At 39.4% G+C, this 576716-nt stretch overlaps 2 protein-coding genes and 1 long non-coding RNA gene across 4 annotated transcripts; 2 read left to right on the top strand and 1 right to left on the bottom strand.

Annotated features, from left to right (window-relative positions):
* Positions 1-109015: 109015 nt before the first annotated feature.
* On the bottom strand, positions 109016-499396 carry NBAS (NBAS subunit of NRZ tethering complex). Of its 2 annotated transcripts, none has more exons than XM_015111744.3 (52): positions 499258-499396; positions 496720-496774; positions 494936-494972; positions 492203-492280; positions 491765-491812; positions 489837-489880; positions 477679-477812; positions 474869-475002; positions 472711-472809; positions 445916-446054; positions 438872-438940; positions 423468-423596; positions 411912-411975; positions 409301-409494; positions 407684-407941; positions 406852-406977; positions 402945-403096; positions 402230-402370; positions 401897-401975; positions 396268-396372; positions 395782-395918; positions 369348-369431; positions 365926-366079; positions 359335-359520; positions 357337-357510; positions 343979-344112; positions 338195-338257; positions 336048-336170; positions 325068-325170; positions 321735-321964; positions 316754-316866; positions 308771-308884; positions 295600-295713; positions 292851-293008; positions 291300-291389; positions 268528-268695; positions 266139-266252; positions 265690-265813; positions 244149-244225; positions 243633-243770; positions 227796-228025; positions 222613-222723; positions 212130-212380; positions 210754-211088; positions 177858-178076; positions 174178-174380; positions 172060-172149; positions 160567-160762; positions 132342-132481; positions 128836-128974; positions 121177-121305; positions 109016-109423 (listed from the first exon to the last, which is right to left on the bottom strand). In XM_015111744.3, exons 1-52 carry the CDS (start codon positions 499372-499374, stop codon positions 109148-109150), a joined length of 7119 nt encoding a protein of 2372 aa, XP_014967230.3. In that variant the 5' UTR covers positions 499375-499396; the 3' UTR covers positions 109016-109147. The 2 variants fall into 2 exon arrangements, with proteins under 2 accessions (XP_014967230.3, XP_077816236.1); XM_077960110.1 differs by having other exon boundaries at positions 499326-499396.
* A 3798-nt stretch (positions 499397-503194) lies between these two features.
* Positions 503195-511733, top strand: LOC106992844 (uncharacterized). The gene is made up of 2 exons (XR_013403050.1): positions 503195-503331; positions 511353-511733. It is a non-coding gene; the product is annotated as an uncharacterized LOC106992844 (long non-coding RNA).
* Positions 511734-529848: 18115 nt separating this feature from the next.
* Positions 529849-567308, top strand: DDX1 (DEAD-box helicase 1). Its single transcript, NM_001266562.1, is given in 26 exon segments — positions 529849-529940; positions 533134-533185; positions 533483-533546; positions 534726-534755; positions 535370-535466; positions 537965-538012; positions 540815-540898; positions 541452-541535; positions 542072-542148; positions 542682-542754; positions 544232-544308; positions 544431-544545; positions 545480-545618; positions 549262-549322; positions 553596-553694; positions 554561-554650; positions 556565-556753; positions 557422-557473; positions 559827-559973; positions 563438-563529; positions 564819-564891; positions 565012-565084; positions 565170-565212; positions 566020-566115; positions 566218-566338; positions 567001-567308. Coding segments are annotated over 26 exon segments (2223 nt in total). The 5' UTR covers positions 529849-529924; the 3' UTR covers positions 567132-567308.
* Positions 567309-576716: the final 9408 nt, after the last annotated feature.

Here is a 576716-nt window from a genome sequence, read left to right as displayed (position 1 = left end):
GTTGTAACCTGGACTCAGATTCCATAAAGTTATGGTTTATGTGCACTGTACCCAATTGAAGGGGACAGATGTTGAGAATGTTCACCATCAGCATCTCTGTATCCTTCAGACCAACATAGAAACACACTTGCACTCCTCCTTCTAAAGAACCTCCAAATTGGGTCAACTGATTGGATGTGTCACATGCTCTCCTCTTTGGAAGGCGGCCCATGATGAGGGCCTCCTGGATATGTTTCCAGGGCATCTTTTAAGCATCATTTCCAAGCATCACTTTCCACTCTGTGCTCCACCAAACACCAGTTTTGTTGCAAGATGTTAATAGAGAGTCCAAAAAACAGAAACATTGTTTTCTGGCCAAATAAATTTGGGACTGAGATTATCACCCTCCTGAAGATTCAGAATGTCCATTAATATGTTAAAAGGCATTTTGAAGTCTTGCGGCAAAGAAAGTTGTGTAACTGTTTAACTGAGATACAGCGTCTGACTTTGGGATATGTCATCTACTATGTCTAGCACTAGAAGAAAGACGTTCATCCACAGCTCCCCCTGTGATGTTGAACTGGATACATTAACTCAAAGCAATGGTGTAGAATGAAAAGAGAAGGAAAGCAAAGGGAAATCACAAGCAAGCATCAATATTTTAGGGATGGGTAAAGGAAAATAACAGTAAAAAGCCAAGGGAATAGAAGGTTTCAAGAAAAAAAGACATGATCAACTGTGTTTGCTGCTGAAGGATCTGGAAGAGGAAGACTGAGATAAGAACACCAGTGACCTCCCAGAGAGAGTACTTCGCAATACAGTGGGTGAGGTGCAACCTGATTGCAAACAAAAGTAATCGTGAGCCCTTCTTCTACCTTCTCCTGCTCATACTCCCCTCCTCTTCCCTTCCTGAATAATCCAGTCCTAAAGCCATTGGGTGAGGCTGACCAAGCTGGACATCTTCTCCAGCTGGGTGAGGGGAGGGCTGGAAGAGTTGCAGTGTCCATAAGAGGGGTATAGGAGTCAGAGAATGGTGAGGAAAGCATCCACACAGACAGGATAGGTGAGGATATCAAGGAACGGCCAATAACAGGAAGTAAGAGCCTGAGCCTGGAGTAGCAGAGCAGCCCAGCGTGGAGTGAGGAGGTGTGTGTATGGTCTATGGTAAGGATGGGAGGTTATTTACACATAGGAAAAGGAACAAGTTAGAAAATACAGCATGGCAATGGGAGTCAGGTTTCTCCCTTTTAGAGAGTCGCAAATATGGAAAGGGAGAGAGCTAGACTGGACTTCTTTGTGTTGGATTGGAGCTATATATATTATGAAAATTTATGGTTTTCAATATACAGCAGATCCCAAAATGCAATTGTAGTTTTAAGCTTTGATACCTCCATAATATAAATGCTGCAAACTTGTACACTATTTGAAAAATGATTTACATTCCTTTTACTTGTATTTAATTTTGTAAGTTTTGAACTACACAATTTTAAGTTTTCAGTCCCTCTGAAGATAATAAACATTGACTAAGAAAATAAAAATGGATTCAATTATATTATGTCTTTCAGAGTGTCCTGGAAATCAAAAAAAAAAAACAAAACAAAACCTGAGAAACTGTTCCATGTGGGAAACGATTTAAGAAACATGACTGGTAGATGTACCATGTGACTCTGAACTGCATCTATTTGCTCTAAAGGCTGCTACTGGACATTTGGCAAAACTTAAATGGGATAGAGGATTAGATGATAGGAAAGAATCAATGTTAATTGGATGTTTTTGCGTGTATACTGTGATTATGTGGAAGATTGGCCTTGTCCATAGGAAATACGCTCTGAAGTATTTGGGTATGATGGGGTATCAGGACAACAGTCTACTGTCAAATGCTTCAAGAAAAGTTTTTATACTGCATTTGTAACTTTTCTAAAATTTGAGACTGATTTACAATAGTTTTTAGTTAAAGAGGAAATGTGGACTCATACGAAACTCCATTTTTTCATCTGTCAAATGGGAGTGTTTGTGTCTGTGTAGGTCTATTAAGAAAATAATCATGTGCATTTTAGCTGAGAAAATGCTTTGCACACATGAGACACTCATTACAGAACTTCTGGAGAAACACTGAACTAGAGCTAAGCTATTGGCAAAGGCTGGCTGCGTCAAAGGCAGGAAGAAACTCGTTGGCTCTAAGGAAGCGTGCGCAGGGTTGAGTGAGGGGTAAGTTTTATGTCAGGTTGCTTTCTTGTGTTCTTCAAAGCAGGTTAGACATTACATTATTCAAAGGCGGGGACCAAAGGCCCAGTCCTAATTTCCCTTTCTTTCTTTCTTTCTTTCTTTTTTTTTTTTTGACGGAGTCTCACTCTGTCTCCCGGGCTAGAGTGCAGTGGCATGATCTCAGCTCACTGCAACTTCCACCTCCCAGGTTCCAGTGATTCTCCCACCTCAGCCTCCAGAGTAGCTGGGATTACAGGCACTTGCCACGCTGCCCAGCTAATTTTTTATGTTTTTAGTAGAAACGCGGTTTCACCATGTTGGCCAGGCTGGACTTGAACTCCTGACCTCAGGTGATCTGCCAGCCTCAGCCTCCCACAGTGCTGGGATTACAGGCGTAAACCACCGTGCCCAACCCTAATTTCTAATGTTTGCCGACATTTGCAAAGCCAGCCTGGAGCAGTGGCCTCAGTGGCTGTCAGGCCCCTCAGGCAGCCTCACAGAAATGGCTCACCTTTCCATATGCAAGGCCTCAGTGTTCCCAGCAATGACAAGTGTGGCTTCATTGCAAAAATACAAAACACCAAATACAGCAATTTGGGGAAAAAAAAAAAAAAACTGTGGCAGGATAGCTGAGTGGTTTGGCAGAAGAGAGAAAGACTGCTCTTGGACCTTTGGTATCTTTTCTTTTTAAGTTCCAAGTTTACTCTAGGCAATTTTTAAAGATTTATTTTTCCATAAGTTATTAGGGAACAGGTGGTGTTTGGTTACACGAGTAAGTTCTTTAGCGGAGATCTGTGAGATCCTGGTGCACCCATCACCTGAGCAGTATGCACTGCACCATATTTGTAGTCTTTTATCCCTGGCCCCCCTCCCACTCTTCCCTTAAGTCCCCAAAGTCCATTGATCATTCTTATGCCTTTGCGTCCTCATAGCTTAGCTCCCACATATCAGTGAGAACATACAATGTTTGGTTTTCCATTCCTGAGTAACTTCACTTAGAATAATAGTATCCAATCTCATTCAGGTCATTGCAAATGCTATTAATTATCCCTTTTTATGGCTGAGTAGTATTCTATCTCATAGATACTAGAGTTTCTTTATCCACTCATTGATTGATGGGCATTTGAATTGGTTCCACGATTTTGCTATTGTGAAATGTGCTGCTATAAACATGCGTGTGAAATATCTTGTTACTCCTGTAAGAATGGCCATAATCAAATTATCAAAAATCAGTAGATGTTGGCATGGATGCGGCGATCAGGGAACACTTGCACACTGCTGGTGGGAATGTAAACTAATATCGCCGCTATGGAAAACAGTATGGCAATTCCTTAAATAACTAAAAGTAGAGCTACTATTTGATCCAGCAGTCCCACTACTGGGTATCTTCCCGGAGGAAAAGAAGTCATTATTCGAAAAAGATACTTGCACACCTTTGGTATCTTTTGAGTTTAAATTTGCATGAACAGATCAGTGGTTCTCAATGCAGAGCACGGGAAGAAATTGTGCCCCCTAGAGGACATTTGGCAATATCTGGAGACATTTTTGGTAGTTACAACTGGGGAGAGGAGTGTTACCAGCACCTAGTGGGTAGAGACCAAGGATGCTGCTCAATATCCTACAATGCCCAGGACAGTTCCCACAACAAAGAATTGTCCAGTCCAAAGTGTCAACAGTGCAAAGGTTAAGAAACCCTATAATTTATTATCTAACAAGAAATATCCACAAATAAATCTTTGGCTGCTGCTTTGAATCAAAAAGTATATTTCTACCACAAGATTGAGCAGGCAGCTGCTGACATTTTAATGGACTGAAACATGTGTACAACATAGGGTTGAAGTTCCCAGTTCTCTAGCCCAGCGTGACAATACAGAGCACTTAACACTCACCCAGCTTATTCTAACCTGGGTTATTGTAGTTACTGGGGAAAAGATAGCGTCCTTGAGGCAGAAATGGCAGGGGGTAATAGAAAGCAGCTGGGATTAGGGGGTCAGGAGGCTAGAATTTAATTTTGGTTCTATTGCTTACAACTTTCACAACTGGCCGGGAATCTCCACTTTTCCTCCTCTGTAATGTGGTGAATGTCCTCGAATTGTTATCTGTTCCACTCTTTAGCTGATTATTTGTTGACCTGCACACCACATGCCAGGAGATAGATTAAAGCCGACCTCCAAGGCCAAATCCCTTAGATTTCCTTCTGACCTTCTTGCTCTTTAAAATCTCTTTTCCCAGAGGCCTTGCTGCAAACACCAGCTTCAGTATCCGATTCTAGCCCATCTGTTTGAGCAATGTTCTGTCTTCCCCACTGGCCTTTGAACCTCCATGTCTCAAACACTCTCTGTTCAGCCCCTGTTTGGAGATTCCCTCTATTTTTCTGATCCCTGGTCCTTGCAGAATCTGTCTCCAGACTGAGGTCAATGCAGATTTCACTTCTATATCCTGCAGAGGGACGAAGATTCTTGTGAGACGATCGGTATAGAGACAATCTGTAAACTCCAATGGTCTCCACAAATGTAGAGAAATTGTTTTTATGAGAACAGCACCTTACTGTTCATAGCCTTAGGGCCTGGCACCAAACCTTGTACATAACTGATGTGCAGTAAATGTTCCTTGTTGATGAAGCAGCTCATTATTTGTGGAATTGGTTTTTTTTTTTTTTAGATAATGAATTATAAGGTTTCTTAACCTTTGCACGGTTGACACTTTGGACTGGACCATGCCCATTCTCATAGAACCAGCCCATACTGGGGAAGATAAGCAGATGCCTCCAGAAGGCACAGTGAGGCCTATCAGGAAATAAGCTCATGCCTGAGTGATGGACAGGGCCCCTTCAGAGACCACTTCGTCTAGAGCCTTGGGAGCCCAACACAGCCGGCAGAGACCGCTCTCTGCACTGACCTGATTAGATCCCATGTGGGGAGTTGAACTTTCATTTTTCATGGCATGTGCATCCAGAGAAAGGCAATCAGGATGGAGAGAGGCCTAGATTCTGTCTCTCATGAGAACAGGCTGAAGAAATCAGAGATATTGGGACAAGAGAAGACTTGAGCTGAATACTTCTTCTGTGAAGCTCTGGAGGCCTGAATTACAATGAAAGAGGCGATTTCAGCTCAGCATAAAGAAAACCTTTCCAGCAATCAGAGTCAGGCGACAGCAAAAAGGCCAAACCACAGAGAAGCATGTATTTGTGGTCATGAACTAATGATGGTCGGGAAGGATAGCAGTGCCACTAAAAAGAAACACTCCACGTAGAAGTGTCGTCATTTAACACAGCAAGCAAATGCCTTGTCAAGAGTAAGCTCACCTGGATCCTAGCTCTGCACCAGCATGCTGAGTGACGCTGAGTCACCTCATGTTGCTAGGCCTCTGCTCAGTCATCTATAAAAGGGGGATCATTGAACCCATACGCATCAAAATGGAATAAGATTTGTAAGTTACTTTGGAAAAGCATAAAATGAGACGTGGATGTGGATTTGTGTCTCAAATCTCCGTCCCCCCTGCCATGTCTGGGGAGCACATTCCCAGCTCGGCAGCAGCTCCTCCCCACTGGCGTCCCTATGCAGCTCGAGTCTCGGGACCACCACCTGTGCATAAGTGAAAGTGTCTTTTAGTGAGAGCAGCATGGAGAAAGCTCTTGATTTAACGAACTCCGTGGACTGCATTGGGCTGTCTGCAGGAAGATCATATTTTATTGAAACAAGGCAGAACACAAACACAGGGCCTGCTGAGCCCCCGTTTATTCCTCCCTTGATCCTGGCAGGCATTGGTGACAAGCTGGGTGCACACAGGGCAAGCCTCCTGCTCAGGACCCAGGGGGTGGGGGAGTCCCAGGAGGCAGATGAGGGAGCACACACAGCCCTGCTGGGTCAGTGCAGGGAGGATGGGACTTCAAGTCAGGGAGGAGGACGAAGGGGAAACTGAGGATCCCAGATCTGCTACTTTCTCATGGGTGATTTAAAACTAATATTGTAAGCTCTTTGAGCCTCAATGTTTTCAGCCGTAAAATTGGAGTGATTATCATAATCCTCTCCTCAGAGGTTGCTGGGAGGATTAAATGAGATAATGATGGACAGACAGGGCCTTAATCACAAGAGAAATAAGGGAAGCACAGGCCTCATTCCCCCGACTTCCCAGTAAACAAAATTGGTATCGCTGTCAGACACAACACAGGTGGCTCGAAAGTATGAGAAATCAGCCACATAATTTATGACATGAAAATGGGCTCAATTATTCTGTAACACATGTAAAAAAAATTACCATGTTTTCACTTACACAGAAAAGAAAAACAAAGAGAAGCCGTAAGTACTTGCTTCTGAGAGAGGCTGGAAAGGATCATTCCGGGCTCGGGATGAGATGATAAAACCTGTGTCCCAGGGAATCTGGAACCAAAGACACAAGACTCACGCTCTCGGTGTAAACGTTAAGTCTTTTCCATACATGCACGTGCTCACCTATGTGTGTGCACACACATATATTTGGACTCAACTGCATCTAAGGTATTGACTGAGATGCAGCCTGGTATGGGGAAAAGAACAAGGCTCTGGAGTTCAACCTGCACCCCAGGTTTGGGGTTTTCTTATTAGCTTCATGACTCTGGGCAAGCTGCATAATAACTAATTTTCAAAGCTATCATGAAGATTAAATTAAATCATATATGTAAATTTCCTAATCTAATGCTTGGCACATAGTGACTATCTGATAAACGGTAGTTTTAAATGGTAGCTGTTATCTGCATAAATGTATGTGATTGCATTAAAATGTTCCTGTGTGTTGGTAGAAATGAAGCCCATTTGAGCTGACGTCATCAAGGTCACTGGGCACATACATGGTGGTTGGGGTACTAATCCACAATTTCTGCATTCCAGTCCTGATCCAGAGAGAAATTCATCAAGCGGGAGTAACATTGCAGACAACTGGCTTCACCCAGGACCCCAATCAGCATACTCAGGAAGGCTGTTCTCTGGCTCCCTTCCAGCTCTGTGGATGGTGACAATCCAGAAAGAAACAATGTCAGTGTGTGTTCATGGGAACCATTTGATTGCCAAATCCCTTCTTGAATACACGGCTAAAACCCTTAGTTTACAATTCTTCACCTGTGGTTTCACAGGCGAGGATAAGCAAACCTTAAAGAAAAGCATTATATCATTGAAGCAGCAAGAGTATGTACAGGTAAGGAGGGCTGGGAAGAGGAAGAAAGCCAGAGGTCCAGCACGAAGCAAGACAGTGATCCTCAGCCCCTCCAAGATGTGCAGCCGAGACCCCAAGAAGCACCTTCCAGATTGTTAAAAGGAGAGCAGCCACAGCAAGGTGCCATCTGCTGGAATTCAGTTGGGCCATCCCCAGTACCAAGAAACACTGCGGTCATCCCACATTAGTAAGATAGGTCCTTCTGGGATTCTCTTTCGAAAAAGGAAGCTGTGTTACTGCCGCCTGGTTTCCGGTACCCTGTAGCATTTCTCCAAGACTCGGGCTTTACAATCTCACCTGCTGCAACTTTGGATCAGAAAGCATGTCTCAGTCATTGAGCTTGAAGGTTACCTCTCTGAGCACCATCTATTATCCTGTGTTATCGCTAAACAGAAAATGTAGTCGGTCAAGCTGCACAGAGCGATGAGATGCATGCCTGAGCTGCCAATTGGGCTATTTATACTAGAGGAAGGATATTTTAAAACCCCATGTCAGTATCTAACCCAGCATGATCCTTTTTTGTGTAATTATCCCCCAGTTTGGCATGAAATCCAAATAAATGTTTAGAAATTCTCGAACCTCCAGATGAAAGCTGTAATTAATGTATCAATGATTTTCTTCTAAAGGGCATGCAATCAAAAAGAGGAACCAGCATATTAGAGCAATTAATGGAAATTATAGAGAGTGGTGAGGACAATGGTTTTGCATTCTGGTTTCAAACGTTTTTAGGATTTAGACATTGTCAGCTCAAAATTTGTTGTGGCTGACACCTAAACTCTGATTAACATTCATGGTTTACAAAGGACATCACACATGTAGGCTGAACATTGCAAATAGTAAAATACAAAAGACAAGAACCTGCCACATGGAACTTGAAATGTGAACAATATGTGAGCTAAATGGCAGAGGGGAACTAAGCAGTCAATCAAAACAATGTGATAGGGAGAGGGATGCTAGTCTTAGGCAAGGAGGAGAGATTCAGGAATCCTGGGAATAAGCCCAAGGTTATAAGCCTACGCAATGCCCTCTGTAGCCAACTCTGTGCCTGAGAGATGTATCTAGGTATGGCTTGTTGGGGATTCAGCTGTTCCCCACAAGCAACTTTAAATGGCTTGTCTATGCTGCAAACTTCCCTGTCTAATCCGTTGTCAATCCTTGACTCTAAGATCATCCTTCTTGTGGAGTGTGGGAAACTCCAGTACAAATCCTTGTCTTTGTATTCTCATCCTTCAGTTCAGTGCCTGGCAGAGAATAGATGCCCAGGAAAGGCTTATGCTTATACAATTATGTACAGTTAAGAATGGACTTCTCATATCTATTTAATTTTTAGGCAGGACCTCCCTTTTGAATTTCTAGAGATGTGTGTGCATCTTTCAAGGTTCCCTGTTCATTGGCTCACCCCAGAAGCCTTCCTTAAGCAGTGTAGCTCATGGTGGTCTGACCCTCCTCTGAGCTCCAAAATCACTTATGGCCCCATCTTTCTTTAGGTATTTCTATCTAGACAGTAAGCTCCTGGAGGATGGATAGAATGTCTTTTTGATCATCACATTTTTCACAACTTATTTTTCAATATATAATGTTTTATGGACCGAATTGTTTCCCCTTTCCCAAAATCAAATGTTGAAGCCCTAACCCCAGTATACCTCAAAATGGGAGTGTATTTATAGATAGGGACTTTAAGGAGGTAAAGTTAAATGAAGTCTTAAAAGTGGGGCTGTAATCCAATAGGACTAGTGTCATTATAAGGAAAGAAAGAGGCATCAAGAAGGTGCACACACAGAGAAAAGGCCATGTGAGGACTTCTTACAACATATGCAAGAAGGTGGCCATCTGCAAGCCAAGGAGAGAGGCCTCAGGAGGAACCACATGAGCGGTACCTTGATCTCCAACTTTTACCCTCCAGAACTGTGAGAAAATAAACTTCTATTGCTTAAGCCACTCAGTCTGTGATGTTTTGTTATGACAGCCCTAGGAAACTCCCATATAAGATATAGAGTGTGGAACCATCTTTTATTTGTTCTATCTCCCATAAGTAGTAGAAGAGGAAGCTGGGACATAGAAGAAAGAGGGTAGTAGAATGTTCTGTGTATGTCTTGCTAGGCCCATTTATTTGGTCTATAATGTTGTGAAAGTTTGATGTTTCCTTACTGATTATCTGTCTTCATTGTCGAAAATGGGGTATTGAAGTCTCCTACAAACTAAGCTCAAAGTTAGCAGAAGGAAGAAAATAATAAAGATTAGAACAGAAATAAATAGAAAATAGAAAAACAATAGAAAAAATCAACAAACTGTGTTGATTTTCGAAAAGATAAACAAAATTGAATAATCGTTAGCTAGACTAAGAAAAAAAGAGAAAAGACTCAAAAAAAAATCAGAAATGAAGAGGAGATACTACAACTGATACAACTAAAATAAAGAGATCACAGGACTACTATGAACAACTAAACATCAACAAATTAGATAACCTAGGTGAAATGCATAAATTCTTAGAAACATATAATCTACCAAGACTGAATTATAAAGAAATAAACTGACCAAAGTAGTTTGGCATGCAAAAATAAATAAATAAAATAAAGAAACAGAAAAATCTGGACAGACCAATAAAAGTAAGAAGATTGAATCAGTAATCAAAAACTGACCAACAAAGAAAAGTCCAAGACCATATGGTTTCATTTATGAATTCTACCAAATATTTAAAGAATAATTAACATCAATTCTTCTTAAATTCTTCCAAAATATCAAAGAAGAGGGAACACCTCCTACACTCATTTTATAAGGTCAGCATTACCCCGATATCAAAGTCAGACAAAGATACTACCAAAAAATAAAACAGAACAAAACAAAACAAAAACTCTACAGGTAAATGTCTCTGATGAACACAGATGCAAAAACCCTTGATAAAATACTACCAAATCAAATTCAACAGCACATTAAAAGGATTGTATACCAAGATTAAGTGGGAGTTGTCCCTGGGATGCAAGGATGGCTCAACATATGCAAATCAATTAATGTAATAGAACCCATTTAGAGGATACAGCATAAATATTACATGTTCATCTCAAGAGATGCAAAAAAAAGCATTTGACAAAATTCCACACCCTTCATAATAAAAACTCTCAACAAATAGGTATAGAAAAAATTTACCTCAGCAAAAGAAAAGTTATGTAAGATATGTTAATTAGTTCAAATATGTTGATTATTTCACAATATATACATATATTAAAACATCAAGTTGTACACCTTAAATATACAAAATTTTATGTTAATGATATCTCAATAAAGTGAGATATACCAATTATATCAAACCAAAAATAAACAAAAGTCACATATGAAAATCCCAGAGTTAACATTATACTCACTGATGAAAAACAAAAACCTTTTTCTCTAAGATCAGAAACAAAACAAAGATGTCCTCTCTCAGCACTTCTACTCAACATAGTTCTAGAAGTCCTAGACAGAACGATTAGGCAAGAAAAGGAAATAAAAGGCAGCCTATTGAAGAAGTAAGATTATCTGTTTGGAGATGACATGACCTTATATGTAGAAAACCATAAAAACTCCACACACAAAATATTGTTAGAACTAATAAATTCACTAAAGCTGCAGAATACAATATCATCATAGAAAATCAGTTGTGTTTCTAACAACAAACTATCCAAAAAGGAAATTAGGAAAACAATCTTATTTATAGTAACAACAAATAGAATAAAACACTTAGAAATAAACTTAACCAAGGAGGCAAAAGCCTCCTTGTATAAGGAAAACTACAACACATTGATTAAAAAAAAATTAAAATATACAAATAAATGAAAAGATGTTGCATGTTTATGGATTGGAAGACTTATTACTGCTAAACTGCCTGTACTAAATAAAGCAATCTACAAATTCAACACTATCTCTATCAAAATCCCAATGACATTTTTTACAGACATAGAAAATCCTAAAATTCATATGGAACCACAAAGTCCCTGAATAGCCAAAGCAATCAAAGAAGAACAAAGTTGAAGGCCTCATACTTCCTGATTTCAAAATATATTACAAAGTTATAGTAAACAAAATTGTATGCTACTGACATGCAGACAGAAATAAAGACCAATGGTACAGAATAAATAGCCCAGAAATAAACACACACATGTACAGTCAATTGATCTTTGACAAGGGTGCCAAGACTACACAATGAGGAAAGGATAGTCTCTTCAACAAATAGTACTGGGAAAACTAGATAACTACATGCAAAAAAAAAAAAAATGAAATTGTTCCTTATCTTATACTATACATAAAAGTAAAGTCAAAATGGATTAATGACTTAGACTTAAGACCTGAAATTATTTTACTAGGAAAAACCTTCATGACATTGATCTCGGCAACTATTTCTTGGATTTGACACCAAATGTATAGTCAACAAAAACAAAACCAAGCAAGTGGGACTATATCAAACCAAAAAGGATCTACACAGCCAAGGAAAACCATCACACAGTGAAAAGGCAACCTATGAAATGGGAGAAAATATTCGCAAACCATACGTTTGTTAAGGGGTTAATATCCAAAACACGCAGGGAAATCATATGACGCAAGAGCAAGAAAACAAATAATCCAATTTAAAAATAAATAAATGATTGAACAGACATTTCTCCACAGAAGACATACATATGAACCACAAGTACATTTTTTTAAAATCGACATCACTAATCATCAGGGAAATGCAAATCAAAACCACAATAAGAACCTCACATCTATTACGATGGCTATTATTAAAAAACAAAAGGTAAGTGTTGCAAATATGTGGAGAAAAGAGAACACTTGTACACTGTTCATTTTTGGTGGGAATGTAAAATGGTGCAACCACTAGGGAAAACAATACAGAGCTTTTTCAAAAAATTAATAATAGAATTACCATATGATCCAGCAATCCCACTTATGGGTATATCATCAAAGGAAATAAAATCAGTATGTGGAAGAAGCACTCCCAAGTTCATTGCAGCAATGTTCACAATAGCCAAGATAAACCTAAGTCTCCATCAATAGACAAATCAATAAAGAAAATGTAATAATGCATACAACAGAATATTATTCAGCCTTAAAAAAAAAGAAATCCTGGTCAGACATGCAGGTTTATGTCTGTAATCCCAACACTTTGGGAGGCCAACGCGGGTGGATTACTTGAGTCCAGGAGTTCGAGACCAGCCTGAGCAAAATAGTGAGACCTCATCTCTACAAAAAATATATATATATATATCAAAAAATTAGCCAGGTATAGTGGTGCACACGTTTAGTCTCAACTACTCAGGAGGCTGAGAGGGGAGGATCACTTGAGCCTGGGAGGTCGATGCTGCAGCAAGCTGTGATCATGCCACTGCACTCCAGCCTGGGTGACAGAGTGAAACCCTGTCTCAAGAAAAGAGAAGGAAAAAAAGAAAAAAGAGGAGAGGAGAGGAGAAGAGAGGAGAAGAGAAGAGAGGAGAAGAGAAAAGAAAGAAAGAGACAAAGAAAGGAATCCTACCATGTGAAACAACATGGATGAGCCTGAAGGACATTATATTAAGTGATATGTTAGTCGCAGAAGAACAAACACTGCATGATCCCACTTATATAAGGTATCTAAAATGGTCAGACTCAGAAACAGAGAATAGAATGGTGACTTTTAGGGGCTGTGGGGGAGGGGGAAACGTGAAGTTGTTGTTCATTAGGTATAAAGTTAAACAACATGAGTAGTTTTAGAGATCTGCTGTTCAACACTGTGCCTATAGTTAACATACTGTGTTATGCAATCACAATTTGTTAAGGGAGTTTACCTCATGTCAAGTGTTCTTACCACAATAAAAATATAAATATGTAAGTAGAAGTAAAATGGAGAAAAATAAAACATTCTTGAGACCCAAATTAATTAATTGAAATTAATTGAGAACAATACATAACTAAAAGAGTTTGAAGGTCAAAGGAAAAAGAAAAAAGAAAAAGGAAAGTGGACTTAGCCTCTAAGTTTTAGAGTTTAACAAACACTTTGATAATTTCTACAATTACTCCTGGAATTGTTCTAATTATGAATATAGATTTAGAACAAAGAATGATCTAAAGTTGAGGAACTTTGGGATTAAGTGAAACCTGGATTTGATTTATAGCTCTGCCACTTGCTGGCTATATAGCCTCAGGCAGGCCCCCTAAATTCCCTGACTTTAGTTCTCTAATGTATTTTCTCAAACTTGAAACATCTACTTACCTAGTCCTACCCTAGTCTGTTGTGAGCGTTAATGAGTTTATGTGGGGGAAACATCTGTCATGATCCATACATTCATAGATGCCGAATTCAATGGCAGCCACAATTAAGAAGGCATCCAAAGTAGGAAGGAGGATATAAATTCTGGAGACACTGAGGAAGTCAAGTGCTCAAGACATGTTTTCTTGGAAGGTTCTAGGTATGAATCTCTGCTGAGAACTTTCTCTAGACTAGGATGAGAGGCAAAAGCAATGAACCCCAAACCCCACTCTGCCGCCCTCTCACTATGCAGGCTTGAAGCTAGTCTCTTCACCTGGGCAGAGACAATGTCCTAATCATCTTTTGAACTCTGATGACTATTACATTGGCAGTTTTAATAAAGTATATCCATGTAGCAGCAGCAGTTAATAGGGGTGGTAGCAATGGTAGTCATAGCGACACTGATTTGCTTTTCTAAGCAACACGCTGACTTGCCCTGGCAGCCTCATCCAAAATCTATACCTGAGAAACAGTGCATTGTCCTGGCTTTTAAAATTCTAAACACAATCTCTTTATCTACCTGTACTAATCTGTTTTCTGTTGCTTATGACATAATACCTGAAATTTGGTAATTTATAAGAAAAGGAATGTATTCTTTACAGTTATGGAGGCTGAGACATCCAAAGTCAAGAGCTGCATCCAGTGAGAGCCTCCTGGTTGGTGGGAACTCTGCAGAGTCCAGAGGCAGCGCAGGGCCTCACATGGCTGGGGGCGCTTAACGTGTCCCTCTGGTCTCTCTTCCTCTTCTTATAAAGCCGCCAGTCCCACTCCCATGACAACCCACTAATCCACAAAAGGATTAATGCATTCAGGAGGCCAGGGCTCTCATGACCTAATCATCTCAAATGTCCCACCTTTCCATGCTACCACATTACAGATTAAATTTCTTTTTTTTTTTTTTTTTTTTTGAGAGGGAGTCTCGCTCTGTCACCCAGGCTGGAGTACAGTGGCCGGATCTCAGCTCACTGCAAGCTCCGTCTCCCAGGTTTATGCCATTCTCCTGCCTCAGCCTCCCGAGAAGCTGGGACTACAGGCGCCCGCCACCTCGCCCGGATAGTTTTTTTGTATTTTTAGTAGAGACGGGGTTTCACCGTGTTAGCCAGGATGGTCTCGATCTCCTGACCTCGTGATCCGCCCGTCTCGGCCTCCCAAAGTGCTGGGATTACAGGCTTGAGCCACCACGCCCGGCCTTACGGGTTAAATTTCAACGTGACTTTTGGAGGGGACAGATATTCAAAGCATACCACTGCCCAGTGGGAAAAGAACGTGAGAACACACACACCTCGCCTCTTTAAGTCTGACTTGTCAAAACCCCTACAGCCAGATGTTCAGGGCTACCTAGAATAGCTCCTGATGACGAGCCCAGCAGTGAAGCAGCTTTGGAAATTGTCATGTTGCCCAGCAAAGAGATTCCTTCAGTCATGGCAAAAGCCCAGTGTTGTTCTCAACCCTTCATCTTGAAATGATCACCTTCCAAGACTCCTGAGTCATGCTAATGAGTGCTTTTTCCGAACGATCTCCGTCCTTCAGATCGCTGAGCTCTGAAGTCAGGCTCACCCTGGGAACTGCGGATCTTGTCATCGTTTCAGTCACGCTCAGGAAAAAAAAAAAAGAACCTGAAAAACAGATAGCAAAAATGGTAAATGACACCATTAAAACTACTTTTCACATTTCAAAGGATGAAAAGCCAGGAGATTTTTCTCACCTCCACATCTCTGTAAAATCTTTCCTCATGTTAAGAGAAAAAAAAAAAAAAAACTAATAACTTTTTCAGGATGTTTTTTCTCTGGGACAGCATCTACATAAAATATTAATAACAGCATCTACTTAAAACAACGAGCAGAGACAGACCGATGTTTGGCTTTGTCTGTGAACATGTGTTTAAAAATGTGAGTAGATCAGCATTATGATAGAGAGGCAGGAAGGCAGACACGGATTGGGAATTGGAGTTACCTGGGTCTTGACCCAGACACACCTGAGCCCATTTTATCGAGTCAGTGAAGCAAAGTACTCCTCACTCAGGTGTGCTACCTTTGGTCAGAACCCCCCACCATGAGAAGGCCAGAACTGCAGAGTCCCCCGGCAGTATACTTTATTTTAAAAATTGATTCATTTCTGAAAGTGGAGCTTGACTGTCTCCTGACCTGCTGTCTGTCATGGTCCTACTTACAGAGTGGTTGGTACTAGTTGTTTCTAAAATGCTCCCATTCTAGGGAAACAAAATGACGAGGTGGAGTGGCTCTACAGTAAGGCTCTCTGGCCCCTTAAGTCCAGCCTCCAACAGGCACAGCTGTTTCTTCAGATGTCTAATGCTGATGCGCCTAATGTGGCCTTAAGGACAGACCACAGCTCTTTTTGTATACACAGGGTCCACCCTGGTCCCTCTTGTAACAAGAATAAAACTCAAATACACCCACATTGAGGCTGCAGGACTCCACAGCTCCTGCCCCTGCTGTTGGCTGCTTGCTGCTATTCCCGGTGAAAATAAAAGTAACTGGGCTGTTGTTAGCCCCGTATCTGCCTCCATTTCTCAGGAGTGACTCACCAACAAGAGCAGAACAGTCCATGGCTCCTCTGTGCCCCTGAGACCTACCCATTGGTCTCTGCCAGGCCAAAGGCAAGTGTCCTGCCCTACAGCTAACACTCTCCCCTAGCAACACTCATTCCCTCCCATGAAAAACTCCATGCCCCTCACACTAGGGGGCCTATTCCCTCTCATGGAAAATTCCATCTCTTCTCACACCAGGGTGTGCACTTGTCCTCAGGACCCCGCACAACCATCACAGAATTAGCATCATTAGAATATATTGCCAGGCATATACATGATCACGTTGTTACAAGACTTACTTGAAAGACCAAACTGGAAAACATAAAAGTACAGTTTCTTTGGAAGAAGAAAGAGGGGTGTCCTCCTCCCTGAGCCCTTTATCTCACAGCAGCCCCTACATAAGCCGTGACATGCTTCTTAAAAACCACTGATTTTTCTCACCTCCACATCTCTGCAATCTGAAGAGCTCAGATTCTTCATTTTGCTGATGGAGAAACTGAGACCCAGAGAGGAAAAGGACACCCCAAGAATGCACACTGGGTTAGTGACAAAGCTGGTGTGGCAGATAGCATTTTCCAAAGCTAGCCACTTCGATACAATCCCATCCCACACGCTCTTCCTATAATGCAACATCAACACTCCTCCCCTAGAAGAAGGGCCTGTGGTCCCAACCCAGGGAAACAAGAGACCTCCGCTCGGTAAGACTAACGCTTGAAACCAGTGATTCTCAACAGGGAACAAAGTTCCCCCTCCCTTAGGATACTTTAGGGAATGTCCAGAGACATTTTGTCATCTACTGTCATTTAATGGGTAGAGGTCAGGGATGCTGCTACATGGCCTGCAGTGCCTAAGAAAGCCCCACCACAAAGGGGCCGGGCGCAGTGGCTCACGCCTGTAATCCCAGCACTTTGGGAGGCCAAGGCGGGCAGATCACGAGGTCAGGAGTTCAAGACCAGCCTGGCCAATATGGTGAAACTCCGTCTCTACTAAAACTTCAAAAACTAGCCGGGCGTGGTGGCGGGCGCCTCTAGTCCCAGCTACTTGGGGGGCTAAGGCCGAAGAATCTCTCGAACCCGGGAGGCAGAGGTCGCAGTGAGCCGAGATCATGCCACTGCACTCCAGCCTGGGTGACAGAGTGAGACTCCATCTCCAAAAAAAAAAAAAAAAAAAGGAATTGCCCAGCTCCAATATGAATCGTGCCGAGGCTGAGAAGCCCTGCTTTATATGGCAGCAAAGGATGGGAGAAAACTTCAGGCAGAAGCACTAGGATGCAGGAGGGACATGGATTTCTCCTGGGTGGTTAAGGGACTCATGTTTTTTTTTTTCCCCAAGCAACAGATAAGCATGTCTCATCCTCTTGCTTCTGAAGGTGAGAACGATGTATCTACATAGCGGTTTTTCCACTAGAGGTGGGGATTTAGAGCAACAAAGATGTCATGAAAACATAATCAAGATAAAAGTCAAGTGTATTGATTATATCTTTGTCCCTGAAGACCTCCTGGAGTAAATAAACATGCAAATTTGGATGAATATTCACACAAATTAATATTTGACTGAATTTTTCTGTCTACTTGCTCAGGATGGCTCTCTAAAACAAATTATCGCTTTGAAGAATTATCTGTTTTAAGGGTCTGGAGATATTTCCTCATCACTTTCCAAAACTTTTAGCAGAGGAAACCCCCTCTAGCATTCTGTGCGAGTACCTGCCTCATGGCTTTTGCCAGTATTTTTATATTATCTTTAATCTTTGCTTATTTACCAAGAAAAATACTCGTCTTGCTGTTTTAATTGACTTTAATAAGGTTAAGCTTGCTTTGTTTGTTTATTGGCCATTTGTATTTATTCTTCAGTGAAGTTCCTGTTCAGGTCTTTTGCTCATTACTCATTGGAGTTTTCGTGTTTTCTTATTGATTGGTGTGAACATTTTGACATATTAAGTACATGACTCCTTTACCATATTACTATAAATATTTTCTAATTTCACATTTGTCTTTGGAATTTTTTATGATGTTTCTGTAGAACTGAAGATTTTTTAAAAATTTTATCTAGTCAAATCCATTTAATTCTTTGAAATTTCTTCAATAGAGAGGGAGCTGCTCCTTAAATTGTCAGGCGTTTTCCTATTTTAACCTCGGTTTTGTGTTTATAGTTTTATAAAAAGATCATCACAGAAATATTTAAAAAGTCTTAATACAATGTGTTAAGGGAAATATTAAATATACTAGGAGTCATGGAGAATGGAAAATATTATGATAGTGACATTCTTCATCTGAGAATAAGTATATTTTCCCATTTTATGTTGATTTATCTTATGTACTCAGTAGAACTTTTAAATTAAAAACAATTATCAACATCAAAGGCATACAAAAGAGCTTAAAGAATAACATAGGCCAGGTGCAGAGGCTCATGCCTATAACCCCAGCGCTTTGAGAGGCTGAGGCAAGTGGATCACATTGAGCTCAGGAGTTCGAGACCAGCCTGGGCACATGCAGAAACCCCGTCTCTACAAAAATACAAAAATCAGCCAGGCGTTGGTGGCTCACACCTGTAGTTCAAACTACTTGGGAGGCTGGAGAATTGCTTAAGCCCGGGAAAGTGGAGGCCACAGTGAGCTGAGGTCGCACTGCTGCACTCCAGCCTGGCCAACAGCATGAAACCCTGACTCAAAACAAACAAACAACAACAAAAAAGAATAACACAGAAAATTCTTCTGTATCTTAGCCTTAAGAAGGGAAACAAGGATGGGCGTGATGGCTCACACCTGTAATCCCAACACTTTGGGAGGCCAGGGTGGGCGGGTCACCTGAGATCAGGAGTTTGAGACCAGCCTGGCCAACATGGTGAAACACTGTCTCTACTAAAAATACAAAAATTAGCTGAGCATGGTGTCGGGTGCCTGTAATCCCAGCTACTGGGTAAGCTGAGGCAGGAGAATCACTTGAACCTGGGAAGCAGAAGTTGCAGTGAGCCAAGATCACACTATTGCACTCCAGCCTGGGCAACAAGAGTGAAACTCCTTCTAAAAAAAAAAAGAAGTAAAACAATACCAATACAGGGGAAGGCACCTGTAACCTGTATCTATTTCTTGACTGTATCCCCCGCATCCTATCATGAGTAATTACAGTCTTGAATTTGTGCTTATCATTTCCATGCATTTTTTTCTTTTACTACTTATATTACTAAGCAAAATATACTTTCTCATGTTATACATAGATATATACATACACATGCACATATATAGAGACATACACATATAACATTGTCTTCCTTTGTGACTTACTCTTTTTTACCTAATATTATGCTTTTAAGAGTCATCTATTTTGATGCAGGTAACACCAATACATTCTTTCTCACTGATTCATTTTGTGTGTTTTGATATATCATCATGCTAATCGGCATTTAGGCTTTACACACAATGCTGCTGTTAATATTCTTGGACCTATCTCTCTAAAATATTTTGCAAGTGTTAGTCAAAATGTCAAGAAGTTATGTTTAGAACTAGACCTCAATGACTTTATAGTTTATTGTGGATAAAACACTGGGAAAATTGGGGAAAAAATCGTATGAATAATGGGGAAGACTAATACCAGATATTAAAATATGTTATAGAGTTACAATTATCAGAACAACTTGGTGTTGCTTCAGGAATAGACAGAGCAACAGAACACCTCCAAAAACTCAAACATAAGTTCAAGTCCATATGAAAATTTAAGCAGTGTTAAAGGAAATATTTTAAACCAATGACAAAAAAGATAAGGTAATCAACAGTGTTGTGACAATAGGCCAGACATTTGATAAAACTAAACTGCATTACTACCTTATTCTTGTATACAAATTAATTAAAACTAGAATGAAGATAAAAACATGGAAAGAAGAAGGGAAGGAAAGAAAAAAGAAAGAACAAGGAAGGAAGGAAGGAAGGAAGGAAATATCAAGAAATAAATGTATTTATACTCACACAATGTGGAAAAAATTTTAAGCAACCTATATAAACAAGAAGTCAAAAAGAAAAATAGCAACAAATTACATTTGATAAAAATGAATAACTATAATATAGGGGAACTATAGCATATATTATATAATAGAGGAAAGTATACATAGTTCTATATAATAGAACTATAATAAGGGAAAAACATAAACAAAACCAAAGACAAATAAAGATCTGTGTGGGAAAAGGTTTACAAGTCATATCACAGACACAAGGATAATTTCCTTAATAGACGAATAGCTCTTACAAATATGGAAAACCTTAAATCCACATGAGAAAGCCAAGTTAATAGGTCTCAAGCACCACATACAGATATAATTAAATGTTCAATGACCATGTAAAGATGCTTAACTAAACTCAGAGTGAAAAAATCCCAATAAATCCTTTTTCATTTGTCAGAATGGCAAGGATTTCGTGATGAACAATACCCAGTGTTGGTTGAGGGGATATCAGAAAGCTACTGGTAGAATGTAATTTGATAGAAACTATCTACATTAAAATGCACACACTCTTCAAACCAGCAATTCTACTTTAAGCAATTTATTTTATTGGTGAACTGGACAACCACACAAAATCATTTCTACAAAAATGCTCATAGTGCCTTTTTGGTAATAGCAAAAACCCTGAAATAACCTAAATGATTTCTGGTAAGTGATGAGATAAACAGTACAACTGAATACTATGGCGTATTCTTTTAAATGGCAATACAACCATGATGTATTGTTAAATGTAAAAAGCAAGCTGAGACCAACACATGTACTGCAGATCCATTCTCCACTCTGGTACCCTGCCCCTTGCCCTGCATCTTAGAGACAGGTCTGTGCCAACCCGCCCTCTGGCCGCCTGTTGGAATCAGCCGCTGGGACTTCCGGAAGCACATCAGAGAAAGTGAAGGAAAGAGATCCCAGTGTTTATTTCACTGACTCCTTCTCTGCAAGGCTGTCTCACACTGGCTGTGTGCCCCCAACCAAAAAGCAACATTCTTCTCTGCAGAACATTCTCCTTCTCATTCCAGTAACTATTCCTTCCTCTCATTCCTTCAGACTTAGGGCTATGCACAGCTCTGCTGCCACAGGCCCCAATTTCCTGCTCAATCTTTTGTGAGTCCCAAATAGATCACCCATATCTTTGTAAATAATCCCTTGTAACTAACTAAATTCTCTTTAAATTATCCTAATTCCAACGTGCCATTTGTTTCCTATTGGGACCCTGATAAATTATGTATAGTATGATGCCATTTATGTGACCCCCCCAAAATTTATACACACACACACACACACACACACACACACACACACACACACGCATACACACAGAAAAAGTCCAGAAGGATACACAGAAAATGGTATCCTTACCTAGTCCTTACCTCTAGGAATGAAGTTGGTTGGTAAAAATTGGGAACAATGAATGTTTTATATTTTACTTTGCATGAATTTGTGCTAATTGAAGTTTTTCAAACAAAATGAACATGTACTACTTTTAAAATATAGGGATATTTAAAGATAGAGAATTACAAACCTCCACCTTTAGTCTCCAAGCAATTATTTGAGGCAGAGTGACTTTGAATAGCCTTTTCATAATAGGCACCACTATTTGAACAACCCCTACTCTAGTAACTACCTCTATTAGGCGCACGAGCCCTTGAGCCTTGTAGCCTGTTGCAGCTGCTCCCCTCCACTCCACACAGACAGCAGAAGTTGAAAAGATGGGAGTGTTGCTTTGTCTTATCTGATAAAAAAGTTTTGAGGTTTGGCATTGAACACCCAGAAGTCTGGTCATGGAATATCTAACATATCCACAACAAGAAAAAAGTCCGTTGAGCAGAATAGGACCTAGTATTTCTAAGAATCAAGGGCAAACCATGCAAACCAGTGTGTCCTTTCTGCTGATTACGTGCCGTTTTAGTCATGCTAATTTGAAGGAGGTTGAAATCTAAAGGATATAAGGGAAAATTCACCTATATAAAATTTTTATGAAGGTATCTCTCCCAGAGTTTGACTTGGACTGGGACTTGGTGATGGAAACACAAGTTGTGTTCCAATAACATCAGAGGCTGATTTTTTGCTGTCTAGTAAGCCTAAGTGCCATCTGAAGTCTGAGGCGATTTCCATGTCACTGCGGCATTGAGCTATCAGCTACCTTCATCATTGCTGAGCCCACAGTCAAGTGCCTGGAGACCTTCCTTCAAAATGCCCCTCACCATAAAGTGGGCTGGCAGAACATCTCTGACTGCCTGTCCAATACTGATGTTAAAGGCCAACGACTGTGCATGCAGCTGTCTGTCTGAATGTCTCTCTTGCAACTTCATTTCTTCTCAGTCTGTTTCATGGAGGAATGGAGCAATATTTCATAAGAGCTCAGAGCTTTCAACTGGAGCGGCTAGGATTGTTGCATCATAATTCAGACAAGCAAGAATGACACTAAACAATAATATTTATGGCTATGACCAAATTATAAATTACACAGAGACACTTCTATGTTTGTCCATCAAGATGCTTCTCTCTTCTATATGTTGTTTCAAGGCTTACACCACTGGGATCCTGTATTAGTCCATTTTCACACTGCTTTAAAGAACTAGCTGAGACTGGGTCATTTTTAAAGAAAAGAGGTTAAATTGACTCACAGTTCCATATGGCTGGGGAGGCCTCAGGAAACTTATAATCATGGTGGAAGGTGAAGAGGAAGCAAGGCATGTCTTACATGGCAGCAGGAAAGAGAGGGAGCTAGTGGGGAACTGCTGCACACTTTTAAACCATCAGAGTTTGTGAGAACTCACTCACTATCACAAGAACAGCATGGGGGAGACTGCCCCCATAATCCAATTACCTCCCACCGGGTCCCTCCCTCAACAAGTGGGGGATTACAATTCAAGATGAGGTGGGGGCACAGAGCCAAACCATATCAGATCCTGATATTCTTCTCATATACAGTTCAACAGTTCAGTTCAACAAATTTCCCTGATATGAATCCTCTGTGTCAGTCATTTTCTGGGCACTGAGAATAGAGTGACAAATGAGACATCATGCTTTCCATTGAAGAGATTATGGTTCAGTTGGGAACACAGAAAAGCAAGCAAGTAAATGCAGCCCATTGTGTTTGGTGTAAAAGAGGGAGATGTGAAGTACTGATGTAATAATGAAGCGTGGGATTCATTCAGGATGGGAAGGGAGACCCAAAAAGGCTTCTTTTTTTTTCTTTTTTTTGAGATGGAGTCTTGCTCTGTTGCCCAGGCTGGAGTATGCAGTGGCATGATCTCAGCTCACTGCAACCTCTGCCTCAAGGGTTCAAGCGATTCTCCTGTCTCAGCCTCCTGAGTAGCTGGGATTACAGGCACGCACCACTATGCCTGGCTAATTTTTGTATTTTTAGTAGAGACAGTGTTGCACCATATTGATCAGGCAGGTCTCAAACTCCTGACCTCATGATCCGCCCGCCTCAGCCTCCCAAAATGCTGGGATTACAGGCATGAGCCACCGCACCCGGCCCAAGAAGGCGTCTTCTAAGAAGGAGGTCTCTGAATCATGGTTTTGAAGGTTGCACGGGCGTTTTCAAGGTATACTAGAGGAGAAAAGGCATTTTGGATGTAGGGCCAAGCATATGCAAAGGCCCCAAGGTGTGGCAAGACTTGCTGAGGTTTAATGCTCAGAGCAGAGGGTGTCAGTAGATAATTTTTGTTCCATTACCCGGAACTGAATTTTTATCCTGCAGGCAATGGGAAGTCCTGGAAAGGTTTCAAGCAAAGAAGGAACAAGGTCAGATGTCAGTTTCCCTATGGTGGTTGGTATGGGAATTGACTTAATGGGGTATCAGTATTACTATTATAAACATAATGGGCATATCAATAAAGCTGGCACAACAGACGTCTCCCCTGTAGCTCCCTCTTTCACTGCTAGAAATAAAAAACATTTTGTCCTGCATCCATCCTTTCTTCTAGAAAGTTCAAAGAAACTTGTTGACTTTGTCACTTTAATCTTTTCCAACATCTCTGAGAGAGAAGGTGAGAAAGGTAGCACTTGCATTTGGCACTCACAAAGATTTTTCAGACTGGTGTGTGTGGATTAAGCACAAAGATGACTTTGATCTCCATCAGTTTCACCCACTCTCTTCTGGGGAAAAGGACCCTACCTCTGAACCTCCTGGATTGAGACAGGATTTGAAGATCTAGATCTGAGATCTGCCAGTTTGTAGTGAAACACTTCCACATAATGTGCTTGGCACTGTAAAAAATTTCAACTGTACAGAAGAAAATATAAAAACAGACATAAAAATCAGCAGTTGGTCCATAACACAGAGATGATGACTTTTATTATTTGGATGTATTTCTTTCTGGTCTTCTTGATCACATAACAAAATCAGAATCAAAGAGAATATACAATTTTATATACCAGTAAATTTCAATTCTCCTGGAGGTGAAGTGAGACATGAGAAAATGTGCATCATGTAAGGGGCGAAAAAAGCAGAATGAACTGCAATTTGATATGATGATCAAGCTCTGCAAAACAGAAAACCGAAGTGAAGGTCATCTCCACCATCCCTTTTCTAATCTTCTCTCAAGTAGGAAAAGTGCAATGGAGTTTTAAGTTATTGGACTGACTAGGTGACCTCAGAATCATCTCCAAATCCTGGAAAATCTGACTATCAAACTCTGTAAAATGATAAAGTGCCAGATTAATCTCAGAGGCTTTAACTCTGACCAAGCTTGGTGCTTCTGAAAAGTAGGAATATGAAATTTCATCCCAGATCAGGATGAAAGAAGAAAACTATCTGAGCCACTAACTAGTTGTGTGGATGTCATCCAAACATTTAACTGTTCTCAGCCTCAGTTTCCCCACCTACAAAGCAGGATATGATATTTCCTTTCTCATAAATGTCAGAGAATTTAAAAGAGATCATAAGTAAGAATGTCACCATCATCACTATCACTTTCAGGTCCCTAAGAGCCGAGCAGAAGCCACCACTCCTTTCTGAGGTGTCTGCTGGGATCTGCCAGGGCCACCTTTCCTCCTCCTTTCCAAGGACACAGAACCTCGAGGTGCTCACTACTAACCCAAACCTCTTGCCGTCACCCCTGCTATTACTTCTGAAGTAGCAGAACCTGAACTATGACACACTCAATTCCTGAAGCTCTTTTCTTTATGAAAGAGCTCTAGGTTCCATTTTATCTGATCTGTCCAACCCATTCCCAAGATATTCTTGGAGGATGTCCCCTTTCCTCCCCTGGGTTTCTGCAGCCCCTGGATTGGTCTTCCTTGTGCCACTCACCACCCTGTGTTGCAATTCTCTTACACATCTTAACCTTCTAGCAGGCGGTAAGCACTTCAAGGGCAGGACTGCGTCTTAGTTGTCTCTGTAGAGCTAGTTTCTAGCTCCAAAGGCCAGGCACAGAGTACATAACTAATAAATACTTACAAATAAAATGATGTTTACAGTAATTCAAACTTATTTGGCATGTCTTTTTACAACTATTATATTGACAAATAAGCCATGCTTTTCTTACTGTTGTTTGACTTTGATATAGAATGAAGAGCAGACTTCAATCTGACCTTATAAGTTCAAAAATATGAGGAGGCAAAGGAGAACAAGCCCTACCCTCATCCCATGAGCCAAACCCTCTTCCCCAGAAGCAAGTCCCATCATACCATGAACACCACAGCCATGTTCCATCCAAGAAACAGAACAGGGATTCCTCCTTCAACATTAGTAGAAGATTCATGGCTAAAAGAAGACAGTCCTTTCTCCTCCAGAACTTCAGAATCATGATGGTCAATTGTCCCTTTAAGCCCAAGAGCTCACATGCACCTAGAGATAAGCTATTAAATCTGAACTGATGAAGACAAGGTCTCAGTCTCCAGAGATTCAACCTCAGAGCCACAGTCATCCTTAACTACTATCATGTGCCAGTTACACTCCTGCATCTCTCCAGAAACATTGTCTTTGACCAACACTTGAAGCTCTCCCCATTTTGGGCAAGAAAGAGGGCTGAAGGATGATCATTCTGGTTATCTATTACTGAATAACAAATCACTCTAAAACTCACTGGCTTTTTTTTTTTTTTTTTTTTTTGAGACGGAGTCTCACTCTGTTGCCCAGGCTGGAGTACGGTGGCGCGATCTCAGCTCACTGCAAGCTCTGCCTCCTGGGTTCACGCCACTCTCCTGCCTCAGCCTCCTGAGTAGCTGGGACTACAGGCGCCTGCCACCACGCCAGGCTAATTTCTTGTATTTTTAGTAGAGACGGGTTTCACCGTGTTAGCCAGGATGGTCTCGATCTCCTGACCTTGTGATCCGCCCACCTCGGCCTCCCAAAGTGCTGGGATTACAGGTGTGAGCCACCGCTCCTGGCTAACTCAGTGGCTTTTTAAAAAACAACCACTTGATTATATCTCACAATTTATGAGTCAAGAACTTGGGCAAGGCTCAGCTGGGTAAGTCTTCTGCTCCACAAGCCATCAACTGAAATCACTCAGCAAAATTCAGCTGGTGGATAGGTTGGTTTGGAAGACCTGACAGCTTCACTTCCATGTCTGGCACCCTAGTGGGGGTGGCTGGAAGCTTCGGCCCAGCTGAGCTGTTGGACTGACTAACCCACCTGTGACCTTTCGGCTTGACAGTTTCAGGATAGTCACGCTTCCATATGGGGGGTTGGAGCTCTCAGAAAGAAAATTCAAATATTCATGAAGTACAAGTTTTCGATTTCTTAGGAGCTGTAATAGCATCCCTTCCAAACATTCTTCTGTTGGTCACAAAGCCCACCCTGATCCAAATGGTTGAAAAACAAACCCACCCCTTGATGGGCAGCTGCCAAGGAATTTATAGCCACTTTTCATCCTCTAGATAAAAACGGGCCACCATGCAGAGGTGGCTGACTCTTTTTCCTGAATTATTTCTGTCTCTTGGTGGTCTTCTCACACATGTGCCCAAGACCCCTCAATCAACCAGTTAACTCTGGCTCAAGCAAAGCAAAATCCTTTTTCCTTGTGACCCAAACAATCCCTGGTCTCACTGGCCTGAAGGTTGCAATGGGGTCCTATTAACTTTAATTTAGAATTTTGACTTTGTGCTATCCCTACCCATATCATTGTTAATTCCTCACTCTTCACTATAAGTCTCCCTAAGCTACTTCTGGGGGTTTCAGGAGGTGACACCAAGGAGGTATGCCCAAGACGGTGTGCTCAGGAGAAACTAAGCTCAGGTCATATTGAATCTATTCACTCTTCATGAGATCCTCCACCTAGATATAAATATAGATATGTCTCATATGCCATACTTATACATTTACTTACTATGATTTTATAAGAACAGTTCAGTGTATCCGGCCAAAGCTTCCTTCTCCAGACATTTTTCACTAGAGAGAGAGCCCCAGGGTCCCAGGAATCTCTCCCTCTTCCCTATCCTGTGTAATTATGGTCAGGGGTCTCTCCCTCTTAAACCCAGAGCCTGTTAGATGACTGCCCTTAGTTCACTGGTCAACCCAGGTGTGACTCAGATTAGATAGATCACGCAGTCCCAGTTGTTTGACGCTTTGGCTGCTGCCTGGAAGGCTGGCCTTTTGGTCCACACAGAGAGGCTACGTATTTGGCAGACATTATAACATTGGCTGGAGTCAGGCACATCCGGGTTAGAATCACAACTTTTCTATTCACTATGTCACCCTCAGAAAGGTGTTTAATCTTTTGGGCTCAGTTTCCACATCTGTGAAATGAGAATAATGATATCTATCTACCAGGGAAATCGCAATAATTAAATAAAGCAAGACAATGTAATATAGACCCTCCCGATAAAAACATGTGCAAAAATGGTAGTTATTAATAAGATAAGGATGGTGGTATTGGGTGGTGTTATTATCAGACCAATTTACCTGGTTTTGTCCATGAGTACCCTGTCATGCCCGGGGCCTTGTAACACCCACTACTCCATGTTACACAGCTCCTTTCTTATGCCCCAGTTTACTCTCACAGTGCCCATGTCATTCATCCATGAAGTCATGCATTCAACAGATGTTTATGGAGTCACTCTAATGATCTGAGCATTGTGCCAGGAGCGAGGGATGCAGCAGTGAAGAGGAAAGATGTGGTCTCTACCCTAACTGCTCTAACATCACTTGCTCATTTCATGTTCTAAGTCACGTGACAACGGACCATTTAGACTCAGAAACATCAGAGCTGGAAGGTCACTTTCACTCTCTCTGGGCCTTTACTTCAGCTCCATGCTGCACTCCAGCTCCTGACCCAGTTCGGCTCCCGGCACTTCTCCTTGGTTATGCTCTTACATTCTCTCTCTTGCTCCCTCCTTTACCAGATTTCCTGAGCAAACAGCCCCACAGAATCATGCCCAGAGCCCCAAGGAGCCAAGGTTTGCATCAGCCTTCCCAGCCAGCACCCTGGAACCAACAGCTCACTTCTCCAAACTTAGAGAGCTATAAAAATCATAAGAACCATCTTTTCTTAGGAACTGCCAAAGCTTAGGGCATGCATTCTCCCATTGACTCCTCCTGGTGAGTATCTGTGTTGGGAGCCATGGTCTCCAGCTTACAGAAGAGGGAGCTGAGACTTTGAGGAGTCACAAGACATGCCCACGGTCAGCTGACATGTAGTAGAGGCAGGGTTCAAACCCAGGTTTGTGTAAGAGTTGAAGATGGGAGACTGGATATAACTAAAGCTACACAGAAAGTTAATGGGCAATTCCCCACCCCCAACATGTTTTGAGGGGTTATTCATCCTTTGGAATATTTCCATTTACATGAGTCTCCCTGTAGTGGGCCTGGAAATTAATTAGGAGGAAAGCAGCTATGTGTAGAATGGAGCAAAAGTGTGGGACACCATGGAGCTCATCTTAAGTGGAGGGACAGCAACTTGCCCAGTACCCTTCTCCTACCCCCGGGTACCTGGCTGGACCGTGCTTTCCTTCAATACCCCATTATCCTGGAGCTGAGCTGAGTGTACAACAGTGCTCCTGAACTAAGTCATCTGCCCACAACCCTCTCCATCTCCACAGTGTGTAGCCGTGTGGGTGCCCAAAGCCGTAACTGAGTACACAGCAGCAGCCTTTTAAAGCTTTTAAAATAAAAGTTGGATTTTCTTTCTTTTTCTTCCCAGGTTTGTTCAGAAGGAACAAAATGTCCCAGTCTATTCCACATGGAATAGGTACGTCCTTCAGCACCATTTGCAAAAGCGTTCTAAAACTGAAAACTGTTGTGGGATGAAATTGTCTGCCCCCTTCTGCATTTTTATTCTGTCTCAGAAAATGCTGTCATCCAGAAAGAACAGATGTTTGTTATAGGTAAAGCCTGCTTGTACCAACGTAATATACAGAATCATCAAATCCTTTTCAACTATCACAACAAAATCACAGTTGTTCCAAATTGGTATGGATACATCCAGAGGAGGAGAGGCATTCCATTAAAAGGTATTTGGGAATGACTGACCAGCCTGTATAACAAGAGGCTTGTTCTTGCCGTGTAGACAATCGTGGAGGTAGCAGACCATGGGCTTTGGGGTCAAAAGACGAGCATGTCATTCTCTGCACTTACCCGATTCTGCAACCTGGAACAAGTAGCTTAACATGTCTGAGTTTCTGTTTTGACATCTGTGAAATGGAGACAAAAATGCAGACTAGGTTTGTTTGCTGCTTAGATTGAATAAAAAAACCTATATAAAACGTTTAGCATCGTAAACAGTACTGGACTTGGGAAGCACTGAACAATTGTTTTATTTCTTTTTCAATTTATTTTATTTTTTGAGACAGGGTCTCACTCTGTTGCCCAGGCTGCAGTGCAGTGGCATGATCAAGGTTAACTGCAGTCTTGACCTCCTGGGCTCAAGTATCCTCCCACCTCAGCCTCCAGAGTAGCTGAAACTACAGGTGTACACCACCATGCCTGCCTAATTTTTTGTATTTTTTTTCTAGAGACAGGGTTTTGCCATGTTGCCCAGGCTGGTCTCGAACTCCTGGACCAAAGTGATCCACCTGACATTACAGGCGTGAGCCATAGCACCTGGCCCAGTTGCTTTTATTTATATGATCACAGAAGCAATGAAAAAAAAAAAAAAAGAAAGAAAGAAAAAACCCATAGCTATCATTAGTTAATCAATTAATCTGTCATTCAGGTGGTTTATTCCCAGCAAAATCAGTGTTAGAAATACCTCGGAGTGCCTGGGATGGACTCTATCTCCCACCTCTGAATTATCCACTGGGAGTCCCTCGGTACTTCAGTTGTGGCTCCCTAAGGTGGAACACTGATTCCAAAAGCTCTGCTTAAACGAGTAGAGTCAGCCTTCCATCTTCCAGGTCTGGAGGCAGGAAAAGCTGTGCTCCCACTCTCACACAGCATATCAGGGGGGTTCCTTATGGAGGAATTCACACTTGCCACTCCTCATCTCTCTTCTCTCCCCCCTTTCAAAGGTCTGAGAAGTTGGTTCACTCACGGTGTAGATAAAACTGCAGAACATTTAGGCAATGTGAAGCGAAACAAATTATCCTTCAAGACTCTAACCACTTGAAAGGTGTTCATTATGTTAAAATCTCTTGTTTTGGTTACTGTGATAGTTAATTTTACATGTCAACTTGATGAGGTCAAGGTAATGGCAGCAGCGGCGCTCTGGAGTGGCCCGCTGTCATCATGCTAGCCGCTGCTGGGAGGGTGCGGGGAGGAGGCAGGCAGCGCCCCACCTCCCCTCCGCAGCTTTCCGCCCGGGGGGACCGCCGTGACTGGACCGGGCCAGGTAGCCAGTCGGTGGGGAAGCAGTACGGCGGGGTGAGCAATGCAGTTGGGCAGAGGGACCCGAGGCAGAGCTGGGCCCTGGGTGGTGCCACACTTGCACACGGAGTCCGGGGGCCGGTCCGGGACACAGAGCTGGGGCTGCACTTTGGAGACCCGGGGTGCAAGTGGCAGCGGCACCCACTTCGGGGACCCGACCAGTGGCGCAGCCACTGTGCCCACCCTACCAAGGGTGCTGTGCCTCAGGAGGAGGCTCTGCACAGGGCCACCTGGGGCTGTGTCCTGGGGCCTGCCCTGCGTGGAAGTGACCGCCGAGCCTGACACTCCCTACAGTCAGGCCTGGGGCCCGATCCCCTCAGCCCAGGGCCACCCCTCAGCGCTGGGGCAATGTGGGGAGCTCATGGCGGTGTCACCCCTGCCCTGGATGCAGGCCCAGGCCCAGCAAGGACCTGGAGCCCCTCCTCCAGGCTGTGAGGGGGCGTGGCCAGGGCTGCTTGCTCCACGGAGCCAGTGGGCAATGGGAGCAGGCAGCAGCCCTGCCCTTCTGAGCACAGGTGCAGCCACCCAAGTCAGGGTAGTGGATCCGGGCCTCTGTGTGCTCCTGGGGGCCTAGGAAGGCCCCTCATGCTTTTGTAGGCTCAGAAGTGCCTGCTCCCACTACCTGGCTTCTCCCCACTGTGGGCACCAGCTCTGGTCTCAGAGAAATGTGGAGCAGGGGTGCACACGCTGGGGGCAGTGCTGACATGCCAGCCCCCTGCCACCTCAGCCCCTGGACTTTGGGTGCCCAGAAGTGCGGGGAAGTGTAAGGGGGTAATCTGAGGGGCTGCTTAGGGCAGCTCAGTGCTGGCCTGCAGGTGCCCATGGCATGAGCAGCCTAGGCACCACGGATGGAGGCAGGAGGCAGACAGGCTCCTGCGGGGAAGGGGTGGGGTCCCCAGTGAGGCCTCGCCTTCAGGCTAGGGAGAGCCTGAAGCCTGGGGGCCAGGTTTCCAGTCCCACAGACCAGAATGGGGACTTGTGGTGCTTTTTCTGGGCCCCCACATGGCTGCCCATGGACCAATCTCCACGTACTTCCTCCCCTCCAAGACCCATAAAAGCCCCAGGCTCAGCTAGAGCAGGGCAGACATCAGGAAGACCAGCTGCAGAGAGAAGCAGCCTATCCCAGGGTCTCCCCTCTGAGAGGAACGTCCCACTCCAGGGTCTCCTCTCTGCTAGAAGCTGAACACTCTGGACACCCTGGCTGTGGGAAGGAGCTACCCCCTATTGGTCCCCTCTGTCACTCAGTAAAGTTCCTTTTCCTCTTGCTTACCCTCCACTTGTCTGCATACCTCATTCTTCCTGGTCGCAGGATGAGAACTCAGGACCCGCCAAAGAGCGAGGCTAAAAGAGCTGTAACACAAACAGGGCTGAGACATGCCCATTGCTCGCCACATTGCAGGCAGAGAGAAGAGCTGTGGCCCCTTGGAGGGCTTCCCAGTCCTGTGAGCTTCCCAAGCCAGGGATGTCACTCCCTCCTCGGGGCCCTGTGGTTCCTGGCATCTCCAAGCTTCCGGTGCCACCATGTTCCCCAGTGCCAGCTGAGGAAGCTGCTTGCAGTGTTCCTGGCCCAGCTGTTCCTGGCGCCTGGCTCACAGAAAGCTGGCGCCCATGCTGGCACCTGGAGCTGCCCACCCCACTGCAACAGCTGCACAGAGGTTTCCAGCCAGAAAAGTGACACCCCAAAGATCCTGTAACAAAGGGGTGCCTAGATATTTGGTCAAATATTATTCTGGATGTTTCTGTAAGAGTGTTTTGAGATGAGATTAACATAAATCAGTAGACAGGGTGAAGTACATTGCCCTTCCTAATGTGGGTGGGCCTCATCCAATCAGCTGGAGACTGGAACAGAACAAAAGGCTGATACTCCCCAACACACACACACCCCACAGCCCTGGAGAAGACAGAATTCTTCCTGCCTGACAGCCTTCAAACTGGAACATCATTTTTTCCCCCTGATTTCAGACTTGAACTGAAACACCAACTCTTCCTGGTCTCAAGCCTGCCAGCCTTTGGACTAGAACCACACCATCAGCTCTTCTAGGTCTCACCCTGCAGCTCTTAGGACTAGCCAACCTCCATATCATGTGAGCCAATTCCTTATAATAAATCTTTTTATACAAACACACACACATACACACACACACCCCATATTGTTTCTGTTTCTCTGAAGAATTCTAATACAGTTATTACATATTATTCTCATCCATTTATTAAAATAGTTACCTGAGTAACTGCTAGGCAATATCAGTCACATAGTAAGAAGTAGTTAGAGAAGATAAACTGTGGGTTCCTTGAGCACGATGTGTATGGTCAGGCTTTCTCCTTCCTCAGTCTGCCCTTCATCCCTAACTGGTCAGACTAATGACATTTGGCTGCAGTATCACAGATAAGGAAGATAAAGTGACCAGCCTAGCCCTTTTCTCCAGGGCAGAGGAAGAAAAATAGTAAATGTTCTCAGAGAACTCGTCAGCTGGTCAACCTCTGAAGCACCAAGAAAAGACAACCTTGAAAATGAGATCCTTTTTAGCCTGGGAAGGACACTGGCCAGGCCTGCATGCCTGTGTGCACTGATGGCAAGTTACAGCAAATGTCAGTTGGTGAGAAATTGATGGAAGCAAGGAGAGACGCTGTGCCATTTGAGAGGTGGTGTCCCATGCACATGGATAGCATTTATTCCTTTTAGCTTTTCTTTCATTCACTCACGCAGTCAGTTGTTTAGTTAACAAACATTGACTGAGCCTTTACTGTGTCTAAATTCCCCGTGGCAGGAACTCAAAGCACAAACTCTGGGGTGAAGTAGGTTGCATTACAGTCGCAGAGACAAAACACATGGAGAGTGAAAATCCTTAAGAACAGGCAGCATGGGCCAGAACAATGGGTGAGCTAGTGCAAGGGAATTGAGAAGAGACGGGAATGTGCTCAGAGGAGATACCCGTAGGGTGGGCTGCACCACATAAGTGGGCCCTGGAAGTTCTCCTGGATTTGTAGAGAAGGAGAGGCTGGGTGGGCAGGTTGAGCAGGAATAAGGGATGCTTCTTTGGGGAGGACATGAACCCAGGGTCATGGTTTCTCTCACTGGTGAGTAGCAAAAGGCAGTCATGCTGGTTGTTTGGAGCCAAAAGAGAAAGAATCTATCAAGGAATTTGAACTTGATACGAGACTTTACAAGAACAAAGCATTCTTAGAGTATGTCATAGGAACTGTGTTTTAGAAAAATCAATCTGACAAGAGACAATTTTTCATCTAATTTTCATATTTTTCTGCTCTTCTTTTTAAATTATTTCTTTCTGTCTCTCTGCAAAGGCTCAGATGTTGAACATGAATGACCCTTAAAAGTGGAGAAAAAGGAGAAATATGGCACTTATTTCCTCTTCTATGTAGAGTCTTAAGTATATTTTCTCTCTTTCCCACTAGATGTAAAGTTTCCTGGGGCCAGAGGGCATGGCTTATGGATTCACTCCTGCTGGGTCTGTACACTGTCCTCAACACACTGCAAGTGGTTTGCAGGAAGAGGACCCAGCAATTTCTTCTGTAGACTTTCCCTCAGTGCTTCCTAGAGCACTGTCAGATGAACCTTAGGAGCACAGGATGTTAGAGCTTGAAGACATTTCTTTCATTCTTACGGAGGTGGAAAGTGATAAGGGACATGAGCAGAACCATGTAGTAAAACCATGATAGATCCAAGGCAAGAATCTAGAGCGGCCAGCTCCTGGCCCAGTGTTCTTCTCATGCCCGGAAACCGATTCGGATGGGAGGGAAGATGTGAGGATTCAGGCCAATAGACGGGCCTGTAATTCAGACAGGGCTATCTAGAGCTACGCTGGATTTACACAGTAAGCACCAAGCACGAAGCAAAGGTGTCTCACTGTTGATATCCCTGTCCCTGCAGCCTCCTGGCCTGCTTGAAAGGTGGAGACAAACCCCACAGCTAAACCATGCCTTCAATTCTCCCACAAATCCTCCAAACTAGTAGTAGAAGCCTAGGTCTCCCAATGACAAAATACAAATGGTTTTGTAATGCTTCATGAATTTTATTTTTCAATTTTTTGTAGAGATAGGGTCTCACTATGCTGCCCAGGCTGCATAGTGACCTCCTCCCACTTCATACAGTTGACCCTCGAACAACACGGTTTGAACTGCATGGGTCCACTGATATCTAGATTTTCTTCTGCCTCTGCCACCCCAAGACAGTAAGACCAACCCCTCCTCTTCTTCCTCCTTCTCAGTCTACTCAATGTGAAAATGATGAGGATAAAGACATTTATGATGATCCACTTCCATCTAATGAATAGGAAATATATTTTCTCTTCCTTGTGGTTTTTTCTGGCTTGCTTTGCTTTGTTGTTTTTTCTTTTCTTTTCTTTCTTTCTTTTTTTTTTTTTTTTTTTGAGATGGAGTCTTGCTCTGCTGCCCAGGCTAGAGTGCAGTGGCACTATCTGGGCTCACTGCAACCTCCACTTCCTGGGTTCAAGCAATTCTTGTGCCTCAGCCTACAGAGTAGCTGGGATTACAGGCACCTGCCACCACACCTGGCTAATTTTTTTATTTTTAGGAGAGACGGGGCTTCACCATATTGGCCAGGCTGGTCTCAAACTCCTGACCTCAAATGATCTGCCTGCCTCAGCTTCCCAAAGGGCTGGAATTATAGGTGTGAGCTACCGTACCCAGCCTCCTTGTGGCTTTTTAAAATAATATTATGTTTTCTCCAGCTTACTTGTTGTAAGGATACAGTATATAATACATGTAACATATAACATACGTGTTAATAGACTGCTTATGTTATCAATAAAGCTTCTGGTTAACAATAGGCTATTAGCTAAGTGTGGGGAAACCAAAAGTTATACATGATTTTTTGACTGCCAGAAGGTCGGTGCGCCAACTCCTGTGTTGTTTAAGGGTCAACTGTAAATGAGGAGACTGAGGCCCTGGTCACAGTAGCACACACAGTACGAACTGGAGATGAGAAATTTGAAATACACCACACTACTTCTCCACTTCGCTTGTCTATTAGTAAAATGCCCTCCCACCCCTTGGTTTTAAAGATCCTAAGTAAGGAAAAGAAGGTACATTTTCAAGGGTTCCCATAGGAACACCCAGGTTCCATTGTTGAACTGCAGAGCTGGTGATGAGTCAATTTGCATACATTTCAAAAAACCTACCTAAGACGGTTTCAAGAGCCCAGCATGATAAATTATGCACCCTTGGCAAAGTAAGGCAATGCATGTGCTAATTAATTAGGTATGTGAAACACAAGGAGTATTGGACCTGAAACAAAGGAAGGGACTTGGAGAGTTCAGAGTAAAGATTCATAAATTAGCTCCGAAAGAAATGAATTAATTGCTTCCAAATTTTGCACTCCTCCCCCCATCCCCGACTCCACATTTTGTTCTGCAAATATATTACAAGTCTTTATTTTCCTTCTGGCTTTTCAGTTGTGTCTTTGAAGTTCCCTAGCTCTGCAGTAACAGGCTTCCCTCACCTGGCTCCATGTTCCCATCTGTGGACCCAGCCAGAGTTTCCTCCAGTATGTCCAATTCATGGATAATTAGTCTGAACTAAAAACATAATCTGCTCAGGATAATTGACTCTATATGAAGTCAGCTTAAAAAAATGTCTACTTTGGGTTTCAGGGATTTGCATATGACACGATTATTGCTTAAGTCAAATTGAAATCATAGGAGGTCTAATCCCTTTTCATAGCTGATGGGTCACCACTGATCCTTCTGATGGTGGAAGAAGCAAGACAAATTCCATAAGCATAGCACTGTGTTTTTATCTAAAGCACAAAATGCAAATGGAATTTTTCTAAAATGTTCCTAGGAGTTAAAGTTACTTAAACCCTGAAAGATGTCCATCCCTGGCACTAGCAGCTGTTCAAGGGCCTCCATGAGCCTGCCCTGGCACCTCTGCAATCTCAGTGACTGCTTAGTAATCAAAGACGTGAAACTAAAATAAAAAGGCATTATTGGGCCAGGTGTGGTGGCTCACGTCTGTAATTCCAGCACTTTGGGAGGCGACAGCAGGCAGATCACTTGAGCTCAGGAGTTTGAGACAAGTCTGGCCAACATGGTAGAACCCCATCTCTACTAAAAATACAAAAATTAGCAGGTGTGGTGCCATGTGCCTGCAATCTAGACTGAGGCAGGAGAATCACTTGAACCTCGGAGGCAGTGGTTGCAGTGAGCCGAGATCGTGCCACTATACTCCTTGCTCTGAGCAACAGAGCAAGACCCCATTTCAAAACAAAAAATAAAAAAGGCACTATTGTATTTCTGCCTCACAAATATTGATAACCATGTTCAACATATATTTTATGTGATCAGATGTGAAGTATTAATTGTACAGACTCTGCAAAGCTAATTGGCAATGTGTTTACACACTTTGACCCAGTAATTCTATTTCCAGAGTTGATTCTAGGAAATTTGCCAGCAATGTGGACAAAGATTTTCTATAAGAAACTTTATTAGTGTTATTTACACAAATGAAAAACTTGAAAAAAATAAATTATGTCCAACACCGGTTAAATAATGTTATAACCAAAAGTAAAATAATACAAAGTCATTTAAAATTGTGTTTGAAACAATAACTAAAGACATAGAGAAAATGCTCATGATACGAAAAATCAAGCTTGGCTATTTTTTTTTTTTTTTTTTTTTTTTTGAGATGGAGTTTCACTCTTGTTGCCCAGGCTGGAGTGCAATGGCGTGACCTCGGCTCACTGCAACCTCTATCCCCTGGGTTGAAGTGATTCTCCTGCCTTAGCCTCCTGAGTAGCTGAGATTACAGGCGCCCGCCACCACACCCAGCTAATTTTGTATTTTTGGTAGAGACGGGGTTTATCCGTGTTAGTCAGGCTGAGTCTCGAACTCCTGACATCAGGTGATCCACCCACCTTGACCTCCCAAAGTGCTGGAATTATAGGCGTGAGCCACTGTGCCCGGCCTATTTTTTAAGTATAGAAAAACAATCTGTTGTTCCAGTTTACTACAATGAAAATATGCTGCTCCTATAATACAAAATATTTTTAATGGATGATTCTCATAATACTTCACAGACGTAACGTGTTATCTCATTACAATGGATTTTTAAAAGTAAGCCTAGTTCCTTGTTACTAAGAGACTCAGAAAGTGAATTGTAGTAATTGTTAATAGTAGTTTCAGAAAGACATACAACCTGTGGAACCTTCATTTCTAGCCAAACTGAAGAATTGGCTTGGCATTTGATGGATCTCATTTGACACATGCAAAAGGAAGCTGCTATAAAGTCAGGCCTATAAAAATGCCGTTTGCCTAGACCTCCCATTCCAGTCCAGTCCAGCCCTCACTGGCTATTAAGGTAACTGTTTGGAAAGAAGGTATTTCCCTCTCTAGTAACCAAATGCGTCTTCTCCTCCATCTGCCTCATAATGAGAAGTCATAATCTTCTTTTTATGACATCTCCATAAAAGACATCAATAGAACAAAAAAAAAAATACATTGCTCCTGGTAATAATAGTGTTTGTTATGGAAATTGTAAAATGTTCCCGTATAGGTGCAATCCACTTTAATTAAGCCTTGTCAAGGAATACATTTTCAAATCATCTAAATCAGATATTGCAGAGCCATAAGCTTGCTACCGTGGGGGAAAAAAATGTACCTCCGGGATTAAGCCTGGGGCTGAATCCATTTTCTTATTAAGAGCCTGCATGGTTCAGGACATTTGTAATGGAAGCTAAGTCAAGCCTCTGGCTTTAAGTTCCGGCCTGGCAGTCAAAGACGGAAAGCTTTTTGTGCTGAGAATATGGGGACTGATGTGCTATAAGGCTGTGCCCAGCTTCCCTCAGCCGGCTGAACCCTGCAGTGCTCCAGGTTCTAAAATGCTCCTGCCGGCCCCTTGCAGTCTGTTCTCCAGCACTGACCTGAACCAGAAACAGAAAGATGCAGCAGGAAGCCGATGGGGTCTCAGCAGAGATACCAGGTTCCGGAAGCTCCCAGGCATAGGGAGATGAGGCAAGGGTGGAGCTGGCCAAATTTGAAAGAGCAAACCACAACTGTCTTTTTATATTATGTAACCCTTTTGTTAAATTCCTTTTTAAAAATTATAAAAGTAACATGTATGCCCCATATTTGTTTAAAAAATTAAGAACATATAGAGTAAAATATCATCTTCTCTACAACCTTTGCCATGTCTCTGCCTCTGAGGTCCAATGGAGACAGCTTGGTGTGTGTCTTTCCACCATAAAACATGCAGAGGAGGCGGCCCTGCTCGTTTTTATTAAAGAACGGCCATTGCATACACAATACTCTGCAACTTGTTTTTCTCACATAACAGCGCTGAAGGCCCACAGCTATAGATGTAGTGTTTTAGTTCGTTTTCATGCTGCTGATAAAGACATACCCAAGACTGGGTAATTTACAAAAGAAAAAGGTTTAATGGACTCACAGTTCCGTGTGCCTGGGGAGGCCTCACCATCATGGTGGAAGGAGAAAGGCGGCCTTACACCGCAGCAGGGAAGAAAGAGAATGAGAATCAAGCCAAACAAGTTTCCCCTTATTAAACCATCAGATCTTGTGAGATTTATTCACTACCACGAGAACAGGATGGGAGAAATCACTCCCATGATTCAATTATCCCCCACCAGGTCATTCCCACAACACGTGGGAATTATGGGAGTACAATTCAAGATGAGATTTGGGTGGGGACACAGCCAAACCATATCATATAGGAAAACAGCATTTTCAACTGTTCAACTGTGATTTTCTGGGTGCTTTTTCTGCCTTCCCCCACAACGTGCAGGCATGGACCTAGCCTCCATGAACCTTCCCTCATAAACACCAATGTCCTTCTTACTCCCACATTAAACTTGTCCCATTGTCAAGTTGGTGGCCATATGGTCATCTTTCCCCAGGCCCTGACATGGGAGCTCAAGCTTCTCCTGCAAGTTTGGCCTTAGTCAGTGGTTGGTTCCTCCAGTCCAACTGGTGTTCTCCATCCCACTGTCGTCAGAGTTCAGAAATGGCACAGTATCTGACAGTGTCTTGGAGACACTCATGGGGCTTCTCATGGCCTGGAGGAAGGGCAGTGAGTGACTGCCCAGCTTCCCTGGTGCCCGAGCCACCCCAGCCCAGACGCAAGCTCTCTTGGGGGACTTCTCATGTCTGGGCTTGAAGCACAAGGCCAGGATGTTAAGAGGCCTATCAAGACCATGTCTTGGGTCCTATTCTTTAGATGTATCGGTTCCATCAACCCAGGCTTTCCTGGAAGCCTTTGTTTAAAACAACACCACCACCTCAGGCCAGACACAAGCCTGAACAGTTGCCCTTCACCTAAGGGTTTTCAAAGCCCCACATTCATAACTTTGATTTTTCAAGACCAGCTGGCTGGCCCTTTAAAACAAGATGCAATATTGCTCCCCCATTTACCAACTGGTCAAACAGAGACAGAGACAAATTAGGTAATTAACTGCTCTTCCTGCTGTGAGTCAGGGCCACAAATGACATCAAGACCCAGCCTCTCTGGGGCTCACAACGCCATCATTAGTGACCGACATTGAAGCCATCCTGTGAGCTGCAGAAAAGCTCTCTATGCAAAATAAATAAAAAATGAAAAGACACAGCAAGACCTTTGGTGTTTCTGGATGCTCAAAAATGTCCTTCATTAGATGAGCCCTTCCTCCTAAGGCCCTCAGAGCACTTCCCAAATGCAACAACTCTCCTTATGCAGTCCCACACAAATGGGTTCAAAGGCTGTTCTCCTGCCACCCCCAGACAGGGAGGTGCCATGCCACCAAGCACCAATGACACCCAGGAGCAGGCAACTGAGCCGGAAGGTGCAGAGAAGGGGCTGCATCTGCCTCAGTGGGTCTGTGGCTTAACCTGAGGGTTTGTTCCCTGAGTCTCTGTTCTAGTTCTTGAAAGAGATCAGTCACTTCACCCACAATAAAAATATATTGATTATGACCTGCTAATGTCCCAGCAGAGTGGAAAACAATAGAGTTACAGACAGAGCAAGACAGGGAGAAATGTTATGCAAGGGAGGAAACAGGAGCTTACAGATGCAGGGACTGAAGCAAGGACGTGGGTGTGAGGAAGTTGCTTGGGAGGGGAGCCCGGGAGAAACCAAAAGGGAAATGCAGGAATGTAGAGGCAAGACAGAGAGAAGGACGCAAGCTGCCAAGCTGAGCAAAGTTGAATCTCCTGGTTGGCTCTAGGAACCAGGGTAGAGTTAGCCTGCCCGAGGCAGGGGAGGGAGCTGAGGTATTTATGTAGCACCTTCTGTCAGTCACTGATTGAGGGCTGCTGAGGGGAGGGGTGACTTGTTAATTGTCTGGGACTTCCTGCCAGCCCTGAAAATGCCCTCAGTCAGAAGGACAGTTGCTGGGGTGGGGCACAAGGTGTCAAAGAAAGTTCTGTGTGCGAGACACTGGTCAGACCCCTGAGGGGTAAGTCAGGGCACAGAACCCCAGGTCACAGTGGAGGCTGAGCGGAGGCTCTGCTCAGAAGTATAAAGTCATGAGGAGTAAAGAATGATGGTTCTACACCACAAGCGAACTTCTTCTGTAAAGGGCCAACATCTTCGTTCTTTTGTGCTGGATGGCTTATACCATAGGCTGAGAGGCTGATAAACCACGGAAATTTGTTCCTCACAGTTTTTGATGCTGGAAGTCTGAGATTGGGGAGCCAGCATGATGGGGTTCTGATAAGGACCCTTTTCTGGGTTGCATATGGAAAGCTGTCTTCTCACTGTGTCCTCATGTGGTACAAAAGAGAGCAGGTGAGCTTTCTGGGGCCCCTTTTATGAGGACACTAATCTCATTCAGAAGGGCTCCAGGCTCACGGCCCAATCACCCCCAAAGGCCCCACCTCCTAACACCATCATCCTGGGGGCTAGAAGTTTGACAAATGAATTTGAGGGGGACACCAACATTCAGTCCACTGTAGCCAAGTAATGAATATTTTAGGCTTTGTGGATCCCAGGGTCTGTGTCATCACTATTTAACTCTGTTTTTTTAATACGAGAGCAGCCACAGACAATATGTAAATGAATGAGTGATGCTATATTTCAATAAAACTTTGTTTACAAAAGCAAGCAGCAAGCTAGATTTGCCCTGTAGGTCATAGTTTGTTGACTCCTAATATATAATATAATAACCATTTAATGGACACCTACCATGTGTTAGGTGCTTTACACATACTATCTGACTTAATCTCTAAATAGTCTTACTCTTATTTCCCAAAAGAGTAATCTGGGGTTCAGTGAGCCCGGGTAACTTGTCCAGTGACATGCCACAGGTTAGTGGGAGAACCAGGATTCACACCCAGGACAGGCCGAACCCAAAGTCCATGCTTGTTTCCTGTGCTAGTAAAATACCTACAAAGTATTATCAAACTATTTACAGAGAGTTACTAAAAGTACAGGAACTTTTTGTTAAGTGAAAACCTGAGATATAATATTATATAAACAGTATGATCTTAACTATATGTTTTTTAAATACCCAAAAAAAGTTTGGAGGGATATGTCTGTGTGTGTGTATTTTATATATATATACACATATATATATCAAGATTTTAGGTCAGGGGCCAGGGCTCACGCCTGTAATCCCAGAACTTTGGGAGGCTGAGGCAGGCCTCCCAAAGTCAGGAGTTCAAGACCAGCCTGGCCAACATGGTGAAACACCATCTCTACAAAAAATACAAAAATTAGCCAGGCATGATGGTGCACGCCTGTTGTCCCAGCTACTCAGAAGGCTGTGAGGTGGGAGAATGGCTTGAACACAAAGGTTGCAGTGAGCCTAGATTGCTCCACTGCACTCCAGCCTGGGCGACAGAGCAAGACTCTGTCTCCCTCCCCACCATCCCAAAAAAAGGGTTTCAGGTGACCATTTCTGAGGGGATATGAGTACAGATTATTTTTATATCTATATACTTCTCTCTCCCTTCCAAATATCCTACAATGGACTTATATATTTTTATGAAAAGAAAATTCTAATTTTTTTAAGTATAGGGACCAGTGGGAGCACAAAGGAAGAAGTTACTTAATTTCAGGGATTTCTGAGATGGGATATAGTCAATCCCATGATGCCAAGAGAGGAAAATACAAAACTTCTATCCATATGTATTTACCTTAAAAAATAAGACAGAATTTACATTGTGCTAACTCAATATTCACAATGACCCTGGCATGCTCTCTCAATCCACATGTCATGGCCACGTGTCTAGGGCATGTGAGATCCTGTTGGGAAAGCAATAGTCCTCACCAAGATGACTTGACCGCTGTGTCCAGGTGTTGTTGTTAACTTCATTGTGCTGTAGATTAATATTGCCACCTACCACCTCTTGTGTCTACACAGGTAAATTACAGAATATATTATCGAGTGTTTATTTTTAAAGAGCGAAGGGTTTTAAGAGATGCCTGAAAAGAAACATGCAGGTGAAGATAGTGCTAATGCAGGCACAAGCAAACAAGAAATGGAGAAGCTGATACTTCTGAGTATTTCTTTTCATCCACCTTACCATGTGCTATGAAGGTCATCTACCATGATGGCTTTCTAATTTCATCCCATAAAAAGTCAGCCAAAAGAAAACCATTTAGATTATAACAATGATATTTGAAATTTGAATTTATAGCCACTATTATAAAGATAGTCCATAGACCCTAAGTAGACATTCATTGGACTTTACGAGTGCAAAGCATCCAGCATAAGGGATTTTTTAATAATCTCACATTTTTCCTGCCACAGTAATATGGCTGAATTACACATAGCTACAATATGGCAAAATTGTAATAAATCAAAATGCATTCTTTGTCAGAAATACATTTGAAAGACATACAAAAATTTCCGTGGAGAAATCTAGGGGGAAAATGACTATCAGAACATATGTAGTATCAGTGTTTTGCCAGGCAGTTGGATTAAAGTGCAGATGTTTCCAGTACATCCCATTTTATGGATTTGAAGTATTTCATTCCAATGCCTCAGAGAGTTTGCAGTTTGAACATTACATTCTCCAAAAGCATCATTCACATTGTATTCTATGTAACATGTGTCCATGACGTTCCGCAGTGTACATTCTGGGGGCCCTGATGTAGTGACCCCAAATGATACTTGTAAAGAACTACTTTCATGTGAGCCATGAAAGGAAAGCCGGGTGTGGTGGCTCACGCCTGTAATCCCAGCACTTTGGGAGGCCGAGGCAGGCGGATCACGAGGTCAGGAGATCGAGACCATCCTGGCTAACTCGGTGAAACCCCGTCTGTACTAAAAATACAAAAAAATTATCCGGGCGTGGTGGTGGGTGCCTGTAGTCCCAGCTACTCAGGAGGCTGAGGCAAGAGAATGGTGTGGACCCGGGAGGCGGAGCTTGCAGTGAGCCGAGATCACGCCACTGCACTCCAGCCTGGGCGACAGAGCCAGACTCTGTCTCAAAAAAACAAAAACAAAAAACAAACAAACAAACAAAAAAACAAAAAGAGAGAGAGAAGAAAGGAAAGTTTTATTGAAGAAGATACAGTGTTAACATTCTGCAATAGTAATTGTTCTACAGGAACACTGTAGAAACATAACCACTGAAACTTTAAAAAGATCCAAGAGTGTGGTTATAAAGGTAGCTCACACATGAAATTCACTCACAGGGTCAGTTGTAGGCAGGCTGTCAGGCAAAGAAACGTAGGCTGGGGGTGCACATAGTCCCACAGAATTCCATTAATGTGATTATGTATAACAGGAAAAGGGAAATTGAAAGTAGTAGAATTTAACAAGACTTCATAATGATAAGTGATTTGATCATGAACTTCTTTGGGAACACACAATGTACGTGAATTGTTGAACTTGAAGATGGGTTGCATATTTTTCTTCTACAAAGAGACAGGGTGTCAAATTTAGTGACCTTTTCTAAAGTGACAAGTAGTCCTCAGCATTGTGCCACAAGTAGATATTTTTTAAAAAATAAACACATTAAATCTGACCCTTCAGGGTAAAGAGCGAGAAAGTAACTGCTTTGCTAAAGAAATTCATGTATTGAAGAGCATTTTTAAAAAGCATTTCCATCACTCTGTGATATTTTGCCTGTATAGTTGGTGTGTCAACTATAATGATGCTCACACATGCACACTTAAAAAGAATTCACTAGCAAGCTTAAAAATCATCCAAATAGTTTCAATAGATTTTGGGTGCATTTGCTTAAAAATGGAAAAATGAAATCTCTTCCAATTAGTTTGTAAGAATAACAGCCTGACATCAGGACGATGGAAATTTACTAGCCCTATTTCAATAACAGCCTGTGCATAATTGGTGAATGGCATTGAAAAATGAGAATCATAATTTAGGAAGCACAGCCACCAATGCCCTGTTCCATTTGGATCGACACCTCTTTGTGAGAAATCCTTTTCAACTCTGACAGCCATTCAAACCAAACATATTTTTAAAAGCTGAACTTAGAACTATGATATCTTGCTGTATCATCAAGTATTAAATTTTTAAAACTAATGAAGCCTACCCAGTCTTAATGCTTACTTCAAAATATTTTTAATAATTCCAGGAGCAGTAAAAAAAAGTGGCAGCAAAGAAAAATGTTATAATACAAACAATTTAGAATATTATCTATGTCATTATTATCCCAAACCTTTAAATTTTCTATTTTTGTGCATACTATACAAGGTAATACATATATAAATTACATATACATTTATATTTGCATAAAATACAAATATAGATTATAAAATAGTAATATATAAATGCATGTAAATTAATAACCATATATAGTAATAGATATAAAGTATAAATAAACATAGTTTTAAAAAAAGAATTTTCATCTCATCTGACTTTGAGTTGGGGCAGGGGCAGGTGTGAGCTTATTGAAGGGGTAACATTTGCACTGAGACCTAGGCAAGAGTGACACCAACATAATGATTAACTGATGGATAGAGAAACGGATTTCTTTATCCATCTCAATGTTCATTCAGTATCAGATGGGAGTGAGTTTAGAAGAAAGGGGAAGATATTGTCCTCATGACAACAGGCAGAATTCTATTAGAAACTAATTTTCCTGCATTCTACAGGGTGGAAGGAGAATTAGGCTCAAGAAGCACAAACCTGTCTTCAGTGATTAATCTGAGGGATGCTGAGCATTTCCCCACTTTCTGAGAATGGAGATCATAAGGGCAGATCCTCTGTGCTCTCAGGGGATGACTCTCCATGGCCATGTGGGCCATTTCTCATGCTCTTGAAATGAGCTCGCGCCTTCAAGACCCAGCTCAAATGTCCCTTCCCCGATGCTTTCTCTATGTTGGAGGTTAGTTCCACTTTCCCTCAGCCTTGTGGTTAGTAGCACACATTTGTCCCAACTGCTAAGTTAGGGCATTTCTGACAGAGGAGTGTCCTCTGTGTCCAGCCACAAGGGTCATCATCCAAGGTGACCTGAGGTGAGCTCAAAATCATGAGAGAAGACTCAAGGTCAAAACTAGAAAGGCAATAACAAGCACCAAGTGCAGGAGAAGTTTGAAGGACAAGTAGTGAGTTGAATGGCTGGGACTATTATAAGAAGGCGGCAAGGGGGGAAGAGCATCCTGCTGTCAGGGAACATCCAGGAAATACAGACACCCTCCACCCAGGCCAGCCCTGCCTCATCCCAATTAGGCAATGTTTAAGGAATAGGGCACAAGTTATATTCATATATACATTTAGCAAATACTTAATAAATGCCAGGTACTAGGCTATGCTGGGAACTTTCTACCTGACAATGTAGTTACTTCTGCTTTTATCTAAATTCCCCTACCCAATAATGAGCTCCTATAAGGCAGGCCTTTTATTCAGCTTTGCAACTCCATGGTGTCTAAAATATAGGCACTCACAGGTTTGATTAAGACAAAGAGAATCTGTGAGTCCTTTATGAAGCCAAGGGACTTGAAATGTTCTTCTACTACTCTTACCTCAAGCTCTTTCCAACACCTGATAATAAGTTGGCTTGCCTATGGGTTATAACTACCCAAGGTTAGTTCTCCCTACACTCTCACCTAGAAAACTAATTAGTGTCTTCATATCAGACTCAGACTAACTTGGAATACTTGAGAGAGCAAAAGAATAATTCAGTGAAACCCTCCAATGTGCAGTCCTTTTATCTACCTTGACATCTGCTCCAGCCAGGTAACTGTGAGACTTATACCAAAATTTGTCAGGGTATACAGAGTTTGGAGGGCTACATGGCAGGGAATTAAGGCAGAAGGAAGGAAGGAAGGAAGGAAGGAAGGAAGGAAGGAAGGAAGGAAGGAAGGAAGGAAGGAAGGAAGGAAGGAAGGAAGGAAAGAAGGAAGGAAGGGAGGGAGGGAGGGAGAAAGGAGGGAGGGAGGGAGGGAGGGAGGGAGGGAGGGAGGGAAGGTTTGCCTAGCCAGCCAGTTAAGAAAATCACCATGTTTTTGAGGAAACAAACCAATCTCACGTGTGACTGTTCCAATACAACCATGTTTTTAAGTCTCCCTCTGCACCTTCAGTCTTGCTGTCCCTGGGTCTAGAATGTCCTTCCTATACTTCCCCACAGGTCAAGCTCCTTTTTTCCCTTTGAGAAAAGCTCTGAAAATCTTTACTGATACCTCACCTAAAAGTGAATGTCACATTCAACATCATGTTTATTACCTAGTGAACATATCAAAATCTAGATTTCCAGGCTCGCATCCCAGACCTAATTCTCTAGGAGGTGATTCTGACATACATTAAAGTTACAGAAGTTTAAATTCTGTTCATTCAAAAAGTATGCATTGACTCACTTTTTGTCCTACACTGTCCTAGGTTTTTGCTAAATGCCCTAAATTTTGGTAATGGTTCTTTTGTCTTGCCCCACTACTATATTGTAAGTTTTTTGGGAAGATGGACTATGTCTTATGTTCCTCTGTATCACTGAGATGCTTGGCACAGGGAAGCTTCTCAATAAATGTTTTTAGGTAACATGAGAAATCAAACAATATTTCTATATCCCCATAGAAGGTGCAGTTTTGCGCCTAAGAGTTTTCATTCAAAAATTTAATACAGACAGCCTGGCACATGTTCAAGGACTGAAGGCAGAGGAGCAGATAAGGTCTGATCAGAATGGAACTGTCACTTCCACGGTCTGTGTAGCTTACTTCTATCACATGGCTAAAGGAAATATTCGCTTTTCTGAAGACTGCGTAAGTCTATTATTAATGAATTGACCAACCACTGAAGATCTTAAATATTTTTCTTGCATGCTAAATTGTGTCTTTTCTATCTCTGCTATTGGCTATTTGTGAAAATCAGATTTTGGACAGAATAGAGGTGATATGGTTTGGCTGTGTCCCCACCCAAATCTCACCTTGAATTGTAATAATCCCCATGTGTCAAGGGTGGGACCAGGTAGAGATAATTGAATCATGGGGGCGATTTCCCCCATAAAGTTTTTGTGGTAGTGAATAAGTCTCATAAGATCTGATGGTTTTATAAATGGGAGTTCCTCTGCACACGATATCTTGCCTGCTCCCATGTAAGATATGTCTTTACTTCTCATTCGCCTTCTGTCATGATTGTGAGGTCTCCCCAGCCATGTGGAACTGTGAGTCAATTAAACCTCTTTCCTTTATAAATTACCTAGTCTTGGGTATGTCTTTATTAGCAGCATGAAAGACGACTAATACAATAGGCTTTGTAACTATGCCTTCATTCAAGAACTATCTATTGTCCATATAACTTGTACTCAGCACTCTTCTGGGCTCTGGAGACACAGAAAGAAATGACAGTCTTTGCCTTCCAGGAGCAAATAGTGTTACAGGATTATTTATCTACTACTATTTTTTTACTAAATTGTGGATGCCACAGCATAGAAAAATATTTTTGAGTATATACCCAGTAATGGGATTCCTGGGCCAAATGGTATTTCTGGTTCTAGATCCTTGAGGAATCGCCACAATTGTTGAACTAATTTACACTCCCACCAACAGTGTAAAAGCATTCCTATTTCTCCACATCCTCTCCAGCATCTGTTGTTTCCTGACTTTTTAATAATCACCATTCTAACTGGTGAGAGATGGTATCTTACTGTGGTTTACATTTGCATTTCTCTAATGGCCAGTGATGATGAGCTTTTTTTATGTTTGTTGGTCACATAAACGTCTTCTTTTGAGAAGTGTCTGTTCATAGCCTTCACCTATATTTTGATGGGGTTGCTTTTTTCTTGTAAATTTGTTTAAGTTCCTTGTAGATTCTAGATATTAGCCCCACACATATATTTATTGCAGCACTATCCATGATAGCAAAGACTTGGAATGAGCCCAAATACCCATCAATGATAGACTGGATAAAAAAAGTGACACATATACATCATGGAATACTATGCAGCCATAAAAAAAAAGATGAGGTCATGTCCTTTGCAGGGACATAGATGAAGCCAGAAACCATCATTCTCAGCAAACTAACACAGGAACAGAAAACCAAACACTGCATGTTCTCACTCATAAGTGGGAGTTGAACAATGAGAACGCATGAACACAGGGAGGGGACTATCGAACACCGGGGCCTGTCAGGGGGAGCGGGACTATGGTAGGGATAACATTAGGAGAAATACCTAACGTAGATGATGGGTTGATGGGTGCAGCAAACCACCATGGCACGTGTATACCTAGGTAACAAATCTGCACGTTCTGCACTTGTATCCTAGAACTTAAAGTATAATTTTTTTAAAAGTTGATAATTATTACGAATAAAACCAGAACGACTACTTCCAAAAAGAAAAAAGAAAGAAAAATATTTTTGATGTTGATTATGTCATCCAGTGTTTTTATGGTCCCTCCTAGCTCAGTACCCTTAGAAGTTCAGAGAACATTTTCTAAGGCTCCATCAAAGTCATTGTTTAACATTGTGAAGCAGTTCAGGACCAAGGACAGAGCTTCCCGTGTGCCTGAGAACAAAAATGCATTTCCAGTTCAAGTGAAAACATTTCCTAAGTCTCTACCTTGTGTACTAGAGGTTCAGGGATTAATTAGGCACAACCACAATTCTCTAAGAATGTCCCAAATATGGCTGTGACAAGGACACAGCGCATAGGTACAGTGCAACATGGCAACGATTATGAAACATGTCCAGATAGTATTTCTCCCCTGGTCCTTCAAGATCTTTAAAGATCATGTCCAAGTCATGCACGCAGAGGAACTAAGACTTGTTTGGAATACAGGATGGCAAACTATTTCAGAGATTACGGTTCCCTTTCGCCTTGAGCTACATCTGTCCAAATTGAATTTACTTGAACAACGGGATAGCTATTACAGCGGCACTCTTTCAGCACTGTAATCTAATGAGATGGCTTTGGATACTATTAAAAGTTAAATCAGTCGATAAATGAAATATTAAAATCACTGGAGAATTGGCCCAATGTACAAAATATTAACACTGCAAGCTCTAAATCAAGTGCTGAACATGAATTTAGCCAAAGCTATTAACACAAGAGTTTGGACTCTGTCCTGAATTTTGGAGCTGTGCCTGAGGAGAGCTTTTCAAAAGCTCAGTTTTTTTCTCCTATTAGCACCTTGGGGTAAGGAAGCTTCACAATGAAGGGCTCTCTTAGGACACTAGACACTAGAAATCCTGCTCTGGGTACCCACAACATTTAGAGGATGAGACGTTAAATCACAGAGTAATGTGACAAGTGTTTTATCTATTAATCATCTAACTTCCCACTAAATCTTTAAGTCTTGGGTATCTCTCTCTGCCTCTCTCTCTCTCTCTCTCTCTGTCTCTCTCTGGTCCCTTTTTCTTTGGGTCCCATAAGAGTTACCTGTCAAAGTTGTATATATGCTTCAAGGATGAAGTTCAAACTCCATCACTTTCAAAAACCTTCTGTGATGCCTTAGTCAGAATCACTGTCTCCTTCACAATTAATCTCTTCTCCCATGGCTTGATGTATGTACATTTGTTGGACTTTCTTTTTTTTCAGCCGGCCTTGAACTACAGTTACCTGTGCCAAATGTGTCACTGTCTTAGTTTAGGTTCGTCCAGAATCACACCTTGACACGAGGATTCAAGGGAAAATGGTGTATCTGGCAGGTAGAGGGAGCATTAGGAGGGGTGGGCTAGTGATAGAGGGAGGTAATGCAGTTGATCAAAAGTGTGATATTAATTCAGTTACCCATAGGTGATGGATGCTTTATTTCAATGGAGAACTTTGAGAATTGGTATAAAACACATCCCTCATGATTATCCTCCTGAGGGGCAAGGAAGCTGAGCTATTTGCACATAAATTTCCAAAAGTAGTTATTTGAGTGCTGATTCCAGGGTCTGTTCCACAATAAAACCAAACTGCCACCTGCAGGCAGGGCAGCCTTCTCTGGTTCCAAAAGAAAAATATTCAGGCATAGGATATCCTTTGGACTGAACTGTGTCCCCCAATGTGACTGTATTTGAAGACAGGGCTCTTAGGAGATAATTAAGTTTAAATGAAGTTATAAGGGTAGGGTCTTACTCCAACAGGACCAGTGGCCTTATAAAAATAGGGAGAGAATTCTCTCTCTCTCCGCAGGCATGGACCAGGGAAAGGCCATGTGAGGACACAGTGAGAAAGTGGCTGTCTGAAAGCCAAGAAGAAAGTCCTCCTGAGAACCCAACCATGCTGGTTCCTTGATCATGGGCTTCTAGCTTCCAGACTGTGAGGAAATAAATGGCTGTTGTGTAAGCTGCCCAGTCTGTGGTATTTTTGCTAGGCAGCCCAAGCTGACTAAGACAGGGTAGCAGATATTGAAAGTTGGAAGTTGGCTGGAGTATACTAAAAGGTAAAATGAATATGAGAGAGTCGTTGAGAAAATATGTTACTGTCCCACTCCCAAGACTGTGGGTTCAAGGGCAGGAACCAAGCAAACTGTCCTCCTTGGGCACAAACCAACAGAAGGAAGCAATATTCATTGACCATCTACTGTGTGTCAGGCACCAAGACAGACTTCTTTTAAAAATTAACTTTATTAAGCTATCATTCATATACAATAAAATGCACACATTTTAAGTACATGATTTTGTGAATGTTGACCAACATGTATTCTCATATAACTATCACTGCAATTCAAGATAGAGAAAAAATATTTCTATTAGGCAGAGATCCCTTTGTGCCCCTTCACAATCAACCCCATCCCCACTCCTGGCCCCAGGTTATTACTGATCTACTTCTGTCACTGTTGAGTAGATTGGTCATTCCTAGCATTTCGCATGGAATCATATAGTATCTGGTCTTTTGTGTCTGGCTTCTTTCTCTCAGTGTAATGTTTCTGAGGGTCATCCATGTTGATGCGTGTATCAATAGTTCATTCCTTTTTATTGCTAATTAGAGTTCCATTGTATACATACCAAATCAGTGTGTTCATTCAGCTGTTGATGCACTTTGGGATTCCTTCCAGTTGGTGCTATCAGCAATTAAGGCTGGTATCAACATTTGCATATAAGCTTTTATGTGAACATATGTTTTCATTTCTCTAAGGAGTGGAACTGCGAGATCATATGGTAAGTTCATGTTTAATTTTATATGAAACTGTGTGCTGGGCACTTTTAATTTACCTAATTTAATCATGTTGACCACTCAATAATGGAGAATATTATTATTCTTGCTTTTTTAGTCCATTGCAGCTCATAGAGGGTAAATGACTTATCTAAGATCAATAGTCTATAAGGATGGATATGGGATACAAACCCAAGTCTATCTCACCCCAAAACTTTTGCTCTTTCCAGCATACCATCTTGCTTTCCTTTATTGAGTCAAGCAGGAGAACTTGATGTTAAACCCAAGAGGTAAAAAGTTACTTATATTCTTTAAATCTTTAAATGTATCTGGTCCAGGAAAGATTGTGACCAAGTTGGAGTGAAGCAGCCCCAGAGAGGAAAGAAAGGTGGTTTCAGAGGCAAGGCACCTGGCTGGGCTTACCTAGGCCAGATGACAAAAATATCACTACTTACCACAAAAGTTATGGAAAAGAGGAGCTTATATCTGCCCGTGTGAAGTTCACAGTTTTGAAATCCATAATTGATTGTCTATAGTCTCTCATCCTGAAAAGGTAACCAATTAATAATGAGCATTAGGGAGATAGTCTTTTTTCTCAATGTCTGAGAAAGGGTTTTTACGTCTTATCATCCAGGCAGCCAAGTAGTGCTAGGGTAGCAGATAAGATCAACCCAGTTGCTGACCGAGGCAATCCAATCAATTAAAACCTGCTAAATATCACTTCACACAGGCTTCAGAAATCACATACGAGAGAATCAATCCACCAGAACAATGAAATAAAGGAACCAGTCAAGGTTAAGGTCAGATCTTTAGTGGAATTCTTCAGGGAGGAATTGGCCTGTATGGCAAATCAGTTACTGCTAAAGATGCAAACTTTGGCTAATGTCCACAAATAGAGGTTGTTAAAAATGCATTAGAAGGGTCATGTTTATATTTCTATATTTGACTAAAAGTCTTTACTCATAAAAACTAGGGTCCCCACTGTATATTATAGTCTTTGGTGCCTGTCAATAAGAGACAATATGTTTGAATTTCAGAATTACAGTTCTTGGAAAAGTAAAAACTATTTGTTGAGTCCATGGTTAGTGTACCGCATTAAAGCAGCACCAACCCACAGTCATGAATGTTTGTTTCTAACTCAGTTCCACTGCTGTCTCATGCAACTACTCTCAGTCTTGGCTTTACCACAAGTAACCGAGGATAACAATCTCCCTGCTCCTTACCCCATGGGACACTCAAATGAAGAATTATATCTGAAAGTGCTCTGGAACTAGGGGGTGCTATGTGAACATGAGATTTAAAACAATACTTAAATTGTTTAAATGGTGCCTTAGTCAGTTCTGACTGCTATAACAGAATGCCATAGACTGGGAAGTTTAAACAACACAATTTATTTCTCACAGTTCTGGAGGCTGGAAGGCTCAGATCAGGTGCCAGCACAGTCAGGGGGTGGTGAGCACCCTCTTCCAGGTTGCAGACTGCTGATTCTCCTTGTCTTCTCACAGGGTAGAAAGAAGACAAGAGAGAGCTCTCTGAGGTCTCTTTATAAGGTGACTAATCCCATTCATGAGAGCTGCACACTCATGATCTAGTCATCTCTCAAAGACTCCAGTCCTGAATGCCATCACTTTGGAGGTTAGAATTTCAACACATGAATTGTGGGTGGGGGCACAAGCATTAGGTCCCAACGAAATTTCAATGTTTTTCTGTTAATGTTAATTATTCAATGTTTATTGTCTATTGTCAAAATATATTTCTGGAAAATGGAACATATGTATTAATCTCTTTACTCCCTCAAAAGGTCATTAAAATGACAGTAAAATAATTTTTAAGTGTGAATACATGGAGACAAGAGACTAGTAAAAGCTGCCAATGAAAATAATAGAGGTCAATTAATTTCTGAAGCTGGAGGAGTGGCCAAGGGAAGCTGCATTCCAAGCGCTACAAAGATGAATACCTAAAGGAAGTCACCTGAGAGCTCAGGACATGCAGGCACCAGGTCCACTGAAGACAGGTACAAGACAAAGGCTGATGGCAAGGAAGGAAGGTGAATATCTACACAGTAGGTAATTGTGAGATGCCCAGGCAACTGTCTTACTCTAAGTAGCCTTCCCTTTCACAGACATATATTCTGTGGACCAGATGCACAAATCCCAGGAAAGTGATGTGCAAGATAATTTATTGGGGCATGGGAAGAAAATATTTCAACTTCTATTTATAATTGTTCTAGTAACTTTTAATACACTGATTGAGAGTAGCATATGTAGTGTTCATACATAATGTACAAAGATGAACAGCAAGAACAAAGAACATGTTAGTTCTAAAGAAATTAAACCAGAGAGGTTACAGCCTGTTTGCCAGAATGATGGAGAGAAGCTGAAAAGGGGCATTATGTGAGGATCTGTATACCTAGTAGTGGAATCCTCAGCCCCTTTCTCTGTCAGAGGATATTCCTCTCATGCAGGTGATTGGAGGGTATTTCTCTGGGGAATGTGATCAACATGAGAAAAAAATACCTAATTATACTAACATTCAAGGTACCCCAAAGGAAAGGCCAGTCAGTGACAAATTCTCTTGTTGACAAGTCCTCTCCCCAACACAAATACACAGAGAAAGCCCCATTCCACTTTTAAGTCTACTCTTAAATATAAGCATAAATTCAGAGATAAACAGAAATTGTGAAAACCTCTACCATGAAAAACAGGAACTAAAATAAAGGGCTTGAAGAAACATAATGCTTGGAGCCAGAGAAAAATATAAGAAACAATAACAATAATGCCAGAATTACTTTGGGGGAGATATATCTATAAGAAAAGAAACAAACATATTTGATTCAGTGGTACCCAATATAGTTAGAATAATAAATACTGACTTTGTGAAATAATTAAATTGGAAGAATAAAGGGAGAGAAAGCAGGTCAGTGGGCGTCAGTCTGTAATAAAGCTAAAATCTTTTCCACCGTAATGAGAGAAGTTACTAGGTAATGTCTTAAAATGACAAACCAGGGAATGTAGTATAAGATTTTGGGAAGATGGTTGTGAGAAAGGTGTGTCTTTTTATCTCTCCAAATCATCTCCCCAAAGCACAAAGAACTAAGAGAGCAAAAATTAGAACCCATGTAAAAACCTCTACAACAAAACTAGGTGACAAGATACCCCATGAATCCCACATTGTGAGTGGGTGAGAACAAAGCAGGGACAGTTCAAGACCTGCATACTATTAGCATCTGTGCCGAGGAAGCAGGTGAAATCAGTGGGCAATTGGTGGATCTAACAACTGTCCAATAATCAACAAGTATTCACTCAAAAGTTCAGGTACCCATTTCTTGCAAATTTGTTGTGACTGAGGGGTTTAAACACTCTAATAGCAAGTGAGTACATATTGCTCTCTATGTGCCCTCTATATAAAGCAGTCTGCAACCTGTGAATTCTCAGAATTAATGAGCCAAAGTTGCTTTCCAAGAAAAAGCCTCCCTCTAAGGAAAAACTGCTGGGAATAGAACCCAGATTGAAAACAATAAGGATAATAAAGAAAAAGAAAAAACTAAGGCCAATAAAATTTGGGGAAGGAGCAAGGAATGCTTAAAAGGTAGTAAGTCTACCTCTCATAAAAATAATAGAAGAGGGACTTTCTAGCCATGAAATTAGAAAAATTCCCCTAAACCAGGCCTCCTTTATTATTATATTTAATAATATTAATTAATATAATATGCTTATTATATTAATAAAATATTAATATATTGATTATATTAATATAATATATAATTATATTAATAGGTTTAATATTGTCATTATTATAGTTTAATAAAACTAATTTCACATTAAAAAATAATCATTAGAATAGATGAAGACCAAATGCTCTGCAAAGTTATTGAAAAAATAAAGAGCATCCCTAAAGATAATGAAAGCACACCAGAAAGCCAAATCTGCAAAATGGATAAAAATTATAACTTACTATCACAAAATGGGCTAATGTTAAAAATGATATAAGAGATGAAAGAATATAATTCAGAATTAGAAAAAACAGGAAATGAGAAAATAGAACTCAGAAAAAAGAGACATTTAAAAATTGCTTTTAGAAATGAAGGCAAAACAAGAGGCAACATAAGAATGAATAAACACAACAGATAATGCTTTGAGAGAAAAATAAGATTAAACATAAGGGATTGTGAAAAAAAATTAACGAAAGGAATTATAGATAAAGAAACAAATTTAGAAAACAGCCAGTGAAGATCCAACATAGGTATAATGGGAGACATCAAAGACCAAAAGTTCAAATAAATGAGGAAACAGAACAAATACTAAAAATTACAATTCAAGATGTGCTTGAAATTAAATATACACACACGCAAAACTGCACATTGAAAGAGCACAGCATTTGCTTGAGAAAATCAGCCCAGAATGGCCATAACCAGGCATGCTTTGGTAATCCAAGAAAAACAAACACACATCAAGTTAATTATAAGGGTAAGAAAATAATGTTTATCATCAAAAATTTTGACATAAATACTGAGTTCCAAAAGTAAGTGGAGTAACATATTTGAAATTCTCCAGGGAAAAAGAAAACAATATAAAGCAAAGATTTTATATTCAGCAAAATTAAATTTCAAGTGTATAGACTGAAGACAAACTTACTTTCACATACAATAAATATCATTCTCTTGAGCTCTTCCCTAAATATTTAAAATTTAATCAAATGAGATCTGAGTTACTAAAATGACTGGCTAGATACTGACATAAAGACTCATCATGAGCATTAAATGTGTTTGCATGGATAACGAGACTAAATGAGGAAATAAAGAAGAGAACATAGCAAATGTGGTGTTTGCTCTGACAACATAGACATAGTACAATGAAAAAAGGAGAGAATGAGAAGAGCATATGAAATTTTAAAAACCCTGCTTTTAATAATTATGTTGATGGTGATGTTGGCATTGCTACTTTAAGAATGTTTTGTGTGAATGTAGGATAGAAAAATAAGTAATGATGTGATATTCCAATTCTATTCATCCCTGGGTGGGGTAGGGGAGGCTTGAGAACCAGAATTTTCTATGTGGAAAAAAGGAGATGCATATATAATATAAATATGGTTACATAAGCACCCTGTAGTTCTAAATTTGAGTTAGGGGAGGAGGTATTGGTATGAACTCGTGTGTGTGTGTGTGTGTGTGTGTGTGTGTGTGTGTGTGTCCTAGTTCTATACAGTAAAAAGGCCTAGAAACAATGCCAATCTATTGTTTCTCACTAAAAACAAAAACAAACCAGGACATCTTTGGGAAATGGATGATTCCAGATCTGCATAAGAAAATGTTCACAATGAGTCTGAAAAATTTTGGTACCAGAGAGAATTTTTCTCTACCAAGTGATATCAAAGACACAGGAGCTAAGTAGAAGAGATTCTCCCTGGCCAAAGATTGGATAATCTGAGCATCAGTAAGAAAAATAAATGTGGTAAAATGAAACATTCTTAAATCCATGACTTTACCCTGATATCCTCATCTCCCTAAAATTATCTTTAGAGGATTCTTTAGAACCAACTCTTTAATTTGAAAATTACTAAATAAACGGAATGGAGTATTTGCTTCACTCTTTTTTTTTTTTAAACAAACTGCACCCCAGGAAACTAACTATATGAGACAAAAATTCTCTATATATGAGCATTTCAACAAATAAAAAGAAAGATGAAATCAAAATATCACCATCTTATAATCTCTAATAAATAGGCATTGAGAATTAATGGCTGCTAACAGGACAAAAAGAGAGACAAGAGAACATTATGTGCCTTTTGGTGAAAGAACACACCATTATCTGTGAAATAGTTTTGCCTCCTCCCTCCCAAAATAAACCTACTTAAATATGATTAAGTTCTAGATGCAAATATTAATTTACAGGAATCAGTCAGCAAAAACCAGACTGCGAGAAATTCAATGTGACAACCTAGACTCTTCCAAAATAAATTACAATAAAATAAAAAAGATGGAAAATGGTGGTACAAGTTTGCTCAGGCTGCCAAGTACCACAGGCTGGGTGGCTTAAACAATGGAAATGTATTTCCTCACAGCTGTGAATGCTAGAAATTCAAGATCAAAATGTTGGCAGGATTGGTTTCCCCAAAGTCCTCTCTCCCTGGCTCATAGATGGACCTCCTCTCCCTGTGTCCTCATGTGGTCTTCCCTCTGTACATGTCTGTGGCCTAACCTCCTCTTCTTATAATCCCAGTCATACTGGATTTTAGCCAACTCTAATAAACTCATTTTAACTTAATTAACTTTTTTAGGTCCCTGTTCATATGCAGTCATATTCTGAGGTATTCAAGGTTAGGGCTTCAACATATGAATTTAAGGTGACACAGCTCAGCACATACAGGAGCCTATGGATTATAAGAGACTTTAAAATATACCACCTTCACAAATAAACAGTTGGGTGATAAACTATAAAGAAAAATAAAGGAGGGAGGACCATAACAGGCTCCTGGATAGTTTGGGGGGAAGTATGTGGCTGTGATTGAGAGGTGCACATGGAAAGCATCTGGGGTGACTTCAGTTTCTACCTCCCGACCAGCGAGGTATGTACAAGGGCAATCCTCTTCTAGTTCATTATGCTGCACATTTTTTTTTTTGTAGTTTTCTGCATTTGTGTGATACTTAACAATAACATAAATACAAACAAATATGAAGATAAACATATTATGATAAATAAGAAGATAAACATATTATGATAAATACCAGAAGATAGAGCTAAAGGGGTTAGAAATGGTTGCCTTTGGGAGGAATGAGCCTGAAACTACTTACATATGTTTGTAATGCCTGTCATGTAAGCATGGCAGTACCAGTACCCTTTTCCTTTATCCTGTCTACTACTATGAAAAGTAGAAATTTTACGTTAAAAAATTTATATTCCTATTGAGGCCTGTCTTCATGAACTCTCTATAGTCCCAGTGTCTAGCTCAGTGGCAGAAACATAGCACATGGCTTCTGATGAGTGAATGAGTAGACACTTGAATTCACTCCAGAATCAGAGAGACCCTGTGTCTAAATCCAGTTTTGCCACTGCATGCCATCACAAAATTGTTTCAATTCCTGAGGAAAAAGAGTGCCTATAACATGGGAACATTTAACTAGGAATTCAGATGCTGACATACACAGTTATTGAGTGCAAAACTTAGATTTGATTATTTAGGTAAATCTACTTCATAAATGGTAATGCCAGAAAATGTCTAATTACCTTTAATTAAATGAAATAGAATATTTAAAAGTGTCTAGCACTTTATCAGGCATACAGTAGATGTGCAAAAAATAACTATTTATAGTAACTTTTTTTGGAGACTGAGTCTCCCTCTGTGGCCTCAGCTGAGCACAGTGATGCAATCATAGCTCATTGTAACCACAAACTCCCAGGCTCAGGCAACCTTCCCGCTTCAGCCTCTTAAGTAGCTAGGACTACAGGTCCTACAGCTTTCCACCATGCTCGGCTAATTTTATTTTTTTAACTTTTTTGTATAGATGAAGTTTTGTTACATTGCCCAGCCTGTTCTTGAACTCCTGGACTCACATGATCCTTCTTCCTCAGCCTCCCAAAGTGCTAGGATTACAGGTGTGAGCAACCAGGTCCAATCATAGTAATTGTTAATAGAACTATCATCCTAGGGCCTCAGCAGATGACCTTAACAATAGCCATTGAGAGGACCTTGGTAAAAACTGTTCTTTAGCTGAGTCACTATTCACATGAAGCTACCTTGGGCCTTACATCTACCCCTTCCTCATTTGTGGGGATGAAAAGCAGGTTACATAATGCCTTAGTTCTCATGCAACATCACGTATCTGTGGAAAACAAGTCAAGTGCCTGCAACCAGAGGCTAGGAGGATAATAGCCACAAGACAGTTGAAAGAAGGGGCTGGTGTGTAAGCAACTCAATTCTCCTTGGTATTTAAAACAGCAATCAGCTTCCTCTGGGTTTTTCAGAGTCTGCTGGAATGAAGGTTTTCTCTTCGTTGATGTGGATATTGACCCCAGCAAGGGTTCAAAAGGAAATTTTATCTTGAAAAGGTATCTTAGCTTAGACTACCATGAAAAATACAAAAGACTGGGCAGTTTAAAAACCACAGAAATTTATTTCTCACAGTTCCCAAGGCTGGGAAGTCCAAGATCAGGGTGGCAGCTGATTCAGTTCCTAGTGAGGGCTCTCTTCCTGGCCTGCAGACAGCCACCTTCTCACTGTATCCCCACATGGCGGAGACAGAGAGTAATAGAGCTCTGGTGTATCTTCCTCTTCTTATAAGGACATCAACCCTATTGGATTAGGGACCCACCTTATGACCTTATTTGACCTTAATTACCTTTTCGAAGGTCCTATCTCCAAATATAGTCACACTGGGAGGCAGGGCCTCAACATGTGAAGTGGTGGAGAGGTAGGGACACAAATATTCAGTCCATAACAAGGGCATTAGTAGCAAACATAGGATAATGATATCCTACATGTGTGTAGTACTGTGCAGTTTTCAAAGCACTTTCACACTCAAATTTTTATTTGAATGTCTCAGCAAAAGGTAAGCAGTAAAAGCATTATTACATCACATTTGCAGATGGAAACGTCTCAGGATTTTTAAAAGATGCAATTAAAACAGTGAGCTTTCTTCTTCGTTTCAGGAACCTCTTAATTTAATACATATATGGTTAGATTTTTTTAATAAGAAAGGAAAAAAATCACATTAAATATATATGCTAAACTCATTCTAGCAAGAGATTTGGAAAAGTAGAGTAATCATTTTCTCTTTCTCTCTCTCATTAATCCTCTCCTACTTCCTTTTTTCTCTTCCCTATCTGATGCCAACAATACCCAATTTTCAATGCAATGCTTCATAAATTTGACACAGTATAGGCAGTTGTGCCGTTTGCAATATGTATCAGATCTTACATGGCAAACTGTGGGTCTGTCTGACATACCTGGCAGAGGAAAGAAGGGGGTTATGCACGGCTACTTGAAGCTTGGAAGTCAGGGTAAATAAACCCGCCATCCCCAGACCCTTACACATTGGGGACGACATAGCCTGCTCAAAATACCTCTGCACTCAAAGCCAGGCTGAACACCCTGGCAGATAGGAAGGTAAGCCATAGGAGTTCCTGGTCAGTTTCTGTAATATATCCTGGTTCTTGTCTCCCACTTTCACCACCTATCCATTCAGGCCTTGCTGCCCACCCATGGCTTAGCTCCTGTTCAGGTCCTGTTCAGAGCCCTGCTCTTCACTTCCGGGTCAGATGACCACACTTGGTGTCCCTGGCTTTTCCTAAGGCAGCCCTTGCAAAGTGTGCTCCTCAGAACACTTGGCTTTAATCTTGTCCTAGAGAAAAAAAGTAGGGCCTATCCTTAAGTTTAGAAATACTTGCTTGAACAGAGTTAGACATGTTCCCTAGCTGCAGGCCTTCTCAGACCCTTTGGTGGCATGCAGATGAGCTGATACACTCTAAGAAAAGCCTGAGGAAATGTGCTTTTCCTAAGTTTATTGTTCATGGACTCCTTTCTCCGGAGGAGCACATCTTCCCATCCTTTGGAGTTGGTGATTCCAGAACACAGTCTGGGAACGCTGCACTGGGGACACAGGCTGTGCCCAACCTCCTCCCACTCCTGCTTACAGGTCACACCCTCAGCCTGTCCCACATTTTCCCAAGGCCCCTCCTCCTGCCACTCCTCTCAAAAGGACAGATTACACAGGCGACACAGGCCTTTCATTTGCTGAATCTCAACATTCTGCCATGCATGCAGAAATCCTAAGCAGCTGGCCCTGGGCCGCAATGAGGAAAAGCAGGACAGCAGAGTTCTGTTATCAGAGCATCCCCTGTGTTTATCAGGAACGGGCTTTATTAACAGGAAAAAAGAAACAATTTGTTATTGACTTGTCCTGGTAATTCACTGCCCTCCTGCTCTCCAGCCATCCGGAAGGCCTATCTCGACTCTGTCAGGCGGGCAGAGGAGGCTCTAACAGGGCTTGATGGAATCAGAGACTATTGATCATCATGTCTTCCACTGCTGCTGGCTCTCAGCCTGTGACAGTCATTAATCAGGGATTTCAGGGGCAGCTGGGGCTAGCACAAGTTTATCAATGAAGTGCACCGAGGAAACTCTTGAGAAAGTTTTTGTGTAGGTTAGCTATAGGCACAGCAGCTTTGTTCTCAGCTATTGTCATCACTGAAGAACACAGGAAGGTGGTGGCTGGTATCCAACAGTGGCCTCTATGAGCCACCATGCCCATATTCGCGCCCTTGTTTAGACCTTTCCCTTTCTACCTTGTGTCTGAGCTGCCCTGTGACTTGACCTCACCAACAGAATGCAACTGAACAGATGCTCCACCAGTTCCAGGCCTCAGTCTCAAGGAGACCTAAGAGCTTCTGCTCTTGTGATTTGGGAGTCCTGAGCCTCTATGCATAAAGTCTGGCCACCTTGCTATAGAGGCTATAAGGAGAGCCCATGTGGAGTGGCCACGGGAGATTACACAAAGAGACACCGTGTCCTGGCTAAGCTCAGCCTGCCAGCCCTCTCAGCCAAGGTGCAGAAAAGTGAAGAAGCTGTCTGACTTGTCCCAGTCCCAGGAGATGTCACATGGGACAGAGATGAGCCAGCTCCATCCACTCTGCCCTGATTCCTGACCCACAGAACCTTGAGAAATAATAAACACAGTTGTCTTCAGTCACTATGTTCTGGGGTGGTTTGTTAAGCAGCAATAAACAACTAAATAACCAAACATAATACAGTGTGAGTTAAACAACAAAAACAGAGAGGTAGTGGGGTACCCACGGTTTGGAGTCAGGGGTCTAGAAAAACAAACAGACAAGCGACGAGGTGTCGAACCGATAAGGGGAGGAAGGGTGAGAACCATCCCAGAAAGTAGATCTCCTCATGAGGGTGTTCGGTTTCAGCAAGGAGAATTCCTCTGTGTCTGTGGCCAAGCCCACGGCACTGAACAGGGAGAGAGGGAAGGGAAGGGTCTCATATTTGTTGGGGATCTGCTGTATGCCAGAGTGTGGCCACGGTTGGGCTAAGAGTGAGACCTGGTCACTTAAAAATAAATAAAAACTAACAATTTTTAGAAATCTCTTTTTATTTTTATTTTTTGAGACAGTCTTGCTCTGTTGCCCAGGCTGGAGTGCAGTGGCAACATCTCAGCTCACTGCAACCTCCACCTCCTGAGTCCCAGAGATTCTCCTGCCTCAGCCTCCTGAGTAGCTGGGACTACAGGCACCTGCCATCATGCCCGGCTAACTTTTGTATTTGTAGTAGAGATGGGGTTTCACCATGTTTGCCAGGACGGTCTCGATCTCCTGACCTCAAGTGATCCACCCGCCCCAGCCTCCCAAAATACTGGGATTACAGGTGTGAGCCACCGCACCCAGCCAGGAATCCATTTCTAATAGTTGGGCAGAGCTGTGGGTCTCTCTGAATATAAGTACAATTGGCTGCGGGAAAGGCAGGACGGAAGGAGAGCTTGGTCTCATGTACACAGGGTCCTACAGAGACCCTCTGAGAATTGCTGACAGCTGCAGGATTGAGTGCCTGCTGGGTCCCTGCTGCTTCACCACCTTATGCTATTCATTTGCCAAGTTTATCACCTCACGGCACACCTCTGCAAAGTAGGAATTGCTGCCCCTTTTACAGATGAGGAAACTCTCACAAGGTCACCAGGAGGAAGTGGCCCAGCTGCGACAGGAATGCAGGGAGTCCGTGTCTCCCAAGCCCACTGCAGTCTCTGCCTCTACCAGTGACCCCGGCAGGTAGACGGGCGCACCTGTTTCTAGTTCTGATGGCCCAAAATGTTCCAAACCAAATGTGAGGCGCCTGGCAGCACAAGCTGAGCCTTAAAATAGGAAGTGTGGGACCGTGGGCTGTCAGCAGGTGGATCTCCAATCTGTACCTCTTAAAACCTGTCTGAACCTAGTTATAGCAAAGCACAGTAGCTTAGCAGGTGCCTAAACAATAAACATATTTATTCTTTCATTTTAATTCCTGAGTGCCTGTTCCGCGTCAGGGTATTGGTTGGTAAATTCTTTACTGCATTTAAACCCCACAATAAACCTACAATGTGGATATCATTATCCCCATTCTGCAGCCAAAGAAACTGATGTTCAGAGAGATTAGGTGACAAGCCCACGCCTGCCACACTTCAAAACCTGTGTCCTTTCCACTTCAGGTATGTCAGAGGGATAAGAATGGAAAGGTTAATCCTCATATGACACTCTGAAGTAAATGGTTGCTTTATTCTCATCTTTTCAGGTAAAAAAAAAAAAAAAAGTGAGATTCAGCAGGGTTTATGGCTCATTTAAAGTCCCCAGATAAGAAGTGAAGGATTTAGGATTTGAACCCCAATCGTTTCCTTTCCATTACCCTCTTCAAGGGCAAGGTGCCAGCTTATTCTCTTTTGGCATTCTGCCCATCAATGTGCCATAAGTGAAAAAGGATGGAATGTATAAGTCCCAGGAAGCTCTAAGCCCCAGGAAGGGAAGAAAGGAGAATTGGGCAGGAATATACATAAAAAATGAAAAGATGTGTGGGTGAGAACACAGCCAGACCAACTGCTTCGTTTCTCTTTACCACACACATGGGGTTGCTATAGGCATCCTTGGAGATTTATTCTGTTTCCATAAATGGTATCTCTGGGACTGCAGGGTTTTCTTTCTGCACATGACCTTTTCCCCTAATAAAATGCCTTTGTCACTCTCTGATGACCTATTCACAGCTTTTGTCCACCTTTTATAATCTTTTTTGGCTTCAAGAACATCTATTTTTCACTCAGCCAATAGTTTCTCTCAATATCGAATTCATCTCCTGTCTTGAAATAAAGCCAAATGGGGATGGGATACAATTATTTGTCGATTTCAAGTCAGCCCATATGTCTACCAGTATGAGAGTTGAGTTTTCCTCATGGGCAATCTTCGTCTTTAGTAGAATTACATTCTAAGACGGTGGCCTGCTTTGACATCCTAAAGAACAAGCATACTACATCTTTTATCTCTCACTACATTGTAGTCAAATGCTTAACTCCCTTTTGTAGCTACAGGCTGAGGCCAGGCACTATTGCCGGGACCAAGAACACTACTGGTGGGACCTCAGGAACAACCCTGCAACCTGCTCAGATAAGCCATGGTTCTGTGGTGCAGCACGAAGGCAGACCGATGATGGCTCTCATGATGGGTAGCAAAGATGGAAAAAGCAGAGGAATGTTCGAGCTACGCGTCAAACACTAGGACAGACATTTTTACCAATGGCCCAAGGACAGAATTCAGGCCTTCCATGAACATGAATGGGAAAAAAAATTACATCTTTGTTTTCACTCATCACTAACTGAAATTTAACTTTTCCTTCAATTATCAAAGGAAGCAAAAAACCAGAGTAGTATTCATAGTACTGGGTCTTTGTCACCATAGACATGTGGATATTTTTATATCACGTTATAGTTGTTGCGGATAAACAATTTTTTTTTTTTTTGCCCATTACTACTTCAAACTTTATGGGAGTAACCCTACCCACACTAAATGTTGTTATTAAATTAATTAATAGGAAGTAGATGCAGTACTAGTTCACAAATTGGGGTTTTGAAGTTTTTTACATATCAGTATAATAAAACATTACTGAATTATGTTTTACTTCTGTAATCCCATGTATTTTATTTTCTGCATTAAGAAACATTACTCTGAGAAAGGGTCCATAGGCTTCATCAGACCACCAGTGGGCTCCATGGCATTACAGTGGTTAAGATCTTTTGCTCTAAGGGAAGTCTGAGGCTCCTAACCACCCCCGCCCCCACCTGCATATAGGAGGTGGAGAAAGAAAAGGAGGAAAGAGGAGGTGGAAGAGGATGGGGTATGATGGATGGAGGAGTGCATTAGCCTGTTTTGTTTTGTTTTGTCTTGTTTTGTTTTGTTTTGTTTTAAAGAAATAACCTGAGGCTGGATAATTTCTAAAGAAAAGAGGTTTAATTGGCTCATGATTCTTCAGGCTTCACAGAAAGGTGCAGGCTTTACAGATTGGCTCATGATTCTGCAGGCTTTACAGATAGCATAGTGTGAGCATCTGCTCCTAGTGAGGCCTCAGGAAACTTCCACTCATGGTAGAATGGGGAGCCCATGCACTGCATGTGAACTAATTGAGCAAAAAATCACTCATCAGCAAGGGGATGGTGCTTCACTCATGAGGGATTCGTCCCCATGATCCAGTCACCTCCCACCAGGCCCCATCTCCAACATTGGGGGTCACATTTCAACATGAGATTTAGAGGGGACACACATCCAAACCTTATCAAAGAGGAGGAGTATGAGGACTAGAAATGTTACCAAAGGAACCCAGAGGACAAAGAAAGAAAGACAGAAAAAGCAGAGTTTTCCAAACTCAACCCAAGAACACACCCAATAATACTGGGGAAGTGAAGCAGAAGTTTAAAATAAGGACTCTGAAAACAAATCTTGAAACTCTCTACACTCAAATATCTATTGCAAGGTAAACCCTGAAATGCCTAAAGAACAGCCTCCCACCAGAGCAGCCCTGCTTCTGACCCAGAGGCTGATGAGAAAAGCTTCCGCCGGAGCCTGCTGAAGCTGAGGCTGAAGCAGGACTACTGTGGGGTTTGCACTACATCCTAATGTGGAGTGGTAGGACCCAAATGCCCTCTTGCTGGGCGAATACAGCAGAGGATGTATTTTGGATGGTTAGAGCCTTGACATGGTACTCCAGCTCAGAACATGGCAGAACTGATGACCACCAGTGACTGCCCCCAGGAACAGCTCAGAGCTGGTGCCCCCTCCGAGGCAGCCTGGGAGCAGCAGGCTTTTGTCCTGGTTGCCAGGACACTGAGTAATCATGGCTGTTGAAACAGTCCATGCACTCTCAGTTCCTCCTTTGGCTTCTTATGTCAGACTAGATCCAATCGGAACTTTCTCATGCCCCTTCCAACTCTGATTTTTCTGAGGTCGCTAGTGAGACCAATACCCCCATTTCCTGCTTGCTAGCATCTTGTCCATCCCTTTCACTAAGGAAAGGAGAAGGGATTGGACCTTGTCATAGGTTGGGTTCTCCTAGAAGCAGATCCTGAGACCAGGTGAAGGGAGTTGATATAGTTTGGATGTTTGTTCACTCCAAATCTCATGTGGAGTAACCCCAACAAGAGTATGAGAATGGGAAATGTTACCAAAGGAACATTTGTGGTTCTCAGTGTTGGAGGTGGGGCCTACTGGGAGGTATTTGGATCATGGGGGCAGATCCCTCATGAAGATCCCTCTTTTCAACCTCAGCGTCGAAAAGCTGCAGGCACTGAACTCCAACCTGTTAGAGCAGCTACATGAGCTATATGCTGCAAAGCCACAGGGTGGAGCTGCCCAAGGCCTTGGGAGCCCACCTGTATTTGTCTGTTCTTACACTGCTATAAAGAAATACCTAATACTGGGTAATTTATAAAGAAAAGAAGTTTAATTGGCTCACAGTTCTGCAGGCTATACCAGAAGCACAGTTCTGGTATCAGCTTCTAGGGAGGCCTCAAGAAGCTTACAATCATGGCAGAAGGTGAAGCAAAAGCAGGCACATCACATGGCAAAAGCAAGAGCAAGGAAGAGAGGGGAGAGGTGTTGTACACTTTTAAATGACTAGATCTCACAAGAACTCACTCATTATCACGAGGACAGTACCAAGATGGTACTAAAGCATTCATGAGGGATCCACTCCCATGATCTAGTCATCTTCCACCAGGCCTCATCTAAGACTAGGGATTACAACTGAACATGAGATTTGACCAGGGATAGAGAACCAAACCATATCACTAACCCTTGCTCTGGTGTGCCCTGGATGTGAGACATGGAGTCAAAGGAGATCATTTTGGAGCTTTAAGATTTAATGACTGCCCTGATACGTTTCAGACTTGCGTTGGGCCTGTTACCTTTTTCTTTGGGCCAATTTCTCCCTTTTGGAATGGGAATGTTTACCCAATGCCTGTACCACCATTGTATCTTGGAAGTAAGTAATTTGGTTTTGATTTCACAGGCTCATAGGTGGAAGGAACTTATCTCCAGATGAGACTTTGGTCTTTGGACTTGGAACTTGGAGCTGCTCTTGAGTCAAGTTGATGCTGGAACAAGATAAGATTTTGGGAGACTATTGAGAAGGGATGATCATATTTTGCCATGTGAGAAGGACATAAGATTTTGGGGACTGGGGCAGAATAATAGGGTTTGGATATCTGTCTTCTTCAAATCTCATGTTGAAATGTAATTTCCAGTGTTGGAGGTAGAGCCTGGTGGGAGGTGTTTTGGATTCTCAGGGCAGATTGCTCATGAATGACTTAGCACCATCCTCTTGGTGATGAGTGAGTTCTCACTCTAAGTTCACGTGAGATCTTGTATAAAAGAGCGTGGCACCTCCCCTTTCTCTGTTTCTCGCTCCTGCTCTCTCCATGTGACATGCTGGCTCCCTGTGGCCTTCCTCCATGATTGTAAGCTTCCTGAGGCCCTCACCCAAAGCAGTTGCCAGTGCCATGCTTGTTGTACAGCTTGCAGAACGTGAGCCAATGAAAGTTCTTTTCTTTAGAGATTACCCAACCTCAGGTATTCCTTTATAGCAGTATGAAAACACACTGATACAGGAGCCCTGGTAGAGGAATACGAAAGACACAGGGAAGAGAAAGTGGCCATTAAGGAATGTGTTGTCATGCCAGTTACCTCTCAGGGGGGACATGAGGCTTAATACCACTGGAAAAACTCTGAGATCCCTGGTAAGACACACAGATCAGAGGTACCTCACCCAAGGGGCAAGGGAGCTGGGGTACTGACACTCCACACCCTCTCAGCCAGTGGTTGAGGGATGACAAAGGAGAGTGGTGGTGATTATTTCTCTGTCAGCAGCAAGATAAAAGCCATCAGCCTAGCAATGCAGGTGCCAACATTTGGAAGTCAGCTAGTAGGTACCAAGGAGGGACAGGTGGCCATGGCAGGGCACCAGCAACACTGCTATGAAACACTAAGACTTATTGGGCTTTTACTAGATACCATATACTCTGCTAAGCATGCTACAAACTTGATTTCATTTCATCTTTACAATACTACCATAGGACTGGTATTGTTAGCTCCATTTCACAAAGGAGGAAATAGAGGTACCTTCCTCACCTGCCCAAGGTCAAACAACCAGTAACATGCAAAACTGAGAATTGACTGAGGTTTGTCTAGCTCAGCATACGGCTCCCTTGATTTTCCCACTACACCTTGGTCCCTCTAAAGCCTCAGGCCAGCCTCACAGCTATGTGGCCCAGGAAGTCACAGAGGGCCCCATGCTCAGAGGATCCTGCACTTGGTTTAATATTCTGCAATTTCACCACCTTGAAACTGAACTAATTTTTGAAAGGGGCCCGTCGTTTTCATTTTGCACTGGACTGCAAATTACGTAGCAGGTCCTGCCTCAGGGCCTTGCTTACCCAAGTTCTAATCTCCCTAGGAAGCACATCTCAAACTCTTAGGTGCTTAAAATCTCACTGACTTAGATTTAATTGAAAAATCTTTTCCATCTGTATAACAATTTTCCACCCCAAAGTTACACCCAGAATTAACAGGTGATAATGATTTAACAGCATACTCCAAGCAACAAAGACCAGCCAGATTCTTTCTCAACAGCCTTGGCTGTTACTTTAATCTTCTCCCTTCTTCCCTGTGTCGCAGCACAGCAGTTAATGACCTGCAATAAATCCAAGAAGCTGTGATTTGAAAGCTACTGAGGCCTGGCAAGGAAACAGATCTATATTTTCATTGAGAGGTGGTATCTAGGTTACCTGGGCCCAGCAAGGATTCCTCGATATTAAGGCTGTTCTTCTTTTCAGACCTAAACCGACATCTCTACTGTCTCACCCAGGGACTTGTATTTTTTCTTTTAATCGCTTACGCCTACCCTTTTATCTAACCTTTCTAGACTGCTTGCTCTTTAAAGTGTAATGGCTGTATTATCAGACAAAGCTGATCATAAATGTGGTGTTGAAGGGGAACGGCCTAAATAGCTTGAAGATGTGGCCCCCAAGACTGGGTTCAAGTCACATGCTAGAGCTGCAGCACTGCCCTGGGCACCTGAGCCCCTGACCCCACCCCTGATGGGCACATGAGCAATGTAGGGTGACTCTATGAGGGATTCTTGGGGTCACTAAGACGTTATATACACCTTTACCATTCCAATTGGCCGTCCAGCTAAACTCTCTCTACTTATAGTTAGATCTATTTGATGTAAGCTAAGTTTGAAGTACTCTGCAGTCTGCAGGGAAAGTGTATAAACAAGCTCTTTGTTCTCTCCAGCAGCATCCCTGGAGGAAACCGAAGAATTCCTAAGGGAACACAGGTCCACAATCCCTTATCCTCAATTTCAAAATTTAAAAAAGCACAACAAATTGAGTTTTTCTCAACTTACTTGGTCAAAACCTGGCCTGAACTAAGTACTGTCTTTAATTATCCCTTTTAATGCTAATATCCTTTTTTCTACTTTTGCAGCAGAATTATTAATGTGATTGACAGCGGGGGACTACCCCAGACCTACTGGGGCTGTTACATGATATGGAACAGATGCATCATAATACCTTTCCAAGATCTGACAAATTCTGAATTCCAAAGCACATCTGTTCTCCAGGGTTTAGGCTAAGGGATCGGGCCTCTTTCTGAAACACAGCCATCACAAGACATTCACAGTTCAGGGTGTGAAGCAAGGTACAATCTCGCCAAAGCAACTGGAAATCTGAGAAGAGATGAGACACACACATATACGAATATCCTACAAAGTCGGACACAATCATGTCTAGTCAGGGGAGATCAGGGTGTGCCTTACGGAAAGGGGAATATTATCCAGGGTGTGCAATAGCACGGAGGCAGGAGGCTGCAGGGGAAATGTGGGATCAGGGAGCTCATTTGTGCAGGAGCAAAAGGCCTAGGGCGAATGGGAAGTAAAATTGGAAAAGTCACTGGGGACACATTGGAGAGGACTTTGAAGGCCAGACTGAGGCAAAGCTTGGCGGGGCAAATGGGGCTGTGTTCCAGGAAGTTAAATTCTTGCAAGACTGAGGGAGTCAAGTGGGTAACTGGCCGGGAGACAGTCACAGGAATCCCACAGAAAGACGACGAAGTCGCGCACCAGGGCGTGGCCTTTGGAGTCAGGAGGACAGATTCAAAAGTGACTGTGGAGACAGAGGGAACGGGCTCTGGACACAGGAGCCGCTGGTTTGAGCAGGGGGCTGGGCGGGCCCTGAGCGCTCATGGGCCGGCCCTGACTCCTCTGCCTCCCTTCCCAGCTGGTGCCCGCGCAGCAGCTCTCGGGCTGCCACGGGTCAGGCCTCAGTACCATCAGCGACACTCTTCTTCATTTGTATTTCTCCTCTAGCCTACCCAGCGAGGCTTAATTATTTAAATCTCAATTAATCCCCGTAAGGGTGCTTGCATGAGAAGTTTGTTTAATTACCTCCTTTAAACTCCCCTGTTGCACATGGCCTTGTTCGGTTTATTGATCACTCAACCACCAAGCTTCTCTCTCCGAGCTGGCAGCTGAAGTAGCTCAGAGGAAATTCTTCAGGAGCAAATTCCAAGGCTCACTGTGCTCCTCCTTTTACTATTCAGGCTGTGCTACAGTGGAGAATGGGGGCTCAGGACAGTCACCGGAAAGAATGGAGGCATCAGAGTCTTCTCCTCGATGCCCCAGCCTCCCTTATCTGCCAGCATCCCTGCCCTGTCCCAAAGCTACAGGCCAGGCATTTCATATCCTCTCCCCTCAGCCAGACATAGGGCTCCCGTGCCTGCATGCAGGCAGTTTGACCCACTCTGTGCCCGTTCAAATCCCTCCCTTCTTTCAGGGCCTAATTCAAGCCCTTCCTTTTCTAAAATGCCTTTCCTGCCCAAACTCTTTTTAACCACCTGGACATTCTCAGAGCCTGGCTCAGTTCCTGGCCAGTTGGCTGGGTACATTTCACCAGCCAAACTGACCTCTGCCTCTTTTGAGCTCTCATGAGTTCTCCTCTCATCTCGGCAGCTCTTTGAAGGCAGTTACTTTCAGCATGTATTGCTTCACGCATCGAGACCACACATTTCCTAGGACTGAAGGCAAGCCGTGTCCTCACAGCACCTCATACAGTAAGTGCTCAGACATTGCTCGTTATTTGTGTGGTAAAATACACATAACGTAAAATTTGCTGTTAGCAGCATTTTATACATTCATGTTGTGCAGCCCTCACTACCATCTGGTTTCAGATCATTTCCATCATCCCAAAAGGAAACCCTCTACCCATTAACTAATCACCCTTCAACCCCTGCCAACTACCTAGCGGTCTTTGTCAGTACAGATTTGCCTATTCTGGACATTTCCTACTAATTCAATTATAGAAGATGTGGCCTTTTGTGGCTGGCTTCTTACACATAGCATAATGTCTTCAGGGTTTATCCATGTTGAACTATGCATCATACTTCATTCATTTTACGGCTGGATAATATTTCATTGTAAGGATATCACAATTTGCTTATTATTCATTCATATTTTGTTGATTCATGGACATTTGGGTCAAACCTTGCTTTTTTATTATTAATATTTTTCTCTAGAGTATTCACCATTGTCAATGAACATTTACCCTCTACACAGCATATGGTACAGATGGCAGGTACCCAGGTACCAAGGGGCAGGTACCAAATATCTGAAAATAAGAAGACAGCCCTGCAGAGCCCTACACAGTCAATGGGGCACTTTGGCCAAGCCTGTCTCAGGTTATCTTTGCAACAACTCTTGGAGGCAGGTCTTACTACCTCCACTGAACACTGGAGAATATAAGCCTTAGAAAGGACAGTGACAGCGGGGTGCAGTGGCTCAAGCCTGTAATCCCAGCACTTTGGGAGGCCGAGATGGGCGGATCACAAGGTCAGGAGATCAAGACCATCCTGGCTAACACGGTGAAACCCCGTCTCTACTAAAAAATACAAAAAACTAGCCGGGCGAGGTGGCGGGCGCCTGTAGTCCCAGCTACTCGGGAGGCTGAGGCAGGAGAATGGCGTGAGCCCAGGAGGCGGAGCTTGCGGTGAGCTGAGATCCGGCCACTGCACTCCAGCCTGGGTGACAGAGCGAGACTCCATCTCAAAAAAAAAAAAAAAAAAGAAAGAAAGAAAGAAAGAAAGAAAGAAAGAAAGAAAGAAAGAAAGGACAGTGACTTGGGCAGGGCCACAGGGCCCCCAAACTGGAGAGCTGACCCTTATCCTCTGCTTCTCAACTCTTTCCACTATGCCATGCTACCTTTCTGACCCTGGAACATAGATGAGAGTCTTGTTATTCTTCACTGTGGGAATCATCTCTTCTTGAAGTCTCCGCTAAGTCATTCCCTTGACCCCTCCCATCCTCAGGGGGCCACCCTCTCTCTTCCCATACTGTGTCCTGTGCTCACTTCTGTGTCTTCTTAATGTCTAGATCAGTGGGCTCCACAGTGGTACCTGTCTACATGAGACATCAGAGAGCACGAAGAAAATACTAGAACTTTCATGTATATTTATTGCCTGTCTCATCTTTCTAAACTTGATAGTTTTTATTATGTTTGATAGTGAACACAATATATAATACAGTATTCCATGCATAGGAATAAATACATATTATACACAAACCCTTTTTATACTAAAGGGCTTTCAAGTAAGGACTCCACTGCATTCCAGTATGAAGTTCTTGAATCCTGACTCTAATTAATCTCTGAATTCACAACTCTGTGGCAGTGCCTGACACGTAATCTCCGAGCAGATGTTCAGTATATGTAAATTTTTAAAAAATTTTAAATGAGTGACTTTCAAAGACCTTTCCAACCTCCTCAGATGCAATTTCCTGATATCAAGCTGAAATCTAACTTCTTCCCTTTGAGTTTCTCCAGGAGGAGAACCAGACTATATCGCTTTTTTTCCTTCTGTGGCCTCTATTACTATGAAGCAGCTCTGATGAAATGGTTTTTGGTGCACTTAGAACTGAATTTGAGTTGCGTCTCTGCTTCATCCTAGCTCTGTGACTCTGAGTTCTTTACTTTACTCTCTGAGCCTTAATTTCTCCATATAGTACACTTCTCAATCTACAATGAAGTTCAAAAAGGAGGTATATGAATGTTTTTATAAAATCACAAAACATTATAGATAGTAAGCATGAATATTTTCTTCTTTAACTCTTTAACTATGAGGGAAATAAGGCTAATAGCAGAAAGTCAGCAACTCCTTTGTATTAAGCAATTCTTGCATTGCCATAAAGAAATACCTGAGACTGGTGATTTATAAAGAAAAGCGGTTTAATTGGCTCACAGTTCTGCAGGATGTACAAGCATAGCCCTGACACATGCTCAGCTTCTGGGAAGGCCTACAGGGAGCTTTTACTTATTAAGAAAAGTGAAGCAGAAGCAGGCACATCACACAGGGAGAGCTGGAGCAAGGGAGGGGGAGGTGCCACACACTTTTAAATTACCAGATCATGCAAGAACTCACTCACTATCAGGAGGACAGCACCAACGAGGGATCCACCCAGTGACCCAAACATCTCCCACTAGGCCCACCTTCAACATCGGGGATCGTATTTCAACATATTTGGCTGAGACATATATTCAAACTATATCATCTTCCTTGGTATTTACCCAAATGATTTGAAAACAGGTTCACACAAAAACCTGCACATGAATGTTTATAGCGGCTTTATTCATAACAGCCAAAACTTGGAGGCAACCGAGGTGTCCTTCAGTAGGTGAGTGGATAAATAAAATGCAGTACATCCAGACAATGCAATGTTATTCAGTGCTAAATAGAAATGAACTATCATGCCATGAAGACATGGAGGACATTTATGGACATATTACTAAGTGAAAGAGGCCAATCTGAAAAGCTACATATCGTACAATTCCAACTATATGACATTCTAGAAAAAACCTATTGAGAAAGTAAAAAGATCAGTGGTTGCCAGGGGGGAAGGGGAAGGAAGAAATGAATAGGTGGAGGATTTTTAAGGGCAGTGGATTTTGTGGGGGCAGTAAAACTACTCTGTGTGATATTATAACAGTGGATACATGCCATACATTTGCACAAATCCATACAATATACATCAACAAGAATGGCCCGCTAATAAAAACTATGGACTTTGGGATATAAGAATGTGTCGATGTAGGTTCTCAATTGTAACAAATGTACCAAATTGTAGCAAATGTTGTGCAGTGTGTTGCTAGTGGAGGAGTCCGATGGGGTGGGGTGGGGGTAAACGGGTACTGTCTGTTCTTTCTTCTCAATTTTTCTGTGAACCTAAAACTGCTCTAAAAAAAAAGTCTATTTTTAAAAGTCAGCAACTCAACAGAACTTTTAATGATTAGAGCTTCTTTTTGATAATTTTTTTTAAACAGGAAGATAGGAAACTATATACACATATAAACACACTTAAAAATAAATACTAGGAGAAAATTGTTAGCCATGGTTGCGTCTAGAGAGTGAGGTCACAAATTATTTTTAAATAACACTTTACAGTTTGTGCTATTTTCTAAATCATGTACAATAAGAAAACACATATTCACAATAGGAAATAAGTTATCAAAAATATTCGACCATCTTTTCTCAAGAAATATAGTGCATCTCGTGTTTTAAAATTGAGATCTATTTAAATTCAAGTGTGTCTGCTCCATCAGTTCAGTGGTTAAGGCCTACCGTATGCACCAGTTCTTGTGCTGGTGCTTATGTGTTTAAAGATACAAACAAGAAACATATCCTGCCCTGGGGAAGTTCACAGCCTCATGGAGGAGCCAGAAGAGGGAGAAACTTGTTGGTCTGTTGACTCCTGGACGTACACATGAGGTTTTCAAGAAGAGGGAAGAAGATCCATTTGGAAGGACATAGCAGGGTGGGGGCAGGAAAGCAAAATGAAGAAAGGCTTCCTGCAGCAAGTGGCAGGTGAGATGGTCTTAGAGAGGAACTATATCTGGATATTTGGAGTTGGGAGGAGGCTGTTTAGGTACATACAACAGCATTAGCAAAGGTGACAATCTGGGAAACTGTCTTGTGTCTAAGAAATTTAGCAATCTAGTCACTTGGCTGGACCACAGCATATAGGTACAGTAGCTTTGGAAGATAAAATGGGAAATTGAGTCTCACCTACCAATGAAGGTGGTTGATGCTACAATGGGCAGTTGTGTTTGACTTCTTAGGCAATGGAGAACTACTGGAGGATTCGAAGGAATAGGAAACTCCAGTTGCATTTAGCAGGTTACAAAACAATGTGGCTAGCAGGTCCCCATTTTTTGGTAGATATAATGTGTGTGTGTGTGTGTATTTTTAATTACATATGGACTAAATTTTAAAAAAAAGTATGTATTACTTTCTCAACTGAGCCATGGTTATTTCTGTTTCAGGAAGGAAAAGATCTTCCTGTTTGATCACTCTTTATGAATGTAGAGGATGAATTGGAAGGGATCAGCCTTCAGACTTTTCAGACAACATCTGTCTGTGATTTCAACAATCCGTTGGGGACTGTGAGACATTCTCACCTCCATGCCCCACCGCCTGCTACTCTCTCCTTACTATGCACATACATGAACATTTCTCTCTCTCTCTTTTTCTCTCTGCAATGAAATGGAAGTTTATGTCCCTCCCCAAATTCACATGTTGAAATGTAACCTCCAGTGTGACAGAATAAGGAGGTGGGGATTTGCGGGGGGCGGGGGGTGGGGTGGTGATAAGATGATGAGGCTGAAGCACTCACTATGGGATTAGGCTCTTACAAAAGACACCCCAAAGAGCTCCCTCACCTCCTTTCTGCCCTGTGAGGAAACAGTAAGAACTCAGCAGTATGCAACCTGGAGGAAGGCTCTCACAGCACACAAACATGCTGGCAGCCTGAGACTTCAGACTTCCAGCTTCCAGAACCACCAGAAACAAACTTCTGTCGTTTTTAAGCCACCTGGTCTATGGTATTTTTGTTATAGCAGCCTAAACAAACTAAGATTCTCTCTCTCTCTCTCTCTGTCACACACACACATCACACACACACACACACACACACACACACACATGCACCCCTCTGAAGTTCAAGAAGAGAACCTCCTAGGAGGCAAGATGATCCAGATGATCTCAGAAATAAAAGTGCCCAGAAAGGAAAGATGTTCACTATTGATGAAAGCTGACTTCTTCGTATAGCAGACAGTCCGAAATGCAACTTGTCACCTGTTGGATTCTATTTTAACATAGTGCTCAGAATTGAGGGGTATTCACTCTTTCATTCAAGGTCTCCCTTGATTTAAGCTACTTAAATCATTTGCTTCCTTATGGCTTGTATATCTACCCTTTTCTTAATAGTCTATTTAAAGCTAGAAGATGAACCTCATTTTTTCCAAACGTAATTTGAGAGAATTTGCATGATACACGCAGTAACAAGTGGCTCCTGAATTATGTATGATACCGTCTAATGGGTCGGAGCTTGTTTGGAAAGTATGGTCTTATAAACTACCAGGTTTGCTTTTTATGGCAAATTGAATGCTATTCCCCCCTCTTGCTTTACATATTCTCCTAATTAGGGGAGATAAAATAGATTTTAGACCTGAAAAAAGATATTTCTTTCCAAGAGCCCACATTTGTATGGAGAATTAAGCTCATTCCAGTCAGCTGCACCCTCTAATTTAGAGCTGTTGTCAGCATAAAGTATAATCATAAAAGATTTCTCCATCAGGGGCTCTTACGCAATAGATTTCCTAAGGTGACTTTTTCAAGCTAAGGAGGGGACGGTGACATTTGCTTCTTCAAGGTGGCCTGGGTGAGGCTGCGATGAGACTTGGGTTTCACCAAGGATGACTTAAAGTTGTTCTGCATTTTGCTTATCTATTCCTGGGAAGCAGAGTGAGTTTGAAATGAATCATTGCTACCACTTGCTGAACTCTGACAGTACCCCAGGCAGATGAGCTAGCTGCTTCTGTGATGCAGTCTTGTCACGAGGTGGCTCACTGGTGGCACTCAGTTACCAGGCAGTGAGTGGGCACCCGTGCTCAGGGCGCAGTGGAAGCTCAAGGTGCAGTAGCCAACAAAGAGGCCTTTCCCGCCCTGCTGCACAGTACACAGAGGAGTGAGCAGTGGGGTGGGGTTGGGGTGGGGGCTGTGAAGAGGAGTGAGCTGAGCATGGAGGGAAGGTTGGCAGGTTTCTCACAGTTATCCAGGAACCACTGAAGCTTTGTGATTCTGGGTAGTGGAGTTGCTGCTTTCTGTTCTCACTCTAAGTGGGAAGAGACTCTTCTTTCAAAGGGACTGTAACTGCCCCCTCCCACCACTGCAGGCCATAGAAATACACCATCTCCGTAGAGCAGGGGTGTCCAATCTTTTGGCTTCCCTGGGAAACACCGAAAAAAGAAGAATTGTCTTGGGCCACACATAAAATATACTAACACGAATGATAGCTGATGAGCTAAAAAAAAAAAAAAAAAAATCACACACACAAAAATCTCATAATAGTTTAAGACAGTTGACGAATTTGTTTTGGGTCACCTTCAAAGCTGTCCTAGGCCGCATGCAGCCTGTGGGCTGCAGGTTGGAGAGAAGCCTGCTGTGCAGCAAGGGCACACACAGATGCAAGAGGGAAAGCGTCAACACCAAACACCATTCTCAGGTCAAGAGGCAACCCCTCTATCCTTTGTGGGCTCCACACACCTGAAGGAAGAGCCAGACAGTCCAAAAGCCGTGTATTTTAGGACCAGAGAGAGCAGGAGGATTCCCATCTCTCCCTAGAGCCTATCTTTCCACCCTCATTTCCAGCTCAGGCAAATCCTCTTATTGGCTCAGCTGTTCATGAGAGTGTATTCTTTTATTAGGGTGACGCCCTTGCCACCCACAGACTGTAACTCCCAATGGGACAGTCATATCAAAGCCTATATGGGCCTTACGAAATGGCAAATTTCCCCTGGAAAGGGCCATATAGTAAATACGCTGTGGGCCACACAGTCTGTGTTGCAACTTTTCAAGTGTTCTGTTGTAGCCTGAAAATGGCGATAGACAATAGTCAATGGATGAATGTGGCTGGGCTCTAATAAAACTTTATTTATAAGAAGTTTGGCAGAGGGCTGGATTTGGTCCAAGCCATAACTTGTCAACCACTGGTGTTTAGGTGTGAATGTTTGTGTCCCCTGCCAAATTAATATGTTGAAGTCCTCACCCCCATGGTGATGGTATTAGGAGGTGGCCCTTTGGCAGCTGATCAGGTCAGGGAGACATGGGTTTAGTGCCTGATATGGTTTGGCTCTGTGTCCCCACCCAAATCTCATCCTGAATTGTAATCCCCACATGTCAAAGGAGGGAGGTGGTGGGAGGTGACTGGATCATGGGGTTGGTTCCCCCATGCTGTTCTCTTGATAATGAATGAATTCTCATGAAATCTAATGGTTTAAAAGTGTGCGGCAGTTCCTCCTTCACTCCCTCTCTCCTGCTGCCATGTAAGATGTGCCTTGCTTCCCCTTCACCTTCTGCCATGATTGTAAGCTTCCTGACTCCTCCCCAGCCATGTGAAACTGTGAGTCAATTAAACCTCTTTTCTTCATAAATTACCTAGTCTCAGGTAGTTCTTGATATGAGTATGAGAACTGATTCATACAGTGCCCTTGCCGAGGAGGCCTGAGAGACATTCCTTGTCCCGTCCACCATGGGAGGACAAAGCAAGAAGGCACGGTCCCTGAGTCAGAAAACAGATCCTCATACGGGTATCAAACCTGCCTTCACCTTGGACTTTCCAAGTCTCAGAATTTGACAAAGAAATTTGTTTTTTTTAATAAACTAACCAGTTTCAGCAGCCTGGGTCTAGATATCCTACATATGTCAGTGTTAAAATCATATTTAGTATATTAATAATATAGTCAAATTGTTTCCAGCCTCTTCTCTAGCAATAGATGGAGATAATTCCTGCCTGTCTTAGTCTTCGTTGTCTGCTGAAAACTGCTGTGAATAAGAACATTCACCTTTCCCAGGTCAAGCAACTGTTGCACTTCAGTCCATTCTATAATCAAACAGAGCCACAAAACATCATGCCAGCGGAGAAAAATGTGTCTTATTAGAACATAGCTCTGACTCAACGGAACCCTGCAATTTACAAGTCCAGGCAGAAAAGCTTTTCCAAGAAAACATCTGCATTCAAGTTAATGGTACCATCAGTTTTTCCCCCCCCAAAAAATGATGAGAGGAGGATCTTAACTTTACATTTTTATAACAAAAGAGCCTCTCAAGAGAGGTCTCTTCAAAATAAAAGCATTATCTTTGCCCAGGGAAATTTTACTTCTCTACCCCTAGAGGTAGAAGTATGCTCACAGCTTTGAAAAGGGGGTTGGAGGTTTTTGTTTTTGTTTTAAGAAACAGGCTTTCACTGTCACCTAAGCTAAAGTGCTGTGGAGCGACCATAGCTCACTGCAGCCTCAAACTCTTGGACTCAAGCAACTCTCTTGTCTCAGCACACTGAGTAGCTGGGACTCCAGGCACAGGTCACCACGTCCAGCTAAAATGGCAGGATTTTTTGCTTCTCCTCATCAAGAGCCCGAAATCAGTCTCAGGGCCCAGTTTCTGCCACCACCACCAACAGCACTCTCCATTTTCCAACACACAATACACGAGACTCACAGAATGGTCCAGCAAGTCCCTGTGGCAGCTCCTGTGTAGACAGACCTAACCTAGATCTGAAATTGGATAAGGTTTTCATGGCAGAGGTCACCAGAGCTGAGAGCAGAGGATGGGAAACACTCAGGTGGAAAGCTAGCAAAAGTAAGAAAAATCCAGGGGAAACAGCATGGGCTGCTTCTCTCCTAGGGGGAAAAAAAAAGCCCAGAAACTGCTAGAATCAGAGAGAGGTTTAGTGAGGCTGCAGCAGGGAGCACAAGGATGTCCCAGAAAGGTAAGCAGAGGCCAAGTGGTGCAGAGTCCAGGTGGTGCAGGATGGCTTATGATGTTTGGAAGGGAGCCCATGAAGCATTTTAAGCAGAGAGGTGATGTCCTCAGATCAACCTCATGGAAAAAAATCACAATGGTTATGACTCACAGAGCATTTTATTCTGCACTAGGACCTGAGCTCTGTGCTGTCCACATACAACCCTTTTATCTGGGGAGCAGCCTGGCACGGCGACAAAGAGCCCAGGACCTGGAGGCCGACTCCTGGGTCACACACCTGCGAATGAACAACGCTCTCCTTGTTCTCCTCTAAATTCAGACCTTAGAATGGAGTCCACAGACCTTTGGGTCTTCAAACAAATGATTAAGTAACTGGGCAAAAAAAAAAAAAAAAAAAAAAAAAAAAAAGCAATAACCAATATTCAAGAGACGCTCATTTCATGGCTAATTTCTTCAGACTCTGAGTGTATCACTTTTGTGCAGTGGCTGAACTGGACCCATTCAAATAATAAAGAGAATTTAGACACTGTAAAGAATGAAGAGTGGGATAATTAAGACACATGCGTGAACTCAGTGTGAAACAAAGAAGTCAGCTCCAAGAAGTCACCTTTTTCTTGGAAGAAAAAAAGAAAGAGAGGGTCATCTTTTGTTTTCTCTCATTTGCCTTTGGGAGGTCAAACACATTTTTTTTTACATCTTAAGTTTTCTGCTGATTTTTTGTTTGTTCTTGGAAGGTAGGAGGTGGGAAGGGTTCTGCTCCAGTGCCCTAGCATGGATTTTGTAAAAGAGTCCAGTGGAGCTGCAAGATAATGAAGAATATTTTGCCTCTCACAGGGAGGCTCCAACCCTAGACTGACAGTGACCCCAAGTATGCATCTTCAATTTACTTTTTTCCTTTGAAATGTCACTAACACAGCCCATTATCATCTTTTTTTTATAAAAAGTAAGAAGCCTTTAAAAACTACAAGGAAGAAAGGAATGGTCTGCTGCCTTCAGTGCTTAGAGAAATCACGGGGAATAGAAAAGTGCTTAAGACCCCCTGATTTCACAAATAGTCTTGGCCCTTTTTGCCTTGTCTTCCAGGAAACTCAGTTTAACCTGGTATTCAATTGCTGTTTAAGTATGATTTTAGGACAGTAAATGTGATTTTAATATGAGTTACTGCTTTTTACTTTCTGCCTCTCTCTATCTTCTGTGGTTTTAGTGTATGATGTGTGTATGTCTGTGTATGTGTGTGTGTGCGTGTATGTACACACTATATAAAAACCACCTCAAATCCTTTATGAAATTAACAAGAATAATATATTTTAGAAGCCAGAAAATCCTGCTTCCTGCTGTAATCACCATTTACTGGTCTCAGTTATGACGTTAGAACATAAGAGAAACCATGCCCTAGCAAACTGAACAAGGGTCCCTCACCTCCCCTAGTAGTCCTTCCTCTGAGAACAGAAGATACGAGAGAGGCACCAAGGACATTGGTTGCATTTTTCCTCCCAGAAAACCACTCCTAAAGCAGTCCTCTGAAATCAATAAGGCAGGCCTGTTTCCTTCAGTAGAGTGTACAGTAGTTGGTAACAGGTTGTATTTTCAAATACGGCCACAGTAACATCTTTCATCCCACCTGCTCTTCTAATGTGACTTTGACATTCTTCCCACAGAAAGGTGAAATCTATTTCCCTCCCCATAAATGTGGGTAGGTTGGTGACTATGGTGGAAGTAATGCTATATGACTTCCAAGGCTAGGTTGTAAAGGTGACACAACTTCTGCCTACCTCAATTTAGGACACTTGCTCTTGGCACCCAACCACCATGTTGTGAGGAAGCCCAAGTAGCCACATAGAGAGGCCACGGGTAAGTGCCCTGACCAATAGTCCTCACTGAAGTTCCAGTGAATAGCCCGCCTCAACCATGAGACAAGTGAGTGACAAGCTTTCGGCTAGTTCTAGCTTCCAGTTGCCAAGTCACCCCATCCTTTCAGTCTTCCCAGAAGAGGCTCCAGATGACATGGAGCAGAAACAGATGGCACCATGACCTTTCCAAATTCCTGACCCACAGGGTCTGTGAGCATAATATATGGGTTGTTGGTTGACAACCCTAAGTTTGGGGTGGCTTGTAGGAAAAGTGGACACCAAATCAGATAACTGTGGTTCAAATCCTAGTGTTACCACTTGGTGACCTTAAATAAGTCATTTAACTCCCATGGTTCTCATGCTTCTCATTTGCAAATGAGATTAATATCGGCTTCACAGGGTTTTGTTCAGGGTTATGTAAAATTTTGTACAGGAAAGCATTTGATAAATATAAAGGAACACTATTCAAACAGGAAGGACTATTATTTTTTATTTATTTATTTATTTTTTTGAGACGGAGTCTTGCTCTGTCGTCCGGGTTGGAGTGCAGTGGCCGGATCTCAGCTCACTGCAAGCTCCGCCTCCCGGGTTTAAGCCATTCTCCTGCCTTAGCCTCCCGAGTAGCTGGGACTACAGACGCCCGCTACCTCGCCCAGCTAGTTTTTTGTATTTTTTAGTAGAGACGGGGTTTCACCGAGTTAGCCAAGATGGTCTCGATCTCCTGACCTCGTGATCCACCCGTTTCGGCCTCCCAAAGTGCTGGGATTACAGGCTTGAGCCACCGTGCCGGCCGACTATTATTTTCTAATTGCAGAAGTGTCTGCAGTAATCCAAAGGTGAATTCAGCAGGAATCTTACATGACCCTGGTGGATATGCTAGAGGGGGTCCTTGCAGCAGATGCTTCTACCTTAACCTGGATCGTGACCTAAAAAGTCGTTATGAGTAATCCAGAAAGGAAGTGAAAAAGTATGTGAAATACATTTAATATTATACTTGTACTAAATAGGATTGTTTTGAGCATTAAATGGTATAATATATTCATAATAAGGTTGAACATACATTTCTCAGAAATTCTTTGAGTCTTACTTGCAAGTTAGGCTTATCACCATGCCATGTAGAGAACTAGGAGATTCTTCTTTAGAGAAAATGTATAGGATACAGTATTTAGTAAGTGTTCAGTAAATGTACACTATTATTCTTGTGTGATCTGAAATGGTCTTATTTCTGTGTAAAGTATTTCTTTCGGAGGAAATATCTTTCTTGGGATTTTTAAGGAAAAATCCAGTGTCTCTCTCCCTGTCTCCGTCTCTCTCCTATCCCCTTTTCCCTTCTCTTTTTCCCCCTCTCTCTCCCTGCCTCCTTCACTCTTTTCCTTCCTCTCCCGCTCCCTCTGCAGGGCCCTACAATTTTGAATTGGCCTAGACCGCAATGGTGAGATTTCCTCTGTTTAAACCCAACATGTGTTTATGGAGCAAATCCTGTGAGCTCAGTGATTTCACACACACACTAGCTCATTTGGTCCCGGGGACTGCCCAGTGAGCTGGCAATCACAGCACCCATTTTATAGACGACAACAGTGAGGCTCAGGCAGATTCACGGTTTTATCCAGGATGTAGCATCAGCAAATGGCAGAGCTTGGACTGGGGACAGACCTTTTCTCTTCATTTGTTTCTAACTCCATATTCTAGCGGCCTGAGATGATGTCATTCTGTTTTTAAAAATTACAATTAACCCCTAAACTGAAGCTGAGGAAAGAGTTAGCATGCTGGTTTATAAAGGCTAGACTCATTTTGATACTAAACTAAGATATTTGATGCACAATATTAACATATTGCTCATTTTCAGCAAAATCAATTTTTTTTTTAACCATAGGGGCCACTCATGTGCTCAGGCAAAGTGGGGAGACTAGAACTCACAACTTGTGCTTTCTTTAGCAGATCATACCCCTCCCTCCTTTTTTATTGGGGGAATAAATGCTAGAGAAGAGTTCAAATCCAACATCACTGATGTCAGGCACCAAATAAACCCAGCAGATGTTATTATGTCTGTATGGGTTTTGTTTTTCCCTTCCTGGAAAGAGAAATAACGAGCTCTTGAAATTCAAATTCCCATTGACTCTGAAGTCATAAACATATTTAAAAACAGTGTGAGTCTGTGACAGTTACAATCACAAAATTCATGTCAGAGAATAAATCCAGCATTACCTCCAATCACTGAATATGGAATACCCATTCATCTCCACCCATGTGTTGGGGCACACACTTCAGAATGGTGATATTCAGAAAACGCCAGGAGTGCATGTCAGAGGTAAGCGCCCTCAGCAACTCAGCCTGTCAACATTTGCAAATGCACAAAAAATGAGGGGAACCCGAAGACACAGCAGCAGGAAGGAGATAACAGAGCAACTGAGAGCAGCCAGCCTTGCCGTTTGTCAGCCTCTGCCTGAGACCGCGCATGTGGCTTTGCTGAGAGGCACAGGTGTGTGGGCTGAGCTCAGCAGATGAATGTCACATCCGGGAGGAGGCATGTGCATTTCTCAGCTTGAAATGCTTCCCCATCAAAACCAAATAAGGTTCCTGCGGATGACGTCAGAAGGCTTAGCTGCTACTGCCACAAAGGGACAATTTATTGAAGAGCTAAAAATGGTCGCCTTTGCAAGGCTGACAGGCAAATATTTGAGGGAACGCTCCCCTTGTTTTGAAGAGACATCTGCCAGCTCCCTGACTGGCACCTTCCTGCGTTAGTCATCCTGCCGGGCCTTGCTAAAAACTCCAAACACAGGTTTATCCGTGCTGCCGCATCGCGTTCCCCGGAGGGGCTATTTCCACGGTGCCGGCTGTAAAGGCTTCCTGTCGTGTGCCTCTCAAGCGCTCTCTGTCTATCTCTGCAGAGGATGATGAAGGGGGAGGTGAGGAACGTTCCATGGATGGAAACACACATCCCCTCAAGAGATATCTTAACAGCACCTTTGCTTTACTTTTGAACCTACATCTAACATACAGATGAGGGCAAGGAAGATGTTGAAACGTTAAAAGAAACACTTCTCCATTTTGCTAACAGTTTTTATAATGAAAGGTTGAGCAAAGGGTGCCCAAATAGTCATCCCGACCTCCTGCAACAAGTCATTCTGGACACTGGCTCTGCAAAAGAAACAAACTGATCCAGCAGTATTCTCCAGACTACTTATTAATCAGCCTGTTGAAATATGTACATGGTTATTTTCTGCTTTCAGTGTGTCTTGAAATAGATCAGAAGCTCTGGAAGCCTACTGTTATCATTTACCCCTTTTTGCCACCTACGGGGCTTGACCACGTACTCAGCCCCTTTCTACAATTCTTTATCTCACTTAAGGCTCACAAACAACCCTGTGAAATCGATTATGTTCCTTTTTTACAAACAAGAATTAGAGGCACACGGAGCCTGTGGTCCTGCAGCAAGTCCGCGTCTGCAGAGCTGAGATCCACTTGGAGTTTGTCTGACTCTGAAGCCCATAGCCTCAGCACTTTCATGTTGCAGGGGCCGATCCAAATCCAACACTGGTTGACGGAGCAGTTTTGATCCTGAGGCCCTTGTGGTTTCACTGAAGAGTCAGTCGAACATGAAACTCAGAACAAACACAAACAACTTAGAAACAAGGGCAGGTCTGTGAGATGGGTCTCTGAATGGACTGGATGAATTCTCTAGCCACGGGCTAGGTCCTGCTGGGGCCAAACAGAGCATGTGTGTCCCTCTGCAGTCCTTTGGAGGTTTGCAAGTGGTGGTTACACAACCTCCACACACCCCTTGTGTGATGGTTAATACTGAGTGTCAACTTGATTGGATTGAAAGATACAAAGTATTCATCCTGGGTGTGTCTGTGAGGGTGTTGCCAAAGGGGATTAACATATGAGTCAGTGGGCTGGGAAAAGTAGACCTACCCTTAATCTGAGTGGACACCACCTAATCAGCTGCCAGCATGGCTAGAATATATGCAGGAAGAAAAATGTGAAGAGGGACACTGGTCTAGCTTCCCAGCCTACATCTTTCTCCTGTGCTGGATGCTTTCTGCCCTCAAACATCAGACTCCAAGTTCTTCAGTTTTGGAACTCGGACTGGCTCTCCTTGCTCCTCAGACCACAGATGGCGATATATATATATATATATGGGATATATATATATATCCCATTAGTTCTGTCCCTCTAGAGAACCCTGACTAATACACCTTGTCACATTGTTGTGACTTCCACAGCCTGGCCCCCAGGGCCCGCCCACAGTCCCTTCCCAACACATATGCACAGGCAGTGTCAAAAGAGAATATGCATTCCACAAATTGTGTAGCATGGCTGTGTCCCAGCTCCTATAGCCCGAGTGTGGCTGACTTGGCACACCTTCCTGAACTATACGCACCAAGGTAATTTCCAGGCTCAACCCAGGAAAGCCTGACACAGACTAAAGTGTCAAATATGGTCTCCATCCCCATCAACCTCCCAACCTATTAAATAAAACATAACGTTTGTTTCCTAAAAGAATGACTTTTATGTGTGGCTTGTGTTTATTACTGTTGATTCAAATACAATTCCATTCACAAAATGTGTATTGAGCAACTTCTCTGCGTGAGGCATTTTTTAGGTCCTTTGGGGAAGACAGGAGTCGCTACACGATCCTGGCCCTCAAGCAGCTCCCATCCAAGGCAGAGGCACTTCTGAGTGGCCACACTGCTGGCCACATTTTATCGAACACACCACTACAGCACACGTCCACTGGCTTTGTTTTTGCATATCTATCCTCTTAAAAAAAAGGCAGCAGAATAGAGGAGAAAGTGGATGGGCTTTGAAATCAGCTCTGGGTTCAAATCTGAGCTTTGCCAACTCAGAAACAGTGCCATCTGTTATGATACAGGAGGTTGCGTTGGTTCATGAGATTTGGTTTTAGCACATGAATGTTTTGAAGGAATGGCGGGGAGGGCAACTTTCTCACAATTACAGAGATGGCCACAGCAATATATAAAGGCTTTAAGATGAAAGCTGACAATTTGCAGAAGTGCCTTTCTTTACTGCAAAGTGGCTGGCTTAGAGGCTACTAGAACTACTAAGCTTTCTGTGAGGTTAAGCTATTTGGTATAGCTGTGAGTAGAGATAATCCTGCTGTAGTAAAACAGTGGGCTAACGAAGACAGCTACACCCTCAATCCAATTTTTAATTTAGATAAAAAGCAGTCTCCACAACCTAATCTCAAAAGAGGATGTACATATTCCATGGCTTAAGGTGGCAAAGAATAGACTGCTTGTGTTGCTGGTACACATACCAGTGACATTCTACGTACTCTGCTGGTGTTTTCATTACTCATTTTTTGTTGGTTTTGTCAGCTTTGTGGTTACTAGATTTTGAGTGGCTTGCTTTCACTATTTTCCTCTAAGTCCTGTGTGTTTTTACATGCAATCTTAAAGAACCCAAGGATGTTTAGGGTCACACATATGCCATTACAGCAAAAATGCATTGAGATGTGTGTGTGTGTGTCTTCATGCCTAGTGTATGGTTGGTGATTTATAAAGGAAAGTTTTTATTAGGGTTTAATCTTCACTCTGTACCTGGAGTTCCAGTTGAGACCTGGTCACTGTGAGACTCAGACCAGCACTGGCTGCTGGTCCTGGAGGCTGCAGGAAGAGGAGCATCTGAGCCCCAGGCTTGTCTCTGCCTGGACTGGGCAGACCACTGGTCAGTGAGTCACTGGCTCCAGCCCTCTCACTGCAGCTCCCACTCCTGCTGCAAAAATATGGTGGAATTTTACCCCAAACAGGAGCTTCTCAAAATGAGGTACGCCAACCAGTAGCCTCAGCAGCACCTGGCAACTTTTAGAAACGAGAATTCTCAGACTTGACCTACTGGATCGGAAATTCTGGGGTTGGGGGTCCAGAATATGAGTTATAACAAGCTGTATGAGGGATTCTCATGCATGCTTGCAGTTGAGAACCACTTATCTAAACATTAGGTGAATGCTTTCTTTGAGACTCCCCGAGTTGGAGAAGACACTCGTTCATTCACTCATTTTTCCATTGCTCATGGGAAAAATATCTACTGAGTATCTAGGATGAACCTGATACTGTTCTAAGTGTTGAGAATGAGTGAAACAGAGAATCATCTCTGCCACCTTAGAACAACAGAAAGTAATGGTTAAGATCTCAAATTCAGGGGCTGGCTGGCCTGGTCTGAATCTCAACTGTGCCACTCACTAGCTATGTGACTCAAGGCAAGTTATTTAAATGCTTGTGCTTCATTGTCCCCATCTGTGCAATGGGATGACAGTGGTCCCTATTTCATAGAGTTGTGGTAAGGCTTCAATGGGCTATGGTGTTTAAAGCTCTGTTCAGTACATAGTAAGCACTTAAAATGTCAGTTAAACATGATACATATTTAAGGATGGCAATGGTGGTCATTTTGAGTTAAATCTGATTTCAGAATAAAATGTGATGCATATCTTCTATGAGACCAGAAGAAACCTTTGTGATGACTGATGGCAGAAGGCTGATAAAGGCAATTTTAAAAGAAAACTCAATAACCCCCAGTCAGAAGCGGATGGGTAGAAGCAGCCTGGGAGCTGCTCACCACGAGGGGCTGAGAGGGACTGTGGCACAAATGAAGGGGAAGGATGAGCAGGACTGCCGTGTCCAGTGAGAATGACCCGCCAGAAGAACAACCCAGGCATTCACTAAGTGAACCAGAACCCAGGATGCAGTGAGTCTGGGACAGGGAGCAACAGGGAGTACCTCTCAGAGCGCAGAACACATGGCAGAGCAGATAGCTGGTATAGGTCTGGCCCCTATCCCCGTGGGCCAGGCTCAGCAGGGAGCCCCACACGGCAGGCATCACCGGGGCTGTCAATGGACAACAGGGCAAGCACTACCCACACATAATGGGTACAAGTGCAGAGTAGGTTGTGTGCCACCTGCCACGGGCAGGGGACATGACTCTTGGACCTGCATTAAATAAAAAGCCTACATCCTGCTAACCAGTAGTTGAGCCAGTTACCTGCTGTGTCTCTTCCAGGACAGGGTTGGTCTGTGCGTCCCTTCGGAAGGACCCTGCCAGAGGTTCTCAGTAACATCCCTTGTTATTGTGCGCATTTAGGAAATGTGAGCTGTCTTCAAGCATCTAAAAACCAGTTGCATGCTTAAGGAAACCAACTGTTCTGGGTAGCCCTAGAGGGCAGACCTGAGAGGGGTGGGAAAATGTCCCTGGGAGGCAGGATTGTATTCAAGAAAAGAAGAACACTTCTAGGAATGGAGGCTGTGCAGCCAGCACCCTGCATAGCTGCCCCAGGGGTCTGACCAGGCTGTTATCTACGAAACTTCTATTCAGAGAGGACTGATGAGAAGAGATGTTCCAGTCTGGGCGTGGTGGCTCATACCTGTAATCCCAGAACTTTGGGAGGTTGAAGCGGGCGGATCACCTGAGGTAAGGAGTTCCAGACCAGCCTGACCAACATGCAGAAACCCATCTCTACTAAAAATACAAAATTAGCAGGGCATGGTGGCACATGCCTGTAATCCCAGCTACTCAGGAGGCTGAGGGAGGAGAATCGCTTGAATCCAGGAGGCAGAGGTTGCGGTGAGCCGAGATTGCACCATTGCATTGCACTCCAGTCTGGGCAACAAGAGCGAAACTCCATCTCAAAGAAAAAAAAAAAAGAGAGAGACATTCCAGGCCCCTTCAACCCTAATTTGTAGCTAATTGATTCCTTGGACTAAACATATTAAGGGAATTGCCCCCTTTCTGCTCAGCAAATGTGGCTCTAAGGACCGCCTTTACTCATCACCTCTCATTTATGTAGCCTGCAAAATGCGTTGCTGGGAATGCTGAGAGGCATAATTATCACATCAGTTCATGACTGAATTAGGAGTAAACAATTCATTTCCTGGGTCTTCTGTCGAGTTTAAGACAGCAGGCTCAGATCAAGAAAACTCGGCAGACTTCACCCCAGGGCCTGAAGATACGCTAAATGTGTTTTCAGACTGTAAACATTCAACTGGAGAACTGAGAACCTTCTGGTGCCTTGCTCTGTGCTGGGGACAAAAATAATACAGAGATCCCCAAACATGCTTCTTGCACCCCTGGGAACCAGGTTGGAAAGAGGGATACAGAAAATCCCCAAACATGCTCCCTGAGCCCCTGGCAACCAGATTGGGGAGAGTAGATTAACATATGAGATAGTCAGAAAGCAATTAAATATTCACTTGCACACCCCAATCATAGGTCCAACCCAAAATGACTTTGATTTGCTAGTAAACCCTTACTGCACAGTGTCATTCCCTGTACAGTGCCACGTGCTGAAGACCCAAAGAGTAGTCAGACCTAGGCCCTGCCACCAAAGAGCCCAGATCTAGTAGAGGAGAAAGACAGTTAATCAATGATCACTGTGGTCCTCTGCAACAAAAACTTAAATTGAGGGTAGGCAATGAGCAGAGCCTGAAACTCAGTCTGGGATGTCTAGAAAAGCTTCCAGGAGGAGGCAAGGAATGACCCAAATTTTGGAGAATGAGATAGAGAAACAAAGAGGTAAAGGGGGGGCATTCCAGGTGCAGAGTGGTACCTGTGTGAAGTCTAGGAATGGGAATATGCTCAGGTGAAGGTTGGCCGTCCTAACAAAACAAAAACTGAATGGACAGGAATGTGATAGGAGGTTTATGGAAGATTAAACTTGTGAAGGAAATTTTATGTGTAAATAAGCTGGCTAAGAATAGAAGGAAATTAGTTATAAATTTTTTTAAAAATTGAGCATTAATTAATATTACAAGTACACTGATACAAAACTAGAATTTGGAGCCCTGTGTTAAAACAATAAGGCTTTCTTGGAGTATTGTTCTGCTCTTAACAGGAAATGATGAAAGGTTTGTCTTTACTTTCTAGGTAATTGGCCTAGGAAACAAAGATTTTGTGTTTGCCAAAATACTTTCCTATGCTTCATGTTGTCTTTATTAGGCTTTTGACATTTAAGAAAACTGAGTCCTCTCAGTTTAAGAGTTAAGGTTTTTAATAGAGTGTACTTTAAAAAACCGTTTGGTATTTGCCTTTGAAGCCTTTTAATTATCACTCCAGTTAAATGCTTAAATGAATGGCTATTGCTGTGGTTTGAATGTGTCCCCCAAAGTCCATATGTTAGAAACTTGCATCCTCAATGCAACGGTGTTGAGAGGTGGAACGCTTAAAAGGTGACTAGTTCATGAAGGCTTTGCCTTCATGCATGATTAATGCTGTTATCACAGGAGTGGGCTTCTGATAAAAGGATGAGGTTGTCCCGGTTCCCCCCACTCCATATTGTTAAGATAATGCAACTTGAGAACTCCATAAGATTAATCCAAGTCAGATTACCTATGATAGCCTATTTAATAAACAATGTTGTGCACCTGAGTTGGAGAAAAAAAATTGGTACTTAGGAGCATGTAAATCCAATGTTAAATTTGGACTCACGGAGAGTCTGGACAGATACCTGGCCCTTCCTGAGTCCTTAAAGCTTCCAGTATTATTATCAAGACTTCTCTGTTGTCATGAAAACTTTGTCCCTTTTGTTGTATTTTCTGTGTTTCTTTTCTATTTATACATTATATGATAATGAGATAATTAAGATTTCATAATCAATAGCTTCCACAGGGAGCTTAAGTGAATATTGGATATGTCATATTAAACCTTACATGATTTTAGAGATTCTCTAAGGTCACTGTAAAGTTCACTCTGTGACAAATTTCACTGATATTCCAACTGTGACTATTGCTCAAGGTGCACAACTGCTCCTTTAGGTTTTTAAGTCTTACATTCAGATTTCTTGTTTAAATCTAAGAGTAGGCAAAACCTATAGTGAGGAAGTTTTGCAGTGAAATTAGACTAGAAATTGAATAAGAAAACAAAAAAAAATTCAACAGTGTGTAGACAAATTTATAACTCTAATTCCTCCAATCATGCAATAATTCAATAATGGGACCTTAGACAAATATTACTAGTGCTTCCCTACTGATAACGCCTAACAAATAAGACATTCCACAGGGAATTGTCTGCTGTGCCCTTCCAGGATATATTTTATCTGTGGAGGATTTAATGACCAATCATAAGTGTGAGCAACTCCACATCTCAATAAGTGAAAAATAAGGGGCCAATTTGGATTAAGAGTTCTAATCATGGCACCGTCACTCCATAACCAACTGGAAGCCAAACCTTGGTCTACACCTCTTAGTTTTTATTACGGAGTAAAGAGGAATTCGCAAGCAGGTACAAACCCTTCTAAATGGGAATCTTTTGGTAGAATGCTCCTTCTGTGGCTTGGCAAAATTCAATAAATGAATTTATGATTAGAAATCTGCCCAAATATTAGCTACAATAGCTAACTCAACTGCAAAGGCTATCAGTTCCCAGCAAACTTCTTCTAATTCTCTTACTAGAGTTGTTTTAGATCACATAATGGCTTTGGACTACCTGTTGGCTGAACCAAGGGGAATGTGTACGATAGTTAACACCTGTGTGTGATAGCTAACTTATAACAGATAAATAGGTCTGGTATTGTAGAAACACAGTTGTAAGAAATTAACAGATAAGGTACTTGGCTAAAATAAGTAGACTCTTCTTCTGGTTCATTTTGGATATATTTGACTTTGATCAGTTTGATTCATGGGGGCTCCTAATGTTAAAGAGGTTTCTTCAGTCTCCTAGTATTATCCTCCTGACGGCCATCACAATAGTCTCCTTGGTGCGCCGTATCCACTCAAGAGTCTTTTCTATTTTTTGTTTTTTTGAGACAGAGTCTCCCTCTGTCACCCAAGCTGGAGTGCAGTGGTGCGATCTCGGCTCACTGCAACCTCCGCCTCCTGGGCTCAAGTGATTCTTGGGCCTTGGCCTCCTGAGTAGCTGGGACTACAGGCAAGTGCGACCATGCCCACCTAATTTTTGCATTTTTTTAGTAGAGGGGGGTTTCACCATGGTGGCCAGGCTGGTTTTGAACTCCTGACCTCAAGTGATCTGCCTGCCTTGGCCTCCCAAAGTGCTGGGATTATAGGCATAAGCCAACCACACCTGGCCACTGAAGAGTCTTAAATGCTCTCAGGTAGCTTCGCTATGATTAGAATAACAAAAACATAAAGAGAACATAAAGAAAAGTCAGCTGACTGATGTTGAGAATTGTAAATTCCACACTGAGACTAACCAAGTCCATTACGATGGTGACAGAGAGTGGCATCTGTGCCCAAGATTTTGGTCAATCTCTCAAAATTGAGATGCTGACCAAAAGGGGGGAATTGTTAAATTAAATTAAATTTGGCCTAAAGCTACTGCCTCTACACTTTGAATTCCTAAGTGGTAAACTGCAACCTCACTTAGGATGTAGACAAACTGCAATCTAGCTGAGAGTATATTCTTGTAACAAGTAGCTGAGTCTCAGCCAATTGCAGCAGCCGAGTTTCATTCAGCCAATCACAGGGTGCTAAGTGATCAGACCATGTCCATATAAGGGAAATGCCAAGCTGTCACCAATCAGCCTGTGTCGGCATCCCACTTCCTTTTTCTGTGGAGCACTGAACCTCTCCTGGTTTGGAGTGCTACGCTGTTCATGAATCGTTTGTTGCTCAAATAAATTCTGGTAAATTTGTTTATAGTTTTTCTTTTGACATAACCATACACTGCCTGTTTTAGACAATAACAAAGGGGCCTGTTGGTTATATTTGCAGCAAGAGGTGGAGTTCCTTCCAAGCAGGGAGCCAATATGTATACAGTTGATATATAGTCAGTAGACAACTGAGGGTGTCACAAAGAATGGAGCACCGCTCCCTTCACTTTCAACTTCTCCTTCAATAAGAATAGTTTTTACAGAAGTAAAGGCAGATAAGAGAACAGAGATTCAGGATTGAGATCTACAATAAGGCAGGAGAGAAATTAGAGATATAATTGGTGAAAGAACATTTTTCTAGGCTCATAGAGGTTGTCCACCAAGATGCTGAAGGAAATTGCCAAGGTTTTCCAAATCCCTCCAAGTCAGAAAAATCGAGAATAATTTCCAAAAGTGGAGGCAGACAAAAATTCAGACACTTCATCCCAGTTAGCTTGATGTCAAAGCTTGATGTCAAAAATGTACCTGTGATGATTAGCCACATGGTCCATCAGTATGGTCAGTGATGCGGATGTTACCCAACTCATCTTAGAAATGCACTATAGGCAGATACAATACTTCTTTTAGCAAGATGGGGGAGAATGAACTGCACAACGTGCTTTGAGGTGGACATTTTGAATGTGGTGCTATCCCCTGAGAAAGCTATTTGTGGAAGAGTAGATATACTCTGTGGACTCCTGCAGAGAGAACTATGCCTCATGAGAGGGCATTGCATGGAGGTGGATTTTGTCTCAATTTTCAAACAATCAGAGCTGTTTAACAATGCAATGACATTCTCTGAGAGTGAGCTCCCCATCACTAGAAGTATTCAACTAACATTAGCATTAGCGTCTACCAACATTGCTCTAGGAGTGAGCACAATGTTGAGAAGTTGGACCAGTTTCTTCCAGCTTAAAATTTTTAAATCATGTTATTCCCATAAAGGGGTGTAGGCTCTAAAATCAGGCTTCTTACTCTTGGTCATGGGACACATCGTAGAAAGGTCTGGAGTCAGAATCTACTTGACCACTTATCACCTACATGACCTTGAAAAATTCACTTATCTCTCTAAATTTTGGCCTCCTTCTATGTAAAATGAAGGTAATTCTTTATAGGGAGGTTGTGAGTTACAGGAACCTTGTAAGTAATAAATTAAATGAGATAATTTCCATAAAAGCGTTTTATAAACTAAAAAGTGCTGTACTAATGTGTGTTATCATTAAGATTTTAGGAGCTTGGAAATAAAGGGCTCTTGAGGCTAGTAGCATTTTGTACAGATTGCATTATTTGATGCTGGCACTGTGAAACCTGGATAGAAATAAAGTGCTGTGAAGCATATCATGCCAGCTCTGGCATGCAGGACACAGATTATTACTCAAACTCCTCGTTCAGTCATAATGATTATTTTAATGTATGGAGGCTGGGCTAATGTATCCACTTGGAAGTTGGCATATTTTTAGTTTGGTTTATTCCACGTTTGAAAAATTATATATTGGGTACTCTCTAGGTCCAGAGACAGTCAACGAAATTCCCCCACCTAATTAAAGAAGTTGACAGATGGAAATGAGTTTCATTAGATTCTATCCCCAACTCACTGCTGGACTTGGAGCAAGGTTGCTGGGGCTCTTCATCCGGGGCCTCTGTGGGGAGAATGACGCTGTAGCGGGACAGGGTTGTTTCCCTCTTGGTTTCTCTGGGTGGTTACATAGACATCGGTGGTTTGTGGTCTGCTTCTTAGCTGTGACTTCTAGCTCCATTGCCTCATTGTTCTGTAGAGAGCCCTGGCTGGAAAATGTTGTTTCTGGGTATCTGGGGGCACGAATTCATTTCATTCGCATTTACTGTGTACCTTCTACTTTCTTGTATGATTCAACTCAGCAAGAATTTGTTGAACAACTACGCTAGGCAGCAAGCCTTTCGTCTCCATTGAAAATAAGAGGTGGGCCCAGCCCTGCTCTGATATAGGAGCAGTAGATCCTTCCACCCCAAAAGCCACCAGAACCCTGGTCATCAAGCTCACCCTCCACTGATTACCATCAGCCCCTCAGGGTCCAGCACCACACCCCTGGACAATGTGAGAGTTGGGGGTTCAAGAGCAGCATCAGACGCAAGGCTATAGGTGAGTGTTCCAGCATCCCAACCTCTCCAGCCATGGAGCAGCACCATCACCAAAGCAGAGGCAGCTCCCTCTAGCCTCAGGGCTCCTTACAGGAAGAGGCTGGTGGAAGCCGGTGATGCTTAAGGACTTTTCCAGTGCTCTAAGAGTTTACAAATTTGTTGCTGATGAGTAATTAAACTTATAAAATACTAGAGAACTACCTAGCCAAAAAGCACCAGATTTTGGGCTCTGTCACCTAACTAGCTGAATGAATGTTAAGCTAGTTAGGAATGTTAAGCTGAAAGACAGCATCATTTGGCAATCCTTAGTATCTCTAAAGGATAGAGAAAGTCCTTAGCATCTCTGGGCAAGTCTTCGGTATCTCTGATCCACCTTCTATCTGTACATAAAGATGAAAATCCTTACCTCCTATAATTAAGTTCTAGAGAAAAATATGTATGTCAAGCTCCTAACAGCTTGAGCGGCACATAGCAGGGATTTGATAAATCTTTGCTAGCTCGGTTGCCCTACATCTCTGACAAGAGCTTCTTCTTATTTTTTTCAAGAGAGTGGAGACTCATTTATTGGAAGACCCAACAGGCAATGTGTTGGGGAAGAGGAGAGTGCAAAGCACATAAGCAAAGTGAGAATGATTCTGTTTCCCATCTAAGGCAACTTGGTAGAAGTTTCCAAGACCACCACCCTTGCAGCTGAAGACACCTCTCTTCCCCAGCTCTGCCCTATTTCCCTCCCGGGCGCTTGGGTCATCTCCCCAAGGCTTCCAGGGAATCAGGTCACCCTTCTTTTGAATTCAGGAACAGATGGTGTCCTGCTGGGGCTCCAGAAAGCAGCACCACCCAGTTCCAAGCTGGATTGTGTTCCGGATACTGCATTTTACAGCACAGTATTCACAGGGCGCTGCACTTCTAGACATAGTAAATATTCCTTCGTTTTCCTGCAGAAGTAATTGCCACACATGCATAAAACTGACTGTTGAAAAGTTTCAGCCCGTTTCCTTGTTCCCTTTCCACTGTGTAAGCATTCCTACAGAGCCCGGCTCCGTCGCCCAGATGGTCCATGGGAAGAAATCAACAACTACTCATCACCGGGTGTAATTCGGTGCCAAGACTCACAGAAGGTCTATGTTTCACAATGGAAAGGTAAGTATTTCGAACAAGGCAGAACCCAGAGTCATAAAAGCTCCTTTTATTTCATACTCTCTTTCACAATGGTGGGTTTTATTCGGAATCTCACTAGAGACTTGACAGACATAAAAAGCCACCATTTCCTGCCCAAAAAATCTTGCCTTCTGAATTTTTTTTCATTGCTCCTTTGAACTCAGCTAGCCTAGGTAAGAGAATGCTGTTCTCCACGGGACGGCAATGATGCTGAGAAAGGTGGCATTGTTTGTGCTGTGACCAGGAATAGTAGCTCTGTACAAGCCATAGGCCCTGGTCTTCCTCAACCAAGGCCTCTTCCTAGAAGCAGGTGAGGAGATGGGAGCGTTCCTACAGGGCAGGGGGATAGGTTGTCAGGCACAGGAGTGTGGGGTTGGCTTCACAAAGTTTGTTTCTCTTCTCCTCTGTCTGCGTGGAAAGCTGTCTTTGTCTGTTCAGGCTGCCATAACAAAATACATGTGGCCAGGTATTTATTGATGATAGTTTCTAGAAGCTGGGAAGTCCCAGATTAAGGTGCCAGCAGATTTGGCATCTGGTGAGGGCCTGTTCCTCATAGATGGTGGCTTCTTGCTGCATCTTCACATGGTGGGAGGGGTGAACACCCTCTTTCAAGCCTCTTCTATATGGGCACTGATCCCATTTGTGAAGGCTCCATTCACGTGACCTAACCACCTCCCAAAGGCCCCGCCTCTGCATACCATCATCTTTGGAGTCCGATTTCAACATATGAGTTTTTAGGGGAAGGGGGACAAAATCCTCCAGACCACAGCAAACGCTAACCTGGACTGTGAAACTGAGTTCAAGTCCATAAACGCTATGGCTGTCTTTCCATGCACAGACTCTGTGCCAGGCACAAACTCTACCGGACATAATTTCCGCTGCCTCTATGTATTAAATAGCCACTTATAACACCCTCAAAAAGGTTCTTACTCAGTGTTTCTTAACCTTTTTGGATTTTTGGGAATCCAGAGAAAGCCATGGCATTCTCCCTCCCTCTGACCCACCCTCCTCTCACACACACGCACTCCATATACACTGAATAATTGTGCATGCAATTTCACACATTTCTGGGACTCCATGAAACCTATCTATGCAACCCAAGAGGTCAACAGATCCCATAGTTAAGAACTTTGCTCTAATTTGCAGCCCACTTAGGAAATCGCTCTGAAGGTGTCTTTCCTGCCTGAGTGTCAACTGTCTGATGGCGAGGTTCCATCATGCTCACCTCCCGTTCCCCACACCCATCAACCCAGGACTGAGTGATCATGAGAGACGGATTCCAAGTCCAAGTCAGTGTGTTCCCTAGGACCCACAAGGTGACTTGTGTATTTTATTAACTGTAGAAGATTCTACCCATTGAATGAAGAATGTAGAATTATCGTGCACCTTAAGAGGAAGGCTCCTTCTCACCCTCCAGACCAGAAGAATTCTCACAAATACAGATTGAGTCCTGGCACCGCTTATCTGGGAAACTTCCGCAGCTCCCAGTGTGTGTTCAGGGCCGTCTTCGCAGCATGACCCCCTCACCTGGGCTCTGCTTATTGGACTGCTCCCCACCACCCAGAATTCCCCTCCTCTGGGTCTTAAGATACTAACCAGGCACCAAGTTTAACTGGTTCCTTTTTTTCCTATCAGATGCAAAATATTTCCACATTTCATCACAAGCTACATCAAGCCTATTTTTGCCCCAGAGAGAAGAGATGGTCTTGAAATGTCACTTGGATAAGCCGAAGCCCTGTCATGGCAACTGGGAGCAGGGAGAACTGAGGAACATCATGGAAAGAGGAAGGGGTCTGCACCGGAAATGTCCGGTTTGCATTCCCAGCATTGCTGCTTATGACAAGGTGACCCTGCACGTGTCACTTAGCCTCCCTTACCTCTGTGTCCTCCTCTGTAAAATGAACATAACAGTATCACATTATTGTTTTGAGAATCCAGGGCCAAGCATGCACCTTGTAAACTGTGTTTGCAGGAAGAATATGAATAGTCCTGCTCCTAGTCCCGGGCTCTGGCCACTCTGCACACTAGGGGAGAGTGGGGACACTACACAAGGGAACCGGGGGGACTCTCTGGACCTGGCGGCTCCCCTGCCCTGGAAAGCCATCCTGTGCACTGATTCCAATGACCTTATTCCCTTAGGATGGACCCGCTCAAGGCCTCCTCCAGGACCAGGAGTCCTGAATGAAACAGCAATTGCCCTTTTCTGATAAACTCTCTGGCCTCTACAACTCATAGCTCCATGGTGAACAGACAGCAGGAGAGCTGGCTGTGGGATCCTGTTGCCATGGCAACTCCTGCAGGTGTTCCTGAAAGGAATGACAAGGCCACGGGGTTGGAGTTGCTTTCCTCTCCCTTTTGGCAAGCCTGGAAGTGAGAAAGGTCACAGGGTGAGAGAGGCCTCCTAATGCCAGCAGACACAAAGGCCCCTGCCTGGGGTTACACAGCCAGTAAATGACAGAGCTGAGGCTGCCATGGAATCTGCTCTTCCTCCAGACAGCAGAACTGGGGAAGATGGTGGCTTTGTTGCATAAGCCTTCCGTTCCTCCTTCGCTGGGTTTCCAGTTACCTGTTCTCTAAAGGGGAGTCAATCAGGGCAGCTGCGAAGCCCTAGATCCCCAGCTCCTCTCCCGCTCCTTCTGGTAGCAGAGCCTTCCTCCCTCAGGGCTGCAGCCCCAGCCAGAGTCGGGGCCCAGGATTGAGCAGTGAAGGTGGGGCTTGCCTTTCCTCACCTTTCCTCTTTCCTCTTTGGTGGCTGAGTCAGGAGGATGTGGCCCCAGGGCTCCAGGTGGTCATGTGCCCTGCCACGTGGAAAAGGCCCTTCTGGAGGGGGAGACTGAAACCAGCGGGCACAGAAATCGGGGCGGTTGGTCAGAGAGAATCTTAGGTAGATGTCTCAGTCCCCTAATCCAGTGTTCCCTGAGGCCCCCTGCACCCTGCTGTCTGCGGCTGGTCATGAGAGTAAACAGTTGCCCCTTCCAGAGTCTTCCCATTGTTGTCCTCTGTCAACAGGACCCACATTTCTCCACCTCCCACGCCACCTAAGGCTTGGTGTAGGTGGCCGCCACTACCCTTCTCTTGGGGAATCTTCCACCCTTTGCTCTGGGGGCTTGAAAGCCTCTGCCCTTCGGAAGAGAAGAGGCATCAGAAACAAGTAGGGAGGAATCTGGGCATGGCGGTGGGGACAGGGGGCCTTAGGTTTGCACTCCCAGGACCTCCATTGAAGGTGGGAACTCTGGCTACTAAGGCACTGCGCGTTCACCAGCTCAGATATCTTTCCTAGATTTCATCACAGCTCAGGCCTCTGCTGTCCAGAGCCCAGAATGTTACCCCTGGGAGAGCTTGTCATAGAACAATCCTATGTTTGGGATAGGTGAAGATTATGAATGAGGAGTTATGATGCTGACTACTGCTCAAAAACTGCACGCCTAGTATATACATACAATGGAATAGCATTCAACCTTCAAAGGGAGGGACCATCACCTGTTACAACATGGATGAACCTTGAGAACACCGCCAAGTGAAATAAGCCACACACAACAGGAGAAATACTGTATGATTCCAGTGGTTCTACTTAGGTGAAATATCTAGAGTAGTCCAATTCATAGACATGGTAGCATGGTGGTTGCTAGGGGCTGGGGGGAGCAAAGAATGGGGGAGATGTTTAATGAGTGTAGAATTTCAGTTTTGCAAGATAAAGTTCTGGAGATTGATTGCACAGCAATGTGAATATTAATAGTACTGACTGTACACTAAGGAAGGGTTAAGCTGGCAAATTTTACCTTATGCATTTTTTACCAGTCTCACACACACACACACACACACACACACACACACACACACACACACACACACACTGCTTGGAACAATGGTAACAGTAGGGATTTTAGTCAGAGAAACCGTGGCTTCAAGTCTCAGTTCTGCCACCTACTGGCTATGTGATTTGGGGATATTGTTTCATCTCTGTGAGCCTCACGATGCTCTGTAAGATGCATTTTCAAAAATCTACAATAAGATTATTGTGAAGATTACCTATGTTGCATGTAATGTACAAAGCAGCCACCAATCGAGACAGGATGTAAAAGGCTTTGATTATCATGCTAAGGAGCTTATTCTGTGGATCATGGAGAGCTGCTCAAGGGCTTTAAGTTGGGGATGACAAGGTTAGAGATCTGCTTTAAAAAGATGGCTCTGGTGGTTGCAGGGAGGAGATCCTGGAGTGGAGACACTAGAGGTAAGGAGGCCAGGTAGAAAATGCCAGGTTCTTCACAGCATGACCCCCTCGCCTGGGCTCTGCTTATTGGACTGCTCCCCACCACCCAGAATTCCCGTCCCCTGGATCTTAAGATACTAACCAGGCACCAAGTTTAACTGGTTCCTTTTTTTCCTATCAGATGCAAAACACTGGGGTCTCAGGGACTCTTTCCACAGTAGTAGACAGGGCAGCTTAAGAAGGCGTTCACACAGAGAGGACTTGGCCGACATACTGTGCTGGCAGGCGATGAGAGAGAGAGGCTCAAAGGTGCTTGAGCAAGATCCCTACGCATGGACACAACTGTGGACGCAGCAGGAGGCTTAAGGGACACCCCAGGGCTGGGAGGAGCCACATCTTGGCTCACAGAAGGCAATTTCAGACAACTAAAGCTGCTGCCCCAGGAACAAGCTGCTTTGTGAGACAACCTTCAGGCAGAGAATGCAAGACCTGCCAGGAAACTGAGCAAGGAATCCCATTGTGGGGTGTGCAGGAGGCTGGACCAGCTGATCCCCCAGAGCCCCTTCAATCCACAATCTCTGACTGCCTGCACTCCCACAAGGGAATCCCCCATTGACCAGTCTCTTCCCATTTTCTACCCAGGGAGAGTTTGCAAGGATTAAACTGTGGCACACAGATTGAGCTCAGACAGATGTTTAAGTATGGGGGAAACTGGAATTTCTACCAACTGTGTGAGGTCAACTGGGATAAGGAAGTCTTTTTCTAAATAGGAACATCCATTCTCGGAGTGAGGATGATAAAAGTTCTATTTTAGTAAGAAGGTAACATGAAAGGGTTCAGAGAACTCTTTTGCCTAACAGATCCTGGATACATGGGGTGGATTATCCATTCTATACAGGGAGATAATGGGATGCTGCCTCTCTGGCTGTGGCCAATCCTTTATCCAAGTGCGTGGTCATGGGGACTATTAGCATAGTCAAAGAAAGCTTGAATTCTCAAGGAGTGTGGAGTTGAGCAAAAGTTGGGCTTTGCAATCAGAATGATGTGAGTTCAAATCCTGACTCTCAGGAAGACCTTAAGCAAGTTTATTAACCCCTCTCAATTGGTTTTCTCATATATAAGTGGGGGATACTGTCTGATTCCCTTGCTGGAGTGGTTCGTGGCTAACCGCTAAAGTCTATGTGAGACTTTGAACACACATAGGCGCTCAGTATTGTGTGCCTTATCTTATTGGTAGTGCTAGCAAAGAGTAAAATGTTTTCTGGTTAAAGCAAAGGAGCTGTGAAAAATGAGCTACAAATTGACCAAATGTCAGGAGGATGCCTTTTCCTGTCTCCTGGGAGAAAGTAAGTTGTAAGTAACAGGACTAACTTGGGCAAAGAGAGATGAAGGAAGCAAGCATGGCATGGAGAGCGCTAAGTAACCAGTACTGCCGAGGAGGACTTCAAGTGTCCAGAAGAGAAAGTTCATCCCTTTTCGAAGGGAGAAGCAGGCAGAGTTTGTAAGGCACTTCCGTCCTGGCTACAGGTGGCTTCCACGCCTGAGCCTGGGCTGTTTCACCCCGGGCCTGCACTCTGCGTCCAGATGGGGGAACTTGCAGTGGCTTGAGCTCCACTCAGCCAGAGCAGCTCTTCTCAGGCACTGGAAGATTCACCTAAGTCTCCTGATTTGCAAACCAAGTGGCTGCTGTCCTCCCAGAAGGTCAGAACTCTAAGCGTCCTGATCTCTTAAGCAGCTCAGGCGTAGTAGGGAGTCCTTGAAAATTCAAGTGTCAAGAGAGATAAACGGAGCAAAGAGGGAGATTAGGGACGTCGCCCTAGGATTTTAGAGTCTAAAATCCTGACCACACCACGTGCACATGGCCAACGCCGGTAGTCTGCCTTCCCCCAGTTCCTCTCCTCCAGCCATTCCCCTTATCTTCAAGTTCCCTTTCTCTCCTCCTGACACTGGAGGAAGCGACCCCTACTGTTGTTTGAGCCGAACAACAGTAGAGAGGTGTGGACAGAAAACAGATACAGAGAAAGCCAAATAAAGTTGCTTAAAGTCATACATCAGCCAGGCCAGCTCTCAAACCCAGATCCCTGACTCCTGTCCCGTGTTTTCTTCCAAACGGCCTCCGCAACAGGCCCGTTGTTTGTCAAGACAACACGAATCCCATCTGCCTGCCTAAGATTTACCCATGGCAGAGGAGAAATTCCAGTCTGGCTCCCTCCCCTTTCACTAGTGAAGCATCAGGATACCCCCAGCTTCAGAACTCCCCCGGGTCATCTGAACCACACATCCTAGCTCCCTCATCACCTGACCATTGCTGAAGGCTGGTTTTGGAAATCTTCGTCTTGCGCCTGGAGGCAGCTTTCCAGAACTCTGACAGCCACCGGGGAGGAGAAACTCACACTCCAATAGTCTAACACCGGCATCGAAGTCAGAGTTATTTTTCATTTTCCCAGCAATAGTTTGATGTGCCTGATTCCTGTCTCACAGCTGTGAGCAGGTTGCCACACCAAAGCTGTCCAGTTTGCAGTGGTAGTCTCAAGTCTAAGAACTCTGGATTCATTAGAACAAAAGGAACCCAAGGCTTCCTTCTCATATCTACCGCCGCTGGTGGAGAGAAAACCCACGATATGGGTACTCAAACAAGGAGGCTCTTTTTCTCCCTTTCAAGCTCTGAAACACCCATTGGTTCGTTTTCCTATTTTCTCATCGTCTGTGCCATCTTCAGTTTATAATGAGTTTGAAGTTATTAAGAAGAAACACTGAATTCCCAGCTGTTGGAGCTAAATTAGACTACTGAGCTGCTGCATTTGCAGCTAACTGGAGAAAAATGCATGCTCTCTCCAAAGAATAGGGCAAACTTGCATTTGAATGCTCTTCTGCTACATTTAGCATAATGAGTTTTCTTTCCAAAAAGATAAGACCCAGTTTTCAAGGTGAGGGAAAACAACAGATCTCGTGCTACGGGCCTGCTGCTATTCAGACCCAGGGAGCTGTGCTGACTGGGAAAGCGACCTCCACTCCGGATCTAAATTTAGCTGCAGGTTAAAGAAGCAACGGGATTTCTCATTTCTTGTAAAAATTGGGTCCCTTCTTTGGAAAGCCAGCTCCTGCACACCCTCGCATGTGAGAACAGGGCAAAGAGACGTGGAGTTGAGAGATCCATCACTTTCCAAGCCAAGTCCAGCATCCCGCCTTCCCAGCAGGCCTTTCCAGAGTGGGACTGGCAGGGAGAAGGGGGTCAGATTTGGATCCTTTCATTTTCCCTGTGTGTTTGTGAGGGAAAGGCAAGTGGGCGGAGACATGGCCAACGAGAGATAAGAAGCCAGTGACGTAAACCCTGCTCTCCTGACTGGCTCTGGTCCGGCAGTTCTTGGGGACCACCCCTCGACATTCTGACTTAATTGATCAGACTGGGAGGAACTCAGGGACTCGGGCTTCAATCTGGGTTTCCTTTTCCTTGGGTGATTCTGATATGCAGTCATGACTGGTAACCACTGGGCCAGATGGACTTCAAAGTGAATCCTAACACTTTGGAAGTGTTAGGAAGTCTCTGATGCAATCTTATTTTAGTAACCTAAGTGATGCCATAATCATCATTGTCTACAGAGAATGTTAATGGTGATCAAATCTGCATACACCTTCTGGAAAATCTGGCGTATGAGGGGAGGTTTGGATGAAGGGCCCTATGTCTTATTCTGTGAGAAACAGGGGAGTTCAGACACTTCGGTATTACAACTTTTTTGTTTATTTGTTTTTTTGAGACAGAGTCTTACTCTATTGCCCAGGCTGGAGTGCAGTGGTGCAATCAGCTCACTGCAACCTCTGCCTCCCTGGTTCAAGTGATTCTTGTACCTCGGCCTCCCGAGTAGCTGGGATTATAGGTGTGCGCCACCATGCCTGGCTAATTTTTGTGTTTTTAGGAGAGATGGGGTTTCGCCATGTTGGCCAGGCTGGTCTTGAACTCCTGACCTCAAGTGATCTGCCCTCCTTGGCCTCCCAAAGTGTTGGGATTAGAGGTGTGAGCCTCTATGCCCAGCCCAGTATTAAAACTCTTGAACAGAACAAAGATAGAGTGTGCCCCAGCTTTGGGAAGGCAGGGACATCAGCTGACAATTAGAAAAAGTCACAGACATTTCATGGCCTCCCTCTGCCATGATATTATCGGTCCCTGAACAGAAGAGAGAAATGGGAAATAGAGCCGAGTGTGTCATTCAAATGACCTCCAGGATGTTCACCAGGTTCCTCAGCAGAGGGACCTAGAAGTGCTCTGGTGACTTAAGTTAACACAGCATTGTGCCAAGGGTTACATACCTGGGTTTGCATTGTGGTTCCATTACTTACTAGCTTTGTGACCTTGAGAAAAGTACTTACTAATTAGCAACTTAGAGAAAAGTACTTACTAATTAGCCCTAGTTATGGGTGAGAAAACTGAGGCTCAGAGAAAGAGGCCTCCCAGTGCTCACAGCTTGGCGGTCTGACTCCAGAGGCTCTCACCCTGCACAGCTCACCCTGCGGGCCACGTCCCAGGAAGCAAAGCTATCGAATCTGAGTGTGAGTGAGGGCCAGGGCAGCCCTTGCTTATTCTGATTTAAAGGTTTGGGATAACTGACAGGAACTTTTAACTGTAAGCAAGACAACATACCACCTTACTCCTTCATCTAACATTTATGGTTAACATTCTAAATACCAGCACAAAGAGGAACTCAGCGTTCTAGAGTATTTTTCCAACTGGTGTGATTCTTGAGTGAATTCTTTATTTGTTGTTCCTTCTTTTTCTCTTTTTTTTCTCCCCGCAGAAACTGCTCAAACCTTTTACATTTGGTTTCTAGTAAACGAGGACGTGAGTCAAAGCCATGCAGTTTCCAGGAGGGAATGCCTTCCTTATAAGCATTGTGGGGCTGGGGGACTGGAACGTGGAGCCCCACAATCCTCTGCTGTCCTTTGTACAAGTCACTTCAGCCCTTGGGCCTCAGTCTACTAATCCATAAAGTCAGGGTATCATACTAAATGACTTCTGAGATCTGTAATATTGCAATTGGAACAAAAAGGTCTCGGGAGGGATTCGGTTGAAACAGACTGTTTTCTCAGAATATTGCTCACTCAATGTTTTCATTCACCTGAAATGACGCAGGCTTGCTGCAAGGTTGGAGAACACCCATTACTGGTAGGCATGCTGCCTGGGAGTGGCTTGACCCACACCATGGGACACAGGTGGTGCCATCAGAGTTCTAGGAGGCTTTTTTGGCTGCGTGGGTCTGTCTGGACAGGCGTTACCTAATTTGGGAGAAATATGGCGTCCTCTTCCCTGCAAAGTATGCTAGAGGCTTGTGCAAGCCATTCCCAAATTCTAGGTGCTACTGAATTGGGAGAGGAATTCAATCTTGGGGTAGACAGTTGGTGGGAGGTCAGGGGAGTGAGCAATTACACAATAAGTCTCCTCCAAAGATGACCAAAACTTTCATCAGAGGACTCTGCAGCTCTGCAGCTACATCTAGAGGAGCGGAAATGAGGTGAAGCCAATGATGATGGTGATGATAAGCTGTAAGGGGAGGCGATGTTATTCTTAAATAGATGGGGAACCCAATCAGGTGTGTGTAGGGCACCGGTGGGAGTGGGGTGGACAGGGGTAGGTGTGGAGATCAGGCTGTCCAGTACACCATATGTTAAAGACCACCAGGGAGCCCCGTTACATTCAGCCTGCTGGCTTTGACAGAGCAATGCAGAAATTGATCAGAGGTAGCCTTTTCACATGACTTAAACTTGTGCAAATTATTCCCTATAACAATGATGTAATATCATCTAATCTACCTAAACTTTCTTAATACACAGTCACTCTCCCTCCCTCCAAATTATTTTTTTGGGGGCAGAGGTAAAAGACCCTCATGGCTTAGTGTAGATGGATGCCTCCAATGGCCCCCTGGTCACTGTGTAGGTGTGGATGCTCTCCCCCAGGCCATGCCTCAGCTGCTGCTATGTCTTGGATCGAGTGTGAGTCTCAGGGGCGTGAAGTCTAGAGCCTCCACTATCAAGCACATACCTCTGTGGTGGGGGCAGGTGCCAGCAAGCTATGCCCTGGGACCCTTATCCTCCATCACAGGGAACACCCCTTGTGTGGGAGGTTTTTCTAAGGGTGTTGCCTTTCACACCCTTGCTATGATTGGCTGTATGCAAATCATTATGCCAATCCCACTTGTGATAAGTGTGCATGCTAGCTCTGTTCCCCCACCCACCTGCCTATGTAGGTTTATGGACATGAAATGTGTCAACCTGAACATGTTGATGCCGATAAATTGTGAAGGCCTCTCATCAGACAGCAATCGTGTATTAGTCCTGATCATCTGGCTATGCCCCGAAGGTCATAATTCATATACTGTGACACTAGTGAGCGGGACAGAGAGTTACTATTTCTTCAGCTCCAGCTGTGTATCTGATAGAGCCTCACACACACAACCTCACATAATACTCATCAACTTTATGAGGCAGATAATACTACCCTTATTTTTATACATCATAGACTGAGGTTCAAAGAGGTGGAAGAATTAGCCTGAGGTCATTCAACTAATCTGAGACTTGAGTCCAGATCCACTCTCCCTCCACCCATGGCACCTGCCCCAACCACCAGGCATTCTGCACACGCACTCCCTTCCTGACGCCACCCTATCCACCACCACATCCAACTTGCTGAACCACAGTTGTGGGCACATTATTAACTGAATTCTATCCAGAAAAGGCAGGTTGAAAAGAAAAAAAAAGGAGGCCGGGAAGGGAAGAGTCTCTTAGTCAATAAGAAAGTATGTTCATCAGTCGGTACAAGACAGAAAAAAAAGTTTAAAAAAGCGGCAGCTTGCTCATCGTTTCCATACAGTTTTATTTGCAATTTGTTGGAACCACGGAGAACAATCGGCAGGTACACGTGTTGTTTTTGGGAACAGCATTCAACTCCAGATGCTTTTTCCGCTAAGGAGCAGAGCCACAGGCGGCCCTCACACCCAATGCTGTGCTGCGCGGAGGGCTGTGCTGAAGGTTCTCAAGGTCCGGTGAGTCCCCCTCACGGCCAGAAGGAGAGACCCAGCTTCGGCTTTGTGACCGGCTTCTTGCAGGTGTCTGCCCAGCTCCTCTGCATCCCAGCGCCCTTGCTGGAGGCCGGCCAAGAGGTGGTCAACGATACGCGGATAGAAGGGAGTGGAGACACACTTCACCAGCAGCTTAGCATCCAGGAGCAGGGAAAGGAGTTCCTGGTCACAATTGGAATCATTCACCTTCAAGAAATAAGACAGGCACAGCGTGAGGGGGTGTCTGCGTTGTCCGCCCCCCCGTTGGATCCCTCGCTCTCCACTGGGCTGCCTTCATCATCATTCATGCCCTGGCCTGGGTTTAAAAGCATGTGTGGGTCATGAGCACCTCTGAGGTAGGTCACAGATTGGGATGACAGACGGGGCTCCTCTTAATATGAGAAGACACAAGAACCCCACTGCAATCATCGCCACAGCTTCCAGATACTGGGCACCAGAAACTGTATTCAACACTGTACCAGCATTTCTCCACCGAGGCCTTCTGACTCAACCCCGTGACTGGCACTTTTACCTCCCAACTGACAGATAAGGAAACTGAGGGGTAGGAATTTTGCTTGACATCGTAGCCAGTGTTGTAGAGCCAGATTGTAAATTTGGGTCAGTCTTGGCATCAAAGTGTGCTCTTAACAACCACAGTTACTGTTTTATTTGTACTTTCACCGTGATCCACATTCTTTAACGCTGTATCTTTCTTGAATATAAATACACATGAAATAGCTTTTTTTAGAACAAGAAAACATTTTTTGTACTCCATTGAGAAAAGAATATGTCCCTCAAGCCCACTGATCCAAGTAAGATAACCAACAGTCGGGTTTTAAGCTGTTCTTGCTTGAGCCTCTAGGAAGCTCAGTACTAACATTACTTTTTAAAAAATGGTTTCCTTGGTTCTTTCAGTTTGCATATTCTCTTTCTCCCTGGTCTTATCTTCTAAATATATGTATTATTTTCAATATTTTTGTAAAGAATCAAGTCCACACTGATCACATCAAAATTTGGAGCTTCTCACTTACATTGGGGTATCATAAAACAGATTCTTGACAGGCTTTTCTTAATGTTACCGTGCATTTTTAGTAATTTGGGTTGCAGGACTCTCAGAAATTATGTCAAAGCCAATTAACTAACGTTTAGACCAACTATATTATGCAATTATATACAACATACTCTTCCTGTATGTTCTGTGACAAGGAAGAAAGGCTACTGAAGATGCGAAGGTCAACTGTGTCTACTGACTGCAAGAATTAACGCGAGAGAAGCACTGAGAATAAAATCCTGCCCGCTATCGGATACCGTGAATCTTTCCTACTACCCATAGGGGTCACTCCAAATCCAATGTAAATGTCACCTCCAATGCCATCTTCTTGCTGACATTTTCTTTAACTTTCTTGGCCAACACTTGGGAGTATGGTCAAGGATTCCTCCTTCTTCCATACTCCCAAGATACCTGAGATTTGCCTCTTCTTGCTGTATGGTAAGTAATTTTATTTTATTTTATTCATTTTTTGAGATGGAGTTTTACTCGTTGCCCAGGGTAGAGTGCAGTGGTGCAATCTCGACTCACTGCAACCTCTGCCTCCCGGGTTCAAGCGGTTCTCCTGCCTCATGCTCCCAAGTAACTGGGATTACGGGTGCATGGCACTACGCCTAATTTTTTGTATTTATTAGAGACGGGGTTTCACCATGTTGGTCAGGCTGGTCTTGAACACATGACCTTAGGTGTCCACTCGCTTCAGCCTCCCATAGTGCTGGGATTACAGGCGTGAGCCACCATGCCCGGTCTGTATGACAGTAATTTGTATGTCTGTCTCCCTTACCGACCAGGACATTCTTGAAGGCACAGAAGTTTTATCACTTTTCTATTTCGGCACCCCATTCCATTAACATTTGTTAAATGGTTGAGTGAACCTACATTATTAAACTGTCACATTTTTGTAAACTGCACAAGTACACGACAAAGACCCCATCTTTCAGGGACTGATCAGGACTAGCCTCCAGAACAGAAGACCCTCTCGGCAAGCCCTCAGTGTCTTTTCTCCGGCCTCCCATTTCATGAACACTTGTACAGCCCACCTTTGACCCAAAACACTTAGGCTGAGCTCCATTTACCTTTGTTTTTGTTTTTAGGAGCTAGATGACAGAAAAAGCCACTGGTTCAAAGGACTCGCTTTTGTGCTGGAAGGGGCACGGAGCTTGTATTTCTCCTTGCTGGGGCTGCCTGTGATTCCGAATGCCTTCTTTCCATCCCACTTCTCTCCCTGTCTCTTCATGCCTAGCAAACAGGAGTCTCCAGCCCACAGAGCTCCTGCCCTCGGCAGCGCAATGTCTATGTGCCAGAACCCTGAGAGGCCCCTGAAGCCTTCAGACATCCCTTCAAGACAGTTCTCACCTCCTCTGACAGAGGCAGGCTCAGTGAGGCCAAGTGTCACACAGTTGCTCCGTGGTGGAGTGGCCTAGAAGCCCGGGTCTCGGATTAGTTTACTTGTTGATTGTTTCCCTCCAGAACATGAGTTCCTATGGAGCACAGATCTTGTCTCTTCTGTTCACCCCTGAACCCCAACGTCCAGAATGAGGTGGCCACATGCTAGGAGCTGAGCAAGATTTGTGGAATGAATAACCAAGTGAATGAATCACTCCACAGCGCACATTCTTTTAGTCTATGCGGCTGCCTCCACCCACGTGCATGCACATACTAATGCGTGCACACACACAGGCCATCTGAGTTACTGTATGTGTTATCTTGGTTCATCCTTCAAAACAAAGAATTCCCCCGCCTAACCCTGCAGGAGAGAACAGAGTGTGTGCCAGGATACTACAGGCACATGTTTGATAAGATGCACAGATAAAAGGCTCAGAATCCGAACACTGCAGGGCAATACTTTCTTTGTTGCCCGGAATACGTTTTCCAGGCTGGGACACCTTGATTATTCTTTCAGTTTACTCACTAACCCTCCCTCTGGAAGCCTGACAGTCTCCTAGAGAGGGAGTGATGGATTCTTCCAGCCTGAGGGAGAGACAGGGGTTCTGTTAGCGCCTGCGGCCACTGCTGCTCTCATTCTCTTCGCAGTCTGTTTCTATCCAGTGCAACCAAATCTTTCTCGTGTTTCTGGCTGGATATACCCAGCTTTTTAGAAGCTGCTCAATCCTGGCATGGAGGGTAAGGGGTGGGGAAGGGCAGGGTAGGCTGTCTTCTCTCCAAAAGCCTGCTGCTTGCTGTCTTGGCTGAGAATGCCTAAGGTTAAAGACACGGCAATGAAACGCAGGCTTCCTCTTGGCCCCGGCCCACTCAGAGGTTCCCTTAAGAAAGATAAGGGTCTGGGTTTGCTGACCTGCATTGAGCTTGGGCAGTGAGCAGGGAAAGGTTGGGAGGAGTTTTGGGTTTGGCTTCTTATAAAACGGAGTGCTGGAAACACAGGGTGGGTGACTTTGTCTTATTTACTTTCTCTGACATTCTACCTGGGCCTGGCTCTTTGCAAGAAATATAGAATGGCCCAAGTATACTTCAAAATTGTCAGCTGCAAGGAAAATACTGCATAGGTAATTTTTCTGTGCGTATTTGGGAACAAAATAGAGAATGAAAGAAGGAAGAGAGAGATGGCCTTTGTAATGACCCATTCCAACAAGTACATTTTAAAGAAGAGTCTGAGGTTCAGAGAAGGAACAGGTCATAGACAGCCAAGATGTGCCTTTCCATATCCCAGGCCCCGCAGCAGGGTGCCAAGGCCAGCACAGCTGAGGGCCGGGTGTCCAGTCCCAAAGCACCCTCCAGCACCGTGACATTAGCGCCACACGGCTGAGTTGCTAGGTTAATTTGTTAAGCCTCAAGTTGTCTTTGTTTTTTCTTGTTTTTGACTAAAATTCGTCCTAACATACTAAAACTTCAGTACTATCTGCCACAGAAGCTGGTACTCTCTGACCACGCATTATTTATTCTAACCTACTTTTTATTTTTAAGATAAAAATAAAAAAGTGGAAATAGTTGGAAAAAATCATGCCACCTTCTTGCTGACATTTTGTTTAACTCTCTTGGCCAAGCTGATTTCACCTTCCTCCATACTCCCAAGACACCTGAGGTCTGGCTCTTCAGGCTGTATGACAGTAATTTGTATGTCATCCATATTTCGGCCACCACAAGAGAATTATTTCACCCTCCTTTCATCTCCAGTAACTGTCCACGTGCATAGATTTTTTTTTCCCACAATTAATCGCATGATATTTGTATTCTACTTTTCTCATTATATGCTAAGAATTTTTAAATTGTTTTTCACATAGTTTTCAGTCTTAAAAATTTTAATGGCTGCAAAATAGTTGTTTAAGTTATTTAACTTTTCTAAGTATTTCAGCCATTTTTAATTGTTTGATATTACTGAAACACTACCATGAATGTTTTTATGCACATACTTTCTTCTTCATTGAAATCATCTGCATAGGACAAGTTACCAGGTGAGGTATTACTGGCATGTTACAGGCCGAACTATGTCCCCGCACAAATTCATATGTCGAAGGCCTTACCCCCAGTACCTCACAATGTGACTTTATTTACAGGTAGGGACTTTAATGAGGCGATGAAGGTAAAATGAGATCATTAGGATGGACTCTGATATAACTGGTGTCCTTACAAGAAGAGAAAACAGGACACACACATGAAGCGAGGGTCAGTCATGTGAGGACAGTGAGAAGGCAGCCGTCGACACACCAAGGAGAGAGGCCTGGGAAGAAACCAACCTTCCACTTTGACATCAGACTTCTGGTCTCCAAAACTGTAGGAAAATAAATTTCTCTTGTTTAAGTCACTTAGTCTGTGGTACTTTGTTAGGTAAATTAATTCATCAGGCAAATTAATACATCAGGCAAAGTATCTGAAACATTTTTTTGGTTCTAAATATGAATGTAAGCACAACCACATAGTGATGTCAATTGTGCCAGCTTACAGCGGTGACATCAGTGTGGGAATGCATCCGTGTCACATCATGAACTTCTCAGCTTTAGGTGTTAACATTTAGAAAAGAAAAAGTCATTTGCTAATATAGGAGATATGTAATGGTACCTCAAAGTTGCTTTCATTTGAATTTGTTTATTTGTAAGAATGGCTTTTTCCATAAATTTCCTATCATTTTTATTTTTTTGTTGTGGGAAGAATCAATCATTCACTCATTTAGGAGAGTTATAACAGCTTTCCACTCTTTCACATGTGAAGGATTCTCTGTATAACTGAAATCTTAACCCTGATTTTCGTTATCATGAACATTCTAACCTATTCTTTACAATTCTGTTTCAGTTGTTTTTTGTCATATAGAAGTTTTACACTTTTATATTGTCAGGATCTACTCCTTTATTCTATTGCTTTAAAACTCAGAAGTTACAATTCCTCAAAGGAACTGATATGTTCTTTTTATATTTTCTGACTTTTAACAATATTTGACTTTTAAATTGATCAGAAATTGACTTTGGCATATGGTCTGTGGAAAAATCACACAGCCCGGCCAGCGGGTTGACTGGTGCTTACGGGGCATGAGGAAGAAAATATATTCTGTCATTTTTGGATGCGGTTTGGATGTGAGAAATAAATATGAGACAAGTCCAGAGGATTAGCTGACTTAATTCCCCTGATCAAATAACTCTGAATTACAGTGAGAGAGAGTCTGGTGCTATGAAAAGAAGACAGGCTTTTGGGTTAGAGACAAATTTCCAGTCCTGGTTCTGTCACTAAACAACTGTGTGAACTTGCTAAGGACGATCTCTCTGAGCTCCAGTTTCCACATCAGAAATACAGACTGTCTGTAAGGGCTGGGAATAATACAAGCTTTTAAGTGCCCAGCACAATGCCAAGTGCAGAGTCCAGGTTCAGTAAACAGCTGACGTTAATATAGCCAAACAAATCATGAAAAAATGATTTTCTAGAAAGGGAAGGGCTTATATATATCAGAAGATGAGTAAAATGCTTGCTATCTCAGTCAGAGATTATTTTTGTGTGTCAGCAATTAATTTTTGAGAATAAATGATACTTTACAGATCTTGGGAAAGAAATCTATTAAAGCACAAAGCACTGCTGTCTTCCAAGCCATTAAAATGCTATCTGCTTAATTCCTCTTTCAACAATAGGTAATGAACCTTCTCTGATTTAAAATCTTTGATTTTATGGATCTATATCAAGCTAAGAGTAATTACAATAATGAGGAAAGCTGAAATTTCAGAAGCAAAATGTATGCAGGCCCTCGTTTCATTTATTTTAAAGAAGATTATTTAATATTATTTCACTGTTTACTTTAGGGAACCATGTTTGTCTTGTTCTAATATATACTATTACTAATAAAAGTTATTGAAAATATCAACCACAAGGGTAGAAAAATAAAAGGACAATATAAGTATATACTTGGGAAAAATGCCTACAGATAATGTTTGTGTTCTGTATTTACTTGAATATGATGTGCAGTTTCCATTTTCTCAGCATACTGTCAGTTTCCTTCCTGGCATGGCACTTAATGGAATACTGCTTCTGAAACCAAAACTACGACAAATCACCTGCTCACGATCTAACAACGAGATGGAGAAAATCTTTGAAAATCCAAGCTTGATCACCTCTGTGACCAAACTGAAACGCTGGATTTGAGGGCCCTGATCTGGCTAGTTCCATACGTTGTACCTACCTCCTTGCTACCTTGGTTAATTCCTTGTGTTATTATTTCACATGTCAATCTCTCCATGAGATAATTCATTTAAGCACAGGGATAACAATATTTTACCTCATCTTTACAAACATCTTACCTATTCCTCACTTTATACGCAGTGCCAGGCTGTGCACAATGGGTGCTTGATATGTCTGTTTATACCAAGTAAATTAACCAACCACTAGTGCTGTTTAGGAATCTCAGGCTGATCTAGAGGGTGAGCTGCCTATCGCTGGACGCATCCAGCTGAGACCTCTGGGAGATGCTGCTGCAGAGCTTCCTTTATCAAGGAGACCCAGCACAGGCTAAGGATGACTGACAGGAGGTGTAGGTCAGATCTCTGTATGTTCAGGTTAAAATGATGGTTAGAAATAAGTAGACATACCCACAATTTTGAGAAAAGAGCCTGGCACTCAAACAGCCCAAAGAAGAGTGATTGTCAAAGAGGCCAGTTTACCACCAACTGGTGTCTGGAAGAGCAAAGGCTAGTTCTTGCTCGATTCCTTGAATCGTTTGGCTCACTTCAGCTTAACTTGGTTTGGATACACTTAGAAGAAAACCAACTGACATTAGTGTTAATTTCAGTTAATCTTCAGTTAATACCGAAGACGGACTCTGCAGACATCAAACGAGGTTGTTAGGACCCCAACCCAATGTGCCTGCTATCATGTCATGCTGAGGCAAGAGGGCGAGTGTGTAAACCTGGGCTGGGCAAGGAGAAGGCAATACTGAGGGGGCACTCCAGGGTGGAAGAGACTCTCGCCAGGGAGGTCCTGGCTGGAAACCTGGATAGAGTTAAATGGGAACAAAGACAGAAAGGTTTCCTGGTTTTGTATAAATATGTCGATTCACATATGCTTTTCTGAAAATCTTTATGGTTCTCCCCCCAGCCTGAACGCTGGCCACTGTAAAATAATGCTAGAAGCTTCTGGTGCCTTCATGGCTAGGTTATAGGGGATAGGAATCAGATTTATCAAATATGTGAAGGGCTGTCACTGGAAGAAGGACCTTAGTAATCTGAGAAAATCCCCAGGAAAGGACTAAGGTCAATGTGATCAAGATAAAGGGGTACAGGTTTCATTTAGGAGGTGCTCTCATGTCATAATCTCACCCAAAATGGCACATAGCCCCCTGCAGTGTTCAGCTGGAGCCTGGGAGAGTGAGTGCGCTTAAAAAGGAAGCATAGCTAGGCGAGTTGTTGGGCTAGGTCTGCTCTAGTCTTTTGCAGAGCTAATATTATATGCCTCAAGGTGCTTTCAACAACTTCATTCCTCTGTAGAAATAACCCTTTTCCAATGTAATAAAGCCTTCCTACTTACGTTAAAAGCAGAAGCATGGTAGAGTATAGACTTGGAATGTTAGGTCTGGGGTTTACATTTCAGCTTTGGCTGCTTACTAGCTCTGTGACCCCTGAGCCTCAGTGTTTTCATCTGTGAAACCAAAATAATAATATCTTCTCATACGATCATTAGGATAATGAGACAATGTGCCTATTATAGCACTTGGCAAAGAGGTGGGATTTGAAAGATGGTAATTATTGGCATCAAGGAGAAGCCCTTAATTAGGTGCTAGAGGTCCTAAATGCTTCTTTTATAACCCCATGCATTACTATTTTAACAGACAGCAGAGTCCAGGACAATCCCTGGGATGAGGGGTCGCATAGAGGCATTGAGCAGTACCAAAGAGGAGGAAGCAATGAAGAGCAGGAGCTGTTGTAAATAGGGAATTACAAAATGGGAATTTTCAGTATACAAAAAAACCCTTATAAATACATATCTGCATATTTTAATGAAATAAGTCAAGATGCTTCCATCCAAACAGAAAATATTCCAGAGATGCAAGTCAAACACATCAGCAGCGCTGCCCTTCTTGGAGAGAATAAGGTTTGAAAGTGAGCTCTCAGTCTCACTGGGAGTGATGGAGAAGGTGATCCAGAAGTCTACGCCGTGCAGGGTGTTCATTGTTCATCATCAATACAATGCCAAGGAAGGACTTCCCATTTCTGGCCCAGGAAAGAGGCTGTTGGCCATTTATAAAAGGTTACATGCACCAGAGGTCTGCAATTTCGGAAAAGCTTAGAGAAAGAAATGAGTACTACTAGTAGAGGAAAAGTCAGTACAGTCTCTGGCATCAGCGCTTAAGCGTCATCCTTTTAACTGTAAACACCTATAAAGCTGTCAGTATCTTGTAATGAATAGCAAAATAATACATGCTATCAGCAAACAAATGGGGGTGTTTTTCCACTCGGATCTGCACACCGTGCAGGAGAGACTGCTATCAGCGGAGTGCCTCTGCCAGATGTTTCCCCTTTAATGTCAATAGGAACTACTGTCAACAACCAATAAGGGGAAAACTAAAGTTATTGATGAACTCAAGCACCCTGCTAATGGATACGGTAAATAGCAAAATAAAAGCAACCAAAAGAAAGCCAAAGTTTTCTATTTTTCATTGCAATACCAAGGATGACTTAAAAACAGCTGGACATGAGTCCTGCCAAAATGCCCATTGAAACTCTTCCCTTAGAAAAGTGTAACATAACCCTTCAATGGTGTTGGAAAAGCAATGATAAATGGTAGTGATTTCACATTTTATCTATGTAGCATTTTACAATGATACAATTATAGAGAACAGATTAGCAGTTGCCAGGGGTTGTTCAGGAGGTGGGGAGGAGGAAGGTAGACAGTATGAGAGATCCTTGTGTCTCGTACCTTGACTGCAGTTAGTGGTCATACCAAGTTACAGGTGACAATGTCACATGGACACACACACACACACACACACACACTCGGGAGTGTCTGCAAAACTCATAAAATCTATATAGTGTCGACAGATTGAATTAATGTCAGCAACTGGGTCATAATATTACAGGTGAGTATCCCTTCCAAAAAGCTTGAGATCAGAAGTGTCAGTTTTTTTTCAGATTTTGAAATATTTGCATTATACTTACGTGTTGAGTATTCCTAATCTGAAAATCTGAAGTCTGGAATCTGAAACATTTTAATGCGTATTTCCTTTGAACGTCATGTTGGTGTTCAAAAGTGTTGAATTTGGGGCCATTTTGGATTTCTGGATTAGAGGTGTTCAACCTCTATACTCTAGTTATGAAAGATGTCACCATTGGGGGAAACTGGGTGAAGAATGCCAGAGGCCTTGCTATATTATTTCTCACAACTGAGCGTGAATTTCAAATTATCTCAAAAAGTTAAAAAATGTTTTTTAAATGGAAACTCTGTAAAACCTTAGCTCTCTGGGGACTGCAAAAGGTCCAAACACACTTAGCATTTTGTGGGACACATTTTTAGGGCACAGATGGGCTAGCCTAATGTGAGCATTCAACTTAGCGCAGAGAAGTTATGGTTCAGTCTCATTACTGAATTTCTAAAAGGAAGGATCTGAATGGTAGGCAAGTGACTCATCTTAGCAATTTATACCTGTGGCTTTGATTCCTGGATCTGAAAGGCACAGACGTTTCGTGTGCTATCATCACAACCACAGGCAAACTACTCACAGTCTGCAGAGCAGCTTCAAAACCACAGGCTTAGCACCATGCAGCACATCTAATGTGCAGATCAAAGTGTTACGGAAGTAAATCAGTGCCATATTAAAGGGACTGGGGCACTGCAGTGTTACCATTTAGTTTCTTATTTTGATAGTTACTGTGTAGGTATGTGGGAGGAAGTGCTGTTGTGTGGGTAGTAAGATTAGTTAGCAGTTAGGGGCCGCCTGTGCTAGTTGCAGTTCTGACAGAAGCATTTGAGATAAAGAATCTTTAAAATGAAAACCAATACACTCTGCCCATGGGATCCAGGACTACATCAAGAGAGCTCCACGTACGATGAATATGGAAAGGCAATGTATAATACATCACTGTTTTATTCTCAAAGAGGCCCATGGCAAATTTTTGTGAGAATGCCTAACACAGTGTACGAGGGTGGGGAGGGAAAAAAATGCACTGAGAATATGCAGAAGTTTTTTCTCTTCTTCCCAATTTCTTGAATTTATAAGAAAAAACTGGCTAAGAGAAAAAACTCATTATAATTCTGTTTCATATAAATTCTCAAAGTTATGCAACTTTCATTTTAGCATAGATAGGTGGGAGGGCTACTGAAAGACAAGTCCTCTTGATTCCCTACTTCAGTCAAGGTCCCAAAGAGGCCTCTGTTCTGATTAATTATTGGTGATAAGGTAGGGTATTCACAAAACTCTTGCGGGAGCTTTTACATTATTTTAAAAACATATCTAAATGAATAAAGGCATTTGATTTTCTCATTTTATTCATAATGATTATTTCCAAATACAATTATATTCTGCTTTCTGTAACTATTTACATAATTTTCTGTATCCTTTGTCATTAAGAAAACTTTGTATCAGTGATGTCTTTTCATCAACCTCTTCACTGTCTTGAGTAGCAAGCATATATCTCTGCTCTAGATTCGCCTTCCTTCTCTGGTCCCTAGAAGATATCCTGACACATTTTTGTTTGTCACATTTTGTTACATACATATATATGTATATATACAATGTAAAATTACATATGTGTGTACATATGTATATGTGTATAGTGTAGATACTCAGACACACACACACTTCAAATGAAAGAATGATCTCCACACAAAAGGGCTTCAGTAAGGATCATACAACATGAGTTCATTAAAACACAACCCTAAGCTATCTAATCCTAAAGTGAAAAATTTTAAATGAGAAGAGAAAGTTTCCTCCTAATCATAATAACAAGGCAACAGGACTTGAGGGAGAAATCTCAACCTGATGCCAGTACATTACGCTTCAAGACAAGAAGGTTGCCAGAGGAAATCAGAGTTTGAGATTTCAGATGGTGCCAGTATACACTACTTATAACCACTGTCTTACCTTTAATTAGTGGATAACCTAACACACACATCCACAGATGGAAAACCTGTGCAATGATGGGAGTTCCGTAGACCCAAATTTTAAGTAGCTAGAGGACTGCTAGTTCATGGCTGCTTTGATCTTCTTAAGGAGACTATCATCCTGCTTCTCTAGAAAACTGTCTTCTTATTTGGATTTGTATTCTGGGCACCAAAACACTGTATCTGGTTCATGGGAAGAGCTTAGTAAATGTTTGTAAAATAACCATACACTGCTGGGACAAAACTGGAACAGCTATTGTGGTCAGAGAAGACTGTAGATACAGTAGTCTTCAATTAACCATGGTGTTATTTATGAGAATGAAAGTGCTAATTCATTCCTTTGAAACATTAACAAAAAGAAAAAAGAAAGTAAATTCAACGGGCATACCGTAGTGACTGCCGTGATTTGCTCCAGTGCCATCTCGCGCAGATGCTCATCTCGGCTCTCGAGGAGAAGTTTCAGAGATGGAAGCAGGAGGGACTGGTTGAGCAGCAGCAGACAAAGCTCCTTCACAGCCTGAAACCACAGAGCAGGGGTGAGCAAGAACTCCAGGACGCACTTCTCATCAGCGCGGTTCTGGCTAGATCATTCCACCCCTTTTTCTATAGTAGCCTCTGTGTGTGTGTGTGTGTGTGTGTGTGTGTGTGTGTGTGTGTGTGTTTAAAGCCTCACATGGGACCACACTGAATATACTGAATATGGGAGTTGGCGTCCACTTCACTTGGTTCACAGTAAACTGTGTACAGATTTCCAAGCTATCAGATATTCATCTATGATACTGCTTTTTAATGGCTTTGTAATACTCATTGTACAGATACAGTGGTATAATTTATTTTCCTAAACTCTCACAGCCCTAGTTTCCTCATAAGTAAAATGTATGTATTTATAGCTCCTTTGCAGGTTTTGTGGGGTGTGTGTGTGTGTTTGTGTGAGAGAGAGAGAGAGAGTTTGTGTTGATGAATACAGCATACAATGCTCAGCATATAGTGGAGGCTTAATAATAATAAAAAGAATTATCAATTGTTAATCTTGTTAACAACCTCTAGTTTTCATTCACTGAAACGAAGGAAATCAGCAAATAAAATATTTTAAAATGTGTCTATCATTTTAATGTCAAAATGAATTGACTCCTTAATATATTTAAGACAGTCTATCTTCATGAAAACTGTGTTGCAGAAAAATGAAAATGTGTTTGGATCTCCACAGGCAGATCTGAATTTTATTCTCAGCCCTTTATTTTACTAACTGAACCTGTGGTCACACAGCAGGCTTTCATATAAGATAGCAAATGATAATCCTTTACAACAAAAGCATAAAACAATAAGAACAAGATTTGCAAACTGTTTTGCCCTGCTGAGCTGTGTTGCCATTTGGGTCCTGACTTTAGCTGTAACACAAAGAAGAGAACACTTTGGACCAAAAACCAGACAATGAGTGACTCCACTACACTAAAGCAACGGTTGCTCTAAAGAACTGACAATTATTGGCATTCACGGGATTGATTTTTCTCTTGTGCCATTCAGACAGCAGATCAGAGAAGAAAAACTCAAATTTACTGTATTTTCAAAGTTGCTTTACATTATTATAGAGCATCGATAAAATAAGAATGGCACAAGTAAGCTCCCATTTAAAACTCAGGATCAAGTTCTCTTTGGAATTCTGCTCATTTTAGTTTTAGCTTTCACACAGCACGTCTCTTCTTGAAATCGGCAAGGCCCTCACATTTCAGAGTAGAAGGCTGTGCTACACAAACCTGTGTGGCAATGATCAATACCAGCAGGGGAGCGGTTTGTAAAACACATTCTTCACACATTGGGAATTCTCATTCAAAAAAGTATGGTGTGTGCCTTCAAGAACCCGTGACACAGAGCAGTCTCACTAAGCATCTGGGGCAAAGAAACAGACAGACTTTTCATCCGGGATGCCGGACCCTGCAGAAGATTATTTGGGAGCATGAAACGAGCCCCTGAGCATGGCACTCCGGCCTGGCTGGCCGCATCCTGGGGCCTCCTCCTCCTCCTCTCGGTCATGGCAGCACTCCCCACCCGTGCATTCCACACCAAGCGCTGTGCGGGGCCCCTTCTGACACAACCCACACATTCTGTATCTGCTCTGTTCAATACCGTAGCCACAAGGCAAAAGCTACATTTGAGTGCAACCGAGGAACTGCATTCTAAATTTTACTTAAAGGTTTTGATAAGCCACATAGGGCCAGTGGCTACCATGTTAAGCAGGGTGGCTGCTGGGCGCTGGACTCTCTCACACCTCCAGGTGTTTACACATAGGGTAACCTTTGCTCTTTCTCTGTCTGATTAACCATCTACTTGCTCTTTAAGTCTCAGTTTTAAAATGCACAGAAAAACTGTACTTCCTCTGCAAAAGCACCCTTGAATGTCCCAGGTTAGCAGTCAATGTGCTAAATGTACTGTATAAATATTTCCCACCTTATCTTTTATCTTGTATTATGACAGTCATTCATTGGTCGACCTGCCTTGCTTGCAGGCAAGAATATTGCTCCTTCTCTGTATTCTAAACTTGCTTGGTACATGCCATACCTAAAACTTCTTGTCTATAATTCCCTCTCTGAACAAACATTTGCTCACTCAGTAAGTTATCAGCGATGAGTAAACAAGTATTTCTCAATGACTTATGATATTTAGACATCGCATAACATTTGGCTGACCTTGGCTTTCATGACAAATTTTATGGAGTAACCTGTGCGCCCCTCTGAGCAAGCATAATGGATAGATGGCACATAGCGAGGCAAGGACACCCAAGAATGGAGGAACCCACTTAGGTGAGCCACTGACTACTTTTCATCTCTTAGCTACCAGTTATTGGCCAAATACTTACTCTGTCTCTAAGTGCTAAATCCTCTACTATGTTTGTTCGCTATTTGCCCCGTGTTGCAAGAGAACGTTTATTAAGAGATTTACAAAGGGATTTGGGGAACTGCAAGAAAGGTCGAAGCAGCAGAGAAAAACCACAAAATACCTCATTTGATAGGCCTTTGCAGTTCAAACCTGTCAGACCATGAGGACAGAGAACAAGAGAGTCCTTGGATGGAGAGGATTAGGTGGGCCCAGGCTTAGAGCCAGGCCACAAACCCGGGTGTTTGTTCTCCCTGTGGACTATGGTTTATGAAGATGCACTGGGGCACTGTTCCCATGGCCTGACAGTCATGAGAGAAGCAGGACCAGTTCGCCAATATGCCTTCTGTCCTTACACAACTCTCCTACTGTCCCTGGAGTATCTAGCATCAAAAGGTCTGCAGGGCCTGCAGCAGGAACTAGGGGCACAAGGTGTGCAGGGATTGGTGATGCAGAGACCGAGGGGCTTATCGCAAGTCCCGGGCATTGCATGGGGGCTGCAAGGCAGCTTGCAGTCCTTGCGCTCCAGCAGGCCTAGAATGGGCTGAGCTCCCACTGCTGTTGCCTGGATGTCCAGAAGCCCCTGGCACTGCTGGTTCTGCAGCCCCAGGTTGATCACGATCTTGGCCAGCTGGGCCTCCTCACTGGCCACCAGGCACTGTACCTGGGCTTTGGTTTTGTGTTCTCCAGAGCCTCTCAGGTTGTGCTGGGCCTGCTGCTCAATCTCCAGGGCACTAACCGTGCCTCTTGAACTGTAATCTCTACCGGCAAGGCAGCTGCTCTGAGCTGAACATCAAGTGTTTGTTACATACTTTGTTTTAATATGCATCATCTCATTTAATTTCTCCTCAAATCCTTTGACAAAGGTGTGATCTCAGCCCTACTAATCAGATGGGGAAAGCAGAGGTAAAATGGTTAAATAACTTGAATGTTATGGCATAACTTGTCTGATTCTAAAAATCAAGCTCTTGACATTAGCAAAAGTGGCTCAACCCTGACAGAGAACAATCACATTGAGATTGAGAAGCTGGGAATTATTAAGGCTCTCTCACCAGCTGGGTGACTTAATCCTGTGCAACAGACCCAGAGCATCGGTGACTAACTCATGTTGTGTCTCAGCAAAATCATGGACCTTCAGGGTCAGTCACAAATAGCTGGACCTTGGAATTTTAAATCTATAAATGCCAACAAACTGCTTTATGCCAATTTCTTATTCTACCTATCCCTGACTCTTGAGAGTGCTTTATATACTGCCACGGATACAAGCTGATTAGAAGGACACAGAACTTTTGAGACTGTGGGACACAGGACCTGTGAGAAAGTCACTCATCCTGCTGGTAATATTTTCATCAGGAAAACCATCATGGCCCTAAGTAAGCAAGTCCCAGGAGCAACAGCAAGAGTCACGAGGGCATTCTAAGGAGTCATGAATTTTTTTAAAACTCTGTAAGTATGGTACCTCAGTGGAAAAAGGGAAACGGAGATGAAGAAAAGGTGAGTACTCTTAAGTACTCTGACATAAACAGTTGGGCACACGCGTTTCCTAAATCATGGAGTAGGACAACCAAAGATATTGAATTTAGGAAAAAAAGTCCTAAGTAACAGAAAATTGTACCACCACAGTGATATAAAACATTGCGGAACTCTGAAATTAAACTCTTCAGCTTCCAAATGTAGTAAAATAAACTTAACAAGATACTGCCACTTTTTAATAGAAATGTTCCTTCCTCTGTAACACTTTTAATTTACATTTGAGCATATTTAGCCATCAGTAAAAACAGTACATACCATTTGCAAATAGCCTCTAATCACAGCAGCCTCAGGAAAAAAAATCTATAAATGTGTCCAATTGAGAGACAGAAACTGAGTCAGCTTAAGGAAAATGAAGGAAAGTCACTGTGACAAGAGAACTCCTTGAATAATTATCTTTTGTTTCATCAAATTAAAGAGACATGATAATGACCTACTTTGCAATGGGGTTTAACCCAGTACCTCCTCTCTCATCCTGAGAGAATTACAAATTTATGAAAGGTAGTGAATTCTGTGCTATGGATGAAGCAGTACACATACAGCCTCAGCTCATTCTCCTTAGAGAATAGACAGAACTAGCATTTTCTCATCCAGCTTAACCTCTTCTTTCACAGACCAGAAAACAAAGATCCAGAGAGTTTGGTGCTTTTCTCACGTTCACATAGATGTGGCCCAGTCTGGAAGAGAAACAGTACAGCTTCAAGCATTACTAGAGCTCCTTCTGTTCTACTATGTATGATGTTCCCTGCCCTTAAGGTGCTCCCAGTCCTAATAAAGAACAGAGGCAGTAAATCCCTTCCCATGGTGTGTGTGAGGAGTACTCTAATAGATGTGTGCTTTAGGTGCTGTGCTATCTTTTCTGACCTCTTAAAAACACTTAGCAAACACCGACCACATGACTCTGAGATCAAATGAGACCCCTGCAAATAAACTTAATGTATTACTCTATTTGTCAAAGTACCTCCCTCTGGCTGTAGACACTTATTAGGGAGTTGAATCATCACAGCTAAATCAGAACTTTTCATTTAACCAACAAGTCATTTGCCGATAGGAAACAGAAAGCACAGCTTCTTACACATTCATCAATAAAAATAACACGCTTTTCTTCTATGTATGTAAAATGTAAATGGAGTGCTGACGAGAATATTACTGCTATGGACACAGATATGTCTAGGACCTATTCCCAGGCGGCTAAAAGATAATACACATCAAGTGGTCCCTATAGGCCCTTTGGCCCCAGGGACTGGTTTCGTGGGGGAAAATCATTCCATGGACTTGGGGAGGGGTTGGTTTGGGGATGATTCAAGCACATTATATTTATTGTGCACTTTATTTCCATTAGTATTACACTGTAATATCTAATGAAATAATTATACAACTCACCATAATGTAGAATCAGTGGGAACCCTGAGCTTGTTTTCCTGCAACTAGATGGTCCCATCGAGGGCTGATGGGAGACAGTGACGGATCATCATAAGGAATAAGGAGTGCACGACCCAGATCCCTCGCATGTGCGGTTCACAATACGGCTTGTGTTCCTATGAGAATCTTGTGCCACCACTGATATGACCAGAGGTGGAACTGAGATGGTAGTAAGTGATGGGAGCGGCTGTAAATACAGATGAAGCTTCACTCATCGCCAGCCACTCACTTCCTGCAGTGCGGTCTGGTACCTAAGAGGCCATGGACTGATACTGGTCCTCGGCCTGGGGTTTGGGGAAGGCTGACATACAAAACTGTTACTGAGCCTTGATTAGCTAGCTGGTGAGATGATGTCAGGGTCAAGCATGCAGTGGCCATGTCATGGCCAACTTACATTCCTTGCCTTGCAAAAGTTATAGTAAAACCAAACCAATAAGGGTATTTTAAAGAACAAATAAACATCTTTAGACAATGACAGAGATCCTAACAACCTTATGTCTTAAACACTGATCATCTAGATGCTAAATTCTATAGGCCATTCTTGAAGGAAGTATTGAAAAGGGAAAACTGACAGTAACACTTATATGATTGCATAAGAGACATTCAAAATTCATATGTCTCCCAAATGTAGTAGGAATGGCTCCTCTGGAAGAATTCCTTTTTCAAGCTTTCAAGCACAGAGACTTGATTTAAAGATCAGACCTACCATTCACTGCCTGAAGAAGCAGGAGCAAGACCCCTGACCTCAAACCCTCCAATCCATCAGCTGTCAAGTGGAGATAAATGAATCTCCTTAGAGAAGGTGCTGAAGGTTAAAGGAGGCAATATAGATGAAAGCCCAAGAGTGTTAGCAAATGTTAGTTATCACCATTACTACCTGCCTGTTAGGCAGTAACAGGAGACCTTAAACAATGCTTTCCTAACCTAGATTCGACAGAACTGACAGTAGAACACTGCTGGTCTTTGGTCCCGATCTAATAATGCTTGATCTTAGCTTATATTCAAGCGAAGGTGAATCTCATGTTATTTACATGTTGCTTACTTTGGTGGGGATAATGAAGTGCACCGAGTCCCCACACTATGCAGTGGGCTGAATCCGGCCCTGGGTGACACAGACATGATATAGCCACGGTTCCCCTCTCCAGGTGCCCACAGTATAGCAGAGCAGATCACGGGTTCATAAGTGGCTGATACAAGCAGACCTCGGTCCACAGCGCAAATCACACTTCACCAGAGTAAGGCGAGGTAATTTTCGGTGTTGGTACTTTATTTTGTAGAATAATTGTGTCATTCTGGTAGTTGGAAGACTTCTTTAAATGGATAAAACATTTTAAAATTCAATAAAAAAAATCCAAGCCCTCATTCAGAAAACAATTCATTAAATGTGCATTCACGAGAATATTTTCCTTGAGCGATTACAATAAGGATTCAAAGGATCATATTTACAAATTTATTTTCAAGTTTATCTCCTACAGAGTAGGAATGCAAAATCAATTTAATGCCATTATCCAAATGCTTAAATTTAAGACAGTAAATTATTCAAATAACATACTGCTGAGGTGGGATCCATAGCAGTGAGCTGAAATTAACATGTGCTTACTTTAGAACGTTCTCCCTCTTTCTCTCCATACATATATATACACATATGTGTTTCTGTGTGTGTGTATATATATGTGTATGTATATATATAAAATGTCTCTGTGACAGTCAAACCATGGGATCAAACAAGAGAACAAAGGTCAAAAAGGAGGTGCCTGAGTTTTGACCATACTTTGCAGAGAAAAAATTTTGTGGTTATGCAATCTTGTTACAATGATGTTAAAAAGCATGTAAAATTCAAAGTGGTTGGTTACCTACTGAGAAGAGTGCTAAAGTTTACTACTACTATGCCAGCTGGCCTAGTTCAGACAGATAATGCATGAGCTACCATGGCCACTTGGAACAGAAACTTCAGTTTGACAAAAAAGGGCGTCTAGAAGAAACTGAAAACTGGGTTATACTCTGGGACTTGTACAGGAAACGTTGGCTCCCACGAAAAGACAGCAGCCTCAGAGGATCCTTTCAGCATCGCTTTTCTTCATCTGATCCATCAGAAATTATGGCCATTACCAGTAATTACTTAAGCGAAATGTTCCTCAAGTCCAGTCACTGGGATTGCTTATAATAAAGAGTTCTGATAAGCAAAGGGCTACTCCTTAGGAAAGCACTCAAAATATCCACTCACCTCTACAGGCAGCATCTGCTTGGTGTTATACAAAGAGCGACACATTTTCAAAACTTCGTTCCCCAATTCTTCCTTGTTCTCTATCGTACATCTGGTTAGCATCACTGTAGCTAGTCTCACCCATGGATTATTTGTTATGCTGGTATTTATGGAGAAAAATACAAGGCATTGGAAATGACTAAAGCTATAATAATTGTGATACATTTTAAAACAAGTGAAATGCTTATGGTAAATTACAATCAGAATCTAGATGACGTGCTGCTTCAAGTCAACCCTGTAGAAAAGACAACACCTTAAGGAGAAAAAGCAGCTTCCTGTGGTATCACCAAGCAGCCCAGCAACACCGGGGTAGTAAGTGGCATTGAAACAGCACAGGCTTTGTGAAGCCAGACAGACTCGGGCTCAGATTCTGGCTACTTGGATCCTCAGAGAAGTTATTTAGTACTTTTGCCTAGTTGTATGGTTCTGGGGAAGCCACACCCTTCTGGGTCTCAGTTTTTTCATTGTGTAAAGCTATTTAATGTCTTTTTTTCCTTGAAGAGTTGCTTTAATGAATGATCTATGTAGTTGTGAAGAATCAGTGTTAATAGCAAGCACACATTACTATTTACTACATAAATACTGCCTCTTGCTGATATTATTATTATTACCATTGTTATTGTAATGGGGTCAGGGCAGGACTAAGTTACAATCAGGGTACTGCATAGCAGAGGTCAGCTGGGGAGCATAGGTTGAGGAAGCCACAGACAAGTAGTATGAAGATCACACTTTGGGCTTCATATTGTTTCCCTGTATTGGAAACATAAAAGCACACAAAAGTTTGCCTTTTCTTTCCCTTGTCTTTACTGACACTACCCTGTGTTTCATAGAAACATCACAATTTACATTTCCATTGACAAGTTAATGGTAAATTCATTTCATGGCCCCAGGAGCAGCGTACTGATTTTACTTACATTAAGAAAAAATTACTATTTATGAAGAGTCTGTTGGTTCATTAGCACAACACTACATTCTAGACATTGAACAACCAGGGATGGTCTTGCCCTTGAAAGAATTTTATTCCTCAGGCCCTGAAAAGAATTTCAAGTGCAACAGTAACAAGGGGACGAGCCCTTGGCAAAGCCTTTGTGTCTCAGCTCAAACTGACAACCTGTGAGAACAAAGAACGCTGCTTACTTCAAGGTACACACAGTTCTGTGAGAGTGTCTGGTGTGCTGAGGAGTCTTCCTACACTCAAGGACTTCCCCTCTTTTCTCCTCTTGCAAAGTCTGAACTCAGCTCTCCTGGGTTCTTCTCTACAGTTTTTCTCATTGTAGGAGAAATGCTGCTTGCCCAGCATGGTGAACCAATGGGCAACAAGGCTTTGGTAACAAATTATCAAGATATGTTTTTCACCAGCCAGCAGTGATACACTGGATGAAAACAATGAATCCTCCTTAAGTACAAACCTAGTATTTTTTCATGCATTTTCCTACAAGGAACTAAAGCTAAAAAACCAAAGTTGGCACTAGTAAATTACAGTCATGTGGATCCAACGAATTTCTTAAGTGTTGTGTTGATGGGCAACATGCCATCATTGTCACACTATCCTCCCTTTCTTTCACCCCCACTCCTTTTTTGGTGATTTATTTATTCAATTGGATTGTCTAAAAGAAAAAAAATATTCAAAAGTACTTCTGAGAACCTGTTTGTAAAGCATCCCATCACACATTCTCCAGAATATTTGACTTATGCCCTTGTTATCTCTTAGGCAGAGGAGACATGAATGATAGGAGGGGAAGGGGTGAGCAGACTGGGAAATGCTTTGTTCTGATTCTAATGATTTAATAAAGCAGTTTTATAAAACTCAGGTTAGCAATTTACAAATTCCATTTCATATGTGGCTACAAAAGAATATAACTTTAAAAGTTAAGACTTTTGGTTTACAAACGCACTAAATGTTTTAAATGCAATAAATGTTTTAAGTCAAGCTGATTTTGATTCTTGTGAATAAATGAATGATTTTAAATGGTCAGTGTTCTAAAAGTAAAAGAAACTGTAAACTAAAGTTAATCTCCTAGAGGCGTCATATTTTGAATTGGGAAATGAGGGTATGACGAAATCTACAATTCGATTCTAATAATTCATTTCCTTACAAAAGTATGGCATTAGTGGCAATCTCATCAGTGGGCTCCACACCTGTGTCACATAAGTCTCACCCAGGAGTTTGTTCAGAACAGATTCCCAGGTCCCAGTACGGAGAGCTGGACTCCGCAAGTTGAGCACAGGACCCAGGACCCTGCTCTGAACAAGCACCCCGAGCTCTGAAGGCACACACACGAAGACCACTGGTGGCTAACACAAGTGCACTGTGAACTAACGGTGTTACGATGTGAGAGCCTGCACTGTGGATTTCAAACAGTGAAGGTAAGAACCTGTTCTTAAAAACAAGTCAGCATGTCATCGCTGCCACAAAGGTAAGAGATCTAAGAAACATTTCTTTTTTTGCTGAAAACACTTGGTTAAAAAAATACCACAAAATGAAAGCACCATTGTCCTTGGTTTGCTTTGGAAATTCCAAACAGTCTCGTGGAACCTTTTCCAGATATTTGCTGGCAGTCCTAACTGCTCACAGGTTATAGGACTTCATTTTCAGAAAAGCATCCTTCTTTAACCTCAGACATGTGGAGATGTTCACTGGCCTGGGGGAGAGTATGTCAGCTGAGCGTGGGGAGAACAAGATCAGTCCTGGGCCAAACAGGCGCTTGTGGCAAGGGCATTGGTGCTCATACCATTTTGCCAATGAGAAGCCACAGCTCATGAGAGCCAGCCCATGCACTCAGAGGAAATCTGGCCACTTCTTCCAAAGGAAAGGGGTACGTTCCGTGGCTAATACCACAAGGACTGAATAAGTACTCCATGCAGGTATGGGTGGCAGCTGCAACTCAGCGTGACAGAGGAAACAACACGGGCTGTGAAGGTAGCCAGCAGTTGGTTAGAATTCTGTCTCCTCCACTTATTAGCCATGTGAAGCCTGAAGTTGTTTAACTTCTGAGCCTCAATTTCCTTCATGTATAAAATCAGATAACATCACCTTCCCTTGTAGGTGTGTTGTGTGAGTGACTGATAATATATGTAAATTGCACATAACACTGTGTTCTCAATAAGTAGGAATTATTCATTTATTCCTTTTGGATTCTCAAGTTGGCACTGTAAGCTGTGTTAAGACAGTCAAGAAATTTCCTGGCGAAAATACTGAAACTACATTGTTTTTGTTGACCTCATAAATCAGATATTATCAAGCACTGTCTGCTACTTTTGAATAAAATATTAGGGTTTAGGGGCAAGGAGAAACGGAAAGACACTGTGATATTTCAAAAACAATTTTAAATTCCTCTAAAGGCAAATACTGACTACGCACACACATATAATTATTATTTCATTGATTCTTTTGAAGGTGCAACATTTTTAGGGCTAAAGTCCAAACAAAAGAACTCTAATTAGGCTAATTTTATGTTAATACTTACACATATTCACTTTTCATAGGTGGCCAAGCTTGCAAAAGTAAAACCAAGTGCTGAAATTCAGCCTCATGGTGACTAGATTCCAGGAGTTCCATGAATACACGGTAGCGGTTCTCTTCATTCTCAATGTCAGCTATGTCCACCTGGAAGAAGAAGTACGCACTGAAAGCTGGTGGCAAAGGCTACTGAATTGGTTTACAGAAGAATTCTACTTTATTTTAATTCAACTTTTTTTGGAAAATTTTTTACAATGTGTTAAGATTCAACAACATCAGAAAAACCACCATCTCAAAAGCTCTAAGCCTTACTCAATTTCAGATAATTATGTTAAAAATTGTTTAGTACTACAATCAGAGGAAGGTTCTAATTAACTTTAACAAAATAAATTCAAATAAGCAGACTTCCACAGAACTGGCTTGTTGGCATTTAACATACGTTAAGAGACTGAATTGCTTTATTTGAAATTGTAATATTTCACCATCCTCAACATTAGGTGAATTTTTTAAAGTTTAAGTTATCCCAAATGAAATCCTAATTTTCATTAGAAATAAAATCCTAATTTTCATGTTGTCTAGAAAATGTCTCTAATTTGAAATGAAAGATTTTACTAAAGTATATCTGTCATAGAACTTTTTTGCTATAAATCAAAATAGAATAAAATATCCTTTATTGATACCTCCATTTCTAATGCAAAAGTAGTCTCTGCCAAATACAAAACACCCATTTTTCCTTTCATTGAATAACTAAATGGTTTTTCTTTTACATTGAGGCAGTCCTAAAACAAATCACATCTCCAATGTCTCTGTGGTTGAAAATGTATGCTATTTTAGGTTAAAAAACAGTTTTAGGCATAAAAATAAGCCAAAATCTGGTTCTCTCATTTTCTAGCCTCAGCATAGATTCTTTATATTTAGGTACACAGACATTCATGATGATGAGTTCATAATGATTTGGGTACACAGACATTCAGATGATGATACATTGAAAGGATAATGAGAAGGAATGGTTACCTGTATATATGCTAAATTGTCTGCACTAATGCATATTTCCAAAACATTTACTTTAATGGTCATTCTGGCTCTGATCCCAAGAAGCCATCGGAAAAAGTCACGCCATGAATTCTGCATTTTACAAAAGTTGCTATGTACTATGAAATTATCTCTAATTGCTATGGGAAGCCTTGTTCACACAGTGACCCATCAGATCCTTCAAAACCTGCCTTAAAAGCCCATGTCATTTTTCTATGGAAGAATAGCCCACGGCCATTTTGTAGTTTTTTTGAAACAATTTCATAATACGGTCAGTCAGTTTACCCTTACAGCAGTTTTGTGTGGAGGACAGCACAGGTATTAGCAATCTCACTTTACAGATGAGGAACCAGGCCAACTATGGTGGCATGACTAGCAGGTGACAGAGCCCAAATATAACTATAATCAGATCAGGATGTTCTGAAGCGAGAGGATTCAATAAGCTAGATCAGCTTTTGATAATAGGGTTGGACCTCGAGTTGGGAGTTTGGCAATGCTGCCTTGCCTATTTATAAAGAAACTTAAAAAACCAAAAACAAAAACCCAAGACATCCATCCATCTGCAACTCTCCAACCTCACCACCTTCAACCTGTCTCCAGCCTCAGGGTCTCTTTGAGGTTCCTTGCATACATAAAATCATGCACACTCCCATCTCAGGCACTCTGATCTGTTTCCTCTTCCAGATACCCTCTTCCGCCAGATATCTGAGTGACTCACTCCCTCCTTTCAAGTTTCTCAAATGTCACCTGTCAGTCAAGGCCTTGTTTAACTGCCTTACCTACAGGAGCATTGCTGCATACCTGTCCATCTCCTTCACCCTGTTTCATTTTCCTTCTTAGCACTCACAACTATGTGACATGCTATATATTTACTTATTGCCTTTCTTCTTCCATAAGAAATGTCAGCTCCTTGAAAGAAGTTGTTTTTTTGGTTGTTGTTCACTGGTCTATCCCAACTCCTTAAATAATACTTGCTATAGAGTATATGCACAGTAAGTACTTATTGAGTGAATTAACTAGTGAATGGACATACATATGAATGGAGTGAATGAAGACAATTTATCACTTATAAAATAATTTAGTATAAATTATATTAAATACAAATGGAGTTGCCATAAATTTGTGGCTGGTTTCATTATTAGGGTTAATGTAAGATTTAAAAAGAAAATGATATTGCCAAAAGAAAAATTACTATTACATTTAAAAACAGGACAAAAGATGGCAGGTTTGTTAACATTACATCTATATAAATGATACTTTGTGACTGTTAAGTGATTTCACTAAAGTCCCTCTGTTTGGGCATCCTATCTGAAGAACAGGTTCTAAAAATGTTGAAATCTCAGAAGGTTTGATAGCCTTTTCTTCCTGCAGGATAATCTCAGTGTCTACATGAGAGTTTATTTGCAGGAAAGGTTTGTGCTTAAGAAGTATTTAAAATCCATTGTATGAAATGTTTCCAATGTTCCTAGCAGTGTCAGTATTCCAACTACTATAATTAAATGCAGTATAATTAATAACAAGTAGTTTCTCCTTTTTATGAAATACACACTTTATATGGTTTATTTTCTGTATGTGATGCACTATATGAAAAGGAAGAGATTAACAATAAAAGAATCATGTTTTCAATATCGTCTAAATTTATTCCTTTTCAGAAACTGTAATCTACATTTTGAGGAAACAAACTGTATCATAAGGGAAGAAAAGAGAACAGAAACTAAGTTAAGCCTTAATATTTGTTTTTATAATAGTGTGCAAATAATAGTTTCCATTTTTAAAATGCATTTGATAAATTTTTTTTGTATAGCACCTTTCTCACATGTACATGGTCTTTTTAAGAGTATGTCTTTGTCAGAAAATGTTTTCTTCTAATGTCCACTAATCATTTCAATTTTTAGTAACTTATTTTTCAGAGCCTTAACCCCCATATTTTAACTAAAAATGTGAAAAATACAGTAACTTACATAATTATCCATTTTGTGCGTGCATGCTTGCATACTCCATCATATCAAAAAGCGTTTCAAGTCAAGCTACTCAGCTCTTAAGAAAGCAATTTTAAATTTGCTACCACTGTAGCTGCAAGTTTTACCTTCTATGAGAGAAGAAAATTGGCCTAAAAATGGACTTCAGCACGTATTTTAAAAACACTGATAAAGAATATACTTGGTTTGATAATTGGTATATACCTTAAAATATAACAAGTGCTAATCTAAGATTGTGCCCACATATTAAAATACTTAAAAAACGAATGTTATTATTATCTTCTCTATTACGTCCTTTAAGACTTTTGGAAATAAATTCTGATGAATTTTGAATTTTTGAGAAGAGAATGGGCCTAAAAATAGGCTTGGGTATATATTTTAAAAAACATAATAAAGAATATACTTGGTTGGATAATCACGATATACTTTGATATATAACAAGTGCGAATCTAAGATTGGTGTCCACAAATTCAAAAATTCAAAATGAATTTTTGTGTAAAGAAAAATAAAAGGTAAACATATGTAAAGGGCTCCCAGTTTGAACAACATGGCTTTTCCATTTCTCTCTGCTCCTCTGCAAAGCACAACTATAAACTGTAGAAGTCATAAAAGAGACAGTGAAGGGAAAATTCTGAGGAGTGGTAAAAAGAAAGTACACTAGCCTGGAGTTGCAAGCCTTAAGAACATGGTATTCGGATGTCTTCTGTCTCCCCAGCCAAAACAAAGGAATGAATAAATAAATAGAAAATAAGAAGCCCACCCAGACCTAGTATTTTACAATTCTGGAGCTAGAAACAGAACAGAGCTCAAGTAGGCTCACTTGCACTGAGAATCCCAGAAGAAAAGGAGAAAGAGGGTGAAGCTAAAAGATATTATAAGACATATCTAAAAACTTCCAAAATTCGGTAGAAGACACAAACCTACAGATTCAAGAAGCTAAATTATTCCCAAACAGGACAAACACAAAGAAATTCATGTCAAGTTACACCATAATTTGAAACTTGAAAAGTAGGTAGAAAAGGAAAAATTTTGAAAGCAGATAGAACAACATTACTTGTAGGAGAATATTCATGTGAATAATAATGGATTTATTATCTGAAACCATGGAGGCCAGAAGGAAGTGTCCCATTTTTTTCAAATGTTGAAAGAAAAGAACTGTTAACTACAAATTCTTTATCTGGCAAAGCTATTCTTCAGGAAAAAAAGAAAATGAAAACATTCTCAGACAAAGACAAATTAAAAGGACCTGCCACACTAATAGCCCTCATCTTAAATACTGGCTAAAGAAAGTTCTTCAAACAGAAAACCATAAAAAAAGGAACTATGAAGTATCAGAGGGAAGAACAAAAAGGGCAAAAATATGGGTAAATACAATAGACTATTCTTTTCCATATACATGTTCTAAATCATACTTGATGATCAGAACAAAAATTGTACACCATGTGATATTCAAGACGATAATATTTAAAAGTGGGGAAGGTAAAGGGACTGACCCAAATATGGAGGTGAGATTTCCATATTACATGCCCAGGATAGGATATCCACTCCTACCACTCTTGTTCAGCACCATACTGAATGATCTAGCCACTACAATAATGCAAGAAAAAGAAATAACAGACACATAAATTAGAAGAAAAAATAAAACTCTATCTGCAGATTAATTGTCTATATAGAAAATTCCAAGAAATCACACACAATAAAACAAACCCTAACACTAAGAAACGAGTCAGGAATGTCACAGGATACAAGATCAACATACAAAAATCAATCACATTGTTATATACTAACAATAAATATGTGAAAACCAAAAATAAACATGTATTATTCATAATAGCTCCAAAGAAAATAAATGATTTACATATATTCAATCTGCTATGGTTTGAATGTCCCTTCCAAAATTCATGTTGAAATTTAATTGCCACTGTGATAGGATTAAGAGGTGAGATATTTAAGAGGTGATTAGGTCATGAGAGTGACGCTCTGAATGAATTAAGGCTCAGCTAGGACCTGTGTTAGTTTTACTGGGAATGGGTTCCTGATAAAAAGGAAGAGTTCCACCCTGCCCTTTCTTGCTGGGTAAACAAAGTCATTCACAAAAGGTTACATACATACTGTCTGATTCCATTTACGTAATATTTTTGATATGACATTTTAGAAATGAAGGAAAGATTAATGGTTGTCAGGGGTTAGGAATGGGGTGGATGTGATTATAAAAGAGATCCTTGGGCTGTTGGAACTACTCAGTATCTTTGTTAGAGTGGGTAGCTAGGCAGACATGAGCAGAGTAGGAGAGGAAACAGACCCTGCTCCCTTGACACCAGGAACGTTAGGTGACCATCGGGTGATGGTCAAGTGGTTGTTAAACTGTCTCTCTAAAATAATAATTGGTTGCAGCAGAGATCAGGGAAAGGCAGTCTCCCAAAAGAAAACTCCTGAAGCTGGTGATCCCTAGCTTCCTGATTGGATCTCAGGAGTGGAGTGAGTGGGCTCAATCAAGCATGCACACTAAGAGGCAAAATGGTGGAGTTTAACTGGTATATGAACATCCTCTAGGAACACTACACTGGTAAGAAAAGAATGGCTCAAGTGAGGATGCGTACAACTCTAGTAAACACACTGTGCACACAGTCCCTTCTAAGGGCTGGCATGCCATGGAGCATGTGGACAGCTCGTGCCAAAGAAAAATCAAAGGAGGGGAGACACAAAACCCCAGAAGCATGCCAACGTGTAAATCCCCAAGTCAAAGGTCAAACAGGGCACTTGAATCTCTCGAGTTGCCTGCTTGGCCTTCTTCCAAGTGTACTTTACTTCCTTTCATTCTTGCTCTAAAACTTGTTAATAAGCTCTCATGCTCAAAAATCTGCCTCAGGCTCTCTCTGCCGTATGCCCTTTGGATGAGTTCTTTACTTCAAGAAGGCAAGAACTGAGTTGCTGCAAAGCCATATGGATTTGCTAACATCTTGACTGTGGTGCTGGATATATGAACCTATACAGGTATAAAACTGTATAGCACTAAATACACACAAGCACACACAAATGAGTACAAGTAAAACTCGAAAATTCTGAATAGAACCAGCAAATTGTATCGATGTCAATATCCTGGTTGGATATTATACTGTAGTTTTGCAAAATGTTACCATTAGGGGAAACTAGGCAAAGTGCACAAGAAATCTCTCTGTATTATTTCTGACAACTGGATATGAGTCTATAATTATCTCAATAAAAACCTAAAATTTGAAAAGGAAGATGAAAATGAATGCAATCAGAACAAACTTCACAGAGGAAAATGCTTATACAAACAAAATGCAGAAAACAAACTAAATCATGATGTAAAAATAAAGATGAATAAGGAGGATACAATTTGAGGGGGAAAAAAACCCATACATGATGTGACATAATTTGTATAAAGCATGCAGCAGAAAAATGGCTACATATATATTTAATAAAATGTTTACATTTGGATGACAGATCTGTTGGTGATGATCACTTCTGTCTGCCTTTTGGTACTTTTCTTGGTTTAACATGCATTGTTTTCATAATTGGAGGTTTCTGTTTGTTTGTTTAAAGAAAGAAACATACACAAGAACCACAGCAAACTGGCATGTCTGTTCAACAGATGAGTCTGTATTTGGTGACTTATCCTTCCTTTATTAAACCATAAAATTGCTTTATAAATGATCAATTATGGCAAAAAGAAAACAAAGATACAACACCAAACAAAATGAAATAAAAAATAGGGCTTTTCCAAATCTACTAACCGCTAAGGATACATTCCCTGGCCTCAATTTAAAAGATAAAAATGAGAAAGCTTGCTGATATCTTAGGAGTGAGTGGAAAGCAAATTAAGTTTGAATTGTTGTCAACAGTGTTATAAACGGGTCCCAATGCTGTATATAAGAGCTCTCACAATTTAATGGCTATTAGGTAGGACCGTACAGAGGCTTCCTCAGTAACAAAGTAAAGTATAAACATGTATTTTGCATAGCAAAAGTCATACAATCCTAGTTTTTCATTCCAACCCTCATCTGCTCACTACCCCTTGCCACTTATATAATACCTATGTAACCTGGTGCAAACAGCCTAGCCTAGGTCTGAGTTTCTTTATCTGTAAGATGTGCCGATAACATCTACTTCACAGGGTTATATTCATTCAATTCCACAAATACTAACTGAGAATCTACTTTTTGTACCAGAGATACAGTGATCGGAAAGATGACCATTCAATTTGTGAGAATTCAGCAAGACAAAGCCTGAGAAATTAGATAGAGAGATGATCCTCAACTGATGATAAGGTTATGTCTTCCAGTCCTACGAGGAGTTCTCTGTCTCATGCCACACACCACGGAAAGGGAAATTCTAGCCCTCTCTTGTTACTCTCAGCTTCAGTTCTAAACATCTTGCCCTACTCTATTCCTTGTAGTGGTACTTCCTCCCATTACTATGTTCCTAACCTGTAACTTGTCCATTTGCCTATGTTGGCCTACTCTGATATTAAGGACTTAATGTGTTCCTCTGACTACAACCATTTGAATTACCCCTATCTCAAACATCCTTCTCAATTCAACTCAGCTTCTGGAATCAAAAAGTCAAATGCTCTCCATGTCCCCTTTTAGTTTTGCTGAACTGCAAACTGTTTTGCATATGATTATGCAAATGCAGATATGATTCAAAGGGAGGGTCCTTTTCCATGAGAAGTAGATTATGGACATTGGCAGTCTGCGCAAATCAGTTGTCTTCACATATTGTGAGACATATAAAATTGAACATACACAAAGCAGACATTTTTATTCTCTTCAATTAGATGGTCATATAAAACCCATAGGAAGAAAGTGTTACTTAGTTGCTCTGCAAGCATAGTTAACTTGGATATTTAAGAAAAGGCCTTAGCTTTACAGTAAATATTTGGCAAATGAATGCTCATTTATATATTTAGTTTCACACAAATATTTAAGGTATGCATATATATTTTATGATCTCCACTTGAATATATGAGTACCTGACTCAGGTGGTAGTTAGAAGGCTTTTATTGTAACACATTCAATTTGATAAAGGTCTTAAGAGACATATAGTTTATAGTGCTATAAGAAGAGAGAAGTTAACCTGAGATCAGGAAGGTGACAAGGTGGCACACGAGAAAGGATCTGAGGGAAGAGTAACATTTGGACATGTAGAGGTAAGGGAAAAAAGAGAAGATTGGGTAGAGACGAGGGGAGTCAACAGAGGGATGCTGAGTAGTAGTTTGTGGCTCATGAAGGTGAACTGTGGTTGAAGTGGTAAATGAAGTGTGTTGGGGCCAGAACATGAGGACAACTACACACTTGGGAACACTGTGTATAATCTAAACGTTGAAAATATTGACGCCAGTTCCTCTGAGTTTTAGCTACAATTAAATCCTAGTGGTCAGCAGGGAATATGGAGCAAAACAAATGATCAATATACATTTCTTGCAAAATAGTACAATACAAATGATAATGTTATCTACTTATTTTCTCAAAGATATCTTTGGCTGAATGTATGTGCATACTATAGCTAATATTGTTCATTAAGAGTTAGAAAAGTTAACCTTAAGTAGAAGAAACAACTATGTCATAAATCTAACAAATTATCTGAAAAAAATTAGAGAAGGAAGTATTGCCCTAACATCACAGATCACAAAAGATGAAACAAATGGGTCTCAGAGGCTTACTGAAGTTGTGAGAACATGTGATTAGTATGAATATTACGGAAATTTGAATTCTCCAAAATACTTGAAAATAAGGTACCTGGCTTACCATGAATGTGGACCTAGAAAAGAATCAAATTCTTTTTGCTAGAAAGTAGGATAGTACCTATAAACTATATATGTTCCCAGCATCTAAATACATTTCATAAAAGTATGAAGAGTACAGAGAACTCATGTAAGTCTCCAGATAGTTACAATGGGAAATTACTATAGAATACATTTTAATGTGAAAATTACAGGTAGTTATCAAATGCTTCAACATATCTCACTACAGGAATTATAAACGATAACAGGTAAATTTGATTAATACATGGCTTTCAAAAAGTGATGATAAAGTCAAAATAATACAGAAAAACGTTTATTTTGGAGACATTACTGACCTTTTTGAGGGTTGATTTTTTCCTCTTCCATAGGAGAGAGATAACAAATACTTATATGATGATTGTGAATATTAAATAAAATAATGAGAATAAAGTAGCTGGAAAATATTGGTGCATAGTAGGCACACAAGAAAGGATAGGTATTACTTATATTATCATCCACATAATGTATCAAATAGTAAAAACAGAAAGCTGGATTTTTTTTTTTGTTTTTCGAGACAGGGTCTCACTCACTCTGTTACTCAAGCTGGAGTGCTGTAGCATGAATCAGGGCTCACTGTAGCCTAAACCTCCTGGGCTCAAGTGACCCTCCCGCCTCAGCCTCCTAAGTAGTTGAGACCACAGTCACATGCTACCGTGCCCAGCTTATTTATTTATTTATTTATTTTTGAGACGGAATCTTGCTCTGTCGCCCAGGCTGGAGGGCACGTGGGGAGATCTCAGTTCACTGCAAGCTCTGCCTCACAGGTTCAAGCAATTCTCTGACACAGCCTCCCGAGTAGCTGGGATTACAAGCGCCCACCACCACGCCCGGCTAGTTTTTGTATTTTTAGTAGTGGTGGGATTTCACCATCTTGGCCAGGCTGGTCTTGAACTCCTGACCTCATGATCTATCTGCCTTGGCCCCCCAAAGTGCTGGGATTACAGGCATGAGCCACCGCGCCTGGCCTTTATGTTTTTATTGTAGAGATGGGGTCTCCTTATATAGATCAGGCTGGTCTTGAACTCCTGGGCTCAAGTAATCCTCCTGCCTTGGCCTCCCAGAGTTCTGGGATTATAAGCATGAGCCACTGTGCGTGGCCAAAAGCTGGTTATTTGCTGATTCCTTCTACTAAGAATTATGTCTATAGACTAGACAGGACAGGACAGGAAAACAGGGAAATATGTCTGTTTTAGGAAAATAAAACTGTAGGTTGATTTTCATCTCTTTTTAAAATCTCATTTACTTGTGCAATAAATATGGTATTTCAAATGACTCTTAAGCATGCCTTCCACAGATTAGTGAAAATAAACAAAATAAATTGCTATTTTTAAAATTATGTTTTCTTTTTCTTTGTCCTTTTCCCTAGTGAAGAAAAAAGTAACATATACCTCTTTTAACATCCCCACCCCTTCCACAGTGAGTGCCAAACAAAATCCTGGAGGTGAAAATGTCCAATAGTTTACACCTATAATAATTAGTGATTATTTTACACCTATAATAGTTTACGCCTATAATAGTGATTATTTCATATCGACACCACTGACAAAACATCCTAGGATTTTAAAGAACAAAATTCAAATGTGACTCAAACATAAGAATATTATTTTCCCTTTTGTCTCTGAAAGCACTGTTTCTTTCCTCATTGAATTAGGTGACTTTAGCCCTTGTTGTGTAGGTCAATTTGTCAAGCAGCTGCAGCCTTCTTATCAGACAGAGTCACTGTCCTTGAAAAAGTGAACTAAGTCACCTATTATCAGTAGAAGACAGTCTTAACCTCAAATTTCTCTATGGCTCCTGGAAGTGAACATAAATATCTTAAATTAAGGTACTTTTGAAATATGCATCTTCCTATAGGTATTGATAGTTGCTTATTTTATCTTTAGAAATTTACAAATATGATGTAGTTATTATTATTATTTTTTTTTTTGAGACGGAGTCTCACGCTGTTGCCCAGGCTGGAGTGCAGTGGCGCGATCTCGGCTCACTGCAAGCTCCGCCTCCTGGGTTCACGCCATTCTCCTGCCTCAGCCTCCTGAGTAGCTAGGACTACAGGCGCCCGCCACCGCGCCCGGCTAATTTTTTGTATTTTTAGTAGAGACGGGGTTTCACTGTGGTCTCGATCTCCTGACCTTGTGATCCGCCCGCCTCGGCCTCCCAAAGTGCTGGGATTACAGGCTTGAGCCACCGCGCCCGGCTGATGTAGTTATTAATACACTTAAAAGTACTTTATAAATAGAAAAGATTTACAAACATGAGGATTATTCCTGGCAGTAGTGACAGTAACCACCATATTCTTTTTAAAAATGTTTTTTACTACTATTTTATTACTCTGGGTAACTCACAGAACAGTAACCACCGTACTCTTATCTTCCGTAAGAATTCGTAGGCTCTTAGCCTGCTCCTAAGAGACTCATATAATGACACTTGACTTGAAGTTGCAAAATAACTGTGCAGTACCTTTCATGAACACAATAAAGTCACACTGAGATGTTGTTGTATGCAGGGCTTCAAAAACAGAACAAACAAAAATCCTCAGCTTCAACAGATATACAGAAATATCAAAAGGTGACAGAGTTAACCAGACCTCTGCCTATTAAAGCCACTCCTTTGATAAGGTTTCAGGTGGCCAATACTGCCTGTTGTGTCTACTGGATTGAACTAATATCCCCGGAAGGGAATTTTGAGAAGACCAAAACCAGTCATAAGCTGTTGACTACCAACATTCCCCACCAATCCAAGCAATTCCTAGACCAGTGCCTGGCACACAGCAAGTACTTAATAAACAATATTATGACTGTTAGTTATTTTTATTAAATATAGTCTGAATTATTGCTATTAGATAGGAAAATATAAATATAATATATTCTATTTTTGTCAATTTCTGGATATTTATGGATTTTATTAAAGAGAAAATATCAAAGTACGGAAAATAACTAAAGTTTAAACATTAAAAGTAAGGGTGCTATTTTCTGCTTATTCTCCCTTTTCTATAGAACTAAAAAACAGATGCAGATCTGGCAATAATGTTCTAAATACTTGACCTTGCACAGCTCATATAAGGCAAAATGTGATCATGGTATCTCCCCTGCCAGGTAAGGAGTAGGAAAATGAGTGCCTGTTTATAAACTGCTTAAGAATAAATGGTTTTCAATTGCCACAGAAAGTCTCTCCTAGGGCACTGCAAACACACCCTTGGGATGGGGAGAAATCCAATTAAAGAACAGGAATGCAGGCTCCCAAGGAGTTTCTGCACATCTGTGGGTATGGAAACATATCTAAACACATAGAGGCCAACAACTGCAATTCTGAACCACGCTTTACAGCACCCTCCTTATTTTATTATACCTGTAAACATGGAAATTACACAATGAAACATGCCGTAATCACTCTCCATAAGTGCTGCTGTCACTTCAATATGTAATACATATTTTTACATAAATATATTTTATGAAACACTTAAAAACATATGATAAGGGGAAATATTTTGTGTTAAAATACGAAGAGGAAAGATTTTGCCTTATAAATTTTTTCTCTAGGACAAATGATCAATCATATAGTACCATGTGACCCCCTATAAATACCTGTGTGTCTGTTTATTTATTTATTTATTTATTTTGAAATGGAGTTTCGCTCTTGTTGCCCAGGCTGGAGTGCAGTGGCACGATCTCAGCTCACTGCAAGCTCTGCCTCCCAGGTTCAAGCGATCCTCCTGCCTCAGCCTCCCGAGTAGCTGGGATTACAGCCACCTGTTACCACGCTGGGCTAATTTTGCATTTTTAGTAGAGATGTGTTTCTCCATGTTGGTCAGGCTGCTCTCACACTCCCGACCTCAGGTGATCCGCTTGCCTCAGCCTCCCAAAGTACTGGGATTATAGGCATGAGCTACTGCACCCAGCCATGTGTTTTCATTTTAAACAGCTGCTATTGAAGCTAAGGCCATCCTTTGGTTTGAGTTAAATTTGATGAAGTTTTAATCAAATAATTTACACAGCTGAAAATTTTTTCACTGTAGTATATTATTCTGACTCAGAATATTGGCCCTGTCACTTAATAGCTGTATAATCACATAAAAATACCTCTCTTATCCTCAGTGCTTTCACATGTAAAAATAAGGTAATAATACCTAACTAGCAATATCAGATTACTTTGAGAATAATATAGTATAGCATAACATATGACATAATATACAGACATACACATACAGCTTTATATGTATCTAAAACTGAGTTAACACTGAGCCTTTATGGTAGCTACTAGTATGGATAGTTCACAGTTATATATAATTCTGCCATATTTTAGCATTGAGGTATTATACAAATTTCTTAACCACTTTGAGCCTATTTCCTTATGTGATGGAGTGATGAGATTGCCTCTGTTACAGGGTTATTACAATGTTTAGATGAAATGATACACATAGGAAGGCTAATGTGAAGTCCATGGAGGGCCCTCAAAACATGCAGCACGTAGCATCTTCACAGCTTAAAGGAAAAGAGATTTCTGTTGTTACTTCTAGAGTTTTAATTTTGACTCTAAGTTAGAAATTATTCAGAGAGACTTTAGGGTAACAGAAGAAACTGGCAACCAATGAATTATGTCTACCTATATATTCTCCAAATATAAAATAGAATGACAAGAACAAATAAAACTACACAAAACCCACACATTCAGCACAATTATAGACCAAGCATGTCCAAACTTCAAAATACCGTAAGGAATATGGAAAAAAGCACTAAATCCCAGAGAATGATCTCACATTCCATGTTAATATTTCACATATTCAAAAAAAGAATACCTGAAACCTAACTGTACTAATAAGTGGATGAGATAATCATACTAAAGGTGGCATGTCTGTGTGTGTGTGTTTGTGTGTGTGTGTGTGAGCGGGGAAGAGGAAGGAATTAAGTGACTTTGAAAAATATAAACCAGATAAGCCAGGTGCAGTGGCTCATGTCTATAACACATCCAGCACTTTGGGAGGTTGGGGCAGCAGGACTGCTTAAACTCAGGAGTTTGAGTCCAGCCTGGGTAACATAGTGAGACTCCATGTCTACAAAAAACAGACAATTAGCCAGGCATCATAGTGCATGCCTGTGGTCCCAGTGACTTGGAAGGCTGAGGGAAGAGGATCCTTGAGTCAGGAGGATGGGGCTGCAGTGAGCCACAACTGGTCAACTGCACTCCAGCCTGGGCAACAGGGTGAGACACTTTCAAAAAAGAAAAAGAAAAAGAAAAGAAAAGAATTATTAGTACTCTTACTTGAAGTCTAAAGATAAAAAGAGCTCTACAAAAATATTGTATTCTACCCAGTAATTTCAAAATTTATATGTACTCCAGGATTGAGCAAATATATAAATATATTATGGATAATGACACTCAAGTTTCCTATTGACAGAGAGAGGAGTTTACAAATAAGAAAAGGGAGAAGGTTAGAATAAACTCTGTGGGACGGGGTTGGCATTAGAAGTAGCAATATGAAATTACAGAATAAGATATAAATAGAATAAAACAATAAGTTAAAAAGCCGGGGAATGAAGTTAAGCTGCAGAGTTTTTATCAATTTTCATTTTGCTTGTTTGTTTATGCAAATAATATTAACTTATTATAAGCTTAAAATAATGAGTTATAACACAGTATTTGTAAGACACACAGATAACCTCAAATCAAAAAACATACAACAGATACACAAAAATAAAATGCAAGAAATTAAATCATACCATAAGAGAAAATCACCTTCACTAAAAGGCAGACAGGAAAGAAGAAAAGAAGGAAGAGAAGACAGCAACAACAACAAAACAGCAGGAGTAAGTCCTTACTTATCGATAATAACCTTGAATGGAAATGGACTAAATTCTCCAATCAAAAGACAGAGTGGTCGATAAAAAAAAAGACCCAATGATCTTTTGCCAGAAACACGCTTCACCGATAAAGACAACATACGCTCAGAATAAAGGGGAAAAAAGAGATATTCCATGCCAATGGAAACCAGAAGAGCAGGAGTTGGATTGGCTCTGTGTCCCCACTCAAATTGCATCTCAAATTATAATCCCCACATTTTGGGGGAATGGCCTGGTGGGAGGTGACTGAGTCATGGGGGCGGACTTCCCCTTTGCTGTTTTTGTCATAGAGTTCTCACGAGATCTGGTTGTTCGATAAGTGTCTGGCACTTTCCACCCCCTCTCTCTCCTGCTGCCTTCTGAAGATGCTGCTTCTCCTTTACCTTCTGTCATGATTATAAGTTTCCGCCATGTGGAACTGTGAATCAATTAAACTTCTTTTCTTTGTAAATTACCCAGTCTCAGGTAGGTTTTTATAGCGTGTGAAAAAGGACTAATATAGAAAATCAGTACTGAGATAGTGGGGCACTGATATAAAGATACCTGAAAATGTGGAAGCAACATTGGAACTGGGCTGGAACAGTTTGGGTTCAGAAGAAAACAGGAAGATGTGGGAAGTATGAAACTTCCTAGAGACTTTAATGGTTTTGACCAAAATGCTGATACTGATATGGACAATGAAATCCAGGCTGAGGTGGTCTCAGATGGAAATGAGGAAGTTATTGGGAACTGGAATAAACGTCACTCTTGCTATGCTTTAGAGATGTGTGGAACTCTGAACTTGAAAAAGATAATTTAGGGAATCTGGCAGAAATTTATAAGCAGTAAGTGTCCAAGATGTGACCTCGTTTTTTCTAAAAGTGTACAATCATATGCACAAAGACAGAGATGGAACATACGTTTAACAGGGAAACAGAGCATAAAAGTTTGGAAAATTTGCAGCCTAACCAGGTGGTAGAAAAACAAAAACAGAAACAAAACAAAATGTTATCTGAGGAGAAATTCAAGTCAGCTGCAGAAACTTGCATAAGAGAAGTCAAATATTAATAGCCAAGACAATGGGCAAAATGTCTCCAGGGCATGTCAGAGATCTTCATGGGAGCCCCTCCAATCACAGGCCCAGAGGCCCTAGGAGGGAAAAATGGTTCCACGGGCCAGGCCCAGGACCCCACTGCTCCTTGGACATGGTACCCTGCATTCCAGCCACTCCAGCTCCAGCTGTGGCTAAAAGGGGCCAATGCAGAGCTCAGGCCATTGCTTCAGCCAAGCCTGAAGCCTTGGTGGCTTCTACATGATGCTGGGCCTGCAGGTGTACAGAAGACACAAGTTGAGTTTTGGGAGCCTTTACCTAGATTTCAGAGGATATACGGAAATGCCTGGAGGTCCAGGCAAAAGTGTGCTACAGGGGTACAGCCCTCATGGAGAACCTCTACTAGGGTGATGCAGAGGGGAAATGTGGGGTTGGAGCTCCCACACAGAGTCCCCACTGGGGTACTGCCTCTAGTGGAGCTTTGAGACGAGGGACACCATCCTCCAGACCCCAGAATGGTAGATTCGCCTACAGCTTGCACTGTGCACCTGGAAAAGTTACAGGCAATCAATGCCAGCCTGTGAAAGCAGTCATGGAGGCTGTACCCTGCAGAGCCACAGGAGCAGAGCTGCCCATGGCTTGGGAGCCCACATCTTGCATGACTGAGCCCTGGGTATGAGACATGGAGTCAAAGAAGATTATTTTGGAGCTTTAAAATTTAATGACTGCCCGGTTGGGTTTCGAACTTGCATGGGGCCTGTAGCTCCTTTGTTTTGGTCAATTTCTCCCATTTGGAATTAGAGCATTTACCAATGTCTGTACTCCCACTGTATCTTCAAAGTAACTAATTTGTTTTTGATTTTACAGGCTCGTAAGTGAAAAGGACTCATCTTGTCTCAGTCTCATTGAGCCTCTGAGCTTGTGCTTTTCAGTTAAGGCTGGAATGAGTTAAGACTTTAGGGGACTACTGGGAAGGCATATTGGTTTTGAAAAGTGAAAGACGTAAGAGATTTGGGAGGGGCTGGGATGGAATTACATGGTTTGGCTCTGTGTCCCCACCCAAATTGCAACTCAAATTGTAATCCTCATCTGTTGGAGGAGTGGCTTGGTGGCAGGTGTTTGAATCATGGGGGTGAACTTCCCCGTTGCTGTTCTTGTGATAGAGTTCTCATGAGATCTGGTTGTTTGATAAATGTCTGGTCCTTCCCTCCTTCTCTCTCCTGCCACCTTTTGAAGAAGGTGCTTGCTCTCCATTCGCTGTCATCATTGTAAGTTTCCTGGGGCCTCCCCAGCCATGCAGAACTGTGAGTTAATTAAACCTCTTTTCTTTATAAATTACCCAGTCTCAGGTAGTTCTTTACAGCAGTGTGAAAATGGACTAATACAGTAACTAAGACAAAATTGATTTCAAGACAAAAACTGTAAAAAGAAACAAAGAAGATCACTATATAATGATAAAGCAAGAGGATATAAACAGCAAGAGGATATAACAGTTGTAAATATATATGCACCCAATGCTGGAGCACCCAGATACATAAAGCAAATATTGTTAGAGCTAAAGAAAGACATAGGCCTTGTATTAGTTCATGTTCACTCTGCTGATAAAGACATACCCATGACTGAATAATTTATAATGAAAAAGAGGTTTAATGGACTCAGTTCCACACGGTTGGGAAGGCCTCACAATCATAGTGGAAGGTGAAAGGCATGTCTTACATGGCGGCAGGCAAGAAAGAAGGAAAAACTAAGTGGAAGGGGAAACACCTTATAAAAAGACCAGATCTTGTGAGATTTATTCACTACCACGAGAACAGTATGGGGGAAAGTGTCCCCATGATTCAATTATCTCCCACTGGGTCCGTCCCACAACAAGATGAGATTTGGTTGGGGACACAGCCAAACCATATCAGGCCCCAAAACAATAATAGCTGGAGACTTCAATACCCAACTTTCAGCATCAGACAGATTGCCCAGACAGAAAATCAACAACGAAACATTAGACTTAATCTGTACTATAGATCAAATGGATTGAATAGATATTTATAGAATATTTACCCCAACAGCTGGAGAATATACTTCTTTTCCTCAGCACATAGATCATTCTCAAGGACAGAGTGTATGATGGGTCACAAAACAAGTCTTAAAACATTTAAATAATGGAAATATTATCAAACAGTAGCCCAATGAAGAAATGAAGACGGAAACTGAAAAATTTCTTGAAACAAATGACAATGGAAACATAACATAACAAAACCTATAGGTCACTGTAAAAGCAGGACTAAGAAGGAAGTTTACAGCTATAAGTGGCTACATCAAAAAGGAAAAAAAAACTTCAAATAACCTAACAATGCATCTTAAAGAGCTAGAAAAGCAAGAACAAATCAAATCTATCTAAAATTAATAGGAAAAAAGATATAATAAAGATCAGAGCAGAAATAAATGAACTGGAAATGAAGAAAACAATGTAAAAGATCACTAAAACAAATCATTGGGGGTTTTTTTTTGTTTTTGTTTTGTTTTTTTTTAAAGATAAAACTAACAAATCTTTGGACAGATTAACTTGAAAACAAAAAGTGAGAGAAAACCCAAATAAAACCAAAGATGAAAAAGGAGACATTTCAATCAATACTGCAGAAACTCAAAGGACCATTAGTGGCTATAAGCAACTATATGACAGTAAGTTGGAAAATCTAGAGGAAACGGATAAATTCCTAGACCCATGCAACCTACCAAGAGTGAACCATGAAGAAATCTAAAACCTGAACAGATCAATAACAAGTAATGAGACAGAAGCCATAATAAGTCTCCGAGTAAAGAAAAACCTGGGACTGGATAGGATTGGTATTATAATTCTACCAAACATTTAAAGAAGAAGAATACCAATCCTATTCCAACTATTCCAGAGGAGGAAATGCTTCCAAACTAGTTCCACAAGGCCAGTATTACCCTGACACTAAACCCAGACAAAGACACATAAAAAAAGAAAACTACAGGCAAATATCATTGATAAATAAATACTGTTAAAATGTTCCTACTACTCAACTCCTCTCAAAAGGAATTCCTCTCAAAATATCAATGACATTTTTTAAATAAATAGAAAAAACAATCCTAAACTTTATATGAAGGTGCAAAGACCCAGAATAGCCAAAGCTCTGATGAACAAAAATAACAAAACTGGAGGAGTCATATTACCTGACTCTATATTATACTACGGAGCTATAGTAACCAAAATAGCAGGATAGTAGCATTAAAAGAGACACAAACATCAGTGGAACAGAATAGAGAACCCAGAGATAAATCCAGGCATCTACAGTAAACCCATTTTTGACAACGGTGCCAAGAACATACACTGGGGAAAGGACAGCCTCTTTAATAAATGGTGCTAGGAAAACCGGATATCCATATGCAAAAGAATAAAACTAGACCCCATCTCTCACCATATATAAAAATCAAATCAAAATGGATTAAAGACTTAACTCTAAGACCTCAAACAATGAAATTAGTAAAAGGAAACATTGAGGAAACTCTCCAGGACACTGGATGACTGGGCAAAGATTTCTTGAGTAAGCACAGGCAACCAAATCAAAAAATGGACAAATGGAATCACATCAAGTTAAAAGCTTCTGCACAGCAAAGGAAACAATCAACAAAGTGAAGAGACAATCCACAGAATGGGAAAAAATATTTGCAAACTACCCATCTGACCAGAATATATAAGGAGTTCAAACAACTATAGAAAAAAATTAATTATCTGGTTAAAAAATGGGCAAAAATCTGAATAGATATTTCTCAAAAGAAGACATATAAATGGCAAACGGGTACATGAAAAGGTGCTCAACAACACTGATTATCAAAGAAATGCAAATCAAAACTACAATGAGATATCATCTCACCCCAGTTAAAATGGCTTATATCCAAAAGACAGGCAAAAACCAATGCGGGCAAGAATATGGAGACAAAGGAACCCTCACGCACTATTGGTTAGAATATAAATTAGTACAAAAACTATGGAGAACAGTTTAGAAGTTCCTCACAAAACTAAAAATAGAGCTACCATATGATCCAGCAATCTCTTTGTTGGGTATATACCCCAAAGAAAAGAAATCAGCATATCAAAGAGATAGCTGCACTCCCATGTCTACTGCAACACTGTTCACAACAGCCAAAATTTGGAAGCTACGTAAGTGTCCATTAACAGATGAATGGATAAAGAAAGTGTGGTACATATACACAATGGAGTACTACTCAGCTATAAAAGAATGAGATCCTAAGATTTGCAACAATCAGATGGAACTGGAGGTCATAATGGTAAGCGAAATAAGCTAGGCACAGAAAGACAAACTTCACATGTTTTCACTTATTTGTGGGAGCTAAATATTAAAAGTATTGAACTCATGCAGATAGAGAATAGAAGGATGGTAATCAGAGGCTGAGGAGGTTGCAGGGGAAGTGGATGATTAATAGGTAAAAAAAAGAGTTACAAAGAATAAATAAGACTTACTATGTGCTAGCACAACAGGATGACTATAGTAAAAAAAAACTTAATTGTACATATAAAAATTACTTAAAGTATAACTTAGATTGTTTATAACTCAAAGGATAAATGCTTGAGGTGATACATGCCCCATTTATCTTGATGTGATTTTTATGCACTGCATGGCTGTATCAAGATATCTCATGTAACCCAAAAATATATACACCTACTATGTACCCACAAACATTTTTAAAAAAAAGATAAAAAATAAAGACATGCAACGTGCAAGCTATATTAAATGTGGACCAGAAAGAAGACACTAGTGGGACAATGAATAGTATTTGAATTATGTGTAAATTAGATGATAGTATTGAAAGAATGTAGCTTTGTTATCTGAGATATTAATATTTAATGAATCTGAGTAAAAAGTATACAGAATACTTTGCATAATTTATGCAACTTTTTTGTAAACCTCAAATTTCCAAATAAAAAGTTATCCCCAGTTATTCTATTTCCTCTACCAGTGCCCAACATTCACATACTTTCATTTATCCTGACAATTTTTTTTCCTTTTCCTTCGACGTTTTTCTCACTTATCCATAGGAGGATTGAAGAGAAGATATTGTTGTGCAACATGTTAACTAAAGATCATCACTGCTGAGATCATTACACCTCTAAGCAGAAGGCACTCGGACATGATTAGCCCATTACAAAGCACAACTGAGACTTGACCTGAGCCTAGTAAAAGGGTACCCAGAGATGGTGTTAGAGCAGACCTCATCCAGTGACATTTGCTAAACTCAAGTTTACTTCCTAGGAAGTGGTCACTGTTAACTAGGACACAGTAAGGCTATGAAGAAAGGATGCTTGTGTGAAGGGGATAAACAGAGCCTCCCTATATCTCCACTTCCATCTTCCAAAAAGCATTGTTCAGAATTAAAACATACTAATGACTTCCCTGAAATTAGTGTCATTTGCCACAAAACCGGATTCTCCTCCTGCATGTGCTAATAAGTTGAGCAGCACCACTTCCTCCTGGTAACTTAAGCAAAAAACAGAGGCAAAATAAGCTCTTTTCTAAGCCCCCATATCTAAGCAGACACCAAGTCCATGGATACTAACGCTTTAAACTTTCTTTTCTACCCTCTTGTTTGTTCGCAGCTAGTACCAAGTTCAGGGCCAGTCCAGGCAATAAGACCACTGCTTTTGTCTTCCAACTGGCATCCCTCCAGCCAGACCTCTCCAGTCCATTGTTCATGCAGAGGTCAGAGGGTTTCTCCCTAAACACAGATCTGATCATGTTGCTTCCCTGGCCACACCTTTCTGTGTTGCCTGAGCAGCACAGAAGTCAAACCTGAGCATGATACTTGTGCCTCGCCCCAGATCTGGTCTGCTTCCTTCCACTTTTTTTTCTTGGTGGCTGTTGTCTTCACACCGTACATCAGCTGGGCTAAACTCAGTTTAAGTATCACCCCTTCAGAGCAGTGAGCCTTTGCTCACTGCTTCCAGACAGTGGCTGCGTGCCCTCCTTTGACCCCTGTGTACTGTGCAGACTTTTATCACAGTGTCTGATACGGTTTGGCTGTGTCCCCACCCAAATCTCATCTTGAATTGTAGTTCCCATAATCCCCACGTGTGGTGGGAGGGACCTGGTGGGAGGTAACTGAAGCATGTGGGGAGTTTCCCCTATGCTATTCTCGTGATAGTAAGTTCCCACGAGATCTGATGGTTTCATAGGGACTTCCTCCTTCGCTCAGTTCTCATTCTTCTCTTTCCTACTGCCATCTGAAGAAGGACCTGTTTGCTTCCCCTTCTGCCATGATTATAAGTTTCCTGAGGCCTCCCCAGCCCTGCAGAATTGTGAGTCAATTAAACCTCTTTCCTTTATAAACTACCCAGTTGTAGGCAGCTCTTTATAGCAGCATGAGAACAAACCAATATAGTATCTAAACCCTTTAGGGTATCTACTTCTTTCTTGATAGATCTATGTTCTCCACTGGTGTAGAGGTCCTTCACCAATTAGGTCCATTTACTGGGACCAGAATTAGAGCTTTATAGGTAGTAGCCTATTTAATTCTTACAACAATTGTATTGTATTATTATTTCCATTTTTTAGATAAGGAAATTGAGGTTATGAGAGATTTACTAACTTTTCCAAGCTCACAGAGCTAGTGACTGGTGGCCAAAAAGCCCAAACATTTTATTACCAATTGCCTTGTGTATTTTTCTGTCTCTAGAGTGTAGTACAGTGCATGTCAAATGACATATGCTTGAAGAATATTTGGTGAATATTTCACATATATTGCCCTATTCAAACAACAGTTATTAGGCACAGCATTTTTCAATATTTGAATTAAGCAGCAGTTAACATACACAGTACTGACAAATGTAAAAGATAAAGCAATGTTTTGTATTCTCTTTCAAACTCCTGATTTCTCATCTCTAATCAAATTTAATCCATGTAAAGTCACAGTGGGAAGGGGAAAAGGCTATGCTTTATTTGGTCCAAGGCTATTCAAATATTAGTGCTGTATATTTCCCTGGCAAATAGGAAGAAGTGTAGTACAGGGCCAAGAATATAGGTTTTAGAATCAGACAGAACTGGGTTTGAGTTCCATGTATCACCTTAAATTGGTCATGTGACCTCATTTAAAACAGAGAGGCTGGTTAATCACTTTGCAACACAGTTTTAAAGATTAGCATGCACATAGTACACAATCCAGGGTTCCCTCTTTTGCCCCCAATGATGCCAATGGCCAGAGGGCAAATATTGAAAGGAAAGAACCCATTGTTCATAAGGAGAAACTCTCAACATCTCCAAGTATTTGCAGGACCAATTAAAATGGATGCTCTGTCAACTTTAATTATTTTAGGAAAAAGGACACAAGGAGTTATATCCTAACATTTCAAATCTCTTGCTCATATTGGGACAAACGTGCTGTGACATGAGAAGCAACTGGCTGGTCAGAAATCACTGTCAGCGAATTACGGCAAGCTAATAAAAATCAAACAAAAGTGCTTGGCCACTCTGTAAGGAGATCTTCCCATTATTCCAAGCAAATCATTTTGCTTGCATATCAGGGGGAAGCAGCATGGTCTAATCCTTCATCATTAATGGCAAGAACATCAGACTGAAAGTCAGGAGTCCTGGCCCTGCCATTTTAAGGGTGACCTTGGACAAGTTTTTAAAGATTTGATATTCATTTATTCAACAAATATTTATTGAGTGTGAGATCCCTGTTCTCATGGAATTTATATTCTAATGGAAGAAGAAAGAGTTCGTATAATAAATAGACAAACATAAGGACAGGCAGGAAGGAGTCAGCAGACACTGGTGAGTGATTTGTGGAGAATTAAGACAGCAATAAAACAGACCATGACTGAGGTGGTTAACTTAGGCTGTACCGTCATTGTAGAAAAGGAAACATTTAAGCGAAAATATGGGGAAGGCAGTACTCCTTTCTGGACTTCTGTATCTTTTTCTGTAAAATATGACTGCTGAACTGGGATGCTTCTGAAAGTCTCTTCTAGTTCTAGGAATCTGTGATTTCATGGCTATTGGGGATATGTGATATGGATGTGTGCACATATATTTTTAACTTCAAATATTATCCTATATTTGGTTAAGTAAATCATGACAGTGAGTCTTGGCTTTGAAGACATTTAAGGTAACAGTAAATTACTTGTAAGGATCTAAATGTAACTTGGCATACTGGACTTTTGTTGCTGTTCTCTGAGCTCTGAGAGGGAAGGGCATATTTTACTAAAAATTTGGAAATACAGTCAAACTGATTTCTGAAAAGAAGGGTTAATATGTCCTTGCACATTTCAAAGTAGGCAAAATACATGCATTTGTAATGAGGTTAGAAATTGTCTCAAACTAATTCTTCTGGTGATCACTTACAACCACAAATTCAGATATATTGAAATTTTAAAAGGTAAAACTAAGCCACATGTTCTTTTTTACATAAAAATGGGAAAAAAGTTTGAGGTGATAAGGTATGGGATTTTTTAAAAGGAAATAACCATATTTTGCCCCATATTTTTCACGCACCAGTTAGCTAGAAAATTACAAAAGCTGAAAAACTCAGATAAGCCATACCACGAGGATTAACACAACACATTCATCCCCTCCCCCCTGCCCCCATGTCCCTCTCTTTTTCCCTCCCACCCCAAGCTGGGGCATATTTCTGGAATGGAAATAAAAGCCTCTCAAACTGTTCAAAAATGAGGGTCTCTGAATTTTTAATTCTGTTAACTAATCATTAGAAAACTAGAAATTACTGTCTCTCTGAGAACCGGTGAGGTAGCAAGAACCAGAGACTGTGTTTAATTTTGCAGGAGCTGGCTGGTTTCCCAGCAACACACTGATTTGTGGGGCCACTACTTTGGGCACCTCGAGGATAATTAAATATCAAGTCTCTCTGAAGTATGCAAAGTCTGCCTAAGAGAGATAGCAGCCACACTGAAGGTACCAGTCCCACATTTTTTGGTAATTGAACATTGCAATATCATTATCTATTCTTATCCTTATGCTGTAAGAACTCGTCTCTATCCTTAATATCACCCAAAGTATCTCTGAGAATGAAGAAGGGGATAGAGAGAAAATGGAAAAAACGAGAGCGTATACAGTCAACCCTCGGGGATCTTCTAGGTATTTGGGATATGGAGATGAAGAGTGGAGTTTAATGTATGTGAGAGAAATGATGAGGGAAGCACAATATCCTCTATCTCCTCTAGTTCAAGCTTCCATTTTATATACTGAGCAGCCAAACACATAGATGAAGAATCTTCCCCCAAATTATAAAACTAGTGGTAGAGGGAGGATGGACACATACACAAGTATCTGTCCACTAGTGCCGTCATCTTTCTACTACTCTAGTGAAAGGTAACACAATTTTTGAAAAACAATAATTTAAGAGACAATTTAAACTACGGGCATAGTTTTGTAACATACCAGAAGTTGTTGGTGTTTCCATTCTAAACGCAATTTTTCTGCATTCATTCACCCAGTAACGAGAGGTTATTTACAATTATAAGTCATATTCTGCCATCAAAAGCACCTGTCCTTCAAAGTAGATTTCCATGAGTAATGCCAGACAGACACTTTTAATTTCTAAAGGAGGAGGGGGACACTCACTGATTTACTTCTTGGAGAAGACTCTAGATGAGTAGCATCATTAAGCCAGTGTGACTTTCTTATATGTACTACCAAATATTTAACAAATCCATATCATTACCTACCAAGAACAGGGAAAATGCTCTTACATAAAGGGAAAGCATAGAGGAGAGAAAATAAAAAGAATGAGGAGGATATGAGATGACTTGTATTAGAGTCATTCAGAGACTCTTAGGAGAGATTTCCTAGAGGGCCTGAAAAAGATCGCACCACCACAGAAGAAATATTGGCGAAGTGCAGTTACACGCGGATTTGGCAAATGAGACAAAATAGTTTGCACTCATAACAATAAAGTCAGGTCAGTTTAGAAAAGTGCTTGAGAAAAAAATCTTAATTACAAGCCAAATTTCCTTAAGTTCTGCTTTTGGAAAAAAGTTAAGCTATCAAGGAACTAAAATCTCAAAAAAATTCAGAAATCCTTGAACTCATATAAAAGTTACAACTTGTTTCTTGAGTAATTAGAACATTGAGAAAAGCTTAAAAGAAGAAATAGCAATGATACTTATTTATGAAGAGCTCGGGTTCAAATATCAAAGTGTATGTTCTAGTGTTTCAACATGTCAGATAATATGGACATTTTCCCCTTTTCCCAACTTGTACACTGTTTCCTAGTATCTTTAGAATATTAGGAATCTGACACAACATAAAGCAAGGCTCTAACCAGAGAAATCAGCCTCATTATCCTGACAGGAAGGTGAAACTGACTGAAGTTGAGAACTTGAAAAGTGAAGGTGTGAGGAAAGTACATAACTGTAGTCACGTTCATTTGCTTCAGGACCAGAATCAGAACCTAAAGTTCCACATAGCAAAACTAATGTGACCTATTTTAGGGTTTACCCCAGGGATGCCACATGAACCTTCGTGTTTGCTGAAAACAAGTACATCTCTAACTTCTATGCCCCGTACCTGGAACAGAGCTCACGGCCTATTGCCTTCATGTTCCTAGCCTGCTCTTTAAAAAAAACGGCAAGTGGCTTCCTCAAGTAATACAAGGCAAAATGTTGAGACTGAACATGTTAAGGTAACAGTGCTTCAGAGAGAGTATGATTCTGACATTTATGACTTTTTAACTACAATCCACTTCAGTGATTTGACAAGAGTAGAGAATCTTTGATAGGTCTATCTTTTTTGAATCTCAGTTTCTCTAACTCTGAAGAGCAAACAATAGTATTGACCTCTTCATCTCACAGAGGAAATAAGACTATATCTGATAATGATTACAAAGATATTCTGTGATGAGCCCCAAGATATTCTTAAAATCTGAATCATTTTTTAAAAGAAATTTATTGTTCTTTGGATGTGGTAATAACCATATAAATTATAAACCTGCTTTATAATTAGACAGTAGAATGAGTTGGAGTTAGACTTCTAGGAAACTCTTTTGCAATGGGGATTATCTGGGAAGTCCTAGTTGCTAACACTTATTGACATGATGGCCTAACCCTGCTCGCTAAAGCACGTGATTAAGGTTACTGACTCCTGGACCCTATGGCCTCAGGGTGCATCAATTTAGAATTTAAGCCAAACTTCAACAGCCACCATATTTCTTTGATTTAGGAATTAGTATTCTTATTTATTCAATCAATAAGGATTCAAACTCTGAGTATGTGCACAGGATACTTAGGGTCAAAAGATGGTAAATATATCCTCTAGGGCTTCAGTTTTCTTTTCTTTTTTTTTTTTTTTGAGACGGAGTCTCGCTCTGTCGCCCAGGCTGGAGTGCAGTGGCCACATCTCAGCTCACCGCAAGCTCCGCCTCCCGGGTTCACGCCATTCTCCTGCCTCAGCCTCCCGAGTAGCTGGGACTACAGGCGCCCGCCATCTCGCCCGGCTAGTTTTTTGTATTTTTTTTTTTAGTAGAGACAGGGTTTCACTGGGTTAGCCAGGATGGTCTCAATCTCCTGACCTCGTGATCCGCCCCTCTCGGCCTCCCAAAGTGCTGGGATTACAGGCTTGAGCCACCGCGCCCGGCCACGGGCTTCAGTTTTCATGGTGGTGGGAAAACAAAACTTTTAACAGTAATTAATAATGATAATAATTATAAATAATTAAGGCTCAAATATATGGAATTCAAGGTTCCATTAAGCTTGCAATGGTTAGAGAAGGTTCTAGAGAGAAGATGGATTGAGTGAGTCTTGAAGTACAGTATGAAGAAACTAAGATCTTGTGTCTCTGCTACATTACGTCCTTCTAAATATAGGGAGAAGGGACAGCATTTTAGTACCTGGGCAAAGCACGAAGGAAATGAATTAGCTAAACTGTTCACCATATTTCCATTCAGATCTGCATTTTTCCTGGGCAAGAGTAAGCCACCATAATTAACTGATACTGTGAACCATCCTATCTCCTATTAAGAGAAAAATAATGTACACGTGTTTCTACATGTAATCTACCATGCATACGCATGTTCAAGCATATGGAAAAATAAAAATTAACTTTGTTGCACATATTCAACTACTAAATAGCTGACTGATAAATATATTGGAAAGTCTGCATTACCAAGATTATCCAGTTGACAGCTGTTTAAAGAAATGAAGAACTGACCTCCAATTATTGTTTTTTTTTTCCTTTTGAGATGGAGTCTCACTCTGTTGCCCAGGCTGGAGTGCAGTGGTGCGATCTTGCCCATTGCAATCTCTGCCTCCCAGGTTTAAGTGATTCTCCTGCCTCAGCCTCCCGAGTAGCTAGGACTACAGGTACGTGCCACCACGCCCGACTAATTTTTGTAGTTTTAGTAGAGATGGGGTTTCGTCACGTGGGCCAGGCTGGTCTTGAACTCCTGGCCTCAGGTGATCCTCCTACCTTGGCCTCCCAAAATGCTGGGATGACAGGCATGAGCAACCGCATCTGGCCTAATTATTGTTAGTAAGAAAAATAATCATTCAGACACTCCCTTACCTGTTTCTGGGGCCAGGAGGCTTTGAGAATGGCTTCAGTTCTAAAGAAGACGAGGAGCTTGCTGTCCTCCTCAGTCAGGTGAAATGATTGCCCCAAAATCTGTAGCACGTGAATGCGGGGCCGCACCGGCCAGGCGTCATCAGCACAGAAAGGCCGCAGCCACTCCAGCAGGTCCTCAGGGGAAACCAGCTCCTCACTGCAGGGCAAAATCCAGAGGTATCTGTAAACTCCTAAGCCTTTTATTTTCCCCCTTCCAGTAATCAAATGTGGTCACTGACCTAACACTTATTTGTTGGATGACTTCATTTTTTTCCTCTTGAAAGGAAAAATTTTGGTTTTTAAATGGCTTACAGCAGGTATTTAAAACCTATGTAAAATGAATGTAATTTTTAAACAGTATCATATTAAAATGAGTTATATAAAGCAGATAAATATCCTTGGCTAGTTTGTTTCAAAATTTAGTAAGTAGTAAGGCTTATTTCTGTTAGTGATACCAATAGTGCAAGGCTGCATTGTAGTAATTTTATATATCTGATTACTCGTTGACAATAATTAAGCAAAGTAGGTATCGTAAGTTACTCTTTACAGCTGAACCAACAAAATTCAGGGAAGTGATATAACATACTCACACAAATGTATAGTAGTGTTGTATGACCCCAAAGCTCCAGTTCTTTCTACCATTTTCCCCAGATGATTAGAATTTCAATATGCCATTAGAGGATCAAATTTTATACTACTCTAAAAGTGAAGTATGAATGCTTGGTTATTATAGGACTGTGAAGTTTAAAATGATTCAGAAAAGGGGACAACAAAGTTTGTACAACATTCCATCTACTACTGGAATCTCTTTTCTTGTAACCCCAAATGAATATCTTATTTGATTATGTCAATGGATTATTTATCCATAACTCTTAAGGGGTTATCCATAGAGAAGACTCACTCCCACATGGGCCTGGAGATCCCATGCTAAAGCACTGAATTATACAGGTTTTGTTGTAGCCAGATCCTTATAAGGCTTTTAGCTATAAATCACCTAGACTGAGTCCCGGTCTAACTTAAATCAAATTCCATGCCCTAATAAGATTACAAGCCTTTTTTTTTTTTTTTTTTTTTTAACGTCTGAGAAGAATAAAATTCTGCAATGCCACTGAGTATGTCTTTCAGTATGTATTATTTCATATACTTGTCAAATATGATCTTATGGCAATTTAAAAGAATTATTTGTATTTAAGAATAAATGAAACTACAAAATTTTGTGGATAATTGGTTTAAGAATTTCGTAAATTCAGCAACTCGGTTGTTAATTTTACCTATAAGACTTTTAAATATTTATCAGAAATGGAAACAATTCAGGTGCAAAAATAGAATACTACACCTATTTCTGGTGAACTTTTTGCAAAGTAAACAGACAGTACAGTGTAATGAGTGTAATGCAAAGACCATTAAAAAAAAAATCTGATGGACCTAATTGAATCCTGGCTGCAGACTTTCCTAAGAACTCTAGATAAAATCACGAATATTATCCTTCCCAGGTTATAGTGACACGGATAAAGGTCCCAAGAGTGTGTCACCCGGAGTCTGTGAAACCAAGATAACATATACAAAGCACCTAGCAAATTATGTGGCACAGAGGAAGTACTTAATAAATAGTAACCATCATTGTCATAATAACGATCATCACCATAATTATCAGCATCATCAAAGCGCTATAGTTTGTGCTTAATGATACAGAGATAAAAATTATATGGTCTCTGCCTTCAAAGAAATAATAATACCATGGAACAGCAAGACTTTACAAGTGACTATTATCCAAATTACTAATATAAATGTGAACAACTCTTCTGGATGAAGAGTGAATAGAACCAGGAAAGGCTTCAGAGAGGACATGGCATCTGAACAGGAGCACAAAGGATAATTAGAATGTATATAAATGGAAGTGTGGGAAAATATAATCCAGACAGAGAACAGCAAGAAAAAAACAGCAAAAGATTTCAAAGGACAAAGAATGTTCCGGGAGAGATTAAAGCACAGATGTGTGGGTGGTAAATTAGAGGAGAGCGAGCTAAGGAAGGATAGGCTTTCTCACCTAGGTAACCAAGAGACTGAAAACAAGGCTGAAAAGGCGGTGCAGTTTAACTCTTTGACAGCACAGGCTCTGGAGGTGTTAGGCCCAGACTCAGTGCCCACATTTGCCACTTCCTGACAATGTTACTTTGACCAAGAAGTCACTCAATAGATCAGAGCCTCAGTTTCCTTATTCGTATATTGGAGATGGATAACAACACCTTCCTCATGGGGTTGTTGAGAAATTAAACAGAAACATAAAATAATAAATGCAAGGCATGTAATACAATGTCTGGCATATAACTAAGTGCTTCAATTAAAAGCAACCATTATTATTAAGGACATCTGATCTTTTTTGCATGAAATGGGAATGATAGACGATTTGTGAGCAGTGAAACATCAAAATCATGTTATTGATTAGAAAAATGTATGGGCTGGGGCAGACTAAGGCACTTGTGATGAAGACTTGAAGCTGTCTAATTCAGGAAGAAAGTAATTTAAAGTCCATTTCTGATTATAAGTCCTAACAGTTTCACATAAAATGAAGTTGATTTTTTTTGCCCTTTCACCCAAGTGCCAAGAAGAGATAACTAGGAAAAGCTAGAATGTGAGGAAGCTGTTGTCATGAAGACAAGCTGGAAGTTATAATAATAACCAAAGCCCCCAATACGGTGAATAAGAATGAAAACAGTATTAATAATAACTTCTGAAGGTTTACTATGTACCGTCAATTATATCACTCATCATAACTATCCTTTTCTTGTATACTGTTATCATCTCCAATTTGTAGATGAGGTAACAATCTCAGATTTAAGAATCTGACCACGGCATTTTGAACTGAATGATATTAAAATTTTAAAAAAGATCAAAATAATTTGTCCAAGGTCACACAGTAAGTAGTGGCACGAATATTTCAACTTGGACTATCTGACTGCCTTGTCAATTACTACACAATGCTACTGAACCAAACGGGCATATTCCAGAACAGTGTGGCAGTGGATTAAAATTACTCAGCTATGATGAGATAGAGAAGGATTATTACTCTAACATTTGTCAAGTTATTAAATCAAATTAGTTCCTTTTACATTAGAACTTACTGTGCGGCTAATAACATTTGACAGTTTAGAGGAACATGCTCTCATTTTGTGTTGATAGTTCAAACATATAATAAAATTAGGAGAAGTCCTTCCTAAAATAGAAGTATTGTGTTCCAGAAGAACCATGTCGTAGATGTGCTTCACTATTACTGGTGCTCAACAAAACTACACGGAAATGAAAGGCAGCTCTTTAGAAAAAGCTTCCAAGGACATTGACTAGACACTATCTCCTGAAGATTTTAGCTTCAAAATTGCTTACATTTTGATTTCAAATTGAGTTCTTAAAATTCATAGTCACTCTCATGGTTCAGCAAATATAAAAACAGATACACACAAACATATGCATAGGGAAACAGAGAGGAAGAACCATGATAAAATGTTAACTGGCAAATCAAGGGGAAGAGCATGTCGGTATTTTTTTTTAATCTGTGTAATTTTTCTGAGGGTTTTAAATTTTTCAAGATAAACAGGTAAAAAATAGCAATTATAACTTTCATAATGTAAAAACTAGAATAGGAAGAAGGAAAGTGATTCCATTTCTCATCTTTTACGAAAGCAAGGAGAGGATTTAATGAGCTTAAAAATTAAAAAAGAACATCATTATTTCAAAACATATTTACTTCATTATAAGGGTAATACAAATGATTTTAAAAAGTCATAAAATACACTTTGGGAGGCTGAGGCCGGCAGAACACGAGGTCTGGAGATCGAGACCATCCTGGCCAACATGGTGAAACCCCGTCTCTACTAAAAATACAAAAATTAGCTGGGTGTGGTGGCACATGCCTGTAATCCCAGCTACTCGGGAGGCTGAGGCAGGAGATTTGCTTGAACCAGGGAGTCAGAGGTTGCAGTGAGCCGAGATCGCGCCACTGCACTCCAGCCTGGTGACAGAGCAAGACTCCGTCTCAAAAAAAAAAAAAAAAAAAAAAGTCATAAAATAGATAAAAAAGAGAAAATCTCTCATAGTTTCACTACAAACACGTAGGGAATTGTTTCCACCTTTTTCCCTATAATGAGGATTGGGGATGGGACATTATACTGCAAACAATAATTTAGTACACTATTTTTAAAAATTAGATGATAAAGGAAACACACACAGAATCAGTTTTGGTCCAAAGAAGTCATGTGCAATACATACACAGCTCTATTAACAGAAAAGAACAACAGCAGCGACAGTGACAACAAAACTATGTTCACTGAATGACTACTTTGAGACTGTGTTACTCTGAGGTGGCATGAGTGTTCACCTGGCATTTCCCTATTATGTAATGTGGCATGGAAGGACATTCACAAATGTACAAAGGAATGGAAGGGAAATGTCAAGCAAACAAAGGAAATGATTGAATCAAAGCAAGAAGACAGATTTTTAAGCACAAAATAAGCGAATCCTCGGTCAGAGAGTTTTCAGGTTCTGCATGGCATACACATACAAAGATAACCCAAACTTAAATTCAAATGGTTAAGGCACATTAAAGGAGATGGTAACTATAAAAGCATTTTATAAATCTTGATGCACTAATCAAAATAAAATATTCTTATATGAGAATGCAAGAAAGCAAGACTACATTCAAGCAAGCAAAACACACACATTTGACATTTCTTTTAAATGTAAATGTCATAGAATTTGGATACCTGAAGGAACATTAGGTCTCTTCCATATTGAAAGTAAACTGGCAACCAGATTTTGTGACTGGTTTGCATAGCAGATGCCAATGTTTCAAAATTAAGGAATTTCAGACACACAGAGTCAGGATGTTCCAGCTCCTGTTTAAAAACTGGATGATAGGAAAACAGTAGCAAAAACAGGCTGTGGCCAAGGTAGCAGCTGCCTCCTTTAGACAAGGAGCTCTCTAGTTCATCCCAGGCTCTCCCACTGCCTACCTCGTCTGAAGCCCAGTAGAAGGAGGGAGGGGTATATACAAGTGAGCTAACAGTGAGGGACATAAACATTCATTCCCTGTAGGTCCCGTGCCTCCATTAATGAACTGACCCACATACTATGCACACTTTCCTCACTAAATATGGAGTGGGCGGGACAGACATTTCCCAGGATAATGTCTTCTATTTACCAGCTCCCATGAAACAATCAGGGGGAACTGGCAAGGAATAAGAAATAACTGCAAATAAATGAATGCATAAATGGTCCTGGAGTAATATAAAAAGGGTGACTTTAGGAAAATCATAATCATGTTATATTAAAAGAAAAATGCCTGGAAAGGTAAGGATGTTGGTATGCACACAATTCCAATCTCAAAGCTTGACTCCTGATAAATACAGATAATCTCCTTGTGGCTGCTCTCAAACAAACGCCAACCCAGAATATCTTCCTGGGTTCCTGGAGAACTGTAAGCATAGTTAAAAAATAAAACAGAGTATCTTCCTGGGCTTCACTTCTCAGTGAAAGGGGGGACACACCTTGCTGTAACATGGCAGAGTGGATACTCATAAATATGGCCCAAAGTGATCCAGAAATACTGCGGTTAACAGAGTGGATCCACCGTCCTGGGTTGTGACCACGGCTTTCAGGAGGGCTCAACCTCACAGGACATAAGGCCTCATGAACTGCAGGTGCTCAGAGAACACTGGGTGATTTACTTTGCCTCATAGAGCAGGAAGAGGAAAAAAAAATCAGATTCAATTTGCTCTAGGTGGGCCGTTCTTTCTTTTTTTTTTTTTCTTTGTTTTCACTTTAAAAATAATGTGAAATCTCTAGATAACAGCAAAGAGTTTAATAAAGTCTGAATTATGTGACATTGTTCAATATTTATATGAAACTTTAAGGCAGCTGAAGCCGACTGTGAAGTAGCAATTTAAATAATCAACGCCCCCCCCGCCCCCGCCAAACTCAATAGTTTTGAAGTAAATCTTTCTTCTTTTTTTGAATATTGCACAGAGGAATTTTGCATTAATTACCTGTTATCTGAGTGAATTTAATGCTATAAATCCTTTTGAGAATGACAAATATACTGGCTTATGCTTGTGAGACATTCTTGTTAGGAAGTTTTTTAAAGCTAAATGAAGGCGAGAAGTAGAAAGGGAAATAAGGCAAAGGCAGAGAGAAGCATGTCAAAGAGACAAGAAAGGTCAGACCTTGCTACTCGAAGTTCTTCCATGGACTGGGTATCACTTGGGAGTTGGTTACAAATGGAGAATTTCAGGCCCCACCCAGACCTACTCAATCAAAATCTGTATTTTAATAAGATCTCCAGGCTATTCCTATGCAGAATTAAGTGTGAGAAGCACTGCTTTACTTTCCTGTGCTGGCTCTTTAATGTCAAAAGGAGGTGATATGGTGAGAGAAATGCATACCTCTCTGAGCTTCATTTCCTAACGCACATGACAATTTCTGTATGATAAGGTTGTTCTGAGGACTAATGTAAAATGCACATGACAATTTCTGTATGATAAGGTTGTTCTGAGGACTAAGTGAGTTACTGAATAGCACCTTTCCAAAGTCTTGGCATAGAGGAATTAGATGTTCATTAGTATTTTTTTGTTTCCTTGTTTTTAAAATATTTGACAGCAGTATTTTATTTCCAGGTGTAACAGATATATGGATATATGCTCTTAGAATACTCTTAGTATTGAAATTTTTTTTTAAAACTTACTTTTCTTAAGCAAACAAATTCTTAACACAAACTAGAAATTGATATTTTATTCCTGAAATGTGATGTTACAAATACACACAAATAATAAGAGACAGCATACACATTTATGAATTTCTTTTATGAAAGAAATTTCATATGCACAAATAATTAATTCCTTTGTCCTATCTTTAATTGTAGATGCTATGAAAGGTCTTTGGCATGATTTAAAATCCTTAAGACACTCAACTCTCATATCTAGAGGCAAGAACGTGGTTAAACTGAAAAGAAAGCCATCTGTACAGGTGGCCTGTCTAGGTGTTATAATTTTAAGTTACTTAAAATTAGCACAGATAAAAGAAGAGGAAAAGAGAGCTTTCTGGGTGAGGTAGGAGCTGCAGTGAAAGAGCAAATGATTCTAACACTTTTTTGTGGAATCTTCAGGATTTTCTACATAGATGATCATGCTGTGTGCAAACAGGGACAATCTGACTTCCTCCTTTCCCATTTGGATGCCTTTTACTTCTTTCTCTTGTCTTATTGCTCTGAATAGAACTTCTAGTGTGATGTGTTGAATAAAGTGGTGAAAATGGGCATCCCTGTCTTGTTCCAAACCTTGGAGGAAAAACTTTCAATTTTTTCTCATTAAGTATGATGTTAGCTATGGGTTTGACACAGGGAAAACAGAATGGAGGTTCCCCTAAAAATTGAAAATAGGACTACCATTTGATGCAGCAATCCCATTACTGAGTATATATCCAAAGGGATGACATCAGTATGTTGAAGAAACTTCTGCACACCCATGTTTATTGCAGTGCTATTCATAATCACCAAGATATGAAATCAACCTAAATGCCCATCTAAAGATTAACGGATGAAGAAAATGTGGTATATATAAATACCATTCAGCCACAAAACAGTGAAATCCTGTCATCTGCAGTAACATGGATGAACCTGGAGGACATTATGTTAAGTGAGATGAGTCAGGCACAGAGACAAATACCACATGATCTCACTCATATGTGGAACCTAAAAACGTTGATTTCATGGAAGTGAGAGTAGATTGGTGGTTTCCGGGGAGCAGAGTGTGGGGTACTAGAGGATAGTCAATAGGCACAAACTTATAGTTGGGCAGGAAGAATAAGTTTTGGTGTCTTATTTATATAGTAGGATGAATCAGAGCAAATACCAATGTATTAAATATTTCAAGATTGCTAGAAGAATTTGAATATTGTCACCACAAAGAAATGATAAATGGTTAAAGTGATGGATATGGTAATTATACCAATTTTATCATTATGCTATGTATACATTCATTGAAACATTACAAGTCGGGTGTGGTGGTTCACGCCTATAATCCCAGCACTTTGTGAGGCCAAGGCGGGCAGATCACCTGAAGTCAGGAGTTCAAGATCAGCCTGGCCAACCTGGTGAAACACCCCCCGTCTCTACTAAAAATACAAAAATTATCCGGGCATGGTGGTGGGTACTTGTAATCCCAGCTACTCGGGAGGCTGAGGCAGGAGAATCACTTGAACCTGGGGGGCAGAGGTTGCAGTGAGCTGAGATACCACCACTGCATTCCAGCCTGGGCAATACTGCAAGACTCTGTCTCAAAAAAAAAAAAAAAAAAAAAAAAAGGAACATTACATTGTACCACATAAACGTGTACAATTATTATGTGTCAATTATACAATATAAAAATTTAAATTTAAAAGAAGCAAATAATATTTGCGCCAACATAAAAAGAAAAAGAGGACATGTGGGCCGGGCGTGGTGGCTCACTCCTGTAATCCCAACACTTTGGGAGGCCGAGGCGGGTGGATAACCTGAGGTCAGGAGTTTGAGACCAGCCTTCCCAACATGGCAAAACCCCGTCTCTACTAAGAATACAAAAATTAGCTGGACATGGTGGCAGGCACCTGTAATTCCAGCTACTCAGGAGGCTGAGGCAGGAGAATTGTTTGAACCAGGGAGGTGGAGGTTGCAGTGAGCCGAGATTGCGCCACTGCACTCCAGCCTGGACAACAAGAGCAAAACTCCATGTAAAAAAAAAAAAAAGAGGACATGTGAATAATGGCATAAATTGCTTAAAAATTAACCACAAAACCAAATATTTGGTGGTGGCCGTCAACACACATCCTCAAATTCTTACTTTTTTACGCAGTCTCCCTGCCAGGGATATTGTGGGATAGTGTATACCTAACCCAAGAGTATGTAATGCGCCTGTGTGTGTGACATCTGAAGATGTGTATGAGTGAGGCTACTGTCAAAACAGACACTATGGAGGGTAGTGGATGTCCAGGTTATGAGTTTGGGACTGAGGGAGGTGTGGTATGTCAATAAGAGAAAGGGTGAGGGGCACATAAGGCCTGGCACGGGCTCCTGGAGGTTAGGCTGTCATGTCAGGTCAAGGAATGAATAACTTGAGAGCATTACTTTCAAAAACCAGAATAACCATATCACTGCAAAGACCCTCCTTGGAGCTACCTGGAAAACATAAACCGCCTCCCTTCCGTGACTCTGCCAGGCACATTATTGGGAAGGGAAACCCAAACAAAGGGTGTCAGGTTTAACTGTGCAGATTCAAACAATACTTGCCAAAATAAAAGTTATGGCTTTGTCTTTCTTCTTTTTATTTTTTAGGCAAAAAAAAAAAAAAAAAAAAAAAAAAAAAAAAAAAATTCCCTGAATTTTTTTTTTGTTAAGAAGGCTTTGTTATTCTGTGTCCCTAGAATAAAAAGTAAGATCTTTTTCTGTTCCTCCACTCCCTAATGTCTTTTTCAAACCTTAAAAAATAGTCTGTATTAGAGTGAGTCTCAAATTGGATTCTTCTGTATACGTGGCTAGAAATTCACTAAGAAGGAACACTGCCTTTTAATATTCTTGAGATGTCCCCAGCGGGACAAGACTAAGAAGCCCCATTGAAAGGGGCCTAAAACAGTACCTGTTGAGACCCTTTCATCTTGGGAGGCCAGGATCCAGAGTCAGCCTAGCCTGAGAGAAACTGCCCTGCTGACAGCAGCTCCCTGGGAGCTGATGGCTGAGAACTCACTGACAAGCTGGGAATGAGACAGCAGCAGTGAGATGGGCCCTGGAAGGAGGGTAAGTGATTCTCATGTAGCGTCTCTGCCTGCTCTGCTCCCTGCTGCATGTGCAGTTGCTCAGGCAGCTTCCTCAGCCTGGAATACCATCATCTATCTCCTCCAAACAGACTCTTCTTTCACTGACCAGCTCTGTGTCACCCTTTGTGTATCCTGCCCTAACTACTCCCTCCACTCTGCCTTCCGTACAGCGCTTCCCATTCTATAGCACAGTGACTATGGCTACAGGCCAGATCATCTCCCCCGCAGGACTGTGAGCTCCCTGGGGTTAGAGGTTATTTCTTATCCACATGACCCCTTTGTGACTTCACACAAAGCACGGTACACAGTACACCCCATGAATCATTAATTTCTTTTTAAAATGGGGGGCCTAAATTAGCCACTGCTACAGCGACTTTCCTATCTGAAGAACTGTAAGCAAAGGGGTTCAGAAACACTGTGCAAGGTAAAAAGCACAGGAAGTAGAAGCCTCTGCTTGCAATGTTTTTCCATCTTCACCTACATAGCTCATTCTATATTCTGTCACTCAAACCTTGTGCACAAAGCAATGCAGGGAAATAGACTATGAAAGCATCGGCATCTGAGTACTTCATTATCATTTAGAGCCAGGGTGGAATCCGGGTTCTATTTCCCAGCTCTATAACTCTGGGCAAGTCAACTCCTCTCTCTGAGCTTTTCTTTTAGTCCCTCCTCTGAAAATGGCAACAACATATCCAGCCATTAGAAATAATAATCACAATAATCATTAAATCTACAAAGATCAATGGAAAGTCTTACAATAGCAAATAAATAAGAGAATACAAAAGCTTATACATTTAAATTGAAACTATATAGAAAGATATCTGTACCTGAACAATAACTGGTAGGTAACATGCAAATAAAAATTTTACCAAATGGAACTATGGGGAGTTTTCTGAAACCCGTCTTCATTATATTCGATCATGTTTTCAATTAAAGAAAGAAACTGGGGAGAGGTCTTATACAGCTGACATGGATATTAGGCATCGTAAAGACCTTTGTGAATTTCAAGGACATGCATAACCGTTCATTTGTGTCTGCTCTTTTTCTTACCAATATCATTGTATCTGAATGAAAAATTCTTTCTAAAAATAGCATCAGAGATCTATACATCTTTCTAGGCTTATAAAGCCTGTATACTTTGAGTCCTAAAACAAGGCAGACTTTAATTTATGCAAAGTTTTTGTTTTTTTTTTTTAAAGAACATATATACTCACCCTAGGAATTTCCATACTTAATCAATACAGTTAACGTGTTGGAGATGAGAATCCCTTATCTTGTAGGAAGCTCAGAGCAGTTTCTGCCCTGATAGAATGATTATGATGATTATTATCTCTAATGGCTGTGAAGGAGGCAAAAGAAAACAATGCTCTCCATGGCAAGCAGGACCTGGAGCTGGTGGGGTCAGCACAGAGCTAAGAACACCACATCTCCAGGTGCAGAGCCGCTCCTTTCCCAGTTCTTCTGATGAAGAACTGAGCCGCAGGTCCTCGGTTCTTCTTTCAGAAAACACCTAAAAATGTGGCTTAGTCTAGGAAGCCTCATACACATGGATACTAACAGCAATTCTAATACTCTGAGGAAAGCCAGTTAATGAAGATGCACATACTGTTCTAGTCTTACCCCTTGTCCACACTGGCGTGGACGGCTGCAACAACACCTTCCAGGACCTTCAGTGGGTCCCTTGGCCCACCAAGGTCAGCACTGCCACCACTGTGAAAAGAGAGAGAAACTGATTCAGAAAAGGATCACTCCAGTCTCAGAAATAAACTTGGTATTCACACGCTTAAATGAACCTGGTTGAATTTTGGCATGGTATACTACCTGCCCATAGTCATTTGTGCTATGTAATATCTACAAATGTACCAAGCCCTACACTAGGTGCTAATGAAACATTTTCTGCCCTTAAGGGGCTCAGTCTAATACATGCATGTTTTCCTATCAAGAGAATAACACAATCTACTTGCACTGTGTCATTCGAAAAACATTCATTGAACATCAACTGTATGAGCTACTTTCAGCATTAAATGTAATAATGATTTACATCCTCCAGTTGAAGTTTTTTTTTAAAAGAAAGCACTAATATTTACTTGCTACTAATAAGTACCAGGCAACGCTAAACAGTTCACATATATTCTGCCACTATTAAACGCAACATCCTATGAGACAAGTACTATTATTATGCCCATTTTACAGATGTTATGTGTAGAACTCTAGTGAATCCTCAAAATGCAACAGAGGAAAAATATATTTTCAATGAGTTTTTCTAATAATTTAATGATATAAATCAACTGTTAGATTCGGTTCCTTTCATGTCTTTGTTATTTCGTGCCTACTACATTTTATTAACTTCCTAAAAGGTAAATGTTATGAACATTGTCAATAAAAATTTATTTTCCTTAGAAACAGAAGTAGTTGAATTCCTTAAGTTCTCTTTTCCTTCTATTGCTGCAAGATTTAATTAACATTTATTGAATGTCTTCTGTGTGCCAAGTATACCATTTATTGGATCAGAACCAAATCTGTAGTGGTAGAATTGGATGCAGAAAAAGAGAAGTATAATTTATGTCAAAAATTTATAAACATAAAACTATTCTATCATATTTTAATTATTCATGAAAATGGGCAATTTTAAGAAATAAACTAAATTCATCAAAACACTAATTTTTCAAAATGCGTATTTTTGTGAGCTTCATCTAAAACTTGGTTTAAGAAATAATAAAACGATAACCATAAACCAAAAGGTACAAAATGTGGCCAACAAATATCTGTCATCATTTGAAAGAGGACACTGGTTCATACAACCAATATCAAAAAATCCTAATAAGCAAACAATAAAACTAAGCTTTATTAATTTGAAATTTGTTCTTCTAAAAAAAAAGTTATGAAATTCTATATATCTCCCTATATATAAAATTAATGGATACCTCAGAGCATTAAGGTAAAAACTGTATGAGGCTGGGGTAATTAAACTGATAAAGGCTCATTTGATTTCAGTTCAGCTGCAGAAAACTGACATGCATTTAATCAAAAAGTTCCTCAAGAGCAATACAGAATTAAAAAGAATGCTTAAAAGGAGAATAAATTAAACATAACTAAATCTTTTAGCCTAATTGCATTATTCACAGAAAGTACTTGATGCCTCATTATTTTCTTAGCTTCACTTTTGCCTCTTTTCTAATCCTCTTGGATGCATTCCTACAAAGGCACCCGCATGTCGACACAAAGCAAGAATTTCTCAATTGTCGGTTTTGTGCCATTAATTGCAGGTAAATAATGTCTAAAGACACTTTACAGATGTCTAACTTCATCAGTGTATGATTAACCTTGTCTTGTGTTTTTCAAAAGAACCTTCTGGGAACCATTTTCCTACTACTACAAAGAATGGGAATTAGAAATGGTAAGATCTGAAAAACCATATTGAAGTCACAGGACAGTCTGAAACTTACTTACCTGTGTCAAATGCCATTTTGGCCTTTCCCTTATTTCAAGAAAACTTTGTAAAATGGGGTCCAACCAGAAATTACATAGCTTAAGATGTTATACACAGTACCAACAATGAAACATTTTCATGGTCTCCATTCTGAAGACATAAGACTATGAGAACTCTAAAAATAATCTCTCACTTTTGTAAAGTCCTTCAAAACTTATAAAATGCTTTTACATACAGGATGATAGCTTAGCACCATCACTGACAAAGTGTCACCCTAGTTTTTCCACAATGATCACTTTGTAGCTTACCTCAATGCAGAAATTATTTTCATGATTGCACTCTGCACTATATCCTTGGGTGAGATGTCAAGAGGGCCAACTGCCACCTCTAGCAGCTGCTGAATCATTGCTAGAGGCTGACCATCTAAACAAATAGCCACGGCTTCATCATGAAGTTTCTCTTTTTCTGATCGGGACAGATCATAGAGGCGACTGTATTTTTGCAGTGTTTCCTGTAAAGACATGGTAATCAACACTTAAACAGAAATTAAATGTATCTACATGCACAAAGTGAAACATATTTAGATCCTGGAACCAAATACATGACAAGCAGCAACACCATACCAAAGCGCATGTATTAGTTATTAAGAGCTTAGGCTCAAGCATCACCCACACTTGAGTGCAAATTCTGGCTTTACCATTTATTAGTTAGTGGGCCTTTGTGATCTCAAATTTCAACATCTGTAAAATGAGGATGAGGAAAATAGGGTCATGTGAATAGAGGGTGTTGTTAACATTAACTGAGATAATATAAAAATCAGTTCTTTAGCACTTCGGAAATAAAGTAATGCTCAGTAAGTATGAGCTTTTCTATTATTATTATCACTAATGCGCTACAACCACATAATAATCTATTGAACTACAACTATGTAATCCCAGGTATTATACATACGGTATCTAAATTAATACTTGTAAAAACCCTGCAAGTATTTTTAAATTAGCTCCATGTTATAAAAAAGGAAACTAAAGACCAAGGAGATTGAGTATTAGCAGAGCTAAGATTAGATCCCAAGTCTACTCCCCTGCCCTAGGCCACCCTGCCTGCCTCTCCAATGTTGTAACAAATAATTTAAGAAATAAGAGGCAAGCTATTGTTTTTTGGCATACCAAATACAGTCACTTAACGATGATAACTGTTTCCAGATTCTTTATCGTTTCCCTTGTAATCCTGAATATACTGTTTAGTCTTTGAAACCAACCATGAGAAAAATCTGAATATTAACTGAATATTTGATGATATTAAAGAATGTCTATTAATTTCTTTGCTAGTGATCATGTTATAGTGGTTATTTTAAAGTATCTTTTAGAGATAGATAGGGAGGTATTTATGAATAAAATGAAAAGATGACTGAGATTTGCTTCACAATCCACAAGAGCAAGGGAAGGGAAGGCAGCAGTATGCATTAAGATGAGGCATGTTTTGATAATTGTTGAAGCTGGGAGTTGGGCACATGAAGTTTCATTTTACTGTTCTGCCCGCTGTGAAATTCTCTATTTCAGAAAAATCCCTATGAGTTAAGCAGGGCAATTCCTAGTAACCTCACCTAAGAGGAGAGGGAACTGAGGCTCTGTAGGACGGAAGCCTTTAACTTTGGTTAAATTAACCTTCGTGAGGATATAAGATTTATTTGTACTGGGTATATAATTAAGGATGTTAAAATGAAGGTCTGAACTATAAAAGGGATAAATGCATGGGGTTGAAGGTTATTTCCCGTTTTTGCTATACATGGTGCCTTAATAAAATTAACTAATGTCTAATTTAGGAACCTCAAGAGTTTCGTATTATGGACCATCCAGAGTCTGACTGAATGGCACTCACAAGTAGCTATATGGTATGTTTACATCACATCTTAGATGAAACAAACATGGTTTTTTTTTTTATCAATAATCCCCTTAAATCCCCCAATAAATTATTCTAGGTATTGGAAGACAATACTTGTGGCTGGGTGAAGTGGCTCAGACCTGGAAGGCCAAGGTGGGCAAACAGCTTGAGCCCAGGACTTTGAGACCAGCTTGGGCAACATGGCGAAACTCTGTCCCTAAAAAAATACAAAAAATTAGGTGGGTGTGGTAGCACACACCTGTAGTCCCAGCTACTCAGGAGGCTGAGGTGGGAGGATTCCTTGAGCCCAGGAGGTAGAGGCTGCAGTGAGTGAGCCTGAGGAACAGAGTGAGACCTTGTCCAAAAAAAAAAAAAAAAAAGACAATACTTGTTCCAAAGAGAGTAATGCCAATTCTCTGGGTTTTAATATAGTATATTAAAAAATAATATAAATTTAAAAATAATTTTAAATGTGTTTATTTAAAAATGAGTACTTTAAAAATTTATAGTAAGTATAAACCACTTTTCCCTGAAGATTATAATTTTACTCTAGTTCTCATAATTATGAACTATAGAGCTGTAAATGTCAGTAGGATAAAACCAAGATTGGTAAAGCCAATTTGTTCCCTGCAAAGGCTTCTATATTGTTCATACCATTATTTAACATTATTCACCAGACAGAAAAATAGGCACTCCAAAACACAAAATGGAATAAAATTTCTTTCAAACTTTTAAGTTCTTCCCATTATCTTTTCAATGAGGGCTTTGCATTTATATCTTGTACAAATTTTGAAGTCTCCCATTTGCTCATTATCTGAACTCTCCACTGACTGATCTTTCTAGTCATTCTACAAGGCAAGAATACAATTCAATAAATGTGTAAGGTTTAAGAAAAATAAAAGAGGAGGTTAATGGCCACTTATAAGGTTCATTTACCATAGTATTAAAGGGCAAATGGAATATTATTCATATATATAAGCACTGTTTTCACTTATATGGAAACCATTTATTTATTGATTTATCAACTTTCCAGTTATAGAAAAAATTATCTCAACTCCCACAATTGTTAAAATATAGAACAAAATCTCTAAGGGCCTCAGAGAGCTTCGGGTTTCATTGTATAGTCCTAACACCTGGGTCTTCAAACCTCATCACAGGTAGGGGACCTCAAACTTCATGATGCTGTTTTTGAGACACCAAGAAACTAGAAGCCAACTAGAAACAATTTTAGTAGTCAAAAAATTCCTCTCAATAATGAAATTCTATTTTACGTTGGAAACATGCAACATAAAAACAGGTTAAGGGTATACATTTAACAACAAAAAAAACAGGGTAGACATAAGAGGCTATTTCTGATTTTTTTCTGAAAATTAGAAGGGAAAACAAAATCAAAATTTTTATGTATTTATGTGTTTATTTATTTATCTGAGACAGAGTCTCACTCTGTCGCCCAGGGTGAAGTGCAGCGGTGTAATCTCAGCTCACCACAACCTCCGCCTCCCAGGTTCAAACGATTCTCCTGCCTCAGCCTCCTGAGTAGCTGGGATTACAGGTGCGTGCCACCACTCCCGGCTAATGTTTGTATTTTTAGTAGAGACGGGGTTTCACCATGTTGGTCAGGCTGGTCTCAAACTCCTGGACCTTGTGATCCGCCTGCCTTGGCCTCCCAAAGTGCTGGGATTACAGGCATGAGCCACCGAGCCCAGCCTATTTTTATTTTTATTTTTATTTTAAAATTCTACCAGGTAGAAGTAAAGTGTGAGCACCATTGTCTTCTCATTTCTTAATTTTAGAGACCACTCCCCCGACCCCAGGCCGCTATCCAGTGTTCAACTCCTGCTGCTGTCTCCACTTCCACCCTTCTCACCCACTTCCTCTATTGCCCCATATCAGCTGTGCCAAGTGGCTCAACATCATTTTGAAAGAAGTGGAAACTGAATTGTCAATCAAGTGGTAATGAAGAGATTAACCAATAAAGGCTTGAGGACTATTTTCAAGGATATCTGCAAGTCTGAAAACCCTGTCAAAACAACTAATGTAACTTTAAAGGAAAAAAGAAATAATATACTGATAGAGAGTAAGCATATAGAAGTTCCCATTTCTTTACCTGCTCACTATTCTTCAGAGAAAGGATGAAGCTGTGGCTCAGGGTTTCCAGGTGGGCAAGTGATTTCTCCAGATGATTCAAAGCATCTGCATAGGTAACTTTAGAATCCTTAGCTTCTTGAGTTTCATCTTCTGAGTTTCTTTTCCTTGGCTTCTCAATAAAATGTTTGACTGTCTTAATAGCCTTTCTAGTCATCTCTTTACGGGCTTCCACAGACAGCTTAAAAAAAGAATTAAATAATTGTGAGACAAAAGAACCCTGCATTATTACATCTTGCATATTCAACAAATGTTAATGAGTTAAAACAATACTGAAATTTTTGTATATATGATTTTAACCAATAAATAGCACTTGTTATACTAGTTTTTCTTCTGTGAAGAAAACAAAAAGTGAGGTGCCATTTGCATTATCAAACTAGTAATTAAGATTTTTAAAAATGTTAATATCCAAAGCAGGTAAAGTGATGAAACTAGTATTCACACTGACTGCTGGTTACAGTGCAAAAATGAGGAGCCATTTCTACAACCACGTTCCCAGTTCTGATCACTTATTAAAAGAAAAAAATTCAAAAGAAGAAAATAAATACAGGCATAAAGATTTTAACTGGAATAAGACTATTAACATAACCTCAAAAGTAATCTAATTGATAGAAGAAATGATAACTAGCTTATAATAAATAACGAGCTGGAAAGTTATGTAGTCATTAAAATTAGAATTATAAAAACATTATCCAAACATTTTGGAATATGTTTGTCATAGAACGTTAAATCTTAGAAATCAGAATATAAAACTTTCTAGACAATGTTTACATTAAACTTCAAACTATATCTGCATATACAATATATATGTATTTTATATATTTTCTATTTTACATACACACACACACACACACACACACACACATATACATACAGGTTGAGTACTCCTTATCTGAAATGTTTGGAACCAGAAATATTTCAGATTTCAGATTTTTTTTTTTTGATTTTGGAATACTTGCTAATTTAGCATCCCTAATTCAAAAGGCTGAAATCCAAAATGCTCCAATGAGCATTTCCTTTGAGCAGCATGTTGGCACTCAAAAAGTTTCAGATATTGGAGCATTTCAGATTCCTAGATTCAGGAAATTCAATGTGTACATGCATATAAAGTATATGTATGTATAAAAATATATTAAATATGTATTCAGACATATGCATATATATATTATTAAGGTGTTAGGATTATGAGCTATTTTTTTTTCTTTCCTTCTTTCCAAAGTTTCTATACCATTGTTTTCACCCATTTATTCAGTGACATGCATCAGACTCCTGTATACTGTGTTAGATATATGGGAGTTATATGTTTCTAATTAATAAAATACTAAGCTCATTTATCCTCAAGAATGTGCAGGAGTTATATTTTTCTAATATTAAAATATTAAGCTGTGACCCTCAAAAATACAAAACTAAGTCTAAACTTTGTGCTTTGTTGATGGAAGAAGCAGACGCCTCTGAGATATCCTGGCGCCTCCTCAGGCCTCACTGATTTGTGCTGCTTTGGATCCTGGACTGTAGTCTTCTGTCAGCTACTCAAGTACATTTTTACTATATCCTCAAAAGGATGTGTTGATTTTTTTGTTTTAATAAAAGAGATAAAGACTCCTATGACAGAATCTCATTTTTTTTTTTTCTATTTCCTAAAAGCAGTCATTGTAAATGTCTGGTCATTCTAAAGAGTAGGACTAGGCTGAAATACATGGCATGAGTGACCACAACAGGAGGTAAGCTGCCCCCAGACCCTTCCTTTCCTACTAGCTCCCTCCAAGTTACTCCAAGTTACTCAACAGAGTTATGACTTTAAAATGCTGACAGGGGACATTTTCCTAATCCTATGCAAATATTGATAAAAGGGATCTTTAGGAAAGTACTATTTCCAATGAAATTGGAAATGCATTGCAAATGCAGCTTTCAAACAAGTTCCGTAGTCCCTACTTCTTACCAAATTTCTGGTTCTAAGCCATTAAAAAAATCAGAGCCCACCATTGACTGACAAGTATTAATTATGTTAATGTGTTATCCCACAAATAAACTGTGAACTCCTCCCTGTGATTTAGAAATACAAAATACTAGATCTGTGTTTTGTTCAACAAAACACCCCTCCCTTCATACATGTAGACCAAGAGACTGAGCTCCAGGAGGCTCAGTGGTATGTTAGGGGTCATTGTGTGAATGAGAAGAGTAAAAACTAGAATCCAGATCACTTGTACCAAGTTGGTGCTCCCTGTCACCTTGCATCACACAGCGTCCACTCAATGATTTCTGCATCCTCACAAACTCCTCACTGAGTTTATTAGAGAGTGCATATGCTGGTTGAATGCTGAATGACAAAATCAAGGCCGAATAAGAGTTAAAATTTATAGTAGAGCAAATCTTTTTTTTATATTCATATTTGTTTCTCCAAGAAATCTACATTTCAGAAATTACTTTGGCTATAGCCAAATGTATACACTCTTCCTAGCCTACTGTGTGATATGGAAGAGTTTCAGAAACAGACTGGCTATAGAATAGGGACAGGCAGCTAATTCACACGTGTAGGAAGTAGGGTCCTGGATGAAACGATGGGTCCCTATCCCCTTAAAGAGGTCCAGATGAGATCACTGTTGTCCAAGTCTTGACTAGCCTTTGTCAACCAACCCTGGAATGACCATATGGTAAGCAGGAAGAACAATACATTCAGAAAACGTGTGTTTAGTATTTACTACTGGTATGACTTTAGGAAACTTGACAAAGTGCTTGAAGCCTTAGTTTCCTTATCTACAAAATGAAAAAAAAGACCCCTGCTGCACAATTTTAAGAACTTAAGACAATTTATAAAACAGTCAGCACAGTGCCTTGCCCATAGTAAGTACTCAGTAAACAGATGCTGACATTTAATTTGACCAATGGATAAAATACATACGCCATCCTCCCCACTGTTAGTTTGTCATCTTCCTAATAAATCTGTCATATAATTCCCTTTTAGAAAAACCTTTTTTTAAATAAGTTCCCCAAATTTCTTAGCACGGAATTCAAGAACTTTCACAAACTGGTCCCTAGCTAAGCCTCTGGCTTCATGGTATAATTGTAACCCGAACCCAAAGCTACAGCCACACTGACTCTTTGTCATTACCTGGTGCTCTTACTTGCCGTCTTGTCTCAATAAAATGTTCCTTTCCCTCTTTTTCACAAGGCAAATTTCTAGTTATGTTTCATTACCGAGACATCCAGGGTCAACCTAGCCTCTACAAGCATTCCACTGGCAAGTCCTCTGCTCCAACATCCAAGTGTATAACCCACCTACTTTGTATGTATCAACTGTCTCCTCAGCATTACTGAGTCTAGCCCTCACACGGAAGTCTATGCTTTCAGAAAACTTGTCGTAGGTTATGAGAGACAGGTGCAACTTTTTCAAGAGTTTAAATTGTTTGACTTTATCACTACAGTGTCATTAGAAAATTTTCTTTTTCTATTTAAAATAATCCTTCAAGAGAACTAAACATTTCAAAATAACTATATAACCTGACACTGAGCAAGGCAGAGTGCAAATAAATGCAATCCTAAGTTAATTTTCCTGAGCTAGCTAGAACCTCTAAGAAGCAGAATGATATTATGATTAAAAATATGTAAGGTGTTTTATTTGACTAGGCGTTTTACTTAATTCAAGCTTTTTATTACTATACTTTGTAAAAACAGGTTCATTGCTGAAAGACTCCAGGGTATGATTAAAAAATATATGTTTAACACTGAATTTACATCTAGTAGATTTATTTTCTTTAAACTGTTCTATAATGGAAGGAACAGAAGTAAAAGAAAGAAATGATTGGAAAAAAATGTACCAGAGTAAAAAAATGGCAATTTCTTTATTGTATCTAGTGGCCCCACGGTACCATTATTCTTAACACTCTTTTCTCAAGCGCACAGCATTAACATGTCATTCATGTATATCATTACTATAATATCCAACCAAGATTATACTTTTAACTGTTCCCTGCAGCAATTGTAATTGCTATGAAAAATAATAATGGATTTTGTGAAATAAAGATAAGTGGCTAAACTGTTTCATCACTTAATAAATAGGTACTAAACATCTACTTTCCAAGACCTATAAAAAATGAGATAAAAACATGAAGCAGGCTTACAAAGAAACCACATATATAATGGAAGATAATATAGTGAGAAGAGGGCGGAGGGACTGAGGAATCGTTGATGGCATCAGCAAATCTTATTGGTCAAGCTTCAAAATATATCTGAGCTCTAACCACTTCCTACCGCCTTCACTGCCACCAGTCAGTTCCCAGGCACCATCATCTCTCATAAAGAGCACTGCAACGGTTCTACCTTGTCTCCCAGTGTGCAAACACAAGCATTCCGCATTCCATCTCTTCCACTGCATTTGTCAATTCCCTTGTAATTAGGATGAGCTGTGTTCCAGCCAATGAAATCTGAGCAGAAGTGACATATACCATTTCTGAGCTGGGCAATTAAAAACCCACATGGATCATTATCCAGTTTCCAGTTTCCCTTTTTTTTTTTTTTTTTGAGATGGAGTCTAGCTCATTGCCCAGGCTGGAGTGCAGTGGTGCGATCTCGACTCACTGCAAGCTCCACCTCCCAGGTTCACACCATTCTGCTGCCTCAGCCTCCCGAGTAGCTGGGACTACAGGCGCCCGCCACCACGCCCGGCTAATTTTTTGTATTTTCAGTAGAGACAGGGTTTCACCATGCTAGCCAGGATGGTCTCGATCTCCTGATCTCGTGATCTGCCCATCTCATCTCCCAAAGAGCTGGGATTACAGGCGTGAGACACCGTGCTCAGCCCAGTTTCCCTTTTTTAGCCATAACAATTGAGGAGAACGTGGGGAGATGGTGCCAATACAAAATGACAGGGCTTCCATCAGCCGGGATCCTTAAGTGACTTTGTGGTTGTGGCCCCTTTGTAGTCTTTTATTGGATTAGGTGCATGAGGGACTATCTACCGAAAGCCACGACACACCCTAGCTTTTTCTGACATACATCAGGTACCAAGAGTAAGGCAATATGTGGCTTTGGTTTTTAGATATCAGGCATTGAAAAAAAAATAAAAAAGATTAGAAAAACACCATAATCTATGACATGCTATAAAAAATACTTAATAAAACTATTATCTGTGGTAGCTTGGGGAGCAGATCATACCCCTAATGAACTTGGGGATCTAAAGAGGCTGGGAAATGGAACACCAGAAATGTGTTGGATGCTATATGATGCTGTGGGTATTAAAAGAAGTACCATCCAGATCGGAAGCAGGAGAGAAACAGAATAAACAGCCCAGAAGTTCAGGGCCATGCTGGGTTAAAAAAAAACCACAAAAACAAAAACCAACTTACTAATTCTAGACCCTAAGAGTAAGAGATAAGATGGAGAAATCCTTATATAACAAATGCCAAGTAAAACCTTTAGAAGATTAAAATGCTTCAGGGAAGAGATAAACCAAGTGCGTGACACTCCGTAAATTCTTTCAACTGGACAAAATGACTCAGGGCAGACATCCAATTAATGATGTCGTTCTTAAACAGAAACCTGAGAGCTTTAAGCTACCCCCTTTAAGTGGAGAGAGAATGTATGGGGGTCATACATCAAAGATATATAGAACAATATTTCAAAACAAACAAAAAGACTCTGTAGATGTGGCTATGGGCACATGACACTAAGAGAAATCAAATAAGTAAGAAGCCTATTAAATTTCTGAGATAGTGATGCTGCCCAAGAAACCACAAACCTGGGCTGAAGGCATTTTAAATGCCTGTGACTACAGGCATTTAAAACTTAACACTTGCGCCTTCAACCTTGAGGATACAGACCTCCAACATCCACTTCTCCTGTGGCCCAGGAAGGAAGTGGAGAGGTCTTCCGTGGAGGGAAGAAACTGGGTCATGGAGAACAAAGCACAACAAGGTTGCTCCTAGAAAGCAGAATTAAGGCCTAATTAAGGCCCCTTACCTACTCCACAGTAGGGAAGCCCTCATAATGTCTGTATAGCAGATTTTTAAAGCTGCCTCACAGTAGTGTCTGCCAAGTATCTCTTATTGACTCCCTTTCCAAGGTGAGTGGTTAATGCAATTATCTTGCTGCTGTTTCACCACGTAAGTTGGTGTCGAGATGGGTGCGGGGGAAGCAGGGCAGAGGATTTGTCCCATTGGTTCACAGTCTGGATCACAACTGGACCTGATGCGCAGCCTACTGTGAATTATGCCGACTTTGGGCTCCCTGGAGTGACTAGGACCCTGGGTGGTTTCCTCTAGTGGAGAAGCAGAGTGCATTCTGTGGTGGAAAGAAGGCTTGCTGAATAAAAGGGTTGGCAGTAGCAGACAGTGGTTCCTATCACACATCTCATCTGCTTCTCTATGCTTCTCAACCCCCTTGTAGTAAGACAGGGTTGTAGGGCTAGGTGGGCCCATGAAAAGTGTGAGAAGTGTCATGTATAACTCTGGCTAAGGCAATCACACCCGATTTTCCAGTCCCACTCCTTCTCCTGACAAGGTACTTGAGGAGACCCCAAGTGGGTATGGACCCTGAGGGAGGCGTCTGTTGTGCTAGGCTACTGTGACTCTGGGGTTGTTTTGTGACGCCAGCACTACCCAGCGGCCCGGTGGTATCTTAAAAACACACATCTGCTCCAGTCACGCCTCTGCTCACATCCATCTAATGGCTTCCCAACTCACTAAGAATAAAAGCCAGTCTTTCATACCCTATCAGGCCCCATGTGATCTTCCCCTCACCCTGCCTCTCTCATCCTGTCCCTTCCCTGCCTTCACACTCTCAGGCCACTTAAAACACCCTGGCACCCTTGCAGCCCCCACAGAGTCTTCACAATCATCAGTCTCTACTTGGAATATTCTCCCAGGCACTCTCATGACTCAACCTACTTCTCTTGGGACTTGACAAAAATGTCATCTTATCAGAGCAGCCTTCCCTGACCACTGCATGAAACCTGGCACTCTCTCCACCTCTTTCTCCTGGCCCTGTAGTATTTTTCCTCCTAACTGACACACTGGGCTTCTATTGCTTATTGCTTGTCACTGCTACATTCCCAAAGACCAGAATTGTGGCTCATATATAACAAATGCCTCTCTGTTGAATGGAAGGATGGATGGATGGATGGATGGATGGATGGATGGATGGATGGATGGATGGATGGATGACAGTGTTTAAAAAGAGAATACTAAAAGTACACTTGAGGAAGCCCGTAAGCAGGAGGGCTCATGATACATCTTTAACCACTAGAGCACTTTAGTTTAGACATGGTGTGGCATAAAGGGCTGGACAGTAAATATGTTAGGCTTTGCAGGCCACATAGAGTCAAAACCACATGATTATCTCAACAGACGCAGAAAAGGCTTTAGACAAAATTCAACAGTCCTTCATGCTAAAAACTCTCAATAAACTAGGTACTGATGGAACGTATCTCAAAGTAATAAGAGCTATTTATGACAAACCCACAGCCAATATCATACTGAATGGGCAAAAACTGGAAGCATTCCCTTTGAAAACTGGCACAAGACAGGGATGCCGTCTCTCACCACTCCTATTCAATATAGTGTTGGAAGTTCTGGCCAGGGCAATCAGGCAAGAGAAAGAAATAAAGGGTGTTGAATTTGGATAAGAGGAAGTGAAATTGTCTCTGTTTGCAGATAATATGATTGTGTATTTAGAAAACCCAATTGTCTCAGCCCAAAATCTCCTTAAGCTGATAAGCAACTTCAGCAAAGTCTCAGGATACAAAATCAATGTGCAAAAATCACAAGCATTCCTATACACCAATACCAAACAGAGAGCCAAATCATGAGTGAACTCCCATTCACAATTGCTACAAAGAGAATAAAATACCTAGGAATACAACTTACAAGAGATGTGAAGGGCCTCTTCAAGAAGAACCACAAACCACTGCTCAAGGAAATAAGAGACGACACAAACAAATGGAAGAACATTCCATGCTCATGGATAGGAAGAATCAACATTGTGAAAATGGCCATCCTGCAGCCCAAAGTAATTTACAGTTTCATTGATGTCCCCATCAAGCTACCATTGACTTACTTCACAGAACTGGAAAAAAAGTACTTTAAATTTCATATGGAACCAAAAAAGAGCCCACATTGCCAAATCAATCCTAAGCAAAGCAAACAAAGCTGGAGGCATCATGCTACCTGACTTCAAACTAAACTACAAGGCTACAGTAACCAAAACAGCATGGTACTGGTACCAAAACAGATATATAGACCAATGGAACAAAACAGAGGCCTCAGAAATAACACCACACATCTACAACCATCTGATCTTTGACAAATCTGACAGAAACAAGCAATGGGGGAAGGATTCCCTATTTAATAAAGGATGTTGGGAAAACTGGCTAGCCATATGTAGAAAGCTGAAACTGGATCCCTTCCTTATACCTTATACAAAAATGAACTCAAGATGGATTAAAGACTTAAAGTTTAAGACCTAAAACCATAAAAACCCTAGAAGAAAACCTAGGCAATACCATTCAGGACATACGCATGGGCAAAGATTTAATGACTAAAATATCAAAAGCAATGACAACAAAAGCTGAAATAGACAAATGGGATCTAATTAAACTAAAGAGCTCCTGCACAGCAAAAGAAACTATCATCAGAGTGAAGAGGCAAGCTACAGAATGGGAGAAAATTTTTGCTATCTATCCATCTGACAAAGGGCTAATATCCAGAATCTACAAAAAACTTAAACAAATTTACAAGAAAAAAACAACCTCATCAAAAAGTGGACAAAGGATATGAACAGACACATATCAAAAGAAGACGTTTATGCATCCAACAAGCATATGAAAAAAAGCTCATCATCACTGTTCATTAGAGAAATGCAAATCAAAACCACAATGAGATACCATCTCATGCCAGTTAGAATGGCAGTCATTAAAACGTCAGGAAACAACAGATACTGGGGAGGATGTGGAGAAATAGGAATGCTTTTACACTGTTGGTGGGAGTGTAAATTAGTTCAACCATTGTGAGAGACAGTGTGGCGATTCCTCAAGGATCTAGAACTAGAAATATCATTTGACCCAGCAATCCCATTATTGAATATATACCCAAAGGATTATAAATCATGCTACTATAAAGACACATGCATACGTATGTTTATTGAAGCACTGTTCACAATAGCAGAGACTTGGAACCAACCCAAATGCCCATCAGTGATAAACTGGATAAAGAAAATGTGGCACATATATACCATGGAATACTATGCAGCCATAAAAAAGGATGAGTAATGTCCTTTGCAGGGACATGGATGAAGCTGAAAAACATCATTCTCAGCAAAGTAACACAAGAACAGAAAACCAAACACCACATGTTCTCACTCATAAGTGGGAGTTGAACAATGAGAACACATGGACACACAGAGGGGAACATCACACACTGGGCCTGTTGGGGGGTGGGGAGCTAGCAGAGGGATAGCATTAGGGGAAACGGCTAATGTAGATGACGGGTTGATGGCTGCAGGAAACCACCATGGCACGTGTATACCTATGAAACAAACCTGCACGTTCTGCACATGTACCTGAGAACTTAACGTATAATAATAAAAAAGAGACAAACAAACAAAAGTCCATAGAGTGGAAGCAAATGTATTAAGAAAGTAAATGAATAAAGAATGGCTACTCCATGGCCCCTTGAGGCTGCTGATTGCCCATTTTAATGGTTATTTCTTGATGATATGCTAAATTAGAGGTGTATTACTCACGTCTCCCCTTTTTAGACTATATAGGGTAACCTCCTGACATCACCATGGCATTTGTAAACTGTCATGACACTGGTGGGCATGTAGCAGTCAGGATGACCAGAGCTCACTCTCGTCACCATCTTGGTTTTGGTAGCTTTTAGCTGGTTTCTTTACTGCAAGCTGTTTTAACAGCAAGGTCTTTATGACGTGTATCTTGTGCCGGCCTCCCATCTCATCCTGTGACTTAGAATGCCTTAACCCCCTGGGAATGCAGCCCAGTAGGTTTCAGCCGTATTTCACCCAGCTCCTATTTAAGATGGAGTTGCTCCAGTTCAAACGTCTCTGACATAAGTAACGGTCTATCAGAGAATGAGGAAGAATGAAGCAGAAACGACAACATGAGGAAGGGCCCTGCATGCTGAGCTGATGATAGTATCATCACATCACGCCTTGGGAAGCATAAAAGGATCTTTAGCAGGGGAGCAACATAATCAGCACCAGAGGTTTTAGCTAATGGCTTGATTCGTAATTCACCAAGATGACCTACATCATCTGTACATACTTCACGGCTGTGAAATCTTGCTAAGCAGACTTGTTTTGTTTTAAAAATGAACATAGCGCCGGGCGCAGTAGCTCATACCTATAATCCCAACACTTTGGGAGGCCGAGGCAGGTGGATCACCTGAGGTCGGGAGTTCGAGACCAGCCTGAGCAACATGGAGAAACCCGGTTTCTACTAAAAATACAAAATTAGCTGGGCCTGGTGGCACATGCCTGTAATTCCAGCTACTCAGGAAGCTGAAGCAGGAGAATCGCTTGAACCTGGGAGGCGGAGGTTGCAGTGAGCCAAGATCACACCATTGAACCCCATCCTGGGCAACAAGAGCAAAACTCCGTTTCAAAAAAAAAAAAAAGAAGAAGAAGAAGAAAAAGAACATAGCATGACTTTGAACATAAGGCTGTTATTTAGAAAATGCTAAAGAAAAACCCAGGTGCTACCTACAGAGTGAGGTGAAAAAAAAAAAATTTGGGTTTACAGTTTATTATTTAACTAATAAAAAAATACACAGATGTCCTCTCTTTATAGGTTTTCATTTACAAATTCACCCTATTTTTTCATCCATCTCCCCCTCCTCCTTTTCATGTTCAAACACTTTCATACTCGCTGTGTGCTAGGCCTGGCCTTGGCACAGAGGATATAAAGGTAAATTAAGACAGAATCACTATCCTGGAAAGAACATACATCCTAATGGAAAAGTCAACACAGAAAAAAAATTTATAAAATGTGACAGAAATATAAATTAAGTATGTGGGTACATGAAGAAAAAAATTATTTCAGAAAGGCAAGAAAGTCTTTAAAAAGGAGGTGACACCTGAAGCAGGACTTGAAGCATCACCAAGAATTCATGTGGAAGAAGGAGGGGAGAGTGGATTGCTGGCAAAGAGGATAGAATGAGGAATTAATGAAATAAAGGTTTTTACAAAAGAAGAATGTTCTATGGCTGTAACTCTCAACCTCTTACTGTGCTCCAAAAAACCTACAGGATATAATATATTCTCACCAAAAACAGTAGTTCACGACTTCAAGATGTCTCATGGGGTAGAGGAGCAGGTGCACAGCAGCAGCTGCAGTATATTCAGGAAAGGAGGGGGGATCCATTCTGAAAAAGATTAAACTATCCCAGGAATTCAATCCCCAAAGTTAGACATCGTTCCTCCTCCAGTCTCACTCCCAAGATGTACTTGGAAAAGCTCTTGGTGGTGCAAATGTATGTATGTGTGTGCTTAGGCAAGGGATTGTCCATCAGAAGAGATGCAAAGGGCGCTGGGGCCACCGGGGGTGCCATACTGGGAAACTTACACATTATCCTTGGGCCAGTGGTCTCCAAACTGGGGTATGTGTGCCACTGGCACAAAAAGCCTTCCAACAGGGACACAGACTCAGACAGTTTAAAGGGAATCCGTCTCTAAATTAATTTCCACCTTCTCTAAGTATTCTTTCCTAAAACCGATCAAGGTGTGAAGCCTGTGCTCTTTCCCAACTCCCCTTTCACAACAGCCTTCAACTAACATAAGAAAGGCATGTCTGACACTCTTCCTGAGTCTGACTCTGATACCTTGTTCTGATTTCTAAAAAGCTCCAGAACACCAAAGGGACAATTCAGAATGCTGGTGTATAACAGACTCCAGTGGAGACCACCTTTGCAAAAATTTCAACAGTGGGAAAATTATGGCAGTGGGGGAGATCTAATTTAGCCAACCCCCATCTTGCCTTTAGCCTTCAAGCTGTCATTTAGTTTATAGTTTAAATGATAACAGCCCTTGCCCCAAAACTCATCTGCCTTTGTAAAGTGAGTGAGAGACGACCAGGCTAAGAGGAGAGAGAAAGCTGAATTCTGCTAAGAAGCAGACATAAGCAATTGCCAGCCATTATTGCATTCTGGGGATCACAAGATACACAACTCCAATTACTCCTGCAGATAACGTCACTATTGTAGACTGACTTCTGAGATATCTATTCATATGTTTTGCATGTCTGAGATCCATGGCTCCACCAGGACCCACCCAGAAGCAATTCGGCACCCAGGAGGCTCACTTCCCACACCCCCGTGATTGTACCCCAATCAATCAACAGCAGGCACCCATTTCCTAGCCACCCGCACCCCTTCCCCAAACTGCCTTTTAAAAAACCTTAACCTAGAAGGCTTCAAGTGAATTAAGTGATAACTCCATTTCCAGCATGGCACGGCCAGCCTTGAGTCAATTAAACTCTTTCTTTACTGCAAAGCTGGGGTCTCTGTTTGTGCAGTGGCAGAAAGAACCCATCAGGTGATTACACAGTGACTGGATACCAAAATTCTTCTTGCATGTCACAAGGTTCCCAGTGCTTTGCTTTTTTTTTCTTCTAAGTTACTTTAAAAAAAAAAAATTCAGTAGTTTTGGGAGAAAAGGTGGTGTTTGCATGGAAAAGTTCTTTAGTGGTGATTTCTGATATTTTGGTGTACCCATCACAGGAGCAGTGTATACTATACCCGATGTGTAGCATTTTATCTCTCATTCCCTTCCAACCCTTCTCCACCAAGTCCCCAAAGTCTAATGTATCATTCTCATGTCTCTGAGTCCTCATAGCTTAGCTCCCCCTTATAAGTGAGAACATAAGATGTTTGGTTTTCCACTCCTGAGTTACTTAGAGCAATGGTCTCCAACTCTATCCAGGTTGCTGCGAATGTCATTATTTCATTTCTTTTTATGGCTGAGTAGTGTCCCATGGTGTGTGTGTGTGCGCGCACGTGTGTGTGTGCCTGCATGTATCTCACATGTTCTTTATCCACTTGTTGGCTGATGGGCATTTTACGCTGGTTCCGTATTTTTGCAATTGCGAATTGTGCTGCTATAAATATGTGTGTACGAGTGGTTTTTTCATATAATGACTTCTTTTCTTCTGGGTTAAATACCCATTAGTGGGTTGCCGGATCAAATGATGGTTCTACTTTTAATTCTTTAAGGAATCTCCAACACTGTTTTGCATAGTGGTTGTACTAATTTACATTCCCACCAGCAGTGTAAAGATGTTCCCTTTTCATCATATCCACACCAACATGTATTTTTTTTTAATTTTTAAATTATGGCCATTCTTGCAGGAGTAAGGTGGTATCTCATTGTAGTTTTGATTTGCATTTCCTTGATAATTAGTGATGTTGAACACTTTTTTCCTGTTTTTTGGCCATTTGTGTATCTCCTTTTGAGAAGTATCTACTCATGTCCCTTGCTTGCCTTTTGATGGGATTGTTTGCTTGTTTCTGGCTGATTTGTTTGAGTTCTTTGTAGGTTCTGGATTAGTCCTTTATCAGATACTTAGTTTGTGAATATTTTCTCCCACTTTGTAGGTTGTCGAGCAGCTGATCATTTCTTTTGCAGTGTAGACACTTTTTCGTTTAATTAGGTACCATCTATTTTTGTTTTTGTTACATTTGCTTTTGGGTTCTTGGTCATAAACCCTTTGCTTAAGCCAATGTCGAGAAGAGTTTTTCCAATGTTATCCTCTAGAATTTTTATGATTCAGGTCTTAGATTTAAGTCCTTGAACCAGCTTGAGTTAATTTTTGTATCAGATTAGAGATGGGGATTCAGCTTCATTCTTGTACAGGTGGCTTTCCAATTAAGTATCCCAGCACTATTTGCTGAATAGAGTGACTTTTCCCCACTTTGTTTTTGTTTGCTTTGTCAAACATCAGTTGGCTGTAAGTATTTGTCTTTATTTCGGGGTTCTCTATTCTGCTCCATTGGTCTATATGCATATTTTCATACCAGTACCATGCTGTTTTGGTAATTATTAATATAGCCTTATAGTATAGTTTGAAGTTGGGTAATGTGATGCCTCCAGATTTGTTCTTTTTGTTTAGTCTTGCTTTGGCTACAAAGGCTCTTTTTGGGTTCCATATGATTTTTAGGATTGTTTTATCTAGTTCTGTCAAGAATGATGATGGTATTTTGGTGGGAATTGCATTAAATTTGTAGACTGCTTTTGGCAATGCAGTCATTTTCACAATATTGATTCTATCCATCCTTGAGCATGGGATGTATTTCCATTTGTTTCTGTCATTTATGATTTCTTTCAGCTGTGTTTTGTAGTTTTCTATGTAGAGATCATTCACCTCCTTGCTTATATTCCTAAGTATTTTATTATTATTATTATTATTGCAGTTGTTGTAAAAAAGGTTGAGTTCTTGATTTGATTCTCAGCTTGGTCATTGTTGTTGCAGAGCAGTGCCATGGATTTGTGTATTCTGAGACTTTACTGAATTAATTTATGAGACCTAGAAGCTTTTTGGATGAGTTGTTAAGGTTTTCTAGGTATACAATCGTATCACTTGGCGAACAGGGGCTGTTTGATTCCTCTTTACCAATCTGGACGCCCTTTCTTTTTTTCTCTTGTCTGACTGCTCTGGCTAGGACTTCTAGCATGATGCTGAATAGCATCAACATTATGGCGAAAGTGGGCACCCTTGTCTTATTCCAGTTCTCGGAGAAAATGCTTTCAACATTTCCCTGTTCAGTATAACGCTGGCTGTGGGTCTGTCAGAGACGGCTTTTATTATCTTGAGGTATGTTCCTTATATGCCAATTTTGCTGAGGGTCTTAATCATAAAGGGATGCTGGATTTTGTCAAATACTTTTTCTGCATCTATTGAGGTGACCATATGATTTTTGTTTTTAATTCTGTTTATGTGATATATCACATTTATTTACTTGCACATGTTAATTCATCCCTGCATCCCTGGTATAAAACCCACTTCATTATGCAATACTGATATGCTGTTGGATTTGGTTATTCTGTTGAGGATTTTTGCATCTATGATCATCAGGGATATTGGTCCCATGGCTTTCCTTTTTTGTTACATCTTTCCTGGTTTTGGTATTAGGTGACACCGGCTTCCCAGAATGATTTAGGAAGGATTTCCTCTTTATATTCTGGAATAGTTTCAGCAAGACTGGTACCAATTCTTCTTTGAATGCCTGATAAAATGCAGCTGTGAATCCATTTGGTCTTGGACTTCTTTGGTTGGCAATTTTAAAAATTACTGTTTCAGTCTTGCTACTTGTTATTTGTCTGTTCAGAGTTTCTATTTCTTCCTGATTTAATCTAGGACATTTCCAGGAATTTATCCATCTCCTCGGGGTTTTCTAGTTTGCGTGTGAAAAGGTGTTCATAGTAGCTCTGAATGATCTTTTGTGTTTCTGTGGCATCAGCTGTAATATCCCCCATTTAATTTCTTTTTTTTTTTTTTTTTTTTTTTTTTTGAGATGGAGTCTCGCTCTGTCGCCCAGGCTGGAGTGCAGTGGCACAATCCTGGTTCACTGTAACCTCTGCCTCCCGAGTTCAAGAGATTCTCCTGTCTCAGCCTCCCAAGTAGCTGGGATTACAAGAGCCTGCCACCACACCCAGCTAATTTTTGTAGTTTTAGTTGAGACGGGGTTTCACCATGTTGGCCTGGCTGGTCTCAAACTGCTGCCCTCAGGTGATCCACCCACCTCAGCCTCCCAAAGTGCTGGGATTACAGGCCCAATGCTGTGCTTTCAACACAATTTATGAAGGATCTAAATGAGGTGTCTGCTGACAAATTATTAAAAATTAATTTTTAACAAAAGTTTGCTATATGATTTTTGGTCTGTAACTTATAAGAAATTCAAATAATTAAGTGGCTCTGCTATGGCAAAACTTCTAGCCGGGCGCGGTGGCTCAAGCCTGTAATCCCAGCACTTTGGGAGGCCGAGACGGGCGGATCATGAGGTCAGGAGATCGAGACCATCCTGGCTAACACGGTGAAACCCCGTCTCTACTAAAAAATACAAAAAACTAGCCGGGCGAGGTGGCGGACGCTTGTAGTCCCAGCTACTTGGGAGGCTGAGGCAGGAGAATGGCGTAAACCCGGGAGGCGGAGCTTGCAGTGAGCTGAGGTCCGGCCACTGCACTCCAGCCTGGGTGACAGAGCGAGACTCCGTCTCAAAAAAAAAAAAAAAAAAAAAAAAAAAACTTCTCCATCCACTTACTTGTGTGAACAAGGTTTTTAAGTTCTCATATCTATGCAAATATAAAATAGAATACTGACACTGAACTCAATCTAACAATAGTCATCCAAGAGCATATAAACCAATTAAAAACAATATTTAGATCTCTACCTCATTAAGATGTGCATTTTGAATATAATTTTATTTTTATATTTAATAGCTATTTATCAAAAAATACATCAACGCTGCTCTGATCAAATATATGCTGCAATAATTGAAAAAATAACTGAATATAGAATTTAAAAAAACCTTGAAACCCTAGAGTCACAAGAAATTTTTTAAATGTCACTTTCTATTTAATTATTTCTGATGCAGAGAAACACGACTTTTAAGCACAAAGACATTGAATTGCATTACAATAACATTATATGAAAGTAAGAACTACACAAACTCTCCACACAAAATGACTCCACCCAAACCCCTGCACTAATACACTTGACCAAACTTTAGCAGGGCTTCTAGCAAGGCCATGCCCCTAGGATGACTCCATTCCCCCTTAAAATGCCAAGAAAGTTCAAAGCTGTGAATAGAATGTTTTGTTCGTTCCAGCCAACACCTGGTGATAAGCCAATATGCTTCTCAACCCCTCTTTACAGCAGTTACTTTAGAAAGTTTGCAATTATAATCCTTTCTCTGTCCCTTTGGGATGTCAACCTTCTACTACCTAGTGTGTTTCCTGAAGGACCTGGGATCAATCTCTTCGAAACATAAACACTCAAGGATCCAACTCTCTGTGGGAGGGTAAGGGCCTCACTTCCATGGGTGTCTTGTTCCAACTTGCACAACTACCTGCTGTCATAAAGATATGAGCAGTTTGTTTCTTCTCCAGATAAGTGCCAATTTGCAAACCCAGATGGTTCAGTTACACGGACCAAACCTCCCTTAACGCCCCTTGTGCCTTTCCTTTCACGTACTCCAATGTTGAAAAAGTATTCTGCCTTTTTTGTTTTGGCAAAGTGGAGCTTGGTTTACGCTGGGCTCTCTTCCCCCTGCAGTAGTTAGTACTTAAGAAAATCTGTCTTTACTGCCTTTAAAAAGTATCTGGCTTTATTTCTCTTCGACAAAAGATGCAGAAATAGTTTGAGGAAAAGGAAAGATGTAACCTTTCTGACAGCTGTAGATGTGTTCTTGTATGTTTTTAAGTGATAGCAGTAGACATCAAATCGTATATGTTGTATACAAACAGAGCTATGTTACAGTTTTACTTTAAATATGAACATTTACAATGTGCTGGAAACTATGCCCTCCTTTGTAATCATTTAAAATTATAAAATTTTTAGATATCAAGTGTGTGAGAGGTAATCAGGTTATTTTAAGTTAGCTACATGAGTAAGAGGTTCAAGTTCATGGCTTTGGAGCACTGTTTTCCTAAAGTGTGATTTTTAGACCACCCTGTATTGAAATTACCTAAGTGCAAACTCAAAAATGCAAATTCCCTGGCTCTTATCAGGCTTACTGACTCAATCTGTGGGTTTGGGAAAGACATCAGCATTGGTGGAAAGAAACCAGTATCTTGCATGAGCATTTCCTAGTTAATTCTAATAGCAAAGAAAGTGTGTGACCCACCATTGCAGCTCTGGAGCCTTTAAACTTCTGAGTGACCCAACCAACTGACCAATGGTGAGTTTAGGAGGTGGCTGGAGGTGGGTCCTGAGACTTGAAACAAAGGGTCAGTGAGGTGGTCACTGCAAGAGTCTGGACAGAGTGGATGGCGTTGAAGGAGACAGGCAGTTTCGGTTGTAAATGACATTATGTTAAAGGACTGAAAAACATTACTATGCTGTCTTATGCCAGCTCCTGGAGCAGGCACTCCTCTGATGTACGTCGTCAGCTGCCGGTCAGTTGACACAGTAGCTTTCAAACTTTTTTGTCCAAGACCAACAGTAAGAAATAATATTATGCATCAAAAGTCAATTATTATACATATATACACAGACATATCTGCACATATTGAAAGCAAACAAAAATGTCATGAAACGATATGACCCCCTACTAAGGGGAGATACGTTCTGATGTTTCCGATCCTAATCCACAGTCTGGTGTTCTGTTTTGCTGTATGTCTTTAATGCTGACCACAATGTCCAAACTAACGAAAGGACCCACTAGTGAGTTATAACTCAGCGTTTTTAAAGCACCTGTAAATCTGCTCTGATGATAATAGGATGGCTTGCAGGAGCCAGCAATCATTGGAGCTACAAAAGAGACATCAAATTATCTCAGCTATATTTAACTAACTTCATTAAAACAATAAATCACTTTATGTTTTGCTAATAGCCTAGCAGTTATCTCTCTGTGTGCTGACGCCAAATGCTGTGTGTGCTTTTACGGTGTGCACTCTCCTCACCAGGCCGTGAACCCTCGCTTAGTCATTCTTTTCTTCTCGGTGCTTAGTAGAGCATGTTAAGCGCTGTTTATAAATCGTAACTATAGGAATATTATGAAACGGCATTTTAAATATTATGCAAATGAAAGTGAAAGTTAAGTTTTAAAATTTTTGCTTTACTAAAGCTAATAAAATATTCAAAGACAAAAATAACCATACCTGTCTTGTCACATTCATTTATATACTTAACATAACATCATCATTATAATTATTCTTTTTTGCTTAATTATCAATTGCTCATATAATAAAAGTGAGTAATGCAGGGTAGAGGCCACGTTACTTCAAGCTTCACCCTTTGCCTTGTACAATAACCACAGAAATAGCATGACTCTTCGGCAAAGTGTAGATGGCCCTCTCTTTTTTGCTGCTCACTTTCAGCAATGGTATAAGCTAATACATTCCTAAGTTTTTCAATAGCTTGAAGGTCACCTTTATCTTCATGGAGAGGGGCATGAAAAATGTTAGAAATGAGATGAAATGTTTGCAATCAGTAATAAATACAACTATCTATTGTTATTGAGCACATACAGGCCTTAACAAAATTTGAAAGCATTCATTCACATTTTCCATTTAGAAATCTTTTATTACGTGCATGTATATGGTATATACCACAAATTGTTATTATTAAGATCATTGAAAGTAGGTCCACTGTATTTAGAGCAAAATCAAATGTTGATATGAAAATCTAGGTCTTATCCCAACACTTCGAACTACTCAGGATCATGTAAAACCAACAGTCAGATCATCCAGGGCAATCTCATCCCTCTCACCAGAGTGACTAGGCTGGTGCTAATTAGCACCTGCCATACCAGGGGCCACAGGGTTGATTCAGGAGTGCTCTAACCAGCACAAAGCTTAGAACTTTCTGTTTGGTGCTTGTGGGAGGCTCTGTCACTCCATCTGGATGGATGCGAATCAGGAACCAACATAGCCCCAATTATTGCCAGGTATCGTCCTGCAACTACTACAACAAAGTGCTTTATGGTGAAACTAACATGACAGACAGCAGAGAAAAGAATGGAAAGAAACTGGCTCTGTGACGATGCCTGCTGCTTGCGCAGCCAGCCCTGAAGTTAGCCCCACCTCTGGATCTTTCACTTACAGGAGCCAGTAAATTTTCTGGTAACTGAAGCCAATTTTAATTGTCTTTTTACTTGTGTCTAAAAATACTCTAAAACTAATCTATATTTATACAGTAGTGATTATAGTTCCTCATTATACCAAGGCAAAAACTTAACTCCAAATATAGAGTAATTTTCCCAAGGTCAAAACTGGATAGAAACTCAGGAAGGTCTGACTACAAACCTGTCTTTTTCTACATTACCACGCTACTATTAAAATAGCTTATGATGTGTCTAAGATCCATCAAGCTTCAATTCAGTTCAACACATTGAAAACCTGCAACATTAAAGAATAAAATTTCCCAGATTTTCTTGTGTCTGTGTTGATTTAAAATTGTTTTCTCTGTTCTGCTCATGAGAATTTTTAATACCTCATGATCAAATGGCATCAATCTCTCATAGTCTTTTCACTCATAGGGTGGCATTAAAAAGCCCTCATCAGATGAGACATACTGGACAAAAAATGATTCTATAATGATTAAGGAACTCTGTGAGGTGATCCAGTGAATAAAATGTTAAATCACTGGTAGAATTTCCTCAAGGCACATTCAGGAAAATACAAAATGAAAACAAATCCAGGTAGCACACTTGCCCACACTACAGTAATGAGCCCAAATCCAGGTGTTTGCTGCTCATGCCTCAGCTTGGCCAACCATCACTTCTCCCACACCAGGCTGCAAGAGCCTTCACAATGAAATTTCCAGCCCTACACTTCTATTCCTTTCTCCAATCATCTACAATCATCACAAAAGTGGTGGGATATATATCTTTTATTGAGACAGGGTCTCACTCTGTTGCTCAGGCTGGAGTGCAGGGGCATGATTTTGGCTCACTGCAACCTCCACCTCCTGAACTCAAGAGATCCTCCCGCCTCAGCCTTTTAAATAGCTGGGACTCCACTGTTTTTACCACATTGCCCAGGCTGGTCTTGAACTCCTGGCCTCAAGCAATCCGCCCGCCTCAGCCTCCCAAAGTGTTGGGATTACAGGTGTGAGTCACTGCACCCAGCCTAAAAGTAATCTTTATAAAACAAAAATCTGACACTGTCACCACCTGGTTGAAAACTTATGTCTAACTGATCCATTCCCAAGATAAGGTCTATCCTTTAGCCAGGTATACAAGAGTTTTCATTCCCAGCCCCCTTCCTATCTTTCTGGCCTTATCCTATGCTCTCATTTATACCACATTATTTAAATTAACTAAGGGTACTAGGTTATTTCACGATTTTATCAAAACTGCTAAATCTGTCTTGAATGTTCCCATCTTTCTTATATTTCCTTCTGTGATGCTCATGACAAATACCCTTATCAGTTAAGACTCAGCTCAAAGACCTTTTATACTACATGGCCTTTCCTGGCTATATCCCTAGCTCCACTGACTCTATTATTAACCATTTCTACCTTTCTGCCTCCACATCTTTCATTGAGTTATTTGTTTACCATCCTCATTTATGAAGAGATCTCCCTGGCTGTCAAGTCGGCATCCTGCGATAGCTGCAATTTTTACGTCCTATGGGTGCCAATACTTGATGAAGCAGTAGGCACTAGCTGTGAGGAAAGGGCATGGCTGTTTATTATACATTCCTTCACTGCAGAGGCTAGAGAGTGTATTTATGAAATAGCAATTAGGAGATAAATCTGTTTGTAAGTTTGAAAGGTACTTAAATGAGAGGAAGGAGCTTATACGATCAACAAAGAACGGAAGAGCAAAGGGAGTCCAAGTCACTAAAGATTTACGGTTGAGTAATAAACACCTGCAGAACCATGAAGTTTGCCAGAAAGAGGAGAGCACTGTAGTAGGGAGGTTATTTTCAGATTCTTTTCCCTCACTGCTTTTATCATGTTAAAATATGCTTTGGTATTTGCTGCACATAATTCTGAGATCGTTTATGTATTCCTCTGTCTTTCCCAAGACTTATACCCCCTGTGAATTTAGAATCCACATGCTTTGCAGGAAGGAGAGTGTACTCCTTTCAGCTTATTAATGAAGAGGCCTGGGAGGGCTGAAGAATGCACCAACAGCTCAGCATCCCACCAGAGTCCTCTCCAGGAGCAGAATGCATTATTATTTATGATGGTACTGTGTTCACGGTCCTTCGACCAATTTTCAATCTCTCCTACTAAATGATTACCTTTGCCAATGGGAAATAATTTCCCAACCACAGAGAAGGAGTTTTCAGCCTGCCAGTCAGGCCAGTAATCACAATCACCCCAGATGGGCTTTTGTAGCCAAATTTCTCAGGCAAGGGAGGTAAGGGAAAGCAAGACTTGAGGAGCGCGCCCATATGTGAATCTTGACTTTGTGAATTCTAGCTTGTAAAACACGGGAGCAGTTATCTAACTTCCCTGGGACTTAAATTCTGTGTCTGTTAAAATGGTGACGAATCTACTTCATGGGGCTGATGTGACAATTCAGTCGTGTTACAACATTCTCTTCCTCCTCTTATAGAATAGTATCTGGTGGGAAGGCTAGATGTGACGAGGGAAATGGAGGGAAATGGATGAAAATGGTTTATCTGCTCCACTATTCGAGTGCAGCCTGAGTGCCTAGGATAGACTTCTGGAGGTATTAGTTCGCCTTGTTATTATTATGTGGTGACACTGACATCTTTAAATTGTCTTTTCTCCAATTCATGCTACTATTCACAAGTATTCATTGGTTTCATGTTTCCTTTCCACATCATATGCAAACTTCTTTACTTGTCTTTTGAGGGACTCTTCATAGTATATGGTCCATTTGGGCCAAACTAACTTTCCAGCTTACTAAAGGTAAGACTTTGTATGGGCTGATAGGCATGTAAAATACTTATGTCTTGGCTTTGCCTACATGGGTATATCAGGCTACAATGACTCTTCTCTTTTCAGTTCCTAAAGCAGAAAAGTGTCATGCAATCTCATGCAATCAACATCAAATTTGGAATCAGGAGACCTGTGTTTGAAAAAGGAATTGGATATCTCCTGCTTGTTGAACTTCGGCCAATCACCCTCTAGTAATCTGACCTTCAGACTGGAGATGACAACACTTGCTTAATAATCAGCCTCACAAATGTGTGTGAATATCAAATGAGCTAGGGTATGGGAAAATTATAATCCTCAAATTCAGAATTCACTATCATGCTATCTTGTATTCCTTGCTTTGTTTTTATGAGTGACTACACTGTTTTCCTAAGTTGCAAGCCCACTAGAATTAGGGACTGTATCTCAAACTTCCTTCGGGTTCTCACTACAGGAGTAGCATAGGGTTCAGTAACAACAAAGCAGCAGCAACTACAGTATTAATTTTAAAAAGTAGCAAATATGTATTTTAATACTTACTACAGCCCACGCATGGTTCAAATCACCACTACTACAAAGTTATGTAGGTAAGGAAACCTAATATTTGTACTTTATAGTACAGAACTGTCTGAATTGGAAAGGGAAGATTCTAAATGTTTTAATCAACACATAAATCTGCATACAGATAAAAGCAGGCACCAGGCAAGAGGAGAGCAAAAAGTAAAGAATAAACAGTAGGGTAAGTCCAAGAAAAGCCAAAGCACTGGAGGGGAGGTAGGTTTGTCCAAACCACGGAAATTCTAAGGACAGCGGATAATATGCTTTCGTTCTGTGTTACCACCCAAATCTCGCCTTGAATTGTAATAATCTCCATGTGTCAAGAGCAGGACAAGGTGGAGATAATTGAATCATGGGGGCGGTTTCCCCCATGCTGTTCCTGTGACAGTGAGTGAGTTCTCACAAGAGCTGATGGTTTTAGAAGGGGCTTCCCCCTTGGCTGGGCACTCATTCTCTCTCCTGCCACCCTGTGAAAAGGTGGCTTCCTCCATGATTGTAAGTTTCCTGAGGCCTCCCCACCCATGCAGAACTATGAGTCAATTAGATCTCTTTCCTTTATAAATTATCCAGTCTCAGATATTTCTTCATAGCAGCATGAGAACTGATGAATACAGCAGACATTGTTAACATTTTGAGAGCTCTTAAGTAGGGCTACAATTAAAAACTGAAAGAGGCACTCATTAGGATGCCCGTAAGGGGCCCCAGCAATATTACTACATTTTTCTTGTCTGTCTGCTTTCCCAGTCTCCTAAAACACTACTTTGTACCTTACCCTCTCTTCAAATCTCCAACTCTACCTCCTTTCTACTCACATTAAGCTGATTCCTTTCGTTGCAATCAGAAGAGAATGTCCTCCATCTCTTACCACTACATTTCCCCACCTACTTGCATCTGTGCCCATCAGCTTCCTATCTCTCCTGCTATTGGGGGAAACTGACAGGATCCTATTCAAGGCGAATTGTTCCATCTGGATTCCAGGTCTCATCCACTCTCACCCATTAAGACAGAAATTCTTAATATTTAAAAAACATATTTATTAAAGGAAAATATGTAATAATGAAAAAAAGGATGATCTATGAAGGAGAGGGTAGAGTTTCTTGATTTCAAGATTGCTTGTTAGTGCTTGTTGGTTTCCCCTCATCCTCAATTCTTAATATTGTAGTGTCCTGGGGCTTCATCCTCTCTCCTCCTTTCTTCTCTACCTACTTACTTCCTTGAGAATTTTACCGAGCCTCCTAGTTGTGACTCCTCTTGATGCACTGAGAATTCCCAAATGTATTTCTAGTCTCTACTTCTCTAATACACTCTAAACTCACATAGACAGCTGTCAACAGCTCAACTTGGATGTTCAAAAGCCATATCAATCTTTTAAAAAACTATTCTGAAATAATTATAGATGCACAAGAAGTTGCAAAATAGTACAGAGAGGTCCCGTGTAACCATCACTCAGCTTCCCCCACAATGACATCTTACGAAAAGCCATACCAATTTTAATATGTCCCAAATCAAACTATCCCCAAAAGCTATGTCTTGACATTCAACAAATACTCATTATCTCTTCTTTGTACACATGGCATTTATTAATACACTTAAATAGTACTTCTTATAGTTCACTCAATATGCACGTATGCATGTACACATATGCTTCAATAAACTATGAGCTTCTCAAAGGCAAGGGTCATGGCAACCTTTTACTTGTCTACAGCACCCAGAATGGTGACTAAACATTTCCTGAAAGTATTTGGAATAAATAAAGCTTATTCAGGTCAGAATCACAGGAGTCAAACAACTAGACCAAAGCCAGAGATCAATGGGCAAAATACTTATTTAAAGATCAAAAAAAAATTCGAATCAACAGTTAGTGTTCTTTAACCCTGAGAAAACATTATATAACACTTTTATAGCTGAGTTCAGTATGATTATAGTTTAGCAACAACAATAACTATAAAATTGAGTGGGGGAGAAGGCTAAAAAAATGAGTATACCACTTTCTACTTAGGAATAGAAGCTTCACAAACGCAGTATCTTTAAGACAAATGTGCATTAGGTATATATCTTTCCTATTTAAAAAATTACGGAAAAGATCACAAGATCTTCATTTAACGATGTAATGTATATACCAAAAATTATAAAGATCAATGTAATTTAATACAAATATATAAACCTCTAGACACTGGAAAAGGCAAATAATTACACATACATGTATTTTATTTGGCTTTAAAGGTGTTATATCTTGAATAAAGTAAAATCCACTTACGCATAAACAAAAATGTACATATGACAGTATGCTTACTTTGACAAATATTTTTCAATAATTGTTTCCCATTTTTCCACTTGGGCTTTAATGACAGTCCTTTTGTAAAGTATTATTAAGCCTATAAAGTCTCTAAAATCTTATGGAGGTTTGGCTCCAGAAGATATACTATTATAGTGCAGAAAATGTATAGTGATTTCTGCAAAAGACAGATAACCTCTAAGGTTTTATAATTTATTGTTAGCTAGACATTTGGTTGGATATGTGTAGAAGGAACTATTTTCTCCATCTTTCAAGTTCCTACCTTGACCCATAAAGCAGGAAGCTATGTCCCAAGATGTCAAGTACTCTTCACCCCCACTCCCCATTTCTGAGGAGAGGAGGAGTGGCATCTGGTAAGCGAAATGGGGAGAAACAGTTGATGATGGGTGGTGAGCTCTTTCCCTACCTTTCTCATATCTACCAGACTTGAAGAAGCGCATACACTCTTCTGGTGGTGTTGTCCTTCCAGTGGGAAACATTTGCGGGTCAGGCCCAGACTTTTGCTACAGAGAAGTATATCTGTCCAACATGTTTATGTGGCTACTGAGCCCCTGAGAGTGACCAGCCTGAGTTGATGTGTGCTGAAATATACACTGCATTTCAAAGGCGTTTTTGTTTTTTTTTTTTTTAAACGCAAAATATCTTACTGTCATTTTTATATTGATCACATGATAAAATAGTAATACTTCGGACAATTTCACCTATTTTGTTTGATTTTTTAAAATGTGGCTATTAGAAAATTTCAGCCTCCACATGTGGCACACATGATAGTTCTGCTGGACAGCACTAATTTGGGGGCCAGCTCTCTGGAGCTCACGAATAGGAGGCAGCCCTTCTGGCAAAGCATGTATGCTCTGCAGAACTGACTGTCCTCGGCAGGGCTGTCTGAAGACTGAGTGCAGGGTGTAGGATAGGAGGACAAAAATAGCAGAAAACTGACATGGAAAACAAAGCCACAGTCTCCAGGCTAATTCTACCAACAATAAAGCTGCTATTTTCTTTCTGGGTACCTGATTCCTCTATCTCTTAAGTGATTACAACTTGATAATGGAAAAATGACAATTATTTATTACTTTTTCCTGATTAAAACCCAAAGATATGATAGAAATATTTCTGCTCTCTTGGAAGTAGCACAAGCACAAAATTCAGGGATGAGCACGCAGCAAAGAAAGTGGTCTTCTCCAGGTCCTTAGGGGTTTAAGTTTCAAAAGCTTCTAAGATTTCAGTGGAGAGTTCTGCCCTGGGTGGTTCTCAGCTGAAACAAAAGTGGCACATGAGTGGGAAACTGGCCTGGGAAGCAGGTTTCTAAGTGAGATTCCCCTGCAAAATGACAGTGAGAGCCACTGGAACACTTAACTGAGAGGAACACGGGGCTTCAGTGGGGAAATGGAAATCAGGAAGGTAGAGCGACCATGGCCAGGGATATGTGAAACAGATCAGTCTCTGCCAGAGGAGGCAGTATGGATGGACGGAAACATTGTCTTTCCTCCATGGTAGACATATGCCGCAGTTAACATCCTGATTGGAGACTTTAAAATTTTTTTTATTTTATTTATTTATTTATTTATTTTTGAGACAGCGTTGCCTATTTGAATTGTGAACTGAAGTTGCTGCTTTTTGCATGCAAGGCTACTTTTGCTTACATTTTCTTCCAAGTGAGCAAAGTGAGACAGTGACTTCAAGAAAAACAACACAGAATTTGTTGTCATGATAAAATTGGAACTTTCAAGCAAAAATTCAAATTTTGGAAAACTTGGATCTACCACTGTAAAGCTGACAGCTTCCCAATACTGACAGACTTACTGGCTGAGATAAGAGCTCATATTAATGAATGAGTTTTTTTCATATTCTCTGATGCAATCTATCAACATCTGGATGATCTATATAACTCAGTGAACTGAAACTTCTAAATGCCTTCATGCAATTATATTACAAGATCATACCTGGGAAATGAATCCATTCAAGTGCAACCTAGACCAACAGTTTTAATGCGACAGGGTACAAAAAGTTCAATAATATGGCTTCATATGTCACACTGCAACTAGTCTTTAAGACTTTATCACATGTTGAGTTTCAGTGTAGTATCAAAGAAGAATACTCCAAATTATAGGCTATTAAAATACCTCTCCCTTTTTCAACCTCTTATCTGTGTAAGGCTGGGTTTTCTTTCAACCTAAACAACAACAGACTGAATGCAGAAACTAACATGAGAATCCAGCTGTGTTCTATTAAGCCAGACAAGAAAATGTAACACAGTGCTGTTTTTTCATTATTTTCTGTCTTGGAGATACAGTTGTTTTTCATTAAATATGCTATTCATGTCAACCTATAATGGCTCTATTATTGGTATTTTTAAATAAATAAGTTTAAAATTTTGTTTTTAACTTCTTCTACTTCTTCATTTTTTTTTTTTTTTTTTTTTTTGAGACAGTCTCTCTCTGCCACCAGGATGGAGTGCAGTCGCGCTATCTCAACTCAGTGCAACCTCCGACTCCCTAGTTCAAGCGATTTTCCTGCCTCAGCCTCTCGAGTAGCTAGGATTACAGGCATGTGCCACCACACCCAGCTAATTTTTGTATTTTTAGTAGAGACAGAGTTTCACCATGTTAGCCAGGATGGTCCCGATCTCTTGCCTTGAGATCCACCCACCTTGGCCTCCCAAAATGGCCTCCCAAAGCTGGGATTACAGGTATGAGCCATGGTGCCCAGCCTGTCTTTAACTTCTAATATGATAAATATTATTAGATACAACCGCCATAAACAAAAACTCTTTAGAATCCTCACTAATTCTTAAGAATACTAAAGCATCCTGAGATCAAAGTTTTGAGAATGACCAATCTATGATAATTATTTAATCAACCACTTAAGTATAAAGTACCTATTTTATACTGTGCTAGGTCATAGGAAATAAGAGATAAAAGGCACCATCCCTGTCCTCAAAAATTTCCAATTTCATGGGCAAGGTACTTCTCAATTAACATAACTTAAAAATTGTTTTACTATATAACTTTTAAAAACCTTCATTTCACATTTCTTATAAACATGTCTTTTATAGCTTAATGTCTCCCATGGAAACTAATACTGTATATAGCACATAGCAAATGCCTAAATACTTCATGATTCACTCTGAATCTGACATATGGCATCAGAAAGTCACAATATACATTAAATAAACATTTTTCTGTAAGTTTCAGACACTGATTACTCATGGTGAAAGATGTACTGCCAACCTTAGTTAAAAGATAGTATTGGCAATGCAGAGACCCTGAAGTTACAGCTACAATGCAACCTTTTGATCAAGACTTAAACTTTTACAATAAATTTCATATTTAGGTCAAGTTGTACTTTTTAAGATTAATTTATTCTACCAGATGTTCAGGCCAACAGGCTGAATAATAGGATAAGGAAGGAAACGATAGCTTATTTCGAGAATCTGAACAGTAAACAAAGATGCTCTTATGCTGTTTCCATAACTCCAGGAGGCAGAACCAAACAGTGGAGATTAAAATTAGGCAAAAGATACCTTTAATTAAATAAATAAAGCAAGTAAGCAGGGATACTGGTTTAATTATCAGTAGAAATGAGTTTGAAGGTTAAAAAATAGACTAGATAAGAGGTTCTCAACAATGTTTCTGCTCCAATCCAAAGGAGACAACCTGTTTCCCATTAGAAGCAGAGGTTTACAATGGCAAGGAATCACGAACGGTATGAGTTGGAAAGGTAGCACGTGCAAGGTGGGGGAAAAGGGAGTGGGAAAATACATATTAAATTCCAGGTTGAGAAACACCAGTCAAGGTACCAGAAGGACTTTTTAAATTGTATGATTACCTGGGAGTTTTTAAAGAAGGATCCTGGCAAACTTCTTGACAGCATTTCATAAGAGAGAGAAGTATTTTCCACGCATTTATCTATGGATGTAGCAGTACTAGCTATTGAAAGCAAGTGGAAAATATAAAACACAAAGGCTAAGATTACACATATGCTCCCCATTGCTAACCACCTAATACCAAGCAAATCAAGTTCTGACCTGCCTTTCAGCCTCTTTTACAACCATTTTCCTGGATTTCTAACCCATTCACTTGTTCCCTGTTCCTTCTACAAAAATGCTTGTAACAGCTGAATTGACAAGCAACAAAGGAGCAACTCTAATCTGATTGAACTAAAAAAAAAAAAAAGCAATTTAGATTTGGTACAAATGCACTTTAAACATTTGCATCCTTTTCCCTTCTACATATTAATCATCTCAAATGGCACACAAATTCACTGACTATATGACATAATACTATTTGTGAATATCTTTCCCAGAGATTCTAGGAATTCTGCAAATGTAAATGGCAACGGAATGGCTGTTACCATGAAAGCAAAGAGCCTTCTCTGGTATGTTTTACCAGTGGACTGGGCACTCAATTCAGGCCTTGGGAATATTCCTTTCTAAATTCTAATATCTGAACAATTGCTTATTGTTTTTGTTATGCACTTGAGAATTAGCTTACCAGTTCTTTCCAAAAATTTCTTTCTAAATTAAATGTGGGTACACATTTGAAAACTGCACACTATGTATGAATAGTACACACTTATTTTACATTTTTAACATCATGTACAAGCTGTTGGGAACATCTGGTGTTTTGAAAATTTGGGCAAATCCAGCTGCATTTCCTCTTCCAAATGTGTTCTCTGACATCTGCAGGTTGTGTTTCATTTTGATTTTTATACTCTCTCTCTCTTTCTATCTAAATAGGGCAGCATTATGTACTTTCAAACACGCATTTTTTCCAACTTTATACTTTTCCTCTCTGAACAAAAAATTAAAAACTTGCCAATTAATAAAATGAGAAAAAATGTTGTGGTTAAAGATATAAAGTTAATTTTAAATGTATCTGTCTCACCTCTTTATAATTTACTTTAATCAGCAGAAAATCGCCTCCTGAGAACAGTTTACAATAAAGAAATATCTATGCTTGGATTATACCATCTGAGCTAAGAGAAAACAACACAGTAATTAACAGATTGAATCTTTACTGGGTCAGGTGCACCTCTAACCCAACAAAATACGCATATGTGCACCAACAACTGTGCCACACATTTTCAGGGGTTGGCGGACATCTTGAAAGAAGTATAAGGTTAAGAAACTAAAGCGATGACAATGTGAATAATTCAAAATCACCTAACTTAAAGCATCGTAAATAACAGCTAAAACGCAAGTGGACTTTATATCCTACTCTTACATGTAATCATACATAAAAGATTGCTGTTGCCAAGTCTAAAACTCTGTGTCCTCTCCACCTGCACGCTCACAATTAGCATACAGTCCCAGCTGACCCTGCTGGCTTCCCTTCCTGCCCTCACATAAAATATTTAAAACAACCTCCAGCCTGAGGGTGGGGTGGAAAACCGCCTGGGAGCAAAGGCACCTCCACCTTCCTGGATGACCTGCTGGCCTGTTAGCCCGGAAGGCTAGTTCACAAGTCTCAAATCTGAGCTGGTTCCTTGGATCTTAAACTCCCAACTTGGCTCGGTTCCTTCCCATATATAACCAGGTTCCTGCCTGGACTTTCTCATTTTTATTCAGCTCTGCTCTGGACACATCCCAGGACATGCTGCTCCTACTGGGCTAAAAATGCTCAGGGCTCTCTGGTTCCACTGCTCTCCCACAGTTTCTGGAATGGTTCCAGGTCCCCTGACTCTAGTTGCTTGTTCTATGACATCTTAGAGATAACAGAGTTCAGTGGTTAAGAGAAAAGGCCATGGGATAAATCTCCATGAGTTCAAATTGACTTTTCTATTACCAACTTAACTTTGGTAAGCCTCAGTTTGCTCATCTATAAAATTGAGGTAATAACATTATCTCCCTCACAGATTACTCAGCCACAACCTCTGTCTCAAGGAAGCAGAAGTCTAAGAGAGATTCCTGAAGCTAAACCACACAGCTGATAAGTGATGGGTTCAGAGTTCAAAGCCAGGTTTATATGTCTCTAAACACATTCTTTTCAAATACATGACGCTCTTGTCTTTTAAAATCATCCTTATTTTTCTCTTCAAAACCAACAAAAACTATTATCTCCTTTTCATAGCAGTGGTTGTGAAATTTAAAACCAAGATACATTACTAGGGTTGCAATAATAAGAAAATAAAGAAGTACTTGGTTATCCACAACTATTAATCTAGTGATTTGGTTAAAACTAGCATTCTTCACAGAAGTTGGAACCTCTGCCTGTGCCAACCTCCAAGTGAATGATTTGCAATTCTTGGCCTTTACAGTCTATTTCCAGGATAATACTAATTAAAATAATAATCTTTGGGATAGGGTACTGGGCAGACGTGGTGACTTGCAGGGAAGGAGAAGGCAACAGCAAAGACGGCAAGAGAGAAAATCAAATAGGAGCTCCAAAGGTGACAGACTTCAGCAGTTGAGTCCAAAGGCTAAGATTTTCCAGGAGAGAGATATGCCCAGAGTTCAAGTAGTGAAAAATGTCCATTTGTTTAGCAGCAGTATCTGGGTGTGGAGATGGGAAAGGGGAGGAGGAAAACCCATATTATCTATTCTGAGTGAGGCTACACATTGCTGAGGGATTGAGTGCAGGTATTAAGATCCAGTCAAAGGGCACCAAACTGAGAATGGGGGAGACATCAGAAAATGCAATATGCACTTCCTTTGATAATCCTATCACCAAGTTACATACTGCATGATATGAATAATAACTTTTATATTTTTAATTTTTTATGTTTTTATTTTTTTGAGACCGAGTCTTGCTCTGTCGCCCAGGCTGGAGTGTAGTGGCATGATCTCAGCTCACTGCAACCTCCGTTTCCTGGGTTCATGAGATTCTCCTGCCTCAGCCTCCTGAGTAGCTGGGACTACAGCTGCATACCACCATGCCCAGGTAATTTTTCTTTTTTTTGGTGTTTTGTTTTTTTTTTTTTTTCAGTAGAGACGGGGTTTCGCCATGTTGGCCAAGCTGGTCTCAAACTCCTGACCTCAAGTAATCCGCTCGCCTCAGCCTCCCAAAGTGCTGGGATTACAGGCTTGAGCCACTACGGCCAGCCAATAACTTTTTTAAAGACTCAGGTTAACCCAAGCTAAGTTGTTAGCCTGGTTTCCAATGCAGGTAATCTGGGCTGGGCACTGGAGCTCCTTTACATTTGTCAACTGGAAAGAACAGAATGGCATATTTACTATAAAGTGACATGAGAACTGCAACATGTACTAAGTATACATGTAAATGAGAAGAGTCACCTCTATTTTAGCATATTTTTATATCTGTAATAGAGAAAAACAACTTCCCAATTAAAATGCCTCCTTCATAGCAAATAAAAACTTTTTAAAAAGCCAACATGTACTTATTTTCCATTTCAAGAAAGGAAATAAAAATAAAATCTACAGAATGTAGGAGCAATTTTCATTTTTTCTAATGTGCTCAAACCACTTTCAAGTATCTTTTTGTTTACCTTGGTCACAGCTTTTGGAGAAAACGTAACTGCATCTACCACAGTGATGAGGTCACCTGGGTGAAGACGATCAAAGTACTTCATGCAGACATCATAGGCATGAAGCCACTCTGGTGAAGAGCCTGGGACTTGTTTAATGAGATGAGGGTCTCCAGTCCAGAACAACTTCTGTAACCACATGGTGTACAGAGAGCTTGGGGAAAGCATCCGTCCATCCTTTTCAGGGATTTTGGGAACAAGTTTGGAAATAGATAAAATATTTTGACTTGAAAGAACCGGCTCCAATGCTTCAAGAGGATTCATGTTTTCATCTGTCAGCTTTTTGTAATTAAGACCTACCAGAAAAAAAAGAAAGTAGGTAAGCGGTTCACTCCAATGTAAATATATAGGCACTTTCAAACACACACACATAGCCCTCTGTATGTCTGAATGCAAAGATTTATCAACTTAGCTATAGTAGCTAGTTGAGGTTTTCTATTAGAAAGATCAGGAGATCTGAGTTCCAGTCACAGCCCGAAACTTATTCGGCTGTGCGATCCCCCAGATTGGCCATTCATCTTCTGTGTGCCTCCATTTCCTTGTTTATACACTACAGATGACAATATCTCCATGCCTTTGGAATCCCCTGCAGCACCTATGTTTTCTTCTATCAGTGCATTCACCAAACTGCATTACATTCTTTTGTTATTTATCTGGCATTTCACTAGTTATTTGAAGGCAAGGATTGACTCTTATTCCCTTATCCTCTGTGTCTAGGCCAGTGTCTCATTTGATTATTCAGAAAACAACTGATAAACTGAAGGGAACTCTCCCGATTATTATGAATATCAAACAAACATAGATTTGAATGTGCCTTGCAAATTATAAATTATAAAAATTTAAGAGGTTTTAAGGGGTTTAATTTCTTAGTTATGAGCATAAAGACCATTCTAAAGATTTCCACAATTTCACAAAAATTCGAAGGCTCTTATTTTAAGTGTTCTATGCATATTTTAATCATATAGGCTCCAGTGGAATGAAATTCTGCTGAACTGCCTATTATAAAGTGTCTTGGCCTTGCCTTTTATGTACATAAAATATAACCAATGGGAGAAGTGAAAAATCCTGGAGCAGAAGTCCAAAACTTTGGATTTTAGTACCAGGTCTACCATAAGTCACTGTGCGACTTCCAATAGGTTTCTTACTTTTTCTGGTATTTAATTCCCTCAATCATAAGTGAAAGAGTTGGAAATATAATAACTAAAGTCAATTAGCTTCAAAATTCTGTGGTTTCAGAGCTCTGCCAACCATAATGCATGAACAGGATTGTGTACAGAAAATTAATCCCCAGATTTAATTTAAAAGAATGAATTCAAGCAGGGAAACAATCATCCTACCTGATGCAACAACCTTAAACTTCTTCAGCAGCCGAATGTGGGTTTCTGGTTTAATGGCATAGTTCCCCAAATCTGCACAGCCACAGTTTTCCAGAAGAGTGAAATAATACAGCAGCCTTTCGTGATCAAAGCCACCAATAGTGGGGTAAATATACTTAACCATGTGCTGGTGAAAGGCTTCCGGATCAGTCTTCAAAGTCTCAAAGAGATGAAGGTCTTGGGCTCTGTTTTCAATTTCTAGTGTGGACAAACTGAAATTAAGAGCCAAAGGAACTGTGTTAAGATTTTGTTCCTTTATTAAAGTGATTTTTTTTTAACCAAGGAAGAAACACTACTTCTTACGGCTCCCTTCTTCCTGCCTACTCAAAGACAGTGAACCATCACCAGAACCCAATCAGCCTGAATAAAGGGAAACAAATGTGTCAGATGCCTACTAACATTTAACTGACTACACACTCGTCATGTTGTCTCACAGGGGTCTACAGCAACCCTGTGAAGTAGGCTTTCCTTCAAGTTCCAGAAGTTGGGAAAGTTGTCTGATGTTTCCCAGCTAGGAAATAAACTAACATCTGTCAGCGTCCACTCTTAATCACATATTCATGTCATTAAAAGGGTTTAAAATCTATGCTTCTTCACAGAAACAGAAACAGGCTTATTATTTCAGGAATTTAGGAAATGATACAGAAAAAACCCTAAACTTTTAGGCTTAAGATTTACATGCAAGAGTCTTGAATGAATATTCAATAAACCCAAATTTTATGCTGTGTTCAGATAAAAGAAAAAATAGAAAAAAAGGGATAATTAAACTTTCACTTGGGTTATGTGCAGTAATGCTACTTAAATAAAACACATATCTTAATACTTTCATCCTAACTTAGATGTCTTTGTAATCTAATTTTAAAAAGTCGTTTAAAGTTAAACTCTTGGGAAAAGAAAAATTAAGGTATTTTTGCTTGGTTGATTGGTTTGTACTTTTAGAAGGGGAAAGGAGGGGGTTAATTTTGGTCTTGCGCTTCTCCCTGGACAGAATCTGGACAGAACCTCTGGTCTAGTATAATCTCAATGCCCCTTACGTGATGAGTTTCACACTCTCTAATTGTAAGAGTCCTTCAGGCAGCCCTGCACTCACAGAAGTGTCCAGGTTCTAGGGTTCTTGGAAGCAGCAACGGAAGCATCTGGGGGCAGTAAGTGAGACCTTGGGCAGCAACAAAGTTAGGCTTCAAAAAGTTCTAAAGCAGCTCCTCTGAAATATGACAATTTGTTTATTGAAAGTGCCAAAAGACATGTTTTTGGTTTATGTAGATAAAGTTAGTATAAATCATGTTTTAAAACTTTCAGGAGAATGTGACAACACTTGGGATAAAAAGGGTAATCTATAAAGTCAAAGCATCAAGTAATTTTTAAAAACTGGTCTTTTTACTTTTGCTTCAAGAAAAACCTTATTTTTCCATTCAGACACAGTGCAAACATTTACAAGAATATCTCTATCTATAAATATGTCCCCAGTCTATAAAAATTTCTCTCACTGCCTCCTCTGAGCTATCAGCACGTGCTGAATATCCTTCTATTCTGTTACTCATAATGTATTTTAACTACTTATTACCTTGTCTATCTCCCTTACTAGACTGTGCTGCTTGATGGCATAGACCTTATTACATCATCTGAATCTCTAGTTTCTCAATACTAAGAACCAGTGTGTGGCACAAGGGAAACATTCAATATGTCTTGTGAATGCTAAATAGATGAGTGCATGAGCAAAAACTTTGGTGTCCTCTAAGTAGAAGGCACTGTGCTCAGAACTGGGGAGGACATAAAGACTTACAGCATAGAGCTCCCATCCAAGTTTGAAAATCCAGTTGAGTTATAAATACTTACAGTTAAATAATGATGCAAAACAACAGTATCACCTGACAAAGGGCACACAATTATAGTCCAATTAAGAGTAGGATCACTAAAAGCTGTGACTGCAGAGGATGTAGAAATCAATGATAATGGAAGGCTTACTGAAAGAAGCACTTGAATTTGGCATTGTAGAAAGAAATTAAGCAGAAATAACGTGAACAGAAGTATCAAGAAAGCAAAAGGGCCTGTACACGGAACAGTGAATATAAATAGCTGGGTGGTCGAAAATATTCTTGATACTATCACTATTCAAAGAATACCATCATCTCTGAAAGATAGTGTACACACAGTAGTATGGGACAGTGAATCACAGAATTTCTGATGTTCCTTCATAATTTCCAAATGAAGTCTGAAAACAATGTAGTAAGGAAGTGAATAAGAAACTGTGTAGTCGCAATAAAAGGAATCTTATTGACAAAGATTTGCAGGCAGAACAACATGCCAAACGGAGGAGAGAAAACAAATTTATATTTATCATGCTGATTACTTTCTTGCTAAGTTAAAGTTGGGTAATTATCAACTTACAGATGAGAAATTGTCATTTAGAGAGGTTATATGACTTGTCTAAGACAAAGAGTCCAGATCTGTCTGGATTCAAAATACACAACTGCTCAGGACATCATAAAGCAACCATCAAGGTCAAGCACCCGTGTCAACAACCGCTTCAAAACCAGGATTCTTTCTGCAACACAGACATGAGTTCTCTCTCCCAGCAGCAATAACCGAAAAGAGTTCTCCTGTCATACTTCATTCATAACATCTTGATAAACCAAGTATTCAAGACAGACTCATCTACAAAATGGACAATGACTATATCATAACAGCTTTAGTTCATCTGTGTATGACTTGATTATGAATATAGTCTCTCTCCATCCACATTACTTTCCCTCTTGCCCACTCACTTATTCTTCTGTGCCTACAATTTAGTTTGCCTGCTGTGCAATTTTACCTAATTATCTTGTCAAGACAGATACTGGAATACCTTTACTGACACATGATAAATACCCAAACGTCCCTTTTCAGTAAATTACAAGGTGCTAAGATCTTTTATAGATGCCAGTAATCAATAACTCATTTTAATCATTTCCATTGAAAGAAGCTGTTATCTTCCCTTTGGAACCAGAAAAGGGAAATCTTTCTTTGAAATCTTTGTTTAGAAAAAAATTCCAAACAGCCCATATTTAAAAGAGTAGAAAGAAATATCAAGAAACCATTGTGGTCTTTTCACTAATCAAATTAATGATTACCCTTCAAACCTGCTTAAGTGATTTTTCCTGAACCAAGTTTTAGTTATAAAGCAGCTTATATACATAGTGCATATTTAACTTTCAGCGATTAACAGAAGCAGCCAGCATTAGTTGTACTCAATGCACAGAAATAAATTATTAGTACTAATCTCATGAATAAGGTGTTCTGTAATGGCTTCCAGATGTCAGTCACCCAAAAATGTGATTCAAGAACATCATGTATTGAAAGGACTTTTATTTGTATAAGAAAAACAAATTTATCTAAACACATTTTTCTTTACTCAGCTGAGACTGAGTGATTACAAAAATTCATTAGCTCACTGAAGGGAGTACTTAGAAGGAAAGAGGAAGGAGGAGGCAAGAAGGAAGAAGGTGAATGGGAGAAGGGAGAAGGCTGCTGGGAAAGGAGGAAGACAGAATAAAGAGGATGAGGAAGGGCTGGAAGTGAAAATGTACAGATAACCTACCAGCACTCTTGTTTCTCTCACCTCATTAACACTCATAATAACCCTCTGCAAAAGGTCTAAATATTCCTATTCTCTGAAGGAAGCTGAGGCTCAGACAAAAATCACACAACTAGTAAGAGATGGAGACTGATTCTGAGTTGGGTCTTTCAAGTCCGGCTTTCTGCTTCTACTCAATAAAGCAATGAAGCTGATATTTTCACGCTGAAATTTTATGTTGGGCACAGTTCAGCTGCAGTGGCTTGTAAGCATTTTCCCCAAAGACTAACCCTAAAAGCATGAAGATCTATGAATCCACGTGAATAACCATCACTGCTGGTGAACAGTGGCCTCACCACTCACTACCGAGCAACAAGACATTCTGCCCTCCAAATCACAACTGCTCCTGCCTGAGGAAGTCAATCCAATAACACAGCACACAAATGCCTCAGGATGATCTTGATGTACCACTTGATCCATAATGCTGCCTGACAGCTGAATATGTGATTACTCAAAGAAAACGTGGTCAAGTAGTCCCAGCTACTCGGGAGGCTGAGGCAGGAGAATGGCGTGAACCCGGGAGGCGGAGCTTGCAGTGAGCTGAGATCCGGCCACTGCACTCCAGCCTGGGCGACAGAGCGAGACTCCGTCTCAAAAAAAAAAAAAAAAAAAAGATAATCATGGCATTTTTTAGTTTTGCCAACATTTTGGCCAAGTGTCTGCAAACTGAAGAACGGAATTTAACTAACTTTTCAAAAACACCCAGGGAGTCGATGAGAGAATCAATAAAGAGTATCTTAGAGTCTATTTCTCATCATGCTGATATTCAGTAGTTCTTTTATGAAATGTTTTATGACAGCAACAGAGTGAGAATGTTGAAGGTCATACGAATAGGCTTTGTCTCTTCTGTAAGGACAACCTGGTATCCCTAAAGCCTTTTAATTTCTCATAGAATGTCAATTCTAACTTGTCTATATATATACTTCACATTGTGTCTGTAATTGGTGGGTTCCTGGTCTCGTTGACTTCAAGGCGCGGTGGCTCAAGCCTGTAATCCCAGCACTTTGGGAGGCCGAGGCGGGCGGATCACAAGGTCAGGAGATCGAGACCACAGTGAAACCCCGTCTCTACTAAAAATACAAAAAATTAGCCGGGCGCGGTGGCGGGCGCCTGTAGTCCCAGCTACTCAGGAGGCTGAGGCAGGAGAATGGCGGGAACCCGGGAGGCGGAGCTTGCAGTGAGCCGAGATCGCGCCACTGCACTCCAGCCTGGGCAACAGCGTGAGACTCCGTCTCAAAAAAAAAAAAAAAAGAATGAAACCACGGACCCTCGCGGTGAGTGTTACAGTTCTTAAAGATGGCGTGTCCGGAGTTTGTTCCTTCAGACGTTTAGATGTGTCTGGAGCTTCTTCCTTCTGGTGGGTTCGGGTCTCGCTGACAGAAGTGAAACTACAGACCTTCCGGGTGAGTGTTACAGCTCATAAAGGCAGCGTGGACCCAAAGACTGAGCAGCAGCAACAGTTATCGCAAAGAGCGAAAAAACAAAGCATCCACACTACCGAAGGGGACCCCAAAGGATAGTCGCCAACCGGCTGGGGCAGCCTGCTTTTATTCCCTTATCTGGCCCCACCCACATCCTGCTGATTGGTCCATTTTACAGAGGGCTGATTGGTCCATTTTACAGAGAACTGATTGGTTCGTTTTGACCGAGTGCTGATTGGTGCATTTACAATCCTCTAGCTAGACATAAAAGTTCTCCAAGTCCCCACTAGGTTAGCTAGATACAGAGTACTGATTGGTGCATTTACAAACCCTGAGCTAGATAGACCCAGGGTGCTGACTGGTGCGTTTACAATCCTTTAGCTAGACACAGAGAGCTAGACATAAAAGTTCTCTAAGTCCCCACTAGGTTAGCTGGATACAGAGTACTGATTGGTGTATTTACAATCCCTGAGCTAGACGCAGAGTGCTGATTGATGCGTTTATGATCCCTTAGCTAGACATAAAAGTTGCCCAAATCCCCACCAGACTCAGGAGCCCAGGTGCCTTCACCTAGTGGATCTTGCACCAGGGCTGCAGGTGGAGCTGCCCACCAGTCCCGAGCGGCGCCTGCACTCCTCAGCCCTTGGGGGTTGATGGGACCGGGCGCCATGGGACATAAAGGCCAGAATTTAGAATTCTTTACAGGGTAGCAACCTGGACACAAACCCACCTGAACAATAGTAACCTTCAGGCAGAAATTCTATCTTCTGTTTCAATTCAGAAAAAGGTAAGGCGGATGCATTATAGTTTACTCATCTCTACTCAGACAGACCTTGTTCTTACCCATTCTTGCATCTGGGACCAAAATAATCCTACTAGAGAATATGAAATCAGCTCTGGTAAACAGCACAGCACATTCAGAGTCCCGATGACCTGGGACCCCTCCCATGTGTCTGAAGGAAACAATAGTAAACTAACCAACATTGAAGAAAATAGTATTATGATCTCTGGCAACCAAGATAAATCACTTGTATAACCACTTGAGTGACCAAAAAGTAGATATTAGAGTGAAACCAAAGCATAGGATGTTTGGCCTTGAAATCTGCTGTCTAAATAAGAAGGGAAAAGATGGAAGGTGTTACCAAGTCTGGCAGTATAAAGACATGTTCTGTCCTCAGTTTAGTTCTCCTTTGCTTACTCTATCCCAGCCACAATGGTCTTTCTTTAGTTACTCAAAAACACAAGAACTGTCCAGGCCTTCTTTTCTCATGGTCTGGAATGCCCTTTTCTCCATTGCTCTTCAGTAGTCAGCTCCTTCCTCTTCACATCCAAGAGAGGCCTTCCCCTTGGAAGGCCTACTTCGTGTGCATTTCCTTTATGGTACTTACTACAACATGTAACTTGCTTTTCAGCAGCTTTTGTGGGGGTCAGGGTGATGGGGGAGGGTTCCCTATTAGAATATAAGCTCCATTAGGGCAAGGATGTGTCTGTCTTGTTCAGCACTTAACATTATGCTTGGAATACAAAGATACTAAGTAATAATAACAACATTTGATGAATAAATGTAGTACTATTACATCAGCCAGAAGCAGCCTCTGCATTTCAAAATGACCCTGCGTCCAAAACTGAAAGGTACTAATCAAATCGGCAGAATTAACAAGAATAGCACAAAAAAAACATAATAGCCTTGATATAGTTTGGTTGTGTCCCCACCCAAATCTCATCTTGAATTATAGTTCCCATAATCCCCACATGTTGTGGGAGGAAAGCGGTGAGAGGTAACTGAATCATGAGGATGGTTACCCCCATGCTGTTCTCATGACAGTGAGTGAGTTCTCATGAGATCTGATGGTTGTATAAGGGGCTTTTCTCCATTTGCTTGGCACTTCTTCCTGCCTCCCTGCCCCTTCGTCTTTCACCATGATTGGTGAAAGTTTTCTGAGGCCTTCCCAGCCGTGTGGAACTGAGTCAATGAAACCTCTTTTCTTTATAAATTACCCAATCTCAGGTATTTCTTCATAGCAGTGTGAGAATGGACTAATACAAATTTAAAAGAGCTACTCGGTTATACACTTTCCACAGATTTTCTCTAATCTTCACAACCCTCTAAGGTGAGGATAATGATCCTTGTAACCTAGAAAATAGTGACTCAAGAGGATTAAGAAACATGGTCTAGGCTACATGGTTGGTGGCTATGGGCAGTAGACTTGGATCTGGAAACTTGATCTGACTACAAAACCCATGCTGTCATCAATAGGCCACAGGTACTCTGGTAGTTACTATTGTCTATAAAAATCCACCGACATGTCTAGAATAGCCCAGAGCTGAAGATGGCTACTAAGTCTGTAATGAGTGACAAAGCAGCCTTGAGTCTGGGGGGCTCAACATGCCCCAGTGGAACCAAGAGGCTGAGAGCCAGTGTCTGCTAGTTGGAAGTGATTCTAGGCATTCATGGCTACCCAAAGCCATCACTGCTATTTAAAACTAGCAGGACATTAAAACAAAACAAAACAAAACAAAACAGCAGGAAATGGGGAAGAAAAGAGTCCAGCAACTCAAAAACATATGTGTTTATGAGAATTATCTCTGACAAGAGTGAAATTCCAGGAAAACCTTCCATTAATGAAGTTGTGATCATGTGTTAGGTACTACAGGTTAGATATTTTGCCATAAAATAATTTAATTTGTATTACTCCTTGCTTAAAGTGGAGGAAAATGAGCTTCAGAGAAGGGAATTATCTTGCCCATGGACACACACCTAGAAGTGACACCAATAGGATTTGTTTGATCTAGCTATTTTGATTTTAAGGCTTACGATTCATCTGCTATATAATGGTATTTCACCCAACCCTCTCTGTGTACACTTATCTGCAAATGTGCTGATGCAGGTGATAACCTCCGAAACCTTTCTCACAATTATGAGAAAAAGAACTTTACAGGGGAAAAAATTACTTTTTAAAGGAACAGTAAAACAAAACCCTAAAACAAACAACATTATTTCTCTTGTAACTTCCCAGTGGCACTCACTCAATAAATAAATGTTGGGCGATTTCTATTGTATTAACAAGGCTGATTTCTATGTTACCAAGCTAGATTAAATAGTAAGGCAAACAGCTGCCTTTTAAGTAAAGAATAGGCAGCACCTAACACCAATTACTAAATCAATATTAAGTGCTTTGCCACTCACAAGTGATGATGCCAGGAGGTAATGATTTCCTGCTTTTGTAATTGCTGTGCATCTGCATAATCACAGTGCTATCAGGTATAATGATATGCCAGGAACAGTCTTGCACATCACTCGATTGCCTGATAATTTATAACATATTCAGAGACCAAGGAAGCATCCTGTTTGTACAGATACAACACCCTTTTACATAACATTCAATGAAAGAAAAAAGATATTTAATAAAATGCCAGGATATTTTTAAATGCCAATCATAAGAAATATTTATTTGAACATATTACTGTGCCTCAAAAATGATGACATCCATGCAATATTTATCATAGATAACATTATCTCCCATGTAGCAATTTAATACTTAAAAAGGAAATGTTAAAATTTCTAAGTGTTTAATAAAAATTAAAGGTGCTAAAAATAGCATTTCTTGGCCATTCAGCAGGATTTCACCCCACTCAATACTCACTCCCCTTCTTTAAACTCTTTCTTCCCATGGCTTCCCTAAAATAAGATTCCTGTTTTCCCTCTTATCTACCTCTCCTGCTGCTCTCTTTCTGACCTTTTAGCAGCTCTTCCTTTACCATTTTATATGTGGAAGAGTTCAAGCACTGCCGCAAGCTTTCTCCTTTCCTCACTCTCTGTTCCCTCCCCAAGCACATCCACAACATCACTTATTTCTCATCTATGTGCTTATGACTCCCCAGTTAGTATTTCTAGCTCCATTTGAACCCCAGATCTGTAAGATCCAACTGCTGACTTGGCCTTTTCTCTTAACTGTTTCAGTGTGTTTAATTTCCTCATTCCCTTGTCTATTTGTTCTTTCCTTTTTTTTTTTTTCTTGGAGACAGAGTCTTATTCTCTGTTGCCTAGGCTGGAGTGCAACGGCATGATCTCTGCTCACTGCAACCTCCATCTCCCGGGTTCAAGCTATTCTCTTGCCTCAACCTCCCAAGTAGCTGGGATTAAAGAGGAGCCTGCCACCATGCCCAGCTAATTTTTGTATTTTTAGTAGAGACAGGGTTTCTCCATGTTGGCCAGGCTGGTCTCAAACTCCTGACCTTAAGTGATCTACCTGTTGTGGCCTCCCACAGTGTTAGGATTACAGGCGTGAGCCACGGTGCCGACCTCTCTTGCCTTTTCCTCACACTCCCCTCAAAATGCCTTACCTCACTGGGTGCTTCCTATCTCACTGAGTAATGCCACCATCTAGCAGGTGAACAAGTAAGAACCTAGGGGTGCATCGCGACACCTCCCCTTTTACTCACCCTCATATCTAGTTTATCCTTATTAACCAATATATTAAGTACTATCTATTTCACCTTGTAAGTATCTGTAAAACCCATTCTGGCCTCCTTTTCTGTACCTCAAATCCCTACTCCAAGCAATGGTCACTTGTCATGCCGTCTGTTACCACAATAGCTCCCTAACTGGTCACATATGTCCACTCTAACTTTCCTAAAATCTTTCAACACAGTAGCCAAAGTGATCTTATCGAAATGCAAAATCTGGTCATATTACGTCCTTGTTCACCAGAATCCTTAACTAACCTTCTATTATCCTAACCTTCTATTTATTATTCTCAGGAAGAAGTCAAAAGCCCTTGCTAGGGCCTCCATGATCTTGCCGTACAGCTTGGCTCCTATGCCTTGTCCCAGTCTCATCTCACACCATGTTCCACACGAATCCTTGCACCTCACCAACACTGTCCATCTCTTCCTAATCAAAGGGCCTTTGAACTTACTGTATTGTCTACCTAGAAAGTGGTTCCCTTCTACTTGTGTAGTTAACTCCAAGCCAATATTTAAGTCCTGCTTAAGTGTTACTTCCTGGGAAAAGCCTCTGCTAACTATGCCAAACCCTCTAATTGAGCTCTATTATACAGTACTTTTCAGAGTTTTAATTTCACGTTTGCTTATGTCATTATTCAATTATCATCTGTCTCCCACTGTAGGCTATAAGTTCCAAGACAGCTAGGATGCCTGCTTTTGCTCATCCTTGTAACCCTAGTGACTAATACTTAGTCCAGTACACAAAAAATTTTCAGTAAAAACATTTGAATGAATACATCCATGAATGGTAAAGATATATCAAAGGAAAGAACTTACCAAGACACTAGTCCACTGTAGATGAAAGGAAAACTAAAATTGTACTTTACAACTTCTTCAAGATTCTTCAAAAATAGACTCTAAAGACAGACATGGAAATAAATGTATATATGAACTGTGTGCTTACCCACTGTCCGTGAAGAGGAACTCCAAATGGGTCATAAAAACTTCCCAGCGGGAGACACTGTAACGTTGTGCCAGAGACACAGCAATGCTGTAGACGCTTTCCTCTAGGGTTCTGCAGAAACGTCCATCAGGCCCAGGAAGGGAGAGAGGAGAAACACATGACTTCAATCAGCAACGAAAATGCTCATTAGGACTGCTCTCCAGTGAGAGGGGTGCAAGCAGTATGGTCCTTAATAATACAGTTCACAGTGGTCCAGGAAAAGTACTTCCAAGGAATTGTCATGCTCTTTTTCACTGTGGTACATTACAATTTACTAAGGACTTGTCTAGACCAGTAGTTCTCAACTGTGCATGATGTTGTTCCCCAGGGGACATTTGACAATGTCTGGAAACATTTTGAGCATAAAAAGTGGGGCAAGGGGCAGATGCACTACTGGCATCTCATGGGTGCCGCTGAGCATTCTACGTCGATAGTCCCACACAGGCATCCCCCAGTAGGGATCCCGAGCACCCACGTGGGCATCCCCCTGTAGGCACCCCAAGCACCATGTGTAGGCAGTCCCGTGGAGGCATCCCGAGCACCCCGCAGACATCCCACATAGACATCCCAGGAATCCCCAGGTAGGTATCCCCACATAAACATCCGGAGCACCCCCTGTAGGCAGCCCCGCACGGGCATTCCGAGCACTCCACGGAGGCAGCCCGAGTACCGCGCATGGGCAGCCCCACATGGCATCCTGAGCACCCGGCGTAGGCATCCCAAGCATTCTGCATAGGCAGCCCCCACAGCCAAGACCTGTCCAGTCAGAACGTCACAGTGCTGTGGTTGAAAAGATACGAACTAGACTCCGGAGCCTACAATCAAAACATAGTGCATCCCCGGTCTAGGGGTAGAGATTTGAGAAAGCGCAATGAGTCACTTAACAAACTTCTATGTTTTCTACCCTGTGCCAGGTATTGTGCTAGCTCCTTAGGAAATAAAAACAAACAAGCATCTTTCTTGAGGAATCCACAGCCTAGTGGAAGACAGGAGATGTGAACCAGCAATTAAACATAGCGGTGGTAGAGCTAAAAGAGAAGACCATGAAGTTCCACAAGAACGGAAAGTGACCAATGTGAACTGCAACTAGGAGGATAATTATACCCACACCCAGCCGAGGGTGGGAGGGAGAAGAGCCTTCTGAGAGAATGAGGGCTTCTCAGAGATGAGAGAGAAAGCGAGGGTCAAAGCGAGGAACGTACTGGGTCCTCAGGCCTGCTAGGGGACCTGCGTCTCATTCTCCAGGCAATGAAGAGTCCGTGGAAAGTTTAAACCAGGGAATGACATCACCAGATTTGAGAATCTCTAGGCCTATAAATAATTCCAAGAGAGCAGTCCTGAGCACTCACATTAAGGCCATTTTAGAAAGACTACCGCAAGACTGACTCCTATTTTCCAGTAGAGAAACGTAGGATGGAATTTTTAGCTGGAAGAATGGTGTGGGTGAAAACTCAGAGGCAGAAAAGAAACCTGTTACTATGAAGTCAGTCTGCTAAGACTGTATTTCCCCAAGCTAAGGAAACCATGGCATTTATATGCTTGCATAGCCAGGGGCTGGCAAACGTTTTCTGGGAAAGGTAATATAGTCAATATTTCAGGCTTTACTGCCAGTCTCTCTGGCATAGTCTTCTTTTTATGGCTTTTGTTTTTGTTTTTGTTACTATAAAACCTTAAAAAAAATGCTAAAATCATTCTTTGTTCATGAGCTATAAAAGAGACGAAGGCTGGGATTAACTTTGTCAACCCATGGATTAGGTCATTGTCAATTGGAAATTCTTTTTTTTTCTTTTTTTTGGTGAAGACAGGGTCTTTGTCTGCCTTCCAGGCTGGAGTGCAGCACTACAATCAACGCTCATTGTAGCCTTGACCTCCCAGGATCAAGCCATCCACCCACCCGCCCACCTCAGCCCCCAGAGTAGCTGGGACTACAGGAACATACGACCACACCTAGTTTTTTGTTGGTTTGTTTTTGTTTTTGTTTCTTTGGTAGAGACAAGGCCTTGCTATGTTGCCAGGGATGGTCTTGAACTCCTGGTCTCAAGCATTCCTCTCACCTTGGCCTCCCAAAGTGCTGGGATTATAGGTGTGAGCCACCACACCCAGCCTAGAAATTGTTTCTTGAAGTATTTATTTGACTACCTACCTCCACATCATGGAATGAGAATTCCTTGAGAACAGGGGACGATTACTAATTCATCCTTTCTATTATGGGGGTATGGCACATTGCCAGGCACAAGACATTTTCAATAAGGGCTGATATCTTTATCTCTTGGTAAAGGTGGGAAGGACCCAAACTATGTTATACCCTCTTCACAGTTACCTGCCTGACCCCTGAGAATGTATTCCCTAAGACATACAGATAGTAAAGGACAGGTACAATGCACTTACAGAAAACTAATGGCATGAAAATGGACATGCAGCTGGGTGCAGTGACTCACACCTGTAACCCCCGCACTTTGGGAGGCCGAGGTGGGTGGATCACGAGGTCAGGAGATTGAGACCATCCTGGTGAACACAGTGAAACTGTGTCTCTACTAAAAATACAAAAAATTAGCCGGGCATGGTGGCACACACCTGTAGTCCCAGCTACTCGAGAGGCTGAGGCAGGATAATCACTTTAACCCAGGAGGCAGAGGTTGTGGTGAGCTAGGATCCTGCCATAGCCCTACAGCCTGGTGCCACAGCGAGACTCCGTCTCAAAAAAAAAAAAAAAAAAAAAAAAGAAAGGAAAAGAAAAAAAAGAGAAAAGAAGAGAAGAGAAAAGAAAAGGGACATGCAGTGAGAAAGACAAGGAAGAATGGTCACACTGTGTACAAGTGAAGGTGATGCTGCAAACGGAAGGATGTGAATCCTTCAAGAATTCTTGTGTGGGAGACATTGACATCCCAACTCCATAGCAGAAGAAGAAAGCAGCAAGCTGGTGGAAACTCTGAGACATCTTAAAGAAGCCATTCAAACACTGCTGTATATTTTTCTAAGTAACAGATTATACAGAAGATTCTATTATATATTTATCAAAAGCATATATTTGTTCTCTAGGACATAGTTCAAATAGCATATGCTAGCTGCATGCTTAACAAAGAAAATAAAGGCCAAAAACTCTAGCAAAATGTAACTGATGATATAAGGCATGCCTTGCCTTATAAGTTTTTATTCTGCATGATAATCATCTTCTAAGAAACCATGAACATGGCACCAAGGATTACCAAATGTCCAGCAAAAGCATACTGGACTTAAGTAACCCAAGCTCAACTCCTGGCTGTGTGACCTTGAGCAACTCTTTAAAGCTCTCTAGTTCTGATTCCTTTTCTTAAAAGTCAGAAGGTTGGACTCTCAGGTCACCTTCAAATTGGACACAAAATGACGTTATGAAATTATGAACCTCCGGAAGGACAGAGGAGAAGAGAAAAACAATTCCATATTTCTCTTCTTAATTGAGACCAGCTATAGGTTGTTCCTGCTATTTTTCTTTTGATCTCTCTATGCCATGCCTTATTCTAAAGAGAATTTTGGGTGTCTTCTAATAAGAAAGAAGTCCAGGCTAATATAAAAGTATTACAGAGAACCAAGATGAGTTTGCCACCTTCTCAAGGATTTAAATGATAATGATAAAAAATAACATACTCCACTACCACAATCAAGATTATTTTTGCTATTTTAAAGTAAGTTGTCAGGAGAGAAAAATAATCATTAAATGTAGGTACAATTTAACCTTAGTTTCAAAGGCTGGAAGCCTAGAGACTGAATCACATCCACTGCTTCCTTGAGAATGCAATGGGTAGTAGGGGAGGCATACGGTGCTGTGGTGAAGATGTGAGGCTTTGCGATGGATCCAGGTTAAAATCATAGCTGTGATTCTCACCATCTATGGAAACTCAGCCAGTTACTTGATATCCCTAAGCACCATTTTTCTCAACTATAAACTAGGGATAACAACATTTTCTCTCATAGGGTTATCCTTGAGGATTAAAAGACATTTATACAAAGTTTATAGAGCACTTTGCATAGTGCCTTGCCCATGATAAGCACTCAATAAATTATGGTCTTAAAAACAAAACATCTCTACTTAATAACTGTTGTGGGTGAACACACTTTCCCAACTTCTAACATGTAAGTACTTCTCATTTGACCTGAACAACTAAAACAAAAAGCAAACACCAGCACTAAAATCAAAGGGAATTCCACATTGAGAAAGCAAGGTCTCCGCTTGGGCCTTGAACTGAGGGATCATCTCACAACAGGCCTGCTCTTCTCTTGACAGGGGGAAGGGACTAAAGGGAAAACAGCTGGCTTCTCTTTCTCTAGAAGACCAGGACAGATAAAGTTACCCTGAACAACAAGTCAATTGTATCTAGTTGACCATACTGAAGAGGAAATTAAAGTGCCATGTGCTTTGAAAAGTGAGATTTCTAGCCAGACACAGAGGACAATCTTATTTTTAAATTTCCACCCTGAGCTTCCCATTTTTCGCCCCAACCACGTTATTACCTCTAACATGGTCATAATTTTAGAACTGGGTTATCAAAACTATAGGAAATTTTTTTTAAAAATAGAAACTTAAAAAAATAAGCTTAAAAAATCATTATTTGGTATTTTTGAGATAGAGTCTCGCTCTGTTGCCCAAGCTGGAGTGGAGTGCAGTGGCATGATCTCGGCTCACTGCAGCCTCCACCTTCTGGGTTCAAGTGATTCTCATGCCTCATCCTCCCAAATTGCTGGGATTACAGGCATATGCTACCATGCCTGGCTAATTTTTGTATTTTTAGTAGAGATAGGGTTTTGCCACGTTGACCAGGCTGGTCTCAAACTCCTGGCCTCAAGGGATCTTGAGATCTTGGGCCACCTCAGCGTCCCAAAGTACTGGGATTACAGGCATGAGCCACCACACCCAGCCAAAAATCATTATTTTAACTAATAATTTAAACATCTGGGAAACTTTTTTAGCTGGGAATGCTGTCTGCATTTACTGATCGGTTTGGAGAAGGCACACAGCCCACATAAGACTAGAAGAAGTTGGGGAAAGCCCTATTCATAGCAACCATGAATGTAAAACTTCAGAGGACTGAAATTAATAGTCCTGGTAGCTGAACTTGTTCTTTTGCAGTTTAAATCCATCCTCTTATGAGACAAAGCGTGTCACTTACTCTGCCAGACCAAGGATAGTCTCCCTTTTATACTGGTCATCTGCAGTAAACCGCTGCACGTCCACACCCTTCCGAAGGCCCTGAAGGATCTGCGCCTGAGTGAAATCCAGGAGGCGTTCATTGTAGTAGTGTAACTGCTTGGTCAGTGAAACAAGGTCTTCAGGCCAGGCTTCATGCCCATGTCGAGTCACATGCCTGGTGACCATCTTGATTAGTTCTTTGGGATCAGCCTAGGAAAGACATGGAAAAGAAGACATTTGACAAACGTCATACGAACATGAGCAAGTGAGTAACAAAAGGAAGAAGGCCATGTCTGCAAGGAACTGTTTGGCTCCGTACACTGTTGCCATTTCATAAGGCTCACAACGGCCCTGAAAAGTCAGTTTGCAGAAGTGGCACTTTACCCACGTAGCAGACCACAAAGACAGGAACAGAACTAGGCCTAAAAACAGCTTATTGAACTCTTGCTCTGTTCTTCAATCTTAAAACCTCCAAACACTTAAAAAACAATATATTCTTGCTCTTTCAACTACTATAAACCTCCATCAGATTTGTCTCCCAACCATCTGATCACTCACAGTAACTCACTCTGGAAGTAATTTTCATTGCCATTGCCTCTGGATAAATTTGCTATAGACTACAGTAAGTGTTCTCAATAACAAAGTTGCAGTTCAATAACCTCACTATAAATGGCTAGACCGCTGAGGAGAAAAGTATTTTCTCCAGGGATAAGTTCGGGAAAAAACCTCCACCCTGTTCCTGAAATCATAAACAGTGCAAGTTGCATAAAAAAAGGCTTCCAACCAATTTTTACTCTTCTAATTTGGGGCTCAATGGGATATTATTCTATGATTCCTAGCAGCTTCTCTAATAACAAGAAATTCATTCAAATAGAACACAACCTAGAATCCAACAGCTGACAGGAAAGGAGAGTAAGTGATTAACTGGCCACATTTATTTGTATTAAAGTTGGTCTGGGTGTTAATGAAGTTACAGAGCTGAGCCATGATTTTGGAATTACTTAACAGGGAGCTTAATACTTGAACAGCACTAACTCGATCAATCCAAATTCCTGGGAAGACATGCCACATATTTAATATAAGCAAATTAGAGGAAAAAAACAAGAATCTACCTTTGGTTCTCAGAAACACACAGCAAATTATAGTAAGCTGTCAGCATTTCCAGTGTGTAAGCCATTATTCTGAGCTGCATAGGAGATTTGTCAATGTCTAGATTACCAAACCTAGCCTGACATTCTTTCTCTTGATCCTATTAAGGAACAATCTGGGAGTGCCGATAAAAAACAATTAAAGAAATCTTCTTAGATTCTGGCACACGGATTTGAGTAAAAGTCAATCTTATTATATTTAATTTTTTTCCCTACCTGTATGCATACACTGAGTCCTACTCTCAAAACCACAAATATGTGTTTCAAGTTAAAAGAACTGGGTTTGAATACAAACTATTCCACAGTAAGCTACAAGGCCATCTTTCATTCATTCAATAAATATTTCCTGTGCACCTGTTAAGTAATAAGTCATTCACTGAGGACATGGCTCTTCCCTACAGGAATACAATCTATCAGGACAGAGAGTCATGCAAACAACTGTAAAATGGTGTGATACAATTACGCCTAGGGTGCTCTGGGAATACACAGGAATGGGCAGGTGTTATCAAAGTTTTCTTCAAATAGTTAATGTCTAGGTTAAATACTCAGGTACCATACCAGTAATAATGAGGGCAGCAAAAAACAGGGAGACAAATTCCAGTAAAAGGTGGAAAATGTGCTAACATCTATATGGCTAAGGCTTGAAGGAAAAATGAAGTGTATAAGCCAAATCTAACTGCAATTAGGGAGTGATTTGGGAACCAGCTGCATATAAACAGTATTCCTGGCAACAGATTTAGGCAAAGGGGATGCCGTGACCCAGCTCTTAGTGCATCTATGGCTGACATTTAACTAAATCCCCTTTCTATCTGTTGGCCAAACCCCTCAGGGCACCACCCTGAACCTCCATCTCTGCAGTTCTCTGATGCAGGGATGCTGCTCATGGGCCAGCTGGCCCATCTTCACCTGCTTGGCACTCTGGTGTGCACAGCCGTGGCCTGCTGCTCTTATGCCTCATCTGATTTGCACTTTCATTCCCAGTTGTAGAGAGAGCAAGACCAAATATCCAATGATCATGGTTTTAGGGTGGCAGGAGAGCTCTTTTTGTTGTTCCTCGAAGGAGTTCCTAGTGCCCCAGATTTATACCCCACAACCAAATCTATGTTCAGCAAAACAATGAAGAAGGCTTTTCTTCATGTATATTCTCACCTGGTGCTTTCAGACTAAAGTTTTCCGCCTGAACTTGCTGAATACACCTTGAAGGAAAGGCTATAACCATCTAACCTATCTCTCCATATAACTCCACACCCCTCTCTCTACCAGGCTATTTATTGTTTCTATCCCCTACTCTTAGAACCAACTCCCTTAGTTCTTGCAACGGTTTCTCATAGTTTTGTTCCACATTCATTTTTGACTTTTTATTTTCTGGTATCTCCAAGATTTAATACATGTACTAGGAGAGCGGCCTACACTTCTCATTAGCCTCAATGGCAGAATCCTGCTGGTTTCTATTCTCTTTGTATTCTAATATAGTCCATGAAACAAATCCCAAGGCCAGGTGAAGAGAAAAGCTCCAAAATATTAGTGCATAGCAAGAATGAGCACGGTTATCGCTACAAACATTTCCACAGGCTCTTACGTAACCTGCAGAAAGTTTTGAGTCCCCACATACAACCTTCATATGTGACCAAAAGACAGTATTGTCTCCTTTTGCCAAGGAATAAAATGACATGGCACGGTGAAATAAGCACAGACACACAGAGCTTACTAGCTGAATGACCTTGTACAAATCACTTAACTATGAACTTCACTGTCTCATCTATAAAATAGCAGTGATAATATGCAGCGTTCATGGTTGTGAGAAGCCTAAGAGACAATATATATAAAATGTACAAACCAAGACCTGGCAGGAAGGAGGTACTCCAGAAATAAAAGGAACTCTGGAATTGGCTAAAAGGCACACACAAATCATAGTTTAAGTGTACCTCTACTGTGTAATTCATTTTGCATTGCCTTCTCTTAAATTAAAACTTCTGGAGGGCAGAGACCATGTGTGTATCATAATTTGCAGAACACAGCAGAGTCTCCTGCACATATCAGGTACATGGTCAAAGCAGGAGCAGATTGGACTGGCTTTGAAGTCTGTAGTGCTGGTTGATATTGCAGCTTCCCCACTCAGTAGAGACGCAGGCTGGAACAAGTTACCTCCTATCTGTTTCCTCACTTGTAAAAGAATGTTAATAGCACATCCTCCTCACAGTTTGTTACGGGGTACTAAAAAAAAAAAAACACAAAGGTATTTTAAAGCTCTCCTTTCTCCACTATTCTATGAAAACAAATTAGACACAGAGCTTACTCTGAAAGAATTAAAACCTACTGACTGACAAAGATGTACACATAAACAGTTCAGAGAAGGCATCCAAATATAAGCAGCCTCACACAATCATAAGCCAAGAGTTCTGGAAACTCCATGGAGGGAGCAGTTGATTCCCTTTCTTGATTCCACGGGGACTCAGTTTCTTCAGATATAAAGCAAAGGAGCATCACCAGGTGATCAGCTTTCTAAGACTGAAATCCTAAAAATGTATAAGAATTCTGTCATTAAGAGGCTGGGCATGGTGGCTCACACCTGTAATCTCAGCAATCTGGAAGGCAGAGGGGGAGGTGGAGGCAGGTGGATCCCTTGAGGTCAGGAGTGGGAGACCAACCTGGCCAACATGGAGAAACTCCGTTTCTACTAAAAGTACCAAAAAAATTAGCTGGGCATGGGGGCATTCACCTGTAGTCCCAGCTACTCAGGAGGCTGAGGTGGGAGAATCACATGAAACCAGGAGGCGAGGTTGCAGTGAGCTGAGATTGCACCACAGCACTCCAGCCTGGGTGACAGTGCGAGACTTCTGTCATTGAAAAAATAAATTTTTGCAAATCCCTGCAGGTGTAGAAAGAAGGATGTTCTATGAGGCTAGAGGCTCAACTGAGGCCAGAGGTTTAAGACCAGCCTGGGCAACATAGTGAGACCCTGTCTCCACAAAAAAAATTAAGAAAATGAAACTTAGCCTGGCATAATGGTGCATGCCTATAGTCCTACTTACTAGAGAGGCTGAAGCACAAGGATCACTTGAACTCAGGAGTTTAAAGTTGCAGTGAGTTATGATCACAACACTGTACTCCAGCCTGTGGGACAGACTGAGATCCTGATCTCAAAAAAAAAAAAATTATAATTTCAGGCCACACATTATAGCCAACAGATTTCTACACAGTTTATGCAACTTTAATCTCTACTCACTAAATACAAATTATCTAGTCCTCTGTGAATCATTTTTATTTCATATTCTTTGTACAAAAAACTTATTCACTTTTCCCAAGAGATATTTAAGGATAAAAATCTAGCATTTCAGTCTTCAGGATGGAACACGTCTAGTGCTAAAACATGTACTAAGTCTCATTTTGCATTAACATGTACTGAGTCTCATTTTGCACTAACAACCCTGTAGGACAGGCATCTCTTACTGTCATCTCTGTTTTACAGATGAATAAAGAATGAACTCATCCAAGGCCTTTAAGCTGGGAAGTGACAAAGCAGCGCTATAACTCCCATGCATAATGCTCCATCAGAACCATCCTTTTATATTCGGTATGTAGGAAGGGGCATCTCTTAAAAATACAAGGCTCTTGATTGGACCAATGTAGACACAGCTCCCACTACATGTTAGTAAGACTTGTTGCTATAACCTGGCTTTGTGTCCCCACCCAAATCTCATCTCGAATTGTAATCCTCACATGCTGAAGAAGGCCCTGGTGGGAGGTGATTGAATCATGGGGGCAGATTTTCCCCCTTGCTGTTCTCGTGATGGAGTTCTCAGGAGATCTGGTTGTTTAAAAGTGTGTGGCACTTCCCCCTTTGCTCTCTCTCCCCTGCTCCACCATGGTAAGACGTGCTGGCTTCCCCTTCGCCTTCTGCCATGATTGTAAGTTTCCTGAGGCCTTCCAGCCATGCTTCCTGTAAAGCCTGAGCTATGAGTCAATTAAACCGCTTTTCTTCATAAATTACCGAGTCTCAGATAGTTCTTTATAGCAGTGTGAGAATGAACTAATACACTTGCCATTAGAGTCCTTTTACAAATGATAGATTTTCAATGATAGATTTAATGCCATTCTGTATTGTTCCAGGCAGACATTTTTCCACACATACATTCCTCCTCTCATGCTATATATATGTGCTTGTGTGTGTGAGTCTGTGTGTGTGTGTGTAAATATAAATGTCCATTAGGTGTTCAACTGGATATTCTATTTGAGCTGCATTTTCTTTTTTTTTTTTGAGATGGAGTCTCGCTCTGTTGCCCAGGCTGGAGTACAGTGGCCGGATCTCAGCTCACTGCAAGCTCCGCCTCCCGGGTTTACGCCATTCTCCTGCCTCAGCCTCCCGAGTAGCTGGGACTACAGGCGCCCACCACCTCACCCGGCTAGTTTTTTGTATTTTTTTTTTTTTTAGTAGAGACGGGGTTTCACTGTGTTAGCCAGGATGGTCTCGATCTCCTGACCTCGTGATCCACCCATCTCAGCCTCCCAAAGTGCTGGGATTACAGGCTTGAGCCACCGCGCCTGGCCCCTGAGCTGCATTTTCAAGCCGCTTGTTTTTTCTTCTCTAATGATAACAGAGTGTTTTACAATCATAAGCAACAATAACATTTTCTGTTAAACAATAACATTTTCTGTATAAATATACTTCCTTTTAAAATTCTGTCTTAATAAGGTGGTGAGGCTGGGCACAGATGCTTGTGCCTGTAATCCCAGCACTTTGGGAGCCCAAGGTGGGAGGACTGCTTGAGCCCAGGGGTTTGGGACCAGCCTGAGTGACATAGTGAGACCCCATCTATACAAAAAATAAATAATAAGGTGGTGATTAGGGACATTCTATTAATTTTTTGATAACAGGTTGTACGTATATGAGTTTATAGCTCATCAAATATTTGTTGTGAATAAAAACATTTTCAGTACTTCAATTTATTGTATAAAGCATGATACTGAGAATAACTCATAAAAAATGAGAAGAGACAACTTCTCATAAAAGCTTCCAAGAAAAAATTAGTCATGGGGGAAAAACACAGGAATTGGCATCAATGATCTGGATTAACAGTTCTTCCCTCATGAGCTTTAAGTTTTCCATTTCTAAAATTGATGCAATTTCTTCTGAATCCCCATAAAGACTAAATGAGACTGGATGAATGAGCATTTGTAAGTTCTAGCTCCCTATGCAAATTATTTTCTGATCATTGCCACTGGTACTTTCTATGTCTTCCTCAAGAAACTTTACTGGTTACTGGTTATGATTATTTCCAATATTCAAATTAAATTTGAGTAAAAATTTTTCCCCTGAGCTTATCACTACTTTTCCCAAGATATTCCAAAGCATCTCCTACTCATTCCAACACTGCATTTCATACATACATTTATTCATTCCACGAGTGCATAACATTAAAGTTTCAAAAGCATTTTCACATGATTTTCATTTGACCCTCCTATCAAGCCAGGGATGTGCGCGGGGAACACTGTTTCTTGTTTTATAGACACCCCCATTTGTAGTTGAAGCATCCAGAGCTGTAGTCTTGCAGCTGGAAAGTGACTCAAGCCGCCTGGCTTCCCACCCGCTTGCCCCACACTGCTGAACAAGTCTCCATGAGTTGCTCCACATCCAGCTTCACACCTAAAATCACTCGGAGGTTTCTGGTTAGTAAACTCAAACTTCTCTCCCTCTTTCCAACATCTAACTTCAGTGACATGATGCATGGGTATGAAAGCTTTTAGTCTCTAAGAAGCTTAAGAAGAGCTTTCTGGGCAGCTTCAAAATCTTCCATATTCAGTATTCAAAGTGATATGGCAAAATATCACAGGCTGCAAAAACTAACAGCATAAAAAGCCATTCATAATTTGAAAAGGAAATTGTGAAGAGTTAAATTACTTGATTTTCCCCTCGAAACTTGGCAATACAGTTCTTCAGGGAGGTGAATAAAGTATGGTTTCTTTAAAGAATATGGTCAAATCCCTGTAAAAACAAAATATGCATAAATATTCATGACAACAAAATGCTCAATGACTTAAGAGGTAATAAATCCATTCTGGTTTAATAGTCTCTACATTTCTTGGTAATATTATTTGGAAAGTTTTAAACAGGTGGTGTGTTTCCCCTTTAGGGTTGTTGTTTTGCTTGAGATAATTTTCTCCTTAGTATTTTCAATTAGTAGCTTAAAAAAACACATTTTAGAAATAGTCTACCATAATGTTCTGAATTTCATCCCCTGCTGAGTTTGCTTCCCTAGTCTATAAAACTAAAGGACATGCTTCCATTTTTAACCGATTTTATCTTCTGAACACTTTTTTTAAAAGAATGCTGCAAAGATCACACTTCAAAATACATTTACAATAATTACAAAGGTAAGATATGAGGGAAAAAAATCAAGTACAGAACAATGTGCACAGCCTACTTACATCTGTCTAAAATATAGTTATATAAGTATGTACAGCCATGAACTATCTCTGGATGGATACAAATGAGAAACACTGACTTTTTATTACATACTATTTTCAACATTGAGTTTTTAGGTCACGTGTGTATTATTTTTTAAACGTAAAAATGAGTTAATTAGAACAAACGCTAGAAGAGAAAATTCTCTCGGACTGACCATTTGCTAACCATCAGTATATAAAATTAAAAGGAAAAACGCAGGTGAGGAAGGCAGCTCCATGGATCATCTGAGAGAGCTGCTGGGCTCCAGGGCGCCTCTGCTGGCTCAGGACGGTGATGCCCTTCAAGGTGCACAGGCTGTGCATGGGAAATAAGCTCACAAATTCTATCAACACTTTTATTCAAGGCTAGTAATCTACCTAAGCCAGCATTCCTGCAGCGCATATCCAGGAGGTGGGAAGAGAAAATGTGAAAAGACTGTGGAATTAGAAACAAGTTGAACTGACAACTGAGTGAAAGCTAAGCTTCACTGGGTGTTATTATGTGTAGGCAACAAATTGAAACCACTTTGATTTCAATTTCCAAGATGATTCATCTGGAGTTTGTCATATTTAATTCTGAACTCAGCAGTGCTGTTTTATGCAGAGGAAGATGCTGAAAACACTCAAATAATGAGCCATTAGGCAGTCAATGAAAAACTCCTATATACTTAAAACATCCAACTATCGTGTCTACCGGTGTTTCCTTCAAATCCATGAGGGTCAGAACTCACAACTGCAAACCTGAAACCTCAAGCTGTTGTGACACGCAGCACTTGACATGACCCCTGAACTCATCTACATAGCAATCAACAGTCGCTGAATAACTACAGTGGGCTAGGTCTGGGGATACAGGGAGCAAGAGAATTCCTGTCTTCAAATAAGGTTGCCACACTGAGCGGAGAGAGATGTGTATCGACTGTCATCCTAAAAAGAACTGCTTCCATGGGTGCACACACAAGGAACAGAGAGAGATGGAAAGAGGCCAAGTAAGTTTCAGAGGAGGTGCCTCTGAGCTCAGACTTGCCTGCCCACAGCGGGGAGAAGGAAGAAGTATTTCAGATGGGGAACTGGATCTGCATGCGCACAGAGGCACCATAAAGGATATTAAATTCAGAGAAATCTAAGTTCTGAGCAGCCAGAACATAAACTTCAAAAGAAGCAGTGTCAGGAAACATGGCTGGAGGGGTAAGGAAGGGCCAGCCAGTTCACTGAGGGTCTTATCTGTCCTATGCAGGATGTTACCTGGTAGACATGGAGCGGCACAGGAAAATATCCTGCTGGGAATTACCCGTTAGGTTTGTGTGCTGCCAAGATCACTCACATCTGAAAACCAGTGACACTGCTTCTTTGGAAACAAAGCTTGAGCAGCCGCTGTCCAAGTAAAAAGCAGGTAAAGCTTGGCATCCGGGGCTTTAAATGACAGGATATCACTTTCTACCAGAGTAACCCTGAGGAAGTAACCACACTTCTGAGTTGTATCTTCTATAAAGAAGATTCCTTTTCTGCAAAATGAGGTTGCTCAAAGGATCAAACAGCAGAATGAACGTGAAAGGTACTTTAAGACGGCTGTTTACAAAACTCCCACACCGGGTTCTCCTCTGCTCTCACACCACAACAGTCAATGCAGAAGAGTCTGCGACCAGAAGTGGGGGAGAGTCTCTCCTCACCAAGTGAGCAATCAGTTTGGGAACAGACAGGAACTGGGTGTCCTCCAATTCAATTCCCGGAGACAGCGCCAGATCTGATGTCCAAGAACAGAACACATCCAGCACAGGAGAAAGATGAAAGCCAGAAGGCTCAGCAAGGCAGCTTATCCCACCTTCTTCCAGTAAGATGAAAAGTATTTACGTTCAAGACAATAGAATGCATGTGCTCTGACAGTGGTAAGTACAGGGGAATACAAAAGCACACGGGGGAGGACCCAACGCAGCTTGGAGGACTGGAGAAAGGTTCCTGAGTGAGGTGACACCCAAACCAAGTAGCTAAGCAAAGAAATGGTGGCAAAAAGCATTGAAGGCAGAGTTTTTGGTATGGCTGCAGCACAGAAGGATGAAGTTGGAAAAACAGAGGCCGATCGTGGGATGTGCAGAACATGCTGGGGCAATGGGAGATCCTGAAGGATTTTGGGTGGAGACAAGCATGTCTACACCTCCATTTTAGAATGACTACTCGCGCAGTTGTTCAGAGGAAAATATAAAAGTAAAAACATGAAGACAAGGTGATGTTCATGAGGCTGTCGCAGGACGTTTAGGTGAAGAACTATGGAAGACTGAATTAAGGTGAGGACATGAGGTGGAGAGATGGAAACAAATGGAAACCCACTCACTGGTGACACATCTGTCTGGAAGACATTCAGAAAGCCTTTGCATCTTGATGGGAAAAACATCCTGGATTCTCTCTAATTCTTCATTTTTCCTTTTAGACCAACAATCGGATGCTTTCCAGAGACTGCCAAGAAGCCCCTGGAGAACTAGCTGACTCATGCCCATGTGCTCTCTCAGGCTACCAGAGGGCACCTCTTTCTGTCTGGACCAGCTGGAAGGTTAGAAATCAGGTGTTCAGGCATCATCACTGGGCCCCCTGGACTTTACTGGCTTCTGTTCCCACAGGATTAATGCTGCTTCCTCAAGCAATGACTCTGAACAGTGGCTACCCTATGTTGTTGCACCCAGAAAGGGAATGGTGGTGGGTGGCTGGAACTACGCCACAGGGTGGGTGGGTAGTGTGACAACCAGGAATTAGAGGCCAAGAGCTAGCATGAGGGCAGGAGAGCTCCAAGGAACACTTTCAAAGGAAAAGACAATTTGATAGACGTGAAGGTTAATATCAAGTGTCAATTTGATTGGACTGAGGAATGCAAAGTATTGTTGCTGATTGTGTCTGTGAGGGTGTTGCCAAAGGAGATGAACATTTGAATCAGTGGCCTGGGAGAGGCAGACCCACCCTCAGTGTGGGTGAGCACTGTCTAATCAGCTGCCAGTGTGCCTAGAATAAAGCAGGCACAAGAAGGTGGAAGAAGCCAACTGGCCAAGTCATCCAGCCTTCATCTTTGTCCTGTGCTGGATGCTTCCTGCCCTTGAACATGAGGCTCCCAGGTCTTCAGCTTTTGGACTCTTGGACTTACATCACTGGTTTGTTAGTGGTTCTTGGGCTTTCAGCCGCAGACTGAAGACTGTACTGTCGGATTGCCTTCTTTCAAGGTTTTGGGACTCGGACTGGCTTCCTTGCTCCTCAGCTTGCAGACTGCCTATTGTGGGAATTCATCATTGTGGGTGGTGTGAGTCAATACTGCTTAATAAACTCTCCTTCATACATAGCTATATCCTATTCCTTCTGCCGCTCTAGAGAACCCTGACTAGTCCAATAGAAAAATGGTGATAGAAATAAGAAAGAGAGTTAATGGGTAGAGATGGTGGGTTGATAGAAGCTGGATGGAAGAAACAGAAATTGGGGTAAGAGGTAGAAAGGAATAAAAACCCAGATGTATTCTTTATACTACAATGCCAAGCTCTATGTCCTTTAAAGTAGGTACTCTAACGCTGAATTGATAAAAGGTACACAAAATATAAGACCTGGAAATAAAACACTTTCCACCAAGTGGAAAGAACTGTAGGAACACAGAAGCAGAAACCAAGATAAACACACCTTCACTTTGAACCCTTATCCTTCGGTATTTTGCTTTATTTCTTGGCAAACTTTAGTTGTTTCCTGCAGAGTGACTGTAGTATGTGGATTTAGAAAGAGTGGTGGCCAGATACGAAAGGTGGGATGGAATGAAACGGTCTTCTCCTGACTCATCTGTGTCACAAACAATACATACATTAGGACTTTTCTTTTTATTTTGGTATAAAGTAATTTACTATCAGGGAAAACAAGAAAAATATAATGTACTACAACTTTCCTCCAAGAGAACTACTTTAATGAGAGAAACTAAAGATTATAGCCCAAAATGTGGCTGTGAAGCCAGTTTTTCAGCTTTCTTAAAAGCTGTAACTTGTTGTCTATCCCACATCCATCTTCAGTTCTCTAGTTTGCTGCCAATCTAATCCACATTTACTTAACTGTCTCATACAGATTTAGAGCAAGCGCCAAGGTCTTGAGGTCCGGCACTATGCCATAGTCATCTTCCAACCCCAAGGCTCAGCAGCAGGTGTGGCACATGAGGGATGCTTAATGACTGACAGCTGACTGATGGAGTGGCTGATACAGTTAGGTTTGTGTCCCCACCCAACTCTCATCTTGAATTATAATCCCCATAATCCCGATGTGTCAAAGGAAAGAGCAGGTGGAGATAATTGAATCATGAGGGCGGTTTCCCCCACGCCATTCTCGTGGTAATGAGTGAGTTCTCACAAGATCTGATTGTTTTATAAAGGGGATTTTTCTGCTTTGTTCAGCACTTCTCCTTCCTGCCGCCTTGTGAAGAAAGTGCCTTGCTTCCCTTTTGCCTTCTGTCATGACTGAAAGTTTCCTGAGGCCTCCCTAGCCATGCTGAACTGTGAGTCAATTAAAACTCTTTCCAGTCTCAGTTAGTTCTTTACAGCAGTATAAAAACAGACTAAAACAGTAAATTAATACTGCAGAAAGCAGAATGCTGCTATAAAGATACCCGAAATGTGAAAGCAACTTTGGACTAGGCAACAGGCAGAGGTTGGAACAGTTTGGAGGGCTCAGAAGAAGACTGAAAGATGTGGAAGGGTTATGAAGTTCCTAGAGACATGCTGAATGATGTTGACCAAAATGCTGACAGCGATATGGACAATGAAGTCCAGGTTGAGGTAGTCTCAGATGGAGATTAGGAACTTGCTGGGGACAAAGGTGACTCTTGCTATTCTTTAGCAAAGAGACTGGTGGCATTTTGCCCCTGCCCTAGAGACCTGTAGAACTTTGCTTGAGAGAGATGATTTAGGGTATCTGGTGGAAGAAATTTCTAAGAAGCAAATCATTCAAAAGGTGACTTGGATGCTCTTAAAAGCAATCAGTTTTATGCAATCACAAAAAGAGATGGTTTGGAATCGGAACTCATGTTTAAAAGGGAAGCAGAGCATAGTTACTTCTAGGAAGTAACTAACTTGCTTTTGATTTTACAGGCTCATAGGCAGAAGGGACTTGCCTTGTCTCAGATAAGCCTTTGGACTTTGACTTTTGGGTTAATGCTGGAACGAATTAAGATTCTGGGGAACTGTTGGGAAGGCATGACTGGTCTTGAAATGTGAAAGGGACATGAGATTTGGGAGGGGCCAGAGGCAGAATGATATGGTTAGGCTTTGTGTCCCCACCCAAATTTCATCTTGAATTATAACCCCCATAATCCCCATGTGTCAAGGGAGAGGCCAGGTGGAGGTAACTGGATCACGAGGGTGGTTTACCCCAAGCTGCTCTCATGAGATCTGATGGTTTTATAAGGGGCTTTTCCCCCTTTGCTTGGCATTTCTCTTTCCTGCCATTTTGTGAAGAAGGTGCCCTGGTTCCCCCTCACCTTCCTCCATGATTGTAAGTTTCCTGAGGCCTCCCCAGCCACGCTGAACTGTGAGTCAATTAAATCTCTTTCCTTTATAAATTACTCAGTCTCGAGGGAATTTTATTTTTTTATTTTCTTTTTATTTATTTATTTTTTTTGAGACAGAATTCCACTCTTGTCACCCAGGCTGGAATGCAATGGCGCAATCTCGGCTCACTGCAACCTCCGCCTCCCAGATTCAAGCAATTCTCCTGCCTCAGCCTCCCCAGTAGTTGGGATTACAGGTGCCTACTACCATGCCCAGCTAATTTTTGTATCTTTAGTAGAGGCAAGGTTTCACCATGTTGGCCAGACTGGTCTCGAACTCCCGACCTCAAGGGATCAACCTGCCTCGGCCTCCCGAAGTGCTGTGATTACAGGAATAAGCCACTGTGCCTGGCCTGGGAAGTTCTTTATAGCAGTATGAAAATGGACAAATATAGTGGCCTTCCAATCTTACATATTCAGGAAAGGTACAGCATGGGGTAGGCAAACAGTAGGACCTTAATATAAATGATATAGTTGGAATGGAAGAGTGAGATCTAATTTCAGCACCGGCATCCCAGTTCAATGACATCCACTTAGAGACCTCAGTCAAATATATTTGATAACTCAACTGACTTTTAGGGGGAAAAAATTCAAGTTTACCATATGCATTTGGTCAAAGTAAAGCTTCATTGTGTTTCAACGTACTTAGAGATTTAGAGGAAATTATTTAGTACTTGTGTACGCACATAGCACTAACGAAAAGGTAAGAGTAAAACAAATTTGCCAAATTTCCACTTAATCACTTCAGTCCCTTAATTTATAACACATATTAATGCATGTTTCTTATTTCACATAAAACCACACCTGAGATGTAAAAAAAAAAAAAAAAAAAAAAAAAAAAAAAATTACTAGAGTATAATACAGTTATATAAAATAAGCATCTGTATAAAGCAGCAGTAGCTACCAAAGAACAACAACAAAAAAAAACCCCACTATTCCCAAAACAAAGTAACACCTTAGGTGAGCTGGTTAAAAGAATAAAGCATTCCTGTTTCTTGTCCAAATGCTGACATGAGAATAAAACTATGCCCATAACCAATACACACCCAATAGTGATGGTGTCCGGGGAGAGTCACCTGTTATGGATGGCCTTTCCACGTGTCTTGTTGTAAATAAACACTGATGGATGAAAGCCTATCTATCACCACAAATGGAAGGTTTTCACATCATTCTAGTTCTTAGATATGATTTGGAAGGTTGAAGCAGCTAGAACTTTGACAGACACATGAAATTATTTCCTTACATAAAACATAAGACCTGGAAATAGAATAAGCTTTCTACAATGTGGAAGAACTATAAGAACACAGAAACCAAGCCAAACACATCCTTACTTTAACTCTTATCTTTCAGTATTCTGCTTTATTTCTTTGCCAGTTTTAATTGTGGAAATCTTAAATAGACTTTTTTTTTTTTTTTTTTTTTTTTTTGAGGCAGAGTCTCACTCTGTTGCCCAGGCTGGAGTGCAGTGGCACGATCTCGGCTCACTGCAAGCTCTGCCTCCTGGGTTCATGCTATTCTCCTGCCCCCCGAGCAGCTGGGACTACAGGCGCCTGCACCACGCCTGGCTAATTTTTTTGTATTTTTAGTAGAGACGGGTTTTCACCGTGTTAGCCAGGATGGTCTCGATCTCCTGACCTCATGATCTGCCTGCTTCAGCCTCCCAAAGTGCCAGGATTACAGGCATGAGCCACCGCGCCTGGCTAAACGGGCTTTCTTATAGAGTGACTGCACTATCTGAGTTTGGAAAGAGTGATGGCGAGATACGAAAGGTGGGATAGAATTGAACGATTTTCTCCTAACTTACCCAGTCAAAAATAGTACATGCTTTGGGACTTTTCATTTTGGTATAAAGTAATTTACTATCAGGCAAAATAGGAAAAATATAAGTTGTATTAGAATTTGTTTGGGGTTGGGAAAGGAGGACTCTTGCCTCAATAAAATCTGGACCTTGGATTTATGCACACAGTGGATTATAAAGTCTAATCAATTTAATTATCTACTCTTAAAATGATCCAATACAAAAATTAGATAATTTCGCAATGCTGATAATTAAAACTGGTCTGTCTATACAAGTACTTGGAAGGATTTTCCAGTGGCATCTGCAATACTTTTGTCTCTACAAAAGAAGACACATGTAACTTGAGGCCATGTTTACCTGCTTTCACTTGGAAATTAACAACAAAGTTACATAAAAGCTGTCTGAGGCTTATGGCAAGTAGGAATAATATGTTTCAACATTCTGTCTGTACAACTAACTACTCTCATACCTCTGGCTTAAAAAAAAAAATAAAGTGCAGTATTGCTCAAAGAATTATGTTGCCTACTTTCCTAAGTTAGGCACAGCCATCTTCCTTTTAGAAAGTCAATTAAACAAACAATTCTCCATTTTGCCTTTCCTACTACTTTAGCCATTCCTAACTAAGAACTCAGTAAAATTAAGTAAATGAAAGAAAAGTTAGAGGGAGGAATCAATATTCACAATAAATATTAAACTCTACTTACTGATGCCTGGAAAAGCAACTTCGTTGAATACAGAAAAGCCAAGGGCTGCCTGCCACTTGGAATACATTCTCGATACAAACACGATCAGTTCCTCCAGAAATTAAACACGTGTTTTGAGCATTTTAGAAAAGGCTTAACTCTGCTCATTAATAAGGTGGAAATCATGAAGACTCACTCTGTAAAGAGGATGGCACTTGTCCCTGAAACATGGGGCCAATCGGGCATAGATCTGGAGGCTATAGTAATACGCTGCCAGCTGGAGAGATAACGCAGAGGGGGACTGCTTTTCAAAGCACCGGTTAGCATCTAACACCTAGGAGGGAACATGTTAGAATTAACTCAGCTGAAAGGAAATTAAGAAGATTATTATAAATCATTACATTTCTAGTCATTCCTGCAGATTTTTCATCCAAAGTTCCCATTATATCAACTCAAGTTCAAGATCAACTTAATAACTACATTAAAAATCATAAGGCACTACAAAGCAGATCCTATGCAATAAAAGTGGATGTAAAGATCGACATTTAAGCTAACTATAGAATTGACTCTCTAGATACTGACCAGGATCCTTTATTACCTAAGAACTAAGAGGAGGAAATGACATGCAATAAACAATTTTTACCGATGAAAATTCACAGTATACATTTTTCATTTATCATTTTTAAGTTCTTCATTGGTAAGGCAAACTTACCTGTGGTAAGGCAAGAAGATAAGCAAGAGCCAAAGTCATGTCATTTGGCAAGGCTTCACTTGCCAGTTGCAAGAGAACTGAATGCAGAAAAAGAAACATTATTTTACTGAGGTTGCATATGATAGTCATTAAGTGCCATGGTTTCAGCCCTATAAGATTTCAACAAATAGTTTGTGGCACAGACCTTTTATGAAAGTCTGTTCAGCATCATCTAAACACAGATCACATGGAACCGTGTTAAATAGTAACCTTGCCTTAATTCAGAAAAAGCATACTGTTAGTTATTTATACATGAGGAAATTCTGTCAGGGCAGCTGCAAAGGCTAAGTGCAAAGACATGAGAGAGGCTGGTTTCCTAGAGCTGGGTCTTTTGGTTTTAAAGATGCAGACCATGCTACAAAATTGTGTATCAACGTTAGCTAATACGGAGGGTGATAATATGAGTACTAAAGATCAGAGCAATAAAATAGTGTCAGGAGTGCAAATTTAGGGTAAATCTTTTGATTACTACAATGACGATAATATGATTTTGTTCCTTCCAAAACACCCCTCTTCAGGATGCTCCACAAAAAGAAAATCAGTCTTTTGTTTTGCTTGTATATCTTAAAATATCCCAGCCATTACAAACTTTTATTTTTCACATAATTTTTTATACAAACCACAACTTGCCAATGTCATAGCTTTAACATAAGAGCATGCATTGCCAATACGGTCTGTGTTTGTACACAGTTTGTTTCAATAAGGATGTATCCTATTCATTTAGGATCTCAGTAGCAAATACTAGGTAGTCATATGTAATCACAATATGAATTCTTTATTTTTAAAAAACACACTCTCATGATTGGCACTAATGCCAATCACGGTGGGAGGGTGAGGAGGAACCTACACATGGCTCACGTGTCGGAGGCTGACCTAGAACTCAAAATTTCCTGTGGGTGATTCACAAAGAAAATCTGCTGTGTCTTCCCCACTGTATATCTACAAAGGGAACATCAGTTCTCCAAATATTCATTTCCTACATGTTATCCAAACCTTATGAACCAAATGGACCACCAGTCAGCCTCAGCCCCTGCAAGGAATCATACAGCTTTAGAGATATTTTGTAATCAAAAGCTATTTATTTCAAGGTCTACTTCCAAATTTATTCCTCCACTCAGTATCAGCAAGAACCTTCTTTGAACCAGACACTGCCTTATGAATTAGAATCTTTTCAAGAATAAAAAGACTCTAAAGAAATAATTTTAAATACTATTCAAAGGGCCCAAACCAAATTTTGTACAACCTATTATAGTATCAAAGAAAACACAGCTGGGCATGGGGGTTCATGCCTGTAATCCCAACACTTTAGGAGACCAAAGTGGGAAGATCGGTTGAGTCCAGGAGTTTGAAAACAGCCTGGACAACACCGTGAGACCCCATCTCTACAAAAAATTTTTTAAAAAATAGCTGGGCAATGGTGGGATATGCCTATAGTCCCAGCTACTCAGGAGGCTGAGGTGGGAGGATCACTTGAGCCCAGGAGGTTGATGCTGCAGCGAGCTATGATTATGCCACTGCACTGCCTGGATGACAGAACAAGACCCTGTCTAAAAAAGAAAGAAAGAAGAAGGAGAAGGAGAAGGAGGAGGAGGAGAAGGAGGAGGAGAAGGAGAAGGAGAAGGAGAAGGAGAAGGAGAAGGAGAAGGGAGAAGAGAGAAGAGAGAAAAGAAGAAAGAAGAAGAAAAAGAAAGAGGAGGAGGAGGGGAGGGGTGGGAGGCAGGAGGAGTAAAGAGGAGAAGGAGGAAAAAGAAGGAGAAGAAGAAAAAAGAGGAGGGGGGAGGAAGAGGAGGAAGAAGAGGAGGAGGAGGAGGAGAAGGAGGAGGAGAAGGAGGAGGAGGAGGAGAAGGAGGAGGAGAAGGAGGAGGAGGAGGAGGAGGAGGAGGAGAAGGGGGAGGAGGAGGAGGAGGAGGAGGAGGAGGAGGAGGAGGAGGAGGAAAATTAGTGAATACACCCCAGAAGACTAACAAATGAAGAATGAAGGTGTTAAGCTATAAATTGTTGATACCAGAAAGAGAAAGCATGTAGAAACTGCTGAAAATTCTAAACTAATTGAGAAGGATTTACTTAGATCCTAGAAATAACATACTACACAAGTACACAACACACATACACACACACACACAGACACACGGCTGCCTACTTGACTTATCACTACCTTATATATTCTATTATTTCATAGCTGCCTAACAGTCCTTCAGGATCCTTATTTTGAGAGAAAAATAATTCTATTTTATAAACTAATAATTCTTCTCTGTTAATTTTATTTCTTATAGTCATTTGAAAGGTGGACTTCAATTGCAACCTCACCTAGTTTTTTCCCACTCCATTTTAATTTTCTTCAGATACTTCCTTCTTTAGATACAAAAGAGGCCAATTTTCAAACAAGCATATCTGAACCCACTCATCAAGCTTAGCACTGTCTCTTCAAAGGAGCCCTCAGGAGCCCTTATTTCAGGTGTGTGGTTGTTTCTCCAGGTTGGAGACCTTCTTTCTTGGAGTTGTAGTTGGAACCAATCTCAGGCCCACCTAGGAAATGAAGTCCTATTACAGTCTTCCAGTCACATCTAACTTTTTATCACAACATCAACTCAATCTTTCCCTTCATTTAATATCCATTTGCTCATTTCCAAAACACAAAGCACCCTCAAGGGATAAAAATATGTGACCACTGAAGATATTCCAAATAATATGCTACAGGCTCAAGGAAAATCCCAAAACAAAAACAACCCAACAAAAAACAGCAATGATGATATCGTTGCAATAAATGCATAGTCCCCAGGAAATGTCTTTGAAGGAGAGAATTTTCATTTAGATAGGTAAGTTCCAGTAGGTTTATTTTTGAAATAGTTATATCATAGACCAAACTCACAAAATGGTCACTAACATTTTTTGAACATATATAATTGAATATAAGGCTTACAGCAGGCAAAAAGGAAAATACACAGTTAATTTTCATGAGCTCAAAGTAACGACAAAAATCATACTCATAAAGTTGTCTAAAGGGTCATCAATGTTAGTTTTACTAAGTGGTGAAAATCATCACCCTAAAATACAGATGTTTGTTCCAAGTGAATAATATGGACATAGACTTTACTTCATAAATACAACTATTTATGAATCATGTTGTTGTTGTTGTTGTTGTTTTTGTCTTTTTTACACTGCTTTGACATGGTGGGGGCCTTGTTAATCCTGGAGAGACTTCCCCTCCCAGGTCTAGCTAATCCCTAGAGAGTAAAATAACTTGCCTGTGAGCACACATCTGACATTGCAAACAAACCAATCACAGCCCATACTTTGAACCACCTCCCCTATCTTGGCTTTTCTACTCCAAGAGGCAATAATCCTCTGTTTTAATCACTCTACAGCAAGGTAACTAAACTATCAGAGACCACCCCTACATCCCAGAGCCCACCCAAATTATCCGTACAATTCAATCTCCAGTTTGCCCAAGCTTGCCTACCCTGCCTCGCCTATTACTTCCCATGAAACCCAGGCCCTCACCCACGCTTTCACCTGGCTCCTTCTGCCTCTAAACCACCAGGATGCCTCCTCACCTGGGTGTGTCCTGCCTTCCATTTTTAGGGATCTGTGAATATAAACTTCTTCCTTCGTGACAATCGTTTCCATGTCTGTGTGTCTGACCAATACCCAAATAAAACCAAAATCCCAGGCATGTTTTAGAACAACAACTACAACAAAATCTATAAATATATAATGAATCTCTTGCCTACAAAATCAAACCGAATGATACAGCAGGAAGGAAACCACTGTCAGAATCAGAAAGTCCTGGGATCAAAGCTTAGGTCAACCGATTGACTACATAATATTGAGTTCCAGAATTCAGAATGTTTTGGACTTTAGGAGGTTGTGCTATATACATATCATGTATTACATGACACCCTAAGTATGGTGTGGGAACACCCAATAATCAAAGACATTAATATCTCTTCTGCAAAACATTTGAATACTTATATTAAGTGAGATAAGCAGACTATAAAGTAGCCTCATGTCAGTTTAGTTCAGGTTCTGATGCCAAACAAATTATAAAAATCTTTCTGGTTTTCAGAGTATTTTGCATTTGGGGTCTGAAGCATATTTGCTTCCAGTGTAAATGAGGATTAAGTGAAGTAAAGTATGCAAAGTGCAGAGCATCACTCTAGCACACAGAAAATACCCAGTAGGTTCCCTCCATCCTTCTATAAATCACAGGCTTGAGTAAACAAATTCTTTTCTTCAGTTATAACATGTTTTCATTTCCCCCTAAAAATGATTGATAAAAGGTTCCTCCAATAACAACCACAGTGTAACAGAGTTATTTCCATTTTATATAAATCATAATTATTAATGAATTAATGATTGCATTTAAGCATAAAGACTAATTTCACCAAGAAGCAAGACTAGACTTACATAGTCACACCTGATGAGCTGATACACATCTGTTATCTTATTTCCTGTGGCTTAGCTGCTTCTCAATGAGCACTCAGCAATTGTTTGAATTAGTTCCCCCTCACAACCTCTCTATGGAGGAAGTTAGATGTTTTCCTCAACTTACAAGAGAGGATTTAGAGTCACAGTAACTTTTTTCTTTGCCTAGTGCCAACACACAAACAAATCACCACAGTGTTAGAAAAGAATTCTCCCCTTGATAACTCTCCACTCTGACAACCTCCACAGTCCCCTTTCTTTTCACTGCTAACCTTACCAATGAGTGGTCTGCCCCACTGCACCCATTACCTTGACACTCACTTTTTCCTCAAGTACCTCCATCCCTGGTCCCTTTGGAGATCCTAATACGATCTCCAAAGGTCACCAAACCCAAGGTCTTTTCTCTCTTAAATCTCACTGAAGCACTAGGCACTCCCAGATAGGCCTGCCTTTGGCTTCAAAGACACTGAGTTCTCTTGTACCTCTTCCTCAGATGATCCTCCTCTATGTGTGTCACCAGATCTTCATCCTTGATTGTTCAATGTGAGTAATCAGTTAGGTCAGTTCAACACTGTCTCTTAATCCCACCTTACATCCCCAACTAGAGAATTCCACTACATTCTTTTTTTTTCTTTCCTTTTTAAAAAGATGGGGTCTCAGTCTATTGCCCAGGCTGCAGTGGAATGGGACAATCTTGGCTCACTAAAGCCTCAAAATCTGGGCTCAAGTGAACCTCCTGCCTCAGCCTCCCATGTAGCTAGAACGACAGATATGTGCCACCACACCAGACTATTTCTTTAAAATTTTTTTGTAGAGACAAAAAAAATGTTCATATTGCTGAAGCTGGTCTTCAACTGATGGCCTCAAGTGATCCTCCTGCCTCAAATTCTCAAAATGCTGGGATTACGGGCATGAGCTACCATGCCCAGTCTCAATTCTATTCTTAAATTCAACTGGTACCCTGGTCTATTTTCCCACTATTCAGGTTTGAACCATCTCACAAGACTGGCCTTATCAACTCCTTGTTGGACACTGCCACTCAAATGCTACCTCAAATTAATAATTCTTTACCTAATATCTTTCATATTTCTAAAATAATACCTTATTTTCCCAATAAACTCAACTTAACACCACAGAGTCATCTCGGACTTCATCCTCTCCTCTGCTGCCAGCACTTAGTTCCTCATCAAATCCAACTGAATAATTTCGAAAGAACTCTTTCACACATACTTTCTATTTTCACCGCCACAAACTCTAGGCTTTAATTGTTGAAAAATTAGACCCTTTCAACAGCCCCCCAATGCTGTTCTACTTGATGCCATCAGTCTTTCTCCTTCCAGCACTTTCTTAAAATAGCAGTTTCGTATTAATTTTACTCAAGCACTGAGTAATTTGTGTCATTCTCTAGCTTAGAGAAAGAATCTTCCTAAGTTTCCCATTCCCTAAAAAACGAAAGTTAACATTTCCTATTGAGCATTTAAAGTCTCCATAAATATGGGCCAATCTTAATTTGTGGTTTTAATTTGCCATTAAACCCACCCTGTATGTCAACCAAACCAGTCTGTTATCCAAACTCTCTGCCTGTGCTCATGCCATTGCTTTGTATAACAAAAATAATATAATTAATCTAAAACACAAATACCTATAATTTAAAAAATATATGCTCTGAGTGAGTCAAACATGAAATAGGTGTTTTACATCACTTAGCTCTAAGTGTCTCAAAAATCCTGCAAGGAGATAGTATTATCTTGTTTTTACACAGGCTTGGAAGCTTATGTATATCTGCCAAACTCAGAAAGGCAGTTCATCTGCAAAGACAGGAAACAGAAGATCCAAAATAAGATCAATATCTTTCTCGATCCGTACCTATCCGGCTATTGACAATGTTACGCTATGACAAACAATTAACATACGCCATTTTAAGAATGTGAATGAAGATATTCTTAGGATAAATTCCTATAAGTAGAGCTACTAGGTCGAACAACACACACAACTGCAATTTTCATTGCTACTGCCATGTGGTTTTTAAATTCTCACTTTGAGCATCTCCTCATTTCAGCATCTCCTCCAGAAATGCTGCTGAGCTTGTACAGCTCACTCACCCGAACATCCATGAGGTCTAACTCCCTCGGGACTTCTTCACATCTATTTCAACCACCATAGCCAGCTGCAGAATGAGCAAAATTCTCTCGACCAGTTAAAGATTTCATTCATGAGTTGACTCCTCAGAATTAATCCTAAGCAAAAGGTTCTCTGGCTTTCTATTACCCTTTCTGGGAAACTATGACTCAGACTTTAACCACACGTCACCTGGTGAACTCCAGTGAAATCCACAATAGTAATTCTATTTAAATTCTTCAGTGATTGGGTTATATTATCCAGACAGCCCTCCTACAGATTAAAACTGTAAACTCAAGTATTAAAAGGCCAGGCCTGGTGGCTCATTCCTGGTGGCTCATTCCTATAATCCCAGCACTTTGGGAGGCCCAGGCGGGTGGATCACTTGAAGCCAGGAGTTCGAGACCATCCTGGCTAAGCCAAGATGGTAAAACCCCATCTCTATTAAAAATACAAAAAAAACACTATCTGGACATGATGGCATGCACCTGTAGTTCCAGCTACTTGGGAGGCTGAGGCATGAGAATTGCTTGAACCTGGGAGGCAGAGACTGCAGTGCGCCAAGATTACACCACTGCACTCCAGCCTGGGCAACAACGAGAAACTCCAACACAAAACAAACCACCACCACCAACAACAACAACAAACAAGTATTAAAAGTCACTGGATAGGTACCTAAAGCAAAGAGAAACTGGAGGATGGCTGCCATTTGAAAGAATGAATGGTGAGTTTCCCATCTTTACAGCTTCAATCCTGAGGGCAAGCTACTGCCCGTGACATGTTGGACAGGCAAAACTCAGATAGAAAACCTGCAGTCTTAAAAAACTACAGCCCAGAAAATCCACAACAGCTGAAAGTAAGAGATTCTGGTGGTGCCTTATAAAAGTAAATAAACCCATAATATTTGACAAAGCAATTCTACCATTAAAATTTACCTAAGAGGGCCGGGCGCGGTGGCTCAAGCCTGTAATTCTAGCACTTTGGGAGGCCGAGATGGGTGGATCACGAGGTCAGGAGATCAAGACCATCCTGGCTAACACGGTGAAACCCCGTCTCTACTAAAAAATACAAAAAACAAGCCGGGCAAGGTGGCGGGCACCTGTAGTCCCAGCTACTCGGGAGGCTGAGGCAGGAGAATAGCATGAACCCAGGAGGCGGAGCTTGCAGTGAGCTGAGATCCGGCCACTGCACTCCAGCCTGGGCAACACAGCGAGACTCCGTCTCAAAAAAAAAAAAAAAAAAAAAAAATTTACCTAAGAGAAATGAAGACACATGTCCACAAAAACACTTGTATGAGAGTTCACAGCAGCTTTTTAAAAAACACCACCATAAGCTGAAAGACCTCAGGTATCCTTTAATAGGAGTGTGGATGAACAGGTTTACATGCATACAATGAACTACTACTCAATACTTTAAAACAAAAACACAAACCTACTGATGGATGCAACATAGATGAATCTCAAAAACTTTCACTTTAAGTGTTATACAAAATAATACTATATGAGTGCATTTAATGAATTCTAGAACAATCAAAACTAATCTACAGTGGGGAACAAATCAGAGCACGGGGTACCCTGTAGGAAGTGTGGGTTGGGCGTGTGCTGGGAAGAGGATGAGACTTTCTAGGGTGGCAGTAAGGTTCTGCGTCTTGACAGGAGTGAGAGTTACACAGGTGCTGCACTTGTCAGAATCTCTACAATCATACAACTAAGATTTTTGTAATTCACTGTACATTTTAAAACATACAAAGGTAAAAAATACTCTAGTTAAAGGTATGCAGTGTAGTGTCAAGAGGTGAAGTTTACTGATGTCTGTGATTTACTTTGAAATGCATCAAAAAAGAAGTTGGGTTTGGTTGATGAATAGAGGGGTGGAGAAATATAGGTACGGTAAATGTGGCAATATTAATTAGAGGGTACATGGGAGTGTACGGGAGTGAACGGAGAATGAACAGGAGTGAATGAGAGTTCACTGTAGAATTATTTCAACTTTACTGTGAATTTTAAATTTTGTCAACAAAAATGCTGGGGAAGAAAAGAGAAAGAAATTCTCCCTGAAAACCGTGTCAAATGCTTAAGCTCCCTGTCCGTTACTTATTCCCCAAAGGGGGTTTCCTAGAAGACGCTTCTGGACAAGTTATATATGCCTGGTCTCCAGCACTGCACTCAGCCAGCTGAGTTTCTGGCCACACTAAACCCATGGCCTCCCAGCTGCTTCAAGACTGGAAGAATCTCAAGCATCAAGTATACCGCTCTCCATATGACTTGAGATGGAAAGCAAAGGAATCTCTCTTCTCGAATCCCTGACACAATTGTTGTTGAAGTTATCTCATGAATTTTTTTCTCCCACACAAATAATTCCAGGCATTAATCTCTATAACCCAAGTGCCTAGCCCAGGGCTCTCCTAACTAACATGAATTGTAGGGAACTGATGGGGACAGTGGAGAACATGAGTCTCCACTCTACCCCTGGGCACTAAAACTGTCTCAGCAGCCCTCAACCAGACTCAGAGATTCTAATGAAGTGGAAATCAAAACCCATATTGGAAGCTTCTTAGCCTTGGACTCCACAAACCATATGAAGCAATATTTGACAAAATATTTAGAGAAGATGGTAAGTAAGTTTTGCTGGGATGCACAACATGTAATATTGGCTAGAGACTGAATTACAGGGACTTTGCCATTAAACATTAAATAAATAAATAAATAAATAAATAAATAAATAAATAAAACCTGCTCTACATTCAGCAGTGTGCATGAATTTAATTTGTAATGTCAGTTCTCAAACCTTGAATATAACGCATTGTCTAAGCAAGTTATGTGGCCAAAATCAGATGAACTCTATGCTTAACTCTCCATTCCAAGATGGCCGGATAGGAACAGCTCTGCTCTGCAGCTCCCAGCATGATCGACGCAGAAGACAGGTGATTTCTGCATTTCCAACTGAGGTACCTGGTTCATCTCACTGGGACTGGTTGGACAGTGGGTGCAGCCCATGGAGGGTGGGATGAAGCAGGGCGGGGCGTCGCCTCACCCGGGAAGTGCAGGGGTGATGGGATTTCCCTTTCTTAGCCAAGGGAAGCCATGACAGATTGTACCTGAAAAAAAAACGGGACACTCCTGCCAAAAATACTGCGCTTTTCCCAAAGTCACAGCAACCGGCAGACAAGGAGATTCTCCCACCTCCCTGGTGCGGCAGGTCCCATGCCCATGGACCCTTGCTCACTGCTAGCACAGCAGTCTCAGAGTGAAATGCCAGGTGGCAGCCTGGCTGAGGGAGGGGCGTCCACCATTGTTGAGGCTTGAGTAGGTAAATAAAGTGGCCCAGAAGCTCGAACTGGGAGGAGCCCACCACAGCTCAGCAAGGACTACTGCCTCTACAGACTCCACCTCTGTGGGCAGAGCATAGCTGAACAAAAGGCAGCAGACAACTTCTACAGACTTTAATATCCCTGTCTGACAGCTTTGAAGGAAGCAGTGGTTTTCCCAGCACACTGTTTGAGCTCTGAGAATGGACAGACTGCCTCCTCAAGTGGGTCCCTGACCCCGTGTAGCCTAACTAGGAGACACCTCCCAGTAGGGGCCAACAGACACTTCATACAGGCAGATGCCCCTCTGGGATGAAGCTTCCAGACGAAGGATCTGGCAGTAATATTTGCTGTTCTGCATTATTTGCTGTTCTGCAGCCTCTGTTGGTGACATCCAGGCAAACAGGGTCTGGAGTGGACCTTCAGAAAACTCCAACAGACCTGCAGCTGAGGGACCGGACTCTTAGAAGGAAAATTAACAAACAGAAAGGAATAGCATGAACATCAACAAAAAGGACATCCACACCAAAACCCCATCTGTAGGTCACCAACATCAAAGACCAAAGGTAGATAAAACCACAAAGATGGGGAGAAACCAGAGCAGAAAAGCTGAACATTCTAAAAACCAGAGCACTGCTGCTACTCCAAAGGAACGCAGCTCCTTGCCAGCAATGGAACAAAGCTGGATGGAGAATGACTCTGACAAGTGGACAGAAGTAGGCTTCACAAGGTTAGTAATAACAAACTTCTCTGAACTAAAGGAGCATGTTCTAACCCATCGCAAGGAAGCTAAAAACCTTGAAAAAAGGTTAGACAAATGTCTAACTAGAATAAACAGTGTAGAGAAGACCTTAAATGACCTGATGGAGCTGAAAACCATGGCACAAGAACTTCATCATGCATACACAAGCTTCAGTAGCCAATTCGAACAAGTGGAAGACTATCAGTGATTGAAGATCAAATTAATGAAATAAAGCAAGAAGATCAGGTTAGAAAAAAGAGTAAAAAGAAACAAACAAAGCCTCCAAGAAATATGGGACTATGTGAAAAGACCAAATCTAAGTTTGATTGGTGTACCTGAAAGTGATGGGGAGAATGGAACCAAATTGGAAAACACTCTTCAGGATATTATCCAGGAGAACTTCCCCAACCTAGCAAGGCAGGCCAACATTCAAATTCAGGAAATACAGAGAACACCACAAAGATACTCCTCAAGAAAAGCAACCCCCCAAGACAAATAATTGTCAGTTTCACCAAGGTTGAAATAACGGAAAAAATGTTAAGGGCAGACAGAGCAAAAGGTTAGGTTACCCACAAAGGGAACCCCATCAGACTAACAGCAGATCTCTCGGCAGAAACCCAACAAGCAAGAAGAGAGTGGGGGCCAATATTCAACATTCTTAAAGAAAAGAATTTTCAACCCAAAATTTCATATCCAACCAAACTAAGCTTCATAAGTGAAGGAGAAACAAAATTCTTTACAGAGAAGCAAATGCTGAGAGATTTTGTCACCACCAAGCCTGCCTTATAAGAGATCCTAAAGGAAGCATTAAACATGGAAAGGAATAACTGATACCAGCCACTGCAAACACATGCCAAATTGTAAAAGACGATTGATGCTATGAAGAAACTGCATCAAATGATGGGCAAAATAACCAGCTAACATCATAATGACAGGATCAAATTCACACATAACAATATTAACCTAAAATATAAATGGGCTAAGCACCCCAATTAAAAGACACAGACTGGCAAATTAGATAAAGAGTCAAGACCCATCAGTGTGCTGTATTCAGGAGACCAATCTCACGTGCAGAGACACACATAGGCTCAAAATAAAGGGATGGAGGAAGATCTACCAAGCAAATGGAAAGCAAAACAAAAAAGCAGGGGTTGCAATCCTAGTCTCTGACAAAACACTCTTTAAACCAACAAAGATCAAGAGACACAGGAGGCCATTACATAATGGTAAAGGGATCAATTCAACAAGAAGAGCTAAGTATCCTAAATATATATGCACCCAATATAGGAGCATCTAGATTCATAAAACAAATTCTAAAAGACCTACAAAGAGACTTAGACTCCCACACAATAATAATGGGAGACTTGAACACCCCACTGTCAATATTAGAGCAATGAGACAGAAGGTTAACAAGAATATCCAGGACTTGAACTCAGCCCTGGACCAAGCAGACCTAATAGACATCTACAGAACTGTCCACCCCAAATCAACAGAACATACATTCTTCTCAGCACCACTTCCTACATATTCTAAAATTGACCACATAATTGGAAGTAAAACACTCCTTAGCAAATGTAAAAGAACAGAAATCACAACAAACTGTCTCTCAGACCACAGTGCAATCAAATTAGAACTCAGGATTAAGAAACTCACTCAAAACCACTAAAAAAAAAACTACATGGAAACTGAACAACCTGCTCCTGAATGACTACTGGATACATAATGAAATGAAGGCAGAAATAAATAAGTTCTTTGAAACCAATGAGAACAAAGACACAAGGTACCAGAATCTCTGGGACGCATTTAAAGCCGTGTGTAGAGGGAAATTTAAAGCACTAAATGCCCACAAGAGAAAGCAGGGAAGATTTAAAATCGACACCTAACATCACAATTAAAAGAACTAGAGAAGCAAAAGCAAACAAATGCAAAAGCTAGCAGAAGGCAAGAAATAACTAAGATCAGAGCAAAACTGAAGGAGATAGAGACACAAAAAACCCTTCAAAAAATCAATGAATCCAGGAGTTGGTTTTTTGGAAAGATCAACAAAACTGATAGACTGCTAGCAAGACTAATAAAGAAGAAAAGACAGAAGAATCAAATAGACACAATAAAAAATGATAAAGGGGATATCACCACCAACCCCACATAAATAAACAACCATCAGAGAATACAATAAACACCTCTACACAAATAAACTAGAAAATCTAGAAGAAATGGATAAATTCCTAGACACATACACCCTCCCAAGACTAAACCTGGAAGAAGTTGAATTTCTGAATAGACCAAAAACAGGCTCTGAAATTGAGGCAATAATTAACAGCCTACCAACCAAAAAAAGTCCAGGACCAGACGGATTCACAGCCGAATTCTACCAGAGGTACAAAGAGGAGCTGGTACTATTCCTTCTGAAACTATTCCAATCAATAGAAAAAGAGAGAATTCTCCCTAACTCATTTTATGAGGCCAGTATCATCCTGGTACCAAAGCCTGGCAGAGACACAACAAAAAAAGAGAATTTTACACCAATATCCCTGACGAACATCGATGTGAAAATCTTCAGTAAAATAATGGCAAACCGAATCCAGCAGCATATCAAAAAGTTTATCCATCACGATCAAGTGGGCTTCATCCCTGGGATGCAAGGCTGGTTCAACACACGCAAATCAATAAACATAATTCATCACATAAACAGAACCAATGACAAAAACCACATGATTGTCTCAATAGATGCAGAAAAGGCCTTCGACAAAATTCAACAGTACTTCATGCTAAAAACTCTCAATAAACTAGGTACTAATGGAATGTGTCTCAAAATAATAAGAGTTATTTATGACAAACCCACAGTCAATATCATAATGAGTGTGCAAAAACTGGAAGCATTCCCTTTGAAAACTGGCACAAGACAAGGATGCCCTCTCTCACCACTCCTATTCAATACAGCATTGGAAGTTCTGGCCAGGGCAATCAGGCAAGAGAAAGAAACAAAGGGTATTCAGGCCGGGCGCGGTGGCTCAAGCCTGTAATCCCAGCACTTTGGGAGGCCGAGACGGGCGGATCATGAGGTCAGGAGATCGAGACCATCCTGGCTAATACGGTGAAACCCCGTCTCTATTAAAAAATACACACAAAAAAACTAGCTGGGTGAAGTGGCGGGTGCCTGTAGTCCCAGCTACTCGGGAGGCTGAGGCAGGAGAATGGTGTGAACCCGAGAGGAGGAGCTTGCAGTGAGCTGAGATCCGGCCACTGCACTCCAGCCTGGGTGACAGAGCAAGACTCCGTCTCAAAAAAAAAAAGAAAAAGAAACAAAGGGTATTCAATTAGGAAAAGAGGAAGTGAAACTGTCTGTTTTGGGATGACATGATTGTATATTTAGAAAACCCAGTCGTCTCAGCCCAAAATCTCCTTAAGCAGATAAGCAACTCAGCAAAGTCTCAGGATACAAAATCAATGTGCAAAAATCACAAGCATTCAATAACAGACATACAGACAGCCAAATCATGAATGAACTCCCATTCACAATTGCCACAAAGAGAATAAAATACCTAGGAATACAATTTACAAGGGATGTGAAGGGCCTCTTCAGGGAGAACTACAAACCACTGCTCAACGAAATAAAAGAGGACAGAAACAAGTGAAAGAATATTCCACGCTCATGGATAGGAAAAATCAATATAGTGAAAATGGCCATACTGCCCAAGGCAATTCACAGATTCAATGCCATCCCCATCAAGCTACCAATGACTTTCTTCACAGAATTTGAAAAAACTACTTTAAAGTTCATATGGAACCAAAAAAGAGCCTGCATTGCCAAGACAATTCTAAACAAAAAGAACAAAGCTGGAGGCATCACCCTACCTGACTTTGAACTACACTATAAGGCTACAGTAACCAAAACAGCATGGTACTGGTACCAAAACAGATATATAGACCAATGGAACAGAACAGAGCCCTCAGAAATAACACCACACATCTACAACCATCTGATCTTTGACAAACTTGACAAAAACAAGAAATGGGGAAAGGATTCCCTATTTAACAAATGGTGCTTGGAAAACTGGCTAGCCATATGTAGAAAGCTGAAACTGGATCCCTTCCTTACACCTTATACAAAAATTAATTCAAGATGGATTAGAGACTTAAATGTTAGACCTAAAACCATAAAAACTCTAGAAGAAAACCTAGGCAACACCATTCAGGACATAGGCATGGGCAAGGACTTCATGGCTAAAAACACCAAAAGCAATGGCAACAAAAGCCAAAATTGACAAATGGGATCTAATTAAACTAAAGAGCTTCTGCACGGCAAAAGAAACTACCATTGGAATGAACAGGCAACCTATAGAATGGGAGAAAATTTTTGCAATCTACCCATCTGACAAAGGGCTAATATCCAGAATCTACAAAGAACTTAAACAAATATACAAGAAAAAAACCAAACAACCCCATCAAAAAGTGGGTAAAGGATATGAGCAGACACTTCTCAAAACAAGACATCTATGCAGCCAACAGACACATGAAAAACTGCTCATCATCACTGGACATCAGAGAAATGCAAATCAAAACCACAATGAGATACCATCTCACACCAGTTAGAACGGTGATCATTAAAAAGTCAGGAAGCAACAGATGTTGGAGAGGATGTGGAGAAATAGGAACACTTTTACACTGTTGGTGGGAGTGTGAATTAGTACAACCATTGTGAAAGACAGTGTGGCGATTCCTCAAGAATCTAGAACCAGAAATACCATTTGACCCAGAGATCCCATTACTGGGTATATACCCCAAGGATTATAAATCATGCTACTATAAAGACATATGCATACATATGTTTATTGCAGCACTATTCACAATAGCAAAGACTTGGAACTAACCCAAATGTCCATCAATGACAGACTGGATTAAGAAAATGTGACACATATATACCATGGAATACTATGTAGTCATAAAAAAGGATGAGTTCATGTCCTTTGCAGGGACATGGATGAAGCTGGAAGCCATCATTCTCAGCAAACTATCACATGGACAGAAAACCAAACACAGCATGTTCTCTCTCATAGGTGGGAACTGAACAATGAGAACACTTGGACACAGGGTGGGGAACATCACACATCAGGACTTGTCAGGGGGTCGGGGGCTGGGGGAGGGATAGCATGAGGAGGAATAACTATTGTAAATGACAAGTTGATGGGTGCAGCAAACCAACATGGCACAAGTATACCTATGTATCAAATCTGCACATTGTGCACATGTACCCTAGAACTTAAAGTATAATAAAATAAAATAAAATAAAAAATAAAATAAAACTGCTTAAGCCTTCAAGGGCTAATTATGTGCAAAGTAAGTGCCTCTGGAAAGCACTCTGATATATTTAATTCCAGAATGAAACTCACAGAGGAAAGTTGCCCTTATTATTGATTTTGAAATCATTAGCCATTAAATCATTCATTTAGCTAAATAAATAATGACCAATTTTCTTTAGTCTCCATAAAAATCTTTTCATCAACTTTATTAAAAAGTTCTAAAAAGTCAGATTATGTTAGGAAGTTTAATTTGTATTATGACCTACTTCTAAACTAAAGTCAAGAATTACTTTTTTACCACAATTTTTAATCTGTGTCATTTATAACCTACATCACTCTTCAATTCTGCTGAGTTTCTGACAAATATTTGATACTATAAAATAGCCAAAGGTAACTGTTCCAGATATATTGGAATTATCAAAATATACAAAATGTGATAGGGAATATGAAAATGCTTCATAAATTATAAACCCAAATGTAAATAAAAGAGATTATTATTAAAATCACCTCTATATTTAATATTGATGGTATAGTAATACGTTTTCTTAATATAAATCGTAAGTGCTCTGAAATGTTTTTATCATTCAATGACATTTAAAATTTTTAACTCCTTAATAGACTTAGATTCTTTCTCTGGTGAAATATTAAAATCTGATTGTCAGAAAATATAATCTCAAGAAACACCAGGGCAGACAAAAAATCACTGCAGGCCCTTAAAATCCCATAGACATGACTAGGAACAGTACACACACTAGGATGCAGACACACTAAGAGCATACGCTCAGTTCACTGGCCCAGTGACTCCGATAGACATGCTGTACTTTCATCATGGTGAGGAGACATTCATTGTGCACCTACCACATAGAAAATCCTCACAGCTGTGAGGATAAAAGAGTGAGAAGTAGATGTGCTACTCAGAGTTTGAACCCTAAGTTGAAGAGACCACACACAGCCATAAAAGACATAGGGAGCTTTCTCTGTGCTGCCTGGTGAGAAGCTCAGACAGTTAAGTCTCAGTATGAAGAATGGACACACGAGGCTGGGGAGAATCTAATATCTGAAGTGAAACTTTCCAAATAGTCTTGACTATGGTTTCACAACTGAATCCCCTGAGGTTTTCTAGAAAACACTTGATGTATGAGCCAGGCATGGTCTGGGAGGCTGAGATGGGAGGATTGCCTGAGCCCAGGAGTTTGAGACTAGCCTGGGCAACATGAGGAGACTCGGTCTCTACATTAACAACAACAAACATTAGCTTGGCATGGTGGTGCGCACCTGTAGTTTCAGCTACTCAGGAGGCAGTGGTGGGAGGGTCACTTGTGCACAAGAGGTTGAGACTGCAGTGAGTCACAATCATGCCACTACACTCCAGTCTGGGCGACAGAGCAAGGCCCTGTCTCAAAACAAACAAACAAACCAAAACAAAACAACAAAACAAAAAAACCTAGGCCCAATTCCAGAGTTTCTGGGGGAAAAAAAAAAAAATCACCTAAAACAGATTCTAGGGCCACAGTATTTCTTAAAAATTTCCTGCCGGGTACGGTGACTCAAGCCTGTAATCCCAGCACTTTGGGAGGCCGAGGCGGGCAGATCATGAGGTCAGGAGATCGAGACCATCCTGGTTAACACGGTGAAAGCCTATCTCTACTAAAAATACAAAAAAATTAGCTGGGCGTGGTGGTGGGCACCTATAGTTCCAGCTACTCGGGAGGCTGAGGCAGGAGAATGGCGTGAACCCGGGAGGCGGAGCTTGCAGTGAGCGGAGATCGCTGCCACTGCATTCCAGTCTGGGGAACAAAGCAAGACTCCATCTCAAAAAAAAAAAAAAAAAAAAAATTCCTAAGAGATTCTAAAGTGTAACCAGGAAGGAGAACTACAGAGGTAAGTTTGAAAAAATTGTGAAATCTGAATTGGATCGACTGCAGGGCAAGGTGGTAGTGAGGACAATCATGCAGGTCAGGGGACCAGTCTGAGCAAAGGCACACATGTGGGAGCCCATCAGTGTGCCACTGGAGAGCAACAGCCCAGGACAGAACATTCAGGCTGTTATGCTCATTTTATAGATAAGAAAATGGAAGCAAAGAAGAATGGAATGATATTCTTCTGCTTGAAATCCCTACAGCTTTTGAGAGAAGGTTCCTTCAAAATGTTTAAATTCACTCACAAAGCCTTGCATTTCTTCTCAGCCTACTATGGCTTCATCTCTCCACTGGCTGGCCACACATACCCTTCCTCTCCACGTATTGGAATAGCTTACAAATCCCTGAAAAATCATAAATTTTTAAATCTTCTTTGCCTCTATGAATTTTACTCCATCTTCCTAAAATATCCCATTTCTTCTTGCCCCAAACCCACCTCTCTATCCACTTCCTCCCTTATTCATCCTTCCAAGTCCAAGTCAAATATCGGCTGCTTCAGAAAGCCTCTTCACAACACCTTCTCCCTCAGCTGCCACTTCTACCATCCCAGTGCCTCTGGGTTTGCCTGTCATAGTGCCTATCACACACACATCTGTCTGTCTCCCCAACTCTTTTATAAGCCCGTTGAAGACAGGGACAATGTCTCCAACTTTATATTCCAAGTTCCTAGGACAGGGCCTAGCACACAGGTGGCTCGAGGACCTCTCCTCCAGTGAATAATGTCCACACGGTTAGAAAGGGAACTGGAAGAGATCCCTGATCATCTTCAAGTATGTTTCCCCCACTCCATAAAGCTCCACAAGAAAACCTCACTATTTGCTTTACTTCTCAAGATCATTTTGATGTCTCATCATTTAGTTATCAACTACCATAAAGATGGCTGAGCACTGTAAGGATTCTATGAAGAGGAGGCTGACTAACCCAGAAATATGCACCTCTGAAGGGCCTAATTGCTTACATACTCAACATTTCTCCAAAAACAGCACTCGAAAAGATCAGCAGCCTCAATACACTGAGCAATCAGTTTCAGCGGGTCTACTCCAAGAAAGCAGCCATCTTTAAGACCTTTAACCATGTGCTTCCATTATTTTGCCTTTTTGTAAACCACACCTTTTACATGAGATGTATTCAAATTCACATACATGTACAAGCATGCCTCAGAGATACTGTGAGTTTTGTTCCAGACTACTGCAATGAAGTGAATATTGCAATAAATTGTATCACACAAATTAATCGGTTTCTCAGCGCATATCAAAGTTATGTTTACACTATACTGTAGTGTAATCAGCAGGCAATAACATTATATCTAGAAAATCCTGCATACACCTTAATTGAAAAATACTTCATTGCTAAAAAATGCTAATCATCATCTGAGCGTTGAGTAAGTCCTAATCTTTTTGCAGTTGAAGGGTCTCAATGTTGATGGCTGCTGACTGATCAGGAGTGTGGTTGCTGAGGGTTGTGGTGACTGTGGCAATTTCTCAAAATGAACCAACCTCTGCTAGCTTCATACTTTTCTTCTGTAGCTTCCGTACCTCTCTCAGGCTTCACAGAATTACAGGCAGTAAAGGGCACCTGTTCTGGATTACACTTTGGCTTAAGGGAATGTTGTGGCTGGTCCGATCTTCTATCCAGGCCACTAAAACTCTCTCCACACCAGCAATAAGGTTGTTTTGCTTTCTTATAATCTGTGTGTTCACTGGAGCAGCACTTTGAACTTCCTTCAAGAACTTTTCCTCTGCATTCACAACTTGGCTAACTACTTGGTGCAAGATGCCTAGCTTTCAGTCTTTCTCAGCTTTCAACACAGCTTCCTCACTAAGCTTCATCATTTTTAGCTTTTACTTTAGAGATGTGCAACTCTTCCTTTCACTTGAATATTTATAGGCCATTATAGGTTATTAACTTGCCTCATTTCAATACTGTTGTGACTCAGAGAACCGAGAGACCCGAGAAGAGGGAGAGAGATGGAAAATGGCTGGTCAGTGGAGCAGTCAAAACACACACATTTATCAATTAAGTTTACATCTTACACTGGTGCAGTTCATGGTGCCCCAAAACAATTACAAGAGTAACATCAAAGATCACTAATCACAAATCACTGTAACAGATACAATAATCATGAAAAAGTTTGAAATACTGTGACAATTATCAAAATGTGACACAGACATGAAATGAGCACACAGTGTTGAAAAAATGGTTCTGATAGACTTGCTTGACATAGCATTGCCATCAACTTTCAATTTTTAAAAAAGCACTGTATCTGCGAAGTGCAATACAGCACAGAACAATAAAATAAGGTATGCTCACACTTTACACACTAAATAATAAAAATATCGTATAAACCAATGTTTGCGAATGTTCTGGTTATTACTTCAGTCCATTATTATGCCAAATAACAGGTCTGCATCCAACCTAGTATTTTCTTAAGGGCTCAGATTCTATCTGTACAAACTACCTTGATAACCAATCATATTTAATCCATGGGCCAACTGATGTAAGACAATAAAAAGAAAAGAACAGCAAGAAGTAATAAATAATAATTAAACAGGGAAAGAGAAACACGACTATACTTTTCATATATACTCAATTTCAATTGTAAGATGTGCCATAAATTTAATAATAGCTTTTTGGAGAAGAAAAGAAACATAAATATATCCATAACTGTGATACATGCCCTGATAACGGAGGGACAGATAGAAAAACATGAATCTCAGAATCGAAGAAATATGGTAAACGTAGTAAAAACCTCTAGTGTTCAAGGGACCCGCACAGTGGATAGGGAAGTGGTATTTGCCTCTCCTCGCCCCAGCAGCATGTGAGTAGTGATAGAAAAAAAATCTAAAAATAAACTATAGTATCAGCTTTTGGGGGGATTTAGCAGTTCTGTTCCTTGTACGCATTTTTCCGAATTTTATCTTACATAGCAAAGTGCTCAGTTAACAGACAGCACCGCTCAGGCTTATTGGCAGTAAGAGGTGGCCAGTAATACAATAAAAAGTACTAATAAGTAATAAAATAATAAGTGCAAGTTGTGGATAGGACTTTCAAGAAAACTGTTTTTCCGTCACCCTTTTCCTCCTCACTTATATCTGAAATATAGACAAGATAGCTGAAGTTCTAGCAGCCTTTGAATTATGAGATATTCTCTAAGGATGGCAGAGCAGAGAGCGGGGGAACTGAAAAGACACAGTCAAAGAAACTATCCTAGAACCTTAAAAAGAAGGAGGCTAAAGGGAAAAAAGGTATAAATTGTAAGCTGTCTTTGGTAAACTTGCATGCATTTAATTCTTTTCAAAAATTTCCACATGGAAAGATATTCCGCCAAGCAGAAAATTCTGAAGATCAAATATGATCTACATTCTATTAAGCATAAAATCAGGAAATAAATTTTATTGAGCATTTTTTCCATTCACTATGAGAATCACTTTACATAACTAGCCAGTTAAAGATGGGAATGATATTCATCCCTTTAAATCCTCAATATAAGTACAAATCCTGAAAACAGTAGGTTCTCAATAAATGTTTTACACAAAATTAATAAATGGATGAATGAATGAATGATGGTGTCAAGTTATGCAATTCAAACTGAAAAATGTCTTTTCTAAACTCTTGTTCATTCGTACATTCTTGGCTAACAATGTACACCTAGAGTTACACACTGTCAAGGAACTAGAACCTTCTCTCTTACCTTCAGTTGTTGGAAATACTTCTTCTCCTTTATTTTTAGCCTCTGCCAGTTTTCCAGTTCTCAGCAATACTTCCGCAAAACTTTCCACTGGAACAAGCTGATAAGTGTCATAGGTTCCTCCAGACTAGATAAAAGAAGCAGTTTCACTATGTAATAGGGTGCCTTTTGTCCTACAAATATATGCTTACAAAACACAATTATAGGATGTTATGCTTTCTGGTGACCTGAATAACTGCTCAGAAACTAAAGCATATTTTTTATGAAACATTTTTAAACAGATTTTAATCTCATGTGTCATAATATATACCAAAAACACATGTAAAAACCAATGATTAACATGAGTAAGAACCAAGATAAAAAGCCCATTTTCAGGAAAATTTTAGTTTTTGTTTCTGCTGTCTACAACAGCATGACAGTTGTATCTATGTTCTTAGACACACTGTCCTTACCTCAGTGACAAAAGGATTTGAGATGACAGATTCATAAAAAGGATGACACCCTTGTTTCTCTAGATCTTCATTGGCTGTAGTTCCAATTTGATATGCACCACCACATTTTTGACCCTAAAAAGAAAAAAGTAAAGAACAATGGATAAAAAGAAAGAGAAGGCAAGGAGGTAGAAGTAGTAAAAGCAAGGAAAGAAGGGAGAGAGGGAGGAAGAAAAGATTGATTTCAGGAGAAACTGATGAATGCCTCCTGCGCTTCCCATGACCTAAAAAGAGAGCCAGAGTCACAGACACCCAGCAGAGAATAAAGGATAACTACTACATGCGAAGAGCAGCACATCAACCCCACCCCGCAGTGCCTTTTTCTTTTCCCGGTCACTTTGACATCAATGAATGAGAAACACTGAAGCAGTCAATGTTGCTCACATGGTGAGTTTTCTACACTACAGTCAGAACAACCACTCGAAAACATCATCTTGTCCATGTTGCTGCTCTGCTTAAAAATCCTTTAGTAGCTCTGAACGAGGCAAACAACCAACAGCCTAACAACTAAACTACGTGGAATATCATTTGAGGTTTTTAAATGTTAACTTACATTAAAGGCTAACTTTCCGCCTCAACCAAACTGCCCGCTTTAGGCATCCTACCCGCTTCTATGTCTTTCTCCCACTGTGAGGGTCCTGCCATGCCAACTGCCCGGTGAGATCCTAACTTTCCTTCCAGGCCCAGTTCAGACCTTACCTGCTGAATCCTTGCCAGATGGATGCAGGATGATATGACTGTGTCCCTTTCATGATCCCCATCTCCCTCACAACTACCACCCACACACGGCTTTAAGACTTGTTACCAGCACTGCAGATTAGCAAGAACTGTAGTATGCCTAGATTATAGATAACTGTCTTTATGTTTTGCTCTCTCCAAATAGACTGCAAAGCTCCTTACTGGGAAAGGCAAGTAAAAGGAATTCACCCATTCCTCCAAGGTTTACTGTGGTTACTTTATGCCAAGCATAGTCTAGGTAAACGATGAAGCTGCCACTGCAAATGATAAAAATTACAGCTGAGATTTAATAGCGTCTCAGTAAACGGCATCTTCACTTATCCAACTGTAGGGACCACCGTCCTTAGGTCTCCTCTTTCTTCCACATCCAGACCACCAGCAGGTCTAAAAAATACATCCCCAAACCAACCTCTTCTCACTGCCTTTGTCACTACCCTGGTTCAAACTACCCACTTCTCTCATCGGGAGGACTGATTCCACTGTCTCTTTTCTTCTCTTTCTACAGCACTTAAATGAGCATAGTAAAAGTAAAGTTGGATCATACAACAGCATTGCCGAAATTCTCCAAAAGCTTTCCATCTTACTTAAAACAAAATCTATAGTTGTTATCACAGTCTACATGTGGCTTTCAATGATGGGCCTCCCCACCACCTTCTGATCTCATCTCCTACCACTCTCCCCATTGTTCACTCAGCTCAGACCACACTGGCCCCTTTTATGTTCTATGCAGATGTCAAGTGTGCTGCCCCAGTACGGGGGAGCTAGGGTTTGTATTTGTTCTCCTTGGTTCAATCATATTTCTGCTCAAAGTGACTCCTTTTCTGAAAATCCTAACTTCTCCATCTCAATCAGAACTTCACTCCTCAGGATCTACCTACATTGCTTATGTAATCTTTGTCATGCTTGTTATCATGTGCCATTACATTATTATACAAATATGTATTTTCTGTGTCTCCCTCGCTGACATATAAGTTCCACAGGAGAAGGGAATTAGACTGAAGTGTTTCTCCACCATATTCCCAGTAATAAGGACAGTATTTGACAGGAAAATAATGCCTAATAAGTATTTGCTGAATGAATGAATGAGATGCACAAGGAGTGTTTGTTTGAGGCGAACTGCTAACAGTTGTATGTTTTTCCTCTTTGTTTTCTAGTGTGAGATTAAAGGACTGCAGTATGAGAATGCAGAGCAAACTCAGTTGCTCAACTCCCTGCCCTGACTTTGACTTCCAGAATGGAAACAGGAATCTGTTCAACTGTTTTCTTTCCTGAGAGCCCCCAATCTGCCTCCTAGCACTCTTCCTCAACTACCAGCCTATAGAAATATAGCAAAAGCAAGTAAGCATTGAAAATTTTTCTTTTCATCTCGCTAAATTCTGATATATAAACCAAGCCTTACCTAAATCTCTATTAGTGTCCTTTGCAAGTACTGATATTACATTCTATAAAACAGATTACTCATTCCCTATCTGATGAGAGGCCTACATTTCTTAAGAGATTGTTTGAACAATCTAGACAAGATAAAGATGTAACAGTGAAAACAACTGAAACATTGCTAATGAATTTATATAAACCATGCAATTGATTTTAAGAAGAAAGATGCATTGCTTACCTGAAGGGGTCGAAGGTAAGTTAAAGACTTCTTCCACCATTGCCCATCACTGACGGCCTGCAGCACTGCCTTAGTGGTGGTCGTGGTGTTGGAAAGGACTTTCATGGTGGTAGCAGTGGTCCAGCGTAACAGGTCAGCTGAATTGCTACCTGGAACACCTACTTCATCCTAGCAAGGGCAAAAATGCATTCTCATAAGAACAGGAAAGAGAGTGATAATGTGACTGCTTAAAATGATCAGATATTAAACATCAAGACAGATAAATTTAAAAATCCATTAATCTTGGCTTGTTACAAAATAAATGTTAAAAGAGTACTATCAACATATTGTTCCTCTCTCAATCATTTGCCAAAAAATAAAAATAAAATTGGGAGAAGAGAAAAACAGCATAGTGCATTAGTTAAATAATCCCTCAAAAATATTTATAAAGCAAATAATTGGTATTTTATTTTTTACCAATCTAATATCCCAACCATGAGATACTCATATTTGTTTCCTTGACAATACATTTAAAGTATTTATTATTTAGGTTAATTAAGAAATAAATTATTCATCTGAATAATGCTACTGTGATCGAGAAAGAAGTAGAATATTCAGACAATCAACCTTTAACTAGTAAAAGGCATGTTTTCAGTCCAAACAAGTAGGTAATTAATAGTGTTTGATGGGTTTATTATGTGGTACCTCCTGCCAATCCTGAAGCAATCAGCTGAAATTCTCACTCTCCATTTACTAATCTGAGAGATTCCACAGGGAGAAAATGTCAATTCATTAATTACAGTCTTTGAAACCAAAAGGATGAAGACCATATCTGCATTTAGTCAAAGAAAAATATTATTTGTTCTATAACTTCTTAGTTTAGTGTCTATCCACTTCCACTTATGTTTTTTTCTTAAGAATCTCAGTTAAACAGAAGAAAAACTTAAGGCTTAGTTTATCAATACCAATAGCTTGTTGTGACTTATAGAAGGATAATGTAATAGCTTGGTTTGGCTACTTAAGTCTACATCATGTTATTCATTAAGACACAGTTTAAGTGATAATAAAGTAATAAATCATGTAATCAATAATTACCAGGGCATCATCACATAACAAATACTCAGAACTCACTCTTTTAGATCAACTTGACAGTTGCCATATATGGTAAGTAGAATTATGGGCCCCCAGTGATGGCCATATCCTTATGCCTCGAAGCTGTGACCATGTAACACGGCGTGGCAAAGAAAATGGCAGGTGTGATGAACGGTCCAGACCTCGAAGTAAGGAGATTGTCCTGAATTATCTGAGTAGGACCAAGCTAATCACAAGCGCCCTTAAAGCAGAGAATATTTCCCAGTGAGGATCCGGGAGAATGAGCGTCAGAGACAGGCCATGGGGGAAGAGGCAGGAGAGATTTGAAGCAGGAGGGAACTCAACCCACAGTTGTTGGCTTTGAAGAGGAAGAAAAGGGAACCACAGGCCAAGGAATGTGGGCAGCCTGTAGACACTGAGAACAGCCCTCAGGCGACATCCAGTAAGATAATGCAGACCTCAGTCCTACAACCATGAGGAATTAAACCTGCCAACACCATGAAAGAACACAGAAACAAGATCTTCTCCAGAGCCTCTGGAAAAGAACACAGCCTTGTTGGCACCTTGATTTTGGCCTTGTGTGGCTCTAAGAAGAGATTCAACCAAGTCTGTCAAATTTCTGTCCTACAGGAACTATAAAATGATCAGTTGCATTGTTTTAAAGCTGCAAAGTTTGTGGTAATATAAGACAGCAGCAACAGAAAACAAATATATTACATTAGGACACAAATAAATGCCTTTATTCTTCCTTCTAAAGGGAAATGTATGTAAGCTATATTAACCAATGCTTACAATTTACCCAGCTGGCTATTGTTTAAGGTTCCCCATAAGTATTGTAAACTGGTTTGGTCATGCAAAAAAAAGAAAAAAAATTGTTTCCTGTTGGTTTCTTGGGCATTAAAAAGTGCAAAAACCATCAACTCAATGCAGTATTATATACTATAATTTAATTATAAAAACAGCAACATATAAAAATGAATGATATGTAAATAAAGAAAAAAAACAGACGAAAAGCCTGTATACTATCAGGGCAACAATACAAAAAATAATTGAGGTTTGAGTGCCAAAAAAATACAGTATCTCCTCCTGGGTTCCAGATTGCGGCAGATATTACAGTTTAGTTCACTCGACTCCACTCAGACCCCCTTACAGATTGTCTTACTGTTGCTAGAAGTTGAGAAGCCAAAAACTGTATTTCCTCGATTCCCTTATAGCTGGTGTTCCACACATGAACTCATTTTCTCTCTCAGTTTATATATCTCATACTAGGCAATGGGGTGACAAAAATGAGTAAGACATAGGCTCTGCCCTCAAGGAGCTCAGAAAATAGGAAAGAAAGCAGAGATATAGAGAAATAATTACAGAATAATAACAACTTTTATACGAGAGGTATTAACACATAGAGAGTACTATGAGAACACAAAGAGAGATCATTACATCCTCTGCCTGGAGGTGCGATCACAGAAGGCTTCGCAGAGAAGGTAATCTTTCAGAGGGAAAAAATTGACGGTTTCTAGAGAAGAACTAGTGAAAATGATTTCAGGAAGAAAATGCAACTTAAGAGGGTGCAACTTCTGAAACATGGCAAAATAGAGGAACCTTAAGTGACTCAGCAAAGACACAGAACACAGCATGGAAAAAGAAATAGCAGGAGGTGAGGATGAAAGAAGGTAGAGTTAAGCCCTGCAAGAGACCTATAAACCCTGCAAGAGAACTATAAACCACACCCAAGAACCTCCATTGTCAACTAGAGGGATGGGAAAGCCACTGGAAGGCTTTAAGAAAAGGGAGTAACATAATCAGCTTTGTATTTCAGTAATATTCTTCCAGGATCAAGAATCCAGTTAGGAGACTGGTGCCTCAATCCCAGTTTAACATAATTAGGGACTGAATTGAGGTAGTGACACTGGGAACATAATGAAGTTATCATAAGGTATTTTCCAATTAAATGTATATATTATGTTTAAATGTTTTTGTCCTAATTCATATAAATGTAAAAAGGGCCTGAGGTAAGTCAGATAAATAGAGAAATTCCATCCAATCAGCTAACAAAGGAAGTTCAAGATGGAACTTACTGGAGATCTGGGAGAAAGAAAAAAACAATGGAAAGAAAGTCAGTAACAGGAAAACTATAATTGTTTGTGAAGCATGGTCAGATACAGTGGAGGTAAAAAAAAAACAAGCAGTGCAAGTTGTTGAGGAATACAGAGGACCAGGTTCATACAGAGAAGAAACAAAGACCTAGATACATTATTTACCAGCAGTAAAGTCCAGCATCTTGTTTATAGTATTTAAGAATCATAATGGCTACCATTTATTAAACACCTACTATGCGTCCAGGACTGAGCTAAGTGTTTCATACAAGCATCCCTACATTTTACAATAACACTATGAAAGTGTTAAAAATTATAATGCTACTTGACAGAAAAGTAAACTGAGGACCAAATAAGTTGAATATGCTGCCTATAGACAACTGGCCTAGAGGTGTCTCCTCCTCTCTTCTCCTTAACCCAATTTAGCATCAAAGCGTACAGTTCACTTGTTCTTTACAGGATTTTGACACGCTGGCAATATTACATGCACATTTATATTTGTATTTATTTAAGCTCGTTTGTTTTTCTGCATTATAAAACTAATACAAGTTCACTAAAGATAGTTTGCAAATTCAAAAAAAGTATGCAAAAGAAAAAGAATACTATTTATTCACAGTCCCATGATGCAAAGACAATTACGGCCAGCATATATTCTCCCTTCCTGTGTTTAATCCATGGTATCCTTTTTTAACAACTTTTCATCGATGTATAAGCCACATCAAATGATTGTATGGTTTAACAAAATTTAACAAGCTTATGTAACAAGCCCTTAGGCAGAGAAACATAACACCACCAGAATCCTAGAAGCTCCTCTCGAGCTCACTCGCAGCCACTAACCCTGCCAAAACAAACACTACCCTGATTTGCAGCAGCATAAATTAATTTTGTCTATTTTTATACTTTATATGAATGAAATTATGTACTCTTTTGTTCTGATTTCTTTCACTCAACACACATTCATTCAGATTTTGAGAGTAAAGATTGTTCAACTCCACGCCTGTAATCCCCATACTTAGGGAGGCCAAGGTGGGAGGATGAGTTGAGGCCAGGAGTTTGAGACCAGCCTGGGTAACACAACGGGACCTCATCTCTATAAAAAGTAAAATAAAAAAAAAGTGTTCAACTCATTACTATGTCATATCATGTTGTAACAAACATGCCAGAACTTACTTATTTTTTCTTCTATTAATGAGCATTTGGGTAGTCCCCAGATCGAAGATAATACCAATAGTGCTGCCCTGACATGCTGGTAATTCTATTTTGGTGAACATACGCTTTTCTGGTATATACTTAGCAGTGGAATTGCTAAGGCATAGAATATGCATTTGTCCAGATTTACTAAATAGTGCAAATATTTTCTGAAGTGGTTATTACACTAGCCAGCAATTATGAGAGTTCTGGTTGCTCCGCATCCATACCAACAAATGGTATTTCATGTCTTTTTCATTTGAGCAACTCTGGTAATTCTGTAATGGTATCTCTTTGTGGTTTTAATTTGCACCTCGCCAGAGACTAATGAAGTTGAATACCTTTCTGTATATGTTGGGCCATTTGAATACATTCTTTTGTCAAGTGTCTGTTGGAGTCTTTTGCCATTCTTCTAATGGTTATCCATCTGTTTTATTCACTTACGGAAGATGTTTATATATTCTGGATACACATTCCTTATTAAATACATGAATTGTAAATATTTGCTATTACTCTGTATATCACATTTTCATTCTCTTAATAGTGTCTTGTGATTAATAGATGTTAATCTGTTAATTGGACTAATCTTAAATTAGTCCAATTCGTCAGTTTTTAATTATGATTAGTACTTTTTGTATCATATTTAAGAAATCTCCAGTATGGCAACAAAGTAAGACTCCCATCTTTACAAAATAAAAAATTACCCAGGCATTGTGGCACGTGCCCCTAGTCCTAGCTATGTGGGAGGCTGAGGTAGTAGGATTGCTTGAGCCCTGGAGGTTCAGGCTGCGGTGAGCTGTGATCACGCCACTGCCTTCCACAGCCTGGATGACAGGGATCCTCATTTCCAAAAAAAAAAAAAAAAAACAAAAACAGAAACAGAAATCTTTGCCTGTTCCAAGATCAAAAAGATGTTCTAAGTTTTCCTTGACATGTAATATTTTTGCTGTAAGTAAAATCTTAAGACAGTATCACACTTTTACCCACTCAAATATTATATGCATACTATTAATGCACTTGCCATAATATATTGATATTTATTTTTTTGTTGTTCTTTCCAACTAGACAGTGAGCTATTCAAGATCAGGGACACAATTTATTCATTGCTAGAGCCTCAGAGTATGAGAAAAATCTCTATTGCTTGGATGTATATATAGGTGTAAGAAGTCTGGTTTTACTGTGCTGTTTAAACGTTTGAAGATATATTTTCAAAGGTCTCATTTGTGGTCAGGCACAGTGGCTCATGCCTGTAATACCAACACTATGGGAGGCAGAGGTAGGCAGATCACGAGGTCAGGAGTTCGAGACCAGCCTGCTCAACATGTGAAACCCCGTCTCTACTAAAAATACAAAATTTAGCTGGGCATGGTGGCACACACCTCTAATCCCAGCTACTCGGGAGGCTGAGGCAGGAGACATGCTTGGACCCGGGAGGCAGAGGCTGCAGTGAGGTCAGGACATACCAATGCACTCCAGCCTGGGCGACAGAACAAGACTCCATATAGGGAAAAAAAAAAAGTCTCATATGTTGTATTCAGAGTGGGTAAATGTTATTCAAAAAAGATTTCATGTCACATTTTCAATTCCTGTTCATCTTTAGAATCTTCTAAATTGAGAGGATGTATTGAATGATTTGAAAGTCATCAACTAATCCAAGTATAGAACTGAAAATATAAACATGATAAGAATTATGGCACTTAAGCAGAATACAACTTCCTTTAGAGGTAAATGAAACAATTGAAAAATATCAATAAAAAATGCAGGCTAAGCCAGCACAGTGGCTCATACCTGTAATCCTACTAGTTTGGGAGACTGAGGCAGGAGGATCACTTCAGGCCAAGAGTTCGAGACTGGCCTGGGCAATATGGCAAGATCTCATCTCTACAAAAATATTAAAAATTTCATTTAATTGTTTAAATGTTATATTTAATATTTTAAAAATTAAATAATTTTTTTGTGGTGGCATGTGCCTATGGTCTTAGCTACTCCAGAGGCTGATGAGGGAGGACTGCTTAAGCACAGGAGTTTGAAGCTGCAGTTAGCTATAATAGTGCAGTCCAGCCTGGGGGACTCAGGGGGAAAGAGCGGGAAGCAGGTGAGGGATAAAAGACCACAAATTGGGTTCAGTATACACTGCTCGGGAGATGGGTGCACCAAAATCTCACAAATCACCACTAAAGAACTTACTCATGTAGCCAAATACCACCTGTTCCCCAAACACCTATGGAAATAAAAAGTTAAAAACAAAAATAAAAAAAGAAAAATGCAGGCCACAAAACAATTATTCTATTTCATAAAAAGGACCTAAACTGTGCTTCCTATCTAGCTCAAGATAGGAAACTTAAAACGTATGAAAGTTAAAAGTTTGTTTCAGAAGATAAATGAAATTCACATGCTCAGAAATGTATGTGATAAAAGGATTTCCTGTAAGAGCTTCTCCTAATGAGAATCACAAAAGAGAAAGTAAAATGAAAGGCTCATTTGGACCACAGAAGTGGTATTTAATTTGGGGGCAGTCTACCAAGATCATAGTTTAACCAGAAACATTAATGAAGAAAATAGATTTCTTTTAACTTCATATAATGGAGAAAGAAAAATGAGGTTAGGCAAAACTTACCCCCGAAATGATTACTACTGCCACTTTTTATATTCATAGTGGCACACTGCTAATTAATTTAGAGTGTATAACAGCAGAAATAGATTAAACCTCAAAACCAAGTCATCAGTTCCCAGCATAAAAGTTAACATGAAATCTCATTAATGTCAAGTGTGTTACACAGCTCAAAGCTTAGCTTATTAAGCACTAATAATATTTTTCAAATCCTATAACAACAGACACCATCACCAAACAAGTTCACAAGAACACGGATAGTTCCATGTGTCGAGTGTGACTCACAGAAAAAATTGTTGGCCAATTACTATGACAAATAATCTATTTGGGAGTAGCTTTCTCCCGTATCTGGCAATAAGGGTTAATTTCTGAGAAATCTATTGGCCTACTGCAAACTGAACTGGTGGCAGTTTAGGTTGAGCTCAACCACTACCACTCTCCTCCAACATAGCCTTAAATAACCCAAAGTACTTCCCTGCACCTAACACTTACTTATAGCAAATTTCATCTGAACTCAAAATACTAAGCATGCAATCCTTATTACCGGTGATACTACTTTTAGAAATACCTGTCAGAACAAGCAACAGAAAAACACTCTATGGAGTACATCACTCTAAAGTCTGACTCTGCTTCATCTCATCTGCCAATTAGCAGGCAAAGTTACAGCTTAGCTGCTCTCATGTTTAGAGGCCATGGACTCCTATACATGTCTGATGGAAGCTGAGCCCTTTACCCAGAAAACGGAACAAATGTGCATGTGCACTCACATGAATACAAAGTCACAAACACACACACACACATACACACATCAAATTAGGCATACTGGCCAGGTGCAGGGGCTCACGCCTGTAATCCCAGCACTTTGGGAGGCTGAAGCAAGAGGGTCGCTTGAGGCCAGGAGTTCGAGACCAGCCTGGGCAAAATATTGAGACCCTGTATCTAAAATAAATAAAATAAAAATTAGCCAAGGATAGTGGCATGTGCCTGTAGTCCTAGCTACTTCGTGGGCTGAGGCAGAAGGATCACTTAAGCCCAGGAGTTCAAGGATGCAGTGAGTTGTAACTGCACTACACTGCACTCCAGCCTTGGCGACACAGCCAAACCCTGTGGTCTAAATTTTTTTAAAAAAATTAATATTAGGCATACTACTTCAGGGGTTTTAGAGGCCAAACTCTTCTTGGATCTCCTAGAATTTTTGGATCCAGATTATGAAACCTACATTCTGGAAAAAGAGAGGTATATAGAGCATACTTTTAATCTTCTTTTTTCCATGCCCAATTTTTAAAATTACTTTTGATAAATGACTTTGGGTTCTAGATGAACCCACAAAGTAAGTTTCCTGACCACATAATTTGGCATGCCTACTATGTTTAAGACCCGGTGCTAGGCAACAGGATTACCATGACGATTAAGATATGGCCCCTGTTCCTAAGAAACTCATGGAACAGTAGGGAACAAAGGAAAATAAGGCAATTTGCCTTATTTCACCAATGAACTGAGAAATTATCAAATAGGATCCCATTCAAATATTCCTCCCCATTTAATATCAGAACTTATCCCCACTCATCACATCCATATCTTCCCTCATTTACTCATTCATTCTTCCACAAATGTTTATGACATCAGCTTGTGACAGGCATTGTTGTAAATTCTGGAAATATAACACTGACTAAACATGCATAGTATCTGCTACAAAGAGCTCACAATCCAGTAAAAGACAAGCAAAAATAAATATAAAGCATGTCAGAAAAGCATATCAGATAAGTTTTATACATTTTTATGAGTTAGAAAGAAAATAAAGCCATGTGGAGGGGTGACAACACTATAATAACACAGAGAAAGAGTACATTTGAGCAGACACCTGATGGAAGTGAGAGGATAAGTCATATGGATACAGATATTTGGGAAGAACGTTCCAGGTAAAATACAGCAAGTATAAGGATCCAGAGGCAACAGCTTGCTGGGAATGCTTAAAAAATGGCAAAAAGGGGGAAGAAAAAAAAAAAGCCAGTATGACTAGAGTCAGCTGAGCAAAATGAATGTGTGTACTGGGGGCAGGGAAGAGGTGGAAGGAAAATAAAGTCCAACATTAAAGCATAACAGTGGGGAAAAGAGACCCTGGGTGTCCTTGTAGATGATTGTAAAGCCTTAGTTTCTACTCTGAGTGAAAGGTTTTGAGAAATGTGTCATGATCTGATGTATTCTGAAAGGAAACACTCTGGCTATATTGTTGACCATAGACTATAGCAAGAGCAGGAGCAGGGAGACAAACAGGACACTACTTTATGACTCCAGGGGAGATACGATGATAATTTAGACCTGAGTGGTAGCAGTGGTGATGGTAAAATGGAGCCCAATTCTGAGTCAACTGTGAAAGTGGGGTCAGCAGGATGTCCCAAAAAGGAGGAGAAGAATCAAGGATGACAGCAAAAGATTTATGATGTGAACACCTACAAAGAGTTCTATTTCGTGACATGGGAAAGACTACAGAAAGAAGGTCATTGTTTTGGGGGATGTGGTAGGTGGGGGGAGGAAGAGGGTTGAAATGAATAGTTCCATTTTAACATATTGAGATTGGGTTATCTAAAAGAAATTAACTGGGAGGGGGAAGGGATAGCATTAGGAGATATACCTAATGTAAATGACGAGTTAATGGGTGCAGCACACCAACATGGCACATGTATACATACGTAACAAACCTGCATGTTGTGCACATGTACCCTAGAACTTAAAGTATAATTAGAAAAAAAAAAAAAGAAATTAGCTATAGATGTTAGGTTGGCAACTGTACATTCATGTCCGGAACTCGGAAGAGACGTCAGGGCTACAGCTATTAAGCAGGGAATCATCAGCACAAAGTCAATTATTTCAAGTCAGGATCATGGATGAACGCATCCAAGGAATGAGTGTAGACAGCAATGATGTTTAAAGGCTATGACCTGGGGTATCTAACATTTAGCTGGGGAGATGAGGACAAACCAGCAAAGACAATGAGACACAGTGGCCAGTGAGGTCTGGGAAAAACAAGGCGAATGAGATGTCCCTGAAACAAGTATGTCAAATGTTATTTATAGGTCAAATAAAACAAAGACTGAGATTTGACCTAAGAACTTGGCAACAAGAGGTCACTGGTGGTGACTCAGGCACAAGCTGTTCTGGTAAAATGGTGAGGAAAGAAAGTCCCACGGAGAGTAGATGAAAGATAATGAGAGAAAACAAAAGATATTACCAATACTAAGTATAAACTAAAGAAATGTAGGAAACATCTATCCAAGTGGTACAATTTAGACCCTACAGGGCTAAATAATATTATGGTATTTCCTTAAAAGTAAAAGGAAACTGGCCAGGCACAATGGCTCACACATGTAATCCCAGCGCTTTAGGAGGCCAAAGTGGGCAGATCACTTGAGGCCAAGAGTTCGAGACTAACCTGGCCAACATGGCAAAACCCTGTCTCTACTAAAAATATAAAAATTAACCGGGTGTGGTGGCACACACCTTTAATCGCAGCTACTAAGGGGGCTGATGCTTGAGAATTGCTTGAACCCAGGAAGCAGGGGTTGCAGTAAGCCAAGATAGTACCAATGTTCTCCAGCCTGGGCAACAGAGTGAGACACTGTCTCAAAAAAAGAAAAAAAATTAAATAAATAATGAATAAGTAAAGTAAAAGAAAACCGTTAACAGCCACAGATTACACTGTAACTAAGATAGAAAATTTGAATGTATTATTTTTTGGAAAATGTCTTTTGCAAGTTAATTTAAATAGCAATAACTCAATAACTAAACAGCAATAGATGAAAAATAAAAATGTATTGCTTATTACTAACATAGTTTAAAACATAAAAATACATTAGAAATGCATAGGCCTTATGAAGAAACAGCAAGATAGAAGAAAGAATACAATCTGAAATTCTAACAGTGGTGCTAAAAGAGGAAGTACTAGTAGAAACCTTTGTGAGGAATGGAAATCTATGATGTAGATATGTCAATCTAATCAAAATTATGATTCACACTCCTGAGTATCAAGCTATCAAATAAGTAAAGATATTATCTCAGAAGCATGACAATGAGCAAAGTATTTCCTTCTTTGGTCAGACCTATATGCTGACTAAAATGCAGAAATGGATGTTCTGAATTGTGTTGGCACTGTGTTACCATCCAGATCACTGATGTCATGATCACTGTAAACTGAATCTTCCACAGAGAACACTCATCAGGCAATATTGTCCAAAAAACAACTAAACAAAAATTAATGAGGACATACCATGCTTCCAGTGATGTGCTGGTATCAACAGTAAACAAAACAAAGTGAGCATTTACACAAAGTTATAAAAATAAAACACAAGAAAATAGGAAATTACCTATCCCAGGAGCCCATTTCTAGCATTTTATTGCAGAGCAACACCAGCATGAGTATGCAAAGATGTGTATGTAAAATGCATAGTGCAGTTTAGTCTAAAATAGAGAAAAGTTGGACACAATCTAAATGTACAAAAGTAAAGGAAACAATAAATAAATCACGGTACATGCATCCAATGAATACCATGATGCCATTATGTAAATGGTCTACATGGAATCACAAGGGCAGATCCAATGACACATATCAGTATTACATGAAATAGTCACCTGCAAAATAATGTATGCAGTATGAATTCATTTTAGTTTATAAAACAAATAAACCTCTACGAGACAGAGAAGAAGCTATATAGAAAATCTGGGCCGGGCGCGGTGGCTCAAGCCTGTAATCCCAGCACTTTGGGAGGCCGAGACGGGTGGATCACGAGGCCAGGAGATCGAGACCATCCTGGCTAACACAGTGAAACCCCGTCTCTACTAAAAAAAATACAAAAAACTAGCCGGGCGAGGTGGCGGGCGCCTATAGTCCCAGCTACTCGGGAGGCTGAGGCAGGAGAATGACGTAAACCCGGGAGGCGGAGCTTGCAGTGAGCTGAGATCCGGCCACTGTACTCCAGCCCGGGCGACAGAGTGAGACTCCGTCTCAAAAAAAAAAAAAAAAAAAAAAAAAAAAAAAAGAAAATCTGTTTGTACTTAGGAAAAGTATGGAAGGAAACATATGAAGTTAGAAATGTTTATCTCCGAGCAGTGGGATTCGTGGGGCTCAGGAAGATCAGAGAATAGAAAGATGAGAGGGAGGAAAAAGAGAGAACTTTGTCTTTCACATATATTAATGTGTTGTTCATTAAATTATTTTTATATTTTAAAAAAGCAGAAAGTACAAAGTTACTCATATATCCATGTATCTATTTTATCATAGATGTTTCACACCTAATTTCTTTTACTTTCAAGAAATATAGTGTGCTGGATAATGTCAATATCCCTTATGCCCTTATAAATGAATTATTAAAATTAAAGCTTGCATTATTTCTGTAACTAAAGAAAACATTATAAACTCCAGTCAACATGGGATGGTAAACTCCTGTTTCAGTACACTAACTGTGCTCTAAAATGAGCATAGAAAAAGGAGTCAAAGGACACCCAAGTTCAATAGAGTTCAACATTTTGGGGCTCAGAATTCAGATATCAGCAGTGGCTGTCAGGTGCTCCTTTCCAGAGAAGAACCGTGAATCAAAAGCATACCCTGCAAAGAAAAAACTTCAGCCAGATTTACTGTCCAGGCTATGCATTTACACAAGCTGTGGGCCTAAGGAGGAAGCACACAAAAACAAGGCTGAAAGGAACTAGGACAATCCCTTCACTGGCTCCATGTGTGCATTCTCATATTCTCAACCTTACAAAGGGGAAAAAACTTCATGTGAAAAACTACCAATGGACATATTCTTGAGTGAAGTGCCACAGGACTGAGCAGAGAGAAACCACAACACTACAGAATCATTAGATAAGGAAGATGGGACAGAATGTTTCATCACTCAAAATTAGCTTGCAAACCAAAATTCCAGAGCACATGGGGAAAAATCAATAAAGCAATAATTATAACAAAAATCACTCCAAATAAAATTATTTCATTTAAAACTTCAAAATAATTTATTTGCATCTTTGTGTGTACTAAATGTGAAATTTAAAATCTATTAAGAAAGAATAAGTATCACAAGATAAAGAAACATGATTCTATTGAGTTAATTTTTATGTGTGATATGAGGTAAAGTTCTAATTTCTCTCTTTGCAGATGGATATCCCTCAAGTCCATACTTATTTCATAAAAGGACTTCTTACTTAAAAAGGTAAATAAATAAATGTAAGTACTAAAAACTACAAAACTTTCAGGAAAAAAGCACAGGCGTACATCTTCGCAATCTTGGGTTACGCACGGATTTCTTAGATATAACAACAAAAGTACAACCCATAAAAGAAAATATTAATAACAAGACTTCAGGAACATTAAGCATTTTTTGTACCTTAAAAGCCAGCATTAAGAAAATAAAAAGTCAAATATATATTGAGAGGAAAAAATACTTTCAAATCATAAATCTGAGAAAAAAAAAAAAACACTCGACTGCAAGATGTTAAAAAAACAAAACAAAATAAAAAATATCTTACAGCTCAATAACAAGACAAACAACCAAGTTAAAAAATGGGTAAAACAGGCCGGGCGCGGTGGCTCAAGCCTGTAATCCCAGAACTTTGGGAGGCCGAGACGGGCGGATCACGAGGTCAGGAGATGGAGACCATTCTGGCTAACAGGGTGAAACCCCGTCTCTACTAAAAAAATACAAAAAACTAGGCGGGCGCCTGTAGTCCCAGCTACTCTGGAGGCTGAGCCAGCGTAAACCCGGGAGGTGGAGCTTGCAATGAGCTGAGATCTGGCCACACTGCACTCCAGCCCAGCGACAGAGCGAGTCTCCGTCTCAAAAAAAAAAAAAAAAAAAAGAAAGAAAGAAAAAAAAATGGGTAAAATATTTGGATACCATTACATTAAGAAAGTATAAGAATAGCCAGCCAATAAGCACATGAAAAAAAAAGGGCTCATCATCATTAGTTACTTGGGATATAAATATCAAATATCATAATGAAATAGTACATATATAGGAATGGCTTTAATAAAACAATTCAATCAAAAACCAGTTAAAAAAAAAGACCACTAGCTGAAATAATAAGAAAAAGAGAGAAGAATCAAATAGACAAAAAAAAAAATGATAAAGGGGATATCACCACTAACCCCACAGAAATACAAACTACCATCAGAGAATACTATAAACACCTCTACACAAATAAACAAGAAAATCTAGAAGAAATTGATAAATTCCTGGAGACATATATACACACTCCCAAAACTAAACCAGGAAGAAGTTGAACCCCTGAATAGACCAATAACGAGTTCTGAAATTGAAGTGGTAATTAATAGCCTACCAACCAAAAAAAGCCCAGGACCAGACAGATTCACAGCCGAATTCTACCAGAGGTACAAAGAGGAGTTGGGACCATTATGTCTGAAACTAATCCAAACAATTGAAAAGGAGGGACTCCTCCCTAACTCATTTTATGAAGACAGTAGCATCCTGATACCAGAACTGTGCAGAGATGTTGCGGGAAGTCAGGGACCTCGAATAGAGGGACCGGCTGAAGCCGCAGCAGAAGATCATAAATTGTGAAGATTTCATGGACATTTATTAGATCCCCAAATTAATACTTTTATAATGTCTTACGCCTGCCTTTACTGCAGTCTCTGAACATAAATTGTGATGATTTCATGGACACTTATCACTTCCCCAGTCAATACCCTTGTGATTTCCTATGCCTGTCTTTAATCTCTTAATCCCGTCGTCTTCTTCGTAAACTGAGGAGGATATGTGTTGCCTCAGGACCCTGTGATGATTAGGTTAACTGTACAAATTGTTGGTAGAGCATGTGTGTTTGAACAATATGAAATCTGAGCACCTTGAAAAAAGAACAGGATAACAGCAATCTTCAGGGAACAAGGGAGATAAGACTCGGAACCTGACTGCACCAGTGAGCCAGGCGGAACAGAGCCATGTTTCTCTTCTTTCAAATGCAAATAGGAGAAATATCGCTGAATTCTTTTTCTCAGCAAGGAACATCCCTGAGAAAGAGAAAGCGCCCTGAGGGTAGGTCTATGAACGGCCCCCTGAGGGTGGCCACCTTTTACAGTGGAAGCTAAGCCAAAGGGATGAAATAAGCCCTGGTCTCCTGTAGCGCGCCCAGGCTTATTAGGAAGGGGAAATTCCTGCCCAATAAATTTTGGTCAGACAGGTTGTCTGCTCTCAACCTTGTCTCCGGATAAGATGTTATCAATGACAATGCGTGCCGGAAACTTCATTAGCAATTTCAATTTCACCACATCCTGTGGTCCTGTGATCTTGCCCTGCCTCCACTTGCTTTGTGATATTTTATTACCTTGTGAAGTATGTGATCTCTGTGACCCACACTCTATTCATGCACTCCCTCCCCTTTTGAAAATCGCTAATAAAAACTTGCTGGTTTTATGTCTCGGGGAACATCACGGATCCTGCTAACATGTGATGTCTCCCTCGGACACCCAGCTTTAAATTTCTCTCTCGTACTCTTTCCCTTTATTTCTTAAACCACTCGAGACACCTAGGAAATAGAAAAGAACCCACCTTAACTATCGGGAGCGGGTTCTCAAAAAAAGAAAACTTCATGCCAATATTGCTGATGAACATTGATGCGAAAATCCTCAATGAAACACTGGCAAACGAAATCCAGCAGCACATCAAAAAACTTATCCACCACAATCAAGTCGGCTTCATCCCTGGGATGCCAGGATGGTTCAAAATACATAATAAATGTAATCCATCACATAAACAGAACCAATGACAAAAACCACATGATTATCTCAATAGATGCAGAAAGGCCTTAGATAAAATTCAACATCCCTTCATGTTAAAAATTTTCAATAAATTAGGTATTAATGGAACATATCTCAAAATAATAAGAGCTATTTATGACAAACCCAAAGCCAATATCACATTAAATGGGCAAAAACTGGAAGCATTCCCTTTGAAAACTGGTACGAGACAAGGATGCCCTCTCTCACTGTTCCTATTCAACATAGTATTGGAAGTTCTGGCCAGGGCAATCAGTCAAGAGAAAGAAATAAAGGGTATTCAAATAGGAGAGAGGAAGTCAAATTGTCTCTATATGCAGACAACATGATTTTATATTTAGAAAACCCCATTATCTCAGCCCCAAAACTCCTTAAGCTGATAAGCAACTTCAGCAAAGTCTCAGGATACAAAATCAATGTGCAAAAATCACAAGCATTCCTTTACGCCTACAATAGAGAGCCAAATCAAGAATAAACTTCCATTCATAATTGCTACAAAAAGAATAAAATGTCTAGGATACAGGTGTCAAGGGACCTGAAGGACCTCTTCAAGAAGAACTACAAATCACTGCTCAAGGAAATAAGAGAGGACACAAACAAATGGAAAAACATTCCATGCTCATGGATAGGAAGAATCAATATATCATGAAAATGGCCATAGTGCCCATAGATTTAATGCTATTCCCATCAAACTACCACTGACATTCTTCACAGAATTAGAAAAAACTACTTTAAATTTCATAGGGAATCAAAGGAGATCCCGTCTAGCCAACACAATCCTAAGCAAAAAGAATCAAGCTGGAGGCATCATGCTACCTGAATTCAAACTATATTATAAGATGACAGTGACCAAAACAGCATGGTACTGGTACCAAAACAGACATATAGACCAAAGGAACATAACAGAGACCTCAGAAATAGCACCACACATCTACAACCATCTGATCTTCAACAAACCTGACAGAAACAAGCAATGGGGAAAGGATCTCCTATTCAATAAATGGTGGTGGGAAAACTGGCTAGCCATGTGAGGAAAACTGAAACCGGACCCCTTCCCTACACTTTATACAAAAATTAACTTAAGATGGATTAAAGACTTAAATGTAAACCCCCAAACCATAAAAACCCTAGAAGAAAACCTAGGCAATACCATTCAGGACAACGGCATGGGCAAAGACTTCATGACAAAAATGTCAAAGCAATTGCAACAAAAGCCACAATTGACAAATGGGATCTAATTAAACTAAAGGGCTTCTGCACAACAAAAGAAACTAACATTAGAGTGAACAGGCAACCTACAGAATGGGAGAAAATTTTTGTAATCTACCCATCTGACAAAGATCTAATATCCAGAATTTATAAGGAACTTAAACAAATTTACAAGTAAAAAACAAACAACCCCATCAAAAAGTGGGCAAAGGGTATGAACTGACACTTCTCAAAAGAAGACATTTACACCGCCAAGAAACATATGAAAAAAAGCTCAACATCACCGGTCATTAGAGAAATGCAAATCAAAACCACAATGAGATACCATTTCACACCAGTTAGGTTATATTAAAAGAAGTCAAGAAACAATAGATGCTGGTAAGACTGTGAAGAAATAGGAATGCTTTTACACTGTTGTTGGGAACGTAAATTAGTTCGACGATTGTGGAAGACAGTATGGCAATTTCTCAAGGATCTAGAACCAGAAATGCCATTTGACCCAGTAATCCCATTACTCAGTATATACTCAAAGGACTGTAAATCATTCTACTACAAGGACACACGCACACATATGCTTATTGCAGCACTATTTACAAAAGCAAAGTCATGGAACCAACCCAAATGTCCATCAATGATAGACTGGATAAAGAAAATGTACATATACACCATGGAATATTATGCAGCCATAGAAAGGTATGCGATCATGACCTTTGCGGGGACATGGATGAAGCTGGAAGCCATCATCCTCAGCAAACTAACACAGGAACAGAAAACAAAACCCCACACGTTCTCACTCATAAGTGAGAGTTGAACAATGAGAACACATGGACCCAGGGAGGGGAACAACACACACCAGGGCCTGTTGAGGGGTTGCGGGAGAGGGGAGGAAACTTAGATGACAGGTCAATAGGTGCAGCAACCCACCATGTTACCTATGTAACAAACCTGCACATTCTGCACGTATATCCCGGAACTTAAAGTAAAATAAATTTAAAAAAAAAAAAAAAAGTCAGTTAATAACACACATTAGCAAGGATGTAGAGAAACTGGAACCTTAACATATTCTTTGTGGAAATGTAAAAAATGTGCAGACACTTTGGAAAACAAAAAGTTTGGCAGTTTCTTCAGATGTTAAACACAATATAACAAACAATGCAGAAATTCTACATCTAGAGAAATCAAAACATATTTCCACACAAAGGCTTTTACATCAATGTTCAGAGCAGCATTATTCAAAATAGCTAAGAAATGGAAACAACCCAAATGTCCATCAACTGGTGAATGGAAAAGTAAATGCTGGCCAATATATTGTAATATAACTGACATTCTGCTCACTTTTATTTAAATATTTCTAAACAATAATTTTATAAATTCAAACTAGCTCTATACTTAGCCCATGCTCAAGATTTAAACATTAATTAGTCCAGTCATATAAATCTGTAGCCACTTAAAATGCTCATAACAAACTTTCCCACAGTGCAAATTATTTTTTAATGGGAACCTTGTACACAATCCATTTCTAACTCTAATTAGATTTATCTAGGGAAAACGCCATTGGTTAACTGATATACCTAATACTAGCTAAACAAAATGTTAATATACTCTAAGTGGTAGAATACTGTTCCATCTAAAAAGCATAATGACCAACATTAATAAGAAACTGGAAATCTGTAATTTTGGTAGTTACTCACAAATTATGCATTTTGTTCTATTTATAGACAAACATCCTGTTTACAGGGACAACAGCAATATCTTCAAATTTGTAGGCTCCATTTGTACTAACATAAATGCTACTGCATAACAATTACATCTTTATTTTGCTTGGATATATAAATAAACATCATTATTTTCACAAGTGAAGTAATGAAAGTCTTAAGTATTAAAGCAGATTACACATAAAGTCATCTCTCATTTATGAGCGATAATTTAATGTGGTAATTATTACCTCTACTGTTAATGTGTAACACACGGCATCTTAGAGCTAAGCACTATATTTTAACCTAATAATAGTAGCTATAACATTCTGAAACGTGCCTCATAAATCAAAGCCACAATGCGTGCATTGAGGGTTTGGACTAGCACTTCATGAGATCTAGATCTATTACAATTTGCTGAAAGGGGACAAAGGCAGACGGGAAAGCTTTTAAGGAGATTTAAAATTAAAAAAATAAAAAAAATAAAAAAGCAAATGATAATCATTTTGGAAGAACTCCTTTTCCTTGCTAGGTGGAACTTGTAGAGGACTACCAGTGGTCTCCTTCATTTACCGATGGGATTTAATAGAGTAACACGTCCCCACTTGCAGTAACACAGCATGGCCCACTCCAAAGAAGCCACCAAGAGGTCAGGCTGACACTTTGTAACTCACTGTAGAAGCAGAAAATAGAAGTCCCCAAAGTTACAAAAGGCTTTTCACAGATGTTGGAAAGAACAAGCGGGTTCCAAATAATTCATAAAGCTGAGCTTAGCAAACACATTGCAATTCCATGCTGAACAGAAAAATGATACACTCCTCACACTGGCCAAAACATCACAGCACCTCAGTAGTCACCACATGATGACTGAAAATCCACTTCCTAATTCATTTTAGGAAATTTTAAAAAAAAAAATTCACTTCCTAATTGATTTTTACCACTGACTGATCATTATGCAGTTGGTGTCTCCAGCTGAGCTTTAAGAAGCGTGACCTAGGCATTCATTAATTGAGAAGCACAGTAAGAGCACAGATAGATGGCACACCTCCAGTGACCGGACAACACCAAGTCACACCGCAAAGTGTTAACGCAGAACAGTGAAAGAACGCTTAGGGAATATAGAGAAGGGGGCAATTTAAGGACTCAAGGAAAACTTCACAAAGAACATACTTCAGATGGAAGGGGTAAGAGCACAAGACAAGCACAAGAGCACAAGATCAGAAGTGTCCTCCAGACAGAGAGGAAACTCTACAAAATAACACTAAATGGTGATATGTTCTCTACCACTAGAGCATAACGGATGTTTGAAAGGCATGAAAAGGGATGATGCTGGAGGCAAGCAGAGTAGGAGATGTGACTGGACAAGCTGTGGAGGGATGAGAGGTTCAAAAGGAACAAAACTTCGGATAAAGATCTCATGAAAAGTAGGTCTTCAATTGGACCTTGAAAGACAACTCCTCCTAATACATGGAACATTGAGTGACCACTGGCTAGTATAAGAACCGTTTTGAATCCCACAGGGAGAACAGAATAGAAATTTAATGTGTTTTCACATCCAATGAGGGAAAACAATAGTTGCTAATCAGTACAACTGCAAGTCAAAACATGCCAAAGGACAAAGCGTATCCACGTCACTCTAGGACCCTAGAAAATGCTACAGCTGCCATCTGAAGGGAGGGAGGGCAACAACAAAAGAAGTCCACTGCCGGCAGTGCTGGAGGCTGAATGCCGGCCTCCACTGAATGTTGCACCTTCTAGAGCTCTGATGTCCAGTCTGGTAGCCAGTAGCCTCATGTGGCTATTTAAATTTAAATTAATTAAAACTAAGTACAATTTAAGGCTGGATGCAGTGATTCATCACACTTGTATTCCCAGCACTTTGGGAGGCCGAAGCTGGTGGATCACTTGAGGCCAGGAGTTCAAGACCGGCCCGGCCAACATAGTGAAACCTCATCTCAAAAATAAATAAATTAATGAAATAAATTTAATTTAAAATTTGATCCCTTAAAAGTGATATTTCAAGTGCCCAATAGCTCTGTGTGACTAGTGGCTACAATGATGAACAGTGCTGGTATGACATATTTCTTTCACTGAAGAAAGTTCTATTGGCAGTGCTGTCCTAGAGTCACCGCTGCAGGAGGAAGAGGCAAAAATTCCATAGGGGCAAAATTTAACATTACAACCCTCTTTGAGATAATCAGATTACTTAGTATTGAACTGGGAATACACATGCATATTAGATCCATGCTCATTAAATTTTAATATTAAAAAAAGAGTTGTGAAAATGGGGTAGTTGTATGTATTCTACTCTGGGCAAAAGCTAAGTATCTTTGCCCTAATTCCATCAATAGACTCCACAACTGAAGCTTTGTACCAGAGTTCTAAAAGTAACTTAGAGTACACAAATACTAATGACTTTGTCAAGATGGATACAGCAAAAAAAAAAAAAAAAAACAGTTAGTGCAGCTCACTTACCACAATAGGTGTCTCCCAAAATAGTTACAAGAAAAATAAAGGACATTTTACGCTGTGAAAGTGAAGCTTACCATTCGATGGAATCTCATGAAAAACCAATCTATACAGAGAATCATCATCACATCTTAATTTACCTAGCTGGGATGTCAGAAACTGGGCCACTGCCTTTGATCTAAAAAATGCTAATTCTATGTTTCTAGAAAGAGTCATGAAAAGTTAAATTCCCTTGGGCAAACAGTGACCAAAAGAAGACAGGTGTCGGGGGCATACTCTTCCTCCTTCCTCTCCCAGGATGGAAGATTCTGAAACACACATAGACTTAATTGGTACAGACAATTTTACTCGTAAGAATCTCAATGAGGAAAAGGAAAACAACAAAAATCCAACACAAAATAAGCAAGTGACTCGAACAAGTACCTCAAAAAGAGGATCTCTCCTGCACTATCTCCATCTCATTAGTAATCAGAAAAATATAAATCAGTTAATTAGATATCATTAAACACTTAGGAGTATAGGCAAAATTTAGGAAACCAACAATAGCAATGTCCTGGATGGGAGTAACCAGCAATCCTGTACATTACTTCTCAAAGTCAATCAGTAACACAAAAGAAAAGCAGCATCTGGCATTACCTATTTAGGTTGAATTATATACATAGCTCACAACACATATTTCCAGTGCTAGATACATGCCTGAGAGAACTGTTTGCCCATGTACACTAGAGACATGTACAAACGATGACAGTCACATTATTTTTAGTCACCAAAATTGAAAACAAACCAATGTCAATCAATGTTCATATGAATAAACTGTAATATGCACACCGAAATTAATTTCTACATGGCAATAAAAATGAATAAACTACAGCTACATGCAAAAGCATGAATGGATCTCACAAACATAACATTAAGTATAACTATTTCTATAAAATACAAAAATAGGTAAAACTAAACTATCATATTGAGGGTATGTATGGTACATATCAAAATTATTTAAAACAAAAACAAAAATCACAAAAATCTGGTTATCAGGATTAGTCAAGACAGTGGTGATCTCTGGAAAGGGAGAGAAAAGTTAGGAATGAAATACAGAAGGCCGGGCATGGTGGCTCACACCTGTAATCCACGCACTTTGGAAGGCTGATGAGGGCGGATCACTTAAGGTCAGGAGTTTGAGACCAACCTGGCCAACATGGTGAGACTATCTCAACTAAAAATTAAACAAATTAGCCGGGTGTGGTGTGTAATCCCAGCTACTCGGGAGGCTGAGGCAGGAGAATCCCTTGAACTGGGGAGGTGGAGGCTGCAGTGAGCAGAGATCACGCCGCTGCACTCTAGCCTGGCAAAAGAGTGAGACTCTGTCGAAAAAAAAGAAGTTTAATAAGGAGAGGGTCTGGGGGATATGGAAGGTGGTTAGGTACTGCTTCTTTACCTGTAGTTTCATGGGTGTTTTCTTTATGATAGTTTATTGAGATGAACATTTTCTGGTATACTTTTTTATATGAATGTTATATTTCACACACGCACACAAAAGCTGAGAAAAGTGGTCTGCACACACATACACAAAACGCCTCTCATCCACAAGGTTAGGTGATCCCATTTTATTCCACTCTCAGCCACCTTTCAAACTCCTCTTCCTCATTTTAACTCACCTCTTGTACTGCTTTACTAGTTAATGGTGAAGCACTGATATTTTCCCCTCCTTCATGATGGATCTGGAAATTCACTCTTTGATAAAGAATCTAAAACAAGAACAGGCTATGCTGTAAAGGAGATACGTTTTTAAATTTACTTCTCATCACAATGTAGGCTTGAAATTTAAAAAGTACTTTTAAAAAGAAAATTACCTTTTCATAATGATTAGCTTTGGTAACAGGCTTACTTCAGGACTTCACAAACAGTTTCAAAAGGATGCAATGGTTTCAGAATGGTGATCAAGTGTGAAAAAAACTGATATACAATGAATTGTTACAGGCGGTGTCTATGTTCCGGCCTGGAGCAACCTCAATTCTTGCCTCCTCAGAAGAATACATTTGACTGAGGAGCATATGGCAGAAAGAGAGACCAAGGCGAGTTTTAGAGTAAGAGTGGAAGTTTATTAAAAAGCTTTACAGCAGGAATGAAAGGAAGGTACACCTGGAAGAGGCCCAAGTGAGGGATTTGAAGGACAAGTACGGGGTTTGACCTTTGGCTTAGAGCTTCATATCCTGGCATACTTCCAGGTTCTTGTGTCCCTTCTCTCCTGACTCTTCCCTTGGGGTGGGTTGTGCACACGTGCAATGGCCTGCTGGCGATGGGAGAGGAGCATGCACAGTGTGTTTACAGGAGTTGTATGCACGCTCAGCGGCAGGGTTCTTCCCTTTTCCAGTGGAATGCCCTCACAGGTCATATGCCGGTGAAACTCCGCCATTTTGCCGCTTAGTGAACATGCTTGAGCTCACTGGGCAACTCCTGAGATCTTATCAGGAAGCGCTGATCACCAGTTTCAGGGTTTTTTTTCTATCTATAGGGAAACTGTCTTTCCCTGGTGCCGCCTGCAACCAATTATTATTTTAGAGAGGCAGTGTGACAACTGCCTGACGCCTCTGATGGTCGCCTGACTTTCCTGGTGGGGTGGGGGGCCCTCTCCTGTCTTGCTCATGTCTGCCTGACTAGCTACCAACTGTAAGAGAATGACTATGGGATGAAAATGTGGATTCTAGAATCTCCTCATACATTTAACAGTGTTTCTCCACAGGGGCACTATCCTCTCCTATGCAGACCTATCCTGTGAATTTTAGGATTTTAACATCCCCCCAACGAAAGCCCACCCCAATTCCCAATTTCCAAAGGATCCCTAAGGGAATGGTTGCTCCACTGACTTTAACCCATATGATTTCAGATATATTTTACATGACCATTTAGCATATGTTTAATTCACAACACTAACTTTCCCCATTATTTTCAATAATTTCTTTCCTAATATTACTTTCTATCTTTCTCAAGGCTGTCTTGTATCCTTTCTTCCTCGCTGTTATAAAGCCAGCAACACTATGTTATATCCTAATATTTTCATGTTCCTTTTCCATAAGTGACGATCTAGTTTTCTTCCATAAATTAAAATTCTCATACTATTTTTTTTTAATGACCACGTATCTCAGATACACACACCCAACAACATGCACTTCATACAGGTTAGGATTTCCTTTATTGAGAGCACTTACTTCTGTCTGCAGAGAGCTGCTAGCTGCCAAAAGAAGTTCAATGCTGCTAGGAGGGCAATGTGTCAAAGCAAAAGCCATGAGCTCTTGACGAGTGCCCAAGTCCTGGTAACCTTCTGATTGTCCTAACTGGCTACAAACATCCCAGCTTTTAGGATAACCTGCAAAATTGGCAAGGAAAAAAACAATGATTCCCAAAAGAAGGAGAATATTCAATCTAAGATGACAAATGCAATGGCTTCCTGCTCAGGTCTTGTTGTACCAAAGCAAAATCATAGTCATTAGTGACACATTATTTTATAAGCAGAAACAGATAAAAATCTAAGCTAGGAAAGATTAGGGTGGTTTATTATCCAGAAAGTTCAATGCTACTCCAGACAAGTGTTTCTGAAAAACTCTGTTAAATTTTAGATTAACTGACAATAAATGCAAATAATCTACTGAGATTTGATGTTCTGTGAAAAGGCAGCCATCTGAATTCAGAAGACCTGAGAGCCTGGTCCAACCCTGCTACTTAGCACTGGTGTGAGAGCTTTAAGAAAGAGCCAAAAGTATCACAATTCTTTTCCTACTACAAAAGGACAAGAATAACACCTTCCTCTTGGGTTGTTGAAGGAATTAAGTAACATTTGTATGTAAAAGCACATGTAAACTGAAAAGTGCTAGAAAAAAGAGACATTATGATAGATCCCTATACAGAATCACTCACTTTATAGATAAGACAGACATCTAAGGACAGTGACTGAATCACCCTCCAACTCCCAGCAGGGATCTTTTTCCTATACATTATACTCTGAATTCTTAAAATACATTTTTATTCTTATTTGAAGGAATTCCAGCCTTAGGCCTATTTGTCTAAGTACAAAACTTGTAGTACAGAATAATTTTTTCTAAATATGTAAAGTAAAAATTAATTCAGATATTACCCTTACCAGAATAAAATTATTATAAAGCTCTCCACATGAACAATTTAGATCAGTGCATTTTCACAGACAGCCATAGTTATTCTAAATTTAATGTTGCAAAATCACTTGGTCAATATTATGGAACACAGCTCATTTATGAAAACAATTTGCTATGCTGAAGTTGTAAAATATTGAATATTTTTCGAGAGTTTTAAATGTTTTCATAGATGTAAAGCCAAAGATCCTCTCTGTGACCAAACTTAAATCAGACAACCCTGAGCCCTCTTCTCAACTAGGCCTTAACCTTGGCCCCCAGCCTTGCTAGGCTGCATACTCCAGTTTTAGCAAAAATCCTACTAAGTCAGTTTAGCCAGAATCCTCAAATTCTCAAGGGCTGATCAAATTACTCATCCCTCAGCAGTGATATCTGATCATCCTGGCCGGCCTTCAGCAAGGTCCTATTAAATCATTTTAGCAAGGATCCCCCTGCCCTTGATGTTTCCTCTTAATTTTCCATCCACTGACCCTTCAGTTAGCCTGTTGGCTACAAATGTCCAGCTGTCCTTGTTGTATTCAGAGTTTAGTACAATCTCTCTCCCCTACTGCAGTGGTCTTGCTACTAATCACAATAGTCCTTGCTGTTATAACAAGTGTCAGAATAAGGTTTGCTTTAACAGTACACATGCAAAAGCTACACAAATCATTAGTGCATAACTCCACGAGTCATCATGAAGTGAAGCCCTGCATTTTAACCACTCCCTATTAATGTATTGAGAGTGGGTAGAAAGATGTGTTTGGGCCTTCACATATTCAAGCATAGCCATGGAAAGTTGACAATTTAGTACAGAGCTCATGATAAGAAAAAAAAAAAAAAAAAAAACTCCCTATCACACTGAAGAATGTGTTCTTTAAATGAGAAATTATTCTACAATAAAATCTCATTATCCTGCAGAGACTTGAATTTGAATTTCAATATGAAGAATTTTGGAGTTGCAAAACCCTTTCCAATTTCTCAACGTCAGTTTGAAAAGCACTACACTATCTGGCATGGTTTGGATCTGTGTCCCACTCAAACCTCATGTTGAAATGTAATCCCCAGTGCAGGAGGTGGGGCCTTGGGGGAGGTGATTAGATCATGGGGGTGATTTCTCATGGTTTAACATCATATCCCCTTGGTGCTGTCGTTGTGATAGTTGAGTCCCTGCAAGCTCTGGTTGTTTAAAAGTGTGTAGTCCCTCCCTCGTCTCTCTCTTCCTTCTGCTCCAGCCAGGTAAGCCTTCTGCTCCCACTCTGCCTTCTGCCATGAGTGAAAGTTCCCCGAAGCCTTCCTGGAGGCAGATGCTGCCATGCTTCCTGTACAGCTTGCGGAACCGTGAGCCAATTAAACCTCTTTCCTTTATAAATTACCCAGTCTCAGGTATTTCTTTATAGCAGTGTGAGAACGAACTAATACACTATCTTTAAAAAAAAAAATTAAAGAATGGAAATATTGACTATATAGACACAAACTAAATAATCTAAAAATTAAAATTTTCTCTTAGATAACAAATACAGGAAATAGCGTTAAAATATTTTACATAAAATTATTTTTAAATTACGAGCATGTTTTTAATACGGACTAGAAAGCAACCAAAATCTCAAATAAAATGTAATGTCTGAATCTGTTAAAATGTTTATATCAACATGTAAGTACATAGCCTATATACTTAGCAGTGCTCATAAAATGTATCTCAAGCCTCAATGTGGCTGGCTTACCAATCAGGTCAATTGATTTCAGAACAGACTTTTTCCATTATTCATCACATAAAGAGGACATAAGCAAAGTGTAAAATAAGCTGTCTACTCACCTGTGGCCATCAGCTCCTGACAATGCATATTGGCTGCTTTGTAGTCATGGAAGCGAAGTGCTTGCTCCACTAAAAGGACTAGAACCTGTCCCCGCCTTTCTTCTGGGTCCTCACCTGTAAGTCCAAGCAAAGGACTTAATGATTATGACAAGCAAAATGATTATGACAAGCAACATCAAGTGATAGAAGAGCTTGTTAACGCTGTCTTTCAAATTACTTCAGAAATAAAACAGAGAGATTAGACGGATTTGCAACAATGAGAGGAAAAAGTTGCTTTGACCTTTCAATCCACTTATGAAGCATGGAATTAGCCATCAGTCTCCTAAGAGAGCAATGATTAACATTAGTTCCTAATTAAAATACCCAAACCAGGAAGTCCAAAATCAGGGTAGTTTGGAGCCCTACAAAAAAGTCTTGGTATTACCAGGGTAAGGGAAGGAGAAGAAAATTTATGTTTCCAAAAGAAAGCAGGTTATAAAAGGGGCTTGAAAAATAATGACCAGCAGATTAAAAGAATGGATGAAGATGATACAGCAATAAACTTCTCATATTAAAAATTCAACTACTATTTAGAAATTGGAATGCAAACGTTGTCCAGAGCACTGGCAAAGACTGTTCCTTAACAAATTCTCATTGGGCTCCTCCAAGCCTTACTGGGCCCTGTCCTCGGACATATCCTTGAGAGCCCAATTTTAGCAAAACTTCTGCTGTCAGTTGTAGCCAGAATCCTCCACTCTGGATATCTGGTCATCCCTGATATCTGATCAAATCCCTCATCCCCACCACCAACTCCCAGATGTTATCTGGCCACCCTGGCCAGCCCTCAGGCAAGAATTTGTACCCTGTCAGGTGGTTTAACCAGAATGCCTCCTTACCCCAATGATTCTTCTTTGTAATTTTCCATCTGCCCCAACTTAGGTTCCAACATAAGTAAAACCCAACTCAATGGAAACAGTAAAATCAGAAATAACCAACTGTACTCTAACTAGGGACTACTCACATTAACTAATCAAGTATTTTCTTTGTCCACAAACACCTTATAAAAATTTCCCATCACCTCCACTCAGAAGAGCCTTGAACCACTTTGAGTTTGGTGCTGCCTGATTCATGAATTGCTGTCTGTTGAAAATAAACCCTTTAAAATTTTTATGTGCATAAGTTTACTTTTAACAAGCCCAATTTCTCTCTCTTACTGCAAAATTCCATTGCAGTAGTCCCTATACCTATAGTGCAGAGTCTCTCTTACAATTTTTTGTTTGTTTTTTTGTTTGTTTGAAGAGACAGGTCTCCCTATGTTGCACAGGCTGGTCTTAAACTCCTGGGCTCAAGTGATCCTCATGCCTCAGCCTCTCATTTAAACATGCATCAGGGATAATTTTTTCATTAACAGCACCCATGGATCTCAATCACACAGATGTATGTATATAAAAATGGGGATGAAAAATACAACTTATAATATCTTAAAGCAAGTCTTATATTAACTTTACCCTGTGTAAACAGAATCACTGTGAGATAAATAGGAATGGGATATGGCTCCCCATTCACGTATTTTTTTCTTTTTTCTTCTCTTGTCCAACCGATCACAAAATCCACACCACGACCTTGCTGGAAATATACCCACTAACCCTGGGGCTTTAGTCATACCAAGAGAACGGCCATTCTTCAGTGCTCTCATAATGTTTGACCATGCCTTTTACTTAAAGAATTCTGGGAAATGGACTTAAGAAAATCTAAATACCAAACCAAGGTTGTGGAGGGTCTCTCCTGGGGAACAAAGGCTGGAAATGGATTTGCAGCCTGTTGCTACCAGCCAGACCACCAAGTGACCCATTACTTTAGGTAACTATGGCAACCAAATTAACACCGACCTGCATACCCTACCACTCACATGCGCCGCCCAGCCCAGCCGGCGTACTTCACCACAGATATCAATTCCTACTCTTTGCCTAAAAACAAAAACAACAACAAAAAATCTCTACTGTTTTTTCAGGGAGTCTACAGAGAGTCCTTGTGCCTCTGCTGTCTCCCATGTGCTTGAGCCCAAGACCTAAAATAAAAGCCTTGTCTAGGAGAGCTGCTTGGCCGTGTGCGTGTGTGCATGTATTTATTTAGAGATGTGGTTTCTCTCTGTTGCCCGGGCTGAAGTGCAGTGTCACTACCACTGCTCACTGCAACCTCGACCTCCCAGATTCAAGAAATCCTCCCACCTCAGCCTACAGAGTCACTGGGCCTACAGGGACATAGCACTAAACCTGGCTAACTTTTTTATTTTTTGTATAGACAGGGTCTTGCTATGTTACTCAGGTCAGTCTCGAACTCCTGGACTGAAGCAATCCTCCTGCCTCAGCCTCCCAAAGCGTTGGGATTAGAGGCGTGAACCACCACACCTGGCTTGTGTTCATTTTTATTACACAATAAAGGAGGAGCCAAACAGCCTGTGATCTGCAGCAACCACAACATTACTATGCTAGCCAACACACTGTCTACATTAAATTAAACAATGATTTTTGATGTTTTCTCCTTCTAAAGGCTAACAGAATGAAAATAATTTGGGGCTCAAGGGATCACAGTTCTGGCATACGGGTTATTTCAAAGTGAAAATATTTGAGCTACGGAAGATGCAGAAAGAAATTCTAACTGAATTTATCTTATCTGAATAAAGCAGAGTCTCCCTAAAATAGAACTGCAGTTAAACCCCCTCCACAGGAGTTTCCTGAGAACTCAGCTGGCATACAGACTGTCAGTCAGCATCAAAAAGCCCAACAGAACTTTCTATACTTTCCCACTGAAGCCCTAGCCCCTCCCACCCCATCCCCCTTTTCGTTAAGTTGGTATATAAACCTTACTTCTTGCTATTCAAGAGTTATTAATAACTAAGTGACTTCTGCATGCATGTGTAAACAAAAATCTTGTTTTTCTCCTGTCTATTGTCAGTTAACTCACAGGCCCCCCGAGGAACCATTTGAAACAAAGCAGATGAAGAAAAAGGTTTCCTCCCAACAGGGACTTTAAACATTTTTGCTAGGTCTTTTAAAAGCATTTTCCCCTTTGAGCGTTCTTAAATGACAAATATAAAGGGGGAAAACCCTTAAACACAAAGTAAGTTTATAGTTTCTCTGACAGTGCTCATCTTTTATTGCCAGACTCAGTTTCCAGAGTCTAAAGATACACAAGAAAAATTCAGCTCATGTTAAAAGATCTAAAATTATTTTCCCAAAAGTATTTTTAGAAAATATTTTTGTAAATATTTTACATAAAATATAGGTTTTCGTTGCCCTTGCAACATATTCCTTTACTTGTCACTCGCTTAAAAACAATTTATTTCAATGGTAGGCTATCAGGACAAAAAAAAAATTGTGATTATCTTTTTAATAATCTTTATTATCTATTAAAATGTAAGCTTTTGGCGGACAGGGGTTGGTTCATAGTTGGATGCTCAATACCCAGCATCAAGTCATGTACATAACAGAGAGGCTCAAAAACACACAGTCAGGAGTTGCTTAGCAAGAGGAATACATTCCGTGACATGTGTCATGAGGCAGTTCCATCTTGAGCAAACATCACAGAGTGCACTCACACAAACCTAGATGGTACAGCCTACTACACACCTAGGCTACATCGTACAGCTCCCAGACTACAAACCTGTACAGTATGTTTCTGTACTGAATTCTATGGCCAACTGGAATGAAATGGTCAGAATTATGTGTATATAACCACAGAAAAGGTACAAAAAAATATTGTACAACAGATAAAAAATGGTAACTCGGTATAGGACATTTACCATGGATGGAGTTTACAGGACTGGAAGTTGCTCTGGGTGAGTCAGTTTGTTGGGTGGTGAGTGAATGTGAAGGCCGGGGATATGACTGCACACTACTGCAGACTTTACAAACACTCTACACTGAGGCTACATGAAATTTAGTAAAAAAAAAAAAAAAAAAAAAAAAAAAATTTCTTTCTTCAGTAATAAGTTAACTATAGGTTACCACAACTTAAAAAAACTGAACAAAACAAAAAACAGAATCTCACTGTGTCGCCTAGGCTGGAGTGTAATGGCATGATCAAGAGTTACTTAACTCACTGTAACCTCATGAACTCCTTGGTTCAAGGCAGCCTGCTGTCTCAGCATCCTAAGTAGTTAGGCCTACAAGCATGCATCATCACCCCCAGGAAATTTTTTATTTTTATTTTTTGTAGAGACAGGATTTCACTGTTTCTCAGGATGGTGTGGAAGTCCTGGCCTCAAGTGATTCACTTGTCTCAACCTTCCAAAGTGTTGGGATTAGAGCTGAAATGTTGAGTCTTTCTTTCTTTTTTTAACGTTTTAAAACTTTTATTGTTAAATGCTAAGACACAAACACACACATTAGTCTAGCCCAAAAACAGGATCAGGACATCAATATCACTTTCTTCCACTCCACATACTGTCCCATTTGGAAGGACTTCGGGGCCATAACACATGGAGCTATCATCTCCTATGATATCATTGCCTTCTGGAATCCCTCCTGAAGGACCTGCCTGAGGCTATTTTACAGTTAACTTTTATCTTTTATGAACAGGAGTCGCACCTTTGAAAATAACATAGTATAGTAAATATATAAGCCAGTAACACAGTCATTTAGTATCTTTACCAAGAATTATGTACCAACATAATTATATGTGACAAATTTACACAACTGGCTGTATAGGAAGTTTACATCTCCATCACCACAAAAAGGTGAATAATGCGTTATAACGTCTGATGTCACTAGGCGATAGGAATTTTCAGCTCTATTTTAATTTTATGGAACCACCACTGCATATGAGATCGTTGTTGACCAAAATGTCATGTACCACTGCTGTGCAGTACGACTGTAAATTCTCAATAAAACAGGCACAGAGGCCAGGCACCGTGGCTCACACCTGTAATCCTAGCATTTTGGGAGGCCGAGGTGGGTGGATCACTTGAGGTCAGGAATTCAAGACCAGCCTGGCCAACATGGTGAAATCCTGTCTCTACTAAAAATACAAAAATTAGATTACAATCATGTCATCTGCAAACAGGGACAATTTGACTTCCTCTTTTCCTAATTTAATACCCTTTATTTCTTTCTCCTGCCTGATTGCCCTGGCCAGAACTTCCAAAACTATATTGAATAGGAATAGTGAGAGAGGGCATCCCTGTCTTGTGCCAGTTTTCAAAGGGAATGCTTCCAGTTTTTGCCCATTCAGTATGATATCAGCTGTGGGTTGATCATAAATAGCTCTTATTATTTTGAGATACATCCCAACAATACCTAATTTATTGAGAGTTTTTAAGCACGAAGGGCTGTTGAATTTTGTCAAAGGCCTTTTCTGCATCTATTAAGATAATTATGTCATTTTTATCTTTGGTTCTGTTTATGATAGATTACATTTATTGATTTGCATATGTTGAACCAGCCTTGCATCCCAGGGATGAGGCCCACTTGATCATGGTGGATAAGCTTTTTGATGTGCTACTGGATTCGGTTTGCCAGTATTTTATTGAGGATTTTTGCATTGATGTTCATCAGGGATATTGGTCTAAAATTCTCTTTTTATGTTGTGTCTCTGCCAGATTTTGGTATCAGGATGATGCTGGCCTCATAAAATGAGTTAGGGAGGATTCCCTCTTTTTCTATCGATTGGAATAGTTTCAGAAGGAATAGTACCAGCTCCTCTTTGTACCTCTGGTAGAATTCGGCTGTGAATCCGTCTGGTCTTGGACTTTTTTTGGTTGGTAGGCTGTTAATTATTGCCTCAATTTCAGAGCCTGTTATTGTCACCTTCTTCCAGATTTAGTCTTGGGAGGGTGTATGTGTCCAGGAATTTCTCCATTTTTCTAGATTATCTAGTTTATTTGCATAGAGGTGTTTATAGTATTCTCTGATGGTAGTTTGTATTTCTGTGGGATCAGTGGTGATATTACCATTATCATTTTTTATTGCGTCTGTTTGATTCTTCTCTCTTTTCTTCTTTATTAGTCTTGCTAGTGGTCTATCAATTTTGTTGATCTTTTCAAAAAACCAGCTCCTGGATTCACGGATTTTTTGGAGGGTTTTTTGTGTCTCTATCTCCTTTAGTTCTGCTCTGATCTTAGTTATTTCTTGCCTTCTGCTAGCTTTTGAATGTGTTTGCTCTTGCTTCTCTAGTTCTTTTAATTGTGATGTTAGGGTGTCAGTTTTAGATCTTTCCTGCTTTCCCGTGGGCATTTAGTGCTCTAAATTTCCCTCTACACACTGCTTTAAATGTGTCCCAGTGATTCTGGTATGTCGTGTCTTTGTTCTCATCGGTTTCAAAGAACACCTTTATTTCTGCCTTCATTTCGTTATGTACCCAGTAGTCATTCAGGAGCAGGTTGTTCAGTTTCCATGTAGTTGAGCAGTTTTGAGCTAGGTTCTTAATCCTGAGTTCTAGTTTCATTGCACTGTGGTCGGAGAGACAGTTTATTATAATGTTCTGTTCTTATACATTTGCTGAGGAGTGCTTTACTTCCAACTACGTGGTCCATTTTGGAATAAGTGCACTGTGGTGCTGAGAAGAATGTATATTCTGTTGACTTGGCATGGAAAGTTCTGTAGACGTCTATTAGGTCCGCTTGGTGCAGAGCTGAGTTCAATTCCTGGATATCCTTGTTAACTTTCTGTCTTGTTGATCTGTCTAATGTTGACAGTGGGGTGTTAAAGTCTCCCATTATTATTGTGTGGGAGTCTAAGTCTCTTTGTAGGTTTCTAAGGACTTGCTTTATGACTCTGGGTGCTCTTGTATTGGGTGCATATACATTTAGGATAGTTAGCTCTTCATCCCTTTACCAGTGTGTAATGGCCTTCTTTGTCTCTTTTGATCTTTGTGGGTTTAAAGTCTGTTTTATCAGAGACTAAGATTACAACCCCTGCCTTTTTTTGTTTTCCATTTGCTTGGTAGATCTTCCTCCATTCCTTTATTTTGAGCCTATGTGTATCTCTGCATGTGAGATGGGTCTCCTGAATACAGCACACTGGGTCTTGACTCTTTATCCAATTTGCTCAACGAAATAAAAGAGGACACAAACAAATGGAAGAACGTTCCATGCTCATGGACAGGAAGAATCAATATAGTGAAAATGGCCATATTGCCCAAGGTAATTTACAGATTCAATGCTATCCTCATCAAGCTGCCAGTGACTTTCTTCACAGAATTGGAAAAAACTACTTTAAAGTTCACATGGAACCAAAAAAGAGCCTGCATTGCCAAGACAATCCTAAGCCAAAAGAAAAAAGCTGGAGGCATCATGCTACCTGACTTTAAACTATACTAAAAGGCTACAGTAACCAAAACAGCATGGTACTGGTACCAAAACAGAGATATAGACCAATGGAACAGAATACAGCCCTCGGAAAGAATACCACACATCTACAACCATCTGATCTTTGACAAACTTGACAAAAACAAGAAATGGGGAAAGGATTCTCTATTTAATAAATGGTGATGGGAAAACTGGCTAGCCATATGTAGAAAGCTGAAACTGGATCCCTTCCTTACACCTTATACAAAGATTAATTCAAGATGTATTAGAGACTTAAATGTTAGACCTAAAACCATAAAAACCCTAGAAGAAAACCTAGGTAATACCATTCAGGACATAGGCATGGGCAAGGACTTCATGACTAAAATGCCGAAAGCAATGGCAATGAAAACCCAAATAGACAAATGGGATCTAATTAAACTAAAGAGCTTCTGCACGGCAAAAGAAACTACCATCGGAGTGAACAGGCAACCTACAGAATGGGAGAAAAATTTTGCAATCTACTCATCTGACAAAGGGCTAATATCCAGAATCTACAAAGAACTTAAACAAATTTACAAGAAAAAATCAAATAACCCCATCAAAAAGTGGGCAAAGGATATGAACAGACACTTCTCAAAAGAAGACATTTATGCAGCCAACGGACACATGAAAAACTGCTCATCATCACTGGCTATCAGAGAAATGCAAATCAAAACTACAAAGAGATACCATCTCACACCAGTTAGAATGGCAATCATTAAAAAGTCAGGAAACAACAGGTGCTGGAGAGGATGTGGAGAAACAGGAATACTTTTACACTGTTGATGCGAGTGTAAATTAGTTCAACCATTGTGGAAGACAGTGTGGCAATTCCTCAAGGATTTAGAACTAGAAATACCAGCTGACCCAGCCATCTCATTACTGGGTATATATCCAAAGGATTATAAATTATGCTGCTATAAAGACACATACACACATATGTTTACTGTAGCACTATTCACAACAGCAAAGACTTGGAACCAACCCAAATGTCCTACAATGATCAACTGGATTAAGAAAATATGGCACATATACACCATGGAATACTATGCAGCCATAAAAAATGATGAGTTCATGTCCTTTGTAGGGACATGGATGAAGCTAGAAACCATCATTCTCAGCAAACTATCGTAAGGACAGAAAACCAAACACCGCATGTTCTCACTCATAGGTGGGAAGTGAACAATGAGAACACTTGGACACAGGAAGGGGAACATCATACACCGGGGCCTGTTGTGGGGTGGGGGGAACGGGGAGGGATAGCATTAGGAGATACAGCTAATGTAAATGACAAGTTAATGGGTGCAGCACACCAACATGGCACATGTATACATATGTAACAAACCTGCATGTTGTGCACATGTACCTTATAACTTAAAATATAATATAAATAAATAAATAAAATTTAAAAAATACAAATACAAAAATTAGCTAGGATGGTGGCGGATGCCTGTAATTCCAGCTACTTGGGAGGCTGAGGCATGAGAATTATTTGAACCCAGGAGGCAGAGGTGGCAGTGAGCCAAGATCGTGCCACCGTACTCCAGCCTGGGTGACAGAGTGAGACTCTGGCTCAAAAAAAGAAAAACACAAAAATGGCATAGATTAAATTCAGAATGTCATTTTCAATTATAAGACAAATAATTCAGCTACAAAACAAATACAATGTAATTTGGATATGTAGGCTAAAAAGGACAAAATTCTAAAATACTTCATATTTTAAAGAGCCTGAAAATTATTATTTCCAGGAAATGTCCGGGCACAGTGGCTCATGCCTATAATCCCAGCACTTTGGGAGGCCAAGGCAGGTGGATCACCTGAGGTCAGGAGTTCAAAACCAGCCTGACCAACATGGAGAAACCCCATCTCTACTAAAAATACAAAAAATTAGCTGGGTTTGGTGGCACATGCCTGTAATCTCAGCTACTTGGGAGGCTGAGGCAGGAGAATCACTTGAACCCAGGAGGCGGAGGCTGCGATGAGCTGAGATCATGCCATTGTACTCTAGCCTGAGAAACAGGAGTGAAACTCTGTCTCAAAAAAATATATATATATATATTTCCAGGAAAAAATAGAAAATATGTATAGGACCCTTGATTTTCTAAGCTATAATATGGTTTGGAGGAAAAAGCAAACATGTTACAGAAAGGGTTGAATAAAACTTTGAAAAATGTGTCCCTATCCATCTTCTTTATGTGCTTCTTAAGTTTAAATAAAATCCAAGGCAAGTATTGGCCCAGTCTATTCTAAAAATATTCTAGGGCCAGGCATGGAGGCTCATTGCTTGGTGGTGAATTGCTTGAGCCCAGGAGTTCAAAACCAGCCTGGGCAAAAGTTTATGTTCTGTTCACAAAACCAGCCTGTTTAGTGAGACCTCGTCTCTGTAAACAAAAACCTAAAAAATAAAGTAATAAAATAAAGAAAGAACTGGTAGTTGGGGAGAGATTCCCACCTGTGAATGACACCTTTAGGCCATGTCCATAGAGTTTCCTCCTGCTCCTGATCTTCTCTTCCTGACTGACTACCTATGGATTTCAGACTTGCTTAGCCAATTCCCATAGTAGTAAAAGCTCAGTCCTGGTAATGAAGTCTCTAACATGTATCTCTCCTATAGTTTCTGCTCCTCTGGTTGAGTCGTGACTAACAGACCAGGTATCTAAAGTACTCAGTCTCTTTCATAACCTCATTTGGATGTATTCCTTTCTCTTATGTTATCAGATCAATTAATTTTTGTTTTGAGATGTGGTAAAATCTGCTGAATGTCTATGAAAACAGCCAGATGCAAAGGTCTTGTAAATGAAATGAAGGACAATAAAGTCCACTCAAAAAAGGTGGAAACATAGAATACTAGTAAAGGGTTTAACTTAAAACCTCTTAACTATGAAATCCTCAATAATCATTTAACTTTTCTCTATTCCTATCTCCTTACTTTCAAAATGAGATTCCTATTTCTGCCTATAAAGGACAAAGAAGGAACTGAGATAAGTATTAAAGCATAAAATGAGTATTATTATTGTTGTTAATGGAAATGTTTTATAAAGATATGCCAAACAGTTATCTTAAAGTTCGAAGTTATTTAACTGTTTTTAATTAAAGAAAATTCCAATCTGAGCAGGTGGATTAAATGAACAATATAACCAAAGAGCTGATCTGAGTGATTTAGTCCTACAAATAAAGTGGAAGTGATGGTGTGTGACTTCCAAGACCACATCACAAAAGGCATTACATCTTCCTCTTTGCTTTCTTGTGAATCAAATCACTCTAGGAGAAACCAGCTGCCATGTTGAGAGAACACACTCAAGCAGCTGGAAGGAAAGTTATATGTAGCAGGAAACTGAGGCCTCTTACCAACAGCCATAAAGGACTGAGGCCCCCTGCCAAGAGCCATGTGAATGAGCCCTCTTAGAAGCAGAACCTTCAGCCCCATTAGTGCCTTCGGGCGGGGTCTGTAAATATTCCCTGTGAAGTTGGTAAGGTCTGTGTAACTGCGTCCAAGAATAAAATACACTGGAAATGAAGCTGCCCAAATATCAAGGCTAGATTTGAAAATGCCTTGAAGCAGCTAGGCGCGGTGGTCACACTTGTAATCACAGCACTTTGGGAGGCCGAGGCAGGTGGATCACCTGAAGTTAGGAGTTTGAGACCAGCCTGACCAGCATGGGGAAACCCCGTTTCTACTAAAAATACAAAATTAGCCGGGTGTGGTGGCGCATGCCTGTAATCCCAGCTACTCGGGAGGCTGAGGCAGGAAACTCGCTTGAACCCGGGAGGCACACGTTGCAGTGAGCCGAGATAGCGCCATTGCACTCCAGCCTGGGCAACAGCAGTGAAACTGCATCTCAAGAAAAAAAAAGAAAGTGCCTTGAAGATTTTGCTGGTTTCTTCTGGAGCACTGACTCCAGGAGCCTTCAGCCAACAAGAAGAAAGTCTGGGTACTCTGAGACCATCAAATGGAAAAAGTACAAGCAGAAATCACAGAGAGAAGAGCTGCCTGTAAAGCCCTGTAGCAGCCCCCAGCTATTTAAGTCTTCCCAGCCCAAGTACCCAGACATATGAGTAATGCAGCCTTTGACATGAGTCCATCCCTACCCACGATCTGATACAATTTCATAAAAGACCATGACCTGCTTAGCTGAGCCCAATCTCCAGAGGAGACTGAGAAAATCTCTTTTCTCTTTTTCTGGAGAGAGAAAAATAAATGGTTGTTTTTTAAGCCACCAGGTTTTGGGTGGTTCGTAAAGCAGTAACAGATAACCAAAACTCTCTATAAGGTAAAAGCCACCTGCTTTATGATACCTTTCTTAATTCCCCAGGCAAAAATTAGCATGGCCTTTCTTCAAGTCTTCTAATATCTGTTTACAGAAGCCATGCACTATGATCACATCCTGTGTTGGCAGCATAATTACTTGTTTCCCTGGCTCTCTAAGAGTAAAAATTCTCAGAGGGCAGCAGCTATGTGTAACAGAACTTTGTATCCACAGTACCTAGCAGAAAAATATTACTTTCTCTCTTCCCATTAAAAATTCATATAGATTACCACGACCACAGGTATTCCTGTTACTATGTTAACACATCAAGAGGAAACAAATCCTAGTAGGAGCATAAAAATGCAGATGGCACCTCTGAGCTGCTTTGTTAGCTTCTGTGGCCTGGATCCTTATGGAATTCTTCCCTGATGATCAGAGTTTACAGAGCACTTTCACATGCATTAACTCATTTGGGTCTCTCATAACTTCATGGGTGAAGAAAGGGAGTATCATTCCTATTTTCCAGATGCAGAAAATGGAACTAAAGTAATTTAGCAAATGTGTGGCACAGAGTTAGAACCTGAACCAGTGTTCTGACTCCACACGCACTGTTCTCCCCATTCGTTCCAGATGTCTCACAATGGATGACTGGCCCTAATCACACGACCATCACATTGCCATGTGCAAGTCCAAAGATAAAGATGCTGATGCTATACCTTCACACAGACTAGAAAAGGATAAGTGACACACACAATTACTAAAACTAGAGACCTTAAGAGTCCTACATATTACAATTGTAAAATATTTAGTCCATTAAATATGTTAAATATATATGTGACTTAGAGGAATCCAATTTGAAACCACTGCTTATACAACCAAATGACCAACAACTGTTCTTGCAGAAATCAGCATAAGACAAAATTATCAAAACAAAAAAAAAAGTATTAAAAAGACTGGTGAGCAGAACAATGTAGTTAAGGAAATATGAAATGTAGAGTCAAAAAGACTTTCCTTAAAAGCCAAAGCCTACGATTTAACCTTGCTGGGCAAAATATTTAACTTCTCTCCAACTTCCCTTGCAAAATGAGAAGAATACTAAAATCAACATCATTTATGAGATGATTAAATGAGATACAATACATGAAAACTCCACCAAATAGTAAATGCATAAAGTTTTCTAACAAATTGTTCAGGTTCAAACACAAAACCAAATTTAGACACTGAAGGTGAACTGGTAAGGTTGGTTTGTTTTATATGTAAGTTTTCTGATTATAAATGACTTCTGCTCCTGATCACACAACCACTTTGAGGCACCCTGAATAAGCTTGTCTTCATTTAAATAACAGATGGTTCCAGAAGCTCAATATTGGCACATTTTTATAACATGCCAATTTTTCTAGAAAATACTAATCCTTGCCCAAAGATGCTCTTCTTAGCTAGTTGAGAGGCTGAGGCAGGAGGATTTCACTGCACTCCAGCCTGAGCAACAGAGCGAGACCCCATCTAAGAAAAAAGATGTTCTTCTGACACCTTAAGTATATATTCTGCTATTCTCCTGCAATGATGTCAAGAATAATACAGAAAGCTTGTTCTGCAGCTTAGTACTCAAAAGACTTACCTGCAACCCTCAGCAGTTCAGCAAGGCCCAGAAGCTTGGTAGATTGTTTATAGCATGTCGGGGACTGGGAAATACACTCCTTGATGAGACTGATCCGATCAGGGCACAATCGCACTACAAAAGAAAGACATATTAAAGACTTGCACCAGGGACATCACAAAAGGGTGTTAATGGCCTTCCTAATACAACGCATCCAAAGAAAATGAAAATTGTGTAAGGCTTCAGATGAAGGACAATTAAAAGTAAAAGGCATATTTAACAAACAGCAAAATTATTATTGCTTCTGAGAAAATAATGTACAACCTTGATCTTTTCTTTATAACCAAACTTCTGAAGCATAGGAAATGAAGTGTTAATCTGAAACTGGAAAAAGCTGTGTTGCTATTTTATGTACCATGTTGGGACTTAGGGAAAAATTTAAACAAGATAGTATTTGTATATAATACTTAGTATTATACCAGCCCCCTCACACTTCACCCCCTAAGCCCCATTCCTTGCTCTAAATATCCATTTGCTATCTCCACTCATCACCCCAGTTTGGAGGGCAGGAGTCTTCAAAGTGCTTACTGTTGCAATTTATTAACCTTCCTCCAAACATAAGCCCAATTTTCTCACATAAACTGGATATTAGGAAAATAAAACACATCTGATCAAACCAAGTCAAACTATGAAGAAATGAAAATCACATTTTAAAAACCTTAGACAAAAGGTACTACGAATATTCTAGGAACAAATGGTACTTATTTACAGTAGAGATGGCAACCTTTAAGAAACACGGCACTGCCAGGGAGATTGGCCCCCAATAATTGTAATAATAACAACTACGATAATAACAGCTATTGTGAAAGGAATACGATGAGCTACATCTCAGGCACTGTTGGGGGTGCTTTATGTATATTAACCCTACACAGCAAACTCTTATTAATAGAAGACAGGTACCATTATCCTCAAGAGAAGAAACTGAGGTGCAGAAAGGTTAAGTACTTTGGCAAAGGTCACTGAAAAAGTGATGGGACCAAAATTCAACCTGGCTCGCTAAATGTTTTCACACCTTGAATCTATCCTTTCCTAAATCAGTGGCTGTTCTCCATACATCTTGTGTTCTCTGAAAACTTCTACATAGGTGAGAGGGGCCAGGGACGGGGGAGATAAAGAACAGAGGTGGTGTTTTTTCTCTGGAATGGGCTTTTTGGGGGAAGGTAAGGATTTATTACAATTTAATGTTAAACTCATAAAAGGTTGCAAGGAAAGTACAAAGAAATCCTCTATACTCTTTGCTGAGGTTAACAGATGATTAATAATTTGCACCTTCACACATGCCCATGTGCAATCATGCACGCACACCCTCCCTGCTTCCTTCCTCTTTATATTCACACACAAATGTGTATATACACACACAAATACTTATACATGTACAAATACATATATACATTTATAATACACATGTATACATGTGCACATATACACAGTTACACATATATACACACAAATATACATACACATTTATTTTTTTCTGAAACATTTGAGAATAAGTTGCAAATAACATTTCTCTTTATTGCTAAACACTTCAGTGTGTGTTTCCTAATGTTTTGACTCTCTCTTTTTTTTTTTGAGATGGAATCTCCCTCTGTTGCCCAGGCTGGAGGGCAGTGGTACAATCTCAGCTTACTGCAACATCTGCCTCCCAGGTTTAAGCGATTCTTCTGCCTCAGCCTCCCCAGAAGCTGGGACTACAGGCACATGCCACTACGCCTGGCTAATTTTTGTATTCTTATTAGCGACAGGGTTTCACCATATTGGCCAGGCTGGTCTAGAACTCCTGACCTTGTGATCTTCCCTCCTCTGCCTCCCAAAGTGCTAGGATTACATGCATGGGCCAACACACCTGGCCTAGACTCTCTTAAAATGAATCTTTATATATCTACAATAATAATTCTGTTGTGTGTGGCCTTTACTATGAAATATAAAGTAAATGTACTCTTCAGTTACTTCCTTCAAAATCACCATTGCTAATACCTACATCTGAGTATAGCTTCTACAGACTGTATTACTGTTCCCAATTATCCACTGCAACTATTCATATCCCAAATTCCTGCTTCAGTAACAGAAGGCTTGGCCCTGTGACATCTACAGGCAATTAATGTGAGTGGAAATGATACATGCCACTTCCGAGTGAACACTGTTAAGAGTCATCGTGGAATTCCACTACAGATCTTTCCCCTCTACTGTGACAAGGCCGTGTCTCATGGGGTGGTGCTGCGGCCAACCAAAGTGGACACGATTGTGAGCAAGGAATAAGTCTGTTATCACACATTATGGAGATTCTGAGTTTTTCACTACAGCACAATCGTAAAAACTCACCGATACAGTATACTTCAAGCCTTTCCATACCTTATCACAATAAAAATATTGTGAATTTTTTCCTCAATATCTGCTACTATTTTGTGGGGCCTTTTCCAGATTCAGTAACATATGATAATTATGAGATAGGTACTTTTAACATATTTCTAATTTGATTTTCAAAACAAAACTTGTCGCAGATACTATCTGCATTCTGCTATGTAAAAATCTGGAGTTTTCATAGCTGCTTTTATGGCTTTGTTGATGAATTACTGTATTCTTCTTAGAGAAGCTCTAGCTTTAGTAATTCTACTAAACTGACTTCCTTACTTTTACCACTCTTTTTCTAGCTCAATAAAATCAAGGTAGAGAACTGAAACCACACACAGCAATGGATCATCATTTTCTCTAAACTTCCATTTAATGGAACACTCATCTTTAATTATTTGTCTCCTATTGCCCTAAGCAATGCACACTACTAATATTTGAAGTACATTAAACAAATTTGGAGAGCAGGATTCTAATAGACTGCAATTACCCTGTTCAAATGACTTTTTACTTTATTTACTTACGTATTTTCTGATCCTCTGGACAATCACTATTCCAGTTTGCTTTTTCTGCTGATTTAGGGCCTGCTTAATTATATTTCAAAATGTAAATTCTCAGTTAAATAAATTTAAGCCCTAGATATTACTATCTTTCCAAGAAGGAAGAAGTGCTCAACTCCTAAAATTCCTTTCCAAACTGAATGAATGAGCATGAAAAAGATATGCATGTATGTACCTTTTAATAATTAAAGATAAACTAATTTTCCTGTAGAAATCATGAACATATCTTAAGTGATTTTTTTAAAACCTTTTATAAAATACATGTATACATACACACACACAGACATATGTGTGCCTGTGTGTCTCAAATGTAAAAAGCATTTTCTAACTGGCTACCTATATTCCAAATGCCCCTCAAACGACAGTTATGCAATATCAATTTCAGTCACTCGGGAATGGCAACAAAGGTCCACAACAAATGAAGTTACTAGTGATGGTGTGGAAGTATTATACAAACTTGATAGGCCAGGAAGGTGGAATACACAGGAGTCAGACACTTAGCTGACCAGTAAGAGGATAAGAGTTTCCTACCTTTTACTCTCACACTTCTTCCTCAGTAGAGTATTGTCTGCTGTTACAAATGTAGGTTTTTGAGCCAGACTACCTAGGTTTGAATCCTGGCTCCACCTCTAACTAACTGGATGACCCTAGGCAACCCAGTCAAGTTACTTAACCTCCCTGTGCCTTGATTTCATTATCTGAACATTGGAAACAATACCACCACCTTACATGGCATGGTTTTATTTTGAGATAGGGTCTTGCTCTGTTGCCCAGGCGTGGGTGCAGTGGCACAATCTCAACTTACTGCAGCCTCGACCTACTAGGACAAGCGATCCTCCTGCCTCAGCACCCCAAGGGGGACTACAGCCATGCACTACCAAGCCTGGCTAATTTTTTAATTTTTTAAAAAATAGAGACGGGTTTTGCCATGCTGCCCAGGCTGGTCTCAAACTCCTGAGCTCAAGCAATCAACTCACCTCAGGCTCCCAAAGTCCTGGGATTAGAAGCATGAGCTACCATGCTGCTCAAGGCCATGGGAGCCCACCTTTTGCATCAGTGTGCCCTGGATGTGAGACATGGAATCAAAGGATATTATTTTGGAGCTTTAAGATTTAATGACTGCCCTGCTGGGTTTCTGACTTGCAGGGGCCTGTGGCCCCTTTGCTTTGGCCAGTTTCTCCCATTTGGAATGGAGGTATTTATCCAATGCCTGTACCCCCATTGGATCTTGGAAGTAATTAGCTTGCTTTTGATTTTACAGGCTCCTAGGTAGAAGGGACTTGTCCTGTCATAGATGAGATTTTGGACTTGAACTTTTGAGTTAATGCTGAAATGAGTTAAGATTTTGGGGGACTGCAGGGAAGGCATGATTGGTTTTGAAATGTGAGGACATGAGATTTGGGAGGGGCCCTGGTGAAATGATATGGTTAGGCTTTGTGTCCCCACCCAAATCTCATCTTGAATTGTAATCCCCAGGTGTTGAGGGAATGACCTGGTGGAAGGTGACTGGATCATGGGGGCGGTTTCCCCCATGCTGTTCTCATGAGAGTAAGTTCTCACTACTACTGATGGTTTAAAAGCGTGGCACTTCTTTGTTCTCAAATACACTCTTCTCTTTCCCACCAACAGATGAAGAAGATCCTTGCTTCCCCTTTGCCTTCTGCCATGACTGTAAGTTTCCTGACGCCTCCCCAGTCATGTGGAACCGTGAGTCAATGAAACCTCTTACCTTTATAAATTACCCAGTCTTGGGTATTTCTTTATAGCAGTGTAAGAACAGGTTAATACAATGCCCAAAGGGTGTTTTGTGAATTAGTGAATACATATAAAGTATATTTGGAACATAAAAATCACTCAATAAATATTAGCTATATTATTATCTAATGGAATCTTCTAATACAAGGTTTCTCCAGATATAACTTACAGGACTGTGTAAGGAATATTTTATTAGTAGCCCAATCTGAGAAATGTGAAGCTCAAAGACACTGTTGCCACAGGTTACACAGCTCAAAGTGGCTGCACCATAATGTAAGCTCACACATGACACTCAGGGGTAATCCTGTCTCATTATCAGTGTGACAGCCCTGTAAAGTCATAGAATGTGCCTTGTCCCCGTCATTATTTCAGTTCCCAGAGTAGGGTAAGTGCCTACATTTATGTTTATTAAAGAAAGCAAAGGCGGGGAGGTGGAGAGAGGGCAATGAACAGATGCTGAGGAGGGAGGGGAAGAATGTGAGGAAGAAAGGAAAAAAGAATGAAGAGAAAGGAATCAGGGAGAATGAGAAGACAGGTGAGACCACACTAATTCTATGATTATTTAAAAAATACCTTTAAGTATCAAAAATAATCATTGATATTGTACAGTCCTTACTATATCTTAGGCACTATAAATGTATACATATTCCTTATAAGCAATTCTGTAAGATTCTTATTAGTATCCCCATTTGGTAAATGAGAAAACTTAAAGAAAGGTTAAAACTTGCCCCCAGTTACCCAGTAATAAGTGGCAGAAGTAGCTCCAGGCTGAGTGTAACTAAAATGCTATAAATCAGAAAAGCTGACTTACCCTATTACAGAAAGAACATGTGGACCAAATGAAATATTCAAAGGCTGCTCATTTAAATATTAAGAAAAATTTACATAAACACCCAAAACAAAGAGAAAAGCATACACATGTACACATACACAAATACTTCACAGAAGACTCACACATAGGGAGTCATTTTTACATGCGACTTCCGTTCCTGTTTTCAATTAGCTCATTGATTACAATTTAGTTAGAAATGCTTGCCTTTACTTGACAAGAAACAGCAACTCCTGGAGTGTAGGCAAAGAAGGCTTCAAAACAAAGCAAAATGACAAAATGAACTATGTACGCTGACTACAATAAAAATACCTAAACCATAAATTTCTAAATATCAAGTTGTTTTCTTTCTCCAATATTACTGATGAATACAAAAGAAGCTAAAACCTAAATGGCATCTGTGAGATAAACACAACAAAAAGTATACAAAGGCAATATTCCATCTTCACATCCGTAAGGTTTTCTGACAGTCGTTCTAATGGGAAACTCCAAATCAATATATCAAGGTGGAAAGCTGTCAAGACATGAAAGCAAATGTCTTTCTTAAAATACTCCTCAGTCAGAAAATTCTCAGAAGCTACAGCAGGGCAGCGGTTTTGGTTGTGGGTATTCAAATCCAGCAGCTGATATACGTATCACCAGCCAAAAATACTGCAAATTGATCAGCACAGAAAATCAGGGCTCAATGTAATATTTCAAAATCTAGTAGCACTTGGGTGGACTGTAAGAAAAATTTTTTGTATTATACCAATCTGCTTGAATTATATAAGGAGGTAAAACACAGACACACAGATACACACACACACACACACACACACACACACACACACACACAGAGTTAAATCTGTAACAGCATGGCCTAACAAGATATAAAAACAGAGCAACAGCTTCATTGTGCTCTGGATTCTTCCTTGACTAAAATTGCAATTAAATAAATATTTGAGGGGGAAGTAGTTAATGACTTCAGACATTTAAGAATAAAAATCTTCACAATTTTAAGAAGTTTTGAGCTCAAAAATTATATGAATTGTACAAATGAATAAAATTTTCTAGTGATTTAGCAATCACATTAGAAAAAATTGCTTAAGATACCACAAGATAGTTATAATCATATACAAATTGTTTCCAAACAATGATACTCAAAGTAATAATATTACCTCTTTTGAATCTAATAATTTTTTTTGAGACAGGGTCTAGGTCTGTTGCCCAGGCTGGAATGCAATGGCACGATCATGGCTTACTGCAGCCTCAACTTCCTGGGCTCAAGCAGTCCTCCCACCTCAGCCCCCTGAGTAGCTGGGACTACATACGCATGCCATTACCCTCGGCTAACTTTTTAAATTTTTGTAGGGACAGAGTCTCACTATGTTGCCCAGGCTGGTCTCAAGCTTTTGGACTTAAGTGAACCTCCTACATCAGCATCCCAAAGTGCTGGGATTATAGGTGTGAGCCACTGTGCCCAGCCTAATGAGTTTTTCTGAGATGCAAAACTTTAACTTTTAGTCAAGTCACATTGGAAACCCACTGTAAACATGAGAATGTCTCTACTGGCCCATATCCTCTAAAATCCATCCAACTCTAATCACTACACAGGACAAAGACACCAAGGAACTCGTAAGAAATCTAAACCTCTGCCACCATCAGTCTCAAATATTTCCAGAGTTAAGAAGAGAGGTAACAGATTACAAGGAAGCCAGCCAAGCACACTGCTAATAATACCAAGCCACTCTGTTCATTTAGGGCGCAGAGGTCCAGGATTTAATGCAACAGAAAATCTACCTTCCTCAACAGGGAAGGTCAGGTTTCAGGTCCAGTACACCATGAGATACAAACAGTCCTCACAGCATAAATAGATGAGACAAGTGACTCTTTAACAGGATGCTTGTTTGCGATGATACCTAGGTGACTTTTATATTTAAATGAAAGAAGTTGAATAATATTAAGATATCTCTAGTAATTAAATTCTAAACAAAAATTTCCTATCATTCCCTCTTTTAAAAAAATAGCTGGACTTAAAGAATATACTGACGCAAGCATAAAAAGAAAAAACTATTTTTATTTACAGCTAGTTATAAATCTATGCAACTGAAACAAAATACAGAAATAAATTATATACCAAAACTGATATAAATCTGATACATTCTCATGTGCAATCCCCAATATCTTTTTTTTGTTTTTACCCTATAGCCTCACTGCTCTGTTACTGATGTTATTTCTTTAAATGTTATACATGTGAATTTTAAAAAATAAATTTATAGTAAAATGTTGGCTTTATTTTTTCTTTTGGGTTTCCACTTAAGATTTCATTTAAAATAATGGGTCAAGGGCAAGATCTATTGCTAATGGATTATATGACCAAAGCTACTCTTTAGTTTTAAAAACTGAAAAAGAATACTAGTAAATTACTGCAATGTAAGTTAGTAACAATGCAACAGTAAGTAGAAAACTCACCTTGCAAAGGCAGGATCTTTACCCCAAATTCTTCAAGACATCCAACGGCTTGGATAAGATCTAGCTCCTCTTGAATGGCAGGGGGTCTGTCTGTTATCAGTTGTAAGCAGCACCTAGAAGAAATTAGATAAATTTTTAAAAAGAAGCAACGTATGTTTGCCCTTCTATATTCAACAACATGAGATCCAACACATATTTACCAAAAATCTACTACATCCCAGGAATTCATTCCGCTGGATGCCTTCTGTTATCTTAATCCTCACAGCAAGCCTGTGAGGTAGGCAAACATCATCATCTATCTGCCTTTTCAGGGAGCTAAAACTGAAGCTCACGGAAGTGAAGTAATTGCCTACAGTTGCATTCACAGTACAAAATGGCATCATGGTAGGAAGCATCATAACTCTCTGTTTAGTGCCGTTTTTACTGTTGAATGCAAACGTAATGATTATATTACAAAAATTTTTTTAAAGGATAAAGCTCAGATAATTTCCAGTTTCCCTTCTAAGAAAAACAGAAATGTCTTGATTTAGTCATAATTTGGTCTCTCAAAAGAAACAAGAAATGACTTAGGAAACTGCACAGAGAACATGCTTCTGATCAAAAAGGAGGAATCTGTTGGTAATATACGGTTCTGAGATGAACTACAGAAGAAAGTGATTTGCTAAGCTAAGAATGTGGGATTCCCATGGAGTATTTTAAGTAAGTTTTTGTTTAAATTCAAAGAAACTGCATTTAATAAAAGTTTCATTTAATGAATAAACTCATTCTCTAAAGGTGTTTAGAGGAACATTGGAATGTAAGACTAGAAAGATAGATCAGACGGTAAAGGGCTCATGAATGCTAGAATCACAGATCATGAGATGCAGGCATCTAAGCCCCAGCATGGCATTCACATGACTGAGTGACAGATACAGGCCTAGCCTACTCTTGTAAAACTGGAGGATTTAAATCAATTGTGCACTCACATCTACTGTTGATTCAAGTGTGAAAGGTCTATAACATCTTTGTGGTTTCTATCAAAACTGTAAATGCACTTTTTTACATTTTTTTCCTCTAGATCCGGGAATTACAAATAAATTCTAAATTACAAATAAATTCTCAAAATTTATATTACAGATAGGCTCACATGTGCTCAAAGACATATAATGATTGATGCTCACTACCAGATTGTTTTTAAAATGAAAGAAAGCATACCGAATCAGGAACAAATTAAATAAATCATATAATGGAATATTCTACAACCATCAAAAAGGAATAAAATAGATCTGTCTGTACTCACATGAAAAACCTTCAATACAGAATATGAGTGAAAAATAAAACAGCGCACAGAAACGTATGCATAATAGTAAGAATTTATTCATGACTTAAGAAAGAAGAGGTAACATTTGATAAAAAGTTTTGGAAGGATATATAAGAAATCAATATTTAAAAATGACTGAAGGATAAAGTTAGGAGAACTAGAATGAGGAGGGAGACTTATTGTCAATACATACATCCTTTTTGTATTGTTTGGATATCTATTGCTTCCTCAACAATTTATTTACAAAGAGTTTATAAATAACTGTTTAATCAGTAAGAATGTATGGGCTATTTCCTGTATTCAATATAGCTGTGAACACTGAAATGCATCCAGGCTCACAGGTCACAATCAGTTTGGTACCACATTATACACACAGGGCATGTTTGTGAAATGAAGGTGTGTCCTTGTGGGAGAGAAAGAGATGCAATGAAGGGGAAATATAGAAGGACCAGCTTTTTAAATGATCTCTGGGAAACACCTGCCAAAAAGATTGAAGTGAAATACAATTCCCAGTTTCAAAGGCTATTCTATTTGGTATTTTCATCATTTGAAATAAAAATAGAATCGCTTAGGAGAAAAGAAAGAGCTAACTGCTTTAAACAACTTTGTCAAGTTCAATAACATGGTTTGTGAAAACATAATTCCTTCTGAGATAAGATATCACTGGTGGGGGTGTGGAAATGGGGGGGACTCGGTGGAGGAGTTACTTTTAAGCTTTGCTGGGTCTGAAATAACTATTAGTCATCTTGGGGGGAATCAATCTCTCCAATATATCCTTCTTGTATTGTTTAAATATTTATTGCTTCCTCAATAAAATGCTAATTAATAAATAATACCTTAATCAGTAAGAATGTATGGGTTATTTTCTACATTTAACATAACTGTAAACACTGAAATACACCCAGGCTCACAGGTTGCAATCAGTGCGGTGCCACGTTACACACATACGGCATGTTTGTAAAATGAAAGTGTTCCAATTGCCACCATAATCAAAATATCAAAATAAATTCCAAATAAAGATAAAACTGAAATGTAAAAAATACAACTATCAAAGCACTAAAAAGTATGAAAAACTGTCTTAATAGTCTTGGGAATTAAAGATCTTTCAAAGGATGACAGAAAAGACAGAAACTGTAAAAGAATCACAATTTTAAAAGAATTCTGAATAGCAATTGGAAAGATAAATCATATATAATATAAACTTGGCAATGTAGTAAAATATTTGAAATAGGCATAGGGCAAACGTTCCTTATGCTCCAAAATAAGCTCATAAGAATCAATAGTAAAAAGATGAACACCCCAAAAGAAAAATAATTAAGGCTAGAAACAAGTTTCAAATGAAAAAGTGCAAATGAAGCTGTTCAACAGGCAAACACTGGAAAGACTGAAAATTAATTTAGAGAAGGGGCCCTTTAGTGCCTTAGGTAATGGAAAATAAACTGGTGCCATTTGATAACAAACAACAAAATTTTGCATGTGCTTATCCTTTGATCCAGCAATTCCTCTTTGCATTATCCATCTACAACAGGCATAGTTCTAACCACTTTACATACTCAGTTAATATTACAATAGCCCTATGATATAATCCTACTATTATCCACATTTTACAGGTGAAGAATCTGAGGTCCTGATGACTGGCCCAATGTCACAGGGCTGTTAGCTGGAAAAAAGTGGATTTGCACATAGACATCTGGCTGGAGAAACTGCTGTGTTCTTAACCTCTATACTCTGCTGCTTCTCGGACAATGAAAAGGTATATTAAATGCAGTCAGAAAAGAACTAAACAAATCTGGCACGACCACTTGACACAATGCTGTAAAGCATATGAAAATGCTGCAGATCTGTATATACTAGCTTCATAAACAACTGAAAAAAGTGTGTAATAAAAAGAAATGTATAGTATTATCTCATTTTTGTAAAACTATACACAGGTATAATGTGCAAAATAGTGGGCAAATGATTGGGCTCAAAAATCTCATTACTTTGTTTAAATAGTGAGTGGATAATTCCTATCAAATAAAATGTATAATCTCTTACAGACTGTTGACCAGAAAATCTGAGAAAACAGGATAAACTTAGGATGTATAGTGTTGCAAAAGCAGACACAGTAAGAATAACAAATAAGTAAATAATTTGCTAGAGACCATAGCCACCTTATTACTGAAGAGATTCTACCTTTCTTCAGTTTATTTGATCAAGAAACAAAAACCGAGAGATTACATGACAAACTCAGGGGTTCAGAAAAATTGTCAGTTGCCTTGAGGAGGAAAAAATAAATTAAAAAGTATGTCTCTAGAAATGAATGAGGATCAACACAGCTCTGAGTAAGAAAAGCAGAGCAGAGTCTAGAAAGGGGATCTCAGACAAAGAGAAACAAAACAGACTCAGATGTCCAGGGTACAAATGGAAGGAGAAATACGTATTAGAGGAACTAGACACGGCAAATGAGAGTTGGAAAATGACCAGTGGCAAGAACAGCAGCGTATCACTCAGAAGGCAGGGGACAGAGGACATAATACAATTGAAGATGCGCCTCGACTTACAATGTGGTTATGTCCCAATAAACCCACTGCAAGTTGAAAATATCATAAATTCAAAATGCATATTTAATACACCTAACCTAACAAACATCATAGCTTAGTTAAGCCTACCTTAAAAGTGCTAAGAACACTTCCATTCGCCTACAGCTTGGCTAGGCTTTTAATCATCGAACACAAAGACTATTTTATAGGAAAGTGTTAAATTTCTCATGTAATTTACTGAATACTGAACTGAAAGTGAAAAACACAATGGTTGTATGAGTACTCAAAGTACTGTTTCTACTGAATGCATATCACGTTTACACTATCATAAAGTTGAAAAATTGGAAGTTGAACCGTCTTAAGTTGGGGACCGTTTGTAAATTGCTTTTCTGAAATGTTGAACAAGGAAAATTATCTTTTTTAAGCTTTTAAGATTCATTAACACAGAGGTGATACGTATTTTATTCCTTGATCTGTATTTATTAGGCTCTTTTAATTTTATTTTAAAAACTTTATAAAAAGCAACCTTAAATCCTGAATCAAGTCTTCTAAAAAAATCACCGCAATTGTGTATACCTAATTATGAGAACTCAGATCATGAACACACCTTACTAGTGTTAAATAAGAGGAGTGGGCTAAAATCGGAGTACAATGGGGACAAGAGAGGAACTGAATTTATAGTCGAGAAATTTCAGCCAGGAAGCGACTTCTAAGCTTTATCATCTAATCAGGTCCCTTGTCTCTCTTTTTTTTTTTCCTAAAGATTTATGCCCTGGCATTTAGGTCCCTTAGGTCTCTTGTCTCTAAACAAAGTGAAAGCTACATGAACGAGACAGACATCACCTATGCATGCTGAAAATTTTCAGAACTTGAATTTATAGGCTATCACATGAATCTCTTCCAACAGAAGAGAAATACACAGGCTTATAGATAATCAGCAAAAATGACCATGAGAAAGCGTGCTGGAGAAAAAGGTTTAAGCTGATGGACATTCATAACATTGTTTTCTTTTTATATTCAAGCAAAAAATAACTGTGCCCCATATAGTGTAGTCAATCTGTACCTGTGATATTATATTTTGTAAAGAAAGAATAACAACACAGTTTGTACATTCTGACTTTCCCCCTCCATCTGAGGGAAGAATACGGAGTTACTCTACCTGGCGAGATCCATGCAGCTATCAGTGAGGTTGGTAGAAGAATTGAAGTACTCTCTGCTGGCAGCCAAAACCAAGTCAATACTCTTTTCATAACTGACCCTGTAGTGGGGTTTCCCTTTATGGGCTATACCACCTGGGGGATTCTCTGAACAAGCACTGCAGTGCATCATCTGTCCAGCCAGGTGGATGTTTTCAAGGCGACTAGAGCACAGAAGGCTTTCTGTAAATATCTGGAAAAAAGGAGAAACTGGAATTAGCTATAAAAAGGGAAGATTCAATTCTCAATGAAATGAAGGCTCTGAAATCCAAATGAAATAAATTAAAAAACACATCCATCCTAGAGGTGGTGGCTGCACAGCATTGTAAATGACAATGAACTGTATACTTTGAAATGGTTAATTTTACATTCTGTGAATTTCCCCTCAATTAAAAAAAGTCAATCTTTTAGAAAGAATAATTTCATTGACTAAACCAAAATTAAGCATAATAATGTATTACAATAAATACTTAGGTCAACTATCTAAAATTGATATTCATTAAAAACAGGATTAGACATACTATCCCACTCTCAACAGGGCCCATTTTGCTTAAAACTATTTTTAACCATTTCTATTTTTTCTCTTTTTCCTAATTTTAATTTTCATTTTTGATATGGGTTCTTGCTATGTTGCCCATAGGCTGGTCTCAAACTCTTGAGCTCAAGCAATCCTCTCACCTTGGCTTCCCAAAGTGTTGGGATTAAAGGCATGAGCCACTGCACCTGGCCCCATTTTAATTTCTTAAAAGAAAAATCTTTGAATATAATACAGCTTGAAGCATCTGAATTGTCTTATGAACCAGTCATGCCACAAATGCTATACTTACAAGCAGTCATTAAAATTAAAATATATTATAATGTTGAGTTTTTTAAATAATGTACATATTAAAAATTATTTAAATAAAACAAGAGATACTGAAGATATTCATAAAAATATCATTGTACTCTACTAGGCAACTAACAACATCAATTAACACAAAATTACTTCTATAATTGAGATTGTTTATATAAACAAAGCAATCCTTTTAAACGTACACTAACAACGTTACATATAATTAGTCTAAGAACTTCCCCAAAAATGTACTTCCCTGTCACTCTATAGTTGGATGAGGATAGCACAGAAATCAGAGATTTTTAAAAAGTAACATTTAATGGAGAAGCAAGAGTTTCAATATAATTAAGAAGACCATCCAATCTTCACAGGATGCCCTTATTTTCACCTCTTTGTGTCTAGGTTTCCTGCAGAAGGCATTTTTAGACAAGTCTTTGCTAAGATGTCTGATAAGGATAAAAACACTATATCTAAGAGGGATCCGCTATAAAATAGATACTGTGACAGAAAGCAAACTGTTAAAGAGCAACCCTAATCACTTATATCTGACAGATAAAAATGGCTTACAATATGTCTAATCCAGATGACTTATATGTCATAGTTTCTCCATATTTCTCTGGTCTACTCAAGTAAGCCGTAAAGAGTCAATGTCCAATACTGAAAAATATATTTGCCCTAAAACTTGGAACAGTTTGCTAAAATGAACAACATAGATTTCTGTTCTACAGGCTATATATAAATCTTTATCTAACATTTTCAAAATTATGCCACTAGAACTTTCAAATTATTTTCCAAGGACAGCAAAATCTAACAACCAAGTCACTAAGACAACATAGCATATTTTAAATTATATTTAAAATTTGAAGTCTGTCAAATCTTTATTACTGTCTCCTACAGCCTTTTCAAAACTGTTATAATATGCTTTCAAATGTTTTCTCCACAAGGGCGACCCATGGACAGAAGTCATTAAAATACCAAAGCCTAATAAAAAGGTGTTAAAATATTTTTAAAATGTAATATAATGAGTTGTTTTGATGGATTACTCCACACAGAAAATAATTCAAACGTAATATACTTACTGCCAATTTTGCAATCAGAATCAGAAACAGGAATGAATCAAAAAAATGCCACTCCAATGTAAAAACACTACCTCAAACATACTAGTGACAGTTGGGTTTTAAATCTCATGTGCATACAAATTATGTTCTAATGAAGTTGGTTTCAGGTTTTGCTTTAGATGCAAAAGGGGAAGACACTGGCAGTTGTATGTGGTCAGAGACTGTAATCTCTGTAGAAACATTAGTTATTCATGCATTTAAAAACTTGAAATTCAAATATAAAACCATTCATTTCTCAACAGTCTACATTAGCACTCTTTTGTTAAAATCGCCCTGAATTTAAAAACTAAACAATTTCACAAAGCAGAGACCTATTTTTACAATTCTAATTTCATCAATGGGTTATGCTTTGCAGTATAAGAGCAAAGCAACACAAGAAATACTCTTTATGATTTTGTGTCTGGCTTATTTAACGAGAAAATTCAAATTTAAAAAACTTGTTTTAGATTGCATCTTACTAAAAATGAGTTAGGTCATTTTTTCCACACAAATGGAAATATATATATTGGTAAACTGCCTCTGACTTGGAGATTTCACACATATAAAATGGAAATATAAATACTGGTAATCTGCCTCTGACTTGGCGATTGGAGACACACACACACACACACACACACACACGTGTATATATCTCTTCCAAATTAATGAGTAAATCCCCCTGGATTATATTCCCAGTCAACTGACAACCATTTCTTACGTATCCTTTATATTCCATATGTTATAAAACGCATTAGGGAATATGAGAGTGCACATGATATAATAATGTCTGTCTAGGAGCTGATGACTAAATGGAAGAAATCCACAAATAAACAAATAACTACATTTTAAAGAAAGACTATAGTAGAGGCAACTTATGAGGAAGGACAAAGGAAGGTATCCTAGAAAACATAATTAGTGAGCTGAGTTCTGAACTTTTATTTGGAGTTTTCTAAGTAAAGGAAAGAGGAATATATTCCAGGCCAAGGGAACAATGTGTGCAAAGTGATGGAAACATGAAACAGCAGGGTGGACGGAAGAACTGATGACAGGCTTGATGGTGCTACTGCAACATAGGGTACATGATGGACAGTGACAAAAGTGGAAGGGGTAAGGGAGCTGGCATCTTCTGTAGCTTTCTATGTCATGCTAAGGAGTAGAGCTACTTTTTGATTATTGATATGGAACAACAAAACATTTTTAGAAGGGGTGTGTCATGAAAAGATTTGATGAAGCACTAGTTAGTTATTGGCTATTATTAAATAATATTACTTCCAGGGTAGCATATGGTCATCATTCTTGCAGTCAATAAACCATAACAATCAAAACTGTTGAATTAAAAAAAAAATCGTGTATGGTTCTAGAGTTACCTCATAGCAGGCATCAGAATCTAGACATGTGTATACATTCTGCTGCATAGTTAACATGTCTTGCAGCAACGTTCTCCAATGAGACTCACTGACAGGGGGCTGCCTGGAACAACACATAAAAAAGAGAAGGAAGAGGAAAAGAAAACAATTAATAAAACTCTTTCTTCAAATGGTCAAAAGTTAAAAACAAAAACAAAAAAACCACTCTACATACCACATCAGCTCTCAAATGATCAAAAGGAATATATCTCCTTTAAATTGACAGGAAAACACTTGGATTAAACATAGAGGGGAAAGCTGGGCAGCTATGCTTCAATGCTAGAGACGGTGACAGAGCAGCCTGTCATAGCCTGCGCAGACACACGCTGGAATGGAATTGAATGGTAATTACGGTAAAGGTAAAGAAGCTGTGTTTCTAAGGTAAAATGAACCATTGCAAGATAAAGCAGCTATGATACAGCAGAAAAAGCACTTGATGACAGAGGTTGGCTTCAAATTCCATCTTCATCACTCAGCAATCCCTGTCAAGAGGTCTTCTGGACCTCAACTGAACATTCCATCCACAGGACAACCGCAGGCCGCATCTGCCATCAGCCTGGGGGACAAGAACCGCGGCTCACCAGCAGGGCAGCATCAGTTGCTTCTTAGTGAGAGTACTGGCAGCAGTCCACAAAGCAACTCACAGGGCACTCCAGGAGTTCTCTTCTCAGGTGACTGCCCCAGTACAAGGAGCCAGACCCTCAGAGAGTAGTTGTTGGCGTTGCTGTGTCCGGCTTAGGAAGAAGCTACATGTCATGAAAGAGCCAACATCTCTTGCAACGCACTCAGGAAAGCCCAAAGCATAAAGCCTCTGTCAGGTATTTCTACTTCATTTACAGGTCCTCCAGGCCAGAGGCAATTTACCAATCAGGGATCTGTTTTAGCTAAGTAGTGAGGCCTCTATAATCTAGTTGATTAAAAACCACTTTACATTGATTTCCAGAGTTACAGAGCTAGGGAATTAATGGTCAGATTCTCCTACAGCAGGGGAAAGGGTTCTGTTCCCAAATTCAAACAAAGTCACAAATTAGTTGTATGATTGTGAGCAAGTCATTTAATATTCCTGACTTTCACTTTCCTCACTGAAAGCCCCCATCAGTGACAAGCAATAAATGAGATTAATTTTGACAAAACACAGGCATTGAAGCAAGGTGCTCCTAAATATAAGAATAAGCTAAATTATCCATGAATTTGAATAAATTTTCTAATCTCTCTGAACTTTATATTCCCTTTTTGTACAGCATAAACATTAACTTATACCAAAATATATGAAAAGACCCCCCCTATTTTTCTGGTATGTAATAAACATTCAACAAATGTGAATGAATGAATCTGAAGTTACAAATACATCTCGGTTTTTTATTTTTTAAATCACGTATATGATTCTAATATTGATTCAAGTAGGAGAGACAATATGCTGTAATTCTCTGCCTCTCTCCAAAGTTCATCTTAGTTAAATATACATGAGTTTGAAATCATCATTTATGTTTACTTTCTAGTCTTGACATTCTACATAATCATGAATATCATTATTCAGGAAGAGCAGGTTTTTGTTTTAAGTTGGTCAAATACCAACTAGATGATGTTTCTTTTTCATGCACCTTTTTATTTTTGATCTTTCACAATGCCTTTAAAAATCGTCACTATGCATTAAAAACAGGGCAGATAGATTGTATGTGTTTAACAGTTATTGCTAAAAAGTATATATTTGGGATAATTACAGCCAAAAATATAGTCTTTAAAATTTTTTCTCCTATAATTTTTAATAAGCACATGCTTCATTTGCCAATGCATTTTATATTTATTATACGAAAGGAAGAATTACTCTTATTCCATATGCAATTAGGCATATGAGAACACTTTTTTTCTTCCAGCAGACAAACACACAAAACAAAATGATATATTTCAAGTATTTCAGGACAATCCATGAAATGTTTCCATTTGTCTGACCTGGGTATGTGAACTCTTTAGGCTTCAAAAAAACTGGAGCGCTCTTTCAGATTTCTTACAGGCAGAGAAGTAGCAGAATGATGGATGAAGTGAGTGTCCATCTTGCACACACTTGATAAAATCAGACCTAGGCATTGTCTAGCTAAATTCAATTTCTTACAGCCCAGCTGTTCTTCTGGAAGCCATCCACGCTGGGGCAGATGGTACTAATATTTTCTCACACATGGCTAGCCGTAAGTAAAGGTTCTAATAAAAATAAACTCATTATGCATTATTTGCAATGGCCTTTTAAAGAATATATTCAGTAAATAAGAATCAAGAGTAGAGGCCGGGCGCGGTGGCTCAAGCCTGTAATCCCAGCACTTTGGGAGGCCGAGGCGGGCGGATCACAAGGTCAGGAGATCGAGACCACAGTGAAACCCCGTCTCTACTAAAAATACAAAAAATTAGCCGGGCGCGGTGGCGGGCGCCTGTAGTCCCAGCTACTCAGGAGGCTGAGGCAGGAGAATGGCGGGAACCCGGGAGGCGGAGCTTGCAGTGAGCCGAGATCGCGCCACTGCACTCCAGGCTGGGCAACAGCGTGAGACTCCGTCTCAAAAAAAAAAAAAAAAAAAGAATCAAGAGTAGAACTTGAAGAAAGTAACCAAGAGTTTTTGCAAATTAACAGACAGATCCCTGAACACAAATGCATTAGTTGCAGCTTTGGAATAGATGTGGATTTCCCAGGGATAAATAGTGTACCTCAAGTTAGTAAAACTTGCATTTGTGACAGATATGCTGACATCTGCCACCCTTTAGAATATGTATAAGAATATTCTGTGGGTATTGAAGGCCAAGCCATAGAAGTATGCATAAAATAATTAAGATTCATTTCAAGTCAACTATTATGAAAACAGGCATCATATTCTCTTATATATTCACAGTAAATAGATTACCATGGGTAGAAATTAACTTCAGGGACTCTGTAAGTATTTAGGGAACTAATTTGGGGGTAGGGGAGGTGGGTTGGTAGGTAATCTAGCAGCAATTACAATGCTTTCCTGCTGAAAAGTAGATGCTAGAGTAAAATCAGCATGATCTTGGAAATATTGGCCATCCATTTGTAGCTATAAAGAAATCTTAAGGCATTTAAGTAGTCAAAGTTATCTAAATTGCCAGAGAGGGCCACTGACATGTAAGTTCCTAACTGAGGTGTTGTATGGTGGCTATAGCACTTGCACTGGAGAAATTACGATCTAGAAGGGAACTTAAGGCACATATGTTAATGACTGTAGTATAGTTGCAGTGTAACACCATATAGCTGCAACAGACAGTAAGAGAGGTAGATACAAAATGCTAGGGAATTTCTAGGAAGGAGAATTCAATTAAGCTTGGAGGAGTCAAACAAGGTCTCCTGGAAGATGTGTTGGAGCCAGCTCTTAAAAGATAGAAAGGAATATACAATAGTGTGTTTTTACTGCTGGGTTTTATTTTTACTTTGATAGTCGGGTTAAACTGAATCTCTAAATCCTAAAGTTTAGGTAAACAAAATATGTTTTAAAAGTTCTTGAAAAGTTGCCTTTGCTTAATTCTACTCCTTCAGGATTAGTGCTTGGGGTGGCTTTTTTCCCCAGTCTTCTTTACATTTTTACGTAATCTCTCTACAGATCTGGAATTTAACCTTCCCATACACACATGGGGATCATTCTCAAATCCGTAACTCCAGTTCGGACTTCTCTGCTGATCTTCATGTCCATCTTCACAGCAGCATCTCCACCTACTGTCCAGCAAGCACCTCCAAGTCATACTTACCCTTTATTCTATGCATAAACTAAATGACTAATAGGTCAAAAAGTTATCAGTTACTTTATGGACCATTTGGATATCATCTAATGAAATGTCTTTCAACTCTGTTGCCAATTTTTCTATTCTTTTTTTAAATATACATTTGACGTACTACGTTGTCAATTTTTCTACAGAGTAATCTGTTAGTTCTCTCATGGCCTTCATAGCCTTTATAAATATTCTCTTCATATTAATTAAGTATATCCCCCTCTGGACCAGGGAGGTACTATATCTTTTTCTTTGTAAGCCAGACATCAAGCATAATACAGACACAAATTATGTCAAAATCCATAATAAAATATTCATTAAATAATGTAAATAAACAATTCCATAAATAAGTGCACAATTATAAAGTATGAATATTAATTGTTCAGTTTTCCTGTCTCTGTTGTAACTGGCTCTAAATGAACTTCCAAAGAACTTAGCAAAATTTCTAATTTCATTAGATGTGCTACTTTAAATGATGACAATATAGAAAGAGACAAAATGAAACAAAGTTTTTCCAGATTTTTAAAATCTGTCATTATCTTTTCACTCACTTATTCTCACTTATTCCTTTGAAATGAGTAGCTAAAAACTATCAGTGCTTTAAGCAACACATACTAAAAAATAAGTAAGTCATTCACTCACAATTTTTTTTCTTTTAGGACAGTGTCTCACTCTGTTGCCCAGGCTGGAGTGCAGTGGCAAGATTTCGGCTCAATGCAACCTCCACCTCCTGGGCTCAAGCAATTCTCTAGCCTCAGGCTCCCAAGTAGCTGGGACTACAGACATAAGCAACCACGCGCATCTAATATTTGTTTGTTTTTTATAAAAACAGGGTTTTGCCATGTTGCCTGGGCTGGTCTTGAACTCCTAAACTCAAAGTGATCTGCCCACCTCTGCCTCCCAAAGTGCTGGGATTACAGGCATGAGCCACTGTGCTTGGCCCATTCACCAAATTTTTATTAAGCAACACATTAAATATTTTCTGAGCATCAACTATGTACCTGTCATAATGTTTGTATCAAAGATTCTATACTTGTGCAACTCTCAAATGAATATATACATTAGCTGGAATTTTTATTAGGAATGCAGGAAAAAAACAGAGGAGTGAGAACAATTGACATCTTTCCACTACTGACTCTTCCAATCTATAAACATGATGTATTCCTCCATTTCTTTAGATCTTTAAGAGATCTCAACAATGTTTCATAATTTTCATATAGATACTTTTGCATATCTCATGTTAGATTTATTCTTAGGTATTTAATGTTTTGATACTATCATAAAGTTTTCCACTTCATTAGTCCTGCACATCTCATGTTAGATTTACTTAGGTATTTAATGTTTTGATACCCTTATAACATTTTCCACTTCAACAGTCATGTAAGAAATGCATATTTTAAAAAGACAATGAAATGCCACTATATACCCATCTAAATGGGTAAAATGAGAGAAAAAAAAATCAGTATCCAGTACTTGTGATGTAGTGGAGTGACAGTAACTCTTACATATTGCTGAGAGAAATATACACAGTACCATTTTGAAAAACTGTTTGGCAGACTCTCCTAAAGTTGAACTCAGGTATATCCTATGACTCACCAGTTCCACTCCTAGGTAGATATTCAAGTGAAGGACAGAAATATGTACACCAGAAGACAGATAAGTACAAATTTATTCATAGCAGTAGCATTAATTATAGCAGAAAATGAGAAACAATTCAAATGTCCATCAACAGAGAATGTATAAATAATGTGTTATATTCACAAAATGGAATACTTTGCAACACTGAGAATGAACAAACTAAGGTTATACCAACAATACAAAGGAATCTCACAAACATAATGTCAAGAGAAAGAAGCTACATACAAATGTATATACTATATAATTCCATTTATATAAAGTAAAAAAAAAAATAAGGCAAAGTTAATCTATAGTGTTTTAGTGTTTTGAAGGGGGTAACTTATAGCACAAACAATCAATATACATACACTCAGTTCTCACTGCTGTGAGCTTTTCATACACATGGATAGCATCCTACTTTAGCAACCAGACTTCTGTCTGAGGACTTCCACTGCCAAAAGGCATGCTTAGTTATGCTGGAAGTGTAAGGGAGTTAACACTCATCAGACCAGTCCTCCTCAAACAATGATAGCCACAAGAGGGTAGCTGAGTAATCCTCCAACTCCCAGATGACCCCAGCAATACTGAGCCCTAGTCCACAGTGGAAAACCTCCTTATGTAATACAACCAGTATTGGCTCCCTTTTCTTCCCTGTATCAGTTCCCCATTCTCCTACTGATGCTAGGCTAGAATTACCTTCCAAACAACTTACACTCTAATCTTAGCCTCAGGGAAGCCCACATTGACAGAAGAATAATGCACTATTTCTTCACTTAATTGCTGTCTACATGGGTTTGGTATGATCATTTTATAAAAATGTAAGAAGCAGTAAACATCTTTTTTTATAAAAAAGAGTTGATGGTATACTGTGGAGTTAGACCCAGAATCCAAGTCATCTGACTCCCGAGTCAAGATAATTTCCTAATAAGACTTCCTTACAGGAATTTAGAAGACATGAAAGACATAGATCAAGGGGGACTTCTAAAGGGATGTTCACATTCAGAAAAGATTAAGCAAAAGGAAATCAATTAAATCTCCAGCCTAAAACAAGTAAAAGTACGCAAAAATAGTGGACATCCGGCAATAAAAGACAGTGATCCCTGAGAGATAAAACCAAGTCTTTTTTGTTGTTGCTGTTTGAGACAAGGTCTCACTCTGTCACCCAGACTGGAGTGCAGTGGCACGGTCATGGCTCACTGCTGAGATGACATGTGGTCTGGAATCTTTCTCAAGACTACCCCAGTTTACTGCCTTGAGAAAGATTCCAGAGCACAGCACAAGAAAGGAAAAATCTAAGCAGACTTGTGGACTCCCTGCATTGAGAAGACAGAACTGAAATTCCAGAGAAACCAAAACACACAGAGCACATGCAGGACGAAGTGCCAGGGAGGACACAGCAGAACTGGAAGAAATTCCCAAGATGTGCGAAGGGTCCCCGCAAATATTCAGCCAAGTAGAAGCCATAAATGCCTGCGGTAAAACTGCCCGAGGCTAGGCAAAGAGAACATAATGTCAAACTCACACCCGCTGGAAAACCTCAGGACACACGGGCATTAAGCAGAGTCTCAGCTCAGTTATAGGGAATAATTAGCCCTAGAAGGAGCTCTTCCTCCACCTTAACTGCAAGAAGCAAAAGGATTAAACTGTTGGCAAGTAAATTAACCATGTCCCAGAAAAAAAGTACAAGAAGATTTACAGTAAGTGAAATAAATGAGACATAGAAAGAAAACTATTGCATGTTTTCACTTATATGTGAAATAAAAAAAAATCAAGTATAAAGAAAGACACCAAAACAGTGGTTACCATGAAGGGTTGGATGGGACAAATAAGGAGATGCAGATTAAAGGATACAAAGTAGCAGACAGGTAGATGAACAAGCCTAGAGGTCTAGTATACATGAGAACTATAGGTAATAAAATTGTCCTGTAGATGAGATCATGCTAAAAGAGTAGATTTTAGCTACTCCTGCCACAAAAACAAACAAAATAAAATAGATAACTATGTGAGATGATGAATGTTAATTTGTTTCACCATAGTAACCTTTTTACTATTTATATTATCCCATCACATCATGCTGTATATTTTAAATATATAAAATAAAACAACTTTTTAAAAAGTTATAAAAATACAAAAATATAGCAAACAAGAAGGAAAAATTCATAATGTCTAGTATTCAATAAAATTATTTTGCGACCAGGAGCGGTGGCTCATGCCTGTAATCCCAGCACTTTGGGAGGCCGAGGCAGGCGAATTACGAGATCAGGAGTTTGAGACCAGCCTGACCAACATGGTGAAACCCCGTCTCTACAAAAAATACAAAAATTAGCTGGGCATGGAGGGCGCCTGTAATCCCAGCTACTCGGGAGGCTGAAGCAGGAGAATCCCTTGAAGCCAGGATGTGGAGGTTGCAGTGAGCCAAGATTACACCACTGCACCCTAGCCTGGGCGACAAGAGAGAGACTCCGTCTCAAAAAAAAAAAAAAAAAAAAAAAAAAAAAAAAAATTTTACATTGGAAAACATGAAAAATATGACAGATAATGAGGAAAAAATTATTGAAAACCTACCCAGATATTAGATGGGTATCACAGATGTTAGAAAGATGTTTTTAAAAAGAAGAGAAATGTCAGAAAAAGCTGGTGTTAGAAAAACAGACAAGAATGTTTCAAAATGTATTATAACTGTTTAACATATGTTCAAAAAGTTAATGAGGCATGAAAGTTTAATAAAAACCAAAATTGAACTCTTAGAGATTTAAAAAAAAAACTCTTAATGAAAAACACAATGAATGTACAAATTGAGACATTAGAGAAAAAAATATGTAGTGGACTTTAAAGAACAGTGATAGAAATTCACCAAAATGAAACCCAAATACCTAAGAATATTAAAACAAACAAGTAACACAGTATTGATGAGCTGTGGGGCAACCTGAAAGGTCCTAATAAATGTATAATTGGAGTCCTGAAAGGAGAGGAGCAGAAGATAAAGGAGAAGAAATATGCAAAAATTTTCCAAGTTGGATGGAAACTATAAACCCAAAGATCCAAGATCCAAGATGTTTTATGAAGAAAACTATACCATGAAATTAAATTTGAAACTGATGTCAAAAAGAGAAATTCACAACAGCAATTTTAAAAATATGAGAAACACATCAGAAACAGATTAAGTCTGACAGCAGGTTTCTCATTGGAAAAAAAATGCATGCTAGGAGACAGTGGAGCAATTTCTGTACCGTAGCATACTTAAAAAAAACTGTCAAATTTGAAGTGTATACCAAGTGACTATATCCTTCAGAGAAAAATGTGAAATAAAGACTTTTTTAAGCAAACAAAGATGAACAAATGAATCACTGGCATCCTAGCACTACAAAAAAAAAAAAAAAATTAAAAGAAGCCTTCTAGACAAACAGAAAATAAAACCAGACGGAAACACAGGTCTACATAAAGAATTAAAACTGCCAGAAATGGTAACTACATGGATAAATACACGACACATTTTGCACATTATTTACATCACTTTAAAAAATAGTTTACTGCTTGCAAATAATAATTACAATGCAAAGTGAGGTTTTTAACATACATAAAAGTAAATTATATGATGACAAAAAAAAAAAAGCTTGGAGAAGAGAAAGTATCTTGCTACAAACTCATATTGTAGAGGTAAAGAAACAATATCACAGGAAGATGTACCTTCCTGTGATAGTGCAATCTTTTATATAGGAAATCCCATGAAGTCTGCAAAGAAAAACTATTAGAGGTAATAAATAAGCCCAGAAAAGTTAGAGGACATAAGATCAATATATCAAAGAATCAACTATATTTCTACACACTAGGAAGGAACAATCTGAAAATGAAATTAAGAAAGCAATTCCCTCCACAATAGGACCAAAAAAGAATAAAATACTTAAGAATAATTTAACAAAATAAATGCAAGAATAGTACACTAAAAACTAAAAGATCATTTAAAGAAATTAAAGAAGAACTAAGTAAAGGGAAAGACATCCTGTGTTCATGGATTGGAAGACTTAATATTGATTTAGGATAGCAACGTTCTCCAAACTGACCTACAGATTTGATGCAATCCTTATCAAAATTCCAAATGAAGAAATAGGTAAGCTTATTCCAAAATGCATATGAAACTGCAAAGGCCCTATAATAAACAAAACAACTTTGGTGAAAAAAAACAAAGCTGGGAGACTGTTATCTAATATCAATATTTAATACAAATCTGCAATAATTAACACAGTATGGTATTGGAAGAAAGAAATAAATGGATCAATGGAACAAAATAATCAAAAATTAAGCCCCCATTTACACAGACAACAGATTTCCAAAAAATTGCAAAGGTAGTTCAGTAGAGAAAGGATGGCTTTTTAAACAAATGGTGAGGAATAATTAGACATAAAAAGTTTTCTGATCCATACTTTGAACAATAAGCAAAAATGAACTCTCAGAATGGTTCATGGATCTAAATGTAACATGTAAAACCAAAAATTTTGCTAACAAAGGTAGGAAAAAAACATTGTGACAAAGCATTAAAAAAGTACAAATTGATTAAAAGGCAATTTTTAAAAAAGTATACTCTTCAAAACACAAAGATAACGAAAAGACAGGGTACAAATGGGAGAAAATCTTCACAAAGCATACATCTAATAAAAGGACTTATATCTAGAATATATAATAAAAGTCCCAAAATTCAATAAAAAGAAAAATAACTCAGTTTTAAAGACAGGCAGAGAAAACATGCAGATAGCAAATAAGCACTGACCACACCAAGTGTTGATGAGGATAAAGAAGAGCAATGTAGGATGTAGCAACTGTAACTCTCCTACAAGCCTGGGAGGAAAGCAAAATGGCACAAATCCTTTAAAAAACAGTTTGGCAGTTTTTGAAAGTTAACTATTCACCTACCAAATGATCCTGCCATTTCATCCTTAGGTATTTGTCCAAGAGAAGTGAAAGCAAATGTCCACACAAACACTTGCATATGAAAAGTCATAGCAACTTTATTTGTAAAAGCCAAAACTCAAAATAACCCAAATGTCCATGGACAGAGAAGTAGTAAACAGGGTGTGAAAATTCCATAGAATGAAATATCATTCAGCAAATAAAAAGAAACAAACTACTGATCCATGACACGACATGGATGAATCACAAAATAATTATATTGAGTGAAAGCCAAACAAACACACAAACAAAAAAATTACACTGTGTGATTTATTTATATAAAATTCTAGGAAATGCAAAGTAATATACAGAAGTAAAGAAAATAGATTAGTGGTAGCCCTGATGAGGAGAAGGGAGCATGATAACGAAAAGCAAGAGAGAAAGGATTCTAAAGAAGTAATCAAAAAACTTTCAGGGGTATTGGATATGTTTATTATCTTAATCATAATGATGGTTTCCCATGGGTATATACATATATCAAAACTTATCAAATTATACTTACACTTTATGTGCAGTTTATTATTAGTTATAACACAATGAGGTTGTCAGAAAAAGAGAAATACTTTTAAAAATATTTAAAATTAATTGACCCAAGTATCAATTAATTTTATTACTCACTTCCGGCCGGTGTGCCTAGTCAATCTAACCATCAGCTTGCGTGCCTCTTCCGAGCTAGACTGAGTGTTTTTAACAAATGAAATTGGTTTCTCGAGTCCATGTTTTTCCAAAAGCTCTGACACACTATAAGTGAAAAAAGGATTATTTAATGTCTTGCTACCAAAGAAAAAGAGTCTAAGAATCTTAGGCATATAGGTTGCACTTCAGTGTTTATTACTAAAAAAAATTATCCCATAGTGTAATCCAATTTTACATATAACATTGATTCTCAACAAAAAAGAAAAAAAATCTAATAATTATATAACAAATCTTACCTTTCTCATTGACTTTTATTAGAATGTAGTTGGGCTAAGTAGCATACTAAAAGAAAGCATGACCTATCTTTATCTCAAAAATCTTTCTTACCACAGCACCTGTCGGTAAAATAAGCCAAATCTATACTTTCAGTACAGTTTTAATTCTTATTAATCCTATTGAGTATTCTGTTATAGGCAAGACTACTAGAAAAGCAATAAACTAAGAATGCTAAAGTTAGAAGACTCTGGAAATCATCAGGCTCATTCTCTATCAAGAATCCATGTTATAAATATACAAGATATGTCAAAAATTCTCTCTGTCTCATGAATCTTCTTGAGATATCCCATTCCATAATCATCAACATCATATAAACACTTGATCTGACTCACAAAATCTCACATTTATGAAATGACTACTACAGGACTGAATAGAGTGACTGGATAGAATCCAGTAACTCTTCAGAAAATAGGTTTCATCGGTAAAGTCACCTGGCATTATGTATACTAAAACATTTATCAAGTATCTGGGGCCATGAGGTGGAACAGGAATACAAAGCTCTTATCTTGAAAGCACAGTAAATTAAGCTAAATAGTGAAACCTAAACATCATCCAGAAACCTATAGGGTGTTAACTGTTTCCTTGAGGTACTGATGGCATAATAAAACTACCAGGACCACCCATGGTTACAATCACAGACATGTGATGAAATAAATGACGTTTATTTCACTGTATCTCTTTGAGCTATCTCTTCTCAATTTTACTAGAGAAATAAAGGTAACTATGCAGATTTGTAGAGAATGAATTTACATTGACTCAACCCACCAAGCCTGAGTCAAACTAAACTGAATGTGTTAGGAAGGTAGCAGGGAGGACAGGCACAAGCCAGCCTACAATGGGAAAAGCTGATTTAGTAAACATTTTTCAAGAAATACAACTGTATAACTTTCAGAACACAAAATAACAGGAATCAAGCTAGGTAATAATAAACACAGGTCTCCAGGAAACTGAACAGTTAATTCTCTATTAAACTCACATGTTATGGTACACAAAACCATTCTGTTCCCTCAAAGGCAACTTGAAATATTTTTACACTAAAGTCCATTAATTTGAATAAGATTTCTAATCAGTGGACTCCAAATTATCATACATACTACTATTAGTAATGTTATTAGCTATAATTTCTATAATTATACATTGGAAGACCAGAGTTTATTATTCTTAAATTTTTACTTTTAATATAATACTTAAAAGTTAAATGTACATATTTATATAAACATAAAAATAAATATTAGTAAACAATATCAGACTTTCTATATGGGAAATTAAGATGATTTCAATCTCCAAAAGAGATAGTTTAACATTTTATTACAACAGTAAAGAATATTCCTCCAGTGTTGCATGAGGGTTCTAATGCAGTTTGACATAATACAAATAGTCAATTAAGTTAGTGTAATAAACATTGTTTGCTGATAAAGATGCAATAATTGCTGCATGAACTAACATTCCTTATGTGCCTACGATGTAGGAGGCACTTAAATGTTTAATCTAATATTGATTCCACAATTTCATGAGTTAAGATATTATAGACAAGAAAATCCTAGGCCCAAAGATCACACAACTAGTAAGTGGTAAGCTCTAAATTTGAATGTAGGTTTTCAAAGATCATGTTATTATTCTATCACTCCACGACAATGGGGTATAGTGTATTTGCTGTTGAGAAAAATTCACTCCCAAGACAAACAAAAATGAGGTCAAAATAGAAACAATGACTCACAGGCAGACTTAATGTGACATTTCTTGGACAAATTCCCTCAATAAGCATGGAGCCAAAAAAACTGTATTTTTCTTACCTGAGAATTTGTTCCAGTTGGTCTACCATGTCATGAAGCTTTGTGGTTGCCTCTGTCTTATCACTAATAAATTAAAAGAAGAAAAAAAAAAGCCCTTAAGCTTAGTATTAGATTTTTAAATAAAATACAAAACTTAATGAAGTGAAAAAAAGGAAAGATGTTTCTTTTACGTGTACTGAATAACAATATTGCCTAAATTCATTCAGCATTACTCATGATTCAAGAGAATAAGAAATGCTAGAGTAGAACAATATTCTCTGTTACAGATTAGTCAGATATGAGGAACTATTTTCTAGGGTACTTTTGGTTCAGTTGTACTTAAAGGTAAAAAAAAAAATTATAAATCGATTGTTTAAGATGAGGTAAAGGGTAAAATCACTGTTTACTACTGTTCTTTTAAACCAATGAAACAGATTAAGAAAAAGCATAGTCGTGTTGGCGTTCTCCTAGGCCTATCTACACAACTTAGGATCTCCTCTCCAGGAAGTTTCCATTAGGATTCTATATACTCAGGAAAGTTCTTCCACATAATCATCCCCTGTGCATTAAGGGAAGGGAATCCCATCCACTTCAATGTTAAGGAATCAGCGAGAAGTACATCCATCACATAGATAATCCCTGGTAGGGAGTGAAGATGAAAAGGCAATGCTTTCTGAGGAAGCCAGTAAGCAGAAACTAGGAGAAACACTATCATGAAAAAGATCACAAACTAATAAAAATGTGGTTGGTAGGGAAGATTAAGTATGGCACAACATATGTGCAAGTGAATAGAGGAATATGGTGAAAAAGATTATAACTGCTATAAAAGCCCTCTTTCACCCTAGACAACTGTGTGTCCCAAACACTCAACTGAGAAACACTGCCCCTGCCACTCTCAGGTGCCGTCTGTGCAATGCTCCACCTGAATTCCCGCAAGATCTTATGGTTTTATTTATTTTTTATTATTTATTTATTAAGTACAATTTCCACTGTATTTTTCTCCAGAGAATAGTCTGTCTTCATTTAAGGACTCAGCTCCTTACATAGGCTTTGGTGGGGATTGTGGGGCAGCACCCACAGGTCAAAATCGGCGTGGGGGTGTTCGGTGCTTCACGACATCAGTTCCTGACTATTTTGCTGTGAATTGCAGCCACACAGTAACGTCGCTTCACACGCAGCTTGGGAAGCACATAGGCATTGAAGATGCTCGCTTCAGAAATGTCCCTGACTGCTGCGGCCTCCACTGTGTTTCAAATGACGAATTTCTTGATGCCCTTGTACTTGGGCATGCATCAGGCACAGTTCACGCAGTGAACAGGCTGCATGTGGCCGCGGCCCTTTTTGGCACGACCATTGTTCCTTCTTTTCTTTGTCACCTTGGAGGAACACACCAGAGAAAGCAATGGTCTTATTAACAAGAAGTCCAAATAAAAAATCTTTGGACTTGGAAAATTAAAAATGTCCTGCTTTGGACAAAAAAACCCTCATTATTTTTAAAACTATCTGCCTGGTTTAAATGTATCTGACAATTAATCAGTGCAACTTACAAATATTATACTATCTGTTTACACTAAGTTTTAGGCTTTGGACAAGAATGATGAGTGGGATATATTCTACTGAAAGTCCTTCAGAAGATTATTCATCAGAGTTAACTTCCCTTAACATACTCAGTCAGCTCTGTGTGTGTGTGTGTGTGTGTGTGTGTGTGTGTGTGTGTGGTTTTTTTGTTTGTTTTGTTTGAGACAGGGTTTTGCTCTGTCACCTAGGCTGGAATGCAGTGGCAGGATCATGGCTCACTGCAACCTCTGCGTCCTAGGCTCAAGCGATCCTCCTGGCTCAGCCTTCCGAGTAGCTAGGACTAAAGGTGTACGCTACCACACTCAGCTAATTTTTACATTTTTTTGTAGAGATGGGGTTTTCCTATGTTCCCCAGACTGGTCTCAACTGATTCTCCCGCCTTGGCCTTCCAAAGTGCTAGGATTACAGGCATGAGTAACTGCACCTGGCCTTATTCAGCAATCTTTTGGAAATTATCATTTTACAGCTCTATTATAATCATTTATCACAGATATTTGAGGTACAATGTTCTTCCTTTGTGAACTGACATTCACGAACATAATGAGTAAAGAATTTTTTAGCCAGATTAAATAATCTGCCTAGGTAAGATGCAAAAAAATTTAATTAGATTAAGTGATTGCTCATTTCTCAAATAGCAAATGGATGTATTTATAGCTTACCATTTGATAAATAACAACTATTTTAACCACTAAAAATAAACAAATAATCACCAAGAGAATATAAATTGAAAAACTTGGCATGAAGAACAAAGAGAACCACAGAAAATATTTTGAGCCCTATATTTTAATACAAGGCTAATTTGTAATTACAAGTTACTTAGAAAATTAAAAACATGAAATGCAATCATTAAGAAATTAATGGAGTAACAAGAAAATATCAAGCCATTCTTTGTGTTTACATAAAAAAAATGTTAGATCAGAAACCAATAATCTGAAGCCAAGAAACGCTTTTGGCCATGTATACATGAGAGGCATTTCTTAGCCTATACACTCTTCAAAAACAAACATGTTAATCCCCTAACTATAACATCTACGTAGAAAATGTTTTTAATATCATAATCCTACTGATACCATGATAATCTCCTCAGAGCAGGCAAATTACTATTTAATAATTAATAGATAAGCTCTAACTGATATTTATGCTATTTGAGTTTAGTGGAAAACAAAGCCTAATATATTTACTTTTAAGAGTTACGCACATGAGTTGGAAGTCAGTGATTGTGCCTGGTTGACTTAGGAACAAGAAATGAGATATGAAGCTGACAGAGGAATCATAAGGTTCCCACCGAGCCCAGTAAGGAAGAAACTCCCTGCCACGCCAGCTCTCGGAGGAAGGAGGGGCTTCTGCATCTCTGGTCACACTCCAGGGAGGAGCAATTTGACTACAGACACACTGACCGCCTTTGGGTTGAGATTTTTAAACAATGGGAACAACATTTTGCTACAAAAATCTATTAATACTATCCAGTTTACCTGCCTTTGGCTGCCTATGGAAGGCCTACAGTTCTCAGAGACACACTTGTACACTCTGCTGCTCTCTACTAGGGATGTGAGGTAGCCTGTACTCACACCAGTACAGGTCTGAATAATACACAGATGCTGAGTCCACTCTGATTTACCTTTCCCTATATGAAGAAGGAAGGAAGAAAAGAGAGGGGTACAAATAAACTTATCAAGGAAAAAATATAAGAACATTCTTCAAAGGTCTGAAGGTTATGAATTTCCAGAATGGATGAGACCATTCAGTGAACACCACAATGAATTTACATATGAAACAGAAACACATCCTTATGCTATTTCCAAACACCAAAAATGAAGATATTGAAATCTTCTTTAAAAAAAATCCATATTTAAATAGGTATTATTCAGGATGCCACTGAACTTCTCAACAATACTAGAAAGAAAAGACAAGAGTAATACCTTCAAAATTCACAAGATAAGGATTCTAAGTCTATGATTCCATGTACAATTAAACCTTCTACCAAGTAAAAGTGTGCAATTATGGTATTTTCCTAATATGTGACAGTCTTTTAAAAAATACCTCTCAGGCAATCTTTGACAGGAAGTGATTTGACAGTATACTCCATCAAAATGAGGAAAAAGTGAAGAAAGAAGAAAGGAAAACCAAGAAATGCAATATGCAACACGAGAGAGAGGCAAATGAAGTCCCAGGATAATAGATGGACAGCAGACACAGAGAACAATTCATTCATACCAATTCCAAGAAGGATGTTTCAAAAGGAAGAGAGCGAGAGAAGAAGAGACAGATAGAAAAAAACAAAAACAGAAAGGAACAGAGAGATTATTAAATAGTTTTCACGACTGAAAGTAGTTTAACAGTTCTGTCAAAGCATGAGGGTGATGGAAAAAAAGAAAACAACAGAAAAGGAAATTATTCAATCCAAGAAAAACAGATAGTTGTATTAAAAGGAAAATAAATCACACCTAGTTCTGCAGTATAAACAATATTTACATAATCATAATGATGAAAACACTGGAAAATCGTAGGAGAAGTGGATATGGGAGAAGGGAAAGGACTTCCATAAAAGGAAGTCAAAATGATATAAAATTGCAAAATCAAAAAAATAACAACACGAGCATAACATTTTAAAGGAGGTAGGCAAAGACAAGGAAAAATCTACCAGCGAAAGTATTTGCTTTTTGAAGACAGGAATCCAAGGATGGGAAAAGTGGGCAGCAAACAGCTGTTTATCAGTGGATATTACTAATACCAGTCTTCTTATTCCGACTTTAACTATGTTCATACATTATTTATATTTAAAAATTAGAGGAAGATAATGTCCCTTTAGGCTCCTTTATTTTAGAAAAGAGCCTCCCCACGGCCCCATATTTTGTCTTCCTAAATGACACTAACTGTTTAAAGTACAAAGACCAGTTAATGCACAGAACAGCCCACATTCAGTATTTGTCTTACTCTTCATGGTGTTATTTAACTTGTCTCTCTACTTCCCCTATTAGCTGCAAACTAGAAGTTCAGCCTAAAAGACTAATCTGATTAGACTCACGGTAAACAACTTTAGCAAAAATATTTCTTAAGGGCTGCTGTAAGACCAGGTGCTTCATACTGCATCACATCAGGAGGCATATAAGGTCAGGCAGTCTGACTATAAGTGATGCCACCTTTCACGACTTGGTTAAGATGATGGCAGTTAGAGCTCAACTTTGAAATTAAAAAAAAAAAAAAAGTCACTGGGGTAATACTTTGGTATCATGCAAATAACCTTTTCTCATTAATCTTTCACCTGATTTCACTTCCACTAATGACTGCATGAATAACTATTTCACAGTAGATTGCAAAATTGGTGACTGCTATCATTTGCTACATAAGAAATAAATATTTCCTTTTGTCAGATATGATCCCCCCTCCCAAAATAAAAAGAAGAAATAAAAATGTCCTCAAAAGTAAAAGGAAAAGAGAGAAAAGAGGGAGAAGATAAAAAGAGAGCAAAGAGAAAGAGAAAACAGAGAATGAGGCTTTCTTGTCTAAATATCTGATTTTGTAAATCGGGAAATTAATGACCAAAGAAGTAAAGTGACTTGGCTAAAAGTCACAAAAGCTTAAAACACGTCTGCTGGTATTTACCACTCTTTCATGTGTTGTTATTTATGTCCCCAGATGTGAAATTTATCATACATACTCAATTTAATAGAGGGATCAGAAGAATAATTGTTACCTGACTTCCAAAGAAAACATACAAATTTGACTTGCATACAACTAAATAATCCAAAAGCATATTATAAACATTTCCATTTAAACACAAAAGTAGTTAAGAATTAGGTACATTCACTACTTAAAAGAATTCCTGTAGGCAAAGGCAAAGAACAAACAATTCATAGAATAAATATAATTAGTCCATAAATGTGAAAAAAAAAGCTTCATTAAAAACACAATTACTATCTACTGACTTATAAAGAGTAGTTTTTGTGGAGATGGTGGTGGTATTTTTGTTCTTTTATAGAAAATTATCATGTTTGACAAAATTCAGAATTTAATTATAATTACAGTTGAACAAAATATAGAACTTCCCATATATTGGTAAGACAAGAAATGTTTATCCTAGGCAATAGGACTGAGGACGATTTTGTTTTCTTCTTTATGTTTTTTTCACATTCCTAAAATTCTCTAAGGTAAACATTTGGGGAAGCAACGTTTTTAACTGTTAGGATAAAACAACACAATTAAGACTGGCATACTGTGGATTCTTACCCATATCCTCTTTCTGGCAGACATTCTAGTATGTCATAGCAAAGAGAGAGTTGGTCATTTCGTTCACAGGTATAGATGCACTCTAGTGCTATTCCCATCAGTTGGTCCTGATCAGGAATAATTTTTTGCTGCAGCTACAGAAAATAAAGTATGTTGTATTAAATGTCAACAGATTTATAGTCAACTTTTCCATATCTCAATACTACTGTCAATAGAATATTAAATAGCACAATTAATCAACTATAGAAACAAGTCTTGATTTTTCTTTATAGATTTCTAGGGTCTTTAATAATTCTAACTGAAGTCACATTTTAATTACAGAATCAACCATAAAAGATAATTTGTAACCCCATAAGCTGTGTATCAGCTGAAAACAGATTCTTCAATTTATGACCCAGTCAATATAGAAAAAAGAAACACTGTGAATTAAAAAGGCAATTCATTAGAACATTTCTAACCCTGGAGCCAAATTCTATGTGTTTCAGTTACAAAGTTATAAAAAAATTCCTTAACTGATATTCAAAGATGTTACAACCTATTACTTTTCAGTAGGCACTACATATTACTCATTTAACTACAGAGTGCTGACATTCTATTCAAAAGAAGTCCAATTGTAATAGAGTACTGTGCAAATCACAGAACACATTCCATAGTTCTGATGAAGAAAGATGGCTACTTAGGGTCACTTTCTATATAGAAAAAAGCATTTCCCATTGCAAACCACAGATTCCCATTCTTGGAGTATTTTCCAGGATACGAAAATAACCAATTGATTTTTGTTTTTCTCATCTATAAAGTGTGAATATTAACAATACCTTTCTAAGAGGACTATTGCAAGGATTAAATAAATTAATAAATATAGAAGGAAAAATACAGAAAAAAGTAAGAATTTGCATGCTTATATTATTAGCACCACAGCAACCAAAGGAAAGTAATTTTCTTAGAGCTCTTTTCAACAACGAAATAAATCTAAGATAATTTCCATGATAACAGTCTACTAGTTTTCAATGTTTTAGTAGAAATTCATCAGTAAACACAAAAGAGATAGGAAAGTGATGGAGAGAAGCTACCAAACAAGGGCATTTTCTCAGTAGAAAAGCCACATCAATGGATGTAAAAAAGAAACTTTCAAGGTTACCAGGAAAACAAAGTTTTCCAAAGCTGCCGAATTAAAGGATTTATATACATATCTTCAAGGTACAGTTGGCCCTCCATATCTGTGGGCTCCACTTCCCTGGATTCAACCAACCATGGATCCAAAATATCTGGGGGAAAAAGTGTCTGTCTGCGCTGAACATGTACAAACCATTTTTTCTTGTCATTATTCCCTAAACAATATAGTATAAAAACTATTTACTTAACATTTACATTGTATTAAGTATTATATGTAATCTATAGAAGATTTAAAGTATACAGGAGGATGTGCAAAGGTTATTGCAAATACTACATCACTTTGTATCAGGGACTTGAGCATCCATGGATTTTGGTAGCCTGGTGGTAGGAGGGCTTAAGAGGGGTCCTAAGGCAACCCCCCCCACAGATACTGAGGGATGAATGTATTCATTTGAAAAAATGTCATCTTTAACCAAGGTTGCCAAGTGACTAACTGGTAAAATAGGAACAAGCTGAGAGTAATAAAAATAAGTACTGTTGAAAATTAATAAAAACAGCTACCTTTTCCTGATTTATTTTTCCTTCTTTCCTGTGTGTGTGTATATATACAGCTTTGTTTTGTTTCTGTTTTTTTGCAGATACAAGGTCTCACTGTGTTGCTCAGGCTGGTCTCAAACCCCTGGCCTCAAGTGATCCTCCTGCCTCGACTTCCCAAAATGCTGGGATTATAGGCATGAGCCACCACACACAGTCCTCTGATTTCTTATTGTGTACCAGGTACCATTTCTAAGTGCTTTGTGTGCACTAATTCGTAAGTCTTCATAAAAATCCTATAAAATTAGTACTAGTACTATTCTCATTATACATAAATGAAAAACAAACACCCTAACAGGTCAAATAATTTGCCTGAACCCACAGAGCTAATAAGTGGTAAAACAAGGATTCAAACCAGGCAATTGGCTCCAGAGCCTAAACTAAGCAACACAGGCTCTCACAATCCTGCATTCAGGAAGAATGAAAGAAAATGAGAGAAGATATGGCAATAAAACACTCATATATGGTAAGAAAACATCCCCGGAAGATAAAAACACTGAAACCAATTTCAGTCAAGGAACAATTTGGGAAACCATTTGAAATAAAAGCCAAAGTCCTAATGTCTTACTTGTTCTCCCCACTTCCTGTCTTTCCCTCTGTGAGACGTTAAAGAACAACTTTTATTTATTTTTTTATTTTCTGAGACAGAGTCTCGCTGTGTTACCCCTCAAGTGCAGTGGCGCAATCTCGGCTCACTGCAACCTCCACCTCCCAGGTTCAAGCGATTCTCCTGCCTCAGCCTCCTGAGTAGCTGGAATTATAGGCACCCACAACCACATCTGGCTAATTTTTGTATTTTTAGTAGAGACGGGCTTTTGCCACGTTGGCCAGGCTGGTCTTGAACTCCTGACCTCAAGTGATTCGCCCACCTCGGGCTCCCAAAATGCTAGGATTACAGGTGTGAGCCACTGTGCCCGGTCCTAAAGAACCACTTTTAAGTTCAATGTCCTTGAGTCCATATTTGATCACATATGCTCAAACCTTATGTTGAGAATCCTTTAACAGTCTTTCAGTATGAAAGGTAAACAATAAACCTTTTGCCTTCCAGTTAAATGCCTCTATGGCCTGCTCCCATGAACCACTTACCCTTCTACATAAAGTTTTATTCCACTCAAATTAAATTACTTGCACTTACCTAAACATGATATTAACCTGATTTTGTCTCCTTGTTTTAGTCTACTTCTACCTGGAATGTCTTCTTAAGAAGACATGTCTTGCCATGTCTGAAACCTATCCAATAATCCAGTTATATCTTCATTTGACTTTGACTTAAATTCAGCTTTCCCAGATGTCTACAGTCCTGGAGTATGCTCAATAGTTGCTAGTCCAGTGAGTAAGTCCTTACACTACTCTCATACATAGATACCCTTTTCTCTCTGTATTCCTATGGCACATTTCTTTTCTTATGCCATTCAGTATATTTTTTAAAATATAATCTGTTGTGTCCATAAACCATACTGTTCAAATCTGTAAGACATTTTTCAATCTTTCCCTGTTAGAATCCCTACAAGATACCTAACTTCATATAGTCTAAGACACACTTTTTTTCATCATTCCTTCCCTATGATCTCAGTTGTCACTTTTATACTGTCATTTGCCTTTTCTCAAGCTAAAAGAAGACAGCCCATCTGGGACTTTCTAAGAAGTCAATGAAATGAGTCTTCCACACCATAGGCTGCAGATTATCACCCATACTGCATAAAAAGATAAAATACAAAAGAATAATAATTTCTAAAACATCTTAAAATTATGCACTATATACACTAGAAAAGAACACAGATGATAAGATAGGATACCTGGAAAATCCCAAAGAATCAAGCAATGAAAGAAATCAGTGAAGTAGCAGAATACAAAATTAACATACAAATAGCTTTTATATACACAAACATTAAACGGAGGAAATGAGGGCAGATAGTACCAACAGAGAAAACTTAAAACTCAGGAATAAATTTAACAAAAAATGTGCAAAACATCTAAGAGGAAAATTTTTAAGCAATCCTAAAAGAGATTTAAAAAGACATAAACTAATAGAACAACATCCCCTATTGTTGGATACAATGACTGAACATTAGACAAATACTGGTCTCCCTAACGTACAAATTCAATGCAATCACAACAAAACACCGACAAGCAATTTTATGAAAGTAGACAAAATGGTACTAAAGTTCAGATAGAAAAACAAATACACAATAACACAAAAACAAAAACAAAAAACGGGGAAAAAACCCACAGAGGAATACTACCTCCTCAGACATTAAAACACAATAAACTCTCTGTAATTAAAATCATGCAGTACTAGTGCATGGACAGACAGACCAGTAGAATACAGAAACTCTAGAATTAAACCCATGTACAGATGGAAATTTCGGTATATGACAAAGGTGGCATTTCAAATCACCAGGGTAAAGAGAAACTTTTTAATAAATGATGCTGGAACAATTACGTAGTCATTTGGGAAAATAAAATCAGATCCATGTCTCATAATACAAAAAATAAACTCCAAATAAATTGGGAAGAGAAAAATAAAACCATGCAAGTACTAGAAGAAAACGTGAGAGAATTCTTCCTTAACTCTGAGTATGAAATGGCTTTCCAACCATTACTCAAAATACAGAGGCAGTAAAAGATCGAACAATCTGACTACACAAAAATAAAAAAACGAAAACATTGTATGACACAATAAACAAAGTCAAAAGATAACTGAACAATTGGGAGAAGTATTCACAATATATGCCATAGACAAAGGGTTAGTTACACGAATATGTAAGAATTTCTAAAAATTAAGGTACAAAAGAACAAAAACCCTAGGCAAGAATGGAGCAAGGACAGGAATAAGTTCAGGAAAGAGAGATAATGTCTACCTAACATACCGGAACATGTTAAAACTCATTCGTAATTAGAAAAGTGCAAATTGAAACAACACTGAAATACCATTTCTCACCTATCACATTGGCACAAATTTTAAAATATGACAACAAATTCTGTTGGCAAAATTGTGGAGAAATGGGCATGCTCCTACTTGGTTGGTGGCAATGTAAATTAGAACAATCCTACTAAAGAAAAATTTGGCAATATCCAGACAACTCTTGCCTTTTTAAACCCAGCAATCTCCTTCCAGGAATATACACTGAAAATACACCAATAATTTAAAAATACATATGGACAAGGTTATTCATTGAAGCACTGCTTGTAATTGCAAAAATATTTGGAATGACATGCATCCCAATACATGGAAAGCTAGTGAGACTAAATAAGTAAGTTCTTAAAATTTTATTAGATTTAGATTTATATCCATATGTGGCTAGTGGCTACCATTTTGAATAGCATAGCTCTAGAGATACTTTTCAATTCCTGAGGACCGTAGACCAAATTGCAGCCAAAAGTTTAAGGGGTTAAGTATGCCCTCCACAAACACATCTTGCTGGGACAGGAGTCCAGGACCTGCCAAGGAGAGGGGCCTAGTAAGCACCCGATACTTCCGATACTTTCTGGAGGATTACACCCTAGGAATAAGGGAGAACTAGAAATAGGAGAGTCTTTTCAAAACTTGAAACAGCTCAATCCCTGATCAGATTACAGGGACTTCACTACTCAGAGAATAAAATGACAAAGAGAGTGGAGATAACTTGCCACACGGGTAAGGATAATTTCCATTTCACAGTATTGCAAATTAAAACCACAAGAAGATGCTACTATGTACACAGCAGAATGAGTCAAATTTTTCAAAAGACCCTCAACGGCAATTACACAGGTGTTTTTTTTAGAAAAATGTCTAGCCTTATACATTATGTGTAGTTTTCTGTTATGTATGCCGTATTTGTTTTCTATTGATGCCATAACAAATTATCACAAACTTGATTACTTAACACAAATTTATCCTCTTACAGTTCTGTAGGTCAGAAACCAAAATGGGCCTGACTGAGCTAAAATTCAGTTGTCAGCAACTGAATGTGTGTTCCTTCAGATGCTCTAGAAGAGAACCCACTTCCTTGCCTTTTCCAGCTTCTAAAGGGTGCCCACACTACTTGTCTCATGGCCCCTTTCTCTATCTTCAAAGACAGCATCACTCTGACAATTCTATAGCATCCTGACCACAGCCAGAAAGATCTGCTACCTTTAAGGACTCATGTGGTTGGACTGGGCCCACCTGGATAATTCAGGATAGCTTTGCCATCTAACAGTCCTTGCTTTAATCAAACCTGCAAAGCCCCTTTTGCCAGGTAAGGTAACATCTTCATAGGTTCAGGAATTAGGACATGGACATTTTGGGAGGCTATTATTCTACCTACCACACGTGCTATACGTCAGAATAAAAATATAATAAAGTAATATGCATACTTGACTATTCAAAGTCTGGTTAAGATTATCCTCATCCAACACCTGAACAACTCAGATCCTTTGATCATTTTAACTCTGACACTAAAACTCCCTTCTTACTATTGTTCATCCTGCTTTTAATACTTTCCATACTTTTTCATTATTATTAATTTATACACTGAATGCTTATTTATATTTTTTTCATATTTACTGTTTCCTAAGTATGATTCTTTTTTCCCCACTCTTTATCATTCCCTCTTATATCTCACTACTTTCTTTTTGGATATAATTTCCTTCTTCATGAAGTACATCCTTGAATAATTCTTTCAGGATGGGTCTGTAAATGATAAACTCTGTTTTCAGTTATCTGTAAAAAGTCTTTTTTACACTCACATTTGAATGATAGTGTCTCTATGTAAAATATCCTGGGTTAGAAATGCAGTATACTATGTAGCTTAAAGGTTTGGAAGTCACACTACTTAGGCTTAAATCCCTAATGCATCAGTAAATAAGAAACATATAATGTGAGCAAGCTAACTAACTACTCTGCTTTTCTGAATCTATAAAATGCGAACAATGATAGCTATATAGTCATAAAAAACTTTCAATGAGTTAATACATGTGAAATGTTTAAAACATAACTACCAAAGAAAAAGCATTAAGTAGCCAGGCACGGTGGTTCATGCCTATAATCCAAGTGCTTTGGGAGGCTGAGCCGGGAGGACTGCTTGAGGCCAGGAGTTCCAGAGACCAGCCTGGGCAACGTAGCAAGACACCATCCCTACAAAAAGTTTTTTTAAAAGCATCAAGTAAATGCTGGCTATCATTAACTATTAGGTTGACTTAAATATCAAGGTTAATTTTACTCGACATTTAACACGTATATTATTTCATTGTCTTCTGGTATCCATTGTTCTTAAGAAGTCTGCTTTCAGATTTACGGTTTTCCTTTGACTGTAACTTTTGTTTACACTAGGCCACTTTGAAGATTCTCTCTGTGTCCATGGTATCCTTAAGCTCCATTACAGTGCATCCAAATCTAGGCTGAACTATATTTCACTTATCTTCCTCAAGATCTGAATGCACCTCGTATCTTTCATTGATTTTAGGAAAGTCCCACGTTGAATACTGCCTGCTTATTGTCATCTCTAGTCTCTCTTCCTGGAATGCTTATTCTCTTTCTGGAACTCTTATGTCAGACCTGCTCTCTCTATCCTCAATGTCTTTTAACCCTGTATATTTTTCATTTCTTCACCTTCATGTGTAACAATCCAGAAAATTTCTTAGATTATCTTCAATATTTCAATTCTTTCTTCAATTGTAACCAAAATTCTTTTGAATCCATCCATTTAATGTTTTGCTTTTATTACTACAGTTTCAACTATAGAAGTTCTATGTGCTTCTTTTTCAAATCTTTTCTTTTTTCACAATTTCTCCTTCCTATCTCATGGTCTTTCTTTCCTCATATCCTAAATATTTAAAATATTCATTTTTATAGCCTGCATCTGATCATCTATTACCAGGAGGGAAGGGGAGTAAGGCCTGCCACTGAGTTTTGCTCAAAGTTTACTTTCCTTTTGTGTTTTATAAAGTTGGAGTGTAAACTCATCTTTATCAAAGCTTTAAGAATCTTGTACAGTCTAGATTAAAGTGAGTCCTTCAGAGAGGTTTTGCTTTTGCTACTACCAAGCAAACTAGGTATCACCAGCCCATGTCCAGTTTTATCACAGGTCACAGAGGAGTATTAACTGAAAGCACATATTCATGTTAGGCAAGCTCGTTGTTTGACTGCTCAGAAAGCAACTCCCTGCCCCCACATTCCCCACTCCCCTCGAATCCAGAATACATGCCCAGGGAGCCACGCTCCTCTGCTGACTTCATGTGCCAACGGATAAGCAGTTTCCTACTCTACACTTTTATTGACAATGGATCCTTTAAAGAGCCCTGGCATTATACAGAAGTCTTATATCTTCTTTTTCTTTCATTTTCTGCATGATAAAGAGTCTTTAATTTTAAATGAGTATCAGTATACCAAGTAATAACATGTAGAAAGTTTGTGAATTCTCTTATCTGGTTTTGATTAAGAGAAACGAAATGTAGCCCAAACAATTCACAAGTATTCATTATTCTAACCATTAGCAAGAATAAACTACTTTAAGGCTTGCTGCAACTTCTCACAGGTTCAAGTAACCATTTAATATTTTTTCATAAAGCCCATGACCTTCAAGAAAGTGTTAGAACAAAAAAAAATTATTCCATCCTTTTTTTTCTTCAAAGAAGTGTATTACTTTTTACTAGATCTAAGAAAGAAAAAGTCAACATTGATTTATGTGTACTTGAGCTAAAAGGCATAGGAAAACAGACAACATGTGCTCATTAAATTTCTAAGAAATATGAGGGGAAAAGATAAAATCTTTGGATAAGTTCTAAGTCTATACAAAGAAGCTAGATTTGCTACTCTCAAAAAGTTAAAAGACCGACTATATAATATACAGAAATAATTTAATGCCTTTTCACAAGAACATAACTTGAGCTTTGCTAAAGCTTCATATTCCACGAGGGCATCTAAAATGCCAGTCCATGAAACAGGTGCTCCTTTCTTCTGGAAGTTTCCAAGGATTTCCAGCCAATATGGCAAAGGTTGTCGAAGACTTCATCCCAGTTCTGCTAGAAGTAGGTCTGGAAGATAGGCATCTTCCTGTGGGTCTCCTGCAGTTCCGTGGGATCCCAGTGCTGTAGCTTCCTTGGCCTTGAACACTTTCTCCCTCTGTAGGCTGTTCAATTTCAGCCTGAGTTACAGCATTGGCCTGTTTCCTCCTCCTGTTCTTTTGCGTGGTACCCCTCCTCAGTGGATGGCTTCTCAGCCTACAGCATCTGCTGGCCAAGTGACTGGCCACAGCTGTGGTGACTCTGAAGCCAAGGCAAGCGCCCTAAATCGGCTCCAGGGTCAGCTGACCAGGTCACTCACGACCTACCAGAAGTCTGACTTCTGACTCATCATTTCAAAGACTTCACCTTCTATCTGAAGACAGGTATTAAAATTCACTCCTCTACAGGTTTTCAAGACCACAATCCCTATCCCTAGCCACTCCCTCCTTCTCATGAGTATTTCTCTAACTTCTACCTCTCTCTTCACTTTCGCCTGGTAGAAATTTCCCGTTTTCCTAAAAGTTCAACTATGCAGGTAAACAGATTTTTTAAAAATTAACATTTTAATGAATACTTCTAAATATTTTAGTGGTAACATTTTTAGAATTTCTAGTCAATGATATTGCCAGCTACAAAAATTTATATTCATCTTTATGTTTTTTGAGTTTTCTAAATATTCTATAGTAAGCATTAAATAAGAAAAGGTCATTTTCAAACTAAAATTGCTCACTGACATATGTAATCAGAAATGAACAAAAAAGATGGCACCTAACAAAGCTATGATACCTAGTGAAGTCCTATTTGTTAAAAGAAGAGTGAACATTTAAAGCAGTTGTTCCTGGTTTTCCATCAAAATCACGAATAAATTGTCAAACACGTACTCCAGGATGCCTCCGCTAATTTCTAATCCATTATATCTGGATTGAGCACAGAAAATGCTAAGAAAAATGCACATGGTTCTGAGGCACAGATACACTCAAAAATTACTAGTTTAGAAGTCAGAGAACAATATGAGAAGGCAGAAGCTTTTGGCCCCCAGTTATTCCTACCTAGGACTAGCCCAAGTTTCTTCCCAAGTTTCACTTTCCAAGGAGGAATCCAAGCAAAGAACAATGGCTTAAAATCAGAAAGGAGTGCTTTAAGATACTATTTTTAAAAAGAGGGAGGTTCGAGGCATATGTAACGGTTTCAGAGACAAATGTGGCAGCTAAGTGTAGTGGTAGCACTGGGATACGTCTCAAGATCCATTTCTTTATCATTATGACTCTGGTCAATTTCATTATCATTCCCAAGTATTCGCTCCTCTCTTCCTTTGAGAGGATTACTCTTCACTGCCCCATTAACATCAAGCTTGCCCATGAGATGTTCTTTGACCTGTGAAATGTAAAGACGTAACCTAAGCTACATTTGGACTGAAGTTTTGTGAGCCACTGTGTGTATCTACTTTGTTCTTTTTCCTGTGCCACAAGAGAGAAAAGAGGAATGTTCTTTCTCCCTAAGTCCCCAAATGAGTAAGACATGGGACACAGCAGAGGCCAACCACAGCTGACATGACACTTGTGAGAAATAAATGTTCGCAGCCGTAAGCTACTAAGATATAGATGTCACTTGTTAATGTAGCATAACTTAGTCTATCCTGTCTGATACAGAAATAATTGCACCTATTACGTTACTAAAAATACTTTGTGCATGATTCATGGAAGCTCTGAGGTGCATTGTTTTTGCAAGTAATCAAGTAAAATACAAACAAGGCTCCCTGCACAATTTTAGTAAAGCAAACAAATGTAATCAAGTTATATAAAGCAACATAATAAAATACAGTGTGAACTTTATAACATTCAAAATAGAAGTCACTGTGTCAAACCCTGGCAAATGGAGCTGGGGAGAGCCATGAAGTCGGGGCGGGAGGGGGGCTCTTAGACAACATTTGCCTAATAACAGGAACTATCACAAAAATTTTTCCAAACCACAGTCGACTACATGAATCACACAAGGACAACTTATTACTTCTACATAAACACATGCCTATTTCAAAAACTCTCTCAAGCCCAACCCAAAACTACAAGAGCCTAACCATAACCCCAAGATTACAAAGCCCTATCTTACTGCAACTGACGCTTGCAAATCAGAACTCACCAGCTCTTGTAAGACACTGCCAGCACCAAAAAGATTTCTTTTCAAAACAACTTGCACAACCTCCTCTTTCCCCAGTAAACCCTAACCTATTCCCTTAATCTCCACACATATTGGAAGCCACTTCAGTCTGTATGCATGTCTTGAATTGCAGTCCTACTTCTCAAATATTGTTCCCAAATAAAATCTTTTCACTTAGAGATTTGTCTTGTTGTATTTTTTATATTGATACCAGTTTCAATCATTCAATCATTTATTCACTTGCCCTGCCAAAATTTGCTGACATTTGCTCTCTACTAGCCACCGTGCAATTCCCTGGTAATAAGGAGATAAGTAAGATCTAGAAGATATACACAGAAAGCAAAGAGAGAGAGAGACAAACATGTAAACAAATAAATACAGCACAGTATGACAAGAGCTATAATAGAGACAGAGTATGAAGACAGGGAAGTCACAGAAGGTTTCATAATAGAGAGAATCTTAGCAGGACCTTGAAGGATAGGCAGGTATTTGTTAAGTGAAGTAAAGGGGATCACTACTCCAAACAAAGGAAGCAGTTCGCAGCACACGGAGGGCCAAGAGTGAACCAGACAGGGGAGGAGTTAAGAAGTTCCATGTGGGTATCCTAGTGCATACATGGAGAGAAATAAAGCTAAAGGGCAGACAGGAAGCAGACAGCAAAGAACCTTACAAGCCACTCTAGAGATTCCAACATTTACCGGTCAGCAATGGTCAGTCACGGAAAACCTTCCACAGATTATGACATGATCACATGTATGTTGTAGAAAGACAGCAGTTGGGTTGGAAAGGAAAAGCCCAACAACATCACTGTTTCCTGCTTTGAGATTCACATATTTCAACAAAGGCAAATGGCTGTATGTTTTATTCAAAAGCCACATGCTAAATTGCCAAGTGAAAACAACAAAAAGCTGACCATATACAAAGGATTTACGGAAGTATAACACACAAGATTACTGGAAGGAACTTAAAGTCACTTCTTTCTTCCTCATAAAACATTCATATTTAATCCATCTTGCTTCTCACAAAGTATTCTGCTGCCATAAGCCGTCCACCCTGATCTCACCACCCCAAACTTAAAATCAGATTACCAAGAGCAAACTGCTTAAGAGAAGAGAGAAAATTTTACATACCCAATTAACAGATATACTTCTGACAGATCAACCTTTTAGAAACCAAAACATATCTAAGATTAACTAAGCAATGTTTTCCTTTCTATCTTGATTATACTGGTCCATGACCATGTATCTACCAGACATTGCTAATGACGGCCGGTGCAAGGGAACAGTCCCAGCCAGAATTTAGAATTAGAAGGAGCCCCAAATGGCTTCTGCTTGAACCCCAATCTAATGTTTTGAACCTTACTACAAAGTCAGCGCCTTCCGTGGCTCTGCCAACTTGCTTGCATACCCTCCAATGGAAAGGGAGACATTATCTCTTGAAACGGTATATTTGATCTATGGCTAAATTTTTAGGTTTGTGATATTGCCAAAGTATACTGCACTTAACAAAATGACTATACTACCAGGAAACACAAACAATCATTTGTACCCTTTAGAAATACAAAGCTATACATATATAGTAGTTGCAAGCAAATATAAGAATTACTAAGAATAATTACAAAATGTCATCCAGGTGCAGTGGCTCACACCTGTAATCCCAGCACTTTGGGAAGCCGAGGCGGGAGGATTACCTGAGGTCAAGAGTTCGAGACCAGCCTGGTCAACATGGTGAAACCCCGTCTCTACTAAAAATACAAAAATTAGCTGGGCGTGGTGACACACGCCTGGAGTCTCAGCTACTCGGGAGGCCGAGGCAGGAGAATTGCTCGAGCCTGGGATATGGAAGTTGCAGTGAGCCGAGACTGTGCCACTGCACTCCAGCCTGGCAGACAGAGTGAGACTCTGTCTCGAAACAAAAAAAAGAAAGAAAAAAGGAATACTTTCAATATGTCTTATGATAACTTAAGAATTTGCATAAATACTATGAAGGTCCTCGAGGGCAGAAACGTTCCCTTTTCCTGTTTGCAGTAGGAAAAAGTGTAGTGGTTAAGGACACAGTTGTGGAATTAGAATACTATGTTTAAATCCTGGTTTCTCTATTTACTGTGTAACCCTGGGCAATTACCCTATTCACTTTATATCACAATTTTCATTTCTTGTAGTATTAAGATAATAAAAGTATCTACGCCATAGGATTATTATAAGGATTAAATGAGGTAACACTGGGAAAGTCATGTATAGAAGAATTCAATACTTGCCAACTCTTAGGCTTCTTGGTATTGCCAGTTTCTTAAATATAGTAGATGGCAAACAAACTTTAGAATGAAATCAATCAAAATAAACACAATTTTACAAACTTTCAAAAAATTTGGACTATGCTGTTAAAACTTTTTAAACAATATAATGACAACCACTTGTTTTTCTGTTTAAATGGAAATTATCTGCAAAGCCTACTATAAAAATTCTATAAATAAAACCTAATACTCTAGGGGGAAAAGTGCACAGACTTTTAAGAAGTTAGTTTCTACTTACATCTGGTTTGGAATGCTGAAATATCTTCAGGGGAAATTTTAAGTCCCCTTTAGCTAAAGTTACTAAATATTCCTTTAATAGCTCATTAGCCACACCAGGCGACTGTTTCTCACAACGATGAAGAAAGGGAACCATCCACTGGTAGGCACTTGTCACGTATTTGTTCTCGGAACACTGAAAGTACAATCAAGCAAAACAGACAAACAAGAATGAAGTTTAACTAAATGTCTTATTATATCAGACAGCAAGTTCTAAAGCTTACAGGTCCTCAGACTGATGTTAAACAGTGCAAACCTAACACTCTAAAACACACAGTCCAGTTCACCTCTCACATGTGGATTGACAGGTAGCAGGAAAATGAATCACCGGCTACTGGGGCTAGTAGAGCTGACAGCAGCAATATCACTATGGCTCATCAATATCACTATAGCTCATCAATATCTCTATGGCTCATCTCTTTACATCATAAGCAATGTGGGGTCCCAAGGAGCCTAAGCTCAGCTCTAGAAAACCAACATGCTGCTACTCCAGCTCAGTCATGAAATCGTCCAGAGCAAAGAGAAGGCATACCCAAAAAGAGAGTGAGTATAAAAAGAGACAGAGACAGACAGAGGTAACCTTAGATCAACAAAGGGTGAACAAAGAGTGAACGAAAAAAGTAGAAAGAGAGATAGACAAATAAGCACAGGTTCTAAAATAGGGGCCACTAGAAAATAGGGTTTCATCTAGAAAAGTCAGGAATCTCTCCCTTCTTTTTCCTCTTCCTCTTTGCTTTGTTTTGCCCCTTTATAACCACCTTTACAAAATTCCAGATGACAGAGATAGTTTCACTCATTATGGTTTCTCTTAATTATCCCTTAAAAGATACACCTAAAGCTCTTAAGAGGAGTCAACATACAACACAAATTAATTTTACTTAGGTAGATTATCAGGAAAAGAAACTAATAAGACAACGGGAAGGTAAAGCAGAGGGAGAGACAAAAGGAAGATAAGCCGGGCGAGGTGGCTCATGCCTATAATCCCAGCACTTTGGAAGACCAAGGCGGGTGGATCACCTGAGGTCAGGAGTTCAAGACCAGTACCTGGCCAACAAGGTGAAACCCCGTCTCTACTAACAATGCAAAAAAAAATTTTTTTTTGTTTTTTGGCATTTTCGTTGGTGGGCGTCTGTAATCCCAGCTACTCGGGGGGCTGAGGCAGGAGAATCACTTGAACCCAGGAGACAGAGGTTACAGTGAGCCAAGATCGCACCACTGCACTCCAGCCTGGGTCACAGAGTGAGACACTGTCTCAAAAAAGAAAAAAAAGAAAAAGAAAAAGGAAGATAAATATAAGATGGGGGAAAATGTGGAAGGGAAGGAGAGAGAAAGAGTCCAGGGAGGAAAAAGAACCTATCATGCAGTTGTGACTCTGCCCCTTCTTCTGGCCCATTCAACCTAAGCTGCCAACGAGCAAAAGACTAGAAAGAGCATTGGCAGCTACCAGCTCCACAGCACCATCCTTCTTGCCTGTTGACTCTGCGGCCAGAGTAGAAATAAGGTCCTAATTTTGGGGAAAAAGCACAGAATGATCTAAGAATCAGTGGGAAAATTCTCTTAAACACACTAACCCTGAAGCCAAGATATTTTCTTCACACAACCACCCAGTCCTCTTAACCCTGATACTTTTTCCAGTCCTTGAAATTTTAAGTAATGGGAATTTTAACAAAGTGATAGGTTAGAATCACTAGCTACTTTAGAAATACACCTAACTAGAAGGGAAAAAAAAAGTTATATGGATGGGTCTGAGTAAAGGGCAAGCAAGGTATAAACACAACCAAAACAGTTTTATATGTGTTTCATAAGTTCTCCATAATATTTTATTGTGAAAAAAGTCAATCTTTTTTTACCGACTTCTCAGGTGTGGAGAACATTTCATCTTTGGTTTGAGACATATACGTATCAAAGTGCATAGAAAACGCTTTAAAGTGTTTAAAAAGGAAGTTAAAATAAAACCTACACTATTCATCAGCAATCTTAGTTTTTCAATGTCTTTCATCTGCTGGAGTTCTTTCAGGGTGAGAGTTACGTCACACCCAGCTTCATAAACCAATGTTTCCAGAGTAACCAAATTATCACAGAGAACCAGCAAACCAGGAATATTCCGCTCCATCCCAAGTCGAATAAGTGACAATGCACAGTCCACCTAAAATTGAAAAGCAACAATAAGTTCCTGAGGATTATATATTTCTCATCTATTCTAAAGCAAAAGTCTCCGGTACAGAATCTAATTCTTATAATCATTTATAAAATTACATTACCAGTAACATATGTTTTTTATTTACTGCAAAAACAACAGAGTCCTTTATCAAATATATCTGCATCAAACTGTTTCAAATGAATTAAACAATCAGCAAGAAATACAGAAGATAAGAGGACAATGAACCTATTATAAATTTTTAGAGTGTTACAGTTCACAATGCAGCTTTATATATTTCTCTTTTTAATTCTTACATTATATTTACATAACAAGTAGAGAAAAAACACCTACCTACTAATGATAATGCCAAAATAACCTTAATTTTACTATTATCACTCTGCTTCCAAAAAGAACGTTTGTTTTGAAGGTTTTACTTTTATATTCCTGTTTAGTATCTATCCTTTCACACTCCCTCCCATAGAAAAGTCATTCAATAAATATTTGCTGAATAACAAAGGTACAAACACTTTCTTAGTCTCAATTCAAATATTTAGCCTTCAAAAGACAAAAACACAGAATGATATTCCTGAAGATGCTCAGGAAACAGCCATTTGACCCCTATTTCCTGGTCAAGTTTATGAACTGATATACCCTCTGAGTGATGGAGAAATAATCTAGTGTAGTCTAAAGCCATTATCTCTCAAACTACTTCTTACTCTCCTATTCCCAATTATTTATGAGGACCTACTATGAGATAAGCACCATTCGCCATTTCTGTTAGGAATACAAAACTGAGTAAGAGGAGGTCTCTTCCTTCAAAGATCTCTCAGCCTTGTAGGAAAAGACAACCACAATGGCCGAAGCAGAGTGCAGTGAGTGCTGTGTGTGATGCGGATCCCACAGAAGACAGCACTTAGCCAGCCTGAGAGGGTCCCAGAGGAGGGAACACTCAGCATGAACTTTAAAGAATCCAGGGGTATTCGTTAGGTGAGGAAGGAAGATTATGGGAAGGAGAGCAGCATGGAATGCAGAGATGCATGGTGAGTTGTGAAAGTACAATTCCATGTGACTGAAAAGCAGCTATGAAGGGAAGCGATGAGAAAGACGGCTAGAGTAGCAGGGACAGGCTGGATCATGAACGTTGTGTGTCAAGCGAAGGAACACGCAGCTGATCAGGAAAGCAGAGGATTTCTGTGTGAGACATGTCACAAATAGATCTACACTTTGGAAAGAATACTAAGCATTTACTGACTGATGAATGAAATGTGCCTGATGAACTGGAAACGGACTAGAGTGAAAATAGGCAGGCTGGTCAGAAGAATTTTGGTTACCAGTATTAGAGAAATTCTGACAGAAACAACACTGATTTCCCATTTATTGACTGATTAGTTCACACATTTATTCACAGAGAGTAAATACTTATTGCATAATTCCAATGTACTGGGCAAAAACAGTAAGGGGCTAAACTCTGACAGTGTTCCTGAAGACATACAAGAGAAAGAACATAACAGATAATTAAGCATATAGAATTTGTGAAATTTGGTCAGAGCAGATGAGAGATTTGAGTAAAAAGGAGTCTAGAATGATTTCTCATCTAATCCACATGAGAAATTCATATATACACGTGTGTGTGTGTGTGTGTGTGTGTGTGTAGAAGAGTACATTTATCAAAAGTAAAAATTGTGTATGTGTGACTGTGTGTCTCTATGGGAGTGTGTGTGTGGGAGAGTGTGTGTGTGGGAGAGTGTGTGTGTGGGAGAGTGTGTGTGTGAGCATGTGTGAGTGTGTATGTGTGAGTGCGTGTGTGACAGAGTTGTTTGTGTGTGTGTGTTAAGAGGCAAGGTCTTGCTATACTGCCCAGGTTGGAGTGCAGTGGGCTATTCACATTACAGCCTTGAACTCCTGGGCTCTAGTGATCTTCCCACCTCAGCAACAGAGAAAGGCATGTGCCACCATGCCATGCCTGGCTTTTCATTCTATATTGACCATGTTGCTTCTGAGGTGCCCATGAGACATCTTAATACAGATGCCCAATAGTAGGTCCAAGAAGAAGAAAAAACCTGTGCCAAAGTACATGTACTTGGTTGATGATGATATTTGAGAATTGTCAGCACACACATCGTAGAACAATATTTAGGGAGAGGGACCTAAATGGGTCACAACTGCAGACTCTCCTCTAGTAATAACAGTAGCACGCTGGGCAATAGCAATAATTAAGGGATAAGGCCAAACAATATGAGCCCTAGGATGAGACTACAATGAATGGCTAAGACAACACAAGAAACACCTTAAATAATATCACAGAAGCCGAAGAAGAACTACAAGAAAGAAACAGTGAATAGTGTCAAAAAGTAAGGATGTTAAACCACAAATGAAGGGAATATGACATTAAGAGGCAGACTGAGGTGGACTATCAGACTTATTGAGTGTGGTCTCAGTGGGGCAGTGGGAGTCACCAGGCTGTGGGGAAATGAGGAGTAAACAAAAAGCAGAGTGGCTATTTCTGGGCTGAACTGTGACAGAAATAAAAAGCAAAAAAAAAAAAAAAAGCAGCAGCAGCCAAGAAGAATATGGCTCTACATTTTTATTTATAAAATGCAAGGGATGTGAATTTTATGCCTACAAAAAGGGGAGGGGCAGAGAGAGTAGACCCAGTATAGAAGGGGAGGTAAAAGATACAAGCCAGAGAAAACAGATGGCTGAGAAAGCCAATCTAAGCAGGTGGGACTGTGGAATCTAGAGCAAGGTAAGGAAAGAAAGTGGTTCTGACCAAAAGAGGAGAGCCCTCTTCCTCAGGAAAAGCTGGAAGGAGCAAGTGCAAATGGAATGGAGTTCTCAAATTTTCAAATAAAATACAAAGCCAGATCATGTTCTGAGACTGATGAGGGAAGTGGTGGGGTAAAAGGAGTAGAGGAGAAGGGGAATACGGGGCAGCAATGTAATGCCAAGAAAAAATGCCAGGCAATAATAAAGGCCCACTCACAGCCCTTCAAAGACCTAGGGAAGGACAAGTGAAGATGAAGTGAAGGAAGAAGAAATGCATTTCAGTTGGAAAGAGTGGTCCAAATAAATACAAGGGGAGAACAGTAGAGGGAGGTACAGTATGAGGCAAAACATGGGGATTCTCGCAGTACTTCAACAGATACATGTTTTTTTAACTTAATGCCTACTAATAAAAACAAAGTTCAAGTCTGAAAGAATACATCTACCTTTATAACAACTTAAAAAAAAAAAAAACAACAACTCTATCTCCAATGAATTCTCAGAAAGCATTAAGAAAACTTGATGCATAGAGCACAGTTTTGTGCAAGTGATAGTCTGAACATACATCAGCAATTTGGAATATACTCACCAATTTTGTGATCCAAACTCGTATTTTTAATATCAGCTTTATATCTGTTGCCTTCCCAAATACTTACTGAAGTATAAATGTTTTAAAACAAAATTACTGACACTTTAACTGAAAGTAGGCTCTAATACAACTTACAGAACGATATCATATACCCTAAGCCCTTGCCAGATAAAATTCACCACAATAAACATTTTCCTAAACAAACAAACAAGTTTTGCTAAAGGCACTAAGGAAAAAGAAGTCCCACATCAATTAAATCTCTAAAAATGAAAAAGATAAAACTATGTCAGATATCACTTTGATCATAGCATAACCCACATGAAACATCAATACCTAACATGGAGCAAAAAAAAAAAGCCTCTAAGTGTTTTAAAATAAATGAAAGAATGAGAGAAAGAATACAAGCCAAGTGAAGTCCTCCAAAATCATCTTACTTTCTTTATAATTATCCCTTATTACTCAAAAAGAGAATTCAAGATGTCCAGGCATTATTGCTAGGTGGTTTACAAATTTAAGTTTCAGAAAGCTCTGTAGGATTTTCCTTTAATACACTTTATGGCTTAGAGCAGTTTCAGGTTTGCCACAAAATTGAGCTAAAAGTACAATTTCTGTATACCTCCTGCCCCACCCTCCAACCACACAACCTCTCCCACTATCAGTACCCCCACCAGAGCCCATGAACCTGCACTGACACATCATCATCACCCAAAGGCCATGGTTTACATTCGGGCTCACTCTTAGTGCTGTACATTCCAAGGGTTTTGACGACTGCACAGTGACACATATGCACCATTATAGTATCCAATGAAGAAGAGTTTCACTGCCCTAAAACTCCTCTGTGCTCTATCCGTTCATTCCTCCATCTCCCTTAGCCCCTTGTAAGCCCTGATCTTTTCACTGACTCCACAGTTTTGGCTTTCCCAAAAGTCATATGGTTGGAATCATACAGTATGCAGCCTTTTCAGATTAGCTTCCTTCACTAAGTAATAGGCATTGCAGGTTCCTCCATGTCTTCCACGGTTTGACGGTTCATTTCTTTTTAGAGCTGAGTAAATATTCCATTGTGGGTACGCCACAGTTTATCGGTTCACCTACTAAAGGACATCTTGATTCTTCAGTGCTAACAAATACATTGCTCAAAAGCAGGACGTTACTAATAACTTGCAGGTGGGGGGAGCAATGTGGGGAAAGGGGACTCATGGGAACTCTCTGTATTTCCTCTTCAATTTTTCTGCAAACCTGAAATTCCTCTAAAAAATAAAGTCTATAAATAAATAACAAAATAGTTAATTGTAAAAAAAAAAAAAACCCACAGCTTATTTTGCATTCCACTGTGGCATTTTTTTCTGTTACTAATTTTTTGAAATCGAATAATGTTTGAAATTTGGGTTACAAAATATTTAAACACCAAAAATTGAGGAATCATTAATGATCTTTCAAAATTCATGATACTGGTTGCCCAGCACTTTTTATTGACATGAGAAATTTTTAAATTCACATTCCTAGCTCAACTGACAAAACTACCTAAAAATAGTTTTTTTAATGTATAAATATACACACACAAACCAGACACACTTTTCTCCTTATTCTCAAAGAGCGTTATCTAGAAGGTCAACTAGGAAACTACAAAATGTTCAAACAAAACATGTCCCTCTAACAAAATCATTTTTCTTGTTAGCCAGAGATAACAGTAGAACACATGTATTCGCCAAACTCCTATAAGTCATACGGTACCACTGAAGTCTTTAAAAATGTCTAGGTTCATGTTACAACAACCTATGTGTAGTTGATCATTTTTTTTCTACAGTTTTTTTTATATAGATTCTATTTTAAAAGATTATACAGGGACCCAGATTTTATCTGGCTCTGCCACTGTGTGTCCCTGTGCAAGATGTTCATTCTCCTTTCTGTGAACTTTATTTATAAAATACAGAATTAAAGTAATTGAACTAGCTTATTTCCAGAGATTCACTTCATTGTGTTATCTCTTCAGATTCTACACATTTTCAAAAGTGCATCTTCATACACTTAGGATGTCAATCACAAATGTTCTTGGCCATCACCCAAAGAGTTTAGTCTAGAATATCCCCAACAGCTCAGTAAATAATTCATCTTCAATGCTATGAGTATTATAAATAGGAATTAGGTTAAGCAGAAATTCAAGAAGTCTATCATATGGAAACACATGGGCCAGGCTAGATATACTAAGTAGAAATTCATTTTATTTATTTTTAAAATTTTTTAAAAACTTGTCATTGACTTGAAGCTCAACTAAGTAGAAATTTAAACAAGGGAGTATATATTACCTCCCATGGTACTGCTGCTTCACCAGACCCGCCGGATTCACCTTTCCTGTCAAATCAAAGGCTGATGGTAGGACAGGCAGTAAAAAGTCAAGATTGAACGTGGAAGAAAGAAATTGTCATCTGCTGGCTAGAACCAACCCCACGGGAAAATCAACGTACAGAAAAGGCAGGCAATAGGTCTGAGTCATAAAGTCTATTAGCTGAAGAGTCAAGATTAGTATTCAGATACCCTAAGGTTCAGTATAATCCTCATCTCTCTCTTCCAGATCCTTCTCTAATGCAGCTGTTTCACATCTCTGCAAAAGTGTCTAAGAACTGAGAGAAATTAGGCATGAACTTCAGGAAAACATCAGAAACGACTTCAAACAGGGTTCCTGAAAGGCAAAGTTACAATCAACTGCATTACTGCAATAAAACAGCGGATTAACGAAGCATTTGTAAGTAGACACGATCTTTTAAATTATATGGTGTTAAGTCTATGAAAAATATATAGAAAACAAGGGACAATATGTACCACATTTTGCAAGTTAGGTTTTAATGTTACTTGTATGCACCTGCTCTGTAAGAATCCAAAATAAAAGCCACACAATGTTCTAATGCACAGAATAACTAAGAAATAAATATTCAATTCATCTCTTGCAATTATACACATGACTCCTGCACTGCTGTCAGCCCCCACTCCGTGTACTGAATCCTAAGGATCCCAGGCAGTTCCACTAGCATTACTGAGCAGCAGCTGCCATTTCCCCTCACCTGCAGGGCATAATGCTCTATTTCCTCTGCTCTGGTCTGATACCAGTCCATAACCTTCTCCATCGTAAGCTGGGTCGTCCTGAACCTTAGTAATTCAGGCTGTGCAGCATACAAGAATTCACTTTCATCTTGGAGATTCGGCTCAACAACCATTCTGTGAAGCACAAAAGGATCAATTAATAACTGACTAGAATGTTGGAAAAACATATAATTTTGTGAAAGACAGGGACAGAGATGGGGAGAGAGTAGGTTACAGAGACAGGGAGCACACATGGATGTGGTTTGTGTATCTTACCACATGCACACGCACCCTGACAAGATAAATGAGACTTTTTTGGATACTTAATTTATTTTCCCCCGGTTTTCCCGATTTAAAAAATCAGAAGGCATAATACATCAAAACAGCTATGCCACAAATCAATCAAATAAGTATTAACAAAATCGAAAATCACCGAGGGAGGCTTTTACAAAATATACATGGCTGGGTGCTTACCACAGGCCCGCTCAATCAAAATCACCTGTGCTGGCCAGCCAGGCCTAGTTTAGGAAAATATCCCCAGCGATTCCAATTTGAATTTGAATTAAGAAATCTTGTTTTCGATGTTCATAAAACTAAGAAGAAATACACCTTATTCATGTTGATAATATACCTCTACTAGGTGCCAGCAATTTAGTATGGTACTGACATTTGCACAGCGCAGGACTACTCTATACCATTCCCTAGCAAATGTGAAGAAAAGAAACCACACCTTGGAGGAACGTACACAGGCCTGACCTCGTGGGGATCGCAGACTCTGAGGAGTTTTTAATGAGAATGATCATGGCCAATTGCCTTCCATGGTTAAGGACAAAAAAGAAATAATAGAAAGTAACAAACTAAGAGATATCAGATGGGCATATGTAAAAATGCTGTGTTCCATTAGGGATAGTCATTCATCTAAAGCAAGTTGGTAGTACATGACTGGTGCTACAATGGTTCTTATTGTAAGGCAGTGAGCTTCGGAGTCAGAATAGAATCAGACGTACAATTCCATCACAGAAAGCTGTGAAACCTGCAAATTCCTTAACTAAAACTAGTCTAAGATCTCCTTTATTCCTATTTATTCCTTTTATTCCTTCTATTTAAATGGGGAAAAACACTATACAAGAATGTTGTGAAAATTCAAAATAACAGCACTGCCTGACACAAAGGAAGTGCTTAATTTTATTTACTGTTATTTTTGTTAAAATTATTAGCAGAAACACAGCCTGTAAACATTGGGACATTTTATCCACATGTCTTAGACAACCTACTTTGCTTATACCTGCCACTACAATAAAACCTCCCTATATATGGAATGGTCCTTCACTTACTAGTCTCACAGTGTTGTTAACATTCTTCCAGGGATTTTCCCCCAGCTCTGCCACACGAAGCACATCACTCACTCCTCCTGGCATCTCTTACATCTGCTCTATTTTTGCAGGGAAAAGGGGCCAACAGTAACGTTGAGTTCATCTGATACCTCTTTCAGTTCTGTGTATTTATTTCCTTTTCAGCACCCTTTGATAGAACTGATCGCTCCCCCTTCTGGAAATGCCCTTTGCCCCTTGCCAGTCTGCCGTCACGCTGTGAAGCATTCCTCCCTCTGGCTGCCCCTTTTCAGTCACCTTTGCTACAGCATCCTCCTCTCCCCCAGCATGAGTACCAGCAAGGACACAGGCTTGTTAGCCCAGCTCTCTTCTTGCTTTCCACTCTCCCCAGTCTCCCCTTCAACTCTACACTATCAATTACCATAGACATTACAATGGCAACAGTACATTTTATAAACCTTTAGGTGTTTAACTTCATATCTGACTGTGATTTTAACTGATACAGAAATCTATAGCAAAAAAAAATATTCTCCTCCAAAAGTTTCAAAGGATTGCTCTATTGTTTTCTAGTTTCTAGTGTTTTTCCTGAGGTGCCTGAGGTCATTCTGATTCTTAACTCCTTTTATGTAACATGCCTTTCTCTTCACAAGACTATATCCCTAATATTCTGGAAGGTCATGGTGTTATGCTGTAATGTAATAGGCATTTCTGAGGATGCATAATCTTCAATTCAAAGCAATAGGCTTGAATTATTTCTTATAATTTCCTCCCTTCTATTACCCATGACATCTCTTTCATCTATAACTTGAGTATTAGACTTCTTTTTTTAAATATCTGCTCTCTTATTTTCCAGTTATGTATTTTTAACCTAATTTCTAGGAAAGTTTCTTGCTTTTATCTTCCAACTCTTCTAATTTTTATGTACCAACTATCACATTTTTAATGTCCTAAATTTCTCTTAATTCTGTTTCTATTTTATACAATGATACTGATATTTCACAAATACAGTATCTTCTCTTATCTCCAGGTAATATTAATGATAATTTTTGAAGTTTTCTTTGTGTATGTGGTATCACTTTCTTTTAGTTTCATTTTCTGTATGTTTCGCCCTTCTTGTTCATTTGTTCTTCCTGCCGGAGTCTAACCTTGGATGTCCAGGAAGCTCTGCGGGGTAGCAGAACCTGTTCATTTGTTGGCTTCATTATGACCTTGTGGTGCACTAACCTTTGAGGACCATATCTCAGTATCTAGAAACTTCTTTTCAGAGGTTACTCATTCCTCCAGAAAAGAACTCTCTAAACTTCTACTCGGGGAATATGCCTGCATCTAGGAGCAGTGAGTGGGAAGAAAACCAGAGTTTGGACATTCAGGTCATACATTTTCTAAATGCCCACATTTTCAAACCAAAAACTCAACTCCTCCTATGCTGTGCCTAATATCCAGTAATTTAAAGGTTTTCTAGCTCAATTTAGAGGCCCTCTGCCTCAATGCATGAGTCAAAAAAAAAAAAAAAAAACATAAACCTCTTGTCTCACATGAAAAACAAAAAACAAAAAGGAAGGAGAGAGAGTGAAGGAGTATTTACCCAACTTTGAGGAGTAGGGCATAAAGAGATTCCAACATCCCTCATGTGAATTTTCAGCCCCACACCGACTCCCACCCCCACTTCTGCAGTACTGGATGCCTACACATTCTGAGGCTTCCCAAACTTAAATATGACAAGAATAAAAATTAAAACTAATCCATAACAAAATTGCATACATACCATAATTACAACTATAAAAAAAATTAATATCACTATATGTGAAAGACCGAAAGGGAAAAACACAAAATGAAAACAGTTGTTGTAATAAGCATCATTTTGTACCATAATTCTTTTGTAGCATTTAATTTTTCCATTAAAAAATTTTAACATAACTGAGTCAAAGGAGGTTTTTAAAACTTCACTCAAACTTTCTAAATTAGGGAGTGTCATCAAGTAAGGTTTCATTGGTCAGACACCACTTTGCCAGGGCCATCAGTTTACCCATCACACAGAGAAGCCAAGATGCCTCCTACAGACTCATACTGACCTGCAAGCCAGCTCCTCGCACCAATCCTTAGCTCGGTGTTTGTGTTCATGCCAAGGAACGATCATCAGGGAGTCACCGTTAAAACTTAAATTTAAAAAAATAAGCGTTTAAAATGCACATTAGTCCAATGACTTAGCCACACAAGGAGTATAATGCAAATAGCATCTCTATAACGTTAATCTCTAAGATTCGTGCTCATAGTATTTTAAGTGGTACAGGATACATATTATATATACTATGTAAATGGGAAATACCATATTGCTGAATCATAAAATGGCTCAAAAAGAAAAATTACAAATAAAAAATTTGGCAAGTAATTAAAGGATGGCATGGGTAAGTTTTCATTCACATATTCTAAAAAACTCATCAAGAGCCTGCAGTGCATGTTGTTAAAACCAACACAAATGGTCATCTGCCCCAATAGCTTACAATCCAGAGCAGTGCTGTTCAACACAACTTCCTGAGATCACAGAAATGCTTTGCATCTGTGCTATCCAACACAGTAACCACCAGCTATGTAAATGCTTACTGGTTATAAGCAATTAAAATATGGTTACTGAGATTAGGAAAGTGATTTTTAATTTAATTTTAATTAAGTTAAATGTAAATAGCCACATGTGGCCAGTGGCTACCATATTAGATAGCACAGACCTAGAAGACAGGTACTAGCAAGAGTAAAGGAATGATTCTGCAGGTTGAAAAGTATCACTGAAAAGAGAAAGAAAATCTAGGCCTGGTAAGGTGGCTCATGCCTGTAATTCCAACACTTTAGGAAGCCAAGGAGAGAGGACTGCTTGAGCCCAGGAGTTCAAGACTAGCCTAGGCAACATAGTGAGACCTCATTTCTACAAAAAATTTAAAAATTATCCAGGTGTGGTGGTGGCAGGCCTGTCGTCCCAGTGTCCCAACCACTCAGAAAGCTGATGTAGGAGGATGGCTTGAGCCCTACTGAAAGGTTGAGACTGCAGTAAGCCATGATCAAGAAAGAAAATCTACAGGAGGCAAATATAAGGCCTGACTGAATATAATTAAGAATAAATTTAGGCCGGGCGTGGTGGCTCAGGCCTGTAATCCCAACACTTTGGGAGGCTGAGGCAGGTGGATCACGAGGTCAGGAGATCGAGACCATCCTGGCTAACACAGTGAAACCCCGTTTCTACTAAAAATACAAAAATTAGCCGGGCATAGAGGTGGGTGCCTCCCAGCTACTCGAGAGGCTGAGGCAGGAGAATGGCGTGAACCCAGGAGGCAGAGCTTGCAGTGAGCCAAGATCGCGCCGCTGCACTCCAGTCTGGACGACAGAGCGAGACTCCATCTCAAAAAAAAAAAAAAAAAGAATAAATTTAAATGGAAAAGCAAGGTAAACACAGTATGTTAATAGAGCAGAGCAACATTCCACAAGTCAGGACACCTGAGAAACGTAACAAATCTGTCTCTCCATGAGCTAGGCACTCTCTGGCATGTGACTCTCTAAAATGAAGGGCTTCAAACATTCTCTCTAAAGTTCCTTTTAGCTTTAACATCCATGAGTCTACGAAAACAACTAAATCATTCTGATTTAAGAATAAAGACAAAAATTGTTAAAACAAACTTCAATTGCCTTGCTTTATAGTTCAATAAAACATTTTCTCTAATATTTCTGAATATCAACAGTAGCATTTTCCTAAAATTTATCATAACCCCAGAAAAAGGATTCCACTTTCTTATATTATTAGGTTATACAACATGCTTTGCACAAGAAATACTTCATAAACATTTGAAAATTATGTTGGTGAAGAGATTAGTCTTCAAGTAAAAAGTAATAAGAAACCACTGGAGGGTTTTAAAGCAGAAGAGGAAAGCTAATAAGGTCTGGGAAGGGGCAGTGACGATTCATTAATCAACAGCATCACCCGTGCAGTTATTATTATTGGGGCAAATTATCCAAAGTCAAGGTTCCCCATTAGATATACAAAATAAGATGTTTATTATATTGTATATCTAAAATACAGATTTCCAGTTAGCATGTAATATCCTAGCAAACTATGTACCAGAGATAGGTTTTTGAAGGTGTGTGAGTCCATAATTTTAAATCATACAAATGATGATTTAGAAAGGATGCCACAACCATACTATTCCATTTGTCACCAAACAAAAAATCATTTTATTTGCTTCCATGTCAATAACTAATATTTTATTACAGATCACTGAAAACTAAAAAAGATAACATCTGGATACAAGGATGATGATGATGATGACAGTCTTCTCATATAAGAATAAATTATAGCAATGAATTGAGGAATGAGGAGAAAATACATAAACCTAGCAAGCTATTATGACCTTTCTAATTAAAGCAGACATGGTTCCTTAAGCTACATAAAATGTTTTCTAAAATAATTTTAGAAAAATGTACCACAAGTTGAGATTTGTATTTTCTATTCAAAATATATATTAGATGCAAGAGTTATTAGGATCCCTCAGCAAAATAATACTCATTTGGTATGTAGACACTAGTAAGTTGTAAAATGGTTTCTTTACTGAACAGAAATAAGAAAACAGATATATATATATTTTTTTTAACCAAAACACATTTTCACATTTGCTGTATTTTCAATGTACAGCACAATCAGTCTGTTTCTAAATTTGCTGATCACCATTGATATGATTACGATGACCACGATGATTATAATAATAGCATTACTATTACTATTACTACTGCTGCTGCTGCTATATCAGCAATGATCAGTGACAACAATAATCTTTAGCACTGATTGATCTACTATGGACTAGACATGACACAATGCTGTTAACATAAAATGTCTCAAGTTAGTCCTACCAATCTAATGCAGTAGATATCATCTTCCTCATATTACAATGAGAAAACTAAAGCATAAATTAACTTGTCCATCCTAACAAAGATAATAAATTGACAAAGCCAGGATTTGAACACAACCAGTCTGAATCCAAAGCTTACACTTTTAGCTAGCATACTAAACTGCCTGTAGAAAGGACATAGGGACTATAGTCTAGACCCCAACCACTTTTCCACCATTCCCCCTCCATGCATCAGGAGCCACCAGTCAGATTTGTACACAGCAGGTAGAGGGCAATTTTTTTTTTTTTTTTTTTTTTTACAGAGACAGGGTTTCACAGTATCAATCAGGCTGGTCTCAAACTCCTTGTCTCAGGTGATCCACCCGCCTCAGCCTCCCAAAGTTCTGGGATTACAGGTGTGAGCCACAGTGCCCAGTCGGTAGAGGGCAATTTGAGCCTTCTCAAGATTAAATATAGACAACCCAAAAAGGACCATTTACATGCATATTAAAAGATACATTTAAACTAAGATATATAACTAATACATTACTAGTCCACTACAACTAATATCTACAGAATATGGTTTAATCTTAGGTTTGATCACTCATGTTCATGTAAAAACAAAAAAACCCTTCTTCTTGCTCTTTTTCTTCCAGGATGTTTCTACAAAATAATGTATTTTAAACCAAATTTTAGGCATACAAAGTACTAATAAAATCACCATAAGTTCTTTATTTTGCTTCAAATGATAACATTTGAGAAATAAACAGGATCTTCTCTCCAGCCAACATAAAAACTCCTTAAAGTCAGGATTCTTGTTTATTTTGTCTAGTGCTATATCCTCAGCACCCAAAATAGTGCCTGGCATTTAGCAGGCTCAAAAAACTGTATGTAGGTTGAATTAATTGACAACACAACAAAAAGATTTTAAGGTGATCTCAGGGATATCACAAAAATTTAAGATTGGAATATAGCAAAGGAAGGTGATAGTTTGTTTATAAAAAAATGGATATGTCAAGGAGGTATGTTTATACAGAATCTACAGGTATAAGAGTGAGAACAACAATGCTTTCCTAATACATATTATTAAACTGATGGAAGGGCAAGCTACACTAGTAGTAATGGTATACCTCTACTAACTGGATAGTTGGCTATCTCATTATATCTCAGTTAATAAAAAAAAAAGACAAGAATACATGTTACCCTAAATGGCACCACTCTTTACATTTCAAATTAATTATTGGTTCTGTTCTTACCTTTTGAAAACTGCCCAAATTTTAGCTACTTATCTTTCATTAGGTAAGCAGAATGACAGAATGTTTAATAAGATTCAGAGAAAACCCTTTTCATGGATTCTATTCACAATTCAAATATTAGACATTAAGACAATTACTAAATGGGTTAGGCAAAATTGTAGCTGGAAAGAAACCTAGAAATCATACCGTTCCTCCTATAGAACTATAGAAACTTTGGGTAAGAATAAAACTGACACTTGAATCTCAAGTTCTATATACATGAAACTGCATTTACATATACATTATTTCATCTTATTTTTCTATTTTTCCCCTGCTTGGGAAGTCTTAGGATTTAAATACATCGTCTCCACTAAAAAAAAAAAAAAAAAAAAAAAAAAAAAAAAAAGGATTATATGGTAAACTCAAATTATCTCTTTACAAAATAATGGCTGCTTTTGCTTAATTTTAGTATTCTTTATATTAGAACCCTATTCATTGTTTTATTTCAAACAATAAACTATGCTGGCTTTCATTTGATGGTAGCATTTATCTGTCAGCAGGAAGGGAATGAATATAACAAGTTCTATTATATCCAACAATTCTCCCACCAATTATTTCTCAAACTAAGTATAAATGTTTTATTTCAAAGAAATATCTGGAAGAATAAACTTTTAAAAAGTTCTTTTATTCATGTTCTATGCCTTGGAAACAAAAGGTTAAATAGACAGTGTATTACTTGTAATTGCCACCTTTTATGCATTGGCTTTAAAATGTGGAGTTACAATTATTTCTATTATTTAGCACAGAATAAAACGTTCTGGCAAATAAAGAATAAAAATAATAATAACTGGGACCTACATGTATAACTACACTGTGGTTACCATCACTGAACAAGTCAAATTGATCTGAAACTCAACGAGAAACCAATTTAAAAGTTAGTAATCACTCATAACACCAAGCTGGGGAAAAAAAAAAAGCTGTCCAAAGGCATTATTCAGAGTTCTCTTCTGGACCAATGTGATTCAATTTCATTTATAAATAACTTAGAAAACAGAGCAGAAACTGAGAAGATATTTTGAAACTTACCAGTATTCTCAGAGGCTAGCAACATGTAAAAGAGAGACAAGAGTGAAAACAACAGCACTCTAGGATTTGGATTTGCCTCCTCCCACCACCAGCTTAATCTCTGGGACCCAGCTGCCTCATCTACTTAGTAAATACCGCAATACTGCCTGCTCAAATGAAAATGAGACTAAAGCAAAGATTTTCTTGAATTCTAATCCATAATACTTAAGAGTATGCTCTTAGAGAAGTCTAACCTCTGGGTTAGAATTGCGCGTCAACCTTTCATAGCTATAGAACCTTGATGGAGTTACTCAAACTGCCTGTACCTCACCTTCCTCACTAGTGAAAACGGGATAATAACAGTATTTAGCTCATTTGGATTAGGAGAAAATCAGATTCGTTAGTATATAAAAGGCCCCTAGAGGAGTACCTGGCATACAGTAAATGTTATAAAAACATTAATACCAGCAAGAAGGTTTTTCACAGTAGTGAATACAATATATATATGACTCTGGTTGACATTTCAAGATCTACTTTATGATAAATAATAATAGCATCATATTAATAATTGTATCAATGATTACATTTCCAAATACCTAACAACTGTGATAACCTCCACTTACACCATTCTGAGTAAAATGGCAATTAACAGTAATATGAAAATGTGATGAGTTGACTTTATGAAGTAGAAACAAGCATCCATTTCCAAAAGGCATTGTCTCTGTCCCAAATGCTTCAAACCAAGTTTTAAAATTAGTTTTTAACCATAAGCAAATGACAATTTGATTATTATAAAGGAGAACTAGTTTGGAAAATCATTAAAGTACAAGAGAAAGCCACAAACTTCAATGAGAAGTATTAAAGAATTTCCCAGGGCCAGGCCTGGTGGCTCACACCTATAATCCCAGCATTTTGGGAGGCACAGAGAAGGGAAGATTACTTGAGCCCAGGAGTTTGAGACCAGCGTGGGCAACAGAGCAAGACCTCATCTCTTCAAGGAAAAGCATAAGAAAAAAAAAGACTAGCAAGGATGTAGGGGAAGGTGTCACAGGCCTGTAGTCCCAGTTACTTGGGAGGCTGAGGTGGGAGGGTCACTTGAGCCCAGGAGGTGAAGGCTGCAGTGAGCTGTGATTGTAACACTGCATTCCAGCCTGGGTGACAGAGAGAGACTGTCTCAAAAAAATAAATTAGTTAAGTAATTTCCCAAAAAGTCAGTTATATAACTGAGAAATGCTGCTCGATACAAGGTGATTAATGTCAACAAAACAAGAGAGACAAACAAAATAGATAACTAGAGAAAACAGATGACAAGAGAGATAACAAAACAGATTACTACAGAAGTCACTGGTATGAAAACTGACCTTCACCAGTATCACTTGCCTCTTGGGCAGATTACCCTAATTTCGAACAAGAGACACTGAAGGTCCTCAGAACAATGACGGATGCCTATGCTCATTACAAAGAAAGTCACCAGGAAAGAAATCCTCAAGCATAATTTCAATGGCCTTTTACTTAATAAGCTAAAATGACACGCCTCAAAAAGTTTCCCAAATAAAACACTTAGGTAATAACTTTTACATTCTGAATTTGGTGTTATAAACATAAAATATTTATAAATATATTGGTTTTATTGTTCATTTATTTTTGGTATGATGTTCATATTTGCAGTATTACACTGATGAAAATAGGGACTCAACTTAAAATTGATTAACTACAACTTTCATTTATAGTAATTAACTAACCTATAGGCTCGAGGTTGCTGGTATTCCATTCAGTGAGGGAGAATATATATTAAATGTAGTAACACGGAAAGATCTGAGATCTGAGTCAACCAAGGATTGATGAGAATAATCCTCATACAGGGGAGGCCCAAAAGTACATATCTACAACTACCAAATGGGAAGAAATATGAGAGCAATCTAATAAATTCCACTCCCTATTCTGTTACTTAGACTGACACAGAACCAGTGGAGAGAATAATAGAGACCCTTATTTCACATTACATGAAGACAAGCAGACCCTGACAAATAGCCTTTAGACTATTAATGACACCAGAAAAACCACTTTCAGAACAACGATAAAATTATAAGACATTTAAATTTATCAACTACAAAACTACTGAAAAGTACCAAAATATTCAAGAACTATATTCAGCGTTCATTATAAAACCTAACCCTATGTGAGTATGTAGTGCTAATGGATTTTGAACAAAATGATTAGAGAGGAAAGAATACTTTTACATGTCCTTTTCATTCATCTTACCAAAAAAAGCACAGATTATGCCTATGCAGACCCCAAGCCAAAGGAAGACTGATTTCTTCACAGCCACCCTTTAGAATCCCCGTATGTTCTTGCCTCTAAACTGTGCTGAATGGACATTTCGCACACTATTTATAAAACCATTCAACTCTGCCCAGCCTATGTATAATACTTATACAGTACTTAACTATCTGCAAGCACAAATATAAATTCTAAGCAATCACATATGTAAACTCAGCAGCCCTGAGAGATAGACAATATTATCCAGGAGAGGAGACACAGGCACAGAAACACTAAGCAACTTGTCCACGGTCAAATAGCTAAGTTGCAGCTTGAATTTGAACCCAGGCAGTCTGGTTCCAGAGTCTATGCTCTCAGCCACTATGGTATTTTACTTATTTGAATTCCGCCTTTTCCAGCTCAAATTCCAGCTTCCCAAAGATGTTACGGCAGCCATTCCAGTCCAGATTGGTTTCTTTTTGTTCTAAATCCTCACTATTTATCTGGACAACCATGTGGCATTTAATCTTTCGATAGCATGTAAGTGGTATACTTCTCAAGTTCCCTGGAGTTCTTATTTATTGTTAATTTCCTAGATTGTCTCCCCACTAAAAGCAAATATTCTCTGAAAAATACCCCTTTGTGTCCATCACAACTCCCAGTGCTGTTACATGCATAATAATAACATATATGCAATAATTTTAATTAAATTTATCTAAATGCATTATTTCACTTAATCTTTAATCATAAACACCCTAAAAGGTACATATCACAATTATAAATTTCCGGATAAGTAACTCACATGAGCTCAAAAATAGTCACTAATGAATGAATGATCAGTAGGAACAGATCATTGATAGTCTCTTCATTCTAAAATCAGAGCTCTCAAAGGAAAAAACTCTTAAGAACTAGAAAGATAAGATTAAATCAAGTTGTGAAAACTTATTTCACATTAAATAAAAACTATAAAAGTCAACTTAAGAGGAGGACTACATAGCTAAGACTATTTGGCTACAGATAACCCTTTCTGCATTCATCTCACTGCTACTGTAAGTATTTATATACACATATTTCAGAGGAAGGTACTTTATACTCCCAGTACCTAACTCACAGTAGTATCTCATTGAAATGATTCAATCAAGTAACTAATTAGCAAGCTTCCTGAAATGAATCACTGTGCTTCTCTAGCTTGTGAAAAATCCTCCAATGACAGAAAAAATTATACTTTGGAAACCAAGTTATACAAAGGCAGCAGGAAGGAAAAAAATGTTGCTATAAAATATTCAAAAAGAAAAATTAAAAATCATAAATATAGCACATTAACCTCATCTAAATGGATAGAAAGGTAGTATGATTCACAACATGCATATTTATAATGTTGTCTTTAACTGTGTCAATCAATGCAGTGTTCATTAGAGGAAAAAAATTGAAACCTTCTGATGTTCCCAGACCAAGCTTATCAGACTTTCTTCCATGTTATTAAACATCTCATGTATTTCCGTTACTGCTGTCATTGCACTGAATTATAATTATTTATTTATGTGTCTTGCTCCTTCACTAAACTATGAGCTCCTTCAAAGCTTTCATCATTTTTGATTCCTTAGTGGAATACCTGGCATTTATTTAAACCTTACTACATATTTAATAGATGGATAAATGGATGGAAGGAAGGACAGAAGGAAGGGCAGACTGAAGGATGAATGGATGATTATGTATAAATAAATGAAAAAACAAAAACTATCCCCAAATCATAAGGGTATATGCAATGCTTTCCTGTGGCAAAAGATTCAAAAAACGCACATAAGATTTTTTTTCAAATGTTCATAATTCTAAATTCCCAAAATGGTCTATACAACTCCCTATTTTCCACCCATGCCATCAGCAACAATGCAATGTTCTACAGGACAGGTGACTCTTCGCCTGTGTATGAGCACTTACGAGTACAAAGAAATGTGGAATTTAGCTGGGCGTGGTGGAGGATATCTGGAGTTCCAGCTACTGGGGAGGCTGAGCAGGAGGATCACTTGCACCCAAGAGTTTGAGACCAGCCTGGGCGACAGAGAGTCTCCATCTCTTAAAAGAGAGAGCGAGGTGGAAAGTCCTAAGCTATTAATAAAGAAGCACAAAGGCTGTTTGCCCTGAGATACTGCTGCACAAGTCTATTGCAGCCTTTTACAATCATGAGTTCTTTGAGTCTAGGCAAAATTACACTGCAGACAGGCATACAATCACAGCTGAAGAAATGACTCTGGAAATGAAGAGGGAGAGGTTCTGATGTCAGTTCAACAGAATGTGACTAGGAAGACAATGGTGTAGCTACCTGCAGGGCAAGTAAGTCTAACACACTTCTAGTGTTGATGAGGTTCAAAATTAAACTAGAGTTAGGTAGAGAAGGGAAACAAAACATTGAAGAATTTGAAGAAAACAGTTCTTATGATTACTAATATAGATTTTTAACTACATAACATTCATTCATTCCACAAACCTTTATTGAGCAACTAAAATTTAAAAAAAAAAATACAAAGGTATTGCTCCTGCCCTCAAGAAACACAAAAATAGGCCAGAAAATAGATGCTATAATAATAAGTTGACAATTGAGACACAAAGTGCCACTGGTATTCAAAGAGAAAATGACTCAAGAGGCAGAATGAGATCCAAGAGTCCAAGAATGAAGTGGGATACATGTGACTGTTTCTTCAAAAAATTGTCCATAAATGTCCTTGAGAGAGAACACATGGCACCAACTCTCCCCAATGCCTGCGCTGACAGTGAACCTCTGGGACAGCAATTTGGAAAAAGAACATCTCTGGCTCTCAATATATTACAGCTTTGCATATTTGTTGTTAGCAGTAATGAAAAGTCCATGTGTTAAAATAGACTGTATTTCAACTACATTTCTAGATCACTTTCTGTAATTTTCAGATTAAGGAAAGCCTTTCACCTGTTCCTAATTCTGAAATCCATTTAATCAACTGCATAGAGAAGCTAACCTTATAGTACACACCATGAGGTGGCTGGTGGAACTTGTATTTTGATTAAATAAATCATATGTTATGGGAAAGGACAAAAAAGGGCTCCATGACAACAGGGATAAGAACTCAACCAATGAGATGAACAAAACTACACAAAACAGATTAATAAAAGATCAGCTCAGGAAAATTACTTTAAAACACTAAAAGAGAACTTCTGCTTTGAATAACAATAAAGTATGGAGTAACAGGAACAGTACTGAATCTCTTCAATTAATCTAAAAAACCACCACCACCACCACCAAAAATAGACAGCAGGACACCAGGCACTGCAGGATAATGACGCTAAGGGAAGGGAAAAAAGCAAAGTGGGCCCAGCAGTGCCCTCGCTCACTGCCTGAAGAGAAGTGACAGGCTGCAGCATAAAAAAGGGAACTCTAAACAAGGCCTGGCAGGCCTTCTGGGCTGCAGAGACAGAGTTTGAAAGTCAGAGAGCCAAGGTAGCTAGAATTTACAGACAATGTATCAGAGAAGAAAGAATGTGCACTGAGAAAGAAAGCTCCAAAAATCCTGGGAGGGTTCCCTCTAGTCATCGACTAAGCACCGCTCAGTGCGTACCTGTGATGAAATCACACAAGGATGGGGAAAGAACCAAAAAAGGAGCAGAAGGAACATCCCCGGACCTCCCATAGGGCCAGGAATAGTTCATGTTCCCATCAGCCAAAATAGAAAAAAGTAGTAATTTGTAGGGTATCAGGTTTTATTATTTTTATTATATATTACACATTTTATTTTATTATTTATAAGAATATTACCTCCGCAGGAGAGCAAAATTAGCCTTAGACTAAAGGCTGCGCTGTTCCCACTAACAAGGCTAAAAGGTAAGCCTCAAAAGCATCAAAGTTTTTGAGTAACTGTACCCCAGAAAAAAGCTTCAGAATACTTTCAGGAATAAAAAAAAAAAAAAAAAAACCACCACCAATGACATGAGAACAAGAGGTACAGAATATTAAAGACCCAAATCAAACTTCTAGAAATGAAAAACACAGTCTTAGAGATTTAAAAAAAAAAAAAATACACTGAAGGCATCAATTATAGACAAGTCAGAAGAAAAGAACAGTAAATTTAAGGACACAGAAATTTAAAAATCCAAAATAAAATCAGTATAAAAAAGAACTTTTTTAAATGGGTTGTAAGATATGATCACATGGTCAACATACATATAATTGGAGTCCCAGAAAAAAAAGTGTGCATATTGGGAAGGAGAAACAGGGAAGAGAAAAAAATATTTGAAGAAATAATGACCATAAATTTCCTAAATTTGGTGAAACTCTTAAGTCCATAAATCCAAGGAGCTTGATACCAACAACAAGAATAAACACAAAGAAGAACACACCAAGGCATATAATAATAAAATGGCTCAAAACTAGTTATAAATAAAATCTTAAAAGCTCCAAAGAAAACAAGACACATTATGCAAAGAGAAACAAAGACAAGAATGACAGCAGAGTTATGCTTAAAGCAATACAAGCCAGAAGACAGAAGACTAGCTCCAGTGAGGTACTAAACAAGTACAACTGTTAGCCTAGAATTCTATAGTCAAAAAAAAAAAATCTTCCAAAACTAAGCAAAGACTTCTCCAGAGACATAAAAGCAAAGAGAATTCAACAACAGCACTGCAAGGCATGCTAAAGGAAGTATTTCAGGCAGAAGGAAACTGACACCAGATATAAATTGTATCTACACAAAGCAATGAAGAGGACTGGAAATGGTAAATATGTGTGTAAAAACAAAATATGTTTTCAATTTTTAAAAATTACTGATTAGAGCAAAAATAACAAAAATGTATTATGGAGTTCATAACGCATGCATCTAAAAGTTAAATGTATGGCAACAATAGTACAAAAGCCAGAAAGAGGAAAATGGAAAAATATTATTGTAAGTTCTTACATTATACATGAAGTACTACTAAACTATCTGAAGGCAGATTATTATAAGTTAAAGAAGTCTACTATAAACCCTAGAGCGACCACTAAAAAAAAAAAAAAAAAAAAAAAAAAAAAAAAAATCAAAAGAAAGTGTAACTAACAATTCAACGAAGGAGATTGAATGTAATCATAAAAATAAATCAAAAGAAAACAGATAAAGAAAAAAGGGGAAACAATGAAAAATTGAGACAAGTAGCAAACAGATATCAAAACAAATACCAAAAATGGGACAAGTAGTAAACGAACACCAAATACCAACACATGGGACATGTAGTGAACAAATGAAAATATCAATGGGACAGTAGTAAACAAATACCAGTTTAAAACATCAGCTTTATACTGAACCACATTGAACCATGCCTGGAATACAAACGTTAAGTCTCAGCATGCCCATTAAAAGCTACAGATTGCCAGACTGGATAATACAGAAAGATCCCATTGTATGTTGTTCATAAATAACACACTTTAAATTGTTTTTAAAAGTCAGTGTACATCCAACATTAGAAAAGCAAGAAAGGCATCTGACTTGAAGGACATGAGAATTTCATCACTGTTGAGAGGGAAAAACAGTTCTTTATGTTTTCCCAGAGTTTAGGTAAAATAATTCTCTTGAACCACTCCCTGTGATTAAGAGAAAAGGCTAATGTGCTGTGTTAGAAACCAGGGTAGCGGCTCTCTTGGCTCTCTGGAGTGAGATGGCTAGAAGATGGTAAAAGGAGAGAGCACGAGAGATGCTGGTAATATTCTGTTTCTTAAATCTTGTTCACTTTGTGAAAATTCATCAAGTTGCACATTTATGATTTGTTCATTTTCCTGTATCCATAATTCAATTAAAAGTGAAATTTAAAACCTCAACTTCATTTGATGCAATGCTCATTAAGCACTTTATTAGTAATTTGGAAGCTCAGGTACCTCACACCAGGAAAGGGGCACTGTCTCAGATAATAAATCCAAGCATCAGTGTTATCAACAAGAAATATTCCTGTCTTAGTCCATTTATGCTGCTAGAACAAAATACCTGAGACTGGGTAATTTATAAAGAACGGAAATTTATGTCTCAGTTTCAGAAGCTAGGAAACCCAAAATCAGAGGTTTCGTGTCTGGTGAGGGCCTAGTCTCTATTTCCAAGATAGTATCATGTCGCTGTGACCCCCAGAGGGGATGAAGGCTGTATCCTCACATGGTGAAGGGAACAAAACAGCAAGAGAGCACTTCTTTCTCTCAAGCCTTTATAAGGGTGCTGATCCCATCATGCGGACTTGGCCTCCCAAAGGTCACACCACTTAATACTGTTGCACTAAGAATAAAGTTTCAACATGAATTTTGGAGAGGGCATCATCAACCGAACTATAGCAATTTCCTATTATAATTTTCTATTTTGTTCATTCATCTTCAGCCTTTTGCAAGCCTAAAATTATAAAATTAAAATTAAATTATAAAATTAAAATTAAAAGATACCTATAATATAATCTATATTCCCATCAACATCTACAGAAAAAATTGCTGCTGCCACTCCTACAACCATATCCCCTATTATCACCACCATTACTGTCTAATGAACACCACTTATATGCTAGCAACTGTGCTAGATGATGTATCTCTTACGTTACTTAATCATAAATACCTCTACAATTTCCCATTTCACACTTGAAGAAACTGAAGCCAAGTGACTTTCCAAAAATAACACAGCTAGCATGTACTCACACAAGATGTACGTCCCTGTTTCTGATGGAATGCACCACTCTTTCCAGTATACCATACTACTACTTCTCCACATTAAGTATGTCAACACCATATGCCATGTGATCCCAACATGCATATATGTCATGGATTTTTTTTCACAGTTCCTATTACATGGCATCTAAACTTTTAGGATTAAATGCAATAGGCACACACTGAGGACAAAACTTTTCTTAAAATAATGCATGTCTTGTCGACAAAATACGATTTTAATTCTTAGCAGAAGTTTCTTCTTATAAATGCAATACTTAAACAGGCTTGCCTATATCAGAAATTAGAAAAAGGGTTTATTTATATGTTAATTAAATATAGTGTGATAAACACACATGGCTGTTACAGACAAGTTTTACATACTAATTAAATGTGGGACCAAAAAGAATTATAGGGACTATTTACCTCAGGCAATAAAACCATTCAGAAGATGTTACGATCTATGTAAGAATCATACATTCTGAAATTATTGGTCAAGGTTTTTAGAGTTTGCAAGAAAATGAATAATGAAATAAAACTCCATGAAAAGGGTATCATTTGGTATCTGACTCTAGTAATAGCATACTTCTTTTTAAGAGAACACATTAGTTTAAAAAAAAAAGACTCTCTCAAAGATTCCTTAATTTCAAATAAAAATGGAAACTGCAAATTATATTGTTACATTAAAAACACTGGAAAATAGTTACATTCGCACTAAAACAATAATAAAATTAAAATTATTTATTAAAATAATTCCCTATTTCAGAACCTCTTTCACTAATGCCTCTCAAGTTTTTTGCCCTAAAAGCAAAATAATCCCTTTCTGCTTATCTCATGAACATGCTATGTGAACTATATGTGAAACATAAAGTTGGTAGGTACACTTAAAGACAAATGTTCCATACTCAATCATGAGATGTTTGTTGAATAAAAGAGGAAATGGGTTAATTAATTAGTACACCTTCATTTCCTTAGGACTCCCCAGAGTACCAGATGCATAACAAATATCAATGTCAACATACTTCTAAGGCCCCAAAAAACTACTCTGAAATAATACTGACTTACACCTTCTTAATCAGAGAGCTCGCCTTAAAGCCTTTTTTTTTCTTTAAATAGGAAGATAAGAACTCATTCTATCAAGATCTAGAGTGCCCACAGTGCCAGGAGACATGCAAACCAATTACCCCTACCACAGATCCTAACCCTGTTCCCAGCCAATAGAGGCTGTTAGGCCTTTCTTAGCTGATATAACCACAAGGTTATTCCTGGATTCACAAACTGCCAGCACATCCCACCCTGTTAAGTACTCTGTGGACTCCTCTCTGTGGACAGTCACCTCAGAAGGCCAAATACTTTTTCCAAGCCCGAAATATAAAGCCATTTTATTGTTCTTTCCTCATAGCAGCTCAGAAATAAACTGCACATAGGGGAATTGAATTTTGATTAGGTAACTAATCAAGTTTCCAATGTTAAAGGGAAAAGAAACACTTTTATGTCTCCCTGGAGAATCAAAAAAGTAAATGCAATGCCCTAATCTTTCCATAAATATTTCATCATCCAGTCTACAGTTTAGGTGATATTTTATTACCACAACAAAATTAGGGTAGAACTAGAATACCAAATGAAAATTACTTCTTTTTAAATTTCAGGGAATACAAAAAGAAGTAACAGGACTAGGCTATATAAAAGCATAAATAAAGAGAGATTCATCTTTGTTTACCAGAAATACGCTACACTAATTCATTTTCACCTAACAAGTTAATTGGGAATATGTTTTGTACTCTGTGAATAAGCAATATGATGCAGACAAAGCCTCAGTATGTGAAATACTTTGGATTAAATATACACTCAGACACTTCTTTCCTATTCAAATTTCCCAACATCAAAAACATACTCAATTTTCAAGGTCTAGATCCAGATCTTATCTTTTCCAGTAAGGCTTTCCTGATTCACTTCCTTTGCAACAGAAAGTTGCATCTCTCCCATCTCTAAGCCTATCTACACTCCTCATATAACGCATTTTAAGATAGTTGTATCTATCTTAAAGTTGTATCTAACCTGTCTGATCTTCCCCACTGATGACAAATTTATCTGTGGACAGGTACCACATCTGATTCACATTTCTATTTATTTACTGAATCAAATATAGTTCCTTTATATGGAACACAAGTATTCCCTAAATATTTCTGAAATAATATAAAATTTATATGACTCACACATTTTCGTTAAACTGTTCTTTCAATGAAAGTGAAACAATATAAAGCAATTTAGAAATGTTTAAACTTATTTTTCTTTTTTTCAGCATCAGGTTCATTGTTGATGCTTTCATTTTTAAATGAGTTTACATGTACTCATGATTAATTATAAATTTCACTCAAAAGAAGGTTAAAATTCAAAAGCCAATAGCTGCTTTGCAAGAAACATTAACATTCTTCTTATGGAAGACAACTTCCTGGAATATCCATAAAACTATGAAACGATACCAACAGTAATTGATTCTGGGACTGTCTGGGAGAAAAAGATAATTTACCTTCTTTTATTTATTTATTCATTTTAGAGACAGAGTCTTGCTCTGTTGCCCAGACTGGAGTGCAGTGGTGTGGTCACAGCTGACTATAACCTTGAACCCCAGAGCTCAAATGATCCTCAAACCTCAGCCTCCCTGGTAGCTGGAACTACAGAAGCGTGCCACCATGCTCAGCTAATTATTTTTATTTTCTGTAGAGACAGGGTCTTACTACATTGCCCAGCTAGTCTCAAATACCTACCCCCAAGCTATCCTCTTGCCTTGGCCTCCCAAAGTGCTGGGATTATAGGCATGAGCTACCACATCCAGCCAATTTACATTCTAAATTGAAAGCTGCCTAGAGTCCATTTTGATGTCAAAAAAAAAAGACAGTTCAAATTATTTCATTTCTGGAAAATCATAAACTAATGTAATTATCAAAATATCATCAACTTAAGCCTTAAAATATAGTTAAAAGTAGACTTCTAACTACCTTTCATTTGTGAAGAACTGGAATAATATCCTCTGATCTTTTTAAAGGTGAGTTTCTTATTAATGATTTAAATTATAAAGTGAATCAATTTGACCTATATAAAATTTGTTCTACTGGAAATTTTAGTAATATGAATATTGATGTTTTGTTTTCATATCATAAGTTTTATGCTGCTGTAATAACATAAAAATTCTCCACGTTTGCCTATTCAAATCCATGAGTTGTAAAATAAAGTATCAGAAGACATACTAGAAGTTTCCTTCAGGTTGGATACTCTCTTTCTCACCAAAAGATGAAGAAGAGGTTCTTCAAAGGGGTTCAGGCAAAAATAGTGACATAATCTCCCATGTCAAACTAGAGTTTATCTCCATCCTTCACAGTTTTGCAGCATAAACAGAAACATGACCCACAGGTAGAAACCACTCTAAATCTTATTTAATCTTAATATTAATCTCACCAGAAGTATATCATACCTTGAGGACATTACGCTAAAAAAAACAAAAAGTCAATAAATGACAAGTACTGTATTTCCACTTATATGCCATACCTAAAGAAGTTAGATTCATTAAGATACAAAGCTGAAATGTGGTTGCCAAGGGCTAGGTGGGAGGATGGGGAGATGTTTAATAGGTATAGAGTTTCAGTTTTGCAAGATAAAAAGAGTTCTAGAGATTGGTTGCATAGCAATGTGAATGTACTTAACAATATTGAACTGTACACTTAAAAATAGTTAAGATAGTAAATTTTATGTTAGGTGTATTTTACAATTCAATATTTTTTAAGATAAAACTAAAAGTGTATTATGGCCAAATGGTCCTAATGGTCCCTATGCTCAACTGAGTCAACAAGATATAAGGATACAAAGTGTGATTTATGAATGCAAAAAAGATGTATTCGCTCTGAATAGGATTGTGGAAGAAGATAACTAGAATTATGTCCATGCTTACAGTCTGAGAAAGTCAACAACACATTTTCTTTACCGATTCAGTTTCAAGAAAATCTTATTTAGTTTGTCACACTACCTTGCATTTTCTAAATCTGCTCACATAATCATTTATTCATTCAACAGTCATTAACCATCATTTCATGTATGTACTATCTTCACAGCACTTTACTAGGAGATATGTGTTAGTGTTGTTATTTTTTTTAAAAAATTGTCACAGGATACTATGACCTCTGCAAACAGAGTAATACCCTCCAAATTGGTCACCAGAAGGCCCTCCAGTATGGGTAAGTGACAATGACTCATCAGTAGGGAGAAAAGAATGCCAGACTTCTTTATCCAATGATACTCCCCAGTGAAAAATGGGAATTGGAAAACTTCTGGAGACCCTGAATATCCTGTTGCACCATCAAGTGGGGCAGAGAGCACAAAAGGAACAAGGCCCAAGGAAAGCAGGAACGACCCAGGGTTAGCAAGACAATAAAGTACCAAAGGCATCAGTTGAAGCATGTAGAGCACAAAGAGGTCCTAGGGAAGAACGCTTCTGCCAACAGGATTGTCATACAATTTGTTACACTGTTTTGCAACATTGTTCTAAATGAAGGCAGGGGACTGTGCTTTCTGTGCTCTAGGAAAACAGCAGTTTCTGAAGATGGGGACTAGGTACATATTGAAGATTAAGTTGGCATCCTATGTGATCTAAACCACTGCTGACCTAAAATTGTTCACTCAATCACTTTTTATTTTTAGCCTTACTGATAAGCCATAAAATTACTGTGAAACCAAAGGTCGGGAATAATTAGAAGATAACAGATAATCCATGCAATCAAATTCAGAAACACCGAAAACATATTTTCATACTTTACTCAATTACAGTCCATCTGCATGTTACAGCAGGCTTTTCACAGTCAAACTCTCAATCATCAAATAACCTAACTAAACTTAGATACAAGCAAGCAAATTGCCAGATACTATAGTAACAGCTTTTCTTTTCTTTCTTATTTATTTATGTATTTATTTATTTATTTTATTTATTTTTTTTTTTTGAGACACAGTCTCTCTCACTCTGTCGTCAGGCTGGAGTGCAGTGGTGCAATCTTGGCTCACTGCAGCCTCCGCCTCCCAGGTTCAAGCGATTCTCCTGCCTCAGCCTCTGGAGTACCTGGGACTATAAGTGTGCGCCACCACGCCCAGCTAATTTTTGTATTTTTAGTAGAGACGGGGTTTCACCATGTTGGCTAGGATGGTCTCGATCTCTTGACCTCATGATCCACCCGCCTCAGCCTCCCAAAGTGCTGGGATTACAGGCGTGAGCCACTGCACCCAGCCTAGTAACAGCTTTTCTAAGAGGGCAAGAAGAATCAACAGAGATTCCATCAACAGAGTTTTTCCACTTATACTATAAAATATTTTAAATACTGCAATATTTCAAATATACTAACTATAATTCAATATTTTCTTATTGATTCTGGAGATAATCTAGGAATATAAATGAGTATCAATTCTCATTGTTCAGTAAACATATAATTGTCAAAGAATTTCTTAATGAACAGATATGGTAAAACAAGAGTTTCTTTCCAGATATTGAAAGTAAAGGAAGTCTACATGCAATGTGGTATCCTGGACTGTATCCTCAAACAGAAAAAGGATATTAGTTTAAAAAAAAAAAAAAAAAACTGTTAAATCCAAATAAATCTGCAGTTAGCTCACAGTACTGTACAGTCAGTTCTGCTATAATGTTTTAAAATGCAAATTTGTTCCAATGAATGGATATATTAGGAAACAACTTAAGTGTAACACAAATTTCCTAATTGCTGATGCACAATTTCATCTTTCAGAAGCATCAGGTGAACATGGAAAACTGCCCCCTGCTGAACCAAGCCACGCTGGATTCCGTGTGCATGTACATTCCTCAAACATCTACCAGCTATTTCAGTTCACCAAGTGTGTGAGAAGCAACTCCCATCCACAGCTAGTGTTACAACTCTCCATCAGATTTCTGATCACCCTCCTTTCTCCACTTTCCAGTGGCTCACAAACTGCAACTCTTCTGATACCCAGCTTCCATAAACAAGGTCTTATCCAGGTATTTTTCAAGGTAAAGGGCCATATTTTAGTATGTAAGTATTTCTTAACCATTCAACACACGTAAAACTATGCTGCAATTTTTTTTTTTTTTTTTTTTTGAGACAGAGTCTCACTCTGTCATCAGGATGGAGTGCAGTGCATGATCTAGACTCACTGCAACCTCTGCCTCATGGGTTCAAGCGATCCTCCTGCCTCAGACTCCTGAGTAGCTGGGATTACAGGTGTGTGCCACCATGCCCAGCTAATTTTTGTATTTTTAGTAGAGATGGGGTTTCACCATGTTGGCCAGGCTGGTCTCAAACTCCTGACCTCAGGTGATCTGCCCACCTTGGCCTCCCAAAGTGCTGGGATTACAGGCGTGAGCCACCGCACCCAGCCTATGCTACAATTTTTGTTAGGTTACTAAATATGTTCCAGTGAGCAAACTTCTTCAGTACTATACCATTAATCCCCTTTTCTCATATGCCCTGTGGTTTTCACCAAATAATTCTGTATAATGCAATGACTTTTAGGAATTCATGTGTCACGTTATAGCAGAACGGACTATTCCAGTGCTAATTTCTAATTCTGACAAATATGCTGTGGTCATATAAGAAGAAAAAAAAAAAACCTAGGTGAATAGCATATAAGAATTATCTGTGTTACCTTTGCAACTGTTCTATATACATATTCCAGTAAGAAGCTTAAAGCAATAAGTATATGAAGTATATAAGCACATAAGGCCAAGGCTTCAGCATGGGATTCTGTAGTAATAATAATTGCTAACACTAAAGTAACACTTAGTTGGTGCCAAGCACTTTCCTCAGTAGTTGACACACATTAACTCATTAATCATTCTCACAACACTATGAAGTAAATACTATGAGCATATCCATTTTACAAGTGAGAAGACTGCAGTGCAGTTAAGAAACCCAAGATCACAAACCTAGGCAGCTAGATAGTCAATGCTCTTACTCCTACGCTACACTATTTCAACAGACAACTGCTCACAATACAATTTTAACCAAATTGTATTCATCACTCAGGAAATATTTTCAAATAGAAAAAGAGCAAAAATGAAAAATCTAAATAATCTTTCTGAAACATGCTATAGGCACCAAAACATACCCCACTGACAAAATGTTTCTTCTAACAGAAAATCTCTATTATCTCAAGTTGTGGAAGCTAACAAAGACTGTAAGAAATGTCACCTTTGTACTTTAAAACAGCCAACTAGAATATCAAATGAAAACATTTTATAACAGTTACAAACTCAGAATAGGTGGCTATAAAAAGATGCATCACCTATGACAGCAAATGTAATTTCAAAGCTTTATAAAACTTGCTCACATTTCATCAATGTCAAATACACATGATGATTTAAGACTGACAACATAAAACACAAAAATAGCACATAATTTAGAAGTTTCCCAGCTTTCATAATCATAAAATGTGTTTGAATCGAAAGTGGTTAATCAAATGTTGGTTAAATGTCAAGGCAAAAGTTCTGCCAGTGGGATCTCAAAACAGAGCAGGCAATAGGTCAACTTGGCATAACTTACTATTGTTTTGCAAAATTTAATACAGCTTGAACTCTAAAATCTAAAATTCTACCTGTCCTTCCATGTACTTAATTTGTGGTCCCTAAGTCACTCATTCATTCAAAAAAATACTTCCTGAGCTACTGGTTTGTACTAGGCACTGTTCTTAGTGCTGCAGCTACATTCGTGAGCAAGAGGCAAAGTCCCTTCTTTATGGATCTTACATTCACCCATTCATTTATTCATTCATTCAGCAAGTATTTAATGAGTGCCTACAACATTCCGGGCAATATTCTAATTGCAGGAGATAAGGATGGAAACAAAACACACAAAATCGCTGTCCACTGGAGCTGCTATTCCAGAAGGGGAAACAGACAATAAATAAGATAAATAAGTAAAACACAAATTAATTAGATTACTATATAATAAATGCTAGGAAGAAAATAAAGCAGAGAAGGAAGATTTAAAATAAAAGTAGAATTTTAAATAAATTCTTAAATAGGAAGGCCAAGGAAGATCAGATAAAGTAGAGAAGACAAATAACCATGTAACATATTAGGAGTAAGTACTATGAAGAAAAACAGAGTATAGGCAGAAAGTGAGGGCAAAGTGAAGCTTATATGAAAAATGTGGTCAGGGAAGACCTTTATGAAGAGATTAAGTTGAGTAGAGATTCAGAATGAAGTAAGAGACCCAGTTACAAGATGACACAGGAGAAGGGCACACTAAATTAAAAAGACCTAGGGCAGGAGCAGGCTTGGCAAGGTCAAGGAACAGTCAGAGGCCTGTGTGGCAGGAGTGGAGAGCGCAGGGGGCTCTAAGCAATCCTCCTAACAGCTGGCTGAAGACCGCACAGCGAGACAGGCATTTGGGGAGTCATACACGTAGAGTCTAGTGACTTGTTTCAATTCAAGTCACTAATTGACTTGAAATCAATTCAACAGATTATTAAAAAGTCATTATTACTTGCAAAATATAAGTGGAGGAGTTAAAGAAAAGAGCAGAATGAAACAGGCTGAGCCACTGAGCAATGTACACTCTCAGAAGAAGAATAAGGCACACACATGGAAAGCGAACAGCCATCCAAGACAGTCAGGGAATGTCAAGGTCATTTTATTAGTTTTCAGCATTGCTACTGAGGAGAAAAAAGAAAAGAGCAGAATGAACTGCAATTACTTATTTAGGGTATGTTTAACTTTTCTTTCTTCCTCGTTTGACAGCATGATGCTGTAACAGGAAGTGCTACTGCTTTGTAAAGCATCCCTGATCACTCCTGCTGAAGAGGAGCTATGCTCTACTCATCCTCAGTCCCTACCACAGCTCCAGGCACGTTTGAGGTGCCCAGCCAATGGTGCGTGGAAAATGGAGGAAAGCACTCACGCACCAACAAACAGGACACTGCTCATCTGAACTAATGCTTCCAAGTGATTTGAAAATGAATATCAAGTATTCAAAGAACCCTCACGATGGAAATAATTTTTATAAGTATATCTTACTGCTCTACTTGTCATTTAGGGTAAAGCTTCAATTAGAATAAAAGAGTTCCATCCTTAACGATGGGTTGAAACAGCAGTTGAACCCTTCAGGACCTCGGTAAACACAGACCTGGGCTTCTTCCAGGTTAGCAAGTGAAAGTCCATCTGCACTCCCTGCAGGATACTTCAAAACCTCTTTTTTAAATGACACAAGAGGACCTAATTTATGCAGTCGGCAAACATTTTCAGTATACTCACTATACAAGCGCCACCCTAACTGGGATCTGAACATAAGGAAGAGATGGTCTCTGTCTTTAAGAGCTAGTCTGGTATTTATGAGAGAAGGAAATGAGGGAGAAAGGCAGAAATAAGTATGACTAAAACACAATGTAAAAGGTGTTACACAATGAAAATAAAGAATTATGAGAGTATTGGGAAAGGAGTAACTTACAGAAATCCTCATAGAAGAGGTTCTGCCTGAAGCACAACTGTGATTTTGCTTTGCAGTAACTATGATACGGTTTAGATGTTTGTTCCCTCCAAATCTCACACTCAAATGTGATTCCCAGTGCTGGAGGTGGGGTTTGGATGGGGGGCAACTGGATGTGAGGGCAGATTCCTCATTAGTGGTTCAGCACCATCTCCTTGGTGATGAGTGAGTTCTCACTCAGTTAGTTCCGGTTAAGAGTCTGGGACCTCCCCCTTCTCTCTCTTGCTTCCCTCTCACCATGTGAGGGCGCCTGCTGCCCCTTCACCTTCCGCCATGACTGGAAACTTCCTGAGGCTCTCACCAGAAGCAGATGCCAGCACTATGCTTCTTGTACAGTCTGCGCAACTATGAGCCAATTAAACCTTCTCTCTTTATAAATTACCTCAGGTATTTCTCTGTGGCAACACAAACAGACTAATATAAACCTAAATTATGAAAGGACAGAGATATTATTGTAACCTATTGTTCATTCTATTTACTACTATAGAAAAAAAATAGTATGAAAGACTTTCTTGAGAATAAAGGTTAATTTTAAAAAACTATTTTTTCCAAATGTGTTTAAAAATGAGCATAACTTAAGAACTCATAAGAAATCAGTCTCTTCAAAGTTTGTCTAAACAACATATCCCCAAACAATGATTCAAAATAACATTATATTCTTTTCATCATACCCTGCTGCAATAGGGTATGACTAAACTATTGATCACAATTTAAAATGGTTCTTGTGGCAGGCCCCATAAAGGAACCACAGGGCATTCAAAGGTAGTGTGGCATTGGGTACTGTGCAACTCTTTTGCAACCAACTTTCAAATTTCAGGTTAAAATCAAATGCTTATCTAAGCAATCATCAGAAAACACTGACAATAAATGCATCCAAATCTGAGGAGATGGGGGAGGCCCTTCAGGGTGGTATGGCCTAGACAAATGTATCCAAATCTAAGGAGAAACTGCCTTTAAAAAAACCGTTGAGACAGTAGCCCTTTTCTCTATACTAACAATTTACAGTAGGAAAGGTAATTTCCATTCAGATTAGATTCATTCTGCAAAGAGGCGGAGAACAATAGATATAATTATATTCTGAAAACATGCATAAAATATATTTATAAAATATCATTTACATTATCCTTCACTATACAGATCTAAAATTATTTGAAAATGAAAAAAGCATCCTGAGCTTTTTCTTTTTCTTCTTTTTTTTTTTTTTTTAGACAGAGTCTCGCTTTGTTGCCCAGGCTGGAGTGCAGCGGCATGATCTTGGCTCACTGCAAGCTCTGCCTCCTGGGTTCACACCATTCTCCTGCCTCAGTCTCCTGAGTAGCTGGACTACAGGCGCCCGCCACCACGCCTGGCTAATTTTTTTATATTTTTAGTAGAGACAGGGTTTCACCATGTTAGCCAGGATGGTCTTGATCTCCTGACCTCGTGGTCCGCCCGACTCGGCCTCCCAAAGTGCTGAGATTACAAGGAGTGAGCCACCATGCTCAGCCCTTTTTCTTGATTTTTATCAAAACAAAGAGTTACTTTTCAAGGACTAACACTAATGTAAACTAAGGAGTTTATAATATATTCTCAGTGCTTACTGACCTACAACTTAAAGTAAATACAGGTTCAAATTCTGGCTGCACATATATAGATTTCAGCATGCTACTAAACTTCTGTAAATCTCAGCTTTCTGTAATAACAGGATAATACCAAAATTACTTGAAGACCAAAAATAAATAAGTGCCAAATACATAGTAATTACTCTATACATGTCGACCATCATCATTAATACCCATGCCTAGAAATAGGATATTGAGTGGAGGCAGCAAGGGAGGAATGAGGAAGCCAAATGATCCCCGTAATTTGAATAACATCTCTTAGCACCGTAAGTTTCCAGTAGCTGAAATTAGTAAAAATGATTTCAGTCAGAATTATCTTAACAGTGCACTAAAGGGTACTTTACAGTATACTATAGGTAGCAACCAGATATAATAATTATCAATTCTGGTGTTACTAAAAATATGCAAAGTGAATAAGACAGGGACTGTCAACCCATTTTAAAGATGAGTAACTCAAACACAGAAAAGACAAATCATGTAGTTAACCATTGAGCCACACTTACTAGTGGGCTAGCTCACCACAGGTAAAGGTTCACACAAATGGATGTGTCATCTTACTCTTTTGTCTTCTGCCTCTGTTCAGTAACTGACCTAAGCAAGGTATGCTCAGCCCTCCTGTTTTCTCCCAGGTGCCATTCAGGTCTGGGGCAAATGGCCTACCTGTTTTTGAGTTATCAGTGAGACAAATGTACTCCCTCTCCTTTATTCTCAGGAACAGAAGACTACCAGGTGGTAATACAGGGACTCAATGGTTCCAGCACAGGCTTTGACACTATATCACATGCTGCAACCCAATTATCAAATCGCCGTAAACTGAGAGGAGGAGCATTAGTCTAGTGGTAAAGCAATATTTCAGTTTCCCATTTGTCTTTTTGCCTGTGGTATTTCCTATGAAGACAGGGTTGCTAAGCAAAGGAAGATGCAGTATCCCTGGGTTTCTGGGTCTTCCCATCTAATACTGTCAAAAACACACTTCAATTTCTAAAAGATACAACTACCTCAGGCATACATTATCCTAAAACCTGTTCTTAACCAGAAAACAGTATGTACTAAATACAAAGAAGTAAGATCTGAAGGCTTTCAAAAAAAAAGGAAAAAATTGTGCTTGTTAAGGTAATCCTGTTATGTTAGAAACACTTTGGCTTCAGGACCATTTACAATAACTTAATTTTTTATCAGGAAAAAAGTTTAAATATATTACATTAAAATTATTATTTTTTTAATTTTAAGGTGTTCAGCATGACAAGAAATTATCAATATATAGAAAGAAGGTAAAACTCTGTTAACATAGTCACATACCAAGCTTCAGGCAGCAAAACAGAATATTCATGTGGAGAAGTGGTCTCTGGAAAGTTGGAGAGAATCGCAAGGCGATGAGGAAGCAGGTCGGAGCCATGATAAGTAAACAGAATTTCTAGAGCTTGTACATTACTTTCCTGTACAAAAGGCAAGGGGTAAGTTTCTAATGTAAATCTAAGAAATAAAGGAGTGATTTTATATGACAACATTCAAAAACTAACTTTGTCATGCAGCTCTGATATGAAGCACTTTGAAATGACCCTGGTTTTTCCTAGCCTATATCCTGTTTCTCAATCTACGGCTATGAAAATTATTTATTTTTAAAACTCAGAATGATGGATATTAAATTAAAATTTTCCCTACACTTATTAATATTAAAACAAAAAAGAAAATGCAATATATGCACACAATAACATTAACTGCACAGCTCAAAGATTTAGAGAGTGTTAATAACCATAATTATTTTATTTACCAAAAGCAAATTACCTGAGCATAAGTTCTAGCTGAGAGAACAATATTCTGATTTCTGAATTTCTTAAAGAATTCAGCATCATATCTCTGTTCAGATGCATGAGGCACTCCTAGGATTTCCTGAGGGGAAACAGTGATTTAATGAAAAGGCTTTTAAATATGGGTGACAAGAAAATATCAAAAACCTTTACAACTCTGCCTGCCTAAATAAATAAGGCCTGAATTAATTAATTCCAACCATCAATTGTTAACTAAAGTACCACATTTGCATTCTTGCCTTTATTTTGAAAAGTGCTATATTAATAAATGTTATTTTTTTTAATCCAGAAGTAAATGAAATAGGCAGTAAAAATTAAGTTAATTACATTAGGACAACCAAAATCAACCACTGGGTAAAAATAAGCAACAGTCATGCATGACAATGTATTATGAGCACCTGAACCTCTGTAGGTGAACTTTAATTTTACCACTTCTAGGGTGACCTATGTCAAATGCAGATTGAACCATTCATTTATTCAACAAATATTTACCGAATGCCACTCACCATGTGCTAAGGGAACTGTGACAGGCACTGTGATACAATGAATAATACACTTTTCCCACCCTCTAAGTAGCTTAAAATCTAGGAATAGGTGAGGGGAAATACTCAGTAAGGTGCCACAACTAGTTCTGGGAGGACAGAGAAGTGGCCCACAAGCTGAAACATAAAAGACAACGAGAAGTTAGCCTTGGAATTGCAAGTGTAGGTCTCCCCACTACAAAGTACGACTTAGGGCTCATGTCCGCCATGTTTAATACTGAATCCCAGATTCCTAGCACACTGCCTGTCAGTATTATTCTGGCCACATTTATAAATAGTCAATAAATATTTGTTGACTGAATTAATTTACAGAGACAGGAAAGAGAAGAATGAGGAGATGTGGAGGAGGTGAGGGAGGGAGGAGGGAGGAAGGAGAGCTGAGAAGTTCACCTGTAGATGGGTTAAGTTGGCAACTACGGCACGTCTAAAAGGAGCTACACAGTGAGCAGGTGAATACACAAGTCAGGAGTTCTGGACTAAGATGTGGGTTAGAGATATATGGCATAGGGTGATTAATACGGAAGTATTATTCCAAGGGAGATTAAACAGAATGAGTTTGAAAGAGCCTGAGGAACAACATTATTTAAAGGATGAACAAGGAAAAGGGAACCTGCATCTGAAAAGTAGATGGAGGAACAGTCAGAGAAGTAAAGAGAAAAAGAATTTAATGCATACTCATGGAAACCAAAAGAAGAAAAGTATTTCACAAATGTTCTAGCCAGGCGCAGTGGCTCACGCCTGTAATCCCAACACTTTGGCAGGCTGAAGTGGGAGGATTGCTTGAGCCCAAGAGTTTGAGAACAGCCTGAGCAAGATGGCGAGAACTCACCTCTACAAAAAAAAAAAAAAAAATTAGCTGGGCATGGTGCCATGTATCTGTAGTCCCAGCTACTTGGGAGACTGAGATGGGAGAACAGCTTGAGCCCAGGAAGTCAAGAGTGCAGTGACCTATCATTGTGCCACTACACTCCAGCCTGGGCAACAGAGCAAGACCCTATTTCACAAAAAAAGCTCTCAGTTCCTTGACTCCTCATGCATGACAATTATTTCCTCTATTTCATCTCAGTTATACATCCTGTCACAAAACCCTGGATCTCTATCATCACCAAAAGACACTGTGTGAAACACTTCAATGTCTAGCCCCGACTCTGTGATTACCGCACCTAATCTTCCTACTCACACACTAAGTGGCATTTCAACTACTCCTCAATCTCACAGAGGCATCCAATCCACTCACTCTACTTCTTTGTTCACTTTCCATTTCCCCTCAAAGTCCCTCATTCCTTCTAATCAGCTTAAAGTGCCTGGTCCATGGCTATAAAAGGGCTTCTTAATCCCTGGCCTCTTTCCCTTTATTGCATTCATCCAGCAAATCATTCCCTAACCAGTCAAACCCAGCTATGATCTCTGAACACAAGCTATGAAGTCACTGAAGATAAGTCACAAAACCAAGCTGACAATTCCCATTTTAATTTCAAAACCTCAACCTTGCTTGGATCCTCATTCAAATGAATCAATGCAAAAAAAAAAAAAAGCACCAGGAAAATCTGAAGATAAAGTAAGTATCAGATGTTATTAGGGAATTACTACTAATTTTGTTAGAAATAATCATATCATTGTGGTTCCAGTTTTTTAAGTCCTTCTTAGACATACATACCTAAATATTTAAGGGTGCAATAAGATATACGGGCTTTGCTTTAAAATATTCAGTGAAAAAGGGAAGGCAAGAGTAGAAAAATGGAGAATAAAAGACACACATAACTGGTGCATGCTGAAAATGGTTGGTGCTGAGCAATGGGCACATCGGGCTCATCACACCACTCTTCTCTATGCTTCTTTGAGTGACTGAAGTTTTTTATAATAAAAAGCTAAAAAATTGATAAATTCCAGGCAACATGATTCAAACAGATAATTAGTGCTGCTCATCCACGCTACTACATTTCCCGAAGAAGTTTTATTTCCTAGTCTCTGTTAGGAACTTTTCCACAACTGTCATTCTTTCTCGACCTCCAACACCCTATTCCTCAGCCCCTGTTCTCAGCGGAAAACCCTGCCTTTTGTGGACACTATTAGATGAGAAATTCCTCATTTTTCCAACCCACCAAAACTACAAACCTACCTGTATCTGTAATAAGATTTTCCTTCCTTCCAGTTACAGCAGAAAGAAACATAGCTCTGCTCCTAAAAAGCCTCAAAATCCCACCGATGCCCTGGATCCCATTCGTATTCCACTTCTATAATCATGCAAGTATCCTCTCTTTCTTTTGTTCCATAAAATCCTCCTCACCCTCTACTATTCATTCCCATTAATATAAAAACAATATTTCTTCCTTCTATTCTAAACACCTGCTATAGATACCACCATCTTCTCTGCCCCTCTTCACGGTCAAACTTCTTCAAAGGGCGGCCCACAGCCACAGTCTCCTCTCCTCTCCTCCACTTTTTGTTCTTTCCTAAACGTGCCCAACCTCTGATAAAAATTCAATGCAACTACTTACATGGCAGGAGACCCTTCCAAACATGACCACAAACTATTCTAACCATACTTCCCACCTTTGTTCTGTGCCACCCCTCACGCTCCCCATCCTGTACCCTGACTAGCTTACTTACTCAACAGCATGACACTTGCTTTCATGCCACTGGGCCTTTACATGGCACACTGATTATCAGCATGGGCTACCCATCAGAGAGACCTGATTATGAGTCCTTGCTTCCTACTTATTTGGACAAATTACTTACCTTCTCTAAGCCTCAGTTTTCACATCCATAAAACTGAGAAGATGACAGTACCCATCTCATAAGACAACGGCTGACAAATAGTTAAGTCCTCAAAAGAATGTGTTGGTATTTCTTAAGGGTATTCTCCTACCTACTGGTTCTTGCAATAAATATTTACTGAACCCTTCAATGAGCCAGGAACCATTCAGAGCTCAGAGACACAGCAGCAAACAAGACAAATCTCTAACTGTAAGGAGACTCCATTCTAACATCCCCCTTATGGTCCTCCCTAGCCCCTGAAATCTGCCTTCCTTTTGTGAAAGGCTAGCTATTACTTCTATGTGGAGTCGTCTCAGACATCCCCAGGAAGAATTTGACATTTTTCTTCATTATGTTCCCTCATCAATTCTCCATACCTTTCTTATCAGCATTTAATGTCTATACAATGTGAACTCCATGAAGACCATTCCTTGTTCCTTTCTCTACCTCTCGCAATGGCACAATATCTTGCATTGAGGAGGTACTCATGTCAAATTTAAATGAATTCATTTTTATCTCATTTATCACAGTATTAATAAAAGAAGCCATGTCCTGTGATTAAAATGCAATGCCTATCTCTACTACTATCTAATGGTTAGCTATTACATCTGAATATTTTCATTACTAAGTTTTAACATTGAAATTCATCAAATTCACCTACTTTTCAAGAATTTTGCAGAATTCCCTAAAAACAGTAAGCTCAACAAATACTTTAAATGTTACTGTTACAGTATAATAATAAATATACTTACTACTGTCATATAGGGAATAGCAATTAAAAAATTAAAAAATAATGAAAAAAATTAACTGGATAGTCAAACTGAACTTGTAGGCACTTTTTAAAAAAGATATCATTAGAGAAACTAAGGCTAAGTATAAAAATAATTGTATCTGTACAGACTTCTGCAATTCACAACTGGCTTTAATATATTACCTCAAAACATCACAGAACTCAGGCATATCAACATGATGTGTTTTAAAGTAATGTGATCATCCAACAGCCAAACGAACTGTATCTATAAATGAACCTACTAAGAATGTTTCGTAACTTGTTTGCAATGATAAATGGTAATGATATAGTCATTACCAATGTTTTTTTAATAACCACAGCCCTCTTTCAGTATTTTGTTTAAAAACATTTCAATTATATTAGCAGGATGGGGGAATCGAAGGCTTCTGCATTTGCCTGCATGGTCAGACATTCTTGGGACAAGCATCACATTATCAGATGTAACATACAGTGCCTACTGTGTGCCAGTGCCAAGAGCCGAGGGGCACACACACAAGGGAGGCAGAACACAGACTAAGAAAGTAACCTCCAAGTGAAGTCAAACTTTAAAATGAAAAACTTACCTTAAAATCTAGAGAACTGCAGCTACAAGAGTCATGTAAGAAAGCAATCTAACCTACGTATATTTACTGAAATGTGGCTGACTTACACTTACACTTTAACAATATCTAAGTTGGTCTTAAACTACAGAGTGCTACTGAAATGCCCAAGATGGGGACATCTATGTTTGTGTCCCTGAAGACCCAAATGTGAAGTATACTGTTTTTAAGCTCAAATACCTAACTTCAGCCCTAATTAGGATCAAAGGTGAATCAAGTAAATTCAACCCACTAACAAATAATTAAAATAGGCCAGGCGTAGTTGGCTCACACCTGTAATCTAGCACTTTGCGAGGCCGAGGCAGGCGGATTGCTCGAGTCCGGGAGTTTAAAACAAGACTGGGCAACATGGCAAAACCTCGTCTCTAAAAAAATACAAAAATTAGACGTGTTTGGTGGCATGCGCCTGTAGTTCCAGCTACTCAGGAGGCTAAGGGACGAGAATCGCTTGAACCCAAAAGGTGGAGGTTGCAGTGAACTGAGATCATGCCACTGCACTCCAGCCTGGGCAACAGAGTGAGATCCCATCTCAAAAAAAAAAATCATTAAAATAAAATGAGTCAGAAATATTCACATTAAAACCTAGTATATACTGAAATCTGGTATGGAAAAGAGTTACGTGCCATTATCTTAAAATCAAAATATAAAAGTAAATGAAAAAGATTATGAATCTCGAAACACAAATGCACTAAAATGGCTAAGGCACTTCTATTCCCTAGTCTAACAAAACAACTTCTGGCTTTCGCAATCTCTAATTTTTACCAAAACTAGTATATAAGAGAACCTGCTTCTGTAAGAAATCAATTTTTCCCAGAGAAATAGTTCTAAGGACCAAGAATATCCGATATTAGGGCAGCCATAGCACTTATAATGACAGATAAAATGAACATAATTGGTTTGATAAAAATTATTCCTTACCTCATATGTTGCAAGTCGATCTAAGTAGGTTAATAATTTCCGTCTACAACGGCAAAGTTCCTTTTGTTCCAGTGTCAACCTGTTTTGAATAACTATATTAGGCCACTTATATTTACACAGAATTATTTCTCTAGGAGTTACAATGAAAATTATTAATACTCCATTGAGCCCAAAACTCATGAAACAGTTCAGAAAAGCACAAGGGTAAGATAATAGTAAGTACATTTGATTTAAGTTGCTGAAATAATTTGGACTAATTACTACACTAGTAAGGAACACACTGAAATGACTATTTTAAAGAAAGTATCAAATGAACAGTAACAAATCATTTACTTGGAAAATTTCACTAATTTCAGTAGTTCCTGTCTCTTCTTGAGCTCCTTCTCCTTTTTATTCTTGGCAGGCTCTTCATCAGGTGGTGAAAGTTCTTCATAGGAGATATTGTCAATGTCTACTTCACCAGGTAATGTAAATCTGCAAGTATAAAAGAACAAATATATTTTCATCATTTTTAAAAACTTCATGCTGTGAAAAGCTTTCTCCTATTTTGACTGATTTAATTATTGATTTGCACAAAAACAGAAGGAAGTATTTGAAAAAAACTTTTGCCATTGTAAACAAAGTGATCATTCATTATATCCATAGATGGGCAAAAAGTCATCAGTAATTATCACAAATAGAAATCTAAAAATCAAGAAAATGAAAACTATTTAGGAAGAGATGTGGGGTTACATTCATTCAATGTAAAGCAGCCTATGCAGAAAATGTCCAGAGTTTGCTATGTGAATCACTTCTTCTTAAGGTCTTCAAATGGTAATCATGTCAGTCTCATTTTAATTATTTACTTCTCAGATATATTCTCATATTTATATTTTTTAAAAAGTTCCAAATGCCTGATGAGCAATGACTTCAGATAAGAAAGTATTGATCAAAAGCAACTGCTTCAGTAGAGAATAACTTAAAGAAAAGTTTACCCAGTCCAATGTCTCAGTACAAAAGTTCTCACAAAGTCACTTTTACTTTGAATCCAATTCCTTCTATAACCAACCTGCCTTCATCTGCTCCTTTCCCTATTGCTAAAAGAGCCTCCAGGTCTGTGCCTTTTAATCCATACTGAAGCAGTTCTTTGGCAGCATCCACATTTTCAGGAACTCTTTCCAAACACTCATGGAGAACCCAGGATCGCTTCTTTATTTTACTCTGGATATAGAAGAAGAAACAGAGGAATTAAAGAATCCATGACATCTCACAACACATTACAACTGCCTTCAGAATTGTAAAGCTATATCTAATTACAGCTATTTAGGACCTTGGCCACAGGGAGCTGCTAGAGGAACTCAAAAGAAAAGCAGCCAATTCCCTAATGGTGATTACAACTGGATGCAGGGAGTGTGAGTTTACCTGCTTGCTTTCTTCCTCTAATGAGCTACACAGAGACAGAAAGCTCAGGACTCATTTTTGGTAATATAAGACATTTTCTCCTAACTTGTATAATCGCCTTTGGCTTGCACTGTGGCTGTATAATAGAGCAGACAATAAGGCAGAAAGAGAAGATATATTCTGCCATAATTAATAAGCATGTTTAACTTTTAACAAATGAGCCCATCAAAGTTCTGTATTTATTTGACCATGAGATATATCCCAGGGTGTAAATAACTTAATCATAAAAAGTCATGATATGCTGTTTTTTGGAAAGATCAAGGTCCTATTCCTCCCTCCCAACTGCTTTCTCCAACTCCATTCAAAATCCCTGACTTGCCCTCCTCCTACAAAGAGCTATTATGGTAACAAATTTCAATTAATATTTGACTCATTCCCTAGGATCCTTTATATATTGCCTCACATCAGTTCTTTCTTCAAATGTCTCTTATTAATTCACTTTCCCTTTTCCACAGCTGCAGCCTCCATACCAGTCTAAATCATCAACACAAAATATCCAGGACACTGCAGGAGTCCCCTGCTCTGAGCAAGCTTTCCTACCTTCCTTCCACTCCAATCCTCTCTACACCATCTTCCTCTGTGCTTCCACAGTCAGAAATCCACAACAGTAGATAAATGCCTAAGTCATCACAACCTTTCCACATCCTCCTGAACCCAAATCAATATATCTTTTTAATCATATTTCCCAATGTTCACTATTGTCAAATATCAGTGCCAGCAAACTGGTTGATGTACAGAGCTCATCTATCCACAAAATGTTTACTGGGCACCTACTGCATACCAGGCATTGAAGTAGACATGGAAAGACAGCAGTGAATAAAACAGATTTAGTCATGGGCCTCATAAATCATGCTCAACGTCTTTTCATTCGTTCATACCATCTGTCCTGTTAAGAATGTCTTCCTTCCTTCTCACTCAAGAAGGTCTACTTTAAATCCTTCCAAATCCCTGCTCCAAACATCTTCACTATATAAAGCCTTCCATCACTACCAGATCTATAATAATAATCACTACCTTCACTGGGTTTCTAGAGTTTTATCTGAAATCTGTTTATATGGTCAGTTACATTCAATATGGTGAACCCCTATCTCTACTAAAAATACAAAAATTAGCCAGGTGTGGTGTCATGTGCCTGTAGTCCCAAGCTACTCGGGAGGCTGAAGCAGGAGAATCACTTGAACCAGGGAGGCAGAAGTTGCAGTGAGCCGAGATAGCACCATTGCACTCCAGCCTGGGCAAAAAGAGTGAAACTCCATCTCAAAAAAAAAAAAAAAAAAAAAAAAAATCATAAGCTCCCAATGAGTAAAAGTCACATTTATGCCTGTCCTGTACCCCTTTGCAGTCCCCAGCATAGTGCTCTTGCTCTTAACTGGCTATTTATTTAACTAAACAAAATATTCCCCTCCCCAGAAAAGTACTTGTTTTGTCTCTCCTAACATCCCTCAACTCCTTCAGAGATAAAAACTGTCCTTTACTGTATCCCAGAAAAAGATATACATGAACTCATGAGCTCATTGTCTTAGATTACAAAACAACAAAGAAAAATAATACAGAATTAGTGTTTTGATTTTCTAAAGAAAATACAAGTAACTTTGTCTTCTTCCGTTTCATTACCTCTCATGCTCTTTCACCTCTGATATCTTGCTTGTATTAATGTTAAGTTTATCATCCTGTTTGGCTGATGCATCATCTTCTTCCATACAACTTTTTCATGTTATATTTTTACTTTTAATTACTAATGTACAAAACTTTTAGGGAAGTAATCATCATGAAATTTTCCCAGTGTTTCCCACAATCTTCCACAGTGCAAAGGTATTTTCCTTTCTACATGTTAAGATCAGAAGTCCCAACCTTTTTTAAAGTATGTCATGAGTCTAACTATAAGTCTTTCTTACAAAGATGCCAAAGGTTAAAACATACAGGCTTGCTATGAAATCAATGTGTCCCCCAAAATTCACATGTTGAAAAACTAATTCCCAGAGTGATGATGTTTGGAAATGAGACCTTCAGAAAGCAATCAGGTCATGAGAGTGGAGGCCCCATGACAGGATTGGCGTCCTCACAAGAGGAGGCAGGAGACAGCTTGCTGCCTCTCTCTCTGCTCTCTGCCATATAAGGACACAGCAAGAAAGAAATCCATCTGCAACCCAGGAGAGTGCTCTCACCAGGAATGAAATTGGTCAACACCTTGATTTTGCAATTCCCAGCCTCTAGAACTGTGAGAAATAAATTTCTGCTGTTGAAACCACATAGTCTGATATTTTTGTTGCAGCGGCTAAAACTAATTGAGACAAGACTGTATATTAATCTTAACTATGGGAGGCAGGTAACAGGAAGTATCCAATTTTGAGACTTAAGTTTTAAACAGGCGTATTTGGCAGTTTTCATATATGTTACCTATTTATTGCCTCTCAGCTCCAAATTTCCCCTCAAAGCCAGCTCTGTGATAGCGTATGTCATTTGCAGTTGACACAATATTAAGCTCTGGGTGCTGGAGGGCCACTGCAAAAGAAGAGGCTCTGCTTTCTAGTCGTGATGTGCTTTGGTTCTTTTCTTCTTGCTCCTATGGCTTGGCCACCAACAAGGCATGTGTGGGACATCAAGTGGCACTTACTTCCCCACTTCCTCCCTCTGTTGACACCCTCCCACTGAGTTTCACTGGCACTCTCGTGGGCAGACTGTTTTCTAGTGAATCTCCCACGCACCAAAGAGAGAAGCTTCCCAGACTGGAAGCTACAAAAAGGCCGCCTATAGGAGTAGACAGTTTTTTCTTGCCAGTCTTGGCCATGATTCCTTAATTATCTACCAGCCTTGAGCCACATGCATGCTGGTAGGGGTTTCCTGCTGGATAGTCCCTGGGGTCTTCTGGCCCCCATCCTCAGCTCACTGGCCCCCAGAAGCAGGCGTCCAGCTTTCCTATCCATCCCATATCTCCCCGACTGCCAACCTTGGCAACTGTGGACCAGCCCTGGCTCAAGGCAACCCAGAGAACTTCTCTTCCATCCTACATGCTGCAACCACTCCTGGTCCAACGGGTCTGAATCCCAGCCTAGGGGAAGGGCCTCCCTTCCAAGTTCATTCCCTCCATGGATACGTCCCTTCAGCCCTAGGGTATTCCTTAGCGTTCTCTATCGTTCATTTCTGGTTACTAGAAAATAATTCTCCACATTGTAAATTTCCCGGTTTAAATTACTGTGTGGTTTCTGGCACCTGACTAGCTCTTGACTAATGCAGGTAAAGTGAAGTGATTGTGGTACAGGAAAGAAAACATTAGGCCGAAACCAAGTAGTCAGCTGGTTTATCAGTGAATATTTGTTCACATGTATTCAGCATCAAAGTCCAGTTGCAGGGGCAATAAAATCTAACAAAAAGACCATTTTTCCAGATGAGAAAACTGTACTTCATTGACTGTATTATAGAAAAGTCAGCAATGTAAAGTTCTCTAAAATGAAGCCCTATAAACAAAAGACACTATATGAATATACATTTTACATTACCAAAATATTTACACATACCAAATAATTCTGAATTGAAGCAACATTGACCACTGACTTCCTCCACTGCCTCTGATATACGAGGTCAGTATCCAGGCCATAGGTATGAGCCAAGGACAAGGCTTCCTCATACTCTTCACTTTCAATCTTCAGATAAAAACACAAAGACAGGAATGTTACATGACTGAATTATCTACAGGGTCCTGATGATGATACAATGAATGATGATAATCCCTTGGACCTATCCAGCATGTCATTAATTCCTGTGCACTGTGGCACCAGAAGCTCACAGACATATTGAGGAGCAGAAGGATCTCGTGTTTCTTTCAGGACTTTAACAGAAAGATGAAAGATAAAAGGTGCAAAACTCTCATTTTAGAGTAAAACAATGGCAAAACCAAGACAACCATGGAACAACCCAACTTCTAGTCCAGAGCTCCTACCATGACATTGCAAGAACAGCACAAATCATGTAAACACACAGTGCTGGTCACCTTGGCTTCCCAAGCAAGTCCTGGACTAGCATTTCTTCCTTCACCCTCTGTAGATAGCTGATTTAAACACAGATAAAGGGAGAGCTGAAGGCCACATGAAGGGTAGCAAAGAAATGAGTTAAGCCACCAAGTGGATAATCAGTCTAAGTGAATTCAACTTTATCCATGGTTTTGATTTTGATTATTTAGGTACAAAGATTAGCATTATTTTAAAAAGCTTTAGAGAACTGCTATTTTTAACATGTCAATGATCCAACATCCCTCTTGAAATTTTCTCCTTTATTAAAAAATTAACTTTTTCCCAATAAAAGAAAAGCTTGATGACTTCAAACTTGGGTAGTAGTACGCTACTGTCTCACCTTCCTCTGATAAAGTTCCTCCGGTGTTGTGGAGCGCAAACTCACAAGGCGGTAGTTTTTAGTAATGGTTCGTGGGCGTTTCCGTGCTGGTGCAAATCGCTCCATTTCAGTCACCAAGTAAAGGCCCTGTTTTATATAACCAAAGTAGCGAGCCTTGGCAGATATTTCATGATCAGAATCAGAATCCTCTTCTCCTTCATCTTCTTCTCCAGCCCTAGTCTCCAAACGAGATCGTTTGGAGGCAAGTTTAATCTCACACTAAATTGAAAAAGGAGATTTGAAATTAATAGTTAGGAACTAAGAATAACTTTTTAGAATTAATGAAAAAAAAATTTCTAAATCTAATCTGGTTTGATTCATTAAATCAGTTATGTGATCAAGATTAACAATGGAACTCAAAGGAACTTTACAGCAAGCATTATATACATCAGCTCCAGAAATATGCACATACATGATCAGCTCCAAATCTTCTAAACTAAAGCCTGTTTTTTTGTTTTGTTTTGTTTTGTTTGAGATGGAGCCTTGTTTTGTCACCCAGGCTGGAATGCAGTGGCGCGATCTCAGCCAACCGCAACCTCCACCTCCTAGGTTCAAACGATTCTCCTGCCTCAGCCTCCTGAGTAGCTGGGACTACAGACACCCACCACCACGCCCAGCCAATTTTTGTATATTTACTAGAGATGGGGTTTCACCATGTTGGCCAGGCTGGTCACGAATTCCTGACCTTAAGTGATCCACCCGCCTTGGCCTCCCAAAGTGGTAGGATTAGAGGTGTGAGCCACTGTGCCCAGTCTAAAGCCTGTTTTAATAACAGGTCATTAATATGCTCTTGTACTTATAATTATCAGGTCTTGTACCTGATAATTTGATGATCTGTTTTCATCTCTTCAGAGAATGAACATAAAGGTACTTAAATTTGCTTTACCAAGAACAGCTCTCCCTCACCCCTTTATAAAAATGTCTAACAGCTTCGCTAAGTTCTGAGTCTGAAAGCCTGGCTGTTCAAGATAACTTTCATTCAGACTTAACAGAGCTGGCTTAGATTTTAAGTCATAGTTTTCTTTAAGGAACATCTTTAGACTCCATAACAAACTTCAGAGTAAAAAACATGTCAATCTGCATTGCTGAAGTGAAAGCTATGAAAGGTTGTTACCCTTGAAAGACTTAAAATACAATTTTTAAATGACCAAAAGATAACTTTAAAGAACTAGCCTCTATTTTCAAGTCTTTTGTCATGATAAACAAGTTTCCTTACTAAAAGAATCAAAAACTTTAGTTGCCATGCTTTTTAGAAATAGGTTAAAGAGTATTTTTCTTAGGTAGTGATACCATTCTACATTTTAAAATGACTAATCCAGGGGAGAAAAAAATCTACCATTTCAGTGAAAAAGAAATACTTTATACAAAGCAAAATGACAACAAATTTTCTTCATTATCTTAAATTACAATTTTTTATTCACTAAAAAACGAATTTTTTATACTGCAACCATTACCTGATTCCAGTCACAGATTTTTGTTTTTAAAGACAAGATAATAAGACAACTCAAATAAAAACCAGATATTTAAATTTTTGGTTAAATATATAACTATTCTCAAACAAAGGGGAAAAAGCCTTACCTCCAAACTTAAAAATCCCCCATCATGGGTAGCAGTGACTTGAGGTGATGGTTCAAACCACTCACAGGATTTTCCCAGTAAATTCTTCAAAGTTTTCACCGACGAAACAGTTAAGGCACCGGAGCATCGAGCTAAAGTCACTGCACTGTCTGCCCACCAATTGACATCTATCAGTGGGTAAAAGGACTCTTTATCTAAGAAGGGAAAAACAAATCAATACAAATGCATCTGCTAATGTGGTTTAAATTCAAAATATTTAGTATAAGAATCAATTTTAAAACCAAATTTACCTATGTTATTTGGCCCCTTAATGGTATATTAAATAATGAGAAAAAAATAAGAAAAATTAAAATGTAAGTCATCCTCAAAAGTTTATGAGGTATAAAATGGTAATTCACTTGACAAATTGGGTGCCAACAATGTCAGTCTAGGTCTAAAGCTCTAAGGATACAAAGGCAGTCTAAAGCTCTAAGGATACAAAGGCAAATAAACTAGGGTCTTTCATCTCAAGAATATACTCAGGAGAGAGATGTGTCACCACTTTCAACCTAAGTTGAAAGGCAGGTGTGTACCAGGTATGCATACATGAAGGTAATATAATGTTTTGAAAAATGTACATATACCACTTTCAGACAAACACTGAGAGAAATATACCCTTTAGAAAAATATAAGACAGATATGTAATAGTTTCCAGTGCTGATTTCCTCTTAAACTTATAACTAATCAGAGAGGGAAAAAAAAATCTATGGCTAGCAAAGAATCTTTAGAAATGAAAATGAATTATGGGCTGGACGCAGTGGTTCATGCCTGTAATTCCAGCACTTTGGGAGGCTGAGGTGGGCAGATCACAAGGTCAGGAGTTTAAGACAAGCCTGGCCAATACGGTGAAACCCCATCTGTATTAAAAATACAAAAATTAGCCAGGAATGGTGGCGCATGCTTGTAGTTCCAACTACTGGGGAGGCTGAGACGGGAGAATCACTTGAACCCAGGAGGTGGAGGTTGCAGTGAGCCGAGATGGTGCCACTGCACTCCAGCCTGGGTGACAGAGCGAGACTCTGTCAAAAAAAAAAGAAAAAGAAAAAGAAAAAGAAAAGGAATTATTGTTCACCAAACTAAGGCATTCAAAAGGCAATGCCATATTTATTATAATTTTATTGTACATTTTTGAACATCATCTGTTATACAAAACATATGATATGGTTTAAAGGTAAAAGTAAACCATAAATTTAACAACATATTTAAACATTACACTAGAAGAGATTTTAAATATGGAATTCAGAACCATGAGACTCACTATTTTAAGGAAAATAAAGAGCTCTAACAACACTTTTTTCCCAAGTAAGCCTAAGGCAATCCATGTAAATAAGGAGTTTCAAGAAAATGTGAAAGGCAGAGTTCCTGGGGCTTATCACTAAGTGTGAAGTAGAAAGAAAGAGGAGCAAATCACTAAAATAAAATTCTAATTTCTGCTTTGACAAAGTATTACTTTTCCTCAAAAATATGTCTGGATGAATATTTTGGATGATTATTTAACTAAAGCAGATAATTCAAAGCATGGAACCTGATGCATAATATTAATCAATATTTTTAATCTTCTTTAAATGTGAACTAAAAGCATTTTTTTTTTTTTTTGAGATGAACTTTTGCTCTGTCACCCAGGCTGGAGTGCAGTGGCGTGATCTCAGCTCACTGCAACCTCCGCTTCCCAGGTTAAAGCGATTATCCTGCCTCAGCCTCCCGAGTATCTGATTACAGGTGTGCACCACCATGCCTGGCTAATTTTTGTATTTCCAGTAGAGACAGGGTTTCACCATGTTGGCCCGACTGGTCTTGAACTCTTGAACTTGGGTGATCCACCTGCTTTGGCCTCCCAAAATGCAGGCATGAGCCACCGTGCCAGCCTAAAAATATATCGTAATACAGACCTTGAACCTTGTAACTATCACTGATTTTACAGAAGACACTTAAAAATTCATCACGGATTTAACTTAGAAAGTTTCACCTAAAGAGAAATAACACATAGTCAAGAACTAAAAGTAAAAAAAAAACTCAAAAGTAACCCCTACAGGATTTTAAAATATCTCTGCTTTAATCTAGCAATTAAATGACAATTATTACTCTTATTTAAATGTAAATCTTGATTTTTATTTATAAAAACAATATATGCTCACTGTAAAAATGAAATTTTTTCTTTAAAACATGGAAATGTATGCAAAGACAAAGAAAGCCTCACCAACCTAACCCTAATTACCCCCAACCGGCAGAGGTAAGTTTACTCAGTGTTTCTTCTTTGATGAATCTTGCTCTGTGATCTCACCCAGGAGCATCTGAAAAGGAGCAGGCTTCTAAGCGTTGAACTCAGTGTACCATCTCAATGCTGGCTCCTGGCAGGAGAGCCATGCTGCATACCCTGGGCTCTGACCTCGCTTTTGGGAAAGCCTGACCATCAGAAAACTGGATCTGTTGCCTTGACCAAATCTATGAAATCTTGATGTTTCTTCCAAAGTGTAGCAAAAGTATCTGGAGATTTTTTATATCATCCAAAGAGCATCTTGTATAATAATAGAAGTCTCTTAAGGTTTCAATTATCATATTTCATACAACTCACCTTTGACTTTTTTTCTCTTCTCAGTAGAGAGCCTCCAATCAGGATTAAGGTCATCATAGCCTGGCTAAATATGAAAATAATGACTTCCTGAGTCAACTATGTAAGAAAATTATATGAAAATCATCAAGAACTGTGGACTTTTTCAAATAAAGAGATGATGCTTTCCCTTGATCTCTCAATTACAACTAGCTGAAATCTATTTCTTGCCATGATAGTCTGGAAAAGCGATTGTTCTTACACTTAAAATGTGCACATGTACATATTATGACTCAATTTATGAAGAATATAGCATACGCATATGAACAATAGGATACCAAGTATACCACCAATACATATGAAAGCAAAATACACTAAGAATTCGTTCTATACACATACACACACGTGATGAATAAACACTGGCCTGGATACAGGTCTTATCCGAGCCACTTATAAACTGAGCAACCTCTCCAGGCTGTGATTTTCAAAGCTTTGAGACTTGACTAGGAAACCTTCATGTTACGTCCTAGTCCTTTTTATGACTAAGAATTTACCAGGTTAAAAAAATATAACCATGCATGCATTCATACTGTAATCTTAGGGCAATATGGTGTCATGCTCATCTTTGAGAATATAACAGCACATCAATATCTCTCAAATATCAATTTGAGAATAAGCCATTACCTGACACCCTCTTGGCTTAGTGTTCCCTTTTTAGTCTCCGGAATTATAATAGTATGGGCAAAGAGTAAAAAAAATAGTTGGGGTACTTATTTGAAATCTGAAATCTAAAAAAAGTGTTGTTATACATAAGTCAAAAAACTGCTTTTTCATCTAATACAACAAAATACACATACATGTTTACTATCAATTTTTCAATGGCTCACATCTCAGAGCTATTTCTTTCCACAGCCTGGAAGAACTTCCTGTTCTCCACTACTATGGTAAATCACTCAGAGCAGACCTTGAGAACAGAAGACACAGTCTTTAAACTTAATCAGAAACAAAAATTACCATAAAAGGCTATTTATATACTGAGGGAAGAAATGGAGCGTCCTGGCTTACTTAATCATAGGAAAAGATGACTAAGTTTCAAAAAATCATTTTAAAAAAATAAGGTACATATTATTGAAAGCAGTCAACTAACCTGAAACTTTATTTGGTCATTTTAAGGCACTTGATAATTTTTCAATGCCTCAAAATCACCAGTACCATATACTCCAAACACACGCATGCCACCATGTATTTACGTGGCACATGTACCTTCCAACTTACATTTTGGAGTACACAAGGGAAATACAGAATAAAAAACCTTAGGCCCCTCAAAGAACAACAATTATGATTCAGCCTTGGGCACATTTAAGGACATACAGGTCAAAATGAAATTTGACAAGAAATCTTAAGGAAATTTTAAAAATAAATAACTCTCACTTGAGAATTCAAAGTGTGCATGTCTTCGTCAAACCTAATGATAAGAAGGAGCACCACGAACAAGCAGTACTCGTCCACTAGAACCGGGGTCTGCCGTCACCTTGGGACTAGACTCTTCCCTGAACATTGCTTAAATAATGGGCATCTCCTGTCAATTCGATGTTAAACACAAGGTGAAGATGTGTTCTTCTGCGTCCAGAACTCTGTCATCCTCATCCTTGTATTCCCAGATCCATCATAGTGCCCACCTGTCATAGCGGCTAAATGTCGAATGAGTAAACAAATCAACCAAATTTTAAGTCACTGAATTCTAATTAGAATTCATTTCTAATGACTAAGCTATAGGAAAATTATCTGATATAGAACAAAGCTTCCTATACCCTCCCAAAAGTGTGACTTCTTCTGTTTAGTCAAAACATACTGGGGCTGGGCATGGCGGCTCATGCCTGTAATCCCAGCACTTTGGAAGGCCAAGGCAGGAGAGCTGCTTAAGGCTAGCAGTTTGAGACTAGCTGGGTGACATAGCAAGACCCTATCTCCCCAGAAAGTAAAAATAATTAGCCAGGCATGGTGGCACACTTCTGTAGCCTCAGCTACTCAAGAGGCTGAGGTAGGAGGATCAACTGAGCTCAGGAGTTCAAGGCTGCAATAAGCTATGATCACACCACTGCACTCCAGCCTGGGCAACAAAGCAATACCCTATCTCTAAAAAATAAAAATTAAAAAAAAAAATAAATGCAGAGACAAAAGGAAAAAAAAAAAAAAAGATATTGCAGGCCCAAAACTCAAGCACACAGAGAGCTAATAAATGAATATAAATTAATATAATCCAAGATCATCACATTTGTTAACTACCCAAAGAGACATATAGATAAAAATGCCAGGGGCCTTCAAAGGATGAACAGAGAATTTGGGGCATGGGTTCAAGAAAGATGAAGGGAATTCAAGAGGTACAAAGAAAGTCTTATGGTGGTATACTTTTAAGACTGGATAAGACTTGGATGCAGAAAATGAATAAAGGAAAACATTCCAGTCTGAAAGCATAACGTGAACAAAAATACACAGTTAGGAAATACAAAGTTTATTCAGGGCAAAATAGTAGAACAGTTTAATAAGTCCAAGACAGCAGATTTAATTATCTTGATTTTTGTTTGTTTTGGGGTTTTTAGGGAGGATGTTAATGATATCCTTTTTTATTGAGGTGATCTTCATATAATGTAAAATTAACTATTTTTAAATGAACAATTCAGGGGCACTTAGTACATTTACCAAATTGTGAAACCATCACGTCCATCCACTTACAAAACATTTCTATCGCTCCAAAGCAAAACCACTAACCCATTATGCAGTTATTCCCCTTTCCTCTTTCCCTGGATCCCAGGAACCATCAGTCTGCTTTCTATCTCTATGGATTTACCTATTCTGGATATTTCATATTATTTATGCAACCATAAAATATGTGACCTTTTGTGTCTAGCATCTTTCGCTTAGTATAATATTCTCAAGGTCCATCCACCATTGTAGTGCATATCAGCACTTCGTTCCTTTTTGTGGCTGAGTCATATTCTATTGTATGGATATACCACAGTTTGTTTCTCCATATATCCACTAATGGACATCTGCATTGCTTCCACCTTTTAGCTGTTGTAAACACTGCTGCTATGAATATGTAGGTGCCCGTATTTTAGTACCAGAAGTGTGAGCCATTGAAAATTTGATAATAAGCATGTATGTGCACTGAAGCTAGCATCAACTTACCATCTTTCCACCCCAGGGGTCTATGTGTGAGGAGAATCAGGATGAGGCCATGCGTCACCATATCTGATACACATTCTAAACTGGTGCTCAATGGACAGGATCCCCAAACTCCCCATGAACCACAAGAAAGCTCCTGGCACCACATGAATACATGTCGAGAAGCAACCTCCATGCCACTTCTCTGTATTTACTAGGGTTCAGAACACAATACTCCAAAGTATAACAGCATGGCATGTTGAGTACTTTCAACCGAGGCAACTGAAAGGGCCTCAGAAACACCATCTCTCTGACCTTCTCCTGCCTTCCTGTCTCAAGCCTCTCTTTGTCTTCCAAAGCAAGTCACAGAAACCAGAATTCTTCTTCCCTGAGGTGCATCACAGAAACTAGAACAACTCCTCCCCCAAAGGAAGCTCTAAAACCTAAAAAGGTCCCTCTCTCCCTTCTCCCTTGAAGACCCTTATCCCAGAGGGCTCCTGCCTCATAGTAGTGGGGGGAAGGTTATACAGAGAAGCCAAACGGAATCTGGACAGACAGGCCTTGCTGGGTTTCCCCTTCAGTCTACCACCATTAGGCCATACCCTTTTGTCCCATCATATTTTTACAAGGTTGTCCATTCTTCATCAAAACTAAGCATAAAAACAGTTTTCCCTGGGTCTTTATTTCTTTAATTTTGACAAGGTTTCTCTCTGTCACCCAGGTTGGAGTGCAGTGGCGTGGTCATGGCTCACTACAACCTGGCTCAGGTGATCTTCCTGACTCAGCCTCCCGAGTAGCTGGGAATACAGGTGAATGCCACTTTTTATTTTTTGGAGAGATGAAGTCTCACCATGTTGCCGAGGCTGGTCCCAAACTCCTAGGCTCAAGCAATTCCAACCACCTAGGCTTCCCAAAGTGCTGGGATTACTGGAATGAGCCACACTCAACCAGAGTCTTCATTTCTGAAGGTACCTGTGTCATGTAAAATGTTGATTAAATAAATTTGTCATGTTTCTCGTTAACCTGTCTTTTGTTACAGGAGTGATGGCTGTGTCATCTTATGATGGGTTAGGAGAGGTATCACACCTTTCCACCCCACAGTTTCTGGCACCCAACGTGGGGCAGCTGAGACACCTGACTTGCTCTGGAACCTGCAGACAAAATCCTGGAACAACTGACAAAACGCGAGCAAAGAAAGGTAAGAAGTTTTTGATTTTTTTTTTTTTTTTTAAACAAAGTGAGCTTTCCTGGATCTCTACCTATAGTGCCTGGTCTAGAAGAGAAAGTAAAAATTTCTCTTTATATCCATTCTAATTTCAAGTTAGCAAGGAAAATCATTTGTTTTTAAATAAATGTGTTATGCTTTTCTCTTGTTAACCTGTCTTTTGTTATAGGGGTGTCAGCTGTGATGAGTTCAGTAAGGTATCATGCCTCCCCTCCTGACATATTCATGCTACCACATCACTGAAAACAGCCTAAAATGCCATCATTTTATACCACAGCCATAACCCAAAGGAAGATGTTCTAAGAATAGTTATAGGTTTTGTACAGAAAACCTATTATGGCTAAAGTAATGTTTTCTTTAGACTTGAGAATTTTATTTGCTAATTTTATTACCACTAAAATCTAAATATAATGAAATCCCTGCCTCCCACTCCCGATATTTATCATGGGTTCTTTTCTATTTCCCTAAGCGTCTCAGCTGGTTTGAGAAATAAAGGGAAAGAGTACAAGAAAGAAATTTTAAAGCTAGGTGTCCGGGGAAGACATCACACGTCGGCAGGTTCCGTGATGCTACCCGAGCCATAAAACTAGCAGGTTTTTATTAGCAATTTTCAAAAGGGGAGGGAGTGCACGCACAGGGTGTGGGTCACAGAGATCACATACTCCACAAGGTAATAAAATATCACAAAGCAAGTGGAGGCAGGGCAAGATCACAGGACCACAGGATGGGGCAAAATCAAAATTGCTAATGAAGTTTTGGGCACCCATTGTCATTGATAACATCTTATCAGGAGACAAGGTTTGAGAGCAGACAACCTGTCTGACCAAAATTTATTAGGCGGGAATTTCCTCATCCTAATAAGCCTGGGAGCGTTACAGGAGACCAGGGCTTATTTCATCCCTTCGGCTTTGACCGTAAAAAGTGGCCGCCTCAAGGGGGCCATCTATCAACCTACCCTCAGGGCGCATTCTCTTTCTCAGGGATGTTCCTTGCTGAAAAAAAGAATTCAGTGATATTTCTCCTATTTGCTTTTGAAAGAAGAGAAATATGGCTCTGTTCCGCCTGGCTCACCAGAAGTCAGAGTCCAAGGTCATCTCTCCTGTTCCCTGAACATTGCTGTTATCCTGTTCCTTTTTTCAAGGTGCCCAGATTTCATATTGTTCAAGCACACATGCTCTACAAACAATTTGTGCAGTTAACACAATCATCACAGGGTCCTGAGGCAACATTCATCCTCCCCAGCTTATGAAGATGATGGGATTAAGAGATTAAAGTAAAGAGGCATAGGAAATCACAAGAGTATTGATTGGGGAAGTGATAAGTGTCCATGAAATCTTCACAATTTATATTCAGAGACTGAAGTAAAGACAGGTGTAGGAAATTATAAAAGTATTAATTTGGGGAACTAATAAATGTCCATGAAATCTTCACAATTTATGTTCTTCTGCTGCGGCTTCAGCCGGTCCCTCCATTCAGGGTCCCTGACTTGCCACAACAACCTTTCAAAGGCTTATTCATTCCACAAATATTTATTATTATTTATTATGTTAAGCCTAAGTTCTCAAAGAACTCAGAGTCTGGTGAAATTGTGAAAACAGCTGTGGATTATATCAAGATTCATCACATCAACTGCCATCTTCCCACTTACTCTTCATTGATCTACTTAAGGTTAGTCCAACACCTACTATGTGTGAAAATGAAAATGAAGAGGTAAGTTTGTATTCCATTTCTAGGCCTAAAGAAGTACAAATAGGCAAATAATAAAACTTCTTGAGAGAAAAATTAAGGCCGAAAATGAGATGTAAAGATATAAACATAACATATGGGAAATGTTTGAAATGAAAATCACTTAAGCAATTTTACTATATTCCAGACATGAACAAAATTTAATACTCACAGATTTCTAGCCAGATGGATTTTCATATTGACAATGAAAGCCAAAGTATTTAATCAACTCAAAACTGGATATTAGTAAATCAGAATAGGCACTTCCACAACTATCTTTAATCATTAGGTTTTACAGAGAAAATACTCCATCACACAAAGCATATTATAAAAACTAATAAAGCAGCAAATTGCATGAAGAAAGCCCCAGACGAGTTGAATTCACAATTTTGGTAAAGAGGGTTAAGGCTGTGCAGGGTAGCAGCAACATTAGTTCCTTCTCAGGCAACATTTAAACTAAAATTATAAGCTGACTATTTTATATATTACCATATCATCGATTTGAAACTAATTGGTTTGTCTACTTACTTACTAGAGCAGCCGTAAAGAGAGGCAAAACTCTGCCCTACCTGGCTGATCCAAGCTCACTTGACCATTACTAGAGAAATGAAAAAAGAGTAGCTGTCTCAGTATTTTTCAAAGCTTGAGATTTCTCTTTAAAGGATTCCAGTGATGAGTACATGCAGACACTTACATATTTGGTAAACAACTATATTACACCTCTCAGTTATTACTACTTGCACAATTCTAGGGTCTCTACATAATCAACTGCATGACTCCAGGGGATGTTATTCATATAAACTTCAAGCTGATATATCTCCCTTGCTTACCATTAATATCATATGCTAGTCTCTGATTTACCCAGATAAAAGTCAATACTTCTAAACGTAAGCACTGTAAGTAGATATTCTGGAAAAAAAGGCTTAACCTATGAAGTCGGGAGACTTGAATCAAAATGGAATCTTGACTCTAACATTTAGTGATCTCAAGTTAACCTCTTTTAGCACCATTCCCATCTATAAAAAATGGTATTAAAAACATTTCACTTAACCCATTTACGCCTAGTGTTCCATTATTGGAATGCTAAACTTGTGGGAGTTATTTATATCCTACTGCTCAAGTTCATGGCCAAGGTCTGACTTCTCACACACAAAAAAAATTGCAACCTCCAGCATACATGGATTAATAGGGTTGTTGTGAGACAAATGAAAACTATGCTCTGTAAATAATCAAGCCTTCCTATACAAATACTATTTATTTTCAATAATTCTTCTCTCCAGCACTGTCAGCTGACCTACATGCCTTTCCTGAGCTTATCTTCTCAAAATATTAACATGTCATTTTAATCATTTGTTCATAATTTCCCTTGGAAGCCTGTGAATATCTTAAGAGCAGGGACTATGACACTGTATCCTCTACTCTAATTCTCAGTAGAGTCAATAAATACTTGAATTTTATTTCACCATTATGTTATTATGTAAATAGGAACAACCTACTCTACTGTACAGTCCTGTTACACATAGGCTTTATTATACTTACTATAATACACTAGATTTTAGTAATTCATATGCTAAAATTCAAATCTAAAACATCCAAGTGATTAATTCCCAGGATACAGGTGAAAGACTCAAAGAAACTATGGTTGTTCAGACTCTTCTTACTTGACAAACAGTTACCACCATCTTCACCCCAGACCTCACTACATCATGAGTACTCTAGATATCTGTTAGAAAGCTAAGGGTTTACCAATGAGAGGCTTGCTCAGTTATTTATTCTGGTATCTGGTACACACTAACTAGCTCAAGAGCTAAGCATATCTGAGAGAGCTGAAGGAATCTGTATCACAACCACTGAGAAAAAGGATTTGTCTCTGTGTTTTTAAAGATCATCAAATAAAAAGAATCAATGTAAAAAATTAATAATTATAAAGAGTGATTATAGTCCTCCTAACTTTTTACAAATATTGTGGGAAAAAATGCGTGTAGTACACTCTGGCATTCACTAGCCTAATAAATAAGTATTCTTCCTCTTATCTTTTTGGGTTTTTTTATGTATTACTTTCCCACACGGTCATGGAAAGAACATATGCATCAGCGTCACAGAGGTATAAAATCAAATCTCAGCTCTATTGTTTACCTGCTGCACAACCATAGGACAAAGTGCTCAATAAATAATAAATGTAGTTAGAGTAAATTTTGTAAAAGCTAAAAGATGCTCGTACTTCTGTACCTTCTTCCTATTAAGCTATACAAGTCTACAGTTAGCATACAGAAAGAAACCAGAGCTTCTGTGAAGAGGCTGAAGCCTCACAGGCGTGTTTACAACGGGATGAAGTTTTACAAAGTACAGCAGAAATGGTTACACGAAAGTAGAGAGCAGGGACAGGAGGATCTAGGAAGCAGAGCAAAGCAGCATGCTGATCAGACTGGAGAAGATGACAGGTTCAGAGAGGAGTTTTCATTCTCATCACAGCCTCAGGATTTTAAAGGAAAAAAAAGAAATAAATTAAATGCCTTCCATGTTCCCTACTTTGGACCAAAATTTCCTTTGAGGCTAAAACTGGCTAGGGTCTCAGAGGGCAGAGCCCGCCCTGTCCAGCTAGTCTCCCATATGCTGAACAGCAGCAGGAAAGGGAGGGGTGGCTGACCCTGGCCTGTGCTGTGATAAACTCTGAACCGGGAAAGGGACAGAGCCACAATGGGAATGGTAGTCTGTAGGATCAGGGTCAGTAACTATAGCTAAGCCACTGCTCCCTCAGCAAAGGACACCACGATCTGTACAACGTCCTCGGTAATGCCAATCATGTTCACAGTTTTCAGTTTTGTGAGCCTCAAAATCTATTTTTTCCAGTTTACTCAGGCATTCAAGGGAAATAATTCATACCACTCACATCAGAAGAAACTGACATATAATCCTAAAAATGTGTACATTTATAAAAAGATAAACAACTAGCCTGAGAATCAAGTTGCATAGCTCCTCTGATTGACAGATCAATTTAAAAGTCAAAAGCTCTATCTGAGGACTGTTTCAGGAACATGGAATCAAAGTCACATCCACAAAATGGATGCTCAACAACCAAGCTACAAAATTCCTCACGAATTACTCTTCCAGACTCTCAGGGTATTTGTTCAAAACACTTTTGCTAAGGCATGACAACTTCTAGCCTGAGTGCCTCTCTTCCCACTATGAACACATTTTTTCAATTTCTGAGGTCCCTCCCTTTCTTGTCCCATTACTTTTCTGATTGCATATTTCAAACTACTGAGATATTTACACTTATTCATTCTCTGGTTTTAAGGTTTTTAAACAACTTTTACTTTTTTTAATAGAACCACTCTAAAAATCTAATCAATGAATAATATTAATGAGTAAAGAGTAATGCATTATTATAGCATTGACTGGCAACTAATGACCAAAAAAAAATGCTAACCAGTCAAAAAGTTGAGCATATTCCAATAAAGGCCACAAAAAAAAGATGCAATTTATCTTTGCAGGACAAAAAAAAAAAAAAAAAAAAAAAGGTCTCTAGATATTTAGTAAACAAAAGAGCATACTAACCGATTTTGCTGAGAATAGCCCTTACACTGGATGTATAACATACTAGGATACACAGAAGATGAAATATTAAGAGTGCTTCAGAAACTGACAAATATTTCTACTAGGTGAATAAAAGTAATTTTAAAAAACAAAAAGCCAGGGGGGAAAAATGCCTTTATTATTCAGAGTTTTCACCATTTAGAAAAATGTTGCCCAAATCTAAAATTTCCCAAATACAGTGAGAACATCAGGCTCCTCTCAAACGAAAACAGCTGAATACTTTATCACCATGTATTGATAACCATGAAAAATACGAAGTATCTTTTGGATCAATGATATGAATAATGCTTTATTTTGAATAAAGATATGAAACACACTCGTGTATTGTGCATCAAGTACAGTCATCCCTCAGTATATGCAGGGTTCCAGGTATATCAAAATCTACACGCACTCAAGCTCCCCAGAAGACCCTGCTGGACCCACCGATACATAAAGTCACCTGCCCTATCCACAGATCTGACATTCTGCAAAGACTATTTTTGATCAGTGTTTGCTTGAACAAAATCTATGTACAAGTGGACCCATGCAGTTCAAACCCATGTTGCTCTAGGATCAACTGTGTAAGTGATATGAAATATATGCCCTATAAATTAGCCTACACTCCCATCCTCAGTCAGTTCTTGAACAGCCAAGTGGAAGTTCTGCTGCCTGACATCCCCAGCGAAATACGTTACACAGTTTTGAGAGTTCATCACTTCACCTCTAGAAAGAAGAAATGAGTCAATTTAGCATAATTTCAGAGCAGAGAGAAAGACTGTCCCTTTTATTTAGCCACCAAGGTTGCAAGCTGAGGAGTACTTTTGCCACTGAGGACAAATCTAGATCCAATAAGGGAGAAAGAATAGTAAACATGTGGAGACAATATTAACTTGAAGTTGAATGGAAACTAGGGAGAAAATATCTTCCTAAAGCTGTGTATAAGACAAAAAAATAAGAATAGCTAAAACAAATTTAAATCTGTGAATCGAGTAAGAAAATAGAGAGCCACTTTCTCTTTTCCTCTGTCATTCTGAAAAAAATTCCTTATTAATAATCCTCTTAATTATGACATTGATCCATTCAGGTCATTCAGGAAATAGGCTCTAATGTGAAAATCTCAAAACCACCCACCAAAAGCTGGATATGCCTAGAGGAAAACAGAGTGAGGGAGTGAGAGAAGGAAAATTAATCCTTAAAATGGTAAAATGTAAATGAATCAGAGAGTAAAAGATTTATAATACATCTATTTCCAGTTGAGGAATTTCTTTAAACCTTTACTCTATCACAATACATGGCTTTATATAAGCAGACCTTTCTTTCCCCTTGTGAATTTAAATTATAATCGATGCCACTAACTAGTGTCACTCTACCTGTCACTACATAACAAAATCATCTAATCCTTAAAACCTATCATTCCAGGACACTAACAAAGAGTTCCATCCTTCTCTATATCTTAGCTACCCAGTGAAGAGAAGGTAACTCCCTTCAAGTAGGCCCCAAATAATTAGTGGTGCAAGATTTGAAAAGAACTGTAACCCTTTTAGGATTCGACCCTCCAAATCCGTGATCATATTAACTTTTGCTGAAATGTTAACATCTCGATTCTGTACTTTTAGAATGACAAAGTGGGAAAAAAATGAAGAGTTTAACAAACTCTTTTACAGATTACACTCTGTATACACAGTGTACTGCACTACAATTTAAAATCAGTCCACAGTATTAATCTATTTTTAATTTAACCCACTGTAATGATATCATAATTTAAAGGATAGAATAGCTTTGGAATGATGAGAATAAATAGCTGTGTGCTATCAATAAAATAAAATTAGCATTGTCAACACTCACCCTTAAGAGAGTCTTCTAATGATAATCATAACCAAGAGACGTACCTGCTCATTTTGACTCCATTCCCCCTGTTGCTTCAGAGATGGAATCGCCCAGATGCTCAGTTTCCCTGAGAAGTGAATGGCTGCCAGGAGCATCCCGTCCGGAGAAAGGCTCATCTTAAAAATTCCGTCCTAAACAAGAATCATAAGGTCAGGGCAAAGAAATTATGGTCAAATAGAAATAACTCAGAATTAAATGACACTCTTTAGAGGTGCCAAGTTATAAATGATCTTCAGTAACTAAGAGTTCCGCCAGCTTCGTATCATTATAAATGCACTTCAGCATAGAGAAAAAGAACTCCTGACTTTAAGGAGTTTGTTATCTACTTCAGAGTTATAATTTATACATAACCCAAAACCCAAATATGTAAGCATTATAAAGATATTTCTTCACACATCAATCACCATGACTTCTCAACACCTTCTAAGGTTGGTCTTGACTAGATTGTCAATTCCTTAAATTTGGGGCCCAGATCTTTACAAGATTCTATATCTACACAGTGCCTGAAGTATGCTATATATCATAAATAGGCCAAAAATTCATGCTGTGGAAAAGGAAAGGAGTAGAAGAAAGCTAGAGAAAGAGTGCAAGAACGATGGAAACAGAAGAAGATAAAGAGGAAGAAAATAGTCCTTCATTTAAGAAATGCTATGAATGTTTACGATTTTCCAAATTTGCTGCTAAATTATCCAGTTTAAGGAATCTAATCGTGACTACAGGACAGCAAAATTTTGTAATAACTGATTTCACATAGTCAAGCAAAAGGCACACAGAGAAAGAGCTATCCTTTCAGTCCTTCTTGTCCAAATAACCTGTCTTTTCCTTTCTCAGATGCCACAAACCACATGAACAGAAGTCATATGAGCAGAGGCATCACCTGCCACCCACCAACAATACACTCAGAAGACCTGAACAAACACTAATAGGACAGCTATTTCCCATTCCGGCATTTATTAAGAACCGGGTCCAAGGTAGCCTGCCCACAAAGAATAAAACAGAGACCAGAAAACAGCAACCCACAACCATATCTCTTCTGAACATTTAGGAAATCTGGCAACACACAGCCCACATCCCCAGATGACAACAGAATTTGGTACCAGATGACCCCTTAGAAGAGTCATAAACTTTCCAGTTAGTCAATGCCCGCACAGTTCGCTATTACTGCTCCAGTACTCGGGTCAAATACTAGCTATATAACTGAAAATGAAACATGATTATACTGAAAATCAAAATTATTACACTTGATCCAATTCACTAAATTATATTATCAGCCTGCCCTCTGTAGACATTTAAGTCCTCAAGTCTCAAATGACTAAGGTGCTTTAGCCATCAAAAACAGAACAATTTCAAGAGGTCAGGAACATTGTTGAATGAGTACATAGATGAAAAGATCAGCATCCTCTAATCACTTTACTAAACACTAAAATTACTAGGCCGGGCGCGGTGGCTCAAGCCTGTAATCCCAGCACTTTGGGAGGCCGAGACGGGCGGATCACGAGGTCAGGAGATCGAGACCATCCTGGCTAACATGGTGAAACGCCGTCTCTACTAAAACATACAAAAAACTAGCCGGGCGAGGTGGCGGGCGCCTGTAGTCCCAGCTACGCGGGAGGCTGAGACAGGAGAATGGCGTGAACCTGGGAGGCGGAGCTTGCAGTGAGCTGAGATCCGGCCACTGCACTCTAGCCTGGGTGACAAAGCAAGACTCCGTCTCAAAAAAAAAAAAAAACACTAAAATTACTTTAACTAGATATAATAGGTTAATCCCAGAATCCCACAATTAAATGTAAGATTGAAATACAAATGCTTGAAAAAGGAGAAGTAATAAAAGCAAAACTACTTCAAAGCAAAATTTTAAATCTACCACATCCCTTCCTCTGAGATGGGATCAGGGAAAAGTACAAGACAAAGGGCCTGACATCCTCCCTCCTCAAATTTAAAGTCAATAAGCTCCATGGTTTTGTATAAGGAGGCCTCAGAAGCACAGATTTTTACCAGCCAAAAGAACTCTGCCCATCTTTCAGATTTCACAAAGGAAGAGATTAAAGTCCTGAAGGCAAAGACACTTGTCCACAATCACTCAAGGGTGCAGGGCAAACTCCAAACTAGAATGCGGATGTTTTCATTCCCAGTCAGGGCACTTCCATGAGCCAGGACTATGGTCCTCACCTGGACCCTGGCCTAGTTTCTAGTAGTCACAAGCAGGCCCCTCAGCAGAAATTATGGTCAAGTATAATTTATTGTTTTGATCACTTGAATAATCAGTCATGTGTGATCTGTATGGTAATTCCCAGGTATTATAAATGTTCCATTATACGACTCCACTGAAAGTGCTCTGAAAGCAAGAAAAAGGTTTATGAATCTCTTTAACTACAACAAAAGTATACTGAATAACTTCACAATAGCAATATGACCAGGAAAGCGCTGAATAAATATGTAGTTGTTTTAATTTTTTAAAAACTTCTTCCCTCTTGATGGGGTTCAGGATATGCTACCCCAAAATACAGAATATGTCATGTTGGCATCTGAGAAAACATCAGAGGCAGGGAGGTCATTCTCACCTTCCTCCCACCCTTCCTCCATGAAGCAGGTCATACAATCCAGGAAGAATTTTCTGACCTTTTGCTAAAAGCAAGTCATGATCCTCATTCTGGAGGTGCCCTCCCCAAACCTGGCAGAAAAGAACATCCTTATCTCCGAAGAGAGTCACAGGGAGAATGTGAACAAACAGGCCTTGCTAAGTTCCTCCCAATTTACTGCTATTAAATCATGCTTATCCAACCATACGTCCACAACTATCCATTTTTCTTCTTCAAAGCTAGCATTAAAAATACACAGGTCGGCCAGGCGCAGTGGCTCACACCTGTAATCCCAGCACTTTGGGAGGCCAAAGCGGGCAGATCACGAGGTCAGGAGATCGAGACCATCCTGGCTAACACGGTGAAACCCCATCTCTACTTAAAACACAAAAAATTAGCCAGGTGTGGTGGCGGGCGCCTGTCGTCCCACCAACTCGGGAGGCTGAGGCAGGAGAATGGCATGAACATGGGAGGCAGAGCTTAGTGAGCTGAGATCGCTCCACTGCACCCCAGCCTGGGCGACAGAGCAAGACTCCATCTCAAAAAAAAAAAAAAAAGAAAGAAAGAAAAATACACAGATTTATCCATTTCTTTGAATCTTCATTTCCTTATGAAAGCTCCCATGTCACATGAAGTTTACATTAAATCTATCAGTATGTTTCTCTTGCTAATCTGTGTTTTGTGATAGGAGCTTCATCTATGAATCTAAGAAAGGAAAGAGAAAAGCTACTGTTCTTCCTCTACACTTGCTTCTTTCTTTCCGCAAATTTAAACAATAAATTGTATTAACTAGAATGCTCCCACTTGCTTTCATATGGTGGATACTTGATCCCCTTATTTTCATTAGATGCCATGATATCCACACTCAAAATGTAGTATTTCTTTCTTGAACTATCTTATTGTAGAAATTTTCACTTACACACAAAAGTAGAAATTATAGTATAATAAATATCCACATACCCAACCTGCTTCAACAAATATTGACATTTTTCAGGCATGTTTCCTTTATCCTTCCCCAATCACCACCATGCCAGAGGATTTTAAAGCAAATCCCCATCATTATTTTGCTTATAAATACACATCAAGTATACATTTCTTTGAAGTCCCAAGTTATCTATTGAACATTCATGTGTATGCATAGTAAGATGATAGAGTTACTAGTAGTAATTGGATTGTAGCCACTCAAGATGCTCAAGACACTTAGGTTATGTTGGAAATACAGTGTTTTCCTTCTGAAATAAAACTCTGCTCTTTATTTGTAGAAACGTTTATTTATTGATTTCTGAGACAGGGTCTGGCTCTGTCACCCAGGCTGTAGTGCACTGGCATGATCTTGGCTCACTGCAACCTCTGCCTCCCAGGATCAAGTGATCCTCCCACTTCAGTCTTCTGAGTAGCCAGGACTACAGGCATGCACCATCATGCCTGGCTAACTTTTGTACTTTTTGTAGAGAGGGGGTTTTGTCACGTTGCCCATGCTGGTCTCAAACTCCTGACCTCAAGTGATCTGCCTGCCTCTGCCTCCCAAAGTGCTGAGATTACAGGTATAAGCCACTGCACCCAGTCCGTAGAAACATTTCTGAATTCCTATATAACATGCAGGGGGGTTCTGGCCCAGGGAATAATTCATCATCCCAACAGTAACTGTGGACCAAAATCTCAAGCCACAGTTAGAAAATCCACGCTAAATTCTATGAACAGAGTCTGTGGTATTAGGGAGTCTGAGTGTCTGTTGGTAAGTAATATGGTTTGGCTCTGTATCCCCAGTCAAATCTCATTTTGAATTATTATAATCCCCATATGTCAGGGGACGGGCCTAGTGGGAGGTGACTAGGTCATGGGGACAGATTTTTCCCATGCTGTTCTCATGCTAGTGAGTTCCCATGAGATCTGATGGTTTAAAAGTGTGCGGCAGTTCCGCCCTCATTCTGTCTCTTTCCTACTGTCATTAAGACGTGCTTTGTTTCCCCTTCATCTTCCACCATGATTGTAAATTTCCTGAGGTCTCCCCAGCCATGTGGAACTGTGAGTCAATTAAACTTCTTTTCTTTATAAATTACCCAGTCTCAGGTAGTTCTTTATAGCAGTGTGAAAACAGACTAATACAGAGGGCAAGGGAGAGAATACCAGAGTTTGTGCCTTGGAAATGCGAGGATATGACTTTTCAAGTAACTATATATCACAATAAAAGTAAACCTCGGCCAGGCGCAGTGGCTCATGCCTGTAATCCCAGAACTTTGGGAGGCCAAGGCGGGTGGATTACCTGAGGTCAGGAGTTCAAGACCGGCCTGGTCAACATGGTGAAACTCCATCTCTACAAAAATACAAAAATTAGCCAGGCATGATGGCAAGTGTCTGTAATCTCAGCTACTTGGAAGGCTGAGGTGGGAGAATGGCTTGAACCTGGGAGGCAGAGGTTGCCATGAACCGAGATCACACCATTGTACTTTAGCCTGGGCAACACAGGAAGATTCTGGCTAAAAAAAAAAAAAAAAGCAAACCTCAAACATTTAAACCATGATTCTTCATACTTTATTAAAATTTCTCAGCACAAGTAAGTAATAATCTTGTTCTCTTCTTTGAATTAAGAAGTTGTAAAAGCAATAAAATTCATATGTGGCTGCAATTTTCTCTTTCCTTTTTTTGGAGACGGAGTCACTCTGTCGCCCACACTGGAGTACAGTGGTGCAATCTTGGCTCACTGCAACCTCTGCCTTGAGGGTTCAAGGATTCTCCTGCCTCAGCCTCCCAAGTAGCTGGAATTACAGGCACCTGCCACCACACCGGGCTAATTTTTGTATTTTTAGTAGAGATGGGGTTTTACTATGTTGGCCAAGCTGGTTCAACTCCTGACCTCAGGTGAACCACCCACCTTGGCCTCCCAAAATGCTGGGATTACAGGCATAAGCCACCATACCCAGCCACAATTTTCACTTTGGTTAAAGTAAGTCTTAAATTTCTTTCACATTCCTCAGCTATGAATGTCATTTTTATTTTAATCATCATTTCAACAGCTGAAATGTTGGTCAACAACATTCAACTTGGCTCTGCCACTAGTAGTTATGTGACCTTAGGCACATTAGTTAACTATCATAAGTAAGAGAAACTTTCTCTATTTTTGAAATAAAAATAACAACACCTATACATTATGAGATTACCCCAACGATAAAATTAGGGTGTATGTAAAGTCATTTAATGTACTTATCATATAACTCAGCTTTCTAAATACAGAAGTTAGTATGAAGATTGGATTCTACCTGAATCCATAATAACACATCTTAATCGTAAATTCCAACAACATATCTCATTCATTTGGCACTCTTCACTTGAACTTTAGTAAGACCTTTCATATTAGGGTCATACATTGATACTTAATTCTTCTAACTTCTAAGTAGTACTTTATCTAGCCTCATTAACCACTTTATGTGCTCCCTGAGTATAGAAACTCCATCCACATTATATAAGTGCTGGAATACAGGAGCTGAAATAAGACAATAAATAGTGATGCTCCCCAAAAAAGGAGGATATCAGGATCAAATGGACACCTGCTGCACTCCCAGTACTTAGGATAAATAGAAATCTAGGCTGGAAAAACACAGGCGTATGTTCCTTGAGAAAACTCCCAGGTATCTCTGATGTGTACCTCCACTTGTAATCTTCCACTTTAATTCTGCATTTTCACCGCTCTTTTTTCATTTTGCTGAGGAGGCAGCCAAAGCCCAGATACTCATGTGGGATGCCCCAGATGACCTGACAAGACTGTGGCAGCAATACAATAACTCTCCTAACACGCAGGGAACATCTCTTGGCATTCACAATAGGCAATTTCCTCAATGCATTGCACAGAAAATGGTGAGTAGTCTCTTGCCAAAATGCTGACCAGGCACTTGATAAGTACTGTTCACATAAATGGAAACTGGGGGAAGTTATGCACACTCCAATAGTGGGAGACAAGAGACTCTGGAGCAATCGGTGCTCTATAAGCTCTCAGAACTAACCGGCCTGCAGCCACTTGTACAGGGTAAGTCCCATACTAATATCATCAAAAACAGATATGATCCTCTTGATAAAAGAAGACACGACCGCCTATACAGTTTTCTGCCTAAAAAAGCAAACAAAAAATCTGCATGATCTTTAAATCCAACTACTAATTTATAAGAACACATGGACACAAAAGGACAAAAGAATAAAGAAAACACCACTATAAAGATGCAATGAGTAAAATGAAAAAACAGTTTCTTCAACAAATAATTTTTAAGAGAAAAAAAGACGATATGGAGGAGGGACCAGCAGATAGAGAAAAAGAGACTTAAAACACACAGTTTTGTTTTAAAAAAAGCCATATTATTAGAGATGAACAATTGCATGATAAAAGTATCATTAAACAAATAAACCTAAGCCACAATAATGGCTGCTTGTGGAGGGAGGGTGGGAACTGTGTTTGTGACAGAGTCCACAGAAGGTAGCTGGCAGAGTCCTGTTTCTTCCCTGGATAATGGTTATAAGGTTATGTACTTTTTCAATGTCAAACAAGAAGCACTTCACACCTACTAGGATTACTAGAATAAAAGACAGATAATAACAAGTGTTGGCAACGATGTGGAGACAATGGAAATGCCATACTCCGACATGAGGAACAGAAAATGGTGCCACCACCTTGGAAAACTGCCTGACAACTCCTCAAATGGCTAAACAAAGTTATCATAAGATCCAGCAATTCCACTCCAAGAAAAATTCAATGATATTTCCACAAAAGAACTTGCACACAAATGTTCACAGCAGCATTATTTGTAATAGCCAAAAAGTAGAAACAACCCAAATGTCCAACTGATGAATGGATAAAGAAAACACTCTGTGTTTGTGTATATATATATACACACACACACACATACATATACAGACACACACATACACAAACACAATGGGCTATTATTCAGCAATAAAAAGAAATAAACTACTGATACACACAACATGGGTGAACTTTGAAAGCATCATGCTAAGTGAAAAAAGCCAGTTACAATGGACCACATATTTTATAATTCTATTCATATAGAATATCCAGAATAGGCAAATTTATTCAAACTAAAAGATTAGGGGTTGCTTACAACTTGGGGAGACAGAGTGTTGCAGGTGATAGTTAAGGGATGCAGGGTTTTTTTCCCAGAGCGATAAGACGTTTAAAATTGATTCTTGAAATCATTGCACAGTTCTGTGAATATACTAAAAAACTCTGAATTGTATATTTTAAATGAGTAAACTGTACCACATATGAATATTTCAATAAAGCTGTCCCCAAACTGCTTATTAAACCATACATTTGTTTGATGCAATTTCCTGTATCTGTATTATATTTCACAGTAAAAGCTTAGGAAGGAAGAAAGCATGGGAGAGAGGGAGGGAGAAGGGGAAACAAGAAAAGAGGGAGGGAGGAAAGGAAGAAAAGAATGAGCGAGAGAGGGAGGGAGGAAGAAGGTGCAAAAAGAAGCTAGCGGGAATCTGATTTAATTTCTCTCTGCAAAGGAGCGAGAAATTCCAGGCACTTTTCTAGGTAAAACAGATGTGACCCTAACTTCATGGAGCCATGAAATCACAGATTAGGTAAATAAATAAACTAACAAATAAATCTACATTACAAACTGTGATTACTACTATGGAAGAAAAGCACAGGGTGCTCTAAGAGAGAATAACAATAGGAACTGTATTTAAATTGAAGGACTATAAGAGGAATCTGAGGATATGAAAATAGAGCTGATGCCCAAAGATGAGAAGAAATTAAATTAATGAGGACAAATAAGATAAAACCATTCCCAATAGAAAAAAATGGAATCCACAAAGAAACGAACGTGGCACCCTTGATGAGCTGAGATAAGGCCAACATAACTAAAAGAGAATGAGCCAGTGGTATGAGATCAGTCTGCAGAGACAGTCATGGGCCAGCTTATGTAATGTCTTTTTGGATAATGTTAAACATTTTATTCTGTCATCATTCTTAGTTCAATGGAAAGTCACTGAAGGCTTTCTTCAAGCAAGAAAGTGAGCTTATCTGATTTACATTTTTTAAGTCACTAAGGTTGCTAGGGGAACTGATTAAGTATCTGCTAACCTAGGAGAGATGAAAAATTATACAATGGTGATAGCTATAGAAGAAAAAAGAAGTAGAAAGATTCCAAGTACACTCTGAAGATGATACTGGTAGCAAAGGTGTTAGATTAGATTAGATGGGGGTATGAAGGACTGGGTGGTATCAGCAATAATTTTCAGGTATCTCCCTTTGCCAAAAGGATGGGTTACTGAGGCAATCAAGTCTAAGGCAGAAATGGTTAGGGAAAGAAAAATGAGAAGCTATCAGAGTTTTGTTCTGGAAATGTTTGATTTAAAATGCCTGAAGGCTATCCTACTGAAGCTGTCAAGTGAGCAGCAGGGTATACAAATCTGAAGTGCAGAGGAGAACTGGGCTACAGATGCCAGCTTAGGACTTCTTGGGATCTGAAAGGTATTGAAAATCTGAAAATACTCATATTTTATACATTAAGAAGTATGGAATATATTGATGTTTATAACATCCCAAAGCCATACAACACACATTTAATTTACTCCTACTAACACCTATGAGTAGGTATTAAAATTACTTTTAATGACAAAAACTTAGTAAAACATTTCCTTGTATCTTACTATAGTGTACTTCTATGTTATCTATAATAACTAAGAACCAACTCTATCAGAAGATATGTTTTTAAAAGCTTTTCTAACAAATTATTAAAGGAATTAAAATTTTACAACTTTTTCCCCTAAATATAGTATATATTTCCTCCACTGATTTGCTGTAACTAATCTGCCTGCAAAATGGGTGATCGGTAAAAACATTTACTGAGTGTATAAAGTACATGTAGGGGTGTACAGAAATGGGAAGTAGCTCACCCATTCTCCACTAAGTTATTCCAACTTTCCCCTCTGGAGGGCCCATAAAAGAACATGGCAGCAATATAGTATCAAACTACCACAGATGCTAGAGTTCCACTTGCTATAAAACCTCACTTAATTTTAATCTGATTCTAATCTATAAAATTTGGATAATACTATACCTTTTGGGTTGTGAGGTTTAAAAGATAATTAAAATATATATGTTTGTCCCAGTAATAAAAATATGTATACATATACACAGTGTCTGCATATAAACATTTAAAATGGGACTATTCAAAAAATAACAGATGCTGGCAAGGTTGTAGAGAAAAAGAAATGCTTACACACTGCTAGTAGGAGCGTAAATTAGTTCAACCATTGTGGAACACAGTGTGGCAATTCCTCAAAGACCTAAAAACAGAAATACCATTCGAACCAGTAATCCCATTACTGGGTGATATGGTTTGGATCTGTGTCCCCACCCAAACCTCATGTCAAATTGGAGGAGCAGCCTGATGGGAGGTGACTGAATCATGGGGGTAGATTTCCCCTTGGTGTTCTCATGATAGTGAGTTCTCACAAGATCTGATGGATTGAAAGTGTGCGGCACTTCCCCATTTGCACGCTGTCTCTCTGCTGCTCCACCACGGTAAAGATGTGTTTCCTTCCTCTTCCCCTTCCGCCACGACTGTAAGTTTCCAGAGGCCTCCCGGGCATGCTTCTTGTTAAGTCTGCAGAACTGTGAGTCAATTAAATCTCTTTTCTTCATAAATTACCCAGTCTCAGGTAGTTCCTTTTCATTTATTTATTTATTTTGAGATAGTCTTGCTCCATCACCCAGGCTGGAATGCAGTGGCGCGATTCTTGGCTCACCGTAACCTCTACCTCCTGGGTTCAAACAATCCTCCCACCTCAGCCTCCCAAGTAGGTGAAATGACAAGTGTGCACCACCACACTCAGCTATTTTTTTGTATTTTTAGTAAAAAAGGGGTTTCACCATGTTGGCCAGGCTGGTCTCAAACTCCTGACCTCAAGTGATCTGCCTGCCTCAGCCTCCCAAGTGCTAGGATTACAGGCGTGAGTCACTGCGTCCAGCCTCAGGTAGTTCTTATAACAGTGTGAGAACGGACTAATACACTGGGGAATATAAATTGTTCTGTCATAAAGACATATGCACACATATGTTCACTGCAGCACTATTCACAATAGCAAAGACATGGAATAAACCTAAATGCCCATCAGTGATAAACTGCATAAAGAAAATGTGGTACATACATGGAATACTATGCAACCATAAAAAAGAACAACATTATGTCCTTTGCAGCAACATGGAGCTGGAGGCCATTATCCTCAGAAAACTAATGCAGGAACTAATGCAGGAACAACCAAATACCACATGTTCGCACTTATAAGTAGGAGCTAAATGACGAGAATGCAAGGACACACAGAGGGGAACAACACATACTGAGGCTTATGAGCAGGTGGAGGGTGGGAGGACGGAGAGGATGAAGAAAAACAACTAATGGGACTAGGCCTAATATCTGGGTGATGAAATAATCTGTACAACAAACTCTCATGACACAAGGTTACCTATATAATAAACCACACGTGTATCCCTGAACTTACAATAAGTTAAATTTTTTTTAAAAAGTAAAATTTTAAAAAGAAAATGAGACTATTTTAAAACATTTTGATTGAGAAGGCACAGTCATCTTTTATTAAGGAAAACTGCACGAATTGTTAAAATATGAACACAAAGAAATTGTCATGAAATACAGCTTGATAGCAAAGACTGAATATCACTTGTATCTGCTGCAATTCACTCTATTCCACCAGCTCCAATATCCATTTGTTCTTTCTTCATTAAAAATACTATTAAAGGCTGGGCATGGTGGCTCACGCCTGTAATCCCAGCACTTTGGGAGGCTGAGGTGGGCGGATCACAAGGTCAGGGGATTGAGACCACCCTGGCTAACACGGTGAAATCCAGTCTCTACAAAAAAACACAAAAAATTAGCCAGGTATGGTGGCAGGTGCCTGTGGTCCCAGATACTCGGGAGGCTGCGGCAGGAGAATGGTGTGAACCCGGGAGGCAGAGCTTGCAGTGAGCCACCACTGTGCTCCAGCCTGGGCGACAGAGCAAGATTCTGTCTCAAACAAACAAAAATAAACTATTAACACTTTCTACTACTGGCAACAATAATTGGAGAATGAGTGGTACTTTCTCTCAAACATTGCAATAAAACTTCCTAACTAACTGTCCTTTCCAAGACAGGGTTTTTAAGAATGTTAAACATCAGACCTTTGTACTGAGATTAATTGCCTGTCATCTAATTTAATAGTCAATTAAAAACGAGTGATTTACCATTTCCTGTAACTTTCAAATACATAAACTGTATTAAAAAGAAAGTAGTTTTCTAGTGCATACATTCAAAACATTCTGAAGTACTACATATTCTTAAAGAAAAAAACTCAGATCAATAAAAGGCAAATTTATAAGTGCTGCTCTTCCAACATTCCACAAGCATTTATTGAATATTATATATTCAATATTAAATATTAGGTGCCAGGTATTGTTTTACACTGTAGGAAGTCAGCAATGAACAAAACAAACATAAATCCCCACCCTCAAGAAGTTTACTAGATATTCTAGCCCATTATATTTTAGAAGTCTGACACAAACACACACACACACAATTAGAAATCTATCCTTCAAATCAAAACAAAGTCAGCCTCAAAAGCCCAATTAACAACCTGTGACAAAACACTGTAAATGCATGAAGGAAAGAAAAAAGCTTTTTGGAAAAGTAAAAATAAAAAATTCCAAGCCAATATCCTTTATAAAATAATATAAATAATTCTTATTTTTAATATACTCTTCTAAAAGATAATACTGGCCAGGCGTGGTGGCTCACGCGTGTAATCCCAGCACTTTGGGAGACCAAGTCCGGCAGATCATGAGGTCAGGAGAACCAGACCACCCTGGCTAACATGGTGAAACCCCGTCTCTACAAAAATACAAAAAATTAACCGGGTGTGGTGGCGGGCGCCTGTAGTCCCAGCTACTCAGGAGGCTTAGGCAGGAGAATGGTGTGAACCCAGGAGGTGGAGTTTGCAGTGAGCCGAGATCGCACCACTGCACTCCAGCCTGGGCGACAGAGCGAGACTCTGTCTCAAAACAAACAAACAAAAAAATAATATTATATGCCAGACAATGAGAAGCTATTTTTTAAAGCCACGTAAGTTTTGGGTCTAACAAACCACAATTCAAAAAGTACCTGTGGACTACTAATTATTAATTCTATAATTCAGGATATAAAGAAATTAACAGAGATAACAGCAGTCACCATTATTATTTGCTGAGTATCTGCAATACGACAATCACTGTCTTACCTATTTTATGTATATTACCTCTAATACTATACAATCTCAGTGTTGTTACTTTAGAGTTTCATAGGTAAATTTTTTAAATGAACTAAATATTAATAATACGGTTATACAGGAAAGCAGGCCCATGTTGTAAAGATATTAGTTGTTAAGAGGAACATTTTTTTTTTTTGAGACAGGGTCTCACTCTGTCCCCCAAGGTGGAGTGCAGTGGCACAATCATGACTCACTGCAGCCTTGACCTCCTGGGCTTAAGTGATCCTCCCACCTCAGCCTCCCGAAGAACTGGGATAACAGGAGTAAGCCACCACCCCAGGCTAAGAGGAACACATTTTAAGAGAAAAATAATTGCTGCCAAACTTGAGTAGTAAAATAGATAATTCTTTCTAAGATATTAAGTAATTTATCATCTCAGCTACTTTGAAACACATCTTGGTTTTTGTTTCTTCCAAATTACCAACTAAAGGTTTAAGACAATAACCAACTAGAAGTGGTGAAAACAAGCACTGGATGACAAACCAACAGAAGACCAAACACATCTCTGACACTATCTGGATAGGTGAGTTTAGGCACACATTTCTCTTGAGGTCTTAATCTCTTCATTAATAAAAAGTAGGCATCATAATGCCAGCGTAGGTGATGCAAACTTCCTGTGAGATCCTGTGAAAATACTTGTCAAAGTGTTCACAATAATAAGGAAGTATTAGATGAGCCCTATGAGTTCTTTCAGCTCTAAAATTATAGTACAGTCATGTATCACTTAACAACAGGGAGATGTTCTGCAAAATGCGTCATTGGGTGATTTCGTCATTGTGAAAACATCATACATAGAGTGCAGTTACACAAATCTAGATGGGATAGCCTACTACGCACCTAGGCTGGGTGGTATAGCCTATTGCTCCCAGGCCACAAACCTGCTCAGCACGCTACTCTACTGAATACTCTGGGCAACTGGAGCACAATGGTATTTGTGTATCTAAAAACAGAAAAGGTACAGTAAATGGTATAAAACGTAACAAATGCCTGTACAAGGCATTTACCATGAATGGAGCTTGCAGAACTAGAAGTTGCTTTGGGTGGGTGGGTGGGTGGGTGAGTGAGTGAGTGTGTGAGTGGCGAGTGAAGGGGAAGGCCTAGGACAGGACATTACTGCACACTACTGTAGACTTTAGAAACACTGTAAACTTAGGCTCTACTACATTCATTTTATAAACTTTCTTTCTTCAATAATAAATTAGCCTTCTCTTACTGTAACTTTTTTACTTTATAAACTTTGTATTTTTTTACCTTTTTGACTTCTGTGATAACATTAACTTAAAACACAAACACGCTGTACATACTCCTGTATAAAAAAATTTTTCTTTCTTCACATTCTTGTACTATAAACTTTTGCATTTTATTTTATGCTTTTAATTTTTTAAACATTTTTGTTAAAAACTAAAACACAAATACACACATGAGCCTAAGCCAACCCAGGGTCAGGATCATCAATATTACTGTCTTCTACCTCCACATCTTGTCCCACTGGAAGGTCTTCAGGGACGGTAATACTCATGGAGTTGTAATCTCCCATGATAAGAATGCCTTCCCCTGCAATGCCTGAAGAACCTGCCTAAGGCTGTTTTATAGTTAACTTTTTTTTTTTAATGAGTACTCTCTAAAATAATGATTAAAAAGTACAGTACAGTCAAGCCCTCCATATCCACAGGTTCCACATCCTCTGATTCAACCAACTGTGGATTGAAACTACAGCATTTGAGGGATATAGAATCTGCAGATATGAAGGCCTGACTTTTCATATCAGTAGGTTCTACCGGGAAAGAAATTGAAGCAGTGAAAAAGATTAGATTATTTGATTTTCCCCCAAGACGGGAGTATGATTTGATTCCCCTACAAGACAAGAGTATGATTTGATTCCCCAGTGTAGGTCCAGACTCTTGTGAAAGTCAAACAGAGAAACAAATGTAACCACCTCGCAGAGGCAGTTCCTGAGTATCACTGATATTCATCTGGATGTAACTATCTAACATCCTTGCCATGGATCCATGCTTTTCCAGCTAAGTAACAAGACAGTAAAACAATGGTACTTAAAACCCAGGGTCAAGAGGCACATTTCTTCTTGGAGCATCAGTAATCTCAGATTTGGGGAAGAATTTTTTTTTAATATTAAGCCAAAGAAGGATATATTATGAACAACAATACAAAATTCACAAGATTTGTAAAGATAAAATACGAAATTCAAAGATATATATATAATGCTTCTAGGAGAATTCCTTGAGCTATATGCCCAGACCCCCAAGAAGGCTGGGTATATCTTCTATAATTATTTTTCTTTTAAGATAAGGTTGATACACAGTAAAATATACAAATATTCAGCAACAGCTCTACGAATTCTTACTAATGCATATAGTCACATAGTGTACATGAATACACTCAGATGAAGATACAAAAAATTCAAGGTTCATTCAGCTTTGACTTTAAAGGTACTTCCAGGCAAAAATGTTTGAGAAGCCCACCATAGTTAAGCCAATTTGCGTTACCTGTTCTTGTCCCTGGCGACTGTAAAACTTGATGCTTAACATCCTTAATAATCCCAGTGTCTTCGGTGCCTGCGAAATAAATGCATCATATGAAGAAAGATTATTGAAATGACTTATCATTGTAAAATGTCCTTTTATAACGAAATGAAAACTATAGCAAATTTAGTATTTTTTTTTAATGATTAAAGAAAATCACCAATAAGGTGTCAAGGATCTTGGTGAGATTGTTTTTGTTTAGAAAAAAAAAAATCCACCACGTGGTACAATCTTACAAAATACCTCCATGATCAAATGCTTTTTAAACTATATAACCAGTAAAATTTATGCAAATCAGAATCCACTGAAAGCTCTTCTCAAGTAAGGCTGCCCAAGGTTGCCATTTTATCCTAACATCAGTATAGAAAAAGCAAAAACTTCCCAAAGAAATTTCATCTATTAACAATTGATTCTATGATTGAAAAACACCAAAAAAAAACAACAACAACAACAACTTCATCTTTAGAAATCAGTGAATAAAATAACTTAATATAACACATGACAATTTTTGTCTTTAAACTTAGAAACTATATTTTTTAACGGAAAATAACATTGTTGAGGGTGTAGGGAATCTGGAACCCTCATACACTACTGATGGGAACATAAAACCGTACAGTCACCATGGAAGATGTTTGGTGGTTCCTCAAAAACTTAAACATAAAACTAACATGTGACCCAGCAATTCCATCCAAGATTTATACACAAAAGAATTGAAAACAAGCATTCAAACAAATATTTGTACATGAATGTTCACAGCAACAATATTCACAATAGCCAGAACTTCTGAGTTGAAAACATTAGGGACAGCCTTGATACACATCTCCAAATACTTCCTCCAAAAAAAGTAAGAACAAGAAAGGGAGATAAATCTACACAAAAACCATGCTCTCAGCTTAGCCTGAAGATAAAATTTTATAGTAACTGTAAGCAAAAAGAAAGAAATCACCAAATCCCAGTGTGTCATCTCCATTGCTCCTGCTAAAACCTATGTCCCCACTCACCCCCACTGTGACCTGCCACAAGGTGTGGTGGTGAGCAAAAGCAAATTGAAAAACACCCGGGAAGGACAGAGGGGAGCTAGCAAAAATGGCTAAGGTCCATTTAAAACCAAAACCGCCACCAAAAAGACTAAGTCCACTCTGAGTGAAAATACTATAACAGCATCCAGGTTGATCAGACATGGCCTACAGGGAAGGGACCTAAGTGTGGGCATGATGTGAAGAGGCAGGCTTCCAAACACAGAGCTTCTGAGGGAGAAAAATGGCAAATAGGAAGAAGTGCCTTTTGCCAAAGGGGTGGCAAGGGGGAAAGGAAGCAAAGGGGCAAATGTAGTGTGCAGCAAGACAGTAGACAACCACAACATCAGAAGATCCACGCCCCCTCCTGCCACCAAAACAAAACCAAAAAAATCTAGTAAGGTATATGAACTTTGCTATACTGACAAAAGAAGGCACCATTAACCTACGAATCTTGTAAAGTATTCCAATATCATAAAAATGAACAAGAAAGAGAGTCACAAACACTTTGCAGACATGAGAAGACAAAAGTCAACACGTGTCAACAAAGGGAAATTATAGCTGAAAAAACAACCATGAAGCAAAAGAAAACTTTAACATAGCACTCCAAACGGAATTAAATATAGTCAGACAAGCATTTGAGAATGTGGACAACTTGAAAAGCCATCAAAAAATTCAGTAACTGAGAATAGAACTGGACAAGAAAAGTGAAAAAGAATTAATAATAAAAAGCTCAATAAATTCAGCAAATAAATATAAGAAAAAGACAAAATTATCTAAAAACTAAAGAATACAAGGTATTCAAAGGATAATTTAATAAGGGGCTTTAAAGGAAGACATGAAAACAACAAAAAAATTAAAATGAGTTAAGAAGTGAAAAGGAAATGAGATAAAAGGAAGAGGTAAAAAGAGTAAAGAAAAACTACTGGAAAGAGAATATAGTAAAAAGCAGTAACATTTGGATTGCCATAGAATCTGAAGAAGATAAACAAAACCAAAGCACAGAATATTTAAACTATAATCCACGAAAACTTTACAGAAACAGAAAATGGAAAAAATAAAAACAGAAAAAAACTGAATCTACACACTAAAAGAGCCAATGCATACCTAGGAAATTTAAACTCAGAATGATCAACTACAATATCCTAGGAAGCTATTAGATTTCAAAGATAAAGAAAATAAAGACCTGCAAGAAAAACTGACTAATAACATACGAAGGGTAAATAATTTGATTGCATCAGACTTTTTAAACCCCACATACAAAGCAAAACAAGAGTAGCATTTTTTAAAAGTTTAATGAAAGAAAAGGCGAACCAAGGATTTTATAGCCAGACAAGTTTTCCCTCAAATATCAAGGCTATGGCAAAACAGTTTTGAACATAAAATACAAAAACTTAAGAAACTCATCACCTATGATCCCTTCTCAAAACATACTAGGAAATAACTTCATCCAACCACAATACGACTGGGAGAACTTCAGCAAAAGAACTGAGTAAGCATTTTAAAGTACATAAATAAATGACTAAGACTAAAGAAAGCTGGGAAGAAAAGTAGACACCAATGTATAAATATTATGTATGTGACAATACAGAAATAAAACAACAAAAAAGAGAAAGAGGAAAGCAGAATAAGCTGGGTTTTGTATAAGCAATTAGTAGAAATGAAAGAATACCAAAAAAACAAACTCGTAAAATGCTGGAAGACATAGATAATATCAATAAGGATAGTTTCCATGAAATGATGGAGGCAAATCTCCATTCAAGTGAATTCAAGAGAGAATGGAAGGAGAGGAATTGGAAACAAGTACAGACAACTCTTGAACTTTGTAGGGAAAGGAAAAGAAATGGGATGGTAGCTAGAGGGCAAAGTGAAGTTTGAAGAGTTTTTGTGAGAGGAAAAATAAAAGCATGTTATATGCTGATAAACCTAAGAGATAACAAAATTCCTGATGTAAGAGGAACATCCTTCAATAAACAAGAGTGGGAGATCTAGCAGACAAACACAGGGGTTGGCCTTAGCCGGAGCAAGGACAGTTCCTGTCTGGACAAAAGAAAAGTTACAGTACACAGGCACAGCTGCCGGCAGGCTGTGGGATCCTACAGAAGTATTCCTCCTGATTACTTCTGTTTTTTCAAGGAAATAGGATTTCTCATGGAAATAGGATTTCAAAAAGTCTATGTTCTTTCCACAACAACCTCCTATATTGAAAAAGCAGCAGCAGCAGCAGCAATAATAAAAATTCAGTCAATTTTGTTCATTCTTACAGTTTTCCAAAATTTTGATCTTAAAAACACAGACAACAATAACACTGTAGATCTTACAGTTTATCAAGTGCCTTTACAGTGGCAAGGGATAAGGTGGAATTCAAACACCAGCCTTCTGACTCCACAGCCTGAGTCTTTCCTTTGTCCCAGCTACTGAATTCTAATCTGGTACCTGTTCTAGCTTATCGCATTTATTTGAGACATAGCTGTTCTTTCAACATGCGATGAATCCCTTGAGGGCTGCTACCAGTAATTTTACATTCCAAATACCTGGAGCAGTGATTAAACGTTGAACAAATGAATAAATAAAACTATCTCACATAGATGACACTAACATTAATTTGGAAACTTGGGTCAATGCACACATTGAATTTTGCATAGTCTGTTTTACAACCCAGCAGCCTTGTGAGAGGCTACGAGGTGTCAGCAGCATTTTTCAGTCAATACCTACACCAAGACAACAGCAACCTGAAACAAACAGTAAGAGGAGGTTCAATGAGAATAATGTCTGCTGCCTGACAAAAAGAGCTAATCCCATAACCTCAAATTATTTTGAGGTAAGGGAAGGCTATGCAGAATGACTGTAAGTTTAGCTGCAAGACACAGCCACTAACATAATTAAAATACACTTGCAGCATTTCAAGAAGTTAATCATACAGCAGAGCGTTCAATTTGCAATTCAATATTTTTCCCACTTATTTTGTCAGTGCACAAGCAATTTTCTTTTAAAAGACTTCAATATCGAAGCCTCAGGCCACAAGGAGAAGGACCATACATAGCAGAGCAGATTCCAATACTTCAGTAAGGTGCAAAGGGAAAGCACAGGAGAATTCAAAGAAACCAAGGTGAAAAAACGTTCCTTGGTATGTGACTTCCCATTTGCTCATCCAAATAAACACTTGATTACACCAAACCAAAAGGGACTGTCACCACTTACCTATGTTACCTCTCCTTATATCCTCTACATGCACCAACTTTCCTTTTCTCCTCAACCCTATTTTGACAAATTTCACAGCTACGGAAAAGTTGAAATGATTGTACAATGAAACACAAGTATACCTCTCACCTGGCTAGACCAGTTATTAACATTTTGTCACATTTGCTTTATCTCTATGTGTGTGTGTATATATGTATACAGACACATATACTTTCAATTTTTTTTTTTTTTTTTAACTGAATCATTTGAAAATAAGGTGCAGACTTAGCCGGGCATGTTGGCTCAGGCCTATAATCCTAACACTTTGGGAGGCCAACGCAGGCAGATCACCTGAGGTCAGGAGTTCAAGACCAGCCTGGCCAACATGGTGAAATCCCATCTCTACTAAAATACAAAAATTAGCCAGGCATGATAGGGGGTGCCTGTAATCCCAGGTAATTGGGAGGCTGAGATGGGAGAATCGCTTGAACCCGGGAGACGGTGGTTGCAGTGAGCCAAGAAAGCTGCAGACATCATGCTTACTTTAGACAGAGCTAAGAGAAACTTCCTCAAACTCTTTCTAAGATCTGCCCCGAAACAGCCTGCATATAAAACTACAAGCTGGATATGACCTAAATCAGAGAGATAAACATAGCTAAATTCCTACAGATATGAACTAATGTGTCCAATATGTACGAGTAACTTCTACCTCACTTTACTTTTTATAGATTATGGGATAATCATCACAGCAAATATTAGTGCCACTGATATGAACATAATTTGATGCAGTGGGGGGTGCAGAACAGAAACTAGAAGATCTGGCCCATCTCATGCCTCTATTTTCAGTTATTATGTTCTGCTGTGCCTTGGGCTCCTTATTTGTGAAACGTGGCCAATAATACACCAACTGTTCTCCTTACTAGGTTCTGCAGAGAGAATAAAGGGCCAGTAGACTAGGTAGATGGATAATAAATAGAAGGAAAGGCATATGCACAGCACTGCATAAGCTGTTCTACACGTACAAACTGGTTTAATGTCTGGTGCCATATAAACCAGTAAGTTGACTTCATTTAAAGAAAAAGAAACTACTACTTTGTTGGGTTAAATCACAATCACACACTGCAGTATATATTAAATGCTAAAAATAAAATTCACAGAGGATTACTATAATTGCTAAAGATTTCTTTTCAAAAGTACATCTTCATTAGTTTATTTTCAATACTAAAATCTTTAAGTTTGTTGTTTTAGAACATAATTTGAAATCAATATATTTTTAGGCAAACTAATTATCAAAATGAATGCATAACATGTTTGATTATGTTGTGTTTCAATTTAATTTCTAGATTTCTTCCCTCACTGAAAAAATATCTGAGTGCCCCCTAAGTAACATGGTAAGGCCAAGCTGTATAATTTTGACCAAGTGCTCACTTTTCTTTTCTTTTTTTTTTTTTTGAGACAGAGTCTCACTCTGTCACCCAGGTTGGAGTGCAGCGGCAAGATCTCAGCTCACTAAAATACTAAAATATCTGCCTCAGGTTCAAGTGAATTCTCCTGCCTCGGCCTCCTGAGTAGCTGGGATTACATACAGGTGCATACCACCACGCCCAGCTAATTTTTATATTTTTAGTAGAGACGGAGTTTCACCATGTTGGTCAGTCTGATCTCGAACTCCTGACCTTGTGATCTGCCCACCTCAGCCTCCCAAAGTGATGGGATTACAGGCATGAGCCACTGCACCCGGCCCAAGTGTTCACTTTCATACAGTTTACACAAATAACTAAGATATGTAAGACTGCAGTGTGGCCAGGAGGTAAACATAATTACTCTTTACCAGTACCTAGTTTTTCATACCTTTCTGGACACACAGAAAACTATTTCCCAGGCCCCTTGAAGCTGGGGGGGGCCATAATACAATAAATAAACTGTAAGTAGAACCAATGTCACTTCTGGTCTAAGACAATAAAAATTCCAACTTTTATCCTCCCTTCCCTTCCTAAGACCATAAACTGAGATAGTGGGAGCTCAAAAGGTCACCACTCTCCACGGATCTTTTAATCATCACTTGAAACAAGCTGCCCAGGAGAGTCATGATCTCAACAGCAGGTTTTGCCACAAAATAAGGAAAAAATCTGAACATGATAGGCCACAGAAATGTCAAGACTTTGCATTTGCTCATTTGATTGTCTGAATTATCAAAATAGAGCCTAGCCTATGCTGACTACTATAGCCTCAAGGACTGCCTGACACAAAACAGAAGCTCAATACGTAAGTATAGAATGAATGGATGGATAGATGAATAGTCCATATAAATATGGAACAATATGGAAATCTGGACTCTAATTCTACCATTTGCTAGCGGGATGACCAGGGCAACTTACTTAATTACAGTTCACTCACCACCTCCTCAAACAGACTTGGGCCAGTAACAATATTTACCTCAAAGGGTTACTTAGAATTAAACGAGTTAGAGCATATAAAAAGCACTCAGAATAGTTGCCAACACATTAAAAAGCACTTAATACATGTTTACATCTAAACAAGCAAATACAAGGAATGGGACTACTGTCAGGTTGGTTTTCTAATATCTGAAAATGTCACCACTAAAAATTATTCCAAGTTAAATACAACATGCCTCAGTTGAATTTGCTATTTGAAAGAAATAAAATTATACCAGCATTAATTCACTGTCCTCATTTAAGACGAAATTATTTCTTCCTCTATACCTTACATAGGACTTATTTATCTAAGACAAATAGCATAGTGAAATGACACACAGCAAAGTGAAGTGCCATAACTCGTAACTCATACTTACCGCAGTAACCCTGTCTCCACCATTAGTAACCTGCTTGTAATACGGAGATCCTGAAAGAACTCTCCAGGCAGAAAGGCCACAGCTAGAAGCTTTTGACATGCCTACTTCAGCAGTTTCACATCCACCGACCAACAAAAGTCTAAAAAAGAAAAAAATTTTAAAAATCGATAAATTGCAAATGTAAATAAGAGCAAAACAAAGAGCAGAAACAGTCACCTTGATAAAGAAAATTTACAAAGTACTATTAATATATGTTAAACCTAGAAGGTAAATATTTCAGAGCAAACAATTAAAAGAAAACCAAACTGTTTTTCAATTTGAATTTCACCGTATACTAAGGCTTATATATTCAGGCACCTGAAATCCAGGTGGGAACATAGAAATGAAGAAAAAACTTAAGGCTGGCAACTTAATATCAAAAAAACTGTATCAACACCAATAAACGTTAATAGATGTGCAGCCTCACCCAGATACATTATGCATTAATTATGGCAACATATCTGATGCAACGAGGGAGCCATTACAGAATGCTAGAAAGAAATGACACCCGGGAGAGAGCGAATGCGAAAGAACCACAGAGCAATAATTATACAAAAATAAGACTGGTCGGTAGTTTAGCTGCACACTATGATTGGTTCACTTTGCTGCTTGTTACACTCCATTCACAACTGGAGGCCAGTTACCAACATGGCAAACAGCCTAACATATACTAAAAGTTAAAAGACGTTACTGTGTAACCACCCTAAACAAAGCTATTTAATAAAGGAACCCCAACAGTCACAATTTTTAAAGTTATGTTCAGTACTTCTGGCAGGGACCTGTATAACAGACATCATAATCATCTGTCTAAAGAAAGAAAAAATGTCTGAAAGTTCTGTTTACCTCCTTCTTGGCCATACCCATAGAAAAACCAAATCTTGAAAAATGTATGTTTCTACATAGAAATTGAAAGGTCAAAGAAAACACTTCATAAAGTTATTTAGAGTTGGCATATCAGACTAATTCAGTTACAATTTACGTCAACTAAAGCTAACTTTAAATGTTATAAAATTATAAATATCAGTACCTCGTGACATAACACCATGAGCTCTCAATACTGAGCCTTCAAGACCAGTGATGGTGTATGCCCAAGGTAGTCAAAAGCACTATATTATTGTAGAAAGCAACACCTGGCTTCTGTTAATTTTGTTCACCTTGTATAGCAGGTCACACAATGGCCCCCAAAAGATGCCCATGTCCTAATCATTGCAGCCTGTGAGTATGTTCTATTACATGGATGTAAGGTTATAGATGGAATTAGGGTTGCTAACCAAATGACTTGAACATAGTGAGAGTATCCTGAATTATTCAGGTGGCCCCAAAGTAATCACAAGGATCCTTAAAGGTAGAAAGAGGCAGCAGAAGAGTCAATGTCAGAGTAATGTAATGTGACACTCAACTGGCCACAACTGGCTTTGAAGGTAGAAGAGGCCACAAGCCAAGGAATCTGGGCAGCTTCTAGAAGCCGGAAAAGGCAAAAAAATAGATTCTCCCCAAGCCTCCAGAAAAGAACACAGCCCTGAGGATATGTTTGATTTTAGCCCAGTGAGATCCATTTCAGACTTCTGATCTCCAGGACTGCAGGGTAAGTTTGTGTTATATCACCAAGTTTGTTATTCATAGAAAATGAATATATACCTTTTTTCCTTCCTAGTCCCAAAACTGAGATGACCTGTCACACTCTAATGCCACCAAAAGCCCTCTTCACATCTGACTACTCACTTTCTAAAGTGTTTCTGAACTAAGCTAATAATAACAATTAAAGAACTCATCTCTACCACATACTCTTAGATCCAAATTTTTCAAAACCGTACAAAATCCTTCCAGATTTAATTGTGAAGTGTAGCCCCACTCAAAATCTCAAAATCCATAAAGTAATTTAAATGCACTTTCTTCACAGAAACACAACTTGAGCCTTCACACAAAGCCTTTTCCCTACTGCCTTTATATGTGGCTCTAACAAATTTTCATCTCAGCAAATCGGAAGCAAAAAACTTTGAGATGATGCCTTGAAGCAACCTATTTGGGCTGTTCCTACCCTAAGCAAATCCTTAGAGCTAACAAGTAATTAACCCTGCTCACCAGCGCAAAAGAGATTGTGGTCCAAAGTCTGGCTAGTAGTATAAGTATTACTTGCCCAGAGCATTCATTCTCCTCAAATGATTCTATTACAGTAAACTATTTCCCCAAAAAAGGGGGGATATATCTAGTGCAGATAAAATCATATTATCCCTCAGATTCTAACTCTCAATTTGGAGAAAATATTGATGAAAAAAGAAAAATAAACAACACTACAAAGATGCAATCAACAAAAACTAGACAGTGAGAAACTAAAAAATAAATGGTCTGGGTTTTCTTTCAGAACCCACATACACAAAATCAAAGCAAAAGAGCCACAGATAGAAGGAGGAAATGGAGAGCAGATCAATGAATTAAAAGAAAACACAGGCTGGGTGCAGTGGCTCATGTCTGGGAAGGGTGGATAGGGAAATGGCTGGGTATACAGGTAAAATGAGACTGGCCATGAGCTGACTGTTGAAACTGAGTAACAGACACTAAGGAGTCAGTATACTATTCTACTTTTATACATGCTTCAAATTTTACATAAATTTCTTTCTCAAAAGTCCATTTGATAGGAAAAAATCCTCTGAATAAATAGAAACAAAAGGGGTAATCTGGAATATCCAAAGTTCAGAATTTAATCACAATGTTTTTTCAATCCGAAAACATGTGATTCCTAAAACATACCTTTAAAAACTAATAACCTCTATTTGAAAAAAAAAATCACTATTTGAGAATTCAATAAATTCCCAAAAGGCCACTGTAAAACAGTTCCTTGATAACTGAAATAACATCACTTTGATCAATGTCCAATGTATATATTTGTGTTAAAAACATATAATAAACATTAATCTATTTATAATATATAATTTCTACTAATTAAATTTATGTTAACATATGTATGAAACTTTAAGTTGGCTGACTACTGAAGGAGTTACAGACCTAAGTGATAATCCAGATTTTTTATGTCCTGGGTATTGGAAGACACTTCCTCTCTATGAATTCTGATAAGTAGTATAGCCATGCATAGATTAAATTGGCTACAAAACATTAAGATCCCCTGAGAACAAAAGGGATTCAGTATCTGTTCCCAGCCTTTCCTCCATTCATGCCAGACTGAAGAATAAGTAGGAAAGCAGCAGAATGATGAAACAAATCATGTGCTGTTCCAATCAGACAGATAGCAGCTTTAGGACACTGATGCTCCAGCTCTAAGAATGCATATGTGTTCACACATCCAAGTAGGCACGGGTGCTCGAGTATGTTTAAAGGGGAAGAAATGGAGATAACTGAATCAACATCTTCACAAAATAGGCAACTGGCAGCTGCTGAGTGCAGGGCAATGTGCAGAGCACTGAGTGTACAAAGATGAACAAGGCATGCTCTCTGCATTTAAAAGCTCACTCTCTAAAACACACACACACAAAAAAGGAAGAACACATGGGAGCATGAAATTATTGGCACAAAAGATGACAGACCACTCTGAAGATGATAAGCCAATCTAAATCTACGAATCGGTTTTTCTTTAGTTATACATGCCAAGGGGCCAGCCTGGGAAACATGTCTCCACAACAAATATAAAAATTAGCTGGGCACAGCAGTGCGTGCCTGTAGTCCCAGCCACCTGGAAGGCAGAGGCTGCAGGAAGCCAAGATCGAGCCACCACTTCAGCTTAAGTGATAGAGTAAGACTTTCTCAAAACAAACAAACAAAATCCCCAAGGGGTATCAACCCCAATTCAGACTCCATTACTTTATTATTTAATAAGACGCACAATGTTGACTAGAACTAATCTACAAGTGATTAAGAAAGTAAAAGTAAAAGCAGGGTTATGGTGATGACTGGCCAAATAAACATGCTCCATCATGATCACAGTGTTCAGAACAGCTTCCAGGGCAACATTGGCCAGAAGTGAGGAGAAATAAAGTTCCACTGGTAAAACCATGTAACTTTAAAAAATGTCAGGCGGGCGGATCACAAGGTCAGGAGATCGAGACCACAGTGAAACCCCGTCTCTACTAAAAATACAAAAAATTAGCCGGGCGCGGTGGCGGGCGCCTATAGTCCCAGCTACTCAGGAGGCTGAGGCAGGAGAATGGCGTGAACCCAGGAGGCGGAGCTTGCAGTGAGCCGAGATCGCGCCACTGCACTCCAGCCTGGGCAACAGCGTGAGACTCCGTCTCAAAAAAAAACAAAACAAAACAAAATAAAAAATGTCAGTCGATGGGAAAGAGAAGAGTCTGAAAGTCAGCACAATATACCCAATATATGTTTGCTGAGGGGCTGTGAACTGAATGTCCACATTTCTCATTAGGAGGCACAGAGTGAAGAGGGTACAAAGACACCCATCTTCTCACTGCTTGTCCTCACTGTACGTTTCAGCAGTAAGATATGACGAGATAAGGTGGGCAGAAGGGAAGGGTCATGGCAATGGAGGCAGGGAAAGTTGGAGTCACACTGATTAAAATGGACAAGACAATGCTAAGCCAAGAACTTGCTATTTTTAAAGAAATATTGAAAGAAAATTTCATGCTTGTGACAATTATAAGAGGTGAATGAAGAGGGAGAGATACTATCTCCTTTGGTGGATATTTTAAAAACGCCAATTCCTCTTAATTTACAAATTGAATGCAATTTCACATAAAATCCTGTAAGAATTTTTCATGGAATTGAACACACTGATTTAATGAAACTAGAAAAACACAGAATTCCCATGGGAAAACAAAAGTTCTAAGAAGAGCCAACTCAGTTCATGCTGATCAATCTTTCACTTATGAGCTGGGCTTTGTGCATCTTGACCTGTAAACATTTTCCTGCCCTCCCATCATTAAGACAATCTCACTTGAATTTGACCATATTAAAATTTAAAACTTCCATTCATAAAATGAAGACCGGGCCTGTAATCCCAGCACTTTGGGAAGCCCAGGTGGGCGGATCACCTGAGCTCAAGAGTTTGAGACCACCCTGGGCAACATGGTGAAACCCCATCTCTACTAAAATACAAAAAATTATCTGGGCGTGGTGGCGTGCACCTGTAGTCCCAGCTACTTGGGAGACTGAGGAACCAGAATCGCTTGAGCCTGGGAGGCAGAGGTTGCAGTGAGCCGAGATCGCTCCACTGCACTCCAGCTTGGGCTACAGAGTAAGACTCCATCTCAAAACAAAAAAAAAAATGAAGACTGGGAGAAGTTATTTACAACACATAGAACTAACAAAGTATTAGTAGTATCAGTAGGCAGAATTTATAAAGATGTCCAAAAGAAAAGTAGAAAAATGATAAGCAACAGCAAATCGCAAAAAAAGAAATCCAAAAGCCAATAATGCAAATTAAAACAACACAGATTTACACCAATCACCCTCTAGAATGTTCAGGGACCTAGCAACCCTTATAAACTACTGGAGAGATTGCAAATTGAATCAATCATTTTGGAGCAACTTGACAATATCAAATAAACGCACACAACCAACTACCCCACAAACTCTGCTCTAAGGAAACTATAGAGAAATTCTCGCATGGGTATATTCATCTTTTGGCAAAAAAAAAAAAAAAAGTTTAGTGTGAAACTTGTTTTGTTTTTTACTTTTATTTTAGGTTTAGGGGTATATGTGCAGGGTTTCTACATGGGTAAATTGTGTGTCGCAGGGGTTTGCTGTACAGATTATTTTTTCACCCAGGTAACAAGCCTAGTACTCGATAGGTAGTTTTTTGATCCTCACAGCACTATTTATAATGCTGAAAAATTAGAAATATTTCAAATGTTTAAAAGGGATGGACAAATAACCAAACAAAGTGTTCAGGAAAACATATACAATGTGAAGGGAACAAATACAAAAATATATATTGGAAGGTCACACACCAAAATTATGACAGCTGCTTCCAGAGGGGAGAAAGTGAGACAAAAGAATGGAAGTAGGGAATGTTGTTTGTATTACGGTCTCTGATATTTATATATCTTTGGGAGTATACACACACGTACATGTACATCTTAGGTCAAAGAAAGATACATTTAATATTTGTTAATTGCATGTAGTAGGTACGTAGGTTTACAGATGCTCCTTGACTTATGATCAGGTAACCAATAAGCCTATTGTAAATGGAAAATACTGTAAATGAAAACTGGGTGTTTTATACATGTGATGGGATGTCAAAACACACAACACAATATCCAAAAAATGCTGGCAACACAGTATATAGAGTATAGTTTGCTTGCCTCATGATCTGATCACATTACCCTCGTGGTTGCATGGCAGACTGGGAGCTTCAGTTTACTGCGATACCCAGCATCACGAGAGTATCCTAGACATACTGCTACCCCAGGAAAAGATCAAAATGCTAAGTACAGTTTCTACTGAATGTGTATTGCTTCTGCACCACCATAAAGTGGAAAAGTCTTAAGTTAAAAAAATTACAAGTTGGGGACCATCTGTATATTATATTATTCTCTGTACTTCTCCTTCTCTCTCCCTTTTTTTTTTTTTAACTTAAAAAGAAGAACATCAAGATACAATATCCCAAATTATGCACATAAATTTCTCTAGTTAATGAAGTCTAGGGGAAAAAAAAAACAGTGAATTGGCTTTAACACATTGCATCAACCCACAAGTCTAGAGAAATACTGAAAAGGAAATTATCATATAATGTGCCTTGTGATATTTTGAGGTTGTGTATACATTAATGATTATATCTTAAGTATTCTTGGACTGGGACTTACTACTAAAATAGTTATTAGATTTTTTAAGAAATTTAGTCTATAGAAGCTAACACTGTAGCAAATAATTTATATCATTAATGTTACTTGCTTTTGCATTAAATTCCTCCACCTAGAATATTTACATGCAATGGTAACCATTAGATCCTTAAATATACAGAATATTTATTTGACTTTTAAGTGCTTAATTTCAAAATAAAATTTTGAAGCAAATATTTTCAAATTATCCCATGAAGATACAGTAAAATGGAATTTTTATAATACAAAGTAAATCCTCTACACTAAAGCACATGACATGGGAATTAGCAAAACTTTACTTCCCCTCAACAAAAACAAGAGAGAAAGAGAAAGAAAAAGATTATCTTTCCCAATAATCTTTGTCTTAGTCCATTTTCACGCTGCTGATAAAGACATACCCGAGAAGGGGCAATTTACAAAAGAAAGAGTTTTATTGGACTTACAGCTCCACATGGCTGGGGAGGCCTCATGATCATGGTGGAAGGCGAGGAGGAGCAAGTCACATCTTACCTGGACGGCAGCAGGCAAAGAGAGCTTGTGCAGAGAAACTCCCATTTTTTTAAAACCATCAGATCTCATGAGCTCCATTCACTATCACGAGAAGAGCATGGGAAAGACCCACCCCCACGATTCAATCATGTCCCACCAGGTCCCTCCCACAACACGTGGAAATTATGGGAGCTACAAGGTGAGATTTGGGTGGGGACACAGAGCCAAGTCATATTAATCTTCAACCTCAAGTTTTATGGAAAATAGCAGGAAAATGATGGGTCTAGAATCAGGAGTATCAAGTTCAACTAACCTTTGCTCAAAAGAAACTATGTAATCTTGAGACATTCCTTTCACACCATTAACATTTACTAAACTGCGTATAACCAATGAGGAATATGCTAAGCCACTGACGAAACCTCTTAGTAAACTACTTCTAATTTTTTGGAAATCAATGTTGAGCATAACTCTTAACTCTCACTTTTGTCCAGTACCACATATGGTGTGCCGGTTAGGGGGCCTGCATTCCTTCTGTACCTTCCTTTGCTCAAACAGCCAGGGATATGCATTCATATAGAGGAATAAATACGAGCAGAGTCCACCACAAGTAAAATAACCAGTAAGCACTGACCACTACTGCACAAGAGCTCTTCAGAAACCTTTCAGTTAGGTACAAAAGCAGCCTAAAAGACACATTAACTGCACGGAGGAAGAGGTCAAAGAAGGCTGCACAGCATAGCACCAGTAAAAGGTTCATCCATTAAACAATTTCCCAGACAGATAAAGGGGTTAGGTAAAGAGCGTTCTAAGCCAAGGGCATTCTAAACCAACATGATGTACAAGAACACAGAGATGAGTTTGTAAATGGTGTGTTCAAAGAACTATAAGAACTGCAATGAGTGCTTCCAGCCTCTAAAGGACAAGTGGGAAATAACAGGGTAGAAGGTTCCAATAGGTCCTTAACAGTACAAATATTCTGTCTTGCTAACTTCCTGGGCAAGAAGTTAATCATGCTCTACCTTCTATCACATAACAGTCATTTAAATCATACCTCCATTACTACACTTGGAGCCATTTGGGTGCAGACACTGTGTCTAATTCATTGTTGTATCCTTTAGAGCATTTACTACGGTTGTTTCAGAAGACACATCTCTCTGGGCACTAAGTGCCAAGAACTACGGTGCCACAAAGATAAATAAGACATAGTCCTTGTCCTTGTCTTAACTTCTCTAGGCTTCAGTTCTCCTACCTGAGAAATGAAGAGGTTGAACCAAATGATGGATGAACTCTTTTCCAGCTCTAAAATTCTAAGAGTCAAAAACTCAAAGCAGGAACACAGGTATCGGACAACAAAAATAAACTGTGACTGATGGAGTGAAAAAACCTAAGGAGGAGTGAATTAAAGGAGCAAGATTAAAGGTAGAGGCCAGAGAAGAACAGGGGGCGGTATCATAGACGTGACCAGGGCAATACGAGAAAAGGCAAGTACAGGCAGAATGCAAGCCCCTAAGCAGCTGACTATACATGATACCGACGAACTGTGAAAGTTAGTGGATACAGACATACTGTTAGATCAAGGAGTAAGTTCTGGTGTTTGATAGCATAGTAGGGTGACTATAGTTAGTAATAATTTATCATATATTTTAAAATAGCTAGAAGAGATTTGAAATGTTCCCAACACAAAGAAATGGCAAATGTTTAGGTGATGGAGATCCTAAATACCCTGATCTGATCATTACACATTGTATACATATATTAAGATATCATGGTATCTTATGTAGCAATTTAAATGTTTTTAATTAACAAAAAAAGTTACACTAAAAATTGGTTCAAGAATTATAAATGGCTTATTAAGAAGGCTCTTCAATCTAATAAATGTTGGAAAAATCTGCCATCTAGTGGCTTAAAACTCCTTAAAACCAAGGAAGGAATCTGTCCAATGACCAGTAACCAATAAAGAAAAAGAAAGAAAGAAAATACTCCCCATATCCCCAAATTTAAAACTGCCTTAACCACACTTGGCAAAGTAAGGGCTCAAAAAACGTCACCTATCAATTCACAGCTAGAAGACATAACTCTTGGGAAAACTGAAATGTTCTCAATATTAATTCATTGTAGTATATCCTAAACATTCTTTACTACAAAAATCCTGCTAGCTCAATATTTTAAACTCTGCTTATCCTTATTTATTACGGTATTTATAAGAAGAAAGCATATATAATCATGACACTTTATATTAGCAGTTCTCACATATAAGCCTCAGAATCACCTAAAAGGCTTGTTAAAATAGATTACTGGGCCACCACTCTGCAGCATCCAAATCAGGAAGTCTAGCATAGACTCCAATAATTTGCATTTCTCTATTTTTTTTTTTTTTAATTTTTGAGACTGGGTCTCACTCTGTCACCCAAGCTGGAGTGCAGTGGTGGCACAATCACAGCTCACTACAGTGTACCTCCCAGGTTCAAGTGATCTTCGCACCCTCAGCCTCCCAAGTAGTTGGGAATACAGGCACGTGCGTGCCTGGCTAATTTTTTTCTTTTTTTAATCTTTTGTAGAAACAAGGATCTCCCTATGTAGCCCAGGCTGGTCTCAAACTCCTAGGTGCAAGTGACCTTCCTGCCTTGGCCTCCCAAAGTGCTGGGACTACAGGCATGAGCCACTGTAACCAGCCAAGAATTTGCATTTCTAACCATTTCCCCAGTTATTCTGATGATACTGGTCAGGGACCACACTTTGAGAACCACTGCTTTACTTTATGTTTGAATCTGTTATCTGATCTCTAGAAGATACACTTTACTATAGGTCAAATTATGATGCATCAGACTATTTAGTCAACATGTGCTTAAGAATAATCACAGAAAACTGATTATATTGAATGATTAATTATTAAAGATAAAATTTGAGAATTTTTCCTGGACTTCTTAGTTCATTAATGAAATCATTACCTGGCAATTTGATGACTGGGCATCCTCTTTAAAACTGAGTGGTACTCAGTTATAAATTTTTTTTTTTTTTTTTTTTTTTTTTTTTTGAGACAGAGTCTCGCTCTGTCGCCCAGGCTGGAGTGCAGTGGCCAGATCTCAGCTCACTGCAAGCTCCGCCTCCCGGGTTCACGCCATTCTCCTGCCTCAGCCTCCCGAGTAGCTGGGACTACAGACAGCCGCCACCTCGCCTAGCTAGTTTTTTGTATTTTTTAGTAGAGACGGGGTTTCACCGTGTTAGCCAGGATGGTCTCGATCTCCTGATCTCGTGATCCACCCGTCTCGGCCTCCCAAAGTGCTGGGATTACAGGCTTGAGCCACCGCACCCGGCCCAATTGTAAATTTTTTAAAACACAATTTAGAGTTTAGAATCAAGAAGTATGGAAAGGCCAGGCACAGTGACTTACATATGTAATTCCAGCAGTTTGGGAGGCCCAGGCAGGAAGCTCACTTAAAGTCAGGAGTTAGAGACCAGCTTGAGCAACATGGCAAGACCGCATTGCCTCAAAAATTTAAAAATTAGCTGGGTGTTGTGACACATACCTGTAGTCCCAGTTACTCAGAAGGCTGAGGAGGGAGGATCGCTTGAGTCCAGGAGGTAGAAGCTGCAGCAAGCCAGGATCACATATATCACTGCACTCAAATATGAAGGACAGGGCGAGACCCTGTCTCAAAAAAAAGAACTACAAAAAAATCTATGAAGTTCAACACTCCTTACTTTCTACCTCCCAAACAGAACTAGACCCACACTCAGACAGATTGTTGTATGACATAAAACAGGGGCCAGAAAACATTTTGTGTAAAAGGCTAGATTATAAATATTTTAGGCTCTGTGGGCCATATGGTCTCTCACAACTACTAGTTTATGTCAGAGCATGAAAAAAAACCAGACAATATGTAAAACAAAAAAAAAGCGTGGCTATGTTCCTATAAATCTTTCTTTATAAACACTGAAATTTGAATTTCATATAATTTTCATGTATGATAAAATATTCTTTTGAGGTTTTTTTCAACAATTTAAAAAATATAAAATCTATGCTTAGAAACAGGCCACATTTGGCCCAGAGGCCAGAGTTTGCCAGAGAAAAGCTTACTGGGCATGGGAATCAAAGACATGAATTTACCACTGAACAGTCATGCCATCTTAGGAAAGTTTCTTGAGCTCTAGGAGCTTAGGTTTCTCTACACACACAAGAGCAGTTATGAAACCATCTCATACTGTGATGAGTAGGATTCAGCATATATAAGTATCTGGTCATCAGTAAAGGCTCTATAAAGTTAATTTCATCTATTATAATCTTCAATTGAAGTCAATTCAATGTCAATTCAGAAAGTGTCTAAAACTTGCAAGGTGCTAAGCTAGCAGTGTAGGAAATACTGTGTGATGAAATCAAGTATTCCCTGCCCTCATGGAGTTTACAATCTTATGGCATTACTATATCATTAACTGACCGCAATCTTAACACTACCTTCTTTGACCCAGCTGGCGGAGGTGATCCCATCTTACAGAAACATCTATTCTGATTCTTTGGTCACCCTGAAGAGGCGTGACCAAAGAATCACTTGTGAAATTACAGTGAGACTGTAATTTCACCAAAGAAAAGTTTGGAAAAACCCTTCCATTCATACAGTTGCTCCACCTAGCTCTTACATTTTAATTCTTCCAAAGTCAGGCTTTCATTTATTTACTGAGAAACATTTATTGAGCACCAAGTATGTGCCAAGCCCTAGTCTAAAAGCTGAAAATAGAGCCGTAAATAACACAGATGAAGTTTCTGCTTTCATGGAAATTACATTCTAGTGTATTAGTATTGCTTTCTCTCTTTATACGCTTTGACAAAGTCAAGTATATTTAACAATTTAACCAAAATCTACTGACAAGTACTCCATGCGAAGCACCGTGCTGCTGAGACTAATGATACAGTTCTAAGACAGGGTTTTTGGCTTTAAAAACAACAATGACATTTTGAGAAACACAGAAATTTACACATGCCTAGAGTTATCTAGACCAGGGGCCAGCAAACTCCAGTCCCTCAAATCAAATTCAGCCCACCATCGATTTTTGTAAATAAAGCTTTATGGAACACAGCCACACTGTGAATTTTATATGTTGTCATGTCTGCTTTCACACTACAAGAGGAGAGTTAAGCAGTTATAACAGAGACCATATGGCCCGCACAGTCTAAAATATTTACAATCTGCCCCTTTACAGGAAGTGTGCTGACCGCTGGCACAGAGCAAAGAAAACATGAGAGGGTGTAATAGGAAGCTAGACAGACGAAAGGCCAAGCTACAAAAGGCCTTTAATACTAATCTAAGAAGCGATATCTCTATCCCAAGGGCTAAAGGAAATCAGAGAAGGATTTCTAAGTAGAGAAGTAAATGATCAGAGTTGTATTTTAAGACCTGTGATTCTTTCTAACAACAGAAATGAAAAGAAATTAGAGGAAGAGGAAACAACTTGATAAGTAAATTGGGTCAGAAGTAACGAGGGTCTGAATTATAAGGATGGCACTAGAAATGTGGAGGAGGAGGCATACTAAAGAAGCAGAATCAACAAGGCTTGAAGATCATAAGAACGAGTTGAGAATTATCTAACATAAATCTCAAATTCTGGCCTGGTGGAAATATTATACATCAAGATATGGGAATACATGAGAAAAAGCAGGTTTGAAGGAGGAAAATTATGAACACAGAATATAATAAGTACAAGGTAGTTGTGAGCTATCCAGGAAAAGATGTTCAGTAAGCGAGTGAATAAGCAGCTTTGTGGCCTAGGAGTACCTTCTGGGATACAGACTTAGAAGGTATTACATATGCATTTAAGTAGTTAAAAACCACTAGGTCTGAATAAGGCTGCCTATAAAAATATATAGAATAGGTAAGGGAAAAAATATGGCCAAAAGATTCCATTAAAATACTATGAGAATTGATAACCAAGTTTAATGTAGGAGCAATACACAGCTGACCCCTGAATACCACAGGGTTACGGGTGCCAGCCCCCAAGCAGGCAAAATCCATGTATAACTTTTGACTGCCCCAAAATTTAACTACTAATAGGCTAATGTTGACCCAAGCCTTACTGATAACAAAAACAGTCTATTAACACATATTTTATAGGTATTACATACTGTATTCTTACAGTAAAGTAAGCTAAAGAAATGAAAATGTTATTAAGAAAAAATCCTAAGATTAAATACATTTACAGTACTGTACTGTATTTATCAATGCTGTATGTTTACATAGTCTGTTTATAAGATCAATCATCTGTCTGAAAGGGTGCGCACCACAGCTGTAGATTCAACCTGTGGCGCATATCGAGCGATTCAACTTTTTCTTGTCATGTCGTGACTTCTCCCTGCTTCCTGGGAGCACTTCCAGCATCACTAGTGGGACTTCGTATGGGTCCCATGGCATTATTCAAGGTTTACAGTACCGCACTAAACACTATGAAAAATACACGAGAACCTCGAGAGATTACTTTTTACTGTGATACGCAATTTCCTGGAGACTAACTGCTCACTTGGAGATGATTAGCACCATGCAACATTTTAAGTGGGTACTTGCAACGCAAGCTCACTGCAACAGCAACAGGTGGCTACAAAATTATTACCATAGTACAGTATTACCACAGCTACTTTATGCAGTTATTATTTAACACTACATCTTTATGATTGTTTACATTTCTCTTGACTGTGAATGTCACCATACACGGTCTGTAAGTTTTGATAAATGTTATTTTTTTATAATAGATTTGTGTATATTACATGGTAATAAAATAGAATTATATCTGCATATATTTTATGCATTCATGACATATCTAATTTTTTCTCAATATTTTTGATACTTCCAAGGTATGTGGTTCATCTGCAAGTTTCTTCATGTTGTTGCCAATCTTCAAAAAAACATTTCTAATATATTTATTGAAAAAAATCTGCGTGTAAGTGGACCCATGCAGTAGAACCCTGTGTCGTTCAAGGATCAGCTGTACAGGCAGCATTCCGCATCCATGGGTTCTGCATACGGGGATTCAACCAACCACAGATGAAAAATATTCAGAAAAAAAAGGGATGGTTGTATCTGTACTGAACATGTATAGACTTTTTTTCTTGTCATTCTCTAAACAATACAGTATGACAACTATTTATAGAGCATTTACATTGGATGAGATATTATACATAGTCTACAGATGACGTGAAATACACAGGAGGATGTGCATAGATTATATGCAAATACTACGCCATTTCACATCAGGGACTTGAGCATTTGTGGGTTTTGGTATCCAGGAGGGGTCCTAGAACCCAGCCTCCACAGATACCAAGGAATGACTGTGCAAAAATAAACTGTATTTCTATAGGCTAGGTGCAGTGGCTCATGCCTGTAATCCCAACACTTTGGGAGGCCAAGATGGGCGAATCACCGGAGGTTAGGAGTTTGAGACCACCTTGGCCAACATGGTGAAACCCTGTCTCTATTAAACATACAAAAATTAGCTGGGTATGGTGGTAGATGCCTGTAATCCCAACAACTCAAGAAGCTGAGGCAGGAGAATCACTTGAACCTGGGAGACAAAGGTTGCAGTGAGCCAAGATCACGCCACTGCACTCCAGCCTGGGGAACAGAGCGAGATTATGTCTCCAAATAAATAAATAAACTGTATTTCTATCTACTAGTAGTGAACAGTGAAAAAAAGCTAACTAAGGTAGGAAATATATCTCAACCTTCAGACGCTAGCATACCTCTTTCAAATGATTTTTTGGTATATTAAAGGTATCATTTACATCATCTTTTTATTTGTTCATTTATTTAAAGTTAGCACATAAAAGCTAAACAACTGTGCTTTATCATAACCACTACTCTCTGTGACACCACAGATTTTTTACACAAATTAGAAACATTTGTGCATGTAAAATGTAAAGCCATCATGTTGCCGTATTTGGGAGATACACGGTGAATAGAAAAAGATAAAATAATACCTGAAACAGAGTGACTTCCTGACTGCCAAGATGATGGCAGTGGTTCCTAACTGTGATACGGGGAGCAAGATGCCCCACACAGGTTTTGAAAGGTAGATATTCTTGAGTAAATGTGATGATATAGATTGTGTGCACTTATTACATGTCCCGGTTCAAACTGGGGTAGGAGTAGGGGGAGAGCTGGCAGCATCATATAAGCATCATATATGTGGTTTTGTAAAATATATGTATGCAAATATTATCTAGCTATGAATACATATAAAGAACAAATACATGTGTCAATTAGAAGATTCTTGGCAAAAGGAATTTAAGTATAAAGTTCTACTGGTAAGGCTTTCCTTGCGGTAGACATGGAAAATCTAGGTACTTCAGCTAAATGTCAATACTATAACACTACTTTTGCTGTCTGTGCTTACTAAACAAACTTCTGATTACAATTGGGATTCCCACATGGGTCTATCAAGACAAGTTTCCTGGTCCATTTTATAGTTTTCAAAATAAAGTATTATATTGGCTCACTGATGCTTTTTTCTTTACATAAATCTTTTGAGCTACATTAGCCCCTAAGTGTGATATCCTCTCTGCACATTGACAAATTCAGTTTTCTGGGTCTTTCAAGTTTTCTGGATTAGAGTAACCTCGCTAAAGAGAAAACTGTTTCTCTCTGAGCATGAAATCTTGATGGCATGAACTCGTGTTTTACTCATGTTTGTCACCCCTACCTGCAACAAGTGCCTTAGTGGTCTGACTGGCATGTTGTAGGCTTCCAAGGAAGTCAGAATAAACACACATGCATACACATGCTCACCCCATGCAGACAGACAAGAGAAGATGGATATCCAGTTCTGCTACTTCTACACTTGTGTCAACCATCAATCTTAGCTCCTTATGGGCCCAGGCCTGGCCTCACAGTACTTCTTCGCCCAGTTTTTTAGGCAGCTACAACCAATGGAAGGGAGAGAGCAACTAAAATGAAATTTATTGCTATCCCTCATTAGGGCAACTTCAAAGCAAGGAACATATCCTAGTCATTATCCCATTCATCCCATTAAATCTCCCAGAGCTTATAGCACAAGGATTTTTAACTGGAGGGGAGGACACCTGATCAAGTCTTTGAGGGTAGGACCTAGGTATGCAATTTTTTTAATTTTCAATAGGTAATTCTGCTGTCCACACCTTGTTAAGAGTCATTGGCCTGGCACAGAATGTCAATAAAAGTACTAATGAATAAATTAACTTAGAGTTCTTGGACGTTCTTGCCTGTTTCCTTCCCTCAACCCACAGCTGATGCTAAAGAACATAAGCTGAAGATTTAATTCCCTCTCGATCCTTAGGGTGGATTTAAGCAACTCCACTACAAAAACAAAATATATTCAGCATCTACCTATATGGTTTATTCCACATCTACTTTTTATCCAGATTTAAATGACTGTCCAGGTTCTGAAACCAAATTCCCAATTTCCATCCCAATACCAGCAATTTAATTTTTGAAGTCTTACTCAAACTTGTTCTCCCAGGAAAAGTAAATTTTGTCTCTGAAGCCTGCTGTTGCCTGCCAGGTATCCCTGACAATGAATCTTTCCACAATGCCTGCTGTTAAACTCTCCACCACAACTTTCCTCTGTCAAATGCTACACAGTAATCTACAATGACCCTCCTTGGTGCTTGAAGAACTGTGGTCTGTGCCCAGTACAGTGCCAGAAAAGTGTGGTAAAGAAAGAGTAAATGACTTACTTTGGGATTACACAGTTAGAAAGTAGGACAATCAAGAACAGAATTCAGGGCTCCTGTCTCCTATTCCAGTACACATTCTATTACATTAAAAAATATTTTTAAAATTTTCTGTAGATATAAAACCAACTGTAGTAGTGGTTGCATAACTCTATACATTTAGTAAAAATCAATCAATTATATACTGAAAATCAGTGTCAAAGGGTCATCAAGGACTGCGAACATGAGTGGCTTTTCAAAAAGCACAGCTTCTCCCAAGAAAGTAGGTATATTCTCTGCCTTTTGACTTTGTTGAGATGTAAATTAGAGTCTAGAAGTAGCTACCTTCAAACACTAATTACCTTTTTGTAGCTATCAAGGAAATGTTGGAAATACAAAGCCACGTCAGATGTTGCTTATAAAAATTTTCAACAAAATTGAAAACAAAAATAGGAACAAAATTACAAAAATAAAAAAGTTATATACTACTGAAAGCAGTAAGTGCCACTTAAAAATCTATACATAAAGTGTTCTATTTGAACCTAACTCATTAAGTGTTATTTGGGACTATATGATTCCCAGATAGGGTGTAAACTCCTACAGGGCAGGTACTACATTTGAATCTCCACCAGCAAGCATAGTACCCACCATGAACAAAAAGCTTAATGCCATCTCGCCTAACAATGCAGAGATCAGAGAATCTTCTCAGCCAGAATTAGGCTGTAATCTCTGCTAAAACCAACAGAGCAAAGAGAACATTAAGAATACAAAAAAGGCCGGGCGCGGTGGCTCAAGCCTGTAATCCCAGCACTTTGGGAAGCCGAGGCGGGTGGATCACGAGGTCAGGAGATCGAGACTATCCTGGCTAACATGGTGAAACCCCGTCTCTACTAAAAATACAAAAAACTAGCCGGGCGTGGTGGCGGGCGCCTGTAGTCCCAGCTACTTGGGAGGCTGAGGCGGGAGAATGGCGTGAACCCGGGAGGCGGAGCTTGCAGTGAGCCGAGATCACGCCACTGCACTCCAGCCTGGGAGACACAGCGAGACTCCGTCTCAAAAAAAAAAAAAAAAAAAAAAAAAGAATACAAAAAAGATGGCAGCGAGGTGTTGGGGTAGGTTGAAGAAAGGAAGCAAGACTGGAATGGAATGAGACAGTCTGAGTGTTTAAGGATAAAATACATTAGGCTGTGAGTTAGGATATGTAAGAAAGAAAATAGTCAAAATCAGCATATTCATAGAGCTTATCCCAAAGCTTCTCAACTAATTTTTGTTTCATATTACCAAATTTACCATCTCAGTTTCTCTTCTTCAACAATGCTCGCAACATTAGACAAAACGATGAATTTCATAAAACCCTGAGTTTGTATATTACCAATTTATCGAAATTCAACTCTGGCTGATTATCTTCACATTTATAAAATCTTTGTGGATGATAAACATCACAGGCCCACATTACTGGAATAACGGAAAATAAATAAAAATGTGATAAATAGGCCGAGTGCAGTGGCTCACGCCTGTAATCCCAGCACTTTGGGAGGCCGAGGCTGGTGGATCACAAGGTCAGGAGATCAAGACCACGGTGAAACCCCGTCTCTACTAAAAATACAAAAACTAGCCGGGCGCAGTGGCAGGCGCCTGTAGTCGCAGCTACTCAAGAGGCTGAGGCAGGAGAATGGCATGAACCCGGGAGGCGGAGCTTGCAGTGAACCGAGACCGCACCACTGCACTCCAGCCTGGGCGACAGAGCAAAACTCCCTCTCAAAAAAAAAAAAAAAAAAAAAAAAAGTGATAAATATTTCAGCTTCTTTCGTTTAAAAAAAAAAAAAAAAGACCACATAATGGAAAATACAAACAAGCTAGCAAAATTTTCGTCACATACAACAGGCCACTTAAACATGCTCCTTGCTTTACAACAATCTTCATTCAGAAACAATAATGCAGTCATCCATCTCCAAACTAACTGCCACCAAGAGATGTATATGATTGTACAACCAACAAAAGGCCCTCTTTCTTTGGTTTGATAATATATCAAACTTTCCAGACATTCTTATTTAAATGGAGACTGCCCCTCAAAAATACCCTAAATTGCTTAGATCCTGAGTCAAAAAGTAAACATCTTAAAAGTAGTAAGTATAATCTGACTTTAAGGAACTTTATCCCATAATAACTATTCAGTATGATCATTTCAATCCTACAGTCCCACTTACCTTCCTGAAATAATGCCAGGAAAAAAGAAATCAAATACTGACTCTTGTAACAATTGAAGAGAGTGGAGTAGTCAGTATGAAATAAACAATCAAACAAAAACAGTCCAGCATTAAGATATAAAATACCCTTCTTTTAAAAGGGACGAGAGAGAAAAAAAAAAAACAACAGAAATGTGGGGTATGAAGAAGAACACAAAATGGAAAAGGAGAAAAAAGGAAAAGTCAAAAGAAAGAAACATAAATTTTCTTCTCTACTCAAAAAATAAAAGTTATTTATTCAAGGTGCCCTCAAAGCCAGAGCTCATACACTATTCATTGCGACTTTTACAAAGGTGTATACCACATATTCCTTGCTTTCAAGTATCTGATAGTCTAACTGGAGATATGAGATATGTGTCCACCTATTTGAACTACCATAACAAAATACCTGAGAGACTGAGTAATTTATGAAGAACAGAAACCTATATTCTCACAGTTCTGAAGACTGGGAAGTTCACAAGGTGTGGTGAGGTTGGTTGTCTGGTGGGAGCTGCTCTCCACTTCCTAAACGGCGCCTTGTTTCTGCATCTGCCAGAGGGGAGGAACACTGTGTCCTCACATGGCAGAAGGTGGGAAGACAACGGGTGGAGCCTCTTCTATGAGGGCCTTAAACACACTCATGACGGAGGAGTCCTAACGGCCTCATCAGGTCTTAAAGGCCTCACCTCTTAACGCCATCGCATTGGCCGTTAAGTTTCAACACATGGATTTTGGAGGGCAGATGTTCACACTATAGAAGGATATATTCATCAAAATAGAAAACAATTAACAATAAAATATGGTGTATTTAAATAGTGCCCAAACTGTGGTACAAACACAGAATAGCAGTTATATATAAGATAACGAGTAGGTCCTTGTCACGTGTGACGTGAACTAGTACCTGATCATCTACGAGTCACCCAGCCTCTAGTATCTCCCTATGGAATCAACATTCCTCAAACCACAAATGATCGTATTTCTTCAGCTCAAAAATTTGAGTCCCCTAAAGAATAAGCTGCCTCTTACCACTCCCAATTAACGGGCCTCAACCTGCCCTTCCCATGTCCTATCTCCTACCACCACTATCACCTCCCTTGTCCTCAGACACACACTCTACAGTGTCAGCCAAGCTACACCACTTACAATTTCCCAAAACTACACCATGATTTCTTTTCCCTTGCCACTATTAACATTGTCACTTTGTCTAGAATGTCCATCATATCTGGATTGTATCCATTCACCAAAGCAAGTCCAAGTGCTACCTGCGATGCTTCCGTGCTCCTTCAAGCAAGTAGTAGCTCCTTTATTTGGACCCCCACCTCACTGTATCTGCATTCCTTTAAGGCGCTTATTTATAAATAATATGAATATATTTATATTTATATAATAAATATATAATATATATTTTAATATATGTGAAATACATTTTTATATATTATATATGTTTAGATACGTAAATGTATATATATACACACACACATAGAGCATTCAGAGAAAGAAATGTATTTTAGACATTAGTAAAAAACATATGCATACACTGGCCTGGCATGATGGCTCACGCCTGTAATCCCAACACTTTGGGAGTCTGAAGCGGGAGGATGACCTGAGGTCAGGAGTTCGAGACCAGCCTGGCCAACATTGTGAAACCCAGTCACTACAAAAATACAAAAATTAGCCAGACCTGATGTCAAGTGCCTGTAATCCCAGCTACTCAGGAGGCTAAGGCAGAAGAATCACTTGAACCAGGAAGGCAGAGGTTGCAGTGAGCTGAGATCACACTATTGCACTTTAGCCTGGGCAACAGAGTGAGACTCCATCTCAAAAAAAATAAATAAATAAAATTAAAATATATATATATATATGAATACACACATATATTATTTCCTAAGAATATGAGATCTTAGGTCAGAATTGCTCTCCATCTTCACATCTCCCCCAACCCCTAACATGGTGCATTCCACAAGGCAAGCCACAATAAAGACGGTCACGGAAAGCAGGCCAGATAAAGATAGAATGGACTTTCTACCTCATCAATCATCCTAATACCAACAACTTCTGTAACTGAACACACACGCTTTTTAAGAAACATATTCAAAAAGTATATATATGTGCTGAGAAAGTGAGGTATTAATAACTACACTTTAAAACAACAAAATTAGCAGGGCGTGGTGGCTCATGCCCGTAATCTCAGCACTTTGGGAGACTGAGGTGGGTAGATTGCTTGAGCTCAGGAGTGCAAGATCAGCCTGAGCAACATGGCAAAACCCTATCTCTCCAAAATCAACAGCCAGGTGTGGTGGCGTTCGCCTGTGGTCCCAGCTACTTGAGAGGCTGAAGTGGGAGGATCGTTTGAGCCCAGGAGGTTGAGGCTGCAGTAAGCCAAAATCATGCACTGGACTCCAGCATGGATGACAGGGTGAGACCCTCTCTCAAATAAATAAATAAAATAAAACCAAAAAATCAACTTGAACTAAACCCAAAAGACTTTAAAGGAGGAAACCCTGCTTAAACGATAAAATGTGATCCCAAAGTAAATGTTAACATAAACAAGAGGTCACCCTCAACAGAAATCAAACTAGCAATCAGAGTGCCATGGGTACTGTATATGCACTGTCAAAGCTTGGCAAAATTCACAATAAAGAACTGAGCATGTCACAGCAAAACAAATTCTATTCCATTTCTAATAGCAAGATTTAAATTCAAGACTTAATGTGAAGCTAGGCACAGAAAATATAAGATCTAACATATTAAATATTGAAAGGCCAGTCTTTATATAAGAATTTGACAAAAATAAAATCAAAATGGCATGATTTTATTATTGTAATATGTTTATTTTATAATCAAAAATGTTTTGTGGTAATAAATTGTGTAATTATTTGCAGCATATAGGATTACATTCAATACTATAAAATGCAAAGACCTCTAACTTCACATATAAACATTCAACTATATCCAAAATAAAACAGAAGTCTATTATCATTTCAGATTACCTACTGTTAATATTTTTAAATTATGTTTAAATTTTTAATTTAATATTAAATATTTAATTTTTAAATTAAATTAATATTTTTAAATTTTTAATTTTTTTTAGTTAGCCAGATTTTTTAAACTGATCATCAAATTTCTTAAGGATAAACAACTAACTCTTAAACAGAGCCACACAAATCAAAAGGAGTAAGTTAAAAGTATTATATTTATGCAATACTAAATAATAACTTTACCTATCATTTCCTGAAAACCTATCATGTGCTGAATATTTAATCCTCAAAACATCCTGGGGCTCACTAAATATTCATTTCAACTCCCTTTTGTCTTTTTTTAAGAAAGATATTTAAAAAACTAAAGAGAACTTCTATAAGTGAAAAATATAACAATAAAATCTAAAATCACGATAACTAATTTAAAAAGGAGATGCAGCACAAAAGAATTTGTAATATAGGAAACATATCGGCAAAAATTAACCAGAATATAGATTTTTTCAAAATAAAATCATATGTATCAGTAATTTACTATATTTATAAAAGATCTCAAAAAGCGTTTCAATCTACTTTCTTCAGTAAGTACATGTATTTATACAGAAAAAATTAAAATAATATTTTACTTCTCTCTTTTCCACAAAAACAAAGTAGTGGGGGAAAGGAGAGTGGGAAAAAATTAAAGGTCATTCTAGGAGAACCTACATCTAGATAACAGAAATCCCAGAGAATTAAAAAAAAAAAAAAAAAAAAAAAAGGAAGAAGAAGAAGAAGAAATAATCAAAGAAATAATTCAAAGAATTTTCTCAAAAGTGAGATTTTTTACTATCTAAAGTGAAGGGCCAGCATCGTGGATATTAGTAAACCTACGCCAAGTCATAACATGGTCAAATTTCAGAACACTGGGGGAAAAAAAGAGAATCTTACATTCCAGAGAGAAAGAAGACAAAAAGCAGAGAAAGAAAGAAACATGGGTTTTACACTGCAATGACATTCTCGAGAGCAACACTACTAGAAGCTACAAGAAAATAGAACAATACCTTCAAAATTTTATAGAAAAAGTATTTCCATCCTACAATTCTATTCAGTCAAATGATCAATTAAGTGCATGAAGATAAAATGAAGCCATTTTCAGATATGCAGGGCTTCAAAAAAATGTATTTCCCATGTACCATTTCTCAGGAAGTTACAGGAGGTTGTGACCCACCAAAACAGTTAAATAAACCAAAAAAGAAAAAAATATATATATATAAGGAACAGGTCATGTAACCAGAGAGAAATAGGGAAGCAATCTTCTGCATAATGGTGAAGTGAAATTCCAAGACAATAGCTATGTGGCAGGTGTTAAATCCAAACTGGAGCAGATCAGAAAGTTCTGAGATCTCCATCCATGGCCATACTACACTGAATGCACCTGATCTTGCATGATCTCAGAAGAAAGTTCTGAGACCTCTTCAAGATGATCAAACAGCACACCTAAAAGGAGGTTTACACTATGGAGGTGAGTTTAGGGGAAAGTCTGTGATAAGTACATTTCAAAACATGACAAATTAAAAAGAATTATTAACTACAAGGAAAATAAACAAGTAAGAAGTTACCAGGTGGGTCTTCCTATGGCATGCAAAGCCCTGCATGATTCAGCACTCACCACGCTCTCTTTGACCTCACCTTGTTACTCTGCATCACAATCTGCTTCAGCCTAACTAGCTTCACTGCTGTTCCTAAAAATGCCAAGCACACTTCCAACTCAGGGCTTTTGCTCTGGCTATTCCTGCTGCATAGAATACTCTTCTCCCAGATACCTAAAAACTACTAATACCCTTACCTACTGCAGGGCTTTGCACAAATGTCACTTCCTCAGTGAGGGTAATGCGGCCACCGTATTTCAAACTAGAACTTGCACCCTACTCTCCCAGCCTTCCACTCTCCATCTCTGATTATTTTTTCCCGTAATACTTAGCTCCTCGCATACTTTATATTCATTGTTTGTTGTCTGTCATTCCCTCAAAAAGTTCCAGGAGGAAGATATACCCTAAGCACCTGGAACAGTATGTGGCACAGAGTAGGAAATCAATATATGCTTGTCGAATGAAAAAATGAATAAATAAAAATGGAAAATCATTGAAATCATGAAATACTATACAAGCTTCTTGTCTTACCTATAAGTATCATCTACATAACCATAATAATCATACTATAGGCCGGGCGTGGCGGCTCACGCCTGTAATCCCAGCACTTTGGGAGGCCAAGGTGGGCGGATCACAAGGTCAGGAGATCAAGACCATCCTGGCTAACACGGTGAAACCCTGTCTCTACTAAAAATACAAAAAATTAGCTGGGTAAGGTGCCGGGCGCCTGTAGTCCCAGCTACTCGGGAGGCTGAGGCAGGAGAATGGCGTGAACCCAAGAGACAGAGTTTGCAGTGAGCCGAGATTGTGCCACTGCACTCCAGCCTGGGCGGCAGAGTGAGACTCCATCTCAAAAAAAAAGAAAAAAACTATAAAATTATGATATAACAGGATTTAACATATGATGTAACATAACAGGAGAACAAAGTGAAAGTTATTTGTGCATACACATGGTAGAGTAAGAAAACTAAATACCCATCTTCCACAAAGGGAAGTAAATAAACATTGTGTAAAATTGGAATCAAGAAGTACAATGTAAGCTTTTTATTTAAATATATGAAAAAAATTAAAACAACCAATTAAAATAGCTAAAAGTGGTTACTTTTGGAAAGCAAGAAGTTGGGTGGAGGAGTCAGTTTTTAAATTTAAACACTTAAAATTATGTGCAAATACAACTCATAAAAATAAAATGTAAATATAAGAAAAAAATTTTTAAAAAGTCACATCTTGGTAAAAAAAAAATACTCATTATGCATGTAATAGACTAAGAATTAATATCTAGATTATATAAAAATGTCAACAACAAACCCCCTATCAAAAGAAAAGAAATAAAACCAGCATTTCATAGATGAGAAAACATGAATGGCCAATAACATATGAAAAGCTACTCAGTTTCATCAGTAAGCAGGAAAGTACAAATTAAAACCAGAGTGATATATTCTTTTACATCTACCAAATCAGCAAACATTTAAAAGTCTCACACCATCAAGAGTACTACTGAGAATGTGAAACGAGAGAAACTTTCATAAGCTGCTGATGGGACTGTAACCTGGTACAAATACTCTGGAAAACATTTGGCATAATCTAGTAAAGTTGAAGATGTACTAACCTGACAATCCAGCATTGCCACTCCTAATTATACATCCTACAGAAACTTTCGGACATATATATCAGAGGAATGCACAATTATTTTTACCACAGTACTATCTTTATAACAAAAAAAATTAGAAACAAACCAAATTTTAATCTACAGGAGAATGAATAAATATGTTGCAAATTATTTGCAAAATGAAATGTCCTAAACAGTAGTTAAAAATGAATAAACTAAAGCAAAACACGCACCAAAAAGCAAGTCACGAAGTGAGAGCTGTGATGTCTTCCGTGTGATTGACTCCATTTACATAAAATTAAAACAGCAAAACCAAATATGAATGAGTGATAAAACTATAAAGAAAGCCAGAAAATCACGTACACAAAACTCAGGACAGCAGTCCTCTCTAGAACGGAGACGATGGGATCAGGGAAGAGCAGAAGGAGGACTTCAGTGTGTGTGTGTGTGTGTGTGTGTGTGTGTGTGTGTGTGTGTTCTTTTGTAGTATAATAATAAAGTCCTGAGTGTGTGTGTGTGTGTGTGTGTGTGTGTTCTTTTGTAGTATAATAATAAAGTCCTGAGTGTGTGTGTGTGTGTGTGTGTGTGTGTGTGTTCTTTTGTAGTATAATAATAAAGTCCTGAACTAAACACAGACATATGACTGAATAGAATACCACCTTGCATACGTTTAAGGACTTGTCAATAAACACAGAGTAAGCTCAAAATTCAAAACTCAAGTTAGGTTTGTCTTACTCAAACTTTGATACTCTTCCCATTTATGAAACCAAACATTTAGCTTGGCTATCCTATAAAAAGTATGTGACTTCTGTTCTTAAGTAACGAAATTAAAGGGGAGAAATCACTGGAACTAGAAAATGCCATAAGGTTTCTAGTAACCCTCAATGTAGATGCAAATACATAGGGAAGTGGCATATGTGAATGACGGGACACAGTTGTTGGAAGGAACTGTGCAGTATCAGTGCAGCCATAACTACCAAGGAGAGAAAGAAGGGAATTAGCATCTACTGAGGCCATTCTGTATGAGGGCACTTTATATACAGTACTAGTTCTCTCACTAATTCTCTGAGTTAGGTATCATACTCATTTTACAGATGAGAAAAATAAGGTCCGGGGGTTAAAAGAGGAGAACAAATTCCTCAGTGAATATGCCCAGTGCCCCATCTAGCTCAGAAGAGCTCAGTGAGCCAGATGGATAAGCATGAATAATCAGATGACAACAATATTATAGATATTAAAGATAACTATGCACAAGAGGAGAAAATTAAGAAGTCAACATAAGAATCAGAATAGTTTATTCTATCTGAATCTATGCCAACATTTCTATGTCCACCTAATATTCCACTAAATATGAGAACAAATGGTTACTTACCTGTGACCAGGGTGGTAAATAGCTGTGTTGATTCCATGAGGATAATGACTACTGAAGCTGAAACAGTGACTTTCTTGGTAGCTCTGATTTGTTCCAACACTAAATTTAAGAAAGTAATTAAGAAATAAATACCATTAAACCACAATGAATATCACTAAATACCCAATAAAGTGTTTAGAATTTAAAAGACAGACAATACCAAATATTGCTGAGGATTAAAACAACCAGAACTCTGATACATTATGAGAAGGTAATTGATAAAACCATGTGGTAAAAAGTGTAGTTTTTTATAAAAATAAACTACATCTCCCCTACGACCCAGCAATCCCACATGAAGATAATGACCCAAGAGAAATGAAAATGTATATCCACAAAGACTTGTACAAGAATGGTTGTAACAGCATTATTTGCAGTGGCCCAGAACTGGAAACAAGGTTCTATCAATAGAAGAAAGGATTTTTAAAATCATGAGCTATTCATACAACAAAATACCAATCATCAATAAAAAGGAATAAACTAGTGATATATGTAAAAATATGAATGAATCTCAAAATATGATGAATGAAGGAAGACTTAGACAAAAGAGTACATACTACAGTCATTCCTAGGCATCCTTGGGGGACTGGATTCAGGATGCTCAGAGGATAACAAAACCTGCAAACGTTCAAGCCCTTGATATAAAATGGCATCGTAGGCCAGGCGGGGTGGTTCAGGCCTGTAATCCCAGCACGTTGGGAGGCCGAGGTGGACGGATAATAAGGTCAGGAGATTGAGACCATTCTGGCTAACACAATGAAACCCTGTCTCTACTAAAACTACAAAAAATTAGCCAGGCTTGGTGGAGGGCACCTGTAGTCCCAGCTACCTGGGAGGCTGAGAATGGCGTGAACCCAGGAGGCGGAGCTTGCAGTGAGCAGAGATCACTCCACTGCACTGCAGCCTGGGTGACAGAGCAAGACTCCATCTCAAAAATAAATAAATAAATAAAAATAAAATAATAAAATAAAATGCCATAGTATTTTCATACAACCCGCACATATCCTCCTGTATACTTTGAATAATCTCTAGATTCCTTATAATACCCAAGACAATGTAAATGCTATGTAAATAGTTGTTATGCTATATTGTTCAGAGAATGACAAGAAAAAGTCTGTACATGTTCAATACAGACACAGTTTCCGAATGTTTTCAATCCACAGTTGATCAAATCTACAAATGCAGAACACACAGATACAGAGGGATGACTGTATATTATTCCATTAACAAATTTTTAGAATGGGCAAAACTAATCTGTGATTTGAAAAAAAATTTAAACACTAGTTGTTCTGGGAGTGGGTATGGAAATAGATTTATTGGGAAGGGGCGTGAGGGAACTTTCTAGTATGATGGTAATGTTCCGTATCTTTTTTTTTTTTTTTTTTTTTTGAGACAGAGTCTGGCTCTGCCGCCCAGGCTGGAGTGCAGTGGCCGGATCTCAGCTCACTGCAAGCTCCGCCTCCCGGGTTCACGCCATTCTCCTGCCTCAGCCTCCCGAGTACTTGGGACTACAGGCGCCCGCCACCGCGCCCGGCTAGTTTTTTGTATTTTTTAGCAGAGACGGGGTTTCACCGTGTTAGCCAGGATGGTCTCGATCTCCTGACCTCGTGATCCGCCCGTCTCGGCCTCCCAAAGTGCTGGGATTACAGGCTTGAGCCACCGCGCCCGGCCAATGTTCCGTATCTTGACAGAGGTTTGAATTGCACAAATGTACACATTTGTCATAACACACTAGCTGGTACAATTAAGATGTATGCATTTCACTTCATGCAAATTTTACCTCAAAATGAAGAAAACTATAAGCAAATATTAAACTCTAATTAATAATATGCATGCTAAAGCATTTGAGTACTGATATCTCCAAGTCACTATGAAATGATTAATAGCTGGATAGAGGGGTGGATATATGAATAGAAATATGATATAGCAAGCACAGTAAAATCCTAATTGTAGAATCCAAGTGGAAGTAATGGGTGTTCACCACACCACTCTTTCAACTTCCCTATTATATTTGCAGTTTTTCATAATAGGCAGAAAGGAAAAAAAAGAAATATCAAAATCTGACATTAAACCAGAGAAATAAATAATATTTCAAGTATGGCTTCCCAAAGTACATTTTTACCTTACAAGGTAACTTCTAAGTTCTCCTCGGTAATTGATGACCAGGAGTTCTGCAGACCACTGTGCACTTGCTTTATATTCTAAAAAGATCAACCCAGCAATGGCATAGCTTAAGTCACCTATAAAACTAGATGCCTACAGAAGAGGAGGAAATTAAGTTACTAAAAAAAAACTAGATAAAAGTTGACACATTCATAATCAGAGAATATCTGATATACTGGCTTCAGGTACACTTCATGCAAGATAACTTCAGAATTGCTCTGTATACTCAAGAATCATGCAAGTCAGAATGCCTAGATCTAGACACTCAAATCTAGACCATCCCTCTCAGACACAGGCTGAAACCACAGCAGTCCCTTTGAAGAAGATATTCACCTACAGAGTAAATTTCTATTCAGATTTTATGTCAATTACAGAAAAAAATAAAGATAATGCCACCATTCAGCCTCTAAAAACTCTAAGAACTTGTTTAAAGATAGAAGCTTCCAAATGTTAACTTCCGCTGCCAGCAATAGCCTGTGGTTAAAAAAAAAAGTCTCCAGTTTCCATTTGCCTAATCAGCAACCTAAAGGAAATGACACATAAAATACTCACTCAATGTTAACCTTTCTCCATTAACTAAATACCAGGCTAAACTGCTAAAGATTTGAAGGCCTGTACACCTTGGGAAGCACACAAAATAAAGCTTATCACCCATGAAGGGGATTCAAATATGCCAACCCAAAATATGCCACTTTGGCATAAGGATTACTTTGAGCTGAAGGCAACGGAGAATCAACAGATGCAGGAAAAATTCTTTGCCCTCCCCTTAAATGCCTAAAAACAAAGCATAAATTTATCTTTGTGAAAGTGCTCCTCAGTACCAGGAGGAGGAGATGGACTCATCCCTGGAGACCAGAAGTCATATCAAGATGAGTCTGTGCAAACAGACTTTATTAAAATCCCTTTCTTCCATGAATTTGTCCTGCATTTCTTAGTCACTTTCCCACAACTTACCACCTGAAAAAGCCAAAATTCCCTTTCCTTTGTCTAGTCACGTCTCAACAATTTATATTCCTTTATTAAAAAGGTATATAAGACTGGACGGGGTGGCTCACATCTGTAATCCCAACACATTGAGAGGCCAAGGTAGAAGGACCACTTGAAGCCAGGAGTCCAAGACCAGCCTGGACAGCAAAGCAAGATCCTGTCTCTACAAAAAGTTTAAAAGATTAGCCAGGTGTGGCTTCACTGTGATCACTATCATTACACCACTGTGCTCCAGCCTGGGCAACAGCAAGACTCTATCTTTAAAAAAAGAAAAAATGGTATATAAGCCTGAGTCTGACCACTTCTTTGAGCTTTCACGTCTTTTCTGAGAAGCTTCCTGTACATGTAAAAACATCAACATCAATAAAAACTCTACAACTTTTCTCCTGTTAATCTGTCTTTTGTCAGTTTAATTTGCAGGCCCCTACTGCTAAATTTAAGCAGGCAAAGTTTTTCCTCCCAAACCCCCCTGAATGGTTCCTCATTGTCTAGAACCACACAGTGAACACTTAATACATGGCTAGTCCAAATTAAGATATGTCATAAACACAAAAATACACATCAAATTTCAAAGATTTAAAATCAAAGAAAGAGCATAAAATATCACATTAATAATGTTTTATATTGATTACATGTTGAAATAATATTTTGGATATATTGGATGATATAAAATATAGTATTAAATAAATTTCACCTGTTTCTTATTTTAGTTTCTCATTGTTAAACATGAATAACAGTTACTGTTAAATAAACTTCACCTGTAGTTATCGTGTATGTGACCAAATATAAAATTACATTTGAGCACACATACAGCTCGCATTGTATTTCTTTTAGCCAGCAACAGTCTAGAAAATAAGAACCCAGACTCCTTAGTTTGGCTAAGATTCCCAGAATATGAGCACTACACACATTTTTAGTTTCTCCACTCATTATTTCGGAAAAAAATCATTCTCTCTATCACTGGTTTTCAACCCTAGCTCACCAGAATCAGCTGAAAAGCTTATGAACAATATTAATACCCAGGCGCCACACAGATCACATGAATCAGAATCTCTGTGAGTAGCGCCTGGGCAATCTGGTAATTCGTTTTTTTCTTTTCCTTATAAAGCTCCCCAGGTGATTCTAAGATGCAGCCAGAGTGAGAACCACTGTTCTAGCTGACCCTGTATCTTGTTCAGGTGATGAAGAAGGATACAAACTAAAAAGCATTAGATTCCTAAAAGAGACACCATTGACGGAATTGTCATACAAAAGTCATTTTGTTCCCACTCAATCTTAGTTTTCTAGACAAAATGAGAACAACATCTGCCCAACCTACTCGAACGGCTGCTGCGAATATAAAATCATAATATATATCAAAGGCATTAATAAAGAATAAACTAGTACACAAATACAAATTACTACTACCATTTGTTTTTCTCTACCCTCCTTTTCAATTTCTATTTCCTGTAAGGTAACAAATTCCAACTCCTCTTGAAGCTGTCCCTGTTGCGACAGACCACTGACTTCTTTCCATCACTAGAGCTTTATAATAACTTTCTGTACCTATATTTAGTGTTTACTTACTACCACGTGGTTTACATCTGGATAGTGTATCACAAAATACAAGGAATAAATATTGCATGTATATAGATTTCTAACTAGATTCTGGACATCTTAACTCCACAGCTTATTATTCTGATTTATATTTTTATTATCCTCCCCTTCACCCTCTTTTATTCAAGTACCTATACATACATGACATTGAAAAAACTATGTTTTCAATTTAAGCTATGTACATACCGGGGAAATGACAAAGAGTTCACTTCCCATGAGATCAAACACCCTCACAGTTCCTGTGCTTTCAGCATAGGCCAGTAGGGTACAATCATAACTCCATGCTACCCGTCTCCACTGGGGTTTCGGGTCTTTCGGAACTAGAACGAAAGAGACAAGGGGTGCTTTTAACAATATATTACAAAGCCAGTTAACGCTTTTAGTAACTGCAACTAAAGTAAGTATTCAAGTATAATAATTACATCATCTCCTAAGAATCTCTAATAATGCTTCCCTCAATAAAAAAGAGCAGTTTCCAGAAACACACTTCAAGTAAGAGTGGGAAATACAAACCACTGCCAACTATGCCCTATTTATTTTAGAAGCAAAGTCTACTGATGCATGGTCTGATGAATGCTGAGCAGCCCCTGGTCTGGTAATGGCCCAGGAATAATACACTGCAAAATACCTGTAATATTGAGAGAGATCTAAAGCATATAGAATGGGCAGACAATATTAACAATTCTAATCCAATGAGTTTCGCTCCTCTAAAAGCAAAAAATAAAAATTGCAACTTGATCTTTTAAATACATCAAATACAGATGCCAAGATAGAAATTGGGACTACACTAACATTGTATTAGAAAGGGGAGGAATATATACACATATATATACACACATATACATACATACATATATAGAAAGAGGCAGGTAAATCAAGGACTCATGAGTCAATCACACAATTTCAAGATTTTGATAACATCTTAATAATTCTAATAACTCAACAACTGAACTTTTTTCTGTTCTGAATTTTCAGTAAAATAGAGAGAAAGGCTACCAGCTGCAAAAGAAGAAAAAGAGGATGTGAATTTCTAAGTCAGATTTCTTTGAGGTTTTTTATTGTTGTGTTTTGTTTGCTTCAGTTTCCTCTTATTGGAATTTCAGAACTGAAGAGTCAGGTAGACAGGTAAGTGTTCTTCCTCTCCCAACAAGAATTCAAAATAATCAGGAGATTCAAGGTGACACCTCGAGTCAAGAGTAGAACAAAACCCAGAACATCAGCATCCTGTCTTCCCACGCAGTGCAGGTGGCATTACAACCTGCCGCCTCTCCACCAGGGCCTTACAATTGCCTCAAAAATGCTCCAGCAATGTATGGCCTTCTCTTGATGCCTCTGTTACTATCCCAGCTCAGGTCTCACCATCTCCTGCCTGGCGTACTAACAGGTCTTCCGCCATCTGTCTCTTCCCTTCTATTCCTTCCTCCATACTGTCAAAATGATATCTTTCTAAAATAACAAGATAAGCAGATCACATTCTTCTGCCACTTTAAAATCCCTGAAGGTTCTCCATTTCCAACAGAACCAAGTCCAAACTCCTCAATATATATGAAAGGCCCATCACAAAAGGCCCCATTGTAGCTTTCCAGTTTTGCCTTCTACCACTTTCTCTGTCAAATACCTAATAACCCACTCATACCACGCCAACCTGGCAAATGAGCAAATATGTGCCTTTTTTTTTTGAGACAGAGTCTTACTCTGTCGCCCAGGCTGGAGTGCAGCGGCGCAATCTCAACTCACTGCAACCTCCATCTCCTGGGCTCAAGCAATTCTCCTGCCTCAGCCTCCTGAGTAGCTTGGATTACAGGCATGTGCCATTACGCCTGGCTAATTCGTTTGTATTTTTAGTAGAGACGGGGTTTCACCATGTTGGCCAGGCTGGTCTCGAACTCCTGACCTCAGGTAATCCGCCTGCCTCAGCTTCCCAAAGTGCTGGAATTACAGGTATAAGCCACCGTGTTCCACCCATATGTGCATTTTATACATATTGCTGCTCTACCCAGGCTGTTCATCTCCAATCTTACTCATCCTTCCAGGTCTAGTTTGTTACCCCCTCCTTCCTTGACACTCTTGAAAACTGGCTGCTCTGTGACCCCAAATATTCTGTACACACCTCTTGCATAGCATTTATCACATCATATTATTGTTTACATAATTATTTGCCCCACAAGTCTCTGAGGTCATTGAAATCAGAAACAATGTCTTACTCAACATTCTATTCCCAGGATCTGGAACACAAAGTGATTAATGTTTCACTAATGAGTGACACCTATGTCTCTCAGAAAAAAAATCTCTATTAACATGGCAAGGTAATGGTAAGGACCATCCCTCCAGGACTACCAATGAAATGTGAATTCTATAACAGAAGTCATCTATCTACCTAAAAGAAATAATGTGTAGAGTTCAGACTTCCCTTTACTTCTGTAATATACATTGTGGGAATATATGGGGAAAGTTTCTTCATTTTACAAGTTCCTTTATTTTGATTATTGATCAATAGTTTAAAAGCACACAAAAAAATCCCAGAGAGGTCATTCAGCATGGATAAGTCTAATTAATTTTATTAAAGCCGAACAAGATACTGCATACACTCTGGAACAGCCATTTTTGTAAGTGGGAATAACTTTTTTTAAAAAATCAGTTCCTTGTCTTTAGACTGCTAAAATAAAAAACCAAACTTCAAAGCAGACATAGGGGCAAAATAACATAGGTGCAAAATAACAAAAGAATAAAAAACTGGCAAATGCACAGATGCTACATAAAAACCAGCAAGATGACAATTTTGCTCTGAAAAATATTTATGTGCTAAGGAAACACTGCCATGTGATAACAGATTTTTTCTCTTATTTCATTTTGGTAAGATAAATAGATTCTATGCACTACACTGCATCTGCAAGGGATTTGCTTTTACCATTACTTCTAGTTACAACCAGTAACTCCAGAAAACTCAGCATGTGTTTTGACCCAGATAAAAATACATTTTCGTTACAAGATAAGATTTCACGTAACAATGTGGAAATAAAGACTTTATCACTGGATTTTTCCAGTTGCTCGTGTGGCTTGGGAAAGAAATGAACAGTACAGATTTTTACAAAGCAGGTGTCAATGAAGTTGTCTGAAAAGTAAGCAAAAAACACTGATGGTAAAAGTTAACCAGCAAATTGACAACTGATATGTGCAAGGTGAAAAAGTTTACACCCCACTCATAATTTCATCAGCTGTAGCTCTTCAAATCTGCCCAATTGCCAAGCTCTTTGCCACCTCAGTGCTTTTGTGGATGCTATTTTCTCTGCCTGGAACGCTCTTTCTCTAACACTTCACTGGCTTTTTTTCATCTTTCAAGCTTCACTTTAAATAGCGCTTCCTTAGAAGGCATTCTGTGACCACCCTAAGTAGCCTCTGAGCCCCATTATTTTTCACCAGTCCAATGATTTCATGTCCTTCACAGCTCTTACACCAAATAATTATACATTTGTTCGTTATATCAGTCCGTTTTCATGCTGCTGATAAAGACATACCCGAGACTGGGCAATTTACAAAAGAAAGAGGTTTAATTGAACTTATAGTTCCACGTGGCTGGGGAAGTCTCACAATCATGGGCAGAAGGCAAGGAGAAGCAAGACCCGTCTTACACATATGGCAGAAGACAAAGAAAGAATGAGGAAGATGCAAAAGCAGAAACCCCTGATAAAACCATTAGATCTCGTGAGACTTATTCACTATCACGAGAACAATATGGGTGAAACTGCCACCCATGATTCAATTATCTCCTACTGGGTCCCTCCCGTGACAGTGGGAGTTATGGGAGTACAAATCAAGATGAGATTTGGGTGGGGACACAGAGCCAAACCATATCATTTGTCAGACTTTTTACTGTCTGCCTTATTCGTTAATCTATAAATTCCAAAATATCAGGAGCTGTGTCCATTTTGTTCATAATGTTTATGACCAGTGCCTAGTACTCTGGTGGGACATAACAAACACCCAAATTCTCAAGGAGCAGACTTCAGTCCAGTGCCCATTTACCCAAACTAGAAATGGAAATGAGCAAGAATTTAAAAATAATAAACACTGGGTTCTCGTCTCAGTGCTACCACAAGACACCTGGGTATGACCTGGGTATGGCCTCAGTTTCCTCATTTTCATAGTGAATTCAATGAACAATCTCTCATGTATGTACATTCTTTACTTCCAAGTTAAGAACCAGTGAGCAAGGGCAAACTAGTGGGAATGGAAAGACATCAGAGAAGCCAAATATGTAAATGTTTAATAGTGTCGCCAGAAGAACACAAGAGAAAAACCTTAACAATTATGCAATAAGAAAGGCCTAAATATAAGAAATTCTGACTTTATAAAGAAAAAAGTGACAAATGGTAGATGGAGGGAGGGAGGGAGGAAGGAAGGAAGGTGGGAAAGAGGGAAGGAGGGAAGGAGGAAAAGAGGAAAAGGAGGAAGGGAGGAAGGGAGGGAGGGAATTCTCTATGGAAAAAGATGCCACAACAAATTTAAAACAAATCAATTGGGTAAAAACAATACCCATAAACTTTGCAAATTTGAAGAAATCTACAAAACTGCTTATCTAGAAGCTTAATGAACTTAAAGCAGGATAAACTCGAAAGCCATCAAGGCACATGATAATCAATGTCTGACAAACAATAACAAAGAGAAAATTTTAAAGCAGACAAAGGGGCCGGGCGCGGTGGCTCAAGCCTGTAATCCCAGCACTTTGGGAGGCCGAGACGGGTGGATCACGAGGTCAGGAGATCGAGACCATCCTGGCTAACACGGTGAAACCCCGTCTCTACTAAAAAAAATACAAAAAACTAGCCGGGCGAGGTGGCGGGCGCCTGTAGTCCCAGCTACTCGGGAGGCTGAGGCAGGAGAATGGCGTAAACCCGGGAGGCAGAGCTTGCAGTGAGCTGAGATCCGGCCACTGCACTCCAGCCTGGGCGACAGAGCGAGACTCCGTCTCAAAAAAATAAATAAATAAAAAAATAAATAAATAAAAAATAAATAATAAATAAAATAAAGCAGACAAAGGAAGGACAGACACCTTATATCTAAGGAAACAATAGCAATGACTCCCAAGTTCTTGTCAAAAACAAAACAATGACATCTTTAAACAGCTGAAAGAGCCAGGCTCAATGGCTCATGCCTGTTATCCCAGCACTTCGGGAGGCCAAGGCGGGCAGATAACGAGGTCAGGAGTTCGAGACCAGCCTGTCCAAAATGGTGAAATCCCATGTCTACTAAAAAATACAAAACTTAGCTGGGTATCGTGGTGCATGCCTGTGATCCCAGCTACTTAGGAGGCTGAGGCATGAGAACTGCTTGAACCCAGGAAGTGGAGGTTGCAGTGAGCCAAGATCGTGCCACTGTACTCCAGCCTGGGTGACACAGCAAGACTCTGGCTGGCCAAAAAAAAAAAAAAAAAAACCTATATCCAATACCTGCACTATATCCAAGAACCAAATTCTTTTAAATGTGAAACATTCATGAAGACAGAATATACGCTAGGCCATAAATCAAGCCTCAATAAATGAAAAAGGTTAAATGTTCTTGTTTATGTTCTCTGGCAACAACAGAATTAAATTAGATGTAATTAACAAAAAGATGCTTATATTAGAATAGGCTTAAATGTTTATATATGAAAAAAAGTTTAAATTCAGTAATCTAAATTTCCACCTTCCATCTACAACAATGAGAGCAAATTAAATCCTGCATGCAGAAGAAAGGAACTAATAAGGGCAAAAATCAAGGTAAGGAAAAAAAGAAATCCACAAAATCCAAAATTTTTTTCTTGAAGAATACTAATAAATGGACAAAACTCTGGCCTGACTGATTTAAGAGAGAAATATCAAGTACAAATCTCAAAACCAATAGAGGGGATGTCAGTACAGATCCTACAGACAGAAGGGTACTAGGGAATATTATAAACATTAAGCAAATAATTTCTACAATTTAGGGAAAAATTCCACAAAAACTAAAATAAAAGTAAACAAAAATTTTTAAAAGCCTTCTTAATCTATTTTAATTAAACTCAAAATTTTAAATTGATTAATCTAATTAAAAGACTGCTTACAAGAAAACTCCAAGTTTCACTGGTGAATTCCATCAAACATTTAAGGAAGAAATAATTCAATTCCACACAAACTGTTTCAGAAAATAAAAAAGGAGGGAACACTTGCCAACCCTTTTCAAACCAGCACTACTCCAATACCAAACCAGAATGACATTACAAAAGAGCAATCTAGATACAAATATCCTTCATGAACGCAGACGCAATAATTTGCTATGTTTTATACAATTATCTGCATAAATGCCTCATGATGATTTTCCCTTGCTGGTGGAATCAAATACAATATCTAGTTGCTTGCTGCTCAGAGATCAAGTTCATAAGCATTTCCTGGATTATCTGGATAGCTGGAAGACCACGTCCTAACACCTAAGTTGCTATCCAGTAGAAACGATCAAAAAAGATACTCTGGAAAATGCTTCTTAAACTTCAACCTAAAAATAACTCTTTTTTTAACAACCTATCTTTAAGTGAAGAAATCAGATTACAAAACACTTATTTTCATAGAACATATCTTCAGTAACAGGTACAAAAAAATCTATGACACAATAGATAATAAAATGTTGATAGTATTTATCTCTTGGTGTTGAGTTTATTTTTCTTTTCTACTTTTTGCTCATTTTAAGTTTCTAAAGTTTCTACGAAGAATGTGTATTATTTTTTCAATAGGAAAAAATTACTTTATCGAAACTTACAAAAAAGGGAAAACAGTTATCATACAATCTGAGGATCCTGAATCACAATTCTGAAACAAAATGCTTCATTTCAAAGTCTGGGTGTTTCAGTCAGGCCCAGTGGCTCACAGCTGTAAGCCCAGCACTCTGGGAGGCCGAGGCAGGTGTGTATCACTTGATGTTAGGAGTTCGAGACATGCCTAATCAACATGATGAACCCCCGGCTCTACTAAAAATACAAAAATTAGCTAGGCGTGGTAGCAGGTGCCTGTAATCCCAGCTACTCAGAAGGCTGAGGCAGGAGAATCACTTGAACCCCGGAAGTAGAGGTTGCAGTGAGCCTAGATCACACCACTGTACTCCAGCCTGGGTAACAGAGTCAGACTCTGTCTCAAAACAAAACAAAAAAAACCAAGTCTGGGTGTTTCAAATAGTCTATCCTTCCCAACCTTTTTCCTGTCAACACACACAGAGAAAATCATATTTGTATGGCATCTAACAGTAAACTGATGAGGCTGCTGGAAGCCAGAGGCAACCAGTAGAGGCTCAGGCTGTCAGAGTGCCCATCCAGCCACAGAGGGCTGATGGGACCTCACCATACCTATAGTAGGCAAGTTGCTGTGTACAATTAGGAAACTCCCATTTATGGTATCTCAAAATCAAAAATATGAAAAAAATCTGTTGATTAACAGAGTACAACTCTTTTTAAAAACTCTAATTTCATGTGCTATTTTCAGGTCATTATTCAGGTAGAAAGAGAAAACTGAATTACTATTTATGGCCTAACAGAGCCAAAACAAGTTACAATCCACATTTAAAACATTCTCAAATGGCACGTATTTTATAAAACAATAATTGAAAAATATCAAAGTAGAACCAAATAGCTCCTATTTCAGTTTGTAGACTCTGCAATATGTAGTTTCAAAAATGCATTAACAACAATCTGGCTCCTTTTCTCCAGGCACACACATGAGATATCATTTGGCATATGGGAGTTATTCCCATAAAGATGAGTCAGATAACAAGCAAATGATCATTACCTCACATTATGTGAAATGGAAAGAAGCCATTAATGCAGTATTAAGGTCATAAATTCACACACTCAGAAGCCATCAAAATAAAACATTAGCTCTCAAAGCATTATCTTCTTATCCTTGCTGCCACATTAACTGTACACACTAAAAACTCTGACAAATATTATAATTTGTATAAAATACAGAAGGGTAAAGCTTCCCATTTTCATGTTAATTTGTAGATTTCTTGGTTTACTTACTGGCTAGGAGCAGGTGTCTAATGTCAAAGCTCAAAAGAACCCTGTATATCTGAATCACTCCAACACTCTAAGCATGCTCCTCAGAAACCTATCCCAGGCCCCCCAAGCCCAGTGAAAGGCTGCACCAGATAAAAAGGCAGTTGAACACCCACCAAATTATTCTTCTGGGAACTCTTGACCTTTACACGTTATTTAAGCAAGGCCTGGTCTACTCTAATAAGCACTGGTGAGGAAACTACAGAAGGTATATTCAAAAAGGGCTAGAGCCCCAAGCTTTAGATATTCACACTTAAATACTACCTCCCCTTCTATTATTCCCAAAAGGGTTAGACAAACAGGTCTTCTTATCCACCCTTATTGCTCTATTCATGCCATGTATACACATGTATACATAAGGAATAAAAAATACTAATGCCATGATAAGTATCCACAAATTTATATATGGATCATTATAATATGCATAATATAGACAGTGTTATATATAATAAATATATATATACACTCTTGTGAATTTCTAAAGTTAAACAAGAAACAGGCAAACAAACTTTGTTGGTATATACGTTCATCCATAAAAACCATTTGAATAGTTCCCAAGTGCTATTACCCACTTGATAGGGTCAAAAATTGTGTGCCTACAGTATGTCAGGCACCGTGCTAAGCACGAAAAAAAAAAAAATGTATGTTGAGTAAGATATGAACCCTGCTGTCAAATAATTTACAAACTAACTGGGAATCCAACAAGTAAATCAACAATTACAAAAGGAAATCAGGCAAGGCGCAGTGACTCAAAGCCTGTAATCCCAGCACTTTGGGAGGCCGAGGATGGTGGATCACCTGAGGTCAGGAGTTCGAGACCAGCCTGGCCAACATAGTAAAACCCCATCTCTACTAAAAATACAAAAAATTGCCAGGTGTGATGGCACGCACCTGTAATCCCAGCAACTTCAGGAGGCTGAGGCAGGAGAATCATATGAACCCGGGAGGCAGAGGTTACAGTGAGCCGAGATCATACCACTGCACCCCAGCCTGCACGACAGAGCAAGACTTCGTCTCAAAAAATATATAAAAATTAAATAGATAAGGAAAGCAGACTAGGTAAGTGTTGTGATATAGGCACAAGCAACTAGTTGGGAAACATGAAGATGTACAAATGGTGGGAACAAATACAGGGAGAAGAGCTGATGCTTGATCTAAAACATACGAGACTAATTAATTCAATATAAAGGTAGGAGCTTCCGAGAAAAGGAACCATCTGTACGTGATGGCATGAAGACATGAAGAACACAATGGAGTTAGAAAATCGCACACTGTTTAGTGCTAGAACGTAAGACATATGGCAGGGAATTCTCACAGGATAGACAGGCTGATTGTGAAAGTCTTTTATCGTAAATTAGAAAAACTGAACTGTATTCCAGTCAATAGCAAACAACTAACAGATTTCAGGCAGAATCATAGTAACAGTAATTATAACAACAGCTTAACATCTCCTAAGTACTCATGGTGTGTCAGACACTGTGGCGAGAGTTTTACACTCATTAATTCATCTAATTTTCCCACAACTCAATTTCATAAAATTATGCCCATTTTACAGATAATGAAACTGGGGCTCAGAGAGGTAAAGTAACTTGCCCAAGGTTTCTAGAAATCTAGAAAGCAGTTAAGTCAGATGTGAATGGTTACCTGCTAGAATAGTGTTTTTTAAATGATCAATTTGTCAAGGAGTATGAAGTGTGGATTACTAAAGGGCATACAGAAGAAAACTTTGTCAGCAGACTGTTGTAAGATACCAAGCAAAAAATGTGAAGAGCCTGAACTAAGGCTGTGATGGTGAAAGTACACAAGTGGAATAAAAGAGCTATTTAAAAAGGCTGAGCACAGTGGCTCACGCCTGTAATGTCAGCACTTCGGGAGGCCAAGGTGGGAGGATCACTTGAGCCCATGAGTGCATCAGGCTGGGCAACATGGCAAACCCCTGTATCTATCAAAAATACAAAAAATTAGCTGGGCATGGTGACATGGACCTGTAGCCCCAGCCACCTGGGAAACTTAGATGGGAGGATCACCTGAGCCCAGGAGGTTGAGGCTGCAGTGAGCCATGATCATGCCACTGAACTCCAGCCTGAGCGAAAGACTGAGACCCTGTCTCAAAAAGATAAATAAATAAATAAAATTACTATATAAATAATAAACAGGCTCCCAGGGCTTGGTAAAGTTAAGCTGAAAGTGATTCTTCTCCATCATGGCACTTAGTACAATTACAATGATTATCCGTTCTCTCTCTCTTACAGGCTGGGCACAGTGGCTCACACCTATAATCCCAGCACTTTGGGAGGCTGAGGCAGGAGAACTGCTTGAGCCCAGGAGTTTGAGGCTAGCCTGGGCAACAAGGCAAGAACCTCGTCTCTACAAAAAAATTTTAAAATAATAAAAAGTTAGCCAGGTGTACTGGTGCGTGCCTACGGTCTCAGCTACTCAGGAGGCTGAGGCAGGAAGATCGCTTCAGCCCACAAGGTCAGGCTGCAGTGAACCATGATCACACCACTGCCCTCCAGCCTGGCAAGAGAGTGAGGCCCTGTTGCCAGGCCCTATCTCAAAAAATAAAAAAAATTTTAAAAAATTAAAAATAACAGTATTTCCATGAGGGAGTGGGGGAATCTTCTGTATTACCATATTATAGTTCTGAAAACTACCAGTGCCTCCCACCTCCTTGCTCTCTATTGATGTCAAATATATATTTTATCCTAATACTGTTTTAAGATAAAATATTTATACTGCTGTATTTCTATTACACAAGAAAATCATATAAAGCCCTAAATACAGTGCCAGGCATACAGTAAGAACACTATAAATGTTTGTATATAAATGAACACAATGACCATGATTACCATCATTATACTTCCTACAACAATTACACTGTTAAACTAACACAAGATCAGACAGATGGAACTGCAGGTCCTGTAAATAAAACAAAGGTAATAGATGCATTTTCCTAAAACCACTCTCTTTCTCTCCCATAAGGTTCCTTCTACCTTTTCTTTTTTTTCTTTCTTTTTTGAGATGGAGTCTCACTGTTGCCGCCCAGGCTGGAGGGCAGTAGCGTGATCTTGGCTCACTGCAACCTCCTCCTCCTAAATTCAAGCGATTCTCCTGCCTCAGCCTCCTGAGTAGCTGGGATTACAGGCACATACCATTATGCCTGGCTAATTTTTGTATTTTTAGTAGAGACGGTGTTTCACCATGTTGGTCAGGCTGGTCTCGAACTCCTGACCCTGTGATCCACCCACCTTGGCCTCCCAAAGTGCTGGGATTATAGGCATGAGCCACCACGCCCAGCTCCTTCTGCCTTTTCATACACTGCTCCTGCAGACCGAAATACTCCCTGTCTTCTTCTACCTTCTAGTCATTCTTTTTTTTTTTTTTTTTTTTGAGGCAGAGTCTGACTCTGTTGCCCATGCTGGAGTCCAGTGGCTCAATCTTGGCTCACTGTCACCTCCATCTCCCAGGTTCAAGCGATTCTCTTGCCTTGGCCTCCCAGGTAGTTGGAATTACAGGCATGTGTCACCACGCCTGGCTAATTTTTGTATTTTTAATAGAGACGGGGTTTCACCATGTCAGCCAAGCAGGTCTCAAACTCCTGACCGCAAGTGATCCGCCCACCTCAGCCTCCCAAAGTACTGGGATTACAGGTATGAGCCACTGTGCCCAGACTACTCATTCTTAAAGTTGCTTTCCAAAAGTCATTTTTCTTTCTCAGCCATCTCATCTGCCACCCCTAGTTGAGAAATCTCATGGGATTTAATTTTTCCTTAATTAGATTTGTCAAAGTTTGTAATTATATATTTGAGCATCTATATGCTTCATGAGATAAAAGACCAGGTCTTTTTGCTCACAATCATACCTCAAGCACCCAGCAAAACAGCACATACACATAAATTACAGTCAGTAAATTTTTGCTGAATATATTTTAAACATGACCAAATCCTAGACTTTTTACTAGTCTGTTTCTAACTCTTGACTTACACCTATTTATTTCTGCATTTAATCCAAAATAAAAGGCTACAGACAGTTAAAAATACTTCATCCCAAAACTGGCTTAGACATTTTTTGGAACCCAGTTTCCAAATCTCACCAAAATGAACCATTTTAAAGCAAAATATTTAAGACAGTAAAAAAAAAAAAAAAAAAAGCAGTTATGTTGTTTAATTATTTTAATAGTCATGATAATCCTTAATAAACATTTAATATCTATCCTAACTTTTAAGAAACATTGTAAACCATTGCACATTTGAAATTTTCATTCTTTAAATATTTTGGAAACTCTTACCTTGACATTTCCCGATAATGGATGTAAAATCATCTTTTGCAGACCTGTAAAACATGTAAAATCAAGGCAAAAGTTTTATCATAACATTGTATAGAACCATAAAATACCAGATACTGTGGACTAGATAGTCTCTATATACAATGCTCAATCATTTCTCCTCTCAGACATGGTTTTGTGGCTCAATTATGACCCTTTTGTCAGTGACAATATTTTCTTCCAACCTTCTTATTGCATCAGATACACAGCTACTTTGTATGGAGATATATACATGGAATATAGTGACACAGCCTAAGTGAATTTACCATGGTCTTTTCATACAATAGAGATGTCTGGTCCCCATCCCTAAAGGTTCTGAATCAAGAAATCTGGGATGGGGCCCAAGCAAAAATATTTTTTTGCTGGATACATCAATCCTAATTAAGAACCACTGGTCTGTATCATATTACAAAGTTTGATCACTTAGGGGAAAAAAGTCGTATTTTAAGAAATCAAAGAGCCTTAATACGTCACCATATTTAAATCAATAACCTGTTTTAAATCTGTGATCCTGAAATATATACCAAGTAGCATAATTATTATAAAATATTTAAAAATGAAAACTGGCAAACCTTCTAGAAAATAATTTAAAAACAATTATCCAAAACCTTCATGTCGGTAGCGTTTGACCTAACAATTCTATTTCTATAAAGTTATCCCCAGGAAATAATTACAGATACATATGAATATCAAAAAAACTGGTATGGTCTCATTTATAAAGGAGGAAAATAATATCCAGTATAAAGAGATTAAACTTCGCTATGTGCACTCAAGGAAATATGGAATTACTACAGTTGATCCTTGAACAACACAGGTTTCAACTGTGCAGGTCCATGTCTATGTGGATTTTCTTCTACCTCTACCACTCTGAGACAGCAGGACCACCTTCCCTTCTTCCTCCTCCTCCTCAGCCCACTCCATGTGAAGATGACAATAATGAAGACCTTTATAACGGTCCACTTCCACTTAATGAATAGTAAATATATTCCTCTTCCACATGATTTTCCTAATAACATTTCCTAAAGAATGAACTCATTTTTCTTAGTTGCTATGGATATTTCTTTCATAACTGATACATTGTTTAAAAATAAAACACCTGAAAAGTCCAGTTTAGAGACGTCTTTAGATGTGTATATAATACCACTGAATGTCTCAAGACGACAGACAGCATAATTGGTCTCAAGTAATACGTAACCTTGGTCTTTTGAACACCCATATTCAATCTACAGTTTTGAACCAACAGAGCAAAACCATCCCTTTTTTTTTTTTTTTTTTTTTTGAGATGGAGTCTCGCTCTGTCGCCAGACTGGAGTGCAGTGGCACAATCTCTGCTCACTGCAACCAGTTCTCGGCTCACTGCCTCCCAGGTTCAAGCAATTCTCCTGCCTCAGCCTCCCGAATAGCTGGAACTACAGGTGCACGCCACCATGCCCAGCGAATTTTTGTAATTTTAGGAGAGTCAGGGTTTCACCATGTTGGCCAGGATGATCTCAATCTCTTGACCTTGTGATCCGCCCGCCGCAGCCTCCCAAAGTGCTGAACCATCCCTACTCTTTTACACCTTCCTGAGTGTCTGTTTAGCTGATGTAGCAGTAAATAGTCAAACAAAGTGATTTCCACAGTTCTGGAGGATAGGCCTCGTTTACCGAGAAAGTAAAATTTCTTAAGAAGCAACAGAATGATCTGGGGAAGGAGAAAGATAAGCATATAACTCTGAGAAAGCATCCTTAATTTTCCAACTGGCATAAGTTGGTGTTTGACACTCACAAAATTAAGTGAGTTAAAAATAAAATCCTTTTAAATATACCCCCTATAAAAATCTTAGTTTCCATTTACAGAGTAACAAACGTTTCTCAAAGGAAATCTTGAATATGAATAATATTAACAATTACCTGATTTCCACACACTGATCTTGAACAGCAGCCAAAAGCTTTCCATTGCTTTTATGGAGAAGAAAGAGGGGGAAGAAAATCTATTATCAATATCTGTAGCAGTTTTCAACACAGATGGAATTATTTAATAAGTTTAATAATTATTTAATAAGTTTAATTTTTAACTTTAATAAGTTAAAAATCATTTCTAAATTTGTTCACATGCTTTAATTATCCATCTTTTGACCTTACAATTAGATGAGGATATAGGTACAAAAGCATACGAAATGATTTAATACAGCATGAATTAACATGTTTAAACAATACTAAATATTTGCAACAAAGAGATTTACATACAATAAAAAGACTGAAAGCCATGAGGATTCCAAAATCAACATCCATAATGAAATGTAAAAGCAAATCCAGATAGAAACACATATGAATTTTACACTTCCTTACCTTGCTAGTACCAAATGCCAGTTTATTTGTTTATTAATCAAGCGAACCAGTCCATCAGGGAGCAAAAAAGGTGCAGGGCTGAAATTACAACACATTAGTTAGCTTAAAATCTACTCATGAAAACCACATATAAGCACACAAAGAGCACATATACTTACAGAGAGACAGAGAGAGATTTTTTTTCCATTAGAATATAAAATTTGAATATTAGCAAATCCAAAACCAAAAGTTACTATTTGGTAGCTGAAATTTGACCATATATATTTCTCTATTTCCAAAAAACACAGTGGTGTGTTCAAAGGTATAGTTATGTACTTCCCAGGAAACAGACATCTAGCATACCAATGACAGAGCAGAGTACACTTACACCAACCCTTTCTGCTCTAACTACCTAGGAACTCTGGCTCAGCTGTAACAAAAACAAATTTTAACATCGAGTTAAACTCACAAGAAAGAAAGATAAATTTCCAAGTACTAGAAATGAAAAGGTCACCGAAAGCTAGAATTGGGCACAGGGTAAAGAGAGAGACAAGGACTCAAAACAGGACTTAGCACGCAGGCTAGGAAATGAGCCATTGAACCAAAGAGAGGACAGGAGTTGGAAGTGAGAATCCTGCAAAAGCAATGACTGCACCAGGTCACTTAAGGAACCAGAAACACTTCACCATAGGCCCAGGGAGACTACAGACTCTCTTCTTCCCTGGAACCACGGTTCTGTGGAGGACCGGAATCAAATCTCCCATGAAAACGTGAAAGTCCAAGTCTGTACTACATGCAAGACCAGATTACAATTTCACTTTACTCACGTGATGGAAGAATCTGCAAGCGTAAGTTCAAAATAAAACCATTCACAAAAGACACGAAACTACCCACCATAAGTGATAAGTAGACACAGCAAATTAGAGGACTAATACCTGAAGAAATCAAGAAAACAGATGGAAAAGAAGAATAAAGAACATAATTCCATGAAAGAAAAATAGAAAAAAAATACATTATGGAAATCAGAAAAGACAAAATAGGATTTCAAAATGTTAGTGGCCAGGCGCGACGGTATGGGCCTATAGTCTCAGCTACACGGGAGGCTGAGGCAGGAGGACTGCTTGAGCCCAGGAGTTTAAAGCTACAGTGTACCATGATCTTGCCTGTGAAGAGCCACTGTACTACAGCCTGACCAACGCAATAAGACCCTCTCTTTAAAAAAATATATATATAAATATATATATATATGTAACACATTTATGCTCATTTTTTAAAACACAAAATAATATCAAAAGGCAGTTACAAAAATATAATGAAGATATGAAACATGTATGTGAATACTATCTATATGAGGATAATTTCCTCTGGAAGGGAAGGGAAAGGAGAAAAGTAAAGGACTTGAGATGTAACATTTTGCATAAAAAGAAAAAGAGCTAGTTGATACAGGTTTATTATATTGTCAATAATTCTCAGTATAATTAAAAGAAAAGAACTTTTTTAAAAAAATAAGAAAAAGCTACTTGAAACAAATATTGACCCCAAAACCTTTGGGTTTAATTACCATAAACTCAAGAGCACAAATGGAACAATAATCTTTTTGAAAGTAGCACATCATGAGACAGATTAATCACTTCATGGTGCATTTGCAACCTGTACAATGATCAACACAGCCAATTCAAGGACAAAGGCTTCTCAGGAGGAAGGGAGACAAAAAGATACCTTGTCTACTTATGATGCCTGATCATAAGGTTCTCATACAGAGGATAGGGCTTGTATCAGAGTTAACTTTTTGAGTCTTCCTTCTCAATAAATAACAAAAAGAATTATCAAGCAGTAACCTGAACAAGACAAGCTTAACATCTTATCCAAGGGTGTTCGGGACTAACAAGTTGTCACCTGGAGAGGTCAGAAAACACAGCCCACCTCCCATACTCCTATCCTCTACTTCCACTCTCTCTTCCTACTCATTGCTCTATCCTATCATAGCCCACACCCACAAAAAAGTGATACAATTAAGTATAGAAATTGTAAATATGCATACATATATACATATATATACATATGTATGCACATACACACATACATAGAGTAAAAGCAGAAAGACATTGGAGCAAGCCCTAGAGAAGTGCCAAAGGTCTCTTCTATGGAACTATATTATCTCTGGAACTTTATGACAGGATATTCCCAGGGAAAAGGCAATCTATCTAAATAATTCTATAAAACAATTCCTACGCATGTATCTAAAAGCAGAATTATAACTTTTTTGTCATAATAATTATTTCTTTGTTCTTTCTAAAGCTGGAGATTAGCATCCTGCCTGAAAATATACTTAGCACTCAAGGAATTAAAAAGTATACAAGAACTGAAACCTAAAGAACCTTCTCTGATACACAGCAGTTGAATATTAACCACAAGTGAGATGATGTGACAAGAACAAAAATGTTTTTTCAAAGGTATGCAAGCTACAGATGCTTCATATGGACATTCAAGACAAGCCTGAGAACAGTCATCAGAGGAAGCAGAAATTGTCATGAGCACATTCTTAATAGCAACTAAGGGAACAAAAACTACTCTAAGTCTACTGAGATATCTTGTCGGATTATACTTAAATGTTTGAAATGTCTCATGCTGAGTTTGCCTGAATGTCAGCAACTTTCTCATGATCTAGAATTCATTTATGAAAACAAATCATATATAGAATAATATTGTTTATATTTGATGTTCACACTGTTTATCTGAAGAACCAAAACTCACCTGTACCAGATGTATTGGCGTAAAAATAATAAACGATCTGTAATTAAAAGAAATGGCAAAGCCAATTATAAATCAGTTGTTCTTCAAGAATCATTTTCAAATTAGATTTATAGATGACAAATCTAAAATATACTACAGAGTGAGTCATTAAAAAAAATAACACAACTCTTAAAATGAGAGACTAAATATAACCTAATATACATTATAACATTTACAGGGTCATATATTTATTAAATTCCAAGTTTCTGTGTTATTCAAAAGTTTCAGGTATTTCCTAACTGTTCAAGAAATAAAAGTGGTTTGAGATGTTAAATTTAATCTAAGAAGCTTTCATGAAACCATGGACTAGAAGTTATAATAATCACCCCTTAAAAAACAAAATATTTGTATAAAAATTAAAACAAGATACTATTTTACACTTCATAGCAAAGATTTTAAAAATAATAATACCTCAAATGGGAAAGCCCATGGAAAACAAAACCTCTAACATGCTATGAAAAGACAATGCTTTCTATCATCCTATTTTAAATGTACACGTATGTGTGTACCTGTGTATGCAGTTAGGTATACATCGATGGAAAAAGATCTAAAGAATAACAGATTCTCTCTAGGTGGTAAGACGAGGACAAATTTTTTTCTAATTTGTAGTTATCTATAGTGTCTGTATTTCTACAATGAATTTTTATTATTTGTACGCATTTTCTAAATTCTTAAAATTTAAAGCATTTGTCATTATGAAAACTGAATATGCTAGTGTTTCTTGTATCAGAAGATAAAATTAACTATAATTAACTATAATTTTATCAGAAGATAAAAGTATAATCAGAAGATTATAGTTAATTTCAAGTACTTCTGTGAAAATGAATTTTCTCTTTATAACGAACTTAAATTCACTGGTATAAAAGGATGGACTTTGGAGCCAGAAGACGTGCAGTCAAATTCCAAATGAATGACCTTGGGCAAGTTTTCTTATCTAAAAACGTAAAGGAGTACGGCACCGACCCTTTCTGGTCTGATAAAAGGACTCTATCAATTAATATGGTAAACCTGTCGTGGCACCAGCTCAGTAAACCTAGTGCTCAATTCTTTCTCAGACTCTTGTTAGTTCATACGTAAAATCTGTCAGGAGTTAAATGAATACCCTGGCTTACCAAATGTGTAATTTGAGTATCTCTGACCAGATGTATCGGAAACATCACATAAACCCCTTAAAATAGTCTCTCAGGGCATTTTCACCTTCAACATCCACAGACTTTCTGAGACTCATACTGGCTTTGACCTTCATTCCTTCTAGAACAGCGGTCCCCAACCTTTTTGGCACCAGGGACTGGTTTTGTGGAAGACAATTTTTCCACGCACCTTAGATCCCTCACATGTGCAGTGCACAATAGGGTTCGCACTTCCGTGATAATCTAATGCTGCCACTTATCTGACAGGAAGTGGAGCTCAGGTGGTAATGCTCACTCACCTATCGCTCACCTCCTGCTGTGCAGCCTGGTTCCTAACAGACCACAGACTGGTACCAGTCCACGGCCCAGGAACTGGGGACACCTGTTCTAGAATACACCCATAATGGTTAAACCAAGGCTATATACTTTAAGCTGCATTAAAAATGTGCATGTGTAAATATACAAATGTATACATATACATACATGTGTCTCTATATATATATATAATTAAACTCAGATAACACGTCACTTTTATTAGTCTCCACACCAGAAGTCTAAAGAACACATTTTAACTGTTAACCATATCATTACTGTAGAGAAATAAGCTATATTTACCTCGAATTGCTTTCGTGATGATAAAGGATGCACCATGCTTTCGGTTGCCTCTAGGCTGGAATTTAAAACAAAGCCCTTACATTTGAATCCTCTAGTATTAGACTAGTATTGCTTATATAATGTAAACTTATTTTTATTTACTAATATCCAGAGTTTTGGGCACAGGGAAGCAGTGTCTTAAAACTACTTAAAGACTGAATGTGCAGGTGCAGTGGCTCACGCTTGTAATCCCAGCACTTTGGGACGCCAAAGTGGGCCAACTGCTTGAGCCCAGGAACTCCAGACCAGCTTGAGCAACATGGCAAAACCTCGTCTCTACAAAAAATACAAAAATTAGCCAGGCATGACGGTGCGTGCCTATAGTCCCAGCTACTTGGGAAGCTGAGGTGACCTGGGAGGTTGAAGCTACAGTGAGCCCTGATCATGCCACTGCACTCCAGCCTGGGTGACAGAGTGAGACCCTGTCTCAAAAAAAAAGAAAAAGGTAGACTCAGGATGGGGGACAATAGGAGTAAAGGGAGCATAGCAGAGCTACAGGCACATGTCAGGACTAACCTTGCAGGTAAGAACAAAGATTGAAGCTAGAAACTGTTTCCAAATCAAATACCAATCCAAAGACAAGAGAAGTCAAGGCCAAAGACCACACTGGTTGCCAATTCAGCACACTCTATTGAAGCTGTAAGTTTTGCTCACAGGAAAAGTGGTCATATCTCCAAGGCAAATTCATTGACTATCTGTTGTATATCCATCCAGACAATGCTACTAACAAAACATACAGCGATACGTAATTGCTATATTAAATAATTCCATTCCATAAGTATAGACTGAACACACTGTGGGTAGGTTCATGACACTAGGCACTGCATAAGGTGCACTACAGTGCTGTCAAGAAAAGCACAATGGACACACAGTAAGTGTAGACAGATTTTTTAAAAAACAGAAAAGTTATTTCACTCAACAAACAAGAATTGATGGTGGGATTCATGCAAGGCACAATTTGGCCCTGGGGAGAGATATAAAGATGAATCAGATGTAGCTGCCCTCCAAGAGCTTATAGTTCAACAGCTGAAATCAATAGAATGCAGAAATCGATAGAATGCAGAAATCAATAGAATTCCCCCACCCCCAACACATAAACACAAAACAAAGTGCTAAGGGTTTCAAAGTAAGTTAATTCTGTGGTTACTTTTTTGGAATCAATTTATGCTAAGCATTCTGAAACATTACTGCAATTAACCAATGAGTGTTAAGGAGTGGAAACTTATCTAACCAGCTGCCGCAGCAACACCTTCCTAGCTGCATAACCCAAAAAATATTCACATTAAGACAAATTAAGCACTTGAAATTAAACGGCAAAACATGCAGATCTCTACCCGTTCTACAAAATACATTATTCAAAATAAGCACAAACTGCAGTGGGAAGGAGGCTACAGGGGAAAAAAATACAAACTTTAGGCTGAAAAATGAGTCGTTTCTCCAGCAAAGAAACACTCATAAAAAAATGTAAGATAACTCATATGGGCTGGACTACATAATCTTTAATAAAGGTTCTTTTCGATCTGGCTGCTTCCTCTGGGTCCAAAACAGTAACTGGCATGTGTTAAGCACTCAATAAATATCTATTAAATAAACATGGATCCGTGGTTCCTACTCTTCACCACAGACCCGGGAGGCCCTCACTACCAAATAACTGATAATCCCAAGATCCAGTCTATAAATTATCAACCTCTATAATCCTTCTCTAGCGGAGATCCCAATCCCAGTCAGCAGTTCTTTACCCTTCACTTCCGTGGCATTTTGCTCACATCGCTAACTATAGCGCATAAAACGCTAGATTATGAATAACGTTTACAGGATTGTCTCCCCTCTAGAGGAGAAGCTCCACGAAAGCATATTTATCTCTGTATCCTCAGCACCTAGCACAGCATCTGGGACACCGAGACGGACGAACGGACACGCACACCCTTATTAAATGCTCTTTTATTGTTACACACAAGAACTGGCGCGATCCAGCCCCAGGTAGCTGTAAAGGCTCAGATTCCGCACTCTGCAGCAGCCTGCCAGATGCTGAAGACTGTAAGGTCCTGGAAAATTCTCACACCGTTAAGCGTCCGCCCGTACTAGCCCTAGCCAGACTGCGAGAAGGGACCACCGAGAGTCCAGGTAGGAGAAAGGACCCTTTAGTCCAGCGCTGTGCCTTCCCCTCCGAATACAGAGAGTGAAACTAACAATCTGCACCCCTCCGAAAACAGAGAGAAACTAACAACCAGAGTGGGATCCTACGCTCCGCAGAACACGAAGTTCCAGCCCCCAAAAACCGAATTCTGAGCCCAGGAGGAATCTCAGGGACCACGACCCCACCCCGCCTTAGGAGCCCCAGACCCCCGGTAGCCCAAGGTGCCGTTGCCAGGGCGACCACACAAGCCATCAGGCCCCCCGCCCACCCGGCTTCACTCCCCTACGTGGCTCCTGCTACGTGGCTCTGCCCACGAAGCGCCCGCGTCAAGTTGGCTGCTGCTGTAGACGGGCCTGGTTCACCTGTACTTCAGTCTCCGGTGGCCACTCGGTGTTGACCAACAAGTCATAGAGAATCGTCTCCTCCTCACCCTCTGCAGCGCTTGGACTCAAAGCCGGCCCTGACTCGGGGGCCGCCATGTTCGCCCGGGACTCAAGCAGTGGAGGAGCGCCTCTACGGAATCCCTCACAGGACAAGCTTCCCTAGCCGCGGCCGCTTTTGATTCACGGGGAAGGGAGTGGAGTGAACTGACCCTGACCGCGGCAAGGAAATGCTAGGTTAACCCTTTTATGAGTAGGAAGGACAAGGACTATTGCTTGTCTTGGGAACGACTTGTGTCCCAGTCCTGGTGCGTTCCTTGTTAATTAATCTACGTGAGATCAGCCAAGTCACTGAGCCTGTCTTATCAAGTCAGTTTCTATAAAACAGAAACGGTAAAGGTACCCCACTGAAATGCTAATGTTCATTTGTGTATTCTTTGCCTAGCACGTAGAGAGAGTTCAAACAGTGGTTTTAAAATAAGCCACCAAAGTTATCCAATGCAGGGGATCAAGCCAATGAAAGGTAACAGAGGAAGGATGCTACGGGCGCTCAGAAAAGGCAACGAAGGCCAGAGTCTGCAGGGATTTCCTAGAGGACGTGGAGCTTGTCCCTAGGTCTTTAACAACTGGCAGAATGTTAATCCACTGGAGAAGCATTTCAAGTAGGGGGAAATGGGATGAGCAGAGACAGAGGCAAAAGTACAGAGTTGAAAGAACTCTTTCAACGTGTCGCGAGTGAGCGACGACTTTCTGGGTGTGGGAGTAAAAGAATTTACCAAGACAGTAGTAGATAAAAAAAGACAGATTAAAGAAAGTATGAAAGATCGTTGCCAGGGAACAGCGCGCAGAATCAGCAGAGGAGGAGCTCATTGCTAGGAAACAAAGGCTTGTTGAGAATTTTATAGACTGGAACTTGGAGTGATTGATAACACCAAGTTAGCAGGGAGTTAACTTGCTTTTTTTTCCTTTTTTTTTTTTTTTTTTTTTTGTCAACCGAAGTGTTTGATAAATAGAGGCGTTTGAAGGTAAGCAGGAAGTTTGTGAGTTAAGTACGTTATCTGGTTAGAAGAGCCATATGTCTTGGGCCATAAAGAAAAGTAGACCTATGGCTTATTTGTTTCTTCCTTTTGTTTATATGTTTTGGACCATGAAGAAAGGCAGATGTATAGCTTATGCTTACTTGCCTTATCTCTTTGTTTTTTCCTGCTCCCACTAGCCTGCCTTTTTTTTTTTTTTTTTTTTTTTTTTTTTTTTTTTTTTTCTTTTCCTAATTAGTACTCAACAAGACAGGTGAATAGAACCCAAGTTGAGAAAGGGTGTAGGGGCAATAAAGTTTAAATAATAGGTTGAGAACCTGCATGGAGGGAGTGAAAAGGTCAACCCCATTTGTTCATTCATTCATTCATTCCACAAATACCTCTTTGTGGACAGTTATAAGCAGAGCCTATTGTAACATTAATGAATATATACTGTACAAAGTATTACACTGTTTTACATCAAAAGAAACAAATATTGAATATCCCTTGAGATAATTATATTTCATAATATCCATCAAGATGCATTAGGCCGTGATGCAATTAAAAGCCTCTGCTGGGAAGCCTCTAACCAGCTCCCATTTCTCTCAAAGTTTAATGACCTCAAAGCCCTACATCATCTGCCTGCTCCCCTAAATCTCATAGCTCATTTCCTGCTCCCCCTACTACCTTCAACCACACTGGCTCTAATTCTGAACACACCAGACACGTATCAACTTTAGGAGTTCTGCAAAGCCTGTCCTCTCCACTTGGAAGGCTTTCTACCAGATGTTTACCCGGTTCCTGCCTTATCTCCTTCAAGTTTTTGCAAAAATGTCATCTTCTCTCTGAAGCCTACCTTGACTGCTCATTTTTAAATTTTGCAATGACCTTTCTCCAACTCCAGCTTTCCAGAGCTGCTCAATTATTTTTTCCATTACACTTCTCATCATTTAAACTGCTATACAATGTATTTGCTTATTATCTGTCTCCATTCACTAAAAGGTAAGCCATGCCAGGTGCTCTATGTATATACATACAAATGCTATGTCCATCCCTGCTATATCCCCAGAATTTATAACAGTGCCTGGCATAGAGCAGAGGACAAAATATATATTATTTGTCGAATAAATGACAGACTTCCCAGAAAACCTCTTTTACACATTGTCTCCCCATAGTATTTCTCTGCACAGCAGCTGTGCCTTTCAATCAAACCCCTCATTGTGAACACCAGACATGTCTTCTCCCCACCCCTCAAGGCTGACAACTTATACACCTCCAGGGAGCCCTGCCCACATTGCATGCGGTAGAACATGAAGAGGTAGGAACACCATGCACGTGATGTGAGGGCTGGTTGCGGGAGTCCTCCAGTATGTCAGTACAACCCCTACCTATTTCTCCACACCAAGTTTCCTTGGCTCTTTACTCCTCTTCCCTATCTCATCCTTTCTCAGGTAGATATTGGGGTTGCTTTCTGTTTCATCACTCTCTTCACCACTTTCACTCAATCTGTACAATCACGGCCAGGAGGTAGCTGGTCAAACTGGCAAAGGATGCTTCCTTCTTAGCTGGTGTGCAAAGGGGACCACTGCAAATACGCTATAAAGAATTTATGTCTTTTACCATCATCACACTATTTTTGTTTGTTTGGTTTTGTTTTTGAAACAGGGTCTCACTCTTTCACCGAGACTGGAATGCAATGGCACAAAGAGAGCTCACTGAAACCTCCACTTCCTGGGCTCAAGCAATCCTCCCACCTCAGCCTCCTGAGTTGCTGGGACCACAGATGCTTGCCACCATGCTGGGCTAACTTTATTATTTTTTGTAGAGATGGGGGGTTTCAGACTCCTGGGCTCAAGTGATCTGCCTCGGCCTCCCAAAGTGCAAGGATTACAGGCACACATCACCATGCCCAGCCTCATACTATGTTAATTGTTTTATCCATCGTCATCCATACCCCACTTACCATAGCGTGTGCAATAGGACAGAAAACATAAAGTCATGCCTGGCAGAGAGCTTCTACTCTGAAGAAACAACAACTGAAGTTTCACAGGATGAATCTATGCCATTTGGAGAGGGAGTATACATTTAACTTGCAGCAATCCCTGAAAGAAAAATTCTACTAGCAGAGATGCTCTGAGCAGATGAGTGGGTTGTTAAACCTTCAGCACCACTAGTTAAAATCCAGAAGAGTTCCTGGAAGGGGAGAAATGTGAGGTGACCAATAAAAGGGAAGAAGGTGGCAAGAATGTGTATGTCACGAGAACTCCAAATGTTTAATATCAGATACAGTTTGGAAAAGAAAAGGCAAAGAACTGATCAAGTTCAACTGAATCAAAGGAATAGGATGACTTAAAACAGATTGAGTGGCTGAAGACAAATTGCTACTTGGTCTTATTTACAGTGACTGGATAGCAAATTGTCCAAACTGGGATACTTTTGAAAATAAAAAGCCATGATTTTAATAGTTATGCTAGGACAAGGCATGAAACAGGACTGTCGTGGGCAAACTGAGAGATTTCCACACTAATCCTAAACAGGAGAGTGGGTAATTGAATGAAGACGTGGTGAGCATTTCGTAAGGATAGCAAGACTCTTCTGTTTGTCATTATTCTCTTCTCCTTTCCTCCCTCATGCTTGTAGTGACATTGGTCATTTTTGTCTGCCCAGGCCCTTTGCTTCCTTTGGAGACTGTTCTAACTGCTCTTTGTTCACTCAAGTCAGATAATTCCTAGTGGGACCGCCAATCTCCAAACTCTGCCCCGTTGACCCAAAGAACTCCATTCTTGTTACTTTGGGATTTTTTTTTTTTTTTTTAAAGATGGAAATGGAGGAAAAGGCTCCTTGCCTTTTTGGGTCACAGATTTAAAGAATATTGGGGTTATTAGCATCCATCTTATTCACTACAGAGAGAAAGCCTGTCTGCACAGTGAGAGAATGAAACCAATACATTGAAAAAAACAGAGAAGAGAAAGAGGTAGAGACTTCATCTGATACAAGCACGCCTGAAACAAGAGATGCCTGTATGATTCCATCTTCCCAAGTAAGTGATCTAATTCATTCTCTTTTATGCTTCAACTAGTTTGAGTTTCTAGGCATCAAAACCACTCCTCTCTTGGTGTTTCTACTAGTGGATTTTGAAGATTTACCTCATTTATTTATGTATTTATTTAAGGCATGCTCATGCTCTGTCACCCAGGCTGGAGTGCAGTGGTGCAAACACAGCTCACTCTAGCCTTGACTTCCTGGATGCAAGTGATCCTCCTGCCTCAGCCTCCCAAATAGCTGGGACTACATGCATGTGTCACCACACCCAGCTAAAGATTTACCGAATTTAGAATCTGTATGTCATGTATGGATCTCTGCAATGTTGCTTCTGAATTGACAGGTCGGTGTTCTTAGTTAATAATTGATAGTGTTCGTGGCTTACTGAGCTCTTCCGTCCTCACAGCCGCTGCTGAGACTGACAGACTCAGAAAACAGAGTCGATCTCTATTTCACAAATAAGAATATCAAAGCTTAGAGAAATCCAAGATCATAACAGAGCTAAAATTCAAACAAGATCCTCAGGTCTTGATCCTGTGCTTTTTCTTTAAACTACCACATGTCACCGATAACTGCATGGAAAAGGATTATTAAAAAACACAGATGGAGCACTTAGATGGTTGAAAGTGAAAATAAACAGTTATGGATGACCAGGAGTACTAACATGTGGAACTGGGGTATTATCAACCTGTCAACCTGTCAAAATTAAATACATTATATGTAAGAGTTTGGTTGACAAATACTATTATGATCATCTAATCAACTCCTTAATTTAGTTGAGAAAGTCCATCTCTGGTTCAAAAATATTTGAAATCATGAATAAGTCTTTTTTTTTTCTTTTAAATGTTTGGAGAGAAAGAGTCTTGCTATGTTGCCCAGACTGGTCTTGAACTCCTGGCCTCAAGTGAGCCTCACACCTCTCAGCCTCCCAAAGTGCTGATATTGCAGGTGTGAGCCACTGCACCCAGCCTCTTTTCTCTCTCTCTTAGTTTCTTTTTTATGAATAAATCATTCTGAAAAGAAAAATTATGTTTTCCAAATAACCAACGTAAATGGTAACTGTAAACTGCTTAAGGAAATAAGATCAATAAAATCTGAGACAGTTTCAAAATACGCATCATCATCATTATCATCATCACTATGTTTTGTGTACCTACCCTGCTTCAAGCACTGTACCAGGTACTTTATTATACCTTACCTCTACTCTTCTCTACAATGCTGTAAGGAAAGTGTTAATATCTGTATCTACAAGTAGATATAGATGTACTTTAGTAAACTGAGGCTCTAAATCATTGTGACCCAACCAAGGTCACATGCTGGTAATGGTAAAGCCACAAATGAAATAGTTTTTGTCTAACAGAGAAGGTACTATGATTTAAAGAGTAGTGATCTGATGATGATATAAGCCTTTGATGAAAAGGAAAAAAATTTAGAAAAATTTTCCTATTTCTTCCTAGCCTCATAGCATATCAAGTGTGCTTCAACTGAACTGAATATAATCCTCATTCACTTTGCTGATGACCACAGACATTCTATCTTAGAATTAGACAAAAATTACTTAACATCATCTCACATGAAGGAATCATTTTTTGGCCAGGCATGGTGGCTCACGCTTGTAATCCCAGCACTTTGGCAGACCGAGGCAGGCAGATTACCTGAGGTCAGGAGTTCGAGACCAGCCTGGCCAACATGGTGAAACCCCATCTCTACTAAAAAAAAAATACAAAATTAGCCAGACGTGGTGGCACATGTCTGCAATCCCAGCTATTCGGGAGGCTGAGGCAGGAGAATTGCTTGAGCCTGGGAGACAGAGGTTGCAGTGAGCCGAGATCATGCCACTGCACTCCAGCCTGGCTGACAGAGCAAGACTCTGTCTCAAAGAAAAAAAAAAAAAAAAGGAATCATTTCTCTTCTCTTAACTCGTCAATGTATAGCTGTCATTAGCTCACAGATTCATTTAGTAGGAGCTCAGCCTTTTAGCTCCTATCAGTTAAAAAGTCCATTAAGCTAAAAGTCATTAATGATTCAGCATTTAACCCTTTTATGTTTTTCAATATTAGAGACAAAAGAGATTAGATCATCATATGAAGTTGTTTCTATTTTAAAGTTGAAATTGCATAATAAAATTGAATTTGGGCATTTAAACACTACCTGTTATAGGTGTCATACATTTGTATTTGATTGGATGGTGCACTAGCTCTTTATGAAGAATATAAATTTTAATCATAATATAAAATAACACTGAGAGCAATTCAAGAAATTTTATTTCCTCTAGAAAGCCTGCAGAATCCCAATCAATCCTTTCACAAATATTCTAAGACTTTTATAATATATCTTGGCAGCCAAAATACATATAAAGCTCATGCATGGTTTTAGCAAAGAAAGAATCTCCAGCCCCTGACTGAAATCTCATTTACACTCATTAGCAATGCAATTCAAACAGACCATTTTCTCCCCCCATTTTTCTCACTTACAAATTATACAGAATATCAAACTGGGAAATATGCCCTACCAGAGCACATACAGTAACAAATGCAAAAATCAGCAGCAAGTAAGTGCAAGAAGTGGGCTAATACATTGGTAAAAATACATTGGTAGGCTGGGCATGGTGGCTCATGTAATCCCAGCTGTAATCCCAGCACTTTGGGAGGCCAAGGCGGGCAGATCACCTGAAGTCAGGAGTTCAAGACCAGCCTGCCCAACATGGCGAAACCCCATCCCTACTAAAAATACAAAAATTAGCCAGGTGTGTTGGCGGGTGCATGTAATCCCAGCTACTTGGGAAGCTAAGACAGGAGAATTGCTTGAACCCAGGAGGTGGAGGTTGCATTGAGCCGAGATTGCACCACTGCACTCCAACCTTGGTGACAAGAGCGAAACTCCATCTCATAAAAAGAAAAAAATACATTGGTAAATTGATCAATTATTGACTTAAAAGTAAAAATAGCTTTTTAATTTTATTTGGTTTAAAAGCAAAGGTAAACTATCTGTAATATACTTTGAAGTGCATCAGAAGTGCATCAGAAAATAGATGATGGATAGGTGGAAGATAAATAAACAAATGGAAAGATGTGATAAAGCAAGTATAGTAAAATACTAATGATATCTCATTGGTGGGTACATGGGTGTTCATGGTAAAATTCTTTCAACTATGCTATATGTGAAAACTTTCATAACAACATATTGGGGGAAAAAGGTAAATTTACAATTTTAAAAAGTACAAACAAGGGATAGAAAGAATTACAACATATATCTTCTAAAACATAAAATAGAATAAAGGACATTAAGAAAACTGTCAATTTGAGACAGGGAAGGACAGAATAAATAAACAAATATAAACCACGATAAAGAGAAATTTCTCCCATTGGAATAAGGTGATGCAATAATCATTAAGCTAATACAACACTCACATATCCATCCATGTATACCCCTCCCATACACACACTCCTCTCTTCCAACCTCCCCTTTTCTTATAAAGAGTAATTTCAGAAGTTTAGAGTATAACTTTCCCCCACTCCCTTCATTTGTTTGAATCACTTATGGAAAGTTCTGTCCTAACCTGGGCAACATAGCTAGACTCTGTCTCTTAAAAAATTGTTTTAATTAGCCAGAAATTTGCCAGATGTGGTGGCTCACACCTGTAGTCCCAGCTACTTGGGAGGCTGACATGAGAGGATCGCTTGAGCCCAGGAGGTTGAGGCTGCCATGAGCTATGATCATGTCACTACACTCCAGCCTGGCTGACAAAGACCACAGCTCTAAAAAAAAAAAAAGAAAGAAAGAAAGAAAAGAAAAGAAAAGAGAAAATTCTCAGTTTTTACCTATTCACACGTCACCTGTACACCATTCGCTTTAGACAGATAATGGGACATTGTATCCTCTGTACATCTCAGCCTCCCTCACACTTTATACCTCATCGTCTTTCTGTTTTGTATCAGTGTAATTTCTTCTGATCTCAGTTCCAATGCACACACTCACTTTTAAGCTTTCTCTGCTTAATCTTTCCATCAAGTTTTTTAACATCAATTATTATATTTTTTATTTCTAGAAGTTATTTCTTTAAAACTCAAGGCTGCCGGTCATTTTGTTACTTTCTTTTTCTCTCTGTTAAGTCCTACTTTTAGGAACACATCAAACATAATTAATATTCTCTACCTGATATTTCTAATACCTGAAGCCTTCGAGTATCTATTTTTTTTCTGCTGACTCTTGCTCATGGTGGCTTCTTTCTTTATGGGGTGTGTGTATATGTGCGTGTGTGTGTGTGTGTGTGTGTGTGTGTGTGTGTCTTATTGTTTGCTCAGATGCTCTGGAATTTGAGTTCTGAGGATTCTTTGAGGCCTCAGATGGAGGGTGCCTTCACCCTGAAAAGACTTGCCTTCATTTCTGCAAAGCACCCGGAAGACTTGGGTCCAATTTAAATTAAAGTTTGTTTGTTTCACATGATACAAATAGTGTAAATTCAGGCTTCAAACTTACAAGAGTGTCAGGCTGTGGCAACAAATTCTTAAAGGAGACTTTTATATCCACTCAGATTCCAGGCTGAAAAGACAAATTTATTTGCTCTCTGCCTCATTTTTATGGGCTTGAAAAAAATTGTAGCTCTTCATGGGTGCTAACTTTATTTAGAGTGACCAGAGATCTCACTCCCATTACACGAGCCCAAGCCTCCCCATCCCACTTCCACTATTTTTGCCCTGCAATCAAAGCTCTGGACATCCAGATCCATAAAGATCCCTAAAGCGTCAGTTCTCCCTTCTTCCATGGATTCCCACACCTGTTGCTAGGACTCAGATATCTTTTACTTTCTTACAAACTCATTCATTCATTTTAAAAATTGTGTTTTTATTTTTGTACTAGCTAGCACTCTTGTTTGTGGGAGTCTTTTAGGATGTCTTCTCTGACAAACTGACTAAATGAAACCCTCTGAACTTAGCAGAGGGAAACAAAAAGGGGGAAGGTATTCCCCACTGCTTTGATACAAACAGCCATGCAGCTCACAGACAGCACAGACCCCAGGGAGCAGATCAGCAACGGCTCCCAAGGGAAATGATCGGCAGAGTAATGGACCTTTTTGCCAACATGTACCAGATATCTCTGGGACTCCCCAGAAATATTTGGTAGAGGATTTTACAAATGACTGAGAATCTTCTGTCATCAACTAGGAGCAAGACTAGTGAAATTATGAAATTTGCTATTACGATAATTACCATTCGTGTCCACAGATGGCAAGGCTAGGGAGTCTCAAATAACACTAATAATACAAAAATTCAAAAGGCAACTACAAAACCAAAACACTGTAATTCTTTGTGAACAGGGCCAATGGCTTTTTAATCTCTGTAAACCCAGCCTGAAAGCAGGCCCTGAGAAAATAATTATTGACTACATGAATTATACATGGTTATGTTGATGCTATTATAGATTAACCTTTTTTTGCTTAAAAGGGAGATTGTAACTTTTAAAAATGACGTATTTTTTCCAGCAAAGTAATATAGGCTCAGGAAATATTTCTCTCAATAAACGGACCATTCATGAGCCACAATTTTTTTTTCTACCATTGTAGTGGATTTAGGTTAAGTTCTTCAGTTTATCTTTTAGTTTCCTCTAATTAAAAACTACAATGGAAATATTAACCAAAAGAGCAAAACTTCAATGAAGCTAACAAGTAATTAATATGTATTTTGATAGGGCAAAGTACCAACTCAAAATGTAGAAGTTATTAAAGCATCAGGGTCAGACACCTTCAGCTATGTGGAAAAACTAAATTAAACACCAAGGATTAAAAACCATTTGAAGAAGAATTATTAAATGTCTCTCAATGTTAATGGTTTTAGCTCTTCCATGGAATTTCATGCAAACTGTTTCCTATTGAAGTCCTTATCATTTTAGGTTTCTCTTTAGATAAAAAATGTATATCTAATGTTAGACTTTTAAAGTTTTTAAGTTTAAATTGTTATAGTCTGATACAGATATGAGATAAATGATTTTTAAAAGAAACTTTGCAACCTAATTAAGTCCTGAAAAGATTAAGTAAAATAAAGATTGAAAGCATTTAAAAGAAAGATTGTAGGCAAAAATCTTTACCAAACTGAAGTCACCAAGTAAGAAAATAGCATGTTAAAGTCAAATGTATCCCTATGCTAAAAATTGCTCTAGAATTTACACTGAACCTAACAGATAAAACAAGTTTTGCAGTCAGGGCACATTAATAGAATGTCATTTCTTCCACTTCTCACAGATTTTGACTTCTACAGTCTTCCACCTCCTTCTCTTACCTCTGGGATAGACTCTAATGTTAGAGAGAACTTGTTTTGAATAATAATTCTGTTACTGACTGGTTCTATAGCCTTGTAGGAGTTATTTAATCTATTCGTTTCTTGGTTTCCCAATGGGAAACCATTAGGAATGGTTTGGGGGACATAAACTAAAGCATGGTTCTCAACCAAAATCTAGCCAGGCTCCTCTGAGCCCTCGTATCTGCCAGGCCTCAACCTTGGCCTATGAAAACCACAAACTCTCAGTATAAACAATTTCGTCCACTCTCTTCCCCTCCCCATTTAAAGACTTAAGCAAACACTAACAGTTAGCAACAGCTCAGAGCCACAGCCACCTCAAGTGACTCTAGCTATCCTCAAAGGGCCTGACTGAGAAAGTGCAAGGCTACTAAAAGAATTTACTGTTTGTTCAAGCCAACACCTGACCACAGGCCCCTGACCACCCTTTCTTAGAGCATTTACTAAATTTTACTCAATGCACGATTTACAATTTTGAATCCTTCCTCGTCCCTTTGAGATGTACATCTTTCTCCAACAACTAAGGAGTGAAAGCCATTCCTTTGAAATGTAATCGTCAGGAATGACAGGACCTCTGTCTCTAGTCTCTGGGAGAATACAACCCTAACTTTGATTAATTGCCAGCTAACATTTGCAGTTGACTTAATGGGCATTTACACTGACGAACCTTTCTAATTTTTCACTTCTCTGACTCTGCTCAAGCTCCAGCAGCCCCCCCAGCCACCTCCCAAGTTGAGTTGAGTTTATGCTGGACACTCTTCCCTATTGCAATAGTATATTACTGATTAAAATCTGTCCTTACCACTTTAACATTCATCTCTTTAACAGTTCAAGAAGTAGGAAATAAAATGACATCTGAGAATAAAGTCATGAAATCAAAATGATCATGTTGGTGAGCCTTAAAACAATAATATTCTAAAACAAGCTTTCTATGTGCATCATCCAAGTAGACCCACCTGCATTAGAATTGCCTACCTAGGGAATTTGTTTAAATGCCCACTCCTGGGCTCCACCTCAGATTGGGGAGACCAAAATTCCTGAGTGCTAGAACCTTGAAATATGCATTGGGGAAAGAACTTCCCGGAGTAATTCTTTTTTATTTTATTTTATTTTATTTTTTTAGAGAGAGTCTCGCTTGTTGCGCAGGCTGGAGTGCAGTGGCGCAATCTTGGCTTACTGCAACCTCCACCTCCCAGGTCAAAGCAGTCCTCCCTCCTCAGCCTTCTGAGTAGCTGGAACTACAGGCATACACCACCAGACCCGGCTAATTTTTTTCATATTTTTTAGCAGAAACGGGGTTTTGCCATGTTGGCCAGGCTGGTCTCGAACTCCTGGCCTCAAGTGATCCACCTGGTGTGAACCACCATGCCCAGCCTCCCTGGAGTAATTCTAAGCTTCTTGCATTTGAGAATCACTGGTATAAACCATTAAATATAAATGTGCTGCTGAAAATGCATTCCAAACAAGGGGTTAAGACATAGCTCATATTCTGTCTACTTTAGCATGTATTAAGCAAGATGGGAAACTGAGGGCTAACCTGATTAAGCCTGCCTAGTTTAACCTGCCTTGCTTGCTTTTAATTGCTTACGTCTAGTTAATCTTAAAATTCCCACTAGCAAGTCATAGTAGTCAAACAATACATAACTAAACTTCCACTAGCCTCCTTATAGATAATGGCTCTGACAGTGGGTCACCATAGTAATGAGTGCTTAATGTTGTTTTGCAGCTAGCAGGCAGTTCTTGTTGAGTTCAAGCAAGTTGAGACCATCAACCCTTCAACCTAGCCTGCGTGGGTGCGTAAAGCGTGACCTTTTGATGTCAAAGGGCCAAAACCTGCACCCTCCTTCCATGCTAATTCAACCATTTTCTGAACATGCATCCTACGAAGAGCCATGTAGCTCAATTACACTTGCGCAGAAACCTTGATTACCTCCCTTTCCCACCTGCCAATCACCTTTACCCATACTTCACACCATCCTGCTTTCTATCCCCATAATTACCCCAAGCCCTGTTTTCAGGGAGGTGGATTTACAATTTGTTCTCCTTCTCCTTGCTCAGCAGCCTTGTGAGCAATCTCACAAAATAAAATCTTTTCTCTTTTGCAAAACCCACAGTCACAATGATTGGTTTGCTTTCCATGAGCCAAATGAACCTGGTTTGATGTCAGATGTCACATGTAAAAATTGGGGGTGGAGTGGGGTGTGGAGGGAGCAGGTATAGAATTTCATCAATTTGCAGTCAGTAAAAAGAAAGGGAGTCTAGGCTGAGGACAAGTATTCCAGTCTTTCTATGGGGGTGGGGATATATTAGTCAGGGTTCTCTAGAGGGACAGAATAGTATAGATAGATAAAGGAGTGTATTAAGTATTAACTCACATGATCACAAGGTCCCACAATAGGCTGTCTGCAAGCTTGAGGAGCAAGGAAGCCAGTCCGAGTCTCAAAACTGAGGAACTTGGAGTCCAATGTTCGAGAACAGGAAGCATCCAGCACAGGAGAAAGATGTAAGCTAGGAGGCTAGGCCAGTCTCTTCTTTTCACATTTTTCTGCCTGCTTTATATTCACTGGCAGCGGGTTAGATGGTGCACACCAGATTAAGGGTGGGTCTGCCTTCCCCAGCCCACTGACTCAAATGTTAATCTCCTTTGGCAACCCCCTCAGAGACACACCCAGGACCAATACTTTGCATCCTTCAATCCAATCAAGTTGACACTCAGTATCAACCACCACAGGGAGATAGTCACTTTTGGTGGATAAACACGTGGAGCTTATGTCTCCTCCCCTTGAATCCGAACTGGGCCTGTGAGCAAAAGCTTCTGCTTTTTAGCCCAGGCTTTAAGAAGGCCTGGCAGCTTCAGCTTCCTCCATTTTGGATTCCTGAGCTACTGTGAAGGAAGGAAGGCCAGGCCACTGTATGTGAGAGGTAGGCCAGATGGAGAGGCCTTGGAGGAAGGGGTAGCACGGGGTACTCCCCACATCCCCCCAGCAGCAGCCCCAGCCTCCTTAAAGCCCTCACAGAGGGCAGTCCGGGAAGCTGCACTGAAAACATGTCATCCTCCTCCTAAAAATGTGTTTCCCTTTGGACGTTAGTACCATTGTTTATGCCTCGCTATTAACATGCTTGAACATATAGCAAATGTGCTTTGCCCAGATCACTTTTTTGGAGGAAACTTTTCAGCAGCACATTTATGATTTATTAGTTAAACTAGTGTTCCTCAAACTTTACTGTAGATAAGAATCATGGAATAAAAATAAATTCCCAAGCCCCCACTTCCCCAGTGGACTGAACAAATCTATCTCCCTTGGCCAAGGAGACCCCAGAAAAACTTTAAAAACTTTCCTGGCCAGGCGTGGTCGTTCACGCCTGTAACCCCAGCACTTTGGGAGGCCAAGGCAGGTGGATCACCTGAGGTCAGGAGTTTGAGACCAGCCTGGCCAACATGGTGAAACCCCTTCTCTACTAAATATACAAAAATTAGCTGGGCATGGTGGCAGGTGCCTGTAATTCCAGCTACTAGGGAGGCTGAGGCAGGGAGAATTGCTTGAACCCAGGAGGTGGAGGTTGCAGTGAGCTGAGAGCATGACACTACACTCCCGCCTGGGTGACAGAGTGAGACTCCATCTCAAAAATAAATAAATAAATAAATAATGTTTCCTGGTCAAGACAAGGTAGGAGGTTGGTCATGCCTCAGTACACCCTCTTCCTCACTAACCACTACTAGACTTAAGAGTTAAACAGAAACCAGCCCTGGAAAGCAAAGAACAGAAAACTTCTCCACTGACATCAACTTCAACCAGTTGCTTGGTGTCTCAGCCAGAACCCCCTCCCTTTTCAAGATTTTGACATGACAGCTGACCAAAGCACCCCTTCCATTGAAGGAATGACTGTCCACCATGGAATGGTTCTGGCCAGTTTACACAGACTGTGCACAAAGCACCTTCATGTCCTACATTTCCTTTTGACATATGGAGTCTAATATTACTGCATTTTAATGATACATCTCCACAGCAAAGTCAAACATGGGATGTATGTAACATATATGTTTGCTTATCACACTCATGTGTGACCCCCCTTTCATTAATATTCCTAACTCCTATAACCTTTTAAATATGTATGTTCAGCCAACCCATTTAGCATAAAACTCCTGTCTACCCTTCCTCCCTCAAAGTTCCAGCTTTTTTTTTTTTTCGAGATGAGGTCTCGCTCTGTCACCCAGACTGGAGCGCAGTGGCACCATCATGGTTCACTGCAGCCTCGACCTCCTGAGCTCAACTGATTCTCCTGAGTAGCTGGGACTACAGACACACACCATCACTCCAAGCTAATTTTTGTGGGTTGTTTTGTAGAGACAAGGTCTCACCATGTTTCCCGTGCTGAACAAATTCGTGGGCTCATGCAATCTACGTGCGTTGGCCTCCCAAAGTGCTGGGACTACAGGCATGAGCCACCGTACCCAGCCTAGAGGGCAGGCTTTGACCTCAGCCAGAGGCTCCACTTCCCGGCCTGGAGGTTGCAACCAATCATAAGAAATAAAGTTTTCCTTTCCAAATTTATAGATCCTAAGACTTTAAGTGGACATAATTAATTTAAGCCAGTTCCGAGGGCCTGATTGCCCTTGCACACTGACTGAAAGGGAAGTCCCTGTCTCTCTAGGGCTAAACTTTGGACTGGGAGACACCAACTGTGTGGACACCACTGTCACTGCAGTCTTCCAGTTCCAGTGTGCTAGCACCCACAGCCAAGAGAGAAAGTTTCTCTGTTTCTCCTGATCAAAACCATTCCCTTCACCCATCTTAATTCCTTCTTTCTTCTCTGAAGCTGGGCTTAATCTTGGGCATCCTTGTGCAGGTTCCCTCTTTACTGGCAATATCCCTTCAGCCTGTGACCACACTCAGGTTTCTCTAATGATTAAAAAAACTGGCCAGGCATGATGCCTCATGTCTGTAATCCCAGCACTTTTGAAGGCCAAGGCTGGTGGATCGTTGAGCCCAGGAGTTCAAGACCAGCCTAGGCAACATAGCAAAACCCCGTCTCTACAAAAAAACACACACAAAAACATTAGCTGGGTGTAGTGGCATGTACCTGTGATTCCAGATACATGGGACGCTGAGGTAGGAGGATCACTTGAACCCAGGAGGTAAAGACTGCAGGCATCTAAGATCATGCCACTGTACTCCAGCCTGGGCAACAGAGCAAGACTGTCTTAAAAATAAAAAATAAAAAAATGAAGCCATCCCTTGACCCCCACATCCATCCTGTATTTCCATCTCGTTTATTTTCACCTCATCCAAACTTCTTACAACAGGAGTCTCTGCTCACTAGAAGTAGTCACTTCCCATTTAGCCCTTAACCTACTATAACCCGGGTTCTAATTGTGCCACTAACGTGTCCAGCATATAATGCTAATCAACCCATCAATTTCCAGAATATCTATTCTCTTGGTTTCTGTAATAACAGACTCTTCGAATTGTCCTTATAGTTCTGACTTTATTTGCATCCTCTAGCGCCTTCTCCCTGTTCTCTGCACCACACTGCCCCCTAGTGCTGGGGTTCTCTACACCTTGTTACGACAACAGTGCTGCTCAGACCAGTGGCTCTGGCATCACGAGGAGCTTGTTAGGGATGTGGTATCTCAGGCCCATCCCAGACCTGCTGAGTCCATATCTGCATTTTAACAGAATCCCCAGGTAATGTTCATGCACAGCAAAGGGTGGGAAGCAGCTCCACCACTCAGTCCTCACTCCCTGCTCTTCTCTCTTCTGGGTGAACTCATCAATTCCCCACGTCACTACCTATTTGTTAAGGTTTCTCAAATCTCTACCTTGACCCAAAGTACCTCCTCCAGGTTTCAGTCTCACATAGCAGACTACTTGCTGGCCATCATATTCACACCGAACTCAACAGACCCATGCCTACCAACCAGCTGCCCCTCCTGTAATCTACTTTTCCCAACTGATGCTAATGTCATTCACCCAGTTATCCATACTGAAATGTGGGCATTGCACTAACGCCTTTCTTCCTCTCATTACTCTCCCTCTACTCTCCCCCTCTACCCCCATTAAATTCAACAAGTCATCAAATCCTGGCATGTTAATGATATTTCTCTTACCTGTCCTCTCCTGCCTGACATACTTTCTTTGTCCTCATTCAAGTTTCAATTACATCTTATATATACTACTGCAATAATAGCCTCATAATGGTGCCTACACAGATCTATTCTTCATACAATCGCCAGGAAGAGTTTTATAAAATTGAAATATGATCATCTCACTGTCTTGCTTAATATCTGTCCCACCCACCATAGTGGTTCTCAAATCGTAGTCCCTGGACCAGGAGTATTAGCATGGTACTCACGAGTTGCCTGGGAACCTGTGAGAAATGCAAATGATTTTTGCCCCAGACCTATTGAATCAGAAAGTCTGAGGTGGAGGTTTCCACATCCTGTTTTAACAAGCTCCAGGTGATTCTGATGCACACTGAAGGCTGAGGCCCACTGACCTCCCAGAGTAAACCAATATTGATCAGCAAACAAAGTTCCCTCTGATACAGCTCAGGTCCAAACTCTTTAGCATTATTTCTGTCTACTTTTCAATTTTGAACTTGACATGTGAGGAATGGAGGAATATTTTTTATTTCTATGTATGGTAGCCAATCTTCAAAATGACGCCCCTGCCCCATTCCCCAGCCTCCTAGTGTCCATGCACTTATGCAGTGCCTTCCACATTGAACAGGGCTGGCCTGTGTAACCAGCAGCATACTGTGGAAATGATGGTGTGAGACTTCAGAGGTTACAGCAACCTCTCTCTTGAATCAGTTGCTGGGGGTAGACACCTGCCATGAGCGACAACACTCAAGAATCCTATGGAGAGGTCCAGGTGGTGAAAAACTTCTGTCAGCCAGCACTAACTCGCCAGGCGCATGAGGGAGCCTACTCACAAGTGGATCCTTCAGCCCTGGTTGACATGTTGACTGCAGTCTCATGAGATATTCCAAGCCAGAACCATCCTAATAAGTCATTCCTGGATTTCTGACCCACAGAAATAATGTAAGATCATCCATATTTTTGTTTGAAGCCACGAAGTTCCAGTGTGGTTTGTAATGCAGCATGAGATGATTAATACATCAGGGTACACCATCCTGTTTCTTGGCACTGTGTAAGTCTCCATGCTGTCCCCTCTACCTGAAAAGCTTCCCCTCCTTTTTCCCCCATAAGCCCCTCTTCATCTAATTAAATTCAGTCCACCTATTAAGATTCATCTGAGATATTATCTTCCCCCAAATCCCTTCTCTGACACTTCCAGACTGGCTTAGCTGTCTACTCTGAGTTCCCATGATACTCTGCATATATCTCTACCACTGCATTTCTGCCTTGTGTAAATTATGTGTTTACATTTATCTCAGCTGAAAAACTTAGATTATCTAAAAACTTAGATTATCTTGAAAGCAAAAAATTGTGTCTTATTCATATTTGTCTTACTCATATCCCCAGCACTATCATAGTCCTTGGCACCTAGGAGGCACTTCATCAGTTTTGTTAGGTGAATAGCAAATGAAGGAACTTTGTGAAGCTCTTAGAGATGCTTCATGGAAAGAATATAGTTCCTTGTTCACTCAGTATGTTTCCATTTCTTCCCAAGGCAGAAGTAGCTTCCAAATCAGGAGATTCAATATATCCACTTGTGGCAGATTGCATTTTCCAAAGATGGCCATATGCTCTGACCCAGTATCCAATATATGGTACTGTTTGTCCCATAGCCAAGATTCCCAGGTCCAGGAATCAAGGGGCAGAGATGTGAATGGTGCCACTCACTATTACCTCTAATGAGCCACTAGCAAAATGTTCACTTCCAGTTCCTGTGACTTTACACTCTTCTGACCTAGATAGAGGTCTTAGCTCCAAAGGCAGGAATGTCTCCACCGGGAGACACAACAATGATTCCATTGAACTGGAAGTTAGATTGCCACTTTGGCATTTGCATGCCTCTGAGTCAACAGGAAAAGAAAAGAGTGACTGTGCTGGCTGGGGTGATTGATCCTGATCACCAAGGGAAAACTGAACTGCTTTTCCACAAGAGAGGTAAAGAAGAGTGTGTCTGGAATACAGGAAATTCCTTAGGGCATTCCTGCTATTACCATGCCTCCTGATTAAAGTCAATGGAAAACTACAACAACCCATTCCAGGCAAGACTAATGATCCAGACCCTTCGGAATAAAAGTTTTCATGAAACTTTTCATGAACCTTCAGAAAAAAAGGTTTCATGAACAACTGTGGTGCTTGCTTAGGGCAAATGGAATACAGAACAGATAGTGGGAAAAGGTACAGTAGTTATAAATACCGGATATGACCACATAACTAGTTATAGAAACAAGGACTGTAATTGCCATGAGTATTTCTTCCTTATTTTGTTATGAATATATTTGTGTGTTTATAATGTATATATGTATGTGTATATATGTATATGTGTGTTTATATGTGTATATGTGTGTATATATGTTTGTATATATGTATTTATGTGTATATACATTTGTTTTGCTATATGTATGTATATACATATATTGCAAATATCTTTATTTATGTATTTGGTAGAGACAGGGTCTCACTATGTTACCCAACCTGGTTTTGAACTGGGCTCAAGGGATCCATCTGCCTCGGCCTCCCAAGGTGCTGGGATTACAGACATGAGCCACTGTGCCTGGCTGCAAATATCTTTGTTTTCTTCCCTCTTATCCCCTCATGTAACATAAGATACACTCATTTTATATTATAGTATCTAAGTATTGTTAATTTTATATCTAAATATTGATATAAAAATAGAATGTCAAGGAGAATAAACATCATCCAAGAGTTTTTACATCCTCTCCTGGGGAAGGAGCTAGTGTATTTTCCAGTGTACACAGGACAGTTGTATCATCTTAGGTGGAATTATGACCTTGTTATTGTGTTTATTTGGAGATTAAGTATGGTTTAAGGAGATGCGTATGGGTGCCAAGTTGACAAGGCATGCATGTGTGATGTTTAATATTATGTATCAATATATGTGGGCTACGGTGCCCAGATATTTGGTCAAACATATTCTGGGGCCAGGCACGGAGGCTCGTACCTGTAATCCCAGCACTTTAGGAGGCCAAGGCAGGCAAATCACTTGAGGTCAGGAGTTGGAGACCAACCTGGCCAACGTGGTAAAAGCCTGTCTCTACTAAAAATACAAAAAATAGCCAGACATGGTGGCAGGCATCTGTAATCCTAGCTACTCAGGAGGCTGAGGTGGGAGAATCGCTTGAACCCTGGAGGCGGAGGTTGCAGTGAGCTGAGATCACACCATTGCACTCCAGCCTGAGCAACGGAGAAAACTCCATCTCAAAAAAAAAAAAAAAAAACCCAGAAAAACCAAACATATTCTGGATGTTTCTGTGAGGATGTTTTTGGATGAGATTTACATTTAAATTGGTGGCTCACACCTGTACTGCCAGCACTTTGGGAGACCAAGGTGAGGTAGGAGGATGGCTTGAGCCCAGGCATTTGAGATCGGTCTGGGCAATATGGCAAGATCCCCATCTCTACAAAAAAATACAAACATTAGCTGGGTGTAGTCACATGTGCCTGTAGTCCCAGATACTTGGGAGGCTGAGGTGAGATCACTTGAGTTCAGGAGGTCGAGGCTGCAGTGAGCCATGATCAGGCCACTGCACTGCAGCCTGGGTGACAGAATAAGATGCTGTCTAAATAAATAAATAAGTAACCAAATGAATGAATAGGTGGCCTTTGAGTAAAGTGGATTGCCCTCCATAATGTGGGTAGGCCTCGTTCGGTTAAAGGCCTTAATAGAACGAAAGGCTGACCTCCCCCAACAAGAGGGAATTCTCTAGTAGATGGTCTTCAGGCTTCAACGGCAACATCAACTCTTCCTGGGTCTTCAGCCTGCCAGCCCACCCTATAGATTTTGGACTTGCTAGCCTTTTATAATCATGTGAGGCAATTTCTTAAAAAAAAAAAATCTCTTTCTATAGACACACATCCTATTGCTTCTGTTTCTCTGGAGAACTCCAACACATTACCTCACCAATTTATACCTTGTCCCATGTTTTCTTAAAATGTAATGCTGAGTCTGAGCACTATGGCTCACACCTATAATCCCAGCACTTTCCAAGGCCAAGGCGGAAGAATTGCTTAACTCAGGAGTTCAAAACCAGCCTGGGCAACATAGTGAGACCTTGTCTCTAAAAAAAAAATAAAAAAATTAGCCAGGTACGGTGGTGCACACCTGTAGTCCCAGCTACTTGGGAGGCTGAGGCAGGAGGACAGCTTGAGCCTGGGAGATCGCAACTGCCGTGCATCATGATTGCAGCACTGAACTCCAGCCTGGGAGACAGAGCAAGACCCTGTCTCAAAAAGAAAAAGAAAACGTAATGTTGACGCTCCTCCTTCAAGTGGTGGCATCTATGATCCCCCCCCTTTGAATCTGAGCAACCTTGTAATTATCTTAATGGATAAAATGAGAAGGAAATGACACCACTTGACTTCTGAAGCTTGGTCATTGAAGGCCACACGGCCCTGGGGATGCTCACCTTTGGAATAAAGCCACGGCATTGTGGAAAAGCCCAGGCTGCAGCTGGCCAACAGTCCCAGCTGGGTCTCATCCCAGCTAGGATGAGCGTTAACTGAGTCATGTGAGTGATGACCTTGTCATGATTCCAGCCCCTGGACAAGGTGAGTATTGTGGAACAGAGATAAGCCATCCCTGCTGCACCCAGGTTCCTCACCCTTAAAATCTATAAGTGAAGCAAACACATGTTTTAAGACAAAAACATATTGGGGTAATTTGTTATGCAGCCATAGTAACTGGACCACCACCATTCAGATCTACAGTGGAAGCAGCCTTCACAAATTCCCATTTTTATTATTGTATCATAGGAAACAGGCAGTATAAATTCTTATATTTAGAACTGCTTTCTCCAGGCATTTTGAAGATTCATGACCATCTTTTTTATTACCTGCCCCTCTTTTTCATATGGCAAGTGGTTTTGTTTCAGTCTACTTAAAAAAAAAAAAAAGAAAGAAAGAAAGAAAAAAAAAATTACAGATCTTGTTAACAAGAAAACCTGAGATCAATTTCACAGACAGGAAGGAGGTGCAGTGAAGCAAGGAACCTGGGCGGGAGGCTGAGAAAGCGAGTCTGAGCTCTGTGTGCAAGTGCAAAATGGCTCTGCTGCAGGTGATGGAATTTGGGGATCCTGGCAGATTCTGAGCTGCTGGATTTGGAACATATGTCTGATGTACATTCTGTTCTTAAACACCCATAAGTTCAGACTCCAAATGTGGCACCATCTCCCCTAGGGCTGACAGCGTCACTCACAGGGGCCGACGAACACTCAAGATGGCTGGCATGGGAGACAGGGCCATTCATGCCTGCTGGCCAGTCGGCACCCTACCATGAATTGTGTCCCTGCCTGGCTTGCGTATGCAGAGAGTGAGGCAGTTAGCGAGATCTCTTTTTCTGTTTTACAGTCCCTCTGAAACTCATCCGGGTTGCCCTTTGTCTCCTTCTCCCCATATATCTGGAGTGATGGACTTTATGGCCACTTCTTCAGGGGATACAGAATTATAGATCTCTGGATTTATGTCTGTTTGCCAGGCCCCCTCTGGTCCCTGCACCATAAGGTGAATGCCGGGGCAGTGAGAATGATGTTGCATTCTAATAGATCTGGACCAGTTTCTGACAGCTTATTTTGACAAAAGCATAAAATTCAATGATTGTTGCTCAACTCAGAAGTTACAGGAAATACGGGGCGGGGAAAGGATGTTTAAATGTGAGGCTCCCTGTTTTCAAACTGCTCTGTGAGTCTGGTAAATTGTGAAAAACACAGAAAGCTAAGCCAACAAATTTAATGACAATGGTGAGTCTAGAAGCAACATAATTTACCCCAGAGAATGTGATATGAACATAGTTTTTCCTGATACTGAGGGATCACCACCTGCCACGTGAACAAATAAGGGGGTCTGTTAGGGAAGCAGGGATATGGTAGCCAGCCTCTGGGTTGCTTGCCCCGCAAAAGATCCTTGTCTACTGGAATTCACATCTTTGTGTGTATTAGTCCTCTTCCATGCTGAATAGGCCTGTGTGACCACTAAGATATCACAGAAGTGATAGTGTGACTTTGATGGCTATGCCATAAAAGATAATATTCATTCTGCTTTGTTCTCTAGGATGGGTTGCTTTGGTGGGGAAGGGTGAGGGGGCCCCAGCTGCAATATAATGAGAACACTGAAGTGGCCCAGGGAGAGATCTACATGGAGGAAAGCAGAGGCCTCCCACTCGCTGCCAGCACAGACAAGGGAGTGACCAAGCTTTAAAAACTGATCTTTCAGCCCTAGCGAAGCCTTGGGATGACTGCAGTCCCAGCTTGCAGCTTGGCTACTACTGTAAAAGTGACGCCAAGTGGAACCTGCCTAGCCAAGCTGCTCCTGAATTCCTGTTCCACAGAAGCTGGGAGTAGTAATAAATGTTTATTGTTTTAAGTTACTAGATTTTGGGGCAACTTGTTTTGTAGCAGTAGATAACTAATGAGAGCATACAAATTAGGATTAGGTTTGGCTGCATGAGAAAGACCGCCCCCATTTCCCCTTCCTGCAAAGAAAGAAGATAGATATTTATTTCTCTCTCATTTAAGAAATCTAGAGTCACAATTTTTGACTGGTATGGTGCTCCAAAGGTGTCAGAGATGCAAGCTATTTCTCTCTTATTGTTCTCAATATATGGCTCTCATTTCATGGTCCAAAATGGCTGCTCAAACCCCAGCCATCACATCCTAATTCCATCCAACAGGAAGGAAGAAATGAGGAAGAACACAACACCTCCATTATGGGAATTTCCCAGAAGTCACATTTGACACCTCTGTTTATGTACCACTGGTCAGAACATGGGCATATGGGCAAATCTAGCTACCAGGAAGGCTGGCAAATAGAGTCTTTATTCTGAGCAGCCATATGTCCAGCTAAGTCAGAAATTTAAGGAAAAAGAGAAATAAACATTGGGGAAGCAGGATTTGCTGCAAGTTGCTAGCTTAGCTGAATCTGAATGATAATTAGGAGTTTTCCAAGAAGATGTGTTACTATAGGTAGTTATATTGTAAATGCTCATACTATGTTACAGAAGATGGTATATTATAAATGGCTGCAAACTCTTTGCTATTTACTGCATTGAATTGTAGAGTCTGTTTCTCCTCCCTATGAAACTGGGCTGGTCATATGACTTGTGTTGGCTGACAGAATGTAATAGAAGTGACACTGTATTACTTCCAAGGCTGGCTTAAGAGATATACAGCTTTTGCTTTCTACTTTTGAGACACATCTTTGTGGTACTATGTAGGAAGTCTGTCTTTCCTAATACTAATCCTGCTGTGAGAAGGTCCAAGCTGGCCACGTGGACAGAGCAAGATCATGTAGAGGAGTAATGGGTGACCACACATGAGAGTCAAGTCTTCTTTGACCTCCCAGCCCAGCCAAGACACCAGCTGAATGTGACCTAGTGAGTGACCACAGGGAATGCCACATGGAGAAGAAGAACCAGCCAGCTAAGCCCTGCCCAAATTCCTGACCCCCCCAAATTATGAGTGAATATATTGGCTGTTGTAGTATGCCTCTAAGTTTTGGTGTAGTTGTTCACAGCAACAGATAGCCAAAACTAAAAAGGGAAAGCTATTCTAGGGAGAGGGAACAGCATTTTAAAAACTATAGTGGTGAGAGGCAATATGGTGTATGCAAGGAATTCTACACAGTTTGATCTGCTGGAAAGTAAAATTTGTGGCGGAAAGTGGCAGGTAATAAGTCTGGAAGTAAGCAGGAAGCTGGACATGGAGGACCATCCTACAGAGGGTGGATTGAGGAGCCTTACCAACTAAGAGCTGTGTCGAAGGGGAGAGGGTTTATTAATGGAAAGACTGACCATAGCAAGATTCAAGATCCAGTGCAAGTACTCCTGAGTCATTTTTTTTCTCCTAACAGGTAGATCTGGGGCAACCTACACAGACAGCGTTTATGGAGGGAGAGGGTTACTGTTACTTGTGTGAAATGATGGGTGAATTTGAATCTTATATTGTGAGGAAGGACTTTGTGAGGGAGGGAGTTTATGTATGATGATATTATGTTTTCTACTCAACTTCTTTTAGATTAAAACAAATTCTCTCTCTAGCTGCTTCCTCCTTCTTGGTGGCAAGATCCTCAGAAACTAAGCAGCTGGCTTTTTCTTGTTCCAGAAGGAGCTGGGAATAGGAACTGAGGAGTAGGATGGATGTCAATGAAAGGACAAACTAAACAACCTAATTTGACTTATGTTCCCTAGGCTGGGTTCAGAGTCACATTCTCCCCTGTATATGTCACATTTCACCTTCATTTTCATTGTGAGGAAATGGCCATATATTCAGGGATAATTTTGGATATTTCCCTCGCAACTCAGGCCAAATGTCTCCTCCTCCTTGTAGCCAGAATAGATTGATTATTGCTGTATTATGAAACATTCAAAAAATTTTCCTGAAAGATACGTTACACGATGTCCATAACGACATGTTTCTTTCCTGTACCTCTTAGCAATGTGTTGGGCTGCAGAAAAAAGAAATTTTAAAGTGGCTTAACTGGGACATTCTCAAGCTGCAAGAGAGGTCTAGAGGTAGACAGACCTGGGCTTGCCATCATTAAGGAGCCAGCCTTTTATTTCTGCTTCAGTTCTTCTTAGTGTGCAGTTTTTATCTTCAGGACTCATTGCTGACTTTCCAGGCATCATATTAATGTTCCAAAAGGAAAAAGGGTGCAGGCCAGTCAGATCTTTCCCTTTTGAAAAGCATCCCTGGAAGTCCCAACCTGGCACTGCCAGTTATATCTCTCCAGGCAGAGCTGAGTCTCAGAGCTGTCTCTCTACAAAGGAATCTGGAAAGGTGAATGTTTTCTTCTTCTTCCAAGTTGCTTTTTTTGTTTTTCTTTTTGAGAAGGGTCTGGCTGTGTCACCCAGGCTAGAGTGCAGTGGTGTGATCACAGCTAACTGCATCCTCGACCTTCTGGGCTCAAAAATGATCCTTCATCACGAGGTCAGGAGATCGAGACCATTCTGGCTAACACGGTGAAACCTCGTCTCTGCTAAAAATACAAAAAAATTAGCCAGGCATGGTGGCGGGTGCCTGTAGTCCCAGCTACTCAGGAGGCTAAGGCAGGAGAATGGCATGAACCCGGGAAGCAGAGCTTGCAATGAGCTGAGATCACGCCACTGCACTTCAGCCTGGGTGACAGAATGAGACTCCATCTTGAAAGAAAGAAAGAAAGGAAGGAAGGAAGGAAGGAAGGAAGGAAGGAAGGAAGGAAGGAAGGAAGGAAGGAAGGAAGAAAGATCCACCCCCGGCCAGCTGCCCAAATAGGTGGGACAACCACAGGTGCATGCCACCATGCTTAGTTAATTTTTTAAGTTTTTAAAACTTTTTTAGAGAAAGGGACTCTCTATGTTGCCCAGGATGGTCTCAAACTCTTGGGCTTAAGTGATACTCCCACCTTGTCCTCCAAAAGTGCTGGAGCTAAAGGCCTAAGCCACTATGTCCAGCCTTTTTCAGATTTATATAATAAAGAAAGGCAATGGGGAAGGGGACGACTATGGTTTGTACGTTCCCTCCAAACTTCACACGTTGCCAATGTAATGTTAAGAGGGGGGCCTTTAAGAGGTGATTGGCCCATGAAGGTTCTGCTCTCATGAATGGGATTAAAGCCCTTGTAAAAACAGCTTCATGGAGCATTTGGTCTCTTGCCCTTTTACCTTCTGCCATGTAAGGACATAGAGCTCCTCCCTGCTGGAGGACACGGTGTTCAAGGCACCATCTTAAAAGCAGAAACCAAACCCTCACCAGACTATGAACCTACCGCACCTTAATCTTGGACTTCCCAACCTCCAGAACTGGGGAAAATACTTTTTGTTCCTTATAAATTATCCAGTCTCAGGTATTTTGTTATAGCAGCACAAATGAGCTAACCTAGGAACTGTATGTGGCTTTTGGGTGGTCCATCTACAGAGACCTTCACAGGGCCCATCCTCTCTACACTTTCCCAGGTATCTGAAGGCATTTTTTTAGGTCTGCCTTAGTAGTTGCAAAACCATTTGCTCTACAGTGGGATATAATTATAATATAGCTTACTTGAAAATACATAGCATAATATCTTGGGCCCAGGATAATATAGTAAAACTTCCCTATTACATGATTAGCGGGGCCCAAACAACCCAATTACAGAAAATATGGGGTTATTCTGAGGGTAAAAACATAAATATTGGGGGCAAGCCCAGGCTGGGAGGTGTGTGTGTGTGTGTGTGTGTGTGTGTGTGTGTGTGTGTGTTTGAGACAGAGTCTCGCTCTGTCACCTAGGCTGGAGTGCAGTGGCACGATCTCAGGTTCAAGTGATTCTCCTGCCTCAGCCTCCGGAGTAGCTGGGATTACAGGCGCCAACCACCAGGCATGGCCATTTTTTTTTTTTTTTTTTTTTTTGTATTTTTAGTAGAGACAGGGTTTCACCATGTTGGTCAGGCTGGTCTCGAACTCCTGACCTCTCGAACTCCTAATCCACCCACCTCAGCCTCCCAAAGTTCTGGGATTATAGGCATGAGACACTGCGCCCAGCCATATGTGTCTTCTAATTATAATTTCTTAAACAGCTTTATTAAGGTATAATTTAAATACCATAAAATTCACTAAGTATACAATTCAATGATTTACAGAGCTGTGCAACCAGCACCACAATCCAATTGTTGAAGACTTCCATCAACCCCCTTAAATGTCTCACGTCCATTTGTATAAATGGAGACAAATGAACAAAAGCCCAGACTGGGAGTTTTTAGGGTCGAGTCCAATCAGTTCTCGGTTTGGCTACAGTTTGGTGCCACCTGGTGGTGTCTGTCTGGCTTTCTGGGACGAGGCCAGGGTTCCCAGGAATCTCCCAGTTAGTAGGCAACCATTTAATCAACCTATTCTTGGGGAGACTAGACCAGCAAAATACCGGACTGAGAGACACCCATCCTCTATCTTTTGGTTTAGTGAAGGACCTGGCTACTGTTTCTCTGCCTGGTGTTATTCTACCTGCTAAGGAGAGGAGTCAATCACATACCCCAATTCACATATCCCAGTTTGCATTACTGAGGGCATTGCAACACACACATACACGTATCTATAATTATTAAAGCAGTATATTAAGTGAGCACAAACAGAAAACATTATCCGTTATCTTGAAATCATCTCTATGGGTTATTTCTTCCCCTGACCTAGATGAAGTCTCTGGCATCTTCCAGAGCTTTTCTGGTCACTCTAAGACAAGGAAAAGTTGTCTGGTTACTTTCATCTAATTATACCCTCGTTTCTGTAAACTATCATGTCCAGTATCATGATCAAAATTCACAACTTCAACCAACATTATGGCTTGCTCCTCTCCTGCTTGTCCTATTCCATGCCAGAAGCCTGCAGTGGGGTGGGAGGGTGGGGTCAATCTCTTTTCTGCACTCCCATTAGCTGTTGTTTCTGACTCCTGGGAAGGATAAAGTCTAGGGGATGGGGTAGGGGGTGGGTACACACCTTTATCTGGCTGGGGCTATGGTGATCTGATTCTGGTGCTCTCTGGCTTAGACATGCTCAAGACTGACTGTTTCTCTCAGAGGGAACTTTTTGTGGTATCTTGGAGATTCCCCCTGCTTGCATCCTCCACATGCCACTCCCATAAGACAAGGAATATCTCTTCTCCAGTTTGGAAGGTAAGGATACCACTGTGTTCTTTGGGGGTCTGTGTGCTGAATCATTTAGCTCCTCCAGGCAGTCTCTTGGGCACATTCCCTTTGAAGAAAACTTCCAGTCCACTCTCCACAGATCTATTTATCCCTTGGGGAAAAAATGTCACACAATTCTCCCACAGTCGCTGGAAACACAGTTAGCTCCTGCAGCAGGCTTCTGTCTTCTCTCTGTCTCTTTTTCTGCACTGCCACCTCAGGTCCTCCTAGGGACAGCTTCTCAGAGCGGTCCTTATGCTTCCCAAACTCTCAGATCAAAAGTTCTCAGAGTAGTTTCCTGAAAACACGTTCTTTTCACAGAAATCTTTTCTCTTAATTTGCATCTTTAATTTTTTCATACTTTATTTCTTCCTTGAGACAGGGTCTTGCTCTGCCACCCAGGCGGCAGTGCAGTGGCACCATCATGGCTCACTGCAGCCTCCACCTCCTAGGCTCAAGAGATCCTCCCACCTTAGCCTCCCAAGTAGCTGAGACTACAGGTGTGTACCATGCCCAGCTAATTTTTAATTTTTTTTTTTTTTTGTAGAGATGGGGGTCTCATTATGTTGCACAGGCTGCTCTTGAACTCCTGGGCTCAAGTGATCCCCTTGCCTCAGTGTCCCAAGGTGTTGGGATTATAGACATGAGCCATCATGCCCAGCCAATTTTTCATACTTTAAAGGTGGGCATTGGCTAAAGGCACAAAAATTAGATTTCAGATTTCCCTTTGGCAAGTCCTACATAATATGGGTCTTGTATCTCTCCTTGGAATGTGGGGGTACTTGGTATCCACTCAAAATTGCTACATTGCATAACTCTCAGGGTATTATTTAGATAAAATATAACAAGAATAGAGAATATAATGTGATAGTGCCCCCTGGAAGTGTGAAGCTGCAGGGCTGAGTGTATTGTCCTGGACCTTTGGAGCCTTGGGTGAATCCTATTACATGAGTAAACTGAAGAGAGAAGCCTCATGACTTGTTCAAGGTTACACAGCAAGCAAGTGTCGAGCTAGAATCCCAACTCAGAATATGGTTCCCAATTCTGTACTTCTAACCCCATTCTATCTTTTTTTTTTTTTTTTTTTTTTTTGAGAGGAGTCTGGCTCTGTGGCCCAGGCTAGAGTGCAGTGCCTCGATCTCGGCTCACTGCAAGCTCCGCCTCCGGGGTTCACGCCATTCTCAGACTCCCCAATAGCTGGGACTGCAGGCGCCCGCCACCACGCCCTGCTAATTCTTTTGTATTTTTAGTAGAGAGGGGGGTTCACCATGTTAGCCAGGATGGTCTCGATCTCCTGACCTCGTGATCCGCCTGCCTCGGCCTCCCAAAGTGCTGAGATTACAGGAGTGAGACACCGCGCCCAACCATCTTTTTTTTTTTTTTTTAATTTGAGACAGACTCTCCCTCTGTCGCCCAGCCTGGAGTGCAGTGGCACGATCTCGTCTCACTGCAGCTTTCGCCTCCCAGGTTCAAATGATTTTCATGCCTCAACCTCCCGAGTAGTTGCAACCCTTTTTTATTATTTATTTATTTTTTTTTTTTTTATTTTCAGTAGAGAAGGGGTTTCACCATGTTAGCTAGGATGGTCTCGACCTCCTGACTTCGTGATCCGCCCGCCTCGGCCTCCCAAAGTGCTGGGATTACAGGTGTGAGCCACCGCGCCCGGCCGCTGCAACCCTATTCTATCTTGCCTGAGGGTTCCGCTTTTCTCTAAGACACTCTAGGGCAGGCTACAGATAGTACAGCACTCGCCCTCGCGTTGGGCAGATGTGGCTCAAATCCCACGCTGCCATTCGGTAGATGTGTGTCTTTAGATAAGTGACTTAACTTTCCTGAATCTTAGAGTCCTCATCTAAAGATTCTAATACCTTCCTGACAGAGTGTCTGGTTGGGAGGATTCCTCATTTACTTTCCCCATCTCTTTGCAAAGAGAAAGGAGTGAAAATTGCATGGAAGTCAAACTCGAAATTATAAAAGCGACGTCAAACATGGGTGAAGGGAGACCTAAATCATTACTTATTTCAGTAAAAAACAAAAAACAAAAAACAAATACCTACTGGTTGCCAGGCACCCACTAGTGCTCGGAGCAATGAATCCAGTCCATCTCTCCAGGTCATTCATACACCAAGGCCCTGCTCATCTTTGTAAATTTGGGGGACTGAGTGGGGACGACACGGTGTGGTGTCAGCCTGAGCCCACTGGATGACCCTAATTACCAAACGTCTGCTTCCTTCTCTGTGGCAGTGACCCTGATACCGCATGGTGTGCTCCAAACACATGGTGCCCAGGACGAAGGCGGGGTCCCGAGGCCCTGGGTCCCAGCGGTCCGCTCAGCGGCAGGTGCATAAGGCGGGGCTGGTGCGGGCCTTTCCTTCCATCGGAACCGTTCTCCCGGGGCTGAGTCCCTGCCCGGACTCCGAACGCCAAAGGCCGGGGGCCGGAAGCGCGCGGAGCCACTGCCGCGCTGTGTCAGTCGGGAGGGAGAGAGCGAGCGGTCGAAGCCGCGGAGGACGGGGTGAAGATGGCGGCCTTCTCCGGTGCGTTTGTGGAAGCTCTGGGGGTAGTGGGGCGGCCCGCGGGGAGCTAAAGGGATCAGGGAGACCAAAGGGCGCTGTCCGCTGCAGCCCCTGATGGACCCGCGTTGCGGGATCGGGGGCGGCCGTGGCTCGGGTTCGGAGAACAGTTCTTTTCAGGAGCGGGCCAGGACGTCCCTCCCCGTACCCTTTCCCTTCTACCAATCTCCACTTGGCTTTCCTGCCAGTGCACCTTCGGCTGCAAAATCCAGGCGGCGGCGTTGCTCTGGCGGTTCCCAGACGCCTGCACCTCCTGCCTCTTAACGTGGCAGTGACCCTTTGGGAACCCTTTTCTGCCCGCGGCTCATCTGGGCTTGGCCAGGCAGAGAAGCGAGTCGGCGTGGGGTGGAGTGATTGGGGAAAATGACGATCCTGCCTCTGTCCAGTTTTTTCAGGCCCTTCCAAAACGTCCCAGGCATAAACCTGATCTTTATTTGTTAAACGCTATTATATCAACATTAATGTTCAGTGTTGAAGCCAAAGGGAAAGCATTTTGATTAACGTACGCACCAGCCCAACGTAAGTTTGGAAAATTTACATTTATTTGCCGCCTGATACTGTCCTTTATGCCAAACATGATTTGATGTGGCTTATCGAAACCTACGGTTGATATTTTCCCCTCTTAATCATCCTCCTATTAGGGATCCAGTTTTAGGAAGCTGTAATCAGCCTTAAATGTGCTAAACGTGATGCATTTATGTAGCACTTATGTAACGTTTATTGCTATGTAAATGTATCACGTTAGGCCTGATGTCCTTTAATGTTCTTAACTTTTTAAGATGACTTCAGGTGTTGTAGTATTTTATATTTTTTAGTTTTCTTCTGTAAGAATATTAGGAATTCCAAATCTTCAGTCATGTAAGATTTTTTTTCCTTTTTCTTTTTCTTTTTTTTTTTTTTTTTTTTGGCGGGGGGCGGGGGGTGGGAGGTGGGGGATGTAGGCTTACTCTGTAGCCCCAGCTGTAGTGCAGTGGTGTGATAGTGGCTCACTGCTGCCTCCATCTCCCAGGTTCAAGCAATTCTCCTGCCTCAGCCTCCTGAGTAGCTGGGATTACAGGCACCTACCACCATGCCCTGCTCATTTTTGTATTATTAGTATAGACAGGGTTTCACTATGTTGGCCAGGCTGGTCTCAAACTCCTGACCTCAGGTGATCCGCCCACCTTGGCCTCCCAAAGTGCAACAGTCATGTAAGATTTCTGACTGTTTCAGTTACATCTTCTAATAGGATTCAGTTGGAAATCTGCTCAGAGTTGTTGCTGTTTTTTTGTCTCCCAACATTTTCCTAAAACAGGATTTTAGAGCCAAGGTCTGTAGGATAGTTCTAGGTAGTCATTTTATAGGTACACATCTTTGGGAGTCATACACAAATTTCATGAAAGTTAGAGGTAAATGACTGGAAAAAGAGTCTGTGATATGAAATAAAGACAAAACTGGAATTTCATGAATGTTTCTAATTTTTCCTTAACTGTTAAAAGTATTATACTTAAGGTCTGGTTTCAAAGAAAACTTGCAGGGAACATGACCAGAATGGTACAACAGGTTGTCTGGAATTTACTGAAAGTGTTATGTTGTTTCTTGTTGTAAAACAGTTTTGCAAACGGCTTCAGCTTGCAGTATTCCGTATGCAGTAAGAACACACCACTCCTTTGTTTCAAGCAGTTTGCATTTTAGGAGAGAGAACATAGACTGTAATACAGGTTAATTCTTAGGAAGGTCTGCCTGGATATTCAACTTTAGATCTTCATTAGTTTATCTGTGGATTTTTTTTTTTTTTCCTGAGGAGATAAACAGTTAGGAGAGTTGCCAGGCACAGTGGCTCATGCCTGTAATCCCAGCACTTTGGGAGGCCAAAGTGGGCAGATCATGAGGTCAGGAGATTGAGACCATCCCGGCTAACATGGTAAAACCCCGTCTCTACTAAAAATACGCAAAAGAATTAGCCGAGCCTGGTGACATGTGCCTGTAGCCCCAGTTACTCGGGAGGCTGAGGCAGGAGAATTGCTTGAATCTGGAAGACGGAGTTTGCAGTGAGCCAAGATCATGCCACTGCACTCCAGCCTGGGTGACAGAACGAGACTCTGTCTCAAAAAAAAAAAGAGTTAGGAGAGCCTTCTTTTTTGAAAATGATGATCCTTCTCATCTGATGCAACGAAAAAGCTACATAATTTTATAAATAATATTTTCAGTCTGTACGTTTGCTTTATGCCTTTTCACAATGGCAAGAAATACAGAATTTCAAAATTGGTATTTCTGGGGCTTGTGAATATTTGACTTTTTTTATAGGAATACGTATTTTTATAATAAAAGCTATATTTTATAAATACAGACTTCAAAGTCACTTCTCATTTGGAAGGAAAGTTTAAGTAATCCAACTACTCCATATGTTAATTACCCTCTAGAGTTCATATGCGAAATGATAAAATGACAAAACCCAGTTAGAAACAACTCATCTCTATTCATTTAGGATGGGTCTTGAAGTAGAATTATTGAAATATGTATACAGTTAAGAACAGAGCAGTTCTTCAGCTGACATTTCCAGATGCCCATGTTTTTACCGCTGGCCCCTCCCTCTTCAGTTAATCAGTTAATCAGGCTGCCAATAAATGCGGGTGCTCTCCACTTGTCTATTCATTTTTCTCTAATTGCTGAAGGTATTCACATGGTCCTGGAGTAGCCAAGGTACATAATATCTAATGTAAAGAGATTATCTCTAAATGCGCACATTATCTCTAAATTATCTCTAAATGCAACAACCCTGTCTAGCTTCGCAGACTTTTCACGAGTCATAAGAGGTAAATAAGCACTATAGTGGCTACAGTTTATTAGGTGACAGCCATGCTCCAGTTGCATTACATTATTATCTCTGGTCTTCATATAGCCCTCCAAGGTAGGCAATATCAGCCCTGTTTTGTGTGGAGAAAACAGATTTATAGCCTTGCGTAAGGTCACTTGCTAATAAGTGAGAACTTAGATTTGAACTCAAGTCTTTCTCCAGAACTTGTGCTCTTTCAACAGTGCCGCGCTCAGTAGATTTGATGTAACTGAGCTATCCTTCAAAATCTTTACCCTGTTTTTGAATAGTAATTTTGAGAGCACTGCAATTTATGATTTCAATTCAGTATATGTGATTTTTAAAATCAATGTTTACTTTCAGAGATGGGTGTTATGCCTGAGATTGCACAAGCTGTGGAAGAGATGGATTGGCTGTAAGTACATAAAGCTTAAATGTACCTGGGAGAGGATGTTTTATAATTTAAACAGTTGTTAGTGATTTTATCCAATATTTTTGTGTCTAGTTGGATAAGTGAAATTCAGTTCTTTTGTGTGGTTTTCTAAATTATGGAAAGTTTCCTTTTTTCAACCTTGACGTATTTCTAGTGGAATAGGATGGATCATATTTACCACGTAAAATTTTCTTTTAGGCTTAAAGTTTAACATGACTTAATTTGCTTAGGTGATTTTTTTTCCCAATAACTAAAATTCTTCAAATATGATTCTTTTAGCCTCCCAACTGATATCCAGGCTGAATCTATCCCATTGATACTAGGAGGAGGTGATGTACTTATGGTAAGTTTAAATTTAGTGAGGTGATTGGGAGCTGGGGACACACTCTAAGAATTGCATAGGCTTAAATATGATACTTTAACTTTATTCACAAACATTTATGATACATATACTGTATTCAGAGCATTAGGTAAAAGCTTCAAACAGATAAATATTTACCCTTGAGAAGCTTAAACCAACTAGGGCAATAAGACATGTGTAAGAATGAATCTCATATCAGAGAGAATGTGGCTCCTTCATAAGAGATGCAGAGTAGTGCGGAATTTGAGTGGGACTCCAGTTATCCTTTTGCTTTAGGGATCATAGGGACTGCTTAGAGGAAGTAGATTTCTTTTATTTATTTTTTTAAAAAGGCCAAGCTCTGTTGCCCAAGCTGGAGTGCAATGGTGTGTTTATAGTTCACTGCAGCCTCAAACTCCTGGGTTCAAGCAATCTTCCTATTTCGGTCTCCCAATTAGGTGGGACTACAGGTACACACCACCACATCCAGCTAATTTATTGTATTTTTTGTAGAGACAGGGTCTCACTATGTTGCCCAGTCTGTTCTCCAACTCCCAGCCTCAAGCAATCCTCCTGTCTTGACCTTCCAAAGTGCTGGAGTTATAAGCGTGGGCCAGATTTTTGACAAGGCAAGATAAAAGGGAAATGCTTTTTAGGTAGAAAGAATACCAACAAAACAGCGAATGGTAGAATGTACGATATGACTCTGGAATACTTCAGTTGGATGGTAGCATAAAATATGTGTCTGAGCAGGGATAAACTTGAAATAAAATGGTAGAGAGATAATGGGTCAGATTATTTGGGCTCTTTCTCAAGTGTCCTGTTAAATAATTTGAGTATTAGTCTTCCCATGAAGACTAATTTGAGTAGCAGATTGTAGTATAGTTCTGGGATTAGATGTTGTTTGGATACTTTTGTAATAATCTAGATTAGAATGATGAGAGCTTCCATTTGAATGATAGCAATGGGAAAGGAAAGGGAAGAGAAGATTCTTAAAGGTATGGGAAAGGTAACAAAATGGGCTGTAGTCGGAGTTGACAGAGGAAGCCTGGATAATCTGGAGGCACTGTGAAAATAAAGGTAGCCGGTCAAATGTTAAAGATTTCTACATATTATGGTGTTAATTTGATCTGTTTAATAGACAACTTAATCTGTAAAATCAACTTTTTTCCCCTCATTCAGGCTGCAGAAACAGGAAGTGGCAAAACTGGTGTAAGTAATAAATTATATTTACTTACTCTCTAAAAGTTGAATTTTAAAGTAGCTTTGAATAGTAGTTTTTACTTTGAAGTATTTAATAAAATAGCAACCTCCAAAAGGTAAGAAATTAATTACTTGCCACTGAAAATGATATTTTTGTTGCCAGCTAATTATGAAGAGCTACAAAAAAGTATGACCTTAAGAATATAGTTTTAAATGGGTGTTAGGGAGTTACAGTAACTTTAGTGTTTATACTCACTTCTGAATTTTAATATGATGACACCTAAAATATAAAGGTTACATACAGAAGTTGATCTCCTATTGGCCTAGACTAGAGAAATAATTTGTCGGACTGGATGATATTTTTCCTCTTTAGTGTAGGTTCATTCTACTGTTCTCCATTGTTTTATCATTTTGTGCTGTTAGCTGCATCCTATTTCCTTCATTCAGTCCACTCTGTTGTCTGACTGGTATTTTTTTTTTTTTTTTTTGGGCAAATGAAATTATAGTACCAATCTGGAATATGTATAATTATTTGATGTGCATAACTTTTGTCATTTATTTTGGTTATTAAACTGTTGTTAGTATCTGAATACTAACATAGAAACCTTTTGTTTCTTTGATAGGCTTTTAGTATTCCAGTTATCCAGATAGTTTATGAAACTCTGAAAGACCAACAGGAAGGCAAAAAAGGAAAAACAACAATTAAAACTGGTGCTTCAGGTAATTTTTATAAATTGATATTTCCTTTTATATAAATTATCGATTCTCATCACTGGCAGTTAGGAATGTGAGATTTGGGTATGCAGTTTTAAAATATTGTCAATATCTGAGGGGTGGCATTGGGGTCTGGAACCCTGGAAACCAGGGATGCTAAATGTCATTGAGAGCCTAAACACTGCAAGGTTGTCCCTCCTAAAATACTAGTAGTGTTCCCTTTGAGAAAACACTGGCATTTTGGAGATTACATTTCGATATTTTAGTGTTTTTAACTTTATAACTTTCTATGCTTAATACTAAAGGAAAATAGGTACATATTACAAAAATATTAAGGAAAGATTTTACAAATAATTTTTGGAGTGAAATCCCATGCTGGTGGGAAGTATTGCCTTAGAGGGAATAGAGGCGGTTTTTTTCCTCTAAGATAAGAAGGGAATCACCTAGGAAGGTAAAATATAAATTTTAAAGTTGTTTCTTATGTGCAATCCTATCTACATGGAAATTGGTCTTTTTATTAGGTTTCTGATACTGTCTCTACCATAAACAATCTTACCGCAGTTTCTTTATCTTTAAATGGTGTTGCTTCTGTTGAATGGTTTCTAAATTTCGTTCTATCTTAATTAATCTTTTGTTTTGTTATATTTTAATCATATTTATTCCATATTTTAAGTCACTCTTGTTTCATTATACAAAACAGGATTGCTACAAAATAGCAAGTTGAAGACCAGTGAACCTGGCATATTAACATATTCTTTTCAGTTGTTTGAGAGTAATGTTATACATAAGATGTATAAAGTAGAATCTATGAACTCCTGTAAATTAATTATGAGATAGATAATTGATGTAACTTTTTACACTATTGGCCTATTCTAAAATAGTTTCAGAACTTGTAACAACTGTGCCGTCATTTATGAGAAATGGTGGTAAAACAAAACACTCCTAAAGAAGAATAACCATAGTGATAATGGTTCTAAAAGTCACATCCTGTGAGGAATAAAGAAAGTAGAAAGTTAAACATGGAGAAGAAGTAAAAATGGAGATGGGATAATTGTTAAATTATTGAAGAGAACTAGAGAGAAAATAATTATTCTAGAAAGTAGGACCAGGATCAATGAGAAATAGTTTAGATGAAGATGTCTGTTTAACTTAAAGTACTTCCTAATAGCTACATTGAGCCACAATGCAAGGGAGAACCTCAAAGTTATTTCTCCAATGTTCAAAGTGTTTAAGCTGATGATGTGTATCTTTTGACCAGAAATAATTTAGGAAGGATTTCTACCCTGAATGGAAAGTTGGGCTAGAAAGGACGTAGGGCTCTCTTTATTACAATTCTTAGTTTATATATATACATACATCTTAACAGACTATTAAGATGTGTCAGAAAAGGAAAATGCCAATCCTATAAAAGGGAGGATGAAAAAAATGTGTTTCTTTTGAATGTGGTATTGAATTCAGATAAACGACTTGCTTTTCTTTTGATAGTTACAAGATAATTAGATTCTGAAATGTTGATCAGTTATTTCCTTTGTAATTGAAGTCAACTTGTTTAGTTACCTAAACTTCATTTTAGTAGTGACCTAGGAGTAAGGACAGAAATCAGTATCATCTGATACGGAGCACACTGAAGCAAGCAAGTGAGGAGATAAGGTTTTAGGTCTGAATAGACCAGTGATGATTATCTTCAATGTGTCTGATTTTTCAATTGCGTTTTTGCTTTTAATAAAAACAGGTTTTAGGCTGGGCGTGGTGGCTCAAGCCTGTAATCCCAGCACTTTGGGAGGCCGAGATGGGCGGATCACGAGGTCAGGAGATCGAGACCATCCTGGCTAACACGGTGAAACCCGTCTCTACTAAAAAATACAAAAAACTGGCCGGGCGAGGTGGCAGGCGCCTGTGGTCCCAGCTACTCGGGAGGCCGAGGCAGGAGAATGGTGTAAACCCGGGAGGTAGAGCTTGCAGTGAGCAGAGATCCAGCCACTGCACTCCAGCCTGGGCGACAGAGCAAGACTCCGTCTCAAAAAAAACATAAAAATAAAAACAGGTTTTACTTGTGTATTCTAAATATATAAAACCATATTGAATCTAGAGGAATTAAGGTATATAAAATACTTGCTTTTTTTAATAGAGGATTTTATTTATTTTATTATTATTATTTTTTTTTGAGATAGAGTCTCACTCTGTCGCCCAGGCTGGAGTACAGTGGCACAATCTCGGCTCACTGCAACCTCCGCCTCCTGGGTTCAAGCGATTCTCGTGCCTCAGACTCCTGAGTAGCTGGGATTACAGTCACATGCCACCATGCCTGGCTAATTTTTGTATTTTTTTAGTAGAGGCGAGGTTTCACCATGTTGGCCAGGCTGGTCTTGAACTCCTGACCTCATGTGAACCACCCACCTCAGCTTCCCAGAGTGCTGAGATTGCAGGCATGAGTCACTGCACCCGGCCAAGCATTTTAAATTTTATGTATTTGGGGGTAACTTTTTTTATTTTAACTTGTTTAGTGCTCAACAAATGGCAGATGAACCCATATGACAGAGGATCTGCTTTCGGTAAGTGGATAGGCTTTCCACCAGCTCATTTGTAATTCAGAAACTTAAAAAAATAATACATGAGAACACCAAGTAAATAAAATTAAGATTTAATTTACCAGATATTAGAATGTAGTCACTATCATTAAACAGTATAGAACTGACATAGGAATAGACAGTGGAATATAATGGAAATAAATCCCAGTATATATGAGAAGTTATATGCAGGAAAAATAATTATATTTCATTTCAATGAGAAAAAAGGATGATTTATTAGGTAAAGGGTGCTGGCACAATTGATGATCCATCTGGTGCAATATACAATTGACTTCTATCTCATATCATAATTAGAAATTCCATATGTATTTAGGACTTAAATATATATGTATGAATTTGAATACGGAAAACTACATGTATAATTTAGCAGTGGCAAAACTTCCCTAACCCAAATAGAAAATGCAGAAATTATAAAAGAAAGTATTTATAGGGTGGAGTTGGACAGTCCTCCTTCTTGGGGTTAACAGACCTTACAGTGGCTTTTATCCAATCCACCAGGCTGGCTGCTTGCCTGGGAATAACCTCCATCATGCATAGAGCCTTCTGTGGTTGTTCCATAGTGAGCAATGAGACCTGCATCAACCCAAACATGCCCTTCTATTCTGCTACATTTAAAACCAAAGACACTTTCCTAAAGGAGTTACTCTCAGAGTACATTTTCGTAAAGGCTCCTCAGGAAGCTTATGATACTGATCTACAAAATGAAACAGTTCCTTCACACTATCCCCTCCAATTTCAGAGTTTTTTGGTTTTGCTCTTCCCCACATTGACTGCCTTCTTGGAGACCACAGGTCTTAGTACTTTTTGTTGGCCCTGCATAATTTTTCCCTTGGGGTTCAGCTTTGAAGCTCGTGACCAAAGCTCAGATGGACTGAAATCGGAATGTGGTCTCACATCAAGGGCTGACCCAGCACTCTTTTACTTCATTTTAGCTATTACAGATAATAGCAACCAAAAGACTGTATACTTTTTTCTTTCTTACTTGCATTTTCTTTTCTTTTTTTTTTTTTTTGAGAAGGATTCTCGCTCTGTCGCCCAGACTGGAGTGCAGTGGCGCGATCTTGGCTCGTTGCAAGCTCCACCTCACGGGTTCTTTTTTGTGTTTTCTTATGCATCCAGTGAACCAGCTCCTTGGAGTTGGATCCAACTCTAAATTCCACTGATAACTTTTACCATTAGTAACTGAGTATAGCACAGCTGTGGCTCCATACCGTAGGTGATCTTCTGGCCACCAAGAAACCAAAAGTTCCTCATCCCCTACCCTTTTATCCTTTTCTTTTCAAACCACATTTCTGTGAGCCAAGGCAGTTCTAGCAAACCCTGACACCAGTTCTGAGAATATAGAGAAATAAATAAACTCCATTTTTCCCTGTATACTCTCACAGCATGCTTCTGACAGCAGATGTGTGGGGTTTTTCCCCACAAGTCAAGCAAGCAGTCAGTGAGAACTGATGGAGTAAGTAACAGACACGTGTTTGTTTATTCATGGTTTCCTCTACTTTCCCATTATGGTTTCTTCCAGCTGAGAACTGTAATTCAATTCAATTCTGACGCCATCTCCATGAAGACAGCATCATATCCCACAGGTTGAGGGCTCAGTCACACAAGACTGTCCCCCACATCTGATGTCCGGGTTGTGGCTTATGCTTCTAACCGATTGGCTATAAATCAGCGTTCCTACAACTCCTTCCTCAGGTTCAATTAATTTGCTAGAGTGGCTCACAGAACTTGGGAAAATTTGTTTACTGGTTTATTTTTAAAGCTATTACAAAGGATACTGATGAAGAGATGCATAGGTTGAAGTACCGGAGGGGGCTTGGAGCTTCTCCCCTCCCTGGGTGTGCCACCCTTCATGAACCCTCATGTGTTCGGCTATCCTGGAAGCTCCTAGATAACTTTTTAAAAGTTCAGTTTTACATAATTCAGTACCTATATGGGTAAGAATTCATACTTTGAATAATTTAATTTCTGAAAAGTGTAGGAAGATGTGTGTTGAGGTGCTTAACAGTTTGTTCTACTTTCAAGTACAGAATATGAGTTGGAAAGATGAACCAGGACGGAAGTTATAGTTTTTTTCCAGTACAGACAAAAGCTGAATATTTACTTAAAACCATTTAGCACCTACTATGTGGACATCACTCAGACTGATCGTGATGTATAATATAGAATATACCTCATCTTTTAGAGCCCTTATAATATTAGCAAGTAACAAACATATGCTTATTTACTCATGTTTTCCCCTACTTTCCCATTATGGTTTCTTCCATGGATTGAGGAACAAGCTAGAGACAGTTCTGTTATCTTTTAGTTACATAGTCGCTCAAGCTCTAAGTATAAAATCAGGATAACAAATATTGGTGAGGGGTGGTGCATCATCCTTGAGTACATTTCTTTAAAGGACTCTAGAGAATAGTTATCTAAGCACATTTGTATTCATGGTGCAACTACTATTAGTGCACTTCAGGTTAAGAGCTGTGTTGAAGCCTTTCTAGACTTGCTGTAAAGTCTTACCTTAGTTAACAGATGGCAGCATAGAAAATAGCCCCCAACATAGCCAAGGACACCCAGGGAATGAAATGGCTAATTACACTTGGTAAATACTATCACTCAAGAATCAGTAAGTCTCAGTCTCTGGAACATTGCAACAAGGAAGGAATTATCTTGTTAGGGAGACTGAATGATTTTTTTTTGGTGGTGGGGGGTGGGAATGTATGATTTATAAAACCTTTACTGACGTGTTTTTCTGTATTTTCTTCTCAAATCCAGCAATTGGGTCAGATGGTCTTTGTTGTCAAAGCAGAGAAGTAAAGGAATGGCATGGGTGTAGAGCTACTAAAGGATTAATGAAAGGTATTTGAACAGCGTCTGCACTTGTGTAAACTTTTGAGGCAATGTATTAATACATGAGGGTTTGTTGTTGTTGTTTGTTTGTTTGTTTTTGAGACAGAGTCTCGCACTGTCACCCGGACTGGAGGGCAATAGCACCATCTTGGCTCACTGCAACCTTCATCTCCTGGGTTCAAGTGATTCTCCTACCGCACCTTCCCGAGTAGCTGGGATTACAGGCACCCACCACCATGCCTGGCTAATTTTTGTACTTTTAGTAGAGATGGGGCTTCACCCTGTTGGCCAGGCTGGTTTTGAACTCCTAACCTCAGGTGATCTGCTTGCCTTGGCCTCCCACAGTACTGGCCACAGGCATGAGCCACTGCGCCTGGCCCATGAGTTTTTAAAAATAGCTTTAAGTCAAGGATCTGGGAAGGTGTTTGATGGTACAAATATACCTATAATTCTTCATTTGGTACATAACAGTGTAATTCAGAAACATTGGGAAGGTGGCTTCATGGTAAATGAATTATGCGTATGTGATTTATGTAAATCTCAATGTATCTTACCCTTGTAGGGAAACACTACTATGAAGTATCCTGTCATGACCAAGGGTTATGCAGGGTCGGGTGGTCTACCATGCAGGCCTCTTTGGACCTAGGTAAGTGCTTCTAAAATAACTGAATTGATTGAGTTACATTTGGGGGTTAATATTTTATTATTTGGGGAAGCAAAATCATAAATTTAACCATAAAAAGTTTTTATTTTAAAGATATGGAAATAATATTTGTCTGTACCCCACCCTGTCCCAAAAAAGATTTGAAGGAACTTACAAAAAGTACAGATATTATAGCAGTATGAAATGAGGGTTAAGACTGAATGGAGTCAGGGTAAAGTTAGTGTGTGTGAATCTGTACCACACGGTCCCATATAGATGCTTCACGTTATTGTAAACTTGCATCTGAATTTCTTACTGGCCAAAGCAGAAAGGGATGCAGTATCACTGGTGTCCCTAGTCTCACACAAGCTGTGTGACCTAAGCACTGTTTAGTTTTTTGTAGGATTCAGAAACTTAAGGAATAGTTTTCCTGTGGGTTCATGAAATGGACATACTTTGTGAATAAAATTGCTTCTTTTACAGGTCTTTTAATTTTATATTTTCTCTTGTCAGAAAAGTAAAATATTTTTTAAATTTAGGTACTGACAAGTTTGGATTTGGCTTTGGTGGAACAGGAAAGAAATCCCATAATAAACAGTTTGATAATTATGGAGAGGTAAGCAATTATGTTATCAACTCCAACATAGCATAAGTAAGTTTTCTTGCAAACTTAATCACTCATGACAGAATGAGGGTGTAATCAGCAGATTTTCTGTATATTTTCCACAGAAAGTTTGGATTTGGACTTCAGTGAAGAAATATTGTCAAGCTAGATAAATATGTAGTAGTTATAATTTTTCTTTTATGCCATTTGTTATCCCCTCCAAAATACATTACATTGTCTTCTCTTTTCACCTCATTTTGATTTTGGTTTTGATACCTGTTATTCTCTTTTCTTATTTTTGATCATGATGAATCTAAATATGGTTCATCTGGTGAGCTGAAATCTACAGTAATGTGAATCAGCCTAAATATGTTGATTCTCACAAGCCTGTCAAATGCTTATACTATTGTATTGTCATATGCTCTAATAGGCATTTTTGATTTAAATAATTATTTTGAAACACACATACTTTTGATGCAGCTATATTTTAACTTTATTTAAGAATGTGCTTTCTATTAATAGCATTTGACTTTCCGGTATTCTAGGAATTCACTATGCATGATACCATTGGATGTTACCTAGATATAGATAAAGGACATGTCAAGTTCTCCAAAAATGGTAAGCTCTATAGGGATCTTAGTAGTGAAAAGATATATGATATTCAATAATTGTAATTTTTAAAAATCCCCCCACCCACTTTTTCAAATCCCTGTCCCTCCCTCCCTGCCTTCATTTGAACAAATATTTATTGAACATTGACTATGTTTGAGGTACCCTGGTAAGTACTGGAGGCACAGAAGAAAATGGAATAGACATTTGGGGCTTACACACTAGTGGTGAAAGACAGACATATAATACCATGTTAGGTGGTAATAAGTGCTGTGAAGGAGGGTATAAAGCAGGGGAAGGAAGTGGAGAGCCATAGCGGTTTGGGGGTTTGTGCTTTTGTGTCAGGCAGCCAGAAGGCTTGATAAGGTGACATTTAAGTAGAGATCCGAATGAGTTGGGTGGTGGGCCGGGCAGATATCTGCAAAGAACATTTCAGACCGAGGGAATAGTAAATGTGGATGCCCTGAGATGGAAGCGTGCTTGAGGTGTCTGAGTCACAGCGAGGAAGCCACTGGATCTGGAGTACTCTGGGGATAAAGGACGGTGGTAGAATGTTAGATCAGTGAGGTGGTGAGGCCAGGCCATGGAGAGCCATATGGGCCATGATCTAAACTTTGGTTTTTATTTTGAGTAAAATGGAAAGCCATGAGGGTTTTGAGCAGAGGAGTGGCATCATCTGTCTTTAGTTTAACAGTACTATTCTGGCTGCTTTGTTGAAGACACATTGGAGGGTGGGGTGAGATTGCCTAGGGAATGAGGGTAGATAAAGAGAAGAAGAGATCTGAGGCCTGGGTTCCTGTGGTTAGGGGTCAGCAAATTGAGGAGAATGCAGCAGAGGGGAATGCGGAGGAAGGCCAGGAGGAGAATCAAGAAAGCATGGGTCCTGCAGTCCCGGTGAAGGAAGTGTTTGAAGGATCAGGGAGCAATCACTGTGTCCAGTGCTGTGGGTGGACCTAGTCTAGCAAGATGAAGAATGTGCATTAACTACTGCATTTGACAAGTAGAAAGCATTAGAGAGCTGTTTTGGTGGAGCGAAGGGGTGAGGGTGGGAGGCCTCCTAATAAGGAGGCAGTTCAATAGAGAATGAGGTGAAAGGAAGTGGATGAAGTGTAAATGGAAATTGGAGTTTCACTACAAAAGGGAGAAGAAAAATGGAAGGTAAATGGAGGGAGAGGTGGGTTCAAGGGAGATTTTCTTGTGTATTTTACTGTGAGAGTATGTTTATATGCTTTGGAATGTCTAATGGAAATGATCTTGTAGACAGAGAATAATGAAAAATGTAGAGGGGTAGAGGTGACAGTTTCAGGAGTAAAGTGAAAAAATGAAGAAGCTGGCCTTAGGCAGCACAGTTTATCCATGGTGACAGGAGAGAGGCATGAATGCAGGTAAGTTGGTAGATTTGACAGTGTCAGCATGAGGAAGGTCTTTTCTGATTGTTTCAATCTCTCTCTCTCTCTCTTTTTTTTTTGTGTGTTTGTTTTTTAAGGAAAAGATCTTGGTCTGGCATTTGAAATACCACCACATATGAAAAACCAAGCCCTCTTTCCTGCCTGTGTTTTGAAGGTAATTAGGAATCTAGTTAGAAAAAATTTACTGTGGTTATAAGCTGCTTGCTCTTCATTATTTTGTATACGATGGTTTCAATTAGGGGAAGAATTTTAATTTTCTCTTTTATTCAATGCTAGAATGCTGAACTGAAATTTAACTTCGGTGAAGAGGAATTTAAGTTTCCACCAAAAGATGGCTTTGTTGCTCTTTCCAAGGCACCGGATGGTTACATTGTCAAATCGCAGCACTCAGGTATTATACCTGCAAGGGTAAGGATTTCTAGAATAGTGAAAATAATTGGTGAGAACTCCAGTAAGTAAGGCTTCTCATACTGAGTTACATATACTTTCCTTGCTGGTTTGGTCACATATCTTTTTTTAACTCACCAGTAAAATTCATTTTTAAAACCTAATTCATAAACTCTTAAGTATTCGGTTTCAGTGTAGGCATTTTGGGATCCCAATCATAATGGTAATGATATCTAATATTTATAGAATGTGTGCTTATTCAGTGCCAGGGCACCACGCTAAGTGCTTTACATGGTTTAGTCTTCACAATAACTGTATAAGGTAGTAGTTTTCCCATTTTACAGGCAAAGAACCTAAAGAATAGGGACTTTAAGTGACTTGCCCAAGGTCACAGAACAAATAAGTGGTAGAACTGAATTCAAATCTAAGCAGTCTGACTTCAAAATTTATACTCTTATCCATTGTATATTTAATATATTTCAATTATTTAAAGTACATTTCATAACCTGTTTACTTTGTCACAAGTGAGTCATTTTTTTTTTTAGACGTATCAATCAATTAGAATTATTTTAAGTAGATTTTTATTGTTTTAAGAGAGGGAATCTCACTGTGTCACACAGGCTAGAGTGTAGAGTGCTGTGTCACCATCATAGCTTGCTGCAGCCTTGAATACCTGGGCTTAAGTGATTGTCCCACCTCGGGCTGCCCAAAGTGCTAGGATTACAGGTGTCAGTCACCCCAGTGGCCCAAATAGTTTTAATTTAAAGTAGGCTTCGTTTGTTTTAGAAATCCGAGCTTTATTTTGTTTGACTGTCTTCTCTACTTTTTGACAATTATTATTTAAAATGTTGATACTAGAGTATTTGTCCTAATGTTCCGTAAGTAACAGTGTTATAAAGCGTGATTTGAATGTGTTCTTGTCTTTTTTATTCCCTAAGGTAATGCACAGGTGACACAAACAAAGTTTCTCCCCAATGCTCCAAAAGCTCTCATTGTTGAACCTTCCCGGGAGTTAGCCGAACAAACTTTGAATAACATCAAGCAGTTTAAGAAATATATTGATAATCCTAAATTAAGGTAAATCTTCCTTTTGTGCTGAAATGCTTATTGTCTTTTGGTTTGAAGTTTTTTGGAAGAAGAATAAGGTAGAGAAAAATGAAGTAGAAATTCAGTGTGTATACGTAATACACGTGTGTGAGTATGTAAATATACTTTAATAATTTCTGTATAAAACTCCTGTTTATTTGCTAAATGATAAATATGTTTTTTCCCCCGTGTCTCTTATATGAAAAGTCATGGTTACTAAACAGCATTGGAGTAAAAATCTAATTTTTTTTTTTTTCTGAGATGGGGATCTCAGTCTGTCGCCCAGGCTGGAGTGTAGTGATATGATTGTGGCTCACTGCAACCTTGACCTCCTGGGTTCAAGCACTCCTCCCACCTGAGTAGTTGGGACTGCAGGCACATGCCACCTTTGTAGATACAGGGTTTCACTATGTTGCTTAGGCTAGTCTCAAACTCCTGGGTGCAAGTGATCCTCCTGCTTCAGCCTCCGAGAGTGCTGGGATTACAGGCATGAGCCACTGCACCTGGCCCTAACAGTTTTTTGAAGAAAGGATTTCATTCAATGGTAAATTTATTTTTGCCCTAAATCTGTATAGAAAGTGTGCCACTCTATTTCTAGCGTGTTAGTAAACTTGGCGAGGTTTATTCTAGACTGCATCACGGTGGTGGCTTTCTTCCATTTGGGCATTCAGATTAGTTACTGTCTAGTTATAGGACTCTTTCTACCATTGGAAGGATTAAGTGACAAATTCAGGACCTTGCTCAGTAGCAATCCCTTTGACTTTGAAGAAGGCTATACCATATAAGTAAAACACTCTGTTAGTCAATTGGACACTTGATTTTTGTTAATTTTGCCTTTAATTCCTTTTTAAACTTGAAACATTCACACACCATAAAACTCATTATTTGAAGTCTACAATTCAGCCAGCTGCAGTGACTCATGCCTGTATTCCCAATACTTTGCGGGGGCTGAGGTAGGCGGATCACCTGAGGTCAGGAGTTCAAGACCAGCCCAGCCAACACGGTGAAACCCTGTCTCTACTAAAAATACAAAAAGTAGCTGGGCTTGGTGGCAGAGGCCTGTAATCCCAGCTACTCAGGAGGCCGAGGCATGAGAATTGCTTGAACTTGGGAGGCAGAGGTTGCAGTGGGCCAAGATTGCGTCATTGCACTCTAGCCTGGGCAACAGAGCAAGACTCCACCTCAAAAAAAAAAAAAGGTGTACAATTCACTGGTTTTTAGTATATTCACAAGGTTGTGTAACTGTCATCACTGTCAAATTTCAGAAGCTTTGAATGTTTCGACATCACAAAAGCCTGTCTTTTTTTTTTTTTTTAAAGTTTTTTTTTGAGATGAAGTCTCACTATGTTGCCCAGGCTGAAGTGAATGGCTGTTCATGGTGCGATCTTCCTACACTGTAGCCTTGAACTCCTAGACGCAAGGAATTCTGTCTCTCAGCCTCCTGCGTAGCTAAGACTACAGGCATGTGCCACTGTGCCAGGCAGGCCTGTCTTTTTAATATTGATCTTACTTACAGGTTGAACAAACTTACTTAGGGATAAATTATACTAGGTAAAATAATTTCTAATTTAGTTTTGAGGATTGATGCATGTTCCTCATTCAGCAAATGTTCATCTACCTTCTATGTGTGACGTTTTAGGCTGGGCGGGCTTCAACAATGAGAATCAATCTTCCTTTCACAGAATGAAGTGTGAAAGTGTGGGGATAGTATGGAGGGGAGAGAAGCAAAACAAATACGATAAATGCCTTGAGCATACCATGTAACCAGGGCATCTGCTTAGTATAAGACACTCAGGGACCTCTTTATAAAAGGATTTGGGAAGAATGTAAAATGCTAGTGTGAATTGATTTTTGTGCTGTGATTATGTATAAAAATGAACATGATTATAGACAAAAGTTAGAGGAGAAGATGAATAATAAAATCAATTTATTGGTTAAGATGGTGAAGTCATGGGCTACTCGTTTGGTATTCGGTACAAATGCACATTTTCCTTCTTAAAACCCAGCTGAAGTCGTGATCTTTGAATGAAGCTAAGCTGACTGTCCCAGCCCAGCCCTCTGCCCCTCCTCTGATACACTGACTGTACATGCCTTTCCCTGATCCTTACATACTGTCATGTGTTAGTTTTTCTTTTTAATTTTCTTAATTTTTATTCCTTTTTAAAGCTATATGTGCTTTAAGTTTCTTGCTTTGAATATGCAAAACTTTTCTCTTTCTAACTCAGTTTTACATTCCTTAGAGCAGGAGTGGTTCTTTTATATTCCTCAACCCTATAGTGCTTTGCATACGAGCATAAATTATCATGTATATGTGTGTTTACTTCTGCCAAGTTTATAGGGATAAATATATTTGATTATAAATGTGGATAAAAGTAGAAGTATTAGTACAATAGTCCAAACCTAGGAACTTGAGGACCTTATTTAAAAATATAAAATGTATTGGTTCCCTCCCCTGGATATACTGAATCAGAGTTTCCAGAGAATAGGAATTAGAATCTTTTTAAAATTTGTTTGTTTTTTTAAGAAAAGCAGCTCCTCCAGGTGATTTTTTTGGTTTTGGTTTTATTTTTAGGATGAGGGCTCACGGTGTCATCTAGGCTGGAGTATGGTGGTGCCTCATAGCTCACTGCAGCCTCAAACTCTCGGGCTCAAGCAGTCCTCCCACCTCAGCCTCCAGACTAGCTGGGACTGTAAGCAAGTGCCACAGTGCTTGGCTAATTTTAGTTTTTGTGGAGACATGGTCTTGCTATGTTGTGCAGGCTGGTCTCGAACTCCTGGCCTCAAGCAATCCTTGTGTCTCAGTCTCCCAAAGTGCTGGATTATAGGTGTGAGCTACTGCATCTGGCCTTTACTCTCCTGATACTATCCTTTGGAAGTCTTAATTTTGATGAAATCCAATTTATCTATTTTTCTCTTTTGTCATGGTGTTTTGATGTTGTAGTTAAGGTAGACTAGGCCTAACCCAAGGTCATGAACATTTTATTTTGTGTTGTCTTCTGAGTTTTATGATTTTAGGTTCTACATTTAGGTCTGTGATACATTTAGAGTTAATTTCTGTGTGTGGCATGAGGAAGGGTTTTAACTTCAGTCTTTTGCATGTGCATTTCCATGTGTCCCAGTGCCAGTGGGCCAGTTGTTGAAATGAGAAACATTCAAACACAAAAGGGTACTGTGAAAAGTGAGTCTTCTTTCACTCCATTCCCCAATTTCTAGTTATCCTTTCTGGAGGCAACGTTTTAAATTGATTTTTGCATTACGTTTTAAATTGATTTTCCTTCAGGGCATTTTATATACATACAAGTATATATGTCTGAAAACGCAGATTGAAACCAGGTTTTAAAAGACCTTGAATTATCCTAATATAGAAGAATATGTAGATGAGGATTAATTTTTTACACGTTACAAGCTCACACATTGTCTTTCGTGACTTTACCACACTTCAGCAATGGATACAGCTATGGAGATTTAACTGCTTTGTTTCCCACCTTCCCCAGACTTGTTTTATTGTAGGCTTTTTTCCTCAGTTCCTTTCTCAGCCTTAATTTCCACCTAAAATAAATGGATGCAGATCAAACAATGAAAAGCAGACTTTAATTTTTTTTTTCTTACATTATCATCTTAATATTTATTTCAGGGAGCTTCTGATAATTGGAGGTGTTGCGGCCCGGGATCAGCTCTCTGTTTTGGAAAATGGAGTAAGTTGTAGTTTTAATTTTTAAAACATAATGTCATGGGCTGTTGTTTTGGCAATACAGCTCTATTTTGTTTCAAGAAAATTTAAGTGCGGCTGAAATTAGTGCAAGATCAGAAGAGTATATTTGTTCAAAGACATCTTGCAAGTGTGCCTTTTCTTCTCCCGGAAGTATACAAAGCAGTAGTCTCTCCCAGACCTCTCAGGCAAAATTCCAGCATACATGATTTTTTGTCGTTTACCCTCTGAACGTTTGAGAATTTCTTTCTGGCCTTCATGGGTAAAGAGTCATTCTTTTTGGGGAGATAAGTGAAAAAGAAGAAACTGGAGTTAAGAACAAAAGAAGAGGTAAAATAGATTGCAGATAAGGATAGAAGTTCCTGCAGTGGCCCTTGGGAAGGATGAATAATGATAAGACAGTGGGTAGTAGTTCCAGTGAGGAGAGAGACGAGTTCAGTTATGTGTAAGGGGAAGGCGCAAAGGCTGTGCTCAGGCATGCCATTGTGAAGGACAAAGCTAAGAGGATGTAATCTCCAGTGATCTCCACTATTGGAGAAGAAGTTTAGGATTTTTTTTTGAGAAGAGTTTCACTCTTGTCACCCAGGCTGGAGTGCCATGGCACGTTCTTGGCTCACTGCAATCTCTGCCTCTTGGGTTCAAGCAATTCTCCTGCCTCAGCCTCCTGTGTAGCTGGGATTACAGGCATCCACCACCACACTGACTACTTTTTTTGTATTTTTAGTAGAGACAGGGTTTCACCATGTTGGCCAGGCTGGTCTTGAACTCCTGACCTCAGGTGATCCGCCTGCCCTGGCCTCCCAAAGTGCTGGGATTACAGGAGTGAACCACCGTGCCCGACTGAAGTTTGGGAAATTTTTAACCATTTATCAATTCTGTGAAGGTAGGACTTCATGAAATATTTTTCGTATGTGAAATAACTTACAGCTTATAAATTTCTCTTTTATTTCCTTTCCTAAATATTTAATCATTTAAGCTAAACCATCCAATATTGAGTCATGACAAGCAATTATGTCCTTTCTCCAATTTCATTGGTGCTCCTGTCAATCTAAATTTTGTGCCACATGGACTTTACATTTGACCTGGTATGCCATATTAAGAGCAAGGAATCATATTACCATACTTGTTAATACTATTCTGAGTAATATTGCTTTGATACGTTTTTATTTAATGCTATGGTTTTAATGTCCCCACCAAAACTCATGTTGAAATTTAATTGCCAATGTAATAGTATTGGAAGGTGGGGGCCTTTAAGAGATGATTAGACCGTGCGGGCTTTGTCCTCATGACTGGGTTAATGCCTTTGCTGTAGGAGCGGGTTAGTTATTGCAGAAGTTTGGGCCTGTTTCTTTCTTGCTCCCTTCTGCCATGGGATGACCCTCACTAGTTGCTGCTGACACTATGCTCTTGAACTTGCCAAGCCTCCAGAAATGTGAGAAATATTCTTTTCTTTATAAGTTATCTACTTTGTGATATTCTTTTAAAGCAACAGAAGATAAGCTGAAACATTTAGTGTGTTTTATTTTGTTTTAGTGGTTGTAAGAGAGATTTAATAAGTTTATTCCCAATCTTGCTTCCTCAAACCCATTTTTCCCATAAGATAATATGTTTCTCAATTCCTATTTTCCTAAAGCTTATAGAGTTTTTAGGGAATTAAATCTGCTTTCATCAGGATGTCTTAAAATTTGGTACTAACTTGAAGCAATTGGAAAGGCAGTGTTATTCCAGAGCATTCTTCGCAGAATTCAATTCTACTCTACTTCTTAGCGGATCTAATATGATCTTTTTCTGTTCTTCTCTCTATCTTACATTCTCTGCTTCTATTATCTTCCACCACGCTCTGGTTCAGCCTTAGCCCTGTGTTGGGTATTGTGCTGGGGCAGAAGTCAGCTTGGCAGTGAGAGAGTGGAAGCATTTTAGTTTTCTAATCTTTTAGACTTGCAATATTATGCAAGATGTGCCACTGAGGCCTGATAAAGGTAGGTAGTGCTGTCATAAAAATGATACAAATGAAGATGTCTCACAGGCTTTTCTGATCTAACTGACTTAAAACAAAACAAAACCCTGAGAGGCCTTGTCTGTTTTCATGCCCACTTTACCTGCTGAAATTAGGAAGGAGGAAACTCACATGGTTAGAATACTGTACTAAACTGATGTCGTAGAACCAGATGGTATTTTGTTCACTGCTGTGTACAGCACCTGTCTCAGTGCTTGGCACATAGTAGATTCTTAATACATTGGACAGATTTTATCTTCACATTTTCAGACAATATTTTCTAGGTTGAACTTGCTTGTAATTACCAGTGCAGATGAAACAATAGCGTCAGAAATGTCTGCTTTATTTTTCATGGGATAGTAAGTGTCTCCTATTGGATCAAGTTAAAAGTTCATTCAGCACAATGTTCTGTTTATTTGAGGAGTGAGATATTGAAGTAATGGAACTAGAGGAATAACTTTGCTAATAGAAACCAATATTTTTAGTACAGGGTGGAGAAAACAGGTAAAAAAGAATGGAAGTGTTGTTTTTTAATGCCTGTCAATTAAAGAGTAGAGGTTTTGAATTGCCTAATTTACTGAATGATCTTATGTAGTACCTTATTTGTGCTCACATGAATACATCATATACACACTTTGTTTATTTTTATTTATTTATTTATTTCTGGAGATAGCGTCTTGTTCTGTCACCCAGGCTGGAGAGCAGTGGTGTGATCTCGGCTCACTGCAACGTCTGCCTCCTGGGTTCAAGCTATTCTCCTGCCTCAGCCTCCTGAGTAGCTGGGACTACGGGCACAGGCCGCCACGCCTGGCTAGTTTTTTTGTGTGTGTGTTTTAGTAGAGACGGGGTTTCACCATTTTGCCCAGCCTGGTCTCAAACTCCTGAGCTCAGGCAATCTGCCTGCCTCAGCCTCCCAAAGTGCTAGGATTACAGGCATGAGCCACTGCGCTGGCCCGTATACACACTTGAAAAATACCTTATCTTGCCAGGCGCAGTGGCTCACGCCTGTAATCCCAGCACTTTGGGAGGCCAAGGCGGGCGGATCACGAGGTCAGGGGATCGAGACCATCCTGGCTAACATGGTGAAACCCCGTCTCTACTAAAAATACAAAACAATTAGCCAGGCATGGTGGCAGGCGCCTGTAGTCCCAGCTACTTGGGAGGCTGAGGCAGGGGAATGGTGTGAACCCAGGAGGTGGAAATCACGCCACTGCACTCCAACCTGGGCATCAGAATGACACTCCATCTCAAAAAAAAAAAAACAACACTTCATCTTTATTGACTGCTTTCTAGAAATGGGTCAGGCACTGTACTAAAACCATAACATGTTCTTACTCAGTACTTACAATAATCCTCTGAGATGGTACTCTTCCCTATTTTTGAAGAGGGCTTATATCAAATATTAAGTTGCCTAAGATCGTATAACTCAGAACTTTACTCTGAAACCTATGTGTCTAATCACCATACCTATGGACTTGACTACAAGATATGTGTGGGAGAATGCAAAATGTTAATTGTTTGTGTACTGGCACCGAGGCTCACTGTTCTCTTCTATGTATGTTTGAAAATTTTTATTTAGTATTCTAAACTTCCGTTTTCTCATTGAATAGGAATAATTATAGTAGTATTTACCTTAGTGGTAACATGAAATAAAACGTGTACTTGTAAAACATTTCACAGAGTGCCGGTTCATTATAAGCACTTGACAAATAGTAACTATTACTGTTTTCCTGGACAGTCTGATCACCATTACTATTAACTATAACCAAATTTATTGAGCACCTGGGACACTCTGCATCTGGTGCCTTACACATCTTATCTCTTAATTATCACAACCATGTTGAAAAGGAGAAGGTATTTCCCCAATTCAAAAATGGAAAAATTGGTACTAGAGGAGATTAAGTAAATTAAGGTCACAGAGCAGAGTAATGGTGGAACTAGGACTTGAGTTCTAGGTTCCATTGAGTTCCAGTAAATTCATCTGATTTTTGCTTGGAAAATATAAATTTTATACATTAGAATGTATATCAGTTAAGGATGTCAAAATCAATTTTGGTCAAAATACCAAAATCTTCACATTAATTTCAAACCAATTATCAGTTTAACATATGCCATTATCTGTAACTCCTTTTTTTTTTTTTCATAAATTTAGAGTTGACATATGCATGTTTTTATTTAAAAGTAGACAGTTATTGGTTGCTATTTTAAGGTAATTATACTGTTTCTTTAGTTTTCATTAAGTAGTTGTTTTGCTATTTTTCAGGTAGATATAGTTGTAGGTACTCCGGGAAGACTAGATGACTTGGTGTCAACTGGAAAGCTGAACTTATCTCAAGTTAGATTCCTGGTCCTGGATGAAGCTGTATGTTGAAAGATAAGCATGCTTTTTTAAAAGTTTACTTACATTTTTTGAGATAAAATATTTAAAATGAAGAAGAAATATAATTCAGTCATGATCCTACTACCTAATCATTGTTATCAGTTTGGTATATTTTCATATACTCTTTTTATTTATATATTATTTCATGTAGTTGAAATCAAGATATGAGGAATCTGGGAAAATTTTTAAAAATTTTATGTAATATCATAAGTATTTCCTGTAATTGTTTGTAAATACTTTATAAATGCTGTCTAGTGGTCTATCATATGGCTACTTCAGGTCTATTATATAGCTACTTCATGGTATATTTAATTACTCTTATTACTAGGTATGTAGGTAGGTATGATTTTTACTCCAAATAACCAGCTTTGTTTGTACATACATTTTCTACATACTATAAATTTGTTCCTTGTGTCAGAGATGTAAAATGTAGACCATCTGGAAGGACGTAAATGTGTTTGAGGCTCTTAGACATACTTCCAAATCATTTTCAAGTTGGGTTTAACTAGTTCCTCAGCACTGAGGGTTTTTAATTTTTTATATGAAAAGTCTGTTGAAGGATATATGTTAGAAGCTGTTGACTGGCATTTTCATTCTAGATTATTAGATTATGGTTTTGGATTATTTGTTGTCACCTCTTCATATTTTAGTCACAAGGAACTTAAAATTGAATTTATAATTTATCTTTAAATATCCAACAAAATAGTTTTGAAAATATAGGACTATGTATATATATGAATTAGTTTCCTTATATTTTGTTTGATTTAGCAAAAAATATTTTTGATACTGATTAAAACTTATTTTCTATACTGATTAAAAATTTAATTTATTCTTTGCTTCTCATACAGGATGGGCTTCTTACTCAAGGTTATTCTGATTTTATAAATAGGATGCACAATCAGATTCCTCAGGTTACCTCTGATGGAAAAAGACTTCAGGTATAAAATTATCAATGCATCTTAAAATACATGTAAACAATTGTTATGTATTAACGTTACGGGATCCTAGGGGGTGTTGATTTTCTGGCTGGAAACCTCTGCGGCCAGTGGTGCCTTAGGCCGAGTTTTACTCAGTTCCGCCCACTTGGCCTGGCAGGCTGTGCTCAGCTTTCACTACCAGCCTGGACCCCATGCCTCCCAAGGGTGAGCCAGGCGCAGAGTGGCGAGGGATGTATGAGCGAACGTGGGGTCTGGCCACTGCGCACAGCCAGGTACACTGGGTAGCTCCAGGCATTGGCATGGGCACCGGCTCTCTGTGGGACTGGTGGCCTGGCCCCCAGGCTTCAGGACTTCCCCAGTTTGAAGGTGGGGCTTCACCGGGGACTAGCCCCCTTCCACCCAGGAGCCTGTCTGCCTCCTGCCGCTGTTCATGGTGCCCAGGCTGTTCATGCCAAGGGGCATCTGTAGGCCAGCACTGGGCTGCCCTCAGCCTGCCTTGGCCATGCTCCCATGTTCGCTGTCACTCAAAGGCTGGAGGCAGCCAGGGTGCCAGTGGGTTGGTGTATCAGTGCTGCCTCAAGTGTGCACACCCAGCTGGGTTGTGACAGTGCCCAAGCTCGGCCTTAACTTTGTTCTGTCATCAGAGTGGGTGTTGACAGCAGAGAGAGGCCAGGCAGCGGGAGCAGACATCTCTGAACCTATTGGGGCAAGGGAGGGCCTTTTAGGGGCCCCCGGGTGCAGAGATGCCTGGGTCCGCAGCTACAACTTGGGCGGCTGCAGCCATGCCTGGGATGGTGGGGCTCCTGCATGCTCCTGGCTCCCACCACCACTCTGGGCCCAGCTCCATCTCAGGGCTCCTCTCTGTCTGCCCCTCTGTGCCCAACCTCGCTGCTCCCCCTGTGGCAGGCGACTCGGCCCAGCCCCATTGAGGTGACTCTCAGGGCAGCGGGCTCCAGGGCCCTCCCAGGGGTGGACTCTGGGGACTGTCCTCCTCCTCTCTGTGCCCTCCCCGCAGCGGTGGCAGGCAAGAGCGGCAACACGGGGCCCGGGTCCAGAGTGGTGGAGACTCTGGGCCTGGGAGTGAGTCCTGCCCAGTTTCGCGAAGGTTGGGGTGGCCCAGTCAGCTGCCTTGGGGATGTGGGGCACAGGGGACCCACCACCACCACTGCAGCTTCCACAGCCGCTCTTGCTGCCACTGCTCGTGGCGCCCCACTGCAGCCAACATGATGGCAGCAGCCACTCCTGACGACCTGCCACTGCCATCATTAATGCTTATGAGCAGAGTCAAAGCGTTTTTGTTTGGTGCCCTCTCGTGAAGTTTATTACTATGTAAAATGTTTTCTTTTTGTTACTGGATGAAATAGTATACTCAAAGGTAACATTCTTAAAAGCTGCTTTTAGAAATAGAAGGAAATTTGAGGAAATTTGTTGGGTGTTGCAGAAAACTGTAAATACAAATTCTTAGTTATTTTGTCCTATAGAACATTTAGGGTTTGTATTCCAGATCATTAGTACTGCTTCCTGTTCGAAGGAAAAATAACTTCAGCTATTGAAAAATTGTTATCTTCTCTTAGTTATATCCTTCTTTCTTAGGAAATGTTTAAGAAGGACAAGCTTTTGAGAGAAGGGGACTGATAGTAATATAGGATTTTTGGTTTACAAAAACATCTCATTTTACTCAGTTTTGTAGGAACTTGAGGAAGAGATGGCATGATTTCTATGTGACAATGAGGGGACTGAACCTCAGAGAGATCAACCCGCCCAAAGTCATACCTCCAGTTGTCGCTGCATAGAGTAAAGTGTTGAACTTATCTTTGGAGTCCAGGCTAGCACACTTTGTGTTTCATATCAGTGTTTGTGTGATTTAATAATTATTATAAAAGTTCATCTCAATTTGGGGTTTCCTCTTCTTAGGTGATTGTTTGCTCTGCCACTTTGCATTCTTTCGATGTAAAGAAACTGTCGGAGAAGATAATGCATTTTCCTACCTGGGTTGACTTAAAAGGAGAAGACTCTGTTCCAGATACTGTACACCATGTCGTTGTCCCAGTAAATCCCAAAACTGACAGACTCTGGGAAAGGCTTGGAAAGAACCACATTAGAGTAAGTGATTTATAATATTAACATTTATGTAGAATAAAACAATTTATAAACTAGTTTAGCCTTGGGCTCTTAGTGATGCTTAAGGCAGTCAGTTATTATATCAAAGAAAAGTCCAATACATTGTAGACCCTTAGACCTTTAAAAAGCACTGAATAAGTGATGGACTCCATCTTTTATTTTTCTCTCTTCATAATATTGCTTTTGTGATCAGCTTCCTTGATATAATTTTTATAAGTAAATAACATATATATACCTAATTTCAGATACAGTGATTTCCATTTTTAGTAGTACTTTAGTAGGAGCCCTCATAGGTGTCCTCTTGATGTACTTTTTTCTAAAAACCAATTTCATGTGGTCATCTTGTCACTTTCTTCACTGTGATTAGATTTGCCTTTATATAGTAAGGTTATGTTTATTATAAATATGCGATATTTTAGAAACCACATTTTCATTATTATTATTAGCTTTAAAAGTGACCTTAGACCTATAGTTAATGAAGGGTTTTTCCAAATCTGAAGAATGATTTTGCCTACAGATTGTGTTATAAAGACATATATCTGAAATGCAGTGTAAAGACAAATATAATTCTCCCTTTTAAAAAATGACATCTATTCTGAATCATTATTTAACGACTCCTCTATCCTGTTTTTATTCCTTGTTTTTGATAGACTGACGATGTACATGCAAAAGATAACACAAGACCTGGTGCTAATAGTCCAGGTGAGTTAAAAAGAGTCAAACGTGTTGAAAGATTTTGAAAATGAAATTTATACCTTACCTATTCTCATGAAGGATGTGAGGTGACCTGCAAAATTGGAACAGGAAATTTGGAAATAAAGACAATAAAAATGATAAAAAAGAAATGGGAAAAAAGCTGATACTAGTCAACTTAGAGGAATATGAATCATTGAATTTATTTATTTTTTGTTTTTTAATTTTTTGAGACAGAATCTCGCTCTTGTCACCCAGGCTGGAGTGTAATGGCACGACCTCAGCTCAAGGTAACCTCCTCCACCTGGGTTCAAGTAGTTCTCGTGCCTCAGTCTCCCAAGTAGCTGGGATCTCCTGCCACCACGCCTGGCTAATTTTTTTGTATTTTTAATAGAGCTGGGGTTTCACCATGTTGGCCAGGCTGGTCTTGAACTCCTGACCTCAGGTGATCCTCCCACCTCGATCTCCCAAAATGCTGGGATTACAGGTATGAGCCACTGTGCCTGGCCTTAATCATTGAATTTAGATGTTAGTCTCCTGGCATCTAAATCACAATTTTTTTTTTTTTTTTTTTTTTTGAGAGAGAGTCTCACTCTGTCACCCAGACTAGAGTGCAGTGGTGCGATCTCGGCTCGCCGCAACCTCTGCCTCCCAGGCTTAAGCAGTTCCCCTGCCTCAGCTTCCCGAGTAGCTGGGATTACAGGCATGTGCCACTACCACCCGGCTAATTGTATTTTTAGTAGAGACAAGGTTTCACCATGTTGGTCAGGCTGGTCTTGAACTCCTGACCTCAAATGATCTACCCGCCTTGGCCTCCCAAAGTGCTGTGATTACAGGCATGAGCCACTGCATCCAGCCACAAATATTTTTGATTATCTAAATCTCATTGATCATAGGAAACCAGCAAATTTTTCTAGAGAGATTATTTTATACTGACCCTGAATTCAAGAAGAAATAATCATGTAAGTTTCTCATATCAGTGATATTGCATAACAAAGAAAAATTTCTTTAGCTACAGCTTTGCAAAAGATACTGAAATGATTTTGAAATAGTTGTTTGTTGACTTTTTTGTGTGTGGTAGAATATACATAACATAAAACTTTGCATTTTAACTATTAGTGTACAGTTCATTGGCATTAAGTACATTTGTATTGTTGTACAATCATCACCACTATCCATCTCCAGAACTTTTTCATCTTCTTAAACTGCAAATCTGTACCATTAAATATTTGGCAATTTTTTAAAAGCCTAACATTAAATTCTGCCTCAATGAAGATTCTTCTGTGCAGAGCTGAGACACGCTGTTTCAGGTTAAATAGTGTTTTGAAAGTATAGGAAGGTACATCATGATACAAGGATGGTGCTTAGAAAACTTGGAAGAATGAATCTTAAACCCATTAGGCTGCATGTCTGACATCAGATGTTTCAGGTGGATCATTCATTGGTGAGGGTCAGACTCTGCTTCATGGTTGAATTCACGGGCAGGTTTTCAACTATATCAAAAAGGTGAATTATCTGAAATCTTGATTAAAGATTTGAACTCAGGTTTATGTGTAGCTCTAAATTAACTGGACACATACTTAGTTATCCTTATTGTTGGAGAAGAACAGAGACAGTATTTGAAAATCTGTCATCCCACTGTTTGAGAATGCATTTTATAAAATTCCAGTTTTTATTCCTTCTTATATTTTTCTTGCAAAAGTTTTGCTTAGTTTAGACTACAATTAGAGATGATCAGAGAGACCTTAGAAATACTTTGGGTCACAGAATTAACGTCTTAACATTCAGTGGTTGAGGAATAACAATTGTAGCACAGCTTCACACTGAAAAATAGAGTTGGAGGATGGTGACGAAATTACTAGATTTTTGTGTTGAAGTTTTTACTGCGTAGAGTGAAGTATGAACTTTCTGGTATTTAGATTGATTTAGAAAGTACATTATTTTTAAAAGGAGTTAAAATAATTGTATAAAGCATTTATTGAGCATTTAGGGAAGTTCATGCAAGGCAGAGTATGACTTGTTCTTCATGAGGGATGAGAACAGTGTTGCTGTGAGTATGTATTTCTGTTAATTTGTACATATGTATGAGTATGTTCCCTCATAAGAGGTATGGTTATAGATGTTTGTATACTACATAAAGTAGCACAAAAAATATTAACAGAAACAAAAATAAATGAATGAATGGATTAACTTACTGTTTTACTCTATCTTTACTTCTTGTCCTTGTCTATATATAATACTTTTATTAAAACAGGTATTCTTTTTTAGGAAAATTAAGCAGTCAGTCTATGACTAATATGTGTATTCATGACAAATTCAGATTGAAATTCTGTTGGTTTTTGTTGTTGTTATGGTATTCAAGAGATGTGGTCTGAAGCTATTAAAATCCTGAAGGGGGAGTATGCTGTCCGGGCAATCAAGGAACATAAGATGGATCAAGCAATTATCTTCTGTAGAACCAAAATTGACTGTGATAACTTGGAGCAGTACTTTATGCAACAAGGAGGAGGTAATTTTTTCTCACTTGAAATAAATTATGTTTATTTCCTCTTGTGATAGATTATTAATCTCATGTTGATGCAATCTAGAATACATGTACAGAATTTAAAGCAGTGATGGCATATTTTAAGTATCTATGCTTATTCAGTACTTTTCCCTATGATAAGCCCTAGAAAAAACAAGAGAGAATTTTCCACATAGGTACATTTTCATTACAGTGAACTTGAATCACAGCATTCTAAGGGTTTTATATCATTTGGAAGAAGGATAAAGTTGTTTATTAGTCTTAAAATTTAAAATGTGATCACTGAAATAATAGAATGTATGTCTTTTAAACCAGTAGATGGGGAAAAGCGAATGAGGAAAAAATCCTAATCTAAGCAAGAGCAAGAAAGGAAGGGGAATAAAATGAGAAAAATTATGGTTAGAAATTATAGAATAAGATCAATGTTGGAAAAATCTGAATGTATGAGTAAACACTGTAAGTATCAGTGGACAAAGTCTTCTCTTACAAGGCATGGATTGTTGGACTGGATGAAATCTAGCAATATGCTGTTTACATGGAGCATACCCAAAATCTGAGGACACGGAAAGATGGAAAGGAAAAGGAATGAAAAAATATTGTGCATGTGTCAGCTAAAATATTAACCAAAAGAAAGCCAGTTTAGCTATATTATTAAGAGATGCAGTAGACTTTAAGACAAATATTACTAGAAATAAACAGTCACTATGTAATAAAATATTCAAGCTATAATGAAACTATAAGGGTTCAGATTTTATGCTTCTTATAACTTCGAGTGTGTAAACTGTATTAGTGTGTTCTTACGCTGCTATGAAGAACTGCCTGAGACTGGGTAATTTGTAAAGGAAAGAGGTTTAATTGACTCACAGTTCTGCAGAGCTGGGGAAGCAAACATGTCCTTCTTCACATGGCAGCAGGAAGGAAAAGTGCTGAGCAAAGTAGGAAAAGCCCCTTATAAAACCATCAGATCTCATGAGAACTCAGTCACTATCATGAGAACAGCATGAGGGTAACCACTCTCATGATTCCATTATCTCCCACCATTCCATTACCTCCCACATGTGTGGGTTATGGGAACTACAATTCAAGATGAGATTTGGGTGGAGACCCAGCCAAATTACATCATAAACCAACATGGAAAAATTCTCAATCAGTTGTTATGGAAATGCAAAATAAAATGACAGTATAATACCATTGTACATGCTAAACTAAAAATACAACACCGAATTTTGGCTATGGAGCAACTGCATACAGTTGGTGAGAATAGATTGTTGATGAGAATATAAAATGGTATAAGCACTTTAGCAAAGGGTCTTGCAGTCTTTTGTAAAACTAAAAATGTTGTCTTATGGCCTAGCAATTAAACTCCTAGATGTTTACCCAGGATAAATGAAAACACATATTGACAAAAAGGTGCTAGAATGGCCATAGCAGCTTTATTTATAATATTCTAAAACTGAAAACACACTGAGTGTCCATCAGTAGGAGAATGGATGAACAAAGTGTGAAATACAATGGAATACTACTCAGCAGTGAAAAGGAACAGACTTTTCCTTGCTGAGTAGACACAGCAACCATGGATGAATCTCAGAAATGTTATGCCAAATTGAAGAATATATACTGTATGAATCTATTTATATGACATTTTTTAAAAGTCAAAACTAATCTATGATAGAAAAAAATATCAGAACAGTAGTAGTCCCCACAAGGGTGGCAGCAGGGATAGGCTGGGAAAGGATATGAGGGTATTCTTTGGTGTGATAATGATGTTCTGTATCCTAATGGGACTTCCTCAGCAAATCTACTTAAGATTTGTAGATTTTCTTGAATACAGCTTTTACCTCAAAAGAAAAAACAAATATTGAATTCTAGTTAATTATATGCATGCTGAACTGTGTACTGATGTCTGCAATTTACATTGAAATGTACAAAAATATAAAGATGAATTGATGGATGGACACAGGTATAGGTAGATATGTGGTTAAAGCAAGTATAGTAAAATGTTAATTGTTGAATCTAGGTGGTGGGTATACAACTGTTCATCGTTAAAATTATTTCAATGTCACTACATGTTTGAAAATATAAATGTTGGAAAAATGTAAAAAGTAAAAATTGGCAGATATACAAGGTAACATACAAATCCCATTGTACTGAGGAAAGATTAACACATCTTGTTATAACTGATGTACATCAAGGAGATAGAAAACTCAAGAAGGATATAGAATATTTGAACTAATAGTCATATAAAGAACACATTACACTGTTCATTATAGTGAGCACTTAAGTAACACTTTTTTTTTTTTTTTTTTCAAGTCCTGGCAAACAGACTTGCTTGGTGGTTATAGTGACTGTTTTGTAATACTTATTTTCTTCCTATCAATGTTTTGAATGGAGGAGTTGATTATGTAGTAAGGAGTACTGTTGATTAAGTAGTAATATCCCTTAGTTACTTTGGTCCTCCTTCCCTAAATATTCTGGATGTGGATGTTACTTCTGCCTAGAAAACAAGTTTACCACACCATCACTAACACTCAAACACAATATATACCAGATTATAGGGGTTTAAAAGAAGGGATTAAAGCATCCATGTCCCCTTCACACATACCCTAACCAGAGAGTTCCAGTGTGTATTTGATACTTCCCTAAACCACTTGAATTCAGGATGCAATAAAATCTCAGGTGTATGCCTCTAGAAGTTCTGGTTAGCTGTTATTTCACTCTGCATAATTGATTTTTGTGTTACTCATTTTGAATAGATATCTTTCAAAATGTATTGTTTCCTTGAATTTTCAAGTATACTTACTGAACTTAATTTACCTTGGAGAACAGTTAAGTGGCATAATTGTTATTTTGTTACCTCTCAGTGGTTACTCTTTTTGTTACTGTGTCTATTTGAAGAGTTTTCTTTTGGGGGGTTGGCTACCACTGCACCTGCCTCTAAAATAGCACCTCTCCATCTTTACAGTTTGCTGCTTTGAATCTTCTGTGGCCATGAAACTAGATAACTATGTTGCTTAAAGCACCTTGAGAAGAGAGCAGGCTTATGGGCATGGCCTTTTAGGAAGCACATTAACTTGATGAAGCTTAATTTTGGTTCCTCCAAGAATGATCTCTTTTCCCTACTTTTTGAGTCTTAGTTTTATGGAGGATAGTGAGGTTCCTGGTATACACATCGGCATTTTAGTTGGCACACTGCTTGATCCACTCCTCCTACAGATTGCGAAGGGTAACTTAAGATGCCCTTAAAAGCAGGACGACTTTAACGCTCCATAGAGTTCCTTTTAATGGTACTTCATTTGTGACAGAAATTGTGTTAACCATGGTTTATAGCAAGTTGGGGCATAGATTTTTATGGAATTGTGTGACACTATTGTAGTCTCAATTTTATTGGTTTTTTTACATAGTCTTAGGCAGATTTTCCAAGGTTAAATGCTTAATATGCTTTTCACTAGGACCTGATAAAAAAGGACACCAGTTCTCATGTGTTTGTCTTCATGGTGACAGAAAACCTCATGAGAGAAAGCAAAACTTGGAAAGATTTAAGGTACTGATATATATAGTTGATTGTTTCCTTAATACTTAAGAGGGGCATTATATCTAGTTTTGAGTAGTTCCGGTTAATATTATTAAAGCAGTTATTGTCCTAGAAATTTCAAAATGTTTCTACCCTAACTAATGCGTCATCATCATGACAGGGATTAGTGATTGTTGACACTCAAATGGTAAATTACACATTCTCTATCAGCACAACACTACTATAACAAGAATTTTCAATTTTAGAAATTTTAGTTAAATTATTTCAGGTAGCTATTTTTAGGAGAAGTATCATTGGATAGCTAAGCCATGTCTATAAGCCTTAAAAATAGTCTCCAGCAATAGCCATAAGGAACTCAATTTGTAAATTAATTAAGACAGGTATCAGAATATGGTTATGTAGAATTAAAGTTATTTTGATACTGTTTGGGGCAGACCTTTCTGGTTATGTGCTTGCAGCAGGTGAACGGGTCATACAGCTCTTGGTGTAGGTGGGTGGGGCTTGAGCCATTTAGAACTAAAGGTCAGTAACCTCTCTACATCCAAGCAGTCTCATTAATTTAATAGACCCCAGTGTATAGTACAAGTATCATTTTCTAAGAAAAAAGATTGGAAGTATTGGGTTGAAGAACTTTGACTTATGTTTCCATGCTGGGTGTAATTGATGCAGATGTGAAAACACATCGCATGGCCTCGTTTGAATGTGTGCTACCCTTCTCGACCTTAGGCATTTTTCCGGACCATAAGTCAGTATACCCTTTTTCCACCCCCCAGATCTCTAATTTTGCTGTGCCTTGAGGCACAAATGACATCGAAAGGCTAATTTGTATTTCTTGGTGAGCACCAGGGGCCTACCCTCATTTTCCTCCCCTTGAGAATTTTGTCTGTTACAAAAAGTGTAGCCTCCAGGTAAAATATCTAGTATTCTGGGTTTATTTGAATGCAAGAGTAAGATAATGCTTATGTCTGTACATTGTGTTCTGTTTTATCTTTCTCTTCAATTTCTGAAGATATTTCTAAAGATTAAACCAAGTTTTAGCAATGGTTTAATATCTTTGAGTAGAAAAAGAAAAGCAAAATGAACCCAGTCTCTGATTTAATCACCTTAAATGTCATGTTTCAGCAGATCATGACATACAACTTCAAGACTTGGTCCAGTAAATTAGGAGTATGTGGACCTCTAATCCGATAGTAACACTTGAGTTTTTAGAGGTCTCATTTAGTGGAAGGATAGCATTTATTTTTATTGTTTAGTATATGTGCTAACAAACTCCTTTCTCTCTTCTCTGTTCTCTTTAGAAAGGAGATGTAAGATTCTTGATTTGCACAGATGTAGCTGCTAGAGGAATTGATATCCATGGTGTTCCTTATGGTAAAAAGCAACTTTTTATGCTTGCAGTGTGATTGTTATGGAATCTAAAGTAAAGCCTTCTAATATGTTTGAAAAATTTAGAAACTAATGGCAATTGTTAAGAATTGTTTTTATTTACAGTTATAAATGTCACTCTGCCCGATGAAAAGCAAAACTACGTACATCGAATTGGCAGAGTAGGAAGAGCTGAAAGGTACTTCTGTAATTTTTTCTCCCCCATTTTTAAGCTTGTACGCTTTAGGAATAAAGTCTAATAGGATGCTTTTATCATCTTTCAGGATGGGTCTGGCAATTTCCCTGGTGGCAACAGAAAAAGAAAAGGTAATCTTTGTAGGGCTCTATTATATTCATTGTGTGCGTTATGATTTCAGATGTTGGAAATAAACACAGTTTGATTTTCCTATTTAAATTTAATTCAGCTGCATGTGGAATACAAATGAACTTTTTAATGGCATTTTTTTCTGTATTCAAGAATGGACAAATAATAGGGTGAAATTTAGAAAGGAAAAATGCAAAATATAATTTTTCCTACTAGCTTTATTGTAGTCATTTCCACCAAAAACTATTTAAACATCGTCTGACATGGTGCCATGGAAGACTTTTCATGGTGAGGGCAGATTTATTTTGATATAATTGCTAATTTATAGAAAAGTTGTAGTCATAAGGAGCTCCCATATACTCACTGCAAAAATTTACTAGTTGTACATTTTGCGTTATTTGCTTTATTATTCTCTTATATAAAACATTTGAACTTATTTTTCTTTTGAACTTTATTTTTTATGTTAATCTTGACATAGTATGCCTTAATATTTACTTTTTCATCCTACTTTGAGAATTCCTTTTGATATCTGACACCCATTTTAGGAAAACTTTTGGATTATTCTCAAAAAGAACTTTTTCAGAAGACCTGTTTATTTAATGAGCTACTGAATAGTAGTAGTCAGTAGTAGTACTACTGAATAGTAGTAGTCATACTACAATAGTAGCAGTCAAGTAGTAGTCACTTCACCTATAATCTATTTTTCTAGTGCCTTGAGGACAGAAAATACTTAAAAACAAATTTAGAATAAGATATTTAGTATGTCTCTATCTCCATGCCTGTTAATATTTTTTCCTTTTTAAATTTAGGTTTGGTACCACGTATGTAGCAGCCGTGGAAAAGGGTGTTATAACACAAGACTCAAGGAAGATGGAGGCTGTACCATATGGTACAATGAGATGCAAGTAAGACTTGGAGTCAGGCTCACAAATAATGTATTAAAATGGTAAAATAGACAGCATTTATCTTCAAAAATTATATCTGGAAATTTTGTCTCCCTTACTTAGTTACTATCTGAGATAGAAGAACACCTGAACTGTACCATTTCTCAGGTTGAGCCAGATATAAAGGTACCAGTGGATGAATTTGATGGGAAAGTTACCTACGGTCAAAAAAGGGCTGCTGGTGGTAAGCTTTGAATTATTTTAAATACTATTTTAAATGTAAATGTACCTGTTTTGAACTTCAGTTTGGGAAGGCAGTAGTTTCATTTCATTAGGTTAAGAGTATATTTTTAACATGTTAATCATTCCCTTGTTACCCTCATAGTACTTTGTCCATACCTGCCTGGTAGCATTTTTTAATTGTGTCATCTTTATGTGAATGAAAGACTTCAGCTTAGCTCTTTCTCTTGAAGTGTTAATATCATAAGAGTAGTTGAACATTTTGTGGAATTATTAGGAAACAAGAGCATAATAGGTGATTTTGAACAAGGAATTAGAAGCCTTTGACTTAATTCAGGTGATAATTCAGCATATTATTTCCTCTGCCTGGGATGCCCTTTTGTTAGCTTGTTCCTGAAAAATTTTAAGACTCAGGCCTAACTAGTTGTTTCCAAGCCAAGGGTGGATAGGGGTATTGGGACAGCTGTTAGTGAGGCCTAATTATTTATTTATATTGAAATAATTGATTTAACATTTTTTAAAGTCAAAGTTCTGGAGATAACTTGCCCAGTAGTACATTTTATTGCTACAAGCAGTGTTTAAAGTGATATAATTGAGCCAAAGTATTGCTGACAAGTTATTTCAAGCATGTCATTTACATTACTTTGTTATTTGTGTGTGATGCAGGTGGAAGCTATAAAGGCCATGTGGATATTTTGGCACCTACTGTTCAAGAGTTGGCTGCCCTTGAAAAGGAGGCGCAGACATCTTTCCTGCATCTTGGCTACCTTCCTAACCAGCTGTTCAGAACCTTCTGATTTTTACATTTACTGAATAAGATTTGAGTAATGAAAGTCTGTAGTCTTAAAACTCTAAAACAGTTGTACTGCTTCCAAGCAGCAGTATTTATAGTAACGTAAGCTATTAATGCTAACTCTTGCATGTCAGGAAACATTAGTCTTAGGAATTCTTCAAAAAATGGCATCCCAATGAAAATAAATTTGATGACTATATATTTCATGAAGGTTTGTGTCTTATTTTAAAGTTATATTGATACTTTTTTTCTATTTCTTTTTTAAGAACAGTATGGGCTTATGAAGTAGAATTTATGGGTATGTGAATCTGGCAGAGGACTTACATGGAACCACTAGGGAATATTCTAAAAGTAGGTTTTCAGATGGTTAAGGTTGTCTATGTGTATATTGAAGCTAGAGGAGAGTTGGAACATGAAGGAAAATTGGATGATCCCAACGTAGAAGAACTGCTTGTTAGTTTGGAAGCTTGGAAGTTTTGAGGGAGTCAGTAAAGGTTCTGTGTCTAAGGATTGATGACTGATGTGATGGTGACAGTGAAGATGTATCTTCTTTTTATGAACCTTTCTTTCCAGATGATGCATACCCATTGAAGTAGAACTAATCTGCTGTCCCTCCAGGTCTTAAAATCAAACTCAAACTCAGGTTTTTTGTTTGTTTGTTTGTTTGTTTTTATTATTTTAATTTTATTTTTTATTTTAATTTTATTTTTTATTTTTTTTGAGACGGGGTCTTGCTTTGTCACCTAGGCTGGAGTCCAGTGGTGTGAACACAGCTCACTGCAACCTCCCAGGCTCAAGCAATCCTCTTGCCTCAGCCCCCCAGGTAGCTGGGACTACAGGCGCACACCACCATGCCTGGCTAATTTTTTTGTATTTCTTTTGTAGAGACAGGGTTTCACCATGTTGCCCAGGGTGCTCTCGAACTCCTGAGCTCAAGTGATCTACTCACCTTGGCCTCTGAAAGTGTGGGGATTATAGACGTCAGCCACCATGCCTGGCCCTGGAATATATTTTCTTAAACACTGGCTCTTGCCTAAAATATCAGAAGGAAGGGGAAAAATGTAAATACATATAATTGAATTGTTCCTTTGTGCCTTTTGACTCTTAGTCTATAAGGTAGTTTTTTGGGGGAAATTATTCTTGTCCGAGAGTTTCCTTAAGAGCACAGGGTGTTATAATTTCTTATACTATGGTTTTCAAACCTTTTAGCATTGAAAAACCTTGAGTGAAACTATATAAACATAAAAGCTATAATGAGAAAATCATTATCTCATGTATTTGAGTTTATAGTTTGTGTGAAATGATTATGAGGATACCATGCTTTCACTTATCTCTAGACCACTTGCTTTGGAGATGTCCTAGAACTTCTATAACCAATCTCAGAGCTATGTGATGACCGCTCTGTGCAGTCTTCACACATTAATCACTGGTTTAGAAATTAACTTTTAATTGATGTGATAGCAAAGACAAGACTGAATTTCAGACATTTAAATGTTAGAATGGAGGGGATCTTTCTAATTACCTTGTTCATGCCCTTGTTTTATGAGAGAGAAAGCTGAGTTTAGAGGAATGCGCATTCGCATGGCCTGGTAGGTAGAACTGGAAATAGAACTTGCGTTTCTTCAGTTTCAGCTTTTACTCTTTGGGCTGGCTACCTTTGGAGGATGACTCTCAGGTCCAAATTGTGAGGCCAGAGAGGAATGCTGGATAGAGCTTAGCAATGGTAAGGATGTTGTTTTTTCTCTTTAATTACTTACTGTTCAACTGGAATTACCCAGGGAACAAAAGTTTTCAAAGGAAGAAGCCACATGCAACCAGACCAGCAGAGGAGTTGCTTGGAGATCTGACTTGCTCTTTTTTCCTACTCATATCACCATTAATTCTTCCCTTTACTCTTAGTCTTGCTTCCAGATGCTAATTCCTTCAGGTCATCGTATTGATGCCAAGAATGCAAGTAACTGTTAAAAGTCGGGTTAAGACGTGGTCACTGGGCCTGAGAGATGCTAATTGCCTGCCTCCTTCAGGACTGCCTTTCCCAGGTTCTGGTTACAACAGGGTATGATTCAAAATGATGTGTACAACTTCTGGGCCTTGTCCTGCCCACCCTGTCCCTCTTCTCTCAGACTGGAACTTGAATGTGGTATTAGTGAGCCTATTGCCACCATTAGAAAAGTGTAATACTTGGGGAATGGCAGAACAAGACAGAGGAACCTGGTGGCCTTGGGAAAGACAGATGCCCACCCTCTCCAAACTGCCCATTATAATAACTTGATGTTATCTGAGCTGCTCATGTTTAGGGCTCTTTGTTATAGAACTTTAGCCTCTACCTCAACTAATATATAAAACAGTAGAGGCCCTTCAAAGTCCAGAAAATGCTAAATATTAACCTTCATATGATAGTATTTGTGATTCAGAGCTTCCACTTGTCCATTCTTTAGTGCAGGAATTTTTAAGTGTACTCACAGATCTGGTGTCTGTAGTTGTATGTCAGTCTTAGAACCTCTGTAAACAGAAATGTCAAGACTTGCCCCAACTTCAACACATGATAGACATGGCTTGAGATCTTAGGAGCCTCGGCGCATTCCTTCTTACTCACAATCTAGTCTTTCCCTGCTCATTCTCTTCAAAGCTACCTTCAAGCTTTGATTGCTAGAACTTGACTTTCATAGTGACTGAAGTGGTTTAGCGGAAAGGCTGTTTCAAATCTTAATAAACTGAAGTGTTCTGCTCTAACTCAGGTTTATGTCTTTACTGTATTACTAATTTGAGTCCCTTACTAGGACAGACTCATTTAAGCACAACAAGTTATATTTCATTTAAGAGAGCATAGAAAACCAAATAAAGGGACCAAATGCTTTCATTGCCTCGGGATGTTTGCCTTAAGATAATTGATTCTAAAGGATTCTAACTAATGGTCTTAGTTATGAGATTGCTAAAACCTTTCTGTACCTTGTTCTTCTTTTTTTTTCTTTTGTTTTGTTTTTTGAGACAGGGTCTCACTCTGTTGCCCAGACTGGAATGCAGTGGCATGATCTCAGCTCACTGCAATTTCTGCCTCCTGGCCTCAAGCTATCCTCCCACCTCAGCCTCCTGAGTAGCTGGGACTACAGGCATGCACCACCACGCGTGGCTAATTTATACCTCATTCTTAACATATCTTTTCCTGTTAGATACGTGGAAATTTCAGACTAGAGTAATCCCCACTCCTCCTTACTTTTTATTTATCATCCGACTTCCAGAGAAAGTCATCGCTAACATTTTGTTTCATTTTTTTCTGTAAATGTTTTGGTCTATGTATGATTCTGTATTTTTATTTAATATAAGCATTTTTCTTATAAATACTTTAGTGGCTACATAATGCATTGAATGTACTATTATTTGTGGAACCATTGCACTCTTACTACTCATGAGCATTGAGGGGAGTTGGAAAGGATGTGAACTTTATAATATTAGTCTTGGATTTGAATCTGGCTCTAACTCATACTAGAAATACAACAGAATGCAAGGTCCGTTAAGCTTTGATTTCTTTATGAAAACGGTGAAGATAATTCACATCATTCAGGATCATGTTCAGCATTCAGCAAAATATCTAGTAGCTGAGGGGGGCATGTGTACTGTGTAGTTACGTTTTTTGTGTTACACAGAATACTGCAGTGAACATCTTCTGTCTTTTGAAATATCTTAAACTAGATTCCTAGAAATTGGATTATTGAATTAAAGAGTCTAAATGTTATGAACATTTTTCAGTCATCATATTGCTTTCTGAAAGGGTTGAGCTGGTTGACGTTAACACTAACAATATAGGAAGAAGGCTGTACAATTTATTTTACAAACTGAAATAAGCTTGTTGCACTCAGAGTTTACTTTCCTGATGTCTCTTCATATGGTGTGTGAATTAGTGTGGTGAGTAGAGGTAGTCTCACATCTTACATGCAACTTCTTGCCTCCCATGGGCTCCCATTCCTGGTCCCACTATCATCAGATAAACAGGGACCTAGACTAGACTTGTTTTAAATAAGGTTGCAGGCTTTTTTTTTTTTTTCATTTCCCAATTTTTGTCTTTAAAGGTAGAAGTGCATGTGGCAATGACTGCAAACTGCCCAGATTAAAAAAAAAAAAAAAATCTTGGTTCCTGGCCAATTCCAAATGGGCAAAGCTATTTAATCACATTCCTCTCCTTGTTCTGACTTAAAAGGGAACTACACACTTTATTTCATTCGAATGAGATGTGTAAAATATCAAAAAAGTATAAATAAATATAAAATGAGATCCCTGGTAGGTTCTCTTGCAGTAATTTTATCATTTCTCTATAGATGTGGACAGTTTCTAAAGTACTACCAGGAATTTTTTCTAAGTGACCTTATTTGGGAGGAAAAAGGAATATGTGTCAGAAGGGAAAAAATGTAGTGGAACAGGAAGGAAAGGGAGGGATGCTATTTTGCTACTCCAAAGTAATTGATAGAGGATTCCTTTGGAGGGAGGAGTGGAGGGGGAATTTTTGCAGTTGTTTTCCATTCTACTGCTTTAAATCATTACCTTTCATTTAAACTCATTTAAATGTCTACTGTTTTCTGATAGATTCCACTCTTTCTGGTCAAAAGTATTGAGGGAAATTTGAAAGACAAGTCATCAGGTAGGCCTGGATTTGATCCCGACAATAGTTACTGACTTCTAGAGCTAAATCGCATGCAGAAATCATTAGGTATAAGGTGGGAACCAGGAATCTGCATCTTAACACATTCCTCAAATAATTGTGCTTATGCAGATGGACCTTGAACCACAATTCAAGACACACTGTTATAAGAGAAATGACTCTTAGAGCTTTTATTCTCACTGCAATCTTTTACTTGAGGATTTGGATAAGATCGAAAATGACATCTGAAAGACAGATGCTTGCTGTGTTAGAATCATGTCTCCTAGTCCACTGCCTTTGGACCCAAGATGTCCACCTCGAGTTCTGCTTCCTTAGCTTAGTGGTTCTCAACCCCAGCTGCACATTAAGGTCACCTAGGGTACTTTCAGAGAAAATACCAGTGTCTGCACTTCACCTCCAGAAATTCTGACTTAATTGTTCTGGAGTGGGGCCTGGGTGGCCTCAGTGATGTTAATGTGCTTCCAGTCTTGGGAGCAGCTGCCTTAAACTGAGTCTGACTCTAGATGTTTCTTAGTCCTGTTGCAAATCCTTGTGTCCTCTGCACCCACCCAAGCTAATGTGTCTTAAGGTTACATATAGTTAGACTCAAGCTGGAGTCCTTGCTGAAATATTATGTAGTGAGGATTATTGTAGAGAAATGATAGAAATTGTAACATACGTCATTTTTCAAGAAACTGGTAAGATTACCCACCACCTGTAGCCTACTCAGAGGCTACTCACCTGTAGCCAAGTGAGTTTAATTCCCTTCAAAATAGTTGCTTTGGGGATTGAGGCAAGTCTTTTTAAGGATGTTTCAATTTTTCAAAATCCATTTGGCCTTTTCTCTTTTTGTTTTAGACGTTGCTACTTTGTTTTTATTTAAAGCATTGCCATTGCTTTAGACAGGACCAGTTTATACTCTAAAATAATCACTGGTTTAACCCAGTATTTTACCTCACATCTTGTTCTCCAGCTGGGTAACTCATTCTGTTCACCAGAAAAGACTCTGGTTGGTTGCTAGTTTTGTGTTTCCTTGAATTGAATCCCAATCTAAGGATAAATATTTGCTGCTGCCAAAGTAGGACTTTGAAGAGGCAGCCAGAGGATGTTTCTCTGCAGGGCAATAATTGGGTGTGAAGGGCTTCCAGTTTTTTGTGGTGGATTAGAGTCTCGGGGAAGACACTCGGAGATAGAAAATCCTGATCAGAACAGGGGTTGGAGTCAAGAGAGAAAGGCCAGTAGGGACAGGGTCAGTTGAATGTTGGAGCAATGATGTTTGATAATGAGTTTCAATTTTCCTTTTCTGCATCGTGATTTTCTTAATACCTTCAGATGTTTGCTACCAAGGTCGGCAAGCAGGTCTGTCAGTATGACTTGGGTATGAAAAGGAAAGCTCTTTCTGTGTTTAGACAAAGTAATGCTAGGAACAGAGTGTGGAAACTGGTTGGGATCCTGTTCTGTGGGAAATTGTTCCCTAATGGTAAGGGGACCAGCAACTTCTCTGGAGTAGTAGTCTAAAGCTCAGAAGAGTGACAGTCTTCGTGGCAATCAGGCTTTGTAAGCATTCTCAAGAATCCTTAGAGGTGTTGGGGAGAGAACTGGCTAACTTACAGACACACAGGCTGAAAGCTTGAGGTATTTTGTTTGGCTCTTAAAGGCTAGCAATTTGGAGACATTGGCTTATACCCATATCATGAAATTCTGTTCACTTAAAATATTGATGTTAATTCTATTGGTTGTAATAAAGTCTACCGTATACTTCTATCCATAAATTATTAATCATTTTCCCACTGTTGTTGGCTCACAACCCAGCACCAAGAGAATACTTACAAAATAACGCAAACGCTTGGGGCCCTCAACGCCAGCCTTCATGGGGTGGTGATTCATTATTTCCCAGTTGAGTGCACCAGGTGGCGCCGGTGTCACAGGAATACCCACAAAGAACACGGTCCTGGTGTATTTTTACCACTTGGGGTCACTTAAGGATTACCCGACTTCCTTTTTTTTTTCATCTGAGCAAATCACAGATTCAAAGGAATTATTTCCCATTTCATTTGACAGAGGCTGTGGTCTTTTTTTTTCTGGATCCTGAAGGCCAAGAAATGAGCATGAGGGTTTTGTTTTTCTGTGAGTTGGCCCCATGCAGTTTGTGCTCCAGTGTGTTCTGTCACAAAGCACTTGCACATCCACCACACCAGCTTGCTCCTGGGCTCAGCACTGGGGACTTCTCTGTACAAAGAACGTCCACACTTGTCAAAATTGCCTTTATGCTAATTGCTGTGCTCATTAACATCTCCAGAACTTGGAATGCTTTTTCTCAGTCATTTCCTTTGATTCTGCCTGTCTCTGAAAGCCCAGATTGAATGAAATCAGGTGGAGGATCATGTCAACAAATCACTGCTGCCTGCTAGTCTTTCTGCCACTTACACAGTGGATCAGGCATTACGGCATTGCCCTTCAAGAGCATGTTGGAGATTTGTGGAATGGTCTTCAACTGACTTTGCCTGCTTGGGGGTGGGTTTGGGTGGGGGGTGAGGGCAGGATGTGTGGGCTTAGACCAAATAATGAACCTCATCACTTCAAATAGTAGCTCATGGCTGCTTATTTGAAAAGCATAAGTGATGATTGGACATCCCAAGTGATAGTCTGCCACAATCTCCCCGCTAGCCAAACAGGGAGATTTGGGATTTTGGATTAAGAGATACTAAGTGGAAAAACAGCCAGACGTGATCTGTCCTTCTGCCTTCTGCTTTTCTCCAAAAAATAGCTTCTTGGGTGGGAGCAGGAGAAGACTTGAGTCACTGTTCAAGAGCAGCCTCTTCTGGTATAATTTATCCCTATGACAGGAGCCCATTTGGCCTCCACCATTTAAGATTTGTTATTAATCCATGTCAACCCCCATTCAAGAGCCTGTGATGGGCCTTGACTGTGTTTAAGTCCAGACTAATTTGGGCACTTAGGGCCCTCTAAAATCTAGTCCCAGCCTTCCTATTCCTATTTCCCATATTCCTCAGTTCATATCAAATCTGGACTCCTTACTCCCCTCCATATATAACAATGGATAAAATGTATTACCCTTTGCTATATCAGGTACTGTTCTAAGTGTTTACCCATCCTAACTCAATCCTCACACCAACCCCAGAAGACAAATTTTATTGGTGTTCCCATTTTCATAGATAAGGAAACTGATGCACCAAGAAATTAGTGATTTGCTGAAGATCACATGACTAGGAAGCAGTGGAGCCTGAATTAGAATCCCGGCACTTGTCCACTACTCCCTGCTTAGTCCTGCTGCTGCTCAAAGACCTCCCTGCCTTCTCCTCCCTGTTGAAATTTCACCCATCCTTAGGGACCTGAGTCACTGCCACCTCCCTTGTGGGGGCATGAGAACATTATGCTTTTGAGTACCAGCCACAAGCCAGATATTTTGTATTTTGTCTCATGTAAGAGCCAATGCTATCATTTTTTGCAGATAAGGAATCCAAGGCCCAGAGTAGTTAAGTCTAAGAACCCCAGGTTGAGAGTTTTGTTTTGAGATGGAGTTTTCCTCTTGTTGCCCAGGCTAAAGTACAATGGCATGATCTCGGCTCACTGCAACCTCTGCCTCCCGGGTTCAAACTGTTCTCCTGCCTCAGCCTCCCGAGTAGCTGGGATTACAGTCATGTGCCACACACCCAGCTAATTGTTTGTATTTTTAGTAGAGATGGGGTTTCACTATGTTGGCCAGGCTGGTCTTGAATTCCTGACCTCAGGTGATCCATCCTCCTCGGCCTCCCAAACTATTGGGATTACAGGTGTGAGCCACCATACCTGGCCCTAGGTTGAGTTTTTTAGGCCCCAGAGCCTGTGTGTTTCTGCTCTGTTGCTCTCTCTCTAGGAAAGCCTTCTAGTACATCACCCTTTGTCTCATCATTATACTTTATAATGCAGCTTTTAATTTTTTTCATTTTTCTTTTTTTTTTTTCATTTTTCATTTTTTTTTTTTTTTGAGATGGCGTCTCACTCTGTTGCTCAGACTGGAGTGAAGTGGTGAGCTCATGGCTCATTGCAGCCTGGACTTCCTGGGCTCAAGTGACCCACCACAGCCTCCCAAGTAGCCAGGACTACAGGTGCATGCCACCGCACCCAGACTAATTTTTAAAATTTTTGGTAGAGACAGGGTCTCTCTATGTTGCCCAGGCTGTTCTCAAACTCCTGGGGGCTCAAGCGATTCTCCTGCCTTGGCCTCTCAAAGTGTTGGGATTACAGGTGTGAGCCACTGTGCCCAGCCTGCAGCTCTTAATTTTTAAAAACCACTGTATGACTTTTTTCCCCCCTCTGTGTTTCCAGGTGGGTTAAATGCTGCTTCGGTGAAGGGTTTCTGGGTGGGCTTCTTTTTCTCTCCCTACAGTGTGCACAGTGGGTGTACAACAAATATTATGATTAGCTTTTCATAAAATGGGGAGGGTCTATCAACTTAACCTGGAAGAAATGAAAGTTCCTATGTGGATGCTGAGACCTAAAACAGAAAAACACCTAGTGACTTTTAACCCTGAGCAGGAATCACTATTCCATGGTCCTATCCAGGACAGGATGGAAGACCAGGATGACTTTCAATGGGAAAATACAGGTTTTGGCTTCTTCAAGAAAACCTTGACCAAAGCCTGAGCCTGATTTTGAGCATATGGGCCCAAAGCTCCAGTTTGCTATGACTGAGTATTCAGTGTTATGGTGGACCGACACTTGCACAGAAATATGTGAATTCATCATGGTTATTTTTGCAGCATTGGAATTGGCAAACTTCCAAGTCAAGAACTTTCTGCCTTTGCAGCTCTTGGTTATTTGAGGCTGGATGACTCACTTTGTGTAACATCCTCTTGTTTTCCTCCTTTTCCTCCCCGGGGCCCCCTCCTACCTGAGGAGATCGGCAGGGGCAGGGAGGGTTGTGGAACTCAAGCCACTGTTGGCGGCTTCTTT

This window comes from Macaca mulatta, chromosome 13 (genome assembly GCF_049350105.2).
Source record: "Macaca mulatta isolate MMU2019108-1 chromosome 13, T2T-MMU8v2.0, whole genome shotgun sequence".
Taxonomy (NCBI): Eukaryota; Metazoa; Chordata; class Mammalia; order Primates; family Cercopithecidae; genus Macaca; species Macaca mulatta.
The sequence above is the reverse complement of the archived record's forward strand: the minus strand, read 5'-3'. Positions and strand labels throughout refer to the sequence as shown.

Coding starts and splice junctions, on each gene's coding strand:
- NBAS (XM_015111744.3), bottom strand. CDS start 499,374: ATGGCGGCCCCCGAGTCAGGGCCGGCTTTGAGTCCAAGCGCTGCAGAG. Junction 344,113..357,336: donor TTCAGCATTCCAAACCAGAT/GTAAGTAGAAAC, acceptor TATTTTCTGTAG/CTGCAGCAAAAAATTATTCC. Junction 293,009..295,599: donor TCAGGAGCTGATGGCCACAG/GTGAGTAGACAG, acceptor CCAATTTTGCAG/GTTATCCTAAAAGCTGGGAT.